The sequence below is a fragment of the Bemisia tabaci genome, chromosome 9, assembly GCF_918797505.1.
Source record: "Bemisia tabaci chromosome 9, PGI_BMITA_v3".
NCBI lineage: Eukaryota > Metazoa > Arthropoda > Insecta > Hemiptera > Aleyrodidae > Bemisia > Bemisia tabaci.
The window spans coordinates 34,047,914-34,624,629 of record NC_092801.1 but is presented as its reverse complement, the minus strand read 5'-3'; the positions used below and the strand labels follow the sequence as shown (position 1 = coordinate 34,624,629).

The following is a 576,716-nucleotide window of genomic DNA, read 5'->3' as shown; positions in this document are numbered from 1 at the left end:
AAGCAGATAGGAACTTAGAGATCGGGTCCGTAATGAAGGAGTGCGTCAGATCATGGAAGTTGAAAGTGACATCGTATTCGACGTTATGACCGAAAAGCTTGTCCGATATTGGAAGGAATCCGCCGGTGTGGCGGAATTGTGGCGGTGGATACTGGCACAAGGTATACTCAAAAGGGCATTTGCAGACGACATAACCACGGGCGGTCGCGACGTTGAGGAAGCAATCGGAGAGGAAACTCAATTGTTTGGATTATTCTCAAAAATGAATTTTGACTCAAGAAAATTCACGAGTAACATCGAAAACTTACTAAAATCCTTGCCAGTCGACCACATGGAGGCAATGATTTCGTGGGATGACTCATTTTTGCAAGTCTTTACCATCTTTGGGCTAGTTTGGATACCACAGGAGATCACTTCCGCATATCAGATGAAACCTCCCTCCAAACTTCCTACCAAGAGAGGCGTGTTGTTTAATGTTTAGTTGTTTCATTTATATCTGTTTATAATAATTGATACTAGCGGGCGCAGCAACGTTATAATAAGTGTGCTTAAATTGTGGATTTAAAAGTGACTATTCCGGAAACCCCCGGTTTTAAGGCAATAAGCATTAAAAACCGTCGAGGATCCCAATTTTTTCCGACAAAAATTTTCATGACTCCGTCAATTTTCAACGAAATGAGTTAATCGCGACTGCAATCGATAGATTATGATTAGAGCTTGCAAACAAGACCAAGAAGAGGTTTGTAGCTTGTCTACTTTTGTAGTACAGCATTAGTCTCATGACTTTTAGGACACCCCTTGTAATTATATACCATGCAAGGTAGGTAAGGCTCTAAACCTTATACTTTGTTCCTTCTATATTATAAGCCCCTAAAAACAGGCGTTCTATCCCTGTTATCCATTTATTTCTAGTCTTTAATTTACTCATTATAATCTAATCACAATATGCAGCACCTGTATATTATGTAAATACAGCTGGGGTCGGTCCTCCGGCCCACCCATTAAATCATTGTAAATAGCATAAGTTAAAACAATTAGGATTGATACATTCTGTAGTCAACTATACATTTAATAGATAAAAAAAAATAAATGAAAAAAAAATAAAGAAGTAGGGCTCGGCGGATTTTCTTTACTTCCATGTTTTACACCTTCCTATTTGCAATAACACTGGGGGAAAAAACACATTGTTTATAGAGTCCAGACTCTTGAAAATATTGAAAAGAAAAAATACTCTTGATTCAATCAGATTTAAGCTTAAATCAAAAGGAAATCCGCTCAAATTAAGAGGTTTGGTTTTGATCTAAGCAAGAATCCGATTGAATCAAGAGTATTTTTTCCTGTCGATGTTTTTAAGAGTCTGGACTCTAGATATAATGTGTTTTTTTCCGGTAAATGTTAAAAAAGAAGAAGGTGCAAGAGTGAGATGTCCATTCTCAGACAACAAAACTTCCCTGATCCCGGCGCTGAGATGGGCGTAATGCCGGCTATCAACACCCAAGGGAAAGCCGCCGGAGAGTTTTTCAACAGCGCAGTATGACTCGGATGAGACTCAACTTAACCGATGTCGAAGTTAATCCAATTGAGATTGAAACTTCTTACTCCTTCGCCACTTGAGACCCGCCGCCCGGGCAAGACCCCCGGAGCCCGAAGTTGCCCTCGCGAGCAATTAGCGGTTTCTCGGGGTTTTCGCGCGTAATGACACGGAACGGCGCGGCGCTGTGCGACTTCCCGCAACACACCGGTGCGCCATGGGCGGCCGCCGGGCGCGGCGTTGCGCGGTGACGCTGGAAAATGGACCCGGGCACAATTGACCGTGACGCTAAGAGGGTTACACGACCCCCGGCTTGTCGTTTTATGCTTTCCTGGGATCTATCGGACCCACTGGACACGGATCTACGTTTAACGAGGTGGACAAGGTGCTCAGTGGAAACGTTTTATGTTAAAAACACATTGGATTTAGAGTTCAGACTCTTGAGAACGTTGACAAGAAAAAATCCTCTTGATTCAATCAGATTTTTGCTTCAATCAAAACGAAATCCGCTTAAACTAAGATGCTTGGTTCCTGATTTCAGCTAGATTCTGATTGAATCAGTAGTACTTTTTCTTGTCGATGTTTTTAAGAGCCTGGACTCTAAATCCAATGTATTTTTTTCCCCAGAGTGATTCCTGTCATTTAAAATCATTTTAAAGCCACTGACTTCCAGGTTGGCCTAGCAGTCAGCGCGTTTGCCTGTAGACCAACAGGTCCCGGTTTCGAATCCCGGTGGTGGCAACAAATTTTCAAGGAACTGACGAGTATGGGTCTACTGAAACTGGCTCCACTCGGTTTTAATCCTGGAAAATTTGAAAGTCTAAAGCATGGATGTGTACTAACTCAAACCCAATGCTCAAGAAAAAATAAAAAGAAAAAAGAGAGAAGCCTTAGCTTTAGTTCCTTATGGCAAGGAAACAACTTAAATCGCGGGACTAAGGCCGCAAATAATAAAAAGAACACATAAAATAAAATAAAAAGCCCGGGATGTTTCGCAGGGATCACACCCGCATTTGCAACCGGCAAAAACAAATAAAATTAGAGAGAAGGACACTATGAGCCTCACAGCTGTTATTGTGAGACTTACAATACCAGCGGTAAGGCTCATAGTGTCCTTCTTTCTAATTTTCTTTGTTTTTGCCGGTTGCAAATGCGGGTGTAGACATAGCGTTCGAAAAAAATACTTAGAAAGTATGGAGCGATTTTATTGGTAAAAACGGGTGGTTGTTAAAGAGTAAAGGGGAGAATGGTGGACTGACTGTAGGTCTCTTGTTAGTTGCCGTAAGTCTATCTTTTAAAACCTTTGTCCAACGTAATAACCGCGATTCCACCAGTAGGATCGCTTCATTTTCCCTGCGTCTTCTCTGATGTCTGAAAACTGGTATAATTGCAATTTTCAACACTTAAATCGTCTAAAAACTACGTTTAAGCTACAAGGAAATTTTAAAAATTTTGTTTCAACACTAATCTACGTAAATCTTACTTCTTGTACAAATTAAGAAAATAGCCAAAAACAGTTTCGTCATACGAACTTGTAAACAGTCTTTTAAAAAGGGTTTTTTGAAACATGTTTTAAAGGGTCATAGCTACTTCGGCAGATAACGTCCGCGATCCCTTGGCATAAACCACGACCCGGCAACGCGCCGGGGGCTATACCGTCGTTCCTCGGACGTAAAGACGCAGCTTGACTTCAAAGTGAGCCTTCAAGAACACAGCTTCCAACCGAGAACAGGGCTCACGGGGAAATCGAGATAGGTTCTTACGTGAGAGGAGCGACGATATTTGAATGGGGGGAAAGAAATCCGGACCGCGGCGTTAATGGCTGAACCAACCGGAGCACTCGGGGACAAGACTAATTGCAAAAATTGTTCGGCTCCTTGAATTCGAACTCGCCGATGGATCGGGGAGCGAGCCTTTTCGTCGCGTCGCGTCGCCGTCGTCATCGTCCCGGCGACCGAGAAAGCGCATTCGTCAGAATATTCAATGCTCCCTTAATTGATTCCCCGACCCCCGACCCCCCCCCCCCCGCGAGAAACCGCGGATCCGACTGCGGGCTTTTGCAGTGATCCCCGCGTTCCGCCGGGGGTTGAATCGATCCCACCTGCAGGGCGCCCCACAATGGATCGAGTCAGGGGGAGGTCGGGCGAAGTTTGGAAACGTGAAAGCTCGTGACTACGTTCATACAAAAATTTGAGGTTTTAAAAGTGGTTCCATTGAGTTCCTCGTGAAATGGAGATGTTGCATGTGTGAGGAATTTGCGATTTGACAGTTGATTCTCATGTGAAAGTTCGCGAGAAACACGATGGTGCCACTGATTTTCCCTGAAATCAACTCCCAAGCTCAAAAAAAGCTCTCAAGTTAAGGACAAAATGGAGGGGATATCCCACGCTATCCTGAGAGTCCACCTCTACATCAAGACAAACTCTCCATGCAAAGATAGGGAGCAAATACATTGGTTGCCCTGTTTTCAGTTTTAGAGTCCCCAAATAAAGTGGCAGCCCTGTCAATGTATTTGCTCCCTATCTTTGCATGGAGAGTTTGTCTTGATGTAGAGGTGGATTCTCAGGATAGCGTGGGATATCCCCTCCATTTTGGCCTCAACTTGAGAGCTTTTTTTGAGCTTGGGAGTTGATTTCAGAGAAAACCAGTGGCACCAACGTGTTTCTCGCGAACTTTTACATACTCTTTTACATACTATTCTTCATTCAATCGGATTTTTGCTTGAATCGAGGGCCAAGCATCTTAATTTAAGCAGATTTACTCATGATGCAAGCCAAAATTCGATTTAGTCAAAAGTATTTATTCGTATCAAATTTTTAAAGAGTTCTATACACGTTATGCTTTGCTGATGACCAAGCACTTATCGCCCAAGATCAGGATGATGCTGAGTACATGACTCGAAAGTTGGTGGCTGAGTATCGGAAATGGGGCCTCGAGGTGAATGTCAGCAAAACCGAGAAGTTGACCGTTGGCGGGAATCAGCAAAGTATAGAATTAGAGGATGGGCGGCAAATTGGAAGCTGCGATATTTACAAATATTTAGGAGTTTTTCTAACCCAGGATGGAAGATTGGACCAGGCCATCAAGAACAGGAATATGCAGGGTAGGAGGGCAATCGCTATGTTAAATGGAGTCCTTTGGGACCAAAGGATCTCCAAAGAGAACAAAAGAAGGATCTACAACGCGATTGTCAAGAGCATAGTAACCTACGGGAGTGAAGTATGGCCGCGATGAAACAGCGGACCCGGGAGGTTTTAGAGGCAACAGAGATGGACTTCTGGCGTAGATCCGCTGGTATTTCTAGAAAGGATCGCGTCAGGAACGAGACGGAACGGGAGATCATGGATGCCAAGCAGACCATCGTGCATGACATTATGACAAAACAACTCATTTGGTATGGTCATGTCCAGAGAATGGCAGGAGACAGGTTGCCGAAGAAGGTCCTTGACTGGGTTCCTCCTGGGAGAAGACGCAGAGGGCGCCCAATGAAAGGTTGGAGGGAAGGGATTGAAGCGGAAATGTTAAGGTGCTCAATCCCCCAAGATTTGTGGTTTGAAAGAGAGCAGTGGAGGTTAGGGGTCGTAGAGCGCGAGGGAGTGCTGTAAAGCGACTTATATGTATGTACGTATTTTTAAAGAGCCTGAAATGAAGATCCAGGATACTTTTGTTTACCCCAAACGGCATGCTGATACCCCCACCCCTCCCCGTCGGCAGGCTTTCAAAAGCTGAATCTTATAAAACCTAAGTTTTCATCCGTAATCATCAGAAGAATTAATGTTCTGGGCCGACTGTTTCTGCCCTGATTTCCATTCCTCCTCCATGTACTTCAGGTAATCTGCTTTCTACTTGCATCCATCTCCACTAAGGAGAAGTTCTGAAATCATTTGGTATTTAATGAATCTGAGGCTATTAAACGATATAAATTGCGAGAAATCTATACCGTAATAATATGTCGTTAGCTGTTTGAAACTCGACCAGTCCGTCTAGACAAGAAACAGGAATTGGTCCTACCCTAATATTTGAGAGGCCCTTCTGCCGGAGTTTTCGACTGCGAAGAAAGCAAGAATAGAGATTCTGAGAGAATCGAGAGTGGTATACACTCGGTGGCTGGAGGAACGAGCTTTTTTTTGCGGCTGCAAAGAGGAAGCGAACTGAAAGCGAGACAAAATAGTGCGGTCATTGAGAGGGGGTAAATTGACGACGAGATTCTCTAATACTCGCCCAACTTAGTTGCCAAATTACTAACTAGTCTGGGAGGGCCCCGTGTTGTGGCGATACATTCCGTCGTCGCTACCTTTTTCGCTGGAGAGAAGCCAACCACTCGGTGCTCCCAAAGAAAAGGTGCACAGAACATATGTGTGTACCCCGCCAAGAGGTTCGAGAGAGCACTCAAATAGACGTATTTCTGCCAAACGGAACTACGTGCATCAAGACATGAGCCCCGAGACCCATAAGATTATATGCATTACAGGGCTCACGTGATGATGCACATAGTTCCGTTTGGCAGAAATACGTCCAAATAAAAGTTAGATTTTGCCGGCCAGATTGGCCTAGTGGTCAGCGCATCTGACTCTAGGTCAATAGGTTCCGGGTTCGGATCCCGGTGGTGACGTCAAATTTTCACGGAACTGACGAGTAGATCTGCAGGAACTGATTCTAGTCGGCCTTAATCCCTGAAAATGTGAAATGCCTGGAGCATGGATGTCCCTATCGCCCTGTTGTCGAAGGACATTAAATCTCTGTCTATAGTTGACTATAGTATAGACCTCTGAGAAGAGGTAGAAGCCATTAAACCTGGGGGAAAAAAATATATTTTTTCTTGATAAATGGACCACGATAGGAGTAAAAATGAAAGGCGTCGTATAGGCAGATCCAGACACTTTGAACAGGGGGAGGGGGCGTAAAGAGGGTCCGGGGGGCTACCCCTAGAATACAGTCAAAATTGTAGGGAATCTAATAGGCAATTTGAGTAAATTTCAACACGTATAATTACCAAATGTAAGCGTCCTACCTTATTTCTTTCTTTCTACACTTTTTCTTTCTCCTTATCTTGAGCGAACGGGGGGGGGGGGGGCACACGTCCCCTAAGCTCCCCCCTGGATTCGCCTATGAAGCGTCGTTCATCAATATTAAAAATCGAGGAGTGATATTCTGTGCTGAAGTCTACGTGGCGTCAAAAATCCTTGAGTGATGTGAATGCGAAATGGAATAACTACCACAAAAGCGTATGACACTCCGCAAAAAGAGAAGATTACACTCGGTAATAGTGTAAGTCACTCCGTAAGGCGAAAAGATTCTGCTCTGCATTCATATCACTCGAGGTTTTCGGCTTTAGACACCTCCACCTTCTTTTGATAGCGAAACGTTGAAGTTTCAATGACAAATAAACCGATTGTTTCTAAGCAGTTGAAACAAGTTTTCAGAAACGCTTTGAAAAAAAAAAGTATTTTCGTTTCCCGTGGCTCCCGTATAACATTGAATCTTACGGAGGAGGAAAACCTCAAACATCTTCTTGTCGAGGTTCGATACTATTTCATTCTGTTAAAGGCGGCTCAAATCATGAAAATATATTTTCTCGGTCTGCACAGAGAGAAATTTCAAAACAAAATTTTGGTCATCACCTGAAATTAAACACAAAATAACCCTCGCCCTTGGTTGAATATTTCAAAGAAACAAATGCCAGCTAGTTTTCTTGAAGAAATTTAATAAAATACGAGTGGTGAGTACCAACTTTGTAATTTAAGGAATGCATTTCCCCACTATCTCCAGTCTTTACTGCGCTAAAACCACCGCAAACTGTGCTAAAATAACCACAAAATTTGTGATGGTTTGTGTTTCACTTCCTGTATCAACCAAAAGTAACACAAGAACACACACTGGAAGAAAACAGCTTGGATCTAGAGTCAGGACTCTTGAAAACAATGGCAAGAAAAAATACTCTTGATTCAATCGAATTTTTGCTTAAATCAAGAACCCAGCCTCCTAAATTAAGCGGATTTCGTTTGGATTCAAGTAGAAATCCGATTGAATCAAAGAGTATTTTTTCTTGTCATTGTTTTCAAGAGTCTGGACTCAAGAACCAAGCGGTTTTCTTTTCCAGTGCAAATATTTTTATCAATGCAGATGAAAATAAGCCGAGCTAGCGGCAAAGAACCGAGCCGAGAGTGTCGAAAGTTCTGGCGACCACCCTGTATAAATTGAGTTAGAACCTTTTTGACATTGATACTGTACGCACGTCTTATCCGGGCTATCCCTTTGGATCCCGGAAAACAAGTTCATTCCATCCCGTCCCCGCAGCGCCCCGTTCTCATCACCCTCGGCCGTTGTTTATCCCTTCCTCTCCGTTACTTACTCCTTTCCAACTTCGCCAGCTCTTATCGGGTCTCCCTCAAGAATTCAATTACCTATATAAATCTGCGAGAAGACTCGCACATTAAGGTCCTCCGCCGAGGAAGCAAGTTCCAATTCGCGCGGTTTCAGTCTTTGGCAAGTGAATGTAATTTATTTCCGATTAATTCCTGGTTCCCACCGGGTCCTCGCCAAGAATATGAACCTCCGCCGGCGCTCTCGGCTTTCGAGGTTAACGTTGTGTTTTTCAGCCACGGTCGCGAAGCTCTGAGTAGGAGGGTGCACATTACATTATGGAAACTAAACATACACTGGAAAAAAAAAAAAAAAAACACATTTGATCTAGAGTCCAGACTCTCGAAAACATTCACAAGAAAAAGGACTCTTGATTCAAGCAGATTTAAGCTTAAATCAAAAGGATATCCGCTCAAATTAAGAGGCTTGGTTCTTGATCTAAGCTTAAATCTGATTGAATCCAGAGTATTTTTTCTTGTCGATATTTTTAAGAGTCTGGACTCTAGATCCAATGTATTTTTTTTTCCCGTGTAACATTTTGGGGCACAAAGAAACGCGAGGAAAGTTGAAAACTCTTGTGAGTTATCTGCTTTGACGAGTGGTGGCTGCTATTTTAAAGTTTGCATGCCCCTGAACAAGAAAATGTAGCCTGGCACTAACTCCGAAACGCACAAAACAGAAGATGGTTTTCGGTTACTTAGTCCACGGAGAAAAAAACCTCGTGCGTGGGACCCGAAGTTTAGGTCATATGGATCTCTGAAATTTTCGGATTGAGCATCTGAACAATTTAGATCTAGCTGTCGAGGTTCGGATCACACATCTGAAACTTCAGTTCGGATTTTTTTGGATGCGAGAACCGAAGTTTTTCAGATGTGAAAACCGAAGTACTTCAGGTGTAAGAACTGAAGTTTCAGATGCGTGATCCGATCCTCGACAGCTAGATCTAAAGTGTTCAGATGCTCAATCCTAAAACTTCAGAGATCTATATGACCTAAACTTCGGGTCCCACGCACAAAATTTTTTTCTCCGTGTCCTTCAATTATTAAAATATGGCTTGAAATCAGGCAAAGTCAGGGGTTTTTGAGATTGGATTACATTTAAAACCCGGAAACTGAAGAAAGATCTTTCTTGGCTTGAAGAAACGCAAGAAAAGTTGAAGACTGGGATTTGTTTTCGGGTTTTTTCCATTTGTAAAAAAAATTGGGGGTCCTTAACCTTCCATCCCGAAGGTTCCCCCAGGAAATTTTGGGAAGGCCAAAAAGTAGCGCCCTGTTACCTTGGAGCGTCCTCCAAGTTTCAAATATTTGCCACATTTGGGTAAAACATCGGAGAGAGCATCGGGGACTTTTTGCTCACCCCATAGAGTATGATTGTTGCAGTATTCCACGTATTGATGTGTGATGGTTTCGACCCAAGTAAAAACAATCGTTCATAACTTCATAAATTCTGTTTGAACTAAAACAGAATTCTGTGTGTTGAGTGTGACTTGTCAAACTTCATAATTCTATGTGAACTGAGACAGAATTCTGTGTGTTCAGAGTGACTTTTCAGTATGTCTTTTAAATATTTATGAGATTTTACCCGTAGAAAGTCTATTTACTTTGTAGTGTCACTTGCGTGAAACAGACCCATGTCCCTGTGTATCCCATTTTTGTGTTCCAGACGACCATGCTATCGTAAAGACAACGAGGATGAATAAAACGGTTATTGTTTCCTTTTATTTCAGAAGAAACTGCAAAAGTGGATTATGACAGACTAGGAATTACCATCATCAAAAGTAGAATTCTGAGGAAAGGAAAAAGGACTAAAGAAGTTTTAGTGCCCCAGTTGACGTATCCCAAAATAGGAGTACAAGTAGATGACCATCTCATTGCAATAATCGTATTCGATGCGAAACTCAGGAATATCACATCCGGCAGACATCTCAGTTCAATGATCCCAGAGGACGTAATGGATATTATATCGACGGTGCAAGTCGGCAATCACATAACTCGGTTTGCGACGTCGCAGACTTCCTGTCATACTTTATTTTTTAAATGGAAAACTACTCAACGGCAATTCTTTAAAACTGTCATGATTTTTCTTCTCAATGCGAAGAAAATTCTGCAAAAACTTCAAGAAATAATGTCAATTTGCTCTCCTTTAAAAAAATGACGTAGAGGCGGAGATTTTCAGACACCGCAAACGAGTTATGTGATTGCCGACTTTCACCGTCGATATGTCCCCGCCTTTACAAACTAAGGCAAGGTTTTTCGAACGAATGACTTCAGCGATGAACAAATTTGTAAATTATCTGCTTTGTCAAGGGATGATTTCTGTTCTTAAGTTTGCATGCCCCTAAACAAGAAAATGTAGCCAGGTATTAACTCCGACTGCCCACAAACTTCCGCGAACGCCCACAGAAAATTCAAAATTCGAAGAAAACGCAAGCGACTAAGGTCCGCCACGTTTGCGATTTTTGAAATTTTGTTCTGCGATTGTTGCAATATTCTACGTACGTATATTGATGTGTGGTGGTTTCAACCCAAGTAAAAACAATCGTTCATAACTTCATAAATTCTGCGTGAACTAAAACAGAATTCTGTGTGTCCAGTGTGACTTTTCAGTACGCCTTAAAAGATTCATGAGATTTTACCCGTAGAAAGTCTGTTTACTTTGTCGTGTCACTTGCGTGCAACAGACAGACCCCTGTCCCATTGTATCCAATTTTGAGTCGACCAACGTAAAGGGACGGCTCCTTCTAAGGGTTCTGCTGGACCAAAGATATAATGATCACCCCATTCGATCGCACACAAATAATCGCGATTGTTGGAATTCATCCGGGAGATTATTTTGGAGCGGGGACATACGAGAAGTTCAGCTTAAACTGTTTAGTTTATTCCGCGTACAGTTCAGTTCTCCCTCGCAAATCCACGCTAATTTTGCCTTTATTTGTTTAAGAAAATGTTTGAAGTGCAGTTCTCGTGAATCCCATTCAGAAGTGGAAAAAGTTCTTATTTTTACATATGCATTTGCCCACAAGTTCAGTTACGACCAGGCGATCAACGAATGTAATCTCAGTGATGAGGTCACATTAGTTAGCAGAAAACAGTTAAGGAGTAAGTAATTAGTTAGGAACAGTGGCAAACTGGTTTAACTCCTGCAGAGAAATGTGCGTCATCAGAATACGAAGATGAAGGACTTATCGGAGGAAGACGGTCACATTATACATATAGAAATAGATGAAATGAAGCCGGGCCGGAGAAATATCATCACGGCAGGGTTGTGGAAGGAAGCTGAATAATTGGCCTTATCGATAGAGATACGAAAGATTTTTGTCTCAAAATCTGTCCAGAAATCAAGAGAGATGAACAAACTCTCCTCAGATTAATCAAGAAACATGTCGAACCAGGTAATAAGTAGTTCCTCATTATACCCCACCCCCTCCTACTTTTCAATGAAATTGTTTTGACAAAGTGGTCTCCCCTTTCAGCTCTCAATTTTACCGTGAAGCACCGTAAAAATACTCCCTCCCCCCCTCCCCCAACCACATCATGCCCAAGTTTTATTGAACGATACATTTCTCTTTTTTGGTTCTTTTTATCTAACGTAATAGAACTAAGGATTTTCTTTATCCTATTCGATAAGTTGTACATCTACTGAAATATATATATATATATATATATATATATATATATATATATATATATAAAAATATATATATATATATGGCGAGCTAACATGCTGACAAACTGGAGGAAAGAAATTCACAACCGAACAACTGGAACCTTCCACCTCCACGCCGACATCGATGCCGATGACCCTATGAAATGACGTAGTGCTGACCGCGCTTTTCAAGAACGCGATCCTGAATTCTACACCCTCCTCCGCAAGCACGTGGAGATCATCCTGCGGGCCACCTTGCCTAAGCGCATCAGCCAGGAGACTTACGAACAATTCCTGCTTAGGCGTAGCGAGTGGATAACATCTGGTAGCAGTTCAGGGGCTAGAGTGGAGGTTAATGGGAAGACGTTGCCTGTCAACAAGAGAGGTTGGGCGGAGTCGATAGTCGCCAAAGATTATGCACGCCTCCTCTACACAGCACCCCCAATCGAGGAGACACTCCCGTCAGAAAAGCACGAGAACGGCAAACGTCGGGCGATCTACGGCGTCACAGCACTCAATTATATGATCGCCACATACGCAACCAAGGGGCTGGAGGAACGCTTACATCTGCATAAGGGATTTGAGATGGGCTTGACAGGGGCCGCTGCCTATAGCCGTGAGCAATATCGAGCACGTCTTACTGCCCAATCCGACAACCATTGCACCATGCTGGATTTTTGCGACTTTAATATCCAGCATACTCCCGAGGCGCAGGCATTAATCCATGAAATCTGTGCTGAGTTAGGCCGAGAAAGGGGAGCCCCCATTGACTGGGTGACTGCCCACAGATGGCTTGCCTCCGGAAAGTATAACATGTAGGTGAACATTCCAGGCCCTGATAACCCTGGACGAAGCGTACGCCTCAAAATCACCCCAGGGCTATTCTCCGGTGTGCGTACGACTGATTATTGTAATACCATCCTTAACAGCGCCTATCAAGGAGTGGCCATGGATATCGTCAAGCGTAATTACGACTTAAGCCCCGCCGAGCTATACGATGTCAAGCAAGGCGATGACATCTTCATATACAACCAATCCGCTTTATGGGCAGCCGTGTTATTTAAGGTCATGAATCGAATGGGTTGCGTATTTAACTTGCTCAAGCAGATGTTCGGGCAATATCGGGGCGAGTATCTCCGTGTGCTATGTAGCAATGGAGCTGCTCATGATTACACAGGCCGCGCGCTAGTGCAGTTGTTCACCAAACAACTCCAACAACCGACAAGCCTGCTAGCCCAGCAGAATTTGACTGCTTTGGACACCGCTCTAGTAACACTAGGCCGTCGCCGACTGCCTTTCATAGCTCTGTTAGTGCTCCACCATGACCTATCGAACCACTTCGCCAAGCAGCGAGCATTCTCACTGGACCCCGCTCCTGTCAAGCTGCCACCTGCGATAACTTGGCGGCCAGCTTTGGTGGGAGGATATGATTGTGCTCCACCCATGTTAACGCCCAAGCCTACGTTCCAGCACCTGCCCAGCCCGACTGTCCAACTAGAAGCAGATCGCATCTTGTCCCAGCTACCTCACCACATGACCGATGACTGGGTACGGCATGTTAGTGGCAAGTTTGCCATAATTACTCCAATCAGGACCGAGGCGCTAAGAAAAGCCTGCATGCAAGGTAACTACAATGATGTGTTACGCCAGAGTGTTAGCCTCTCCTATTATAAGAAGTTCAAGTCTGAGTGGCGCCGCATACTACAGCGAAGGCCTCACCTACTCCAACCGGTTGAGGTGCAAGGCGTTGGAGATGTGGATTGGTGGAGTCATACAGGCTATTATTCTGTGCCTGCTACCACTTCTGCGTTCAACAAGCCTAATCGCGAGCCCCTACCTCCCATTGCACTCCTGTCAGATGTTGAGAGAGCTTTGACACAGCCCTTGAGCCAAGTGCACGGGCCTAGTAACCTTCTGAAAGCCGTCATGTTGTGCGCCTCCAAGACCCCGTTTAAGAGCGTGCCTACTACCATGACCGCCCTGAGCATGACCGAGATAGAAGCAATCGAGTTTGTCATCAAGTATGTGACATCGAATGACATAAGTCCTGCTGATGCCAACCAGTTCTTAGCCCAGATGGTGAACCAGCACACTGCTCTGCCACTGCACATCCTATTAACATCAGCCCATGGATTCATAGGTGCCATCAGGTATTTTCTGCATCCCCAGCTGTCAATCGAGATTAACGCGAACATCAAGATGATGATCTCCACTTTCGTCCTGACTACTCCAGAACATAACGCTCCCGACTGGATTCACCTGTGGAATCACCGTGCGCTGGAGCTCCTAGCTGCTGTCCGGTCCAAGGTGCTACACACTCTGCCAACCATTCGCTACTGAGATCGAGTCATTGTCCCTTTACCCACCTTATTGTTAAGTGTATCTTCTCTTTGTCTGATATGATCTCCTATTATATATTAATTCATCCAAGTATTCCTATTTCTAATAAACCCTCCTAGTCTTTTCGACTCTGTTCCTTCACATTGTATTTGAACTTTTCTGTGTTCGACTTAAGATTTTGAATTTATTGTTTAGTGGGTTAGACCCAATCGCTTATGTGGCCTATAAGACCACCACCTGTGTACATTATCTATGTTTGTTAATAAACGGCACATACGGAATTGTAAAGTGATCTGGGAACTGACCCGCTATGGCTGCTTTACAACCCCGTGAAGATTGGGACATCAATTCTTATACGAGTTTGATTTGCTCTGTGGTTTTTTAGTATTTTCAGATAATGATGTATGCTTTGTGCCCGCATTTTATGTAGAACCGTGTTCGGTTTTTTAAGCGGCTTCTTTTCATCCTTTTACTTCGGCAATTATGTGGAGTGACTGAAAGATTTCTTGTATTTTTGAACTAATTGCTTTCCAGGCTCCATTATGAAGAAGGGAAAAGTGAAAAACTTTAAAACAGCTGTTTCATGCATTGTTTCCCAAAATTCCACGAATGAGTTGTCTTCAACGTCCTCTCAGTGAGTCCTTTGTCCAATGATGTAAGACTCAGATCGTTGTTGCCGTTTTCGAGAGAAAAAAAACAGCGAATGCTTTGCAGGACGCTAATTAGCCTTCTCGAGTTAATCTAATGTATCAAACTATAATGTTTACTCGTTTCCATATTGTAGTCTGTATTTTATAAATGTGTTCCAAATAAAAAACGATACTCTTACTATGAAATATTCCCTTTCTCTTCATTTCCTCGCTTCCCGCGGGAATAAAACTGGGCGAAACGACTAGCTCAATTAAGTAAGATACTGCTCGGTAACAGCAGAACCATGCGTTCTAATTAAATACGTCCATTAATTATTGTTTCAGGCGTGCATGTAATTCGGCAGCGCCGAAAAGAATTAGGCAGAGCATGCCGATAAATAAGGCGGGGCCCAATGGGCAATCACCTAAGGACAACACGACACCCCTAATTCGCCATTAACCAAGAGAGCCGAGGCTCTCGGTACCACCTCGAAAGCCGAAATCGACGTAAGTAAACGAATACGTAATTAGCCCCGATCAAAAACAACAAACCATAATGAGTAAGATATGCCGATGAAAAGAGACGTGGAAAGTCTCCTCATATTATTCCTGTTGATCGCTCGTATCAATTACGACAACGGGAGAAAATGTAAGAATGGGGGAGGGAGGAAGTAGTGAAGGCACTCGATACGGTTTCCGATAAGCACTTGTACTACTAATCATGTGTGCCAGCCAGGGACTAGTTTAAAGGAACACGCATACGTGTAGGGAATTTGTACCATGATTACAGTCGCTGATCAGCACTCTTAATAGTGTACATAGGTCGTATTAAAATGTACAGATAGCGATACGAAATCGTTAGAGGAGAATGCACAACACAAATACGTAAGCCTCCTATTATAGATGCCTCCCATGAATATGTCATAAATACTATAATGACGATAGTAGTCCCTAATATTCGATCGGTATAATGAATAAAAGGAACAACGTAGATAATCAAACAATTTAATAATTAAGGGATATGCAAGATACGTTCACTATTAAATTTTAGAATTATCATAAAAGGACGATGTATCCGTCCAAAGTGGACAAATATTCGCTCTCTTTTACAATAAGATAGAGAAATTAAGAAAGGTGTACTTAAGATAGATAACGAAGGTAGGGCTTGATGTTGTTTAACCCTTATATTTACGCGGGTAATTGAACATCAGTAAGCTACTAATAATACGGTAGCAACAATATCGACCAGCAATCGATACGAGATATTACGCACGTATGGTATGGCTAAGATGTGTTTAGTACAACGTTTAGGACATTACCGGGAAGTGAAATCCCGACCCGTCTACTAAAATATAATTTTTAAATGTTTGAATGAAAATAATAACAACAGACATTTACACCCAGCATCGAGGCATCACTGAGTCCATATTGATTGATTAACTTTGGCAGTTCGCGGTCCTTCCTGTTGATCTCGATTCATTTCACCCCTCACCGAGGGCGCGCTTTTCAATCCGGAATGATCGCAAAACCAAAATAAACGTTCGGTTGAAAGTTCATCGAGCGGGAGTATCCCTCAATTCCAGTGGCGAGGCGCGAGTAATCGATTATCGATATTTCCCCATTTGAAACTGTGCTAAAGAATCGATTATTAAGGTGTTCGCTGCAAACACCCTGTACGTCGATCTTTTTACACATACTTAAATGACAGATCAATCGATATATCGCAAATCACGCCACGCCACTGCTCAATTCGCTCACCCCTCGCGAGCTCCCAGTCATCAATACTGCGGCACTTTCACCGGTGGCGGTTCGCGCTGCGATCTCTGGTCCCAAGTTCAACGCTCAAGGCTCGCACGTCACGTCACCGCGGAGGGCGTTGAGGCGGCTCGACAAGAGTGATTAACGCGTGATTGATACGTTTATCGCGGGGGGAGCGCGAGGGGGTGCGGGAAGAGCACCCTTAAACAACTCCGCAATACGAGGGTCGTAATCTCGCACCTCTTGTCAACACTCCGGTGTCTCCGTTATCCGGTTGCCAACTTGCTTCAGCTTCGTTTGTGCGGATGCACGGTTCCCACTTCGATGAGATACAGCGATTTTGCTGGATTTGAGAACTTCATGCTCAATAAATTGAGTGAAATTGATTGAAAGATAATTTTACTCCTTGCTTTTCCGGACATAATCTGAGGTAGATTCGCGTGACAGGTAATGAAAAACACTAAATGCCTGTTACTTATCCAACTTGCTTCAGCTTCGTTTATGCGGATGCACGGTTCCCACTTTGATGAGATACAGCGATTTTGCTGGATTTGAGAACTTCATGCTCAATAAATTGAGTAAAATTGATTAAAAGTTAATTTTACTCCTTGCTTTTCCGGACATAATCTGAGGTAGATTCGCGTAACAGGTAATAATAAACACTAAATGCCTGTTACTCATTATACTAATTGCCTATTTTTAGCCTTAGGACTAGAATTATGGCAGATGAAGTCAACAAATTGTACGCTGTTGTAGTCTTCCCACCGGATGAAACTGTAAATATTCCCCCATTGACCGTCTCTTCTTTTGAAGGTTCCTACGAATCCGACATCTCTCTTCGAGGATCCGGGTTTTCTCTCTTTTTACGTCATTTGTAAATACCAACGTCAAGATTTATATCTTGAATATTTACCATCGACAATGAATTTTTTTGTTCATTTTTAATAATTATTTCTTGTATTTTTACTATCCTCAATTAATCACATTATATATTTTCAACAATTATACTTCCTTCCTCCTTCATTTTTGTTTTGAAACAATTATACACCTTTCCATCTTTATTTCTAATTTTTGAAACATCAACTCATCTCTTTTTTTTCCCTCCCCCCCCAGGTTGATCCGAAGACCGGAATTGTTAGGAAGGAAGAAGTAGCGGCTGCAATATCAAAACTCAGCCCTAATAGTTCACGCGATTCCAAATTACTTAGACTACGAACTCCTAAAGAGTTCGAAGAAGCGTTCGACGCCTTAATGACGGCAGCGGATCCTCTCCCAGGCGATTCGTCTGATGATTCCTCTTGAATTTTCTATGTTAAATTTTCCAATTTTCTAAGGACATCCTAATGACCGAAGCGGATCCTCTCCCAGACGATTAGTGTGATGATTCCTCTTGACTTATTTGTTATTTGTTTTTGAGGACTTCATTTTTTCCAAACGAATAAAAACACATTTTTCCAGGAGACATTTCAAATTGTATTTTTTGTATCAGCTATTTTGGGCTCCGGAGCCATGTTAAGGCCTTTGTTTTGCAGCCAAAAACTGTAAGTAACGGCATGAACTTGACTATTTCTGTTAAATGTGCTTCGTCAGCAGTCAAATAACCAAAAATTTCACCCCCCTCTTTGAGAAAATTCGACGAAGAGATTTGGAAGATGGAAACAAATTCAGATTGAAATTTGATGGATTTGGCGATTTAAATTTTCATACAAGCGCGTTAGGTAACCGCACACGACATTTGACGAAAAAAGTCTTGAAAATAACTCCGCAAGTGGGTCCGTATGGAATACCTCAAATCGTTTTGAGCATACTGCAGCACAAGCAACTATTCGTGCTCCACGGGTGTGCTCATGGCCTATACGAGTAATTGCAGGCGTTTTCAAATCGTTTCGAACATACTGCAGCACAAGCAACTATTTGTAAGCGGCTGTGCTCATGGCCTAAATGAGTAATTGCAGGCGTTTTCAAATCGTCTTGAGCATACTGCAGCACAATTGCTTTGCAGACTGGAACAGTTCCATTCAAAGCTTAAAAATTGACTCAGAAGATCAAACTTCTGACAAAAATATGCCACCATTTTTGTTGAAATTTTAACGATTTCCGCATAAAAACAGAAAAAAACTATTCTAAATATGTGAGGCCCCTATCCGTTGAGATCCGAATGAGGGGGTGAAAGAGATTCCTTTAAGATCAATCCCCAGAAAAAATAGAAATTGTTACATGCCTCCATTGCCAAGTTACAATTAAAAGAGACAATTTATTCAGGCACTTAAAAGTGTGTCCTAAGTATGAAAAAAACTTGATTGATTGCTCTGTGTGTGGGGTCGAATTGACGGCAGGTTACTTTAATAAACATAAAAAAGAACATTAAGAGAAAGGGGAATGGCCAGACGGCACAGACAAGGAATGTAGGTGATACAGACATTGAAAATGTAGATGATACTAACAAGGAAGATGTAGGTAAGTCCAAGAAAACTCCATCTCCTCCTCAAAATCGAGTCATGAATACTGATTCATTCTATCTTAAATCTGGTTTGATAGGTGCTTCGCAAGAGTTGAAGGATGATATTTTTCCGATTTTAAGACGAGAAGAGATAGCAGATATAGTTGGAAGCTGATCACTTAATTTTTAAAATCGGGTCAAAATTCAATTTCAAAATTTTTAAAATCGGTACCTGACAATGATTTTTATAAAAATTGAAAGATTCTGGTGTGTTAGTTTACTTCCTGTTATCAACGCAGGGACCATGGATCGCGGCAGAGGAGTGACTGCCATTAGGGGGCTCTCTTCGAGCACCATTGTGGCTTTCTCAGCGATTTACATTTTAATAAGAGCTCAAAGTATTTAACTTCAAGCTTGTTTTTCATGGGTTACTATTGTGGCGACTAGCCACCACTCCGCTAACCAGCGCAGCTCATTGGCTGGAGCTCGACACTGTCACGGCTACATAAGCCGCGAGCTTATATCACTAGCACACTCCGCGCCCGTATGACACACGGGACTCACGTTGCACAGCACCCAGCGGAGCTCATGCAGCCGGCCGGCTAGCCCTTTCCAACGGCCCTGTTTAGGGCCACCACTCGATGAGCACTTCTCATGGCTTAGTCCATACTATTGTTCAAAAATATTAGGAGAGTTTCTGACAATTAAATGTACACTCTCTACTTTTCCAAAATCAAAAATTATTTAACAAGCTCATTCAGTTTTCATAGAACCAGAAGTTGAATATCCTGTAAATGGAACTGTCTCAGTTGTCTAAGTTTACCAGACTTGTTTAGAAAATGCCTCACCGTTCATTCATCTGTTCCGGACTAAGAAAACTTACCCCTAAACTTTTTCAAAATTAATCATGTTAAATCATTCCTCTATCACTCTGTCTTTCAGGTACAAGCCTGGCTAAAAAGGAGATCCAAGAAGTTAGGGATGAACTTAAATTCATCTCAGCAACGGTCACAGAGAAAGAAGGTCAAGCAAGAAAACGAAACAAAACGACGGTTCCAACGTTAAGACGTTGGAGAGCGTTTACCGTAGCACCTCGTCAATATGTAAAAGTGGTTTTGCGCAGACGGAAGAGAGAGCTGCAAGTCGCTGTTGAACTAAACGTGGAGCGTAACCTTGGAAACATACATATATACAAGAAATTACTTGTCATCGTAGAGTAAAATATAGGGGTCATTAGTAAAGGGGTACTTTGTACCCAAAAATTGTTCTAGAACTACGACGATGCTTTGAACAACGCTTAGTCGATAGGTAAAATTATATCGACAATATGGAAATGAGAAATTAAGAGAGAAAGATGTATTTTTATGGTTGCTCATTCTCGATATGAAATGTTATTTCTTTCTCCTTTTGAATCATCTTTTTAAATTGTCATTGGTGAATATTTGGTTTTATTTCTATCCTTGAAATATTCGATGTACAATATACCTTATACCCAACTTGGACGTTGAGACCCACTTGGTGACGCTTCTGTTTTTACTGCAAGGTTCAATTTGTTCTAGATTTAAATTTAAATTTCTTCATTGATTTTCTTTTATTCATTATCTATTTTTATCTTTTCGATTCTAGCTTTGCTTTTGCCTTAATCTTGATTCAAATATTTTCAAATTTATATGCCCACTCTTGATCCCATTAGGACTTAAGCCCATCCAAATCCGCGCAAATCTTCTCTCTGGCTGACGTATCGATCACACTTTGATTATTCAGGATGGCTCAAAGGCAAGACCAGGAAATGGTAAACCAGGGTTTCATGATCAATCTCCCACCGATCAATGGCTCACTGGAAGCCGGAATTGCTGTTGGAATTGACCCAACACTTCCTGACGACATCAAGCTCCCCCTATTGACTGGGAGCACTCTGCAGAGAGCAGTTAGTCTGGCAGGAGCATGGGCACGTTCAAAATTTGCGAACATGCCACCGGTGGCACAAGAATGATGAGTGGTGCAATGGTTTGTGTTATGTTTGGGATTGCTAGGAAGATCAACGGCCAGCCCGATGGCGATTGGGTCCCGATCCCAGCACCACCTGCCGAATCTGAGACTTGGGAGGCAGTTCCCCAAAGCACATATTCCATTGAGGCGCTCCGAACTGCCCTGACTGTGGTGGTGGCAACTAAAGCTACTGCGGAAGAGTTGTACCAGTTCATCAAAAGTTGCATACATTCAGCTGCGAAGGAAGCCCTGGGTATGTGTAATGAGAGCAAGGATGTACAGAAACCCTACTGGTGGGACAAAGAGGTAGAGGAGGTAATTGAAGAAAAGCGTAGGAAGTACCATGACTATCTGGCTTCTAGGACTGCAGACACCCGCGGCGCGTATAGGAAAGCCCAGGCGAGGGTTCGTCTTTTAATCACCAGGAAGAAAAACGAGTCTTGGGAGACCAACTGCTCAAGGATTGACACATACCTGGGGGGAAGGAAGAGTGCTGAGAGCTGGAAGCTGATCAAAGGCCTAAGAAGGGACATGAAACGGGACATTATATCTCCGATAACAATCTCACAGCTTGACGAACATTTTAATAAATTATTGACGGAAGGACGACCAGAGTTTCAAACGGGGAATGCTGAAAATATAGTCGAGGATCACTCAATGGAAATTCGAGTTGAGGAGGTGGTCAAAGCAATCAGGGAATTGATGAATGGAAGAGCTCCTGGGCCAGGAAACATTCCAGCCGAGTTAATTAAATGTGGGACTGGCAAGTTGGTTAACCATCTCAGGGATTTGCTGCAGAAGTGCATTGACGGTGATGACATCCCGAAAGAATGGAAAGAGGCCTGGATAACAGCGTCGCATAAAAAAGGAAGGAAGGATGACTGTGGGAACTACAGAGGGTTAGCGGTGACAGGAACGATAAGTAAAATTTATGGAAAAGTGTTGAAAGCGAAGATCGAAGAGGAGTGGACCCCGTTCGAGGCGGAGGAGCAAGCAGGTTTTAGGGCTGGTCGGTCTACCGCTGATCATCTGTTCTGTGTTACCCAGTTAACCGAAAAGAAGAGAATTGTTGGCCAGGAGCTTCATTTAGTGTTTTTGGATATTGAAAAGGCTTATGATAGTATTCCTCTTGTGAAACTCTGGGAAGTCCTAGAAGAAACTGGTTTTAGTAAAGGACTTATTGGGGCAGTCAAGCAGTTTTATCGGGGGGCTTTTGCTAGAATTAAGTGCCAAGGAAGGCTTTCAGACGGTTTTTTTGTCACCAAGGGGCTTAAGCAGGGATGTTGTCTGTCACCGACGCTGTTTAAGATATATCTAGAGCACGTTCTGAAGGAATGGAAAAGAAAGTGTGCCGGCATGGGCGTCCCTCTAAATGACCAAGAAACACTGTTCACGCTATGCTTTGCTGACGACCAGGTAGTCATAAGTCAAGATCACGATGACGCGGAGTATATGACCCGGAAGTTGGTGGAGGAGTACCGCAAATGGGGCCTCGAGGTTAGTGTCCGTAAGACAAAAAAGATGTCAGTCGGAGGTGCTCAGCAAAGCATAGTCCTGGAGGATGGTCAACATATAGAAAGTTGCGAACAATACAAGTACCTGGGGGTGAACCTGACTTCGGATGGGAAGCTGGATCAGGCCATTCGGGACCGTAATCTTCTAGGAAGGAAAGCCATCGCCATGCTTAATGGGATCCTTTGGGACCAAAGGATTTCCAAAGACAACAAGAAGAGGATTTATAACTCGGTTGTCAAGCCTATTATCACCTATGGCAGTGAAGTGTGGCAGTTGAAGAAGCGGACCCAAGAAATGCTCAAGGCGACCGAGATGGATTTCTGGCGAAGATCGGCTGGAATCTCGAGGAGAGAACGTGTCAGGAATGAACGTGTCCGAGAGATAATGGGCGTTGAGGGGACGATTGTGCACGATATCATGACCAAGCAATTGGTATGGTATGGGCATGTGCAGAGAATGGCTGATACCAGGTTGCCGAAGAAGGTGTTGGAGTGGGTCCCCCCAGGTAGGCGACGGAGAGGGCGTCCAGCCAAACGGTGGGTAGAGGGCATCCATGAAGAGATGGAGAGATGCCACCTTCCGGAGGATCTCTACCATGACAGATTCCTGTGGAGAATAGGCGTCGCAGAGCGCCCTAGCGCGCCGTAAAAGCGGCTCATACATACATACTTTTTTTTTTACATTTTTTATTTACGAAATTATTACTTCATTTTGAAAAAATTTATAATTTTAAAACGTGACAAATACTTGTAAACCCTTTTCCAAGCGACATTAATGTCAATAAGCCGCAGTTGTGCCGACAGAAACTGCAAATATGAATAAAAGAGGGAAAAAACCAAGAAGCACGCAATATTTACTTTTGACCCATTTGTACATCGATCTTTAAGAGTCAAATACGTCACATTTTGAGCGTTTCTTTGCGCGTACACTTCGCTGCAGCACAATAAATGCAGAAAATGTAAAAGAAAAATTAAAGTGCTTTGGCAATCATTAAATTTGACACGGAACCACCAATAATTAAAGCACACATTGTATAATTATTCTCCTTTGATAAATTGATACATATTTTTTTCCCATCAATTTAAATGAGAATAATCAATGCAGAGTGTGCAAAAATTTCAAAATCATGAGTTAAAAATCGCTGACTATGCGAGGATAAATATCAAAGCCTAACAGAGCGGAGCGGCGTGCTGCCAGCGCGAAAGGCTCACTAGCGCCTACAAACCTAAGTGGATACTTCACGCATTGCACAATGCTTGAAGTATCCACTTAGGTTTGTAGGCGCCAATGCGCGTTTTGCGCTAGCCGCCCGCCCGCCGTGCGGCGGCGCCTGAAGCACTATTTCACAACAGAGGTGTTATGAACAGATGCAGAGTATACGAAATTGAACGTATTAAGAATGACAGGCATCCTTCAAAAGTACAGATCTTTCCTCGCAAAATAAATCAAGATACTTATCGTGCACAGGAAATATCTGAGAGCCTTTAGCTGAGGCAAATGTAGACGTTTATCCGGTTTACGTATAACAAGGTGGGAAAATCTTGAAAGGTAATTAAGTCCTGTTACACCAAAGAGCTGTAGAGAGTTTTAGTGAATTTTGTCTCATGGAATTGAAGTTCCCCCATTTTTACCAAAACTCTCAAATATATATTATTCTCCGTTGGACCAAACAGACAAAACAAAAAAGCAAGCAAACCCTCATTCTTCCAGGACATTTTACTTTTTCATCTAAAAACGTCGTGAGCAATTGTCGTTTGTATTTACATGTGGGCCAATTAACTTTGGGTCTCAACTGGTACGTGGACCCGTGCCGAAAAAACGCGTGGACGTAAATTACTGGAAAAATCAGGTGCGCGGACAAAAAATCGTCGACGAAATGTCCTACAACCGTCGTTCCCCATGCGAAGATATATATGAACTTCGATTTAAGGGTCAAGGTTCAAATTTGTATCACTGGCAATGATCAGAAATGAAGAGTAAAACTTCAAATACATGTTTGATCTCCATTCTCCTCTGGCTTACACAAGCATAGGGACCAATGCTGAAGCACCATAATCCGCCAGGCGGCTGCTACGTCAGAGCAACAGCGCCTAGAAACACGAAACTGGGGCGATATATATTTTATCGCGGAGAAGCAGTGATTCCGCGATTAAACCTCGCAGTGATACTGTGGAGTCGAGGTCCTCAGGGATCCGGAAGGGGTGTGTTGGTGGCGAGAGGGTGGCATTCGAATTCGGAGACATCAATTGTTGTCGCCGCGATAATGCTAGCGGGAATTCGACTCCCTTAAATCCGCTCAGGGCTTTTAGCGTTGCCAAATTAAATGAATTTTATTATGAGTATCGGGAGTTATCTTGTGAGGAAACGGGAGGAGCCCCTTCTGAAGAAGGGGCCTTTTACTGCCCTCTTCTGGTGGTAGTGTTGCCGAGTAAAATTATTATCAATTTGGGCGAGAAGCTACAGGGAAATGAAGAAAACCTTCCTGGGAAAAGAGGCTTTTTTCTCTCTGGAACTTTTCTAGGAACCTGGGACTGTAATCGACATGAGGCTAAAATGAAACCTTATGATGTGACAAGCCTCCGTTAAAAGTTTGAGCCCGAGTTGAAATCTGATTAGGATGATACGGCATTGCCAGATTTACATTCGTAAGAGTTAAAAAGTGCCTAAATCATCAAGAGACTTGATATTCTGTTCTCATATTTGCGATGAAACGAGTCAATTTTCCCTTCGAGTTGAGTTGCGATTAAAACACTCTGAATTCAATTAAAGACATTTTCGAATCAACCAATTTGAAACATACTATTTCGCTGGAAAAACGCGTCGACATTGAATCAATTTTACCATTCTCATCCCATGAGGGTAATGTAAATCATTTGACCAAGTGCTGTAAAATGTAAACTTTGCAATACTTCATCGTCAGAATCAGATTTAAGTGAACTTTAGCTAGAAATTATAAGAAGGAGTTCCCTCATTATGAGATTTTATAACAGTAACATTTCAATAAACTCCCAAAATGTAACTTGGCTGCTACTTTTCATAGGCCATAATTATCATTATTAAAATGTTTTGAACACCTGACGATGACCGGCTAGCTCAAAACAAAACGGCCGTAGTGAAAATGTGAATATATTGATCAAATAGAAAACTCCGTGAGAAGATAATCCTTACTATCCGAACACTCTCTGTGCCTTTCAAAAAGAAGTGTATTTTGGGTGGCTGTGTACCACGCAAATTCATTTACAATAGAAATAATTTCATTTGAAGTTATGTTCATGAATCCAGTAATTTTCGGATGCATTGAAATAAGCCCAGCTGATAGCACTTGGGTTTTTATTTCTTTTTTTTTTTCTCTCGATAATGGAACTCAAAATCCCACGTTAACTTTTCCACCTGCATTAAATGCTTACACTGTTTCCAGAAGAATATTATTTTTACAGGAAAGGTCTTCATCGAGTTAAAAAATTCAATTAAAATTTCCATCCCTTCAAAAGGGTCGGCAGGTGCGGAGAAAACAAATGTTCGGTGAAGGTTGATCTTTTCAGCCTCTCTAGTAAGTATAGGCCACGAAAAATCGACCGTGCTGAGGAAACACGCTACATGAAACCTTCAGACTCTCCTTTCATAATGCGAATTCTCCAAAAAAAAATTGGATTTGGAAATTTTTTTTTTTTTTTTTTTTTTTTTTTTTTTTTTTTTTATACGATCCAGTGTATACTCTTGCATTACTGGGGATTTCAAGAGAAAATATTGAATATTTTCTTATGACTGAGCTTTTATAAGAAGGGTGATTTTGGTAGAGAGGTGGAAGTTGCACTAATACAATACATGTACGATCTCCGTCACAGGACTGAAAACGATTATTACATACCGTTCAATGGACCGCGTTTAGCAAAAAGGAAACATGATATTGCCAAATGCATGTAATTGGGGCAATTTAATTTATTACATGAAAATGTTCGGGTGGATTTTTCTGAATATTTTATGGCATTTGCTTCCTTCTATGCAGAAAACTCGCCGAAGTTTGCACAAAAATACGCACGATCGTTCTCATGTAAAAAAATAAAATGGCTTAGTTGAATTTGGCAACGACTGCTGTGGCTTGATTCCTTTCTGTTTACCAAATTTAAGTAAAATTTTGTCATCTTGTAAAGAAAATTTCCCACAGGCCTCCTAATGCACAACCGTTCTCATGTAAAAAATTAAAGTGCTTGATTAAATTTGACAGCGACTGATGTAGCTTGGCTCCTTTCTGTTTACCAAATATAAGTAAAATTTTGGCACCTCGTAAAGAAAATTTCCCACAGGCCTCGTAATGGGCCGACCACCATGTTTTAAATAAGAATGTAACACTATGTAAGAGAATCCTAAAACGCATAAAAGGACCCCGCACGGTTCTTATGGAAAATGGCCCTCTGTCAAATGCGTTGAAACTTCAATATGTTGTGCAGCATGTCATCGTGAACGAAAGTTCCAATAGGCCAAACAAGATCCCATGTGCGGTTTTCGAGATATTCGCCGTTTTATGTGCGTAACCGGAGGTTTCGCGCGCTCCCGCCGGAGCCATACCATTGTGCGGCGCCGCTCGTGCCCTTCCCTCCCAGTCACTCTCCGCTGCCCCGCCGCCCGTACCTTGGCTCCTCCATCGCTCCAACTACGACGCTCACGAGGCTGCGCCCATCATTACCGGACCGCGCTCGCACGCCGTCTTCTTACGCGGCCTCTTCTTCGGCCATGTCGCCTCTTTTTCTCATCGATCCTTTCTCTAAGTCTTCAAAAACGTTTAAGAAGTCCATTTTTACTAAACATGATAATGCTAATATCACAAATAATACAAAAAGAGAGGAAAAACAAATGATAATCCATGCGAAAGTACGTAGGAGAGTTGGGATGCCTAAGAGACGTTAAATAAAACGAACTTTTTTTTATTTTCTTCCCTCTTCCTTTCTTTCTTTTTTTTCTTCATTTTTCTCATGTGGAAGCAGTGAAAGTAACTTCTGTCGGAAGATGATGTTGATGTTTTTTCTTTTTTCTTTCTTTCTTTCAATAATGACGTTAATTCCTACTTGGGCATCGTCAGCCGACTAATTACCCTCAACCTCCGCCACGTCATTATTGAAAGAAAGAAAGAAAAAAGAAAAAAACATCAACATCATCTTCCGACAGAAGTTACTTTCACTGCTTCCACATGAGAAAAATGAAGAAAAAAAAGAAAGAAAGGAAGAGGGAAGAAAATAAAAAAAAGTTCGTTTTATTTAACGTCTCTTAGGCATCCCAACTCTCCTACGTACTTTCGCATGGATTATCATTTGTTTTTCCTCTCTTTTTGTATTATTTGTGATATTAGCATTATCATGTTTAGTAAAAATGGACTTCTTAAACGTTTTTGAAGACTTAGAGAAAGGATCGATGAGAAAAAGAGGCGACATGGCCGAAGAAGAGGCCGCGTAAGAAGACGGCGTGCGAGCGCGGTCCGGTAATGATGGGCGCAGCCTCGTGAGCGTCGTAGTTGGAGCGATGGAGGAGCCAAGGTACGGGCGGCGGGGCAGCGGAGAGTGACTGGGAGGGAAGGGCACGAGCGGCGCCGCACAATGGTATGGCTCCGGCGGGAGCGCGCGAAACCTCCGGTTACGCACATAAAACGGCGAATATCTCGAAAACCGCACATGGGATCTTGTTTGGCCTATTGGAACTTTCGTTCACGATGACATGCTGCACAACATACTGAAGTTTCAACGCATTTGACAGAGGGCCATTTTCCATAAGAACCGTGCGGGGTCCTTTGGAGAATTTTCGATTTTTTAAGTTTCATTTTCTCTCTTTATGATGAGAGAAAAAAACCTACAATCTTTGAAAGAAAAAAACGTAATTTCCATATGTGTGCACTCTCTCTGTGTAGTATTCAAAAGAAAACATTAAACTTTCTCGAGGTTGAGGCTTCACGGACAGCAAATATCGGCTTCGAGTTACGTAGGATCCAATTATGTCTCTAGATTCAAAGTGTAGAATAAATATGCAACTAAACCAAGATAAGTCCATAGGCTCAAGTCACGAGAAAGTAATTTTCCATTCGAAAGTCTGTTTGTGCGAACTGAACAATAAAATATAAAATCAAACATCAATTCTAAAGAGAGTCTAGCCTCTAGCCGTGCGAAAATTGCTACAATGTTACGTAATCGGTTACATTGCGATGGAAAGCATAATAAAACTGAGTCAGATTCCTATCACCGAAACGATTAATTGTTATTCGTCTAATTCTTTTTTTCTTCTGAGATTCCTCATCAGATCATAAAATTTTCATGTCCATCCGTTCTGTCAAACGCAACTTCACCAACCCCACAAGATCGTATCCGTAAGCAATTATCATCACTATGAGAAGTTAATTACGCTTGCGTAATCAGCAATTGTTATGAGCATTTTACAATGTGTTTTATGTGGTGAGAAGCAGATGCGTACTCAGAGGATCTGATCACGTGTAGAATTAGTCTTTCTCGTGAGAGCAATATGAAAATATTTTTTCACAGGGTTTTCTGAATCCTTCTTTAAGGAAAACTCCAAAAAATTATGACTTTCAGTTGAATGACAAGGAAATCACTTGGATGGACAAATGTTCTTTCTTTAAATTGCAAAAACAAAGGCTTTGAAAGAATGGACCACTAGACAAGGCACAAATTTAAGCATTCTGATACATGTTTCTTAACCAGAATTTCACGTAGAACACATTTCGCGCATTGAAAATTATTGGAACCGACTCCTAACGGAGATATTGACATATTTATTTCACATTGGTTACGAGGAATTTGAACTGCCCGCTCACAAAGAAACTCAAAGCTCTACGTGAGTCAAATCGCGCACTACAACAGTTTCAGCAAGCTTCTCAATCGAGCAATTTTCAATTCCCACCATGTGTTTTTCAAACTATAAGTAATTTGCTATAGCTGAGCCAAAGCGTCAAGATTGAGGTTGCTAATTTTTTTTTATCGCAGAGACGTTCATGATAACGTTTAGCGCGCAATGTGAATCGCACGTTTTCGAGCATTGAGTTTTCATGAGCGGGTGGTTTCAATTAACGCACCAAGAATCATTGAATATCTTCGGAAGGAGTTAATTTCGGTAATTTTCGTTGTGCGCATCGTGTTTGACGTGAACTTTTGGTGAATAAACATGTATCGGAATGCTGAAATTCGTACCTTGTCTAGTGGTCCATTGAAATCTGAACGCAAGGAGCATTTAAAACAGTCCCGAGATTCGGGCAAATGTGACTGCCGACCACTGAGATATACTTCCCTCATAGGATTGCAAAATAAGGAGTGGATTTCGGACTTTTTTTTATATAACCAACGTAATTTTTGAGCAAACTTTCCCCCAAGAAAATGTATTCAGTGGCTGTACCTCTTGCGTGCAACAGACGTATTGGAAAGTTCAACATCAGTTTTTCAGATCAGTATCAAACACTCAGAGCCGATTTAAAGCCTGTGGCTTAACTTTATGCGAAAGACGGAGTTGTAAAAACAACTGAATTCGTCCCTACATGCGACAACATTGCGCTAGACTGACTGCACTCAACAAGTGTCTGCCGGAAAGTCCAACGATGAAGAAAACCAGCTTTCAATTTGACGAAGAATGTCAGTGTGCCACGATGGTAGACAGTGGGTCGTGGACCACGCCGTGCAAGGAAAATCGTTGTTGATTCAGTTCCCGGTTTAGTCACCCTAGGAATCCTCAAGAGGAAAGTAGTGCGGTTGAATGAGCTTGATTCTAGTCCGGACGATGACTTTTCCCGCCAGTTTTTTCTCGAAGGTTCTTTCCCGATGGTGACGGAAAGCTCGCCGTTTTACGGCGACCGGGAGACTTTAACGACGGCTAGTGCTGACGATCAGCGTGTTATCGCTCACATTTCCTATTACACTGGAAGGAAAAAACACATTGAATCTAGAGTCCAGACTCTTGAAAACATTGACAAGAAAAAATACTCTTGGTTCAATCGGATTTTAGCTTGAATCAAAACGAAATCTGCTTTAATTAAGAGGCTTGGTTCTTGATTTAAGCTAGATTCTGATTTAATCAAGAGTACTTTTTCTTGTCGATGTTTTTAAGAGTCTGGACTCTAGAGCCAATGTGTTTTTTTTTCCAGTGTAGCACTGTGACGCTTACACGCGTTTTTAAAGTGCCTCTGTAATTAAATGTTTGAAACGTGTTTGTATCATTAAAGCGGGGTATATTGAAACATATTTCTAAAGCGACTTTGAAATGTTCAAGAAGATAAGTTAGGGTCACTAATGGACGAAATCAATACGTCTTGACTCATAAAAAAAGATTTTAAAGTCATTAATAGGTATTAAATCTTAAACAGTCCTTTGTCAATCATTTTAATAATAATTGCGAGAAGTTGTACCTATGCAAATATTTTTATAATATTTAAAAACCAGACGTATCCTCAAAAGTTCGAAACGTGTTGCCTAAACAAAGCTGAGAAGCTTTCACAAGGGCTTCTTCATCCTGTAGCCAAAGAAAGAGATGACTTCGATGTACTTCGGGGGTGTTGTCCAATAATAATAGTGGAATATACTATGAAAAGAATGGCTTAGCAACATTCTCGTCAAAGTGGTTGGATGATCAGAATTCCACGTAAAGGACTCGTTTCAATTTTTCCGCGAGATATATACTATGGAAATTCCTGAAGAACCACAAACTGATTTCTTTCGACGTGAATTCGATGTGCACTGACATTTCACCTGACCTGGTCATCGCGTGTGTCAGTGACAATGGACTACTAGACAAGGTACGAATTTCAGCATTCTGATACTTGTTTCGTAACAAAAATTTCATGCAGAGCACGATGCGCACAACAAAAATTACCGAAATCAACTCCTTACGAAGATATCCAATGACTCCTGGTGCGTGAATTCAAACCACCCGCTCATGAAAACTCAATTGTCTGCGTGATTCACATCGCGCGCTAAACGTTATCATGACGGTCTCTGCGATATAACAATCTGGCAACCTCAATCTTGACGCTTTGGCTCAGCTATAGCAAATTACTAATAGTTTGAACAACACATGGTGGTAAATGAACATTGCTCGATTGAGAAGCTTACTTAAACCGTTGTATAGTGCGCGATTTGACGCACGTACAGCTTTCAGTTTCTTGTGAGCGGGCAGTTCAAATTACTCGTAACCAATGTGAAATAGAAACGTTAATATCGTAGTTAGGAGTTGGGTTCAGTAATTTTCGTTGTGCGAATCGTGTTCTACGTACAATTCTCGTCCGGTAACATGGATCAGATTGCTTCAATTCGTACCTTGTCTAGTGGTCCATTGGGATGATATTAAAGCCAGAAAAAACGCATATTTCTGAAACAGTCGCCGAAATTAGGAGTGTATGTCGGACTTTCCCAATGCGAAATGTAGTTTATTTTAAACAAACAATCAGCGCGAAGCTGCTGACAACGGCAACGGTGTTTTACGTAAGTGCAAACGGACAGTGGATACGCAAAACCTAGCACTTGTTTCTGTGTAATTACTTCTCCGGGACCGACGGCGTGATCTTGCGGGAAGTGAACTAGACTTGGATCTCCCCAAGGTCTCGAGATCAACGCCTCCTAGATCCAACTCACTTGAATTCGCTCATATCCAACGATAACGTAATTATTGCGAGCGAACCGTCAGTCGCAAAATCCTGATTCTGCGATACAGCTATATTTTACTTCGATATGAATAGCTGCCAAGAAAATAATGAACGTTGGACCATCCCCATGAGACTGCGTGGAAAACGAGCAGTGGCTTGGCGTGAATTGCGATGAATCGATTGTTATGCCATTTAAACCTATTATAAAGAATCGATTATTAAGGTGTTCGCTGCGAACACCCTGTTTATTGATCCTTTTCCATAGTTTTAAATCGCATAAAAATCGATATATCGCCGCAAGCACGCCACGCCGCTGAAAACGAGGTTAACTGGACTAACATTTCTGACTCATCCGTTGTACACGTAGGTGCTTCGGATGACAAATGGTGCATACGTTGTTTCTGATCCAAGGCAGAGATCGTAGTTCCCAATTGCGAAATGAAGTCCGGCTATAGTTTAAAAGGTACACGAAGATGGGGAGAAAAGAGCGTCTCTCGCCGTATGTAATTTGAAATATGCTTCAAGCATAGAAGAAAACTCATCTAACTTGAAACAAAAAATCACTTAAAGTGGTTTCTCACAAGTTTTGGCGGTATTTCCAGAGTATGACACGGAGTCTGCAACGCAACATTGACAACCGAAATGCGCGTCTCGGAGGTTTCATCATCGTGTTGCTGTTAGCTTACCTTTATCTGATACATAGTAATTAAAACGCAAATGCGGAAAAAATGAATACAAAATTGAAATTTCTTACGAACGAACGATGCTTCAGCAACCAACCGTTTTAGAGAACATTTCAAAGATGGTTCAAATTTATACGAGCACTTAAAAGAATCCAACCATACCACAAATAATAACAGCTTAACAAATCTACGTGTATCCTTTGACAAACGAACGAAACAAGTCTTGGAAAAGTATGAAATATCCAACCAAGCTAGAAAAAAAAATCAAACTTTTATACTTAATTTACAATTAGATGTCGATAATGCTGCAAATGTTTCGATTGAGAAATGTTGCAACTGTAAAAAACTTTCATTTCTTCTGGTGCCAGTTGTACATAATCTTTGCTATGCTATGTTATGTCTATATTTATTTACTTTTACTTCCATCAGTTATCACCTACCTGTAAATCGTCTGCTTATTACTTCTTTCTTGCTGTTTTTTCTATTTTATTTAAATTTTTATTAAACTTTGGTATGCTTCCTACTCTTCACTTTTCTTTGTATTTTGTAATTAATGGCGTTTTTACCACGGTCCGTTGGTACCTTTATCATCTCACTTTTTTTTTTACCAATTATTGATAATTTTACCAAGACAGACTGGTAAGCTTACCTCAAAACCGGTATTTTTACTGTTTTTTTCAGGTAAGAATACCACTTTTATTGGTAATCAATGCCCGGTAACTTTGCCATTTAATCTCGGTAATTCTACCACAGTCGATAAAAAATATTGGCGTTTTTACCAAGGTCCAGTAAAATTACCGAGAAAATTCAATAATTTTACCGAGATTTCTCGGTAGAATTACCAATTCCATAAATGGTAATTTTACCAAGAAAAAACTGGGATCAAATGGACGGCATTTTGCAATTTGGACCTAAAAATTCTGGCTCATCTGAAAAAAAACCTCATATGCATAGGGAAACTGATGGCACATACGTTGTTTTTAGACCGGGCCGGAATTTATAGTTCCTGATTGCAAAATGCAGACCAAATAGAACCCCGAATTCTTGGTAACTTTACCCTTGCCTTAGTAAAAACACAGAGATTTTTTTTAGTGCGCAATCGAGCTTTTCCGCAGTTTCACTGGGAGGATCCTTCCGAGATGGCTTCGGCAACGTTGCGGGCGACACGGGTTCCGGTGTAAACAACGCAAGAAAAGCTGCGTTGAGGTGCAATATCGATCCCGGCGGCAACGCAAAAAAGATTGATTCGAGATGAAATTTGTTGAGTCAAGCGATGGTAACGCGGACGGGATTTCTTCCGAAATGAGACGTTAATTTATCATCGAAACTTCCCCCTCGGGCTCCACTGACGGGTACAAATTGCGAAACGACGGGGGCGGAGGGGGAGAGGGGTAGCAAAAATGACGAATCGGAGGAAAGTTGCCAAACCTGGGAGATCCCTCTGCAAAACTCAGCAAATTGGAGAGCTACTTCGGCGAGTGTCGAATTAATTTCACTTTACGGTTGTTCTTCAACGCCATACAGAACGGTTTGGGAGTCCATCGATCGGAAAGCATTACGCAGTTTCACATTATACCGACTTCGCACCTGAAAATCCTTCCTGTAGATGGAAGCTGAAATGGCGGTAAGGTGATTCGATGGACGCTATTTTTTCGGATCCTGTGGCTAGTCCATCATTTTCCCCCTTACTCCGTAGAAGAACACCATAAGATATACTTGAGATTCACCCGAAGCCACCTAGATTTTAAGCACTGCATTATGGTTCACTATGGGCGGTTCCTGGAGAATTAGGGCCTCCAAGAAACAATTGATGCTTCCGATTCGAGGCCAAACACCGTCAATTTAAGGTTCCGGCTGGTTCAAATACCTGCCAAAAAAATCCCCCCTGAACCCCCGCCATTAAGCATCAGCTACAATTCAGTGATTACATTTCTTCCGAATGCTTATTCAGAGAAGAGTGAGATTTTCAGGCGTCTTTCCGCGTGCTATCAATGGATTTGTAAATTTTTTTTTTTTTTTTTTTTTCAATTCTCCGAGTGCATTTTCTCAAGTCTCATTGGCCCGTGTAGGTGGCTTCACTTACAAACCAAAAATGGTTTTGTACAACGATGATATTTTAGGTTTTGCTCGAATTGTTAAAATCTGGTTGCTACGAAAGTTTTAATTATATTTTTTATGCGCTAAAATAAAAAAACATAGGGTTTCATCATCACTACCATGTTTCTCGAATGGGGCATACTAAATTTAAAGTAGAGAATCTTGTATGTAATACAGTGTTTACAAAATCGTAATAAATATGCCATTCTAGGAAGACTCACCATGAAAATTACGCTTAAACAGCGATCATGTGTAAATCATAAATTGTAAACTGTAAATATTATGTGTCGGAAAAGACTAGCGTGGTGAACGCTCAACAAAATGAATGATGAAGCTGACTCGATGCTGCCGTTGGAAATGACGGTGGCGATATACTTCTTCGACGGCGAAATGTATGTTCACCGACAAAAAAACAGAATTACAATACGTTTGAAACGTCTTATTTGCGTAGAAAAGTCGATGACAGGTACACTGCTAAAATTTGTGTGTTGAAATCTTGTCTCGGAGTCTATAAACCACCAAAAAATTTACGAAGCATGAGGAAAAGCGAGATAAATTCTCCTTACGGGAAGACTACACTAATGCGGAGCGGAATTTATTCTTTTTGCGAAGTGTAATACGACGCATTTACGGGACTAATTTCACTTCATGTTCACATCAGCAGTCGAGGTTATAAAAATCACGAGGCGATCCTTAACGAACTACAAGTTTAAATTGATATTCCATTGATTATTTGTTAATATGAGGTAGAAAACTGTAATAACAGTGTTGACTTGCATTGAAATGTCGATAGCAGGTACACTGCTAAAATTTGTGTTGTGAAATCCTGTCTCAGAGTCTATAAACCACCCAAAAATTTAAGAAGCATGAAGGAAAAGCGAGATAAATTCTCCTTACGGGAGGACTTACACTAATACAGAGCGGAAATTTATTCTTTATGCGAAGTGTCATACGACGCATTTACGGGACTAATTTCACTGCATGTTCATATCAATCGAGGTCATAAAAATCACAAGGCTATCTTTGACGAAATACAAGTTTAAATTGATATTCCATCGTTCATTTTTTATTATGAGATAAAAAACTGTGATGACTGTGTAGACGGCCAGTAAAGAAAACTAAACCAATGGGTAAAAAAGCTGTCTTAGTTTCAAAAACTTATTTGGATGCCGTAGGAATTGATACACAAGTCTACGATTTGGAATAATTGGACTGCATTTTGCAATTTGGAACTATAAATTCTGGCCCGGTTTAAAAACAGCATATGTGCCATTGGTTTCCCTATGCACATAAGTGCTTTTTCAGATGAGCCAGAATCTATAGTTCCAAATTGCAAAATGCAGTCCAATTAAAGTAGTCTCAATCTGATTACCGGTTGTGGTATTCTTCTTTAGTCACCGGTGATAGTGTTACTTAACTTCCGACTAGTGGTTTGAGCGAGCGACTGAGGTGAGCTGGTGAGGACGGCCTTGACACTGACTAGGTCTTCTTTCCATTTAAATTCTGCGGACTGGTTTTGTGACTGCGAAAAATATCGGAGAAGCAGTTACTTAGTTTATTACTGTTTGGTGAAAATAATTTGAAAGTTCTCAGGCAAACGATTCCGCGAGTTAGGACCGCAGAAAACTTCTAGAACCGGATGAAGATAGGCGGATTCTGATTCATGTAACTATGATTGTATGCTATTGCGTTCTAATTTATTCTAAAGAAATTTAAGCGGAATAGAAAAATTAGTCATTGTCTATCATTCCTATACAGTATGATCTTCTAAATTGTATTTAGAACATTGAAGCATACGGTGCAAATTATGAAGTTGCGAACGTATCCGATAACTATACATTTAAATCGCATTATAACTTCACAAATTTCAACCAAAAAATCATATCCGCGTTCACACAAAAGATGTTATTTAAAACTTCCGCTTTAAAACCAACTGTGTCCGGCTAGAATACAATTTACGGACTATTTTTCGCCGTTCCGCTGATCAAGATTTTTCATTAGTGGAATAACGTTCCCGTGATTATCCTCACATCGATACAATAAAGCGGAGAAAACGGCCTTACACCACCACCAGCGAGCCGATTATTGAAATTGATAGACAAATCTATAGACAAAGAAGACATAGGGAGTATAATGCAATCCTATTGGTTGAAATGGGTGGTTCTCACAGACTAAGGAGGAAAATGATAGACAAACTGTCGGGTCTTTCGTGGATTGCCGTTAGTTAGTCTATTACCTACCTACTTTGTCCATTGCAACCACCCGCTTCTACCAATAGGATCCCTCCAAATCCTTTTTGTCTTCTTTGTCTATTGTCTATCAATTTCAATAATCAGCCCGCAGGACTCTAAAAATCATCGGTTTGACTTCGATGAGGCTAAAGTTTTAGTCTCTGAGAAGCATTATTTTCTGAGGGTCCTACTTGAGATGGTTCACATCCTCAAGAATAGAAATAGAGTTTGTAATTACCGCCCTGATGTGGCTGGACTCAGTAAAGTTTATCACCAGTTCTTCCTTTCGGGCCTAAATGGAGCTGGAACACCTGAGTAATCTCTGCTTCGATGTGCTTTGTTTCAAGTTGCACTAGTTCGTTCATTTTGGTTGCACTATCAGTCTCACAATAACAACGGTGATGCTCTTTTCAGTGTTTCTTTTTATTATTTACGGCCTTAGTCCCGTTTTAAGGTGTTTCTTTATTAGTGTTTCGGACCGATTAAGTTTTTCTTCTATGTTACCGTGAAACACCCTGCCTTGAAAAATTGGCTTAAAATATTCGTGCAAAGGGCATCCCGGGATAGGCGTGTCGAAATGCCTTTGCGAATGGATTTTTATTTCAACCATATTAAGTCATCACGGGTGTCCTAAAACTTAGGTTTCGGGAGATTTTAGCCCCCCAACCCCTTCCGCCCCCTCAGACCCCCAAAAACCGCTTTTTTGGGCTATTTTTGACCATGCTATATAACGTCATTTCCTCATAACTTTCGTAATTTTCGATAGAATTAAACCAAAATTTGTCAAAACCTACATCAATTAGCTTAGTTCCTTATCAACATAACAATGCCGTAACTTTTCTTACCTCATTTCACGAACTTTTCTTTAAAGAGATAGAGAATAGTCAAGAAATGTTCGACTCTTTTCGAACACCAATTTATTCAGTTCAGCAGGGATGACGGGCATGTTCTCGGAACTGAAAATTTCGAGCGGAACCGAGGGTTTATCCTGAGTGACAACCTTGTAGCGAGCGAATTTTCACAACGGTGCGGGATGTGCGAAATAAAAACTGCACAATGCCATCGCGAGCTAGCGCGACGCCTGCTCGCCACCCCCGCAGCTCCGGGGATTCTTTTGTCGGTGCTTTGTCGAAAGTATTCACTTTGCATAAGAATGTGGAGGAAACAGAAAGCCAAAGATCAGACAGGCACATGCATGAAGAGACAGGAAAGGGTGAATTTGCCAAAATGTGAGCGAAATTCCTGATTTATCTCCGAGAGCGTAAAACACTCTATACTGCAGTCTGCGTCGTACCCTCTTTGCTACTAATTCAAGAACATGAGAAAAACAAGGGGGAAAGCGGGAAACAAGGCTAAAATACAACAATAAAAAACCCAGAGACGCTTCATTGCGTCATTTTCTGCACACCGGAAAAAACACATTGGATCTACAGTCCAGACTCTTAAAAACATCGACAAGAAAAAGTACTCTTGATTCAATCAGAATTTAGCTTAAATCAAGAACCAAGCCTCTTAATTTAAACGGATTTCGTTTTAATTCAAGCTAAAATCCGATTGAATCAAGAGTATTTTTTCGGTCAATGTTTTCAAGAGTCTGGACTCTAGATCCAATGTGTATTTTTTTCCAGTGCGGTAAAACAAATAGGAGTCAAATTTTCGCCCACGAGAGATTTGTCTCTTCTTCTACAAGCTCCCCCTAATTTTAGAGATATTAACTTTCTTTCTCTTATTAGCTTGGAGGACAGGATCGGAATCGGAGGATTGCACTAAGAACTCAGTTTGACACCATCCATAGAGTATAACATAGCAAAAAATAAAAAAAATAAAAAAAACAAAAAAAGATTCTACCGGTAGCTGACAATGGTTTTTTGGACGAGTTTGGTCTAGTTCTTGTGTGGGTTTTAAAATATCAAGCAACATTTTTTGTTCCCTAAAAAGTTTTTTGCGAGGCGTCTGACCCAGCTAGCTGATACGCATGAATACTTAAGTCTGCCTACAGCTATTATCCATTTTTGTTTGTCTCGTTTCTTGTTGACCGATGAAAAAAATCATATCGTTGCGGTTATTTCACGATGACGAGAAAAGCAGTGTCGCAGATATGGTTATTCATCTCCTCGAATGCGTGGGATGGGCTTACTTTATAAATAGTAAAATCATCATTGAGATTAGTTTATTTGTGTCTTTACAAAAAAAATATCATGCAAAAACTTTCAGGAAGTTACAATGATTGCAACTTCTAAACGGTAAGGTGTAGAGTTGCTTACGCTTATGCGTATTGCTGCTTAACGGACAGAAAAAAGTAACCTGTCGGTTATATAACAGGTATGACATTTTCCAGCCAATAACCTCATTGTTACAGATGTCAATTCCTCGTTTTGCTTATTTTTTACTAACCCTATTCTATTTTTACCGAATTAATAAAACGATGCCCTTCCTGCTATGCAAAAGATTTTAATCATGTGATGAGTCAGTCGTAAAAGGAGCTCTCCGCAGATGAAAAAGTGGTTGGCAGAGAACACCATTCTTGTCTCTTCCGCGAAACACATAAAAAGTATATTTATGAACACACACTTCAGGGACTCTTTCACCGATGAGGAGATATAATCCAGGCCTGAGGTCCATTTCGTAAGGTCAAGAACCTTCCGCTGAAGGAGTGAGCACTCCAGGCTGATTGTACCAGAACATGCATGATCTTTCATTTACCGCGAAAAAGTTCATATGTGGACTAGTAAGTTCACGTATGAACCAGCCACCACACACGGCGTCGAGTCATGGGTTCGAAATGAAACAAATATTTCTAATTCAGGCGCTATTCATCCTTCAATGCATGCGGAAAGCCACACGTTTTTACTGCACCTAGCTAAAATAAATGCCTCCGACAACAACTTTATAATTCACACTTGGTCCCAACTTGGGACTCGGTGTTTTTACGAATGCCACAGCATGAATTTGTGATCCTTAAAATCCGACACCTAAAATTATTACACGTCAAAGAGGGTCAACAAAAACTGAATCAGTGAGGACGAAAACACACCAACTCGATTGCTTGAAAATGCTCAATTTTCGTTGAGGATGGGCAATTTTTATGAGTGTCATTGAAGTTAGCATATCTGTTCCAACTTGGACTTATAAAGTGTCCTTAAGTACTTGTTTTTCGGCACCAAAAATATTTTTCTCAGATTCACTTCTCCACCTCCTGGGCAATTTTGTGTGTGTCTTGATCACTTTAATTTTTTCGAGTAGGGGTGTTCTCGTTCTCACTGATTCAATTTTGGTCCGTTGCGATGAGGCAGCGTTGCGAAAATCCTTTGGCTACAACGGTGAATCGCCTACGAAGATTCCGAGTTACGAACTGACATTGAAAGTTACTCGGAAAAGTGATATTATTTCCGAATTATTAATTCATCAGTTCATTCCTACAGAGGCATCACAAAGCGAACTTTCAATGGAACTCAGCCAAAATAATGTCGCACGCATAAGGAAAATCAGAAGTGCCTTTATTGAATACGTGTATTAGAATTTACACGATGGAAGTATGTTCTCGACACCACTGGAGCATTAAAAGTTGATGTGCATTCATCATCCAAGCTACGTGCAGCCACTGCAAATGAGCGATTCTCGCCGATCTGAAGTGCAGTTGCACGTATTAAAAGCAATAATTCCATCCCGCACGACCCGTTTACGACGGGAAGGTATTCATTTTATGCTTCTGTAAAATCATATTGTTTTTAAATGGGTTCAGGGCAATTAATACCTTAACGGAGATTGTCCTAAACTTTAAAACTAAGTGGATGTTTTAAACCCTAAGTTCCAAGCATTGTTGCAATGTGGATTGTCCGATGAGAGATTTGATGATTACGAAAGATCTGCGAGAATTCTCACCACAAATCCTGTTACCTATCATGCCAGAAAATTAGTTGTAAGAGTGAAGATCCTGACCGTATTCAACGTGAGCAGTTTTTGAATTATTAGACTGTGCATATTTTAAATAGTTAGACTAAGTATTTTTTGAATTATTAGTATTGCATTATTTAAATTATTAGACTGGTTATTTTCCTAATTATGAGACTGTACAGATAGTAGTAGTGTTCGATTCGATTCGGCAACACTGATTAATTTCGGGACAAATTAGACCACGAGAACTTTACATAGGTGTTAGGAACAAATATTGGTATGTGTGCGCCATTGCAAAGCGAAAGAATGAGAAATCTCCTGAACACAAATTTGACCTTAATTTGAAGGGTACTTCGCCTGCCATGGAAGCGTACATCATTGTTGAGGGATTGAATAGAAGTGAAGAAGTGTACAGGGTACATTACGATACGCTGATTGCAGACGGTACACTTTTGCTGACGGCCAACCGAGAAAGGGTGCCTTATGGATGAATGGGCACCAAATTTGACTGCGTCAACCACTTACTGAATGATGTCGAAAAAAACCTTTCTTGTGTCTAGAAAGAGTGCACCAAAGAAGACAGCAAGTTTCTGACAAACAAGAAAATATAACAGATGTCACCGTATGTACCGCGTCTGATTAATGAATTCACTAAATATGTCGATAAACGCGATGATTTTCGTAACGGAATTTGGAAGCGGGTATTTTTATTCTTTTCAAAATTTAACCGAAAATTGTAGATTAGTCAATATGTAAATTTTTAACTGTCTTTGTAAAATTCAATTATTTCCGACAAGAGTAAAAGCATTAACCCTTAAATGACTAAAATGCGTCTAATTGACGCCAGATTTTCTGACGACCCAACCAGTGCACTGCACATAGGCTCTTTAGCATGAGCCTCACAAACTCAGGGAAACCAAATTATTTTGACAGCGTTCATTGAAACGGCACAATTTTTAGGTATCATAATTATTTTTGACTACTATCCCTAAATTGACTATTATGTGCCAAAATGACCTGTGGTTATTTTCACTGGAGACTTTTTAAGGATGCGTGTAAACGCATTAACATTCCGAACGAGACACTAACCATTGATGAACAGCTTTTGCCTTTCCGCGGTCGCTGTCAGTTCATCCAATATGTGTCTCAAAAACCGGGGAAGCATGCATCAAAATATTGATGTATGAAAGTGAAGCCCTTGTGGCAACACCTCCATTACATTCGTATGATTTGCCCTCATACATAAAGTAGTTTTGTTTAGGTATGATATGTGATAATGCTTAAGAAATCCTAGAGGATATTAATGCGTAAGAAATCCTAGAGGACATCCATGTAAAAATTAAAGAAAACTAGTCTGCTCAGTAAAATGTATTCGATCAATGGAAAATAATTACAATCGTTGACACAAAAATTGCGCGGTTTAAAAAATTCGAATACTCGACAAGTTCAATACAACCGATTCGTGAGATAAAAAGGTCTCAGAGTTGTCTCTTTGTCTTTGGTCGGTATCTTTTTCGGGGGCTACGATTTTTTGGCTTAACATTACTGGGGGATCTCCGGTATTTACCGGGTGAGCCAACCGAAGAGGCTGATCTTGACGGCGTCTTCCGGTATTTACCAGGTGGGCCAACCGAAGAGGCTGATCTTTGGGGCGACTTCCGGTATTTATCGGGTGAACCAACCGAAGGGGCTGATCTTTGCGGTGTTTTCCGGTATTTTTCGGGTGAACCAACCGAAGGGGCTGATTTTGACGGTGTCTTCCGGTATTTATCAGGTGAACCAACCGAAGGGGGTGATCTTGGTGGTGTCACCCGGTATTTATCGGGTGAAACTGGAGGCGGTGATTTTGGTGGTGTCACCCGGTATTCACCAGGTGAACCAACCGGAGGCGGTGATCTTGGTGGTGTCATCGGGTTACCAGCCGAGCCAGCTAAATAGGCTGAACGAGGAGGCTGGCTGGGGTTTCTTGGGGCTTTTGGTTCCCTTGGCGGGCTCTCCAGAACTCCCGGGGGGCGCGTTCCGGCCGTTGAAGCTGTTCCTCACGGGGCCCGTCACGAAGGTGGCCGTGTCGAGGCCGGTCTGCTTGCCGGGGCCCGAGTTGTTGAAGCTGTCGGTGGTCGGGCCCAGGTTGAACTTGGCGCCCCTCCCGAAAAGCTGGGTGCCGCCGCCGCCGTTGTTGAAACTCCCCTTCGTCCCACCGTTACGTCCTTTGCCGCCCGTGTTGAAAACCGCGCCCCTGAAAATGCCAGAAGATGAGAAACTCGGGAAAATTTTAAACTGTTAAGCGAAATTGCAAAAAGTCCATCGTCTTGGTGTGTATAATTTATTGTATATACTTAATTGTAATACACTAAATAAAATATTAACAAATGAATGAAAAAACGTGATCCAATACGGTTTAAGAGTCATACGCCCCCTTACCTGAAGTTCTGGTTACCGCCGCCGAAGTTGTTAAAGCTGTCCTGGGTGCCACCGTTCCCTGAGTCGAAGACCACATTGCTGAAGTCCTGATCTTCATCTCCGAAGTTGTTGGCGAAGTCTTTGAAACCGCTGGGGCTGCTTACGACTCCACTCAGGCCCAAAGTATCCCAGAGATCTCGGGTTTCGAGCGAATTTCCGTCGTCCACGTTCAAGTCGCGGGTGTTGAGATTCACCTCATCGATTTCGGCCGTTTCCTTGAAAGGTGCGGCTTGGACGAGCACAAAGCTCGTTGTCTGTAACGAATGAAGCTTTAGTTTCTCCCGAAATTATACCACGGAACTGATGAAAGATTTTTTTCATACTTGAATGGGGGATTTGCAGTTGTCTAAAATTTTGTGAATTTCATCTTTAAAATGAAACCACTGGGAAAACTGAGTACCAGGATATCCTTGGTTTCTAAATTGAACTATTATTGGAGGAGATAAGACGGTTATGGGACATTTCGTCAACGATTTTTTGTCCGCGCACCTGTTTTTTCCAGTAATTTACGTCCACGCGTTTTTTCGGCACGAGAGTTTTGGTCCACGTGCCAGTTGAGACCCAAAGTTAATTGGCCCACATGTAAATACAAACGACAATTCCTCACGACGTTTTTGGAAGAAAAAGTAAGATGTCTTGGAAGAATGAGGGTTTGCTTGTTTTTTTGTTTTGTCTGTTTGGTCCAACGGAGATTAATTTATAGTTGAGAGTTTTGGTAAAAATGGGGGAGCGTCAATTTCATCAGACAAAATTCACTAAAACTCTCTACGCCTCTTTGGTGTAACAGGACTTAATTATCTTTCAAGAAATTCCCACCTTGTTGTACTTGAACCGGATAAACCTCTATATTTGCCTCAGCTAGAGGCTCTTAGATTTTTCCTGTGTACGATAAGTATCTTGATTTATTTTGCGAGGAAAGATCTGTACTTTTAAAGGATGCCTGTCATTCTTAATACGTTCAATTTCGTATGATACTGTGCAACACCTCTGTTGTGCAATAGTTGCTTCAGGCGCCGCCGCACGGCGGGCGGGCGGCCAGCGCAAAACGCGCATTGGCGCCTACAAACCTAAGTGGATACTTCAAGCATTGTGCAATGCGTGAAGTATCCACTTAGGTTTGTAGGCGCCAGTGAGCCTCTCGCGCTGGCAGCACGGCGCCGCTCCGCTTTGTTGGGCTTTAATATATATACTCGCATAGTCAGCGATTTTTAACTCATGATTTTGAAATTTTTGCACACTCTGCATTGATTATTCTCATTTAAATTGATGGGAAACCATTTGTATTGCTCCACTCGACCTGTACCACAGTCGAAGTCTTTCGACTACTTATGTATTAATATTGAAAAATAAATATGTAATAAATGAAATAGAAATAATTTATTTATAATCAAATTCCCTGGATTCTCCCCGCCTCCAAATCTGACTTTACTTGAGATTCTAATTAGACTTCCACTTTAATTTTTTTTTGCTTTCCGTCTCATCGATCATAAGCAGTGGGCTGATGGTTGAAATAGATAGACAAAGACAAAGGAGACAAAAGGAATACGGAGGGATCTCATTAGAGGGAGCGGGTGGTTGCAATGGACATGGGAGTGAGTAGAACTAACGGCAACCCACGAGAAACCCTGTGGTTAGTCCATCGTTTACTCCCTTAATTACCAATAATTTCAACCAATGGGATCGCTCCATACTCCCTACTTCTTCATTGTCTATCAAGTTCAACAATCAGCCACAGGGATGCAAGATGAAACACAGGATGTAATTTTACAGTGAATTTCATTTTTCATTATCCGACGAAAATTTCTTGCTATTTATCGAGTGAAATGTTCCATAGGAGAATGCACCGGTTATTAGATTAAGAAAGAATCGATCAACTGAACTTTTTAAAGTTGCAATGTAATTAAACTCCACCGGTTTGCATTCCATTAAATTTCCTAAACATCATGTATCGATTATGTACTCGCTCATAATGTTAAAAGAAACCAAGAAACGGCAACCCAAGAGGAGGAAGCTTCCCACAAAATTTCAAAAATTGTCGTGTCGGACGATGCAAATCAAGTAGTGGCTGTTATTTTCCCCGGAAAGATTCAGTTTGTGTCGTACGCAGCACGGCGGAAACAATCTTTGAGATACGACATTCACATGTTCCGGAACATGTTGAACAAGTATACACGTTACATGCCTTCAAAAATGGATTTAGCTCATGTGAAGGCAAATCAATGAAACTGCACAGACTGAAGAGCCAAGGCGTAACGTTTGTCCGCTTGCGCCGGGCCTGAAACTCCAGTATGTTCGACAGCGGAGTGATTAATGAAATCAATAGGCAAAAAAGACAGAGGAAAATGAAGCGATCCTGTTGATGAAAACGGATGGTCCTTATAGACTTAAGGAGAAAATTATGGAGTATCTATAGGGTCTCTCGTTCAGGAGTTACCGTTCGTTAGTCTATTACACGGGGAAAAAAACACATTGGATACAGAGTCCAGTCTTTTAAAAAAAACCGACAAGAAAAAATACTCTTGATTCAATCAGAATCTAGCTCAAATCAAGAACCAAGCCTCTTAATTTAAGCGGATTTCGTCTTGATTCAAGCAAAAATCCGATTGAATCAAGAGTATTTCTTCTTGTCAATGTTTTCAAGAGTCTGGACACTAGATCCAATGTGTTTTTTTTTCCAGTGTACTCATCTCCTTAGTGTATTACAACCACCCGCTTCCACCAATAAGAGCTCTCCATTCTCCCGTTGTCTTCTTCGTCTATTGCTTTTTCGATCAATTTCAATAATCAGCCCGAAGGTATGCCCTGTCTGTTTTCTAAAGCGCGTATCTGTGTATTAAAAACTCTCCTCGATATGTGGCCTGCGATGAAATGTCGCGAACATTTCAATGAAATGTCATTTGATTCGTTATCAATCATGACGTTAAAATTCACATTAGCTGCGTCATTAGTAAGAACAAAAACTGATATTTGCGTCAAGAGCAACAGAAAAACTATTAGGGACAATTCACTGGGTATCACATAACTGCGTCATAAGTAAGAACAAAAACCGGTATTTGCGTCAATAGTAAGAGGAAACCCATATTGCACATAACTCACCACCGCAGCAACCCCGAAAAAGAGGAGAGAAACACGACTAACGCGAACTGCCATGTCTGCAGTCGTAATGTGCCATTGGCGACTTTTCACTCGACTATTTAAAGGCGCAAACCGTGAGAGATGACTTAATCGGAAAAAGCCATTTGATTGCTATTCTGGGTGCAGGCGGAGAGGAAAATCATTTGCGGCAGGGAATTGCGTGATTTTATCCGAGCAATATGGTAGTTTTTGCAGGTAATGGTTTGCGCACCTCGTGCAATAACTCCCTCTGATTTTTCGGCAAAAACTAAACTATTTAACCGACATCATCGCGGGGTTGCATGATGAGCCTAGGGGGCTGATGGATTAGATACGGGGGATTATGTTATGATTAAAATGTTGTTTCACCATATGACAACCTCGAATCGTTCAGATTCCATAAAACGAATATTTCAATCAGAATTCAGATGTGATCCGGGACAATTCTGCGTAATCATTGGGTTTAAAATGGAAATGATTAAATCGAAGTTTTTGACATTGATGTACTTACCTGATAGATCTACGTCAGACAGTAGTTGATGATGAGCATTAAGGGGCGAAAAAAACACGAACACTTACGGATTCAGACCAATTGATTAATATTTTTGTAATGATTTTAATTCTGAGGAGTGAACGACCCTCAGTTCTTCGATTTCGTTGGATCACTACTGGTTATCTCATTTTAGACCCATCACTGCGGCAAAAGAGGAGTAAAATAATGGAAATAACTGTTGGAATGAAGCTTTGTATTTAGACAACTTGAGCTGAAACAGAGCAAAACATTCGAGCAAAATAGGACATATGTAGATCAGACGAAGATCTTGGAGGAAGATAATCGAATGTTTAAAAGTTCATCTTGTCGTTGAAAAGTTTGTTTTTTATAGTTTTCTTTAGATTTAAGATCTATCAAAGGAAAAAGAGGCGAAAACTATTAAAAAGGCTAGAAATACAATAGACAAAAAAGATAAAAATAAAAAGACACAATCCTGTAGGTCGAAGTGGGTGGTTTTGATGGACAAAACGGATAAGTAATAACTAACGGCAACCCACAAGAGCGAGAGACCCTATACTTTGTCCATCGTTTTGCACCTAAGTTTTTGACAACCGCCCGTTTCAACCAATAGAATCAGCTCCCATTGTCCCTTGATATTCTTGGTCTATCGCTGTGTCTTTTAAATTGCAGGACGACGGTCTTAGACTGACCATCTTTCATAGCAGTGTTTCCAGCCATTTACGTATCTCTTCAATTTTTCCCCTCTTCTCCTCCCATGCATCCGCGTTTTCTTTAGAAGGGGATTCCATTTCTCTCTCTTGCCTTTCCCATCCCCTTTCTACTTGTATTTCCGTCTCTTGGCTCTCTCGATCTTCTATCTCACGCTTTCCGCGACCTTGTCTAGCCTTGTCCGCTACGATTTGCTTAAAACTCGCGTCCAGATCTGCTGCCTTTTCCATCTGCTGAGTCTCCGGTTTCGCTACTTCTTGCAGCAAACGCCATTCCGATTCGCAGTCCTGCTTATTCCATTCCTCGGTCATTTCTTGTGAGCGCGCTTGTACTTCTGTCTCCTGACTTTGAGTTTCCCAGTCTTCTGCCTCGCGTTTTATGTGCGCTCCTGTTTCCTCTGCTGCTTTGTGGAAATAACCTTCGAAAGTGTCCAGTGATTTTTCGTGCGATCTTTCTAGTTCTCCTCCCTTCAGCTCTTTTGCATCCTCCAAAATCTGGTGGAGAACACCTTGGCTCATCTGCAGCGGCGACGCAGGGCTCATAGGCAGCGCATGCGGGACCTATGACACGCGTGGTCGATCATAAACATATTTTAAGATAAAACAAGTATGAAGTGTATTAGTACCCTAGAACCTAAAGATACAGAACTCCATTTCAGTCGTTTTGAGATATAGGGGGAAAACTGCGCATCGGCATCATTGATTTCAATGTAAATGACGATTTTTGAAACTTCGTATCTCACATTTGGCGTGTGTAGGGCTATCAAATTTTTCGCAAACACGGAACAGTTAATGAAAATTTGGAAAACACCACTGACTTGTTTTGCGTGAGTTACGTACCTTTCGGCTCTAGGATGCTGACATGGTGGATCATTTAACAGGGTACGGAATAAAGCACTGCAATTGGCCGTATTTCTACCGAGCAGATTTATAAGCGGGTGGGAAAGATGGAATGAGCTCGCGACAAGGTGAGTAAGAAACATTGTGGTCAGTGGGCATGATTCCTTTTGGTGAAATGGAAAAAAAGGGGAATGTTGAATTCAGCAAACAGAACTATGTGCCGACTGAATGCGAAACTCATGAGCCATGAGCATGGCAAAAGAGCGTTGTGGACAGGGCTCCTGAGTTAAAAAGGAAGAAGGGCGACAACGACTGCTTTGTTGCCGCTGACGTAACTGACCCTTCATAATGCCCAATTGCCCATGCATTCTTTTCGACCGAGAACTGACGAGCACACCCGATCTTTCCCGCCCGCACATAGTTCTGTGTGGTAGAAATACGTCCAATTGATGTTTCCTTATTTAATTTAACCTAGAATTAGATGGTCGCATTGAATTGAATCTCTAAATGTGATCCACGCTAAAAACGAGTATGGCAAATTTTTCAAGACGTAAGATAAATTCTGTTATGAGTATTCATGATTATTGACACAATGATACTGTAAGGTAACGATCACTAGAAATTGATAGTCCATCGATAGTCATATTGACATGGTGTGGTACCATTAAAACCAGGGCCGGATTAAGGGGGTGGCCACATGGGCCGCGGCCCATGGCGGCAAATTTTGCAATTTTTTCAGATGTAGGTATAAAAAAAATCAGATTTAGAAAAAAAATATCAATGAGAAAAGAAGACAAAATCTCTCTTTCCTGAGAGTACAGTAATTTCTAATTTTGTTGTTTTCCGGTGATACAAGAGACAGCATCTGCAATCAGTCGAGTTAAGAGAGGGACTAAACGCGCAATGAGCTTGTTCAGCAATTCGTAATTCTTGCATTTTTGGAAACTAGAGAGTGCACAGAGTTCACAGGAATTTTCCCCGATTTTTTTGAGCAATATTAACCCACGAAATACGAGTCCAAAAGTCCGTATTTTGGGCTCCCATTTAAACGCGCGCCGCTTGGCCCATCTCAAAATGACGCCCATTTTCTCCGTCCGGCGGTGGCCACACTTTTGACCCGGCGTGCCGGCGGGTACCTCTGCATACCTCTGCCGTGTGTGGGTCGTATGTCGTATAAACAAACGAAGATTGATAACACAAATGATCCGAGTAACTCGATATCTCTTAATATTAAATAATTTAAATCCATTTTCGACTTCAACCAAGCACTTGGCAAAAATATTCATCGTATTTTACAACCAGGAGCCACGGCCTATCGGCTCATTTTAAGGTGCATTCTGAAAATCAGTGTTACAAGTCCAGTGTCCAAACCCAGACTTTCTTCCTTTACTTTTTTTTGACCATTCTCTTTTCATTTTCGCCTCAAATCAAATGTTTAGCAGTTTCTTTGTCTTGAGTATGTGGTCCTGAATTCATTCAAGAGTTAGAAGTTCACCATTTATTTAGTATTATAGCCTTTTGACCTCTCAAGCTTTACCGATATGATCTCATGTAGTTCGAGGTTTCTTTGGCCCAAACCAAGTGATTACACATCTGATGTGTGTCTTATGGCTCTTCAAATTCGCAGTTTAGAACTAAATCAGAAACTACAGTTACTTAATCCAGTTCTGCTCTCTTGTTCAATGTTTGTCATAAGTGTTTGTTCGTGTCTGTTCTTTATAAGTGACCACTGTAGTGCATATACACAGTTATGCTATCGGTACAGGTATTATTTCTTGTTTTCTACAGTCAGGACTTTCTCTTAAGCGCAATAATTTACCAAAGAAATTCACCTAGTTGCGTAAATAATTTGGTGTATAGATATTCTGTTAATGTCTCCTTGCAGTGATGCAAAGTTTCTGAGATCCGTCATAAGTGGATTTTGCATTTAGACGGTCACTCTTGTCTGATAAAATTACTGCTCTACTTAGCAGCTTCAAATTTATACTTTGATCTCTGATTCATCACTAAATGACACTCGTGCGGTGTCATTTATCTTTAATCAGTTCAAAGCTATTTCGACAATGAATCATCAAAGGTCCGATCGAAGAAGGAATTTTCTGGTGAGTGCTGTGGCTGAACCGACATCTCAACTCAACTTTCAAAAGCATCAACTCATATAAATTTATCAGGAAGTGGTAATGGTAAGTGGAAATCATGGTAGTGCTCGCTTCTTTCATAAGCAAATTGTGCGCTCAAAATTTCAAAATCTACTCACCTGCATGTATATTTGAAGAGGAATACGACATGATATGTAGCAGGCTACACTTCATCTATGAATAATACATAAATTTGTCTTGAGAGCATTCTTAGGAAACTTCCACAATTTTTAGTTTTGTTCCTGAGAGAAAATTTTGAGATGACTCTGCTGGTATTCCCAGTGTCTTTTCAGAAATTTTGTACTTCATAGGTATCATCATATACTTAAGTATCAACAGACATTGTACAAGACATAAAATTTATTTGAGGATTCCTGCTATATGTTGCGTTTCCTGCAGCAATAAGGCTCATCATATTTCATGGAATGAAGTAATCAAAAACTACTTACCTACCTACAGCTTGGTCAGTTTCATTTCTTTCTATAGTGAAGAAAATGTTTTTTTTCTCTCTATTTAAGAATTCAAGGTGAATCAAACCTGTCCAACAAAAATTTTAATAAAATCTCTTTGTTCAAAAACACCTAAGAATCATTTCAATGGTAAAGTTGCCGACGATTCTTGTTAAAAGTCCGAAAGTCTGCTGGTTTACTGAATTTCTCAGGTACAGACGAATGGAAGGATTTTGAAAAGACATAGAATTACATCCTCCCATAAGATAAAGTCAGGAACATGGTTAAGGTTATCTGGGGATGATATTTGTAACATTTCGTTGCATGATTTTATAATCGAAGAGAAACAGAAAGTCTGAAACTTTGTGAATCTACGTAAGTGGTTTTCTAGTTAGGCTATGATATTGATATGCTCGCTTTGTTATCAATTAATCTCCACAAAGGTAAGCATAATTACATAAACTGTTCCACAAGAGATGCGAATGTAACTTGTAATACCTAAGTGACTTTACAAATCTTACCTGTTAAACTACCAGCTGCCCGATTATTGAAACTATGTCAGCCCGACATGAAAAGACATAGCCCTATCTTATCCATGCAATATATCGGAATTTGATGTCTTGTCGGGTTGCTCTAAGCCTTCAATAATCGGCCTGCTGATGAGTTGCAAAATATTTCCACTTCCAGACGAATGATCATGTCTTGGTTCATGCTTTCAATAGTAGAGTTGTGATGTCGGTTCAGCCACAGCACTCACAAGAAAATTCCTTCTTCGATCGGACCTTTGATGATTCATTGTCGAAATAGCTTTGAACTGATTAAAGATAAATGACACCGCACGAGTGTCATTTAGTGATGAATCAGAGATCAAAGTATAAATTTGAAGCTGCTAAGTAGAGCAGTAATTTTATCAGACAAGAGTGACCGTCTAAATGCAAAATCCACTTATGACAGATCTCAGAAACTTTGCATCACCGCAAGGAGACATTAACAGAATATCTATACACCAAATTATTTACGCAACTAGGTGAATTTCTTTGGTAAATTATTGCGCTTAAGAGAAAGTCCTGACTGTAGAAAACAAGAAATAATACCTGTACCGATAGCATAACTGTGTATATGCACTACAGTGGTCACTTATAAAGAACAGACACGAACAAACACTTATGACAAACATTGAACAAGAGAGCAGAACTGGATTAAGTAACTGTAGTTTCTGATTTAGTTCTAAACTGCGAATTTGAAGAGCCATAAGACACACATCAGATGTGTAATCACTTGGTTTGGGCCAAAGAAACCTCGAACTACATGAGATCATATCGGTAAAGCTTGAGAGGTCAAAAGGCTATAATACTAAATAAATGGTGAACTTCTAACTCTTGAATGAATTCAGGACCACATACTCAAGACAAAGAAACTGCTAAACATTTGATTTGAGGCGAAAATGAAAAGAGAATGGTCAAAAAAAGTAAAGGAAGAAAGTCTGGGTTTGGACACTGGACTTGTAACACTGATTTTCAGAATGCACCTTAAAATGAGCCGATAGGCCGTGGCTCCTGGTTGTAAAATACGATGAATATTTTTGCCAAGTGCTTGGTTGAAGTCGAAAATGGATTTAAATTATTTAATATTAAGAGATATCGAGTTACTCGGATCATTTGTGTTATCAATCTTCGTTTGTTTATACGACATACGACCCACACACGGCAGAGGTATGCAGAGGTACCCGCCGGCACGCCGGGTCAAAAGTGTGGCCACCGCCGGACGGAGAAAATGGGCGCCATTTTGAGATGGGCCAAGCGGCGCGCGTTTAAATGGGAGCCCAAAATACGGACTTTTGGACTCGTATTTCGTGGGTTAATATTGCTCAAAAAAATCGGGGAAAATTCCTGTGAACTCTGTGCACTCTCTAGTTTCCAAAAATGCAAGAATTACGAATTGCTGAACAAGCTCATTTGGCCTGAAGCTCAGCGCAGAGAAGAATGATGTCGAGGACTTGAGATGAAAAGGAGAAGCCCTCGGCGCGGCGGTCGGCATGTAACACATATTAACGCCTACAAGATTGCATGAATACTTCACGCATTGCGTCAGACACAGTGTGGTCAGCAGCGGCCGGCGTGAAACGCATAGCGCCTACAAGACTGTAGGAATACTTCCCGCATTGCGCCAAATACAGCGCGGAGCGGCGGCGGAAGTTGAAATTATTAAACCACATTTATGTTTGTTCTCTCTTAATTTTTTCGTTCAATGCTTATAAATGGAAGGCCTTGTCCACAAAGAAATAGGTTTACGGGACTTAACTGTCGCACAAAGTTCCGTGAACTTTTGCTAGTAGTGTTGACAGGGCTTACGCAAAAAATGTGTCTAACACGAGTAAACGCTTTTTATGCACCCCGCTACCTCCGGCACGTTCACTTGATGGTTTTTAATGATGTTTCAAAACGAATGAGAAGGGGGCAGCAAAATACAGGCTGCCCGTGGGCTGCAAGTGGGTAAATCCGGCCCTGATTAAAACCACACGGAAAAAATATGGTGGGCGACTCAACCAGCCCTATTTTTTTCCGTGCAAACATTTCTTTTCACATATTGATGAATTCAGAAAATATTGAGTCAAACAATGAAAAACGAGGTAATTCGATCCATTTTCCATTCGAATTGCGTTATATTGGATCAGCAAAAGTAACATTTTTCTGGAGCTTGTGCTCATGACTTTCACCACTTCGAAAAAGTCGCAGACTCGGAACTATGACTTAATACAGTGAACTCTCGATAATTTGAACCTCGATAATTCGAAGGAAAGTCTGTTTCCCTTGAAAATCTCTCGCTAATTCGAAGAAAATAAATGTATTTTTCTCCCCTCGTTAATTCGAAATTTTTCAGCTGGCACGGCCCTCGCTAAGTTGAAATTGCGACGAAAATTCTCTCTGCAATTCGAAGTGTGGGAAGTAAATATGGTTCTCCCTCTATAATTCGAAATAAGACGGTACATTACCTCTACAATTCGAAGTCAACTGTTCCGTTCGCTCTTATCTTGAACGGCTGGATCTCGATGATAATGTTTTCGATGCACTGGTAACTTTGGAGAACAATGTTGAATTGTTGACAGAGCAAGGTGGAGTATTCTCAATCAATCAAAAATCACTGACTACTTCCAAAAATAAAACTCTGGTATTTTAGGTTACTCTTAAATGTAATATTTACTTCCGCAAAGAAATAAACTGATATTTTTGTTCCTTTTGGCGTAAATCTGTCTATTTACCCCTCTATATTTGAACCTCTCTAATTCAAAATTTCTCCACACGGAATCTCCTTAATTCGAACTCTCTATATTTCGAAACCTCGCTAATTCGAAGAAAAAGCCGATTCCCTTCAATTTCGAATTATCGAGAGTCCACTGTAAATGCTTCACGACGTGCATTAATAATACAAATTGCGATTCCGTGGAAAAAATTACTTATGATTTTAGTGAATATCGGGTCTAAACACAAGTTCAACTGAAAGATTAGTTCAGACCCGATCTATACCAATAATACTAGGGGGCAATGCCCCCCGCCCGTCACGCGGCCACAAACAAACGCGCGGAAATGTGACTAACTTTGATAACCACCTCTAATTCTTGATAAAAATTCTGTGAAGAAATTCAGAGCTATGAAGTGTAAACTAAGTACTAAGCCGTGCAAACTAGGTGTGAAATATACAACAAGGAGTGGCAATCATCTCAAAAAGCAATAAAGTTTTTCATAATCTTTGCCCGACCCCTCCCCCGGCCACCATGGAAAAAAATAATCTTTTTTCTGTACAGGTGACAGTTAATTTTTGGAAGAACATGAAAATTCACATCACCTCAATTTCTGAGAAAAGAATTAAGAAAATTTCAGAGGATAAGGAAAATGGAGGAAATTAAACTCACCGATGAGATCAGTAGAAAAAGCAGTATGCACTTGTAAACCGCTATGTTTCCAGTCGGCGAAGTGAGGGACTAACACTCTGAGGGGAATTGATCAACCTATTTGTACCATGGTCCGCAAGTAGAAGATTTTCTGCTGATTAGGAAAAAAGGAAACTCAATTTAAAAGCTACAATGGTGGGAGGCAATGATTCCCGATTACGAAGTCGCGCGCGTCCAATCCCACATCGTTAATCGAGGATTTCCTGAAATTCACTAGAATTATGATCTAAATGGGCCGGAGAGAGATTTCTCCCCTTGTTGACTCTCACTTGGCAAGTTTCTCGCATTTTGAGCGCTGACAGTGAGTGCTCTCTCGCATAAAAAGGCATATTCGCCGGAGACGGCAGAAAATGAAAGGGCATCACGAGAAACACATCAATGAAAAAATGTAAGCACTCAAGCTCAAGCGGAGAGAGCCGTAAGTGCAAAATTTTCGAAATCGAGTTTTCTTTAAAATTCGTCTAAACTCTTTTAGATGAAATTACTGAGACAGCTAAAACAGCAAAATTCATCCTAATTTAATGAAAAGGAGACGTAGGAGAAAATCGAAAGTGCACAAAAAATGACATGGTTTTTTCAAGACAGCCGTAGGTGCATGAGAGCCAATGAAAACAGTGCTTTCAAGAGGAATGCCGCCCTCATCTGCCGAATTCTAGCCTGAAAATGTGTTTGTTGTGCGTCCAAAACGCAACCACGAAAGCATGCAGAAGATAGCACTTACGGCTGTCTTGCCTAACAATAATCTACCAGGAAAATGAAAAATACCCTTTTTATGTAATGGAACTGAAATCAGTCGATTTTTAATCATCCATACGATTTCTAGGAGTCTTCTGGACGATTAACGGCAATTAGACAAAAAACAGAGGCTTCTTTCCATAAAATGTTCCGGTCAGAAGCTTCTGAGCCCGTTTTCTCAGAACTTCATTTTTCCACTTACGGTTCGCTTCGCTATCACGGCAGTACAGACTGTAAAAAAATTGATGCCGACCTAAAAGTAGAGGTGGAATCCATTTTAGTATAGACTAGAGTTGCAAAAACTGGTTGCTAACGACTATACAAAGTAAGGTATCTATCAATAAAGACTTGGCGGTTGTTTGTGATTACAGACCTGTCCATATTCTCCCAATCTATAAAATAGATATTCTAGTAGGAGCCCCAGAAGACGGTTCTGCTCTTGAGTAATTGTCGTAGGCAATCAGAGATCAACGGCAATTTGCAAACGTGGCACTTACATTAACTCGTCAAATTGCGATAATTTGCGTCGATATAGTAAAGATTCGAAGCACGACACCGGTTTGGAGCGCCTTCAACCCCCAAAGAAACTCTCCGCATTACCAGGCAGTTGGTTTAGTTGCCTATCCGAACAAAACCGATCTGCTTGTGAGTTCACTGACTTTACTACACGCACTCTCTAATGTGCTTGTGGGTAACATACATTCAACTCTGATTGAATTTCAACGATATTGAACTCCATACAGTGGTTCTTTACTCCAAAATTTTTCCACGTTTTTATGTAACACACATACTGCGATTTTACACGGCGATTGCCTGCGACACAGCCATGGCTCTACTTCAGTAAATTCACGACGCGATCAGGCAACGTACTCGTCCTGCTCGTAAAAAAAGGGAAATAGAACCAAAAAATATTTGCTGAAATGAATTGATGTATTTACACAACTTCCAGGAACAAAAATGTCATGCGAGCCAAAAAATTTAACACTTCATCAGCGTAAACATTCACATTCGAAGATTGAAATTGATCCCTTTGTACAAAACGGCCTTTATGTTGTTTTCAAAAGCTGACGACTGAAGGGGGGTTTTTTTTAGCGCACAGCGGGCTGATTGTTAATATTGATGGACAAAGCGATAGAATGAGAACACAAAACGATCAGTTTTCATTGCATCTTCATTGTCTATCCCTTTGTCTATCGAATTAAATAATCAGCCTGCAGGACGGCTGAAGTTACCACCAACTGAAGGAATCCCCTCTACTCCAGGAGGGTGTTCGCCTGGCCTCTCGCTGCTGGCGCCAACTCATCCTCTCCTGTTCCCGTCTTTCCCTTTCCTTTTCCCTCTCCTGGTCCCGTCTTTCCCTTTCCTTTTCCCGTCTTTCCCTTTCCTTTTCCCTCTCCCGATCCCGTCTTTCCCTTTCCTTGTCCCTCTCTTGTCGCTGTATCTCCCTTACCCTGTCCCTCTCGTCCTGCTGTCTCGCTCTTTCTTCCTGCTGTCTCTCCCTTTCCTTTGCCCACTCTTGTTGCTGTCTCGCCCTCGCTTCTGCTTCTCGCTTCAACCTCGCTTGCAGAGCGTCCATCCTCTCCTTCTGCTGTCGCTCCCTTTCCTTCCGTTCGCGTTCCCTCTCTTCTTCTTCCCGAGCCAATCGCGCGTCCAGAGCGGCCATTTGTTCCTTGTGCTGTCTCTCCCATTCCTTGTGTTTGCGCTCCCTCTCCTCCGCCTCCTTCTTCAACCTCTTCTTGGTTTCCTCCTGTTCTTTGAGGATCGCCGCCCAGTCTTTCTCGAACTGCGCGATCTCGGCCGGGGTCATCGGTGTCCCGACTTTGACGTTCGTGTACCACCGTGCGCCCTCGGGGGTTTTCTGGTACGTGGGCTTCGCGAAGGATTTGGTCTTGGTCGAGCAGATCATCTTGTTGCCGATGTAAATCTGAAAGATATCGACTTTGAGTGAGATGGAACGATGTACAGACTATAGATTAGCGTACTGATTGCTGAACATTGGCGGATCCAGCAAATTGACAACATTGTATCTGCTCCATTTAAACCTATGGAAATGTACCGATTCTTAGAGGGGTCAGATGCTCCGACAAGAATCGATCTTTTAGCATGGCTTTAAATGGAGAAAATCCGGTGTTGCCGAATTGCTGGATCCGCCTTTGTTGCTGAAATTGGTAGACACATCGATAGACAAAGAAGAAGAAAAAGGATGAGGAGGGATCCTATTGGTGGAAGCGAGTGGTAGCAATAAACAAAGTAGGTAGGTAATAGACTAACAAACGACAACCCACAAGGACCCTTTAGTTAGTCCGTCATTTTCCCCTTAGTCTATAAGAATACCCATTTCAACCAATAGGATTGCTCAGTACTTATTACGTCTTCTTGGTCTATCGCTTTGTCTATCGATTTAAGCAATTACCCGGCAAGTCTTGTCTACACGTGCCAAGCTCTCAGAACTTTGACGGAATAAATTATGGCTTACAAGGGGAGGCTACCGATTGTCCACCTCAGATCGGGTTCAAATTTGGCAGAGAGGTAGAATAGGTTAATATAAGAAACCGTATTTTTTTTTAGGTGCCAATGCCCAGCCGTTTTTGAGTTATGAATTTTTGAAGTTGCCGTTTTTTCGTGTCAGCGACGCGCTCAAGTTGAGCCTACTGTGCGCGCATGTTTTAATGCGATCCGAGTGTCCTTGCGTACAAGTGAGACAGTTGCCCAAACGGTAGCGCGCTCGCCTACGGTGCTGCAGGTCCGGGGTTCGATACTACTCCCTAGAATTACGTTTTTGCAATTGATTATTTTGTTTTTTAATCGCTTCATCACAGCAAATTGTAAGTCACCTTGTAGACGTTATAGTAGTAGTAAAATAATTTTATTTCTAAGCGGTGCTTTAGCATCTGATTCTAATTAAATTTTATGTATTTTTTATTTTTTTAATGAGTGTGTAACAAAAAAGGAAAAAACATATAATCAGCACCACAACGTCTACAAGGTGACTTACAATTTGCTGTGATGAAGCGATTAAAAAACAAAACAAGCTGAAAGACCCAACACTTGGTGTTGGAAGAGCGCGCCGTAAGAATATATCTGTTTTATCATATTCAGGCTGATCCTTCTTCGAAAAATTGTGGCTTATATATATTAATACCTCACGGATGGAATATATATTGCATACTCAACATTGACGTCAAATTCCTGTTGTACCTATGGATATAGTAGTGCTTATGAAGCAACTGGTAATTAATAATCTTTGATTCTTTTGTGAAGCTAACCAGTGGTTTAACTAACAGTGATTTCACAATAATGGGAATAGTAGTGTGGCCGGTTTCATTTATAGTTTTTAAAAAATATAAATTAATTAAAGAAAAATACAGCTGTTCTTGAAAATCTTTAGAAGTTGTGGCCCTGTAATGATTCATGCAAAAAGAATGTGAAAAATTATCATTACTAAAACTCTTAGGCCGGAATTTTAAGACGTTACTCGAAACTTCCTCGACTCGAGATTTCCTTGAGTACGCTTTTCGAGTGTCCTCGAGAATTGACGGTATTTTAAGACGCGACTCGAAATTTCCTCGACTCGAACCGCGCTTCGAGTCGCCTCCAAATTTCCTCAAGTGAATTTCGTTGAGTCAATCTCGAGATTTTTGTGAGGGAGGTACTGAGGTCCCTCAAGGGAGTTCTGAGGAAACTTGGTTGAAAGTGATTTGTTTTGTTATGAAAGTGAATTTGAATGAAGTGAATTTTTTTATGAATTTTATTGCTAAAATTTAATTTTACCCACTTTCCCTTGTTTACTATAGATATGTATGCTATTTTTCCCTTCAAAGAAAAAAGTATACTGTTTTGCCTCTAGAACTTCTCCTTCTCAGTTGCAACTACCTTACGACTTCGGTGTTTTGAAACGGTAGCTGAAGGGCGATTTTTGGGGGTCACGGACATTGAATTTCAACATTTTATATTGTCATAAGAGGGTTAATTTTTCCGAGTAAAAAAATCCTTAAATCCACCCCCGTGCGAAGAGCATCCCCTCCTTTCCCTCAAAGCTTCATCAAAGAAAGTGAACCTCAGAAAGAGCTACTGAAAAGTACAGCGCCACGGGTACTACGCATCCCAAGTAGCACAGTGCAACGAAAATATTGAAATTAAACTGCAGTTTGATTTCAATACAATTGTAATTTTTTTACCATTAAATTGCAACATTTTTACATCATTCATTAGTCGATTTATGCTGATTTTAAACAATCAACAAAATGAGTTCCATGTGTCAGAAAGATAGGCAATATGCAATGCATTGAAAAATTGCAACAAGTTTCAATGAACGGGACCCCTTCAAATAGGAGCTAGGCAACATACACAACACTCAGTAGAATTGCAATATTGTTACAATGTAATTGCTACTTATGGCAAGCTGTGCACTTGGGATTTTGGTCATGCACTTTACGAAGCTACTTTCAAATTCAAAGTCCTCATCAAATAGTGATCCTAATACAATTCCAAGGGCATTAATGGGTTTCATTTGACGTGGAGTTGATGTAATTGATGTTCAATAAAATATTTTTATGATAGTTTTAAAAGTTATTCCCGTTTTTTGTCATCTAAGACATTACATCGTTTGTTTCGGTGAAAAAACATTTGGTTCCCTAAGGTATTGTTTTTAATCAAAAATAATAACTTGCAAAGGTCTATCTTGGTTTTTAACCTAATTTACTTTAATTTAAACATGGGTTCTCCACGAAATAAAGAAATAGCTTTCATCCTGAATTTATCTTCGTCCCCCGCCCCCCTCCTACTCCTCCAAAAAAAACCTGAAGAGCCTGACACTGAATTTGCAGTTTTTCAGGGAGAAAAATGTTCGAGCAACTCATTATTCCCCCATTCTTTGCTAACACTCCTGTAGGTAACTCCCTAGAAAATCAACATAAAAATTGACAGATTGGATTAAAAATGGCCTCATTTACTTCTTCAGTAAAGTGAGGCAGAATAATGATTTTGGGGCCTCAGATTTCTAACAACTGAGCGCCGAGTCTCAGAGAAACATACAAACAATTTCCACTGGTTAGGCTTCCCGAGCAATGAATTCCTTAAAAAATAGAATTTATCAGGGCGATTTCTAGTGACGCCATGGGTGCCAGGTATTGCTAAAATAGTGAGAGCATAATTAAAAACATACAAAAGGACACGAGAAAACACATGAACATGCCCACTCTAACTTGTTGCACCTTGGCCTCTCCCTCCTTTCCCCAAAAAATCATCATAAGAACTAGAGGGGAAATTAATCGCTGAGAAAAGATCAAGTTTGTCCCATCAAAAAAAATGAAGCAATATTTGAGTGAGGAATTCCAATGTTTCTGAGAAGAGAGAATCAAATCAGTTAATTTATGAGCAGCTTCACCACTTCACTACAAATGTGGACACTTGGTGACGAAGTAGTTTTAGCTAAGCATGTAGTCAAAACAAAATGGGCATTTCAGGTCAAAGTTAATAGCCGAACCTAAAAGAAAAATACTGTGTGCTGAAGGAATGAAAGGTATAGAACATGATGTCATGAATACTCACAGAAAAACAAACTCTCTGCACTATATGGTAGAAGATTTGAAGGATGAGAGGGTACGTGGATGAGTGAATTCAGAGGCTGATGAGTTGCGTTGAAATTGACAGCTGTGGACAATCAATCCATGGTCTCCGCAAATTGTTGAATATCAAATCAGCGGAGAACCATGATCTTTGAATGAGACAGCCACTAAGTAGATACACAAACTGATGAGGTAGGTTGCTCTCTTAAATGCTGGGCAATGGCCATCTTGGAAACTCTTGAGTCTGACACTTTGATGAGAATAGCATTCGAACTGCCCATGTGCTGCAGTGTGTCGGGATAAGTGAATATTATGACTCGGTAGAGATTCCTTTGGTTCAGGATTAACGTAGGTAAGTAAATACCTGAGGGCCAGGAGACCGCACACATTTTAATTTCAAAGAATTATGAGCACTTGACATACAAACCCAAAGAAAAGCATCATGATAGCAAAGTCCTCTAGATTAGGCAATCAGTTGCGCATCGCTGTTAGAGCTTGCTCATCGCATGTTGAGACGAATGTCATTATCTGATCAGCTTTAAGTCAGCGGCAATATAACAGGTTAATACATGCTTTCAGACAGCACCATTGGTGAGCAGTGACAAGAAAATACTAGACTTTTGTCTCAACATACACTCAGTGAGCTCTAAAACGCTTATTAGGTAGAATAAGATTGATAGTCATGAGAGATACGAATCGCTTAATGTGGCCTATGCTTGTGCTTTCAGAGGCCAAGTAGAAAACTTCCATTAAATCATGTTCAGAAACTGGAAAATGAAGAAAAACCTAATCTCTAAAGTCACAAATCTGCTTAATAGGTACAGTGTTTAATGTTCAATGTTGACTCGATAGAACTTGTGTTTGTGAAAACCAGCTGACGACTTGATGAATCACAATCTTAACCAAGGGGCTTTGAAAGAAGATGCTTTTGAGTGAGGGTATGGTTTGTAATTTTTGATAAGTTACCTGAGAGAAAGGGATATTCCTTTGCTATAAATCACATGTGGACAATATAAATGAAATAATAAAACACAGGGTTTCATAATTGGTACGTATTTGAGACGCTGACGCTTAGATAAGGGCTACACTATCAACTTTTCTCCGGAGAATAAATCACGCATTTCCGAGAAATTTCACAGAGAATTCATGATGGAATACATGTATTATGAAAATAAGTACTGAGGAGAAGAGAAAGGTTCAATCACCGAGAAATTCACTTCCATTCAATCGCATGAATGTTAAGCATCTGTGGTGTGGGTTTAGCCGTGTTCTCAAAGACGATTAGGATCCATTGAACGCTTGAACTATGACGAAAAGGGCTATATCACATAAAGAAACACAAAAACCACTAAGAAATCGAATTATTAACTTTGAAACAATTAATTAAAAGGAGTACTGGTCTGGCACTGATAAACAAACAAACAAATACAATGAATAGTGTTGGGGATATTATATCGATATTTTCAGAATATCGATATTTTTCGAAATATCGGTCGAAATATCGTATCGATATTTTCCTGACGATATTTTGTCGATATCGATATTTTCTGCGAATATCGTATCGAAAATACTGATGTTGGGCGCGAGCGACAGCAAGCGAAGAAATGTGCACATCTACGTCACAGCAATGCCAATTCTTTAGTCCTGATAGGCCGATTCTTATTTCTACGTCATGTCTAAAACTTAAGATGGCTACATCGCCTCACTCATCCTCCTGTCCGTCCCGGCACCCGGCACCACACCAACTCAACGAACAAGTAATTGCGTCAGCGTGTGGTATTTTTATTCCAACGATTTTGAAATGTGAAAGTGACGTGTTGTATTTAAATGTGTTGAATTTATCGTAAATTATAATGCCACCTACCAAAAGAACCAAAGAGATCTATAAATATTTTGACGAAACACCAAACAAGACAGAAAGACGATGCCGCAAATGCCTGCAAGTGGTAAAGACTTGCGGTAATACAAGCAACTTGCATCACCACCTGAGGAGGAAACATCCTACCACGTTTAAATCACTACATCCCGAGTCAGAGCGGTCAGAACAACAGGCTGAACAAGCCCAACGACAACAAGAAGATCCAGACGATGTCGTGGAAGTCAATCCTGAGGTATGAATTGGGACTTATCGCAGATTACCTATCAGTTGTTTACGCACATCAATTTCTAACTTAAATTACCATATTATCATGCAATTTAGATCCAATGGTCCAGTCAAGGGACTTGCTGTGAACAGAGGTGACTAATAATGAATTCGAGAAGTTAAAGACGGCTCATTATGAAGTCTGAAATTTCATACAATTCATTTGACATTTAACTATAAAAGCCCCCTGCTAGAGATCCTGATGAAAAAGCTCTCTCTTGGAGTCTGAATATTGTCAGCTGCTTGAACTAGGAAATATTTTTTTTTTCCTAAAAATAATTTGTTTATGCTGTCCAGCAGGAGGCTGCCCAGTCAAGCTCCGGATGTCCTCCATCGTCCACATCTTTGCAGCAGGGTCCGGTGACATCAAAGCTGCCCAAAAAAACCCTCTCGCAGCCACTGCTGAAAGAAAGTGTGAAATATCAAAGAGCTTACCAAGGTAAGGAGGCCCAAACAGTTCGTATTACATCAATGAGCTGACAGAATTTACACGAGTGTCTCTACAACCATTTTTTCATGAGAAAATCTGCTAGCTTGATTCTTCAGCGCTGTCCAGAAATGAGGCCAGGCTTTTGCGGCGGAGCTTGGGACTGTCTGACAAACCGGTTAAAATGAGGGTGACAAGGAGCAAGAGGGCCTGACATTAGGGAACGGGAGGGTACAAAATCGAACAAAAAAGCTTGGCATCATTTATGGACGGCACCTCAAGTATTTGTTTTCTTTTTTTTCTTGTAGTGCATGGGACTATCCAGAACTTAAAAATGAACGTAGAAGCATTAATCAATGCATTAAGAGTGGTAAGGTGATAAGTACATTGCAACATTGCTTGGATGATAAAGCCTTATTCTTTTATTAAGGCAAACCAAAAGCACTTTGACTCGCTAGCTTTTATTAAAAATCAATCAGGATTGTTTGGAGTATTTTAGCTCAAGAAGTTGTAACTCCTTGTGGTTGTGATTTGCTTTAAGAATAATATATACTTCCGTTATCTTAGCAACATTGCAATACAATCATCATCTTATAGTTCTCAGAGCTTCTTTTGAAGAGTTTGGATCACTATTGTTTCAACATTTCACTTTTGTTTTGTGATGTTTCAACATTTCAAATGATCATTCATCTGCTAATAAATCAACCGATTCGCTGAATTTTTCAGTGATTCTTCTTGATAGTGCTAAGGAAAATGACTAAAATTGCCAGAGCTATTCAGGAAGAAGTAATATGTTAGTGGAAATTTTGAAAAGTGAAGATGCATTTATGCCCTTTGTGCTCTTTAATTGCTGTATATTAGGAAACAAACCAAGGAATATCCTAAGCTTAAACTTGGACCAAAGAGAATTGAATAACTTCAACAGATCTTGAATGAGATAAATCCAAATATTATTAACGAGCAAAGTTGACTTTCTTCATATCATGGCACAAGTTCATTCAATAGTAGTTTTAAAATATTATCTGTTGAATTTTGCTCTCATTGGCATAGTCACGTTGCAAGACCTGAAGAAGTGATATTGATTTTCAGCCATCAAGTAATATGTGTTTGCCTCTTTCCAGGTGGTGGAGACCGGGAGAGAGCTATATCCGATGCCTTCCTTTTTATGATTACCAAAGATCACATGCCATTCAGGACTGTAGAAAAAGAAGGATTCAGACATTTCGCTAAGGTTGCTCTCCCCCTTTGGAAAGTCCCAGATAGGAAAAAAGTGGTAAGGCAGCTAGAAAGTAAATATCTCGCTTTATCTGTAGATGTCAAGTCAAAATTAAAGACTGCTGATTCAGTTTGTCTAACAACCGATATCTGGAAAGATACCTCGAACTCAAGGAGTTACCTTGGAATCACTGCTCACTACATTGTTGATGATCATCTAGAAAGCACCATTCTTTCAGTAACATATCTTAAAGATAGGCATACCGGTGAAAACTTAAAAGCTCACATTGAAGAGACTTTAAAGCAATGGGAGATTCAGCTCATTCAGCTTACGGCCATTGTGACCGACGGTGCGGATAATATCTGCAATGCTGCTAAAGGAATAGTCAAATCTGACTATAGGCATCTATGGTGCTGTGCGCACCGACTTAATCTAGTTGTGACAGCAGCTCTAGAATGTGATGAAGTATTAATAGTGGCGATTAAAAAGATTGAGAGTCTAATCGAATTTTTCCGCAGCAGTGGGCCTGCTGCTGATGCCCTTAAGGAAGCCCAAGGCTGATGCCCTTAAGGAAGCCCAAGGAGAGAAATTTTTAAAATTAATCAAATACTCTCCAACGAGGTGGAATTCCAAATTCAAGATGATTAAGAAATTTCTCGAACTCAATGACGTCGTAACTAGAGTTGCTCTGCTATTTCCTGGCAGTCCCTCACTTCTCACTGCCTGTGAAATACAAATATTGAGAGATGCGGTAAACTGCTTAAGACCTATGGACGAAGCGACCGAAAATCTTTGCGGTGAAAAATTCGTTTTCTGCCAGTTTAGTGATTCCTCTGATTAATTGCCTAAAAAAAGACCTTACGAAATTAATACCTGTTACGGACACGGGGAAATTATTGAAAGTAACTTTGATTGATGAAATGGAGAGAGCTGATAGGTTTGGGCTCGTAGAGAACCATGTAGCTCTGATGATTGCTATGACTTTGGATCCTCGATTCAAGCGTATTCATGCTGAAAATCCCATAGCGTTTTCTAGAGCTTGTACCAAGATCAACGAGGAAATTAAGTGCTTAGAGGCGATACGCAAAAATGCCAAAAAAACTACTGATAAAGAAAAGCCTCAAAAAGAAGAGGAAGTAACCGGGATTTGGAGGCATCATATTGAATTAAAAAAAGCCCACGGACAATCTCAAGAGGGTGCAATGATTGGTGGTCTTCACCAGGAACTTAAACTGTACTTATCTGAGCCACTGAGTGACTCATCCACGAGACCGATTCAGTTTTGGAATCTCAGGAAGGAAGTATTTCCATCCCTGTCTAAAATTGCTCTAAAATATTTAACTATCACAGCAACTTCTGTTCCTAGTGAGCGATTGTTCTCAACTTGCGGAGACATCCTCACAGATGACCGCAACAGATTGGACCCGTATAAACTTCCACAGCTTTGCTTTCTCCATTCCATGACTGTAATTCAGTGGACATCGTAACTATTATGCTCAAGAGATATTTTAGATAGGTATGTAAATGCCTTCTCTCTAAGTTAATATATCAATTGCAACTTTTGAAAATCTTGGACTAGATTTTAACCAACTGTTTCCATTGATTTTCTCTGTTTTCTTCACTCATTTGATGAAAATCGAAAAATTTTCATAAGTTCATAAGCATTGCAATTGAGTTACCCATTTTTCGAATTTAGTCATCAATTCATCACTGAATTTTTCTTTTTTTTTTATTTCTTTTGTTTTATTTCTTAAATAGTTTTATTTTCTTGTGTTCATTATCAAAACATTCATTTAAGAATCTCTATTTTCTTACAATTTGACCTCTCAAATTTCATGTACATTGTTCTGTAGTGTTTAAGTCCTTGTTAGGGAAAATAAGTATAATTTTCCAAAGTGTACCTATTCTACTTTCACCGAAAAGTAGTTGGGCATCAAAAACTGTCAAAGATCAGTTGTTTGACTAGAACCAAACCAACTTTATTTAATTGATCTACAGGGTAAGCAGAGGAATTGTTTCTGTCATTTTCCTTGAATCTAGATTGCCAATTCTATTTCCCGTCTTTTTCCTTCCATATGCCATCGTAAAATTATAAATAATAAGATAGTGATGCTCATTTACCAGGTACATATGAAAATTTAGTGCAATTTTCTATTTTGTGATGCTAAATAGTTCTCAAAATGATATGCTCTATTGAAAACTCAAGTAGGTAATAAAATGTTTACTCTGTGATTCTGAATAAGAATGTGGCATGCTCCGTCAGAACGTTCCAATATTCTGTAGGACATTGAAAACACTAAGTGTTCCTCATCTTCTTCAAAACGTATTTGTTTTTTTTTTCTCTCTCTTTTTTGCTTTTTGTTTTGTTCTGTTTTCTTTTTGACTTCTTTTAAGTTCAATAGTATACTGTTGAAATTGTGCTCCTACCTCTACTGATAAGTTCAGTAATATTGTGTTTTGTTATTAACAAACTATTTTCCAATAAAAGTTTGCAACCAACTCATAAATCAAAATAGTGTATTTTTCCTTCGGAAAATACACTAAAAATTGAGGGGCTTGCAGGACAAGGCGCTCAAGTGCGGTTTTGAAAGAATTGAGATATTAACGATTTCAACAACAACTAATTATTATATATTATAGTAACTAAATATCATAGTATTGAGATTTCCAGTTGTCTGGATCTTAATACACGTTGGCTACATTTCCAACTTACTGTCTCTACAACTAATTGTAACATGTATTCTGTGAAAAATTCAATACTAAAATCAAATTTTGAAGCGTCAAAAATTGAGTTTGAACTTTCTTCCCGCCATAAGGCTCCATGTAATTTTGAAACTTAAAACATGTTTTCCTTGAAATCATAATGATTGCACTCATGCGCCTCGTCCTCCAAGCCCCTCAATTAGTCTTTAGGAAATGTAGTACAATTTTTCCTTCATGTTTTATGCTTTTTTTTTCACTGAGGAGCTCAGTAAAAAATTCTTACTTCTTGATTCCTACTAAGAAGACTGTTCACCATAGTAAGTCTAGTCCTAAGCAAATTTTGTAAAAATGTTTACTCTAGGATTTAGTGCCTAACTTTAGTTACCAGAGGAGACTATTAAATGCAAAGCCTTTATTCTCTTGTTAAATAATATATTTTGATTAACCTATTTGGTTTAGGTTGTAAGATCTCAATTATGTTTTGGTCCTCTAGTATTAAGTTCAATAAAACTATGTTGTTAACATGTGATAAACTAAGAACAATTAACTAGGTACTTCAGTAACTGAATTTAACTCAATATGTATCCAACCTGATCTCATTGGAGTCAAATTTTCATTGTTTCTTCTAAATAGTCATCATTAAGAGATTTCTGTTCGTATAATAATCTTAATAAAATTCAAATATTTTTTTCACTACTTAGCCACTTTTCTTTCATGCCCTTAAACCCAAAAAATTAGGGGATTGTTACAAAATATTAGTGAGAAAGAAGAAAGGAAGAATCGCAAATATTTTCATGAAATATCATTCATTAGCTTTCTACTTTTTAAAAAAAAAAAGTCTGATAGAAAATTTGCAACGTTGTACAATGGAGATCCTTGGCTTTTTACAGTCTCACTATTGATGTGTAAGTCATTTATAAATACATTTTATGATTCCTATATCCCTATCTTTTAAATTCTGTTTCAAAAATCGCGGGTGATTATCGAACACTCACATACGATATTTTCATACCGATATTTTAGAATATCGATATTTTGAATATCGTATCGACCCGAATATTCGATATTTTCAGAAATATCGTATCGTTTGAAATATCGGTTTTCTTGAAAATATCCCCAACACTAACAATGAATCAAGGCGGATAAAGGAAGGTGGTCGCATTTCGATTTTGGCTGCCATCTTGAAGATCTGTGACGTCAGGCGGGTACGGGTACGCCGTGGCGCGCAGCGGCACGCGCGGTCGGGTTGACTCCCCCTGCCTCGTCCGGCCCTTGTACCCGATGTACCCGATACCGCGTGACGTCAAGAGGGTACGGAATGCGACCACCTTTCTTTATCCGCCTTGACAGATGACCACTTCACTTACACACAAAAACGCACAGCACTGAATAGGTGCGCAGTCGTTCACTGCGCACAATATACCAAATTAACGACCAATCAGAAACACGCTTATAAAACGTACACGGCTTCGGGCTTGCTCGTGTAACCAAAAGTTACTTTTTCAAACACCCATTTCCTCAAAATAAACCAGTATCTACTTAAATATTACAGAGCTTTAGCAGGACACGAAATGTCATAATAGGTTCCTTTATTCTTGGGATTGATTGAACAACAGTTACCAGTACCCTATACGGTCTCCACATTTAATTATAACGATGCGAAAATTCAACTACGCTCCCGCCACGAGGAGGCTTTAGAAATAACCCAGGATGCAATGGGACTAGCATCTAGATTCACCGGCCGCCTTGAGGGGTATTCCAATGAGCCCGCTATAGCATAGCGCGCTCAATAATCAATTGCAAAAATGTAATTCACGGAAGTAGTATCGATCCCCGGACCTGCGGCACCGTAGGCGAGCGCGCTACCGCTTGGGCAACCGTCTCTCTTGAACGGATGGACACTCGGATCGCATTAAAAGATGCGCGCACAGTAGGCTCAACTTGAGCGCGTCGCTGACACGAAAAAACGGCAACTTCAAAAATTCATAACTCAAAAACGGCTGGGCATTGGCACCTAAAAAAAAATACGGTTTCTTATATTAACCTATTCTACCTCTCTGCCAAATTTGAACCCGATCTGAGGTGGACAATCGGTAGCCTCCCCTTGTTAGTTACGACTTGTTCTGTCTGCGCACAGAATAAAGGCAAAAAACCATACGCAGTTGTTTCCGTGAATTGTTTGCTCGTATTGAGAAGGCCTTAGTTGTGGCCGATAAAAATGTTTATTTCACACAGAGCAGTCTTTCAATAATGAACGGGTAGAGGGTGATGACGTTATTCTCGTCCTCACTATCAAACTTAAAACTAACCGCAGTATTATCATTTCTTTTTTTGAATCAGCAGTGTATTAAACACGCTGGCAGATTCCTCAAGAAAAAACTGCGATTTTCAATTGACTTGAAAAACTCGTCACTTCAAAATACGAATTTTCAGGGTCACTTGTAGATGCTCCCCTTAACATTGTTCAGGTAATTAAATTCGCTCGCAATTTCATTGTCACCCCTCCAAAAACCGCCTGAAATTTTTCGGGTAGGCAGTCAGCATATCATCAGAGCACGAATAGTTGCTCTATCAAAAGTACTAGACTTACCCGTGCTGAGGCGTAAGGTCTGTACGGGAGAACGAGTTAGAGGAAAAAGTCGAACATGATTTTGACACTTCAAAAGCACTATTTTGTAATTCAATGAAATCTAGATTAGGTTAAAAATATCAGTAAAAATGTATTTATTTCTAGTTTCCAAGATTAGTATTTTATTTTAAATTATTTACTGATTGAAGTTATTGACTTTTTTAGTTGTTTTTATAATGTTTAATCCACTGATTTTAATTTTACTTTTCATTTTATGTCCTACTTTTTCAAGAATTTTTCTTGTATTTATTATTAATTCTTATTTTTATAGATTTATGTTGTTTATGCTATTTATGAGGGGTTATTTAATTTCGTTGATAAAAACCGCGAACGCTTAAAAAAAAGGTTCCATTGGCTTCCTCGCAAAAGCTTCCCAGATCTTTCGAGAAAATGCACATCAAAATGCATATTATGACTCCAACTATGCAGTTTCTTAGTTCCTTATAATTATTCACAAGGAAGTGTTCAATCCCCGAAAGTAAAAGATTCCCCCTGTCGCCAGGGGGCTAGTAGAGGGTCTCTGTATGCCTTTGGTCATACCCGTTTATATTGCTGAGATTCTTAGGTATACTGCGGAGATTCTTCTTACTGAGATTCTTAGTTTGTGACTCGTTCACAAACTGACTGTTAATTTCCATTCACTTGTCTTAGAAATAGAATCATGGCAGATGAAGTCAACAAATTGTACGCTGTTGTAGTCTTCCCACCTGATGTCGGGGAAGAAGATGAAACAGTCAACATCGTCCCCCAGAGTTGGGTGCGATCTGATAGCAGAAAATGTGTCTGGCCTAGAAAGTGCAGCAAGCAGGACATTCTATAGTGTCTCCCACCACCGAAAAGCATAGTCATAATAATTGGCATGAATATGCTTACGTACAAATACGGGAAAATGTTGGTAAGTGTTTTTTGTTAATTTGAATGGTTTTCATATGAATGCCTGTATGTAGGTGCACTGCCTTTACTATCGTCATTTTCAGGTAAAGTATCATAAGTGCCATGCGACGTTTCAAAATTTCCGCCACCATTTTATTTTCTTACGGATAAATTGTTGGTAGGTTACTATGCTCTAGCATAGCATACTAGCATAGTAACCTACGGGTGTGAAGTATGGCCAAGGAAACAGCGGACCCGGGAGGTTTTAGAGGCAACAGAGATGGAGTTCTGGCGTAGATCCACTGGTATTTCCAGAAAGGATCGCGTCAGGAATGAGACGGTACGGGAGATCATGGATGCCAAGCAGACCATCATGCATGACATTATGACAAAACAACTCATTTGGTATGGTCATGTCCAGAGAATGGCAGGAGACAGGTTGCCGAAGAAGGTCCTTGATTGGGTTCCTCCTGGGAGAAGACGCAGAGGGCGCCCAATGAAAGGTTGGAGGGAGGGGATTGAAGCGGAAATGTTAAGTTGCTCAATCCCCCAAGATTTGTGGTTTGAAAGAGAGCAGTGGAGGTTAGGAGTCGTAGAGCGCGAGGGAGTGCTGTAAAGCGACTTGTATGTATGTATGTATAAATTATTGGTTGAGTCTGTTTGAAAATTTCACTGAATTTTGTCGTCAGCACAGAGAAATTAGTGAAATTTTCGGACAGCTTCGTTAAACAACTCCCCCGTAAAAAAAAAAGAAATGGCGGCGAAAATGTTGAAACGTCGCATGGCGCATAGTTTCGTGTATCTTGGCGGGAACATACCTGGTTATTTATCATGTTGAGACCATGGTTGCCAGAATCGATGACGTGAATGATGACACCACCATTCGAGTCGATCTGAATGTAGTTGTTCCCGAAAATCATATTACTGATCCCGTCATTGATGTTGCCGCCTATGACGATGTGGCCTCCGTTGATGCTGATACCGTCCGAGCCGATGTTACCGATGCTGATGCCATCCGCGCCGATGTGATCGATGCTGATGCCATCCGCGCCGATGTTACCGATGCTGATACGCCACCGTTCGTCTGGATACCGTTGATGTTGCGATTGCCACCGACGTTGATGGAATTAGCCGAACCGATGCCACTTATGCTGATGCCGCCGTTTCTCTGGATGCCGCCGTTGTTGACGTTGTTGCCAACGTTGATGGAACCGATCGAGCCGATGGCGGCTCCGCTGAAGTCCTGTCCATCATCGCCGTCGTGACCGCCGATGCTGATACTGGCGCCGTGGAAGTTCTGTTTCCCGGTTCCGAAGTTGTTGAAGCTGTTAGATGTGCCTTTTCCTGTGTTTCAACACGAGCAGATGAATCAATCAATGGAGATTTTGCATGTGTGAGGAATTTGCGATTTTTTCGCACAATTATACAATCCCACCTCCTCTCCTTGTTTGTCGGAGCATTAATATAGTAAAAAATGTTGCATTTAAAAAATGTAAAATGTAAAAAAAATGTTATATGTGTATAAAATGTTGTTGTTGGCACATAATGTTGAAAAATTATCTGCTTATTTTCCTGAATGCATTTCGGCAAGATGCCAACAGCCGAAAAAAGAGTGATGACTGTTGCTCCCTTATGATTTTCCATGAGAAGTTTGAATCCCCAAATGGAGATGTTGCATGTGTGAGGAATTTGCGATTTGACTGTTGATTCTTATGTAAAAGTTCGCGAGAAACACGATGGTGCCACTGGTTTTCTCTGAAATCAACTCCCAAGCTCAAAAAAAGCTCTCAAGTTGAGGCCAAAATGGAGGGGATATCCCACGCTATCCTGAGAGTCCACCTCTACATCAAAACAAACTCTCCATGCAAAGATAGGGAGCGAATACATTAGCAGGGTTACCGTATTTTCAGTTTTAGAGTCCCCAAATAAAGTGGCAGCCCTGTCAACGTATTTGCTCCCTATCTTTGCATGGAGAGTTTGTTTTGATGTAGAGGTGGACTCTCAGGATAGCGTGGGATATCCCCTCCATTTTGGCCTCAAGTTGAAAGCTTTTTTTGAGCTTGGGAGTTGATTTCAGAGAAAAATTTGATTTGTTCAGATTTCATTTGTTCTTTATTTGCAGCCTTTTCCCCAAATTAAGTTGTTCTTTTATTTCAGAGAAAACCAGAGGCACCATCGTGTTTCTCGCAAACTTTTACTTATAAATCAACAGTCAATGGGCTTATCATCAGGGCTTACGCAGTTGTATTCGCAACATAATTCAAAAGTGCAACACGTGCTTCAAATTAAACCCAAAAAATTCGAGCCCACAAATGGCTGCATTGCCAAAATTTGGAGTGCAGCGAGACAACGCACCGCCCCTGAAAGACCCCTAGGCCTCATCACGGAAGTCCATCCGGGCCCAGATGGCATTGTACGCGCTGCCACAGTAAAAATGTCATCTGGGTCTCTAAAACGGCCAGTGGTAAAGCTGCATCCGCTGCCCACACAGTAAAAAAAAAAAGTAACATCTCTCTTATTTCTTTCTCTTCCTTCGCTATCTTACTTTCTGCGGGTCGATTATTGAAGCTTATAGACAAAGCTATAGACAAAGATGACAAAAGGGATTTGAAGGGATCCTATTGGTGAAAGCAGGTGGTGGAAATGGACATAGGAGGTAGGTAATGGACTAACTAACGGCAACCCACTAAAGACCCGACAGTTAGTCCATCATTTTCTTCCTTAGTCTATAAGAACCAACCATGTCAACCATTAGGATCGCTCCATACTCCCTATGTCTTCTTTTTCTGTCGCTTTGTCTATCAATTTCAGTAATCGGCGCGCTGCTACCCCTATCTCTCTTCCTGCCAGTCTTTTCAACAATAATGTCTAAATTAATGTGCTACATCTCTATTCATTTGATTTTCAGATGTCTGACTCCGATTCGGACTATTTGGAGCTATTCTCTGAGCCTTTACCGGATATTTATGAAGTGACCACACCGCTCCAACCATCGCAAGCCCCTACAAGGGTGCCTACGCGACCCCAAAAGGTGGCTTCCGTCAAAACTCAAAGGCGGACCATTTTGCTCACCACCCTTCCAAAGGAAAATCGTGCGCCAAGCTACGTGACCAAATGGGTCACTAAACCTTGTTCATTTTATTGAAGATTCTAAAAGTACTATGTGAGTAGGTAGCGTGGTGATTTTTCCGCATATTTATGGAGCCGAAATTGCGGAGAAAACCGCTTTGGAAAAATCTAAAAACTGCAAGACATTTCAAACGCACCCGAATGGCGGGAAACTGACGGTGTTATGTACTGCGGTAGTCATATCGCAATCTTCTCTCATTTTCCTCTGAGGTTTGTTAAAATAAAACGTATTTCAATGTGGAATTGTTGCTTGTATATGAGATTCGAGTCTTGAATTCAAAAGATATAATTTCGACTTTAGTATTGTTCTTGTATACGAAGAGTAGATAGACATTTGACGGACGTCGTGGAAACCCGTGCCCGCTTCTGATTGGTGCCGGATGACATCATTCGGTGCGGCGCGAAACCGGGGCGTTATGAGTTTGCGTAAAAATTGAGCGATTTGAACTGCGCATTTCTCGGTCATTGAGTTACTTGTTCGTGTTTTTAATGTGCGCATCGTGTTCTACGCGTCATTTTCCTTCAGAATATCCAAATAATCTATATTTGCAAGTCAAAATTCGTTCATGGTTTAGTGACCCATTGAAGTCTTGGAGCCTAAGAAAAGACAGGCTCGACCAGCTCCGTCACCCGTTCGACACCGGCCAGCTTTAAAGAAAAAAGCGCCCAAACAAGAAATGTTCACCCGGGAGTCCATGATTTTCTCGCCACTGCATTCGCATGGAGGCTCCGCCAAGGCCGATGCCACCGCCAGCATCACCTCCACCCATGGTGGAGAAGGGCCCCAGGCTGTCCCTCGAGGTCCCCACAGGGTCTGAAGCGGCCTTTCCCGAGGATGACGAGCCACTTCCGGATGCACCATCTCATGCGTTTCACGAAGATTCACGCTCGAGTACCCACCGAAACCCAATGAAAAAGAACGAAACCTTCCAAAGGGACGGCGCAGAGGTTGCCTCCAAATTCCTTAAAGACACCCATTTGCGCTCTACGGACCTGATTTTAGTGCCCTGCAATGTCCACTATAACCATTGGGCATTATCTGTAGTAGATCTAAAGAACCATGTGATAATTGTGTTTGACAGCAGGTATTGCGACAAAGATGCGCAGTACATTTTAGAGTGTATGCTAGGTTTCATATCAACTTGTTTCCCGAATACTTTTGAAATAGACCACTGGAACTGCTATGCCGGTGTCTACCCGCAGCAGAAAAACTCCGTAGCCAGCATCATTTCCACCCATGGTGGAGAAGGGCCCCAGGCTGTCCCTCGAGGTCCCCACAGGGTCTGAAGCGGCCTTTCCCGAGGATGACGAGCCACTTCCGGATGCACCATCTCATGCGTTTCACGAAGATTCACGATCGAATACCCACCGAAACCCAATGAAAAAGAACGAAACCTTCCAAAGGGACGGCGCGGATGGTTGCCTCCAAATTCCTTAAAGACACCCATTTGCGCTCTACGGACCTGATTTTAGTGCCCTGCAATGTCCACTATAACCATTGGGCATTATCTGTAGTAGATCTAAAGAACCATGTGATAACTGTGTTTGACAGCAGGTATTGCGACAAAGATGCGCAGTACATTTTAGAGTGTATGCTAGGGTTCATATCAACTTGTTTCCCGAATTCCTTCGAAATTGACCACTGGAACTGCTATGCTGGTGTTTGCTCACAGCAGAACAACACGGTAGATTGTGGCCCTTTGATGTTGATGTGTATGGAGGCTGTATCTAGGCGGGCACAAATCGTGCTGCCAGATCGCTTCAAACTAGGCTCCTCGTTGCGCATTGAGCTCGCCAGCATCACCTCCACCCATGGTGGAGAAGGGCCCCAGGCTGTCCCTCGAGGTCCCCATAGGGTCTGAAGCGGCCTTTCCTGAGGATGACGAGCCACTTCCGGATGCACCATCTCATGCGTTTCACGAAGTTTCACGCTCGAGTACCCACCGACAAAGAACGAACCCAGTCGGGCCTGGGTAACCGATGAAGTGGCTACGGCCGGTACCGGTTTCAATAGTTAGGTTAATATTATGAATAATTATTCGTATTGACTTATTAACCCATCAATTTATTAGACTTGAGACTTCATATGGACCGAAATGTTTATGATTATATACTCTCTATTGATTTCATGATTAAGATATAATTAATATTTCATTATTTAGCTATTCACATACTTGAGTTCTCAAGTGCAACTTTTCTTTTGAATATTTGTACACGGAATGTTATATATATTTTTTATGAATAAAAAAAAAAAGAAAAAAAAAAAATATCGGGCCTGGATGAAAAAACAGCGTGAGGAAAGCAAAAAGGTCGCAAAAACGAGCTTGCGAATTCTTCGCAAGAAAAAGACTTGCGACCCAAACCGGCAAAACCGGAAATAATTCAGGTGTCTGACGTGGAGTCGGAAAAGGCGCAACCCAAACCGGCACAACCGGAAATAATTCAGGTGTCTGACGTGGAGTCGGAAAAGGCGCAACCCAAACCGGTACAACCAGAAGTCATCGACGCCTCTGACATTGAATCAGAAGAGGAGTCCTCTTCATAATGTATAGTGTATTTTAAAACTTGTACCAAAATTATAGTTCCTTTAATGTAGCGTTTTCTCGAAAACTCTGTGATCAAAATTTAATATTTAATATGAGAAACTTTTTTTTTTTCAGTGTGGTGAGCTCGAGACACGGTGATCCGAAGAGAATTCCACTGCGCCTACAGCCTAATCCTAATAATCACAGAACATGTGGATTATGGAAGTGCACCAAACTCGCAACAGTCATAGTTGTCTTTTTCGCATTTTTTCAGAAGATTTGTTTTAATTTTTTTTTTTTTACGTCTGTATTATTGTCCTGCTAAAATTGTCTAATCCATTTCTCTTTGTTAAGACCGCTACTGAAATTTTCTATTCTTCAGTATTCTGACTTTGTAACTTCTTATAACGGAGCCCTCACACGAGAATATGTCTAAACTGATGCTAGGGGCTTGGTTGGATGACACACTGATTAATGCGCATGTGTCACTTCTCCAAAGGCAAGCTCAGACCGACCAAATTACAAACAAAGTTTTAGTAGATACATTTTTTTTTCGCCTCATTGTTACGAGGAGGTGTAGATAGTAATCTCAGAAAATTAGGTAGGCGCCCTGATTTGCTTTTTGTCCCAGTTCATTGCCCGACAAGGCAACACTAGTATCGAGTAAGCGCCGATTTTCAGAGCAGGCTAATCATCTGCATGGACTCAATTTATGATGATAAGACGGCCAACATGTCACTCTCTTTAATGCGGGATTTCTGCACACGGTTGGCACCGGGTCCGCGTGGAGCACATATGCAGCGTCTGTGCCTCAACAGGAAAATCTGAGTGACTGAGGCGCCTTTGTACTCATGTATGCAGAGGCATTAGTTCGTAGGGCACCCATTCGGGAATCCGACCTATTCGGAACACACATAGTTCTCCCCCTGGCTCCACCAAGGCCGAATGGAAGGCGAGAGCCGAGCTAGTCACCGTAGAAGCCTGGCAGAGGGCATGGGAAGCGGAATCCCGAAGCAGAACCACGTTCAACTTCTGCCCCATCATCGAAGAACGGGTCCGCCTCAAGATCCCGATGACCCCTGCCAGGACGCAATTCTTCGCTGGCCACGGCGGCTTCGGCTGCCAACTTGTCAGCATCGGCAAAGCTATTGCTGGACTCTGCCCAGACTGTGGGGTCGAAGACAACCCCGGACATCGCTTGGACAACTGTCCACACTTCGCCATCGAAAGAGCAGAGGCTCAGCAAGCCGGTCTTGACCGGTCGAGACACCTAGCACTGGACCTCGGGACTGTTCCTGACGCCATCTGGGTTCGATGGTCGAAGGACGGGACCGAGGAGATCAAGGACATGGAGGCCAGGCTCGTCGCACTGGAGACCAGCTCCTCATCGTCCGAGGACTCGGATCCAGACGCGCCTGACTCACCTCCTATGCCAGCAAACAGACCAAGAAGAGCCTGTGCCAACGGCACAGCATACAGAGACATCGACTCCTCACCGTGAGGAAGGACAGCACCGTGGCGCTAGGCGTCGCAGCCGGCCTGCTGTGCAGGCGACAGAGCAGCGACCCGCCCTGCGATGGCGGATAGGCCTAGTGCAGACCCGGTCCGCGTTTTAAGTAAGGCAACTGCCGGGTGAGCAAGCCCCTTTCTTTAGGATTAAATTAAACCTGTTATACTGATACATGACCCACGAGGGCCTTAAGCAAAATAAAAACACAATCCTGCATACGCAGGCTTAAAGTTTTAGTAAACAACTCGAAAACAATTTAATCTAGTCAATCCCCCACCCCTAGCTAGTAATCAAATATGTTGACTAGACGCCGCAAAATAACGTGGCCAAAACCCCCGCGAACACTCACGGCTAGCGAATCAGACCCATGACTACCCCGGATCAGGCTATACCTGACAGAGGGAGCCCAAGAGCCCCTCTAAAAGGAACTAAGGACGGGAGCACCCTGAGGGCCTGCCCGTCCAACCCTCCAAAATTTTCCTCCGGAGGAGTTCCCATTTCGAAAACATCACCCACCCAGTAAGGTAGCACAATACCCCCCCCCCCCATCCCCTCCCATACAAGCTTCACGTAAAGCATCCACTGAATTAAGTGGAAGTGTGTCTGTACATCTTTAAAGTGTATTGGTTTATTTATGTGTGTATGTTTAAAATGGATATAAAAGGAAAATTATAAAAGAGGGGCGGTGGGAAAGGCGAGAGAGCCTTTCCCACCGCCCCTTTTTTTTTCAAAAAAAAAAAAAAAAAGGGCACCCATTCGGCCTTACGAGGATAACGTAGGCCAAAAAACTCAGAATTGCCATTAAAGATCAGCTATTGGCAAAGGTGGCGTCAAGCTCGGACTGGCGTGAAAAAAGTTAGGCCGCGGTGACGCATCTTGAGGGCCCCCACGGGCGGTGTGGGGGGGGACTCGCCCCAGGAAAGATAGGGGGTCCGGGGATCGGTAGCCCCCCGACAATTTTTTTTGATCTTTTTTATCCCGAGAATGCAATTGTATCCTCCCGGCCGCTTGTACAATTGTTAACTTTCAGAGGTTTGAATTGATACAATATTCGACCTAAAACGTAATTTTGAGAGCACGTAAGTTTGATTTTAAGTCAAAAAATTTCACTGAAATAACTCGTAACAGTGGAGGCGCCCGACTCTAGGGCCCCAGTCGTCGAAAACTAATTAACCCTTAGATTACGGTGTCTTAAAATTAATAAAAACAATTCTGGGGCCCTCTTCCTCGGGGGTCCCGAGGACGAGGGCAAAGACAGGAAATACAAAAAAAAAATTGAGGGGCCCTCTTCCTCGTGGGCCTCCAAGGACGAGCCTGGGTAGCGTTCCCCTGTCCGCCGGAACTACAGAACTTTACAGACCCGTAGCTTTCAAATATCCACCTAGGCCTTCCTTCAATTTTAGTTACATGTCTCCTCCACCAACCCCGGCACATACAGTAGAAGGGCCAGTCGTAGATTTGACTACACCGGAGCCTGAGGAGCCTCCACAAGATCAGAACTTCGAGATAATCACCCCGCACGAAGTATGGCTAATGAGAGAATACTTCCGACGAAATGAAGGCAAAAGACGTGTGAAACAATTCGGGCTACATTTCGAATCAGGTCAATTTAAACGAATGTACCCCAGCGAGGTAGAACAGCTCCTTAGCAGCGTAGGCCACTTTTGAATGCATCCATGTATTATATCGAAATTTGCACCCTTGATATCCTCGTTTTTTGATCTCTATAAAAGCTATTACTTGAAGGAAATTTTGAATTTTTTAAAAAGAAGTAATTTCATTGTCTGTGCTACTCATGCGTATAAACCAAAGGTTACAGTTTTATTTAATGGAAATTTATTATGTATTTATTATGTATGTCTCGGTCTCACAATAACAGCGTGGCGACGGCTCGTTTTTATTTTTAATTTTTTTTCCGGTTGAAAATGAAATTGTAACTATTTTGAAACGTTCCGGGTTTTGTTTATTCTTTGTTCTTCATATGTAGCCTTTTCCCCAAATTAAGTTGTTCTTTTATTATGTGTATTTTGGCTGATTAAGTTGTTTCTCATTTATTATGTATGTATGAAGTACGACCAAAAGGAAACGAAGGTGCTCTGAGGGCGTTGTCCCCGTTTACTAATTTCAAGAAACACGTTTCTTCATTCAAGTACACGATCGCTTATTTTAACATTTTGATTTAATTCAACAAAATAGGACTTTCTCGTTCCAAGACAATTCTGAATGCCTACATCGAGAAACCCGGTGTTCCCTTCCAAGGCGGACCCGCCTTCGAAGCAGAAAAAAATCCGCGAAAACGAGTTTACTTAAAAATAGTACGCCTTTTTTTTCATTGCAGGTATTAAAATGGCCAATCAAAACCAGCAACACATGAATGCACCGCTGCAACAAATTCGAGAGCAGCAGATGTTTTAGCAGCAGCAACAACAACAACAACAACAACAGTTACTGGAGCAACAGGAACAACAGCATACCCTGGAGCTGCCATTGAGACATATCAAAGATGTTGTAGCCAACCCCTCTAATCCTGATGAGTATTTACTCCTCATTTTACTTGTGTCAATGCAAGAAAGATATGTGAATCTAACCGCCAGGCGAAAACGCGATTTCGTGTCATGAATCAGAATGGACCTTTTGTTCAAAGGCTTGGGGTGCTATAGCACCCCAGGCCCCCCTGGGCGATTTTTTCTTGTTATTATCCCTATTTTCAATTCTTCATCTCAGCTATTAATCAAACCAGGCCCTCTAGGGGCCCGTGAAGTTTGAAAGAAGAAAAATTGTGACTTACTATAGTGCATGAAAACTGTGTATAATCGCGAGTCGGAAATTGATGAGAAAATCATATGGGAATGCAGGAAGTACCAACGTTTCTGTGCTACTACGTTCAATAACGAAGCCCGTTCATCTCTAGGATTTACAATTAGAAAATAAAGGCGATGACGAAAATCAATCAACCTAAAAGTTCGAAACACTAGTAATTTTTTTACAAGCTCTCAAAGATTCAGAAGGAGCCCGCCAGTTACTTCCTAGTACGAAACTCAGGCACTCGATACATTGTATCGAGTAGGGGGTAGGGGGTCGGGGGGGGGGGGGCGTACGGGGGTCGAAACGATGGAAAAGGCAGTATACTACGCCTACGCGCCAAAATGACTTTATTTTGTCATTTTTCTTGCGTGCAACAGACCCACGTCCCATTGTATCTCTTTCTTTGTGTTCCAGCTTAGTGGTCACAACGCACGAAAAGTATTGCACACTTTCCTCTGCAAGAAAACGCGAGTTCTCCAAAAAACTAATGAAAATGTCTGACAATTTTAAGGTGAGCTTGCTGTTTTGTCAAGGAATGGTTGCTTTTTTATGTTTGCATGCCCTTAAACAAGAAAACGTAGCCTGGTATTAACTCCGAACGCCCACAAAAAATTTCGAAATTTGGGGAAAACGCACGCGACTTTTTACTCATCCCATAGAGTATCACCAATTTTGTGGCTTCGTCACGCTTGCAATTTTCGAAATTTCGTTTTGCGATTGTTGCAGTATTCCACGTATTGATGTGTGATAGTTTCGATCCAGGTAAAAACAATCGTTCATAACTTCATAAATTCTATGTGAACTAAGACGGAATTCTGTGTCTTCAGTGTTACTTTTTAGTGTGCCTTTTAAATATTCATGAGATTTTACCCGCGAAAGTCTATTTGCTTTGTCGTGTCGCTTGCATGCAACAGACGCATGGCCCATTGTATCGCATTTTTGTGTCCCAGACGATCAGCGGGGCGATTATTGAAACTGATGGACAAAGCAATAGACAAAGAAGACATAGGGAGTATGGAGCGATCTTATTGGTTGACATGGTTGGTTCTTATAGACTAAGGAAGAAAATGATGGACTAACTGTCGGGTCTTTAGTGGGTTGCCGTTAGTTAGTCCATTACCAACATCCTATGTCCATTGCCACCGCCAGCTTCTACCAATAGGATCCCTCCAAATCCCTTTTGTCGTCTTTGTCTATAGCTTTGTCTGTCAGTTTCAATAATCGGCCCGCAGATTATGTTAGAAACAATGAACATGATCGAACTAGACTTGCTACGATTCAACGAACGGTTGACGTTAGCGATTCATGAGTTTGTGAGCTATCTGCTTTCTCAAGGAGTGGTTGCTGTTTTTAAGTTTGCATGCCCCTAAACGAGAAAATGCAGCCTGATGTTAACTCCAAACGCCCAAAACTGAGGATGATTTTGGACTGTTTATTTCAAATCAGTTCCTGTCTGGATTTGGAAGTGATCAAATGTGCTTTACTTTTTAACAGCCCATTCTCACCATGGCCGAGAATGAATTTTTTAACTCCGTTGAGGAGGAAATATTAATTACCGAAGTGCAACGGCATAGTCTTTTGTACGATGCGAATCACAAAAACTACAAAATGAACATCAGAAGAGAAGCTGCCTGGCGCCTTATTGCAGAGAAGACTAGCAAGCCAAGTAAGTATTTTATATTATGTTTAAAAGTACGAAACAACTATAAGCAAAATAATTGTTATTTTTCTTATCCTTATTCTTTCATAGGTGAGTCTATCAATGTTTGTGTGTTAAACATGAAATTGTAGCTTGATATTTGAATCGTGTTCACCAAATGAACGTATTTCTGTCAAACGGAACTAAGCGCAAAATTGAGTTCCTTTTGAGGATTTTAGAATCCAGGATAGCGCGTTCTGTCAAACGGACCTAAGCGCCACGGAAAAGCATTGCGAGTACAGGAGGAGCGAGCATTGCGTTCCGCAACACCCGCCAATCCAAGCACCCCTCTCCTTTCCTCCCCTATGGCGCATAGGTCCGTTTGATAGAAATACGTCCAAATGAAAGTCTCGAAATTTATTAAGTACTATAGATAAAAATAAAGTAAAGTAAAGTCCAGTAAGTAAGTAAGTAAGTGAGTAAGTAAGTAAGTATGAAGTAAGGAAATTAGTAAAGAAAGTAAAGTTTTGAGTTTGTGAGATTTTTGAAATTAAAGTTTTTATCCGCTGAAGAAGGAGTTGGTTGTTTTTCGCACCAAATCATCCGGTTTGTAGTGTTTTTACAGCTTTTAATCCCAAATTTTGCGTGTCGATCTTTGTATCATGTCGGGCTGCGCAGTTAATCATTCATATAAAAATACAGTATGCATCTTTGGCAAACCATTTCCGTACACTTAAAATGTATGTACCTTTGGTCACTTTCGCGACGTGTTCATCATAGTCGTGTTCATCGTCGTCATCGACGTGTTCATGTTCCTCTTCCCATCTATCTTCTTCCTCGGCTACCTCGCGTTTGGCGCTGTCGGAGCCGGTCGGGGTGTTCCATACGGCCGTGTTGAAAAGACTCCCGAAACTATCGAAGAGGCCTCTGGCTTGAAGAGATTGTTCATCATTGGTTCCTGCGTTATCGGGATTCAGATGGAGCAGTCCGATCTGGATTTTCTCCCTGGAGGATTCGGCGCTTACGAGCGCGGTAAACGGCGCCTAAAACACGAACCATCGAATTATGGGTCGAATGGAGATGTTGCATATGTGAGGAATTTGCGATTTGACTATTGATTCTTATATAAATGTTTGCGAGAAACACGATGGTCCCCCTGATTTTCTCTGAGATCAACTCTTAAGGTGATTTGATGGAGGCTTTATTTTGTGTCAAAGCGACATGCGATGTATCGCATTAATTAATTCCATAATTTCAGCTACTTGTCATTTTTCTCGAATTTTGAGATCGCACTTCTCACTGGAAAAAAAGGAACACATTGGATCTAGAGTCCAGACTCTTAAAAACATTGACAAGAAAAAATACTCTTGATTCAATCGGATGTTTGCTTGACTCAAAACGAAATCCGCTTAAATTAAGAGGCTTGGTCCTTGATTTAAGCTAGATTCTGATTGAATCAAGAGTCTGGAGTCTAGATCCAACGTGTTTTTTTTCCAGTGGTGTTGTCATGCGACTAAAGAATTTATGTACCTAATAAAGAAGTTCAACGTAATAAAGGCAGGGTTCTCTTAGAGAAAAAATATCGCATTCGATACTGATATCGAAACTGCACTCGAACGCGACATTTTCCCTCTAAAAAAACACGCCTTCATTACGTTGAATTTCTTTATCAAAATTTGTAAGTGAATTCTATAGTATCCTGACAACAGATATGCGATCTCAAAATACGAAAACAATGACAAGTAGCTGAAATTATGGAAAATATTGATGCGATACATCGCACGTCGCTCTGGCACAAAATACGGCGTCCATCGAATCACCTTAAGCTCAAAAAACGCTCTCAAAGTTGAGGCTGTCATGGAGGGGAAATCCCTATTATCATATTAGAATTTGTTTTTCAACGTGCAGCAAGTATATTCGTTTATGGACCCATAATGATAATTATCTCACTTAAAAGGTGAGTTCGACAATTTTGAAGTATTCATGGGGTTCAACGTGAAATTTTGAGGGGATAATATGATTCATTATGAGTGATTTGTTACAGCGTCTGATATTCCAATTCAGCTCTAATTATTTTAGAACACGCGTAAAAGACGCGCCACATCAAAAAATAGTAATGCATTGCATAGCAACATAAAACATCTTGATATTTTTCAAGAACCAAAAAGCACATCTCACAGAACCGGGAAAGATACGACACAAAACAGTATCAGCAAAAAATACACAAAAATTCAGTTTCAAGTAAAAATTGTCATGACACTTGAATCAGGAGTAACCCACAAGTAAAACAATTCCAATCAGCAAGACGGGAACTTGCGTCTCGAGAGCCGCCATATTTCGGGCTCGGTGAGAAACTGAAAATCGCACGACCAACATTCGCTTATTTGTAGACCAAAGCTGCCTCAATAATCTCCGAATTGGCTGGTGGATCAAGCTCTGCTAAATCCTAATTTCCAGCAGAAAAGGTGCTTTAATGTCATTCGATCGAACCGGTAATTTTCTAAAAGACCCTAACTCCAAAAAATCGCGAGTCCCGGTTTCTCCCAGCCGACACGGCTTCTTGAGCTCACAAGATAATGGGACTTGGGTTCTTTTTTCAAATAATCTGTTTGATTGCGTGTGCGCCTCATACCTCGTGACCGTTTTTTCGGCACGAGCGCAATATCTAACCCTGACCGATCCTGGTGACACATCCACGGAGCGACACGGATTAATGACTTTCGGAGCCATTTGCGATGCGCGCTGGTAGGTTTTTTCTGCGAATAGTCATTTCAGCGCCCATCACTCGTAGTGAAAAGACACTTTCGTGTTTTAAAGGTAGCCTTGAACGATAGATGAACATGCTACGGCTTTAAGTGACGTTGTAGCTTCGTCGTCCTTTTCTCCCTCTGTTGAAACAAAAGGTTTTCCTCCAATCCAGCGAGTTGGCAACATTGTCTTTCCTCCATTTAAACCTATGGAAATGTATCGATTCTTGGAGGAGTCAGGTGCTCTGGAAAGAATCGATTACTTGCCGTAGGTTTAAACGGAGGAAATCCAGTATTGCCAAATTGCTGGATCCGCCTCTGGTTTTTGTTGAGGGTTTCTTTTGAGGTGGGTTTCCGGCACTTGATGGTTGAAAATAGTTAAGGATACTTAGAATAATTAAGTAGTTTGAAATATTGGTGATTTATTTAAAAAAATTCTGAATATACTTGTTTTTTTAAAGAATCTCTGATATTTCGATCACATAACTTTTACAAACACCTTCCTTATTGCGCGTTTCTGCAGAGTGTACTGTCAGAGCTGCGTTATTCTGCAATTTCGTGGATGCTCTCAATGTCCTCATCGATCGCTGGTATTAGTACGGCAGGCGTTTGTACACAGGTTCGACCAAAATCAGGCTTAACCCTAGCTTTACCAGACAGGTCAAAACAGGCCTGGTGGCTCATAAAAATCTTCGTAATTTTTCTAAGAACTCTGAGAAGATGATGAATAAAAATAAAAAAATTGTGGTCTCGGGTAATTTGATTCATTGCTATATCCACCCCTCAAATTCCCAACCGTGGCAATTTTAGACCCGTGTTTAGAATACATGGGTTTCACAAGTTTTACTAGCTTTAATTTATATATTTGTGTCTCCTTACCCCCAGGAGTGCCAGGGCCAGATTCACCTACTTGCCGCCCATAGGCCGCCTATATTTTGCCGCCCCCTCCTCATCCGTTTTGAAACTCGAAAAAAACCATCAAATGAACGTGCCAGCGGGGGAGGGGTGCATAAGACGCATTTAATCGTGTTGAACACATTCTTTGGGAAAGCCCTGTCAACACTACTAGCAAAAGTTCACGAAACTTTGCGCGAAAGTTAAGTTCCGTAAACCTATCTCTGTGTGGACAAGGCATTGTTCATTTGTGAGAAATGAACTACAAAATTAAGAAAGAACAAACATAAATGTGATTTAATAATTTTAACTTCCTCCGCCGTGCCGCGCTGACCAGACTGTGTTTGGCGCAATGTGTGAAGTATTCATGTAGTCTTGTAGGCACTGTGCGTTTCACGCTGCGCCTACCGCTGTTGACCGTATTGTGTTTGACGCAATGCGTGAAGTATTCACGCAATCTCGTGGGCGCTAATATGTGTTACATGTCGACCGCCGCGCCGAGGGCTTCTCCTTTCCATCTCAAGTCCTCGTCATCATTTCTCTCTGCGCCGCGCCGCTCCAGGCCAAATTACGTGTTTGGTTTCTCTCTTGACTCAACTAGTTGAAGGTGCGCAGTCTTTTGTATCGCCGAAATACGACAAAATTAGAAATTAATATACTCTCAGGAAATGAGAGAGTTTGTCACCTTTTCTTGTTTGTAATTTTATTCTGAATCCGATTTTGTGTACCTGCTTTAAAAAAAATTGCAAAATTTGCCGCCCCCTAATTTTGCCGCCACGGGCCGCGGCCCATGTGGCCACCCCCTTAATCCGGCCCGGATGAAAAGAAAAAACGATTGCTGAGAGAAACATTTTATTGATACGACATAAACTTCCTCATGAAATTGTGGGTGTTTTAAAATCCCTTTCAACAATATTTTATAGCCACAAAATTTCAAGGATGGTCGATATAATCGTTACACTAGGCTTGCTTCGCAGTTTGCAAAACCGATAATCATCGGCAAAAGTCACCACCACCAGGAAGATCGTTGACTGGTTCCCTTTTCCAACTCCCGTTTCAAGCTAGCTTGCTTTTCTTTCTGCCATGTCTCTACTTCTGCCTCGGTCTGTCCGGTGTTTTTGGCCCAATCTTTGTTGAACTGTTTGATCTCGGCTGAGGTCATGAGCTGTCCGTTCGGGATTTTGACGTTCACGAACCATCTTGCACCATCGGGTGTTTTCTGGTACATGGCCTCGGGGGTCTTCTCTTTCAGGTCCGCGATGAGTTTCTTCCCGTGGTAGATCTGAAAGGAGTTCATCTCTATATAACTATTGGGATGAATTTCTGATTTCGGCAAACATGTATTGTGTTCTATTGCGGTTATTTAGTTATTATTTACCATTTGCAAATTTACTTTTTTATTGGCATCGAAAGGAAAAACGCGTATTTCATTTGTTTCGAAAAGTGCCTGGCTCCTAAGGTCAAGAGCGTTCATCCTACACCATTAGACAAAAATGTAAGCCAATGAGTTCAAAATTTATTTTATTTCAATACTTTTAGCCACCGGGCACTCTTTAGAAAATGAGTAATATGCGCCTCGAATTCTTTCCTTTCACCGAGAATTTGACTTTGGTCATTTTATTATTTATATATTTATTTATTTATCACATACCGGGCTGAAGCCCCAACAAAATAAAATAATACATAACATAACATAACATTATATTTAACGTTCGATAACATTTTGTTTCCCGGATTATTTGGTCTTACTATGTTGTGTGTTGAGCCCTTCCTATGATGTTGAACATGATTTTCAAACGGGAAGATGGAGATAGGGTGCATAGTTGTTCCATAATTTTGCTTTTTTGCAAGAACTGAGAACATGTTGGATCTGAATTTTGGATTGACTTCTTCCTCGGAAGTACGTTTTGTGAACTGCAGACTTCAGCCAACTATGGCTCTGATTTTCTTTCGCATTTATTAGTTAGATAATTGGGTGTATTTAGTCTCAAAATTTTCACTAAGCACTCCACTAAACTTTGCAATTAATACCTTAATTGAACCGATTATTTTCTAAATCACGTGCGCACCGATCTCTATTTTGGTGGTAAAGCGGTTGTTTTTTCTTCGATTTCTCTAGTATAATCAATCATGTTTAATTTCAAAATATCCTTCTGAAAGAACATGAATTTTTAGGGATTCGAAGGTGGTCCAAATAGCGAATAAAACAGTTTTTCTTGTTTTTTTTTTTTTTTTTTTTCGAATTTGAAATTTTGGCGCCTACGTGATTTAGAAAATAATCGGTTCAATTTTGGACACCGGAAAAATGACGATTAGATCTAGAATCCAGACTCAGAAAAAAATTCACGATAAAAAACACTCTTGATTCAATCGGACTTTCTGCTAGAGGAGGCTCGGCTCTTCAATTCAACGAAAAATCGGATTGAATTAAGAGTATCTTTTCTTGTCAAGGTTTCAAGAGTCTGGACTCTAGATCCAAGCGAATGTTTTTTCCAGTGAGGAATATAATCCCTTCCCCCGTGAGTGGTCTCTTATCATGCACTGGAAAAAAAAACACATTGGATCTGGAGTCCAGACTCTTAAAAACATCAACAAGAAAAATACTCTTGATTCAATCAGATTTAAGCTTAAATCAAGAACCAAGCCTGTTAATTTGAACGGATTTCCTTTTGATTTAAGCTTAAATCTGATTGAATCAAGAGTCCTATTTCTTGTCAATGTTTTCAAGAGTCTGGACGCTAGATCCAATGTGTTTTTTTTCCCCCCAGTGTGAGTGAACAAACCTTGGAATTGCGTATGGTGACCCCCTCGTTGGCATTGAGACTGTGCAGCACGAAATCTTTCTCGTCATATTGGAAAGAGTTGTGTCCGATATTGACGTGGGTATCGCCGGAATGGGTCACTCCGCCCATGTTCCAACCACCACCGCCGAATAGACTGCTGCCACCGAAGCCGAAGAAACTGAGGAGACCTCTAGGGTGAAGTGTGTACTCATTGCTATCCGTAGCTACGTTTTGGGGGCCAGAGAAGTGAGTTTTGAACTGGATTGCCTCTGGCGCCTCGGCGTTTACCAGCACAGTGGACGTCGACTATAATGTAAAAATAATGGAGCAGTTTTTGCATTTCTTTCAATAAAAAAGTAAGGATCGAATTGATGGTTGTGCTCTTTGAACCGTCCCATACCTCATAGAAAAGGCATGATTGTTCACAGATTTACTGTCATTCACATTGCGATTGAAAAGGTATTCGAAGAGGTATCATACAAACGACATTTTTTCACCGATGAAATTTTCAAAAAAAAAAAAAATTGTAAGTAAGTCTTCGCGGAAAATTGCAAAGAATTTTCCCTAACAATGACAATAACTACAATATAAACTACTGTAATTTATAAACTATATATTTATTAACTACAATACAAAAACTATTGTAATTATTAAAAGTTTGGAGGTAAGAACGACGAACTATACTTTAAAATTATCGCAGTAATAGATCTACACAAACAATATATTTCGTGTACTATCAAATAATTGATATTCCTGGCAAAGGTCTATTTTTAAATATTACACTTTAAATATTTTACTGAAGACTTGGAAAAAGAGTTCCTTTGACGATGCTATGTAATGGCCTCCTGAATCACAATGTGAACATTACGGGACCCTGCTAGGAAGGGGAGCTTTTGGAGGAACGAATGTGAATATGACATAAAGCCGTGAATCTCGTTCGAAGTACAATGGAAATGTGTCTAGCCCGGTGAAATACGAACAATAAATAAAGCAGAAGGTTCAAAAGTTCCTAGACCAGAAAGAATTTGAAGGCGTTTCATAGACCAGAAGGAATTTGAAGGCGTCGAAAAATTCAAGTGTCTCGGCAATATGTTGGATAGCGAAGCAAAAACAACGACAGGAATTAAAGATAGGATACACGCTGGAAACCGAGCCTATTACGCAAACCTGAAGATGCTAAAGAGAAAATTGTTGTCCAGGAGAAAAAAGATGCAAATTTACAAAACGTTAATGAGACCAGTAGTAACGTATGGTGGTGAAACCTGGACCATGACAGAAGGGGGCCAGCACATGCTGAGGCGATTTGAACGAAAAATTATTCGGAGAATTTATGGAGCGGTGAAAATCAATGAAGAATGGCAAATTAGAAGCAACCAAGAAATAGAAATGATCCTAGAAAATGAAGATATCTTAAGGTTTAACACATCGCAAAGGATAAGCTGGCTTGGTCAATTGGTCATGTACAAAGAATGGAAGAGGAAAGGATGCCGATGAAGGTGCTGAAAGCTAAATATTGCCAGCAAGAAAGAGAGGAAGACCTAGCTGGGCTTCGGTGGCTAGACGGAGTTGAGCAAGACCTGAAGAAAATGCAAATAAAGAATGAAGTGAAAAAATCGAAGATAGGGGATGTGGAGGGGAATCGTTATGGAGGTGAAAGCCCACCCAAGGCTGTAGCGCCGTTAGTAAATGTAAATGTAAAATGTAAATGTTTAAAAGTTATGTGTAGGCTTGAACATCCCCCAAAACGCCTGCAATTACCCGTGTAGGCAATGAGCGCATCCGGAAAGCACGAATAGTTGCTATGCGTTGAAATTGTCGCAATACAATGCTGTTCACTGATTCGAGCCATTAACAGCTGCCCGTGCTTGAATTCACGTGCAAACATTTTGATTCATTCGATTTGAAGATATCTTTTTAATTTTGTGATTTTGAATCCGTGAAACATTTCGTATTTTCTTAGAGAAGGATAATCTAGCTTTACGGAAGAAGATTCAAAAGTAGATCCGCAACAATTGATAAAGTCAAGATTCAGGGATACTTTTTAAAAGACCACAGAACTTCACGTCAAATTGTATTCATTTATACACTAGATATGCCTGTGTGATACTAAAAGTGGTACTCGTATACCGCAAATCAAAAGAAAACACGATTTATGATCTCTTATTGAGCATACTGACGGAGTTATTTTAAGGCGTTTTCCTGTCAAATCCAGCGTATGCATACATCACGTATTACGTAATGTGCAAACGTAGCTTCAAAATGAAAACGTCCTTCGATCCAAAAATTAAGTTGGATGCGTCGATCATCATCTAGTGGATCATTCTCCAAAGACTGAAAATCCACCTTTAGGATTAGCTTTAGGTCGCTAACTTCACTCGATAGGAAAGAGAGAGATTCTCAAAGAGAAAGAAAGAGAGAGAGAAATAAAGAAATAAACACAACGACAAAACTTATATAGAAATAGGTTTGAGTATACGCTTTTATATGTGTTTCCACAGAAAAGGAATACCCACCAGCAAAACAGCCCCGGAGAGGAAGACCAAAACAAGTGACATAGAAGACATCTCCCGGGTCGCGATGGAACACCCAGAACTCGATGAAACTGCCCGCGTAGCTGCAGACCAACCGTGCGTCAATATTAAACTTAGAGCTATTTTAATTTGTTAAGAAAAACCAAAATCACCAATCAACGAAAAAAAGTGCGTTGGAGGTTTTACATGGTATGTTGCCCGTGTCACAGCGACAAGTTTCGAACACTTCTAGTGGGTTCAACGGTATACGTAGATCCTTATATGGGCCATGACCTTTGCCAGCGAAGAATTTCCGTGACGTTGTGTACCTCCAAAGGTTTTTTAGGTCGCTCTTGGCTGCGTAATCAAGGGGTAAAATAGAATGAGGGGTCGAGAGGATAGGAAGCGAGAATACGTCATTAACGTAGCTACATTTAAACGTTGTAAAACTTCCACATGTACATCATATTTTGACCATGAAACCACAAGGGGAACCTCACAAAAAGTCAAATAATTTTCTTAAGATTGAACATAGGAATCGGCATATTTGGATGTACATTCGACGGTCGCTATCTTGTAAAAAATTGAGATGTTTCGATGAATGTTGCAACTTTGGAATGAATTAACGTTTCTTGGTCGGAGAAACGACGGATGTTACATTTGGTTTCGATTGAATGAGGAAAAAATATCTTTATGAGCATGTGAAAGCACGAGGAAAGTCTGCACTATGAATCCTCTAAAAAAACAGGCTCAAAAAATATTCCCGTTTTTTCGGAGCGGGAGCACCGATTGACGTACATAAAGGTATGAATCATCCTTTTAAAGGCTCCATACTCATTTATATTTTCTAAATTTTACTCTCGAACTTTCCGATGATCGTCATAAAATTTCCGCCGATTCAGTGTCATCTCGTAGTATTAGATGCGGGGTAAAATTGTTATTTTTCCGGGCTAGGTTCGCTTCATGTCTCAGGCTGAGACTGACTATGCAGTTAGGCCCTGGTAAAAATTGGCGATAAGAGCTGCGTTTCAAAATACCATGGGAATTCTTGTAGCCGGCTAAAGAAGGCGCCAGAAAATCATATAGCTGGCTGTAGAATGCGGAGAAAATCATACGGCCGGGCTATAGGAAGCGATAAAAAATTATGCAGCCGGGCTATAGTTCCTATCGCTGGGCTATACACTTTATCGTCTGGGTGTTGCTTTTTCGCCATCGATTATAAAAGGCTATTGTGTAGAAATTCGTGTGCTTTGGAAATCATTAAGTTCGATACGGAACCACCTTAATACTTACAAAACACACATTATATTTTCCTTAAATACATATTTTTTTCTATCAATTGAAATGAGAATAATCCATACAGGACGTGCAAACATTTCAAAATCATGAGTTGAATAACGCTGACTCCGTCAGATTAAATATTAGAGCCTAACACAAAGCGGAACGGCGACGCACTGGCGCCTTACAAACCTAACAGGGATACTTCACGCATTGCGCAACGCGTGAAGTATCCCTGTTAGGTTTGTAGGCGCCAATGCGTGTTTCGCGCTGGCTGCCCGCCTGCCACGGCGCTTGAAGCAACTATTTCACACCAGAGGTATTGCACAGTATCATACGAAACTGAAGGCGCTCTAATATATTAGTAATGGCAGGCATCCATCAAAAGTACGGAGCTTTCCTCGCAAAATAAATCAAGACACTACGGCCCAAAAAGAGAGCAGTATTCCAAAAACTCACCAAGTCCTAGCATCCGAAATTAGTAACGTTTAGCATACACTTTATCGCCAGGCTTTTGCTTAGTCGCCATCGGCTATAAAAGGCTTTAAGAAAGTGTGTAGCTGGATACAAAACGCAGTTTCCGACTTGGGTCCCGTTCTCCAAAAAAATATCCGACTTGGGTCCCGCGGTCAATTAAGGAGATCCGACTTGGGTCCCAATGCATGTTAACGAGTTCAAAAACCTCCTCGGGGAGCCATCAGACCATAATCACGTTGAGAAAAGTGACTCTGACCTGCGTAGAGAAAAATTCAGTAACGGAGTGAAGATTCGAGCCACTGACGATGCACATATCTGTGAGCCTCCACGGAAAATTATACACAATTCACAGGAAGCGGAGGATTTATACGTATTTACACCTAAGGATTTGACCTAATTCGAAAAAACGTACATTTTGCTCCATATAGAAGCTATTGAAAATCTTACAGCCGGCTGTAAGTCTATGGTATTTTGGAACACAGATTCTACTGCCAATTTTTACCGGTAGGTATCGAATTTAACATTAAAAAAAAAATAAGTAAATAAATAAGACAATGAGTGATGGAGAAACGGATACTTCTCTAAAATCGATCGGAATCTGCATGACAGACTTTAATAGAATACAATTGAAATACACCTTGAACAGCCATGAAGGGGTTTCTGAAAAAAGCTGAAGGAAGAACGTTATGTCTGCGCAATGCAAATAGTTCGGTTCTTTAGCCAATGAACTTTAATCGGACGTATTTTTGCTAAACAGAGCTGTAAACGAGTAGTATAGATAAGATGTGCTCGTTGAAGCTGTTTCAGAAACAATGTTAGAGTGGGCGTGGTTTCCTTTCGAGAGATGGAAAAGCGGGATTTTAAATTCTACCAAACGGAACTATGTATCAGCCAACTGAATGCGGCACTCATGAACCATGGACGTGTGACAAGAGCGTTAAGGACAGGGCTCATGAGTTAAAGACTCTTGACGTCGATCCGGACACCGAATCTGTCACCGCTGACGTCACTGGCGCTTTATAATTCCCGTTCATTCTTACGGCCCTCGACTAACGAGCGCACCCCTTTTACCCCACCTGTCTGGAAAAATACGTCCAATTGGCGTCAGGGTGGAATATAATCGTCGACATAATTACCATGACCAACTGAAGGCAATTCTTCGGTAAACACTGGAAAAAAAAACACATTGGATCTATAGTCCAGACTCTTGAAAACATTGACAGGAAAAAATACTCTCGATTCAATCGGATTTTTGCTTGAATCAAAACGGAAATCCGCTTAAATTAAGAGGCTTGGTTCTTGATTTAAGCTAGATTCTGATTGAATCAAGAGTACTTTTTCCTGTCGATGTTTCTAAAAGTCTGAACTCTAGATCCGATTTGTTTTTTTTTTTTTTCCCAGTGAATTTTACAATCGTCAGTTCAGATTCGCAGTAAAAGGAGGGAGAGTAAATGAAGGGGAAGCGATCAGTGATGATGCTATAAGCGCTATGGGGGAGTCACAAAATAAGAAACGCTTGCTGAAATGATGAGGTTTATTGATAAGACTTGTAACGACACACTTTCTTTGAACTGCAGCTGATAGGAAGCTCTTATCGGTTACTTAAACACGAAAAATCTTAAAGCAGAGAATTATATCCGTAGCGCGGGACCTGATTCACAGTGCACACAACTGGGAGGGAACGATAGGGGTCGAAGAATGTTACCACCACCAACTGGAAGGACTTTCTCGCGATGATGACGGGGGGACACTTCTTGCGGATTGTCCCTTTGGTGACTTCGATCCTCCGGTCTGCTTCGCCCAGTCTTTATCGAATCGGTTCTCCTCCGCTTTGTTCATCTTCCGTCCGCCCAGGAGTTTGGCGTTGGTGTACCATCGTGCACCGTCGGGTGTTATCTGATACGTCGGTGTAAGGGCCTTCTTCTTCGTGTCCGCGACTAGTTTGTTACCAAGATAGATCTGGAAACACGCTACGTTTAATTTGATTTCAAGAATCAGGTATCATGGGCGAATACAAAAGGGGGCTGATTGTTGAACTTCACAGACAAAGCTATAGACGCAGAAGACAAAGGGGATATGGAGGTATTCTATTGGTGGAAGCTGATGGTTGCTATGGACAAAGAAGGCCTAGTTAATGGACTAACTAAGACAGCCCACGAGAGAGCCTGTACAGTTCGTCCAAACTTTTCTCCCTCATTCTATAGGTACTAACTATTTCAACCAATGGGATTGCTCCATACTTTCTATGTTTTCTAAGAATATGTCAACTAGACCGCAATCTCGCGCCCGATAAAAGTAGTGTTCGGAAACCGCTATCTATTGGGAAAATAGTTATAGTTAATAGTTTAGGGGAAAATCCTTTCCCCTAAACAGAAACTTCGCGGATGTTTACGTGACCCAGGCTTAAAAGAACAATTTGTTCGCAGTAGTACCGGGAAAATCATTCCATGTCATATTTTAAAATTCAAAGAATCTTCGCTGCCCCAGTCTCCGTAGAGATGTTGCCTCATTAGTTCCTCGTACTATGTACATGCAAATTGGCAAAAGACTGAAGCTTCTTTAGGCGAAGTTTATACAAACTACGATAGCTTTTTTGCGTGTGTTAATGTCTGCTGTACGACCACTCACAGTCAAGCTACAATGGAGATGTTGCATGTGTGAGGGATTTGCGATTTGACTATTGATTCTTACGTAAAAGTTCGCGAGGAACACGATGGTGCCACTGGTTTTCTCTGAAATCATCTCCTAAGCTCAGAAAAAGCTCTCAAAGTGAGGCTAAAATGGAGGGGATACCCCACCCTATCCTGAGAGTCCACCTCCACATCAAGACAAACTCTCCGTGCAAAGATAGGGAGCAAATACATTAGCAGGGTTGTCGTGTTTTCAGTTTTAGAGTCCCCAAATAAAGTGGCAGCCCTGTCAATGTATTTGCTCCCTATCTTTGCATGGAGAGTTTGTCATGGAGTTGTAGACGTGGACTCTCAGGATAACGTGGGATATCCCCTCCATTTTGGCCTCAACTTGAGAGCTTTTTTTGAGCTTGAGAGTTGATTTCAGAGAAAACCAGTGGCACCATCGTGTTTCTCGCGAACTTTTACATAAGAATCAACAGTCAAATCGCAAATTCCTCACACATGCAACATCTCCATTGTGAAAGTAATTGCATTTTCCCCTTGCAATTGGAAGATGGGCGCTTGGCCTGCACCCCCGGAAGATGTGATTTCGATTAAAACAGGCAAGCTCCGCTTTATCGCGTTCGTCGTAGGATCTCGAGAAAACTGACCTTGTTAGCTTTCACGAGGATATCTTGATGAGCGTCGAGAGCATGGATGATGAGGCCGTTGGAATCCCACTGGAAGCTCGTGTCCCCAAAGTTGACGACAGTATCGCCAGTGTCGGTTACACGACCGATGTTCCAGCCGTCTTCGTCGGGGTCGCTGAAGAAACCTCCAAAACCGAACAAGTCGAATAGGCCTCTGCTTCGAAGTGAATGATTCTCGTTCTCCATTTCTGCGTCTTGGGGGTTGAGGAGGTTCGGATCTATTTTCACTCCCTCCCTTGGCTCCACGGCACTAGCGAGGGGGCTGTGCGCCACCTGTAATGTACACGGTATAACAGTTGGACGCTTTTCTGCTAAACGGAACTATAGACGAGTGGGACAAATGAATTAGTGAGTTCGAAAACACACCAACTCGGGTTTTTTTCGATAATCGCTTTTTTACGAATTAGTAACACTTATGGATAGAAGCATCTGCACGCTAAAGGAAATTTCGAAATTGCAATCGGAAGTGCTTGAAACAGCGACGGGACAAGGGAAAAATCGAAGCAGTTTATTGGAAATACCAATTTTTGGCCATTTCAAGGGAAACGGGTAACCATCCGATTTTTCAGTTTTCTATTTTCGGTTCAGTATACCTTGTACCAACAAGTTATATAAATATTCAAGCGTTATTCAGGTCGAAAAATATAAATTTTTCAGGACAGACTTTAAAAATTCAGCATCTGAAAGTCGGTGAGAACGAAAACACACCAACTCGGAAATTTTTGAACGCTTAATTCTCTGTCATCAAACACGGTGTATCGATTTCAACTTGGTGCTTTACAAAGTCTCTGAGTACTTGTCCTTTGGCACCAAAAAGGTTTTTCTTAAACTAACTTCTCCGCCCGCTGCGCAGTTTTAGGTGTTTCCTGAACAATTTTTCTTTTCCGAGTCGGTGTGTTTTCGAATTCACTGATTCAAATGGGGTGTGCTCGAGCGGGATGTTACATTCTGTCAGCCGGAACTATGTACCAACTAAATGCGGCACTCATGAGCCATGGACATATGAGAAGAGCCTTGTGGACAAGGCTCATGAGTTTAATACGGCGGACGGCCGACCGCGGCGGCAGCTACGTCACCGCTGACGTCATCAGCGCTTTACAATTCCCATTCATTCTTACGGACCTCGACTGACGAGCACACCCCTTCTTTCCGACCTGTCTCTGATTCCGATCGCCAGGAATACGTCCAGTTATGAAGTTCTTTTCGGCACAAAATAGCGAGATTTCTCGCTCACATTACCTAGGAAAATACACCATACGATAGGCTGAAAGCAGGACTATTCGTGTTAAAAAGAAGTATGTCCAGAGAATATACAGGCTTTACATTTTCTTTTAAATTTATTCGTAATCCGTATTTTTACTTTCTCGCTTATTCCCTTGCGGATTCTTTTAGTTTAGTTCTTCATCCTAAAAGACATGGTTTTCGTTATATAAATTGTTTTTAACATGAAATTTTGAAGAGAAAACACATATCACAATACTTTAGTTCACAACTTGTCTTGTGTTCTATCATCCGAAACTTCCTATAGTTCAGCCCAAGTAAACATCAGGGTACTGAAGAGTTCTGTCGATAAGAAAAAATGGTCGATTTCTTTAAAGGAAATGTTGATGTCAACTTTGAGAAAAAATAAAGGTTGCTCAACTTTGACCGACAGTTTACCTTCAGAAGGCTACATAAGGACGAGACATTGCATCGATGTATTGATGCGAAGGGTCGGTTAAGTATTCCCTTCCGCAAGCATACTCGCGTCTCAGTGGCGTGGCGTGCTTTGCGATGTATCGATTGTTATGCCATTTAAACCCATGGTAAAGAATCGATCATTAAGGTGTTCGCTGCGAACACCCTGTTTATCGATCCTTTTCCGTAGCGTTAAATGGCATAACAATCGATATATCGCAAAGCACGCCACGCCACTGTCGTGTCTATCAATGCGAATAACGCATCATGCCAGACCACTGACGCAGGTAACTGAACTGAACTTTTTACGTGCTTAGTGAAAGTCGTGACGGTAACTAAGTGTTTTACGTAGATATCAACGGTCGTGACGATGTTCCATGGGTTGCTGGGCAAGAAACCGGGGAAACTTTTTATGTGCAGTGCGTTAGCACGAAACGATATCGTTCTAAATATGACTGTCACAAGATTCTGAGGATCATTAGGGAGAGATTAGCTTAACTTCTACAATGAGAAAATTGATCCACCGAATGGTAGACGACAATTATAAATACATGTCCAGTGCGTTAAAGTTTCCTCGAAGATATCGAAATACTGAAGTACTTATGTTCCCGGGGAGACTCATGTTAAATAAGAGACCTTGGTATAAACCTACCCCGAAAAATGTCCGGGAAATACAGATTTAGGACCAAACTGCTAAAAAAGAGCGACTCACCAGTAATATGATCCCGAAAATTAAAACTGTAACTTGCGACGGTAAAGCCGCCATCTTTCAGCCCTGGATAACACTAAGAGGTATAGAAAAATGACCGCCTATTTGTAGGCCGATTGTGCGTTGGTAGAATCTAAATCATCTGCAAGATCACACGTGGATTGATTCAAATTTTCCAGGAAAAGTTCGGGAATAAATTAATGGAAGCAAAAGTGCTTTGACGCTGGAAGGAAATGGTTAGCATGAGTCGCACTTGGCACGTTAAAGGCTCTGACTCCTCTGAAAGATCGAACGTAAATGGATTCCAATTTTCTCGGAAATATAAAAACTAAATTAATAGAAGAAAAAGTGCATTAACTACGGCAGACTGTTGATTGCGTGTATCGCGCCTTACATGAACGTGCTAATGCCAAAAGGAACTATGTATCACGCAAACCTTTAGCACATAGTTCCTTTTAGCATAAACACGTCCACATGTTCATGCGATGAAATGACACTTTCTTCCCCGATGCGTAGCCTTGGCGATGCGATGGGTTTAAGTAGTTTTGTCTCTGTTGCAAGATTGAAAAGGTATACAAATTGCTCTTCGTGTTTGAGCATTTATCACAGAGCAATTTAATATGATCAAGCAACGGTGAGCTTGATTTTGATTGACAGGAGAGAAAAAGAACTTGATGAGTGCTTGAACAAACAAGATGAACTCGAAACAGAAAATTTAGAAAAAAAGGAGGTAGAGGGACTCAAAAAAATAAAAATTTTAAACTATTTCTGTGATTGTAGAGCAAAACGGTATGAGTAATGAGTCCGTTACGAGAAATTTCGCTCAATTTTCCCCCCAAAAAAGTGCCCTCAATCAAAACGTCCACCATCTACTAAAATCGTTGTTGTTCCATTATCTCGTCCCAACTTATTCCTTATTTCACAAATCGAATAGGGTTCGCTCTTTAACACTTTTTAGGAGTCATACTGTTCGAGTCCCGATTCCCTTTCTTTATCTCTACTTTACCCATGAAATGTAAAGGTGCTTGAGGAATGAGCTATGCAAACAAAATCCAACTGAGGTTTAGCGGGGACAGGATAAGGTAAATTTTTTTAGAGTAATGACTCACACCTTATAGACTCAACAGACATACCTATTCATCGCAAAAATTACTACCTTGCCCGATCAAATAGTAGTGCAAATAAGGCTTAAAAACAAGGAAAGATTTACAATGCGATTTTATTCTTGAATTAAGAACAAAATCGCTAACAATTTAAAAACTCAAACTTTCCTTACTTAATTATTTGTCCGGAAGACGTTTCGGAGGGTCCGCCACCCTCTTTCTTCAGCAGTGATAGTACGACTTTCCTAAGCACAAACTAGTTGCACTGAAGAGAAATTTTTTCTCACCTGAACAACTAGTTGGTACTTAAGAGAGGAATGTTTCCGTTTCTCAGCACCAAATAGTTGCTCGGAAGAGAAAACATTTCTCTCGTAAACAACCATTCGATGCAAAGGAGAGATATGCTTTCTCTCCCGAACAACTAGTTCAGTTGGTGCTTAGGAGAGAAAACATTCCACTATTCGCGTACCCAAATTCGGGGCAGCAGATTCTCTAAGGGCGGCACGAGGTCTAACAGCGGGAACGTAGTCGGGTGAGAACATGGTGTGCAGATTCCAAATAATGGCGCCGTGTCCTCCCTACCGCGCGTAGTTTTGATACAAAGGTCGAATAATCCTTCCTCGGAGTGGAAGGTTGTTCCCTGATACGATTATAGAGGGATTTAGGGTAACAAAAGTTTCTCACCTACACAACCAGCCAGTGGAGAGGAGAGGAATACTTCCTCTCCTAGACATGAACCAGTTGCTCAAGGTAGAGATGTTTTCTGTCCTGAACAACTTCATTCTCAGGAAAGGGTCTCAGGGCTCACGTCTTTTGGCACATAGTTCCGATTCGCAGAAATACGTCGAAATAAAATAAGCGCAGCTGCAGTTACACGCCCACAAATTGGTGTTGGAGCAGTTCATACATTTTTCATCAAATTCAAAGCACTTTCGGAGAATTCACATTGAAGGATGCACTTCTAATAATTTAAATCCACTGACGCCGCGAATCGAATTATCGCGGGCAATCAAATACGCGCACCCGACATAGCGCCTTCAACATCGTGCAGATACTGCAAACGCTACACCGTTACACATACGATTCGATGTACAAATTGCCTACACTGCGCCTGCTAAATTTTACATCACCGTGTTTCAAGGTGTGCACTATTCACCCGCGTTCTGCGAAGCAACATTAAGTAGTTGCTCGTGGAAAAGATGTTTTGTCTCCAGAGCAAAAAGATGGTGCTTAGGATAGAGGATACATTTCTCTCCTGCAGCCGGATTGTTGAAACTTTAACTGGCTATGTCGGCACGATAAGACAAGACATAGCCCTATCTGCGCCGTCTAATATATCGATTTTCGATTCTTGTCGTGCCGACATAAATTTCAACAATCAGGCTGCTGAGCAACTATTTAGCGCTTAGAAACGGATAAATTCCTCTCTTAAGCACAAACTAGTTGCAACTGGTTTGTTGCAGCAAGGTTTTCAGCATTTCCTCTCAGGTCTGTAACATATTGTAAGTGCAGTAACGCACAGAAAAATTATGAACTTCATCATTACAAGAAAATTCATGACACCATCAACTTTATATATTCCATAACTCCTCACTCATCCCATCTATTTATTCATCTTTTCCTCTCAGATCTGCCAGAGATTCTTATTCCAATAATGCCATGGGCTATGTTCATGTTGAGAGAAATCCCCAAAGACACCGAGGACAAAACCATTTCCTGGCTCTGCATTGTCAAAGCCAATATGACACCTGAGCACAAGGTGCGAATTAAACCATAACCTGTTCATTGTCTCGTCGATGAGAGAAAAATGAAAATCCTCAAGAATTTGTGAATATTGCCATGCTAGTGAAGGTAAACTAATAAGGCCCCTTGCCAAAGTTAGGATTTTTTTTTTTTTTTTTTTTTTTTTTACTGCATGAGGTAAGAACGCTCTACACTGAGAAAAAACTATGGCTTATAAACCTATTAGTGGTAAATATGGAACACCACTAATAGTAGTACCTCTACATATAATAATAGCACATATACCTTAGTTATGGTCTCTGTACCTTAATTAGGTACAGAGACCTTAGTATGGTTCACAGACCGAGAATCATTAGTTTATTTACGACTATTATAGGTGTTCCATATTTACCTCTAATAGGTTTATAAACCATAGTTTTTTCTCAGTGTAGTAGGTAATAAGCATTTGAATGGAAAAGATAAAAACGGCTGTTTTGTGCCGACACATGTTTGAATTACATACCCTTAGCAAAACCTTTTGAAAATCTGTTAGAGTCAAGACATAAAGAACTATGTCATTTTCAACAGGAACGTATGAGTTGGCTCTCAGGTTATTCATTGAAACTTCTTTGATTTTTTTATCAATTTACCCTGAGCAATAAAATCTTATGTTGCATATTTATTAATTAAGGCCCATCCATAAACTATTTACAGACTGTCAATGGCAGCCTTGACGTAAGGATTGAAGTAGGTCATTAAATTTCTTAATTTTTTTTTTTTTTTTTTGACAATTTTTTCATGAAAATATTTTCAGCAAAAAGCCATGTTCAAATTTAAACCATTCGTACTATGGAAACTACGTAAAAATGAATTACTGAACGAAGGAAACAATCATCTAGGCTCTGCGCACGTATTTATTTTAGATTTAATTCATTTTTATATAGATGGACCCAATATCACTACCTAAATTCCGGGCTTACACAAATAAATGTAAATGCAGCACCTGTTGAAATGTTTAATAATGTATGTAATGTTTCTTTCGACAGATGAATCCTGCTTAACTCTCAGTGCTGCTCCATCCAGCACCACTTTAAGCGTTGTTCGCGATAAGATAGGAAAGGATAAAGAAGAAGGTGGGAAAAATGTTTCCGGAGAAGTATCAACATCGGGCGGGATGTTATCCAAACGATCTAATATGCTAATGTCTTTAACTATAATAATGCTTTGAGTCTATGAATATATCTACTGCTCGTCGAACAACCAGGAACACAATTGTGTATAAACAAGGTGTGTTCGTTCAATGTACGAAATGGTAGTGTAAATGGTTCGTTAAATGTAAGTCAAGGATAATAATATCTAAAGATGTACTTAATATTTTATGATTGCAGAACAACAGAGCTTCACTACTGCCGAATGGCTTGTCTACTCCGAATGCGTTCCCCTAAAGGTGGAAGAAATTCCTGCCTTTTTAAAAAGTACGGAAGGAATTGAAGTTGGGAAAAATCTGTACGTCAAGTGTGTGGGGAAGAATTCGTACTCGGTAAAATATTTCCCAGCAGAAGAAGTCCCTGAGGGTTGGACTGTATACGACCCGCAGAATTTAGAAGCAAATGTAAGATAGATATTTTCACGTTAAATTAAGTTAAATTTTATAACACTACTTCCTCGTAACAACTACGATTAGTTGTCCCATTAACTTAGTGTATAAGCAAAGCAGAGTCACGCATAATTAGAAACTCTTGTGCCTTCTCTTTGCCTCTCTTAATTTAAAAATCCAATTTTTTTTATATACATCCATTTTCCAAATTATATGTAAAGACGTTAATAGCCTGTGACGCTGAATGTCTTTAAATAAATTAACTAATTAACTAACTATATAATCTCTTTTGGCACACGTACGTCCAATCAAAATATGATGAGTTATTCCTTCAAAACCAAGAGAAGTTTTTCTGCTGAAAAGTAAACGTTTCAATAAAATTGTTAAATAATCACGATAAAACTGTATAAAATTGTCTGTACATTTAAGCATGAAAATCAGTGAAGGGCTTGATTTCACCCAGCGAGCCTTTAAACCACTTAATATATTTCCCCTTTTACTGTATTTTAGATGGTTGCACACATGTAGTAGCGTTTGTTTGCTGGATGCACCGACAAAGCGAAACTCCGGCAAGAACATCAGCGGAATGCTACTGGAAAAATTCAACTCTTTCTAAAGTTGGCGGCTCCACGAAAGCGTTGAGAATCGAGGAGATTCATTGTGATGCTGTCGGAGGAGGAAAAAAGAATTTTTCAACCCCTCCATTGAAGTTTTAAATAAATCCAGCCCCTCAATTTTAAGAAGCCACTGTGCAGAACAATCCACATATGCCTTGTTTCAATACATGGTGAAGTATGTGCAGACTTCAGAGCCTCGCAGCCCTGACGGTTACATTGAATTTTCACAAAATTCAATGACCGATGCTGAATGTGAGGTTTTGGTGGCTGCATCAGCTGGGCAGTCGAAATCAAGCCTCTAATATGAAGTGAGACGAGGTAGAGTCACAGGCTCAAATATTCAGCAAGCTTCAAGAAGTTCTGGAGACATTAGCCTCGTAAATCTGATTCTAGGCGCGGTCCCTTTCAAGGAAAAGAAAGCCATGACAAGGGTTCGTGACGTAGAGCCAATAGTTTTGAACGCCGTTCAAAAACGATTTAGATATGAAAAATGATTAGAGGAGGAGTGATTTTAAAAACGAAACACCCAATATTTGATGCTTCTCCAGATGCTCATCTAGGAAAGTATATTGCTGAAGTAAAGTGTCTTATGTCCAAAAAACATATAAAAGATACTATGAGAAGTCAGGAGAAAAAGCAACCAATAAATTTAGGGGTCAGATGCAGTTGCAAATGTTCATGTCTGATCGTAGGGAAACATTGTTCTGCGTGGCTGACCCTTCTTTCAGTGAAATTAATAATAGTCCTCAACTTGTGAAAATTGTGAAGGAACTATTCGACCCCAATTTTTGCGACAACATGATGTCTCTCTTGATTTCATGTCTCTTTGTTTACGTCAAAAACGGACTACGTATTGACGAAACATCCTCTGATCTTCAGATAATAACTTCAGAAGAAAATCGAGTTCATCGTATTCTTACGTTTTTCGGAGTGGAATAATGTATTATGCATCTTAATCTCTAAACCTATCCGTGACCCATTTGTATTTTTTGCTTAAGTTTTAAGTTACGGAAAGTTAAATCAAAACACAAGAATAAGATGCTTATAAGAGGTTTTCATTGTGATTTCAAAGCTTATATTTTACGATGACAAAATTTTGCTAGGATTAATTACTTTAATATGAAAATGAAACTTGGAGAGGAATATTTGTGTGTGCCTATTTGGATCCATTCTCGCACTTTGACGGACATTCTATCACAGATATTTAAAGCCATCGTCCTTGCGTGGATAATATATTTTAGAAACCCTGCAACAACGATCTGAACAATGATGTATACGAGGAAGGCAAAAGTTGATCTCGTGGTCAACGCTATTATTCGCCTAACACTGGAAAGAAAAGTTTTTTCGATCCCAAGTCCGGACTCTAAAGAAATTTGACAAGAAAAAATACTCGTGACTTAATAGGATTTTGGCTTGAATCGAGGGTCAAGTCTCTTAGTAACCGGATATCCTTCTGATTCAAGCAAAAATCCGATTGAAAAAGGGATAATTTTTCTTGTCAATCGTTATAAGAGTCTAGACGCTGAATCTAAGAGACTGTATCTTCCGATGAAAGATGCCGGATGAATGTCGGGGTAAAAACTTCGCGATTTTTTGCAAGTGAAGTTACGATTGTGACAGAAAGATGATGATGTAGCCGACGTGCGTTAAAAATCAGCATAGAGCTGAAAATCTCAATACAGGAAAACATCTCATATGAACAGAGTTTTCTCTCAAAGAGATTTGCTGTTAGGTGCAACACTAGTTACGACCATTAGTAACGCACCAAACAGCACATCTGTTTGATGGAAAATTGTGCTCATGTGAGCATTTCCCCTTTTATTTGTATTGTCATTTTCAGCTTCATGAAAATTTTTAACGCACATTGGCTACATCACCAACTTCCTGTCTAAATGACCCATGCGTCTACTGCTATATCAGTTTATGAAGTTAGGATTGCTGAACCGGTTGTTCAACTCTGTGATCATGAGACAGCCGAATCTGTTAAACTTAAAAACACTGAAAAAAAATCCCGGCGTTTTTACGAAGGTCCGTTGGTACCTTTACCATCTCACTTTTTTTACCAATTATTCGTAATTTTACCAAGACAGACTGGTAAGCTTACCTGAAAACCGATATTTTTACTGTTTTTACCAGGTAAGAATACCACTTTTAATGGTAATCAATTCCCGGTAACTTTGCCACTTTATCTCCGCAGTCGATAAAAAATATTGGCGTTTTTACCAAGGTCCAGTAAAATTACCCAGAAAGTTCAATAATTTCACAAAGATTTCTCAATAAAATTACCAATTCCATAAATGGTAATTTTACCCAGAAAAAACTGGGATCAAATAGAACCCTGAATCCTTGGTAATTTTACCCTTTTCTTGGTAAATACACAGAGATTTTTTTTCAGTGAAGTGGCTTTTACACTATGCGGTTTCTGTAAAACATATTATCTTTGGCTATGATGCACGGCCGTTCGTGATGTTACCACCAACTGGAAGAATCTCTTCCCCAGGAAGATCGCCGCCTTGGAAGCCTATTAGCAGCAGCAAGTCTTGCTGTCCCGCGCGCGCTCATTGAATTGGTCCCCTCCGGGTTCTGTCCCTTTTTTCCCGCGGTGGATCCTGTATCATTCTTGTAGACTTTAGCCCAATCCGCCTCAAACTGATCGATCTCCGGCTGGCTCATCGGCTCTCCGACCTGGATGTTGGTGTGCCATCGCCCACCACCGACCGACTTCTGGTACTTGGGCTTGGGAAAGAACTTCTCCCTATCCGCGCAAACCAAATTTTCACCCTCGTAGACCTGAAAAGAAGGAGTTTTTAAATTGCACAGGAAAAAAATTCTCGGCGTTTTTACAAAGGTCCGTTGGTACCTTTACCATCTCACTTTTTTTACCAATTATTGGTAATTTTACCAAGACAGACTGGTAAGCTTACCTAAAAACCGGCATTTTTACTGTTTTTTCAGGGAAGAATACCACTTTTATTGGTAATCAATTCCCTGTAACTTTGCCATTTTATCTCGGTAATTCTACCACAGTCAATAAAAAATATTGGCGTTTTTACCAAGGTCCAGTAAAATTACCGAGAAAGCTCAATAATTTTACCGAGATTTCTCAGTAAAATTACCAATTCCATAAATGGAATTTTACCAAGAAAAAACTGGGATCAAATAGAACCCTGAATTCTTGGTAATTTTACCCTTTTCTTAGTAAATACACCGAGATTTTTTTTACAGTGTGGAGACTCGCGAGTTGCGATCCTTCTTTGCGTATGCTAAAAAATGCGCTAATTTCTCATACGACTTGTGTAGTTAGGAGTGAATTTCAGACTTAAATACGGATGTTCTCATAAGATTTGAAGGCAGTTTTCAGGAAAAGAACATCTTTTCGCCTCTGCAAAAGTTTGTTGCGGACTCTTTTGAAGTTCAATCGAAATAGTATACCATGAAGATGCTGGTTACAGAGAATTTGTATTCTAATCATTGAGTAACCAATGCTTAGGAAATAATTAAACCATACTTATGGGCAATTTAAGAAAAACAACATAGACACTGTACCTTGTTGCCACACCGTTTTCAAATTTAAAAAAAAAAAACTATTTTTGCCATCCCGTTCAAGTGAAAAAAATAAGGCAAGTGACGTTGTTGAATACATTTCACATTTTTTTTTGCATTTTGAATAAAAAAATTTACTTTATTAATATTTTAAATAATCATTTTTTAGTTTCATAAAACTCTTTGGAAATGTTTCTAAAATGACTTCGACTTTAGAAAGTTTTCAAGTTTTTATAAGTGACTTCTAACGCCTTAATAATGTTGTTAATGATCAATAATTGACTTTTAACCATCTTAAAAACGCATAAGCTTCTTCATTGTTTATCTCCGGAAACTTTTCAAAGTCGTTCTTTAGATGTTCAAGTTTTCCCCTGTTTTAAAAACGTCTTGGAAAAACTTAATCGTTTTCAAAGATACTGTAAACGTCTTCTAGGGGGCTATACCCCCTGACGCCTACGCAGTCTAATTCCCGAAGCGCTTCCCGCTTTAGGCGTTACGCGTTACTCTTACGATTTTACGCTAAAGTTTTAAAAACACATATTTTACAGCGTCATTGTACTATTGGGGGAGGCACGAACAAACCTTGTTATTCCTAAATCTGATCGGCACGTTATGTCCACTTTTAAACATGCGCAGGACGAGACCCGTCTGCGAACTGACTTGCAACGACTCGCCGAGAGAAAACCCAGCACCACCGCTTGGATTTTCAAGTTGGTGAGACCGGAGCTTCCCCCACCAGGGTTCTTGTCCAAGTTGCTGAAGCCGCTGAAGACCGAACCGAAAAGACTTGTGAGGCCGAGGCTATCGAAAAGACCTCTGGGTTGGAGCGAATGAACTCCATCATCAGCTCCCGAGACTTGTGGGGAAAGTTCGGAATGTTTGATGTCGGCGGTTTCGACAGGCGACCAAGTGCTTGCAAGTGCGATGTTAGTCACCTGTAACACATCAGCACTGGGCTCCTTAAAATGGAATAGTGTTCTGGGGCCGAATTTCGTCGGTTCTTCTGGCATGGTTACACGCTCAAATTTCCGTCGAATTCCGATCAAAAAGATGACCAAGATGGCGGTCGAGAGTTATCTAGATTGATGAGTAATGGTCCAGTGAATTGAAGTGGTCTGAATCCAGTGGTCAAATTGAGACTCTGATTGATGGAAAAAGACCTGAGGTGAGGATGCGACCAATGAGAGGCCCTATTTGATGGCTCAATGTGATCGTGTAACTGGACCTTGAAATTCATTAAAACAGCGTGTTGATTGGAATAAGCATGAAATAAGCACGGTTGCGTGGAAATCAGATGAAGGATGAGCCCCACAGCTCCATCATCTACCATCAAATTTTTGCAGGCAGCAGAAATTTGATGGTAGATGGTGCGCACCAGTCACCATTTGATCGGAAATTGATGGTTTGAGCATGTAACCATAGCATTCAACACGAAGACGCAACATTCATCGATGAGTCTGTACAGCACCGCCAAACAATATCAGAAGCTTTAAGCCGGACTTAAGTGCGGTCTAGACTCGTATAAACGGTGGAAATGACCGAACAAAATTGGGCATCAGAGCCAGTAATGCTGCGGGCTGGTTGTAGAAATTGGTGGACAAAGCTATATACAAAGATAACAAAAAGGATTATCCTATTCGTGGAAGTGGGTAGTTGCAATGGATAAAGAAGGTAGGTAATAGACTAAATAACGGCAACCCGAGAGACCCTAGACTTGGTCCATCAGTTTTCCCCTTGGTCTATGATAACTACCTGTTCCAACAAATGGGATCTCTTCATGCACCCTATGTCTTTCTGTCTATCAATCTCAACAACCAGCCTGCTGAAAACGAACTTTCTGAAACACATAAGCCTTGATAAATTTCACGTTTTACATTTTTTGGGACCTAGATTTTCTGACGAATATTAGATATTGTTCGTCATTTCATTTAGAACACCTTTATAGGGCTGGACACACGTTCAAAGTGGAGCTTCAAAGTGGTAAACGTTTAGTCAAGTATTGATTGATGACCTTCAAAGGAGAGCGGCCCGCTCTCCTTTGAAGGTCATCGATGCTCTGCGGATCTCAACGTCCATCTAACCTCTCCAAGCGCGCGGCTATTACAATAATAATTTAAGTGCGTCTGCGTAGTGAAAAATTATGGAATTTAATCAGGTCATCGCAAAAGGTCCTGCCGTTTCGACTCTGAAAATTGTCAACCTAGTTAAAAACCCAGTCTCACTTGCTCCTGCAACAACCAATCCATCACCAGGACAGGTTATCGCACAAGGTACAAATCCTGCTGCTTCCAAAGTAAATCAGGTCATCGCAAAAGGTCCTGCTGTTTCAGCTCTGAAACTTGTCAACCACTACAGCTTTTTTAACAAAATTATCACGGTCTATATCCATTTTAATAAAATCAAACTGCTTCAGCACGATCTTTGTTTACATGAAATTTTATGGTTAAGTCTTCAAAGTCGTGTAAACACCGCTACAAAGTGAACACATCAAGGGCCACGTCACCAGTCAACTCTTGGCTAAACGTTTACCACTTTGAAGCTCCACTTTGAACGTGTGTCCAGCCCTATTCGCCAAGTTCACAAGAAAAACTGACCTGAAACCGAAATTCATGAGAGCCATGATGAAACTTGACCTCAACGAGTTGCTTTGCTAGTTTTTTTAACGGTTTATAACGTGCCGCCTGGTGACCAAACATACGCACTGACCTCCGTAAGTCTAGGGCGAATCTGTGTTATACACCTAAAGATGGAGCATGGCTTCGAATTGGCCCTTGTGTACTTTGACGAAAATTCATTGATAAGTTAAGAAAATGTTTTCGAGGGCAAGCTGCAATTTTTCATTTTTTGCAGTTGCCATTTGAAAAAGGGATTTGCATTTGGTACTCCACTCTCTTTTACAAATGTGGCTACTCAAACTTTTGATGAGTCCCAGTAACATAGTTTTTTTAAACCTCTCAGCAATTCAGCACTTCCCAAATTGCAAGCCTCTTTCCGTAAAAGTTATAGAGGTGGTTTGACACTTTGGGATCACCCTGTTCTGTAATATTTTAATTAAATATGTAAAATAAAGCAGCGCATTCAACGGTCGTCAGTAAAATACATTTTCGTAGAGAGTATAAAACGTGACTGAGCCGTGTAAGACTATAGTATTTATAAAACACACTTAAAATATAAGTAAATATGAATGAACCTACCAATAAGACACACGCAAAATACGAAGGTAAAACATGCCTTGGAAGAGCCGCCATGGCTCAGAGCGGAATTCAACACTGCTGCTTTCCAAGACATTGACGAGTAATGGAGGTTGTGCTCAGGCACAAAAAGCAGGCATTAGCTGAAAAGAGATCGCTCCCATTTGCGTATGTTAAACACGCAACTCGCGTTCTCAGAATACTGACTACGTAGTGACAGCTTGTTGGCACCTCTATTTGCTTCCCGCCTTCTTTTCAAAATGAGGAAGTTTCCAAAGCTCTCCGCGCGCAGCGTGACAATCGACCATCGGATTGGGAGAGGGATGGACCGGCCATCTTGTGATGATTAGATTTTTTCTTGAGGTACAGGGAGGAGCTCCGCAACTTGTCCTTCTTCAATTTTTTCCTCGTGCTTCTATTCTTTAATCTTTTCGCTGAATCTCGCCTTGCTTCATGACTATGTTGTGAGCTTTAAGGCTGAAGGAATAAACCTGAAATCGCGCTTCAAATCGTGTATTTTCTTCGTTCTCCCACTGACTTAACACAGCTGCTGAACTTACATAGACTTTAGCAAGGAAGTTCTTCGTTTAATGATGAACTGTTCGTTGAAATGTCCATTGCCGCCCTTTCCTCATCGCAGCATCTTGACTTTACTGTATTATTTAGAGAGATTGTGTTCATCCGTTATTTTTGTAATATAAAATTAACTTAATTATCGTTGCCGCACACCATTTCGATATACGGAAAAAAAAGCATGAGGTTGTTAAATGAAATGGACATTTCCAGTTAATTGTGGTGGTACCCCAATTAATTATGGTAGCATCCCAATTGATTATGTTAGTACCCCAATAAATTAGGTAACTAACCCAAATATTGCGGTAGTACCCTAACTTGAGTTGCGGTACTACCACAATTAATTAGGAATGTCCATGTCATCGAACAAATTGGGGTAGTACCACAATTTGAGGGGATAACCCCTCACTTTTTTTTCCCGTGTAGTGCTAACAAGTAATTCTTCAAAACGCTCTATAGCTAGTGAAGCATAAAACTTCGGTCATTGAGTTCAAAATAGGTGCCAACATTAATAGCACAGTTTTGAAACTTTAAGAAAGGAAGAACCCTAAAGTCCTAAGACGTCCTTATGTAGGTTTCTAAGTTGGGCTCGTGCCCATTTTTTTGAGTTGGAGTCGAACGTTCAATGCGCCCACTGCAGAATGGACAATGTGAAGGGGCCGGCATATTTTCTACAAGAGGAAAAGTTAAACAATTTCGTTTTCACTTTCCTTACAGAATCTGAGGGATCATGTAATGCAAGTTTGAAGATGATTGCAGGTTTCTACATTGGGCTCGTACCCATTTTCATGAGTTGGAGTCGAGCGCTAGCGGCGTGCAATGGAGAATGGACATGAGAAGGGGCTGGCATATTTTCAACGAGTTTAAAACCAGAAAATTATGGGTAATTGCTTGTCGTGGCGTCCAATGCTGAATGGGACAATGTCAAGTTTTTCGCATATTTTCCACGAGTTGAAATGTAGGAAAATTGTGGGTAAACATTCCTCATAGCATCTGAAGGGTCATGACATGCAAGTTTGAAGATGAGTGCAGGTTTCTAAGTTGGGCTTGTACCCCTGTTTATGAGTTGGAGGCCTAGGTACGGGCCGCCGCCTTGTGCCGCTGAAATAAAGGTTACTGAGCATATTGCAAACTTTTAAGAAAAAGAAAATTAAGGACGAGAGCCGAAAAGGGCCTTTTCTTCCATCGGCCTGCGCAAAAAAAAGTTGGAAGGTCGCAGATGCACCAGCCAAAAAGGATCGAATGCACCGAAAAGGGACGCTGCCTTTGAAATGATTTTAAAAAAAATGTAAAAATTAAGTAAAAATCAAAGGTCAAAAATCGGACGAAGAGCGTTACGTAAACTCGAACTGCCCCTTAGTTATTCACGGTGTGTCTGATTAAAAGTCGCATTTGGGTGATATACTGCTTCCGAAAAGTTGCGGATCGTTTCGAATTCTGATTTTTCTCTCGAGAGATTCGATAAATACGCAAATGCCCATTGATTATTTCACTCATTTTGATTTCGCGGTCCTTTTCCTCGACCGTGCGTTATGCGTTATCTCTGCTCAGACGGGAAGTCTATTCCGGCATGCTAACAACCGTATCATCTGAAATCCGGGCGGAGAATCTCAAAGTTAAATGATCCCCTGACACAGTTCCGCCGCACAGTGGATCGAGTCAATTGGAGAGGTCGGACATGAAATTTTTAACTAAAACTGCAAATTTTGATGTTTATTTGGTCATATTTTGAAATTTAAGGGATGCTTCTCGAGGAAAATTTCTCGACAGAACCAATGGAACCACTTTTGAAACCTCAAAGTTTTGATTGCGCGGAGTTATCGGCTTTTAAAGTTTCCAAATTTTGTCCGACCTCTCCTATTGGCTCAATCCAATGTGCCGTTCAAGCCCATAAGCGAAAATCCTCCAAGTCGACAGCCCAAAAGCGCAAATGGGACTATCAGTCCCGCGAGTGCATCTTTCGAGGCAAGATGAGTTTAAGAAAAAGTGAAACAAATAAAGGTGTTCCGTGCGTGATAGTAGATGGTTTCTAGTATAGGTGGCAACGGATTTTGCAAGACGGGAGTATTTCATGGAGGTGCGTCTCAAAAAAGTGCAATTCAACAATTCAAACCAATAGTGACGAGATGGTAATTTCAAATAACTGCAAAATGAACTATCACTCACACGAGCGGATTCCATTTAATTGCGTTCCATTCGATATATCGAAATTCTGGTCGATTATTTCATTTGCGCTTATGGGCTATGAATATTTCCGCATTTGGGCTGTCGATTTCGAAAATTTGCGCTTATGGGCTGTCACCCCAATGTGCGCCGGGCCGCGCCGCGCCAACTGAACTGGGTATCGGGAGAAAATCGAAGCGATTCGTCGGTTATGTCACCGGTATGCAAATCCCCCGCTATTCCGCCGCCGCAGAAAGTATGAATAATGCTCCAGAAAGGTCACTGCAATTGCTCATTCATCGGCCCTCTTCTGCCGCGCTTCCGATACATCCTTCACTTTTTTCTGTAAATCCCATCGTCGATATCGATATACTGAAAAAAAGTTACGGGCTGTATAGATATACCGTCCGTTTCGGGCTCAGAGGCCGAAAATTCCGGGCACTGAAGCCGTGGCTTCGGTTGCTCCAGGTACCTCGCCCGGAACTCTTATCTTCTGAGCCTAAAACGCGGACGGTAATGTCTACTTTACATAGCTCGTAAGTACGGCATCCACGGCCAGAGTTTTTTTTTTTCTTTCTTTCTTTCTTTTTCTTTTTTTTCAGTGTGGCTAAGGAGCAATACTGCCTATCTGCAAACTGACAATTTTCCAGGAGGAAGGGAAAACTTCGCAATTTGTGTAATTTTAAGGTTACAATAGTAATTTTTTCATACATAACAGCGTCAATGCAGCGCTCCGCTACAGGATTGGAAAAAAAACTACAATAATCAACTTCCGTATTTTATACTGTAGAATAAGGCCATATCCCTAACTTACTTTTGCCGAAATTGTCAGTTGTCAAGTAGCCGTCGATAAATAGGCTCAAAATAATATTTAAAGAGAAAATTCATGAAAAACCAGAACAAAACAAACAGGTGTGAGTCACTACGGACATTAGAGTTCTATTGAAATGGAATTGCTTGAAAAATGAGTAACACCGTCATAGAGCATGTTGCCATTGAAAGCATTCTAAGACGCATCAAACGGAAATATTTCAATTTGCAAGACTACCATTTCTATAGAAAGCATCATTTCTATAGAAATGGTAGTCTCTGTATCTTACTAATGTTGCGAAAGGAATAAATAATTTTCTAATTCTGTAAGTTTTAAGCAAGTTTGATATTTCTATTGTGTGTTCATCCCTAAGTCAACATATTTTCTTGGATCAGGCATGAGGTTATTGGTTCTCAAGTTAATCGTTTAGAGGATAAATTGATTTAGTAGATTTTAAGTTTGATTCAGAGAGCCTGTGCTGACGGACAACACAATAGAGACGTAACGTAAAGAAGTATAGAAATTCAGCAAATGTGAGGAGACTACATCCCAGAAAGAGTGCAGCAGTGCCACCGATGGAAAGTAAAATCACGAGAAAATCATTGTAACTGTATTTTTCCACTGCCCAACGCATCCGGGTGCTGCAGGACAAGTCATGGGCGTAAAAAAGGATATTTTACTTTATTATTTCTGGATTGTATGTGAATATTATATATGTGTTCGTACCTGGAAAGGCATACCTTTTAATAAGAAGTGTTTGTTAACACTTCTGTTTGGAAGTTAACCACGTTTCTAAAGTAACACAGCGTAAAAGTAACACAGGTGTGTCGTCAACACCTATGTTTCACCACACAGGAAGAACCCAGATCCATAATCATCGGTAAGTTTCAATGTCGATTGGCCGGGACCATAAGGAATTCTAGGAATCGGTGGCGACGATTTCTGCATTCACTCTGGACTCCCGTCACCTCGGAGAATTTCCAATAAACAAGCTTGACTTCTGGTAGACATCCCTTGACTAATCAAAGTTCCGCGGTGACTTGACCGGGACACCGTGGGGAATTCAGGGATGCACTCATGAGCTTGCATTGTTTAATCTCGATTCCAGCCGAGAGTCACGAACGTTCAAACGTCTTTTGATGCGCCTTTTTTCTTGCGCGTGCCAACAAGTAGCAGTTGCCACTCCTAGCAAGAAAATATCAGTTTACCGCATACGAAAGCCACACTGGAAAAAAACAACATATTGAATCTAGAGTTCAGACTCTTAAAAACACCGACAAGAAAAAATACTCTTGATTCAATCAGATTTAAGCCTAAATCAAGAACCAAGCCTCTTAATTTGAGCGGATTTCCTTTTGATTTAAGCTTAAATCTGATTGAATCAAGAGTCCTTTTTCTTGTCAATGTTTTCAAGAGTCTGGACTGTAGATCCAATGTGTTTTTTTCCAGTATAATACAAAGCTCCCTTTTAAGGGCACTTAAACATAAACAGAAGAGAGCCTGCAGTCCGACCAGAATTCAAAAGCCTTTAGACAAGATTCGAGTTAAATTGCATTTCGCAGAACGAACGGACATATCGGGAGGCGGTAGAAAAAAGCTCGCTAGAAGCGCTGCGCAGAAATGCTAATCACTTGTTTCCTCGGCCGAAACTCGATCGAACGGAAACAGGAGATACGTGTATCTTTTGTTTCGCTGCTTTTCGAAACCGAATTAAAAAAAGGAAAAAGTGTACAGCGCACGGATTTCCTCGTCGACACTGTTAAAAAAAATTAGCTCAGAGCACGACCTATATAAGGAAGTCGCTCGGAAGTCACTCATCGCTCAGGGCCAATTTCCACGGAGTTGAAAATCTCCGACGTAAGTACGGAAATGCTGAGCTAAAGTAACTCAGGCATAAGGACGGGCTGCGTCGCTGGCGACTGCCCTCCCCTTACCCCTGGCATCCGTCTCATACCCCGATCCGTTCCCCCCTCTCCTCCCCTCCCTCTCCTCCCCTCCCTCTCCTCCCCTCCCTCTCCTCCCTCCCTCTCCTCCCTCCTCTCCTCCCTCCCTCTCCTCCCTCCCTCTTCTGCCTTTCCCTTCCACCTGTAACTGCAATGTATGTTCTTTTTTTTTTTGAAAAGATGTGAAGTTGTACTGCAAATCAAATCATGTTTGAGGAACTTTCGGGCCAATATCCCACAAATTCGGAGCCAAAGTGTTTTTTGAGTTGCAAACACGCTACGGAAAATCAATATTTGTCATAGCTGAACAGCTGTCTCCAGTAATTTCGAAAACGCTTTTAGACAAAGAAAAGTTTTGTAGATATTAAGTATTTTGTGAACATAAATTCAGTGTAAGCTTAAAAAACAAATATACACGATAACAGAATTCTAACTTTACTGGACGCCACGCCATACCCGTATAATCAGGCTTTGATGCCCAAAAGTATCATACGAGCTAAAAAGAATAAATGACAATTTCGTAGAATTATACTGCAAAATTTTATTCAATACACCTGAGGTTTTTCGGCATACAGTGCCATCTCCAGACGCATAACGAACCTTCACCAAGGAAACTACAGATACTTGACAAGGAAGTACAACTAAAAGCAAATAATACATTAATGGGAGCAACATGATGGTTTTAAATAGGGAATAATCTAAATAAACTACCATGCACATGCAAATCAACAAGCGATAAGGAATGAAGCGATAAAAGAGAAAGAGATACAATTTTGCAGTATAATGGTACGAAATATGTATTTTTCCTCTTAAACCTAGTTTCATAAAACTGCTGCCCTTACCGGCGTTTTCAAAATTCCTGGAGGTAGGCTATTCTACTAGGACGAATTTTTATTTTCCGTCGTGTTAGGAACTCAGCGAACACTTTGGTATGGGATCCATGGGGTATTATCCTGGAAAGCCTTCAAACAAAATTTAATTTGCTGTACACCTTCACGAGTCGCAACTAATCACTGTTCACGCAAAAGCCACTGGCTGGAGACTGACGCCGTCGCAGTCGTGAATTCCAGAATGAGATTGTAACGGCCAATGCGCGTTGATGATGCGCAGAAAATTATAGCTCTGTTTCTTCTTAAGTATCAAAAATCTGAGTGGAAAGTATCTGTCCCGAGCATATAGCTGTCTTTCCTGGAGCTATCCTGCCTGGAGCATCGAGTGACAAAATTTTGCGGTGAGTTAGATAGCTCGCTCTGGCATGGGAAGCTCCTTGTAGCATGCTACAAGGAGCTTCCCATGCCAGAGCGAGCTATCTAACTCACCGCAAAATTTTGTCACTCGATGCTCCAGGCAGGATAGCTCCACAATATTTCACTCAGGCCACTCAGGCCAGAATAATTTTTAACAGTGGACGGAGCTGCTATTTATTCAAAAGCCGGGGCGTTACGCTGCTCCTGCGGCGGAGGATCCAGCAATGAAAAAGTAGACGATCATCGTAATTGAAGAGAATATGTTCCCGACGGTGTTTCCGAGTTTTTCCGTGACATCGCCCAGGACGGAGGATTTGCCCGGGAAGTGGGAACGCGGAAGAGAAATGCGGGGATAATGTTTTGTTTATCCCTGATACAGGGTAGTCGGCTTGCAGGGATGCTGCGAGTTGAATTGTTTGCCGAGTCAATCATACACTAGAAAAAAAAACACATTGGATCTATAGTTCAGACTCTTAAAAACATCGACAAGAAAAAATACTCTGGATTCAGTCAGATTTAAGCTTGAATCAAGAACCAAGCCTCTTAATTTGAGCGGATTTCCTTTTGATTTAAGCTTAAATCCGATTGAATCAAGAGTCCTTTTTCTTGCGTGATGATCTACTGTTTCTCTTTGTCTTGCACAATTCATCTTCGGTAAATTGATGGTATCGCACCTATATAAGTACAAGGATCCTAGATCCTGGCGCTGATTACAAGACGAAGGATTTAAACCCTTCATGCAAATTATCTGCGGTCGCATTAGTTTTGATGAAAGTTTTCGTAACCTCGGCTGACAGGATCAACGTGGAATCTATTCCTACAGACTGATTCTTGCGGTCACTGAATCTTTTTATGTCAAAACGTGCACTAGAAAAAAAAACACATCGGAATTAGAGTCCAGACTCTTAAAAACATTGACAAGAAAAAATACTCTTGATTCAATCGGATTTCAGCTTAAATCAAGAACTAAGCCTCTTAATTTGAGCGAATTTTCTTGATTTAAGCAAAAATCTGATTGAATCAAGAGTATTTTTTCTTGTCAATGTTTTCAAGAGTCTGGACTGTAGATCCAATGTGTTTTTTCTTCCAGTGTAGGATAGCGATTTGCTATTAGATGAAAAGTCCTCATTCTTCACTGCAATCGTAACACTTCTAACCGACGTAATTTTATTTTGTACTCAATTGTATGTGGAAAAGTAAATAATACATTCTCAAAAGTAGCATATTTTAGTGGCACTTACAATCTCCATACTTGTATGAATTAGACCAAGAAAAATCTCGATGATTATAGGTTGAGAAGGATTAAAAGTATCGTCATTTACTCCTTTCATATTTGGGGAAATGTCTTAGGGTTGTCATGAGAAATACGATTGTAGGTGTGTTCGAACTTGATCAAATAATCATAAAAAAATCGATCGAGCTGACAACTATGTTGCTGCCGCTGTGAATGAAGGTGAGCTCATCATATGTAGTTGTCGCGGTACCCACGCTTATGCTCAGATTCGCCGGATAAGCCGCCAGCACCGAAGGAGCTCTATTTCACCAGCAGAGTTGCCATTATTTCCGATTCACTGTCCACACGGTCCTTTAAAAGTCGATCAGAATGCAAATCATTCTGTAAATAACTGGTGGGTAAATCGTAAAGTTGTGTTGCAGTGGTTGGATCTTTTATACGTGAGAATTCAGGCGGGCAGGGTCTTCACTACCGTGCTAAGGAAAAACGCCGTATTCGAACACTGGAATAAAAAAAAACACATTGGATCTAGAGTCCAGACTCTTGAAAACATTGACAAAAAAAAAAGACTCTTGATTCAATCAGATTTAAGCTTAAATCAAAAGGAAATCCGCTCAAATTAAGAGGCTGCGTTCTTGATTTAAGCTTAAATCTGATCGAATCAAGAGTATATTTTCTTGTCGATGTTTTTAAGAGTCTGGACTCTAGATCAATTTTTTTTTTTTTTTTCTCCAGTGAATAATGCAAAATTTCCTATTAGGAAATATTTAGTATTGAAGGAAGTACTGAACATTTTTACTTAAAAGTTTCAGACCCGCCAGATCAAATTAAGAACAAAATTCTCTGAGAAATCGGACGAAAAATACTCAAAAATGTGACCGAAGATACGTGATTTCTCAAAGAAAATTTGGCAACATCCGAGGGCTCATACGGCGTTCTTCCTTATCACGCGGTGGCTCAGTCCACGAGGAGAATTATTTTAGCGTGGTGATTTTTATCAACTAGGGTCGAAAAGTTGGGTTTAGGAATTTCCAGAGGAAAACGCACTCTAATGTCCAAAATCATTTGTTGCGGGGTTCATTTCATTATTGAGGGTGTAAAAATGAATAAAAATACAGTCTTCACTGGAAGAAAAAAACACATTGGATCCAGAGTCCAGACTCTTAAAAACATTGACAAGAAAAAGGACTCTTGATTCAATCAGATTTAGATTTAAATCAAAAGGAAATCCGATCAAATTAAGAGGCTTGGTTCTTGATTTAAGCTTCAATCTGATTGAATCAAGAGTATTTTTTCTTGTCGATGTTTTTAAAAGTCTGGACTCTATATCCAATGTGTTTTTTTCCAGTGTTTGAATTCAAAACAAAGCGATTCATTTCAAGTAATTACGTGATATTTTTTTCTGTAGTGCGAACAGTAACTTCAAGGGCCAAAAAATTAATATTGAAACGCAGAAAATCAGTTCTATCAGAAGTTGGTGTTGTTGGGAAGATTCCGCCGTCTTGAAGAGCGATTGATCGTAGTTTGCTCGAGGGGGATTCGAGGGAATCTCCGATTGAGGAAACGTTGGAATAAATATTTACGACGGCCGTAACTTTTCGGAAAACGCTAATATATGGTGATTCCGAGTGGATGGGCAATACCGGACGACCTCAACGTCAACGTCCAGCCGCAGATCTCAATCTAATCAAATTCGTCGAGGATAAGCTCCGCAAAAACGTGATGTCGAAGGATGAAGAAAGGATGATTATTATAAATAAATATGATAATGTGTATGGACGTCACACATTTCCGGGATTTTCTCCAAAGAGGTCAAATTACGTTAAGTCACCGCAACTCGGCGAACGTTGACGTAGTAATATAAATGCATAAGTTTTGGGCAGATCGGGATTTGCCTCAGCAAAATCTAGTCTGCCCGATTGAAGCGTTTAGTGCAGAAAGGGCATTTTTTAGTTGCGGTGGTCTAGAATCTTCACTTCTTATTTATATTGCAGAGACGAAACTTTGAGGTGAATTTTCTGAAATTTTTAGTTTTCAGCATTGAAAAATCACAAAGACAATCCGGTAAGAGTTTTGACGAATCCTATGCATGTGCTTAATTTATATACATGCAATTTTAGTACATGAAACGTTAACGGAGATCCTGAAATACCGCAACTAAGAAATGCCTTATTTGCACCCAACGTTTCAATTTTAGCCGGGCCAATCACGATTTGCCCACTTGAAACTGAGCGAACGAGGTCCGTCCGATGGGAATCGATCAGATTGGTTTGCGAATTTAGCAATATACAGCATTAGTGAGCCTTCCAAATTCGCGAGTAGGACAACATAAATTGACTAGCACTAATTTGTTACTAAATGAACGAGATCCTTTAGAACTGAGAACATTTTCTCACGAGACAATACTTTTGAGATATTACAGGAAAATCTTCGTGATGTTGACAGACTAAGCTCTAACTATGGTGCTCGAGGTAAAATGTTCATAGAAAAGCTATAAGCAACACAAAGTTGCTAAATCTCTCAGCTGTAGTGCAGAGCACAATATTGTTGTCAACCCGTTTAATGTCTGCTGGAGTTGTAGAAAGAAGCCATATTCCAATTGTGCGGTGCCAAAGACTTTATTGGGGCCTCGGATATTGTCGGATATTGAAGAAGTCGGCCACCAGAAAAAAGTAAGTTATTCCGATACTCCGTAGGTATCGGATTGAGCAGTTCGATATTTCTTTGATAAAAGGCAGCATCGGATCTGCTACAGAGTATTTTGGTTTCATGTACTCATGTACTCATGAGGGTTTCCCTGAATTTTATTTTTCATTTTCCATTATTAACTTACATTATTTTCGTTTGAAGTAAAAGTGTTTTTCGTCTCAATTAAAACATTCTTCCTTTTAAACTATTAGATTTTTTTGTGATATTTTGACCGAGCCGTAATAACTATGCAGTCCTATGTTTAACTCATATTGTTTTGTTATCCAACACAAGTCAATTCTTAGTGGATAGCAAGTTGAAAATAGTGTGTTGTTTGATCTTTATTTTTGGACGAATGTAAGTTGAGTCCCAATGCATTGAGGTCATTAGGGGAGAAGGTAAATTGAGTCCCGACTCCTAATTGGTGGTACGTAAATTGAGTCCCGGTAGCATTATCAATGTATGTGTGAGGATGGGAGAGTGTGCGTGAGAGGCAAGAAATGAAGTAAATGTTTTGTGAAGTTAAGTGATTGTAAAAAGCTTAAATTTTATCTGCAAGTATTCACGATTCATGGTTACTACAAAGGTCGACTTGTTCCATTGGTTTTTTTGTTATTGCCTGACAAAAAAACTGATACGTACGCAACAGCACTTCGGTTTGTCGTCAAGCGCTGTGAATATTTAGGTTTAAAGTTCCAACCGAAAAAGTTTTTTTGGACTTCGAAGAAGGTATACACAAAGCAGCTCGTTGAGTATGGCCGAATGTTAGACTTAAGGGATGTTGCTTTCATCTTGGGCAGAGTTGGTGGCGCCACATACAAAAGTGCGGCTTAGCGACCGTGTATTAAGACTCTCGATCTGAACTCAGTAATTATTTAAAATATTTCTTCGGCTTGCCATTTTTAAGTGAAGGAGATGTTGACGATGCCTTCGTATTTTTATTTATTTCCACTACTATTCACTGTTCACCAACGCAAATACAGTGGGACTCAATTCACCTACGGGGGATTAATTGACGGGACTCAACTTAGCCTCAAAAGATCGTTTGGGACTCAACTTACCTTTTCCCTTATTTTTTTAAGTAAGTTGTAATGTTATGTACAATGCCAAATAGAATATTATGAGTATGTGGCGGCCAATCGGCCCACTGCGGATTGGGTTAATAATTTATCTGAGGTTAGGGACGAGATGAGGGGAGGGTATATCATTATTTGGACGCTAGGAAGAGGGGATTTATAGCTAGAGAACAAGACTTAAGAGCTTGGGAGGCAGTTAATGCAATGGTGAGAAAACTGCCCAAAGGAGTTAGTTAGTAGTGGCAGGAATTTATGATAGAATCGACATACAAGAACAATAACAAATACATATAGTTAAGTACAATAATAGAACTTAAAATGAGTTGATTTGGTTTTTTTGTTTCTCTCTCTCGTAGAAGACAAACGAATGGCAAGGAAGTCGGTGTGTGTTATTTTACATGTAAATAAGTATTGCCCCTTACTTACTCGCATACTCTACTTTTATGTAATTTTAAGAACAATGCGCATCATCCTTGTTACAGGAACGAATTTACGAGGAAAAAACGGGGGGAGTGTTACTTATTGTAATTTATTGGCTCATTTGTCTGTGCTATGAAAAGATCTGAAAGTCCACCGAGACTAAAAATAAACAGTCATCTTTTCCTGTAATTATGTTGTTGATCTATTTGTTTAGTTGTGTTAGTTTTGTTGTTGTACCATCAATGAGTGGAGACACGCTTCAAGACGAGCATCTCTGTTAATAGTCGTCAATAAATCATGATAAAAATTTCATTAAAAACACAAAACCGCATTGCAGTGCATGCTGATATGAGTGAAAAGAGATTTTACGTTTAAAAAAACAACAAGAGATGGCACACATTCAATGGAAAAAACATTTGAAAAGACAAGGGAGTATAGAAATGACGAATAACTTCGATAAGAAATTTGCAAGGGGGAGGTAATTAACTAAACTACAGCCCTGCACACTATAACATTTTCACACACTTAGTTAAAACACTGTTTCTTTTAGTTTGAAAAAAACTACAATTGCTGATTCAAAAAACAAATTGATGCTCTTTAAGAAGCAGTAACTCATTATTGTTGCCGAAATCATGTATTAGTAGGTAAGTATTAGTTTGCTCCATGAGACAATGCGTCCATAAAATACGCTACGGCAAAATTTAACGATATTTTGTGGGAATATTCCGAGATATGTTGCTTAAAATGGCCTGTGTTACACTATCAAAACTAGCCATCAAAATATCAAGGTCAGGTGTGACTGGCTTATTCTATAACTTGAACCAATCACAGCCCTTGACTTGACATTTTGATGGAGAGTTTTGATAGTGTGACACATACAATAGAGTAACGAGAGGAAGAACAGAGAGGAGTCACAAATCCAAGGAGGAAACACAATCCAAGGAAAAATAAGTCGCAAAAAGGAATGTCACGGAGGAATGAATTTGACAATTTCAAGAAACTTTGTCGCGAACTTCTATAACTCAATCCTAGCCACTATATTTCGTCAACAAGTGATAACCGAGCAGAATCGAAAGATTTCCAACGTTCGGTAAGGAGATCATTCCCTCACCCGATGCCGTATTTACACAATTTATAACATCATACACACTGGGAAAAAAAACACATTGGATCTAGAGTCTTTACTCTTAAAAACATCGACAAGAAAAAATACTCTTGATTATCGGATTTTTGCTTAAATCAAGAACCAAGCCTCTTAATTTAAGCGGATTTTCTTTTGATTTAAGCAAAAATCTGATTGAATCAAGAGTATTTTTTACTGTCAATGTTTTCCATAGTCTAGACTCTAGATCCAATGTGTGTTTTTTTTCCAGTGCTTAATCCATCAAATCAAGGCTTATGAGGAAGAGGTACACTCAAAGTAGGTATAACTCATACCTAGATTTGTACAAAAAGTTGATGTATAAGGATGACCTCGCGCGCGTAGTTCCGCTTGGTAGAAATAGGCCCAAATAAAATAAGCGCAGCTGCAGTTATACACACAAAAATTGGTGTTGCAGTTGTACTTCATGCATTTTTAAGATGCACAGATGCTGCTTCCAAAGCACTTCTGGAGATAGCGCATTCAAGAATGCACTTGAATGCACTTCTAATAATTCCAATCCACACTGACGCTGCGAATCGGATTATCGCGGGCAATCAAAAGCAGGCACCCGACATAGCGCCCTCAACATCGTGTAGATACTTCAAACGCTACACCGTTACACATACGGTTCGATGTGCACATTGCCTACACTGCGCCTACTAAAGTGAACATCACCGTGTTTCAGGGTGTACACTATCCGCTCGCGTTCTACGAAGCAACATTGAGTTGTTTCTCATAGAATAGATGTTTTGTCTCCAGAGCAAAAGATTGGTGCTTAGGAGAGGACACTGGAAAAAAAAAACACATTGGATCTAGAGTCCAGACTTTTAAAAACATCGACAAGAAAAAATACTCTTGATTATCGGATTTTTGCTTAAATCAAGAACCAAGCCTCTTAATTTGAGCGGATTTCCTTTTGATTTAAGCAAAAATCTGATTGAATCAAGGGTATTTTTTATTGTCAATGTTTTCCATAGTCTAGATCCAATGTGTGTTTTTTTTTTTTTTTTTTTTTTTTTTTTTTTTTTTTTTTTTTTTTTTTCCAGTGCATTAATCCATCAAATCAAGGCTTACGAGGAAGAGGTACACTCGAAGTAGGTATAACTCATACCTAGATTTGTAAAAAAAAGTTGATGTATAAGGATGACCTCCCTGAAGATTATGCAGATGAGTTCGACTCACTCGACGTTAAAGTAAACGACGAGTATGCCACTCTCACGGCATTTTTGCTTAACTTACTCCCGGACGATACCTCCCCCTCTACTCCTTTAGCGAATGACACTACTGAAATGCATTAAAAACTAACACACAACGAAGTAAGCACCTTTGGCATACCATCACATTATTATACAATGGACCACAGAGATTGCAGTTTGCAGAATAAAGAGGTTGCCCATTTCCTTGTGGTTTTCGATTGAATTATTCGGACTATTTTTGTGCAGTATTTTAATCTTTGAAGGAACTAACACTCGATTTGGAGGCCTCAATCTCGGACATATTCGATGTTTGTCTCCTCCTACACCGAAAAAAAAGTGAAGCCGATTTAACCTTCTGGATGTGAAAAAGGTGTGCGAGAACTTAAAAAATGCTGATTTACCCGCTGCAGAAGTTACTTTAGCAATGCCAATATGTAAAACTATAACTACTGTGGTAGGTAATTCAGCATTTTCGAAGTTTCGCGCACTTTTTTTCCATCCCGAATTTTACATTAACTTTGCATTTTTTTCGGTGTTGCTCACCTTCCTCAGACGTGAAAAAATGCAACAGTGGACCATTAGACAAGGTACGAATTTCAGCATTCTGATACATGTTTCATAACAACTACAATTTCACGTAGAACACGATGCGCACAGCAAAAATTACCGCAATTAACTCCTTCCGAAGATATTTAATGATTCTTGATGCGTGAATTGAAACCACCCGCTCATGAAAACTCAATGCTCTACGTGATTCACGTCGCGCGCTAAACGTCATGACAGTCTCTGAGATATAAAAATCTGGCAACCCCAATGTTGACACTTTGGCTCAGCTGTAGCAAATTGCTTATAGTTTGAACAACACATGGCGGGAAATGAACATTGCTCGATTGAGAAGCTTGCTGAAACCGTTGTGGTGCGCGATTTGACTCGCGTAGAGCTTTGAGTTTTTTGTAAGCGGGCAGTTCAAATTCCTCGTAACCAATCATGTGAAATAACAACGTTAATATCTTACTCAGGAGTTGGTTTCAGTAATTTTCGTTGCGCAAATCGTGCTCTACGTGAAATTCTGGTTAAGGAACATGTATCAGATTGCTTAAATTCGTACTTTGTCTAGTGGTCTATTAATACGTTCGTCTAAAAAAGTGGGGATTCGTGCCTTAAAATACAACTTACGAGTACTTTGGACATTTCAAGGACCCATGCCATCAATCGACAAATGCAAGTAAGTATGCAGAAGGCGATGAATCAGAAAAGAGAAGTGCTTCGAGAATCAATTTACATCTCGTCAGGCGAAAACCGATATCATAAACTGGACGTATTTATGCTATAAAAAAGACTATGTGCATCGGGTTTGCGGATGACATGTTTCCTTCTGGCATAAAAATGTCCAACTCTCATTCGTGATTTTAATTCAAAGGAGAACTGGTCCGTTGAATTACTCTCTGTACGCGAGAAAGGAAGAGGATAACCTGTCCCGGAGTTTCTCTCCTTCCGGGATTTGCGGCGTTGATATACACTGAAGCGGCATATTATCTAAGAAAGTTCGCAATAATAAGTACACCCCCTCCCCCCCGATGGAATGCCCACGGGCGGTTCCGGAGCTTCACTAGATTAGATCTTTTAATCTTAAGATCAATGACGTATTTAATTTGTACCATCTTTAATATGTCTATGTATCTCTAAATATCTAATAAAGCATTTAAAAAAAAAAAAAAATAAAAAAAAATAAAAATAAAAAATAAAAAAAAAAAAAAAAAAAAAAAAAAAAAAAAAAAAATGTACCCCGAGCCGGGAAGGTACTTAATGTACATACTTAATGGCAAGGTCGGAACTTCATTTCTGAATTAGCAGTAATTAGGGTCTTAAATTTTAGTTTTTTTTCATCTTTTTTGTTTTTCACTGTACTTATATTGTCACCAAGTTAAATTAATTACATATCAGATTGAGCTAAGTAGGCAGTGGTGCCAATCGTCTGATCTGATTTCTTTCATTTCTGTTATAAATAGTTTATGTTTTACTACTTTTACCGCACGAGGCTAGACCTCTTGGCAAGGATTTTTGTAGTATGGCTTTAACTTAATTACTGTATTATGTATTTTCTTTGATAATAAATGAAATCTGAAATCTTAAGCACCATACGGGGCCTTTTCTCTTTAGAATTTCATGCACGGTATGATGGACGTATCGATACATTTCTAAAATCGATTCCGGAGGGGTAAGTGGTTTCAGAGAATAGTCCCGTTTTTCATCCTGCTTTAGATAAGTGTCCAGTTATATCTCAGGGTAGTATTTATATGTATTATTCATATTAAATATTTACTTGCGATATATATAGTATTAATATTATGTAATGTTTATATGTTGTTTTCAAGAATATTGTTTGAAATTATGAAGTGACCCTTTGAAAGATAACTTCTACAGGAACAATGTTTCCCCGGATACATTGTAGATAAAGATTCGAAATATCGATGTCTTAATTGAAGGATTTTGTGTTAATTGAGAGAAAAATGTGAAAATCACGTCTGCTTAAATGAGAGAAACAGCCGGTTTACAATCAAATCAAGAAGAAGCAGATGAACGCTTACTTTTGCTGGTAAATCACGCAGTGAAGCTAGGAATAAGACTTGTTGTGTTAGTTTCATCCGATGATGATACATTAGTTTGCGCAGTTTGCGGTCTAAGGTTTTTTAAAAGGTCTAAAAAAATTTTAGCCATAGGCTATGAAGTAGACGCTGTGTACAAACCTAACGCTGTCCATGAACAGGTAATAGACCCAGGGAACCTAGGAACATCCATGAAAACGCCAAATTAATTCTCATTGCTGGATCAAACAACACGTGGAACCTATCAGTCGAATCGGAGAACCAAGGGTCAATTCAGGAAATCTTTTCGAATTTATATTTCAGTAGAATCATACATACAGACAAAAAAGTAATTTATGTGGCAATCCCAAAACGTTTCAATACCCAAGACAACGAAGCCGTCAACCGAGCAAATCGTAAATTAAACGGAAATTTTTTTTTAACATTTTGCACAAGAATCAAAACATCAGAATTATCGAAAATGATTGGGTGACGCCAGAATTGATACTATAGATAAAAAAAATAAAATAATAATAGATACATGTTTTTGAGCGTTGATATTCGTGCTGGGTGCTATTGCAATGTATTGTGACTAGGTGAATATATCGTGATGCGGTGGAGAAGATTTTTTCCTCTCGGTATTTTTCAATTTTATGTTTATAACGTAAGCGCTAATATTAGGTTGTATTGACAATGTAATATGGATCTCCCTCCCCTCTTTGCAATTATCACGATGACGAAAATTCGTAAAAGCATTGAGAAACTTAGGATGCCCTGTTTGCACCGACTCAATGAAATTCAAACCGGTCCAAGACTTTATTATTCTTAGCGAAGAAAAAGATAGGGGTGGTCTCATAAACTCCGGCTAAGGATTGTCCAAATATGAGGGAATGACCAGTAAGATGAATTAAATGATCCTCACCCATGATACATGGCTGCATATTTAATTTTGATAGCTAAATTACTATGTTTACTCTCACTCTTCTTTCACTCTCTGCCGACACTCTAGTGTTGGCAGCAGTGTAAATCATGAAGTACTTGTACAAGCCTGTTCTTTGCGAGAAAAACAAATAAATTATCTCGTCTTGTGGTTTTATATCGTATTACCATTTCCGCGCATGTTGCTTATGACATTCCATCACAATAGATTTACAGGGTAAGGTTTTGCCTACCTGGAAAACTTTAAAGGGGCGCATCATTAATATTGAAATTCATTACTAAAATTTATTTAAACAAGCCGCACCCTAGTTTTTCACTCCGGTTACAATCTGAAAATCGTTTAACATATGATATATTTCAGAATTAGAGACAAAGAGGTATATTTTGGGCTGGTGTTTTACAGATTGTTCGTCGCGCCTCTTAGATAGCTCAACATTCCACAACGCTGCGGTGGACTCACGGGCCGAAACAGCTTCAGAGCCGGGAGATGGAGAGCTTTCAGACTTTATGGATGATTTATTACACTTACGTTCACAACTGAATTGAACTTAGTCTGCGGGTGATTTCGATGGTGAACAGTGTAGCGGGCAAGACACGACGCCTGTCATCTTTCTTCATCCCGAAATATCAAACGCCCAGCGAGGTGAACTATAAATTGGGACCGGTTTTCCAATGCAGAGCAAAGAGGTATTACAACAGATAATTTACGGGGTTTCAGTATGACCGGGGAATGTGAAATAGTCTTACGAATTTTTCCCTGTACTTTACATGTTTGGGGTTGAACTGAGGAACTTAAGTCATTCAGGGAGGATTTATGATTATTATAGAATTGTTATATGATCACTTCTTGCAGTTTTCTTACTTAAAATTCTAGTGGAGTGAACTTGATTTGGATTTTTTTTTTCTTTTTTCTTTTTTTTTTTTAAATCTTTATTTCATTTCTCCTTGGATCCTTGATCCGCCAGTTAGACTTAAGTTATGTAAATAGATGTTCAAGTAAAATTACCTGATACTGTAAAGTAGGAAAATTATTACATCGCTTAAAATGAATAAAAAATCCAACTTTACCTGTTTTTCTGCGACAAACAAGTCAGATCGTTGGACAAATCTAACGGGCAGATTTGTATGATTTTTGCGGCTACTGATGGAAAATGGTCCCTGAACAATAGCCGCTCCACATGGATTAGAGAACAAGGCCCTGTGAAGAGGGCCACATAATGCACGAAGCGCCCTTTCGGGGTTGGGCCGCGTGACGGCCAGGAGGCGTAGCCTCTGATTGTCTGCAGTCCGTCAATCCCGGGACACACTGCATATCGGTAGACTACACCAGAAGGGGCAGTTCATGGGACGAGCCGGATAACTAGGTGAGTTTTCAATGTATTTTTCGAAGGAAATACACTATTTTTTTTATCTGATCCCAAAGTGAATCAACAACTTGTCTTAATCCATGGATATTTTCATTTTATCATTCACAGATACCGTAGATTACACTGGACGAGGTGGTTCGTGTGACTCGCCGGATAACTAGGTGAGTTTTCACTGTATTTTTCGAAGAAAAATACACCATTTTTTTATCTGTATCCCAAAGTGAAAAAATAACTTGTCTTAATCCATGCATATTTTCATTTTTTCATTCACAGATACCATAGATTACACTGGACGAGGCAGCTCCTGTGATGAGCCAGATAACTAGGTGAGTTTTCAATGTATTTTTCGAAGGAAATACACTATTTTTTAATCTCATTCAATTCTGAATCAACATGTCTATTTGTGTCATGAGCGAGTGTCAATTAAATATCAATGGCATTGTGGTTATTCAATCCATAATATAAAAAATTGAGTAAGATTAAACGGAAAAATCCGAAACGTAAGAAGTCAACCCCCCCCCCCCCCCCGCCGCACCGCACAACTGAAGCTGCGTAACGACAACAGAGGGACGCACCCACTTACTGGAATGTTATGTGCTTTATGGACGATTCCTTTAACATGACGCGACATTAAAATATTATCAAACAAACAAGGGAAAAACTTCCGGAGCACAGTAAAGGACTCACCGGGTATGAATTTCCCATGAGTGCAAAGTGAGAGGAAACTTTATTGGCAGAAGAGAGTCCCGAGTTAGAGTGTTCCCGAGAAGTCGCTGTGAGTGGTATGCCCGGGATTTCCAGCTTTGTCGGGTCACGCACAAGCGAGAGGACCGGATCCGCAAAGGCAAAGGGCGCGCTCGAATATTACGTAACGTAGAGTTTTTCAGTTTTCGTACCGCGGCAGTCCCTTCGCGGCGCTCTCCTTAGGCAACCTTGAACATCCCTTCGATTCACGTAGTCCAGAATAAATCCTTTTGCCAAGTTGATATCCATGATATCACCCGACACAAGGTCCAACCTTAGTAGATGGTTTTCTTTTACTTTGTTCGCACTTATTTTAAGAAGCCCTAAATACTCTTGTTAAACTGTAAAAAAAGGAGCATAATTAAGATTTAATATAATATTATTATTATTTCGGACAAGGACGGATGATTTTTTTTTTCTTTTTTTTTCTTTACCAAAATTTTGGAATCTCGATCGTGACGTATGACTCAGATGTCTAGAACAGTGTCTAGAATAGAATCTGAAATTGAAAATTTGAGTTCAACTAGAGTAGACGATTTGTCTGTGTCTCATGACCTGCGTGCATCACCACTATTGACGGAAGAATGTGTGATATCTTGAGTGGCAATAAGTCACCTCAAACGTGTTATTTGCGTGGCGTTATACCTGTTCAAGTGAATGATATTGCAGAAGTTCTTAAAAGAAGGCCAGCGGGTTGATTATTGAAATTGATGGACAAAGCGATGGACAAAAAGGAAACAGAAAGTATGGAGCTATCCTGGTTGAAATGTGTGGTTATATAGACTAAGAAAGAAAATGATGGACTAACTGTCGGGTTTCTCGTGGGTTGTCTTTAGTTAGTCTATTACCTACTGCCTTTGTCCATTGCAACCACCCGCTTCCACCTATAGGATCCTTCCATACCCCTTTTGTCTTCTTTGTCTATGGCTTTGTCTATCAACTTCAATAATCGACCCGCAGACACCCACCAGTTGAGCTGTGCTCTCGGTGAGGGATGGAGCTTAAATTGAATTATTGTTAATATGTCACAGAACTAAAACAAGGGAATTGAATTGAAGTGCAGAAGAGACCTTTGAGAAATTCCAAGTTTCTTAAGAGTATGATCTCTCCCCTACATCTTAAAATTTAGACTTTAGATTGGCTAATATACATCGCGTACAATTAAGACTTCAAAGAGTGGCGCCCCGAAACAGGAGAGCAAAAGTCTTCGGAAAAACCCGGAAAAAATTGATCCAAAAGAAATTTAGGGGTCACTTAGGATATCGAGTGGACAAAGAGACGTGAACTTGTTCCTCTAGTCAAGTATTGTTGCGGTTTTTGCGGCACACTGGTAAAAAAAATCTCTTGGACCAATGCCGCGGTGCATTGACTTAAGAGTGCAGTTTCTTGTCGCCGGATTTAAGAGTCTTGAACTCTTGTTTCAAGCGGATTTTGCATTGATTCAAGCGGATTTTGCATTGATTCAAGCGGATTTTGCATTGAACAAGAGTTCAGACTCTTAAATCCAGCGACAAGAGACTGCACTCTTAAACCAAGAGGATGTTTTTACCAGTGCAGGTATGAGGATGGAGGTGGGGAGGAGGGGTATTCTCCATGTATGGAAGTGTCCCAATTAATTAATTTTTTCAATAAAAAAAAAAAACAAATGACATGCGCGTTAAATCTCCACCATAATCAAATAAAACAGAGACTTGGCATCCCTTATTTGCGGTATCTTCACTATGAACCAAAGACTGAACGTTAAACTGGATTCCTTGTCCCGAAATGATCCTAAATGCCAAGTTTTGAGAAGATTCGGCGATAAAAATATTCTTCAAATTAGGCGATTGCCCCGTTTTGACGGTTTTTCGTCCCGATTTGCGCACTCTGACCGCTATGATCGGCCTGGTAGTTAAAATATTCATTTTACATGTTATCACGTATTAATCGTGGAAAGCATAGGCTTTCAATAAATATATTGATGAATAGTGTACATATCAAATTATTGTAGATGTGTTCGGGCATTTGCAAAAACTCTTGACTAAATAAGTATGAACCTAGTTAAAATATTCATGTGTGATTTTCGATAGTGATAAGCAAGGGTACACCCCCTGACCGCTAGTCGATCCGTTAAGAATCACCAGGACACTTAGACTACTACGGATATTGTATGGATAAAAATATTGAGTAACTGTCCGGGAATTTGCAAGAACACCTTACTTAGTTTGGCAATTACTTACGAATAAAATTATATTATTAATTACATACTTATTTATAATAATAATGGCATTATTGGCAAAATGGCGTAGGAGACTTCCAATTCTGCTAAAACTGTGCAACGTGGTTCTCTAGTTGTATGTAACTTATTCAACAGTACTGCTATGAATTTTTCCCTGAATCTGTTCCGAGATTTTCCTCACTATTGTCAGGAAGTAAATCTACTGTGAATGAATGGAAACTGCCGCGAACACTATACTAAAAGTTGCGCATTCTTAGCGGCATTGCAAGGCTTGAGGTTTTCAACAGACATCTTACTCCTTTTACTTCCTCTCCTATGCAGATTTTCTGTGGATTCAGTGCGGAAGAGCGCAAGAAAAAGTAAAAAGTTCCACTTCTCTTTAACGTACAAGTAAATAGTGAATTTCCTTTCAACCTCCTTTTTCAGGATTCAGTTTCGATTGACAGCGCCTCCGGTATGGATTTAGATTTATTAGATTTTGACAAATCAGGAAGTCCAAATATTGAAGATGAAGACGCGGCAAATGTCGTTCTGCAGCATGCAGTCGCAGAAGATGCAGATGTGATATCCGAGGTAAAATTCTAGAGGCTAGCTCACGTATTTATGAATACAGGGTGGGCCTGCCTAAAGTAACTGAAAAGTGACTACATTTTTTTGGAACAAATAGAGATGAAAGGTTCCGGTTTGAACCATTGCTAATGAAGCACTAAGAGCAAGCAAATGCACAAGACTGACAAGCCTGACAAGATTCTGTATTCGCTCACACTGAAAAAAATCCCAGCAATTAATTGAAAATGTTTTAAACAGAATTAATATTGATAGCCGTGTTTTACAAAGATTCTACTGTTTTTTTTTCATGGTAAGAATGTAGTTTTGGTGGAAAGTTTCGCTAAAAATTTTCTACGTTGAATTTATAAGTATTTAAGTAGAAAGAAAGGAGAGAAAAAGAGAAAGGAGGGTAGGAATGGGATAAAACTTGAGGGCCGAAAATTAGGCCTCCCCTGAGCGACCGTCCCCTTTGGGGCCGGTCTCCGACATTTTCCACCTCTGGGCACCCCCAAACATGAAGGTCTAGAACCGCCTATGTCTGCGATATAAATATCTAACAACCTCGATCTTGATGCTTTGGCTCAGCTGTAGCAAATTGCTTATAGTTTGAACAACACATGGTCGGGAAATGAACATGACTCGATTGAGTAGCTTGCTGAAACCGTTGCAGTGCGCGAGTTGACTCACGTAAAGCTTTGAGCTTCTTGTCAGCGGGCAGTTCAAATTCCTCGTAACCAATGTGCAATAAAAACGTGAATATCTTCGTTAGGAGTTTGTTTCATTAGTTTTCGTTGCGCGAATCTATAAATTCGTACCTTGTCTAGTGGTCCATTAAGAGGATAGCTACACTGGAAAAAAAAGAATCTTAAATTTGCCGCCAAGAAGTATTTCTTCTTAAATCAAGAATTTTTCTGGTTAATATAAGCTACTATCTTATTTAACCCAAGCATTATTTTTCTTGAATCAAGAAAAAGTCAGCTTAAAGCAAGAAAAAAAAATTCTTGGCGGCAAATTCAAGAATCATTATGCTTGATCCAAGCTACTTTTTTTTTTCAGTGTAGAACATTCATGTGCGTTATCGATAGTGATAAGCGAGGATACGCCCCCTGACCGCTAGCCGGCCCGTTAAGAATCACCGTGACACTAAGACGACTACGACCTCCTCCGAGGTTGCGTCACCGGTGAAGCTCCAAGCTCAAGGCTCCACGCCAGTCCGGAGAGCGACATTGCCGGAATGCGCGGAGAATCACGGGGCGGACCGACGAAAGCGCGGCAACCGGTTTCGCGGTCCGCGAAGCTATAACTAGGCGCGTAAGCGGCGCGGACTCCTTCAAAGCTCGATCGCCGACGTCTGGGAGTCTGTCGCTGGACAAAGCTCGGAATCGCCGCCGTGGGAAAAAACGAAACCGAGAGTGAAGGGGAAAGAATCGTACGGGAATCGTGAAATTCGGCGAAGAGTCATCGCGGGGAAGTTCGCGTGTCCTTTATTTTCGAGCAACCGGTTCGGAGTCGTCAACAAAGTGTTCGCCTTGCGCTTTTTGGAAAGCTCGAAGTGTTTCGGCCGTGTTTTGAAAAAATTTCCGGTCGAGCTTTCAGACGCGCTCGACGTGGCCGTTTCCCCGGAAAATTCGCGGACGGAAAACCTTGCGGGCTCGCGGTTCGAAGTGGAGTGCTGCGAATTTCTCACTAGTGTGGTCAATGCCGTAAGGCGTGCGGTCGAAAGCGCTGCTTTTTTTCGGTTCGTCCGATTTTAACGTTCTCGTTTTGAGATTTCTTCTGTTTCTCGTTCGGGGTGAAGTGAAAGTGAATAGTTTTCAAGATGACGGAAGTTGCGAAGTATAAGGATGAGCTTTTGACAGGTACGTTTAATGAAAAATATTATTTGCTAGTCCGGATGAACTAAGAATTGACGGATTAAACCACGTCATTCAGTTCTATCCATCAAATTTCAACAGTCCCAGCTTGTATTATACTCAAGTATCTGAAATTACCGGAAGTATGTATGCTCAACGAAAATAGAAATGCACAACGCTGTGATGAGACTAGAAAAAGTAAAGTAAGTAAACTAATAAGTAGCGCATACCTAGGCGAAGCACATAACAATTTCACGAAAAGCTACCAAACCACATAAAACAACTTTTATTGGGGATATCTATTATTAAAAAAAAGACAAAACGATCATTAAATGAAAAATGTCCATACTCAACACATGACTTTACAGAGCTAGAGTAATCATTCATATAAACTGTATATTGTCGTATACTGCCTGTATAATATATTTGCTGTGCATATGAGTGAAAGAAAAATTATTATCATTGCTGTGTAAAATCACACAATCTACATTAGAGGTTACCTGATTCGTTGCTTTACCAAAGATGCAGAACAATTTCAAACCAAAGATGCAGAACTGACACAAACTATACCTCATTTTTTAAAAGGAAATAACTGCTCTGTTTATTTCTAAAATGTGTCGGAGTTTTGGGGGTAACCTGACAAAGGAGAAGAGCTTTACAGTCTTCTAATAACGACACGACACGATTCGCTGGAGAAAATTTTACAACGTTGAAAAGTGTGAGGAACAAAAAATTTTATCTCGTTCTTCAATTTTCCGTGTTCGGTAAATTGGCCGAAAAGATCATAGTAAGGAAAATAAGAAAATGGATGGGGGTAAAGGGAGCCGTAAGCGAGAGACAATATGGATTCATGTTTCCGTGTTCGGTAAATTGGCCGAAAAGATCATAGTAAGGAAAATAAGAAAATGGATGGGGGTAAAGGGAGCCGTAAGCGAGAGACAATATGGATTCATGTTTCCGTGTTCGGTAAATTGGCCGAAAAGATCATAGTAAGGAAAATAAGAAAATGGATGGGAAAAAGGGAGCCGTCCACGGACGCTTTGAATAAACTAAAGAAAATAGTAAAGACCTCAGACAAGACGTACGTGGCGGGGATTTTTGTTGATGTCAAGGGGGCATTCGATAACGCGTGGCCACCTTTAGTACTCAGCGTTTTAAAGGAATTTGAGTGCCCGGGAATATCTACAAACTCATAAGGGACTATTTAGATAGGAGAAAAATTAAGGTAGGGAAGGTAAAGGAGAGATTCATGTGGCTGGTCTCAAAGGGTTGCCCACAGGGCAGCGTTTTGGGACCAGTCGTATGGCTGATCCTGTTACATGATTGGCTTAGAAGGGAATTCGGGGATAACGTGCACATACTGGCATATGCAGATGATATAGTAATTCTCGTGGAAGAAAATGCAAGAAGAAATGGCAAAATGCCTTGTTTCTGTGCAGAGACAAGGCGGTATTCTGACTTCAGATCGTATGATTGTTTATTCTCTACTGACGATAGGTGACTTTACGGAAGACGTTATATTCGTAAAAATTTGCTCTTTCATTTCATTTCATTTTTTTTTTTTTAAATTTTACATGGATAAAATAACGCGACATGAAGTGTATGTAAGCATATTTTGAGGTAGAAATACGTGTACGTGTTTTGCCTCGCGGATGTTCTTTCCCGCGCTATGAACTTCCGTCTTAGATCCTCGCTACCTTCGTAGTGTGTATGTTTCGTACGTCTCTAAATTCACTTCCTCCCTCAATCACCTCTTGTGTCTAAAAACAATATATGGTAATTTCGTAATATTCATAACAAAAACATCAAAATTCCTTTTCCAAAATTCATCATCGCGTTACCCGTAACCGGTTACGACTGCCTCCGGTCCGGTTGCCGCGAATGGCTTTCCGGCTGATCTTTTGAGAAGACAAGACAACAAAATTCTTTCATTGGTTGAGGAGTCCGAGTAGTTCTGATTGGATGATTTTTACCAAGATAAGTCTAATTTTATCATACATTGTCTTGTTTTCTGACATATTTTATTATTTTATTGCAAGGAAACAAGCATATTCTGACTTGAAATTTTATGATTCTACATGAGCAACAGAAAATTTACACTAAGCTTCATGACAATGTGCTCATTCAATTTATATGAGAAAAAACATGACAAAACATTCGGCAAACGTTTCTTGTTAAGTGCGTACAATCCAGTTTTCAGAGTTGTTACTACCAACGGAGTAGCCATGGGAACCAGGTGTAAATTATCAAACGTTTGAATTTTGCTCAGGCAAGGAATACTATTTGAGGATTAACAGGAAATCCTAATCTGACGTAGACCACAAATGAGAGGAACAAGCGAACAAAAAATAGGGAAATGAAAAATACAATATTCAATCAGGCAAACTGATGTGAATAAACTGAGAGGTGTAGGTGTACTCGATTACACGGGACACCGAGGAAGTCTTTCCGGATTAAAACTTGTTTTTAAACTTCATTCAACACGCAATCAATACTTGTAATCTTGTATTTTGGCTCTCTCGTGATGACTGAAGTATCGACAAGGAAAATATTACAAGAAGTAAGGTGAAGAAGCGTCGGTAGAATTTACCATTGTAAAACCTAGCAGCCGAAAAATTCAGCAATAAATCAACAGTTAGAAAATATTAAGGTAATTAATCGATGCTAACAGAAATATAAAATTACTTACGTTTGGGCCACGTATAACACAAAGGTACCGAGCCACACCAGCTATTGTCATATTTAATTGGGCAAATCAATTGTTTACATGGGAATGGTTGTGCGGATTTTTGTGCGTTCAGTGAATTTCCGCTTAGTGCGAAGCTGATTCCTCAACATTTTCAACAAAAAATCCGCACAAATGTTGTCTTGTAAAAAAATGAAATGACCCAGTTTTATTTGGCAATAGCTGATGTGGTTCCTTTCTGTTGAAGGTCCAAGGCTGCGGTCCATTTGACATGCTGTCCAAGCATATCAAAATCTACTGAATTTGTTCGAACAGCGATTGGTCAACACTAGGAGGCAATTAAAATCGATGCTCAATAAGCAGATCGTATTTTCATCATTTCGCGGGTCCTCCTTATGCCTAAACAAGATTTAATACATTTTTTCTCTCCTTAACGACAAAAACGTATGTTTGTCACACAGTATACAAACCAATCTCGAATTTCCAAAAATTTTTAATGACTCGACTTTAAAAGGCTTGAGAGTTTTCCAGCGACCAAATGGGTAGTTTACCATTAAAATATCCTTCGAAAAAACGAAGACTCAAGGATACAAATTTCCACTGGACGGTTAATTTTCCCGCGTAACGATGGCTCGAAGCTACGGCTCCAGCTCCCGGAAGTTTCGGCATCTGAGCCCGAACGGATAGTAAGTCTATATAGCCTTACGGCATTCATAACTGTACTCAAACATACATTTTCATCGAGTGAGGAAAGAGTTTGTAGAGTTCGGCAACATTTGAATGATTATACAGGGTGTCTCTTTTTTTTCATTTTGGAAAGTCCTGATGAAATCCTGATTTTTCGTGAAATCGTGATTTCAAAATTTTTCCAAATCCTGATTTTTTGCGGCGAAAAATTAGGCGAATGTGACTCACAAAAATAGCTCGATAAAAAAACCGATCCGACGACCATTTTTTCTCAAATCCTGATTTTACGACCGATTTCTCCTCAAATTGATTAAAGATTAATTTGAGTATTTCTGTTCTGGTTGAGATAAATTTGATTATGGTTTTCGTTTGTTTAAATACTATTCCTTTTCTGTTGCTTTTATCATGGTAATCGTTTGGTTTATAAATATAATTTTTCCAAGTAAATTTAAATTTTTTATAAATCACATACATCTTATCATCTGTTTAATTTTGGTGTTGGTTTTATTTATTCTAAATTTGCCATTAGTTTCAATGATGTAGTTATTTTAATTAAAATTAGAACTACTGGAACTAGCTTTTCGGTAATTGATAAGATATCATTTGATAAGATATTGATGAATTATACCCTGATTGACCTCAAATCCTCCTCGGACATCTACCACCCGCACCCGCTGAAAGAAGAAAACGGTTGTTCAAAAAAGAGCCGAAAAAGCGCAGGCTCTTCTTAGGGTATGCACGTACCTGGATCCTCACTATAGAGGTCGACTACCAGAGACGGAAGTAGAAAAGGCGCGGATCAATATCTTAGGTAAAATTTCATCTTTCGATTACATGAATTTTTTTTTGGCGCCATTAAACTCTTCGCATTACCGTAGAAGCCAATTGCGTTGGGAAAATCCTGATGCTAGACACCCTGTTATACAGCGTTCTTCTTCAGCACGTTGGAAGAGGTGCTGCCGAATAAAAGCATCACATATCTGGACAGATTTTCCCTCATTGACGTCAGAATGCACGTTTACTTTCTCCGAGTGAAAGCTTTCGGAAATATAGGACAAATCAGCGCTGCTAAGCTCTGACGAGCCGCGGTCGGGACCTTGAACGGATTTCCAACTTCAGAGCTTTGCTTTCAGCGGCCGTGGCCGAGAATGTTTTATAAACAAAGCGCGACGCGAAGTGCGACTCGCGATGAAGCGCCGACAATTTTTGGAGAAGATCGAAACCGCGATTGCCCGGTTTAATCGTCCGTCAACAAAACCAGCGATTTACGCTCATGGAAATGAAAACGAGTTTCCTCGCTCGCGCCAACGCGTCTCGCGGAAAATCACCGAGGCGGCCAACGCGATGTAACCGCGATGCGTAACTGCGTTTGGCAACATCGAAGTTGAAGGTGAAGTCTTAATAGGTCTGTTGTAAACTTTTGTAAGAGCAGGAAGGGAAGTTGTTTCTTGCGGTAAATGACTAAAAATCAGGACGAGCATCGGGAAGGTGAAAGAGTCACTCTTTATTTCAAAATCTACCTGAAAGTGTGTGACAGTCGAAACTTTCACCGGTTACGCTGGTCAACGCGGGTAAATTTGCCTGCAAAATATAGATGATTGATTCCGGGTGGATTTTCAGCGCTGGTTCCGCAATCAAAATTGAAGGTGGAATGTTTAAAAGATGCGTTGTAAACTATTGTAAGAGAAGAGAAGTTTTTACTCGCGGTAAATGGCTTAAAAACAGGACGAACATCGGGAAGGTGCGAAAGTCACTCTTTACTTACAAATCTACCTGAAAAAATCATGAAATTTGAAACTTTCGCCGGTGACGCTGGTAAGCACGGGTTTTGCCTGCAAAGTACAGTTCCGGGTGGAATTTTAGCGCTGATTCCGAAATAGACCTCCGTTTTTCTGGGTCAAGTCGATGTTCCCTTAAGGTCGAGCTCCTTCAGAAAAAATCAATTCTCCGGAAAGTCTGTACACGATGATGGAAAACTAAGTTGATTTTTGGAGCAGCAAAAATTAGATGTAACACGAAGTGGTTCAGTTTCCTATTGGAGTTACATTCCTGTTCCGAGAATCGAGGTTTTTCCGGAAAAGTAGTCCTTTCCGCCCATATATCACCATGTAAAACATATACGATTGCTATGCGTCGGAAAAGAGAAAACTTTGTTTTCATAGGTAACAAGTGAAGATACCCGAGGCTTCAACATACGCTGCGTCACTATATCTTCCTGCTCACTATGTGGAATTTGAAGGGTTTTCTGAAAAGATGGAGTGTGCTATCAAATTCTGCAAAACAATGTCAAAAATCTAATTTCAGACTAACTATAACAGGTGATTTGCGTTGGTTTTCATTGCACAGTTCAACTCAAATTAAATAATTAACTGTTGAAAAGTGAAAGTAGTGAGTTTTAAACAGATATACTTTTTACAAAAGGTGTCCAAAAAGTTCCGAGACTTCTGTAACTCAAAAACCAAATTAGCTAGAGACTAGGTAAGCCCGATCGATTTGTGCCGCTGAATTAAAAAATGACCCTAGTTTTTTTCCATCGATAAAAGATTTGTTGGAAAAGCTCCATTTTATCTTAAATCCCAATTAACTGTAAATTCAATACGAAAATTACCTTAGGATTTAATATTTTGGCAAGGTGCCAGTAATTTTGTTGCTCGAGATGTAAGCAGGTAAGCTGCACAATCCTAGCAACATTGGAATGCTCTTGGTACCCTTTTACAAAATGCAATCCATTTGTTCTAAAGATTTGGACAGGATTCTCCGGGATCAACGAGTTTCAAAAGACAACAGGCGGAGAATTTAAAACGCTGTGCTGAAACGTATCAAACTCATCGATGTGAGGTTTTGCGTCCAAAGAAACGAAAGCAAGATATTCTATGAGCAACGGAGGAGGATTGTTGTTCGCTTTGTTTTTACATTTTGAGTCTTACTACCAAACCATGTTAACCGCAGACACTTGATATTCAAATGAAAAATGAGAGACGAATTACGCACACGCCTCATGAGTCGGGAGCGCAATATGAGAAACAGAATTGAAAATAAACCCGGCAGCCCGACCTCAGACGTATAAAACTTGAAGCAATTACCAACCGGGAAAGTCATACTTTCAGAAAACTTTTTTCACGAATCAACTACACCGCTGAAAAATTTTAACAAACCGTAGGCTTCAACTTTCCATGCACTGAAGTTCTGAGCATTCATAACTCCTCACCCCTCGCCGCAATTTCAAAGCTGCGACCTTTCTTCTTTTTTTATTTAAAGATTGCAACACCACTGCTTCCGACGACTGTTTACGCACCTTGAGCAGAATGTTAAGCACAATGTTGGCACTTCCGAGAGGAATACTTGATTAAATGATTATACACTCAGGGAAATCTCACTGATCACTAGAGATAATTTAGGCGTGAAGGCACTGTATTGCACTGTTCCTATCTTGTGCTCGTTGCCAACACAAAAAACTGCGGGCGTTTTGTGGAAATACGTTCCTTTCACCGGTTCGGATTTTAAGTACCGTGCTCATAATAATACCTTCAACAGCTTCTCACCTATACATTATAATGTATTTAATTACAGGAAATTCCAAGCCGACTTGGAAATTGTATACGATAGGTATTAAAGGAACATTATGTGAGAAGAGAATGGAATTGCACCTAGATAAAGTTTTTCCAAAAGCAATAAAACATTTTCCCTTCGAACTAAGTGTGGTAAGCAGGTACGATCCTACACTTAGGAACACTTACGTAACTCGCAATAATTTCCCTTCGTATTTTTTTCCACGTGGATACACATTTTTTCCCAATTTACGCGGTTAAATTTTACCAAAGATGCGAGAAAACTGTTCGTTTAAGTAGGTTTGGGATATCTCATTAGAGATCTCCTTGATCCTTTCCAAGCATCAGTGCATATCATACATGACCTCTTTGAGGAGCTAGGTGAGGAACTACTTTGGACCGTATTTATTCGGCGAATTTTTGCGACTGGATTCGGTCAGTTGTATTGCCGGTGGGATTTGGACCGATCAGAATCGAGTAGGTAATTTTCAACCAAACTCTGAAGAAAACGAGCCAAAAAAATATATTTAATTTGTCCAATTGATCAATACAACTAGACTTATTCCACGATACGATATATCATATAAATTATAGCACAGAGACACAAAAATACATTACATGTACTTTTCACACTTCACTTCATCACCAACACCTCACCGATGTTGATGTTGCTCACTGGAAAAAAAAAAACACATTGGATCTAGAGTCCAGACTCTTGAAAACATTGACAAGAAAACGGACACTTATTCAATCAGATTTAAGCTTAAATCAGATTGAATCAAGAGTATTTTTTACTGTCGATGTTTTTAAAGAGTCTGGACTCTAGACAATGTGTTTTTTCCCAGTGCTCAATTGTTTTTGTCGCACAAAACGCCGCAATTATGGAAAAATTGGCTTCTCGAGCTTCAGTTGAGAGTCTTCCTACCATCCACTTTTCGATCTACCTCCGGAGGTGGGTCGAGAAAATTCGGTTCAGACCCCGGTTGGTGCTGAGCTCAACAGACTAGTGGATTGGGCTGAAAAGAAACGTTCTTCACTAGGAGTTTGTTGCATAAAGTAAACCAAATTCACTCGCGAGAAATCGCCTATTTAGTATTTCCTTAATCCGCTCAATTTCCAAGAGTTAATACGGGGCGATTCAATGAGAGAAAAAGTTCGGTCATATATGAACCGAATGTACGGTGTACAATATCGACCGTATTGCTCGATCCACACTGGGGGGGGGGGGGGGGGGGGGGGAACACATTGTATCTAGAGTCCAGACTCTTAAAAGCATCGACAAGAAAAAAAAACTCTTGATTCAATCAGAATCTGGCTTAAATCAAGAACCAAGCCTCTTAATTTGAGCGAATTTCCTTTGATTCAAGCAAAAATCCATTGAATCGAGAGTATTTTTTCTTGTCAATGTTTTCAAGAGTCTGGACTCTAGATCCAATGTGTTTTTTTTTTTTCCAGTGTTGATAACGCACAGTGGAAAAAAAACACATTGGATCTACAGTCCAGACTCTTAAGAACATCGACAAGAAAAAATACTCTTGATTCAATCCGATTTTTGCTTAAATCAAAAACCAAGCATCTAAATTTGAGCGGATTTCCTTTGGATTATAAGCTTAAATCTGATTGAATCAAGAGTCCTTTTTCTTGTCAATGTTTTCAAGAGTCTGGACTCTAGATCCAATGTGTTTTTTTTCCCAGTGCATGCGACCGCTCTCTCGGTTCTGAGAACCGAAAAATACGGCCGAAATTAATCAGAGTACCTTCGGTTCATGAATGACCTAAGTTTTCCGTTCAAACGTTCCTTGAGGTTTCAAAGATTGCTCTTTCGAGATGTTACGTTGATGAAGTCCGTAAACCTCTGTTGATCACAGTGATGATAACACAGTAGCTCCCCCGAGGAAGGAACCTTTTATGGAGGGACTTACGCTTCTGAATGCGGCTCTAAGTGATCGAAAAATGCGGCCGAAATTTAACAGAGTACATTCGGTTCATATGACCTAAATTTTTATCTCAGTGTAGTTTTTCGTTCAAACGTTTCTCGAGGTTTCAAAGATTGCTCTTTCGAGATGTTACGTTGATGAAGTCCGTAAACCTCTGTTGATCGTAGTGATAATAATACAGTAGCTCCCCCGAGAAAGGAGCCTTTTATGGAGGGACTTACGACTCTGAATGCGGCTCTAAGTGATCCGCGGAGGCAACCCCGCGTGAAAGTCATTTCACTTCGGACGAACGAAAAAATTGCTAACATGAATGAGCGCGGGAGAAGTTGACGAGAATTTGACTGAGCTCGCTCGCGAAGTCGCGCGACGGAATCGAACCTCCCGTTTCGATATTCGGCTGCTTCACGCCACGCTCCACGGACATCGCGCGACGCGAAGTTTAGGCGCCATATCGTCACCTTCGGGCAAAGTATCACAAGCGCCATGCGACGTTTAAAAATTTCCGCCGCCATTTTTTTTTTTACAGAGAAATTGTTCAACGAAGCTGTCCGAAAATTTCACTGAATTTTCTTTGTGCTGCCGATAAAATTTAGTGAAATTTCCAAACAGATTCAACCAACAATTTCTCAGTAAAGGAATAAAATGGCGGCGGAAATTTTTAAACGTCGCATGGCGCTTGTGATACTTTGCCTGGAAGGTGACGATATGAGGACTTATCTGTAACAATAGCGGATGTCGAGTTTTTACATTGTGAGAAAATCGCGTTTGAAGTTGCCGAAGCTGTGCACTTTGCCGTCCGTAGAACCAAGAGGATTCTTGTAAAGATTTTCATGAAGAGCATCCCTTCCTGTAAAAAGCACACGTTATGCAATCTATATGTAAGTGAAAAATTAATGGAGTAACAGCGATTCGAAAAAAATAGGACATCTGCTGTTTTTACTGAAAACATTTTTTTATGCATGAAACAATGTCTTCAGGGGGGTTAAGGCTGGTGAAACGATTGAAATGAACTTAAAATAAGTCAATGCTAAGGCATTAAATACAATATAACAAAAAACTAGACCGTTGGTAAATTCTAGAACAAAAATAAGGAACAAATTGTAAAATCAGTTAAAAAATCAACAATTCTGGCGAGACTGTCCCGATAGGTATAATTTGAGTGTCAGCTATAGCCCATGGTCGGTGCGCGGGCAGTTATCGCAAGCGGATTCGAATCTCCACCATATCCTGCCGCGCCGGCGGGGGAGAATAGTGGATTCTCACATCCGCTGTTTTTCCAGTGCGTTTGCCCCAATGAGTCGCGCGATCGACTTCATGCCGCGCGCTAGCAATGAAACCGCGGCTTGACGGAGGTCGAGGCCAGGGGTAAAACTGCGATAGATCGGCGTTGGCGATGCGGACTCGCGGCCCTAAAAGTAAAGTTTGTAAATCAGAAAAGTTGCGGGAAGCCCCCGCCGCGGGCCCCGAGCGAGGGGAGCGAGGTTACCGCGGGAGTTGAACTCGGATTAAGGTATACTCAAACTTGCGCCGCACCGCGCTCCTCAAATCATTTTTTTCAATTGCCCCGCGAAAATTAGAAAATTCCGCCCGGGAAGCAGATATTTTGGAGAGCCCGAATTCGTCCGTCCTAGCGATCGGAATACGAGGTGTTGATGTAAAAAAAAAAAAAAAAACGTGTGGCATCGATCAGTTCCGAGGATTTTATAAGACTTGCACACAAAATAGCCCTAGCCTTTGGTTGACAATGGAGATGTTGCATGTGTGAGGAATTTGCGATTTGACCATTGATTCTTACGTAAAAGTTCGCGAGAGACACGATGGTGCCTCTGGTTTTCTCTGAAATCATCTCCCAAGCTCAAAGAAAGCTCTCAAGTTGAGGCCAAAATGGAGGAGATAAATCACGCTATCCTGAGAGTCCACCTCTACATCAAGACAAGCTCTCCATGCAAAGATAGGGAGCAAATACATTGACAGGGCTGCCACTTTATTTGGGGACTCCAAAACTGAAAACGGCATCACTGCTAATGTATTTGCTCCCTATCTTTAAATGAATTACAATAAAAATTTTAAAAAAACGCTGAAAACCTGAGCCCTGAATGGTGAGTGGCGGTCGGATACCGGCCGTCACCATGTAGGGCTCAGGTTTTCAGCGTTTTCATAAAAATGTTGTTGAATTTCTGACTGAAAATGACTGAAAAGCGTCTCGGTTTTTATTAAATGATTATTTCAGCCTTATTTCCCGTTTTCCCTTGTTTCCCTGCTGATACCATTGTCTCGGGCTGCTCTTAAAAATTTCTATCTATGTATGTAAAATAATGATACCAACCGTTGTTTGAATTTCTCGGGGCAACTCACTGCAGAAAACTTTTGAATTCGCAAGCTTCCAAAGCTTTTATGATAACTTCATTGGAAAAGTCGAGGCATACTTCTCAAAGGTCATGACTCTATCCCCTATGTACCTTTGGCCTTGCGGAGTGTACATGGAAAGTTAAATGACATAAAAATTTGAGAGGGCTCTTAATCCCCTCACCCGAAAAATTGCTGAAGAAACTAAAATTTTGCACCAAGTGAGCTCAATAAATTCTCGTCAGGGGCCGCCCCTAAATTACGGAACGCACAAGGGGAGGGGGAGGAGTCGAGGAAAACGTTACGCCTTTCTTTTTTTTACGTGTTAAAGGATAGAGTCCTACTTCACAATAGCATTATGAGTGGGGAAGGGGTGTTAAAGCTTTCGAAAAAGTACGTTACATAATTTAGGGACGACTCCAGAGAGCTAATTTCATATAAGCCACAAGCTCCTGCAAAATTAATTCTGGTTTCTTCCATTGTTTGCTCAGAGCGATAGAGCAGGACAACTCTCAATTGTTTTTTTCGGGACAGGTTCTGTAGGTAATGGTAGCCTATTGAAAATACTGAGCAATAAATCATCCACACGCTGGTCTATGGAATTTATTGATCTCTGGGCAATGGCCCTAAATTTTGGGGAGTATTAAATCTGCTTTTCGCATTTCAAAATGTAGGGCCTCAAACATCGCGGGGAAAAATCTTAAAATAGTTCGTATGGATCGGTTGTTTTAAAAAGGGAACAAGTCCATTTTTTGCATGAGCCTCGAGTTGAATAAAAGGACATGCTAACTAACACTCATCAAGAAATGGACCTGTTCCCTTTTGAAAGCAGCTGATTCATATGAGGATCAAGCTTTTCGCTCAACATTATTTTAAAAATCACACTTACATACACGGTAATTTAAGGCCACACTTCTTGTTTTCGTGAGATCTATTAATAGAATGCCATAGAGAAAAAAAAGGAGGTGTTTGCATTTCGGGCATCTTGGAATTTTTCATAGAGTATCTATAGCTTTGATGACGTCATTGGGTACAGCGACGTTTTTATCCTGTCGATTTTCTTGGAAATGGTGTAATTTAAGGGAAAAAGTCATTCTTTAAAAAGTGCTTGAAATTAAATAAAGAGTTGATTTAAGTAAAAAAATCGGACATTATGGTCCGTTTTTACAGCGTCAACATAACCCTCAACGAGCGTCTTGTTAACATTGATGACGTAGGTGGGTACAAATCCTCAAGATGCAAACACCTCCTTTTTTTTCTCTATGATAGAATGCGATGCCTCGCCTAACAATGCGATTATTAAAAAAACCGCAAGGAATGTACCGTCGTCAAAATCTCCGACGGACCACGGGAAACTAGATTTAATTTTCTATATTCAACATCGCGAGCGATAAATTTGCGTTTTTTGGTTACATAAGAAATAATTCGACTCAAACCCGCTCACCGAAATAATCAACATCAATGTAAGCTGGATTCATCGTTGAGAACAAAGCGTGAATTAGTTACACCGCATAAGTCAGATTTCACAAGACTTCTCTTCCTTATTTAATGAAAAGAAGTCATAAACTTGTCCAGAAAACACCAGAAGACGGCTGAATCAATTTGACCAAAACGCAGCCAAGATGATATACTGCCGTGCTAAGAAAGAACGTCGTAAGGATGTTATATTTGTCGTAATGCAATATCTAATTTTGAGGGAACGTTGTGAGTGTCTTTCATTGAAATTAATATGTAGTTTAGATGGAATGAACTATATCATTCAAAAAATTAAAAGAGTGAAATTATAAAGTGAAATGAATAAGTTTCCCTGAAAATTCGTATAAGAAAGAACGTCGTAAGGATGTTAGATTTGTCGTAATGCAATATCTAATTTTGAGGAAAGTTGCTAGTCCTTGAAATTAATATATACTTTAGATGGAGTGAACTATATCATCCAAGAAATTAAAAGAGTGAAATTAATAAGTTTTCCTGAAAATTCGTATTTTAACAAAAAGAACGAGGCAATGCCTGAATGATGAAAAGAAGTTTTTTCTTGGCACACCGCTCGCCACGGTATAAAAGCACGCGATTGGATTTTAGGACACGTGGGTATTCCCCGAGCGGAATAAGTGATTTTGATTTGGCGGAAAAGGACGATGCTAATTTTTCATTTTCGGAAAAGGACAATGCTAATTTTTCATTTTTGGAAAAGGACAATGCTAATTTTTCGTTTTTACAAATTAAATTCTGAAAATTTTCCATTGCGCTGCCGTATTTCATGCAAAATCTGAAAAGGAAAAGTGGAATAAGTTTTAATTTCGTTGGGTCCGGCGGTCCACTGGTCTCATGACGCAAGCGACTTATTAATCATCGTACTTGAGACAACTGGACACGTGCAAAAATGTTGGAATTTGCTTGCAGTTCCGCCCCCTTAAATTTTCCTCTTGAAAAAAAAAAAATTAATGATATGACGTCTGTAAACTGCTTTCTTGCGACTGGACTGAAAGGGATCATTAAAAAAGTAATAAATTACAGAACAACAGGAATAATAAAAAGGCGGGGAAAGGAGGCACTAGATGAAGACAAACATACATATATTACAGGGTGGGTCAGAGAATACGGGGTGAAGCCGGTTGTGAAAACCAGTCAAATACCAACACCTTAACAGCTGGTACAACGAAAGATCGTCGAACCTGGCTAAAAGGGTTATATGACGGGGATCAAAAAACCTCATTGACATTAAAGCGGTTTATTTTTAACTTCGAATGCTTCATTGTGTCTAACTACTCTAGTTTCTTACACGTGAGTCAGTTTTTACTTAGAGGATCCGCCAACACATGACACGGGCGGGTGACACGTGCATGATTCTATCGAAAGGTAGTGGGTGTCTGGAGAGAAAATTAAAAACCTGGACGCTACAAAAAATAAGTCGTGAGTTCGCTATTGTTTCTTCAGGATCTGGATAAATTCGTCAGAGATCAAGCAAAAAATTGAGGAAAGCGGGAGTAAATGCACTTTTTATAAATTCGTGATGTGTTACGATTAAATTGGCCAGGTTGGTTTTTCCGAGGAGGTCGGCAGTTTTTTCACACTTGTGCGATGTTTGAGACTCTTAAAAAAAGTATTTATAGTCTTGAAATATTGTACCGCTGGACATGTTTCTGATATGTTCACTTATTTATTAACATGAAAGCGTCTGTACCGGCTTTCCATAAAAAGATTTTTGTCTTTATAGCCAAGAGACATTAGCCAAGAAACTATGAAAAAATTCAGTTATTTTGAGACTCATGCATAATTTACCTTCTTATAATACAGACTACACCTTTTCAATAATTAGACGTTATGTCAGGGAATTCTGGAAAGGATGTACCTTCACTTTTCCACGATAGATACGTTTCATCCAGCTTCGATGGAATGAGCTCAAGGTTAAAATTATCTTAATCCATATTTTATTTAATCTGATTTCTGGCTTAAAAATAGACAGCATGAACACTAGATACACTGTCTTCAAAGTTAATGTAAAACGATGACTGCCACTTTGTACGTTAAAGAGCTTGAATGAATGGGAAGGAACTAACCGATAACTCTGATAAATTCATACGGAAATCAAACTCCAAAGGTGTTTATGGCGTTCCATTTATGTTGAGAGTAAAATGCACCACAGGAGGTCGAGAGATAGAGAGAGAAGAAAAATCTTCATTGAACTTAACCTACCCAATCTTACTTCTTGATTTACACAACCACATTGCCGAGAGTGCATATCTGAATAAAAAATGCGCATGACACTCATGAGCAGTTATTCTCTAAGCTCATTTCAACATTCTACTCCGTCGCGTATGCCTGAAATTACACTAGAACTCCTCACTTCTTTACTCAATGACTGCCAGTCATGTTCATTTATGAGTTTTAACAGATAAATCAAATCAAAAACGGTTTATACTCAGCAAGTAGCGCTTTCCGAAAAGTTTTAATCTCATAATGAAGGCGCCGAAGCATACATCGTCGCCATTCTGACGTAAGGGCGAATTTCATTTTCTGGGTGAGCTCTGCTTCACATATGATATCATTGCTTTCTGGGGCTCAGGCGGGCATTGAGATATATCCTTACGTCAGAGGAGCGATGACATGAACACTCAGGAGGCTAAACGGAAAATCTTGACCTTCCGCCCTTAGATAAGCTTTTTGCGCTCTCGAAATTTGATTTCTGGTCATTAGTGGGTCTATAGATCTATTGAGTCAGTTATTCACATAGTTATCTGGATGTTGACATGCTATAACTATCTCAACGCGATGCTCTTGCCATGGTTACCACAGGATTTGGAAAATTAATTCTCTGACACACTTTCGCGAATTTCCCTAACAATTGAACAGATTGTTAAAAAAACAGATGTAGTTAGAAATAGTTTTCAGGCATTTGTTATTCGAAACGTCAAATCCACTTGAGAAAGCAAAAGAAGGTAACAAGACGATTTTTCCCTGACACATTTTGGTGAAATTCTCTGAAAATTGAATAAATGCCAGATTGTTAAAAAGACATATGTAGTTGGAAAATGTTTTCAGGCATTTGATGATCGAAAAGTCGAACCCACTCAAAAAAGCAAATAAAAGGAATTTGAAGATTTTCCCTTGACATTTTTGCTATTTTTCCTGACATTTTTAGTTTTTCCTTGACTTTTGCAAATTCCCAGACATGTTTCGGTTTCCATGACATTCCCTAACTGTGGCAACCCTGAAGGCTCAATTTAAGAGTTCAAATTTTAACGGAAGGTTTACCTTCGCCGCTCCACGACCTCGAAGTCCAGAGTCCTGATCGCTCTCATGGTGCTAACAGGAGGGGAGGGGATGCTACTCAGCCTCATTAAATGATCAATACATTCGTTAATTCCTTAAGGTCACGGTTCGTTAATATTTGACGGCCCGCTAAGTATTAATGGACTGATCCTGACGGGAACCAAAAAATGAGGTAACGACCAGATCATCAATATTTAGCGGACTTCTGAATATTTCCAAAAAAGCACTGTGGCTTTTATGAATTGCCGCTAAATATTGATGGACTGATCCTGACAGGAAATCAAAACTGAACTAACGATGCCTGAATATTTTCGAAAAAGCATCGTGGTCTTTATACATTGCATAGTTCATTGATTCTATGACCATGGATTTCAACTATTGCGAAGTCATTTCCTGGACCAACTTTTGTGCGAGCTGGACAGTCCTTTCAATTGAATTTAAAGCGATATCCGGGGCTTTCCGTTCAGAATCATCGGCAAGAGTCATCCTTTGAAATTATCTCCTTGAGTACATCATAGACCGGACGTAGAAACCTCCCACGAGTATAAATTCCGCGAATACGTAAGACCGGCCCGCAATGAGCCGCCTTAGAAGCTCAAAGCTTGCAACATGGTATTTCCAAAGTCATGCACCACTTGAGTACTTGAATATGCACAGTATTTTGTCGCACCAAAATTTAAGATCCAATGTGTTTTTTTTTCCCAATGTAGGTAATTCAGCATTTTCGAAGTTTTCACACAGGAAAAAAATAACACATTGGATCTCGAGTCCAGACTCTTAAAAATATTGACAAAAAAAAATACTCTTGATTCAATCGAATTTTTACTTAAATCAAGAACCAAGCCTCTTAATTTGAGCGGATTTCTTTTTGATTTAAGGTTAAATCTGATTGAATCAAGAGTATTTTTTCTTGTCAATGTTTTCAAGAGGCTGGTAGATCCAATGTGTTTTTTCCCAGTGCAAACATCCCGAATGTTACACTAACTTCACTATTTTTTCGGTGTAGCCCACCTTCCTCAGACGTGAAAAAAATGCAACAATTTGACTAACGTGAGTTGTTGTGAGCGACCCGGGTGAAGCGGCGTGGGATTTTCAGAATACCCTGTATAAAAACGGGTTTCGGTCGAGTTATTGTCCGATCGATCACGCAAGGTCGGGTGGCCGATTAATAGATCCAGATGACTCTTAATTCGCTAAACGGCTCTACCGGCGGCTAAAGCAAAATTGCGTTAGCGCCAACAACTCTTGGGCAACTCCTCTCATTCGGACGCGACGCCGCCGGCTGGCGCTCTAAACTCGCGAATTTCATCCATTAAGACGCGTAAAAGCAAGGTTTTATTCGGCAAGTTTGGCAACGCCGTTGCGCAGGTCAAGCACGGAAGCCGAGTGCAGCGCGCATTGTTTTCGGCGTTGCGCTATCGGCTTTGTGCATGCGTGTGTACGACAAAAAAGCGCATAATTGCATCGCAAGGACTAATTGTGAGCCTGGAGATCGCGGGCGAAAAACCGCGGAATAGATTGATTGAGATTAATTAATGCGAATGTATTCAGCCTTAGTTCCGCGTCTGAGATTCTGATATAATATGGAGGTAGACTCTTAGACCGCGCGGCTAGGGAAAAACGCCGTATGCAAATTCGAACCACGCAACAAGTCCCTCGATAAAGTAAGTATTTTTTAGGAAAGAAATGAAATTTCGTCGGAACTTTCCATCAGGGAAAGTAAATCGTAAACGGTTTTTTTCGACGATTTCGGTGAAAAATATGCGAAAGCTACCCATGAAATGGACCACGTTTAACAGAAAGGAACCAAGCCACATCAGCTATTGCCAATTTTAACTGGGCAATTAATTTTTTACGAGAAAACGTTTGTGCGGATCCCTTTGAAAATGTTAAGGAATTTGCTTCGTATTGTGGAGAAAATTCATTGAAATTTGCACGAAAATTCGCACAGCTGTTTTCATGTAAAAAATTAAATTAGCCAAATTATGACAAAGTTCGAATGTTCATACGGCGTTTTTTTCTCAAAACGGCAGTATACGAATCAGGAATATGTGGACCGCGCTAAACAGAAAGAAACCAAGTCGCATCAACTTTTGCCGAGGGTAATTTAATTTTTTAAATGAAAATGGTTGGGCGAATTCCAGTGAATTATCTGCAGAGAACGATACAAATTTCTTAAAATTTTCTAAGGAATCCACACAAATGTCCTCTTGGGGCACATAACGTACGATCTTTATCGCTTGCGAAAGCTGTTCCTTTTGACTTTGTTGGAGATGATTCTTGACGGATTTCAAGTTTCAGAACAATCGCTCGCTACTTCCTTGGGTTGTAGAGAGATCCCTCGGTAGAACTTTGAGAGTTCGCACAACTGTGGCCAGTGCAACTTCTGACTCAAAATGCGCTAAAGCGACAACTTCCTTCCGCAGCATGCTTTGGCGTGTAGACACTTGTTCATCTTATCCTTCAAGATTGAGGGCCGAATTGATATTTGTTCCAGAAACAACTACAGCTACAACTATAGATCTCTTCTTTAGGTGGTCCCATTACATTCAGTTTAGGGATAGTTTACGGACCTCCTCAACGCAGCGGCAGCATCGCATAAGAGCAACTTTTTCGAAATTCGAGCAAAATGCAACTTTTCAGCGAAAAAGTGGGTTCTCAAAGGGGATACCAATGATATTTCCCTAGAAAAATTCAAAATACACAAAGCAAAAACTTTATTATGTAGACAAACTTTAAGGTACACTGGAAAAAAAAACACATTGGATCTAGAATCCAGAATCTTGAAAACATTAACAAGAAAAAGGACTCTTTATTCAATCAGATTTAAGCTTAAATCTTAAGGAAATCCGCTTAAATTAAGAGGCTTGTTTCTTGATTTACGCTTAGATCTGTTTGAGCCAAGAGTATTTTTTCTAGTCGATGTTTTTAAGAGTCTGGGCTCTAGATCCAATGTGTTTTTTTTATCCAGTGTAGGTACACACTATCAGTCTATCTAAAAATTTCCAAAACCTGCATTATATTTTCTTTGGAACGTGATTTGATTTTACTTTTGCAGTGACACATTATTAAGATTCCTTACAGTATTCTGTTCTCGTGATCAACCGGTTAAATCTTACTCATGTCTCGCGAAATGGGTGCTTCTTATGATCCTATGTTCGAGCAAGAGTACGTAAACCCTCCGAAATCACAATGAACAGAAAAGAGGACGTCACTAAGAGAATAAATTTTCTACAGCGCGCAGCAGCGTTGGAGACCAATTTAGTTGATTTCAATTTTTTTGTTGGTCCTTCTCAATTAAAACACCTTAAAAGGGTTATAATTTTTTTTTTTTTTTTTTTTTTTTAAACAATTTGCCCTGTTTTAAATGGTCAAGGGGGGTGGGTTGAAAGGGGTAAATGTAATAAAAAATTATTCCACCTGTTACGACACACACCAAAAATAAAAAAAGCCATTACCCCCTAATCAAGGATGAAAACGCAAACTTTAAGCACCTTCTAAGGGAACTTTCTGCGTAAAGAGTGAGTGCGCATTTCATAGAACCGGTCAAAAAGGTCTTCGCGAGACCTTTGACTGGCGCGGATCTGTCTACAAGTGGCGAACCAGCCTATGCCTTTGAGGCGAGACGCTAAACGCACTTGCAGATTGCATTTGACACACACGTACGCTGCGGACACTCACAAAACCTCGCTCTAATGGTGGGTGTTTATGAGTGCAAATACGACGGCTTCGTAAAAACATGCAGTTCCGCGGTGTTAATGATATGAGCTCGTTGATCATGTCGCTGCCAAGTTGACCGGTAAAACAAAATTTCACGCTGGGATTTTGAGGGTTTATCGAGACGATTTGGTCGCAGTGGGGTTACTAAGCTCGTTCTGATTTGTTCAGTATGCCACGGACACATAAATAAACAGTAGCGAAATATCGTCACCTTCCAGGCAAAGTATCACAAGCGCCATGCGACGTTTAAAAATTTCCGCCGCCATTATAGTTTTTTACAGAGAAATTGTTCAACGAAGCTGTCCGAAAATTTCACTGAATTTTCTTTGTGCTGCCGATAAAATTTAGTGAAATTTCCAAACAGATTCAACCAACAATTTCTCAGTAAAGAAATAAAATGGCGGCGGAAATTTTTAAACGTCGCATGGCGCTTGTGATACTTTGCCGGGAAGGTGACGATATGAGATCAAGATGTATGAAATATAATAATTATAACCGTCTATGATAAAAAAAAGGCTTTAATCCAGAAAAACTTAAAATTCGGAGTTTCCTATACAGAGAAAGGTATCTACATCTCAACGTTGTAAAGTTTCCTCTGTCGAATTGTTTTCTCGTGGGACAGATGTTGGTCATTTCCGGCTGAACATTTCGATGAGTTTTCCAAGGATCATGCTCAAAAATTAGGAAAGTTTTGGGAAAAAATTGCTCGGTCATATGATTACAAGAAATTAAATCGTTCGCATCGATGCGCAACATCGTCCACTTTCGATGTGTCAGGTTTTGGGGGAATTATCGAAGTCCTTTCTGAGGGAATCTCCGCATGTTTTCAGTTAAACGCACAACGTGAATCACTCAAGTCTATATAACAGAATAGACACCCTCCCCCCCCCCCCCCACCCGGTCGTCAACTAAGAATCTTTTAAAAAAGTGCGCTTGCTCAATAATTTTGAATTATTATTATTGTTTTTATTTTAAATAATAATAACCGTCGATAAAGAAGGTTTAAAGTTGCGTATTTTGAGCTGAAATTATGACTTGTATCGCCGAGAAAGCCTAAATAAGATCCTGAAGTTAAGTCAGATTTTACTATCGATGATACAAAAAGGTGGGTGGTTTTACATCACCGTGTTTCTAAACCGGAACCATTTATTCCATAGGCGAACGGTAGAGGTGAGACAAAAAACTAACATTTGCGTTTATTGTTACATAAACTAGTGGATTAACAGTTGTGACTGCTGAGTCTCGCCTATGCAAATTAAACAGGCCGGAGGCGGGTATTATTTCTCAGGACGAACAGAGTCTCTGTGAACGAATGCACATTTTTTTAGCGATTATATTATCCAAATAGAAAAAGTTATACAAGAATAAAATAACAGGAATCACATTATATTTTTTCATACATATGGACTTTTGTTTTCGAGGTGGAAGTTGGCACATTTAAACCTTCCCACATGCTTTTTTTTTATATCAGTCTCCTGCCTGTGTCATTGCCTCCACTGAAAGAATCGCAATTATTTTTAGAAAAACAGACGCGAAGAGTGAAAGTCCTACATGAATAATCGATTGCTTTTGCCCGATTTTTACATCAATTTTTTATCCTCTTTTTTCAAATACAAGTTATGTAGTTTCACTCTTGGAATACAACAGAAATCCCGCAACGTAAAAGCGAGTCATTTAATTCTTTTCCTCTCGATCATGTTCAATTTTAGGACATGTCGCCACTAACTTGGAAAACAAAATGGTCTCTATAAGAGGTAGAAGGAGGGATTCCTGGTTTTCGGGACGGTTTCCAGATTTTCCCTTGAAATGTTTTAGTCCTTAATGAATCTCGGTTATCCCAGTCCTAGAGACACCATGATTCGTGTGATTCCCATTTCGGCACAGATCGCCCTTTTAAGCACCTACAAAACGGACCAATTCGGCACAAATGATAGGAAATTATGGACTTACGCACAAAACACATAGTATTGGATCGTGAGATATCATAAAACGGTTTGACCCCTACTTTTTAGTTTGAGTAGCGACTTGCTCAAGGAAAACTTGCATTTAATCGACTAAATTATTCATAAAAATAAGGCCAAACTTGATGAAATCACTCTCTAAGATAGGCGATCATGAGTGGGCTTTTATGTTATCTTTGCGTTTAATTTTTGTTGTTTTTGTTGTTGTTGTTGTTGTTGTTGTTTTTTGTTGTTGTTGTTGTTGTTGTTGATTGTTGTTTGGCGGACGAAACACAAGGAGCCCAGATAAGAGTATTCTCGAAGGTATACTTTTGGACAAAAGGAGGTCTGCTCCGCTTTCTTTTTCCAGACATTAAGAGTGTCAAATAAGCGAATTAACACCGCATTAAAAAGACAAAGGACCACTTCATTCTTGGACCAAAGAGGCGGTACGGGTAAAAGCAAAATTTCTGCAGAAGAAAAAGCTGAAGTAATTGATCAAATAAAGAAGGTCCCCGTATACAAGAGTCATTACTGTAGGAGCCAGACAGATGCAATGTTCTTACCGTATGATATGACCCTGAAAAAAATGTATAATGCGTACAAAGTGGAAGTATAGAAGCCACTCTCTTTCTCATCGTATAGGAGAGCATTCATCACAGAATTCAACCTACGCCGCAAGCCTTTGAAAAAGGACACGTGTGAAAAATGTGACACGTACCTTTGCGCCATGAGATCAGCGAGCACCGCGATGAAGACCGAGAAATGGCGACTAAAGAACACCAGCTGCACCTCTCGCTCGCTGAGGAGGCGAGAAATCAAATGAATGCAGATCTCAAAGTAGCCAAAAGTGCTGCTTCTAACGAAATAATCAAATTTAATTCACTGTATTCAGTCACTGTAGGGCTGGACTCTACTATTTTTTTAGTGGCCCAGCCTCGAACTGTTTAGTGTCCACCAATACTCGGGGTAGGTGGGTCCATTTGATCTACCGCACTTTAGTGCCCAGCTCTACACGGAGAAAAAAAAACACGTGCGTGGACCCGAAGTTTAGGTCGTATGGATCTCTGAAGTTTTCGGATTGAGCATCTGAACACTTTAGGTCTAGCTGTCGAGGTTCGGATCACACATCTGAAACTTCAGTTCTTACATCTGAGGTACTTCAGATGTGATAACCAAAGTTTTTCGGTTGTGAGAACCGAAGTTTTTCGGATGTGAAAACCGAAGTACTTCAGATGTAAGAACTAAAAGTTTCGGATGTGTGATCCGAACCTTGACACTCGATAGCTAGACCTTAAGTGTTCAGATGCTCAATCTGAAAAATTCAGAGATCCATATGACCTAAACTTCGGGTCCCACGCACGAGATTTTATCTCGGTGTACAGTGTAGGGCGCACCGCTACAGCCGTTTTTTCCCGTGTTTGGCTTAAATGCAGTGTTCATTGCTGCACTGAGAAAAAACTATGGTTTATAAACCTATTAGAGGTAAATATGGAACACCTATAATAGTCGTAAATAAACTAATGATTCTCGGTCTGTGAACCATACTAAGGTCTCTGTACCTAATTAAGGTACAGAGACCATAACTAAGGTATATGTGCTATTATTATATGTAGAGGTACTACTATTAGTGGTGTTCCATATTTACCTCTAATAGGTTTATAAGCCATAGTTTTTTCTCAGTGTGTTACTGTTGTGAAATTTACGCCTTATAATTTTGGCCTTGATAATTCTTATGGTCAAATGTGCGGTTACTGGAATAATTTTCACTCTTTGCATCACATGCGACTGCGCCTACCGTATATCGAGGCGCAAAACTTGGCGACAAGGGTGGACGCGAATGAATTTTGCAAGTAATTGCTCGACCGCGAGCTGACCGGCCTGAATCGGAGGAAGTTGGAGCGGGTCCAGATCGACCACGCTCGATTCCATTCATGATCCGCCGGACCGTTTCCATTTCCATTTCCCTGTCCTCGTATGCCGGTCCGGGCCCCTCCCCCGCATTATGCAGCAATCTGGGAGTGACAGACCGACTCGGACTCTTCTGCCCTGAAAAACTGCCCACCTTGTCCCGCGCCGCCGAAGCGATTCGAAAACGGAACATGTCCATCTTTAGATGCACCCTGGAAAACCATGCCACTTACCTGATAACATAACGTAACTACACACTTAAATATGAGTCGCGGAGCGTATTGAGCTCTATGGAACACTGGAAAAAAAACACATTGGATCTTGAGTCCAGACTCATGAAAACGTTGACAAGAAAAAGGACTCTTGATTCAATCATATTTAAGCTTAAATCAAAAGGAAATCCGCTCAAATTAAGAGGCTTGTTTCTTGATTTAAGCTTAAATCCGATTGAATCATGAGTATTTTTTCTTGTCGATGTTTTTTTAGAGTCTGGACTCTAGATACAATGTGTTTTTTTTTCCAGTGAAGACAAGGTAAAACGCGAAATGTAGTTTGCTGGTATAAAACGTAACTAGACTTACAGAGACGAGGGTAGGAACTTATTGCGCTCTAAGGACGACGAGGTTACTCGCGAAATGTAGTTGGTTTTTTATGCCCTTACGACGACGAACAGTGATATCATGTCGACGTATTCAAATCAAAAGCAGCTACCTCAATCCGTCTTTTCCCTCACGAAGAAACGTAACTGCATATCAATGTCGCCAAACGTCCCCTCGCGAATATCATATCAACCAAGAGAACCTTGGGCAGTTCTTGCTGAAAATTTTCGTGATTTTCCCTCGGATTTCATGCAAAACTTTGAGACATTTTGGATGAAAATTGCACAAATATTACATTTTTAGGGAATGAATTAAGTTTTGAGTCAATTTGGTAACCTTGCACTGGAAAAAAAAAACACATTGGATCTAGAGTCCAGACTCTTAAAAACATCGACAAGAAAAATACTCTCAATTCCATCAGATTTAAGCTTAAATCAAGAACAAAGCCTCTTACTTTGAGCGGATTTCCTTTCGATTTAAGCTTCGATCTGATTGAATCAAGAGTCCTTTTTCTTGTCACTGTTTTCAAGAGTCTGGGCTCTAAATCCAATGTTTTTTTTTTTCCCAGTGTGGAATGGAGTTACTTTCTTTCGTCCGGGAGACGACGAATTGTGAAATAGGCTGTGCCATGCGTGGATTCTCATGAATCTCAGGCTTTGGGTCACGTAAAACAATTTATTTCTAATTTAAATACGTACACATACTGCCGTTCTACGGAAAAGAGCCGTATGATCGATCAAAGGTTGCCGAAATTCCTTCGAAAGATCACACATTTTCAGAAACATTTGTGAGTATTTTACTTCTCAATTATCAGAACATTTTATTCATAATTTAAATTATAATAAATTCGAAAATTACAATGAAGATTATACATATAAACAAGTTGTCTCTGAGAGTGAATTTGGCGACATTCGAGTGTTCATACGGCGTTTTTCCTTACCACGGCTGTGTGGCACGAGGCTATTATACAAAGGAACATGTTCACTTTTGGAGACGGTTCATTCCATAATCGTGGACAGCTGCGGTCTACGACTGGAATTGGGTCTTGCTTCGATGAAATGTATAGAGATGTTTTGACGATAAAAATTAACGATCGGTTGTGAGTGTATTCATAAGAAGAGTCTGGCAGTGGCATTTTCTGCCTGGATAAATAGATGAGGCGGATATTGCTCCGTTCACCCCCCCCCCCCCCCCCAAGCTCCGAAATAGGCCAGAAAACATCGCCGGTATGCAGCAATAGTTTTCTCTCAATAAACCTCGTTTTTTTTTATAAAATATTCTGAAAGTGCCAGGTGAGTGGATTACGTGGCGATTTACTGCATATTTTATAAGCAAAAATTCCAGATAAGCCCCCATTCGTTTTAAGACTCGAAGGAATTTCCAACGCGCTGGAATGGCGGGAAAATGATGGAAGCTATGTACGACGACAGTATCATTGCCGTTTCCTCTCATTTCCCACTGATGTTTGTTTTAAAAAAATGTACAATGTGAGGTTGTTGCTCGTTAACTGCAGATAACATGAATGGAATTCGATTATTTAACTCTGAAGATACGTATAGTATTGACTTATTTCCTATTGTTTTCCTGTGCGAGGAGTAAAAAGACATCTGACGGAAGTCTTAAAAACCCATGCTCGCCTCTAACAGGTGCTTGATGACATCACTCGGTTCGGTGCAATTATACATTTGCGGAAAATTGCGCTTTTTGAACTGCAAGTTCCTCGGTTTTATATTTGATTTTGTTTCTTCTTTTTTAATTTTTCGCGTTTTTATGGCGCGCCTCGCGTTCTACGCGTCGTTTATACCTTGAGAAAAATGGATTCGCCGGTCAAATTTCGTTCAGGGTTCACTGATCCATTTGAGACTATGAAGTGACGAAAAGGAATGTGATTTCATGAATCTGAAAAGCAAGACCACACACTTTCAGAGGCTTTTGTAGAACTTTGATCGCGGAGCGAAGCCCCTTTGAAGATTTCATTAAATCATACGCGCGAAATTCTTGATACAATTGAATCTCTGGTGCAGGCTTGCCTCCCTTCGTTGAAATGCAAATGGCATGGGCTACTGAAGTGCTCGGATATTAAGTTGAAGACACTGCTCCTCCCCAGAGAGGACATTAGCAATGCTAAGTGTTACCTGTTGAATCGCCCTGTTGCGAGTTTCCTCATCTAAGATTAATTTCCCTGGTATATCTAAAATTATAAGAGTTATACTTTTGGGAAATCAGAAAACTCTTTTAGATGGCGATCCGGTGAATGAAAGATGCAGGTCCTGCTCCTCAAAATATTGAAACTGATTCCTTTTAAGCTGGACCAATATATGTACCTAGAATAGACCGATGGTTATAGACTTCACAACATGTACGTAAAAAAAGTAATTTAGGATTCATTTATTGAAGAAATTATAATAATATTGCCAATTACATTAAAATACGGCAACGTGACCAAAAATAATAATAATAAAAAAAAAAATAATAATCAAAACGACATAGTATTTGTGGTCAACTTTTGATAGATGACAGTGGCGTATCAAAATTACATTCACTCAAACGTATTGAGGCGGAAAAAGTTTGAAGTAAGTGGCTGTTAATATGCAAGGTCTTCAGTAATTAAATAAGTTTTACATTAATCCTATTCGACGGCAAATTGCAAATTCATCGGTTAAATTCTCTTGAGTTTTCTTTTTTATCTCAGGTTTCTTTAGAGAACTCCCAATACCTGAATTTTTCAGATCCGTACGGAAGTAACAACCCTCCAGTTTAGACTGCGGTAACAGAACGAATACATTGAAAAACTTTTGATTTTGAATAATCATAACTGCGGTTGCAAAACCGAAAGTATTTTGCCAAGAGATGCACGGAAATGTGAGCTTTTTGGGATGAACGAAGATGATTAGCCTTGGACGTATGTAATTTTAGGAGAATCTCGGAGATTTTGTGTATAATCTTATTTTATCTTACTACAATAAAACTGCTAGGCCAAATTTCGTGTGAACGTCGCTATCATAGTTCCAATTGGTCGAACAATTAGCCACTCACCAAACATCATTGCCTAGACTCAACTTAGCCTTCCTGATATTTTCCTTTCTAAATTATCGTGGTTTCCGGATAAAGTGGGATAAGTCGCTGCCTATCGGGACGGATCGTGATGGATCGGGACGAAAAGTGACGGATTAGGGTGAAACGGGATAAATCTGGTTGTAATGGGCTAGAACAAGGCGTTTTGATCAAAAGCATGGTACAACGTACAACATTGCAACATACGATTATGCAATTTTGTACGAGGCAATTTTAGTGGGATTTTCTCTACACGGAGAAAAAAACTTCGTGCATGGGACCCGAAGTTGAGGTCATGTAGATCCCTGAAGTTTTTAATCACGCATCCGAAAACTTGAGGTCCAACTGCCGAAGTTGGGGTCAGACTTTTGAAGCACTTCGGTATATACCGAAGGGTTCAGTTCACACATCTGAAGTACTCCGGTATATACCGAGCACTGGAAAAAGAACACATTGGATTTTGAGTCCAAACTCTTAAAAACATCGACAAGAAAAAATACTCTTGATTCAATCAGATTTAAGCTTAAATCAAGAACCAAGCCTCTTGATTTGAGCGGATTTCCTAAATCTGATTGAATCAAGAGTCCTTTTTCTTGTCAATGTTTTCAAGAGTCTGGACTCTACATCCAATGCGTTTTTTTTTCCGGTGAGAGCTTCAGATGTCTGACCCGAACTTCGGCAGTTGGACCTCAAGTTTTCGGATGCGTGATCCGGAAACTTAGAGATCCATACGATCTCAACTTCGGGTCCCATGCACAAAGTTTTTTTCTCCGTGCAATACGGTCTGATTAAGGGATTTTTCAAAGAAACGCAAGGAAATACGAGGTTTTTGCAATTAACCGCAAAAGTTATCCTCGATCGTGCGCAATTTTGCGATCCTGCCATAATTCCAACGAGGTCCGCAAAAACGACAACAAAGGCGGGTGGTCGAGGGGTCGAATGGAAGTCGGCGAGCGGTGCTCGATCAGCGTATCAGCATCGAGATGAAACGCGGAGCGCCGAAGACTGGAGCGAGCACAAAGGAGACAAGACCGGGGGGGGGGGGGGGGGGGGTCGGTCGGAAAGTTAATTGAGCGCTTTTTTGCGTGTTGTGAAAAGCTCGGAAAACAGCGCGACGGGCTTGCTCGCATGAAATCCAGCGAACCAAGAGTTTAGCGGATCAAACACCCCCCCCCTCCCCCCCACCGGTCGACGTTGTGTCTGCCCCGGGTCCTGGTTCACCTGCGGCATGTCCTGCTCCGGAAGAAAGGTTGCCGAATTTGAGATATGTTGGATGCTCCGCAGCCCGTGACAAGATATAAAATAATAAATAATCTCAAAAGCGAGTGACAAGGCTTTTTTACATAAATGACACCAAAACGATTCGGCTGAAAACTCAGCCTTCCTTAAGCCCTCGTCCCACGATCAAATGAACTCATCGAATGCAAAATGGCGAGCTCATGAACATTCGACGGTCCGCTAACATTTGATGGCGGACTTGTGCGAAAACCTGTCGCCATCTTGCATTTGATGAGTATTTGATAGGTTCATTTGATCGTGGGACACGGGCTTTAGTTGGATAAGAAACAAAATAAAAATTGAGGTGTTAGCTGCAAAAACTGCATTTCTTAGTTACGGTGTTTCGGAATCTTCACTGCTAATTTATACTTACAAGAGGAAACTATTGGGAGAGAGGGAAATTTAGATGCAAAATTTGACTGATTTAATTGAAATCTACCTACATGCATGTATTGTCATGCCTGATTATTTGTCATGGTTAATTGTTTATATTGAGGACATTAATACTTAACGTACTGAGATATATACACTAAATTATGAAGAAAAAACTCAGCAAATTTCAAATTCCAGTCCTTCTTTTGATTTTCGTGTTTATTATGAAATATCGGAGAATACTACGCGACATCGATGTACTTGGGCTGGGATGCCTCAAATTATAGAACACCGCGGCACGTGATGGTGAGAAACTCGACGATACAACTATTCGCGCTCCTCGGATAAGCTCATTGCCTATGCATGAGATTGCAGGCGTTTTCTCGGGGATACTTTGAACGATGTATTGAACTTGTGGGTCTTGTAGATTTGAAGAGCCGCGGATACGGCAGAGGAAATCGCTCTTCTCTTTTCATCAACTTGTTGCTCACAAAATACGGAGTCACAAATTATAATGAGGTACAACCTGGGATGTTCGTAAAGTTTTTCATCGGAAATTTACCGGGTTAAATGAACTGATACGAGTATTAGGGCCCATTTTCCTTGATAATCAACGCCTCCTTTGTAATTAATTTTTTTCCAGCCAATGACGTCATATTTGAAATTAACGTGCAAACTGGCCGCATTGGTAGGAGTTTTTAATCTCTACGTGTGCTGATGCCTGAATCATCCCATTTCCAAGAATGCATCATTAGCAAGCGTCACTAAATCTCGTTTATATTGGTGGTAATAATAAGATGACGCGCTCCATAGGGCAATAAAAAATCTCACGAAAGTTGATGCGCAAAATTCAGAATCACATGGAGTGGAGTGTCAGCCACGAAGTGCGTCAAGGAAACTGGGCATATTTGTATCGGATTGTTAATCTCAGTTGGTGTGTGCGTAACAATTACAGAGAGACAATATACGAGGGTCATCCAAAAAGTAAGTTCACCCCTTTCATATTTCCGAAACTAAAAGGGATAAATCAAATCGGTAAAAAAGAACTTCTTACTTATATCCTCACCTCTCCATGGGTACCAAGATTTTTAAATTTGGACTACTGGTTGCCGAGATATTCGATTTTTACGTGAACAACTCCCGGCCAGTTCCGTCCACCAAACGACGCGCTGATATGAGATGCACCGCGCGCTGTCGCGTCGCTTTTGTCTTCTGGGACTCTCAAGGAGTACTTCTCGTCCATTATTTGGAGAAAGGGTGTACAATCAGTGCACCACGGTATTGTGGAATATTGAATTCGTTGCGATTGGCAATAAAAAACAAAGCGACCGGGTCTCTTGTCTCGTGGTCCCCTATTCCTTCGCCAGACCTCACACGGCGAAAGAGACCCAAAATGTGTTGGAAAAATTTGCGTGGGAGGTGTCACCTCTTCCTCCATACTCTCCAGACCTTGCCCCGAGTGACTATCATCTTTTTCCCCAACTCAAGAATACTAGGTGGCCAGCACTTCGAGAACGATCAGTAGGTGATGGAAGCAATCAATGGCTGGTTCAAGAGTCAACCAAAAGTGTTCATTGAGAACGGCATTAAGAAGCTTCAGAAACGCTATGAAAAATGCATCAGTAGGAACGGAAATTACGTCGAAAAATACGGTAAGATTGGTTTAAAGCTAATCTTAGAATATTTGAGTTGGTTATTCCTACGTAGATGTGTGGGGAACACAGTCAATTCAGGTAGCGTGCCGGGAATCGCAGCGCGTCGTTTGGTGGACGGAACTGGTCGGGAGTTGTTCACGTAAAAATCGAATATCTCGGCAACCAGTGGTCCAAATTCAAAAATCTTGGTACCTATGGAGAGGTGAGGATATAAGTAAGAAGTTCTTTTTTACTGATTTGATTTATCTCTTTTAGTTTCGGAGATATGAAAGGGATGAACTTACTTTTTGGATGACCCTCGTATTTCAAAAGTTAGTTTTCAAAAAGGTGCTAGATGCCCGGAGGGTTGTGGTTAGACAGGTGGCAGTGGAGATTAGGTGTCGTAGTACGCCACGGAGTGCTAAAAAGCGACCTAAATGTATGCTAGTACGCCACGGAGTGCTAAAAAGCGACCTAAATGTATGCTTTTGAAAATCAATGTTAAAATTTGTCTGATCTAATTACCAAAAAATTACGTAAGTGGACTTGGGATTCTAGAATTAATTTGCAGAAAGTTGTCAGAAGAGTGTTCACACCGACATTCACAAGTCAACTTTTATTGGATTTTTTTGGCCAACAATAGCTCATCAACAATGGCAAGGCGTGAATGATCGATTATCAATGTTTCCCGCGATAGAAGCTGTGGTAAAGAATCGATCATTAAGGTGTTTGTTGTGTACACCCTATTTATAGATCCTTTTCCATATGTTTGAATGATAGAACAATCAAAACATCGCATAGCACGCCACGCCTCCCCAACCCGATGCTTTTCCCAAATTTATTTGGGTTGGAGCGTTTCTCTAGCAGGGAATTTTCTTTTTTTTGGGGGGGGGGAGGAGGTACTTTTTTGAGCAAAAGTATTAATTTAATTCAGGAAAAAACAAGGGGGAAAAACGAGACACAGTGCTAAAATACAACACTAAAAACCTGAGACGTTTCGACTCAAAACTGAGTCATTTTAGATGCCTCAGGAAAATGACTCAGTTTGGAGTCATTGCGGTTTTAAATGTTATATTTTAGCCTCTTTCCCGTTTCCATCTTGTTTTTCGCCTATTACCGTTTCCTCGGGCTGCTTCGTACAAATTTGCATTTTTTATTTAATTCATAGATTATGTTCCTGCAGTCTAGCCACTGGGACACGCTGTATGATCTGCACCGACAAAACGACGCCTTTTCACAAAACGCCCGCAATCTCCGACGTAGGCAACGAGCATGACACAGGAGCATGTATAGTTGCACCGTTAAATTTATCGATACGAAACGCCAAAGCGTTTATTAATCAGAACCCGCAAAAAACCCCGCACGGTCAGATTTCCGATACCGGCAAACATCCGCTGTTTCGAACTCTTTAATCAGCGAAGGAGCGTCCGCAAGTTCGGCAACGTCGGAGGGATGGAAAATCGTCGTGCGACGTTTTTTCAGCGGGCGGAGTGAAATGTAGCTTTAAATTAAATGATTAATTACAGCGCGGGACGGTATTGTTCAATTTCCGCCCGACGCTGACTTCATCAGAGCGGGCCAAAAAAACGCCCCCGCACCCTTCGCGGGGCCCTTTCACCGGGGTCCGCTGTTTGCCGACGGCCCCCGGGTCAACTTTCGTACACATCTCGACCAGGATAATTACAAGCGTACACGAATATTCAGGCGCCGTTGCCAAAATAATGCATCAATAACGCATAATAAGCAGTGGCGTGGCGTGCTTTGCGATAAATCGATTGATCTGCCATTTAAACCTATGAAAAAGAATCGATAGACGGTTTCACCGATTGCAAAGGCGCCGTTGCCAAAATAATGCATCTATAACGCATAATAAGCAGTGGCGTGGCACGTGCTTTGCGATATATCGATTGATCTGCCATTTAAACCTATGAAAAAGAATCGATAGACAATTACAAGCGTACACGAATATTCAGGCGCCGTTGCCAAAATAATGCATCAATAACGCATGATAAGCAGTGGCGTGGCGTGCTTTGCGATAGATCGATTGATCTGCCATTTAAACCTATGAAAAAGAATCGATGGACAATTACAAGCGTACACGAATATTCAGGCGCCGTTGCCAAAATAATGCATCAATAAAGCATAATAAGCAGTGGCGTGGCGTGCTTTGCGATATATCGATTGATCTGCCATTTAAACCTATGAAAAAGAATCGATAGACAGTTTCACCGATTGCAGAGATCATATAAACTGAAATGGACCGGGGAATCGGGGGCACGGCAAGGAAACGTAGAGAAGGAACGGAGACAGGGATTCGGTGATAAGTTGATCAAACATTACGAAAAACGTTCAATTTGTGTAATACATATTCCCCGGTTCCATTCCCCCGATTCCCCGGTCCATTTCAGTTTATACGATCTTTGCAATCGGTGAAACTGTCTATCGATCCTTTTTCATATGTTTAAATGGCAGATCAATCGATATATCGCAAAGCACGCCACTCCACTGCTTATTATGCGTTATTCATTAATTCGAGAAAAAGACAGTGGACGGGTGGTCTGGATCACCCTGTATAATTTATATATAATTTTCATTCTCAGAAATCTGAAATGTTTGGTTTGTGAGTCATCTGTTCATTATATTTGGACGGAGTTAAACAGAATGGAACCAAGCCACATCGGGATGGAACCGAGAAAAAGAGGTTTAAAGTTTGGCTACTGCATAAGACTCAATGTAAAAAATAAACTTCAAGTTCAATTTCTGCAAAATTTGCTCCAACAAAAACTTTGAATTTTTGGCGATAGATAGTAGAGCAATGGTTGAGTTCAAAACCACTCATAACTCAATTTTTTCCAAAATGTGGGTTGGTTCCTTTCTGCTTACCTCAGTCCATTTATTAGTTGTATCTGGTGAAGTCTGTAATAATATCATAGTGTCTTTCTCCTTTACAGGAAAATGTACTCAGTCGTGAAATTTGCATCAAAAGAGCTGTTAGAGGTGCCCTCCTCGTGGCTAGAGCCGTCTCCGACTGGCAAAGGTTGTCCTACAGCCTACAGCAGTACACTGATAAAAAAAAAACCTCTTGGACCAATGCCGCGGTGCATTGACTTAAGAGTGCAGTTTCTTGTCGTCGGATTTAAGAGTCTTGAACTCTTGTTTCAAGCGGATTCTTCATTGATTCAATTCAAAATCAGCTTGAAACAAGAGTCCAGACTCTGAAATCCGGCGACAAGAAACTGCACTCTTGAACCAAGAGGTTTTTTTTACCAGTGTAGTCTGCCGTGCACTGAAAAAAAAGTAGTTAGCGTTGAGAACTAATTTGGTAAGTTCTCGCCAAGTAGAATCAAAATTAGGCTTCAGAACTAATTTATTGTACTGAAGCACCAATCAATTCGCTTCATACGCTGACTTGACTTTACTAGAGCGCGAACCAGAATTGGAAAACAGCACTAGCTGTAAAATTAGCGCTGTGGTAAGACAAATTCACCTTCGGGTCAAACTAATTCGCCCTCAACGCTAACTGCCACATTGTCCGTTACATTTATTTAGTTTCGAAAAAGTGGCGTCGGTACAACAGCCTCAATCGCGTCAGCTCGTGAAAATCAATTAAAATGTGAAATTTCGGGCTCGTTTGACAATGTAAATACTCCCGGTATGATTTATAGTGTCCTCTCTTTCTTGAAAACGTTCGAAAGCAACATAAATAGCCCTGTTAAGGTTAGAAATCGTCTGTTCGATTCGAAACGTATACAAGCATGATATTCGTTGGAGTCGTCAATCTTCTGTATTAAATTGCGATTAAAGCGTTCCGCGTTCAGTTTATATTTTACGAAAATCTGTGAACTTACTGCTTACTTCTATAGTTCGTGTTCTCCCGTAATTTCAAAAGAATATCTCAAGTGTTCGGACGAGATATGTTTATTCAGTGTGAACATTCGCTACCGTTTCATGTGTGAGTGTGTGTCTCTCTAAAGGATAATTCTGTCTACTTGCACATACCTATGGGATATTCCTTTCCTCTGTCGTTCATTTGGAACCGGTCAGTTGATTTTTACCTCTCATCTTTTAAGAAATCTTCTTTTCCTGAAAGTATTGTCCAGTTATCATTCGCTAAGCCGTTTTCTCCTCTCTCAGTTTTGAGGTTAGGTTGACCCAACCCTACCGAATGCGAATTAGAGTAGCGGAATTAGTTCCCAGCACTAATAGTGGTTAGTGTACAGAAACCAAAAATCATGTGTGTCCAAATCACACAATATGAGTTAGTGTATAGAAACCATTTTTAGTCATCTGACGCTAACTCATTTTTTTCAGTGTGCTTAATTTACATTTATTTTATTATTGAATGGACGTAAAGAAGATATTTATTGATCATTAGTAATAGAGAAGAAGAGATAGAATAATAGAGTTAATAATATTGAAGAGCTGTACTAATAAAACAGCACTTGAATATATTAAATTGATGGATGTGAAGAAGATATTTAACAATCAGTAGTAATAGAGAAGAAGAGATGGAGGAGCGCCGTATGAACCAGGCGTTGCCAAAATTCTTTTGATAAAACACAAATTTCCTGGTAAACTTATGAATATTTTCCTTCCAATTTTTCAGAGAAATTTGTTCACAATTTCACCTCAAGTCCTTGAAAACTTCGAGGAAAAATATTCATATCTTTCCTCAAAAACAAACATTTTGTAGAAGGAAATTTGGCAACTCTCGAATGTTCATACGGCGTTCTTCCTTGGCACGGCAGAATTGAGGTAGTATATAGATTGCATTTTGCAAAAAAGAACCACTAGCATTGCAATGTTGCTAAGATTGTGCAAGTTCTTTTGTCTTGGAGGAAAAACCCGATTATCCCTTAATAGTTTCTATTTTACTCGCTAAAAACTGTTAATTTAAGACAAAAATTACCATCTAAATTTCATAGTTTTTCACGATTTCCGCAATTTCATTGCAAAGGATGAAGTTGCACAATATTAGCATCATTGCAATGCTAGTAGTTCCTTTTTGCAAAATGCAATCCATAGTGTCTCTCCCCGAGGACGGTCCCACATCCACCACGATGAACTTACGCGCAATCACGCGCTGTTTCCTTCACACTGACGACTACGACGGATTCAGCTTCTTTAATGACATCCTATTGTCTCAGCTGTGAAGACCTCACCGCATAGGGACATACACTCGACGTGAGATTGGATAGCGAGGCCGCGTTAACACGCTGCGGATTGATTCCGGGCGCCGATGAATTCGTAATCGAGACGGACAGAGTCGATTGATGATGTGCCAGGACGAGAGTCCACTCCAGAGTAGCCGGCGCCGCGGTGGGTATGCACCCCGCGAGACAAAGGCTCCGCCGCTCGTGAATAATGACTGCAGCCGCGGGTATCGAGTACCTACACCCTACACGGGGAGCGCTGCCAGGTCGGCTCTGTGGACAGCGTCATCGTTACGTTCGACACTATTGGATTTGACCGAAGTAAATTCGGACCGTGCTAAACAGAAAGGAACCAAAGGCAATTCGCAAAGGGATTTGGTCGAAGTTTTCAACTTGCTGGCAACCTCCGTTACAACAGAACGAAATGGAAATGTTGCATGTGTGAGGAATTTGCGATTTGATTGTTGATTCTCATGTTCTTATGTACAAGTGCGGGAGAAACACGATGGTGCCACTGGTTTTCTCTGAAATCAACTCCCAAGCTCAAACACAGCTATCAAGTTGAAGCCAAAATGGAGGGGATATCCCACGCTATCCTAAGAGTCCACCTCTACATCCAAACAAACTCTCCATGCAAAGATAGAGAGCAAATACATTGACAGGGCTGCCACTTTATTTGGGGGCTCTAAAACTGAAAACACGGCATCAATGCTAATGTATTTGCTCCCTATCTTTGCATGGAGACTTTGTCTTGATGTAGACGTGGACTCTCATACTAGTGTAGTGGTGAGCATAAGGACAAACAGGATTTGTTCATAGTTATCACTATATCTGGTTTATAGAGTCTTTACTGTCAGAATAGAGAAATTCTCTCTTGAAACCAAGGGTTTCCTGTCCATGTTCTTGAAAACATCATAAAATCGTCAGCTGTACATGTGAAGAAATAAGGAAGTCTTCATCAGGACAGAAAAGCTGTGGACGAGATCTCGTGGCTATAAAAGATCTGTGTTGGTGAAGTGTTCAATTGTTCATCATATTGATCCCGAAAGCGATTTAGAAATTCTAGATGGAAAATTTTGTGAAAAATGGGAATTTGAAATTGCAAGGATGCGATTTCACGTACTACTTTATGAACTTTTAGGATACATTGCAATGCAATTTCTATAATTTGAAATTTAAGGATATTTATTAAGAAATTACAGAAACATCTAGAGATTGAGACGGTTTACGGAAACTTTTCGAAATGTCTATGAATTTACAGAAATTTTTTGAAAATTCTATGAATGTTTCTTTTTCATGATTTTTCACGTTTTCCTTGTTTCCACACGTTAATCCCTCTATTGGGATGCTTCAGTATAGCTATCTACGCGAAAAATTGAATAGGAATCAAGAAACGTGATGCTCTAATTAGGATCCTGTCAACTGGCGAATTGAATAACTTTACGAGTCATTTTTCATCTAATATACTCGTTAAGAAATAACGATCATCTGGTGTGGTGATTTGCCTCCAAGGTTAATTGCTGTCTATTACAGCAAATTAAAACGCACTGATAGCCAATGCGTGCGTCTCGCTTTAAATGGGATTAAAGGAGCTTTTCAACTGCTTTTGTTCTAGTTGAAATGTCTGCGGTGGATAGTGCGGAAATGAACTCAACTGGGCCAAGCATCCGTTTTAGGAACTTAACCATCATAGAGGATTCTGCAGTGGCGTGGTGTGCTTTGCGATACATCGATTAATCAGCCACTAAACCCTACGGAAAATAATCGATTTCCGAGGCGTTCGTAACGAACACATTAAATCGATTCTTTACCATACCTTAAAATGAGAAATATCGCGGTCGATAACCACGCCTCACCGCTGGGATTCTGTGTCGTTAAGATCTTCGTTTTGAGCCTGGCTTACGAAGTAAATAGATCCAGTAATCCTCATAATGCCGTGTAGGTGTAAACCATGCTTAACGATCGAGAAATGAGCGTACATAGGGAAAAGGGGTAGAAATGCCGGATTAGTATTTCACTTCAAATACTGTATTGAGAGAAACTTTCGCTCTGTTGTAGCGAAGTATGTCCCAGTCAAAAGCCATATCCAGTCGCAAAGATTTTATAAGTTAGTCGATTCTAAGCACATCATGGGGTTCGTAAGGACAAATTAAACAAGCTCCATCAAGAGGACTTTTGACTATAAAGAGAGAAACGAACGATGTTAAAAAAAAGACCAATTTTTAACTGATGTATCTATGAGGGTTTGTTTAGAATTTATTTCTAAAGTTGAAAATAAGAAAATCCTCGTCACACTCATAGAGAGCTCGTTTGCCATCTTTTTTGGTTACCTTGGTCCAAATCTAGGAAGGGGCAACCATATGCAAGCCAGTGATTTGTTGCAAACAACACTCGCACTGATTATTTCATCACCGATATGTGTTTGGTTCTATCACACCCGAGCGACTTCTCTTTAATACAATCACATTTACTAACCAATCGGACAGCTAAAGAAAAGGATCTTTCGCCAACTCAGAACGCAAAATATAAAATTCCTAAAGGCCGGTGTAAACGAAACATAATTCATAATTAACACCATTGAGAACTGCACTCTCTCCAACATGCGTGCACCAGAAAACCAATAACATCTGCTATTGGACCATCCATTGTGTAAAAACATCAGAGAGAATTCTAAAATATCCCATCTCCTAAAATATCCAAAAGAGCTGAGCTCAATTCTAAAATGGGTCTCCCGAGGAAACACCATAAGTGACCTTCATGCCTCTGTTTCCTCTGCCTTAATATTCGTGCTTGAAAAATGAATGAGTAAAATGTTTGTTGGTGACTTTCGTAGGTGTGCACAAGACTATGATTGAAAATATGTGTCGTGAAATTGTACTTGTCAACACCCCCCCCCCCCCTCACCCTTATAAATCCTACGAGGATAAAAATAAACTAAATCGGACCGCGTGTAGCAGAAAGGAACCAGACCATATAAGCTATTGCCAAATAAAGTTGACTGGATAGTTATACACATATTTTTTACACGTGACTTGCAAAAAAATCCGCACAACCGTTTTCATGTAAAAAATTGAATTGCCCGACTAATATTGGCAAAATCTGATGTGGCTTGGTTCCTTCCTGCTTAACACGGTCCAATTATTCATTCATTTATTTATTCAACTCTCTGACAGCGATTATACGAGAGCTCCGAAGTTTAGAACATGTTGGACCCAAAGGACCACTAAACAAGGTACGAATTTCAGCATTCTGATACATGTTTCTTCACCAAAATTTCACGTAAAACACGATGCGCACAACAAAAATTACCGAAATCAACTCCTTACAGAGATATTTAATGATTCCTGATGCGTGAATTCAAACCACCCGCTCCTTAAAACTCAATGCTCTACGTGATTCACATGGCGCGCTAAACATTATCATCATAGTCTCTGCGATATAAAAATCTGGCAACCTCAGTCCTGACGCTTTGGCTCAGCTATAGCAAATTGCTTATAGTTCGAACAACACATGGTGGGACATGAACATTGCTCGATTGAGAAGCTTGCTGAAACCGTTGTAGTGCGCGATTTGACTCACGTAGAGCTTTGAGTTTCTCGTGAGCGGGCAGTTCAAATTCCCTGTGAGCAATGTGAAATAAAAACGTTAATATCTTCGCTAGGAGATGATTTTAGTAATTTTTGTTGCGTGAATCGTGTTCTAAGTGAAATTTTGATTAAGAAACATGTATCAGAATCCTTAAATTCGTACCTTGTCTAGTGGTCCATTACCGTATTGACTTAGGTTAAAGTATTTTCTTTTTCTCTTTTTGGAGAAGTGGTCAAAAACAGAGCCACACCCAGGAGCGGAGATCCACCTCGCGAACCCGTCCGCAAAAAACCGGCTTCCCGCCCACCGCCCGGCGCGCGAACCGCACTCCTGTCGGGATGTCGGCCTCTTGGACAAACAGCCGCGAGCGTGTACTCTGTACTCGCCCGGACAAAGCGTGCCAAGTCGAGTCGGGAGTCGGCGCCGCCGGGAGCGGGGCGGGTTGCGTGCTCGCCTTTCGAAGGCGGAAGCGGCGACACCTCTCCGAGGCAGGAAGCCGGGCGGAAATTGAAAAGCCGGTCCCGGGGCCCGACTTGTAATTGCAGCTTGCAGCGGCGGCGTCGAGGTGGGGTAATCGTCCCATTAGCAAGCGGCGCCAGTTGTCAACCTCCCGGCGATAGCGGCTAAAGGTTACGCCGGGATCCCGGGAGTCCGCGGTTTCGACGCGCGCCGCGCTATCATTATCGGTATCGCGAGCATGCGAATGGTTTCCCGGCCGTCTCGTTACCGCCGGGAAGGATAACTCCGTCGGGAGATGTTTATGAGCTTGTCCGTGGATGTATTTCCAAAGTTGGTTCAAGTTGAACGGGAGTGATTCAGCGAGCAATCCGTGGCAGAGAGGTTGGTGGGAGTCTGGTTAGACGCATCGTCGCCTTCCGACTAAAGTATCGCAAGCACCATGCGAAGTTTAAAACTTCCGCCGCCATTTTATTTTTTTTTTACACAAAAATTGGACCGCGTTCAGCAGAAAGGAACCAAGCCACATCAGCTATTGCCAAAGTTAACTGGACAATTTAATTTCTTACGAGAGCACGTTTGTGCGGATTCTTTGGAAAATTTTAGGGCATTTGCTTCGCACTAAGGAGGAAATCCACTGAAATTTGCACGGAAATCCGCACAACCGTTTAGATGTAAAAGATTAAATTGCCCAATCAAATTAGGCAATAGCTGATGTGATTTGGTTCCTTTCTATTTAGCGCGGTCCAATTGTTCAATGAAGCTGTCCGAAAATTTCACTAAATTTTATCGGCAGCACAAAGACAATCCTGTGAAATTTTAATGATAGTACTTTCTATGGGTGCAATACAGAAATTAATCTGATCAGAAAAAAATGCTCCTTATTTTGAAACAACACCTAAAATTGATCCTCGACTTCGCCGGCTGGATTTAAGATACCCCGAATTTTCAAGATTTTCCCTGGCGGCGTTAACTGTTGCAGAAAATAAAAAACCAATAATAGGAATTTACATACTCTGATAATAGAACCGAAATCGAGATACAACTTTAACGATATCAATAATAATTAAAATAAACAGGAGCGATACCAAACACTCATAATACAGCCTCAACGAAGGCTAAATAAGCGTGTTTATGCCAAAATGAACTATGTTAAATACAAACCCTACACACATAGGTGGACCGCGTTTTGCAGAAAGTAACCAAACCACATCAGCTATGTCCAAATAACTGGGCAATTGAACGTTATACAAGAGAACGTTTGTACGGATTCCTTTGAAAATTTAGAGGAATTTGCTTCAAATTTTGGAAAATTTGCATGTAGATGTAGAACATGCACTTAATTTTTGCAAAAAAAAAATCCGGACAACGGTTTGCATGTTAAAATTTAAATTGCCCGATTACATTTGGCAATAGCTGATGTTGCTTTGTTCCTTTTTTCCTTTTGCTCAACGCGGTCCAAATGACCCTCGACTCTCTAGGCTTGATTTCAGACACCCTGAATTTTCAAGATGTGTGATTTTCAACGAAAATGAGCTGGCATGCGAAATACTCGAAATATACAGCGCCGGCAATGGCTATAAATGGACGCATTTACGCAGAAAGGAACTAAGTCGTATGCAAATCGTATGCACACAGTTCTTTTTAGCATAAGTACGTCCAAACGGACGAAGCCAACATTGCCAACTCTCAAGGATCGTGTCCGTGTAAAACCCACTTTACATGAAGGTAAAATCGAACTGCATTTCGTTCTGCCGGCTCGTATCTTGTCTACTGACCCATTAAATTAGCGAACGGCACTGTATCCTTCCGATGCACATTCTCTCGTCCGCGGCGCACAGTGGATCGAGTCATTAAGAGAAGTCGGACATGAAATATTTAGATAATTTTGCAAATTTTGATGTTTAATTAGTCACATTTCAAATTTCATGGGATGTTTCCAGCAGATAATTTCACAAGGAAACCGATGGAGCCACTTTCAGAACTTCAAAGTTTTGTATTAACCGCTTTTCTGAGCATTTAAAGTTTCCAAATTTTGTCCGACCACCCGATCGACTGCTGCAAATTTTGATGATCCATTCGTCACATTTTAAATGGAGATGTTGCATGTGTGAGGAATTTGCGATTTGACTGTTGATTCTTATGTAAAAGTTCGCGAGAAACAGAATGATGCCACTGGTTTTCTCTGAATTCAACTCCCAAGCTCAAAAAAAGCTCTTAAGTTGAGGCCAAAATGCAGGGGATATCCCACGCTATCCTGAGAGTCCACCTCTACATCGAGACAAACTCTCCATGCAAAGACAGGAAGCAAATACATTGACAGGGCTGCCTTGTTTTCAGATTTAGAGTCCCCAAATAAAGTGGCAGCCCTGTCAATGTATTTGCTCCCTATCTTTGCATGGAGAGTTTGTCTTGATGTAGAGGTGGACTCTCAGGATAGCGTGGGATATCCCCTCCATTTTGGCCTCAACTTGAGAGCTTTTTTGAGCTTGGGAGTTGATTTCAGAGAAAACCAGTGGCACCATCGTGTTTCTCGCGAACTTTTACATAGGAATCAACAGTCATATCGCAAATCCCTCACACATGCAACTTCTCCGTTATAAGGGACGCGCAACGACCAAAATTTCACGAAGAAACCAATGGAAGCACATCCATAACCTCAAAGTTGAGTATTAACCGGTTTTCTGAGCTTTTAAAGTTTCCAAATTTTATCCAAACCCCCGTAGACTCGATCCATTGTGCAGCGACGGCTCGCGCTCCTCTCCGTGTTCCAGGCGGCCGCGAACGGTGAAACACCCACCCCCAAGGGACCCCCATCCCCCCCCGGGCTAAAGGGGGAGCGGGGGGTGGATTATATCCTTGTCAGGCGCACTTGCGACCGGTTCCGGCGGAATAAATTAAGTCGCCCCGCTCGAATTTCCGTGCCATTTACCCGATCCCGATCGCGCGAGCGAGAACATACGGCGTTCCTACCCCGGCCCGGCCGGATCCTCCGGTGCAATTTGTAATTCGGTACCGCCGCCCGTTTTTTCGCAACCCCCCCCCCCTCACCCTCACCCGCCCTTCGAAGGGGGATTCATTAATCCGGATCCACGCGCCCCTTGTCTCCGGCACGTTTGGGCCCTACGTCACGCTTGTCGTGCGCCGCCTCATCGAAGCGGGGGGCGGCTGCTGGGGGGTTAAGGGCTTTGAGGGGGAAGGGTAGGGGAGAATGTTCGCACGGCTAAGACGGAATATTTAGCTGATATTGACACGATCTTGCGAACCTTTTCTGGTAGCTGACGGAAGGGTTTTACGGGGAGAAAATAGAACTGAAGTGTATGCCCGAGGCTAAAGAAATTCTGTTGGATCTTGAGTCCAGACTCTTAAAAGCCTATTATAGGCTGATAAAGCCTATTATAGTCTAAAAGAGTTATTCGAAGAAACTGTATCATTTCATTTTGCTTAAATTGTTGTAACTGTTTTGACTTACGCCAGAGCGTTTGATATTGTGGAACACTTCTGCTATGAAATAGTCGCTTGAGGCGCTGCGCCGGCGGGCAGCCGGCCAGCGCCTACAAACCTAAGTGGATACTTCAAGCATTGCGCAATGCGCGAAGTATCTACTTAGGTTTCTAGGCGCCAGTGCGGGTTCCGCGCTGGCATAACAGTAGGCCGCGCCGGCCTTTCCGCTGTGTTAGGCTCTAATATTTTAACTTGCGGGGTCAGCGTTTTTCAACTCATGATTGTGAAACGGCGTCAAGTCGGCCGACGAAACAAAGTCGGCGACTCATTCTTTAGGACGCAAGAGATAATTTTTCGTCAGGACGATAATATCCGATCTTCCGACAAAACTCGAAAGAAATCACACTGCTGAAAATGTTGCCTCCATGGACTAAGGTCAGTAACAAGGCGTGAATGATCGCTTATCGATATTTCTCCATTTTGCGCTATGCTACGGAATCGATTATTAAGGTGTTTGTTGCAAACACCCTGTTTATCGATCCTTTTCCACAGGTTTAAATGGCGGATCAATCTATACATCGCAAAGCACGCCACGCCACTGACGAAGATCCTCTTTCGCGAATCCGGTCCAAATAATTACTGTGAGTGACGAAAAGTACATTTCATCGTTCCGGATTCTGCGATTTCAGGAACACTTTCAGCGGGACGGTCGGACCCGGGACCCTCCTTGCATCCCTTCGTCTCTGAATCCCGTGGGCAGCCGGAAAGAGACAGGGTTTCGTTAGCTCGAGGGGTGAGAGCAGCGTTGTCAATTCGGGAGGAAAATGAAAGAAGTTGCATGTAAACGGTCGTGAAAAACTCGTCCGACTTGGCAACACGGTCGGCGACCGAGTTCGCGTGTAACACACTCGCGGTGTTGTGTTACAGGAGCGAGCGAACGGGACCTTTTGATCTTCGACGGAAAAGCGCCCTGGATATTTTTGGGGGAGACGCGAGTCTCCCGGCAACTGTGGTGCCATATCGGTATGAAAAACGACTTTTTTTGGTAGTAGAAGTCCGCTACCCCGTTGGTTGCATATGAGTTGCATTGCATTTGTATGTGTTTGCAAGAATTTCATTTTTCAAAGTGTAATTTGAACTTTTAATTCCTGCAAATGCTCGGTTCGAATGTCCTACGGTTCTTATCAGTAAATGTTGGTTTTCTTGTGTTACAGACGAGCTGATGTCCAAGGCGCATTTTTACGACATAAATGCCGAGGAGTCCGAAATTCAAAAATTCTACAACGGGCAGACGGTATTCATCACGGGTGGAACCGGATTCTTGGGAAAAATCATCATAGAGAAGTTATTGAGAGTAACCAAAGTTAAACAAATATATCTTCTCGTCCGACCAAAGAAGAACGTTCGACCTCAGAAACGCTTAGAGCACATGCTCGATGACCCAGTAAGATCTTCGTTTCCTTATTTACTTGTAAAGCAAAAATCAAGATTCAGAATTTGAGACATACCCTGATTAAAACATTAACCAGCATGAATGGATAATATAAACTAACACCTACTCTGCCATGCTAAGGAAGAACGCCGTATGAACATTCGAGAGTTGCCAGATTTCCTTCAATAAAATGTTTATTTTTGAGAAAAGTTATGAATAATTTTCCTTGAAATTTTCAGGAACTTTAGGTGAAATTGCAAAAACACATTATCAGAAAAAAAATTGGAAGAAGAATATTCATAATTTTAACAGGAAATTCGAGTTTTATAAATGGAAATTTGGCAACGCCTAAAGGTTCATACGGCGTTCTGCATTAGCATGGTAGTACATGTAACTTTGACGGCATTCTGCATTAGCATGGTAGTACATGTAACTTTGACGGCGTTCTGCATTAGCATGGTAGTACATGTAACTTTGATACCTTCGATCCGGAGTAGAATGAAAACATTTTTCTTGAAACATTATTTTGACTTAATCCGCCGTTTCTCGGCGACTAAATTTGGTTTGTTATCAGTTAAATCCAAGTGGAATGAACTTATAGTCAGTTTTTTTTTTTAAGTTAAAGAAACGTTGTATGGTTATTCTTTTGGTAACTTAAACTTACCAATACAAAAACGACGCTTTTAAAAATTTTTTGACTCTTGATGATTAAACGATTAACATGTACCGACATTAATTGAGAAAAAGCAACCAAATTTTGAAAATTAATTAATATTAAAGTAGTAAAATACTTTTGATGACGTTGGCTACGACGCGCGACGGTGGTACAGACAACCTTGCTTCAATGCAAATCAGTGGCGTGGCGTGCTTTGCGATGTATCGATTGTTATGCCATTTAAACCTATGGAAAAGGATCGATAAACAGGGTGTTCGCAGCGAACACCTTAATAATCGATTCTTTACCATACGTTTAAATGGCAGAACAATCGATACATCGCAATTCACGCCACGCCACTGATGCAAATACCCGCGGGAAGATCATTATGTAAGGCAAGGAAACAACTGGGGAATAAAAGGGAGGAGATTAATTTTGACATCTTCGACAATTATCTGCCAGTGATAAAGAGCATCTGAATCGATTTCCTACGGAATGAGTGGATGAATGTGTGTTGGATCAGGGCTGGGAAGCTAAGCACTTCACGTGGAGGCGGCACAAATCCTCAACTTTCTTACATAAAGGCGTAACTCAATTTTCTCATGAGCCCTGTTTTCCATAAAACTCCATGCTTTTCAGGGCTTACGCGGAAATAAAGATATGCCTTTACGTCAGTGGGACGACGAAATTATGAAGAGCCGCTCGTAATTAGATCACGTTATCGGATAAGGGTTACACAATTGTGCGTTGCAGAACTACTGTGTGCCACGAAAGTTATCGATGGTAGCTTTTCTTCCAGCTACGATTTGAGAGCTCCTTGCCACAGGTTTTTTGGAGGAAAATGGGTTATTGACAGGGTTTAAGATACAGGGTTATTCAAAAGTTACGCACCACTGGCCATAACTTTAGTTCTAATTATGATATCGATTTGCGGTTTGTGGCGTCCTTCCTCATATCGAGGGGGAAACTTTTTGAGGTACTTTTCAGTTCTTCACCCACCCAGGGGGAGGGAGGGCGGGGGGCAACTCAAAAATTTCAAATGGCAACCCCCATCATGTGATACATCATTAGAAAGAACATGAAAAAAGAAAATTTTTGGCGCAAACCGGAAGTCGATCTGACCCCCCTGTCAAAAGTTAGGGGGGTCCAAAGGTTATTTAGGGGGTCCGTACCTTCATTTTTTAGAGTAGCTTCGGCGGCTCTTGGACATGCCGTTTCTCTTTTCAAAGAGTCCTCGAATACTCCAAGTCTGATACCGAAGTCTTCATATTGCCCCCGGGCCACCACAGCCCCCCCGTAGGGGGGGATGGGCCTGTTACAATGAAACATTGCATTGAAATGCGAAAAGTCACAGAAGAGCTCCAAACTTAGCATCAAATTCGAGTGGAACTTCTTGCCAATGTTAACGCAAACGCAGCCTGCGACTTTAAAGTGAGCTTCCAAAACTCTTAGCCCCCTGCCCCCCCTCATTTTTGGTTGCAGAGCGGGTAAAAACCGGGAAATTCACTACAAATAATGCCCGAAACTAATGTCCAACTTGAGAAGGACCCTTGAAACGTTGCGATCAGTCGGAGCATTGAAATACAAGGACTGCCACCCCCTTAAAGTACGGAAACATCCAAAACACCCCCGCTGCCCCCCTCATTTTTCGTTGCGGAGCGGGTAAAAACCGGGAAAATCGCCAGAAATGATGCCCGAAACCACTGTAGAACTTGACGAGAACCCTTGAAACGTTGCGCTCAGTCGGAGAACTGCAACACAGGAACTGCCGCCCACTTTAAGGACGGAAACATCCATAAAACCCCCGCTGCCCCCCTCTTCTTTCGTTGCAGAGCTGGTAAGAACCGGGAAATGCGCCAGAAATGATGCCCCGGTTCTTACCAGCTCTGCAACGAAAAAAGAGGGGGGCAGCGGGGGTTTTATGGATGTTTCCGTCCTTAAAGTGGGCGGCAGTTCCTGTGTTGCAGTTCTCCGACTGAGCGCAACGTTTCAAGGGTTCTCGTCAAGTTCTACAGTGGTTTCGGGCATCATTTCTGGCGATTTTCCCGGTTTTTACCCGCTCCGCAACGAAAAATGAGGGGGGCAGCGGGGGTGTTTTGGATGTTTCCGTACTTTAAGGGGGTGGCAGTCCTTGTATTTCAATGCTCCGACTGATCGCAACGTTTCAAGGGTCCTTCTCAAGTTGGACATTAATTTCGGGCATTATTTGTAGTGAATTTCCCGGTTTTTACCCGCTCTGCAACCAAAAATGAGGGGGGGGCAGGGGGCTAAGAGTTTTGGAAGCTCACTTTAAAGTCGCAGGCTGCGTTTGCGTTAACATTGGCAAGAAGTTCCACTCGAATTTGATGCTAAGTTTGGAGCTCTTCTGTGACTTTTCGCATTTCAATGCAATGTTTCATTGTAACAGGCCCATCCCCCCCTACGGGGGGGCTGTGGTGGCCCGGGGGCAATATGAAGACTTCGGTATCAGACTTGGAGTATTCGAGGACTCTTTGAAAAGAGAAACGGCATGTCCAAGAGCCGCCGAAGCTACTCTAAAAAATGAAGGTACGGACCCCCTAAATAACCTTTGGACCCCCCTAACTTTTGACAGGGGGGTCAGATCGACTTCCGGTTTGCGCCAAAAATTTTCTTTTTTCATGTTCTTTCTAATGATGTATCACATGATGGGGGTTGCCATTTGAAATTTTTGAGTTGCCCCCCGCCCCCCCTCCCCCTGGGGGGGTGAAGAACTGAAAAGTACCTCAAAAAGTTTCCCCCTCGATATGAGGAAGGACGCCACAAACCGCAAATCGATATCATAATTAGAACTAAATTTATGGCCAGTGGTGCGTAACTTTTGAATAACCCTGTATATGAATTAAACACTACGTGTAAAATAGAAAAGTTAGTAAGACGTAGATACACAAGGCTAATTGCATTACAAAGGCAGAAAGTTTTTTCTTAAATTTTAATGTTTTCAGTCTTGTTCACCATGTTTTACTACTTTTCAATTGTAATCGTAATTTTTTACTACGTTTTTGTGTGCTTCGTCAGTAAACACTGCGTATTGTATTTTTCATTGAATGAAAATAATCAAATGATAGAACAGTGCTTGAAGCACTGAAGATTCCCTGATCTACATACGATCCATCTTCTCCAAGTGGCAAAATTTCATGAAAAACAAAATCTTTAAATTTCGAGTGTAATATTTGATAAAACTTATTAAGGGTGTTGAAAAATACTGGTTTTCCTTTCCATGTTTCGAGAAGTGTAAAAATTGTGACTTTCTTCTCTTTTTGTGTGTTTGAATGCAGGTTGCATACTCTGCCCCCTGTAAATTACCGAGTATTTCACAGCCTCGTGAAATATAATAAAATCACTGAAATTTCAAATCATGTAAATCTTTCCTGGGCTGTACGCCACCCTGACTCGACCCCCCTCCCCTCTACAACGTTACGTAATTTACGGACGACCCCATGAGATAAAGTGGTCAAAAGCCCAAGTTGATTTCGAGCCAACAGTGTTGAAGTTTAAACTAATTCATTAAATAGAATGCAAGATTTTGCACCTATGTATCGTTACGCATATGAGGACTTATATGTAACGATGGCGGATGTGAAAATTTACCTTTTTGAAACACGTTCAAAAAACTGTTTTAGCACCGAGAAAATGTTAAGAAAATACTTGTGATGTGATCATCGAGATCTGTAAATTACGCCAGAGGCAAACATATTAAATTTTTGTGTGACCAAATCAGTTTTTTAAGCGTGTTTCGAAATGGTAATTTTTTACATCCACCATTGTTACAGATAAGGCCTCATATGTATTATTACTCATCACAGATGTGGTCACATGAGAACCTAGTGATAAGTTCAAGCTCCCTCGCATGTCCAGTTCTGATTTTTCTTATATCAGTCCGTTCTTTCACTTGTAAGAGTGCGTCCGCACGATGTCATGGTTTAAGCTTTCTTTCATAAATAATCACTATTATTCAACGAGATGTTATTTCGTTAATCCCCCATCCCTTAACAAACACACGCTAAGATTCTTGAATTGCAGGGTCTTATAATCCGCTAGGTTTATATCGATGATATGCCTAAACTTGGTGACATTTCAGGTGTTCGAGAGGTTGAAGCAGCACTCTCTGAAGAGCCTGGACAAGATGGACGTGTTGGAGGGTGACCTGGAGGAGGCCGACCTGGGTCTCTCGGACAAGGACAAGAAGAAGATCGTCGACGAGGTGACAATCGTCTTCCACTCGGCGGCCACGGTCCGCTTCAACGAGAACCTCAAGATCGCCACCCGCATCAACGTCTGCGGCACCAAAGAGACCCTCGCACTCGGCCATCACATCAAAAACTTACAAGTAAGTTTCCGACTAGTATCGCCTCTTGTCCAAAATTGATCAAATACAGGACCGGATTAGCGCTCAGGGGAGGAGGACGATTCCGCACAATTTTTTGATCATTGCTAAAATAAATGAATATTTGACCATGTGCTTGCCTCACTGTTGTCGGATAAGTTTAGGTGATGAAACTCACCTGTTGCCTTTTTGGGTGCGAGAAGAATAAGAGATTTTCGTAAGGTTTGAGTTTGCATTTGTGGTATTATTCATCCGAGAGGTGCGGATCTCAGAGAAAGGTGATAAAAATGGTAAAGAACCAAAGAGAGATTTAAATGTCGACGATCCCAATGAAAAAGTGAACGGAAACGTCCTGCAGCCTGCACTGCCTGCAGCCGCGCTTAGAGGCCAGGAACGCTGGTGGTCCGCATACTCTCTTGATTGAAGGCGGTCCAAGTTTCCAAAAAACAAAATTGTACGTAACGCTGTGACCTCGTGACCCCCGAAATCCTGTCGAAATCCATAATTTAAACCTCAGGGGCCTTCAAAATTCTTGATTTCCAGGACCAATTATAACATTCGTAATCCGGGCTTCAAAACCACTAAGTTCCGAGTTGAAGAGTCCACGGGAATTGCCTTACTTATAAACCGAACTTACATGAAAGTCGACATTCGTAAATTCTAGTCAGTAAAACATTTGGCGACATTATCCGCACCCCAAGAATTTCGGCATCTGGAGCCGCGATTTGCGGTCCCGGCTGACGAAATTTGGCAGAGGTAGGAAATGCTCGGTGAACTGTGCCGAGCTTTCTGCAATTAGGCTTTGCTGCCGAATATCGGCAATTTCGGCTCTAGCTGCCGAAATTCTCGGAAGGCGGGCACTACCAAAAAATGTCTCACGGTGCTCTTTTTAATCAAAAGTTTCAACCACACTTGCCCGGTTGGCTCTTACGACAGGAGCCGGTCTCCCACCTGAAGCGACCCGTTTACAGGACCCAGTCCTCGCGGAAAAGCGAGCGAGTCTCGCCGGTTCGGTTTGACCCTTGGCCCCGCGGGACGGCGCGTCCCGCCTCCGGGCGGAACTTGAAAGCATTCCAAGAACGCGCGAAAACGAAATGTTGAGCTCGGAGACTCGGACTGTCTGAGAGCCCGGCTAACTACATTAACTTCCCTCGTTGGGATCCGTTCGATCGGTCGCAACTACTCCAACTACGCCGCTTCACCGCAACACCCACGCGGGGTTGCAGCCTCTCATCGCAAAGCGAGTTTCCCGAAGGAAAGTGAAAAGCGGCGTTGCTCTGCGCAACGCTTCGTTGACATGCAACGCCATCCGTGACGTCACGAAGAAAAGTTAGTTTCTTCTAGTTTTTGTGATCAATTGAAATATGACCCAGGATAAGAAAAGAAAGTGAGCGAATTTGTTTATTTCATGCGTTAATTCTCATCAAAATTTGGTTGAGTGCTTCAAAAGCGGCCGACGCTCCTGTAAATGACCTCAAACTTTGGAAAACATTGATTAATTTCCAAGCTTTTGATCCTACAATGGCAGAGGCTGTAATGACTTCGTTTGAAAGACACTTCTGGTATTGATTAATGAAAATTGTACGTTTTGCATTATTTTCCTGAAAAATAGCCGCATCAGAGAAGAAAAAAATTGCTGCAATGCTTCTGAAGCGAGTCAATTCCTTGGCTTCTCTTTCTCTCCCGTAACACCAGTCTTCCCAGAGTTAAATTTAAAAACAAATTTAAGTCAATTTGTGGGGCAAAGTGTAAGAAACTCTTAGACGTGTTGTTACAGATTCTGAAAAGCCTTTAACTTTATTCTTTTTCTTATTCCCATGTTAAATTCTTAGTCATTCGCGATGGCTGGATTCAGTTTTTTTACACATTATAATGTGACTATTCTTTGTAAAACTTACATTCAAAATGTTAATATCCACTTTTCGGCCTAACTCAACTTAATCCTCAATTATTCAACACTCTTCCAAAAAAAGTTAGAGCCATTGGAAGTTTTCAACCCTTCTTAAGTGTCATGGTGCAGAAACTAACCCGTTTAATGTGATACGCGTTTTACCACAATGGCGCGATTCAGGAAAAAGGTTCTGTGTCTGTTTACACTGGAAAAAAAAACACATTGAATCTAGAGTCCAGACTCTTAAAAAAACATCTACAAGAAAAAGTATTCTTGATTCAATCAGATTTAAGCTTAAATCAAGAACCAAGCCTCTTAATTTGAGCGGATTTCCTTTTGATTTAAGCTTAAATCTGATTGAATCAAGAGTCCTTTTCTTGGTCAATGTTTTCAAGAGTTTGGACTCTAGATCCAATGTGTTTTTTTTCCAGTGTAAGCGTGGGCCGTCCGTTTTACGTGGTCTTTTTCCACCTTGACCCATGCCTGGCATGTGTGCCACTAGCGTCTTTCTGGTACACATTGTAGTGTGACTATTCTTTGTAAAACTTACATTCAAAATGTTATTCATATATTATTCAAATGTTCAATATCCTCTTTTCGGCCTATCTCAACTTAATCCTCCATCATTCAACGCTCTTCCGAAACATTTTAGAGCCATTGGAAGTTTTCAACCCTTTTAAAGTGTCATGGTGCCGAAACCAGCCCGTCAAATGTGATACGCGTTTTACCACCATGGCACGAATCAGAAAAAAAGGTTGTGTATTCGCTCATATTTAACCCATGACGGAGCCACGAAATCAGTCTATTCCGCTTAGCGCGGCAACTGGGATCCCGAAATCCCTTTGGCGAGTCCAGGCGTGGCAACGCTCTTTCGGTGGTCATCGCTACAACCATTGAACCCGACTCTCGATCGCACCCGCTGCCACCCCCCGGCATCCAACTCGGATCCGATCTCAACTTCTGACGCCTCTCTCGAATTGCATTTATTAACCGTCATCGCACCGCGGAATTCCGTCGGCGGCGCTGAGCATCCAGGGTGTGTTAAATAGAGTCCCACGGAGGCGCCCGACTTAACTATTTCTCGGAACTATTTCGGAGAACAATTTGGCCGGAACACGGTGCCATGGAAAGTTCATTGTTAAAAGGGACCATTAGAGTGAGGTATTAAGCTCCGGTTTAAATACACGAGAACACGTGCACATGAATTTCGCACCTAAAAATAAGTTAACTCGGCCGCCGTAAATACCAACGTGGAAGAGTTGTAGAAGGAAATTGGATTCTAGGAATCATAGATAGAGACACCAAAGATTTCAGACTTGAAATTTGCCCTGAGATGTGAGAGAAAACATAATTTAGTACTTTTCTTGTGTTTGATAGAGATTGTTTTAAGTTCATCCTACAAAAATTATGGGCTCCACATTATCTTTAATGAACTGCTTAAAAAGTTGGGCAACTAGAAATTTCCTGTTGATTCTACCATCAAAGCCGTTCGTAGATCATCGTAAGGAAATTTTAAAATGTATTAGGTCCACTCACAATTAAATGAGTGATTCGTGTTTTCTGCTTGTAGGAAAATTGAAACATTTCGTTCGCTAAAAAATTAATGTTGCTCAAATTAAATTTCAGTTCTAGTTAAATGTAAAGATTGTATAAGTTGAGACAAACAGTTTTAAGTGCAGATTTTTCCGTAAGAGGCAAGTAGAGTTTAGGCGGAAAGGAATTTTTGACGAATTAAACTCCAGCCATTAGCTTTAGCCGAGCGTAAAAGAGTGTCTTCAGAGACCGAGTTGACCATTCTTAACTTTGTTCTTTGAAGCTGTAACTTTAAGATTGTAGATTGCATCGTTACCTTTACTCAATTTTTCAATATTTATGATAGTGTTGGACATTTCTGATGCATTATCTTTGTGCACGTAGTCACCGATACTTCAGTCACGGCTGAGGGTGACGCCAAAGGAGTCGAAACGCGTCCCAAGTCGTAGGTATAGTGCAAATGAGTTAAAGTTTCGTCCATTTAATTGTTTGAAAAAAAGAAAAGAAAATTCATGAACTCACTCTCATAATTTTGCCCTTGTTCCATCAGAGTGAATTGGAAACACCCTATACCAAGGCAGTAATAAACATATTACTCTCCAGAAAAACTGACTTCATTTCCACGAAACGCGTCCCAAGTTTTATGTAATGTGCGTGCAAGTGAGATACATTTTCGTTAGTTTGATGGTTTCAAAGAAGGAAAAAAATTCAATGAATTCTTCCTCACAACTTTAACACACTGCATGAAATGAATTTACCCTACAAAGGCACTATTAACAATTTTACTCCCTAAAAAAAACACTTCATTCCCACGAATTCATTTTCTGGAGGACAACACGGCTTTACCGAGGCCAAAGCCTTCCTTACGAGGAGTTCCACCGATCGAAGAGAACGGTCCCAGGTTTTCCAGTCGGACGAAGACTCGAAATTGGCGGTCGCTAAAAAAAATACACTTCCCCTCAGCTCACTACTTAACCGCTCGAGCATCACAGAGCCGAGAAAACAGGCGGTGCCGGACACGGGAGCTGTCAGCATTAGATTTCGGGTGCACTGCAGATTGCGAAACGACGGGTGGCGCGACTGCGGATTGCACAGGAGTTAGGGCGCTCGTATGATGTAAACAAACTTTGGCCGCGGAATTGAAGAATTGAAAATCTCTAAATTGAATCAGACATCTGAGGAACTAACGAACAGCTTGTGAGCTGTAAAAATTGACGACCTGTAATACAGATTGACAAGATTATAAAAACTCTCTGACTTTTAAAAAGAGGTGGCGGGGGATTCAAAACAAGTTGATGCTGTACATGCTAAAGAAGGTTTTATATATGAAGCGGAAAATTTATTAAAAATGAGAAATTTAGAAAATATTGACTCATCAAAAACTAATTAGCAATAAATGCGCGCAAAAAATGCGCAATAAAATTCCGGAAAGTTTTGCTTTGAGCGCTTGAGTCTATATACGCAGTATAGCTGGATATACTTGCCGTCAAGTGGTGGCTCTGCGTCTGCGGTAGCGCGCTCGCCCAGTGAACCGGCGGTCCCGGGTTCGACTCCCGGGCGCCTTGCCAAAATTTTACGACCGAATTTTATATTCTCACACATTTTCACATCGATTCCCATTTGATACATTAGATCTTAAAACATCAATTAATTTACAACCATCAACGATCAATAACTTCTTCAATTTGAAGTATAATTTTTTTTTTGGGAGGGGGGAGGGGTCACGCGCGCGATATTCTCGCCAATCACTGTACTTTCACATTAGCAGACGACCCGCTCCGCCCCCTCACATCGACATATTTCTCCCGAATGAGTCATGAGTCATGTCGCCCGGTCGTATGAGTCATGATTTTTCCCATCATTATCCAAAAAAAAAAAATCATTATGAAAAATTGTAGCATTTTTAATTTGAATGTTCGTAGTAATTTTTCATTATAATTTTCTGGATAATGATGGGAAAAATCATGACGCATACGGGTGATCGGGAGAAATATGTTGATGTGAGGGGGCGGAGCGGGTCGTCTGCTAATGTGAAAGTACAGTGATTGGCGAGAATATCGCGCGCGTGACCCCTCCCCCCTCCCAAAAAAAAATCTATACTTCAAATTGAAGAAGTTATTGATCGTTGATGGTTGTAAATTAATTGATGTTTTAAGATCTAATGTATCAAATGGGAATCGATGTGAAAATGTGTGAGAATATAAAATTCGGTCGTAAAAATTTGGCGCGGCGCCCGGGAATCGAACCTGAGCCCGCCGAATCACTAGACGAGCGCGCTACCGCAGAGCCACCACTAGACGGTAAGAGATTGCTGCTATACTGCGTATATAGACTCAAGGGCTCAAAGCAAAACTTTCCGGAATTTTTTTGGGGTGTTTCTGGGGGGCATTGGAAAAAACAAAAAAATACGGGTCAAATAAATTCATCCAAAGAATTCGTACGAATTTTTTCAGCCCGATCGGCGGCGGCAGCTTGGGAAGTTCCCCTTGTTAGGGTGATTAAAATACAAGAGGAGAAAGGTAAGGCCTTGTCGCTCCACGGGACGTTTTCATAGGATTTGTCCCAAGTTCGAATCGCAGGAATAAGAAAGAAAAAAGTAAAAACATTTAGAGCGAAAAGAATCACTCTCAAAAATGGGCAACCACTGTTTGACCAGTTATTCCGATTAATCAGTTCACCCCCTTTACCTGCACTTCTCTGTAATATACCGTTAAAAAAAGGCAGCGTTCGGCCCGCAGTCCGGACAAGAAAACTTCTAAAAGTCAAAGTTCTAAAATGAGCCACACGCTTCATATAGGTATTGTTCATATATTCTCGCGGAGCGCCCTAACTCCTGTGCAATCCGCAGTCGCGCCACCACCGTCGTTTTGCAATCTGCACCCGAAATCTATTGCTGACAGCTCCCGTGTCCGGCACCGAGAAAACAGGGGGCAGCCTCCTCGAGACCCCTTCATAAACCTGCGAGTTTGGCGGGAGAGAACGAAAGCAAAGCCACGCTACTGGCTAATCGGGCCGCAACTCCAAATAGAAGCAGCGGAAAAAGTTATTTTCCTTTGTTAGCTTTGGAGGAACTACGAAAATGACATCTCTCACAGCCTGTTTCAGGGGCACGTCTTGAACTTCGGCGCCGGCCGCCGGATCGCGCAGGGAACCCTAGGAAAGTCCACGCGGTTCGGGACGTTTTCCGGACGATTACACAACGTATGCGGACAGCTTGCGTGGAAGCCGTGACAGATTTCCGCACGGTCCATCGATTTCACTCTCTCGGGAGCGGCGGAACTTTGTATCCCCGCGCACAATTTGCAGGCACTGGTGCGTATGCAGGGAAACGGGGTAGGATTATGAATTATAACTCTGTTTTTAATATTCTCTGAAAAGAACGAAGCCTCGCCCCCCGGGTTGCGAAACCGGCGAGATCATTTGTTTTTTTCGAGCGAAACACACTGAAAAAAAAATCTCGGTGTATTTACCAAGGAAAGGGTAAAATTACCAAGAATCCAGGGTTCTCATTGATCCCAGTTTTTTCTTGGTAAAATTACCATTTATGGAATTGGTAATTTTACCGAGATTTCTCGGTAAAATTATCGAACTTTCTCGGTAATTTTACTGGACCTTGGTAAAAACGCCAATATTTTTTATCGACTATGGTAGATTTACCGAGATAAAATGGTAAAGTTACCGGGAATTGATTCCCAATAAAAATGGTATTCTTACCTAAAAAAAAACAGTAAAAATACCGGTTTTTAGGTAAATTTATCGGGAATCGATTACCAATAATAATTGTATTCTTACCTGAAAAAAACAGTAAAAATACCGGTTTTTAGGTGAACTTGCCGGTCTGTCTTGGTAAAATTACCAATAATTGGTAAAAAAATTGAAATGGTAAAGGTACCAAAGGACCTTGGTAAAAACGCCGAGAATTTTGTTTCAGTGCATTTGTTTCTTTCGAGTGCGTTTCGAGCGGAACGCTCGCGTCTGGAGAGCGCGACACTCAAATTATCGCACGGAGCGGCAACAGGGCGCGGCTCATAGAAAAGAGATTAGCCCAGGAATACACCACAACACAATACGGACGCGGAAATAAAAAAAAGCGGATACGGAGAAGTCTCGGGGAGAGTTTACGAAACAACGATGACGCGGAGCTTTGTTCCTTGTGGGCCTTTGGGAAACGGCTTGAGCTAAATGGGTCGTGGAAATTGAGGGATGAATAAAAAATGATCGGGATTAGGAGGAGCAAACATACCCGACATGCCGGAGTGCCTCGGGGGGTAATTTGCTTATTTTGAATTTTGTGGAGGATTGAATGGTTCCGGTTCGGGGATGCGGGTTAAAATCGGACCTGTTTTAACTGTCGGCCTCAAGTATCTTCATCGTTGAAACTGATACGAACACATTGGTTTCTTGATGACAGCGTTTAAAGCGTATTCCACTGAAAAAAAAATCTCGGTGTATTTACTAAGAAAAGGGTAAAATTACCAAGAATTCAGGGTTCTATTTGATCCCAGTTTTGTCTTGGCAAAATTATCATTTATGGAATTGGTAATTTTACCGAGAAATCTCGGTAAAATTATCGAACTTCCTCGGTAATTTGACTGGACCTTGGTAAAAACGCCAATATTTTTCATCGACTGTGGTAGAATTACCGAGATAAAATGGCAAAGTTACCGGGAATTGATTACCAATAAAAGTGGTATTCTTACTTGAAAAAACAGTAAAAATACTGGTTTTAGGTAAGCTTAACAGTCTGTCTTGGTAAAATTACCAATAATTAGTAAAAAAAAGTGAGATGGTAAAGGTACCAACGGACCTTGGTAAAAACGCCGAGAATTTTTTTCAGTACAATGGTTTCTTGATGACGGGGTTACAGTAAATCCAGCGGTATATGGTAAATGAATAGTTTCCATGTCTGTAATGATGTTGTGTTAATAAAGAAGTAATTTTTGATACGTGGAGGATTGAATGGAGTTCGGGTTAAAACTGACCTATGTTAGATGTCAGCCTTTCAGTATCTTCATCGTTTAAACTGATACGAACACAACGGTTTCTTGATGACAGCATTTACGTCGTAAATACAGCGGTATATGGTGAATGAATAGTTTACATTGTCCGTGATAATGATAATGCGTTAATCAAGAAGTGACTTTTCATTTGTAGAGGATCGAATGATTCGGGTTAACATCAAACCTACTTTAAAAGTCAGCCTAGATTATCTTCATCGTTTACATCGATACAAACGCAACGATGTCTTGATTGGAACATTTACGTTGTGACTGCAGCGGCAAATGTTGAACGAACAGTTGGATTGCATTAAGTAAAAAGGAACAAGCACGATTACAGTGTTTTCGAAATCGCGCAACTTCATCTTCCCTATAAGAAATACTCAGTATATGTACAGCTATAACATTTACACAAATTATTTTCCTTCAAAATTAACAATTCTTTGGTTGGAAGTGAAAACCTTTTGTTATTCTGACAGATTTATTTTTAGATAATAATAATTATGAAATAGCAACATTCTTACAACTCTGTGATCGCGCTGGTTTCTTTTTGCTAAATGCGATCCATTTTATGTTGTCCCTAATAATGATACTGTGTTAATATAGAGGTGTCTTCTGTTTCAGGCTTTTGTATACGTATCAACCGCATTTTCACACTGCCCACAAAAGGAGATCGGCGAACAATTCTACCAGAGCCCGGTGGACGTTGATCAACTATTAACACTTAAAGACGTCTTGAACGAGGAGCAACTGGATACTTTGACGCCACTGTAAGTGCGAAAATCGAGCCTTTGGGTGTAGGAAGGGTATTATTTGGTTGCGGTATTTCAGAGTCTGCAGTGCTAATATTTAGCTAAGGGAGGAAATTAATGAGTGGATTTTCGGAAATTTTACGTTTTCAGATCAATCTAATCATAGAGAATGTTCAGTCAAAGTTAAAAAAAAAATTACATACATTTGCTAATATTATAATCGATGAAACGTTAGCGGGTATTTTGAGACACTGCAACCAATAAAAGCGCATTCTTACACCCATCACTTCGATTAGTGGTTGTTTCTCTGAACACAAATAAACTATGAAATAAACGATATATTACACCAATGGGAGAACACGTTAACAGCAGGTGCGTAATTTTAATCCCAAATTAATGTGGGATGTCAACAAATTTCAGACTGAATTATATGAAAAAATTAAATTCAAATTAAATATAAACTCGAAAAAAGTTTGGCAAGTGTTTAAAGTTGTTCTGACAGATTCCTGTGGAGAGTAGACGTCACAGAGCGCCCTAGCGCGCCGTAAAAGCGGCTTATACATGCATACATAAAAAGTTTGGCATTATCTGAATGTGAATACGGTGTTCTTCCATAGCACGGCAGTAGATATGGGAGTCCCTTCATACTAACAGTTGAGAAAACGCGGCTCCAGGATGTCACGAACGGGAGTAAAGGTTACACAAATTGAACGAGTTTCCTAATATTTTATCAAATCGTTCCCGAGTGCCGGTCTCCGTTGTCTCTCTCATACCGTTTGTTCCTTGCCGCACCCCTTATTCCCTGCTTCATCCTACACTGAGAAAAAACTATGCTTTATAAACCTATTAGAGGTAAATATGGAACACCTATAATAGTCGTAAATAAACTAATGATTCTCGGTCTGTGAACCATACTAAGGTCTCTGTACCTAATTAAGGTACCCCGTACCATAACTAAGGTATATGTGCTGTTATTATATGTAGAGGTACTACTATTAGTGGTGTTCCATATTTACCTCTAATAGGTTTATAAGCCATAGTTTTTTCTCAGTGTAGTTTATATAATCATTGCACTTGGTGAAAATGTAATCATTATTCCCGTTTGTGACATTACGGGAGCCTAAATAGACCACTACACAAGGTACGAATTTAAGCATTCTGATACATGTTTTTTAACCAAAATTTCACGTAGAAAACGATTCACACAACGAAAATTACGGAAACCAACTCCTAACGAAGATATTAACGTTTTTATTTCACATTGGTTACGAGGAATTTGAACTGCCCGCTCACAAGAAACTCAAAACTCCACGTGAGTCAAATCGCCCACTACAACGGTTTCAGCAAACTTCTCAATCGAGCAATGTTCATTTCCCATCATGTGTTGTTCAAACTATTAAAAATTTGCTATAACTGAGCCAAAGCGTCAAGATTAAGGTTGCCAGATTTTTATATCGCAGAGACTGTCATGATGACGTTTAGCGCGCGATGTGAATCACGTAGAGCATTGTGTTTTCATGAGCGGGTGGTTTGAATTCACGCATTAAGAATCATTAAATATCTTCGTAAGGAGTTAATTTCGGTAATTTTCGCTGTGTGCATCGTGTTTTACGTAAAATTTTGGTTAGGAAACATGTATCAGAATGCTGAAATTCGTACCTTATCTAGTGGTCCATTCCCTGCTTCATCCTAGTTTATATAATCATTGCACTTGGTGAAAATGTAATCATTATTCCCGTTTGTGACATTACGGAGACCTAAATTACAGGAGCCAATCAGAAGTGGATTCGTATTGTCTTTACTTCCGGGATGAAAGGACTCTGCTAGACCTAAGTGATAACCCATTCCGTGGTCGTTGCGAAGGTGGCGCCACTCAAAATCGATGTTCCCGTAGTGGCCCATAAATCGAAACAGAGCACTACGTTTTAATGCCCCCCAAGCATCATGATCCCATCTCCGATTGTACCTTCCTCAGGAAAAACACGGTAGAGGCAAACAGAGGTTGCCGGATCAGCCTTGTTAACATACAAATTTTCTGGAAGAAATATGAAGTTTTTTTCTTGGATTATAAAAGAAATTTAACTCAGGTTGTACACTGCCGTTACCGATGGCTCAGAGGAGAAATATTTATGGTTTTTCTCTAAAGTAAATGATTTATGGGTAGAAATTCGATAAAATTGGTGCGTATATACAACATTTTTCCTGTGAACTACAGGATTGCAAAGCTTCCGGAACGGCAGGAATCCTTCTTAGAAATTGGTGAGTCTTCGACTAATTTCAGGGGCAGAGTTTCCCGCAGGAGAATCTGTTGACAATGGGTGTTGCCGACTTTCCTTATTTGAAATATTGGTTTTTTGGCAAGAGATCAGTTGCACGGATTCTTTTAAAAATGTTAAGGAATCCGCTTCATGCTACGGAAAATTTTCTGGAACTTGGTAAAGAATTGGTGCAAACTTTCTCTAGGAAAAGCAGAGCTTTACAAATGGAAGACTGCTGATATTACTTGATTCCGCCTTGAAAAGCACCGCTTATATGAAGGACAAGTCGCCCTCAAATAATGGTAGAAATTTGCTCTCGCTGAAATTTGCAAGGTCGTACTATGAACAATGTATTGTGGAATACGCTGTGTTTATCAAAGAGAACGCTAGTAAGTCACCTCTGCATGGTGACCCCCGATTCTTTCTCCTAAATGTAGAGCGCATACTCGTGACGCATATTGTGGAGTTAGGCGTGCACATCAGACTTTCCTGATAACGCTCATCGTGACTTCGGAGCCATTTTCTGAAAGATATAACTCGTCATTTTGCTTTGGCTGAAGTTTGCGAAAGGCCCATTTGGCAAAGCCGCCCCACATTCAAATCCCTCGAACGCAACGGAACTAGCCGCTCAAAAAACGCGCGGAGACGGCAGGTACGGCGGCGCCTTGCGGGAAATATGTTCTCGACGGGGTCCATAAATCCGGGTGCTTGGCGTTTTATCATTATTACCGCTTTAATCTGTTGATTGCGCCGCGGTGAGCGCTCCCCACTTTCTCCCCGGGCGCGCGGTTTAATGTTTTGATGTTCCGGTCCTGTTCCGCCACCCCGATCAAAAAACGCGTAACTCACGTTGTAAACAGTGCGCACTTCCGCGGTTTTGCTTTGGGAGGGCGGCATTGTCGGTTCCTTTCGCACTCCCGACTCGGTTTCGAGAGCCTCGAACAAATTGCGCGTCGTAAAAGGCAGCAGGGAGAGCTTTTCCCGACGAAAATGAGCGGGGACAATCTTCGGTCACCCGCGCGCGGGAGGGGGGGGGGGAGGGGGAGGCGAGAAAAACTTAAAATATTATTTCAATTGTTGTCCGGAGAGCCTTGACGGGAGAGAACAGCGCCGCGACGCCAGATCGGACCGTCGGGAAAACTGGGGAAATTCGACGGGAAAATGGGTCAGGAAAAGCCGGACGAGTTCGGGAAAGGAGAAAAATCATTAGAAGGTCAGGGGATAGTAAGCTTCAGTTCTGTTGTTAACTTTATCGGCCATACTTTATCAAATTTCGTAAAACTTTTTCTCGCCGATTTTTCTAAAAATGTTTGTTGATACTTCACTACAGCTGTTTCGAGCAACCGCTCATCGTCAGGTGGTTAAAAAATGTATTAGGTGGTGTGGTGAAGTATCAACAATTTTTTTTAGAAAAATCGGTAGGAAAAAATTTTACGAAATTTGATAGTGAGCTTGTTCAACTTTTGAAAAAATTAACCTGCAAGCTGGTTATTGAGGTTGATGGACAAAGAGGTAAAACAATGAGGATATAGCGAAAATGGAGCAATTCCATCGGCTGAAACGGATGATCCTTATAGACTGAAGGAGAAAATGATGGATATGGGGTCTCTCGTAGGCTGCCGTTAATTGGTGCATTACTTTGTATATTATCGGTTTTACTTACTAGTTATTATATTATTGGTTCATTTATTATCTGGTACTACATTATTAAATTTTTAGTCCATTGCAGCCACCCGCTTTCACCGATGGGATCGCTCCATTTTCCCTTTCTCTTCTTTCTCTATAGTTTTATCTATAAATTTCAGCAATCAGTTTGCTGAAGTGATAATTTCGAATCAAACTTTAGTCTTTTGAATAAAATTTGTCATTTCGGAGGTCGATGAAAAACTTGCGAAAGCTGTGAAAATTTCTCTCACAAACTAAGAATACTTGGGAAAGTATTTGTCTGACTTTTACTGAGAATTATACTCTCGCTATTTGGTTGATATTAATTTGAGTTTTCTAATTGCTCTATGATACCTGGCGATGTCAAGGTAATTTATTCTACATTGATCACACAAGTACACGATTTTTTATCGTCGAGTGTGAATCTACAAGACAGGGTGTCCAGTTAACCATAAAACGAAGATCTGGTTTACTTTCTTCCTGAAAAGGTGTAAATTTTGCGGCTTTCTTGACATGTAAGTAATACATGTTTCACCTATCGGAACGAATTTTCTAGTGACTAGATCGCAAGATAAGAGCCCCTTGCAAAATACCACATGAGTTCCCTATAGCAACTATTCGCGCGTCTCAGTAGAGAAATTGCCTATGCATTTAGTTGAAGGCGATTTCCTCGGAGTGAAGAGAGATCAAACAGTAAATTTTTGTCATGTCTTTCGACTGATCGGTAACACATGTTGATTATATTATCCCAACTTGCCTACGATTAAACCAGCTGGTCTACTTCAGGGGAGTCAACATTTGCAATAGCACGGAGTGCACAACATTTTTTATGATTTCGAAATTTTGAAAAGTTCGTCGTTGCTGGTTCAATCTAGATATTCCGTCCATCTATGGCGAGATTGAAAGTCCGTGAGTATCATTTCCGGTGTTTCCAAACCTCCGCTGTCATTTCACTTTCTATAGATTACATGAAATTTTCACAGAAAATTCTCCACGCGGAGGAAAATAACCAACCAATTTTCTTTGCAGTTCCACCGTCGATATCCATGGAACTCCTCACTAAAATCCGTGCGTTTAATGTACTTCGGTGACGCCCTTTCGAGGGACGCACCATTCCGGTTTATTCAGGCGTACATTGAAGGTTAAAACCGTATCATATACTGCTTGATGTCTCAGGACCGTACTTATAGTCCTTCCTTAAACGGCGCCTTTCCTTTGCGTTAGAATTATAATTAAGGATGCCTGCCTGTGGAGATCCTTGACGTAGTTTCATAAGAAAGCCAGCTTTTGCAAATCTCGTGTAAAGATAAGATACGAAACACCGGGAATGGATTTAAGCGAGGGATTACAGTAATTCGTCATGGCAAAAAGTACAAAATATGGACGAACAAATTCTTTGATTTTGGACGTGCTTAAAGGTTAGTGCAAACCCTACCGTTTTACAAAACTCGTAATATTATTCCTTCCATAATCGGTGCCTTTGTTGCACAATTGAAACTTCGTAAAAAATCAATTCCTACAGTTTCACTTCTGCTTTTTACGAGAGGATTGCAAAACAATTCTCTTTGCCACGGTCAATAAGCCATTTTTAAAGTACAAAACATGCACTAATAGAGATATTTGTGTTCTTGTGTTACTTTTGGGTACTCTATAGGAAGTGAAACACAAAACACACAAATTTCGTGTTGATTTTGGTACAGTTAAATTTAGCGCAGAAAACAATGGAGATACTGAGAAGATGCATTACTCCGATTTCGACGTTTCTGTTTACCACTGGTTTTTTATTACATTTCTTCATTAAAACTAGATGGAATTTTCTTCTGAAATTGTCGATCAAAGGATAAAGTTAATTTGTGTTTTACTTCCCGTATTACCCAACTTTAGTGTTGAAATTCCTCTTTGTGTGGTTGAAGATACATTGTGAGTTTTGAAGTTTCGTCCGCACCTGCCTTAAAATCATAAAAAATCAAATAATTTTTCCTACCATATTCTGTCCTTTATTTAATATGGCAGATCATTGTAATCCCGGACAAGAATTATTTTCGGAGTTTCACTGCTCCTTAAACCACCCATAATCACAATATAAACCGAATGGGTCCTCCTTCGGGCTGATTGTCGAAATGGATCGACAAAACCATAGGCAAAGAAGGCACACGGAACTTGGAAGACTCCTATAATTGGTGGAAGCGGGTGGCTGCAACGGACAAAGGAAGTGGGCAATAGACTAATTAAAGGCAACCCAGAAGAGACCCTTTGGTTAGTTCTTCATTTACCCCTTCGTCTATAAGAACCACTCATTCTAACCAATAGAATAGCTCCATACTCCCTACGTCCTCTTTGTCTATCAATGTCAATGATCAGCCCGCCAAGGAAAGAGCTGTTTAAGAAACGGACGTATTTATGCAAAAAGGAACTATGCTGCAGGCTGCAGCACCTAGCAGCAGTGCTTGCAGCACTGTGCTGCAACTTAGTTCCCTTTAGCATCCGCGTTAAACAGGAAGGAACCAAGCCTCATCAGCTATTGCCAAATTTAATTTTTAACATGAAAACGATTCCGCGGATTTTCGTGCAAATTTCCGTGAAAAAACCCCATAATTTGAAGAAAATTCCTTGAAAATTTCAAAGGAATCCGCACAAACGTTCTCTCGTAAAAAAATTAAACTGCACGGTTAAATTTGCCAATAGCTGATGTGGCTTGGTTCCTTTCTGTTAAATTCGGTCCATTTAGTGGTCCACCGAGAAGGAACTAAATGAGAGACTCGACAACAGAGAGGCGAACTGTGTCGCTGCGTTCTCGTCTCGTCGAGGATGCGTAATAAAGTGGGGCGATCCAGGCGGCCGTTAACGCAACTCGAGCCCTTTTACGACGCTGCCGCCCCGACTACCCTTACGGCCCGTTTCCACCCTTACGGCGTTACGCCATTACGCCGCCGATTCAAATCCCCGCGGGACTATTAGTCCCCGGGTCGCGGTTCCCGGGCCCCCGTTAACGTGCTAACAACTCGCGTGCCATCTGTTAAAAGCAGTTTATAATTCAATTTCAAACGGGCTTCTGTCGTCCATGTCCTTTTTCCGGATTCAATGCGTTTTTCCGCCTCGATTCGAGACCCGTTGGCAGTCACAGAAGACCCTTTTGTTCCCGGATCCAGATTCCGAACTAGACTGCGGTTTATGATGGTATCACTTATTCGCGTGGAGGCTACATTGCCATTTTACTTAAACTTGGGAATTGAACTGGTGGGTCGATTACCGAAATTGAAGGACGAGGAAAACAAAGGGATGCTGGAGCGATCCTGTTGGTTGAGACGGGAAGGGCAGGAGGTTGTTGTAGAATTAGGGGTAAAAAGATGGACTAACAATAAAGGGTCCCAGATTCAACTTGCGAGTTGCGGTTTATGATGGTGTTACTTATTCGCGTGTAAGCTACATTGCCAATTTACTCTAATTTCTTGGGAATGAACCACTAAACAAGATACGAAGATATTCTGATACATCCACGGCGTAAGTCCCTTATCACATATGGCCGTATTTCTATCAAACGGACCTCTGAGCACCTTAGAGTGAGGAAGGTAGAGGGGGGCTTGGATTGGCGGCGGAATCGGGCGCCCGGCTTATTCCGTCCTATTCTCGCAATGCTTTTCCATGGCGCTTAGGTCCGCTTGACAGAACGCCCTATCCGGGACTCTAAATTCCTCAAAAGGAACTCAAATTGGCGCTTATTTCCGTTTGATAGAAATACGTCCATATCTCGTTTGCGGTGTCTGAAAATCTCCGCCTCCACGTTATTTTTTTAAAGGAGAACGAATTTCCATCATTCCTTGAAGTTTTCGCAGAAACTTCTTCGCACTGAGAAGAAAAATCACGGCAGTTTTGAGGAATTGCCGTCGAGTAGTTTTCCGTTTAAAAAATAAAGTATGACAGGAAGTCTGCGACGTCGCAAACCGAGTTATGCGATTGCCGACTTACACCGTCCACTTGTTTCTTCATTAAAATTTAACGTAAAATATACGATTCGTGCAACGAAAATTACTGAAATCGACTCGTAACCCAGATACTTAATGTTTTTGACGCGTGAATTCACACCTTTCGCTTAGGAAAACCAATGGTCTAATTGTCTACGTATACGTTACCGTGGTGGTCTCTCCGATATGAAAATATGACAATCTCAGTATTGACGCTTTGGCTCAGCCAAAGCAAATTTTTTACACTTTGAACAATAAATGGTGCGAAATGAACGATGTTTGATTGAGAGGCCTGCCAAACCCTTCGTAGTGCGCGATTTGACTTACGTAACGTGTTGTGTTTCTTAATTGTGATCGGGCAATTCAAATATCCCGTAACAACTGTAAAATTCAAAAGTTAGTATCTTAGTTAGGAGTTGATTTTAGTAATTTTTGATGCGAGAATCGTGTTTTGCGTGAGATTTTGGTTCAGAAATATGTATCAGAATGCTCAAACTCGTACCTTGTCCAGCGATACATTAAACCAGTGGGTTGATTACTGAAATTGATGGAGAAAACGATGGACAGAGAAAAGAAAGGGATGATGGAGCGATCCTGTTGGTTGAGACGGAAAGATTTTATAGAATACGAAATAAAAAGATGAACTAATAATAGGGTCTCTCGTGGATTGATGTTTATCAGTCCATGACTTATCTCATTTGCACATTGAAACTCCTCGCTTTCAATGGCAGGATTGCTCCAATTTTTTTGACCCCCCACTCGATACAATAACCGAGTCCCTTAGTTCCTTGCCGAAAAGTGACTACCGCGAACTTCTGTGATCTTCCAAAGCGTGTAAAAAGTTTACTACTCCGTCGATAATTATGATTCTAATGTATTTCTCATTCTGGGGCTTTCTAGTTTATGTGCAATGAATACCAAGAGTCTACGTTACTTGGTTTTCTCTAAAAAAACCTATGAGTTCGCGCTTCGTGCCATCACGCCTTCAATGGACCACTAGACAGGGTACGAATTTTAGCATTCTGATACATGTTTCTGAACCAAAATTTCACGTAGAACACGATTCGCGCAACAAAAGTTACTGAAACCAACTCGTGGGATTGGCAACTGCGCCCTGATAACGTACGGACGTGTTTATTACCAGGCTCCCAGTTTTTAACCTAAAACTAATCGAAATACCAAACAGAATCTATTCTGTTTGGTATCAGTCTTTTCAGTTTTTGTCCCTCTTCAATCCTGACGAACTTTTCATGATCCCCTAGACCCTCAGGGACTTTAATATAGTGTTTTCCTGAGTGAAGTGCAGTGAGTGGAAGTGTTGCGCAACGTAAAAAATTGCCAATTCTACCCACTCACTCACCGATTTTCTCAAATTCGCGCACGCGCATTGGAGAGAACTCATGGCAACACTGCTTAGATAAAAATCTAAGCATCCGATGCAAATCAGGATAAAAGTCATACCATCAAAACACCGAACTCTCAACAATCGGATTCAACGTTTACAGACGTGACGACAACAACGAACTCTTATCACTCTACTCAATCTCTCGTCAAGCGTCACATCGAGAGCCCCGACGCGCTACACGCGTCGCGCACCGCCACGCGCACCCGCCGAGTGCTGCTTCACAACCAACACCGCCACCGCCGCACCGCCGCCTCCGTGCTGCTCCCCGCGACTCCTCTCGGGCAGCATCACGGTCGCCACGCGCTACGCGCCGCCGCCGCACTGCCGCCGCCGCACCGCCGCCGCCGTCACCGCCGCTCCACTGCAGAATACATCACCGCCGCAACTAAATGAGGAAATGCCTGAGACATGATGTTTACCACTGCAAATACTGTAAATGCGCAATTCACAACATAACAGATTGCAGTAACAACGATTGTTTCAGGGACAAACTCAATTTGATCAAGAACGCTCGACAAACTTCAACAATGTCAAGCCCAGAATTTACTGAAACCACTTTCAACACACCGAACCCAGAAAAAAACCAACCTCTCTCAAACACAGAGGCAACAACCGCTCATCCAACTCAAACCGCTCAAGGCTCAACCGTAGAAAGTACAGCCAACGATAACGAGTTCCTCACAGACCTTAATACTCATGGGACAAAAGAACGCACCCAAGATGAACAAACACAGGATTCAGAAAAGAAGATCAGAGAAGAAATCACACATCTCGCATTAGAAATGGCAAAGGCTTCAGATAGCTCAAAAAATCAAAATCTTTCCAGTTCTGAAAGAGAGGAGATCCTGAAAACGGTTAAGCTGCTGGAACAGAAAAAAGAAGAATTAACTAAAACACTACCATCATATGACCCAAGAATCGCCGAAAATTTTAGAACATCAACTCCAGAAGGGATGGATATAGAAATTGGCACAAGGAAAAGAACAGCCTCTGAATCAAACCTTAACCGATCCTTTAGCGAATCAGATATTTCACAACCGAACAGGAAACTAAAAAACTCATCAATGACTTCCTTCTTAATACCAAAGAAACCAGATCAGAAAACCCAAGAAAGTGATGGACAATCTGAATCACAAAGGAAATCCGAATCTGAAATAGACAAAGTAGGATTCACTTTGGTCTCCAGGGGAAGAGGAAAATTCAGAGTACCGAGAAGCAACTCAAAAACTCCTAAACCAAAATCCTCTCAAAGAAAAACAACAACAAAACCGACAATCAACACACCACCTCCAACAAACGACACCCAAAAACCACAAACAGAAAACGCAAACAAACCTAACCAGAATCACAAACCTTCAACAACGACAGAAAATACCTCCAAAGAAAACGATGAGAACCAAATAAATAAGAACACCGATACAACAGACCAGATTCAGACCCTTTGGGAGAAATATATAAAATCATACCCTACACCCGACGCAAACGCCCTACAACGCCATTTTCGTAACATCTACAAATTTCTAAAAGAACAAGATACAAACCAAACAAAGAAACAAGATAACTCTACAATTCAACTGACCAAAGAAATACAAGAAATCAAACAGGAGCAAATCGAATCAAAACAGAAGCAAGAAGAAATCACAAAGGACGTTAAAGAAATAAAGAAAATGTTAGAAACAAACAACAAATCAGTTCAAAATACGATCAAGCAGATTGACAAAACGACACAACAACTTGGTAGACAAAACAAAAAAGAAGAATTCCCAGACATAATAGCAACCTATGCAGAAAAATGCAAGAAACAACTGCAATACAAACAAATAGCAACGAAGAACTCAAACAAATTCGAATTTATCATCACATTCCAAAACAATCTGATGATAGAAGAAGAACAAGATTTTATAAATTTTCTGAGCAAAAACGTATCAACATCCAAATTTAAAGATACCGAAATCAACTTCATACGAGTCATAAGAGATGGAACAGCAGTAAAGATAGTAGGACGCTCAGCGGAGATCGAATCGTTAAAAAATGAATTCAAAAAAGCAATTGGATCATCGGAAAATTCAGCACATATGACACTTCAAACGAAAAAAACATCCGAAGTCATGAAAATAACTGCACTGAACAATAAATTTTCGGACGAACAAATAATAGACATGATAGTCACTAACTTGAACGACCCACAAATAAACAAAAACTACGCAAAAGAGAATATACAAATTTTCCGAAAAACAACCTCCAGATTCGACGTATCAAAAATGATAGTCTACATGAGGGTCAATTCACCACTGTTAGAAAAAATCAACACAAAACGATATTTCCACCCCTCATTAAACCACCACGGAACAATAACAATCACACCAATAATTTACGTTTCACAATGTTTAAAATGTTTTGCCTTTCACAGCACATCCAAATGTGAAGAAAAAGAACAATGCAAGAAATGTGGCTCCTGCGATCACAAAATCAGTGCATGCAAAGCAACAACAATAAACTGTACCAACTGTTTAAGAGCTCACAGAAATAAAGGCACATTCAACCATTCACCAACAAGCAGAGAATGCCCACTATTTATTCAGGAATACGAGAAACAAATCGCAAGATGCCAGAGAGAATCAGACCCAAAAGTAGTAGAAGAACTCTTATCATATCTTCACTATCCATCAACATACAACCCCGACAACACTCAAAAACAGACCCAAGAATCATACAATCAACAATATGAATAATCGAAATAATCGACCGAACACACCTGACCTCAGTCAAGAAAGAAACCAAACACTACAGACACCATCAACCAGCCAAACAATTAACTACAATAATACCGCAAATTACATCGATGGATTATTTGGAAACGCACTATCAAAAATCGAAAAAGCACTAAGACCTCCAAATCACAAAACTAAAATGGACAATAAAACCAGAACCTCAAACAGATTTTCACCATTACAGCAACTTCACAAGCCCACAAGAGAAGACAGCACAGAAAACTCAATTAAACAGAAACCAACAGACGAACTGAAATGCCAACATAACACAACAATATCCAAATGTACATTCTGTTACAGATTCCCGTTCTACGAAAATATTCTGAACATATATTGCCTACACCAAAAAGTTAACTTCAGATGTAACTATTGCAAAGACAAAACTCTACCAACACTTACCACCAAAATAGACGGCATAAAATACGACATTTACCCAAAAATGCCCTACGTAATCAGAAAAACAACAACAATAATAAGAGAAATAAACTCAGAAGAAACAAATAACACAGAAACCATTCCACCTAAAGCATTTGAAACAAAAAAGAAATACAATATAAAATACAACCCAACAAAGCAACTATTTGAGAAACTCGAGCAAGAAAAACCCATAGAGACAACCGTAAATAAAGAAGACTTTATAGAAAAGCAACTCATACGAACTGGATTAACAGAGCAATCAATCAAAAATGATAAAGAACAAAAGAATATCAAACAAGCTAATAACAAAAAACCAGAAAAGAATAAATCAGAACACACATTTACAGCAATAGTCGGCAACTTAAACGAAATGACAATAGCACACGACCTAATATACGACATTAGCAATACCAAAAAAGCAGGCATACAAATCCTCACAGAACCAAACAAAAACAGAGCCCAAAAAGATGGATTTTTCATTGACAAACAGAACAGAACAGCAATCAAAACAAACACAAATCTAATAGGTCAAACCAAAGACTGGGAAAAACACAAACATTTCATCAGCTTTAAATGGCACAATATCACAATAATAGGCTGTTATCTATCACCTAACGACACAACAGAAATTTTGGAAGAGCAACTGGAAGAATTAAGTCTCAAGATACATCAAACATCCGGAGAGAAAATCATAACAGGAGACCTTAATTGCAGATCTCCACTATGGGGCGACAAAGAACTAAACACCAGAGGAAGAATCTTAGAATCGTGGCTTTCAGCAATGGACCTAGTGGCATGTAATCAAACATCAACATATACACCAACCTTTATCAGTGCAAGGGGAGACTCAGTACCTGATATAGTTATATGCTCACCCGAAACAGAATCAAAATTAAAAATGCAAGTGATAGACGATATTAATATAAGCGATCACCGATGCTTCACTCTAGAATACAATCCGCAATATAAAACCACAAGAAAAACAGAACAAAAAGTCAATAAATGGATCCTTGACCCCAAAAAGTATCCAGAATTCTCAAAAGAATGTAAAGAACTCACAACTCAACACCTAGAAAAAAGCACATTATCTCCAATGACTTGTGAAAAAATCATAATAGAAGCAGCCAACAAAACATTCAGATTTCAAAACTCAGAAAATACAAAAACCACCCCATATTGGTGGAACACAGAAATCAAACAAACAAAGAGAAAATGTTTAAAAGCCCAAAGAAAACTCATACGTGAAAGAAAAAAAGAACAAATAGAAGAAGATACCTTCCAAGAATACCAAGAATTAAAAAAGAAACTGAAACATCAAATCGCAAAATCCAAACAAGAAAAATGGACCGAAATAATAAAAGAATTAGACAATGACATATGGGGGAAAGCATATAAGATCTTCAGAAACAAACTAAAAAGACCACCAACTCATGACACCAACACCCTAACCAAAAAGGAACTATTAGATACAGTTGACAAATTATTTCCAGACCATGGTTATGTACAATGGAAACGGTCAACAATACCAGAAACAGAAATACCTCTCATAACAGATGAAGAATTACACATGGCAATCAAAAGACAAAAGAGCTATAAAGCCCCAGGTCCAGACAACATAATTCCGATATTAAGCAAAATATACATAAATAGTAATTTCAAACCGTACAAAGACATGTTAAACTCCTTACTGAAAAAATGCGATTTTCCAGACACTTGGAAAACAGCCCGACTAGCATTACTACCGAAACAAACCAAAAAAATAAACTCCCCTAAAGCATACCGACCAATATGCATGCTAAATTCGATGTCTAAAATATACGAATTCATTCTTAACAAAAGACTCACACAATCATTCACCCCAAATACCGCACAATTTGGATTCAGAAACGGCAAAAATACATGCGATGCAATTCTCAGGATTAAAAAAATTTATGAACATCACACAAAAAACAGTAACACTCAAAAACGCTTATTACTTTTACTCAATCTAGACATCAAAAACGCATTCAATACAGTAAGCTGGACAGACATAATTGAGACCATGTATAAAAGAAACATCCCGCAATATCTCATAGAAATCATGAAATCCTATTTAACAAACAGATTCTTAGTCTTTCCAGACTTTATGATAAAATTAAATTCAGGTGCAGCGCAAGGTGGCTGTCTATCACCAACGATATGGATAATGATCTTTGACGAAATTTTGAATCTAAATACAACACCAGACTCATTAAAACAGGCATATGCAGACGATACGCTACTAATAATCACAGGTGTAAACGAAGAAGAAATAAAAACGAAAACAAAACAAATCACCAAGCAAATCAAAGAGAAATTGCGAAAGAAAAAACTACTCACCGAAGATAACAAGACAGAAGCAATACTACTACATGGGCCAAGAAAAGCAGAAAACATCGAAGTAACAGTTGGAGAAGCGCAAATCACCGCAGGGACATCACTGACCTCCCTTGGTTTCCAAATCACAAGGGGTGTCAGGATGGCCAAGCACATCAAAGCAGCTTGTGAGAAAGCAAGAAAAGTAGCAACCCACTTCAGACCACTATTACCAAATCTCCATGGACCAACATTTATAAGACGGAAAATTATGATTCAAGCTGTAATGTCCATAATTTTTTATGGAGTAATAATCTGGGCTCCAGATTGTAACCTGAAGAAAAACAAAGAAGAAATAAGAAAAACGCTAAGACCACTCAAACTAGCCTTATGCAGCGCCTACCGAACAACTTCAGACTTCGCACTAAATATAATTTCAGGGATACCATCGGAAACCATTCTTATTCAAGAAAGAATGAGCAAATATATGAAAGAAGACCCAATAGAAATACACAAGGACAAGATGACAAGATGGGAGATAGAATGGTCAAATTCACCAAACAAGTGGACAAAAAGAGTCATACCAGAACTACACAAATGGCTAAACAGAAGACACGGCCAACCAGATTTTTATCTTACGCAATTTCTCTCTAGTCACGGCGCTTATGCCTCTTACTTACATAGATTCAAGAAACGAAAAGACCCATATTGTCCATATTGTATAAAAGACGGAATTGAAATAAAAGACACGCCTGAACACACATTTTTCACTTGTAACAACGTAAGACAAAAGAAAGAAGAACTGGAAAAAACACTAAACATACCAACTCTAACTCCAGATAATCTAATACCAACCATGCTAGATTCTCGCAAAAAATGGACACTAATACATGCATACGTCAAGAGCACACTACAGGGAAAACAACATGCACTTAATCAAGAAAAGGATGACGATAGTTGCCAACCCTCCTCCTCACCCGAAGACAGGCCACCCCAAGGCAATTCCGGGACAGACAAAAACAACTAAAGCGAAAAGAAGACAGAGGATCTTCGAGAAACCAATTAGAACTTAAGTAACTAGACAATAAGCTTCCGTGGGACAGGGGGGAATAATCAAAAATTGTAAATAGGATCTTTAAAAACTAATAATATGTAAACTTAGGCCTTCAGGTGATACCCTGTCACGTATCATTCTACTCTGTCATTTAACAAATAAAATAATTGTTTGAAAAAAAAAAAAAAAAAAAAAAAAACTCGTGGCGAAGATATTAACGTTTTTATTTCACATCGGTTACGAGGAATTTGAACTGCCCGCTCACAAGAAACTCAAAGATCTACGTGAGTCAAATCGCGCACTACAATGGTTTCAGCAAGCTTCTCAATCGAGCAATGTTCATTTCCCACCATGTGTTGTTCAACCTATAAGCAATTTGCTAAAGCTGAGCCAAAGCGTCAAGACTGAGATTGCCAGATTTTTATATCGCTGAGACGTTTATGATAACGTTTAGCGCGCGATGTGAATCACGTAGATCATTGAGTTTTCATGAGTGGGTGGTTTGAATTACCCATCAAGAATCATTAAATATCTTTGTAAGGAGTTACTTTCGGTAATTTTCGTTGTGCGTATCGTGTTCTACGTGAAATTTTGGTTGGGAAACATATATCGGAATGCTGAAATTCGTACCTTGTCTAGTGGTCCATTTTGCAGATGCAACACGGACATCCATCAAGTACGAATAGTTGTATCTCGGCGCCTACATCGTAATTCCTGGTTCACACTATCGCACCTTCAATTTTGCAGAAGCAACAACATGAACGTACAGCAAGCATGAATAGTTGTACCTAGCTGAATATGTCTATGTGTTGTTGCTGTTCTGCGACAAAACAAAGCATTTTTAAAACAAATGTTTTAAAAATGCTTAAAACACAACAAATTCTCTGATCGATAACCGCTTTTCCCGACAAGCAACATAATTCCCGATATATTCTACTTTTTACCAAGGGTACATATCAAATGAATTCAATCACATGTTTGGAAAATACTTGCAGCACAACGAATTATCTGATCCATGACCGTTTTTCCTGCGATAAACATCAAAATTCCCGATATTCTCGAATTTTACTGAGAGTACACATCTGATTCTTAAAAAAAGTTTGAAGCACAACGAATCCCCCGATTCATAGCCGTTTTTCTGGAAACATCGAAATTCCCGACATTTTCCGGTTTTTACTAAGAGTAACATTTCGGATGAATTCAATCAAATGTTTTAAAAGGCAAGACAAATTCCCTGCTCAACATTAAAATTCTCGATACTTTCCGATTTAACTGTCCCTGATAAACATTAAAATTTCCGATATTTTCCGATTTTACGAGGGTAGAGATACCCAAAAAGTAAATTATCGGATGGTTGAATTATAAAAGCTAATAATCGAAATCAGAATGCATTTGGCAAAAGCTGAAGATCCGCTTTGAGGTCCGTGAGAGAATCCGTCTTCTCTTGGACTCGTAGATTCGCTGCCTTGCGCGCTGCACATCACGGCGGAGGAAGGGATGAAATGCGTTCGAGATACTTAATTCAGACGATTGTGAATAAGCATGAAAACGTGCGCGCTTTTCAACGCCAATTACCACGGAGAGTGGCCTACCAGGGGGATTTTCCGATTCCCCGTCGGGCGTGCGTGCAGATATTCCGGAGCTGGGGTTACGTGATGAGAAGCGATACCATGAAGTTTCGCACGCTCCGCGCTAGAGCCGAAAGCGGCACTGCCAAACCATCGCGTCGCTCCGAGGGCGTGCCGGAATGAAATTCGAGGTGGAAAAAAGCTGGGTCTTGAAATTCGAAACATCCTAAGTGCAATCGACAACTAGACAGGGTACATTAATGCTTTGAAATTTCACGTGAAATACGATTTTCGCGCACTGGAAAAAAGACACATTGGATCTAGAGTCCAGACTCTTGAAATCATCGACAAGAAAAAGTACTCTTGATTCGATCGGATTTTTGCTTAAATCAAGAACCAAGCCTCTTAATTCGAGCGGATTTCCTTTTGATTTAAGCTTAATCTGATTGAATCAAGAGTATTTTTACTTGTCAATGTTTTCAAGAGTCTGGACTCTAGATCCCATGTGTTTTTTTTTCCAGTGCGAGAAATATTGTTGATGTTAACCCCTAACCCAAGATGTGAGGTGGCGGTCATATTTTGTGTCACAACCACATGCAATATATAGTCACCTTCCGGCCAAAGTATATCACAAGCGCCATGAGACGTTTCATTCCCGCCCATTAATTCTTTCACCAAGAAATTGTTGGTTGAATCTGTCTGAAAGTTTCACTGAATTTTATCGGCAGCACAATGAAAATTCAGTGAAATTTTTGGAGAGCTTCGTTGAACAACTTCTCGGTAAAAAAATAAAATGACGGCGAACATTTAGAGACGACGCATGGCGCTTGTACTACATTGACCGGACGGTAACGATATATATAGCATCGCTAGTTCCATGTTTTGGCTACTTGTCATTTTCATCGAATTGCGAGATCGCGTTTCGGTTGACAAACAAATTTAGCGCAATAAATGTAGGTTTATTTTAAGAGGTAAAATGTCACATTCTATACCGATATCGAGACTGCATTCGAATGGGATATTTTTCCTAAAATCCTGTTGAATTTGTTTGTCGTCGGTAAGTGAATCCTTCAGTTTTGTGACAACACAAAGCTCAAAATTCGATAAACATCACAAGTGGTCAAAAACATGGAATTAGTTAATGCAATACATTGCACGTCGTTCTGACACAAAACATGGCGGCCATTGAATCATTTTCAAGTTCTTACTTCGCATTGGCTACAAAAGATTTTAATTTCCCGCTCACGTGAAAAACCAGTATCTACTAGAATCAAATTGCCCACTCCAGCAATTTTGGCTGGTTATTATTGTCCCCTAGTCATAAAATATTTGCTCAAAAATGCTCAAATTGTCTCAATTGTCGAGAATATTTGTGCTTTCGAAACACCTTATGTAATGACATTCCTTGATTAATGTTACGGAACAAATGAAGAGATGTGGGGTAGAAAACTGAAAAATGTTGTGGTACCCCAACTTACTGCGCCGTACCTAAAATTTCAAATAAAACAGAAGTACGCGCCAGTCATTTTTTTGAAGCAAGACCTCCGCATTGTAACTATAGACAAGGATATCGAAGGAAACATGCCGGCGCGTCATTATGCCAAAATTAAGCCTGTTTTAGAATCAATGGCCGATGGGGACATATCATCCATTGGAAGTCGCATTTACGTTAAAACAAATAAATGGACACGTGACACCGTGTTCCTCCCTTACCTTGTAATGTTCTCGCGGAAAAATTGACTTGTTGCATCGAAATTCATTACCATCTTTGATGGGAGTTGATTCTCTATAAATTTCGTCGTACAAACCGTGTTCTGTGTCACTCTGACGAGATACCCTAGAGAGGAATGGTATTTAAATTCAAACCTTGGCTGATGGTCATTTGGATACCGTCGAGAAACGAAAAGCTAAAAGAACAACCGACAATGCATTAATGTTACTTAATTTTTAATGGGTACAGGATTCTGAAAACTACGATAGGCGAAATTCCTCGGTATTAAATCCCTCAAGCACTCGGTTCATTCTTGGAAGAATAGTAATTCTGTGACGGGAGTGCTGCTACCTACTTGTTGGTCTACCATTTGAACAAGTAACAGAAGAAATTACGATGTTTGGCAAAGCTGTTAGCGATTTTGACCTTCCGCGAAATCCTCATTTACGAAGGGAAAAACTCCTTTTAGCGCTGGCCAAGTTTTCTGACAATTGCATTACAATACAGCATTTAGCATACTTTCATGATTGAAATAAAAGACAGGATAAACAAATTGTTTTAAAGACTAATAAAAGTTTACTCTTCCACGCATTTTAAGTTTTAATTAAAACAAGAGCTTTTCCTGCGGGAAAGCCCCGTGTTGCAAAAGAGAAAAAAGAAGGGAAGTTACCTGACTTCTTCGAAAAGAGTACAGTAAATCTTTTACTACATTTTTCAAACAAAAAAAAAATAATGTCGCTTCACCCGAAAGTGAGTTAGAGCATTCACGGGATGTGCGTGCACAAATCTGTACGCAAAAAAGCTGTATTTGTTTTGTGAAAGCAGCATGTTGCCATCGGACAGTGAAAAATTCCGGCTGGAATACCAGGTCACGGACTTCAAGGAAATGACAGCAAAATAAGAAGGCACGGAATTAAAATAAAAAGACACGGAATTCCTTCAGTGATATTTCAAAGCTTATCAAACAAAGCTAATAAAAAGGATGACGGAGTTCTTTTGCTCTTATTTTGATGCTACCAACTGCCTTAATTGGACGTATTTCTATTAAACGAAACTGTGTACGGGTGGGAAAGATGGGGTGTGCTCTACGTAGAATGCAGCATTAGAAACAATATTAAAAGGGGAGTGATTCTTTTTGTTGAAATCGAGGCGGAATTTGACATTCAATGAAATGGAAATAAGCGCCAACTGTTTTCTAACTCATGAGCCGTGCGGACACGTAACAAGAACGTTCTTAATTACGTAAAAATGTCACCTTCCACTTAAAAGTTGTAAATCGCGATGTTTCCAATAATTGTTCTTAAAATTTTAATATTTTACTTCACATATTTTGAGTTGATTTCTTGAACATCAACATGTGTGATTTTCAGAATTTAAATTATTTTGATGACAATTACTTTCAAAACCTTAGTTTTAAATCTAAATTTCACAATAATTAAATTGGAATAATTTCGTTCTTTACTTGTACATTATGAAGAGTTTCATGAGTCCAAAATTGGATTGGTGTTTAAGAATCAACATGGGTGATTTGTCGAATTCAGCCAAGTTCAGATGCTGACTTTATTAAAAAATTTAGGTTTGAACGTGAATTTCACACAAATAAGAACAAGATGGTTCCTCATTTGAGCATAACGACAAGTTCTTTCTTACGATTTATCAAAAACCAAAGTGGAGTTAGTTTTTCAGCATGAACATGCGTGATTTTTAGAATTTAACAAACTTATGATGCCAATATTTAACCGAGCTCAAATTTTTAACGTAAATTACACTCAAATTAGAATGAAACGAATCCTTGACGGCCGTTGATAAATTATGAAACGCCATGGTGAAGAGGGGGGACATCGAGTGGAGCTTCACGCCATTTTGTTTTGTGTTATTGGATAGAGATCAGGTACCTAAGTCACAAAAGCATTCGAAGGGGAGAGGTGGGGAGTCAAAAATGCCGACAAAGTGCGTTGCGTAATTTAGGCACGCTCACTAGAACAGATTTTTTTTACGTTTATCCAAGTCTATATATTTCAGGTGATATTCGACGGACCCCATTTTTTGTGTCATAGCGACGTGCTATATATCGCATCGATTCGTTCCATAATTTCAGCTACTTGTAATTTTTTCGAATTTTGAGATCGCACATCTGTTGTCATGAGACTGAAGACTTCATGTACCAAATTTGACAAAGAAATGGAGCTGTTGCATGTGTGAGGAATTTGCGAGTTGACAATTGATTCTTGTGTAAAAGTTCGCGAGAAACACGATGGTGCCACTGGTTTTCTCTGAAATCAACTCCCACGCTCAAAAAAAGCTCTCAAGTTGAGCCAAAAATGGAGAGGATACACCACGCTATCTTGAGAGTCCACCTCTACATCAAGACAAACTCTCCATGCAAATATAGGGAACAAATACATTAGCAGGGTTGCCGTGTCTTCAGTTTTGAAGTCCCCAGATAAAGTGGCAGCCCTCTCAATGTATTTGCTCCCTATCTTTGCATGGAGAGTTTGTTTTGATGTAGAGGTGGACTCTCAGGGTAGCGTGGAATATCGCCTCCATTTTGGCCTCAACTTCAGAGCTTTTTTTTAGTTTGAGAGTTGATTTCAGAGAAAACCAGTGTCACCATCGTGTTTCTCGCGAACTTTTACACAAGCAGCAATTGTCAACTCGCAAATTCCTCACACATGCAACGTATCTCCATTCAAGGTGATAAAGGCGTGGTTTTGAAAAATATCCCATACACTGGAAAAGTATTCTCGGCGTTTTTACCAAGGTCCGTTGGTACCTTTACCATCTCACTTTTTTTACCAATTATTGGTAATTTTACCAAGACAGACTGGTAAGCTTACCTAAAATCCGGGATTTTTACTGTTTTTTCAGGTAAGAATACCACTTTTATTGGTAAGCAATTCCCGGTAACTTTGCCATTTTATCTCGGTAATTCTACCATAGTCGATAAAAAATATTGGCGTTTTTACCAAGGTCCAGTAAAATTAATGAGAAACTTCAATAATTTTACCGAGATTTCTCGGTAAAATTACCAATTCCATAAATGGTAATTTTACCAAGAAAAGACTGGGATCAAATAGAACCCTGAATTCTTGGTAATTTTACCCTTTTCTTAGTAAATACACCGAGATTTTTTATTCAGTGTAACGTTCAATGCTAAAAGGGTGCGAACGAACGTGGCAACGGCTACGGATTCGCAATGCGGAGAAATTCCTCGCAGAGGGTACGGGCAGTTAGCGTCGGGGAGGCGCTACGCTGCACGCCGCACAGTAGACCGAGTCAATTTGAGAGGTCGGACATGAAATTTCGGACAAAAACTGCGAATTTTGATGTTAATTTCGTCACATTTTAACGTTCAAGGAGTCCTAAAAGAAGGAAATTGCACGAGGAAACCAATGGAACCACTTTCAGAACCTCAAAGTTTTGTATAAACGGAGTAATAAGCGTTAAAAATTTCCAAATTTTGTCCGACCTCTTCTATTGACTCGATCCACTGTGCGCCGCGGAGAGCGCGCGAACGGACCCGGCGACTTATAGAAAGCACCCCGACCCCGACACGAGATCCGATGAATAACTACGTGATTGAATAAAAACGCATACAGCACTCCACGTCCGGAGGAGGAGCCTACAGCGGGAACGGCGGGGAAGGAGGGAGGGGGGGGGGCAGCCGTCAAGACGCGAGTTTGGTTCGAAGTTTTTAAACGAGCAGGAAGCTTACGTACGTAGGTTTGAGAAGCGTTCTGTTTTATGAACTTTTCTTCTTAACATTGCAGTTGGGGCTCCCGCGCTAATTCCGTAAACGATAATACACACAAAAAGCCCGAATACTTCGTCCGAGAAGGCCACAAAATTTAGAAATTTAAGTTCCCTGAACCCCTGACACATTAGAGTAAAATGCCCTGCGAATGAAATATGCAATATGGCACAAAAAGACATATTTTGGAAAAATTTTTGGGCAAAATTTCTTTATGTAGACGTTACATCCAATAAAAAAAGCTCTGTTTTATTAACTTTTCTTCTTAACATAGCAGTTGGGGCTTCCGCGCTAATTCTGTAAACGATAATACACACGAAAAGCCCGAATACTTCGACCGAGAATGCCGCAAAATTTAGAAAATTAAGGTAATTCGATGAACGCAATATTTGGTGTCAGAACGACATGCGATATATCGCATCAATTAGTTCCATTTCTTCAGCTACTCGTCTTTTTTCTCCAATTTTGAGATCGCAATTCTGTTGTCAGGAGAAAAAAGAACTCACGTACCAATTTTAACAAAGGAATTCAACGTAATGAAGGCGTGGTTTTTTCAGAGAGAAAATATCGCATTCGAGTGCAGTTTTGATATCAGGATCGAAAGCGATGTTTTCTTTCTGAAAAAACCACGTCTTTATTACGTTGAATTTCTTTCTTGAAATTGGTAAGTGAGTGCTTTAGTCTCCTGAAAACAGAATTGCGATCTCAAAATTGGAGAAAAATGAGGAGTAGCTGAAAAAATGGAACCAATTGATGCGATATATCGCATGCCGTTCTGACAAAAAATGTGGCGTCCATCGAATCATCTCAAATTCCCTGACGTATCCCTGAACCCCTGACACATTGGAGTAAAAGGCCCTGCCAATGAAATATGCAATATGGCACAAAAAGGCGTATTTTGGAAAAGTTTTTGGGCAAAAATTCTTGTTGTAGACGTTGCGTCCAATCTAAAAAGCTAATGAAGGAAAGTGTAAGATTTTATCCCGACTTTTTAGTCACTTACTCAGACTTTTTGACATTCCCTGACATTTCTCGGTTTTTCCTGACTGCGGCAGCGCTATTAAACTAACATTACGGGCGAAAGCTCTGAAACGTTTGTATTACAGAGGCACTCGGCTATATTTCTACGTCGGCGCGTTTTAAAGTTCCCTGAAGAAGATGAGCATTGACTGGGAGAACTCGCCTCACCAAAATTTCCACTGTCAATTTTGAAAAAAGTACACTTCCGTTGAAGAAATAAATTGTGGAAAAACGATTATCGTCCTCCCTACTTTGATATTAGAAGTACTAAATAAAGGTGTACTAAGGTTATTCAGACTTGGTTCCTTATCTGCCTGTTTTATTAGTCTGTTTTTATCTTTTTGTTAAAGCTAATTTCGTTAAATAGTTTCACGAATTGTATGACAAAATGTAATATTGTATCATTTCAGACTCCTCAATGAATGGCCAAACACTTACGTTTTCACAAAGGCTGCGGCCGAAGAAGTGGTCAGGAAAGGAGCGCCTGGGTTACCATTATCTGTTGTTCGACCAGCTATTAGTAAGTAAACGAATAAATATTGACGCAAGCTCTAATCATTAAACTACAATTTAAGCACACCTTACCCATGGTGTCTTGAATTCTTAAAGCCATGCTCATTCCCTATAACAGTGGCGTGACGTGAATGATCGATTATCGATATCTCGCCATTTGAAACTATGATAAAGAATCGATTACTAGGGTGTTCGCTGCGAACACCCTGATAATCGATCTTTTTTCATAGGTTTGAGTGGCATATCTATCGATACATCGCAAAGCACGCCACGCCACGCCACTGCCCTATAATTGTACCCTAAATTAAAGATTCCGACAGTTTCAAGATTCAAAAATGTTACTCAAGAGGTTAAAAATGGCGGCTCTAATGCAATAATGTAAATCTCAAATAAGAATATGTAATTAAGATTTCCGTGCCACGATTAATTTTTACACAAGAACAATCTACGTACTATAAGTATTCTCATAAATGTTCGGGAGATGGCTTTCGTAAAAAGATGACCTGAAGAAAATTAAAAATGGAGCTACGGGGAGAAATTAGTGTTACATTGGCAGAGGCAGAATTTTCCGGTTTCCTGGAAGTGATTCTTTGATATTTCCCTGAAATTTTCAATTCCCTGATGAATTCCCCGGTAGAGACGCCATGCAGCTTACCTAGTTTCTCGCACAGATTTTCATTTCATGAGAAGAGGTCCATTTATAAAAGAGAAAGCTATATTTCCGCACAAGTTAAGATAGGAAATGAAGCAATTTTAAACATTTTGGAGGGAGAGCGAAAAAAAAAAAAAAACTCACTTGCGACGATTTTTTAAGTAACGAGCAGATGCGCTTCAAGCATAAGGCCCGTTATAGGTGCGAATCTGTGAGTCTGTGATTCGCACCGAGGATGGGCCGTAGGTCTGAAACCAGTGGCGTGGCGTGCTTTGCGATACATCGATAGATCTATCATTCAAACCTATGGAAAAGGATCGATAAACAGGGTGTTCGCAACCGACACCTTAATAATCGATTCTTTACCATAGCTTCCAATAGAGAAATATCGATAATCGATCATTCACGCCACGCCACTGTCTGAAACACGTCTGCTCGTTAGTTAAAACATCGTCGCAAGGAGGTCCATCTTGTAGTCAATCACGTTTAACAGCTGTCCTTGTGTCTCAACGGGTAGCCTAGCTACAGGTTTTCACCGATTGATCCTGATGGAATCCTGCAGCTTATAATTTCGCGCGTTTTCTGCCCTCAGTTACGACGACTTACAACGAGCCGCTGCCTGGATGGATCGACAATCTGTACGGGCCTGGTGGGATCGTTGTGGGTGCAGCGGCCGGCGTTCTCAGGACCATCCACTGTGACGAAGGGGTCCAAGCTGAAATAGTCCCCGGAGACATGGCCGGCAATTGCATACTTGCCGCTGCTTGGGACGTCGCCAAAAGGTAAGAAAATACCCGTTAAAATCAGCCTGCGGGCTGATTATTGCAATTGATAGACAAAACGATAGACAAAGAAGAAGAGGGAAAGATGGAGATAGACAGAGTTGATAATGTTGACGGTCATAGATCGTTTTCGATCGTTGCTCGATGTATCGTTTGGTTCAAAACAATAGAACATAACCTCACACAAAACTTTTTCAGGATTTCAGTCGAAAAAGCTGAAAATGGGAAAATTCCTAACTATTTCACCTTGCGATGTCATTTAGTGCTCATAAGAATCAAAAATCTAGCAGAAAACCCCCGTTTCCTCAGATTACTCGATTGACTTTAGAGGCTATGTTTACATGTTGAACCAACCGATATCGATACAATGAAATATGATAGATGCTCTGCAGCCCGTGACAAGATACACAGTAAAAAAACAATTTAAAAAGCTGCTAACAAGGCTCAATTTTCACATACACAAAACCAAAACGTTTCGGCTGAAAATTCAACCATCCTCAGTTGGATAAATCAAAATGAAAATGGTAAAAGATTTAAAATAGTACCTGATAAGTACCTTTCAAATGGGAATGTTGTTATTATGACCCAATTGGGTATGTTGTTATTGGGTATCGATACAATCTCACCTATTTGATGTATCGAAAACGATCTAATATCTGTTCAGATCCGTTCGCAGTATTTAAAATACGCTCTTCAAACTTCCCATTGTTAATAAATCATTTGGATAAGGTTGATGTGAACGAGCTCGTCGTTTGTCTTGCAGGTACTCGGCAGACCCGACTCTCCGCGACTTGGAGAGAATGCGAAGCTCTAGCGATGTCCCGGTCTACAACTTCTGCCTCAGGCCGGGCACCATCTCGTGGGGCAAGATGACGCAGCTGCTCTTCCACTTCGGGTTCCAGAACCCGCCGTACCGCGCCCTCATGTCCTGCGACCTCACGCTCAACTCCTCCAAACTGGCCCATCGCATCTACATGATCCTCTTCCACTACTTCCCGGCCTACACGATAGATCTCATCACCGGATTCTTCGGCAAGAGCAAAGGGTAAGTAGTAGGGATATGAGAGAGTATAACGACCAATGGAGATGTTGCATGTGTGAGGGATTTGCGATTTGACCATTGATTCTTATGTAAAAGTTCGCGGAAAACACGATGGTGCCACTGGTTCTGGTCTGGTTTTCTCTGAAATCATCTTCCGAGCTCAAAAAAAGCTCTCAAAGTGAGGCCAAAATGGAGGGGATATCCCACCCTACCCTGAGAGTCCACTTTCACCTCAAAACAAACTCTCCATGAAAAGATAGGGAGCAAATACATTCGCGAGGTTGTCGTGTTTTCAGTCTTGGAGTCCCCAAATAAAGTGGCAACCCTGCTAATGTATTTGCTCCCTATCTTTGCATGGAGAGTTTGCTTTGATGTAGAGGTGGACTCTCAGGGTAGGGTGGGATATCCCCTCCATTTTGGCCTCACTTTGAGAGCTTTTTTTGAGCTTGGGAGATGATTTCAGAGAAAACTAGTGGCACAATCGTGTTTCTCGCGAACTTTTACATAAGAATCAGTAGTCAAATCGCAAATCCCTCACACATGCAACATCTCCATTATTCACCTTCGACGCAGATCTCACTGGAAAAAAACACTAACTCTGGATCAAATGTGTTTTTTTTCCAGTGCAGGGCAGCGTGATGCACTGGCGTCTACAAACCTAAGAGGATACTTCACGCATTGCGCAATGCTTGAAGCATTCCTCTAGGTTTGTAGGCGCCAATGCGCTGGCCAGTCGCTCGCGCCGCCTCGCAGCGTGCCACGGCGCCTTAAGGAACTATTTCACAATAGAGGTGTTGCACAGTTTCATACGAAATTGCAGGCGCATGTTTGATGTTCTCGATTTTTGGCGTTAATTCTTTTTCCTCTGTGTTTTTGACCAAATGCCGAACGGCACAGTCAAAGTCACTAACGACAGCTCAACTTACTTGCATGGAGTGTTTTCAAGAGCCTGGACTCTAGATTCAATGTGTTTTTTTACCAATGTTGGAAGGATGACTGGGGCCCAAATTTTTTCTGTGGTTCAAACTAACCTCTGTCCTGAAACACCTCTTTTTCTTAAGGAGGCCCCCTGAAAGGACGGAGTAATGTTGCTGCATCTGACATGGAAAGCATGTGGTGATTTCAGTAAACTAAGTTCTCACGTTAGCAAATGGGTCAATTGCGCCGATCTCAGATTCGTGCTTTAATGCTTGATTTTCGTAGGTCACCTTAAAAGTACAAGATTTATCCAAACGGCAACTATCTACGTTCAATATTAACAAAGATATGGCGCTTTGAAGAATACGGTTTGTGACGTCATCCACCATGGGCGTGACACCCTTGGCTTCTTCCACCTTCCTTTCATCTGAGTTGCACAACCAGCCAGCTGGTACACCAGTGAAAATGTGTTTCTCGCCGATTGACGAAACTAAGGTGGAAGAAACCAATGGGGTTACTACCGCGATGGATGACGCTTGAGGTCATAAACCGAATAAATCCAAGTGCCATATCTCGGTCATACGGCGTTTTCTCTAAGCACGGCATTATTAACGATCGTTTTGGTTCCAGGTTAGTGAAAATGTATCAAAAAATTGAAGTTTTCACCTGGCTGCTGGGATACTTCGCCGCACGGTCCTTCAATTTCTCCTCAGACAATGTCAGATCGCTGTATCATGACAAACTGAGCCAAAGAGACAAAGAGCTCTTCAATTTCGACTTGAGCAGCATTGACTGGTCCGAGTACATGAGGATATACTACCTAGGGACAAGGAAATATCTGATGAAGGATGATCCATCGACGATCCCTGCCGCTAGAGTCAAATATAATAGGTGAGAAAACTCATTCGCTTCTGGCTGTACTAGGATACTACACGTCATTCTTCGTGCGTTTGACTCTGGAAAACTTGACTCGCTGGAATGGAGTCGTTGTAAGATTTTTGATCAAACTGTATATAATTATCATTGACGCTCACTTGGCGGTCAAATACGAATTTGCTGTCCAATATGCAATACAAAATTTGAAATACTAAGAGAAATTAAGCTGCGAGGTAGATATGGAGAGGTGTGGTATCCAATAAGCAGTATGTTTGAAGAAACAGGACATTTCTTTCTTTCTTCTTTCTTTTTCAAAATTTAGTTAGCTATGTGTCATTTTCTAGTAGATCCCTGTATTTGAGGACCTTGAGGAATATCATAAGACTAGTGTTATCTTCTCACATATCGACGGTGAAACTACCAAACCACGTATCTCGTTTGCGGTGTTTAAAAATCTACGCTCGCATTTTATTTTTTTGGAGTCGACCAAATCAATATCATTCCTTGAAATTTTCACAGAATTTTCTCCGCACAAAGAGGAAAAATCACAGAAATTTTCAAGACTAGACGTTAAGTTGTTTTTAATTTAAAAAATAAAGTATGACAAGAAGTCTGCGACGTCGCAAACCGAGATACGTGGTTTGGTAGTTTCACCGTCGATATCCTAGTTTTTTTTGGAATTTCTTAAAAGAAAGAAAAAAAAAAAAAAAAACCATACTCGATATTAGTTTTACATCAAACGGTAGAGAGACGCGAAACTTGAATCTCTGGATTCCCCTCACGATAAATTCTCCTGAAGTTTGTCAAAATGAAGGAATCCACATTATTTAGTTTCCGTACATCTTATTTACTTCTTGCAATTTCAGGTTACACATCATGAACCAAACGATCAAAGTCTGTATGTCATTGGTACCTTTCCTGATTCTCTACTTCGTCATCTATGCTGTTTTCCTTTGAAGTTGCGTTCTGGACACCCAGTCGAGATACACATCACCACAAGGAACGATTAAACTTAGAAGAATCCAAAGGAGATCCATCACAAGCAAATGACGAATCATATTCAAACATCGGCGGAGAAATAATACGAGAAAAATCATTAAGGCTAGCTCACGGACCTTTATGTGAACCCGCCAGGCAATACTTAATCACTTTCTCAAAAGGTTTCTTACTGATGTGATGGACGATTGACCGAAATTTACGACCCAATTTCGGTTTAGGGTCCTTAAAATTTTAGGCTTCGCGGTTGAATTCTTGATATCCCCGCATTAAAACGGCCAAAAATATGCACAAATTGGTGCAAAATACGATTTAATTCTTGCGACTTCCTTTCTCAAATGGAAGGGAGCTTTCCCCATGGAAATGGGACAGGCTTCAATGTTGAGAATCTATTGATTAATTCAGTACAAAACTAAAACTAGCGTTTAAGAAACGATGAAATGTAAATATAGTTGTAAATATTGTTTATTTATACCGGTAATTACCGGGCTTTTAACATTGTAGCAACGACTTAGCGTGTGTTCAATTTTAATACGTTTGTTTCGGAGTTTGTCAAACCTGAATGAATAAAATAGAGATGAGATACTCAAAAGTTAAAAGTTTCTTCTTCTATCATTCAATACTTCGACATGTGTTCCTTGAAAATATTTCTTCAAATATTCAATGATTGCCGTGTATAGATCATGGTAAAATAGCACCCTGTGTGTGCGAAGCGGTCAGGTAGGCCGGCACAATGTTAATATCAGTCGTGATTGTGAAACTAATAGACAAAGCGATAGACAAGGAAGACATAAGGGGTATGGAGCAATCCTATTGGTTGAAACGGCTGGTTCTTGTGGACTGAGTTAGAAAATGATGGACTTATTTTATGGTCTCCCATTGGTTGCTTTGGCAATAGACAAAACAGAGGTAGCATGTATTATTGAACCAATATATTTCGGTCTCCCCAACCAAGACGAAAATAGGAATTCCAAGAAATAAAAAGTCATTAAAAACCTGCATAACTAGGGATCAGAGAAAATCAGTTTTGAATTTCGAATGAAAATATGTGTAACTCTTCATTCTTCTTCTGAATAGAGAATCTTAACTCTGATCCTTGCTTTCACAACATGCCAATGATTTTGATGATTTTAGAATATCTTATGGATTTCACTTCAATTTGAACTGCATTTTGCAACAAGGAGTTACAATATCTGCCTCATTGCCAAAAACACTCATGTGCATAGGTAAACTAATGGTACATACGTTGTTTCTAAAAGGGCAAGAAATTGTAGTCCCCGATTGCAGAATGTAGTCCACGTATCAATTCAATTGAATTTCTTTGGTGGATAGATCCAATCGACTTAACGGAGTCCGAATTATCTCCTGCAGGATCCCCGTTGCTCATTGATGTTCTCATGCTAAAGATAATATAAACGAGCGACTCCTCAGTACCATAATAACAACCCTGAGAAATGAAAATTAGCTCCGAACTTTCGTTCGGGTTGAAGTTCGCGACTCGAAATTTTGATGAGGAAACTTTTAATATAAAACTGTCATTCAGACCTTGTCTTCGTTTCCGCTCCTTCTTAATTTAAAGTGACTGCATGATAACGTCGAGAATTTCACGCGAGTCAAGATACGTAAGTATTTAATCGACAGTGAAATCCCCAAACCACGTATCTCGCTATGCGACGCACATGGATCGAGTCAAAAGGAGGAGTCGGACAGGAAACTTTAAACGCTTATAACTCCGTTTACACAAGATTTTGGAGTTCTGAAAGTGGTCCCAATGGTTTTTTCTTGTAATTTTCTTCAAGAAACGCCCATTGTAGTTTAAAATTTGACGAAATGAACATAAAACTGTGGAGTTTTAGTCAGAAAATTCATGCCCGACCTCTCTAATTGCCTCGATCCACTGTGAGGCGTCTCAGATTTTCCAGTCATACGTCAGGGATCTTCCTCAAAGTCGTTCTTTGGCAACTCCTTTTCTCAGGGGATCGCGTGCGATTTACATAGTGACTGGTAAGATTCGAGAAAATCTTGATAATGAGAACAGGCTGTCTACTAAAACAGGACCAAAAATCAGTACTTTCACAGTACATTTCCAAAAAATTCAGTACTTCCCCAACAGACAAATTCTGTACTTCTTCAGTGCTTCCATTTGACGAAATTCGAACAATTTCAACAATTTGAATTTCTCGCTCAAATTCAGACAAAAATGAGCGGATATTGCATTTTTAAATCCACTTTTTTAGATGGTACATACTTTTTGATATTTCGGAATATTTTAATTATTTTTGGCCCCCTCTTAAGTATTCTAAATTTTTAAGTTTTACTTCATTCAACTTCAGGTTTTGATGGTTTTTCGACATTGATCACATCGTTCTCTGAAGTATCTTTAAATTGATGCAGCCCATTGATCTCGGTTCGAAGTACCAAGAAAAAAAATTCCGGACTACTTGCAGAATTTCCACACTTTGTCAGTGCTTCCGGACCATCCATAAAAAATCAGCTCTATTTCCGGACTTGTACACACCCGAAAGAGACATCCTCTGTGAAAATGCTAAGGAGTGATGTTCATTCATTCTCCATGGAGTAAATGGAATAGAAGGAGATTTTGAAACGCTGGAATAGATGTACGTGGTTTAGGAACTTCCCCGTTGAAATGCGTCTGAAGTCTGGGAGCTATCGCGAGCGAGAGAACGTTAAAAGCGTCAGAGGTGGAGATACGGCGGGACGAGCGGCATACTTTGATCCCTTTGCAAGATTTGCCATGCCCAACAAAAACGACGTAACTTCCATTGAAACCCTGCAGAGATGTGCGGTTATTCCAATGCGTGGCAGGGATACAAGCGGAATAGGAGTGTATGTTAGCGTTTTCTATCGAAAACTTTCTTTTAATGTATATTTCCACTTGAAGGAAGTAGCTTCTTTATTTCCTCAAATATAAAACAGCTTTAATGTTCGTTAGTCGAGTTATCTTTTAACTCTCGCGGATCCTTCTCGTATTTCCCTTTGTGATATCCGCTAGAGGCGATAGCGGTGTGTAAACTGGCTGTCAGAATGTGCTAATTTTGCTCTTCTTCTTTTGAGCATGTACGGGGGATTACGCTTTTTTCAAGAATAGACCTTCAGACACGGATTGAAATGTAACGACTTTAATAGGAACGCATTAAGTTCAATTTTAGAATATTTACATACATTTTCGATAATTAAATAACAACTTTTACTGGTTTTTTAGTAAATCGATCCTGAGGTCGAAAACCGCACGAAGTTGTACCAAGTTTGAACCGCGAGAAAGAGTAAGCGTTTTGAGGGTTCATTCCTCCGAAGGAATCAAAAGTGAAGACACAGTTGGAATCATATTTCCTTGTTTCAGTATATTTTCTAGACTGTGATTTTTTGGCAAGAGAAAATTTACGACTGGTTAATCTCAAAATTTCTCTCAGTTCTATTATATATTCCCTAAAATTAGTCTTGGCGCATCTTAAATTAATTTGTTGTGCTTATTTGTTAAATTTGAACAAATTAAGCAATAAACCACAAGTTTTCACTTTCTTAATTCGCGAGAAGCAAATCACAGAACAAGATGTTCGAGAATTAACTCATACGGAACATCGGAAATTAGTCAAACGTCAATAATACAAATTCCGTTATTTCTTTCACCCACGTTTCGTTTAACTGGTGTTATAAAAGAATTGTAAGAAAATGAGAGGAAATTTCGAGAACACGCGCGATGATTTTAAAAATTCGCATCTACAAAATGTTTTTGGACCCGAAGCGATCGGACTGCCTGCTGTTCGGCAGTCGAAGATAATAGAATCGAAATCAATTTCAATGTAAATAAAATAGCGAAAAAGAATTGCATTCCGGTTTAAATACCCACCCCTTTGACATAGGAAGAGGCGACTTCATAAATTTTGAGCGAGACTGCGCTCAAAATAAGGACAAACACTCTTTGAAGCTTCTTGGATACAGCTCGAAACTTCTAAATTAGTGCGGAATGCAACAGAAACCATCTCGTTTAAAACTAAAAGCGTGGACGAAAAACTCTCCGCGGACGTGCGGAAGGAGGAAGTGCATCTTAAAACAGAACATCTGCGATGGTTCATATTTCGTTATTTGCGCAGTGCTGCTTGACAGAGCTAGTGCCAGACAGGGCTGGCAAATCCAAATTATGATTTGGACTCAAAGACATAAAGACGGAGTGCTCGTATCTAAAAGCACGGGGAAAAAGTGAAGCCTGGTGTGGCGCTGGGTGCTTGTGTGAGTGTGTAAATGAGCGCGGGAATCCATGGCGGCAAACGGAAATTTGATTTGAACTTGTCCTCTTAATTTTTCCATATTTCTTCTTCGAAACGTATTTTAAATGCCTAAAACGAATATATTAAGAAAGTTGGGACTGCGTCCTATTATATTACACCTATTCTTGCTTGGTAATAGGCAGTAATCTCAGATAAAGTTAGTTTTTCTTCTGCTCATGGTGGTTCTGCAGGTTCAAACAGGTCGTTACAGTTCTAGATGACCGTCACTCCCAAATGAAATTAATCGGTCGACGACGGACCAAAGCTAACCTAAAGTTAAAGAAATATGAGTGGGTAAGTGAATTTGGGCAAAAATTAACCTAGAATACTTTGTTTCCGCAATTATTTTATTCAGTTCCCGCCCTACATTTGAATTCAAACTTGTCCCGATTTCGCCGCCAATCCTCTATAATAGTATAGGTGGTTGAAAAGAAGCTTCATTTTTTGCTTTTAGCCCTCCGTCTTTATGTCTTTGTTTGGACTACATATCGTCACCTTCCAGGCAAAGTATCACGAGCGCCATGCGACGTTTAAAAATTTCCGCCGCCATTTTATTTTTTTACAGAGAAATTGTTGAACGCAGCTGTCCGAAAATTTCACTGAATTTCCTTTGTGCTGCCGATAAAATTTAGTGAAATTTCCAAACAGATTCAACCAACAATTCCTCAGTAAAATAATACAATGGCGGCGGAAATTTTTAAACGTCGCATGGCGCTTGTGGTACTTTGCCTGGAAGGTGACGATATTGCGATTCGGAACTACAATTTCTTGCTCATCGGAAAAAAAACCTAAAAGCGTAGAGAAACTGATGGCACATACCTAATTCTCAAACTGAGACAGAAATGGCAGTTCCTATTGCAAAATGTAGTCGACTTAAGTCCGTCCGGAACTTCCATCGGTTCGCTATAATGCATGTGCCATTAGGGGACTCATTTGAGGACAATTGGACTACATTTGAAATCTGGAACTAATAATCCTAGCCCGGTTTATAAACAACGTATGTGCCATTCGTTTCCTTTGCACAGAAGTGTTTTTCCAGAAGAGCCAAAATTTATGGTTCCAAATTGCAAAATGTAGTCCGATCGAAATGTTATCTAGCATGATGCTCCTCTGGACTTTTCCCATAAATAAGATCATTTTTTTTGGCATTTCTCTTCAACTTATTAACTTGCGAGACATCACGGATAAAGGCCAATTGAAAAAAAAAGGTAGTAAGTTGTCGTCGGTCAACTGCACACCAAGAGTCCATCGACCTTTCTTTCAATTATGAAATTTACGGAAAATATCAATTGAACTGACTTCGTCAACGTGGAACCGCAAGCTACATTGAGTTACGATCACAGAGGATAGTTTAGCAACTTTGTTCCTCCATGAGAATCAAAGCAAAGGGTGAAGACTGACTAGGAGTGAAGAGTGAAGCGGTTTCCTTATAACGAGTATTTAAGAGAGAAATTTAGGTAGGTTTTGATTAAAGGCAACAATATGCAGGTTTTTTCGGCAAATTGCAGATCTTTTTTGCCTCTTGCAGAGGTCTTGTTCTCCGTCTTATATACTGAATGCAGTGCGAGGAAAAGGTAGAATAATTTACAACTAAACATTCCCTCACTTCCCGTTAATGTACCGACGAAAATTAGATTATCACCTGAAGTCTATTGTAAATAAATGCGCACCGATTGAGGAGGAAGAGAATAAAGTGCAAGGGTGAATAACCCCAGGAACCGTTCGTTAATTCGTAAAAGCTCTCTGATCTTGCCGTAATTACTGTGGGTAAAATTTACAGGTATTTACAGAGCTTTCACAGGTATTCACGTGACTTTGACAGGTATGCCAGAGCCAGTGTTGTAAAATGTTATGAAACATAAAATCGAGAAGTTTTAGGTAAAGTGCTTTATGAAATTTCACAAAAAATATGAGAGATTGTTTTTGTAAGACTATGCATTTGAAACTGTTTAATAATTAAAGAAATCATTCATAACGACGTTGTTTCTTGACATTAAAGGTCCATTGTAACGGCTGCGATTGAACTTCAGCAGGAGTCAGGTCTTGAATGTTTTTGTAAACTGTTAAAAATAAGATTTTTAACAAGGTAGAACAAGGTAAGTTCAACGTCACACACAATGGTTTTCGGATTTCATTTCTTTGTCTACTTTATGCTCGCAAGATAAACTGAATGTTTCATGATCCACATGAAAACGAAAGAGAAATTGAACGACATTTGGGTGACGCAAAGATGCGTTGCATAACTTCCTTTCGGGTCTTGTTTTTGAACAGAAAATGAGTAAAATCCTGACTAAAATTTTAGGGGGTGTATTCATGATAATTGAAGGGCAATTCACGGAGTCTTTCACGGCATCGTGGTTTTTGGTTTGCTAATAACAAATAAAACATGAGAGGGTATTAAGTGACTTGTGACATATTACTATAATATGTCCCATGGGTCTGTGGACAAGGGCTGAACTAGAGGATATGGATCGTATTCTGCAATTAGGAGCTACAATATCTGGCTCATCCGTGACAATTCTAATGTGCATTGGAAAATTGACGGTTCACACGATGTTCCTTAACTGAGCCAGAATTTGTACTTTCTAATTCCAAAATGTTGCCCAAATGTCACACGATTTCACCTTAAAATCTGTGGAATACGATTCACACAACCGGAAGTCCGACATTTAACTCCTAGACGAGTTATTAACAGTATTTCAAGCAAAAATCAAATGAGTTAGATTGCACAAAAGATGTCATTTGGACGTATTTATGCTAAAAGGAACTATGTGCATAGGGTTTGCGTGTAACAAATAGTTGCTTTCAGCAAGGATACGTCCAATTGTACTTCTTCCATTCAATGCGTGTTGATTGGAAACACTGATGACTATCATGGGAGTTTGTTCCGGACTTTTCGGTAAGTCACTCGTTTGCCGCGTGAAATTTTGTAGGCGTAGTGCTTTAATTCACCACTCGTCAAGAGCCATCGATACATTTAAATGCGGCTCTACCCCTAGAAAAAAAATTACATACTTAAGGGACATTTCACCAGGGTGTCTACTAAAATAGGCTGGCCAAACATCAGTGCTTTTGCGGTACTTTCTCGGTACGTTCCCAAGAAATTCAGGACCTTTTTAACGGAAAAATCCAGTACCTTTTCAGTACATCCATTTGACGTAATTCTAAGAATTTCGAAGCTTTGAATTTCTCGCTTAAAATGCGACAAAAATGACAAAAAAAATGAAAAAAATCCGGACCTTCTTGCGGGATTTCCGCACTTTTTCAGTACTTCCGAACCGCCCTTGAAAAATCAGTACTGTTTCGGGACTTGTAAACGCCCTGGGATATTTCACAGCGCCGAGAGTATTATGAAGTATTCCATTGAAATTACACTTACACTGGAAGAAAAAACATTGGATCTAGAGTCTAGAATCTTAAAAACATCGACAAGAAAAAATACTCCTGATTCAATCGGATTTTTGCTTAAATCAAGAACCAAGCCTCTTAATCTGAGCGGATTTTCTTTAGAGTTAACCAAAAATCTGATTGAATCAAGAGTATTATTTCTTGTCAATGTTTTCAAGAGTCTGAACTCTAGATCCAATGTGTTTAATTTTTCCCAGGGTGGACGCCGAGAGTATTATGAAGTAATCCATTGAAATTACACTTACACTGGGGGAAAAAAACACATTGGATCTAGAGTCCAGACTCTTGAAAACATTGACAAGAAAGAGGACTCTTGATTCAATCAGATTTAAGCTTAAATCGAAAGGAAATCCGCTCAAATTAAGAGGCTTGGTTCTTGATTTAACTTTAAATCTGATTCAATCGAGAGTATTATTTCTTGTCGATGCTTTTAAGAGTCTGGACTCTAGATTCGATGTGTTTTATTCCAGTGTATAATGCAGTAATCCATTGAAATTACACTTATAATTCGAACGTGTAATATTTCAATAAAAACACAACCGAAAAGCGGAATAGACTTGGCGAATCATCGCGAAAGGGTTGATCCAAAAACACGGAAGCGGCAACCGCGATTGCGGGGACTCGGCACGATCTTAATTATATTTCATTCAAAACTTTCGCCGGGGGAAAAATTTAAGCACGTCTATGCGGCTCGGCTCAACTTCCTCTCTCGCAATTTGAGAGCGTTTTCACCAGATAAAAACAGGGAGCTCTCAGGAAGGAGATTAATTTGCATTTCCTCGCGTCCTCGCCGGGAGACGGAGGAAAAAAATTAATAAAGCAAACCGCCCTTGTCTTGCTTTACTCACTCATAATCGAGTTGCGGAGCTTGAGCCCGGCCATCGACACGCGCCGTAATTTGCGGATCTGTTGATTCTGGGAGCCCGAGTGGAAGTGGGGGGAGGTATCGATGAGGAATTCAAGAAATTGGACGACAACCCCCAACATTGCCCCATCAGATATGAGTGACAGAGGTAGGCGCAAAAATGCCCCAAAATCGATAATTGCAAAAATACTCCGAAATCAATAATGAACCACTAGACGAAGTACAAAATCAAGGATTCTGCCTTCAACATTGCCTTATCAGATATGAGTGAGAGAGGTAAGCGCAAAAATACCCCAAAATCGATAATGTACCAGTAGACGAGGTACAAAATTAAGTATTCTGTTCTGCATGTTTCGCAACCAAAATTTCACGTAGAACTCGGATCCGTTGATTCTGGGATCCAGAGGGGCGGGAAATAGGGCGAGGTATCGATGAGGCATTGAAGAAATTAGGGGACAACCGTCTACATGTCCCTATCAGGGTGTCAAGTTTTTTTTCCATTTTGGGAAATCCTGATTTTTCCTGATTTCTGACTGCTAAATCCTGATTTCATAATTTTTCCAAATCCTGATTTTTTGCGGAGAAAACTCAAAATTTCTGCATGAGCGTATGCGAAAGCATAGAAAAATCCGATCGGACGGCCAACTTTTCTCAAATCCTGACTTTACGACCGATTTTTCCTCAAATCCTGATGGAATCGGGAAAATCGGGATAATCCTGATGCAAGAAACCCTGCCTATTAGATATGAGTGAGAAAGGTAAGCGCAAAAGTACTCTAAAATCGATAATTGCAAAAATGCTCCGAAATCAATAATGGACCACTAGACGAGGTACAAAAATAAGCATTCTGATACATATTTCGTCACCAAAATTTAACGTAGAACACAATGAAAATTACTGAAATTAATTCCTGGCCAATATATTATGTAATGTTTCTTGACGCACGCGAGAATTCAAACCTCCCTCTCATGAAAACTCAATGGTCCACGTGAGTCAAAGCGCACACTTGAAATTACCATGACACTGTCTGCGATATGAACATCTAGCAACCTCAATCTTGACGCTTTGTCTCAGCTGTAATAAGTTCAGTACAGTTCAGTTCAGTTCAGCTTGCCGTCGAGGGAACACGGTTCCCATCTTCGGTCCTTTTTATTGAGGTTAGAAGCGTGGTCTCGTGGTATTTCGCGTGATTTTGAGAGTTTCGAGAGTTTTTTAATCTTGGAATTGGTGTTGAATTGTGCCTTTTATTAGAAAAACTTTATTTTTTGAGCTCGCCCACTCGGGAGAGCTCTTTGCGATCGATTTCTTTTAGCATTGGTAGTGTCCGTGGCGACAAATGGATGGTTCTCGTTGCCGTCGGAGGAACGGCCAAAATCCCATTGATTTCAAGGTCTAAAAGTTGAATTTTCGCGGGTTACAGTTTTCCTCCGTCGAACATTTCCGTTCCCTCATTCAACTGAGGATTAATTGTTCCTCGTTTGCTACACTAGAGAGCAGCACTTTCCGGTGGCCGAGCAGACTTGACTCACACCAACACGAATTTGTTTGTGTGTGTGTTCACCTTTATGCTAAATTATTTTTTATATGTATTATTTTCCGTTCACATTTTCAAAAACTGAAGTCCTATTTTTTTGCTGTTCCGTTGCGATAAAATTATCAGCTGACTGCTATCTCTATGCTATCTTATTAGAGAATCTTCCAGTTTCCTCGGTTACAGAGTGTAATGGAAAATCCTTCTTTTCCGATGAGACAGTGACATCCTGAATTTTTCTATTTCCGATAAAATGAAGAGACGCTCTACAAACCAGGTACTGCTTTTTGAACTCATTTATTTTCTTCCTATTTTTTACGAAGTACTATACTTACTTTCCAGATAAATCTTAATAATTTTGTGAAAGACGAAGAATAAATGTGATAGAATTTTACACATGATTGTCCGCAGGAAAAGAAGGTTTATAGTTTACAGATTCAAATTTACTTGTTATGTGAAAGACTCGTGTTGAGTTTTGTTGAAAAATTAGATTGTACAAGGTAATATGTACTCATATTAATGGGCTAGTTTAAAAGCGGATTCAGCAATTTGGCAACACTGCCTTCCTTCCATTTAAACCTGTGTTGAATAATCGATTCTTGGCGGAGCACCTGGCCCCTCCTGGAATCGATACATTTACATATGTTTAAATGAGGAAAGAACAATGTTGCCAAATTTTTGGATCTGATAATGCGCTGGTCACAGAATTTTTGTTGACGTACGTTTTTTGCCGAGTTTTACATTTTATAACCAGAGCAAATATGCGTTACATTGACTAATAATGGGCCTGTTGCAAACTTTTGCTAGAGCAAAAATAAGAGTTGTTTCCTATAGATAATGCCTCAAAAATCACGATGAGCGCATCGGAAAACTCTGAAATGCACTCATAACTTCAGAATCTGCGTAAGAAATTTGCGTTTTTTTTTAGCTTCCCGCTTCAAAAACGATACTACGGCATAGGTGAACATTTTGTTAGAAGAGTCGCTCCATCGTCGGCAATATTCATTCAATTGCGGCATATTCAATGAAGCTAAACTACATTTTACTTTATTCGATTCTTACTTGGAAAATAAATTTACAATTTACTACCACAATGTACAAACTTTAACCAAACCAAAATTTAGAAGTATAGTGACTGATTTTTTATTTAAAAAACATGACATCATAATATTATCGGAAGCAAAGGTTGCAGATTCTCAACAATTCAAATTTCCAGGCTTGTATTACAATAAAATTTCAACTTTGAAAAAAAATAACAAATTTAATGTGATTTGTTTAAGTAAAAAAAATCTGAAAATTTTAAGATTCATAAACAGAGAACGAGAAAGCAGTGTTTGCCAGCTTTTTTTGGCTAAGCATGAATCAATATATATATTATCAGGATATGTATCTCCTGCTTATAAAAAAAAATATTTTAAATCTGATGTAAATACCAAACTTAAATTTTTACCTTATGCTGCAAAAATTGTAATTATAGGAGATTTCAATTATGACGTGTTGAAGCAAGAAAACACAATTTATCATGAATTATTTCATAAATACGAAATTCATTCAGCACTACCAACACACTCTGTAACAACACAATATGGATCACAGCTAGATGTTATTTTCACAAATTTATCAAATTATAATGCTCAAACTTATTACACTGAATTCAGTGACCATTCACCTGTATATATGCAAATATAAAAATAAAAAAAATAAATAAATAAATAAACTGAGTTTGTTGTTTATTTTATTTATTTTTTTATTTGCATATATACAGGTGGACGTGCATTATAATTTGATAAATTTGTGGAAACAACATCTAGCTGAATAAGGCATCAAAACTGTCAGGAACTGTGTCAGATAGTAATCAGAAACACCATGCCCCATGTACATCCACTAATAAAATTTATTGCCAATAATTGTCCTAGTTCATCTTTCCCTGTCAACTTTACAATAAATTTCGTTGTACCATTTTTCTATTGTATTTTGTCTTATCTCACTCTTATCTTCTGTTTTATTAATGATTCAGTTTATTTATTGCGGTGTGAAAAATTTGTCATGTTCATAGTTTCACGAAGGCGAGCTCTCCAACACAGTAGTGTTGGAACCAGCAGCTTGTTTACTTTACTTTATAAAAATTGTTCTTCGGAGTTAATGTATTCTTACTTTTGCAAGAATTGTGTGAATGTGGTATGAGTGAGTAACCTAGCATTAGTAGTAGGCCTAGGAGTATTTTTGGAGTTTAATATTGTTATAATTGTATAATCTATATAAAGTTGTAATGGGGGAAAGATTTGAAGATGGAAGTAGGGGATTGGGGGAGAATAGAAATGTGGGTAGTAATCAAAGGGAAGTTCGGAATATGGTGGTTAGATCAGGGAGTGTGAACAGCGATGCGGGGATAGGATTTGACACTCCTAAGGGTTGATCTACCGCAACGCTGTAAGAGTTTTGAAAGATTGGGGGAAGAATTGAAAGGAAATACAAAAGTCAAGAAGCTAACGTTAAAAATGGGCAGTGAGGTAATTAGGCAAGAGAGGGTTCTAGAAAAGGAAGGTAGGGTTGAGAAAGTATTGGGGGAAACCAGCAATAGACAAATGGGGGATCTGGATGTGGAAATTGACATGTTAGATAAGACACTGATTGAGTATAAACTTGATGATGATGATATTGTTGATGAGGATATGTTGCTGATGGGGAGTACAGAGAGAATGGAGCTATTGAATACAGTGGTGGGTAAGTGTGTGACATGTGATGGTAATATAATGGAATGTGATAAGGTAATTAGGTGTGATGGACCTGAATGTGAACAGGGGGGTTTTCAACATTTACAGTGTGCAGGTATGACTGAGCGAGAACTGAATATTTTAAATAAATTTGAAGCAAATTTACTCTGGTTTTGCAACAAATGTGCCGGTAAGATCAACACAATGATGAGTGACTTAGTGGTTGTTAATGAAGAATTTAAAGCGGAGAATGCTAAACTGAGAAGGGAATTAGAGAAGGTACAGACTGAAGCGAGAGAGTGGGAAAGGAAGTTCAAACAAGCAGGTAATTTTTTTTTTTTTTTGGTGTGTAAGAATTGTATTTTCATTTTCAGGTAGTTGAATGGACAGAATTTTTTTTTTCCGTTTTTAGCTCGTTTGAATATCAGGTACCACGTCTGATTATCGGTAGCCTGGCTGCATCCGAAATCATGTCGAATATAACGCCGCAGTTAGGCGGGTCGGGGTCATTGGGGGGGGGGGGGGGGGGGTAGCAGGGTCGGTGTGTGGAAAAGGGCGAGGAGGTGCACGGCGCAGCGGGCCCGCGGTACCGTCGGCCGCGGCGAGGTTCAGTTCACCCTTTCCGCGCTTCCCCGGCCCACGTGGCCCGCGCTCACGCCGTTACGTCGCCGAGGACGTCGAGTCTTCCGCCGGAAGTTCGGGAGCCGGAACCGGAAACGCGTCGTCGAACCGGAGAAACGCCACCGCGGTCGAACCGGTGCGCGGCGTGTGTGTGTGCATCAGTGCGTTTCCGTTGGTGTTCGATTTGGATTCGTGTATTTTTTGAGAGTGGATAATTACCCTCGCCGAGACGCTGAAAATTGTACCTGGACGATGAAAAAAAATATGTGGAGATGAGCATATAAAGGTGAGGTTCGTCACCCGGAGTCTTCCTGAATTACCAAATTGATTGGTATTCAATGATATATCTAAAGTATAAAATATAGATTATTCTACACTGAAAGAAAGAAATCCGCTCGTGGAAGTCGTACTTGCGGGCTGTATAGACACACCAACCGCGTTCGGGCTCAGAGCCCGAAAGTTCCGGGCGTAGAACCCGGTGCAGTCGAGGCTACAGCTCCAACATCCGGGACTTTCGGTCTCAGAGCCTGGAACGGAATTGTGTCTACAGAGATCGTAACGTTTTTTTCAGTGTAGCTGTAAAACTGAAAATTAGCATTAATTTTAGTTATAAAAAAAATCCGTACTAATATTCACTTCCATGAAAAAAGTTAGGGGATACCGAGAATAATAAGGCGAATACAGAGTGTCTAGTCTTTATAGTTTTGAAAAATCCTGATATTTTCCTAATTGTCCCTGATATTTTTAAAAAAATTCCAGATTTTTTCATTTCGAAAATTCCTGATATTTTCCTGATTTTTCTCGAATCCTGGCACGGTAGGCAAATAGCAGTTAGACTGTCTCCGCTGACGAGATTTGCGTAAGAAAAATTCCTGATAAAACGTCCGATTCTCCGAATTTCCTGATATTTTCCTGATCGGCCAAAATTCCTGATATTATCCGGTTTTTCCTGATGCTAGACACCCTGGAATATCACTCTTGCGCGTTTGATACACTCGTGGTCGTGGATTAATCTGAATTTAAAATAAATAAATTTACACGTCTCCCATGATTCCACAACAAGCTGGGAATCAAAATTAATCCTGAGATGAAAAAATATTAGGAAATACTCAGAACACTAATTTTAGGATTGTCGTGACGAAATCAGTGTCTTCTAAGATTATGATGAACGCGACGAAAAACAATTAGTTGACATGGATCATTACAGTCGCATCGTAATATTCAAATTCATTTTGTGGGCATGGCTCAAAAATTATAATGGCATTCGATCTGTAAAAAATTAAAAATGACGGGAAAATATGATTTTCAACGTTTCTCGCCAACGAACTGTTGTTCAACGTTAACTAGCGTACTTTTGGTAAAGTTTTAAACAGTCATTAATTATTGGATCAATTTGCGAACTTCAATAATACTAGTAATACGCTTATGACAACGACGTTGAACATGAAAAAGCATTAAGTGAAATCTTCCTTTGAAAAACATTGAGAAATATCTTGAAACTGTTTCTTCTTCTTATGTATATAAGAGTTGATTCTCTTCCAGTAGAGAATTATTGAAAAATCGGGAGAGTTGTTTTGGTAAAATTGGAGCCGAGATAGCATGCAGTCGTGTTTACAGAAAATATAGACCGATTGCTTATAAAAATTGGTCCTAGAAAATCTGAATCCACTTTTACTTACCACTTGGTAGTGCTTGCCCTTAAGTGGTTTGTGCACGTCAGTTAAGTGAGTCTTAACTCATTTTGCGTACTGGAATGTTTCTGATTTTCATGAAGCAGTAAAAAATGCATATTTCGAGCGATAACTTAAATCAACGATAACTAAAGGGCAATCTGCATGAGGGATTTGATCCTCAAAATTCAGGCTTTATAGTGGAAAATTACTCGTTTAGAAATGTCGAATAAAATGAGGCTAAAAAACAAGGAAAGCACACTTAAATTAGGAATAAAATCGCTAATATTTAAATTAACTAAAAACTTTATTTGCTTATTAATTGAATAACTTTGTCCCGATTTCCTTAATTAACATTACTTTTGTTCGATGTCCGTTGATCAGAACTGAGGCACTGTCACCAAAAGGAAGAAATTGAGAGGAAAAAAGAAGCCCAAAACACGTCTAAACAAACAATTAGTCACACTAATATGCCAAACTTCTCTGAATTGATATTTTGAGATTTAGAATTATCTGCGAGTATTCATAACTTACCATTCCCCATCATACTTCTATCAGAAGTGCGCCTAATTGCTAATTATATCCTCAACCGCATTAAGTGGAAAATTGAGGAGGCTTACTAAAAATAGCGATAACCATTAAAAGAAATTACGCAACGCCAACGAGCTCTTACGCTATTTTTCCTGGTGCTTGAAGCTCACGATCAAAGATATAACAAGAGCCGCAATTTTTGCTACGGGCGAGTTACATACCCGCTACTTTTACGAGTCGTCTCTCATTGGCTGATCCGTCTGGTGCCCACTATCTGAGGCCCCTATGGGAAAAACGTGGGGTTCATTTTTCATCAGTTATATCTCAAACGCAAGGAACAAATACGTTGGAGATTTCAGAAATTGTTTCTCCAAATTTACCTAAATAGGTTGGAGGGTAATACATAACACTTTTTTCTCAAACACACCGAACAATTTGACCTGGAATTTGGTTATTCGACTTGAAATGGACCGCGTTTAGCAGAAAGGAACCAAGTTCATCAATTATTGCCACATTTAACTGGGCAATTTATCCTTTCGCGAAAGAACGTTTCCGCAGATCCCTTTAGAATTTTAAGGATTTTTTTTTTTTTTTTTGCAATATGCAGAAAATTCACTTAAAATTGCAAAAACCCGCAGAACAGTTTTCATGTAAAAATTTGAATTAACTAATTAAAGGCGATGACCGATGTAGCTGGGTTCATTTCTGCTCGCTCAGCGCGGTCCAAATATGACTTATGGTGTCATGTATTACCATCAATCTCTTCACAAAAATCTGGAGATAGCATCTGAATCTCCGACGTATCAATTTCTAATTGTTCTTGAGATAATTTCGATGAAAAATGAACCCCGTGTTATTTTCCATGAGGGTCACAGAAATTTAGCACGAGGCTGAATGGCCAATCAAAGGCGACTCGTAGACTGTCGTGCTAAGGAAGAACGCCGTATGAACATTCGAGAGTTGCCAAATTTCCCCAGATAAATCATGTATTCTTGACGAAATTTTTGTATATTTTTCCTTAAATTTTTCAGATATTTAAGAATAAATTGCGAACAAAAAAGTCTGATAAATCAGAAGAAAAATATTTAAAATTTCCCCCATAGATTCGCATTTTATCAGAGGAAATTTGGCAACGCATGGAGGTTCATAGGGCGTTTTTCCTTACCAAGGTAGTATAAGTAGGGGATGCCACTCGTCCCGTATTTCAAATAGCGGCCCTTGTTTTCTCTTTGATCACGATATGCAGAAAATGTTGAAATCGAAAAAGGCAAAACCGAAAAGCAGGGAATTAGGCTGGAACTGCGGTCGAAATATTTTAATCAATAGCTCAAAAATGCGGGTGGGAATTGGAAATTTCGTGTTGCGTGCTCGGTTAGGATCGGTGGACGGAATGGGCGAAATAACTAAAGTGTCATCGATTCCGCTCGCCGGTGGTCATAGTTGATTTTCGAGAATACTTCAGTTTTCATGCCGAATTCTCTACTTCAAAACCGACCGCCCGAGCGCGACCCGTCATTGCTGGCCAGAGATTATTAATTAGAAGTTCTTGGTAAAAGGGCCAAACCGCATCCCAACGTTGCCAAATTAACTCAAATAATGTGTCGTATTACAACAGTAGAACCGTCGCGGCGCCTTGGCTGATTTTGGCGGATGATCAGCAAAAAGATCAGTCAAGATCATTCACTGGAAAAAAAGTCGCTTGGATCTGGAGTCCAGACTCTTAATAAAATTGACAAGAAAAAATATTCTTATCCCAATCGGATTTTTCCTTGAATCGAAGAGCAAAGCCTCTTGATTTAAGAGGATTTCCTTCTGATTCAAGCATAACTCCGATTGAATCAAAAGTACTTTTTTTTGTCAAATGTTTTTAAGAGTCTGGACTCTAGATCCATGCGACTTTTTTTTCCAGTGTTGGATGTGTTTTGATGTCGTTTAGTCCAATTTTAAAGATGATGATTCTTACGATTAGTTCGAAAAATCGCCTGCATGCCGATGCTGCAAAAAAAATCAATAAAAAAAAATAAAAAAAAAAAAAAAAATAAAAATAAAAAATCAATAAAATCAATATTTTATGCCTAAACTCGACTTGACATTTACGTTGTTCAGCAATCTGTATGAAAAGGCACTTAAAAACACATGTAGAAATGAAATATTCTTGTTTATTGTGTGGCAAGGTGTGCACACGTGATAAAACACTGGCCCTCTCCGTGATGCGGAGGAAAATATTCGCATCTAAATTCACCGACCCATCTCTCTCCGTACCATAAAAGATTTCTGCAACAACACAGTACACTTATACAGGGTTATTCAAAAGTCTCGCACCACTGGCCATAACTTTAGTTCTAATTATGATATCGACTTGCGGTTTAAGACGTTTTTTCTCATATCGAGGGGGAAACTTTTTAGGTACTTCCCTGTTTTTGATCCCCTCGGGGGAAGGGGGTGGGGAGCAACTAAAAAATTTCAAATGGCCACCCCCCTTATGGCCAGTGGTGCGTGACTTTTGAATAACCCTGTATACTATGTTTTATACTATCTAAAGCGGTAAAATCAGGACAATCTGCCGGTGATTGACCAATAACCAAACGGATCAACCGTTAGCGCGATACATTCTTGCCGATTCTCGATGAAAGAAACTGAAAAAGCAAAACTGAAAGGATTAGGGATATTTATCCCGCGTCTTCAAAGAGTCAAAAACAAGGATTAACTCTCGCTGCTTAATAAATTAAAACTTTCCAATTACCATCGGTTACGACTTTTCGAACTTTTGAATTTAATCGTCCTTCGCCGTGATCCAATGTTCGACATTATCTTTGCCCGTTCATTTCTTCGCTTTCGTTTTAATTAAGTTAATCGATGGAGTGAGATAAAACTCTGGAGGTGGCTATTGAAAAAAAATTAAGGAAGAGGTTACTTCAAAAGTGTTCTCGTCAGAGGGAAAGGCGTCCCACGGATCCTTCGTAAACCATGAGGTAAGATTCAATATTCTCAGCATGATTGTTGGGGGTTCCGTCTTGGACCCCTGACAAATAGTTGCAGATTTAATCTGTCATCGTGAATGGCTGTTTAACCTGGGTGACCATCACTCACGCTGTTCCCGTCGCCTCGGTATAACTTCCGATAGCCCCCGCCGACATGACTAGCATCGGGAGAGATTTATTAAAACTTTAGCCATTTAACACCCACATCATTATTCATCCTCAGGACTTCCCCCAACGAAATAAAAAACAATTTCGCACCTTGAAAAATCCGATTCAAGCTGCGTGGTTCGTTACCATTTTCCTATTTTTATATGAAATACGGTAAAACGCGACATTAATATTTTACCGTGGTAGCGAAGAGAGCAGTAAGTGCGAAAATGAAGTTTTGAGAAAATGGCCCTAGAAGCTTCTAAGTGGAACATTTAATTGAAAGAAGCGCCCGTTCTTTGTCAAACCGCAACCAATCATTCGATAGACTCTTAGAAATCATTTGGTGGATTAAAACTCGACCGATTTCATTTTGAAGTACATGAAAATGTAAAATTCAGTTTAATATTATGTTAGTATTTGGCAAGACAGCAGTGCGTGCTATCTTCTGCATGCTTTTGTGGTAGCGTATTCGACACACAACTAACACATTTTCAGGTTAGAAATCGGCAGATGAGGGCGGCATTCCTCTTGAAAGCACTGTTTTTATTGGCTCTCGTGCAGCTACGGCTGTCTTGAAAAAAAATATGTCATTTTTTGTGCACTTACGGCTTTTTCATACGTCTCGTTTTCATTAAATTAGGATGAATTTTACTGTTTTAGTTGTCTCGGTAATCTTAATATATAAATTGAAAAATAGAATGAAGTTGTGAATTAACCTCTGTACTAATTGCGAGGGGCGTTGGTTCATTTGAAAGGTGTTGTACTCAATGCTTCGGGAAAATTATAAATTATTTTCTGGGGTTCGTCCCCGATTTTTAAATCCCTAAAAACTCATAAATTGGATGAGGGGAAGTAGGGGTTTTTTCTTTTTTGTTTTTCGGAAAAGATTTGTTGCTACGCATCTTACTTTACTATTTGATGTCTTTTTATCAGCTGTTTTCATTCAACAATCATCATTAAATGAGGTTATCTCCAACACTCAACTGCCATCAACTTACATTTTTCTTTTCCCGCGTTATTTATTTTCCAATTTTACCCCAGATCGTGATTGGCTCCATCTTTTTCCTATTTCCAATTTTTCCTCATCAAGTCAATAACCTCCAATTTTTCTTTCTCATTATTTCCAATCAGAACGTTCCACGCTGTTGGTTATTTCCTTTTCAATGTGTATTAATATGTTTAATTGTTTCACGCTATAGTTATTTTCTTTTCAATGTGTATTAATATGTTTATTACTAATTTCCATTTTCTTTTCAGACTTTTTCTTCTGATTTATTTTTTTTAAAATTAGTAAATGAACTTCGTCAGTTATGATTTTTTTAAAAGAATAATAATTTTTAAACGTCTAATTTTAATTTTAAATTTAACAGTTGTTATGAGTGAAATTTTCAATAACCGAAGCGGTCGTCCTCCAAAACATGGTCGCGTTTTCCAGAATTCTTCGCATCTTTGTTTGGTGAAGCAAGAACTTAACTCTATCATTAGTAAAGAAAATCAAAGTTTCATTTCTTCATTTCGGAAGTATAAAATTGATGATCAGAACTTTGATGAAAATTTTGTTACCCAATTATCAGTCGGTTCAATGAATATAATGAGTCATCATTGTGATGCTCGCCATTTTCGGGGTGAAATGTCCAATGGTCATTTTAATAACTGCTGCCAAAACGGCTTAAAAAAGGACATGCGAAAGGGAAAGGTGTACATGAAAAATAAGGGGCTGCTAGGCAGCCCCATAAAAGCCCCTAGTTTCATCTAAAAGAGTTTAGACGAATTTTGAAGAAAACTCGATTTCGAGAATTTAGCACTTACGGCTCTCTTCGCTATCACGGCAGTATTGGACTATATTTTGCAATAAGGAACTTCACTATCTAGCCCATCCGTAAAACATTCATGTGCATGGGGAAGCTAATGGTGCATACGATGTTCCTAAACTGATTCAGATTTTGCTGTCATAAATAGCAAAATCCAGTCTAATTTCGAATTACATCTCCGTAAGTGCGATAATCGTGGAAGTAGTAGTAATCAGAAATTTTTTTTTTTTTTTTTTTTTCAAACATAAGTTAAAACTTTTTTATTTTTTTTTACAAGCGTTAAATAGCCCCTATTGGTTAATCCCACGCTAACTGGAAAATAATCTGGACCCGTTTATCAACTTTTCACCTGAATCTAAGGAAAACCTCATTGACAGCATTGGGCGAAGCATTGCGAGTTCGCGCATCACGTTAAAGCGCCTTCAATTTTGCGGACGCAACACGGGCATCCATCAAGCACGAATAGTTGTATCTCTGCGCCGTCGCGTCGTTAACGCGCATCCTTTCCCTTCCTCTGTTTCCATGATGTGTTGGCTCCGTTTGTTTACGTGAAGTGGTGATTTAAAGGCTGAGTGGGCGACACAGTCAAGGACAGAAAAAACGCAATCCGACCTCGTTTTTGAACTTAACTCCCTAATCCAAGCGACGTTGGCAGTATACAGCGAAGCATTGCGAGTTCACACCTAGCGCATTCGATTTTTTACATCCATCAAACACGAAAAGTTTCATCTGTTGCGGTCATGTACGCACGATGAACAAATCCCAAATATTCCAAATAACTCGAGCTCAAATTTTTTACTGTAATTGAGATTAATGAAATTGTTTGGCCCTTTTTTTCTGCAAAAAATAGTGTGCACCCACCGCTATTGAACCACCTTATTACATGCAGTTTGGGGCACCTTTTTGGTGCTTTACACTCAGGTCTCACTAAATTAAACGCAAAATTGAATATCGACGGTGAAACTACCGGACCAGGTATTTCGGTTTGCGACGTTGCAGACTTCCTGTCAGAATTCATTAACTGTTACATGAAAACCGCTACCGTCTTTAACTGAAAATTTACGAGATTTGTCTTCGCGCTGCAAGGCAAACTCTGTGAAACTATGAGGAATTATATTGATTCGTTCTCCTTGCAAGATTAATTAAAAGATAAATTGAAAGCGTAGATTGTTAAACACCACGAACAAAATAAGTGGTGTGATAGTTATGCCGTCCATAGGAGGTAAGCGGTTTTTACCTTCATTTTCCGCCCAAAATATTGTGGATCCAGCATTGTTTTACCACCTTCTTTTTTAAGGATTTTTTCAATATCTTTCATATTTTCCTTACTTTTATGAAATATTTATGATAAAATTCCAAGTTTTATTTTCCGAGAGAAATTGAACCGCGCTGGGGGCAAAAATGACATTTCTCGGATGCGGTGTCTTAGAATCTTTGCTGACGTCTCATCCCTTAAAAATTAAAGTAAACGCATAAAATTTGTTACAACTTTTACTGAATTTTCTTTATGAATTTTAAATTGCTTAAAACTAAAGATTTCAGAAAATTTACCCGATAGTTTCCTTTCTAAAATATGTATTATTATTGGAAATTCTGAAACACCTCCACCAAGAAACGCCTTTTCGGCACCGAAAGCGTCAATTCGTAGTTTCCCGGACTAAGAAATGTAACACTATCCTAAAGTTGCCAAATCGACTAAGCCAAAATCAATTTTTTACAAGAACGAAGCTGCGGAATTTTCGTCCAAACGTTGATTATTTAAGCGTGAAATCAGAGGAAAAATCAGTGAAACTATCAGTTGAAAATCAGGGTGTCTACGAAAACACGCGAGCCAAAAATCAATACTTTTACAGCACTTATTCAGTACATTTCCAAAAATTCAGTACCTCCTCAATTGAAAACTTCAGTGCTTTTACAGTACCTCCAATACGAAAAATTTCACAAATTTGAATTTCTCGCTCAAATCGAGACAAAAATTGCCAAATAATGAAAAAAATTCCAGACCTTTTGCAGAATTTCCGCACTTTTTCAGTACTTCCGAGCCCCCTAAGAAATCAGTACTATTTCCGGACTTGTAGACACCCTGAAAATGCCCAAGATTCTCCTCATAAAAATGAAATTTGGTAACAGTGAAATGTTACGTTCTTTTACGTAGAAAAGGACGAATTGTAATGCAGCATCCACCCCAAATTCATCCGGCGACGAGTGTACCTGTGCTCCCCCCCCCCCCCCCCCGATCAACGGAAATCTTCAGAGAGGGAACTTCCGGGTGAAATTTCCGAGGGAAAGTGACAGAGGGGTCGCGTTCCGGGACGGGGGTGGGGGCTTGGGGGGTGTGGGTGGGGGGTTGGAGGGCGGGTCAGGGGTGGATGCCGGGAACTAAGAAACGTAACTCTATCCTAAGGGTGCCAAACCGACTCAGCCAAAATCAATTTTTTACAAGAACGAAGCTGCGGAATTTTCGTCCAAACGTTGATTATTTAAGCGTGAAATCAGAGGAAAAATCAGTGAAACTATCAGTTGAAAATCAGGGTGTCTACGAAAACACGCGAGCCAAAAATCAATACTTCAGTGCTTTTACAGTACCTCCAATACGAAAAATTTCACAAATTTGAATTTCTCGCTCAAATCGAGACAAAAATTGCCAAATAATGAAAAAAATTCCAGACCTTTTGCAGAATTTCCGCACTTTTTCAGTACTTCCGAGCCCCCCTAAGAAATCAGTACTATTTCCGGACTTGTAGACACCCTGAAAATGCCCAAGATTCTCCTCATAAAAATGAAATTTGGTAACAGTGAAATGTTACGTTCTTTTACGTAGAAAAGGACGAATTGTAATGCAGCATCCACCCCAAATTCATCCGGCGACGAGTGTACCTGTGCTCCCCCCCCCCCCCCCCCCCGATCAACGGAAATCTTCAGAGAGGGAACTTCCGGGTGAAATTTCCGAGGGAAAGTGACAGAGGGGTCGCGTTCCGGGACGGGGGTGGGGGCTTGGGGGGTGTGGGTGGGGGGTTGGAGGGCGGGTCAGGGGTGGATGAAGGATCTTCGGGGTCGGCGGGATTGTCAGCCGGTGAGTTACGGGCGCCGAGGAGAGCGGGCTCAGGAACTGGAACATGACTCAGAGATTGCTGGGTGTCAGAGGGAGCGCCCGCCGCCACCGCCGGTCACTCCGCGGGGGTCAAGTGGGGGGTGAATGGGCGGGAGACGAGGGGGAGGGGTAGAAGAGGGATGAGATCCGCCAGCGCCAGGTGCGAGGTACGTTCTGCCTTCCTGAGGAAAAACGCCGTATGGACATCCTAGAGTCCCTTTATACTAAGAGTCAAGACAGTGCGAATCCATTTCTGATTGGTCAACCGGATTTTAGGCCTTCACAGTGTCACAAACGGGAATAAAGATTACATTTTCACCAATTGCAAAGATTATAATCTGGAATGGACCGAGGATTTTCGGGTTCGACAAGGAACAAACGGAATGAGAGAAGGAACGGAGAAAGGAATTTAAGAATGAGCCGATCAAAGATTACGAAAAACGTTCAATTTGTGTAATCTTTATTCCCGTTTGTGACTCCATGAGGGGTGTTGTCTTGACTCAGTATAAAGGGACTCTAGGACATCCTAAGGATGCCATATTTCATTCCATCAGGATGTCTACTAAAACAGGCGGGCCAAAAATCAGTACCAAAAAACGCATTTTTGGCACCGAAAGCGTCAATTCGTAGTTTTCCGGACTAAGAAACGTAACTCTATCCTAAGGGTGCCAAACCGACTCAGCCAAAATCAATTTTTGACAAGAATGAAGCTGCGCAATTTTCGACCATGAGTTGATTTAAGCGTGAAATCAGAGTAAAAATCAGTGAAACTATCAGTTGAAAATCAGAGCGTCTACTAAAACAAGCGGGCCAAAAATCAGTACTTTTACAGTACTTTTTCAGTACGTTCCCAAAAAATTCAGTACCTCCCCAATAGAAAAATTCAATATTTTTTCAGTGCCACCATTATATGAAGTTCGAAAAATTTCAAAAACTTGAAATTCTCGCTCAGATTGAGACAAAAATGACCACAAAATGAAAAAAATTCCGGACCTGTAGCGGAATTTCCGCACTTTTTCAGTACTTCCGGACCCCCCTTAAAAATCGGTACTATTTCCGGAAATTCCGGACTTGTAGACACATTGCCTATTGGGACCCCTAATTCACAGGTGATTTAGATCTGCTTACAAATAAAAAATTTTGAAAAATTTGAAGAAAAATACCCACAAATATTCATTGAAATTCATAGTTAAATGGAGGAAAGGTAACGTCTAAAGGCTCACATAGCGTTTTTCTTCTTTAACAGTAGCGTTGCCAAAGAGCTGATAATTTGAAATGATAGACAAAAATATAGACAAAGAAGACGAACTGAGAATGAAGCAATCCTATTGGTGGAAAAACTTTGTTTCTTTTTTGTTAAATTCGTGTGAATTCAACCGAATGAACATCAGTCTTTTTGAGTTAAAAAATAGTTGTTTCGTTACTGCTGAATTTAGAAGGAAAAAACAATAACAGAACAATGTTTCTGTAACTCAAAAGAACCAAATTTTTTCGACAAGAGACGACGTTTTAAGTCAAAATAACACCTCAAGAAAAAGTATTCAGAGTATGGTTTTGACTATCAGAGGCCGCGGCGCCGACTAGGTCACTTACATGGAAAAGCTTTCTCGATGGAGGAAAATCATATTTTGATTCCAAAGAAAACCTCTCTCAAGCTTGATAGTTCTGTTCTGAAACAGAATGTATTGATTCATTCCATTTTCGACGAACTTCTCTTGGGCGTCGAAAAAACGATCGTCGAAGAGGCCCATGATTATGTGCGACCATGGTAACTTTCGATGATGTTACTGAAATCGTCATCCCCCGGACAAAGAAACGTAACTCTTTTCCAAGGTTGCCTAATATTGCCGTGATAAAGAAGAACAACTGTATGAACCTTCAGGCGTTGCCAGATTTCCTTTCATAAAACGCAAATTTTCTGGTAAAGTTATGTATATTTTCCTCCCAATTTTTCAGATGATTTTGTTTCCAATTTCACCTAAAAATTCAGAAAATTTAAAGGAAAAATGCTTGAATCAGTGAGAACGGAAACACACCAACTCGGTACCTCGAAAATGCTCTCTTTTCACAAAGGACAGACAATTTTCATAAAGGTCATTGAAGATACCGTATCTGTACCAACTTGAACATTTAAAGTTTCCTTAAATACTCGCTTTTAGACACCAAAAATCTATTTCGTACGCTAACTTCTTCACCGAATGTGCAGTTTACTGTGTGTCTTGATTGTTTTCATTTTTTCGAGTTGGTGTGTTTTCGTTCTCACTGATTCACTTATAGCTTTCCTCAAAAACAAGCGTTTTATCGAAGTAAATTTGGCAACTCTCGAATGTTCATACGGCGTTCTTCCTGAGCACAGCAGAATACAGGCAAGCGATTGACTTTTCAACACCGATGTACCTGTACAAATTTTATCCATAAATTTTCTAATTATTGCATTAGATTCGAGGAAAAATCAGTGAAATTTTCAGTTGGGAATGCACAAGATTCTCTCGGTTAATATGCAATTAGCGAGGGGAAATTGGGCAACATCGGAATAGAGTTGCGATTTTTCGTGAGGGAAACGGCCAAATGTGCGTGAAGAGAAACTCTCATTAAAACCAGGAAATAACCGATAGAAAAATTAATTCCGGATTAAATTAGACTATTTATCGCGGGCGGTTTAAAAATATTCCACGCTCCTCCGCGAAAGGTGGTTCAGGCGGAAATTTTGACGATCGACCGACGCGATAAAAAAGGATATCCCTCTCGGTCGGCAGAGGCACGCCCGGCTTAAAAATGAAACAAAATAAAAATTTCTCCTCTCGTTCCAGATATTTAATTTACAGTCTTTGGGGTCGCGTTATTATGGTTGCGGACGACCCTCGACTCCCACGTGTAAAACACGCGGGGAAATTCCGCGCTGTGGAAAAACCGCCGGTGGAAAATCGGACGTTGCCGAATTTTTGCAGAAATTGATTTCAAAATGAAGCCAATTATGAAAATTTTCTTCTTTTTTTTTCAAAAATTTCAGCCGCGTAAGATTAGATTGTCAATAAAAATAATACACGAAAATATGAGAGGAAAATAGGCATACATCTTTGAGAAAATTCAGCTTGAATAAGCATAAATTTGTGAAAATTTGAAGTTCTATGAAATGTTCTTCCTTAGCAGCGTAGGATTGTGTGCCGTGTGCCCCTCCCCTCTTTGTCCGATAACGGTGACTATAATCGAATTACGCGCGGGAGATAAAAACGATCGACACTGAGTAACCTGGCGTCCGGCATGTTGCCATTTTAATTAAAATTTTCTCCAAAAATCCACTACTTGGCTGCACAAGTGAAAGTGGCTTTATTTCACACAAAATATATAGCCAATTTGATACACTAAACGAGATTTAAAACCCGATTCGACTAAATCATTCAACAGAAATACACTGTAAGGAGTAAGTTTTCAAAGTCTAAAATTAAGAAAGGAACACAGACAGGCTGTTTTGGGCCGATTACATGCCCATTTTTAACTACAACAAAAATGTTCGGTTTCGACACGTTAGGCATTAAACCAGATGCAATTCTTGCAAGATGGCCACACTTTTTTTTCTCCATTTCCATGTGTGTGTAACAATCGATTCTAGACGAGGCAGCCTGTCTCATCTAGAATCGATATATTCAAAGGAATTATATGAAGTAATAGCGGTGTTCACAACTTGCTGGAATCGTGGCTGCATTACACATTCTTGATTCAAGTAAAAATATTACTTGGTAGCAAATTAAGGAATCGTCATGCTGGAGCCGATCAATGTCTTCCCATATGTTTCTCACCTGAACATGCGACGATGAAACTGCAAAAATTCATGTCTCGGTTGGGATGTTTCAGAATCTCCGCTCCTACTTTATTTTCATAAAGGACACCAAACCAACATTATGGCTTATCATTTTCACAGAGTGTTCTTCACTTATACGAGAAATATCACCGAAGTTTTCAAGAAATATCGTTTGGTAGTTTTCCACGTAGAAAATAAAGTATGGCAGGAAGTCTGCAATGCCCTGAACGATGATACGCATTTCTATGGTTTCACCACGGAAGGCTCGTTGTACTTGTGATGGGATAAATTAATACTCTCGTGTTAGAGGATGCAAAGAAATGAATTAATATGACTTTCCAGGAATATTTACACATACTGGTTGTAAGTATAGGCATCTATAGTATATGGAGGCAAAAGATAGTGCTGTAGCCTTGATACCTTAATATGTGTTTATTTTAATTCATGCTGAAGACGCATACTAAGGTGTCAAGGCTACAGTACTATCTTTTGCTTTTCACGAATAAAATCACATTAAATATATAGAAAAAGTGTTTAAAATAAATAAAGTCCTAGCCGCATCATTTCTGAAGCATACCGCGCATTTATTGCGGCCATTTATCAACGGCCATCTATTCTTGGCTGCCGGCAGTCAGGTTTGGTTCTAGAGAGAGATGTAAGAAAACTGAACTTAAATCAATAAACAAGACTGCAAACTGCTCCAAGTCGTTCTTACAAAAGACTTAGATAGTTTCAAAGCAGTGTTTCTCGCAATTTCTGCCAGATAGGGTGGATGTTATGCAGTCCCTCAAACTTTTCTTTGAGAAAGTAAATCTGTTGTAGTTTTCATTGGGTGTGCCCCTGTATTAGAGCGCTGTGGAGTAAATTAAGCGGAAAAATAACTCGAATCAAATTCAATACGAATAGAATTGAGGGCTCCATAGGTTATTCCAATCAAATTATTCTCAGAGAAATGTGATCCACAGCGGTTGATACAAAAATCTGAAATTATATTTTAGGGTGATCAAGAAAACTAAATCATTGGGTTCAAAAATTACCTAAATTCTCTAGTTGATATATTATTACGGGCTCAAACCGAATCTCATCTCTGAATTACGCGATGGAGTTGGTCTTTCCACATTAGACAAAAAATGGTGCCTCAGCAGAAATATATGAAACGGACATTGCTCCTGCTCTAGAGAGAGCATTTGACCATCCAGGTGGAAACCTCCGAGGGAAAGCAATTTTGACGGATACGCATGGATTGTGGAACATAAACGCATCCGATTAGGGTCTTCTCTTCAAAAGCTGTCTTTGAAGATTAAGGTGATGTTTCCGAGGAAACGCAATCTTCACGGGCATTGTAGAAAGAACAGTCACTCAATCAGAGTCAGTAGTTAGCAAATTGCAAAGAGTCGATGAGATCCATTTAAAAGAACTAAAAACACACTTGCCCAACAATCAGCACTAAACAATACATATTAAGAGACAAAATTAATCCATAAAAATTTCGCAGTCTTCTGACAGTTTACAGGAAAACATGATGAACGATGAACATGAGGCCCTGTCCACACGAGCGCGGTTCAAGGAACTTATTCGACAAACTGCTCAGTTGCCTGAAACTTGTTCCTTAAAATGTGGGATGCTGTCTATACGATTTCGCCCGAACTGGAACTGTCATAAAACTAGACAATGATTGCAATATAATAGATTACTACGGCCGCGAAAGTAAAAAAAAACAAATGTCAAGGCATAAAAGACGTAAAAAACAAAAACAAACGAATTCACAACAAAAACAACATAGAAGCTCGGAGTATGGGGGAAGTTCCGGGGTTTGGAGGGATAAGTTTAAGCTCGGCTAAAACTTGTTCTGGGAACAAGTTTCCCGAACAAAGTTCCGCGAACCACGCTCGTGTGGCTGAGGACAAGGCCTAGATGTCCGGAGGTTGAGCCAATCGTTTCGCAAAAAGAGAACTGCGGGCCGATTATTGAAATTTATAGACAAAACTCTAGATGAAGAAGACCTAAGGAGTATAGGGCGATCCTATTGGTTGAAATGAGTGGTTCTTATAGACTAAGGGGGTAGGTGATGAACTAAACATCGGGTCTCTCGTGGGTTGCCGTTGGTTAGTCTATTACCTGCGTCCTTTGTCCATTGCAGCCACCTGCTTCCACCAATAGGATCCCTCCATATCCTTTTTGTCTTCCTTGTCTATTGCTTTGTCTATCAATTTCAATAATCAGCCCGCTGAAAGGCACGATGAAGTCCGGAATGGCGGGCCGAGTGTGATCGATAGTGACTTGGTGCAGCAAGTCGACGCTTTAGTACGCGGAGATCGCCTATTGACACTTGACGAAATGCTTGAAGATTTTCCTGAAATTTTACAATCTGTAGCATCAAATCCTTCGTGTAATCAAGTGAGTAAGGGCCGGGCAGGCTGGGCGGACCGGCGAGGAGCCCTCAAGGGGCCAAGGCAATTACTGGCCTTGTCGTGCTCCATAACTTGTAATATTTTATATTCTTGGAATACAAGATACCGGTCGCTCGGGTCGTGAAAACGCGACGTCAGCGGATGACGGTGGTACACAAGATGACGGCTGCAACGTTAAGACGTTGGAGAGCGTTCACCGTAGCACCTCGTCAAAATGTAAAAGTGGTGTTGCGCGGACGGAAAAGAGCGCTGCGAGACGCTGTTATGAACTAAACGTGGAGCGTAACCTGAGAATCACGGACAGTAGGTCAACGAAAAAAAGGTCTACTCAAAAAATGTCTACATTTTTTGGTCTACAGTCAAAATATCTACAATCAAGAAGTCTACTTTTAGAATGCCTAAGAAAGTAAACCTCTACATGTAACGCGTCTATCAAAGGAAAATGAATACACGATGATTCTTCTCCATATATACGACTAAAAAAGTAACATATGTAAGTTCACTCTAATACCTATTCCATTCAGAAGTGAACTTTCTGAGTATGGACTTTTTTTCAGAAGACATTATTATGTTCAGACATTTCGTAGTGGACTTTTCAGTTCTAGACATTCCAAATGTAGACCAAAACAAGCAGTTCCAACGCCCAAGCGTTGAAGGGCGCTTCTTTGACAAAGCATATTACTACCAACTTATGAACCCGAAGGCTGACGAAGATGGAATTTGAAGTGGGATTCTTTAACCGCAAAACCCTTCAAAACTACAGATCGACCGCGAAGATCTGAAACTTTCCACAAGCACTTTGTGACGAATGTACGTTGGTGGTGAATGGAAACATAAAGGATCCACTGTAAATCAGACGACGGGAAAGAGCGGCGGAACCTCTAAAGCTGGTGCGTCAACGCGATCTAGCGGACAGCGGCGTCGCGACGCCGCGAGGTAGGGCGCGCAGGTCGCGGGGGAGCGGGGCCGCGTGAAGAGGAGTTCAGCCAGGGGGAGGGGAAGCGCGGGTCGCGGGGAAGAGAGGGACCGGCCGGCCGGCGGTGACATCGGCCATGGATGAAAATATAGGCAGCGCTAATGTCTCCGCTAACTGGAGTTGGGGGTCCTTATTCATTCTCATGGTCCATGACATAACCTTAAACCTTCCGCTCAATGCCGCAAACAGCTGACGTGTCGATGCTGCGCCAATAAAATGAACCAATCACAAAGTAGCACAGTAATACGTCACTAAAATGAAGAGATCACGTGACTGTTCGTAATATTTTCAAATCGATCTGAAAGTACTGCCTCGGATATAAGTATTTAAAGCATAAGGAGGCCCTAAAATACTTTAACCAGGTAATACGTTCGTGCGAGATTGTTATGCTTAAAAGCAAAACATTTCACGAAAACTTTTACGAATACCAGATGCAGAAAAAAATCAAATTTTCCCGGGTGTACCAGAATGGCGTCATTACCCATAAGGCAAAAGGGCATGTAGTATAGTACATGTTACATCGGGGGAGTCGAACGGTTGGAAAGGGCGCATCTGGTACCCAGAAGCGCCCAAAATGTAGACTTTCTGCTTGTGGACATACATCGATATAAGAAATGACTTGTCTTCATAGAGTAGGAGAAAAAGGTAGAAATGATACATAAAAAGAATTGAGAAACTAGGTATTGCTTCCCGCCACGAAAAATGGCGCAGATTCCCATGGAGAAGTAAGGGCCTTTACCGATGGATACATCAGTAACATACCCGATGCAAAACGACGGGAAAGAGCATACGCTACTAACGTGGTGAACGCTGAATAGCGATATTTAAAAAGTCGAGGAGATTTTAAGGGATTGCTTCTTCAAGGAATTAATTCTTCTAAAACTAGACGCCTCTGCTATCCCCCACGCCCTTACGAGTGCGCAAATTCTCTTATTCCCGTTACTTTCCGGGAAAAAGTGATCGCAGATTTCGAAAGCACGCCTACAGTGGAACTAACCCACGCAGGAAGAAGCGTCCGCCTACAAATCTGAGACTTCGGTCAACTTGAATGTAATTCCAGTTCTCCTGGGGCCACCACTCCGCGATCGAGCTGAAATTCACCCCCCGCTTCCGCTCGGACGTGCCAAGCCTGCCGCGAAAACCTCCCCGGCGCACAGTGGATCGAGTCAATTAGAGAGGCCGGACACGAAATTTTTGACAAAACCTGCAAATTTTGATGTTTAGTTCGTCACAATTTAAATTTCAAGGGGTGCTTAAAGAAGAGAATTTTACGATGAAACCACTTTCAGAACCTCAAAGTGTTGTATGAACGGAGTGATAAGCGATTAAAGTTTTCAAATTTTGTCCGACCTCTCCTACTAACTTGATCCACTGTGCGGCGCTGGAGCGCGGGGATCTCGCGCTGCACACTGTGGCAACGCCGCGGCCGGTCGGCTAATTGATGGAGGAAAGGGCTGCAGAGATCTGCCAGCGAAATATTCAAAATATGCAGATTCGAATCGGATCCCGCATCGGGGCCTGGTGGATCCACTAGCGGCGTTGCCGCATTTTTCGAGGCGTGTAATGGATTATTCATGCCTTTTAGACGAGGCTCCACCGTCTATTGACAGATTTAACCCCTTGACGCGCTGGAGCTTTAAACGCTGATTAGGGGGATTTTCGAGGTTTGAATATTTAAATTCACAGCTTCGGACTGTGATAAGACATTATAAAACTCGCATTCGGAAGAAGTGTAAAAATACTGGTACTTCGAATAATAGAATTTTGGCATAATTTATAATAATATATATGTTCATATTTTAGAGACCAGGCTCCACCGTCTATTGACAGATTTAACCCCTTGACACGCCGGAGCTTTAAACGCTGATCAGGGGGATTTTCGAGGTTTGAATATTTAAATTCACAGCTCGAAAGGCATTTTGGACTGTGATGAGACATTATAAAACTCGAATTTGGAACGAGTGTAAAAATACTGGTACTTCGAGTAATAGAGTTTTGGCATATTTTATAATAATATATATGTTCATATTTTGTAGACCAGTCTCCACCGTCTCTAGACAGATTTAAGCCCTTGACGCAATGGAGCTTTAAACGCTGATTAGGGGGATTTTCGAGGTTTGAATATTTAAATTCACAGCTCGAGAGGCATTTTGGACTGTGATGAGACATTATAAAACTCGCATTCGGAACAAGTGTAAAAATACTGGTACTTCGACTAATAGAATTTTGACATATTTTATGATAATATATATGTTCTTATTTTATGCATCGTTTTTATGAGATTCTTTTTGTGTTTTTTTCACACTGGGAAAAGAACACATTGAGTTGTTGTTGTAAATTACGCGATATTGTTGCCGAAAAGGATGACATCAGGGGTAAGAAAGCTCTCGCTATTTTGACGTTAGATGTAAAAAACGCATTTAACTCGTTATCACGGTTAGACATTGTATCATCCCTGGAAAAGAAATATGCCCCTGCTTATCTAGTCAACTTGATAAAGAGCTATCTCTCTGATCGCACGATTCCCTACGGTGCTTACTCCTTTCCAGTTACGTCTGGAGTCCCGCAGGGTTCAATTGTCGGCCCTTTCCTCTTCAATATTTGCAACGACTCGATTCTGGAAAAGATCCACACGATAAGATGCGAGAAAATAGGTTACGCTGACGACCTCTCAGTCATTATTGAAGCTGAAACTTCAGTAGAATTACGCCATGACACTGAAATAGTATCCTATGAAATTAGTGAGGAAATGTCACCAAAGAAACTTAGCCTTGAGCCAGACAAAACCGAGGCCTGCTTCCTGGGAGGTGGGAAAAAATGGTGAAAGTATCTTTTCGAGTTCTTGACTGCCTTATCAGACCCTCGCCTTCAATTAAGTACCTCGGAATTTGGTTCGACAAAAAACTTAGCTTTAAGAACCATGTATTCAAAGCATGTGAGCAGGCTAAAATGGTTCATGCCTCATTGATCCCTTTATTACCCAACATTAGAGGCCCTTCTTTTAAAAAAGGAAACAATGCTACAAACAATGTAAAAATACTGGTACTTCACATAATAGAATTTTGGCGTATTCCATAATAATATATGCAACTGCTCCAAAAACTGCACAAGTTTCATCCCTACCAAACAAAGCTCGTCCATGAGATTAAGAAGAACTTGGATTGGAGGAAAAACTCTACCCCCTCAATTTTGTGATGCTACTTTATGCCTTAAACTATAAGCGCGACAAAAAGATGTAAAGTAAGGACTCAAAGTACTATAATTATTCACTGCAAACTCCTCTGAATCTAGCAATAATTGAGTGAATACCACTATTCGAACTCGCAAGATCAATTTTGCCTATACCCTGTCGCTTGAAGGCGTTTTTTTACCGGAATCAAGACGACTCATAACAAAATACTTATAAATGCCACAGGAGCAATGTCGAATGAGAGATTGAATCAAAATTGCCTTGGTAGAATACTCAAAGCAACTATTCATTTATCGAAGTGATGCGTTATGATTCAATATCAATAGATGTGACGGTCTACGGTCGGGCCGCAGGGGATGAGTACTGTTACTCATTTTTAACACTTGAGTAATTCTTAAGAATATGGCCTTTAACATTATTCGAAGGCATGCGTACACTTCTATTTCCTCCTGTGATGACAGAGTTCTGAGTAAAATAGAAAATGAGAACACATACAAATCGATAAGTTTCCACATTTTGAGGAATATTCGTTGTCATGGCTGCAAGAATTCCTCTCTGGCTGTGTATGTAATTCGAATACACTCACCGTCATCCTTCGGAATAAAGTTTCGGGTTTCAAATTTAGACCTGAGTATTGCTGTGAAAAAAACAGCTTTGTGGATCGGTTTCTCTCCTCTTTGTGAAAAAAACCCCTGAAAATGACTTCACATGCACGTGTCACACAAAGAGTGTGCTTAAACCGTCGTTTCATCACTTTGAAGGAGCGTATACACTGAAAAAAAAGTAGCTTTGATCAAGCATGATAATTCTTGAATTTGCCGCCAAGAATTTTCCCTATCTTGCTTTAAGCTGACTTTTTCTTGATTCAAGAAAAATAATGCTTGGGTTAAGAAAACAAGTAGCTTATATTAACCAGCAAAATTCTTGATGAAAGAAGAAATACTTCTTGGCGGCAAATTTAAGCGTCTTTTTTTTCCGGTGTTGACTCTCCGGACGAGTGATGCTTTGACAACGAGCTGGGTACCAGTGGCGTGGCGTGCTTTTTAATGTGTCGATTGCGTTATGCCATTTAAAAGTATGGTAAAGAATCAGTTATAAACTAATTCGTTAAAAACCCATCATGCATATCATATATCCTGTTGTCGCCTAAAAAAAGTATGACGTGTGCTGCAGATGCACTTATTTTTTTCATTGTCATACGACCACTCTTACCAACGTAAATCCTGCGCCGAAAGTGCATTGCCATATAGCCGACCTACGCAGCCCGAGGTTGCCAAAAAGACACCTTTTTTTAGGCTAATTATGCAACACTGGAGTGGGTTCCGTCATTTTTATCCAATAGAGTTCAACCTTGGGCTTGCATAAATGCATTCAGAAACATTGTTGCGCACGTACAGGATTTTTAAAAAAAGAAAATACGTTAAATTACATATACACGCGGCGCCCGTCTGGTATCCAGAGATATCCAAAAACAGCAGACACAAGATAAACAGTGTCCAAAGACTCGAGAATTTAAGGCAAATTCAGGGCTACGTTAGCGTTAGCGGGAATAGCGCCGGAGCTCTGGCCAATAACCCGCCCGCAGACCTGCTCGCCGAGGAAACAACAAGGCTGGAAGAGGAATTAAGAAGAATAAAAGCGAACGAAGCGAAAGCCGGTAACGAGAAGAGGCTAGCTATTCTGGCGGCAAAACGAGCGGCACGAGACGAAACTTTGTTGCAATGGAAGAGAAGGTGGAAGGAAGACGTAGAGAACTAGACCAGGAGATTGTGCGTCGACCTATCAACCGTGAATCGGGAGGCCATGAAAACACCAAAATACAGGAGTCAGTGCCCACTTACAATCCCCGTAATAAGTTTTTACCGCGTGTGATTTGTGCGACCTGCAAAAGGAAGATTTACCGAGATGACATTATAAAGGAGCAACCGAATTTCTCCAAATTTAATTTCATAGAAAAGGAAAGTTCTCGAAGCAATGGTTAGACTGAGAGCATTCAGCGCCATCGTACAACGACAGAACACAGGACTGGAAAATGACTGCGACAGCCTTTTGGAGTGGAAATTTTTCCAATCATTTGCATAAGTTGTCATATTATATTATTGTTAATTTTCATATTGTTGATTATTAGAGAATATTATTAAATCGGGAGGCCATGAAAACACCTTGAGATCAACGCAGTTGCTTACAGGAAAGGGAGTGTTCAACACCTATCGTAAGGCAATTGGAAAGAGTGGCACCGATAGGTGTTGGTAATGTCCAGAGCTGGAGGATACACCGGAACACACTCTGTTCCTTTGCACCAAATGGACGGAGCAGAGAGCCAAAATGTATGTGTACAGATGCAATAAAGGGTTATACAGGGTGTAACAACTAAGTGGCTACAAACTTTCGAGGTTGTTCTGTGGCTCAAAACAAACAGTGAATGGGGTCAAATTCAAAATTTCAGTCATTATAGTAAAATGACGAAGGGCGAATTAGAACAAGAATCGGCTAAGTTCAGAATTCCTTATGTATACGCACGTACAAAAGATGTTGCGGACGCATTAGCGAAAATAAGGGATGGTACATAAAAGATAGATACAACCCCCTTGGAAAATTCGCTAAATACGTAAACAAAATTGGAGGAGGCATTGTGGAAAACGAAAAACCAGCAAACATTAGCTCCAACGGACACTGAATTCATTGCTTTTGAGGTTTATGTCGTAGAAAACTACATTCAGTCCACTACTATTCCTTCAGAACTATGGGCTGAAGCTCTTATTCGTTTTGCATTTTCTACAATCAACGCAGCGGTAGTTATCATGGGCGCATCGGCAATGAATTTTAAGGCCACATCCTCCCATTTTCGAAGTCATCAACTTCCTCAATGAGCAGCAGAGCATTGACTCTCTGAAGATGGGCGCTGCTGTGAAAGGGAGGCCAGCTGCAAAAAAACAGCAAGAAAAAGACAAGGAGAAGGATCTCATCGCATCGTATGACAACATGGACTGCATTTCGCATTTTGGACCTATAAAGTCTGGCTCATCTGAAAAAGCACTTATGTGCATAGGGGAAAAAATGGCACATACGTTGTTTTTAAACCGGGCCGAAATTGATATAGTTCCTAATTGCAAAATGTAGTCCACTACCGCTCCAGTCAGTCTCATCCAGATCCTGTTGTCCGCGAAAACGCTCTATTCAAGTACTTCTGAGGCATTGGTCATCGCTTCGTTAATCTAGGAAAGAAAACTACTGAACTTGTTCCAAGAAGGGATAAATTTTCAAAATGTATGTTTGTGCCGAAATGGGCCAGTTCTCCTACAATGTGAGCCGATAACGAACAGAGTGCATGTGCCGAAAAGACCTCTTTGCACCCTCCGATTTTCATGTCATTGTGCTGAAAAGGGTTGCGTCCCACGGCACTAAACGGAAGACAGACACTTGCGCAGTCGTGCGTCGGGAGGTAAAAATTGCCTGAAACCATGTTTTTAGGACCTCCTGAAAGGGTCGAGACCATTAAATTCAAAATCCGTGAGGAAAGGCATTTTGGTGCCCTTATACCCTGGGCTACCCTCTGCACACGAGCTCGCCCACACTGGAAAAAAAACACATTGGATCTTGAGTCCAGACTCTTAAAAACATCGACAAGAAAAAATACTCTTGATTCAATCAGATTTAAGCTTAAACATCAAGAACCAAGCCTCTTAATTTGAGCGGATTTCCTTATGATTTAAGCTTAAATCTGATTGAATCAAGAGTCCTTTTTCTTGTCAATGTTTTCAAGAGTCTGGACTCTAGACTCAATGTGGTTTCTATTCCAGTGCAACCAATTTCATGTAAAAAATTAAATTGCTCGACAAAATCTGGGAATAACTGATGTGGCTTGGTTCTTTTTCGCTTAACGCGGTCCAATTACTGCTGACTTGTTAAAAACGAATGGAGTCTACATAGATACGCACTTTCTTGGCTCAGATAATTTTAAAATCACCAAATACGATTAGAGGTTTAATCTTCTGAAGCAAAAATCGAAGTTCTGCCGATCAAGAACCCAAAAGTCCCGCACACGTCTCATGTTTCCGGGAGACAAACAAGGCGACACCTTTATCCCGTTGGCGGAACGCGACGTGGGCGAAACAAAGGCGGCGGTCGTTAAAAAACGAAGAACAAAACGCGGAGCAAAAAAACAGAAAAATCCCGAAACCCGGCGTGTAGCGTACATTCGAGCAGGCTCTCCTAACCGCCGTGTTCATCGAAAACCGCGCATCGTAATTGGAGTTACCGCGGAGGTTGTGTGGTTACTGCTCGTGACGGCAGACTATTGTTTCGGAGCGAGCGGTGGCGGTGGGTTGACTTTGACGCAAATGCACCTCATTTGTTCCGCCGAGTGCGAGGCGGCGGCGTTAAGTGAAAACACCACAAAAGAAGGGCAGGGCGAAAAGTTGGAATTAAATAGCTTTTTATGCGGTGCCCCGCTTTTATCGCCTTGTTCCGCTCCGCTCTCCCGGTTCCTAACCTCTGATTCCGCGTCCGGTTCTGTCCCGTTCGATCCTGGGGGTGTTCGATGCATGTCCTCTCGCTGCCAGACTCCAGCCGCGTTGTCGAAGCGTCGCACAATGGATCCGTCGATGGGGGAGGGCGGACGAAATTTGAAGAATTTAAAGTTGAACTTCTTTTTATCGTGCTGCATTTTGTTTGATGATACGAGTGTTTTAATGGTTTTTTTTAGTAAATTTTAATATACGATGTGACTTTAAGTGTTTACCAATCAAAGTCGAAGTGACCTGATGATGTGTACGTAACATCAAAATAGCTATCGTCTAAAATCGGATAACAAGTGATCGGGAGAAAGGTAATATCATCAAACTTTGAAGACTTTAAAAGCTCAAAAATCCGTACATACAAAACTTGGAGATTTTAAAACTGGCTCCGTTGGTTTTCTCCCTCACGACTGATTACTTTGGTTCATTGACGACAGTACACTGGGAAAAAAACACATTGGATCTAGAGTCCAGACTCTTAAAAACATTGACAAGAGAAAATACTCTTGATTCAATCAGATTTAGGCTTAAATCAAGAACCAAGCTTCTTAATTTGAGCGGATTTCCTTTTGATTTAAGCTTAAATCTAATTGAATCAAGAGTCCATTTTCTTGCTAATGTTTTTAAGAGTTTGGACTCTAGATCCAATGTGTTTTTTATCCAGTGGGGTAAATGCCTCGTAACCCTCCTCCTAAACTGCAATGGACACCATCATAACCAAGATCAGTTTAACACAGGGTGTCGATACTTCACAAAAGCGCGAATTGACCAAGTGTACTCATCGGTCACAGGTCGCTACCCCGACGGTCGAAAAGGCGTGCCCAAAGGCGAAGAGAATTGCAAGGCACTCTCCGATAGCATAAACTAAAGGCTAAAGGTAAAAGCTAAAGGTGGTATGGAAAGAAATAACACTCGGAGGACGCTTTTAGATCACCTTTATGGGCAAGGTATCATACCGAACCCCCGGAGGAGGGCCAGGCCCAGGCAGAGGAGGCGGTGGCGGTGGTGCTGGCCAAGGAGGCGCAGGCCGCCAGGAGCCACGCCCTCCTCCGGGCGCACCTCCAGGCGCTCCTTTTCCTCCACCACCTCCGGGTCCTGACCCTCCTCCGGGGAATCCCCCACGTCCACCCATTACACCCCAGCCTGCTCCGGGTGGCCCGAGAAGTGGTCCCTTAGACCAGCCTGGCAGCTCAGGCACAAAGTCCGCAAAAAAGAGAACCCAGGATTTGCCTGCTTCTGATCTGACCCCTTCTGAAACATCCAGCGATGAAGAAGGCCTTGATGAGAAAGTCCGCCAGCTGCGGAGTGTAAGAAAATCTGTTCCACTTTCAGGTGCAAAGGAGAAGAAGCAGTCGAACAATGCAAAACGCAGCAAAGCAGAACGAGCAGCCAACTAGGAAATGCACAGTGAAAAATTGCTGGTGCACGGCTGATAGATACAACAATTTCAACAATGCGGAACTCCTTGGGAAGGCCTCTACGCTCAGGAATGACAACTTCATTGTGGATTCTCGATTAAGTAATCTGGAGGATAAGAGTACGCAGACCGATTCTAAGACCGATAAATAAGATCCGGGATTCAACACTCTGTCTGTCCGGCATGCATTGCATCATCACTTTCCTTTACAAAATTTGCTCATGTAAGACATTTCTTTTAAGTGTATACATTTATCTAAGTGCGCAGAAATGTGCTTTTGTTCATTTACCTTACCTCTTAGTATTAAGCATGTTTTTTAAACCATTATTATTGTTAGAAATAAGGGCCCTTAAGATAAGTAAACATTCTTGTATTTCCTTTATTGTACAGCCTTTCTGCATGTCTAGGCATTCAAACTTTGCAAACACATCACTTCCTGATGACATAAAACTCCCCCTATTGACCGGGAGCACTTTGCAAAGAGCAGTCAGTTTGGCAGGGGCATGGGCTCGTTCAAAATTCTCAAACATGCCACCGGTTGCACAAGAACTAATGATGAGCGGTGCGATGGTTTGTGTGATGTTTGGGATTTCTAGAAAGATCAACGGCCAGCCTGATGGTGATTGGGTTCCTATCCCAGCACCACCTGCTGAATCTGAGACTTGGGAAGCAGTACCACAACAAACATATTCCATTGAGGCGCTCCGGACTGCCCTGACGGTGGTGGTAGCAACAAAAGCCAACTGGTGGTTGACGAACCACCACACGGGGCAGGGGGCGCCCAGTGGCTATGTTTTAAAGGTACTGTCCCTGAAGTTCCCCGGGGCAGATATGGCGGCACTTACAACGGCAGCACACACACTAGGCCACTGGGCGTCCACGCTCCATTGCCTGAACGTGGCTAGGATCCCAGGAGTCCGACCAATAGAGCCCTTTGAATACGCCAACGCCAATCGATTTGAGCTGGCACCTGACGCCCTTTTTAAGATTCACAGGGCTGCCTGCTGGCACTCAAAAGCTAAAGGTGGTATGGAAAGAAATAACACTCGGAGGACGCTTTTAGATCACCTTTATGGGCAAGGTATCATACCGAACCCCCGGAGGAGGGCCAGGCCCAGGCAGAGGAGGCGGTGGCGGTGGTGCTGGCCAAGGAGGCGCAGGCCGCCAGGAGCCACGCCCTCCTCCGGGCGCACCTCCAGGCGCTCCTTTTCCTCCACCACCTCCGGGTCCTGACCCTCCTCCGGGGAATCCCCCACGTCCACCCATTACACCCCAGCCTGCTCCGGGTGGCCCGAGAAGTGGTCCCTTAGACCAGCCTGGCAGCTCAGGCACAAAGTCCGCAAAAAAGAGAACCCAGGATTTGCCTGCTTCTGATCTGACCCCTTCTGAAACATCCAGCGATGAAGAAGGCCTTGATGAGAAAGTCCGCCAGCTGCGGAGTGTAAGAAAATCTGTTCCACTTTCAGGTGCAAAGGAGAAGAAGCAGTCGAACAATGCAAAACGCAGCAAAGCAGAACGAGCAGCCAACTAGGAAATGCACAGTGAAAAATTGCTGGTGCACGGCTGATAGATACAACAATTTCAACAATGCGGAACTCCTTGGGAAGGCCTCTACGCTCAGGAATGACAACTTCATTGTGGATTCTCGATTAAGTAATCTGGAGGATAAGAGTACGCAGACCGATTCTAAGACCGATAAATAAGATCCGGGATTCAACACTCTGTCTGTCCGGCATGCATTGCATCATCACTTTCCTTTACAAAATTTGCTCATGTAAGACATTTCTTTTAAGTGTATACATTTATCTAAGTGCGCAGAAATGTGCTTTTGTTCATTTACCTTACCTCTTAGTATTAAGCATGTTTTTTAAACCATTATTATTGTTAGAAATAAGGGCCCTTAAGATAAGTAAACATTCTTGTATTTCCTTTATTGTACAGCCTTTCTGCATGTCTAGGCATTCAAACTTTGCAAACACATCACTTCCTGATGACATAAAACTCCCCCTATTGACCGGGAGCACTTTGCAAAGAGCAGTCAGTTTGGCAGGGGCATGGGCTCGTTCAAAATTCTCAAACATGCCACCGGTTGCACAAGAACTAATGATGAGCGGTGCGATGGTTTGTGTGATGTTTGGGATTTCTAGAAAGATCAACGGCCAGCCTGATGGTGATTGGGTTCCTATCCCAGCACCACCTGCTGAATCTGAGACTTGGGAAGCAGTACCACAACAAACATATTCCATTGAGGCGCTCCGGACTGCCCTGACGGTGGTGGTAGCAACAAAAGCCAACTGGTGGTTGACGAACCACCACACGGGGCAGGGGGCGCCCAGTGGCTATGTTTTAAAGGTACTGTCCCTGAAGTTCCCCGGGGCAGATATGGCGGCACTTACAACGGCAGCACACACACTAGGCCACTGGGCGTCCACGCTCCATTGCCTGAACGTGGCTAGGATCCCAGGAGTCCGACCAATAGAGCCCTTTGAATACGCCAACGCCAATCGATTTGAGCTGGCACCTGACGCCCTTTTTAAGATTCACAGGGCTGCCTGCTGGCACTCAAAAGCTAAAGGTGGTATGGAAAGAAATAACACTCGGAGGACGCTTTTAGATCACCTTTATGGGCAAGGTATCATACCGAACCCCCGGAGGAGGGCCAGGCCCAGGCAGAGGAGGCGGTGGCGGTGGTGCTGGCCAAGGAGGCGCAGGCCGCCAGGAGCCACGCCCTCCTCCGGGCGCACCTCCAGGCGCTCCTTTTCCTCCACCACCTCCGGGTCCTGACCCTCCTCCGGGGAATCCCCCACGTCCACCCATTACACCCCAGCCTGCTCCGGGTGGCCCGAGAAGTGGTCCCTTAGACCAGCCTGGCAGCTCAGGCACAAAGTCCGCAAAAAAGAGAACCCAGGATTTGCCTGCTTCTGATCTGACCCCTTCTGAAACATCCAGCGATGAAGAAGGCCTTGATGAGAAAGTCCGCCAGCTGCGGAGTGTAAGAAAATCTGTTCCACTTTCAGGTGCAAAGGAGAAGAAGCAGTCGAACAATGCAAAACGCAGCAAAGCAGAACGAGCAGCCAACTAGGAAATGCACAGTGAAAAATTGCTGGTGCACGGCTGATAGATACAACAATTTCAACAATGCGGAACTCCTTGGGAAGGCCTCTACGCTCAGGAATGACAACTTCATTGTGGATTCTCGATTAAGTAATCTGGAGGATAAGAGTACGCAGACCGATTCTAAGACCGATAAATAAGATCCGGGATTCAACACTCTGTCTGTCCGGCATGCATTGCATCATCACTTTCCTTTACAAAATTTGCTCATGTAAGACATTTCTTTTAAGTGTATACATTTATCTAAGTGCGCAGAAATGTGCTTTTGTTCATTTACCTTACCTCTTAGTATTAAGCATGTTTTTTAAACCATTATTATTGTTAGAAATAAGGGCCCTTAAGATAAGTAAACATTCTTGTATTTCCTTTATTGTACAGCCTTTCTGCATGTCTAGGCATTCAAACTTTGCAAACACATCACTTCCTGATGACATAAAACTCCCCCTATTGACCGGGAGCACTTTGCAAAGAGCAGTCAGTTTGGCAGGGGCATGGGCTCGTTCAAAATTCTCAAACATGCCACCGGTTGCACAAGAACTAATGATGAGCGGTGCGATGGTTTGTGTGATGTTTGGGATTTCTAGAAAGATCAACGGCCAGCCTGATGGTGATTGGGTTCCTATCCCAGCACCACCTGCTGAATCTGAGACTTGGGAAGCAGTACCACAACAAACATATTCCATTGAGGCGCTCCGGACTGCCCTGACGGTGGTGGTAGCAACAAAAGCCAACTGGTGGTTGACGAACCACCACACGGGGCAGGGGGCGCCCAGTGGCTATGTTTTAAAGGTACTGTCCCTGAAGTTCCCCGGGGCAGATATGGCGGCACTTACAACGGCAGCACACACACTAGGCCACTGGGCGTCCACGCTCCATTGCCTGAACGTGGCTAGGATCCCAGGAGTCCGACCAATAGAGCCCTTTGAATACGCCAACGCCAATCGATTTGAGCTGGCACCTGACGCCCTTTTTAAGATTCACAGGGCTGCCTGCTGGCACTCAAAAGCTAAAGGTGGTATGGAAAGAAATAACACTCGGAGGACGCTTTTAGATCACCTTTATGGGCAAGGTATCATACCGAACCCCCGGAGGAGGGCCAGGCCCAGGCAGAGGAGGCGGTGGCGGTGGTGCTGGCCAAGGAGGCGCAGGCCGCCAGGAGCCACGCCCTCCTCCGGGCGCACCTCCAGGCGCTCCTTTTCCTCCACCACCTCCGGGTCCTGACCCTCCTCCGGGGAATCCCCCACGTCCACCCATTACACCCCAGCCTGCTCCGGGTGGCCCGAGAAGTGGTCCCTTAGACCAGCCTGGCAGCTCAGGCACAAAGTCCGCAAAAAAGAGAACCCAGGATTTGCCTGCTTCTGATCTGACCCCTTCTGAAACATCCAGCGATGAAGAAGGCCTTGATGAGAAAGTCCGCCAGCTGCGGAGTGTAAGAAAATCTGTTCCACTTTCAGGTGCAAAGGAGAAGAAGCAGTCGAACAATGCAAAACGCAGCAAAGCAGAACGAGCAGCCAACTAGGAAATGCACAGTGAAAAATTGCTGGTGCACGGCTGATAGATACAACAATTTCAACAATGCGGAACTCCTTGGGAAGGCCTCTACGCTCAGGAATGACAACTTCATTGTGGATTCTCGATTAAGTAATCTGGAGGATAAGAGTACGCAGACCGATTCTAAGACCGATAAATAAGATCCGGGATTCAACACTCTGTCTGTCCGGCATGCATTGCATCATCACTTTCCTTTACAAAATTTGCTCATGTAAGACATTTCTTTTAAGTGTATACATTTATCTAAGTGCGCAGAAATGTGCTTTTGTTCATTTACCTTACCTCTTAGTATTAAGCATGTTTTTTAAACCATTATTATTGTTAGAAATAAGGGCCCTTAAGATAAGTAAACATTCTTGTATTTCCTTTATTGTACAGCCTTTCTGCATGTCTAGGCATTCAAACTTTGCAAACACATCACTTCCTGATGACATAAAACTCCCCCTATTGACCGGGAGCACTTTGCAAAGAGCAGTCAGTTTGGCAGGGGCATGGGCTCGTTCAAAATTCTCAAACATGCCACCGGTTGCACAAGAACTAATGATGAGCGGTGCGATGGTTTGTGTGATGTTTGGGATTTCTAGAAAGATCAACGGCCAGCCTGATGGTGATTGGGTTCCTATCCCAGCACCACCTGCTGAATCTGAGACTTGGGAAGCAGTACCACAACAAACATATTCCATTGAGGCGCTCCGGACTGCCCTGACGGTGGTGGTAGCAACAAAAGCCAACTGGTGGTTGACGAACCACCACACGGGGCAGGGGGCGCCCAGTGGCTATGTTTTAAAGGTACTGTCCCTGAAGTTCCCCGGGGCAGATATGGCGGCACTTACAACGGCAGCACACACACTAGGCCACTGGGCGTCCACGCTCCATTGCCTGAACGTGGCTAGGATCCCAGGAGTCCGACCAATAGAGCCCTTTGAATACGCCAACGCCAATCGATTTGAGCTGGCACCTGACGCCCTTTTTAAGATTCACAGGGCTGCCTGCTGGCACTCAAAAGCTAAAGGTGGTATGGAAAGAAATAACACTCGGAGGACGCTTTTAGATCACCTTTATGGGCAAGGTATCATACCGAACCCCCGGAGGAGGGCCAGGCCCAGGCAGAGGAGGCGGTGGCGGTGGTGCTGGCCAAGGAGGCGCAGGCCGCCAGGAGCCACGCCCTCCTCCGGGCGCACCTCCAGGCGCTCCTTTTCCTCCACCACCTCCGGGTCCTGACCCTCCTCCGGGGAATCCCCCACGTCCACCCATTACACCCCAGCCTGCTCCGGGTGGCCCGAGAAGTGGTCCCTTAGACCAGCCTGGCAGCTCAGGCACAAAGTCCGCAAAAAAGAGAACCCAGGATTTGCCTGCTTCTGATCTGACCCCTTCTGAAACATCCAGCGATGAAGAAGGCCTTGATGAGAAAGTCCGCCAGCTGCGGAGTGTAAGAAAATCTGTTCCACTTTCAGGTGCAAAGGAGAAGAAGCAGTCGAACAATGCAAAACGCAGCAAAGCAGAACGAGCAGCCAACTAGGAAATGCACAGTGAAAAATTGCTGGTGCACGGCTGATAGATACAACAATTTCAACAATGCGGAACTCCTTGGGAAGGCCTCTACGCTCAGGAATGACAACTTCATTGTGGATTCTCGATTAAGTAATCTGGAGGATAAGAGTACGCAGACCGATTCTAAGACCGATAAATAAGATCCGGGATTCAACACTCTGTCTGTCCGGCATGCATTGCATCATCACTTTCCTTTACAAAATTTGCTCATGTAAGACATTTCTTTTAAGTGTATACATTTATCTAAGTGCGCAGAAATGTGCTTTTGTTCATTTACCTTACCTCTTAGTATTAAGCATGTTTTTTAAACCATTATTATTGTTAGAAATAAGGGCCCTTAAGATAAGTAAACATTCTTGTATTTCCTTTATTGTACAGCCTTTCTGCATGTCTAGGCATTCAAACTTTGCAAACACATCACTTCCTGATGACATAAAACTCCCCCTATTGACCGGGAGCACTTTGCAAAGAGCAGTCAGTTTGGCAGGGGCATGGGCTCGTTCAAAATTCTCAAACATGCCACCGGTTGCACAAGAACTAATGATGAGCGGTGCGATGGTTTGTGTGATGTTTGGGATTTCTAGAAAGATCAACGGCCAGCCTGATGGTGATTGGGTTCCTATCCCAGCACCACCTGCTGAATCTGAGACTTGGGAAGCAGTACCACAACAAACATATTCCATTGAGGCGCTCCGGACTGCCCTGACGGTGGTGGTAGCAACAAAAGCCAACTGGTGGTTGACGAACCACCACACGGGGCAGGGGGCGCCCAGTGGCTATGTTTTAAAGGTACTGTCCCTGAAGTTCCCCGGGGCAGATATGGCGGCACTTACAACGGCAGCACACACACTAGGCCACTGGGCGTCCACGCTCCATTGCCTGAACGTGGCTAGGATCCCAGGAGTCCGACCAATAGAGCCCTTTGAATACGCCAACGCCAATCGATTTGAGCTGGCACCTGACGCCCTTTTTAAGATTCACAGGGCTGCCTGCTGGCACTCAAAAGCTAAAGGTGGTATGGAAAGAAATAACACTCGGAGGACGCTTTTAGATCACCTTTATGGGCAAGGTATCATACCGAACCCCCGGAGGAGGGCCAGGCCCAGGCAGAGGAGGCGGTGGCGGTGGTGCTGGCCAAGGAGGCGCAGGCCGCCAGGAGCCACGCCCTCCTCCGGGCGCACCTCCAGGCGCTCCTTTTCCTCCACCACCTCCGGGTCCTGACCCTCCTCCGGGGAATCCCCCACGTCCACCCATTACACCCCAGCCTGCTCCGGGTGGCCCGAGAAGTGGTCCCTTAGACCAGCCTGGCAGCTCAGGCACAAAGTCCGCAAAAAAGAGAACCCAGGATTTGCCTGCTTCTGATCTGACCCCTTCTGAAACATCCAGCGATGAAGAAGGCCTTGATGAGAAAGTCCGCCAGCTGCGGAGTGTAAGAAAATCTGTTCCACTTTCAGGTGCAAAGGAGAAGAAGCAGTCGAACAATGCAAAACGCAGCAAAGCAGAACGAGCAGCCAACTAGGAAATGCACAGTGAAAAATTGCTGGTGCACGGCTGATAGATACAACAATTTCAACAATGCGGAACTCCTTGGGAAGGCCTCTACGCTCAGGAATGACAACTTCATTGTGGATTCTCGATTAAGTAATCTGGAGGATAAGAGTACGCAGACCGATTCTAAGACCGATAAATAAGATCCGGGATTCAACACTCTGTCTGTCCGGCATGCATTGCATCATCACTTTCCTTTACAAAATTTGCTCATGTAAGACATTTCTTTTAAGTGTATACATTTATCTAAGTGCGCAGAAATGTGCTTTTGTTCATTTACCTTACCTCTTAGTATTAAGCATGTTTTTTAAACCATTATTATTGTTAGAAATAAGGGCCCTTAAGATAAGTAAACATTCTTGTATTTCCTTTATTGTACAGCCTTTCTGCATGTCTAGGCATTCAAACTTTGCAAACACATCACTTCCTGATGACATAAAACTCCCCCTATTGACCGGGAGCACTTTGCAAAGAGCAGTCAGTTTGGCAGGGGCATGGGCTCGTTCAAAATTCTCAAACATGCCACCGGTTGCACAAGAACTAATGATGAGCGGTGCGATGGTTTGTGTGATGTTTGGGATTTCTAGAAAGATCAACGGCCAGCCTGATGGTGATTGGGTTCCTATCCCAGCACCACCTGCTGAATCTGAGACTTGGGAAGCAGTACCACAACAAACATATTCCATTGAGGCGCTCCGGACTGCCCTGACGGTGGTGGTAGCAACAAAAGCCAACTGGTGGTTGACGAACCACCACACGGGGCAGGGGGCGCCCAGTGGCTATGTTTTAAAGGTACTGTCCCTGAAGTTCCCCGGGGCAGATATGGCGGCACTTACAACGGCAGCACACACACTAGGCCACTGGGCGTCCACGCTCCATTGCCTGAACGTGGCTAGGATCCCAGGAGTCCGACCAATAGAGCCCTTTGAATACGCCAACGCCAATCGATTTGAGCTGGCACCTGACGCCCTTTTTAAGATTCACAGGGCTGCCTGCTGGCACTCAAAAGCTAAAGGTGGTATGGAAAGAAATAACACTCGGAGGACGCTTTTAGATCACCTTTATGGGCAAGGTATCATACCGAACCCCCGGAGGAGGGCCAGGCCCAGGCAGAGGAGGCGGTGGCGGTGGTGCTGGCCAAGGAGGCGCAGGCCGCCAGGAGCCACGCCCTCCTCCGGGCGCACCTCCAGGCGCTCCTTTTCCTCCACCACCTCCGGGTCCTGACCCTCCTCCGGGGAATCCCCCACGTCCACCCATTACACCCCAGCCTGCTCCGGGTGGCCCGAGAAGTGGTCCCTTAGACCAGCCTGGCAGCTCAGGCACAAAGTCCGCAAAAAAGAGAACCCAGGATTTGCCTGCTTCTGATCTGACCCCTTCTGAAACATCCAGCGATGAAGAAGGCCTTGATGAGAAAGTCCGCCAGCTGCGGAGTGTAAGAAAATCTGTTCCACTTTCAGGTGCAAAGGAGAAGAAGCAGTCGAACAATGCAAAACGCAGCAAAGCAGAACGAGCAGCCAACTAGGAAATGCACAGTGAAAAATTGCTGGTGCACGGCTGATAGATACAACAATTTCAACAATGCGGAACTCCTTGGGAAGGCCTCTACGCTCAGGAATGACAACTTCATTGTGGATTCTCGATTAAGTAATCTGGAGGATAAGAGTACGCAGACCGATTCTAAGACCGATAAATAAGATCCGGGATTCAACACTCTGTCTGTCCGGCATGCATTGCATCATCACTTTCCTTTACAAAATTTGCTCATGTAAGACATTTCTTTTAAGTGTATACATTTATCTAAGTGCGCAGAAATGTGCTTTTGTTCATTTACCTTACCTCTTAGTATTAAGCATGTTTTTTAAACCATTATTATTGTTAGAAATAAGGGCCCTTAAGATAAGTAAACATTCTTGTATTTCCTTTATTGTACAGCCTTTCTGCATGTCTAGGCATTCAAACTTTGCAAACACATCACTTCCTGATGACATAAAACTCCCCCTATTGACCGGGAGCACTTTGCAAAGAGCAGTCAGTTTGGCAGGGGCATGGGCTCGTTCAAAATTCTCAAACATGCCACCGGTTGCACAAGAACTAATGATGAGCGGTGCGATGGTTTGTGTGATGTTTGGGATTTCTAGAAAGATCAACGGCCAGCCTGATGGTGATTGGGTTCCTATCCCAGCACCACCTGCTGAATCTGAGACTTGGGAAGCAGTACCACAACAAACATATTCCATTGAGGCGCTCCGGACTGCCCTGACGGTGGTGGTAGCAACAAAAGCCAACTGGTGGTTGACGAACCACCACACGGGGCAGGGGGCGCCCAGTGGCTATGTTTTAAAGGTACTGTCCCTGAAGTTCCCCGGGGCAGATATGGCGGCACTTACAACGGCAGCACACACACTAGGCCACTGGGCGTCCACGCTCCATTGCCTGAACGTGGCTAGGATCCCAGGAGTCCGACCAATAGAGCCCTTTGAATACGCCAACGCCAATCGATTTGAGCTGGCACCTGACGCCCTTTTTAAGATTCACAGGGCTGCCTGCTGGCACTCAAAAGCTAAAGGTGGTATGGAAAGAAATAACACTCGGAGGACGCTTTTAGATCACCTTTATGGGCAAGGTATCATACCGAACCCCCGGAGGAGGGCCAGGCCCAGGCAGAGGAGGCGGTGGCGGTGGTGCTGGCCAAGGAGGCGCAGGCCGCCAGGAGCCACGCCCTCCTCCGGGCGCACCTCCAGGCGCTCCTTTTCCTCCACCACCTCCGGGTCCTGACCCTCCTCCGGGGAATCCCCCACGTCCACCCATTACACCCCAGCCTGCTCCGGGTGGCCCGAGAAGTGGTCCCTTAGACCAGCCTGGCAGCTCAGGCACAAAGTCCGCAAAAAAGAGAACCCAGGATTTGCCTGCTTCTGATCTGACCCCTTCTGAAACATCCAGCGATGAAGAAGGCCTTGATGAGAAAGTCCGCCAGCTGCGGAGTGTAAGAAAATCTGTTCCACTTTCAGGTGCAAAGGAGAAGAAGCAGTCGAACAATGCAAAACGCAGCAAAGCAGAACGAGCAGCCAACTAGGAAATGCACAGTGAAAAATTGCTGGTGCACGGCTGATAGATACAACAATTTCAACAATGCGGAACTCCTTGGGAAGGCCTCTACGCTCAGGAATGACAACTTCATTGTGGATTCTCGATTAAGTAATCTGGAGGATAAGAGTACGCAGACCGATTCTAAGACCGATAAATAAGATCCGGGATTCAACACTCTGTCTGTCCGGCATGCATTGCATCATCACTTTCCTTTACAAAATTTGCTCATGTAAGACATTTCTTTTAAGTGTATACATTTATCTAAGTGCGCAGAAATGTGCTTTTGTTCATTTACCTTACCTCTTAGTATTAAGCATGTTTTTTAAACCATTATTATTGTTAGAAATAAGGGCCCTTAAGATAAGTAAACATTCTTGTATTTCCTTTATTGTACAGCCTTTCTGCATGTCTAGGCATTCAAACTTTGCAAACACATCACTTCCTGATGACATAAAACTCCCCCTATTGACCGGGAGCACTTTGCAAAGAGCAGTCAGTTTGGCAGGGGCATGGGCTCGTTCAAAATTCTCAAACATGCCACCGGTTGCACAAGAACTAATGATGAGCGGTGCGATGGTTTGTGTGATGTTTGGGATTTCTAGAAAGATCAACGGCCAGCCTGATGGTGATTGGGTTCCTATCCCAGCACCACCTGCTGAATCTGAGACTTGGGAAGCAGTACCACAACAAACATATTCCATTGAGGCGCTCCGGACTGCCCTGACGGTGGTGGTAGCAACAAAAGCCAACTGGTGGTTGACGAACCACCACACGGGGCAGGGGGCGCCCAGTGGCTATGTTTTAAAGGTACTGTCCCTGAAGTTCCCCGGGGCAGATATGGCGGCACTTACAACGGCAGCACACACACTAGGCCACTGGGCGTCCACGCTCCATTGCCTGAACGTGGCTAGGATCCCAGGAGTCCGACCAATAGAGCCCTTTGAATACGCCAACGCCAATCGATTTGAGCTGGCACCTGACGCCCTTTTTAAGATTCACAGGGCTGCCTGCTGGCACTCAAAAGCTAAAGGTGGTATGGAAAGAAATAACACTCGGAGGACGCTTTTAGATCACCTTTATGGGCAAGGTATCATACCGAACCCCCGGAGGAGGGCCAGGCCCAGGCAGAGGAGGCGGTGGCGGTGGTGCTGGCCAAGGAGGCGCAGGCCGCCAGGAGCCACGCCCTCCTCCGGGCGCACCTCCAGGCGCTCCTTTTCCTCCACCACCTCCGGGTCCTGACCCTCCTCCGGGGAATCCCCCACGTCCACCCATTACACCCCAGCCTGCTCCGGGTGGCCCGAGAAGTGGTCCCTTAGACCAGCCTGGCAGCTCAGGCACAAAGTCCGCAAAAAAGAGAACCCAGGATTTGCCTGCTTCTGATCTGACCCCTTCTGAAACATCCAGCGATGAAGAAGGCCTTGATGAGAAAGTCCGCCAGCTGCGGAGTGTAAGAAAATCTGTTCCACTTTCAGGTGCAAAGGAGAAGAAGCAGTCGAACAATGCAAAACGCAGCAAAGCAGAACGAGCAGCCAACTAGGAAATGCACAGTGAAAAATTGCTGGTGCACGGCTGATAGATACAACAATTTCAACAATGCGGAACTCCTTGGGAAGGCCTCTACGCTCAGGAATGACAACTTCATTGTGGATTCTCGATTAAGTAATCTGGAGGATAAGAGTACGCAGACCGATTCTAAGACCGATAAATAAGATCCGGGATTCAACACTCTGTCTGTCCGGCATGCATTGCATCATCACTTTCCTTTACAAAATTTGCTCATGTAAGACATTTCTTTTAAGTGTATACATTTATCTAAGTGCGCAGAAATGTGCTTTTGTTCATTTACCTTACCTCTTAGTATTAAGCATGTTTTTTAAACCATTATTATTGTTAGAAATAAGGGCCCTTAAGATAAGTAAACATTCTTGTATTTCCTTTATTGTACAGCCTTTCTGCATGTCTAGGCATTCAAACTTTGCAAACACATCACTTCCTGATGACATAAAACTCCCCCTATTGACCGGGAGCACTTTGCAAAGAGCAGTCAGTTTGGCAGGGGCATGGGCTCGTTCAAAATTCTCAAACATGCCACCGGTTGCACAAGAACTAATGATGAGCGGTGCGATGGTTTGTGTGATGTTTGGGATTTCTAGAAAGATCAACGGCCAGCCTGATGGTGATTGGGTTCCTATCCCAGCACCACCTGCTGAATCTGAGACTTGGGAAGCAGTACCACAACAAACATATTCCATTGAGGCGCTCCGGACTGCCCTGACGGTGGTGGTAGCAACAAAAGCCAACTGGTGGTTGACGAACCACCACACGGGGCAGGGGGCGCCCAGTGGCTATGTTTTAAAGGTACTGTCCCTGAAGTTCCCCGGGGCAGATATGGCGGCACTTACAACGGCAGCACACACACTAGGCCACTGGGCGTCCACGCTCCATTGCCTGAACGTGGCTAGGATCCCAGGAGTCCGACCAATAGAGCCCTTTGAATACGCCAACGCCAATCGATTTGAGCTGGCACCTGACGCCCTTTTTAAGATTCACAGGGCTGCCTGCTGGCACTCAAAAGCTAAAGGTGGTATGGAAAGAAATAACACTCGGAGGACGCTTTTAGATCACCTTTATGGGCAAGGTATCATACCGAACCCCCGGAGGAGGGCCAGGCCCAGGCAGAGGAGGCGGTGGCGGTGGTGCTGGCCAAGGAGGCGCAGGCCGCCAGGAGCCACGCCCTCCTCCGGGCGCACCTCCAGGCGCTCCTTTTCCTCCACCACCTCCGGGTCCTGACCCTCCTCCGGGGAATCCCCCACGTCCACCCATTACACCCCAGCCTGCTCCGGGTGGCCCGAGAAGTGGTCCCTTAGACCAGCCTGGCAGCTCAGGCACAAAGTCCGCAAAAAAGAGAACCCAGGATTTGCCTGCTTCTGATCTGACCCCTTCTGAAACATCCAGCGATGAAGAAGGCCTTGATGAGAAAGTCCGCCAGCTGCGGAGTGTAAGAAAATCTGTTCCACTTTCAGGTGCAAAGGAGAAGAAGCAGTCGAACAATGCAAAACGCAGCAAAGCAGAACGAGCAGCCAACTAGGAAATGCACAGTGAAAAATTGCTGGTGCACGGCTGATAGATACAACAATTTCAACAATGCGGAACTCCTTGGGAAGGCCTCTACGCTCAGGAATGACAACTTCATTGTGGATTCTCGATTAAGTAATCTGGAGGATAAGAGTACGCAGACCGATTCTAAGACCGATAAATAAGATCCGGGATTCAACACTCTGTCTGTCCGGCATGCATTGCATCATCACTTTCCTTTACAAAATTTGCTCATGTAAGACATTTCTTTTAAGTGTATACATTTATCTAAGTGCGCAGAAATGTGCTTTTGTTCATTTACCTTACCTCTTAGTATTAAGCATGTTTTTTAAACCATTATTATTGTTAGAAATAAGGGCCCTTAAGATAAGTAAACATTCTTGTATTTCCTTTATTGTACAGCCTTTCTGCATGTCTAGGCATTCAAACTTTGCAAACACATCACTTCCTGATGACATAAAACTCCCCCTATTGACCGGGAGCACTTTGCAAAGAGCAGTCAGTTTGGCAGGGGCATGGGCTCGTTCAAAATTCTCAAACATGCCACCGGTTGCACAAGAACTAATGATGAGCGGTGCGATGGTTTGTGTGATGTTTGGGATTTCTAGAAAGATCAACGGCCAGCCTGATGGTGATTGGGTTCCTATCCCAGCACCACCTGCTGAATCTGAGACTTGGGAAGCAGTACCACAACAAACATATTCCATTGAGGCGCTCCGGACTGCCCTGACGGTGGTGGTAGCAACAAAAGCCAACTGGTGGTTGACGAACCACCACACGGGGCAGGGGGCGCCCAGTGGCTATGTTTTAAAGGTACTGTCCCTGAAGTTCCCCGGGGCAGATATGGCGGCACTTACAACGGCAGCACACACACTAGGCCACTGGGCGTCCACGCTCCATTGCCTGAACGTGGCTAGGATCCCAGGAGTCCGACCAATAGAGCCCTTTGAATACGCCAACGCCAATCGATTTGAGCTGGCACCTGACGCCCTTTTTAAGATTCACAGGGCTGCCTGCTGGCACTCAAAAGCTAAAGGTGGTATGGAAAGAAATAACACTCGGAGGACGCTTTTAGATCACCTTTATGGGCAAGGTATCATACCGAACCCCCGGAGGAGGGCCAGGCCCAGGCAGAGGAGGCGGTGGCGGTGGTGCTGGCCAAGGAGGCGCAGGCCGCCAGGAGCCACGCCCTCCTCCGGGCGCACCTCCAGGCGCTCCTTTTCCTCCACCACCTCCGGGTCCTGACCCTCCTCCGGGGAATCCCCCACGTCCACCCATTACACCCCAGCCTGCTCCGGGTGGCCCGAGAAGTGGTCCCTTAGACCAGCCTGGCAGCTCAGGCACAAAGTCCGCAAAAAAGAGAACCCAGGATTTGCCTGCTTCTGATCTGACCCCTTCTGAAACATCCAGCGATGAAGAAGGCCTTGATGAGAAAGTCCGCCAGCTGCGGAGTGTAAGAAAATCTGTTCCACTTTCAGGTGCAAAGGAGAAGAAGCAGTCGAACAATGCAAAACGCAGCAAAGCAGAACGAGCAGCCAACTAGGAAATGCACAGTGAAAAATTGCTGGTGCACGGCTGATAGATACAACAATTTCAACAATGCGGAACTCCTTGGGAAGGCCTCTACGCTCAGGAATGACAACTTCATTGTGGATTCTCGATTAAGTAATCTGGAGGATAAGAGTACGCAGACCGATTCTAAGACCGATAAATAAGATCCGGGATTCAACACTCTGTCTGTCCGGCATGCATTGCATCATCACTTTCCTTTACAAAATTTGCTCATGTAAGACATTTCTTTTAAGTGTATACATTTATCTAAGTGCGCAGAAATGTGCTTTTGTTCATTTACCTTACCTCTTAGTATTAAGCATGTTTTTTAAACCATTATTATTGTTAGAAATAAGGGCCCTTAAGATAAGTAAACATTCTTGTATTTCCTTTATTGTACAGCCTTTCTGCATGTCTAGGCATTCAAACTTTGCAAACACATCACTTCCTGATGACATAAAACTCCCCCTATTGACCGGGAGCACTTTGCAAAGAGCAGTCAGTTTGGCAGGGGCATGGGCTCGTTCAAAATTCTCAAACATGCCACCGGTTGCACAAGAACTAATGATGAGCGGTGCGATGGTTTGTGTGATGTTTGGGATTTCTAGAAAGATCAACGGCCAGCCTGATGGTGATTGGGTTCCTATCCCAGCACCACCTGCTGAATCTGAGACTTGGGAAGCAGTACCACAACAAACATATTCCATTGAGGCGCTCCGGACTGCCCTGACGGTGGTGGTAGCAACAAAAGCCAACTGGTGGTTGACGAACCACCACACGGGGCAGGGGGCGCCCAGTGGCTATGTTTTAAAGGTACTGTCCCTGAAGTTCCCCGGGGCAGATATGGCGGCACTTACAACGGCAGCACACACACTAGGCCACTGGGCGTCCACGCTCCATTGCCTGAACGTGGCTAGGATCCCAGGAGTCCGACCAATAGAGCCCTTTGAATACGCCAACGCCAATCGATTTGAGCTGGCACCTGACGCCCTTTTTAAGATTCACAGGGCTGCCTGCTGGCACTCAAAAGCTAAAGGTGGTATGGAAAGAAATAACACTCGGAGGACGCTTTTAGATCACCTTTATGGGCAAGGTATCATACCGAACTGAAACTGAGAAATGAAAAACTGGAGGAATCAAAACTTTACAAAACAGCTGACGCTTTTCGCCAACACGCCCCCTCAAAATTTAACTTGGGGATTAAATTTTGACATTGAAAAATGAAATGTAAATTTGAAATGTAAATTTAATGTAAATTTGACTTTTTTTTTTTTTTTTTCGGGGGGGGGGGGGTTTAAAAACGTCAAAAAAAAAAATTCTTTTTTTTTTGTTTAAAAAAAAATTAACTTTATCTAATATCTGGGAAGAAAAGAAAATAGATTCAACATTTGTTGCAAGGATGAGGGAAACCCAGATGAAAACCTCATCAAATCTCTCACTCGGTACTGGCTGATTGGAGCCCAAATTCAGCTCTGAATTTCAAGAAGGTCGGAGTTGGTAGAGGCTTCGTGAGCAGATCTGCTGGCTGATCACCTGTGGACAAATGATGAAGGATAATAGTATTTTCTTCAACTTGCTCTCGGGAAAAGTGATATTTAATATCGATGTGTTTCGATCTTTTATGACTAGACGGGTTGTTAGCAATGCTAATACAACCGTTATTATCCTCATAGATAGGGATTGGCCGTTGTATTGCCAAATTTACGCTATGCAGTAATGACTTCAACCAGAGAGCTTCCCTAACCCCTTCAAATAGGGCCATGTATTCTGCCTCTGTAGACGAGGCAGCAACAGATTTCTGTTTCTTTGTATTCCAACTAACGGTGCACACACCAAACAGTTTGAAGAAAAACCCAGTGGTACTTTTCCTGTCCGTTGAATCTCCTGCCCAATCAGAATCAACAAATCCACTTAGAATATGCTCATGATCATTATTTCGTTTATACGTAAGTTTCAAAGCACGAGATCCTTTCAAATATCTCAGGACTCGTTTTAAACACTGCCATAGCTCCTTGTTATTTTTACTAGCGAATCGACTCAAAATATTTACTGCAGTGCTTAAATCGGGTCGAGTACTCAGCATTATATACATGAGACATCCAATAAGGCTTTGGCAAGGCGCGTCGCACCTTTCGTCTGAATTGAGAGCTTCGAAGTTTAATTTGCTCGGAAGAGGGTTGCTAATAGGATTGCAATCACTCATGTTGAATTTTTTAAGGACTGCGTCAATGTAAGCGCATTGACTCATGGTTATCTCTTCATTACCTCTTTCGAATTTAATTCCCAAGAATAATCGAATGCTGCCTAAATCTACCATGCTAAATTCACTCATTAAATAGCGTTTGAAACTCATCATTGTTTTAAGATCTTTGCAAATTATTACCACGTCATCGACGTAAAGAATAACGTAAATATTTTTGGAAATATCACCCCTATCCAAAAAGTAAATGCAACGGTCCGCAGGTGAAGTTTTGAAATCTACCTTAAGGAGCTTTATTTCAAAAGTTTCAAACCAGCATCGTGCTCCTTGTTTAAGACCGTATTATTACCTTATTTAGACCGTAGACCTTATTTAGTTTGCAAACGTGATTTTCTTTACTCTCCATCCCTTCTGGTATTCTCATGTAAATTTCCTCTTTTAGAACTCCATTTAAGAATGCAGTTTTGACGTCCATTTGGTGAATTAACAGGTCAAATTGGTTTGCAAAAGCTGTTAAGATTCTAAGACTAGCGATTCGAGCAACTGGCGCAAATGTTTGGTCGTAGTCCTCCGCAAATTTCTGACTATAGCCGCAGGCTACAAGTCTAGCTTTATACTTTACTTTTTCCCCAAATTCATTGTTTTTAATTGCAAATACCCACTTGCATGCAACAATGTTTCTTCCTATGGGCTCTGGCACAATATTCCAGGTTTTATTGATTAATAAAGAATCAATTTCTTCCTGAATAGCTTTTTTCCATTTTAATTTGTCGGGGCTTTTCTCGATCTCTTTAATGGAAGAGGGAATGTCACATTCGAGTGATTGAGCACTTAAAATGTACCGAGTTAAATCATCGGTTTCATCATAACTAACATGTGGCAATCCCTTAATTCGTTCACTCCTTCTCAGTTCATGGGGCTTTGAGTCACAGTTTGCTGTAGGTAAATTAACATTCACATCCTTATCATCCATTTTGTCCTTGTTAGAGTTTTCAGGTTTAAAAGGCTCACATGTTTTCTCACACGTGTTTGATTTTTCATTTACTCCAGCTCGTTGCTGTGAAACTGATACTTGACCATTATCGAGTTTATGGTTTGCACTATTCCTATCACCATAGGTTTCACCATATTTATCTCGATTTTCTAGAATATTATTCAAATTCAGCACAGGCCTCGAAACCAGGTAATTTGTCTCATCAACAATTACATCTCTAACTTTGACAAATTTTTCGTTTTCTACGTCCCACACTTTATATCCATTTGGTTCATAACCAACTAGAATGGCTTTCCAGGATTTTTCATCAAATTTTCGTTTCCTGGTTTTGTTGTGGACATAGACCGTAGAACCAAAAACTCTCAAAAATTCTATTTTGGGCTTTTTTCCATGCCATGCTTCATACGGAGTCATGCATGCTGATAAAGCTTTGGTAGGAGTCAAGTTTATCAGATACGTAGCTGTTAGGACAGCTTCACCCCAAAATGCAAGATCTAACTTAGCTCTATGAAGCATTGCACGTGCCCGTTCTGTGATACTTCTTACCATTCTTTCAGCCACCCCATTCAACTGAGGCGTTCGTGGAATGGTCGGATGATATGTTATTCCCTTATCTATACAAAACTGTTTCATCTCAGTGGAGAAATATTCGCCACCATTATCTGAGTAGAGAGTAACGAATTTTGAATTAAAATGAGCCTCACTTTTGGCTACAAAATCTTTGAAAGCAGGAAAAAACTCCCGATTTTGTTGAAGCAAGTAAGTTACACAGTAGTGAGTGTATTGATCAACAAATAAAACGAAGTAATTCTGATTATTCAGAATAGTTGGAGGACTAATTGGTCCAGACACATCTGAATGTACTATAAATAACGCTCTATTGACGTGACTTTTATCTTTTATCTTGTGAAAAGGTAACCTTGCTTGCTTACCTTTAATACAAGCTTCACAAAAATGTTCACTCACTGCAACATTTTTGATCCTGTCAATATCATCAAACATGTTATGTCTTTTCAACTCTAAAAAATTTTCCCTTGCCAATATGTCCTAAGCGTTCATGCCACAGTTTATAAGTAGTATTGCCCATCGCACTATAAACTTGCATGTTTGCATTCTGAGAATTAATCAAAAATGTAATCGAAAATAAATTATGAAAGGGCTTACCCTTGAAAAACACTGTAATTCCCATTTGTAATTCCCACATGATATGTTATTCCCTTATCTATACAAAACTGTTTCATCTCAGTGGAGAAATATTCGCCACCACCCTTTGTAATTTGTACGCCCTTTTGATCGAAGGTGACCGTGAATCCAGCTTCCTGGATTTTCTTCACGGACAATAAATTATGAGGAACTTCAGGGCAGAATAGAACGTCCTCGAGAAGTCCGCTGAACCCGGATTGAGTCGTAACGTTGATATTCCCTTTTTTAAGGGCAGTGATGAAGGCTCCACTCTTTGCGATGGCAATCTTCATTGGAGGATCTAGTGTCACGCTGCTGTTGAAGAATGCATCAGTTTTTGAAATATGGGCCGATGCTCCAGAATCCAGGATCCAGAATCCAGCTTCTTGATTTCCTTGAGATTCACCCGCCATGAAGGCAAAAGCAGAGATATTTGCACTTTCGGGTGAATAGTCATCTTTATCCTTAACTTTCACGCTCTTTAAGTTGGGTCTCGGTGAATTTTGGCTCGATTGATTGCGTCTGTAAATGCAATCCTTGATCACGTGATTTTTACGGCCACAATGGAAACATCCCATTGATTTCTTCTGAAAAGGTTTGAAGTTATTCTTCTTCTTAATGTTCGGATTGAACTTTTGAGAATTGAACTTTGAACCCTTTAGTGGGAACTTTCGTTTTTGGTGGTCCAAGAGGAGGACTTTGGGGCTTGTATCATCATCACCCTTCAGCTTTGTTTCATGATCAAGTAGCCTTGTCTTAACAAAAGCTAATGTCAAGTTGTTTTCTGACAAAGTCTCGATAGCTGTAACGATACCATCATAGCTGCTTGGCAACGTCACTAAAAGGTGAGCCACCTTATCAGATTCGGTCAACGTGGCGCCAGCGGCACTCAGCTCAGTCATCAAATCGTCAAAAACTGTGAAGAATTTCATTAAATCTGACTGTCCTTGGAATTTTAACGCGAGCAACTTCTTTTTAATCGATATTTGCGCGGCCAAACTCTTCCTCTCGTAAATGGCATCTAAACTTAAGAAAATGTCTCGTGCACTTTTTTCGTTGCTAACGAAGTGAATGTGAGAGTCCGCGAGATACTCGAGAATTACATTTTTCGCTTTGAGGTCCGAATCGTCCGAGATTTCACTTGCACCACTTGCAACACTGTTATCGCCCGACGCGGTCTGAGTCGTAACCGTGGTTACCGAGTCTACGGCGGATAAGACTTTTAACTCGGCCAAGACCGCTCGCACTCGCAACTTCCAAATTGAGTATTTGGTACCGTCGAACGGCTTAATATTTCTTTTAGTTTTATGGTCACCACTCATTGTTAATTGGACACTTAATGAAATCACGAATAAAAACTGCACTGCTCTGGGCCCATAACCTAAAGGCTAAAGGTAAAAGCTAAAGGTGGTATGGAAAGAAATAACACTCGGAGGACGCTTTTAGATCACATCACAGAACGGGCACGTGCAATGCTTCATGGAGCTAAGTTAGATCTTGCATTTTGGGGTGAAGCTGTCCTAACAGCTACGTATCTGATAAACTTGACTCCTACCAAAGCTTTATCAGCATGCATGACTCCGTATGAAGCATGGCATGGAAAAAAGCCCAAAATAGAATTTTTGAGAGTTTTTGGTTCTACGGTCTATGTCCACAACAAAACCAGGAAACGAAAATTTGATGAAAAATCCTGGAAAGCCATTCTAGTTGGTTATGAACCAAATGGATATAAAGTGTGGGACGTAGAAAACGAAAAATTTGTCAAAGTTAGAGATGTAATTGTTGATGAGACAAATTACCTGGTTTCGAGGCCTGTGCTGAATTTGAATAATATTCTAGAAAATCGAGATAAATATGGTGAAACCTATGGTGATAGGAATAGTGCAAACCATAAACTCGATAATGGTCAAGTATCAGTTTCACAGCAACGAGCTGGAGTAAATGAAAAATCAAACACGTGTGAGAAAACATGTGAGCCTTTTAAACCTGAAAACTCTAACAAGGACAAAATGGATGATAAGGATGTGAATGTTAATTTACCTACAGCAAACTGTGACTCAAAGCCCCATGAACTGAGAAGGAGTGAACGAATTAAGGGATTGCCACATGTTAGTTATGATGAAACCGATGATTTAACTCGGTACATTTTAAGTGCTCAATCACTCGAATGTGACATTCCCTCTTCCATTAAAGAGATCGAGAAAAGCCCCGACAAATTAAAATGGAAAAAAGCTATTCAGGAAGAAATTGATTCTTTATTAATCAATAAAACCTGGAATATTGTGCCAGAGCCCATAGGAAGAAACATTGTTGCATGCAAGTGGGTATTTGCAATTAAAAACAATGAATTTGGGGAAAAAGTAAAGTATAAAGCTAGACTTGTAGCCTGCGGCTATAGTCAGAAATTTGCGGAGGACTACGACCAAACATTTGCGCCAGTTGCTCGAATCGCTAGTCTTAGAATCTTAACAGCTTTTGCAAACCAATTTGACCTGTTAATTCACCAAATGGACGTCAAAACTGCATTCTTAAATGGAGTTCTAAAAGAGGAAATTTACATGAGAATACCAGAAGGGATGGAGAGTAAAGAAAATCACGTTTGCAAACTAAATAAGGCACTATACGGTCTTAAACAAGGAGCACGATGCTGGTTTGAAACTTTTGAAATAAAGCTCCTTAAGGTAGATTTCAAAACTTCACCTGCGGACCGTTGCATTTACTTTTTGGATAGGGGTGATATTTCCAAAAATATTTACGTTATTCTTTACGTCGATGACGTGGTAATAATTTGCAAAGATCTTAAAACAATGATGAGTTTCAAACGCTATTTAATGAGTGAATTTAGCATGGTAGATTTAGGCAGCATTCGATTATTCTTGGGAATTAAATTCGAAAGAGGTAATGAAGAGATAACCATGAGTCAATGCGCTTACATTGACGCAGTCCTTAAAAAATTCAACATGAGTGATTGCAATCCTATTAGCAACCCTCTTCCGAGCAAATTAAACTTCGAAGCTCTCAATTCAGACGAAAGGTGCGACGCGCCTTGCCAAAGCCTTATTGGATGTCTCATGTATATAATGCTGAGTACTCGACCCGATTTAAGCACTGCAGTAAATATTTTGAGTCGATTCGCTAGTAAAAATAACAAGGAGCTATGGCAGTGTTTAAAACGAGTCCTGAGATATTTGAAAGGATCTCGTGCTTTGAAACTTACGTATAAACGAAATAATGATCATGAGCATATTCTAAGTGGATTTGTTGATTCTGATTGGGCAGGAGATTCAACGGACAGGAAAAGTACCACTGGGTTTTTCTTCAAACTGTTTGGTGTGTGCACCGTTAGTTGGAATACAAAGAAACAGAAATCTGTTGCTGCCTCGTCTACAGAGGCAGAATACATGGCCCTATTTGAAGGGGTTAGGGAAGCTCTCTGGTTGAAGTCATTACTGCATAGCGTAAATTTGGCAATACAACGGCCAATCCCTATCTATGAGGATAATAACGGTTGTATTAGCATTGCTAACAACCCGTCTAGTCATAAAAGATCGAAACACATCGATATTAAATATCACTTTTCCCGAGAGCAAGTTGAAGAAAATACTATTATCCTTCATCATTTGTCCACAGGTGATCAGCCAGCAGATCTGCTCACGAAGCCTCTACCAACTCCGACCTTCTTGAAATTCAGAGCTGAATTTGGGCTCCAATCAGCCAGTACCGAGTGAGAGATTTGATGAGGTTTTCATCTGGGTTTCCCTCATCCTTGCAACAAATGTTGAATCTATTTTCTTTTCTTCCCAGATATTAGATAAAGTTAATTTTTTTTTAAACAAAAAAAAAAGAATTTTTTTTTTTGACGTTTTTAAAACCCCCCCCCCCCCCGAAAAAAAAAAAAAAAAAAAAAAAAAAAAAGTCAAATTTACATTAAATTTACATTTCAAATTTACATTTCATTTTTCAATGTCAAAATTTAATCCCCAAGTTAAATTTTGAGGGGGCGTGTTGGCGAAAAGCGTCAGCTGTTTTGTAAAGTTTTGATTCCTCCAGTTTTTCATTTCTCAGTTTCAGTTCGGTATGATACCTTGCCCATAAAGGTGATCTAAAAGCGTCCTCCGAGTGTTATTTCTTTCCATACCACCTTTAGCTTTTACCTTTAGCCTTTATAAACGGTACAGGCTTACACATTGGAGAAGACGGAGGTTCACACCCAAACCAGAAGATCGCCCTGCACAAGCAGCCGAGAGGTTGCAAACGCAGGCGACGAACGCCGTGCTCGCCAACTTCGTTTACCTAGTCCAGGACACCAGATCAGCTGGATATGTCCGCGATGAACAACACCATGACCAAGAAACAGTTTAACACAGTGTGCAGATACATAACGAAAGCACGAATTGAAAGTGTTCAGTGAATCAAGTGAATTCAGTGAATCAAGTGAATCAGTCACAGGTTCGCAAGTGAGTTTGCGATTTTCATCACTTTTTTATACCCTGGGACGTTGAGCTTCCCAAGGCACTTGCCGGCGTCATAAGTGGCATAGGTTTACATCCAGGACAAGACAGAGCCCTGAAATTCATACCCCAACCAGAAAAACACCCTTCAAAAGCGGCCGACAGGTTGCAAACGCAGGCGACGAACGCCGTGCTCGCCAACTTCGTTTACCTAGTCCAGGACACCAGATCAGCTGGATATGTCCGCGATGAACAACACCATGACCAAGAAACAGTTTAACACAGTGTGCAGATACATAACGAAAGCACGAATTGAAAGTGTTCAGTGAATCAAGTGAATTCAGTGAATCAAGTGAATCAGTCACAGGTTCGCAAGTGAGTTTGCGATTTTCATCACTTTTTTATATCCTGGGACGTTGAGCTTCCCAAGGCACTTGCCGGCGTCATAAGTGGCATAGGTTTACATCCAGGACAAGACAGAGCCCTGAAATTCATACCCCAACCAGAAAAACACCCTTCAAAAGCGGCCGACAGGTTGCAAACGCAGGCGACGAACGCCGTGCTCGCCAACTTCGTTTACCTAGTCCAGGACACCAGATCAGCTGGATATGTCCGCGATGAACAACACCATGACCAAGAAACAGTTTAACACAGTGTGCAGATACATAACGAAAGCACGAATTGAAAGTGTTCAGTGAATCAAGTGAATTCAGTGAATCAAGTGAATCAGTCACAGGTTCGCAAGTGAGTTTGCGATTTTCATCACTTTTTTATACCCTGGGACGTTGAGCTTCCCAAGGCACTTGCCGGCGTCATAAGTGGCATAGGTTTACATCCAGGACAAGACAGAGCCCTGAAATTCATACCCCAACCAGAAAAACACCCTTCAAAAGCGGCCGACAGGTTGCAAACGCAGGCGACGAACGCCGTGCTCGCCAACTTCGTTTACCTAGTCCAGGACACCAGATCAGCTGGATATGTCCGCGATGAACAACACCATGACCAAGAAACAGTTTAACACAGTGTGCAGATACATAACGAAAGCACGAATTGAAAGTGTTCAGTGAATCAAGTGAATTCAGTGAATCAAGTGAATCAGTCACAGGTTCGCAAGTGAGTTTGCGATTTTCATCACTTTTTTATATCCTGGGACGTTGAGCTTCCCAAGGCACTTGCCGGCGTCATAAGTGGCATAGGTTTACATCCAGGACAAGACAGAGCCCTGAAATTCATACCCCAACCAGAAAAACACCCTTCAAAAGCGGCCGACAGGTTGCAAACGCAGGCGACGAACGCCGTGCTCGCCAACTTCGTTTACCTAGTCCAGGACACCAGATCAGCTGGATATGTCCGCGATGAACAACACCATGACCAAGAAACAGTTTAACACAGTGTGCAGATACATAACGAAAGCACGAATTGAAAGTGTTCAGTGAATCAAGTGAATTCAGTGAATCAAGTGAATCAGTCACAGGTTCGCAAGTGAGTTTGCGATTTTCATCACTTTTTTATATCCTGGGACGTTGAGCTTCCCAAGGCACTTGCCGGCGTCATAAGTGGCATAGGTTTACATCCAGGACAAGACAGAGCCCTGAAATTCATACCCCAACCAGAAAAACACCCTTCAAAAGCGGCCGACAGGTTGCAAACGCAGGCGACGGTAAGCCGTTACGCCGTACTCGCCAACTTCGCTCAACTAGTCCAGGACGCCAGATCTGCCGGGCATATCCGCACTGGATACATTTCTTCACCCCCCATCCTCTAATTCTATACTTTGCTGATTCCCTACTAGCTGCCTTCCAAACATCAATCCTTCCAGAGTTATTAAATGGCTAAACTTACTTTAAATCCACCCTCATATATACACTGTTTTCTTTCTTGTCTGTGGAACAGGACAACCGCGAAATGGGGGCTTTCTTAACGCAAACAAGCATCCTGGCAAAATCAATGGGGCCGCCGCAACCACCCCCAAATATAGCAGCGGCAGCACTGCATGTCTCCGGTGGTAAAGTGGAGGAAGCTGCGGTTATCCTTAACTCCTTCAAACAAAAAACAATTGATCGTATAAAATTGAAAAAACTGCATTTCTATGGTAACGGTGACGCAACATGCCGCCCCCTTTGAATCCTGCAGGGATTCAAAACCTAACTGCGTTTCCGGAACTAACATTATTCCATTTTCATTACTCTCTTTTACTTTTTCCCGACGATTTCCCAGCGTATCGGTAAAATTATTCTTTCAAATTTTTCTGAAAGTGAGTAAACTCACATACAATTACGGTTTTATTATCTGCAACCAATGATATATTATCAGGTAGTATTATTTCAGATATTATTTCGTAACATATTATGGACTTATTGCATTATATAACTAAATGTAAAATTCATTCGGCATTCAGCTACGAGTTTTGAAGAATGACAAAGCGGCAATCGATGCTCAACAAGTTCACATCACATAAAGATTGCATGAAAATATATTCAAACTAGACCATTAACTATTATGTTTCCCAATTTTTGATGTGATAGAGAGATTTTTGAACCAAATCAGGTACAGTAAATAATAGACCTAATTCTTTTTTCGCTCTTTCAAAGCCTTCTTCTGCCATCACTGACTTATCAAGATAAATATGAGAGAAATCTTCGGGTTTTTGCAAAACCTCAGACCTCACCCCCAGAGACAATTCCGTATAGAATTAGAGGATGGGCGGCAAATTGGAAGCTGCGATATTTACAAATATTTAGGAGTTTTTCTAACCCAGGATGGAAGATTGGACCAGGCCATCAAGAACAGGAATATGCAGGGTAGGAGGGCAATCGCTATGTTAAATGGAGTCCTTTGGGACCAAAGGATCTCCAAAGAGAACAAAAGAAGGATCTACAACGCGATTATCAAGAGCATAGTAACCTACGGGTGTAAAGTATGGCCGATGAAACAGCGGACCCGGGAGGTTTTAGAGGCAACAGAGATGGACTTCTGGCGTAGATCCGCTGGTATTTCCAGAGAGGATCGCGTCAGGGAAGAGACGGTACGGGAGATCATGGATGCCCAGCAGACCATCGTGCATGACATTATGACAAAACAACTCATTTGGTATGGTCATGTCCAGAGAATGGCAGGAGACAGGTTGCCGAAGAAGGTCCTTGACTAGGTTCCTCCTGGGAGAAGACGCAGAGGGCGCCCAATGAAAGGTTGGAGGGAAGGGATTGAAGCGGAAATGTTAAGGTGCTCAATCCCCCAAGATTTGTGGTTTGAAAGAGAGCAGTGGAGGTTAGGGGTCGTAGAGCGCGAGGGAGTGCTGTAAAGCGACTTATACGTATGTATACATTTCTTCACAAGAGATCGATACGGCTTGGTGGCTCCTGGCAGGGGCCAGGTTATCGAGTGATCCATCCTCAGTAGCAGTAGCAGTAGCAGCAGCAGCATCTTCACACTCCAGCAGATGATATCCTATGCACCATCGTACAATGCCAGAACACCGGACTTGAAAATGACTGCGACAGCCTTTTGAAGTGGAATTCATTTCAACCATTTGCATTAGTTGTTGTCATATTATATTATTATTATTTTTCATATTGTTGAGTATCAGGGAAGACTTTGTGAATTTTTTGTTTCTTCTAAAAAAAATATGGGGATTTTGGTGCGAGCTCAACTCGCCCCCCCCCCCCCCCCAGACACACTTGATGCTTGACACACCAAAATTTACACAACAGATGAGAAAATTCAAAGAATGTAAGTACACAAGAATAATTAAGAGGATTTTTAAGCTCATTCGCGGGGGGGGGGGGGATAACTATACTAATAATGTCAAACCTTGCAACACTTTAATTTTCGCGACTCTCGAACTTCTCCTCCGTAAAACTGCAGAGAAAATTATTTACAAGGCGTCCAAGACTATGGTCATTCCAGGCACGAGCTGCTAACTAAAGCAAAGTAAAATTATAGACTTAGAGCATTCGCAAGCAAAAGTACGTTTCCTAAAATCGGTAACCGGGATACTGCGCGTTGACTCAATGCTAACGAGGATGAGGATAAAAACTGGGCGCTTACACAAGGGCAAATACATATTCTTTAAGTTTTTCAAGTTTAAGAACTCTGTCTAGCGAATGCCGTTGTCGATTCCTTCCGAGCTAAACTTGGGGCTACGGCTCTGCAGTTTGCATGGTTGTTATCATGTTAGTATCTTATTGCAAGCACCTGCATAGGTGTGCAGTGCTGCTAGTCACATGATCGACAACTTAACATTACCAATAACGTAAACGAACATCGGATTCAGTTTGCTGTCCACTGCACTACTGCATGGTGTTTAGGAAAGTTTTCCTCTGTGATTTTTTTTTGAATTGTGGTAATAAAAATTATGTTTAACTGACGTATAGGACACATGATGAAAACAGAGATTGTGTGTGTTTGTTGTGTTTCGGAGAGGGAAAAATGATCGAGTTGACTGAAAATCAAGGAACTAAAATAAAGGAGTCAGTGCCCACTCACAATCCCCGTAATAAGTTTTTACCGCGTGTGGTTTGTATGACCTGCAAAAGGAAGATTTACCGAGATGACATTATAAAGGAGCGACCAAATTTCTCCAGACTTAATTGCACAGAAAAGGAAAGTTCTCGAGGCAATGGTGCTCTGTGTGCTTGTCATTTGTGTGATATAGCAAACGCAAATTTGGCGAAAAAAGGAAATGCTATACAACTTAAACGCATTATTTTTGCGACTTCGAAAGCTGATGAGGTTACCCCTGGTCGTCGTCGTCGTCGCACAAAGAAACAAACCCCTGAAAAACGCTGTTGTGGTTGCTTCAACATGCTGCACCCAGGTATTAGACACTAATGTAATACGACTGCTCTTGTAAAAAACTTCACTTCATTTGTGGCAGGGTCATTTTTAACATTAAAAAGGAAAGAACAAATAATTTCTTCCGCAGTGAAAAATGTTATCACCGAAAAAAAACTATATTAGGTAATAATGTGAATTCTTCTTCGCAATTAAGGGGAAAACCTCTAAAAATATGTATACATCAAAGTGTAAATAATAATAAAGAGTTAGATAAATATTTATTAACGATTGATGATTTCCAGAAAGAGGCGTCAAGCTTCCCAAGGCACTAGCCGGCGTAATAAATGGCATCGGTTTAATTCTAGGACAAGACGGAGCCCTGAAATTCATACCCCAACCAGAAGAACCCCGTTCAAAAGCGGCCGACAGGTTGCAAACGCAGGCGACGTAAGCCTAACTGCAGAGAATATTATCTACAAAGCGTCCAAAACTATTGCGAGTTGCAAACTAAAGCGGAGACTTGAGCAGCATTTATAGACTGAGAGCATTCAGCGCCATCGCACATAACGACAGAACACCGAACTGGAAAATGACTGCGAAAGCCTTTTGAAGGGGAAATTATTTCCACCGTTTGTTTAAGTTGTTGCCATATTATATTATTATTATTTTTCATGTTGCTGATTATTAGAGATTAGTATTATTTTTCATATTGTTGATTGTCAGAGAAGACTTCGTGAATGTTTTGTTCCTTCTAAAAAATATGGGGATTTTGGTGCGAGCCCAGCTCCCCCCCCCCCCCACACACACTTAAAAGCTTGACACACCTAAATTTACGCAACAGATGTGAAAATTTAAAGAATGCAAGTACACGAGAATAATAAAGAGGATTGTTACGCTCATTTGCGAGGAGGAAATGACTACTAATACTTTCAAACTTTGTAAACTTCTATTTCCGCGAGTCTCGAACTACTCCTCCTTAAAACTGCAGAAAATATTATCTACTAAGCGTCCAAAACTATGGTCATTCCAGGCACGAGCTGCTAACTACAGCAAAGTAAAATTATAGACTTAGAGCATTCGCAAGCATAAGTACGTTTCCTAAAACCGGTAACCGTGATACTAAGCGTTGACTCAATGATAACGACGATGAATTGATAAAAGCTGGGCGCTTACACAAGGGCAAATACATATTTTTCAAGTTTTTCAAGGTTAAGAACTCTATCTATCGAATGCCGATGTTGATTCCTTCCGAGCTAAGCTTGGGGCTACGGCTCTGCAGTCTGCATGTCACATGGATCGACAACTTAACATAATCAATAACGTAAACAAACATTGGATTCAGTTTGCTGTCCACTGAACTACTGCATGGTGTTTAGGAAAGTTTTCCTCGGTGATTTTTTTTTTAATTGTGGTAATAAAAATTATGTCTAACCGACGTATAGGACACATGATGAAAACAGAGATTTTGTTGCGTTTCGAAAAGGGAGAAATGATTGGGTTGACTGAAAATCTACACACTAAAATGAAGGAGTCAGTGCAGCTAGGAATCCCAGTAGCTCCGCGGTTCGCGATAAGAAAGCTCTTCAAGTATTTAAAATTAAGTGTAGGTACATATGTAAAGATCTTCAAGCTAGAGATATTCATCACTTCACAGTTCTTGTATTTTCGGTCTTTGTCTCCATCAAAATTGAGCAATAATTTCTCTGTACATTCACTTTCGGATACATTATTTTTCCCCTCTAATACATATTCATTTTTCATCAATATTATGATAATAATCCATGCAGAGTGTGCAAACATTTCAAAAGCATACGTTGAAAAACGCTGACTCCGCGAGTTTAAATATTAGTGCCTAACACATGGCAGAGCGGAGTGCTGCCAGCACAAAACGCGTACTGGCTCCTACAAACCCAAGGGAATACTTCACGCATTGTGCAATGCGTGAAGTATTCCCTTAGGTTTGTAGGCGCCAATGAGCGTTTTGCGCTGGCCGGCCGCCCGCGCCGTGGCGCGGCGTGCGTCCCATGGCACCTCAAGCAAATATTTCACAGCAGATGTATCGCAAAGCATTATACGAAATTGAAAGCGCCCCAACATTTTAAGAATGACATAACTTTTTTTGTGTTTTTATTTGAGTTTCGGTTTGTGAATTGTCACCATGTGACCAACCCAAGACATCACATCCATAGGTCTGGAGTAAAACAACACACCTGATGGTGCTATCCCTGTTAACATAGTGAACTGCACCTTTTTGTCCTTTACAGGCACTTACTTGTCCTCCGGCCTGGTACCCCCGGTGTACACGTTGACACATAGTTGTCATTCTGTAAAAGGAAAAAGCCTCTCCACGACGCTGTGGCTCGGGCAAGCTTTTCACACCACATTGCGAGACTTGGTTATTTCTAACCGATTGATCAATTAATTGATTTTCTTTTCTCAGTGCTGAACCTTCCATTACACACATACTAATACTCCAACTGGATGACTTACAAGTTACTTACTTGTTAGTCCATTCAAGGCCTTTCAATGCAATGCAATGCAATGCAATGAGAAAGAAATGAAATTTGCGATTTTTTTTTGGATGTGTTGAAATACTTTAATTTTGTGTAAAAATTTGTACTTGACGTTTGAACATTTGGACTTGATCGTACTTTAATTTTGTGTAAAAATTTGCATTGACTTGAATGTCCTGATTAGTACTGATAGTTTCAAACTCTGAATTTTTCTATGGTCTTGAAAATACTTGAATTTTTTTTTATTGTAAAAATTTGTACTTGTAATTTGAAAATATGGCTTTGATAGTACTTTACTTTTTCGCAGAAATTTGTAGTTGTACTTCGTAAATTCGGTCTTGATTGTCCTACTTAGTACTGACAGTACGGACTTAGACTGATAGTGATTTAATTTTTTGTGAAAAATTGATAGAACTTTAATTTCTCGTAAACATTCATATCGACTTAATTGTACTGATTAGGTATGGATTTCTAGCGACCATATCTTGCCCCCTGTTTCTTGCCAAATTTTCGTTTATTAAAGTTCGTAAAAGTTATTAGAAAAAGAAAATTTCTATAAGTAATGGCCATCGTGGAATATTCTTAATTTGAAGTAAGCCCACTGCTATGTTGCGAGTGGTAATCGAGGGTAAGCTACCACATCTGTTTATCATTGCACCTCGATAAAAATGACAACTATCACGCTATCATGATGATATAATCTTTGAAAGGGTCATAACCATTAAGTACGAGCACTTTTATTTAGATTTCAGAGTAATCTGGCAAAAAGGAGGCTTTTTATAAATATACACCCCAAAAAAGATTCGACTTAATTTTCAATTTCTTTTTCTCTTTGAGGGTAGGCACAACATGTGAAAGTTCTGTTCCCCTGCGTAAGTGCCAATATTCAACAAATAAAGTAGGGATGAAGTTATGTCGAAGGTAAAACGCTCGTGCAAAGACGGTGAACTTGTTCCGAAGGATAAGTCTCCTTGAACCCGAGGCTGACATCTATCTGTTCTCCATTCGAATACATTTACTCGCCCCGGAGAAAAGACCGAGAAAAAAAAGGGCTCTATTCTTCCCGCCGCTAGGGACTTTTATTCATGCGAGTGCTGTACGCGAGTCATGAACACGGAAAAAAAAAAGGTTGTTAGGGGGACAGTTCACGGTTGTAGTTGGCGAAATGGTAATTGCAACCGACGTGCTGGGTGCTACTACCAGAGTGCCAGTGCAGGTGACGAACCCGCTCAGGTAAACATAACTACCGTGCGGTGGCTAATACGTTTTCCTGGGTTGTCTGCTGTCGGCTGGTTGTAATAACTACCTCGCGTGTGCTGCCCTCCTTCAAAATTTCCGTTACAATTTAGTTCATATTAAAATGGCGTCGGGTACGGCCAGCTTTCCACGCGTGAGAATGGCGTGGGCTTTGAATCCGATCGTGGAAATGGAGTGAATAATTTCAATCACAAGTGCATATAAGTATAATGATATTTGAATTTGCCGCGTGTGGTCCGAGCCGGCAACATTTGGACAGCTGGAGCTGGGTGAGTGAGAAATGTGCACCGTCTATCAATTCTGTTCTCTGTGATCATCCTCCTTTGTTATCAGCCACGCTTGTGCATGTGCAGTGTCGAATGCTTCATTTTATCTCAAATCAACTCTAATATCCCTGAATAATTAAAAAACAGTGCTGAGTTTTTGTATTTGAAACTCCGAATTGTGTGTCTCATAGCTTATCAGTTACTTAAAGTACTCAGGAACGTCCATTTAGGCACCTCTTTGTTTCATCAACCTTGTGCCTCCAGGATCAAGTTCGACACTCGTTGTAATTTGTGATTTCTATTTCTTCCAAAGCCATGGTAACGAAGTGAGAATGTTAACGTATCTATACAAAAAGGAGACTATCTTCTTCCGAATCAGTTCTACAGAGTGTGCTTTTCTCACGTAACCGAACGTCACAGATCCAGCTTGTCTCGTTCCAATGATTTTGTCTAACAATTGAAGTACATATGTTTCTCAGGTACCCACCTACAGTTTTCAGTAATCCCCTTTGTTCTTTTCAGTTAGTTTTCTTGTTTGATGAACCTGCTCTCCTGAATTTAATAGGAGTCTGATTCAGAGAGGTACATGAGCCCATCGGTATAACCTCAAAACATCTTCCTCCTTAAAAAGTAATTGATAGCTGTATGACTTTTTAAACAAATTACTCAGCTGATTGAATCTTGCAGTCTCAGTATTTGTTTGAAAATTTAGCAGTGTTGATTCATCTATTTCACCCAATAGTTGCAGCCTCACTGCTTAAGCTTACGCTCTTACCTTAAAGATTGTGCAATTATTGTCAGGTGCGCGCACAGTGAGTTGTTGCTTAAATGCATGTTACCTCTACATATGGACTTTCATCTTATAATTTTTGAAATGAAAATCAGTGGTGCATCTATTATTTAATGAAAGGCGAATGAAAAAAAAAAAAAACCAGAAAGTGGAGTGTACTCAAGAGATTCACATCCAACTCTGCAGAAACTTCATACCTTCTGATTCAATCGCAAAAATTGTCTGGTGAGTCAGTGTTTTATTTTATTCTCCGCTTCAACACTATCCATGTTCTCTGCAATTGTGACCGATCAGGATGTTCTCACATTTTATTTTATTAACGACTCTAGTGCTCTTCGCAGAGAGAATTAGTTTTAGCATACCTACATTGAATGTCTTATGCTCATCCAACTTCATATTCTAACAAGAACTAGATATTATAATAAGTTGTGCAGTTCTGTAAACCTTTCTTGATACTTAAGTTTTAAAATGGTGTATGCAGAATTTGTATTTGTATTTCATGAGAGTGATCTTTAATCAGTTCTCTTCAAGCAAGTTTTCTCACTGACTTGAATAGAGATACTGTTCCTTGCATGAACCAATCATTGCTCCTAGACCTAATGAGGTATTTTTTTTATTTTTCAATCGTGCTTAATTCTTGTTTAGAGAGATGTGTATGTGTCAAAGGCAAATAGTCAAATTAGGCATTTTATCAAATACCTAGGCAGATAGTCAAATTTTCAGATGTTGCGAGGTTTCTTATGTTTTCACAGAGACCTCTCGAATTTCCAATATTTAAAGTGTGAAAATCCATTAAAATACAGACTGTTATTGCCTTTCCTATTCAAAAATGCTCCTCACATTTCTTCAGCTGTCCAAATTGTGAAATAAGTTTATTTTATTAAATGCTGTGTATTTTGAGATAAATGTGCAATCTAGGACTAGAAATAACTCAGGTATTTATCATTGTATGAAGGAAATTTCTACAGAGAATTCCTTCCCACATGATCAGAGCATTATTTTGTCTACAGTTAGTAAAATAATCAGAATTTCAGTCTAAGTGAAAATATTTGACCATTTGCCTAGGCATTCAACCAAATGCCTGATTTGACTATTTGCCTTCAACATATGCACCTACAACGACCGATCAGCGATTCAAAATTGGGAGGAACTGAAGTTACTTGGGAATTTAAAAAAAAAAATGAATTCAAGGAAAATTAGGAAAAATTAATAACCAGCTTTTTCTCTCCCTGCACTGTTTTTCATGCCTAACACCAGATCATTTTCCAAATTAAATTTTAGGCTTCATGGCATCGATTTTGATTAAAATTTGCTGTGCTGTCTGACTAAATATTTTCAAAATTATGACACAAGAGCCCCGCTTTTGAAGGTCCGAATGTCTTTTTTAGCCTCAAATAGTGACCGAGGGAGGTCTCTTCATTTTTCATTTAAATTTCTCTCAGATATTAAAATAAACAATGTGACTTTATTATTGCAAATTAATACATGAAGTCGAGAGATTTAATGAAAGGGGGGGGGGGGGAGAGATGATTCCAAATTCCCCTCAATAGAAGACAATATCCCATGTACCCTCTGGGAGGGATGCAAAAATCCGTGTTGGTCTTAGCAGGACCAACGGGGATTTTTGCATCTCTTCCAGAGGGTACTTAGGATCTTTTCCTCTATTGAGGGAAAGAGGTTGTTCCATCCCCCATTAGATTTGGCCCCCTATCAAATATGATCCATCTTTTCAGGAGTGATACAGTAGCATGCGAGACGTTCAAATATGGCGGTCATTTTGACTTAGGCCCCCCCCAGAAAGGGGGGGCGGGGGGTCAAAGACAAAACCTTCAACTGCCTATAACTTTTGAGCGAAAAATCGGATTGAGTTGAACTTTTTTTTAAATGAAAGATCTCAAAAAGATCTATCTGCTGATACCAGAAAAATTGAAAACAAGTTAAATTTAATGCAAATTTTTAGCAATTTTTCGATTTTTTAGGAGACAAAATTTTCAATTTTGTCGTGTTTCGGCACCGCGCAATGACTCTACTAAAACAAAAACCAGTTTTTTAGATTCTACACTCAATTTCCTATAAGAGGCTAAAAACCGCATCTTGGGGAAACGTTTAGATCGCGAGCTATGGCTTGTCAAAGGTAGCCCCGCGCTGTTCGCATATCCTCCACGCGTCTGTCACCGATCCTGTTGCCCCTCCTCCCCCATCCTAAATGCAAATTAACATTCTACTACCCAGCTTTCGTATATATCTGCGTTATAGGTACGTGAAAATTTCAGCAAGTTCGTGATTTCCAGTGGAATTGATACTTTATTTCGCTCCCCCCCCCCCACCCGGCCACTGGCACTGAAGTTTGCCCCTGCCTACATGTTGTAATAGTTTTTTCTTGTGTCTAACAGGAGGTATTTGTTTTCTAGATTACACGCTAAAATGAACAGAATAGGTATAAAAAAAGTAATTTTTTAAGTGAATTGAAAGCAGTTACACAAGGATACACACAGGTTACACAAGGAGGTTGGGAGGTGGGATAAAAAATTACCTCAATTCAATTTCGTAGTCACAGGGTGCTACATCAGCAAAAACATGTAACAAGAAAATGTTTATAATTCTTTTTCGCACAATATTTGGAGCACAGTGGCCGGGTTGGGGGGGGGGGGGGAGAGATATAAAGCATCAATTCCACTGGAAATCACGAACTTGCTGGATTTTTACGTACCTATAACGCAGATATATACGAAAGCTGGGTAGTAGAATGTTAATTTGCATTTAGGATGGGGGAGGAGGGGCAACAGGATCGGTGACAGACGCGTGGAGGATATGCGAACAGCGCGGGGCTACCTTTGACAAGCCATAGCTCGCGATCTAAACGTTTCCCCAAGATGCGGTTTTTAGCCTCTTATAGGAAATTGAGTGTAGAATCTAAAAAACTGGTTTTTGTTTTAGTAGAGTCATTGCGCGGTGCCGAAACACGACAAAATTGAAAATTTTGTCTCCTAAAAAATCGAAAAATTGCTAAAAATTTGCATTAAATTTAACTTGTTTTCAATTTTTCTGGTATCAACAGATAGATCTTTTTGAGATCTTTCATTTAAAAAAAAGTTCAACTCAATCCGATTTTTCGCTCAAAAGTTATAGGCAGTTGAAGGTTTTGTCTTTGACCCCCCGCCCCCCCTTTCTGGGGGGGCCTAAGTCAAAATGACCGCCATATTTGAACGTCTCGCATGCTACTGTATCACTCCTGAAAAGATGGATCATATTTGATAGGGGGCCAAATCTAATGGGGGATGGAACAACCTCTTTGGAATCATCTCTCCCCCTCCCCTTTCATTAAATATCTCGACATTATGTATTAATGGGCACCCTAGCCCCCCCCCCCTCCCCACGAGAAAAAAACACGGCAGTCAGGAGTACCAAAAATGGGCACTCCCTACTAGCGTGCGGTAGCGAAAAACGCGCCAGCTACCCTGCTGGTTTTCTAAACTGCCGTGCGCCTGTAGACCCAAGGTAGTCGTCTCAACCACCGGAAAGTAGTTGAGACAACTACCGTGGCAGTCACGGTGGCCACCACGGTAGTTGTCTCAACTATTTTCCGGTAGTTGAAGCTACTGCCACGGTGGTTGAGATGACTACCTTGGGTCTACCGGCGCACGGCAGTTTAGACAACCAGCAGGGTAGCTGGCGCGTTTTTCGCTACCGCACGCTAGTAGGGAGTGCCCATTTCTGGTACTCCTGACTACCTTGTTTTTTTCCGTGAATGATTAATTATCCAGACCGCTCATCAAAAATTTCCGAGGGTTAACAGCGCGGAAGATCCACGGAATGTCGTCAGGGGTGGGGCATGAATAATCGATATATCCCGTCTTCAAACTACGGAAAAGAATCGGTTCTTAAGGTGTACCCTGATAATCGATATTTTTCCATAGGTTCAATAGGAAGATAAATCGATTTATCGAAAAGCACGACATGCCGCTAAGTGTCGCCCGAAACGGGGTTGAAACCGCCGCAATTTGATACACGCAGTCCGATTCGCGGGAAAGCCCTCTTCTCTGGTGAAGAGAGAGAAGGTCATTTGAAACATAACAAGTGCTTTGTCGAATGATCGAATCAAAATAAAGGCACATGGAACGAATACGGCCATGAGAAAAGAAAGAAGAAGAGAGAGAACCGCCAGATTATTTGACGAGCTCAACCAGTATCAATCATACATACCGCTTTTGGACTGCATTTTGCCATTGAGGACTCCTACAGTAAAATGGCGTGTGATGCTTGCACTGCTGCTAAGATTGTGCAATTTTGTAAAGCGTATGCGACAGATGAAATTCATTCTGTGTCGACTTACTTCCTTACAATACCGAGGAAAAAGTCGGAGCAGATTCAAGGAAAAATTCACAGCTGAACGGTCGGATAGGTTACTTAGTACTGGAGCACTACGTTGCACAATCCTAGCAGCATTCAATCTCATACGCTCTTTACCGAAAAATACCTCAATTAGGAACTGCAAAATCTGGCTCAGATTACATCAGTGTTACGTTGGCATCGTAGGTGCCAATAGTTTGCCTATGTCCTTCATTGTTTGTTAATACAGGGATAACAAAAGTCACGCACCACCGGCCATAACTTGAGTTCTAATTATGATATCAATTTACGGTTTAAGACAGTTTTCCTCATATCGAGGGAACAACTTTTTTAGGTACTTCCCAGTCTTAGATCCCTTCGGGAGGAGGGAGGCAGCTCAAAAATTTCAAATGGCCACCCCCCCCCCTCATGGCCAATGCTGCGTGACTTTTGAATAACCCTGTATAAGCCACAAATTGTTGTGCCGGATGGCGAAATGTAGTCCATTTCATAATACTTGGTGTACTATTCCGGTAAGAATAAATGAAATGGGCTGCCAGACAGATTATGCACTATACTACGAGCTATACGAAGCCCTATGTCTCTTAAATTCCACGAAAAAACGCAAGTTGACATACGTTTCACTTGTGTTACAGAAAAATGTTGATAACTCGTTCAGAAATAGTTATACGATGTTTTAATTCACTGGAGGAAAAACACATTGGATCTAGAATCCAGACTCTTAAAAACATCGACAAGAGAAAGTACTCTTGATTCAATCAGAATCTAGCTTAAATCAAGAACCAAGCCTCTTAATTTAAGCGGATTTTGTTTTGATTCAAGCAAAAATCCGATTGAATCAAGAGTATTTTTTCTTGTCAATGTTTTCAAGAGTCTGGACTCTAGGTCCAATGTGTTTTTTTTTCCCAGTGTTGTTTTCTACGTAGAAACTTGAAGGAAAACATGAAATGTATTCTCTATTTCAGACCTTCGAGGGGGGAAAGTGGCAGCACTGCGCTCAAGACAGAGCTAAGCGCACATGGTCAATACGATCATACCTGCTCATGCATATCGATCATTTTGACGAGGAGAGATTCCTTTCCTGGCGGTCGAGAGTCTGATTGGCCGGGTTATGCTAAAAGAAACTATGTGAAAATGGATTGAATCAAAAGGATCCACGTGCGTAAGGATTGCGTTCCACATAGTCCCTTTCGATTACGTTCATTTTCACATACTTCCTTTCGGCATGAATTTGCCCGAAAGGGATTAAGGGTTAATCCGCGGGAGGGAACTCCGGCTCTTCGTAAGGGGGCCTTTTCGAAAGGTCAGCGTCAAAATGCTCTGCTGTCGGGCGCCGAGGGAATTACAGACGGCAGCGACGGACTGCGATGGATTACGCACCGGAGGATAAGCTCCAGGGATGAAGTCTGCGGAAAATAACCCGGGCAAGGAAATCATTCTGAAGATTTTTGAGACCGCAGGAAATAATGACGAGTTTAACGCGCGAGGGCCCGATTTACCGCTGACCACTCGACGAGGCTGCGCTTGTGCGATAGGATTGTGCAGGTGAATGTCACTTTCATACCACTTCCTCCTAGAGAAATATATATACAGGGTTATTCAAAAGTCACACAGCACTGGCAAATAGGGGAGGGAGGGCATTTGAGGTTTATCAGTTACCCTCCGCCCCCCCCCCCTCGATACGAGGAAAAACGTCATAAACGGCAAATCGATATCATAATTAGAACTTAAGTTGTGGCCAGTGGTGCGTGACTTTTGAATAACCCTGTATAACACTGAAAAGACGAAGGGAAAACATGCCACCTTAATATTTTGGGGAAAAAAAGAAATTAAATCGATCATGAACATGTTCCAGCATTTAGTTGATTAAAAAAAATGAAGATAAGAGCGAGTATAATAGAATTAATAAATTGGTTCGAAAACGAATAAACCAATACAGAAATGAAAAGTTTGAAAATTTCCTGTCCAATCTTGGGGCCAGAGAGGTTGATGACTACTCGCTATGGAGGGCTACCAAGTTTTTGAAACGACCTCATGAACTTAGCTCCATAAAGACTCAGATGGTACATGGGCAAAAAATGCTGACGATAAAGCAGCAGTTTTGGCCTCTCACCTGGAACAAGTATTCAAACCGAATAAGTTAAATAATGAAGAGGAGACAGAGGATGAAGAGAGGAAAATTGACTATTCGGATATTCGCTTCCTCCCCGATAAAAAGATCAATAAAATTAGTCATGATGAGATATTCAACGAGATCAAATACAAAACCTAACTCCGGAAAGCGCCCGGTTTCGATTTGGTCTCGGGGATTATCGTAAAACAGCTACCCGCTGTTGTAATCAAGAAATTGGTTACAATTTACATCGCGGTCAGCAGACTGAAATATGTCCCCCTCCAATGGAAGAAAGCCGAAATCATAGTTATTCTCAAAAGTGGCAAACCGGCATCAGATCCTGCCTCTTACCGACCCATTTCCTTACTTCTTGTTCTAGGAAAATTTTTTGAAAAATTATATATAAAAAGATTGTTAAAAAAAGTAAACAAAAAAAACTTAATAATAAAAGAACAATTCGGCTTTCGTGCAAAACACAGCACAATTGAGCAATTGCATAGAATGACTTCCTTTGTTATGAAGGCCTTGGAGAGGGGACATTTCTGCAATGGGGTGTTCCTGGACTTCACCCAGGCCTTTGATAGAGTAAACCACCAGCGCCTTGTTGAGAAACTCGCGAAGGTGCTTCCTGGAAACCACACCAAGCTTTTAGCATCGTATCTAGCTGATAGACAATTTAGGGTGCGTTTCGAGGATGCATATTCCGAGTTTAAACCAATAAGGGCTGGCGTTCCTCAAGGGTCTGTTCTATCGCCCCTACTGTATAGCCTGTTCACAGCAGATATTCCAAAGCCTCAAGGAAACTCAGAGTTGGGAGTGTTCGCCGACGATACTTCAGTGTTTGCGAGCGCCCCAACTTACGAGGAAACTGTGGACACGCTGCAGGACAGCCTCGATGATATCCAGGAATGGACGGATGCTGACGGGTCCAAATTAAATCCTAGCAACTCTGAAAACGTGGTTTTCACACTTAGAAACTTTGTCCACATTCCTCTGGTTTTAAATGGACAACCTATCCACAATCAAAAGCAGCCAGATATCTCGGTCTTATCATGGATTCGAAACTTAACTTTGGTGAACACATAATGGACCACTAGACAACGTACGAATTTCAGCACTCTGATATATGTTCCGTAACCAAAATTTCACGTAGAGCACGATGCGCACAATGAAAATGATCGAAATCAACTCCTCACAACGATATTTAATGATTCATGATGCGTGAATTCAAACCACCCGCTCATGAAAACTCAATGCTCTACGTGATTCACATCGCGCGCTAAACGTTATCATGACAGTCTCTGCGCGATGTAAAAATCTGGCAACCTCAATCTTGACGCTTTGGCTCAGCTGTAGCAAATTGCCTATAGTTCGAACAACACATGGTGGGAAATGAATATTGCTCGATTAAGAAACTTGCTGAGACCGTTGTCGTGCGCGATTTGACTCACGTAGAGCTTTGAGTTTCTTGTGAGCGGGCAGTTCAAATTCCTCGTAACCAATGTGAAATGAAAAGGTTAATATCTTCGTTAGGAGTTGGTTTCAGTAATTTTCGTTGCGCGAATCGTGTTCTACGTGAAATTTTGGTTAAGAAACATGTATCGGAATGCTTAAATTCGTACCTTGTCTAGTGATCCATTAGGAAAAAGAAACAAATTGATTACTTAAGTTACTTAAACGTACTTTGAAGTTACTTAAAATGTATTGGCTCATCGGCAAAAAATCAAAACTTAGTTTAAACAATAAAATTCTACTATACAAATCCATGATAAGACCGATCTGGGCATACGCCAGTCAGCTGTGGGCCTGCGCTGCCAATTCCAACATACGGAAGATGGAAACGGTCCAGGACAAAATTTTAAGACAAATAGCAAACGCTCCATGGTACATGAGGAACGATGATATCAGATCAGAACTCGGTTTAGAAAGTCTGGACGTTTTCATCTCCCGTATGTACGGAAGGTATGAAGAGCGTCTGGAATCTCATCCCAATCCAGAGGCAATTAAGCTTCTGGACTGGGCAGGGGAGACCAGACGACTAAAGCGCAGGAAGCCACATGAGCTTTGCACACCTGACTTCCGCAAAATTTAAGTAGCACCATCAACTTCAGGGCTTTGTTCCCCTCTACCTACGTCGGCAAGGGAATATCCCAATGATAAAGACAAAAATTTTCTAGTAAAGTAGTTTATTTATGTACCAGTTCTTATAGTTAGGTTTTTTAGCACTTTTTTACCAATTTCTCAATTTTTTGTTTCTTTTTAATTTTTTTTAACTTTGTCTTATTGTATAGTAACTTTTTCATTCTATTTAACTTTTCTTTTCCCGATTCACATTTTACTCATAATTTTAATTTTACTTTTAATATCTTATTTAATTAATTTTAACTACCATATTTTCAGTTTTCACATTTTGTCTTTTTAATATTAGTGTCAATAGACCACCAAAAAGTGCCCTTCTCATACTGTATTTTGACAGGTTAAATATAAGTGTTAAAAGACTCCATGAGTCTGCTCACATCTCTGTATTGTATATTTAAATTGTATATAATACTGAATAAAAAAAAATTAAAAAAAAAAGTTGATTAAAGTCGAGTTAGAACATTATTTATCAAAAAAAGCACACTTCCCATTAGATTTAATGAATTAGACATAATTCAGTCTGATGATAATCGAAACCGCGGGAAATAATGAAGAGTTTAATGTGCGAGGGGCGAGAACTCGATTGATTTGCTGACCTCCCGGCAAAGCTGCTCTTGTGCGATAAGATTGCGCACAATATTGTTTTTATGCTTACTCGATTATCTTAACATTTCATTCGGTAACCTACGGCCGCACCGCGGCCCGGACATTTTTTTCTGATTTAAAAGGCTTCCTCAGCTTCATTTTAGAAAAAAATTTGATAAGATAAGATTCGTCCTGCTACCCGGCTGTATGCCCACAACAGGGTAGCAAAAGTGACTGTGATTTTTACTCCCTTTTATGCACAAAGATAGTTGCCCGGCATGCGAAAATCCACATTCCCCCGGCCCTACTAGCGGATAACTCTTTACGCACCGAGGTTAAAAAACAGCTATATTTAACAGCTCAACTACTCAAATATCAGTTGGCACGGGAGATTTGTGTTCTTCATAATGTTTTCCAAGGCCCCCGACAGCCCGATTTACCTTTAAAACGTTTCAGTTTTTACAACTTTAGAGCCAGGGAAGGTTATTGACGTCATTGTCCTGGACTCCCTCTCTCCCCCTCCCTAGAAAGAGAGCTCAGCTTGGATCATGGTAACCAACATATAAAAATCAGGTCTATAAAATACATGCATGAGAGAAAACTGCGTGGCAGAGAGGCAGTTATCATGCCTGAACGTGGAAAATTAGAATTTTAATTTTGTTGCTCTTTAAATTGCCGGGTTTTCTTGTTTTGCCGGTTGAAAATGCGGGTGCGAGGGTTTTCTTGTTTTGCCGGTTGAAAATGCGGGTGCGATCCCTGCCAAACGTTCCGGGTTTTTTAATTTTATTTCATGTGTTCCTTTGTATTATTTGCGGCCTTAGTCCCGTTTCAAGTTATTTCTTTGTAAGTGTTTCGGGCCGATTAAGTTGTTTTTTCTTTCCGAAAAACGCGATCCATTTTTAAGGATGTCAGTGGACCAAGGTCACTTTCCTCGCCGACTATCCCTCGCATTCATATTCACAACTAAACTCCGATTTACATGAGCATGAATCTCAGAATTGGCGTCCTCTTATCCGATCGCGCATACACCCCGGGAACAGATGAACTGCTTTCAATTATCGTCGACCATTTGGCACTGCGCCCGCCGGCGCGAGATCCTCCGGCGGAAAAAAGGGCGCTAAGTAATGGACGCCCGGGTCGGACGATTTATCAGCCGAATGCACGGCCAGTTGACATGTGTTCTTTCTTAATAGAGTTTCACTCAACCGGTTCATTAATTTCGGTGCGTTATCGCGGCGTCTAATACACACGCCCTTTGATTCGCCCTCCGGCGCGGATTAAAGAGGAAAAAAGCTGTCCCGTGTGCTTAATCGAATCGCGGGCTTCGCCGGAAAAGAGTGTCTTTCAGTGAGCGTCACTCCCCGAGTCCGAAAAATCATAATTCAGGCGCTTCTAATCCGCCCTGGTCAAGGCTTCGAAGCTCCGAGGAAAACCGCCCCTGGGCGATAAACGCATGAGTTGAAATGTAAACGTATGTACTTGCGCGGTTTTTCGACTGGCAGGCAGAACATCTGCAGGTCCGAGGATCATTTGTCAGTTTGGCCTTCGGGTTGGGGGAACAATTTTCGTCTCGGGGAATGAAAGTTGGAGGTTGAGATTTGTCCTAAGACTGGCTTCCCTCTAAGCTCATTTCATAGTGCTCTCATTCTGCGACTCTGTCTGTCTCTGTTACACGATTCCTCAGGGCACATTTTGCGATGAAAACCTTGTTAAAAACCTGCCGGTAATGCTGAGAGGAACTATATTGCACGAAAACCAGATGCATTTATTGCATTGTAGTATGAATGGCAATGTATTTAATTTTGGTTAGGGCGCAATTTACAATTAATGTTTAGTTTCATACCACTTGAGTTCAGCAAAGAAATAATATGAAGGTAAGCTTATAATTTCACTTATTTATTCCAAGCTGATCAGCAGTGTTGCCTAACCCCCTGAAAAACGATGGAATCTGCGCAATTTACCATTACCGTTTTGCAGATCGGCGCAATTTACTTTTTACGATTTTCAGTTTCGGCGCAATTTACCAATCGTCTTTTTCTGTATCGGCGCAATTTACCCCACAATCGCCGCAATTTACCGACTCCCGTATTCTAATGGGTCCGATCTTGACAGAATTAAGAATAAGGAATTCCCTGATATTTCCCTGATTTCTCCGTCACATTTTGATACAATTCCTTGGCAAATGAAGATGGACCAGTTGGTTAAAAATATGTAATTTGAGATTCTAAGCAAAATTTGTTGATCTTAACGTGAAATCTAGTATAGAGAGCTAATACAGGTAAATTTACGATCTTCCCCGAATATTTTCGTGATTTTCCCTGACTTTTTCAAATTCCCTGACATTTCTTGGTATTCCCTGACCGTGGCAACTACCAGTTGGTTAAAAGTATGTAATTTGAAATAGTTTCTACCCAAAATTTGTTGATCTTATAACGTGAAATCCAGTCTAGAGAGCTGATACAGGTAAATTTACAATTTTCCCCTGATATTTTCGTGAATTTCCCCGACTTGTTCAAATTCCCTGACATTTCTTGGCATTCCCTAACCGTGGCAACCCTGAACATACCACATCACTTGACTCGGCAACGAGGTGCGATTGAAACCGATAACGACGTGATTGCGGTGCGGCGAGTAAATCAGCGGACTAAATTTCGGGCCACCGAAACTGGGGCCGGGACACCCGATTGAAATAACCCCCCGCGCTCCCGTGTCCTCTACGCCACCGCCTCAACCCCCGCCCACAAATCGGGGGCTCTGGCTGGTCCGCAAAGGCTAAACGCCTCATTTGCCGTGTTGGCTCGACTGGACCACGGTCCGCCTTCGCGACTCGATACGCCGCGACCCCGGTTTACATTGCTAATTCGTTCCCGATGCCAAACCCGTGTCCGTTTGCTCCTGCGGTTTACATGAGAAGTCCCGCGATGCAGCTGGATGCACTTCCGCGGGTCTGTGTGTATGCACTGGAAAAAAAACATACATTGGATCTAGAGTCCAGACTCTTAAAAACATCGACAAGAAAAAGTACTCTTGATTCAATCAGAATCTAGCTTAAATCAAGAACCTTAACTTGAGCGGATTTCGTTTTGATTCAAGCAAAAATCCGATTAATCAAGAGTATTTTTTCTTGTCAGTGTTTTCAAGAGTCTGGACTCTAGATCCAATGTGTTTTTTTTCCAGTGTGGGGAATCACGGAGAAAAATACCTCATGTGTACAAGCTGATGAATAAAAAAACAAAAAAAAAAAAAAAAAAAAAAAAAAAACTGAAGTAATTATTTTGGGAATTGACTCACACGGAAAAAAATAGGGTAGTCGACACAACCAGCGGCCGGTTAAAAATGCGCCAGCTACCGTGCGGTAGATACGATAACTACCGGGTGAGTTGTGACCTCCACCGCGGTGGTTATCGTAACTACTGCACGGTAGCTAGCGCATTTTTAACTAGCCGCTGGTTGTGTCGACTACCCTCTCTTTACGTGCAGTCACTTACAAAAGGCTCAAGCGAATTCGAGGAAAATGCACCGAAATAAAAGTAAAGTTATTCTAAAATTCTTGATGCAAAAAAAGAGTGCGATAAGTTATAAAATGCCTGAGATTACAGGCGAAACGTCTCAAATTTTGCATTTGTAATTTTAGCCTTCTTTCCCCAGGCCGTGTTTTAGGTGTTAAGTGCGTTGTGTATATACGTAGACCAAAATTTCTTAAGCGGGGTGTCTGGTTTCTTTTTCATTTTGAGAAATCCTGATTTTTGACTGCTAAATCCTGATTTCATAATTTTTTCGAATCCTGATCAAATCCTGATTTTGTGCGGAGAAAAATTTACGGACGGATATCGGCTAATTAACGGAAAAAAAGCGATCTCAAATTCTGATTATACGAACGAGTTTTCCTCAAATCCTGATGAAATCGGGATTAGATCCTGATTGACCTCAAATCCTCGTCGGACATCTAACACCCGCACCTGCCGAAAGAAAAAACGGTTGTGCAACAAAGAGCCGAGAAAGCACAGGTTCTCCATAGAGTATGCACATGCCCAGATTTTTGCTAAGCGGAAAATAAGCGGTCTCAAATTTTGATTATACGATCGATTTTTCCTTAAATCCTAATTGACCTCAAATCCTAATAGAATCCTGCACTGGAAATAAAAAACACATTGGATCTAGAGTCCAGACTCTTGAAAACATTGACAAGAAAAAATACTCTTGATTCAATCAGATTTAAGCTTTAATCAAGGACCAAGCCTCTCAATTTGAGCGGATTTCCTTTTGAGTGAAGCTTAAATCTGATTGAATCAAGAGTCCTTTTTCTTGTCAATGTTTTCAAGAGTCTGGACTCTAGACCCAATGTGTTTTTTTCTAGTGTTGTGTAACAAAGAGCCGAGAAAGCACAGGCTCTCCTTAGGGTATGCACGTACCCGGATTCTTGCTCAGCGGAAAATAAGCGGTCTCAAATTCTGATTATACGACCGATTTTCCTAAAATCCTGATCCTAGACACCCTATTTAAAAAAAAAAAAAAGTATCATAGCCCTACGGCTCGAAATTTATGTAGAATTAATACTATTCACTTATCATCCTTCAAAATATACACAGCAACAAGCAATTATTTTATAACTATCACAATGATACTTCACAGGCGTCTTTAATGACGATGCGGATCCCGCTGTGGGAACGGAGCTTTCACGAAACGCGATTCGGCGCTCCCACTCCCCGACCGAACAAACCGCCCGGTAGCAAATCAATTAGGAGGCGCACTCCCGAACCGACGAAATAACTTTTCACTTAGCGCGGGAGGAGTTTTTGTTTACGGAAGCTCCGCGGTTTGCGTTCCTGTCCGGGGACGCACGGATAATGCGAGCTCGGTGCCGAAACGAGGATTTTAAACGTCAGAACGGTCAACGCGAGTTCCACTTGTTGGGCTCGTTCTGCAACTATGCTTCAGTTACCGAACAGGGATGATCGAAACCCAGGGCTCGCTTGTCGATCGCGATGAGCGATTACGTAGTCTTCCTCGTTCTTGATTCTTGTCGGATGCTTCAACTTGGTCCAGGTATCTACAGTGAGCAAGCTATGGAGTCTGTTCAACAAGAGTTAAAAAATACTAAATTACTTAATAAGATATGATTGATGCTCCGCAGCTCGTGACAAGCTGAGGTAACCTAGTGGCCATGACGAACAGCAATTATAAACAATTAAAAGAAAATAATCACATGTCACACCAATAAACATACACAGAAAAAAATAGATGGTGCTGACGACAGAACCTTCTGTTCACAGGGCTCCTGCAGTTTTATTTGTTACGCTTACAAAATTTTTCTGTTGTGAGAACAGAACTTCGGTCGTGAGAACAGAGTACTCTGTCCTCATAACGGAAGCTTCTGTGACTGTTACAAAAGAAGTGCAGGAGCCCTGTGAACAGATCTATTTTTTTCATTGAATAGTCTGGAATAGTATGATTTGTGAGCAACGCTCACAAATCAAAAGGAAAAAACTTCATGCAAGTAAGTTGAGCTGTCGTTAGTGATTTTGACTGTGCCATTCGATATAAGGTCAAAAGCAGAGAGAAAAAAGAATTTGAAGCCAAAAATTAAGAACATCAAACATGCGCCTTTAATTTCGTATGATACTGTGCGACACCTCTATTGGGATTAGTTGCTTGAGGCGCCGTGGCACGCTGCGGGGCGGCGGGCGACCGGCCAGCACATTGGCGCCTACAAACCTAGGTGGATACTTCAAGCATTGCGCAATGCGTGTAGTATCCTCTTAGGTTTGTAGGAGCCAGTGCATCTTTTTTCCAGTGCTTGGTTCTAGGCTGTGTAACCTGAGCAGTACGTTTCAAATCTAAACCCCTCTTGAAGTAACGTAGCGGCCGTTAAGAACAGTAAATAAACAATTAAAAGAAAACAATTGCATGTCAAACCAGTAAACATACTCGGAACAAATTTTGAATCTTTCACCGAGACGAATGGGATGAGGAGAAAAGTTTGGAGTTGGCGTCGAGGAGAACGACAGACATTATTCCGAGATCCGACCAACATGTTCGTCCGGGAACGCAAGTGAAACACTCAACAAATTAAACGTACAAGTTGGAGCGGAACTTGGCGAAACTTCGTAGCGGCGAGCGCGCCGAAGTTTTTGATTCGCGGTTCCACCGGCTGTCAACGTAGCGACCCGAGTATGCCCGTGAAAAATCCCCCGGTTGAGTTTCACGGGCAGTAGCCGCTCAGAAATTAGCTCTTTTCTACTGTGATGTCTCAATGTTCCGTAGATTCACGAAGTCAGAGGTCTTGTCGTTGTTCGGATTTCTTCATGACTTGATGAAATCCCTGAATTCTGGGAAATTTTCCATTAATACTTGGACTGCATTCTGCAATTTAGAACTATAAATTCTGGCTCTTCTGGAAAAACACGTATGTGTATAGGGAAACTAATGGCACATACGTTGTTTTTAAACCGGGCTACAATTTATAGTTCCAAATTGCAAAATGTAGTCCACTTGAAAGTATTTGAAATTTCAGCCAACGACCCGAGTATGCCTGTGAAAAATCGACTCATCTGTACACATGTGTTATCGACACATCTTCTTTGAGACGATTGAAAATAACTAGCAAAGCAAAATTTATTGTTTGAAACGTTCAACCCATTCGAGAAAGCAAATGAAGGTGATTTGACGAATAATCCCTTACATTTCCGTCAAATTCCTAGACTTTTTAAAAGTCCCTTACATTTCCCGGTATTCCATGACTGTAGTAACCCCGTTATCGACACCCCCTCTTTGAGACAATTTTAGAATGGTCGTCAAGCAAAATGTGTTGTTCGAAACGTCAAACCCATTCGAGAAAGCAAATGAGTAGATTTGGTGATTTACATTTCCGTCAAATTCCTAGAGTTTTTAAAAGTCCATCACATTTACCGGTATTCCCTGATTGTAGCAACCCCGTTATCGACACCCCCTCTTCACTGGAAAAAAAAACCACATTGGATCTAGAGTCCAGACTCTTAAAAAAAAAAAAAAAAAAAAAAAAAAAAAAAAAAAAGTACTCTTGATTCAATCAGAATCTGGCTTAAATCAACAACCCAGCCTCTTAATTTAAGCGGATTTCGTTTTGATATAAGCAAAAATCCGATTGAACCAATAGTATGTTTTCTTGTCAATGTTTCCAAGAGTCTGGACTCTAGATCCAATGTGTTTTTTTTCCAGTGTTTGAGACAATTTTAAAATAGTCGTTAAAAAGAATGTGTTGTTCGAAACGTCAAACCCATTCGAGAAAGCAAATGAAGGTGATTTGATGATTAATCCCTGACATTGCCATCAATTTCCCATACTTTTTAAAATTCGATTAAATTTCCCGGTATTCCCTGACTACAGCAACCCTGCTACACTAGAAAAAAAACACATTGGATCTAGATTCGAGACTCTTGAAAACATTGACAAGGAAAAATACTCTTGATTCAATCAGATTTACGCTTAAATCAAAAGGAAATCCGCTCAAATGAAAAGGCTTGGTTCTTGATTTAAGTAAAAATCCGATTGAATCAAGAGTATTTTTTCTTGTCGATGTTTTGAAGAGTCTGGAGTCTAGATCCAATATGTTTTTTTCCCCCAGTGTACCTACAACCCTCCTTTGAGACAATTTTAAAATTGCAAGGGTGGGCGGGTCCGGGGGTCGCATCTCGAGAGCGATCGCGTAATTGGCTCGACACGAAGTTGCCGGTGAGCGATGACTCTTCAAACAACGATAAAAAACGCAAATTTACACGCGGAGGCGGGCGACGTCCCCATCGGAGATGGGAAAGTTGCTCGAGTGGATCGGAGCCGCCGCGCCGCCGCCGGGCGGGAACTTGGCGATTCTTCGTCGGAGCAGACTGCCGAGCTGAGGAAAAATGCCGTATGAACCTCCAGGCGTTGCCAAATTTCCTTCGATAAAACAAGAATTTCCTGGTAAACTTATGAGTATTTTCCTTCCAATTTTTCGGATACTGGAGATGTTGCATGTGTGAGGTATATTTGCGATTTCATTACTGATCCTTACGTAAAAGTTGCGTAAAAGCGCCATTCTTGGAGCGTTGCAGAACAGGTTGTCCGGAGTCCTTCGTTGCAATCGTCGCTTGGTGATTCCGCGATTTATCGTACTTTGACGGGTTGAACTCAGAGACAAGAGACCCTCTACTGGCCTCTTCGCGACAGGTGGAAGCGAAATACGGAGATGGTGCATGTGTGAGGAATTTGTGATTTGACTATTGCTTTTTATGTGAAAGTTTGCGAGAAACACGATGGTGTTACTGGTTTTCTCGGAAATCAACTCCAAAGCTCATAAAAAGCTCTCAAGTTGAGACCAAAATGGAGGGGATATCCCACGCTATCCTGAGAGTCCACCTCTACATCAAGACAAACTCTCCATGCAAAGATAGGGAGCAAATACATTAGTTAGGTTGCCGTGTTTACAGTTTTAGAGTCCCCAAATAAAGTGGCAGCCCTGTCAATGTATTTGCTCCCTATCTTCGCATGGAGAGTTTGTCTTGATGTAGACGTGGACTCTCAGGATAGCGTGGGATATCCCCTCCATTTTGGCCTCAACTTGAGAACTTTTTATGAGCTTGGGAGTTAATTTCAGAGGAAATCAGTGGCACCATCGTGTTTCTCGCTAACTTTCACATATAAATCAGTAGTCAATTCGCAAATTCCTCACACATGCAACATCTCCAATTCCTGGTAAACTTATGAATATTTTCCTTCCAATTTTTCGGATAATTTTGTTGGCAATTTCACCTAGAGTCCCGGAAGATTTCAAGGAAAAATATTCATAACTTTCCTCATATAAAACATTTTATCAAAGGAAAATTGGCAACTTCCGAATGTTCATACGGCGTTCTTCAATAGCACGGCAGCGGGGCACACGAAAGTACAGCGACTTCCGCATCATCGCGGCACGCTTGTGATCGACTCGCGAAATGAGGGCGGAACCGAGAATTCTACGGCTTAAAATGGAACTTGAGACCTCAGACGTAGAAAAGAAATAGGGAGGTCGTCACCTGCCAGCCAAATTAACACGAGCGCGATTCGACGTTTCAAAATTTCCGCAGCCAATGTATCTTTTTACAAAGAAACTATTGGTTGAATCTGTTTAAGAATACCGCAGAATTTTATCGTCAGCACGAAGAAATTTAAGTGTGATTTTTCGGACAGCTTCGTTGAACAATTTCCCTGTAAAAAAATAAAATGGCGGCGAAAAATTGGCATGGCGCTTTGGATACTTTGGCCGAAAGGTGGAATGCATAGTTCTTCCTTATGCAGTTTCATTTCTTAAGAGGCCCTCTCTGGTTATCGTTGTGGCGGAAGTGGATTTAATGATAATTCATTCAAAGAACAGTATTTGGAAACCTTGACACGAATTCAGTAGTGAATCTATGGAAATGAATCCTTCCAAGGCATTAAAATGATTCTCAATGGCAAATAGTACAAGGTACAATATTTCATGGTACTGAAAAGACAAACTTTGAGGTACGTGCGAACCTACTTTCAAGAGAGAACACGCAATAGATTATTTTGGCTATGCTCTGTACTTCTTGTAGAGTCAAGTCCGTAGGAGGATTCATTCCTAGTATTTTACTGATGAATTCTACTCGAGAGTTTCAACAAATTGTTAATTATATAACGCTTGGCAGGAGAAAAGTAATCGGGCCTCGTTTACTATCTTTTTGGCCACATCTAGGCATGATCTCACGGACAGTTCAGAGCGAACCATTGCGAGCTAACGCCTCGCCCGATAGCGCCTTCAATTTTGGAGATACCACACGGACATCCATCAAGCACGAATAGTTGTATCTCTGCGCCGTCGTAAACGCGGGTTCTTTCCAGTTATATTAGAATGGTGCTCAGTGGAGATGTCCGATAAGAATTGTGTCATGCAAAAAATGCCCTATTACAAGATGCCCCAAAAAAATGTCCATAGTTAAAGCTTTCCGAAGAAAAATAATGTCCTAATTGACAAAAATGTCCCGCAAAAATTACGTTCCAAAATACAATGTGTCCGCGCGAACAAATGTGACTCATACACCATGCTGCTCAGAAATGCATCACATTAATGTTAAAATTGGACGTATTCATGCAAAAAGGAACTGTGTTACACAGCAACCTTTTGCAAGTAGTTCCTTTTAGCACACTGGAAAAAACACATTGGATCTAGAGTCCAGACTCTTGAAAACATTGACAAGAAAAAGGACTCTTGATTCAATCAGATTTAAGCTTACATCAAAAGGAAATCCGCTCAAATTAAGACGCTTGGTTCTTGATGTAAGCTTAAATCTGATTGAATCAAGAGTACTTTTTTTGTCGATGTTTTCAAGAGTCTGGACTCTAGATCCAATGTGTTTTTATTCCAGTGTAGCATACATACGTTCACTTAGTAGGTTTTATCATTGAGTGGATTCAAGTTGCATTCCTCGACCCCTCCCGATTGTCGTTTGATGAATGATACATTTGCATTGGCGATATTCCTGCTCCGAATAAAAAAGACAACGAATCACTCTCATGCAAAATAGATCTCTTTCAAAAGGCGCGATCAAACAGGCGTGTATTTTGACACCGCGGCGGATGGACTTTAATTGAAAACCGACGAGGGCGGGCGGCGCGACACTTAGCGGCGGACAATTTCCGCGTGACAAACAGCCCGTCTCTTTGCCTGAGAGCTCTCCTCGAAGCGGCTTGAAATTAATTTGAGAGCCACTAAATCAACCACGGGCCCGGATGCGTCGCCCTCGCAGGACCTGTGGAGTGCAGAGAGCGCTGATGCTGCGCAGATAACGTGATTCATGGCCGTGTCAAACTTCGGCCTTGCCGCCGGCGAGAAATTTCCAGATTCCTCCGTAAATCCCGAGATCGATTCTGCCATGCTGGGGAAAATCGCCGTATGAGCCTTCGGATATTACCAAATTTCGTTCAACAAAAACAAATTTACTGGGAAAAACGTGGATATTCTTCCTTGAAATTTTCAGAGGATTTTGTGGGATTCACCGGAAAAAAAAAAAAAAAAAAAAACACATTGGATCTATAGTCCAGACTCTTGAAAACATTGACAAGAAAAAATACTGTTGGTTCAATCGGATTTTTGCTTGAATCAAAACGAAATCCGCTTAAATTAAGAGGCTTGGTTTTTTATTTAAGCTAGATTCTGATTGAATCAAGAGTACTTTTTCTTGTCAATGTTTTTAAGAGTCTGGACTAGAGATCTAATGTGCTTTTTTTCTAGTGTTAAGCACATGGAAATGTCAAAAACAAATAATCATAATTTTCTTAAAAAAATTACTTAACTAATCGGTTTGTAATCAGATATTGCAAAATTTTCTTCAGTAAAAATAAATTTACTTGGAGATGTAAATATTCTTCCTTAAAATTTTCAGACGGGTTTTTAGGCTATTTAATTTGAAAGATCTGAAAATTTCAAGGAAAAATAAACGTAATTTCCTCAAAAACACATGTTTTATGGGGGCAATTTAACATTGTTTGAAGGTTCATGCGGCGTTTTCCATTAGCATGGCAAGATGCCTCTAACAACACTGTCTAAAAACCATTTAGGGCTCATACGTAGCGTCGTGCCTCAACAGATCTTGATTCGATAATAGGCTTGGGCAGTTGGGCACCTACGCTGATGATGACAAAGATGATGCAAGTAGGATTAAAATAGTAGACACGATAATATGGACAACGTCAAGATTTCGCTGAGGATCGCGGAATCTAATATTGAATACTAGCAACCAACCCGTGCTTCGCACGGTGATAAACCGTCATTAATGAAATTACACCATGTTATAACAATAACTTTTGTATTAATATATTTTACTATACCTATTATGCCCATATTTATATTTTTTAATATAATTATTCAGAAGCTACAAAATATTTTTACATATGGGGGCTGTTGTTGTACCCATCAGCAAAAACAAAAAACATGTTTGCGAGTATCAATTTTGTAAATATGGTAGTAATTTATAGACCCAGCAGTCTTGAAATTAAAAAATAAATAACTGTTGTAAGAAGATGTATTTATTAATTTCAATAAATAAAAAAGGCAAATTTTGAGATGTTGCTCTACACTAAAAACATTAAATGAAAAATCATACAAAAGAATAAACTTAAAAAATATAAAATCATGAGTGTGACAGACATTTTGAGATCTTGCGCTAGACCTAAAAAAGTAGTTAAGTTATTTATTTTAATTGAATAGCAACTTGAATTGACAATAAATTTTGAAAGAAGATATAACATGCTCTGAAATTTTGGAAATTGGAATTGGAATTTTGAATTTATCATCATTTAATAACAATTTAAATTTATAATCTGGAAAAATTAAATTATTCCGGAAAATAATTTCGGACTTTTAAATGTGAAGTACCAGTATTGTGATGCCTTGCATTTCAAAAAAGAGGAGGTGAACGGCCATTTTAACAGATGCTGTCATAATGGTCTTCTCAGACTTGCCGAGCCTGGAATCGAAGACCAACTTCGCGACCTCTTCTCCAAACCTATTTTCATGACCAACATTTTGAGGTACAACAGTTGTATGGCTTTTGCATCTCTGTCTGCTTCCAAAGCTCATATAATTTTGAACCAAATCTTCTGCTATTGAATACGAAAAATCATGGAGAATTTAAGTTTTATGTTGACCAGCTTCTCGAAAGAAAAATAAAATTTCTAAGGAAGTCTGCAACGTCGCAAAAGAAGAAACGTCGTCTCTCATTTTGCCCAAAAATATGTATGTATAAAATTGAAGGCATTATGACTGGCCTCTCTCAACTTATATTCGTATGTAACGATAAACAATGGGACGCGTTTGCACGGCGCCTTGATACAACTATATAACCTCGACGGATGTCCGTATTGCGTTCAAAAAATTGAAGGCGTTTTGACCCCCTGCTCATACTACCTGTAGTTGATTCGATCGACAAACGCGTTGGTCGGCGGTGACGGGGACTTGATGCATTTTTTTAAACTTGATGGATGTCCGTATCGCACCGACTGTAGTGCGAAACCACGTATCTCCATTGCGGTGTTTCAAAATTTCCCGTTCCTAATTCATCTCTTCCATGAGAAACAATCCAAATTTACGACTATAAATTTTGAACCAAATCTTCTGCAATCGCATACGAAAAATCATGGAGAATTTAAGTTTTATGTTGATCAGCTTCTCGAAAGAAAAATAAAATTTCAAAGGAAGTCTGCAACGTCGCAAAAGGAGAAACGTCGTCTCTCATTTTGCCCAAAAATATGTATGTATAAAATTGAAGGCATTATGACTGGCCTCTCTCAACTTATATTCGTATGTAACGATAAACAATGGGACGCGTTTGTCACGGCGCCTTGATACAACTATACAACCTCGACGGATGTCCGTATTGCGTTCAAAAAATTGAAGGCGTTTAGACCCCCTGCTCATACTACCTGTAGTTGATTCGATCGACAAACGCGTTGGTCGGCGGTGACGGGGACTTGATGCATTTTTTTAAACTTGATGGATGTCCGTATCGCACGACTGAAGTGCGAAACCACGTATATCCGTTGCGGTGTTTCAAAATTTCCGTTCTTAAATCATCTCTTCCATGAGAAACAATCCAAATTTACGACTTTAAATTTTGAACCAAATTTGCTGCTATCGAATACGAAAAATCATGGAGAATTTAAGTTTTATGATGACCAGCTTCTCGATGGAAAAATAAAATTTCAATAATTTTTCCATCACAATACTGGCACTTCACATTTAAAAGTCCGAAATTATTTTCCGGATAATCATTTTCGATAATATTATCAGTGCTCTGCCGAAATGAATTGAGGTTATTTCCCTGTTCACCCCTACGTCGTACATTATCTATCTCACTGAGATAGCCATCATGCCGCACTTTGCGTCGCGCGGATAAATTGCGAGAAACATTGCCACGCTTCGCCGGACGCCCACGTTTTCGACTCCGATCCATTCTCAATATTAAAACGAATACGCGCACTTTACTAAAAATTCGGGATTCTTCATACACGACAAATATTAACAAAATTCAAAAGACGACGCGCACTGTACGAAAAAATCGGAATTCTTCATAAACGACGAATATCCATGACGACGAACGCCTCGGGCAGCCGAGTCATCAGGTGACCGAGAACGAACAATTTACAATCCTCTAATTACATCAACTTTCAAGAATGAACGCAGAACATTCTTAACACATATGAAAATATAACGTGAAATTACAGATTTCGTGATTTCGGCAACACTGCTCCGGTTCGGAATCTCCAAAATTAGACAGAAAAAACAGCTGATCGAGACGCAATAAAAGAAGGGAAACCACGACGACCAGACGACGACGATCGATCGCGGAACACCGCTCTAACACACGAGTCACCCTTTTTTAGCGTGTTTTCAACCCTTAGAATCAAAATTTCGAAAATCGGACGACGAATTGCACCCCTTCAGCACGAACCGCACATGCGTACAAAGTTTCAAGGAAATCCGCCTTCGGGAAGTCGCTGAAACATTGGGTACAAAATTGGGGCCTCTCCTTTATAGTTTTAGAAGATTCGTGTATGTATTCAAATATTCATCGATTTATCAACAAAATATCAATATATATACAATATATATCATATTCGTGTATTCAAATATTCAACAAATTATCTAAAAAGGAGCTAATCATTTTTTTAAAAAATAGCTCTGTAAGACTAAGAGGACTGAAGTTATTGATGTCCTAAAAACTCTCCATTTTTAGGTCAAATATCCTGCTCGCTAATGCCCAGATGGGTCAAATGAAGTAAAAATTGGCAGAAGGCCTCATCTGCGTACATTACTTAGGGCGTAGACTACTAACGTGATGAACGCTTAAAAAAGGTTTGGTTTTGGTTGCAATATCAGTCTCACAATAACAACGGTGAGGCTCATAGTGTCCTTCTTTTTAATTTTTCTTTGTTTTGCCGGTTGAAAATGCGGGTTTCATCCCTGCAAAATGTCCCGCGCTTTTTATTTTATTTTGTGTGATATGTTGAATTATTTGCGGCCTTAGTCCCGATTTAAGCTGTTTTTTCGCCAGTGTTTCGGGCCGATTAAGTTGATATTTATATCAATAAGTACAATCACTAAAATTATTTCTGTACTACCCAGTAGAACTACTGTTGTATTTATAAAAATTAAATATGAATCCATTATTTAACCGTGGTTTTAACATTATTGCTCGATTGAACCATCAAGGGATTTCACGTGTATTGATTTCAATTGAAGATTCCTAAGGAATTACGAAGTTCAGAAGGACACTTATATTTTTCCGGTTATTGATGACATAAGTGAGGTAAATTTCAGCCAAATTTTAAGAATTTTCAAGCCAATAAAAATTGGAAGAGACGGATACACTTTTTTCAGCAGTTCTGATTTGCAGTGCTTTGATGATGAGTGAAAGCTAGGTAGTTTTTGATGTAAATCAAAATTTCCCAATTTTTCCCCAAAATATAGAAAGGATTTTTCATATACAAGTGTGTCTAGTCCAATTTTATTTTTTTTGTGTGTGTGTTTACAAATTTTGTCTTTTATCGTCACCTAAATACTTCTTTAGGCTTACCTACCTCTACCCACCTTCTTAGTTGTTTAAGCAGTCATTTCTGATACATAGGTACCTAGGTATAAGTTTAGTCTGAAAGACTGCAATAATATTTACCTCAGTTTCTAAAATGTGTTCCTTTTGCGAGCTTAAATTTCTATTTTATAATTTTAAGTGAAGAATGTATAGGTAAGAAAATACCTTTAGTCCTTTAGTGAGATATATTTGCCTTTAGTCAGATATATTTTAAATTTTGTATCTTCATATGAAAGAAAAGCTCGTTCCATAATTATTACATACTTTCCAAACTGTGTTCTTAAAGATAAACTGGCGCAAGTCTCAGCCATTAATAGTCGTTGAGTTTACGCCTAAGTTCGACAAGGATAGGCGTTAATACTAAACTTACCTATGCTCATTAGGTTAAAAGTAAGTAACTACTACACCTACCTTTAGGCCTCTCTTGAGTTCCTTTATTTTACGGTTCCATGTGATCTGAAAACCAGCAGTGTTATTATTTAAGGTTTAATTGGCCCAAGTCTAAGAAATTATCATGTTTCCGCTCATTAAGTTAAACGTAGGTAACTACCGCACCTATCTACGTGCTTTTCTTGAGTGCCTTCATTTTAAGTTTCAATGTGATCTTTAAATGTGATCTGCAAACTAGTAGTTTTGTTATTTAAGGCTTAATTTAAATAGGCATCTTAATTGTTTGGCCAATTCATCTTTATTGTTCAGCTAAGAGTTTTTTTCTATGTTTTTGCATGCTTTTCTTCTTAAATTGTTCGATTTTTTTGTGTAAATACGTTCATTGTTTTCTTAAAATCCACTGTTACCAACTGCTTCACCAAATTTTGGATGTAGAAACAACATCCTACAGCCGTCTCTGACTTCAAATAACAACGTGACGCCGCGTCTCAGTATTCAAATCACTCGTCACGGTGAAAATTTCAACTGCGGGACGTTCTCCGTCGCCGCTGAGAATCCCGTCTTCAGCGAGAATTCCGGATCGACGCACATTGGAACGAGTCGATTGGAGAAGTCGGACAAAATTTGAAAACTCTAAACGCTTATAACACCGTTTATACAAACTTTAAGGTTCCAAAATTGGTTCCATTAGTTTCCTCGTGCAATTTTCTTCTAGATGCACCCCTCATAATTAAGAATTTTACGATTTAGACATCAAAATTTGCAGTTTAAGTTAAAAATGTCATGTCCGACCTCAATAATTGACTCGATCCACCGTGCGACGCAAACCCGGAAGTCGTCCACGACAGACGCTCTTGCCGCGCCACTCGACGCCCTTCGACCGACGCCGACGCAACCCGCCGAAATCCAGGTGCGACCCGGCAGCCGAGGGTACCTTTCACCCAGTAATTAAGGGTCTTTAGGCTCGCTTAATTGGGAGTGCGGAACTCGGAGGCGAGGTTACGGGCCCTTCTCGGTGGCTCGAGTCGAACGCGACGCACGATGGGTCGAATCGATAGGAGAGGTCGGAAAAAATTTGGAAACATTAAACGCTCGTAACTATACATTGCTACACGGAGAAAAAAACTTCGGGCGTGGGACCCGAAGTTTAGGTCATATGGATCTCTGAAGTTTTCGGATTGAGCATCTGAACACTTTAGGTCCAGCTGCTGAGGTCTGGATCACACATCTGAAACTTCTGTTCTTACATCTGAAGTACTTCGGTTTTCACACCCAAAAAACTTCGGTTCTCACATCCGAAAAACTTCGGTTCTCACATCTGAAGTACTTCAGATTTAAGGACTGAAGTTTCAGACGTGTGATCCGAACTTCGGCAGCTAGACCTAAAGTGTTCACATGCTCAATCCGAAAACTTCAGAGATCCATATGACCTAAACTTCTCCCACGCACGAGATTTTCTTCTCCGTGTACAAAACGTATAGTTACGTAGAGGACAAATAAGTGGTCCCATTGTGTTTCTCATATAATTTACTTCAGATAGCACCCCTTGAACTGTAAAATGTTTCAAAATAACCATCTAGGTTGGCAATTTTGATCAAAAACTTCATGTCCGACCTTTCCCGTTGAGCGTTAACTTGATCCACTGTGCGACGGAGCTCGTAAGACTCCCGTTAATGGGGTAATCGCACCCCATATTGCTATGATACCGAGCTGCCGCCCAGGGGGCTGATTATTTAAATTTTCGGACAAAATAATAGACAAAAAAGACGCGGAAAAAAAGGACGAGCACTGGAAAAAACACATTGGATCTAGAGTCCAGACTCTTAAAAACATCGACAGGAAAAAATACTCTTGATTTGATCGGATTTTTGCTTAAATCGAGAACCAAGCCTCTTAATTTGAGCGGATTTCCTTTTGATTTATGCAAAAATCTGATTGAATCAAGAGTCCCTTTTCCTGTCAATGTTTTCAGGAGTCTGGACTCAAGATCCAATGTGTTTTTTTTTCCAGTGCGGAACCACCTTAATATTTACAAAGAGCACATTATATTTTCCTTCTAAGCGTTTATTTTTCCACTCAATTTGAATGAGAGTGCTGAGTGTGCAAATATTTAAAATTAATGAGTTGAAAAGCGCTGACTAGTTTAAATATTAGAGCCGAGCACAGCAGATCAGTGTGATGCACTGGCGCCTACAAACCTAAGAGGATACTTCGCGCATTGCGCAACGCTTGAAGTATCCCTCTAGGTTTGTAGGCGCCAATGCGCTGGCCAGTCGCTCGCGCCGCGTCAGAACCACTCGTTTGAACCGATAGGCCCGCTTCATACTTCCTGTCTCCTTAGTCCATGGTTGCCTATCAATTTCAATGATCAGCCCGCAGAAGACAATGACATCAGACTAGTTTTATTTCGGAAGATTTTAATTTTCTAACGAAACGCTACTTCCATGTGTGCTTCGGACAGTTATTTGTTTACAAAAAAGCTAATTTCGAAATATTCATTAAGCATACATTAGATAAATGTGATTTATAAGTAATTAACTAAGTATTTGTTTAATCATTAAAGAATTATTTTCTTAAATTTATTTTAGACCCTTAAGAAGTCGCCGTATAAATACGTTAGACTATAAAAACACGACGGGCATATTTATTTATTTATCTTTTGATATTTTACTTTATTGTAAAAATACCACGTCTGTTTATTGTTAAGATCTGTAGGACAGGTGAAGAAAGTACTTGTAGAGCTATACACCCATGTATGTTCTAGGTGAATACAAATTTTAAACCATCAATAAAAAAATAAAAAAATAAACACACTGAAAAAGAACAAAATAACCTCACGGCAGAGAAATCAGGGTTCATATTTTACGTTAGAGTAAATTCAGTCAATTCAATCTTTCACTTCCGAAAACAGTGCAGCTCAGAGAGGCTGTTTTCTCGATAGCAATTTTCTGGATAAAGACCCCTTTATCCGTCGATCGGCGCAGTTCATCAAGACAAAACACCTCTCTACAATTCCTCATAACTGATATACTCGCAGTGTAGGCACTTCGTTTTCTCATCGTTTCATACCGTCAAAGAACGCACATACGTTTCAACTTGCCAAATTAACGCTGGAAAATTCTCTTCTTTCCGCATGTAACTGTATAAAATTCCAAACTGGGACATTCCTATAATTTTCTGCCGATTCCAGGCTAAATTCTGCAAAATTTTAAACAAGTACCGTGCTGTCAAAAATTCGTGAAAAATTGACTTGGTGGCCCAGGGTGTCTACTAAAAAAGGCTGGCCAAAAATAAATACATTTACAGTACTTCATCAGTACATTCGTAAGAAATTCAGTATTTTTTCAGTACCTCCAGTTGACGAAATTCGAAAAATTTCAAAAATATTAAATTTCTCGCTCAGATTGCGACACAGGTGAAAAATAGGAAACAAATTCCGGAGCTTATTGCAGAGTTTCCGCACTTTTTTGGTACTTCCGGACCGCTCTTAAAAAGTCAGTACTATTTCCACACTTTCCGAACTTGTACCTTGACACCCTGTAGGCTCAATCTCGCAACTTCAACAATTAATTGGACATATTTCTAACAAACAGACCTATGTGGAGGTGAGAAATATGGGGTGTGCTCGTTAGTTCTCCGGCCGTAAGAGTGAATGAGAATAATAAAGCGCCAGTGACGTCAGCGGCGACAATGGAGACTCCAATCCACGGATCCGTGCCTATAACTCATGAGCCCTGTCCACAAGGCTCTCTTGCCATGCCCGCGGCTCATGAGTTCCGCATTCAGTTGGCACATAGGTCTGTTTGATAGAATGGAAAATCCCGCATTTCCGATTCTTCAAAAGGAATCACGCCCACTTTTTCATAGCTTCTTATGCAGCTTTCTAGAGCACACCCCATATTTCTCACCTGCACATAGGTCTGTTTGGTAGAAATACGTCCAATTAACTTCCTTCGTCGAGGATTTACCGCTCCATTTTCGAGAGACGTGGCAACGCGAAAGTTTATACCCGCATTACACTTGAACACGTCTCCGGAATAATTTAATTCCGCGGATGAAGTGCGTCGAATGCGGATCTCCCGAGCCCCCTTTTTCACGAATTATTCCCGGGAGAGCAATTCATTGTTGATGCTAAATGAAATACGAAAGGGGGCATTGATTCTTCATACACGTGATTTGTTCCACTTGGAAAGGGGGTCGAGGAAGGGGGGTTAAATTACCTCGCAGTTATTCGCGACGAATTAAAGCCATCGTGCGCGGCCTGGATCCTGGGAAACGCGTTGGGTTGGGCGCCAACGGGGCTTCGCTCAAGTTTTCAAGAGCGTGCACAACTGCACACCCCAAATTCTTCGAAGCGTATTCGCAACCTTCTTGCAATCGGGCGTATTTAACCAGACTCTTGCATTACATGTACTTCACGTTACCTAATTTTCCCTCTTGCTCAATAATCCTACAATGCAGCGCTACGGAAAAACGCCGTATGAGCCTTCAGGCGTTGCCTAATTTCCTTTGATAAAACACGACTTTCTCGTTAAACTTATGAATATTTTCCTTCCAATTTTATGGAAATTTTTTTTCGCAATTTTATCCGAAGTTTCTGAAAATGCCAAGGTAAAATATCCATAACTTTCAGCGAAAATAAATATTTTATCGAAGAAAATTTGGCAACTCTCGAATGTTCATACGGCGTTCTTCCTTAACCCTTTATTGCATGAGCTAATTGTTGATTTTGGAGAGGAGATAATCATTTACGGTATTTTTTCGAAAATAGAGTCAGTTGAAATCGATTTTGGTAGTTATGAGATCAGACTTATAATGCTCCCCAAAAATCGTTTCTTGCTTTCGCCTCTTAGAAGCGTGCTGCCAGCGCGTAACGCGCACAGGCCCCTACAAACCTAAGGGGATACTTCATGCATTGCGCAATGCTTGAAGTATCCACTTAGGTTTGTAGGCGTTGGCCGCCCGCGCCGTGCCGCAAGCGTACCACGGCGCCTCAAGCAATCCCTTCATTACTCTACTGTTAATCAATTATTATCAGTAAGAAGCAAATTTATGTGCTTTATTCATTCTCCATTAAGGTTCTTTAATTTATAGTTTTTGCCTTAATTGTGTCCGCCTCGACAATGAATGATTCATTCGCCTCATCTGTAGTTTATTATCTCCTATCTCCCTAGGCTAAGTTAATACGGAAAGCTGCGGCTCTACTTAGACCCCACATACTCATTACTCATAGACATTTACTCCCTTTTTGACTGTTGACTCTTTGTAAAAATTGTTCTTGTCGATGAATATTATTATTATTTAGATTCAATTTAATACTTCAGCATAGAAATAAACCTTAAAACCATTTGTTGCTTTCATGCAACGCTATGCAATAAAGGGTTAAAACGGCAGTACAGGAGAGCTGTGCAAAATGGCATCATGAGACATGATAAGAATTCACGCGTTGGGTGAAGAAACGGCAATTCTTGGTTGCAAATGTCTTAGAATCTTCGTATGACCTCTTCCGCACGAGCGCCTTTCGCGGAGCTTGCGGCAAATTTGTTACAGGAACTGACAATAACTTAGCTATGACTTGTTCCTCGAACCTTTCAGTTCGTGGAACTGATCCAACCAAACTCCGCTCGTGTGGGCAAGACCTAGAAGTTTCATCCGCACTAAAAATTAAAGAAAATTCATAGAATTCGTTAAAACTTTTACTGAATTTTCTATATGATATTTAAATGCTAAAACTTAAAAATTACAGATAATTCGCCCTATATTTTCCTCTCTAAAATATAAATTAGCAGTTAAGATTCTGAAACAACGCAACATTCTGAACAATCGCTGCCGATAAGAGGGCTGGGGGAGGGAGGGGGGATGGTGGTGGTTGTCAGGGCGGGTAAAAATTCAGCATTGAGGACTCGCGATTCTGACACATGGCTTACTTTCTTTCGGACTTCAGATCACGGCCAATGTTTGAAAGTCGCATCCTCTTGCGCAAATATCGTGCCTAGAAATCGTAAGAATATGGGTTGTCTTTAAGCGCAATATATTAAAATAATGAATACCGGCACAAGGTATGATCCACTTGCATCTCTGAATACTGCAATTTAAGTCTTTCAACTTTATTCCATCCGCATAATCCGAAAAAATGGCTTAAATCCAGGGAAACGTGGATTTTTCTCGATTTTTCCCTGATGATGTGGCAACGCCGTGCCGCGATGGGAGGTTCCGTAGTTAGATAAATGTATGTAATTACTGGTGATTCGGCCATAACATATGAAAAATGAAGGTTTTTGGACTTTTCTGAATGAGCTCGACGAGAAATAGCCCCCAAATACTGAAATAAGTACTCGGTTTTCTATGATTTTAGGCAATGAAATATGGCAACACCGGCTTTTTTGGGGGGCTTTAAATCGGAAAAAGTTCTCAGAGGAAGGTTTTGACCACCCACGACCATTTTCTGCCAAAAAAGTTTAATTCTGGTGTAAGATGAGTCGCCTTTTTTAAGCCATTTTAAATAATGATGAAAAACAAGAAAAATTCTAAAAAGTTTTTTTTAACTATGAGCGCAAAGTTTTGACATCGACAAAAATTGGCCAAAGTGACTCTCTTACATCCCTAATGAACATACTTGAAGGATTTTTTTGTCCTCCGAAGGGATCGTTACGAAACAGCGCGTCGAATGCTGAAAACCCCGCATTTTTCGCCAAAATTGGCCTTCAGACCCATGTTTAGGCCAGTGGTAGACCCCGAAATAGACCGGAAATGACAAAACCATTGCGCATTCCGTAAAATATAGACCTTCAATGACCAAAAAATCGCGGAGTTGAGGAATTTTAGGGTGGGGCCAAAAAAGGCCCTTAACGATACCCCTCCTTTAAAAATAATGCATTCACGAAAATATTACAATCAAACGATGTTACTGAAATCCTTGTCAAGCAAATGATAGGAGATAACGCACTTTCAGATATAGTTAGGCTTACTTTGGTTAAGTCATTTTCAGATCATCATTCTATTGCCCTCGTGGAATTATTTGGGTTGCTCTATCGATTTTTCGTGGATTGCTACCTCTCAAGACCCCATTGGTTGCCTCCAGTAGTAATAAACTGTTAGGTAGGGTCTCTTTCCTAGCTCCCCACTTACGATAAGTTGAAAACTAATAAAAAAAATCTAGGTGAAGTGCTTGTTGGCATTTATATACGACCCGTTCGGACTCCGGTCGTTCATGAAGACAGGAGGTATAGTCCCTGCTCCTGATATTAAGAAAGTTCTACCAGCGCTTCTTTTCACCTACTTATGATTCATGGGCTAATTTATTGTTTACTAAACGATAAACTTAAATTCTCCTAATTCCGTATGCATCTGATGGTACACTGGAAAAAAAAACACATTGGATCTAGAGTCCGGACTCTTGAAAACTCTTGTTGCTCACTAATTTCTCTCTTTGTGTTTGTCTATCGCTTTGTCTATCAATTTAAATAATCAGCCCGCGGGCTACTTGTTGAAATTGATAGACAAAGCGATAAAAAAGGAAGACTTAGAGAGCATGGAGCGATCCTAATGGTTGAAATGAATAGTTCCTCGCGACTAAGGGAGAAACTAATGGACTAACTGTAGGGTCTCTAGAACGTTACTGCAAGCATGTCTGTCCATCACCTACCTTCTTTGTCCATTTTAACCACCCGCTTCCATCAGAAGGATCCATCCCTCTGTATCCCTTTTGACTTCTTTGTTTATATAATTGTCTATCAATATTAACAATCTGCCCGCACTTATTCTAAATGTATGTACAATGTCCCTTGTTTTCCGCTCGCGTTTCTATACGTAAACAACCTCGTTACAGAACATAGTGAACCCGAGCGAGACCGAAGACGCGCTTATGTCCCCGCGCTCATGAGGCGCAGCGGGACAGCGCTGCTGTGCTAAGGAAGAACCCCGTACGAACTTTCGAGCGTTGCCAAATTTCCCTCTATAAAAATGTATTTTCGACGACATTTGTGCGCATTTTTTCTTGACATTTTCAGATATAATAGATTAAATTGCGTACGAAATCGTCCGAAAATTTTGGAAAAAAATATTCACAAGTTTCCCGGAAATTTTGCTTTTTATCGAAGGAGACCTGGCAACGTTCGAAGGCTCATACGGCGTTCTCCCTTAGCACGGCGGACTGGACATTAAGGATGAGCGGACAGTGACTCGCTGATGTCGGATCATAATTCATAGGATCGTCCGAATGTTCAATCGTGCGCGTAATACGTGTTTACAGTCGCCGCAAGCCCACCCCACGACCCCGCGGCCGCAGCGGGGGGGAGGGGGGGGCGACCACCCCCCTTTCGCCGTCATCCGGCAGTAAACAGATTTATAGCGAGCGGTCACGCTCCGGTTATGACCTACGCAAAACTGTGTAGTCGCCTGTTTTACGGTCGGGCGTATAAATAATACTTAGGTAGTTATGATATTTGATGGATGGACAAAACAAAAGGGGTCGATATAGTTTCGGTCTGGGGGGCTCGCGCTGCCCTCGGAGGGATGAGGGCGTCGTAAAACAAACCGGGAAATGGGGGGGGGGGGGATCATGGAGTCGGATGTCCAGGCACGGCGTGACGAAAACTTTTCGAATTTCCGGACTTTTCCTGGTTTCGACTTATCAGTTCCTTGGTTTCCAAGACGAAAGGTTGACGCATGATAATTTTCACAATTTTCCGATCAAGCTGTGAGAGAGGTGAGACCTCACGCCAGAATTGCCATTTTCGAGATTTCTTGAAAGTTAAAAAAAATTTGCCACTTAACTGAATATTTTAAAGGGAACTGTGAGACACTGTATCATATAAATCCATGGGAGGGAGTAAGGTTGTACCATACAGAGAAGGGAAGGCGTCTGAGTTATACTTGTGTCGTTATGATATTAGAGGAATGGACGGGAAAGGCGTTCCTTCGGGTTCCCACGGGTTTCGAAGGGCTAGCGGTCTTTAAAGCTATGCTTGTTATGATACAACAGCTACAAAAAAACATGGTCCTCTAATTCACTTGCGGTCAATGATTTTCGAAAAAGCACATCAACCCTCTAAAAAAGCTGCAAATAAAATCGAGTATCGCATTTCTTTCTCAAAATCAATACTAATAGATCATCGACTACGGATGATGGATTTTTGGAACAGTGATTTTCTATCTTTAGACATTGAAGTAAGTCCAGAGGCATTATTAGTTCACCGAAAAGATTTTGATGATTTTAAAGAATTACTGTTTTTGCTCGCTGTGCATATAGTAATTCCGCTGATGAATAATTAGTTTACATTTCAAATTTTTTCGCTATTGTTTTCTATTGTGTTAATGCACGACCTTAGAAAAGAGCATAAAGGTGATATTGTGAGAAGAAGCGGGTAAGTGTATTCGTTAGACAGATCACCGATTCAATGATATTTTCCTGCGACAATTACAAGTATCTCACTAAATACTTTCCATTAATTACTATAAAAATACTTCAAATCATTCTCTGAAAGACATGCACCACGCTAGAGACGGCCACTAAAGATGTTTCTGGATGAAGAGAGCATCGGCGTGGCGTTTCGTTAAGAATCCGCGACGAACGATTGAAAAAGTGGCTCAGCAATGGTTCTGCCCTAAATATTCGTGCCTTTATAATTAGTGTGTACTAGATCATTCCTGTAAATATTTCAAAGATAGAACTTTTCAACACGAACCCCCCCCCCCCCCCCCGGGTAATTCTACGAAAAGTTTGTGTGATTTTTTTGAGAGTTAAGACCTTCAGGACTTACTAATGGGGTATGTATGTTAATTTTGGTTGTACGAACAATCTCTATTATTCATCATCAAACTAACTTCCGTGCGTTAGTAACTTCCTCTTTTTGACTGAGGCGTGCTCAGCTGGGCTACGTTTCAGTTATGGCGCCCAACGTGGGAGTGTGAAAGAAAATTTCACGGTTTGGAGAAATCAATTTCTCTGCCGAGAGTAGTGTAAATGTAAATTAACCAGTTTCGTTGAGGAATTTCACCGGGTAGTTTTTACTGTGTTTCTGTCAATCAAGTGTCTTCTTTTCGTTCGTAGAAGCTATCTTCTCATAATCCCACAGGATATAAAGTGAAATTATTCTGAATTGAATGGAGGCGTCATTCTACCCAGTCGTAGTAGTTATTCCTCACCTGCTTTCCTTGTTCCAAAGGGCGATTCTCATCGCATGGTCATCGATTATCTACGATTTAACCAATGTGTGGATATAGAATCATTGCCACTCCCAAACATTGATAAAGCTTTTAATTGGTTCAGTAAGGCAAAAGATTTTTGTGCCTAGATCTTAACTCAGCTTATCATCAAGTTCCTTTGTCTGGACAATAGAAAGCTTTCACAGCTTTCTGTGTTCCTTTTGGCCTTTATGAATGGAACCGTGTCCCTTTCGGTTTAGCCACCGGTGCTCAAGTCCTAACTCGTTTAGGTAATTAATTATTCAATGATTTGCGCTTTAGAAATCTTGTTAATTTTCTCGATGATTTCCTCGATAAATTTTAAAATAAAGACTAATTCATAAAATTAAAGATGATCAAGACTTTGGAATGGAGCGGCTGTATTCTAGGGCTCACATTAATCGTTTTTCTGAAATCCATGTCAACAGGAGGGGTATTTGCAATGTGTACATCAGCTTAGTTTGAAATCTTCATTATGCAGTTAAATTACCTGTTTCGTAAAAACAATTGGGATAAACCCGAATTGGTTCCCGTGGGCGTGGCCGTCCCCCTTAGTCTGAATTGGTTCCCGATTGAACCGACACCCTCGATACATTAATAATACTTAAATTGCACCGACTGATTTGATTCCATAGCATGATTACCACTCTAGATATAATAGTGTTAAAAAAATCAAAACTTCTCTAGAAGTCACAGAGTCTAGCATCAGTTCCCACCGATTCAGTTTTTTAGTGCACTGCGCCCATACATTTGAGGCTACTGTTTAAGGATGCAGACTTTACTGCACCATTCCTACGGGGTCATAGACGGCTCCTCCGCCAAGAGGCATTCAACGGGTCTTCTTCAACTCATTTACTACATTTTATGGTCTGGTCATACATCCAACCACATGATATCTTACTTTATCATGTACGTAAAGACAGAAGGGCTGGATGTTTCGCCTGAATTATCGTGCGTTCAACAAGGCGACGAAGAAAGACGGTTGTCCACTACCCCTTACTAACTTGATTCGGGATAAATCTGCAGAGTGCGTAATGGCAGGTACCCCTCGACCCGGGAAGTCGTGAATATACCGCTTTTTCTGTGTGTAGTAAGGGTCACTACGAATTCGTGGTAAAGGCCTTCGGGCTATGCAACGCCCAAGCCAGCTTCCAGCGTCTGATAAACAAAGTGGTCCTATAACCCTATTATAAGCTATGAAGAAAAATCGATAAACATTAATTCTGCAAAGTTTCTAGTGTTGTATGAATGCATGAATATATGATACGTATGATACCGAGAAAACAACTGAGAAAAACTATGTCTTTAAATGGCCGTTATCGGAAGTGAATCCGGCAAATTCAAAAAACAGAAGATCAAATTAATTACCAACATAGGCGCCAACTCACACGCCGGGCGGCAGACATCGGATTGGACGCGGAAGTCACGTGTTCAATCAGATTTCCCACGCCTCGCGGCAACAGCGGGGAATTTAAAAAACCGTCATTTGGTGCTTTTCGCTAATGGAAAGTGAGTCAAGCACTGGAAAAAAAACACACTGGATCTTAAGTCCAGACTCTTGAAAAAATTGACAAGAAAAATGACTCTTGATTCAATCAGATTTAAGCTTAAATCAAAAGGAAATCCGCTCAAATTAATTGGATCCAAAGTTCAGACTCTTGAAATAATTGACAAGAAAAATGACTCTTGATTCAACCAGATTTAAGCTTAAATCAAAAGGAAATCCGCTCAAATTAAGATGCTTGGTTCTTGATTTAAGCTTAAATCTGATTGAATCAAGAGTATTTTTTCTTATCGATGTTTTTAAGAGTCTGGACTCTAGATCCAATGTGTTTTTTTCCAGTGAGTGAATGAATTTACTCTCAAAATAAAAATGAGAAAAGTTAGCAAAAGTTATTTTTGCAGGAGAAAAGAGAAGAAAAGAGTAGCTGGGCGCCCTGTAATTGTAGTACTAAGTGATGATGGACTTCTATCGAGGATGTTAAATTGGCCATTATCTGCTTAAGAATGAAAAAGATAAATAATAAATCCTCCTGTTTCATTCGAAGCTGTTTCGATTTGGACGTATTTCTACCAAAGAGACCTATGTTGAGGTGAGAAATATGGGGTGTGCTCGTTAGTTCTCTTTGCGTATGGGAAATATAAAGCGCCAGTGACGTCAGCGCCCCCTTGCGGCAGTGCCGGGCTCTCCTCGGTCGGCTTTAACTCATGAACCCTGTCCACAACGCTCTCTTCCCATGCCGCGGCTCATGAATCCCGTATTCAGTTGGCACATAGGTCTGTTTGATAGAATCTAAAATCCCGCTTTTCCGATTCTTCAAAAGGAATCACGCCCACTTTTACATTGCCTCTAATGCAGCTTCGACGAGCACACCCCATATTTCTCCCCTGCACATAGGTCTGTTTGGTAGAAGTACGTCCATTTGGTCTGCACATAGGTCATAACAACATACTCGTTTTGAAAAGTCATATTTTAGATTTTAACAAATTTTCTTTATACGATTCCAACTGAGGAAGGCTGAGTTTTCAACCGAAATGTTTTGATTTTATTCGTGAAATTTCGGCATTCTTACCCGCTTTTTGAGTGTTTCGTATTCGTGACCGGAGTGCGTTCGTTACGGCGGCTCTGCCCGAGCCGGCAGCAACGCCGAGGAAAGCGCATCGGACAGTAAAAGGGATTGGCGGCGGAAATCAAGAATTTTATCTCGTTTTATTCGTTTTCATGGGAGCCGCGGCTCGGCGCTTACGAGAGAGTTATAACTTCCAATTTGTTGGGCACTCGGTAAACGGGATGTTGGTCCGGGCGCTCCATCATCTCCGCTGGAACTTGTAGAGACATCCATTTGAGCGGCGCAACCGATGGCTTCGCCCGTTTAAGCGCGGCCCTTCCTCGACCGCGACGGACCCGGCTCCAATTGCCCGGCGGATTTGGCCATCTTCGTGACGCGGGCCCCAGGTTATACACCCGTGAATCTCTTCTCTGCCCGCATGGACCGCTCCTGACGGAGTTACAATTTAAACACCGCGGTACATTACACTGGGGGAAAAAACGTCAATCCAAAGAGTTCAGACGGGTCTGGCAACGCTGTTCGTACTGCTAAGTCGCGTTTTGCTCAGCTCCCGATTTTTCGTTTGTTTTGACGGTCTGTAAGGACTCTTTTTGGTTATGTTTTCGCTAACAGCTCACCTATAACTATCTTCTAGCCGGTTTTATACGCCTGTGCCCTCCTCGTCGCCGTTTTAGTGTCGTTTTTGAACTTTTTCTGCTATGACAGTGGCCTAAAACTCTGAATTTTCTGTGCAGTGCAGTGTAGTGTTGCATAATCCTTTTGCCAACTCTACACCGCTCCACATCAATTTTTTGCCGTTCGCGCATGCGCACTTTTACGTAAATACGGCAACAAAGTTCTAGCGGTGCTTATCAACAAATCGGCTTCACCGATCATTCTGATCCATTGATTGATAACCGGCACGGCGGCGCGGCGCGCCTGCTCCCACTCAAGGTTATCATTTTTCACCTAGTTATGAGAATGTCAACAAACTCGACCTCCACACCAGAGCAGCGTAAGAATGCAGCTGCTTCTCTCAATGCTGAAATCACCTGCACCGAGGTGGCTCTTGAATCGCTTAGTGCACTCAATTTCCTTGCACAGCACATTCCTAGTCTTGCGGAATGTTATAGAGAGGGCCTTGCGTCTTTCTGCAGACATATGGAGCCCTTTATTAAAAGTCTATCATCCACCTCGTCATCATCATGTTGCAGCTCACAGGAGAGCTCTCTCTCAAAAAACCTCGAGGAAATAATTTCGAATAAGCTGGACTCTCTAAACTCTGCGCTGAGGTTGGAACTTGCTAATTTCACCACGAGCGTCCAAAGTTCAATTACGGAAAGAAAGGCGACTGCTATTTCAATGGAGAAAACAGTTAAAAAACTTGATTCAGAATCAATTCCATCTCTTGATAAGTCGGTATGCAAAATTAAGCACCTAATTGAATCCGAAGGGCACCAGCAGTCCCGCACGCTTGATGAATTTAGAATCGACGGTTCAAATCGATTTGCTCTACTCGGTCAGAATAAAGTTATTATCTCTCATACAGACGACAGCGTCACCGTGGAAAAAAATGAGGCTCCCTCCTCCTTCAGCAATGCTCTTAAACGACAAAAAGGACGACTGCCTAATGGAAATCTATCTGCTCCCAGGCCCCCTCCTCCGCCTAAACTTGTCGCCCGGCCTTCCTTCAAAGATATCACGGAGGGAAATTTCTCCCCCCCTCCGATTCAACTGGGGGATAGTGTCCTCCATCCAGAAAAAGTCTGCCCTACAGTCCTTCTTTTCCCTAAAAATGGTTCGAACCTTGAAGAGGTTTGGTCGCAGGCCCTTAAATCATCAAAAGGAGCAGGTATACAGATAATCGGCAGAGAAATGCTCAAATCCTCCATCAAGATATCGGTTGTTAAACCTCAGCAAGCAATTTCTCTAGTTTCACTGCTAAAAAATCATGCTAGGGTTTCATGCAGGGAAGTCAAACTCCGTCGGCCAGAAATTAGCATTCTCTCAGTCAGAAATGATGTACTCGATGAAGATATCCCAGATGAAGTTTTTGCGCAAAACGACTTCATCTCCAGGTCCTCGCGTTGGAACCAGATGACTTTTCGCCAACAATTCGAAGTTGTTAAGGCATATCAGTCTAATAGAGACATAAAAAACAACAATAAGACGATTATTGTCCGCTGTTCACCGGCAGTGCGAAACTCTATAATGTTTCACGGCTCTGTCTTCATTGGCTCCCTTGCGTGTCGCTGCGTGGACAAACTTGACCCTCTGAGATGTTTTCGCTGTAATAGGTATGGACACGGCTCTAGATTTTGTGATAACGATCCCTTGTGCCCTTCTTGCTTGGGTTCTCACTCGCCGTCCAAAGACTCTGCATGCCCTCGCCTGCCATCAGAGAACTCCATCCCTAAATGTGCTGCCTGCTTCGCCAAAGAGAGGGGTGATTACATTGGTCACTCGCTTACTTCCTCCAGCTGCGTCTCAAAACTTCGTGCAATGGAACATCTGGTCAGGTCCACAGACTACGGCTGGTTTGACTCTCCTCCTATGTCCAGTGACAATCCACCTCTGGATCCACCTCCTAGTCGGCCGTTTCAGTCACCTACCCCTGCAGCTGCCCAGGAAGCCCCTCAGACGTCTCCAGTGATACAGACATTAAACTCAAATTCCCTTAAGGAATCTGAAACTTTGTCAGCCAATAAGGCTTTTTGATCGCAAGTGTAAACCCCCAAAAAAATCCCCGAACTTTTGTAACCCCTTAGCACCTCATAATGCTGGCCATTTCATCCCCACGTCATCTTCTCCCCTTCCACAAAGCTCTAATCTTAAAATTATCCTTTCTAATTGTAAAAAGCACTCCCTGGCAAATGAGGCTATCCTCCTTAGAGCCTCACAGTCTCTTTCTGGTATTATTGCCCTCACTGAGCCAAATGTATCTCAGGCATTGAATCAGGGCTTCTTTCTTGATCTTTCCTCTAGAGTGGCGGTTAAAACCACAAGTCAACTTTCAGGTCCATCCTCTGAATGGGCCAGCGAGGAGGGCTTCGTTCATTTTAGATGGAACGATACTATCTTTTATGTCTGTTACATCCCACCTCACTCTCCCACCTTCAATTTAGAGGAATTTAAAAATTACCTTCTAAGACTTGAACTTTCTATTACTCATCAGTCCTTTCCGATAGTTATTATGGGTGATCTAAATAGCAGATCCACCACTTGGGGTGATAAGCTTTCTGATACCCGTGGTGATATTTTACTTGAATGGTTCACGGCAAATTCCCTGACCACCCTCAATAATTCTGTTTCCTTCACTCCCACTTTCAGAAATCATAGTGGTGAATCTGCGGTGGATGTAGTTGCCGTTTCATCCCCTTCACTTCCTCTCTTCTCTCAATTGACGGTTCTTGATAATTTTGAGAATTATAGTGACCATCATGCTGTCGAGTTTAGGATGTGCAAGAGTTTTCCCCCTCCAATTATTCCCCCTGTCTCCACTGGATGGTGGATCCCAAAAATAGCCAGTCCCTCTTTCACAACCCTGGTGGCAAGAACCCTTACTCTCATACTGGCAGCTACTTCATTCCTTACTGCCCAAAGCTGTCAGGCGGCTCTGACGTATTCTCTCAATAATTCTTACGCGATCAAGGATCCCTCTCTGGAAAAAAGGAAATCCTCATATTGGTGGACCCCAGAGATTGCTTCTCTGCGAAAATCCTGTCTTAAACAGCGTAGACGTCTTTACAAGATGAAGGGGAAAAAATGCGCTGAAAATGATCAGGCATACCTTGATTTCACTAACTCGCGGAAATTGCTAAACGATGCCATCTTTAAATCTAAAAATTCACATTGGGATAATTTGATTGCAGATCTGGAGTTCGATTGTTGGGGCAGGGCCTACAAAGTTATGAGAAACAAATTCAAATCTCCCAAAACTCATGATAACGAGTCACTTTCTGAACTTGAACTTAGGAGGGTTGTTTCCGAGCTCTTCCCTATTCACCCCATCATCTCATGGCAAATGTCTGTAATTGAGGAAGAAATTGTACCCCTTTCCAACGACGAGGTTAGACGGGCATGCTCGCGCCTTAGACCAAAAAAAGCCCCGGGTCCTGATAGGATTCCCCCCGAAATTATTAGATCTTTTGTTCTCTCAAATATTGTCCCTTGTACGGATATGTTTAATAATTATTTGTTAACTGGTCATTTCCCCATCGAATGGAAGGAGGCCATCCTCTTTCTACTCCCTAAATCAAAAAAGGCTGGAATTAAGAAATACAGGCCTATATGTCTTTTAAATGGCCTGGGAAAAGTTTTTGAACACATTATTCTCTTTAGATTGACCTCCCTTTCGGACCCTCTCTCTGAGAGGCAATTCGGCTTTAGACATGGCCGCTCCACCTTGGATGTCATTAATAAACTCCGGGACATTTACGCAGGAAAGCACGACGTCAAGGGGAAGAAGGCCTTAGCTATTCTAACACTTGACGTCAAAAATGCTTTTAATTCCCTTTCATGGCTTGATATCATTAAATCTCTTGAGGGGAAAAACGCCCCAGCATATTTGGTTAATATAATCAAGAGCTACCTTTCGGATCGGGTAATTACCTATGGTGCCTTCTCCTTCCCGGTCTCCTCCGGTGTCCCGCAGGGCTCAATTCTAGGTCCCTTCTTGTTTAACATCTGCTATGACTCGGTAATCGAAAAGGTGCACTCCGTGAGATGCGAAAAGTTGGGTTACGCAGATGACCTCTCTGTCATTTTTGAGGCCAGCACTATCCCGGAATTGCGTGCCGTTTCTGAGGTGGTATCGGCTGAGATAAACGAGGAGCTTGGGCCTAAGAGACTTGGTCTGGAGCCTGACAAAACTGAGGCCTGCCTTCTCGGAGGCGGGAAGAGGTGGAGCAGGGCTTCCTTTCGAGTACTCGGTTGCCTCATCAGGCCCTCCCTTTCGATAAAATATCTTGGCTTCTGGATAGACAAAAACCTCAGCTTTAAAAATCATGTCATTAAAGCCTGCGAAAAAGCTAAGAAGGTTCATTGCTCCTTATTACCCCTGCTGCCGAACATCAGAGGCCCCACTTTTAAGAAGCGTAAGCTCATTTTAAACGCTGTATTTTCCTCCCTTTTTTACGGTCTGCCCGTTTGGGCTGAGGTCACTAAGATCGCTAAGTATCGTAACATAATTACTAAAACTTGTAGACCTTTTAAGAGATGTATCTGTGCAGCTTATCGCACTGTTTCCAACAACATATTAGATGTTCTTTCCGGCATTCCCCCGTCCGATCTCTATTTTGAGTCTAGATGTAGGCAGTATGATGGTGAGCCAAAATCTCTCATTAAATCTGACATTGTTGAGAAATGGGTCACAAGACTGGAAGGCCAGACGGATTCCGATGTCTGGTTCAAATCAGTCTTACCTGACCTCCGCAGTTTTATCCATCGACCCTTCGGTGACACAAATTTCTTCCTAACTCAATTCTTTAGTGGTCACGGGAATTTCCGGGACTATCTTCACAGGTTTAAACTGACCCCTGATGACCTATGCCCTATGCCTAATTGTAATAGTAGAGATTCTCCCGAGCACACCTTCTACCACTGCTCTTTCTTCCTCTCGGAACGCAGTTTGCTGAACGCTTCTCTAGGGGCTGTTTTTACTCTCGCCTCAACTCAAGATCTTCTTCTTTCATCGCAAGACAACTGGAATCACATCTCTTCTTATATCGAGAAAGTTCTAAGATTGAAATCAAACCAACAGCCGTCCCTCCACCCAGACCAACCACCCCCACCCCCACCCCCCCACGCCGATGGTATACCTATTGGTAATTCCGGCTGGACCATTTCACAACAGACTACCTGATTTTCTTTATGTCTCCAAACAGCTTAAGTTCATGCCTTTTAAAATAAGTCTAAAATACTAGTTTTAAGGTCTATCAACACAGAGGGGCACATAGCTCGTCTTTTTGTATAACTTGTAATTCAAATAATAAACTTTTTGGTCTCAAAAAAAAAAAAAAAAAAAAAAAGAGTTCAGACTCTTAAAAACATCGACAAGAAAAAATACCCTTGATACAATCAGAATCTAGCTTAAATCAAGAACCAAGCCTCTTAATTTGAGCGGATTTCCTTTTGATTGAAGCTTAAATCTGATTGTCTCAAGAGTACTTCTTCTTGTCAATGTTATCAAGAGTCTGGACTCTAGATCCAATGTGTTTTTTTTTTTTTTTCCCCAGTCCGTACGGGGTTCTCTAAACCTTAAAGAGAATGAATGGACCGCGATAAGCAGAAAGGTACCAAGTCCCATCGGCTATTGCAAATTTATATTAATTGAGCACTTTCATTCTGTGTGGAAACAGTTGTGCGGATATTCGCAGAAGTTTCAGCGAATTTTCTAAATAGAGCGAAGCAAAGTCCTTAAAATATTCAAAGGAATCCGCACAACTCAATGGGTAAAAAACATATTGGATCTAGAGTCCAGACTCTTAAAAACATCGACAAGAAAAAATACTCTTGGTTCAATCAGATTTAAACTTAAATCGAGAACCAAGCCTCTTAATTTGAGCGGATTTCCTTTGGATTTAAGCTTAAATCTGATTGAATCAAGAGTACTTTTTCTTGTCAATGTTTTCAAGAGTCTGGACTCTAGAAACAATGTGTTCCCCCCCCTCCCCCCCCCCCAGTGCGTAATGTTGTTTTTTCCGACGGACCCGGCTCCAATTGCCCGGCAGATTTGGCCATCTTCGTGACGCGGGCCCCAGGTTATATACCCGTGAATCTCTTCTCTGCCCGCATGTAACGCTCCTGACGGAGTTACAATTTAAACACCGCGGTACATGCTTCCGTAGAGTTCTCTAAACCGTAAAGAGAATGAATGGAGCGCGATAAGCAGAAAGGTACCAAGTCCCATCGGCTATTGCAAATTTATATTAATTGAGCAGTTTCATTCTGCGTGGAAACAGTTGTGCGGATATTCGCAGGAGTTTCAGCGAATTTTCTAAATAGAGCGAAGCAAAGTCCTTAAGACATTCAAAGGAATCAGCATACAACTCTTAGAAAAAAAGATTATCCGGGGGACCACATTATTTCCGTGCGTGGCTGATCTATTATGTTTATGCTTCCTGGATCTACTTTCGTGTTGTTAGGGCGTTTGCTTTCTACTACTAACTTTTTATGCTTTGCTTGTGTGTTGCAGAAATCTCATTTGAATCGCTGATCGAAGCTAATCCGAGGAGAGCGCAGTCGATATTGAGCCGGGAGTAACTTTGTATTTGCGTTACAAAGCCAATCATCAAAAAGCACGATTTCGAACGAGCGATATCTTTTCACCGCGAGTCTGTAACGATCGGTAAGCGATACTTCAAGGTTCCGTGGATTCGAAATGTAATTCGGGTTATATCCAATATGAGGTTATTTAATTAAATAAAAAATATAAAAAGTTCAAAACGATGATTATGCCTGAAAACGGCTGCATTTGTGTACGACTCACAACGAACCATGATGATCTTTCTACCCCTGACGATTTATTCAATTCTTAGAACTGTGATTATTGACCCAACGGCAGTTTATCGCTTCCAATCCGAGTCAAGGCAATATTTGGAAGCCACGGCTGGAAGCAGAGCACTGAAATTTTTTTTTTCTTGAAATAACATTTTGACTTTCAGCGTCGTCTCTTCTCGACTAAATTCGAGTTTAAAGTTAAAGAAAACGTTGTTTTGCTATCGTTTTTCATACCTAAACTTAATGAGAGCAAAACGATGATTTTAATACTAAAACGAACCAAATTTTGTCGACAAGAAACGAAGCCTCAAGTCGAAATAAAATCTCAAAATGAATTTCTTTTTCAGTGAGACTTGCATTTTCCCGCAATGCAGTATCTTCACTTAAATATTCTCTTATGACATAGGGTAATGACCTGATGCAAGAAAACATAGGATCAGGAGACAAAGAACTGAGATCTACGTTGAAGCTCATTAAAATAAAGAGACCTCCTACAAACAGCAATAGGTCCACACGAAACACACAACTCAGCGCCGAGTCCGAACAATTTAGGTAATATAGCGCCAACTACAGACAGTGAGGCCTTTCAGCCTGTAGGGCTCACGACTACTGCCTTGAGTTGGCGCTAGTTTACCTAAAGTTAGAGGTCAGCGATGAATTGTCTCTTCCGTGCACCTAACATAATTTAATTCCTCCTTGAGAGCATCTTCACACCATTGCGCATGAATATTATACACCCCGAATTTCAAGTTACAGAGCAGCTTTGCTAATAAAGTATTCAAGAAAAATAAGGAACACGTTGCAAGCATCTGAGAACTCCGAAGCTAAAAGAAAAAGAAGAAAATACCCTTTTAAATTTAGGTTGGAACTAATGGAAAAGAGCATAAAGAAAATAAGAAAGTCACGGCTAAAAAGTTCAAGTTACAGTGCTGCTTTGCTATTAAAGTATTCGATAAAAACGAGGAAAATTTTGAGGTGCTTATACAGGTTTCAGTTAAATTTGTTCACTTAAAGCTTCTGAAAACTCCAAAGCTAACAAAAAGAAAAGACCCTGAGAAATTTAAGTTGAAACTAATCAAAAAGGAGATAAACACAAACAAAAAAAATCACGGCTAAAAAGTTGGTGCAACAGATCGATTCAACGACACTATATCTCATTAGGAGATACAGTAGGGGAAACTGTCGAATCCTGCGTTACGTATGCGACATTTAAAACTAATAAAACGTCGAGTGTTAGGTTGTAGCGCTGCATTGGGCGCTCACATGTTTTACAATAATGCAGCGCAATGAGGAAACGAGTCAAATGCTCCACTTCCTCTCGACAAAGCGTCATCTCCATTAAGTAAACGAGTGTCTACTCGTAAAACTTGGAGTCCGCCAAGTCGGCGAAAGCTTGCCGAATTACTCCGTAAAATACAGGTTTTACACTGTGCCTCCTTCAAAATGCAGCCCCCAGCAAATCGTTCTTGAGGGCGTTTTGTTGATTTTTCAACGCACTTCTCGTTCTCGAGAGCATGGAGAAGCATGTAAGCCGCCGTTCTGGCGCAGTGTTTTAAAAAGGCTCAAGTTTTTCCGTTTTCCTGTATTTCCGAGAGAAGGCACGATTAGTCTTGTAATTTCAAACGTAAATTTGTGATCCACTTGCAATGCCATAGCTCCCCTATTCATTTTTATTGTTTCAGTGTGAGGGTTTTTGCGATAACGGGAATAGTAGTGCGCCCGTGTAGTTTTCAAAGTTTTCAAAGACATTCAACGATTTAATAAAGGAAGAATGCAACTCTTATTGCACATCTTCTAAAGTTGTGGTCCTGCATTAATTGATGCAAAAAATAAACGCGGAAATTTCATGCTCTTACAAAGTGGTAGCCAAGAACTATACGAAACCCTTTGAGTCGGATCATACTTAAACCAATTTGAAACTACGATTTCCTCTTAAAAATAAACCTGAAGCACCCACTTATGAGCATGCGTTATTCCTCCTCATTTCGATCATAGCGTTACCGAGTTCGATCAAAGTCGTGGTTGCATTTGCTAGGTATGAAGAGTGTCAACGCATGAAAAACGCCTTCAACGAGAAAAGATACTTCCTGGCGTGGTCTTGGAGGCAGAATAGTTGCATCCTTTAAAAAAACCCAATCAACAGAGTTGCAGCGGAGATTCGCGAGTAATACGGTCGCTTGGTTTGCTGGATGAAAAATACTGCCGTGCTAAGAAAAAGCGCCGTAAGAGCCTTCAGACGTTGCCAAGTTCCCATCTTTAAAAACTGAAATAACACGAAAATTTGTGAGGATTTTTTCCCCCGTAACTTTCAAACAGTTTCGTGCGCAATTTAATGTAAAGTTTCAAGGAAAAATGAGCATGAATGTCATCAAAAATACGTATATTTTATCGAGGGAAATTTGGCAACTCTTGAATGTTCATACGGCGTTTTTCCTTAGCACGGCAGAATGTGTCGACGCATAGAGAGAAGAAGTCAGTGCATCACAAGCTAATGCTAATTACCCTTATTTGCTTCTTGTACGTCACCAATTTTAATTTCTATTGGGCAAATTACAGTTCCCCGCAACCTATTGTATGCAAGTTACTCACTCAATACTAAGCTAACTGCCAAAAGTAGCCACCTGCCTGACATTCCCATATTTAATGCGGGAGCCTATTGTGCAGAGTGCGAATTTTTTTTATTTTTTACTTCTTCTTTCTTCGCATTTGCTGGTAAACTCTCCGCTCCCCACTCTAAATGTACGTTGGATGCATATTAACGAGAGATCCATCCATTCATGTTCACAAGAGGAGCCACCGGGGTCATTTTTCACCTTTGATGTGATTTATATCATTCTTTCGATGAGCTCTTCGATGCATTCCTAGATATTTTAATTTTAATCCTCATTTTTCGTGGGGGATTAGGAAATTCCGTATTACAAATGACAACGGAAGTTCCATGTGAGATCACTGGTAAGTTACATACAAACAAAATACAACTGTGGAATCCAAACACAGAAAGGGGAAGGAGGGCTAATCGGACTCCATTATGCAATTTGGAACTATAAAATTCTGGCTCATCTGAAAAAACACTTCCGTGCATAGGAAACTAATGGTACATACGCTGTTTTTAAGCCAGGCTAGAATTTATATTTCCAAATTACGAAATGCATTCCAATCAAAGGAAAACGAATCGCTGGAAAATGGGCAACTAGAATTCAAGCACTACATGACAGGATTCCTCTTCAGACTTTCACGAGCCTTTCCAAATTGTCTACAAATTTTTAAATGGAATACGTACAAATTACATCATTTGTATGATCTAACTTCTATTTGTTTTGTGTTTAGGAGACTTGTTAATTTCTTAATTAGGGGATAGATTTCCGAACTTACCGTAGATTGAACTGTTTTCTACGTAAATTTTCAAGAGGATGCGTGTGGCGCTTTATATTAGATCAGACCTTATTGTACACTCATTACCAAGAAGTTCACTATGGGCCTCCGGCACATCATTATAAGGTTATTTTACGAAGTATCTACCTCACTAAAGATGTAACATTTATTGACGTTTTCTGGGTTTTCTCCGTTCGCAAGGGGTTGGTTTACGTGCAACCAAGGGGGCGTTATAAAAAAAATACTCATCGTCTGATCTTTGAACGCCGAGCAGAAATGCCAGATCCGCGGAGTCTGGTTTGCCGGGGATCACAGCATGGGATTTTCATGAGATTTGGCAGGTGCCGCGTGAGTGCTTTAAGAGACACTTGGTTGCTTCTCTAGGTCTCAATAACAAGCTCCTTAATAATGCGAGGCGATCAAAGTTTAATTTCGCCCGATTTTCGAGTCCTCTGATCCGTATGCAGTGTTGCCAATTGTCGCATCCGTGAACATCTACGGGGCCTGGAGGTCAAACTTCGAATTCACCCTTTCAAACCTACAGCCGTAATGATTTTCGAATCAATTGATTTTAATAAATCAACAAGATACAATCTATTACATCCATTTATGTATCAGCAGTAGATTTACATTAAAATCATTGGGTTATAACATCTGGTAGGGGTTAGGGATATGAACACGACAACAGCTGTTCGATATCTTATATAGATATATATTTTGACATCTTTGTGGCAGTGCATAATGCATTTTCTTAGCACCGGACTGGTGGTCTAGTCTTCTTCTAGTAAAGCAACACAACAAAGAGTTGAAATTATGTTCAAGGGTATTTATCCAGTATTCGTGCTTAACATTCTTGAAAATGATCAAATTGAAAAGAGCTATGCGCGTGTTTCATTATCAGTCTGTCTTGTGCACTGGAAAAAAACCACATTGGATTTAGAATCCAGACTCGAGAAAATATTGACAGGAAAAAGGACTCTTGATTCAATCAGATTTAAGTTTAAATCAAAAGGAAATCCGCTCAATTTAAGAGGCTTGGTTCTTGATTGAAGCTTAAATCTGATTGAATCAAAAGTATTTTTTCTTGTCGATGTTTTTAAAGATAGTCTGGACTCCAGATCCAATGTGTTTTTTTTTCCAGTGTGCGTAGAGAGAGCGGTGCACGGTGCACCGCCATTTTCAATTTGCGTTCTGGAGACCACGATTTTGCAATTTTACGGTTTGAAATTACGGTTTTGTGGTTTTTTTTTTTGGGACAGCGTTTCGTAGTGAATCGTCAATTAGTTCGTTGTTCGTAGTGTTCTTTATCAAGGTAAAGACGTAGTGAATTGTAAAATGAATTTCTGAGTTTAATACTACATTCGTATTTAGCATCCCTTTACGTTCCGTTTCTCGCTTTTTCTCCCTGTTTTCCTTTCTTTTTTTTGACATCCATATTTTGCCATCACCGAAGTTTCAAAACTACTTAGCGATGGAAGTAACTCGACCGGCGCTAAAGACTCGTCCCGGGACTTTTACAACAATTAACGCGCAAGTTTCGCGATTATAGTCTGAAGGCTCAGAGTCGAGAGGGAACTCCGATGAGGCCTCGGTAGAAATGACTACTCACGGCACTGCGGAGAAACTTTGAACAATCGTTAATGAGAAAAAGTCAGACGGAAGAAAACTTGTTCTCTTTGATAAGAGCGGGGAGTTGTTTGTTCCCTCTATTTGTAGTGAGCTCCTCAGATAGAAAAAAACGAAATACTAATGGTACCTCCTTGACCGGCAGCAGATACCAGTCAACGGGGAACGAGACGTTGACTTTGTTGTACCGAGGAAAAACGACGTATGCGCGGTTAGACGTTGCCAAAATTCTACCAATACAACACTTATTTTCGAGGTAAAGTGCTATGTATTTATGCTAGATATTCAGAACTGTATTCATGCGATCAAAGTACTGATGTACAAAATATTCTCTAGCAAATTTTGACAAAGAAAAGCTGTCAACTTTCCCTGAAAATTCAAGTGCTTTAGGAAGAAATATCTCATATCTTGCAACTCGCCGTTTTCCGGACAAAAAACGTAACTCCATTCCACGACTGTAGCATTGATTAAAATAATTGAATTTTCTGCAAGGATGTTCATGTTCAATTCTTGTCCAAAATTTTAATGATTTATGTTTAAAATGAGATGAAAAATTTGTTAAATTCAGCTTGAAATTCACAAGATTCTCCTGGTGAAATTTAACTCCGGAGGGGAAGTTAGGCAGCATTGAAATTTAGTTACGAGCTGTCGCGAGGACAAATACGAACTGTCCCTAAGGTGTTCACTTAGTTTTTTTTTTTTTTTTTTTTTTTTTTTTTTTTTTTTTTTTTTTTTTTTTTTTTTTTTTTTTTTAATTTATTTCTACGGTCGAATTTTCCGAGGGAAATTGAGGGAATGAAGCATTATTCTCGAAGTTTCTAGACGTTACCGCTTATTTTATCTGTTCTTTAGTGAGTTTTCACTTGAGAGGCAAGGCAAATTGGTGATATACAAAAAACAGAAGCTGTTTTTTTGAAGAGTCCTTGATCCGTCTACGTCTTTCAGGAATGGTTTTTGAAGACGAGGTTTCGTTTTGGTGAGATTGGGAATTCACAAAAAACAGCATCCTCCTCCAAACTGCTGTTTTCGTGATGAATCTAGAATTCTACCACAGCTTTTAGGTGTAGTTTTTGTGACCGGGCACAATAAAGGCAACAGTAATATAAGGAAACATGAAGACAAAATAAACATAAGTGGATATAAATATAACATAAACATAAATACAACAAGAAGCAAACATAAATACAATTTAAACTCGAAATAGAAATCCGCTGTATGACAGTTGTATGAAACAGGCGTGGCATTCATACTCCACCTCTGCAAAGACAGCCGCTATCTTTCCCTCTTCGGTGGGAAAAATCAATTTTCATAAGCTGGCTTTTGGTGTATGGTTTTCTCCGAGTCGTCGTTTTTGATTCACTCATTTGACGTAGTGCGGTTCGGTTCAAGAGGAAAGTAGGTATAAGAAGATAAAAATCAGACCGTGCCCTGGAGAATCGACTTCAATGGGAATTAATTCGCCCCGACTTTGTATTTAGTAAGCCGGATGAAAAGCAAACTACCCACTTCTCTCCTTTTCTTCCCTTCTGCCTCCGACGCAGCGCGAGCAGGCTTGTTCTAAAAGCACAGGTGAGAGATTTTGGAACGTTAAATATTTGAAGAGCCTACGATCATAACGTAATGAATGTGCCATCGTGTGTTGCTGGTAGGTCCGACTGTATCTCATTCAACGAGAAATCATTTCTCGGGGGAAAACAAATATAATTTGCCTTCAAGGAGAGAGCTATGCAATCTCGCACTACCCACGAGGTCAACAAGCGGTATCACACTGAGAAAAAACTATGGCTTATAAACCTATTAGAGGTAAATATGGAACACCACTAATAGTAGTACCTCTACCTATAATAATAGCACATATACCTTAGTTATGGTACGGGGTACCTTAATTAGGTACAGAGACCTTAGTATGGTTCACAGACCGAGAATCATTAGTTTATTTACGACTATTATAGGTGTTCCATATTTACCTCTAATAGGTTTATAAACCATAGTTTTTTCTCAGTGCAGAGCCTTTTTCTGAGTCACGCTTTTTTCGGCTTGCCAATGAATCGTGTGTTATACTTTCGTTTTATTCCCATCTAATAAGAGATACTTGCGCAGCATCAACACTGCAGTTTTAACAGCAATGCGTGTCTCGGCTTGCACTGAAAACAAAAGTAGCTTGGATCAAGCATGATAATTCTTGAATTTGCCGCCAAGAATTTTCTTTATCTTGCTTTAAGCTGACTTTTTCTTGATTCAAGAAAAATAATGCTTGGGTTAAGCAAAAAAGTAGCTTATATTAACCAGCAAAATTCTTGATTTAGGAAGGAATACTTCTTGACGGCAAATTTAAGATTCTTTTTTTTCCAGTGTGCGGCGCACATTAGATCAAGTCAATCAGTGAGGTTGAACATGAAATGTTTAGCTAAAACTGCAAATATTGATGTTTAATTCGTCACAGTATAAATTTAGAAGGGTGTTGACAGAAAAAAATTTCACGAGGAAACCAATGGAACCATTTATAAAAACTCTGATTTTTATTATAAAGCTTATAAAGTTTCCAAATTTAGTCCGACCTCTCCCAGTGACCCGATCCACTGTGCGGCGTTGGAGACTTTCTGTCATATTTTATTTTCAACATTGAAAAGTACGAACCGTCATTTCCTGAAAAATCTCCTGATTTTTCTTCTCTGCGTTAAGAATATCCGGTAAAAATTTCCAGTCGAGATACGTCGGTTTGGTTTCCTTTTACAAAATGAAACACGAGTGGAAATTTTTAAACATCGCAACCTAGAGATGCAATGTTGCAGTTTCTCCGACGACATATTCGGCTGGAAATGACAGTTCTTTGTTAATCGTAGATCCAATCATTTCTTTCATATAAATATTTTGTGGATAAGCTCTTTATGCATGGCTTCGTCCCGTGTAACTAAGATACCAGGGAGCACATGAATTCTTGTATTGTGTCAAAGGTTGATCGTCGAGGTAAATGTAAAATTCGAAGAAACACGATTGATTTTGGACATATTCGGGAAAGAATGAGATGGAGAGAACCCTAAATGTAGGACGGGCAGGAAGAGATTCTCAAAACAAATCATTTGATCACAAAATGGTATGGCGTTGCAGTAGTTAGTTCATAAGTGCTGTCGAAATCGTTAACTGAAGCGTGAAAATTCTCAATATTGAAAAGGGCTCGGAAAACGTATAATTCCGGGTAAATTACTTGCGGACTTGTTTCGCCGACCCTGCGAAAGATTTACTCGGTTGCCACGCCTTCGGCTGACCTAAAAAATTAATCGAAGTAACAAATTTGGATGGTATAATTCTAAATGGATAAAAATCGCCACTAATTCGAAACTGGTTGATATTTCATAGGATAGCGTGATTCAATTGCCTGGATAGGGAAACATCTGGTATAGAGTCATATTTCTTAAAAATATCTAAATTGTTCGAAGTATGAAGACAGTTCTGTGATTAAGCAGCATAGAATTCTTATACACAGTTACACACATCGAACATTTTCAAGTAAAATTTGCATGACCTTATCTGATGCGAACCATAGAAGAATTCAACGAACATAGAGTGAAAAAACCGGATGGGAGAGAAAAACGAGAACAGATGAAACGTTGGAACTCTCGTGTAACTCCGAGATAAAGCGCCGTCAATTCAGAGAGTATGGAAAGTGATTTCCTACGAGTTCGAAGAGTGGTAATAAATTGACAATGACTTACTATACACTCATAAAAAATCACTTGAGTGATCTTGTCACCGGTTTTCCTTATCAGTCACGTGCAAAATAAATAACAAATAATAAACAGGAAAGAAACTCCATGCAAGTAAGTTGAGCTGTTGTTAGTGATTTTGACCGTGCCATTCGGTATTTGGTCAAAAACACATAGGAAAAAGAAAGCCAAAAATCGAGAACATCAAACATGCGCCTGCAATTTCGTATGATACTGTGCAACACTTCTATTGTGAAATAGTTGCTTGAGGCACCGTGACAAGACTGGCCAGCGCAATGGCGCCTACAAACCTAAGTGGATACTTCAATCATTGCGCAATGCGTGAAGTATCCTCTTAGGTTTGTAGGCGCCAGAGCATCACGCTGCTCTGCTGTGCTCGGCTCTAATATTTAAACTTGCGGAGTCAGCGTTTTTCATCTCATGAATTTTAAATGTTTGCACACTCAGCACTCTCATTCAAATTGAGGGGAAAACGTACAGAAGGAAAATATAATGTGCGATTTGTAAATATTAAGGTGGTTCCGTGTCAAATTTAATGATTCCCAGAGCTCGTTGATTTTTTCTTTTATACATTTAGAGCACGAATCTCGTTCAATACGGGTTCTAATTTTCTCTTCGGAATGCTGAGAACACACGATGAAAAGTATCTCAAAATTGGAATAAATCAGTGTTGGTACAAAGTTAACATTAAAGAACAGTGCCCTATCTGCAATCTATGCCGTCTGGAAAAACTAGAACATATCTTCTTTAAATGCCTAATGTACACTAGCGTTAGGAACTTCTATTTTAAAAATGTACCAAGTTCAATGTCAATCCTAAAAAAATCAGCAAAAATTGAGCACATTTCTGCACTATATATGTTTGTCATCAGCAATGAAAATTAGATCTTTTATCCTAAACGAGTAGAACGAGTAGACGAGTAGACCCTATATTTTTATACTTTTACACTTTTATACTTTTAAACCTGGCTTATGATTGATGCTTTTGTTTTTTTTCCCTTTTTAATGAACCTTATATGGATTGCATTTTGCAGAAAGGAACCAGGAGCATTGCAATGTAGCTAAGATTGTGCAACTTCTTTTGTCTTGGATGAAGAACCTGATTATCCATTAACAGTTTCTATTTTGATCGCTAAAAACTGTAAATTTAAGGCAAAATTACAAAGTAAATTTCATATTTTTTCATGGCTTCAGTAATTTTATTGCAAAGGACGAAACTGCACAATCTTTGCATCATCGCAATTCTTCTGGTTCCTTTTTGCAAAATGCAATCCATATAATTGTCAAGAACCTCTTTTTAAAAACCCTTTATTTTGGATGAATAAAATACTATTCTATTCTATTCGAATTTTCTCTTCGGAACCGACGAAACCCGAATGACGTGGCAACGCCGGATCGGGAAATTAGGGAAGGAGGCGAGACCGCTCCCTCGCGGAGGACCGGGACCGGGAGAGGACGGCGATAAAGCGGGATCCCTCGGGATCAAAGCCCACGCGAATCGTCACTAATAAGGGAACGAATTTGTCGAAGATAATGGAGACTACTTTGGAGTCGATTTCCGCTCGCTTTTGTCCTTAGCGCCGCTATTATTAATTAAGGTAAGGACTTCCGCGGCGCCGCGTCGCCCGCCCCACGCCGGAGGCACTCCGCATCCTCACGACAAACCCATTGTGCTGTCCTCACGACTCGTCACCTTCCGGCAAAGTATCGCAAGCGCCATGCGACGTTTCAAAATTTCCGCCGCCATTTTAATTTTTACAATGAAATTGTACAACAAAGCTGTTCGAAAATTTCACTGAGTTATCTATGTGCTGCCGATAAAATTCAGTGAAATTTTCAAACGGATTCAACCAACAATTTTTCTGTCCAAAAATAAAATGGTGGCGGAAATTTTGAAACGTCGTATGACGCTTGTGTGACGCTCTGACCAGAAGGTGACGAACGTGACAACTTTCGATGCCGCTTCTTGGTTCCCTTAAACAGTCAGGAGGAATTTCATAACATTGTAACATTACAAAGTTTACCTACCCGATTCTTTCTTACTCCAATAACCGTCCTTTTCTATGGAACATTTCACTTGAAAAATGGCAAGAACTTTTAATCGGGTCACAATAACCGAAATTCATTATGAAATTACATCCCGTGTTGCATTTCGCATCCTTGCGGGCTGATTGTTAAAATTGATAGAAATAGCAAGAGAGTCCAAGTTTTCAAAAGTTCCGGGAAAGAATTGAAAAAAGATGGCCAAGTTCATCAAAAAAACATAAATTTGATCAAATTTTAGGTCAAACTGCAGACGGAAGACCCCGAAATTCCGGGAAAAGTCCCGATCGTTTGAAAAGTTCCAAAATTCGAAATTAATTCCAGGAGATGGCAGCTTTTAACGAGCGATTCGACAATTGGGTTGGAATTTGTAGAAGCACGGAGATATTCTCGCGAAAATAGTCCATCCATTCAAAATTTTGAAGTTTACCTTTCCGGGAATTTCACAAGGATAACTGCTAAAATCTATCTTTTAACGCGTTACTTCGCGAAAGGCACTCCTATAAAATCAGCCGATTTGACAACTCGGACGGAACTTGCGAAAGCACTGAAATTTTCTCGCGAAAGCAGTCCATCCGTTCAAAAGTTCGAAGTTTAACTTCCCAGGAATCCACGAGTGATTTCACAAGGATGACTGCTAAAATCTATTTACGAGGGTCATCCAAAAAGTAAGTTCACCCCTTTCATATCTCCGGAACTAAAAGGGATAAATCAAATCGGTAAAAAAGGACTTCTTACTTATATCCTCAGCTCTCTATAGGTACCAAGATTTTTAAATTTGGACCACTGGTTGCCGAGATATTCGATTTTTACGTGAACAACTCCCGGCCAGTTCCGTCCACCAAACGACGCGCTGATATGAGATGCACCGCGCGCTGTCGCGTCGCTTTTGTCTTCTGGGACTCTCAAGGAGTACTTCTCGTCCATTATTTGGAGAAAGGGTGTACAATCAATGCACCACGGTATTGTGGAATATTGAATTCGTTGCGATTGGCAATAAGAAACAAGCGACCGGGTCTCTTGTCTCGTGGTCCCCTATTCCTTCACGATAATGCCAGACCTCACACGGCGAAAGAGACCCAAAATTTGTTGGACAAATTTGCGTGGGAGGTGTCACCTCATCCTCCATACTCTCCAGCCCTTGCCCCGAGTGACTATCATATTTTTCCGCAACTCAAGAAGCACCTAGGTGGCCAGCGCTTCGAGAACGATCAGCAGGTGATGGAAGCAGTCAATGGCTGGTTCAAGAGTCAACCAAAAGTGTTCTTTGAGAACGGCATTAAGAAGCTTCAGAAACGCTATGAAAAATGCATCTATAGGAACGGAAATTACGTCGAAAAATAAGGTAAGATTGTTTTAAAGCCAATCTTAGAATATTTGAGTTGGTTATTCCTACGTAGATGTGTGGGGAACACAGTCAATTCAGGTAGCGTGACGGGAATCGCAGCGCATCGTTTGGTGGACGGAACTGGCCGGGAGTTGTTCACGTAAAAATCGAATATCTCGGCAACCAGTGGTCCAAATTTAAAAATCTTGGTACCTATGGAGAGCTGAGGATATAAGTAAGAAGTTATTTTTTACCGATTTGATTTATCCCTTTTAGTTTCGGAGATATGAAAGGGGTGAACTTACTTTTTGGATGACCCTCGTATTTACGAGTTTCTTCACAAGAGGCACTCCTATAAAATCAGCCGATTTGACAACTTGGGCGAAACTTGCGAAAGCACTGAAATTTTCTCGCGAAAACAGTCCGTTCGTTCAAAATTTCGAAGTTGAACTTCCTGGGAATCCACGAAAGACTTCCTCGGCTAAATTCCATCGATTCGACAACCGGGACGAAGCATGTGATGTTCTCGGTATCTCCGCTTAAGCCCTCAGCAAATATATCGAGGGCCCGTCAGCCCACCCCTAGAGAAAATATTACCTCGCAGCGAGCTCGCAGACAGCTCGCAGCATATTTTGGACCTCGCGGTTAGGAAACTCCTCGCAGTTAGGTGATGACCTTGCCAAGACCTCGCAGTGAGGAAGTCGGTTAGGCATGGACCTCGCCGCGAGGTGCTGACAGCTCACGGCGAGGACCTCGCCTCGCCGATAGGTTAGGAGACCTCGCCGATAGGTGAGAGCACCTCGCAGATAGGTGAGAGGACCTCGCAGTTAGGTTGGCTCCTATCCACTGGGTGAGAGTCCTCACAGTAGGTATATTAGCCAGCAGGTAACCTGACCACAGAGGTAAACACAGGTTCAGAGCCTCATTAAAAATTAAGGATCAATTGCAGCATCTAATATATACTGATAAAAATGTTAAAAAAGTTTTTGAATTTGAAAGAAAAATTGTATTTAATTCAAAAGCACATTCCTTGGCTCAAAACAATGTGGGTCAGTGAACTGAAATTGTTCTGTATACCAAAAAAGTGCCTTAAAATTAAACACAATTTTTTATTTATTTTTATTTTTTTTTTTTTTTAGAAAAAAAAAACAAAAAAAACCTACCAATCAAAACTTTTTTAACCTTTTTTTTCCGTGAATCCTCTCACAAATGTTCTTATCTATTTTAGCATGCCAAAAAATAAGAATAATCTGTACCTTCTTTGCACATGGTCTTCCAAAATATTCCACACTATGAGGCATTCTTCGCTCCTTGCAAGAATAGACAAATTCCAAGAATTCAAGGATCAGGTAGTGATTTTTAGAAAAATTGCATCGTCACTGGCCTATAAAATTAAAAAAATAATCATCATTCACCAAGGTCACACTCAAAATGAATTGTAAAAATTTCTGAATTTTGATAGTTATAAGTGAATATTTCAAGTTAAACTGACCGATTCCTTTCATTAATTTTAAGCGAGAGCTTTTCCTTCAGCATATCAATCACACATAATGTGCTGTTCCTTCTCCTTCAAGCAGGAAAATACTCATTGGAGGGAGGAATTTTCTTCAAATTTACAATGTCTAATCACTCTAGAACTGTACTCTTTGCATCAACTTTATAGTGAAGGTAAGTGGGCATTTTAAAAGCCCAAATTTAGCATGTCAGCCCTTGCAGTTAAGTCAGTAAGTATACGCATTTTCCTTACTGCTTCTTGATTATGGTCTGATGTTGCAGAACTTTTCAAAGTACTATCCATGAAAATTCAGAGGACAACCAGTTGGTGACCACATACTTTTTCATTTGTTTACATTTTTTCATTTATATTCTTATTTAAATTCAGTGGATAAAATTAAAACATAAATTACAACTGGAAACCAAGAGGTATGTAAAAAAAATTAAAAATGTTAATCACCTTACAAGACTTACTCTGTCCCTTTCTTTTCATGTTGACTCCTATTCTTTTCATGCAACTTTGGCAGGGAACAGTAGGACAGGGTCGCATATTTGGCCTGATCATTGCTAGAGCTTCGGATGGTCCTAACAAATCCTTCAACTTCTGCAGTTCAGTGTCTGGAATCAACATATCAGAGTGAACAAGTGATCCTTTAGATAAATGAAAAGTTTCCTATTTTTTCCATATTTTAACACACATATCAATTGCATATTCATTCAAGTGAATGTGAGGAAAAACAGCTGAAAATTTTCATCCCCCAGACTGAAAAGACGCAGCCACTTACTTTCTACGAGCAGGTCTATGCTGAGAGAAATTTCACGAAATTGCCACATTGGTATGCAGTTAAATCTAGTTTTGCCATGAAATTTATCCTCACATGCAGAGACTATTTGCAGTAGGTAATTATTCTCACACATACAGAGACAACCATCAGCTCGACATGGCCATCATTGCCCTGATAACTCAAGAGACCGTAGATGCATACTCAATTAAAATTCATAAGTGCACACAATCCCTCCATGAGAAAGGAGATAGTAGGTACCTAGAAACAGCAGGGTGAGCTATCCTTACTTCTCCTGGAGCAAAATCCTCCCTACTTATTTTGAAATTGTCATGCCTCAAGGAGAAAAATTCTATTACTTACAGTGCACACTTGTTGTTAGTCCGAAAATGATTCCTCCTCCGTCTCTTCACACATTCCAAAAGGACACATATTAAAGTCTAATTCCAAAGTAGATTTCCACAGGTTTTCATCCAATAATCACTGATAAACTAAGTTAGAGGAAAATAAAAAATGCTGCTGCATAACTACTTACTTACAATACATGCTTCGCCGTATCACACATTTGAAATGAACCCAGATTCTATTCCAATTTCAAGGATCACAAAACCATCAATTTTATCCTTTTTATCCCTAAGAAATCCCAATAACTTGGACGAAAGAACCTCGATGTAAACAAACCGGCGCGGCACACAAACTAGGTTAGGTGAAGTGAAGTTTACATTTGGTCGGGTAAGTTGCCACATTTTGCCCAAGAAATTTGATTAAATTATTGATATCTGCACGTCTGCACCTATGCGGTTAACCTGTTCAACATAGGCAACGCTGCGCTGATTGAGAGTCAGATGTTCTTTCTCCGCTCAACGTTTTGCGTCATTGTCAAGTTAGCAGAATAATTGTGCAAGCTCTGCTGATAAGGGGGGGGGGGGGGGTGAGAGGTTCCGACCGCTGGTCTCATTTTAGCCGCTCATCCCTTCACATGAAAAATTTCATGGAAAATAAAAGCTAGAAATTTCACGTGAAATATTTCATGAAAATCCAGAAATTTATGAAAGATATTGAAAAAAGCCGGTTCCTTTCCATGTTTAGTAAAATGTAGAAATTGTAAATTTCTTCTATTTTTGTTTGTTTGAGTGCGGGTTGCATACTCCAGCCCCTGAAAAATATGAAATATTTCACAGCCTCGTGAAATTTCATGAAATGTATCCCTGAAATTTCCAATTTTTCATTTCCTTCTTCCGTTTCATGCCACCCTGGGCCGGGCCACTACTATGGAACGCCGTTTGTACGAAAACCTATTTTCAGGGGGAGAAGTGATTTTTCTTGGGGGAAGAGCAATTTTCGTCGGGGGAGAAACACTTTTTCAGGGGTGGAGAAACTTTTTTAGGGGTGGAGACACTTTTTCTATGGGTGGAGAAGGAATTTCAGGGAGGCGTGAGAATTCTGTGCTCCACTCTCCCGATGAAAATCTTTCCGTCCCTGATCGTGAATATATCGAATATCTGGAGGAGAAATGAAAAAAAATCCTTCCCTCCGCCGTGCGTTCGATATCGCGACTGCTCGGTGCGGAGAAGGATCTTGCTGCGCCGCGACTGCTTTCGATATATCGATTGAGCGCGGTGGAGAAACGTTTCTACGCGTGGATCCACTTTTTTTCGCGGCGATCCACTTTTTCGTGGGGAGGAGCCGATCGCGACTGCTCGGCGCACAATGGTCCACAGACTGGATTTAACGGATCTTTATTCGAAAATGCAATGCACCGTTTTGAAAGTTGAAGGAGCTAATCATTTTAGGGTCGCGGATTTTATTGTACATCTTAGTGAGTGAAACAAAATATTAACATCCTGACCGAGAAACTTGACTTTAATTGTGATTTCTGACCCTTTTAGGACTAAAGGTCTAAGGATAGCGAGGCTTTGTCAGAGGCAAGTAGAGGTCAAACTCGGGTTCGATGACTCTAAAGACATCAGAGCAGACCTAAAGAGGATCTCGGAAAATATCTAAAACTCCTCAGAACAGGAAAATCGTCGCAACAGTACGAAAAAAGCTGGTTCTCCGAGGAAAATCGACTTTGCCGGGAAAAACAGGTGTGATAGTGAAAATCAAAGGTCATCAAGTCAAAATACATAAGAATCGATGTATCGCACATCGAAAACATTTTTACAATATATTTTTAATAGACTTTGGGGTCGCAAAAGGTTTTACAAGAAAGGCTCGGAAGAATTAGCGTTATCGCAGTGCTGGAGAGTGATAAACAAAACCGAGGTCATATTCGGATTTAGCAGCAGCTTAAAATACATAAGAACAACTCTACCGTGGGTCCAGGAAAATGTACCAAAATGAATTGCAGGCATCACAAAAAGACGTCAAATTTCCTCATTTTCCCGGGCAAAAGTCGCTTTTTCGGAAAAGTGAAAGATGAAAGGAAAAAACGAAGGTCATTTTTGGACTCAGCGGCTCAAAATATATGAGAGTAGTATAATTTCGTACATGAGAAAAATTTTACCTACATGATGCGGGGGTCAACAGTCGCAAAAACACCAAAAATGCCCATTTTCTGCCCAAGATTGAAGGGCGATGCACAAAAACGGAGGTCATATTCGAATTCAGCGCCTAAAAATACATTCAAATCACCTGATCACGACCGGGAGACTTTTTTTTTAAAAAACAATTGTTTATATATGTTCTTTATTGTCGTAATAGGAGAAAAAATCTTGAGTCTTAAAAGCGTCAGAAATCACAATTAAAGTCAAGTTTCTCGGTCAGGATGTTAATATTTTGTTTCACTCACTAAGATGTACAATAAAATCCGCGACCCTAAAATGATTAGCTCCTTCAACTTTCAAAACGGTGCATTGCATTTTCGAATAAAGATCCGTTAAATCCAGTCTGTGGACCATTGTGCGCCGAGCAGTCGCGATCGGCTCCTCCCCACGAAAAAGTGGATCGCCGCGAAAAAAAGTGGATCCACGCGTAGAAACGTTTCTCCACCGCGCTCAATCGATATATCGAAAGCAGTCGCGGCGCAGCAAGATCCTTCTCCGCACCGAGCAGTCGCGATATCGAACGCACGGCGGAGGGAAGGATTTTTTTTCATTTCTCCTCCAGATATTCGATATATTCACGATCAGGGACGGAAAGATTTTCATCGGGAGAGTGGAGCACAGAATTCTCACGCCTCCCTGAAATTCCTTCTCCACCCATAGAAAAAGTGTCTCCACCCCTAAAAAAGTTTCTCCACCCCTGAAAAAGTGTTTCTCCCCCAACGAAAATTGCTCTTCCCCCAAGAAAAATCACTTCTCCCCCTGAAAATAGGTTTTCGTACAAACGGCGTTCCATACACTACTCCATAGAAAGGGAAAAAAACAAAACAATAATTTTCGGAGGGCACTATCTGCCAATGATCTATTACGCTGATAACTTCTAACTGATATCGATAAGGCGGTCAGTCGGTCACTCTACTTCTATAGTGACCGGTCGGTCAGTGGGTCAATGAAGTTGCCGCAGAGAAAATAGTTTCTTCACTTTTCTTTTTTTGTAGCGCTTTGTTATGAGCACCGGAAAGTTAGGTGAGTGATATTCTGAAAACCCGGGAAAAATTATTCACACCTTTCATCCTTTCATGAGGAGTTATGTGATGGAGGGATGTCCAAATACAGCAGTTACATAGAAAGCGGCACATTAGCGCCAGACGGACTTGGAGCCTGGGAGATTCGTTTAGCCCCGTTGCGGGCTGGGGCTGCTCAGGAAAAACCCTCATGACGAGCGAACGCATTCCTTCGGGTAGGTATTATGTGATGCATCGATTTTTGGATTGATGTCATAAAGACTCCAAAATTTCTCGCGTTTCTCTCATAATGTAATTGAGGAGTGATTCCAATAAATTTAAAAAAAAATTTAAAAAAAAAAAAAAAAAAACACCCTTGCACTTCGTTTTTGAATTGCATTGAAATTCTGGCACTATATTCAAATATAAACTTTCGCATCAATTTACTTGAATAAATTAGAGCAATACGGGAACCACTATTACTGGTTGATCTAACGGAAAGAACAACTGAGCTATTGGTTTCCGTGGGCAGATAGGTGTTTTTAATGATGAGCCGTTGCCGTTACCTAGTATAACTGCAAACTGCATTATAGACTCAAATCCATATTAAGCGAGTGAAATCGGCATCAGTGCATTTAATCAGCTGAGAGAGGCGCGACAGTCCCACGCAGCGGCGTTGCCTCACCGACAAATTCCTTAAGAATAATAGAAAGCAGACTACGTAATAGTAGAGTCCCTTTATACCCAGAGTTACGACAACTCACTTTTGGTTGGGCCAGGATTGGGCTGAAAGTGGCCTAAAAAAAAATCCAATTCTGATTGGTTCTCGCTCATGGAGGCCGAAACTAGTGCACCAAGATGGCGGTACCTCGTATGTGAACAAGAATAATGAAAATATTACCTAATTGTGGTTTATCAAGAGTAAATTGTTATTGCCATCGGTCCAAAATGAAAATAGATTAAGAAATTATTCACAAACCAATCTCATTTTCTTTTTAATTGATCAATTTGTTGATGTTGTTGTTTCTGTGTGACAGACATCGCAGGATTCCTGATCCTTATCCCCCAATATCGTTCGTTTGAGTGCACTAGTTTCGGCCTCCATGGCCAGCCAAGGTCGGCTGCCAGTCAGCTGATAATCGAGTTGTCGTTACTCTGGGTATAAAGGGACTCTACGTAATAGCGGGCAACCAGATATTTTTTTGATATATTTTACTCACCATCTGGCAATCAAAATTCCACTCGTGTACCATAACCAGAGACAAGAGACCCTCCACTAGTATCTTGGCCATGGTGGAAGCTTTTACTTTCGGGACTTCAGCATTCTACTGTTGACTTACCTACATGGTTGATGTTCAACAACGTGTTGGCAGTTTCGTTTCACAAACAAGCCGAAAATGGCCGACGTTTGGGAAAGTTGTTTGGCTCATGACGTCATCCGAAGCTCATCATCGACCATGTAGGTAAGTCAACAGCCGAAAATAGGGTGATGACTGTTGCTCGCTAATAATTCTCCATAAGGAATTGTTGAAACCCCGAAAGTAAAAGCTTCCACCTGTCGCTAGGAGGCCAGTGGAGGGTCTCTTGTCTCTGACCATAACATAACCTATAGACGCAGTGTGGTGGTCTGCAGTTTGTTTACAATCAACAATGAAGCTTTGCACTTCGAAAAATTGAGATGATGTTAATGATATGTGAGTGAAAACAGTGATAACAGTGAAAACATGCGAAAATCTACGTTGGAAGTTGTTATGCAGCTGCATTTTTTATTTTCCTCTAACTTAGTTTATCAGTGATTATTGGATGAAAACCTGTGGAAATCTACTTTGGAATTAGACTTTAATATGTGTCCTTTTGGAATGTGTGAAGAGACGGAGGAGGAATCATTTTCGGACTAACAACAAGTGTGCACTGTAAGTAATAGAATTTTTCTCCTTGAGGCATGACAATTTCAAAATAAGTAGGGAGGATTTTGCTCCAGGAGAAGTAAGGATAGCTCACCCTGCTGTTTCTAGGTACCTACTATCTCCTTTCTCATGGAGGGATTGTGTGCACTTATGAATTTTAATTGAGTATGCATCTACGGTCTCTTGAGTTATCAGGGCAATGATGGCCATGTCGAGCTGATGGTTGTCTCTGTATGTGTGAGAATAATTACCTACTGCAAATAGTCTCTGCATGTGAGGATAAATTTCATGGCAAAACTAGATCTAACTGCATACCAATGTGGCAATTTCGTGAAATTTCTCTCAGCATAGACCTGCTCGTAGAAAGTAAGTGGCTGCGTCTTTTCAGTCTGGGGGATGAAAATTTTCAGCTGTTTTTCCTCACATTCACTTGAATGAATATGCAATTGATATGTGTGTTAAAATATGGAAAAAATAGGAAACTTTTCATTTATCTAAAGGATCACTTGTTCACTCTGATATGTTGATTCCAGACACTGAACTGCAGAAGTTGAAGGATTTGTTAGGACCATCCGAAGCTCTAGCAATGATCAGGCCAAATATGCGACCCTGTCCTACTGTTCCCTGCCAAAGTTGCATGAAAAGAATAGGAGTCAACATGAAAAGAAAGGGACAGAGTAAGTCTTGTAAGGTGATTAACATTTTTAATTTTTTTTACATACCTCTTGGTTTCCAGTTGTAATTTATGTTTTAATTTTATCCACTGAATTTAAATAAGAATATAAATGAAAAAATGTAAACAAATGAAAAAGTATGTGGTCACCAACTGGTTGTCCTCTGAATTTTCATGGATAGTACTTTGAAAAGTTCTGCAACATCAGACCATAATCAAGAAGCAGTAAGGAAAATGCGTATACTTACTGACTTAACTGCAAGGGCTGACATGCTAAATTTGGGCTTTTAAAATGCCCACTTACCTTCACTATAAAGTTGATGCAAAGAGTACAGTTCTAGAGTGATTAGACATTGTAAATTTGAAGAAAATTCCTCCCTCCAATGAGTATTTTCCTGCTTGAAGGAGAAGGAACAGCACATTATGTGTGATTGATATGCTGAAGGAAAAGCTCTCGCTTAAAATTAATGAAAGGAATCGGTCAGTTTAACTTGAAATATTCACTTATAACTATCAAAATTCAGAAATTTTTACAATTCATTTTGAGTGTGACCTTGGTGAATGATGATTATTTTTTTAATTTTATAGGCCAGTGACGATGCAATTTTTCTAAAAATCACTACCTGATCCTTGAATTCTTGGAATTTGTCTATTCTTGCAAGGAGCGAAGAATGCCTCATAGTGTGGAATATTTTGGAAGACCATGTGCAAAGAAGGTACAGATTATTCTTATTTTTTGGCATGCTAAAATAGATAAGAACATTTGTGAGAGGATTCACGGAAAAAAAAGGTTAAAAAAGTTTTGATTGGTAGGTTTTTTTGTTTTTTTTTTCTAAAAAAAAAAAAAAAATAAAAAAAAATAAAAAATTGTGTTTAATTTTAAGGCACTTTTTTGGTATACAGAACAATTTCAGTTCACTGACCCACATTGTTTTGAGCCAAGGAATGTGCTTTTGAATTAAATACAATTTTTCTTTCAAATTCAAAAACTTTTTTAACATTTTTATCAGTATATATTAGATGCTGCAATTGATCCTTAATTTTTAATGAGGCTCTGAACCTGTGTTTACCTCTGTGGTCAGGTTACCTGCTGGCTAATATACCTACTGTGAGGACTCTCACCCAGTGGATAGGAGCCAACCTAACTGCGAGGTCCTCTCACCTATCTGCGAGGTGCTCTCACCTATCGGCGAGGTCTCCTAACCTATCGGCGAGGCGAGGTCCTCGCCGTGAGCTGTCAGCACCTCGCGGCGAGGTCCATGCCTAACCGACTTCCTCACTGCGAGGTCTTGGCAAGGTCATCACCTAACTGCGAGGAGTTTCCTAACCGCGAGGTCCAAAATATGCTGCGAGCTGTCTGCGAGCTCGCTGCGAGGTAATATTTTCTCTAGGGACACGATTCCGGTCGGGCGGGATTGGAGGAGCGGTTTCGGTTTGGCTTTCGCATGTAATTAAACAAGTCGCCGCCGTTGAGCGGTTTACGAGTCCGCAGGGCCGAATCGAGTTAAACCGATGCCGATGCGCCACTTCCGATAACATGCTTTGTGGACCGCGCGTGACTCGCCGGGAAAGCCACCCGCTCGGCCTCACATGGTAAAGTTAGCAGATGTCAAGCGACAAAAAAATTCTGATGACACGACGCACAGTGCGGCATCCTTACGGACAATATGGGCAAATTTCGGTAAAAGACACTTAACTTTACACTAGAAAAAAAAAAACACATTGAATCTAGAGTCCAGACTCTTAAAAACATCGACAAGAAAAAATACTCCTGATTCAATCAGATTTAAGATTAAATCAAGAACCAAGCCTCTGAGCTTAAATCAAGAACCAAGCCTCTTAATTTGAGCGGATTTCCTTTTGATTCAATCTTAAATCTGATTGAATCAAGAGTCCTTTTTCTTGTCAATGTTTTCAAGAGTCTGGGCTCTGGATCCAATGTGTTTTTTTTTTGTCCAGAGTAAATAATGGAGAAAGTAGCACCGACGTAGAAAAACCCTTTGGCGCTATCAAAGTAAAACACTCGAAGAATAAGAAACTGTTACATTTTAGGATATTTTGCGTATTTTTCAAGAAAAGGTCAATTGAAGTTGGCAACCCGAATCAACCCTATGATAACAATGTAAAGACAAAGTGAAACACCCAAACTTTAACTTCAAACCTCTGATAATCGCAAGATCTGTTCGGTAGAATTGAAGTTGGATATCTGACGATTAAGAAAATGTCGAACTACTCAGAGCATTTGGCGTTTCAAGCGAGAAATCTTCATTTGAAGTTGATGTCTTTTTCCCGTGTATTTCTTATGGACCAGTGATTCTCAATCCATTTTCCACCAATTTTCTACCCGAATTTGAAGTAGTTTTGAGCCAAGAATTTGAAAATGAACCATACGATGCAAATGTAAATGTTCCCATGAATGTGGATCGGCTTCCGGCCGTCCGCGACGGCAAAGGACAATGCATATCCACAACATCAGTTAGGAAGGCAGTCCTATGTTCCCTACCATGACCATTAAATGTAGCAAGGGTCCTCTCAGAACTCTTTACAAGTCGGATTAATTGTTAATTTGTAGATAATTAGAGAATATTTTCATTAACATTTTCAAAATCAAAGACAAAAATTGTCATCTAATAAATATTCGCCTGAATAAAAACACATTTCTTTTTATCTTTTTCAGTTAACCGCAAATGTTAAACAACACTTGGATTTGAGACAACCAGCGGCAAATCGTCTTAAGTCGATATGTCACGATTTGATAAGACTCAACAAACTTAACGGGAAAAATACCGAACAGTTGTAAAAATTTTTACGACGTGACCGGTATCAGATTAACATCAAACGCTTAAAAACCAGTGAACTGCGTGAATTAAACAAATGCACTCGTCAAACGACAAATAGACATACAAGAAAAATTCAACATCTGAGAGGTGATTGTTCCATCGGTTTAAATCCTGATTCGAAAAATGCGCGGGCTGATTCGCGGGTGTAAACCCATCGGAGGATCCTACGGTATCCGAGTTGAAACCGGTGATGCGACATGACGATACGCGAGTGACGCAATCGGAACCACGTGTCAGTGCGGGGAGACGGATGAAAATGTGACTGGTTCCATCAACCGTACGAGGATCATGATAGTCCGTCGCTGGATCACAACGGTTTTCTCAACTTTACTACTTCTGCTATTGCGTGTCGACTTCACCTCGAACGTGCCGATCCCGTCCACTCCGCTTCTAGGTAAGGATTAATTTTTTCGCCTCGGTTTTTTTTTTTTTTTTTTTTTTTTTTTTTTTTTTTTTTTTTTTTTCTTCTTTGTACATTTGTATTGATTACTTTCTAAGTGTGTTAGGGGATATTTTCAGAGTGTACTTCACTATGAGCCAATATTGTACCGGAAAAACTAAATTTAATGATCTAGAGATAGAGTTTAAACCCTGAAGACGGACGCCCGGAATTTTGGGCGCTTCTGGGTACCAGATGCGCCCTTTCCAGCCGTTTAGGTCTCCGGATGTAACATGCACTATAGTGCATAACCTTTTGCCTTGAGGGTAATGACGCCATTCTGGTACACGCGGTAAAATTTGGATTTTAAGACAAAATACTCTCGAGTCAATCGTATTTTAGCTTCAATCGAGAGCCAAGCCTCTTAATTTGAGGGGATTCTCTTGTATTTCAAACAAGAACCCGATTAAATCAGAGTATTTTTTTTTTAAAATTTTCTTCAGTGCACTGGAAAAAAAAAACACATTGGATCTAGAGTTCAGACTTTTAAGAACATCGACAAGAAAAAATACTCTTGCTTCAATCAGATTTAAGCTTAAATCAAGAGCCAAGCCTCTTGATTTGAGCGGATTGCCTTGTGATTTAAGCTTAAATCTGATTGAATCAAGAGTCCTTTTTCTTGTCAATGTTTTCAAAAGTCTGGACTCTAGATCCAATGTGTTTTTCCTCCAGTGTGTCTTGACTTTAGATCCAAGAGACTTCCTTTTCAAGTGGTGTTCATTTCTCTTCACAAATTGAGTAAATCCGCTCATATTACTCCATTTATTTGGTGGCAAAGCGCAAGAGTGAAATGCATACCGGATTTTACGCAGAGATTTTCAACCATATGCTTAAAAGTTGATTTAGGAATCTTGAGATAAATGAAACAGGTGTGGAGAAACACAATCTATGTTCACAGGATCTTTCCTCTGAAGCAGCATGTTTCCATCTACTGAAATCAGTTTAAAGATTTCCGAAGCGCCGCGTTTGCCGGCTTCAGAATCAAATGTATACACATAAAGTACTCGCGAGGTAATCTGAAAAAAGGATCAGATAGGAGCACGGCTCTCGAGGCGGGGCCTGATTTTTTAAGTCAACGCAAAGCAACTGAAGAGATAATGCAAGCGTCCATTTTTCAAGAGTGCTTCACCCCTTTCAACTCGACGGAGCTGCATTCACAACGAAATGCGAACACGTTACGTCAGAGGCACGTCTAGTCCCGAACGCAGTCATCCCCCGGAAACATAACTGCCGGATTGGGCGAGAATAGTAAAAACCACCCCTACGCCCTGGGACGATAATATTTTCCGTCACTTTCAGTTAAGGATAATTAAGCACCTGGGATTTTGGTTGATATTTGAATCTATTTTGAAAATATTTATTTTGAATCTTAAATGTACCATTCAAGATTGAGTGCACGTGGTGAGTAGCACCGGTTGTCTGGGCAATTTAAGATCAAATAAATAAAACAAATTTTAATTGGAAAGTCTGAGAATTTCGTCTTTTTCGATACGAGAGAAATTTATACTTGGTTGAATTTAATTCTGCACTTTCAAACTTAAATCTCTTATAGCGTGTCAAATTCCAAGAGTGCACGTGGTGAGTAGCACCTGGAGTTTTGGTCGCTATTTGAATTTATTTTGAACCTTAAATCCGCCGTAAAAGATTGAGTGCACAAGGTGAGTAGCACCGGTTGTCTGGAAAATGTATGGTCAAATAATTAATCAAAAGAAAAATTCATTCCAAAGTTCGAAAACATTTTTTTGCCCCATTTACCGTTCCTTTCAAAATATTTTAAAAGTCAATCCGACCAACTCATTAGTCTTCAACCATCCAATTCTGATCTCGCATTTGGTTTATTTTTTTTTTTTGAGAATTTTAAGTTTGTAATTGTGTTTAAGAATTAGTCTTCTTTTCTCGTCAATAAAATTGACTCTAGTTATGTTCAAATTTGCTCTCATTATTCCTTCCTGCCAATCCTGTCCTCACCTCTGGAAAATCACCTCATTATACTTTGGAGTACGCACTACAAAAGTGTTGGCGCCCGAACCCAGGCGTCCCAGTGGGTCCCAGGGGTAAGAGGACCACACTTAGTACTGGGAAAAACATTGATTAACTCAATATTTTTCCCAGCTTCGTGAGTGGGATTTTTCCCTAGGACAAATCTCGTGAACCGGCCCGTGGAGACAAGGCCGTATGTGCGACGGATCCATTCTCTCGGAACGACGTCTTGGCGGATAACGATGCGGCAGTTGGCGAATAGTCGTGAGATCGGTGAGCGCTCCTATTTGAAGCACCCATGACTTCATTCCAAAGCACCGATGACTCCATTTTAAAGCACCCATGACTCCGTGAGCCAGCCCGTTTGAGGGCTCGTTGAGGCTCTTTGAGCCTGGCTTCCGTCAGCCGCAGATTAAGGTTCGCGGAGAAGTTCGCGCCGTGTCGACGCGACGCCTGACGAAGCCCGGGCACGCAACCCGCTTGAATCCCTTCGACGCCCTCACCCAATTATCCCTGTTCCTCCGGGTGAATTAGTCGTTAGCAGCTTACAGCCTGTTATGAGTTCCTCAACCTGATCGCATGCCGCCCGCATTGCCAATTTTAACAATCCTCGATGCTTTAACAGATGGTACTTTTTTTGAGGCACCAGAAAATTCAACAAACTTCCAAAAGAGCTTAAGGAAGGATCTATGAATGTTAGGTCTTCTCATCAAGTAATAAGAAATAAAATAAAAACGTATGTGCGCGAAAAGCATCGTCGGGCAACCGAAGACTAGAAAAGAGAACAGGAACTCTTGTTATATCCCTTCCTCCTCTCTTTCTCTCACTCTCTCTTATTATTATCCCTCCTTTTTTCTCTCTTGTTTCTTTCTCTCCTTAAAAAAGCAAAATTTCATTTCATTTTTTTTCTTTTGTTTTTCTTTCTCTCCTTAAAAAAAAGCATAATTTAATTTCCTTCTTTTTGCCCCTTGTTTTTCTTTCTCTCCTTAAAAAAAGCAAAATTTAATTTAATTATTTCAGCTCCATAAAACTACTACTTACTTTAATTATTACATATTACGTTACTTTAATTATTTTTTTAAATTTAATTAAAAATGAAATAAAATGTAAACAACAAAAGCAGTCGCGTTTTGCCCGACACAAGCTTCAAGTGGGCAAAACTCATCCCTACAATTTTTTATTCTTTCTTTCATTCTTCTTTGTGAAAATTTAGGCCCTTCTATGGAACGAAAAATTATTCGTTCATTAACGGTGAAGTAATGCAATACAGTTTCCGTAAAATATCCTGGTTCAGGTGGTCAGTAAATAAGTAAGCCAATGAGAGAATAGACTTCAGTCCAAAAAGTCTTCAAGTTGTTCGTGCAAAAGCACAGAGAAGAGACAAAGAACCTTCAAACATGTTGTGTCAAAAAGTACACAATAGTATCAAACCGAAACGGAGATACGGCGCAGTGCAGCGGTGGGAAGTCCGTAATTTTAAGAAACGTATTTACGGAAGAGTCCTCATCTGAAACTTTCAAAATATGGAACTGCAGGATTATAACGCACATTCCCACCCTTTTGAACACAAAAAGGAACGAAGCCGCTTGCAACCTACTCTGTAGGACACCAAAGAGCGGTATTTCGTTGGACACCGAAAATTTGAATCTCTCGACTCAACTTGATAAAAATTGGCCCATTCGAGAAATGCCTCTTCCCATAAGTTTTTAGACACATGAGGGAAACAAGGCATGAGGTGAGTTCTAGAAAAATTTAGTTAGTCTGCAAAAGAGCAATTATCATCAGGAACACAAAATTCATGCAGAACTTGGGCGTTCAAAAACTAGATTCAAGTTACTTGCAATGCTAGCTTAAAATTCAACCCTTGAATAAGATTTCGAAAATGTTAAGATTGGATTTGCGGCCTTAAATCTTTCCCATATGGCAATTATGTCCGACAAAGAGTAGGGTGACATTACTCAAATAATGAAATCTCGAATAAATATACCAAGCCGACTGAAAGATATTCTTCAGCACTACAATGTGTGAACACATTAGACGATGAAGCGCTTGCTTCGAAAAGCTTCGGTCAAACTTTATTAATAAAATGTAAGTTTATGGAGAAAATGTTACAAGTCTGGCACTTAGCTGCACTCCACATACCAGTATATTCAGTGTTACTACCTGTTAGACATTGTGTAATACAAAGTTTGCTGAACTCGAACACATCAGAAGAGAGAAAAAACCAATTGTATTAAAATGACTAAAACTTAATTAGTTAATCAGAGAAAATTAAAGTTAAATCGTGACGATAAAATATTACGCTACAAAACCATGATAAGGCCGAACTGGGCATACGCAACTCAGTTGGGGTTTAGCGACTGGCGGGACGGAAGAATCCATCGTTGGAATTCGGCGATTGACCCCAAAACCGCACCAATTTGGTGCTCATTCACGTTGGATGGTGCGCACAACGTAAAAAAATCGGCCGCCATTATGGAAATCATTCCTGTTCTCGTAGCGTGGTAACGTGCCGGCTAATGAATCCTAATCGTTCTTCTTTTTAGGACTCTGGTTTTCTCGTTCTCACGGTGAATTCAGTGAGTAGTTCTTTATCTTTATCTGCAATACTTGTTAGTATTCAAAGTGCGTGTGTTGCTGCGAATTAATGAAATCTCCGACCATAATTACATAGGAAATGACATATCACTCGCCTTATCACGTAACAATTTGAAAAAATGCACCCTCCTGCCTTTCAAATTTGGCCACCATCTTGGATTTGGGGCATCAATTTTGACCGGAGGACTGATTTGACTTCATTAATGAAATGTACGACCAAAATTTCATAGGAAATGACATATCACAAAACAGGATATGCACAAGTGACAATACCGATATTTCGGAGGCCTTATTATGGGCGCCATTTTAAATTTTAGGCATTTTGAGGGGTGCTCCGGGGTCGGTTAGTGTTAAAATTTTAAGATACTGTTTGAGAGAGCCTACTAATGACTTTTACACAAGTTTTGATTACATTTTACATTGTTAACGGCGTTCTAACAATGATTTAACGCGAAAATTCGACAAAACATGGCGAAATCAGGGCCCCCCCCCCCCCCCCCACCCACCCATGGCCTCAGAATTTTGAGGTCACTTGCGAAATTGAACCTCCTATAGGTAAAGATGATATCCTGAAAGTTTCACGCTTTCTTCCAGAAATGCATGATTTTTATGCTTATCAGCCCTACTATCGCAAGTTAGTGGATTGTAGAAATAAAATGAACTCCGTACACGAAATGCTGCAAGAGACTTGACATCGGGTACTCAAGGAGCGGTCGCAAGGGACGGGGTCTCGAGCTCGCGTCTCGTTTTTTTCTTCGAGTGCGGGAGTTTGTAACGGGCGCGGGCGATGCCGGCTATCGGCGCGGCGCCGACAAACATGTGCAATTTGCAGTCTCCGGGCGGCGCGGCGCGGCGCGCGGCGTTCGGGGCTCCTTAAATCAAGAGCGGCGAGTCCTGGGATCGGACCCGCGCTGAAAAAAGCGGAACTCGACTACTCCACTCTCGAGTCGCAATCCGGACCCGAACGGTGATTTTCCGACCCTCGTCGCAATCACCCTTGCCGGATTCACCCCGAGAAACGGACTACATTTGGATCGCGTAACGCGGACAGGAACCAAGCCGCATCAGCTACTGCCAAATTGATCAGGATAATTTAATTTTTTACGAGAGAACGTTCGTGCGGAATTGAGATGTTGCATGTGTGAGGAATTTGCGATTTGACTGTTGATTCATAGGTAACAGTTCGAGAGAAACACGATGGTGCCTCTGGTTTTCTCTAAAATTAACTTCCCAGCTCAAAATAGCTCTCAAGTTGAGGCCAAAATAGAGGGGATATCCCCCGCTACCGGAGAGTTCGTCTTGATGTAGAGGTGGACTCTCAAGGTAGCGTGGGATACCCCCTCCATCTTGGCCTCAACTTGAGAGATTTGTATGAGCTTGGGAGTTGATTTCAGAGAAAACCAGTGGCATCGTCGTGTTTCTCGCAAACTTTTACATCAGAATCAACAGTCAAATCGCAAATTCCTCTCACATGCAACATCTACACTCAATGAAAACCTTAAGAAATTTGCTTCGCACGATGCAAAAAATGTACTGAAATTTGCACGAAAATTCGCACAGCCATTTTCATGTTAAAAACTAAACTGTGTGATTGAATTTAGCAATAGCTGATGTAGCTTGGTTCCTGCTGAACGCAGTCTATTTTGTAATTTTGGTGATTTTTCTTACGTAAAATTTCGGGAGAAACACGATGATGTCACTGGTATTCTCTTAAAACAAACTAAAAAACTCAGAAAAGTTGTCAAAGTTGAGGCTGAAATCGAAAGGATATCCCATGCTATCCTGAAAGCCCACCTCTATTTGTATCGAATCAAATCAAACTTTCCATGCAAAGATACGGAGCAAATACATTACAAGGTTGCCACTTTGTTCTGGGGAACTATAACTGAAACCACAGCTACCCACCGGATGTATTTGATCCCTAATGGGCCTGTTGCAAACTTTTGCTAGAGCAAAACTAAGAGTTGTTTCCTACAGATAATGCCTCAAAAATCACGATGAGCGCATCGGCAAAGTCTGAAATGCACTCATAACTTCACAATCTGCGTAAGAAATTTGCGGTTTTTTGAGCTTCCCGCTTCGAAAACGATACTACGGTACAGGTGAACATTTTGTTAGAGGAGTCGTTCCATTGGCGGTAATACTCATCATGACCGACGCCAGACCGCCAAAACACGTGTGATGGGACGAGATAACACTTGAACAGGATTAAACCATATAACAATCGGCGTGTTTACGTTCATATTTTCCTCGCCCGCCTTAATTGACCTTGAACTCTCCTCGAATTACGCGAGCAACTGCGCAAGCGTCGGCCATGATGAATATTGCCGACGATGGAGCGACTCCTCTAACAAAATGTTCACCTACGCCGTAGTATCGTTTTAGAAGCGGGAAGCTTAAAAAAACGCAAATTTCTTACGCAGATTGTGAAGTTATGAGCGCATTTCAGACTTTGCCGATGCGCTCATCGTGATTTTTGAGGCATTATCTGTAGGAAACAACACTTAGTTTTGCTCTAGCAAAAGTTTGCAACAGGCCCATTCTGCATCCATTGGTTCGACTTGATGTAGAGGGAGACTCTCAGGAGAGCGTGATATGCTTTTGCTGATGGTACAGCATTTTCACACTAGGGAGAGTCATGGGAAGAAGTCCTCACGAACATAGAGAAAACCAAATCGAAGTCAAAAAACCATGGTTATTCACAACCTTCTGAATACTTCAAGCGAGGACGAAACGGATAAAGAAGTCTTCACAAACATAAAGAAAACCAAATCGAAGTCAAAAAACCATGGTTATTCACAACCTTCTGAATACTTCAAGCGAGGACGAAACGGATAAAGAAGTCTTCACAAACATAAAGAAAACCAAATCGAAGTCAAAAAACAATGGTTATTCACAACCTTCTGAAAACTTCAAGCGAGGACGAAACGGATAAAGAAGTCTTCACAAACATAAAGAAAACCAAATCGAAGTCAAAAAACCATGGTTATTCACAACCTTCCAAATACTTCAAGCGAGGACCAAACGGATAACTAGAATCATTCGACCGCCCTCTCCCAAAACACGACCCTCATCCAGTAAAAGCCCAGTGCGTGCTCTCATAGCCCACCCACAATCGGGATGATAATTTATCAACTGTAATTCCGCTCACAGTGAGTCGTAACTTCCTTGGTCCCTGCCCCCCCTCCCTCCTTACCGCCCAAAACGGTCCCTTTTGAAGTCTACAGCATGTAAAATCCATTTCAGCCGCCGCCACCGCGTCCCTCCCCACACAGCGTGAAACGCAAGGTTAAGATAATGGAGCAAAACCTTTACATCAAGGTCGCGTGAGAGACTCCCCCCCCCCCCCCCCGGGCCCGGGGGCAGCCAGAACAGCGGATGCTGAGAAAATTATGGACCGCGACCCAGACAAGCAGCAATTCGTCGCTCCTGGGACGAAACGGCGTATCTCGATTTCTATGTGAGCCTTGCTTTCAGTGGCGTGGCGGGAATTGCGATGTATCGAATGTTATGCCATTCAAACCTATGGTAAAGAATCGATTATTAAGGTGTTCGCTGCGAACACCCGGGGTATCGATCCTTTTCCATAGGTTTAAATGGCATGACAATCGATATATCGCAAAGCACGCCACGCCACTGCTTGCTTTCTATTTACCGCCATGCTTTCTGCGGCTCGTGCGGGAGCGGAGACGCGCCCCTGCGTCAGAGGAGCGACGAGATTGTTGGCGGATGGTGTTGGAAAATCAGCATTTTTCCCCATTTAATCCCGCGTAACATATCGAAATTTCATCGTAAAATCTGGCAACCTTGCGACGAGTTGAACTCACTCCTCTCCGGCTTCGCCGAGCCGAGACCTTTTGAGTCTGGGCGCTTAGAGAAACAAACGTGGCAGACAGTCTCGAGGCGGATTAGTCACAGTAACGGACCGCCGAAGGAAGCGCAACGTTTTAACGACGAGAGAAACAGGATTCCGCGGCGGAACAAGGCGCATGGATTGCATTCTTAGTTAATCGGTTTATGTGGAGAACAAAAATTCGATATATTTGACGCGAAGAACGCATCTTCTGCCAAAAAAACTTTATTCTATCATCATCAGGGTGTCAGGATTCCGTGGATGAACAAGGCGCATGGATTGCATTCTTAGTTGGACGGAGTTAAACAGAAAGGAACCAAGCCACATCAGGATCGAACCGAGAAAAAGAGGTTTTACGTTTGGCTCCTGCATAAGACTCAATGTAAAAGATAAACTTTAAGTTCAATTTCTGCAAAATTTGCTCCAACAAAAACTTATAATTTTTGATGATAGATAGTAGAGCATTGGTTGAGTTCAAAATCACTCATGACTCAATTTTATCCAAAATGTGGGTTGGTTCCTTTCGGCTTAACTCGGTCCAGTTAATAGGTGTATGTAGAGAAAAAAAATTCGATACATTAGGCGCGAAGAACGTATCTTCGGCAAAAAAAACTTTTTTATCATCATCAGGGTGTCAGGATTCCGTGGCGAAACAAGGCGCATGGATTGCATTCTTAGTTGATCGGTTTATGTAGAGAACGAAAATTCGATATTTTGACGCAAAGAACGCATCTTCTGCCAAAAAACCTTATTCTATCATCATCAGGGTGTCTACTGCTTCGCCTTCGTCTGTAATCCTTGCCGTTCTTGCTTGATCGCGCATCCGAAAACGCGAGGTTAAGAGGAGCAAATTTAGCGAGCAAACTGAATCACCTACAGCGATTGGAGCGGCAAATCTATTAAGGTCATCGCGGAATCAATCTGAATCATCTACTTTTGGCAGTTCTAGCAAAATCATCCAGGAAAACTCAAGACATCTCTAAAGTCACGTTTGTATGAAATCCTCCATCCGGAGAAGCCGATTAATTTATGAATCTGGAATAAAAATAAGTGCAATAGCACAGAGTGGTATTCAAAATTGCAAGTCCATCCGACTTTCCTGCGCAAAGCAGAAGCCGGCGCACTACGTGCCTGGTGGCCCTTCAGGTCTCCTATCAGTAGCCGGCTCACTCTGAGCCAGGTAAAAATAAAACCACCTAGAATAGGATCCTTCTGATCACTAAAAATAGTCTCCCTTCGAATATTATTCTACTCACCTCAAAATTTCCAAGCCAGGGCAATTTGGCCTCGCCGTGGCTTTTTTCATTTGTCTCTCATTTATCTTCATCCAAATTCCTTTCTTATCTCTTTTTTCATTCAAACCTCTCTATCTTTTCTCATCATTTTCTCTGTCATCGCGCTTCACATTTTGGTCCCTCGGAACGTTATCACTTTTGGCTACACTCGTTTTTTTGGTATTTTTCTTTGACCCGTTCAATCCTACAGGGTCAAAATATTCGAAGTACTCCGGTCTTTACCGAGGGGTTCCGTTCAGGTTCACACATCTGAAGTACTTCAGATGGTTGATCCGAACTTCGACAGGTGGACCTCAACTTTTCGGATGCGTGATCCGAAAACTTCAGAGATCCGTATGACCTCAACTTCGGGCCCCCACGCACGAAGTATTTTTTTCCTGTGCGCACACAGGTGAGCGATTTGTGATAATCCCACCCGCAAAGCCAGCTGAGAACCTTTCATTAGTGAAGAGCTAATACTAATATTATCCAGTCGTAAAACATGACAATGTACCGAACGAAACAGCTCTATGCGATGAAGTAAATTCCACTTCCAACATATTATAACGATAAGTTAGTAGGACGTGTTGTAATTTACGATCATGCGGTACATAAACTAAAGGAATCACCCGGCGGACGCTTCACTAGCAATCGTCAATGACGATCTGTTCAGATCGTACGCCTCACCCATAAGATCAATGCTCACTCCAGTTGATCGAAGGCATCTATGATGTCTCAATGGAGATGTTGCATGTGTGAGGAATTTGCGATTTGAATGTTGATTCTTAGGTAAAGGTTCGCGAGAAACACGATGGTGACACTGGTTTTCTCTGAAATCAACTCCAAAGCTCAAAAAAAGCTCTCAAGTTGAGGCCAAAATGGAGGGGATATCCCACGCTACCCTGAGAGTCCACGTCTACATCAAGACAAACTCCCCATGCAAAAATTGGGAGCAAATACATTGACAGGGCTGCCACTTTTTTCGGGGACTCCAAAACTGAAAACACGGCATCCCTGTTAATGTATTTGCTCCCTACCTTTGCATAGAGAGTTTGTCTAGATGTAGAGGTGGACTCTCAGGATAGCGTGGGATATTCCCTCCATTTTGGCCTCAACTTGAGAGCTTTTTTTGAGCTTGGGAATTGATTTCAGAGAAAACCAGTGGCACCATCGTGTTTTTCGCGAACTTTGACGCATGAATCAATTGTCAAATCGCAAATCTCTCACACATGCAACTTCTCCATCACGAATGATTACGCTGGTTCACATTGTTCGAGCACCAACTTCTAATTTAAGGAGTTCCCTTCGGAAATAGGTTTATTTACTTGGTTAGGTTTATAGTTGTTGGACATAATAAAATCCTCCATCATAAATTAGACAGTTATAGTAGTTGGAATTCACTTCAACATTTAGAGTTCATTCTTGAGAAAATTTGAATTCTGGAAAAGACAGACGGGTTAGGTCACTAGAGGTCGACAAAAATTGGAAACGCAAAAATTATTCACCCGGGAACTGCCATCCCGAAATTCCTGGAATGGTAAGTAGGAGATCGACTCGTGAGAATAAGGTTGCTTACCTCGGCTTTTGCAGGGGCCGGTTGACTCGTCGCACGGCGCGAATTAGCAACACCCGGCTCTTGTTTAAAGTGAGACTCGTCATAATTGACGCTCTAATGATTAATTAGCACCTCTCGACCGTGTCGGCTGCGTTGCCAGCTGTTGCAAATCTGAAAAGGTTAGGCTGTGCGCGGAGCGATATTTCCGCGTAAGTCAGGAACCGTCTTGCTAGGCGCTCGACGCAGCCTTTAATACATCAATCAAATTCGGATGCTTGCTCGAGAGAGGCTACGCGTTTGGCGAGTTCGATGGACGCCAATCGTTTGAACTTGTTTGATGCTTTTCGCAGCAAGCCTGAGATCACTTAAATTCCACGTTGAATTTCGGTAACGATTGATGAAAATGCCGTGAATGTGAGTGTTCCCTTGAAATGTCACAAAATATTAAGTGAAGTACTAAAAAATATATAATTTATTTTTTAAATTATTGAAGTTTTTTGCAGGGGAGTTTGTTTAACGGAAATCTTTGCATCAATTATCTTGAGGGAAAAAAGAAAAGGAAAAAAGAGAGAGAAAGACAAAAAAAAAACAGAAATAAGTCTTCGAAATTACGTTCGACTGAAGTTCTTAGTTTCATACACATGGATTGTGAAGTTCCCATGCAGGAAACAAATTGGCCTAACACAAGATTTTGTCTACTTGCAAGCAGGGACAGGACTTCATTGATCCGCAACAATTTCAAAATTTTGTGCTTACAAATGACGATTTTAAAGAATTCCGATTAAAAATCGGAAATGAAGCTTTGTCTTCGGGAGGGTTTACAAGAATTTCACATCTCAATGGAAAAAAAAATAAAAATAAAAAATAAAGAATAAACAACAGAAGAAAAACTCTATGGTTTAACAAACCTTGAGGTAGGTGCTTCAGGTCAAATTAACTCGAGATTCGTTTAATTTTTCTCCGTATGATGCGCCGATAAGGATCACGTTCAAGCTTCCTTTATAACAAAATCGATGGACTACATTTTGCAATTTATTAGGACCTACAATTCCTGGCTCAAACGTAAAAACACGTATATGCATAGGAATTCAAGCGGTACATACGTTCTTTGTAAACTGAGCCAGAAATTGTAGCTCCTAATAGCGAAATGGTCAACATCGAGCTTGGCTTTCAGAAGTGCTTTAGAGAACATCTATGAATAAGGCCTTAAGATACAAACGGATAAAGAAATAAGGTAACAGAGTTGTGCAGGGATTTGAGAAACGAAATTCCCAAACACTTCCTTGAAATATTTTGGTAAAATTCTCTGACATTTGGAATTATGCCACATGGTTAGAAAGACTCGCACTGGAAAAAAAAACCACATTGGATCTAGAGGCCAGACTCTTGAACACATTGACAAGAAAAAATACTCGTGATTCAATCAGATTTGAGCCTAAATCAAAAGGAAATCCGCTCAAATTAAGAGGCTTGGTTCTTGATTGAAGCTTAAATCTGATTGAATCAAGAGTATTATTTTTGTCGATGTTTTTAAGAGTCTGGATTCTAGATCCAATCTGTCTTTTTTTCCAGTGTGATTTGAAACATTTATAGGCAAACTTGTTTACCGGAACACAAAGCTCATTTCAGAGAGCGATTAAAGGCGACTTAACAATTTTTCCTTGACACTTTCGTCATTGTCCCTGACATTTTCAGGTTTTCCTTGACTGTGGCAACGCTGGTCGTGGTTCACGACAGCCGCTATCTCGCATCACCGAAATTCCGTAAAAAGCGATCGGGATCGCCTATTCGGGGGGAAGTCAGCAAATTCCCCCCGAAGCCAGACCAGCGAAAACGATCTTGGCCTCATCAAAATTGCCCGCGAGGTCGAATCGTATAGGAAACTCCTAAAGCACGCGTCGGAACCGCCTTGCCAGCGTGCTTTGCGATATATCGATTGCTCCGCCGTTTAAACCTATGGAAAAGGATCGATAAACAGGGTATACGCCAATAATCGATTATTTACTATAGCTTCGAATGAGGCAAAATCGATTATCGATCATTCACGCCGGAGGCCGGAGCGTTGGAAGGCGTATTTATGCCCCAATTCGCGACGTGCGCGGAATATCCGCTGTTTCAGCCTCAAAGGCGAGTGTATTAAACCTCCCTGTCTGGCCGGGGACGTCCCTGAGCCCTTACATCTTCCTCCCAGCGTGCTTTGCGATGTATCGATCGATCGGCCATTTAAACCTAGGGAAAAGTATCGAAAACGAGGTGATCGCAGCGAACACCTTAATAATCGACTATTTACCACAGCTTCAAATGGGGGAATATCGATAGATCGCGAAGCACGCGACACGCCACTGCTTCCTCCGAGAGGGGAAATTATCCGAGGGCGGCCGAGGAAGTACTTTTCTGATGTGAAACATGTCTGTGACGAGAATTCCTTCGAGCCGGAACCTCTGCTGAACATGCTTCGATGGGACGACGAATATTTCATGCGCTCCGGTTTATCGAAAGATGCCGGCCGGCACACACAGAGCAGAGTCAATAGGAGAGGTCGGACGAAATTTGGAGGCTTTGTAAGCTTAAATTTTCAAAAATATGAAACAAAAAAGTTTATGAGAGGTTTCATTTCATGAAATTCCCTTGTAAAGACATACACAATAAAGATTGTGATTTTTGTGTATTTATTAAGGTCAAGTGAAGTACAGGGAAAAAAAAGAGGTAGGGGTTAAATTCCGACTGTTGGATGATATGGACATTCCCAATTAATTGTGGTAACACCCCGATTAATTGTGGTAGTGTTCCGATAAATTAGGCTATACTAGCCCAAATGTTGCGGTACTACCCCAACTTGAGTTGAGATGCTAACAATATTAATTGGAAATGTCCATATCATCCAACAAAGGGTAGTATAAAAAATTTAGAGGTTAACCCCTGACAATAACTTGTATTTCGACGATCTTGATCACAATAACGAGAAAAGTGATTTATAAAAACAGCGACCATGCCGCGGAGATGAAAGATGTGAATTTTCAAGCGATTTAGGGCAGAAGAAATGTCATCTCCAACGACTTCGACGCGAAAAATCCCGAGAAACCTACAAGACGAGCTATTCGTAGAGTATACAACTTCCCCTTTTCCCAAAATAAATTTTCTCTATTTGCCTTACTCGAAACAAAATTAATCATACTTATTTGTAAACTTTCGTAATAACTGCGAATTTTCGTGCGGAAATATTCATTATAAATCATTCGTATTACTACTCATACTTGAGAATTATTGACTTAAAATATTCACTATGCTAAATTCATTGTTACAGTCCAATCGATTATTAATTTGAAAACATCACGTCTTGAGGCACAAAATAGAGACACGCAGTCTTATGCGGTAAAAACCTCTTCGAATTCCTCTTCTGCTGATACACGACGCCTTGATGCAACTATTCGTGTCCGAAGGATGCCCGCGTTGCGTGCCGAATGGTTGAAGGCGTTTTGGGTTTCATCGCGCTCACTGCGGCTAAGACCGACGAGTGCGCGCCGCCGCTATTCGTATTACTGAGGGGATATCCCATGCTATCCTGAGAGTCCACCTCTACATCAAGACGAACTCTCTATGCAAAAGATAGGGAGCAAATACATTGACAGGGCTGCCACTTTATTTGGGGACTCTGAGACTGAAAACACGGCAGCCCTGGTAATGTATAAGCTCCCTATCTTTTGGATGGAGAGTTTGTCTTGATGTAGAGGTTCACTCTCAGGGTAGGGTGGGATATCCCCTCCATTTTGTCCTCAACTTGAGAGCTTTTTTTGAGCTTGGAAGTTAATTTTCGAGAAAACTAGAGGCACCATCGTGTTTCTCGCGAACTTTTACATGAGAATCAACAGTCAAATATTTTCTCACACATGCAACATCTCCATTGTATGGTCTCATACTTCCTTTGTCTTCTTTGTCCGGAAAGTCCTTCAATCTTAATAATCAGCCTGCAGTGGAGCTAAAATAGACGGCGCAGTGACAGTTAAATCGCCTTTAACAACTGCGCCTCAATTGTTGAATTTTATCGAATGCCTTCACAGATAAATCGCACTGCGCAGGTGCAGATTTATCGACTAAGATCAATCGATTATTATTCTACAATCAATTAAGATCATTTTATCAATCGATAATGATTTTACAATCAATTGGACTTCATTTTGCAACTAGGAACTATAATTTCTGGCTCAATCGAAAAAACACTTATAGGCATAGGGAAACTAATGGTACTTACGTTGATTTTAAACTGAGCTAGAATTAATAGTTCTGAATAGCACAATTTAACCTCCAATTAAGATCATTGATAGGGACGGATACTACGAGTATTCGACGATCGACCCCTCGATTTTTTAATTTTTAATGAATGCCATAATCAATAAACAGCACTGCGTGGGTGAAGAATTAACGACTAAGATCAATCAATGATGATTCTATAATCAATTAAGGTCATTAGATAATAATAGAACTCATGCGCTCGATCGATGAAGAGCATTGATAGGGTCGGATTAAACGATACATTCCATTCGATTACTACAAGAGTGTTCAACAATCGACCCTCCGATGGCCGGAAATAAATGTCGCGGAAATGAGCGGGCGTAATTAAAAACTGGCCGGGCAATCTAATAAGCCACCCTCGACGGTCAACAATGTATTGGATATGCTAAATTAAACCGCATAATGGCTTAATTTAACGCGAAAACACGCGGCGGCCCCGCGACACAAAGACTATTTAAATCATTTTTGTTTGTTTGTTTTTTTGCGTTCGTTTTTTCCAGTCGGCAATGATGGCGTGCATCGCGATAAAGCGACTGGGCCGTCAGTCGTAAATCTCGCTCGCACGAGCCGCCGGCTTAAACAAAGGTATCAGCAAGTGCAACAATTTTTTCGCATGATCCGTCAGAGAAATCATGGGAAATTTCCAACCGCGGTTTAATTATTGGCTGATGACGGGGCCCCTTTGCGGTCGAAAAATATGATTGAGCCAACACCGTTTAATGGTCACACTTCTCTTCACGGTCCCATACTATGATTAAACCCACACCGTTTCATATTATACTTTACATGATACAGTGTTAAAAAATTGGTAAATTTTTCAAATAGATATGTTAGCGTTATAGTCCCACGTAAATAGTCGCTGTCAACTAGATTTGATTGATTTGCAGTCGCAGCCCGGTGGTGAATTCAAATTTATTTTAAATTACAAAGACCATCTATCGGAATTCGTCAGTTTGCGAGCTTTAAAGACAAAAACAGCAGATGAGGTTGCGTACAACTTGCTAGACATTTTCACGATTTTTGGAGCACCGGCAGTATTACAGTTGGACAATGGCCGGGAAATTAGCAATGGAGAATTTGCAAGGGTCTGAAATTTGATGAATTTCCTGTTTAAGTGGAATCCTCTGAGTGAACTGAACACGAAGATGCCCTTGATTCATAAATTGAGCGATTATTAGAGGAGATATGACAAAATAACCGATTCTGCTAAAATACATGTGTTTAAATGGGAAATGCCGCCAGATGACGTCACAAGGCGGCGCATTTTCTCACTTTTAAATCAATTTTTCTCCAATTTCCCATGTCAGAAAAAAATTATGAAAAATATTGCGAACTCAGCTCATTAGGCACTTTCAGATGAAGCAATAAAAAAATTGCGTGCAAATTCTCCATTCAGTGATAGAGTGTCTGAGGGAAATGTGGGCTGAATTAAAAATTCTGCACAGTAAACCGAGACACAGTCAGGGTCAAGGGAGTGTAGAGAGGGCAAATCAAGACGTCGAGAATATGGTCTTTGCATGGTGTAAAGACAACGGAGCAACGAAATGGAGTCAAGGTCTGAGATTTGTCCAGTTTCAAAAAAAACAAGGCCTTCCATTCGGGTATCAAAAGGAGCCCTTTTGAGGCGATGTCTGGATGTCGCTCCGAAAGTGGGGCTCAGAGATTCCTCCCTTTTTATACTTTAACTGACACGTCCCAGTTAATCTATGAAATAACTAGTTAATCTATAAAATAACTAGTTAAAGTGTGTAATAAAAATCTAATTACATACTTTAACTGGCTGCTTCTGCGGTTAATGTATACTTTGACTAGTTAATGTATGCACGAACTGAATTACATACTTTAACGCTGACAGATATATCAAGAACCCATTGGTGATGGCGTACCGAGTAACGCCAAAACGCGTTGGTAGATACAGAGTATGATAAAAATAAAAGGGGAAAAAAACTTTTTCAGTTATCATTTACCCAGGACACCTTTGTAAAATTTACAAAAAATACCTGGTATTGTGGTATTGCTAAACCCAAAATTCGTGGCATCAATTTTTCACTCCTGTGTTTTGGACGAATTTTTTATGTAAAAAAATTGTAAAAGAACCATATAGTGATAACATGATGGAGCGACGGAAACTACCGTTAGTAAAAAGACACATTTGTATGATTGCGTGACGCCGGCACGCGTTGGGAAATCAAGGTACAGATAATAAAAAATTACTTTCTCAGTTATCATTCACGAAGGTAAAATTTACACAAGATATATGCCATTACGGGATTGTTACACCAAAAATGTGTAGAATCAATTTTTTACTCCGGTGTTATGAACAGCACATATCCGTTTTATATGCACCCACTGATGATAACGTAACGCCAAAACGCGTTGAAAAATAGAGTTACTCATTAGAAAAGTTTCTTTTTCAGTGTTAATTCACCCACGACACCTTCGTATTTACACAAAAGTCATGTCATAACGGTATCGTTAAACAAAAAATGTGTAGAATCAATTTTTGACTGCAGGGTTAGAGACAACACGAATCCAATTTGTATGTACCCACCTATGATGACGTACCGCCAAAACGCGCTGAAGAATAGAGATACTCAAAATATAAAGTTTCTTCTTCAGTTATTGGTTTCACATTGGTTTTTACACAAAACACGTGCCATTATGGTAGTGTTACACCAAAAATGTGTGGACATTTTTAAAAAGTCCAAAATTTAGTAATATCTTGCCTTGATTGCCAAAGGAACAAAAGCTCAAATATTAATTTTAAAGCTCTTCTAGTCCCAGTTTAATCGAATTCTCCTCGAGATAAATCCTCAATATTGATCTTCTTGCTCCTCTTCTAGCTACAAAAGGAAACTTTTCTCTTGTTCCAGTAATATTAGATTAACGCCAAATTGCTGAGTACAAGATATTCGGCGAGGCATTAACCAACACATATCCAATGTATATGTACCCATTGATGATGGCTTAAAGCCAAAAAGCGTCGAAAATAGAGATACTCATAATGAAAAGTTTCTTCTTCAGTTTGTATTTATCAACGGCACCTTGGTATTTATGTCATTGCGGTATTGTTACACACTGGAAAAAAAAACACATTGGATCTAGAGTCCAGACTCTTAAAAATATCGACAAGAAAAAATACTCTTGATTCAATCAGATTTAAGCTTAAATCAAGAATCAAGCCTCTTAATTTGAGCGGATTTCCTTTTGGTTTAAACTTAAGTCTGATTGAATCGAGAGTCCTTTTTCTTGTCAATGTTTTCAAGAATCTGGACTCTGGATCCAATGTGTTCTTTTTCCCAGTGAACCCTTAGAATAAGTGGATAAGTAGAATCAATATATAACTCCTGGAATAAAAACAACACGAAATTACTGAATACAAGATAACTCCTGGTATGAAAACAACACAAAATTACTGAATACATGAAGATAACTCGTGGAATGAAAACAACACAAAATTACTGAATACAAGATATTCGGACAGGCATTGTTTCAAACGCATGAAGTCAACCAGGCAACTAACCAGCAGAGTTGTCGCGTTTCCAATGGGAAACCCTTCTAACTTGAACCTCGCCTGGAATGAAGGCTAGGAATCGACTCGTCAAACACGTTTGTTAAACCCAAAAGTTAGTATAGAATCAATAAAAAACTCCTGGAATAAAAACAACACAAAATTACTGAATACAAGATATTCGGACAAGCATTGTTTCAAACGAATGAAGTCAACCAGGCAACTAATCAGCAAAGTTGTCGCATTTCCCATGGAAAACCTTTCTAACTGCAACCTCTCATGGGATGAAGGCGAGAAATCGACTCGTCAAACACGTTTGTCGGGGAAAAATGCAAATTCGTTGGGGGGAGGGGGGGGGGGGGGCGCGCCACGCATGGATAATCCGGGAGCGGCGGGTCGCCGGGGCGGAAAAAGGACTTTGAGCTGAATCAACGACCAGAAAAAAGGATAATGCACGGGTAATAACGAGGGGCGCGCATTGTTTGGAGACAGCAAACCTCATTAGCTCCCATTGTCCCCCCAATTAATGCGCGTGTAATCGGGGGACGTTGCGACGATAAAATTGGAAAATATTGCGCCGCGTGTTTAACGGCGGTTCCGGCGGGGGATGATCTCCGCCTAGCGCCGTAGAATTAAACGCTAGGAACTTGGAATCACTTGGTCTGTTGATCAAACAGCGGCTTTTGAGTTGAGGGTTTTACGAATTTTTCACTTTCGTTAATTTCTGGATTTCTGTCGCGCAGACCAATAGAGTTTGAATGCAACTTTTATTAGTTCCTGGAATTTCATTGGCGCACGCATATCGTCGTTTCTTTTACGCAAAGGCGTGAGTTCATACTTGGGATCACTTGGTCTGTTGATTAAACAGCGGCTTTTGAGTCGAGGGTTATATGAATTTTACACTTTTGTTAATTTCTGAATTTCTGTCGCACAGACCAATAGTGTTTGAATGCAACTTTTATTTGTTCCTGGAATTTCATCGGCGCGTTGCCACACACATATCTTCGTTTCTTTGACGCACAGGCGTAAGTTCAAAATCTGTGAGGCGCAATTTGATGAAATGCAAAAGATGAATTACAATAATACGTTGATTTGAAAAGTTAAAAATAAAAATTCGTGTTTCGGTTTGTTTCATCCTCCTTTAAATCATAAGTCTATACTTGGAATCATTTGGTCTGTTGATTAAACAGCGGCTTTTGAGTCGAGGGTTTTACGAATTTTTCACTTGCGTTAATTCCTGAATTTCTGTCGCAAAGACCAATAGAGTTTGAATGCAACTTTTATTTGTTCCTGTAATTTCATTGGCGCGTTCCACACATATCGACGTTTCTATGACGCAAATGCGTAAGTTTATAATCTGTGAAGCGCAATGCAAGAGATGAATTACAATAATACGCTGATTTAAAAAGTTAAAATAAAATGCGTGTTTCGGTTTGTTCGACCTTCTTGAAATCATAGTCTATACTTGGAATCATTTGGTCTGTTGATTAAACAGCGGCTTTTGAGTCGAGGGTTTTGCGAATTTTTCACTTTCGTTAATTTCTGGATTTCTGTCGCACAGACCAATAGTGTTTGAATGCAACTTTTATTTGTTGCTGGAATTTCATTGGCGCGTTGCCACGCATATCGACGTTTCTATGACGCGAAGGCGTAAGTTTATAATCTGTGGAGCGCATTTTGATGAAATGCAAGAGATGAATTACACTAATACGTTGATTTGAAAAAATGAAAAGAAAAATGGGTTATACGAATTTTTCACTTCCGTTAATTTCTGAATTTCCGTCGCACAGACCAATAGAGTTTGAATGCAACCTGTATTTGTTCCTGGAATTTCATTGGCGCGTTGCCACGCATATCGACGTTTCTATGACGCGAATGCGTAAGTTTATAATCTGTGGAGCGCATTTTGATGAAATGCAAGAGATGAATTACACTAATACGTTGATTTGAAAAAATGAAAAGCAAAATGGGTTATACGAATTTTTCACTTCCGTTAATTTCTGAATTTCCGTCGCACAGACCAATAGAGTTTGAATGCAACCTTTATTTGTTCCTGGAATTTCATTGGCGCGTTGCCACACATATCGTCGTTTCTATGACGCAAAGGCGTAAGTTTATAATCTGTGAAGCGCATTTTGATGAAATGCAAGAGATGAATTACAATATTACGTTGATTTGAAAAGTTGAAAAGAAAAATTCGTGCTTCGATTTGTTTCATCCTTCTATAAATCATGGATCTATACTTGGAATCATTTGGTCTGTTGATTAAACAGCGGCTTTTGAGTCGAGGGTTATACGAATTTTTCACTTTCGATAATTTCAGAATTTCTGTCGCAGACCAATATAATTGGTATGAAACTTTTATTTCTTTTCAGAATTTCATTGGTGCGTTGCCACACGTGTCGACGCTTATTTGACGCAAAGGCGTACGCATCGCGCCATAAAATTAAAAGCTAGGAACTTGGAATCATTTGGTCTGTTGATTAAATGGCAGCTTTTGGATCGAGGATTTTACGAATTTTTTACTTTCGTTAATGTCGAGATTCCTGTCGCACAGACCACCAGGGTTGAATGAAACTTTCATACGTTCCTGGAATTCGACAAGCGCGTTTTCAAACATACCGTCGTCTTTATGACGCTCGGACGTGAGTTCATTTAGCAAAGAGCCAAGAAAACCACAAGAAACGTTCCGTTTCCAAGCTCACGTCAAAATGACGAGACGCTCTTGTGTCAAAGAAACGGGGAAGTGCGGTTAGCAATGTTTATTAATTGTCGTAATCACATTGACTGAAGCAAAGCTCATTTGGACGTATTTCTATCAAACGGAACTAAGCGTCAATTTGAGTTCCTTCTGAGGAATTTCGAGTCCCGGATAGCGCGTTCTGTCAAGCGGACCTAAGCGCCATGGAAAAGCATTGCGAGTATAGGACGGAATAAGCTGGACGCCCGATTCCGCCGCCAATCCAAGCCCCCCTCTACCTTCCTCGCCCTATGGCGCTTAGGTCCGTTTGATAGAAATACGTCTATTTTGAAATGAAGTCATGCGTGGAAAATCTGGCAAAAATTTCAACGAATGGTCACGAAGCAGGCAATATTTGGAAGACTGCATACAGTGAGGTAAACGGTGACAAATAATCTTCAGAATAGCTGAGAGAAAAAACCTTCGGCAGTTTCTACGCCATCTATTCTCTTGCCGTAAAATTGCTGAGAGGAAAAAGCAAAATGCACGAGCTCGAAATTATCCTCGTGTCGGAGAATGACGTTTCCTCGGTTCCGAGATTTGGCTGGCGTGGACAGATCGTGGATCAGTGCGATCGCTGTGGTCTTGAACCTGCGTCCAAATGGACTGCATTTTGCAATTTGGACCTATAAATACTATCTTATCTGAAAAAACACTTATATGCATTGGGAGACTAATGGCACATACATTGTTCTTAAACCGGGCCGGAATTTATAGTTCCGAATTGCAAAATGTAGTCCAAATAGCCCTCCTCCGTTTGTTCGGCAATTTATGCTATTCGTTTCTTAACTTAAAACGAGTTACAGGGCAAATATACGTTCCCAATAAATTCATCTAGGTTCCAGTCAAGTACATTTTGATACACACTTCTCATGTAAAATTCTAGAGCACTCCTTTTCAAACGTGCGACCTACGTGCAAAACGGAAAGGCCGGGAGGTAGAAAAGAGTCTCCTTAGTCATGGAAAAGAGACGTATCTGCATTTTCGGGTAAGTCCTGAAGAGTACGGAGTGATAGGAACGAGCGGTGGAAGTAACGCCCTTCCTTGCGTCCTCGGATCGACGAATTTACGGCTCCCGGAACGAGGCAAAATAATCGCTTTTGAATCACGATTTTCCGAACATACATCATGTTGCCGTGACAAGCCGGAGAACGCGGTCTTAAGATCGACTGCTCCATGTACTGAATTCGAGTCGATGCATGTTCACTGCCGGCGGGCGGCAAATGCACCTTAATGCCCCGACGGCGATGGGGGAGAACATTGTTGCATACGATAGAGGCATGCTCCCGTGCTAAGGAAAAACCTCGTATGAACATTCGAGAGTTGCCAAATTTCCTCCGATAACATGTGCGTTTGGGAGGAAAGTTATCAATTTTATCCGTTGAAATTATAGTATGTATTATGCATGCCAGAAACGGACGACGACTCGATTCTCTCTCAGGTCGAGAATTATTCCGAATTCGTAGATTTTGACGATGCTGTACTTGCAACCGAAATAGTTGACATTAACAGTGTCGATGATGTAGCCCTGACAAAACTGAATGACACTCCAGCAGAACCTGAACAATCTAACCTCGAAGATTCTGACAACGACGAACCACCGATTCCACATGTTTCATTCGCGGATGCGAAAAAATACATTGAGTCACTGAGAAGATTTTTCATCCAATAAGAAAATAAGGACGCCCCTAAGTCAATGGTTCAAGAACTGGCTGCATGTTCCGACTTTAAAAACAAAAAATCCGTCAGCAACAAAAGACAGACACAGACAGTAATGGACTCCTTCTTGACTCGGCAGCTATAATTTACAGTCAAAGGTACGTTGTTTTTCGTTATTTAAAAAAAAAAATTGACCATTTTTCTCGCTGTTTTCGATGCTTTTGGGGAAACTTCGTTTTAGCGGGACACCCGCTTAATCGGGACAAAACCGCCCGGGACGGATGTGTCCCAATTAAGCGGGGCCGACTGTAGCAGTAATTGTTTGAAATTTAGAACAAGATACCCTGAAAAATCGGAAGAAAAATTTTCATAAATATTCCCAAAAATTCGTGATTTACCAAAGGAAATTTGGCAACGCCGAGAGGCTCGTAGGGCGTTTTTCCTTGGCACGGCAGTATGTGGGAAGAATCGAGATGCTCTAACATGAGAGCCACGGATTCATACTAATAAGATCATTAATTCGAAATGAGCGCTTTGTGGTTCTTGACGTCAGTTGAGTTTAGGGCGATTATAGTTTGAATCTTCTAGATCCAACATTGAGGTGGGCTTGAAGATTCATTAGTGGTTATGATTCGTAAATGGCTACATGATATGCACGTTCATACCTCAACGCAATCTTCTCTTTGACTTGATAATGTCTCCCGGAGTGATGTAGCATCATTTTTTCTTTGCCTTCATCTCGGAGTTTCAAATTTTCTTACAGAAAAATATGAACAGATGAACTGTGTGCTTACCTTCCGGCTTGAAACTGATTTCAAAAGAATTGCAGATTATAGGCAACAGCTTAGGTCCTGGTATCCCATTGCAAATTGCTTCGTACCTCGCACACTTAGATGAAATTTTAAAATGAATCACACAAAGTACGATAAAAAATACAGCGATTGCTATATACATCCTTATCAGAAATTGAACACAGGGAATTAAGAAGGCATTGACAATTAAAGGGTTGCCGCTAATTAGTTTAATACTTACGGCCTTTGTCCATTGCTACTACCCGCCAGCACCGATAGTATTTGTATCGCTGCTTCACCTCTTTTTCCATCAATTTCACATTGGCCTTCTGGCATGCTCCACCGCTGCGTTAGTGTTCCGTCTTTAACCATGTCTTGAGTATCTCTACGTCCCATTCAGGGTGTCTACCCATTATAAAAAACCAAAATTGGCGACTTTCAGGGGTGTTTTTTAAAAAAAAATCGGGGCTTTTCTCCCGAGGTAGTTTGGAAAAGGGAGCTGCTTAGAGCGTTAAAAGGCGTATTTTAAACGACTAATTTTACAAGTCACGTTGAACCGATGAAAACATACGAAAAACCGAGCAACTCTTCAGTTTTTCTATTCCTGGTTATGCCGCGCCGCCGAAAGTTTGAAAATGCCGGTGTTAGGGACGATTTTTGTCATTTTTTGTTAACAATTATGTATTCTGAATTTTTCTTTATTCCGCTATCTTACCGGGGTTTCTATCATAGATCTGTTGTGGTGAGGTTGAGTAGGATGGGTAATGAGCTTGGGAGTACTGTCGATTTCTTAGATGTAACATTAGGGGTTTTCAAGTCGCTGGTGAGAGACCACTTCAGGGGTGAAGCTTAGGAGGGAAATATGAATTCATTTTTTTTTGTCAATTCTTTTATCTCATCTTAAAATTTGTTCGACTTAGTTCACATTTGTTTTTGTTTCCTTTCTGCCATTCTTGTTTCGTTTTAACTGTTGTAATTTTGTTAATGGATTTTCTCCTTGTATTTTGTAAATAAGTAAAAAAATAAATAAACAAGAAAATTGGGGACTTTTGGGGATGTCAGGGACACCCTTCCAAAATCGGGGACTTTTGAGGACCGGTAGACACCCTGCCACTTCTCCCTTAATATAATACAGAACGTGCATCCCTCGCATGATTCCGAACTTGAGGCTGCGGTCATTTGTTAATGGACTTTCTCCTTGTATTTTGTAAATAAATAAACAAGAAAATTGGGGACTTTTGGGGATGTCAGGGACACTCTTTCGAAATCGGGGACTTTTGAGGACCGGTAGCCATCCTGCCATTTCTCCCTTAAAATAATACAGAACGTACATCTCTCGCATAATTCCGAACTTGAGGCTGCGGTCATATGTTAATGGACTTTCTCCTTGTATTTTGTAAATAAGTAAATAAATAAATAAACAAGAAAATTGGGGACTTTTGGGGATGTCAGGGACACCCTTCCAAAATCGGGGACTTTTGAGGACCGGTAGACACCCTGCCATTTCTCCCTTAAAATAATACAGATCGAGAGCGTACATCTCTCGCATAATTCCGAACTCGAGGCTGCGGTCATGCGTCACGGCTTAACGGATCCCGACCCCTTCCGTATCTAGTTTCGGAATCTCGTGACAAGTTCGGTATTAATGAGCCCCGAGGCGTAGTTAAACGGCACGGAAAGAGTTAATTGCACGTGCAGCCGAGTTGAGCCGGAAATCCAACAAACGCGCCTAAAACCCCTCGCACGAATCGTGCGCGGCTCGAGTACCGACTGGGCTGCCGTGCTATGGAAGAACACCGTATGGGCCTTCAGACGTTGCCTCGTTCCTGACAAAAACCGAAATTACCGGGTAAATGGAAATGTTGCATGTGTGAGAAATTCGCAATTCGACTGTTGATTCTCATGTAAAAGTTCGCGAGAAACAGGATGGTACCACTGGTTTTCTCTGAAATCAATTCCCGAGCTCAAAAAAAGCTCTCAAGTTGAGGCCAAAATGGAGGGGATATCCCACCCTGCCCTGAGAGTCCACGTCTACATCAAGACAAACTCTCCATGCAAAGATAGGGAGCAAATACATTAGCAGGGTTGCCGTGTTTTCAGTTTTAGAGTCCCCAAATAAAGTGACAGCCCTGTCAATGTATTTGCTCCCTATTTTTGCATGGAGACTTTGTCTTGATGTAGACGTGGACTCTCAGGGTAGCGTGGGATATCCCCTCCATTTTGGCCTCAACTTGAGAGCTTTTTTTGTTTTTGGGAAATACATACATACAAGTCGCTTTACAGCACTCCCTCGCGCTCTACGACTCCTAACCTCCACTGCTCTCTTTCAAACCACAAATCTTGGGGGATTGAGCACCTTAACATTTCTGCTTCAATCCCTTCTCTCCAACCTTTCATTGGGCGCCCTCTGCGTCTTCTCCCAGGAGGAACCCAGTCAAGGAAAGGTTTTTGGGAAATGATTTCAGAAAAAACTAGTGACACCATCGTGTTTCTCGCCAACTTTTACGTAAGAATCAACAGTCAAATCGCAAATTCCTCTCAAATGCAACATCTCCATTGTGAATCAAAATTTTAAAATTTTCTGACAATTTAGTGCGGGATTTAATCTAAAATGTTTGAGTATTTCAAGAAAAATGTGCATGGATGTCGTCAAAAATACATGTATCTGAAGAAATTTAGCAACTCTCGAAAGTTTTGATTTTGGTCTCAATCGATAGATATTGAGTTGACCTACACATGAGACCAAGATCAAGCCTCTAACTATCTTGGTTTTTGAGTTTTAGAACCAGCCTCGGTACTCGGTACGACAGCATAAGTACAGCTCTTCCGTCACTTCGACACCGATCCCAAGGGTGTCTCCTGCACAGACATCTAAGCGCCTAAGTGCTAAAATTCTTTGTGAGCTCAAGAACGTCCCATTGGAACTCTTCAGATCTTCAACTTTGATAAATTCATCATTTGTCATATTATTATTATTATTATTATAATTATAGAGGTCGCAGAAACCATACAATACTTAAAATAATTATATTCATCAATCAATGAATTTCAGCCTCTTAAGCATGGTTATATCCCAAGTTTTCTCTACTTTAATTTATGCATGTCATTTTCATTGGTGTTCATACGACGATGCGCACCAGAAGGACCGAAAATCTTGGCCCTTGATGCAACTTAGATCTTGAATCCCACGAACTGATGAAAAACGATTGAATGAGGTGACAACACTATCATTCTTGACAGGACGAGAGGTTTCCGTTTCAAAGACTTCTACGTATACGTGCCGAAAATATAATTTGAATACGAGACAAATATGTGAAGCAACAAATAGCTTCTTCCGCTGTCAGGTACAAACTCTGAGATCCTCTGAAGCCTCCGCTGAGTCGCGAAGATACGGAAAACGAGGGTGTCAAGTCTCTTTAAATTTCCCTCTGTTCAAGGTAACAAAAAGAATTTCTTATGAAAAGGAACGGAAGCAAGGCCATTATTGTTCAACAGAAATTAATCTGTACCTACAAGCTTGATAGTGCCTGCGAATGTTTACGCTATTTTGCACCCGTTTTCCCCGGACTATCACCGCGCTTGGCCGGTAAACGTGGCTTCAAATTTTGAGAGAATTAAAAGCGAACGTGATAAGGATGTCATCATTATAACCATACATTTTATTAGTGGAAAGCGTTAATAAAGGATTTAGAAGGGTCGCGCTGCACACAAAACAAACATTAAAAAGTGTTATAAAAATGAATAACGGAAGCAAAGCCATTACTGTCCAACAGAAATTAATTCGTACCCACGAGCTTGATAGTGCGCAGAAAATTTGTCGACAAAAAGTAAGAAATAGTGTCAGGCGTAAAACAGTGACGGACATTGGTGAACGGCCGTGGAAATTGATGAATAACGAAATTGCACTCCTAGGTTAATTTAACAAACGCAGATGTGTTGTGCATACAAAATGGTTTGTGCGAATTTATACAGGTTTATACAGCAAAATAAATTGATGATTAACACAACACACATTAACATTTACGTTAAAAATTTCTAGTTTAAGACCCGTGTTGTTCGACGGCAGCGTTTAGTGCACTTTTTTTTTTTTTTTTTTTTTTTCTTTTCTTTTTTTTTTTTTATTTGCACGAATTAAACTTGTACAAAGATCGCTTATAGACATACATAGATGTCTTTTAAAGCTTAATTAATCTATAAGTATAACTTAACTATAATATACAAACATTTTATCTTATAAACTTTCAAAGTTTTAACATAAAAATATCATACTGCCTCTGAATATTGAGGAGCTTTAACATAAAAATATCATACTACCTCTGAATATTGGTTTAGTGCACTAGAAGGGAGGAACCCTTTAAAGGTGGTCCGATCGGATGATGCCGCCTGCATAATTGATCACTTTTCAACGGCGACGATAAGCCTCTTCGCGGACGTGGCGCCGTGGACTTTCGGTCGAACTTTCGGTGTCCGATGCCAACAGTTGCCGGATTGTGCCGATAAAATAGAAATTTTCCCCATTTAAATACACATGCAATATCCAAATCATATTCCACACTCTGGCAACCTTGTATATCGTTCACGTCCGCAATAGTTTCGCTGCTGAAGTTCTCACCGGAGGCTAAGTTCGCACTTGCAAATTGCTTTGGAGGATCGGTTTACTCGTCGAATTGACAGATATAAGCGCTTTGACGGGATCCATAATACATAAAAGCCGTTTTTACAGCGCTCTTTGGCGCTCTGCGACACCCGTCCGCCAAAGTATCCTATCCTCCCAATGCCCGTCAGGGATCACGATATCAGTGTGTATCATTCTTGTCTGCAGCAGAAGGTGACTTTCGTGTCTCTGATGGTGAAAATTTGAGGAAAACCGATACCTAAATCTTGTTTAACGAGCCAAAATTTCTATGTTTCAATCGGACAATTCATGTTTTTAAACTTTAACGGAACTGTTTGTTATTTTATGAATTTTTACGACCGAATATTTTTCACTTCAGTGTTTTCTGGTCGAAGAGCGGTTGAAACCACTCCAAAAAGTCCCCATCATTCTGTTGTCTTATGTGGTATCCTATCATCCGGTATTAGGTATCGTTGCTGTATTATGGTGATTTGAGAGCATACGAATAGGGAAAAATAATCTTCCCTACAAATGGATTTTAACAACATAGATTGCAAGAGATCCACGAGCCGAAAAACTGTCGGCGCCGTTCTTATACCTCTAAGCAGGTTTACGTTTGAATTTCAAAAACGGGAGGACAAGCTTGGAATCAGTATATTACGAGAAATTTTAAAAATAGGAAAAAAATAGAATGACAGTTAGTAATTGTAGAAAAACTCCTCCTTCATCCACCGCAAAAAATCCCTCCCGGGGGTTTCCATTCCGTTCGCAACAAGAACGTAACACGTTATTACCAAAAACTATGACATCCATTCGATCAGGTTCCAATGAGATTTTCGCAATCCATTTCCATCGTTAATAACCGCGCGTACCACCTAGCTGACAGCCACTCACAGGCTTTCGATTCGCATCGCTCAGGAACGTATTCTGCCATGCTAAGGAAAAAAGCCGTATGAGCATTCGAATATTGCCAAATTTCCTCTTAGAAAATATCTATTTTTAAAAACGTTATAAATACGATTCCCTTCAATTTTTAAGCTCTTTCGATCCAATTTCGAGCGATAAGCTCCAAAAAATCCGAGGAGAAATATTCACAAATATTCCTGCAAGTTCGTCACTGTTCGAAGGAAATTTGGCAACGCCTGACGGCTCATACGGCGTTCATCCTTAGCACGGCAGTATTCCGCACCGATTCGCGGACTGAATGCGCGCCGCGTCGCAAATAAAGTCATATAAAAAAGGAAAAAAACGAAACGAGACGGGAATGATTAACTTCCCGAAAGGGAAACGCGACACCGTCCGGTGACACTTGGATGGACACGTGAAACGCCGTCGCTGGGTGTGTTTGTCTGCCGATTATATTATTGCGACGAATGCGGCATCACCTATCATGACTCTGCTGGGATAAATGCGTAATCGGGCCTCGAGATGAGCCTTGCATTTCGTGTGTTTCCGTGTTTTTCGGGGCTCGTGCGGGGAGGGTGTTGGGTGTTTGCGGGGGGCAACGGGGGTGTTACTCACCGTGGATCGGACCTGGCGGTGAAAAGTGTTTCATCCCGAATTCGCGCATCACTGAGCAATGACGGGGAAACGAAGCGCGGAGTCGTGGAATTGGGCTCGTTGCCGGATGGTGGTCGTCCAATTGGTGTTTGACAGGGTAACCCAGGATCAAAGCGGTTGTCGACCTGAACTTCGAAAACGTAAACTTTTGAAACAGCTGATATTTTCAACTATACGGTTAGTATTAATACGTCCTCACTGAAAAAAAAAAAAAAAAAAAAAAAAAAAAAAAAAAAAACACTGGATCTAGAGTCCAGACCCTTAAAAACATCGACAAGAAAAAGTACTCTTGATTCAATCAGATTTGAGCTTAAATCAAGGACCAGGCCTCTTCCTGATGTGCTCATCGTAATTTTAGAGCTATTACATACTACTACCAAATCACATTTTTGCTCTATCTGAAATGCAACAATGTCATTCGACCTGAAAGCTCCCGGATCCATACAAAAGAAAATGCTCAGTGACCATTACTCACTGGAAAAAAAACACATTGGATCTAGAGTCCAGACTCTTAAAAACATCGAAAAGGAAAAGTACTCTTGATTCAATCAGAATCTAGCTTAAATCAAGAAACAAGCCTCTTAATTTAAGCGGATTTCGTTTTGATTCAAGCAAAAATCCGATTGCATCAAGAGGATTTATTCTTGTCAATGTTTTCAAGAGTCTGGACTTTAGAACCAATGTAATTTTTCCAGTGTTCCTGGGTACATCAACTTATACTGCAAATGCATGATATTGATGAAAAAGCACATTACCCACTGGATTCACATAAAAAGAATCATTTGGACCGCGTTCATCAGAAAGGAACCAACCCACATGAAGTTAAAACCAAGAAAAAGAGGTTTCAAGTTTTATTCCTCCATAAGACTCAGTGAAGAATGTAACCGTTAACCTCTCTTTTCATAACTTAATATTTTTTTAGTTTATTTTTTGTATAACCAGAGGAACGCAAAAACACTCTTAACTCAATTTTTTTTGAAAATGAGAGGTAGGTTCCTTTCTGATGAACTCGGTCCGTTTAAATCCTGAGACAAATATAATAGGTAGAGTCGCTTCCGCACCAAACGTAACGCCTTCAATTTAGCGCGCATACGCTCCGAACTCCGGGGAGTTCGAATAGTTGCATGGCGCGGCGTGTCGACCTGGAGTTCGAAACTACACTCACATTCGATAAGAGGCGGATCTCCAGAGGTTAAAACTTGCGCCGCGCCATAAGATCAAAATGAATTATGTCGAATGTGGTTATTTTCGACCAAGAATGGGTTTCCAACGGATCCCTTGCATAAAATACTGAAAATAAACATGTTCTCAATTTGAAACAAACTTGTTCACTTACGAAAAAACACGACCCGGATGCAAAACTATACAGGCGAGGCGTCGGTAGGTAGCACGATCCGACATCGACGGTGGGTGATGAATAATTCCGGTCTGTTGGAAAACATTTCACTCTGCTGTCCTGAGCGCTCTATCTCAGGCGCGTTAAAACCTCGTTAGCCCCTCCGCGACGAGACCTTTCAAAATTCGACAGATCTACAATGAAAGGATGATCATGTACAGGCCAGCATATGTAGAGGAAATCTTCCTTGCGCAAACTTGTTTAAAGTTAATTCAGAGTAAAAACGTGAGAAACGGAATGCCGCAGGGTGCACTGAAAAAAAAAAGGGTCAGATTTTAGCCGAACTGGTCAGTTCAGCGGCGATTAGGCTAATATCCAAACAGTTTGAAGTAGGAAACAAAACCTTTGAGCTCCTAGCATAACCAAGTTTATATACTATCTAAACCTCATTTTGGATTCATCACAAACCTAAAAGTTTATGTTGTATCTAAACCACTTCTAGGTAGTATCTGAACTAGTTCGGCTATAATCCAAACTAGCCATATACCGTCACAGACTGTTTAGGTAGCTGCAGTGACGAATCACGTGCGTTTAAAAAAGTCCGTTACTTTTTCAGTCTCAGTTGAAATGCTAATGGCGTCGCGAGTCGGTCGTATCGAGTCGGTTAACGAATTAAAAGTAATAAAAATTGATTATCTCAAGTGCTGTGCTATTTCAAATTCACCGCTCATTCTCAGAATCGTCAGGGGCGCTCTCTGAAGGCAGTAGAACTTAACTCTCAGTCAGTCAGTGGTCAGTGCTGTTCATTGTTGATGTCAACAGAAACTGATACCACCATCCCGATCCCGGTGGGTGAGTCAAGGTATTATGTTACCAATTCTTTTTAATCATTGACTAAACAATCTATTAATCTTCAAGTAAATCAGTATTCCTTCGTCCAAGAGTGTAGATGTTTAGCTAATCTGTTCGTTCGAGCGGCGTGCTGCGTAACAAGAATTCGCGTTCGAAACCGGAGGACTTCAGTCTGAAAGTGATTCTTATCATCTGTTTGTTAAATCAAGAAACATTAGCATTATCCAAATCATCATTTGATCGCTCGATATCGGTGTTATTGTTTTAATACATGGGATAGTAACAGTGTGTACCTATCTATGAGTCGCTCCTAATTAGAATCAGGACCTCATGTATGTATCAAAGCTCAATATTTTGGTTTCTTTCAGCGGCACATAGATTTTAAGGTGACAATTTTTTCTCAGGTAACTCATCTGTAATATTTTTAACTTCGTATAACAACTTAGAAATCAATTTACATCTCCGCTCAGTGCCAGAACACAATTGTTTATTTTTCATTAAAGCTAACCTCAAAATATATTTTCATTCTTTATCCGCCTTGGTTTTTAGTAACAGTCACTGCGTATCCAATATATCCATGAAATGGACTGTATTTTGTAGGAAGGTACCAAGTCGCATCAAAATCAAATTCAGGCAAAGAGGTTCGAAGTTTTACCACTTCATATGATTAGTTCTGGAGGAATTCTTTCAAAGGCTGCCCTGAAATCATTTTATTTCAACTCATTTCTCCATCTTCTCTAGAATATCGATCCATCAAACCTGCTTAGTTCAACATTATAGTTTCTAGCTCTTTACTGCAATTAAATTGCGGAACTATAATTTGACAGTTAGCAGAATATCCTTCAATGTACCCACACTTCCAACCTGCAGAACTTACTTCGCAGATAACTGAACAACAATGATTAGCACGGAGGAGAAGTTCGTAAGTACTTGAGTACATATATACCTACTAGTAACTTTACATATCTAGCCCCATTTTCAGTTGCAATATTAATAATATGTTTCATTTTCATGGAACCGGTTATGACTCCAGGTTTGTCTTCCTATAAGCTGTGTTTTTCTGTGCCCATTATTCAGGAGTCAAGAGTAGAAGAATTTAAGTCTGGAGCAGAACCGATCCATTTAATCCTACATCATTAGCATGTCCAAAATTTTAATTTCCAGAGAATTATGTGGTGATGAAAAGCCAGAGCCCTGTTATCATCTGATTTAATGTATTTTAATGATTGAGTTTAGGTATCAGATTTGTGATGGGTAGTGTATATGATCGATTGATGATAAAAAAATTAATGGATGCTTGTCCTACTTTCAATTTAAATTTACAAGTACCTGTTAAATGAATTCATAACGAAAATCAATAATTTCAGTGATATTATTTTTATGCTGTCTACATACACTGGGTTCTTATTCTGTGCCAGGATTGTTATCATTTGCCAAAAAATACCTTGAAACTGAGCAAGAGATTTTTCTGGTATGACCTTTTGGAACTGCATAATAAGGGAATAATGTGTGTTCAGAATTTGACTGACTAGGCATTCTCACTTTCCCTCCCTTGTAGCTAATCTTTTTTATTTAAGACCTTCATCATTTTTTCCTATTTTAGAGAGAGTAAGGAAATGCTGATTATAACAAAATTTGAGGAACAATTACTTTCATCCCTGTTGAATAAAAACAAATAAAACGAAGCACCTACCTAAAAAAATACAATAAAGTAAAAAATAAAATACCTAAAGTAAATTAATAAAATAAAGTCAATAAATAAAGAAAGTAAATATATAAAATACCTGAAGTCTAAAGAAAATCAACTAAAAAACAAAATGAAGTAAAACAAATGACGTAAAATAATATAATGAAGTGAAAAAATAAAATAAAGTAAAATAATGCATTAAAATAAAAATCGAACAAAAGCTATGTAAATTGGTCAAGATATCCTCGTTGTCCTATCAATTGGAAGCTATATGCGGGTTTTTCGTCCCCGATATTCAAGTTCTCGGCATGGCTCAGTAGGTAGGATCCTCGTCTTCGGTTAGGTAGGTCCCACGTTCAAATCCCGATGTAGGTAAAAAAAATTCTGCACGTAAATATCGAGAAATATGCCTCTAAATGTCTCGTGGACCTTACTTTTCGCGGTTTTAGACATTATTTCCGTAAATAATCCATTTTGGGGGGCTCTTTTCAACAATCCCCTGGCTACAAACCCCAAAATTTGCTGCAGATGCTTCGATTTAGCGATCCAAACCAGGTTTAGATTTATACCGAACTAGTTTAGATATTACCTAAACTCGAGTCAGCGTACAACCCAAAATAGGGTTTGCCTACTATCCAAAATAACTAGCTGGGGCCATATCAGCTATCCGGAGTTGGTGTTGTACACCGATATTCCGGCAAAAATCCAAACCCTTTTTTTTCAGTGTGGTCAAGGGAACATTAAGCCACCATCTGGAGGACGTTATAAAAGAAAAAGAAGGATCTTCTTCAATAGTATAGCACTGCAGGAAAAAGTTCATCCATCAAACGATGATTTACCACAAAAGAACGATACAGCTACAGCGCAAGGAGCAGATGACGTGCTTAATTTAAGTACAAAGAAAAACAACTTAAATCGGGATTCCGCAAATAATAAAACGAACACATAAACTAAAATAAAAAGCCCGGGACGTTTCGTAGGGAACACACCCGCATTATCGACCTAAAATAAAAGGAGTCAACTTTTGGGAATAATTTAAAAAATTAAAATTGAACTTCATAAGATTGAAAAAATTCCAAAAAGACAGAAACTCAAGGAAGCAAGATGAAAACACCGAGTTGCTTCATTCGCCATGTAAGACCTATTGAAGTCTTAAAGATTTTTTCGAAGAACCTGTATAATTAATTTTGTTTAAATTGTTGTAATTGATGTATAAATTGTAAATTTGACTTGCGCCAGAGCTTTTTTTTATGGAAGGCTATAAGCTTCAATAAATTCTAACCTGACTGTTTATGTTATTGCGCTCCTCAATAAGGCTCTTCTGGCTACGTCGTTTATCATATCTGCCGATTCACATCATACGTTCACCATAAGTAATTAGTAGTACATATATCATTTCCCCAATTTCACTTTTCGAATGTTTAACATTCGTAAATTTCTTTCTTGTCATTTCAACTATCAACGTCACTAAAAGCTTTATCGTCCAATTGTCAAAATTTATGTCGGTAAATAATTATATTTTCTTACGGGAGTTACTGAAGGAGTTGAAGAAGAATGAATAATAAAGAAGAAAAAATAGAAAACCAAGAGCTTGCAAAAAAGAAAAACTTGAAAGACACAGCCAAGGTGCATATGTTTGATTTGTATATTAGTCGTCTTATCGATAACTGATTATTCCCTGCATCATTCATCCTCCATGAGCTTCCAATCCCAGCGCTCGCAAGCGCGGGACTCCGGATTATTGTTGCCAGACGGTACTAAAAAGTCAGCACTCCTCATTAAAATCCATGTAAAACATCCACATTTTAACGAAAAACCTGGCAACTTTGCGCCGGACGAGCATTGGGAATCCTAGGCTTGCTAAACAAACGATTCGCACAAGCACCAGCATTCGGAGATGTCGGTGCTACGAGCGGTGGATCTCGAATTAAACGCGTTCGCAGTTGGGCGCGGCGCAGCCTGCGTTTCGAGCGTCTAATTGAATCGGGGGTTGCGTGTAAAGCAACCCGCCGCCGCACACTAGATCAAGTCAATTGGAGAGATCGGACAAAATTTGGAAACTTTAAACGCTTATAACTCCGTTTGTACAAAATTTTGAGGATCTAAAAAAGGTCCTATTGATTTCCTCTTGAAATTTGCTTCTAAAGACTGTAGTGGTATACGGCTAAAACCTTGGGGTTTTACCGTTCCACTGAGAGGAAATATACTTGTTCGTGCGTTATCACGAAGTTTTCAAGGGCAAGGTGGATCAAGCGTTTCAGACGGCGAGGTCATTTGGAGACGTGTTTGTTTTGAGCCGCGTCCGAAAGTTTCGGGACGAACCGCGGTCGCGGAAAAGCGGAGCTTTCGCGCGCTGCTTAAAAGAAGCATGGAAGCTTTGCCTCGGGGTCAGTCTTGAGTCTTCGCCCGAAAGTTGGCGCGGTCAGCCCCTGTCAGGGCAGGAAGAGCGTTCCCGCGCAGATCGGGTGATTATTGTCATAGTGTTATTTGGACTTCATTTTGCAACTTGGAACTATAAATTCTGGCTCTTCTGAAAAAACACTCATGTGCATCGGGATACTAATGGCACATACATTGTTTTCAAACTGGGCTATAGAATTTATAGATACAAATTGCAAAATGTAGTCCATTTGTGAAATAGAGGTTTCCACACCGAAAGTGGCCTAGTTATTTTAGTTCCTTAGTATTAGTAACCCCCCCCCCCCGCACTTCAAAACGGCCCTTCCAGTTGAAAATATGACGGAATACGCATCAATATATGAGACCTTATCTGTGACAATAGCGGATATGATAAACTACCTTTGAGAAACACGCTTAAAAAACTGTTTTGTTCACATGAAAATTCAATGTGTTTGGCTCGAGCATAACGTAGAGATCTCGAAGATCACATCTCAAGTATTTTCTAAAATTTTCTCGATGCCAAAACAGTTTTTTGAATGTGTTTCGAAAAGGTAATTTTACACATCCGCCATTGTGACAGATAAGTCCTCTATGCGATTTTAGTTAAAAATTTCGTGTCCGACCTCTTTAAGTGACTCGATGCACTGTGCGGCGGAGGATGATGGGGCTTTTTATGCGTCGCGCAACAATTGTGTTTGCAAATCCCACGTGGGTGCACTTAAGGTGAAACAAAGAGTGCATCTCTCCCGCAACACTTCCCGCTCCGACCCGCCGAGGCATAAGAATACTGCCGTGCTGAGTAAAAACGCCGTATGAACATTCGGATGACGCCGAAAAGCTTCTCAGTAAAATATTCATTTTGGAAAATAAGTTATAAATATTTTTCCTTGCAATTTGCAGACTTTTCAGATCAGATTACGGACAAGATCCTCTGAAAAATCGGAGGAGAAACATGCATGAATTTTCCTGGAAATTCGTGGTTTGTCGAGGGAAATTTGGTACCGCCTAGTGACTCTTACAGCGTTCTTCCTTAGCACGGCAGAACACCTTTAAGCGCGTGATTTCCGAGCGTTTGCAAAGATTCGACGGAACGAATGAATCGTGGGTAATTTCTCTTGTTCGCTGGGTCTGTTGCTGCATTGGAAAAACAAAAAAACACATTGGATCTAGAGTCCAGGAGAGCTCGGACGAAATTTGGAAACTTTGAATGCTTAAAACTCCGTTTAGACGGAAATTTGGGGTTTTAAAGGTGGTTCCATTGGTTTCCTCGTTGGATTATCTTCTCGAAGCACCCCTTGAAATGGGCCTGTTGCAATCTTTTGCTAGAGAAAAAATAAGAGTTGTTCCTAGGCCTGGTCTCCACGGAACGTTTTAATGGGATTTGTCCCAAGTTCGAATCGCAGGGATGAAACTTCAGGGATTTTTCCCAGTTACCGTCTCCACGGGACGAGGCTCATACAGTCCTGCGACTAGTTTACGTGGGAAGATAAATTAGATAAATTCGAGTATTTAACCGGGATTAAAATAATAATTGCACCAAACAAACCTGAACAATGGAGTATTCAAAAAAATATCGCACACTTCGTTCTCCTTCCTCTCTCCGTGGGTCCTCGGAGTAAAACGACCATACTTGGTACTGCGAAAAATATTGATTATCTCAATATTTTTCCCAACTTCGTAAGTGGGATTTTTCCCTGGAACAAATCTTGTGAAACGGCCCGTGGAGACAAGGCCTAAGAAATGTTCCTATATATCATGTCTCAAAAATCACGATGAGAGAATCGGCAACCTCTGAAATGCACTCCTAGTGCCTTGAATCCACGGAACGTTTCTTGGGATTTTTCCCAAGTTAAAGCAGCCAAAGCATATGGAGAAATATTGTCAGCAGGGGTCTACGTGGAGCATATATGGATCGAGAGAACCCGGATAGAAGGCGGCAAATGCAGCAGTTTTTCGGATTACCGTTCCTCCCTCTGGAAGACTTAACAGATGTGTTTGACGATATCGTCGCGGGCATTGAAGACGAAGACATACTGGACCTGGCCTCCTACATAGAGCACACATACATTCGAGGTTACCGGGCACGGGGAAGGAAAGCGGCAAGACCTCCGGTTTTCCCACCAGAATTCTGGAATGTATATGAATCAGTTACCAACGGAATGCACAGAACGACGAACGTTGTTGAAGGGTGGCACAGTTTGTTGCAGAGGCTAATATAAGCGCACCACGTGAATATTTGGCGATTTATTGAGCACATCCAAGATGAACAAAATGACGTAGAACAGCTTATTACGCAGATTCGAGGTGGTCACACTCAAATAAAACATCCGATTAGTCGCCGGTATATCACTAATCAAGCCAGATTGGAAAGTATCGTGGCTAGCTATGGGCAATACAAGGAAGATGAAGCGGTTGATGTTTATCTGAGAGCCATTTCCTAAGGATTGAAGAAACCCAAAAGAATTGAAGAAGAAAACGAAGAAGGAGAGGCTTGAGGCATTACGTAAGCTGATGTTAAGCCATTTTGATTTTGCATATATGCGGACCTACAGGACATAAGGGACATTCAGCATATGGGACATTTTGCATATAGGACATTTTGAATTCTGGACATTTTAGCTTTTGAACATTTTGACGTGGACATTACGACAATTGGACATTTTGTTTATTGGACATTTCCACCTGTCACCATGATTTGAAACTTGAATGTGACGAAATACAGATAAAAATTTGCAGTACTCACTGGAAAAAAAAACAAAAAAAAACCACATTGGATCTCGAGTCCAGACTCTTCAAAACATTGACAAGAAAAAATACTCTTGAATCAATCGGATTTATGCTTGAATCAAAACGAAATCCGCTTAAATTAAGAGGCTTGGTTCTTGATTCACGCTAGATTCTGATTGAATCGAGAGTACTTTTTCTTGTCGATGTTTTTTTAAGAGTCTGGACTATTCAATAGCTCAAAGATCTACAATAAAATGCCGCGAAATACACTGGGGGAAAAAAAAAACACATTGGATCTCGAGTCCATGACTCTTGAAAACATTGACAAGAAAAAATACTCTTAATTCAATCAGATTTATGCTTGAATCAAAACGAAATCCGCTTCAATTAAGAGGCTTGAATCTTGATTTAAGCTAGATTCTGATTGAATCGAGAGTACTTTTTCTTGTCGAAGTTTTTTTTAGGAGTCTGGACTATTCAATAGCTCAAAGATCTACAGTAAACTGCCGAGAAATACACTGGGGAAAAAAAACCACATTGGATTTCGAGTCTATGACTCTTGAAAACATTGACAAGAAAAAATACTCTTGATCCAATCAGATTTATGCTTGAATCAAAACGAAATCCGCTTCAATTAAGAGGCTTGGTTCTTGGTTTAAGCTAGATTCTGATTGAATCAGGCGTATTTTTTCTTGTCGTTGTTTTTAAGAGTCTGGACTCCAGATCGAATGTGTTTCTTTTTCCAGTGTTCGTCACAAATGTCATGTCCGAGCTTCCTCATCGACTCGATCCGCTGTGCGGCGGGCGGATGCATCCGACGGGAAAGCGGCGCCGGGACCCGCGGCCCGCGAGGAAGCAAAGGGTCGGATCCTGGCGCGCGGATGGATGTGAAACGGACCGTTTAAAATAAAAATTGATTCCCGGGCGGTGAATTCATCACGGCCTGGATTCGGCCGAATCTCGCGGCCACTGAGAAAATAAGTGCTCGGCTCGAGTATGGAGATTCTTGAATAGCGCAGTACAGCACTGGAAAAAAAACTCATTGGATCTGGAGTCCAGACTCTTAAAAACATCGAAAAGAAAAAGTACTCTTGACTCAATCAGAATCTAGCTTAAATCAAGAACCAAGCCTCTTAATTTGAGCGGATTTCCTTTTGATTTAAGCTTAAATCTGATTGAATCAAGCGTCCATTTTCTTGTCAATGTTTTCAAGAGTTTGGGAGTTGGTGGTGTAGAACCACAAAAGTGAAAGCACTGGTTGTAAGCTTGATATTTAGGAAAGTCACAATTTAAATATTCCAGGCAGAGTTCTGAGAGCTTGAAAAGTCAAGAAAATCCTTGGAAATCCAGACACTCTTTCGTAAAAAGTCAGGAAATTCTGCAGCCAAATGTTGAAAATTTCCTTTTACTAAGCGCTTTTGGGAGTTTTTCAAATCTTACAAATCAGACGTATTTTGTGCTCTTCACCATGAAAAATCAGGGGAAAGGCAGAAAATTCTTAATTTTGAGAAAACTTGCCACCCTGTCAGAGTGCCCTAAGTCTCAGTATTTTATTTGAAATGTATACTTGTGAGTTTACCGTTCCTCATTTTTTATTTTGAGAAAAACAGAATCTTGTTCCGTTAGATGGAAACAAGGAAATAATTTTGTTCCGTAAATTGTGGGAATTACTTTTTTCCTAATGATACCCTGTGTTTCCTTCCAGGCGCCTGTTGGCATATCCCTAGAAGAGCCATTGGGGCCATCCACATACTCTTTATACCGTACATTTAATTCGCCCGGAAGCAATAGTCCCATAAGGAATCTACGACGCACCACATATGTGGTGCGACGAGAGTACTTTTTCTTGTCAATATTTTTGGGAGTCGATCAGGACTCTAGATCCAATGTGTTTTTTTTCCAGTGTGGGAAAAGAAACAACTAAATTGAATGAGTACACTTCAGCTCCGAAAGCTGTGGAGCTGTACGAAAATCAAGTTGTTATTATCATAAATTCTCTGAGAAAATGAATCGTTGCTCTTTCAAAATGCCGTTGTGTCCTCGAGTGTAGTACATCATGACTTAAAAACGCTTTAAATTACACTCGATACAATGCAACACGCAGGAGTTGAAATATTTGTATCAAAGCATCGAGCACGAGGGCAAGTGCAAGCTTCTTTGCGATCGCTGGGATTAGGAACCGTGTGGTGCGTCAGGACTAAAAAACGCCTTCAATTACGCTTGATACAGTGCAACACACAGGAGTTCAAATAGTTGTATCAAAGAATCGAACCCAACTCCAAGTGTAAGATTCAGAGAATCCGCTTTGATGAGGGACCGAAAACACCAGGTCGTGAAATTTCTCTCACTTGGCCGACCTACCAAGTTCAGGAAAATATTCCTACTTCATTTAATAGGATACAATTGTTTCACTTTTGATACCTAGATTTTTGAAGTTATAAATTCCCTAAAATTTCATTAAAACATTAATTTCATTTAATTTGAGCGGAAACTTCTTTAGCATGTCTCCGGATGAATCCCGCTCAAGCTAATTTTTTTCGTTGAATTCCCTATGTTACTTGTGTGGTAACAACGAAAATCTAGCCAATGTATCTAGAATGTAGGTGCTGCCAGACTTTATTCATGCTAGAACATTTTACAGGCACATTAAGAAATGTTCTAAAGCCCCACACTCAACTTAAGCAAATATACCTTTCAATAAGATATTGAGTAAAGCCATGAATTCCACCGATTAAAACAGTGACGTAGAGTCAGAGGAAGCAATTAAGCCTAATCAATAAAGCAGGAGACTGGAGAGCCACCCTTGGCGTTGAAGGAATCCGTGTGCGTTAAAGGAACTGAATTTTCAAAGCGTATAATGTTTCAAAACGGCATAATGTTTGGTTTCTCATTCTCATGAAAAAAATCTCTACTTTAAACCCATTCAGGCTGAAAAACCCAGCCTCAAAAATTTCAAATAGATTTACTAAAAACTTCGTGGCAAAACTTTCGCGGAGGCGAAAAGGGTAGATTCCCACCTTGCCAGACCATCATGAAAAACATCACCGATTGGGTTACGTCGGTAAAAAATCACATCTTCTTAGAAAATATTTTCGAAAAATGCTTGTGTTAAATTGGTTTAGAGACTCTATTGGATCTAACCCCCACCCACCATTAAACATATCCAGTGGCCCCTGAGAGAGGGTCCACGTGTGGATGAAGACACTACACCCTAGTCAAAATGTTGATTTTTTTTTTTTTGGATGTACTACAATTTTCATGTACAACATAAAAATTGACTGAACTACTGTTTGGTATAGGCCTTCCCTACCCCTGAAACAAGGCGTTTCGTTCGACATGGCATCGGGGCGGAAAAGAGAATCAGCCGAAAGACAGACGCAACGGAAACGGGGAGCGGTGTCGGGCGCAGAGGCGCGACGCAGCGGGGACTTTGTAGAACAAATTTTAATAATCCGACCGAACAATCTAGATTCGAAACCCATTTCTTGCGTCTCCGAATTTACATATTCGGCGCGAGACCTCCTTTGTGTATCTTTATTCCCAGCCAGCGGCGGTGGCGGCGAGGGGCGTTTTCCGCTTCACCTCCCGGCGAATATTTCACACTTTTTAGTCGCTCGCATTTGTCACGCCGCCTCGCCGCCAGTGTCCCCGTCATAAATAAGTGCGACTTTATGACGCTTTCGTCCCCCGTCCGCGGTTCGTCTTTTTATCTCAAATGAAGCGTATGTTACGCGCTCGCCGTCGCCGCACGGTGGATCGAGTCAATGGGAAAGGTCGGACAAAATTCAGAGACTTTAGAAGCTTTCAACTCCGTTCATACAAAACTTTGAGCTTTTAAAGGTGGTTCACTGGAAAAAAAACACATTGGATCTAGAGTCCGGACTCTTGAAAACATCGAAAAGAAACAATACTATTGATTCAATCGGATTTTTGCTTGAATCAAAACGAAATCCGCTTAAATTAAATTGTTTCTTGATTTAAGCTATAGATTCTAATTGAATCAAGAGTACTTTTTCTTGTCGATGTTTTCAAGAGTCTGGACTCTAGATCCAATGTGTTTTTTTCCAGTGCTCCATTGGTTTCCTCGTAAAATTTCCTTGCAAAAGCACCCATTGAAACCCAATATGTAACGAAATAGACATCAAAATTTGCAGCTTTAGTCAACACATTTATGTCCGATCTCTCTGATTGACTCACTTTACTGTGCGCCGGGGACCCGCCCAAGATTTATTGGCTCCGAGCAGGCCGTTTAACCGCTTTTCCGCCTTTTCTTCGCGACTCCTCAACTTTCCGCGTCCGTACTCACATGATTAAAAATCGATATTTCAGAGACACAAATTTTTTTTAGAGCGGCCCGAGACGATGGTAACCGATAACAGTAGGAAAACGATGGGACAGAGGGACGGGCAACAAGGCTAAAGCTACATTTTAAAAAAGAAATAAGACGTTTCGACTAAGACTTGCCGAATCGAAACGTCTCGGTTTCTTTTTAAATTGCGAATTTTAACCTTGTGATATTCGTCAAAATATAGTTTACGCATTCGCCATGTGACAAAACTATCTTTTAAACGCTATCGCTTTCGCAACCGCTTTGGAAACATGGTACCTCGCAAAAATTTCAGAACGGATAATGGGTATTGCAACCTGAGATTCTATCACCTTTTAGGTTTTGGTGCCTCAGATATCATTACCAAATGTGTCAATTTTGGTCCATTTCCTAGATTGATAGATGCATTATCAGATCTGTACCGCTCAGTGCACTCTCTTGAAGTTCTGGTGCCACGACCAGTTCGTTCATCGGGGTGTTACCACATTCCCTATCACTGCAACCTAGTGCCCCTGGTGCAGCTGATACTTGATTTTGTAGGCGACACTTCCGCCATTGGAGGTGAAGGTCTACTAGACTCGAGTCTGTACCCATCAGTACTCGCCAGGGCCGGTCTTGACACCCAGACAATCACAGCCGAGATTCTGCAGAGCCACTATAAAAATGACTCATATTTTAGAAACAACATAGTCAACGCTGCTATAACTAAAGTAAAAAAAGACATTTCACGTAAACATATTGACAAGATATATTTATCTTATCAGATGGACGCTCACCTTGAGCAGCAGCTGGCTAAGAATTTCCCGGAACTCGACATCCAGTAGAAAGATAGATTAAACCATCACTTACATGCATACTCTGCGAATTTTCGAGCTTGTGAAACCCAGATTTGTTAGCTAAAGTTGGGCTATAATGGCAAATCGATCGATAGGATTAAAGACATCGGAGGTAATTTTATGACCCATCTAACAAGATCTAAGCTTAATGTTCATACCTGTGCTTCGATTCTATCGCATCGCGACAACATTAGATACAGTACCCGGATGGAGGCTCTTGAAACTTTTAAGGCAAAAACACCCGCCCAACAAGCCTTTGTTCGCGGTATCAACTCCGACAAAAAACTGAGAGAATTCCTCTGCTTTAGAAAAGCCCAAGATTGCCGAGTTGCTGCTAAGGCATGTATGTTCATACACTCAACGTATGATATGACCGTGCAAGACGTCGCAGACTGCATGGACGCCGCGAACGCCGTTAGTGGAATCATAACCTATTATTTCGATCCTCAGTGCCTTAGAAAAGACGAAGGGATAATACAAAACCACCAATGTTTATGGGAGAAATACACTGAAAAAGACGTGGTCAGAATTCGTTTTCAAATTGCTCACGATCCCTCCTAGAACAGGACAGATCGTCTATCTGCTAACCTCTCTCTCTTTTTCTTTTCTGTATTTTTGATTTGTACCTGGAGCGATATGCTCATACCTTCTCTGCGATGTGTTGTTGATCTTAAGACTTAATATATTTATTGTATCATCGTTTATCTCAGACTCATCATTGTGTGTGCTCACCTACCTGCCCTGATTTAGTAGAGATTATTGTTTGAGTATTGAAATTATTTTAGTGACCTTCAGTCTCCCTCTCTTTTTCAATTGTCTCACGCTTCCCGTGCTTAGAGAGAGATTGTCTGGTCCACTACCTGAGATTCTATCACCATTTAGGTTTTAGTGCCTCAGATATCATTACCAAATCTGTCAATTTTGGTCCATTTCCTAGATTGATAGATGTATCATCAGATTTGTACCGCTCGGTGCACTCTCTTGAAGTTCTGGTGCCACGACCAGTTCGTTCATCGGGGTGTTACCACATTCCCTATCACTGCAACCTAGTGCCCCTAGTGCAGCTGATACTTGATTTTGTAGGCGACACTTTCGCCATTGGCACCCAGACAATCCCTCACGATCCCTCCTACAATTACGTACACGATTTCGCAAAGTACGTTAGATTGATGTCATCTACACATGCCGTTTCAAAGAAAGGAGAACTCTATTATTTTGAACACATAGATAATCGAGACGGTGTTGAATTTGTTAAAATAACAAAAGGCCTCAGTGGGTACGCACCTGCCGAAACTCTATCCTTCAACCACTGGTTTAACCAGTCAGATTTCACGGCGGTAAAATTCTATGAAATAAAAGATTTCTATTCACCTCTCGAAGGCGCTAGAAAAATAGGAGTTGATTGGGTACCCAGAACCGTTTTTGTCTCCACGGCAATTATTGACCAGGCCGAGATCCACTTACACACAATCACGGCGCAAAAATTTGCAATGGAGGCCGTTATGGATTATGTGAGGTCATTAAATGCAAGATTTATTGTTAACGGCGCAGAAGTCATGAGTGGACCGAGAATGACGGTGCCCGAGTTTGAGCTAGTGTGTGGCGCTCTTCACAAAAATATGTACAAAAGACTCAAAGTGAGATGAGAATTTTGAATGGCTTTTTCCAACACAAAGACATCCATAAGTATACCTGGGTCCAGCCAACGCGAGGATTAAAATCCATCATCGATTATGTGATTGTAAAGCATTCTACTAAGCTGAAATTGCAGCAAGTTAGAGTGTGCAGGGGACTGTCTTGCGGCAGTGACCATCATTTCCTCCGAGCAGATATAGCGTTTCCCGTTAAAGGAACTAAGGATGTAGAGCCAGTGCCTGAACAGCTGCAGGGGCAGGGGATGCAAGAGCGTGAGGTAAGATACAACATCGAAAGTTTGGAGCACCCTAGTGTCAAGGCTCTGTATCGGAAACGCTTGGATGAGAAGTTGGGGGATGGGCTTTCGGGTACCACTGAAGAGCAATATCATTTCACTAAAGATTGTATCCACTCTGCAGGGAAAGAAGCCCTAGGTATTTGCAAAACCAGTAATAAAAACCAGCATCCTTACTGGTGAGATGAAGAAATTGAAGACGAGATAAATCTCAAGAGGCAAAAACACCTTATATTTCTATCGTCTAAAAAGGCTGAAGATAAAGTTGCTCACAGGAAAGCTCAGTCTAAAGTTAGGAGCCTCATAACACGGAAGAAGAATGAAGCTTGGGAAAGCAACTGTTCTAGAATTAACACTTACCTAGGGGGGAGAAAAAGTGCTGAGAGCTAGAAGTTAATTAAAGGTTTACGTAGAGACATGAAGCGCGACATCGTTTCTCCGATATCACTTAAAAAACTGGAGGATCATTTTGAAGATCTTTTGACGGAAAGGCGCCCGGGGTTTCGAGACAGCAGCACGGACAACGGAAGAATGAACAACTTGGAGGTTCACACTTGTGACATAATTAAAACGGTTAAAGAGCTAATTAATGACAAGGCACCGGGTCCTGGTGGAATTCCTGTCGAGTTGGTCAAGTACGGGACTGCCAAGCTCTTTGAGTGCCTCAGGAAACTGATGCAACAATGCATCAGGGGTGACGAGGTACCAAGGGAGTGGCAGGAGTCCTGGATCAAGGCCATCTACAAAAAGAAGGGAAGGAAGGACGACTGCAACAACTACCGGGGGCTCTCCGTGACCGGGACAATAAGCAAAGTGTACGGGAAGATACTGAAAGCGAAGATCGAGGACGAATGGCAGGATCACGAAGCAGAGGAGCAGGCTGGTTTTAGAGCTGGCAGGTCTATACGATAGATCACCTCTTTGTTATTGTCCAGGTCATTGAGAAGAAAATGGCCGTAGCTCAGGAGCTGCATTTAATTTTCGTGGATCTCCAGAAAGCGTATGACAGTGTGCCGTTGGTGAAATCCCCGGCAGCCGACCAAAACCGAAACATAACCTATGTTTCCTCAGGTTCGATTGGACGTGGAAGTTCTCTGTTATTGCTCTTGCGTTAATCGGAATTGTTGTGTTGTGTTGTCGTCGTGGTCGTTCTCGTTGTGCCTTTTTAGTGTTGAGTGTGAGTGTGAAGTAAACTTCGGGAGGCCTTGGAAAAATTGAATTTTAACGGGGGGTTGATTGATGCTGTCATGCGATTTTATAAAGGGAGTTTTACCAAAAGTAAGTATCATGGGGGGTTGTCAGCGGGATTTTAAGTGACTAAGGGTTTAAAACAGGGATGTTGTTTGTCGCCAACATTATTTAAAATTTACCTCGAATGTGTGCTAAAAGAATGGAAAAGGAAATGTTCTGGTATGGGTGTCCCCTTGGGTGATTTTGAAACTCTCTTCACTCTGTGCTTTGCTGATGACCAGGTTGTGGTTGCTCAAGATCAAGATGACGCGGAGTACATGATGCGCAAGTTAGTAGAAGAATATCGGAAGTGGGGTTTGGAAGTCAGCATATCCAAATCTGAGATGACTTTTGGCAGTGATCAGCAAAGCATTGAGTTGGAGGATGGGCAGAAGATCAAAGGCTGCGAGCACTTTAAGTACTTGGGAGTGCGGTTGACCCAGGATGGAAGGACGGATCAAGCTATCAGGGAAAGGAACACCTTAGCAAGGAAGGCTATAGCGATGTTAAATGGAATCCTCTGGGATCAGCGGATTTCCAAAGATAACAAGAGGAAGATATACAACGCTGTAGTCAAAAGTATATTAACATACGGATGTGAAGTTTGCCAACGGACACAGGATATGCTAAGAGCAACGGAGATGGATTTTTGGAGACGGTCGGCAGGAATTTCTAGGAGAGATCGGGTCCGTAATGATAGAGTGCGCCAGATAATGGAAGTCGAAAATGACATCGTGTTCGACGTCATGACCAGACAGCTTGTCTGGTATGGTGGTCATGTCAATAGGATGACTGAAGAGAGTCTGCCAAAAAAGATGCTTGATTGGGTTCCTCCTGGGAGGAGACGTAGGGGACGCCCAGTGAGAGGTTGGCGACAGGGGGTGTTGAGTGAGATGAGGGAGTGTCAACTCCCTGATGACCTGTGGGAAGACCGAGCTTTGTGGCGATTGGGCGTCGAAGAGCGCTGTAAAAGCGACTCATATGTATGTATTTTAACCTTGTTTCCCGTTTTCCAGTTTCCCCCCTTGTATTTCCACTATTTGAGAGACCAGGCTTGCTTTGGTATTACTTCAAATCGCTAATGCGAGAAAAAATCAATACAATATCAATATATGTCAATTTTCAGAAACTGGGTTTGCTTTGACCGTTCATTACACTACCGATACAAGAACAAATCAATACAGTATCAACATACGTCGATTTTCAGCGACTAAGGTTGCTTTCGCGATTTTTTTCAACGACAGAAACATTGAATTTTAGGTGAGGACAAATCAATACAGTATTGAAATGTATCAGTTTTCAGAAACTAGGCTTGTTTAAGCAATTCTTTAACAACTGATGCAAGGACAAATCAACATAGTATCGATATATACCGATTTTCAGAGACTAAGCTTGCTTTGAACATTCTCCTAACAACTGATGCGCGGAGAATAAGTTAGCGAAGTGTGTTAAGAATGCTTCTGGTGATTTTTTCTCGAGTTTTAAATACGATGAATTAATACGCGCGGTTGCAGAAGCGAAGGTGAAAACGCAGAAAAATCCAGGCGATTATCGGAAACTTAAACGTTGTGATGTTATTGAGGTCAGTGGAATGAAATTTTTAAAAGAAATTTTTAAAACAATTTTAAATACGACAATTACCATTTTTAAAATAATTTTTAAGCAGTTTCAAAAGTGTAAAATAAGAAACACATTGGATCGGCACATCTTTTAGGTAAGAGATAAGTGTTTAACTGCTTCTTTCATTTTTCTTTCGATCGTATTTTATTTTATTATATTTTCGTATTTCTTTCGGTATTACTTTTAACGACTTGTCCAAAGAGTCGGAAGACAGATCGCGAAGTGTCCGGCCACTTTGCGATGTGTCTGGACAAATCCCGATCTATTTTTCAAATTATTCGGGATTTGTCTACAACATCTATACACGTCAATTTGAAAGACTAGGCTTGCTTTGGCAATACTTTAAACAACTGATGCGAGGACAAATCAATACAGTGTCGATGCGAATCGATTTTCAGAATAAGATAAAATGTGATGAAATGAATAAAATATCGACTGCAATCGATAGTGACAAAGCAGTTATGACCAAACCATTAGTCAGTTCCTTCACACTTATCGCCTATTATGGATCCAAAGTAGCAACTAGCGATTCTGATGAGGAGATGAAAAACGCTGAATTTGTTGAATTGAAACGAGGTATCACCCAATGTCCGTATGTTGCGAGGTTAATCCGAAAAAACCCCAACGACCAATTTTTTCGGACAGGGAAAACAATGTTGTAGCTGAATATACGATCAACAAAGCTATTTTCCGAATGCTGCTTCCAGGATGACCGTAACAAATTCTGAAGGGTTATCTTGGACGAGCTGTAACCAGCAAACATCATCTTCCAACGAAAGAACTCACTTTAAAACGAGCCTTGGTGTCCTCGATTCGGTTACAAATCTGTTTTAGCGCTGGCGCAGTACAGTGATGATACGAACAATTAAGTCAAGTGCAGGCACATGGCAATGTGTTCTTCGTGGTAGCTGTCAACGTGGTAAAATAGTGAGAGGAGAGGGTAAACAAATTAATTTCGGAATTTTTGCGAATGCCAATTTTTCCTCGTACTTTTAATTCCGATTCACAAAAAAAAAAAAATAAAAAAAATAAAAGTCTTATTTTCTTCGTTCGGTGCTTCGAATCGTAGCACTCGTCGGTTCGACATCCCTCACTCTCGGCGAGAGGAAACTTTTCGCCGGGACAACCGACTAAGCAGCTGATTTTTACGACTACGCGACTTTGATTACTCCGCGGGAATTTATTGCAAACCGAGCGTTGTTTTTTTCGCTTCTTTCTAACTTTATTATTGATTGATTGGACGTTGACAGAGCTGCCAGATCGTTCGAAAACTTTGTACTCTTTGCAGATGCTTCCAAGCGTTAGATGTGTTGAATAATTAAAATTTCTCATACGAAATTCCCTACCGAGGAGAGTCACAGCCTCAAGGGAAGGTCAGAGAGGGGGAGTAGCGCAGATTTCATATAAAATCAGCTGTGAAATTGTTCGAATTATACCAATAAAGGCATAGTTTGAGTTTGATGATCACCATATTATTATAATAGCTACTACATTAAATGCCAGACATCTTAACACTATTAGTACCGTTTTTTTTGTATAAAAGTAAATGAGTAACTGAATGTAAAAATAACTCATGTTACTAAAGAGCAAATAATATTAAGTGGCGGGCGTTGGTGCTGTATCTGAGGTTTGATCCGTCAAAACGAAGTGTATTCTTCAAAGTAGATTGTTACCGAGTATACAGGGTGATATAAAAGTCCTTCCTATACCCTTCTAACTTATCACGTTTTTATTTCTTCCTCCACTTTAAACTTTTTGTTAATTTTTATGCTAATTGTTTTTGTTTTCAAGAGAGAGTCAAAAGAGGAAATACAAGGGCGTGGCAACGGCGCCAGGAGTGGTTACAGCTAGAAAGGTAACGATGGGTAACTTTTCACCAAATTCAGCGAAAAATTTGAAACTTGAGGGATGTTCCTAAGTCAAAGGGCATCTTCCTACATCAGCTTTGTCTTTTCACCGTGCAGTAAAAAGATACCTTGAATAGAGTGTTCGGTATACCTGCTCTTCTGATAGCTTACAATCAACCTTTTAATTAATACACGAAATGATAGAATTCTCAAAAACATATAATTTTTAATACAGACTTCTAGCCCGAGATATCCTCCATCAAACGGAATGGCTGAGAACGCTGTGAAAAAAGCTGAATTGATTCTAAAGAAAGTTCATGAAAGTCGTGGAGACTTGGATTTAGCAATTTTAGAACATAATAATGCACCAATCAGTAGTTTGAATAAATCACCAGCGCAGCTCATGATGAGTAGAAAACTAAGAACAAAGCTGCCGACAAGTGTAGCAAACCTGAAACCGCAACTTTGTGATGTGACTGACTCTTTTCGGCTTCGGTAAAAAGATAAGTTAAATACTCATGGTAATGATCACGCCATGCCCCATGCTTTAAACACAACAAGGAAACGAATAAAGTTACAAATTAATCTAAACCATGATGAATTTTGACTCACAAACCCGATGGACCCTTGAAAAGTCAAAAGATGTGTATGTTTCACCTTTCGGCCAAAGTATCACAAGCGTCATGCGAAGATTCAAATTTCGCCGACGGTTCATTTTTTTACAGAGAAATTGTTCAATGAAGCAGTCCGGAAATTCACTGGAATTTTCAAACAGATTCAACCAACAATCTAATCGGCGGCGGAAATTTTAAAAAGAGTCACGAGGCGCTTGTGATACTTAGGCCGGAGGGTGACACGCTAGACTTCAGAACTCGCATCATCAGAAACGGAGTTGAAGTCGGCCGTAAAAAATTCCCGGGAAGGAAATAATTCCGGTCGACGATTGGATTCCGTAATTCTTGACAGTATCTGCCCTAAAACTCGCGGATCAAGTCAGCGTCTCACAAAGCCGAACGCACAAAGCTCTTCCCCGAAAACGGTCGCAAGCCGCTAATGAGGCTGCGGTGTTCCGCGGGAGAGAGCCCGCTCGCTCGGGGTAGCGCGCCACTGGAGAAACGAAAGGTTAATGATATAAACACTTTATCAAGACTGAGTAATTAACCCTCACTAACATTTTAACTTCTTTGTAGTTCAGACTCATTAAAAATTGAACTTCCGCAAACGAAACCCCCGGTTGCCGCGCGGCAGGTGAGACTCCGTGATAGGTGAGCGATCTGCCGTGCGCCAAACGCCGTATGAGCCTTCAGACGTTGCCAAATCGTCCGGCCAAAGTATCACAAGCGCCATGCGACGTTTCCGAATTTCCGCCGCTCTTTAATTTTTTTGAGAAATTGTTCAACGAAGCTGTCCAAAAATTTCACTGCATTTTCGTAGTGCTGCCGATGAACTTCAGTGATATTTTCAAACGGATTCAACCAACAATTTCTCTGTAAAACATAAAATGGCGGCGGAAATTTGAAACGTCGCAAGGCATTTTTCTGTTAAGAGAAATTGCTCAACGAAGCTGTACGAAAATTTCCCTGAATTTTATCGGCAGCACCAAGAGAATACAGTGAAATTTTCAAACGGATTCAACCAACAATTTCTCAGTAAAAATCTCAAATGGCGGCGGAATTTTGAAACGTCGCATGGCGCTTATTATACTATGGCAGGAAGGTGACGATGTGTCCTTCAATACAAAACGGATTTGCTGGTGGCAAATAGTCAAAATTCTTCGACAAAATTTTAGTACGATTATGTAATGTATAATTTCTGAAGATTCCTGGGCAAATTAAGCATTGAAAACTAATTGAGCTGAATTGATCTTCTGCGAGAAAAACCGTGTGAGGTTTAGAAATCCAAGGCAAGCATTCCATCACTATCGATAAAAAACAAAACTACAGAGACTTAAAACTGAATTAAGAAGGCTGAAAACAAAACACGAATAGCTTTTTCTCCTTTTACACCAGATACAAGGATACATTGCCGCGAGAGACCTTCGATGAAGTAATAATAAAGGAATAGCGCATAGCTCGCAACATCGATTCTCTAAGTCGTGTGATCCTCCATTGCCTACCCTCCCTCCCCGACCTTCCAACCCTCATTTTCAATCTGCTATTTAAAGTAATAATTGCCGAGTGGCTCCCCTGCTTTTCGCTCACTTAAAAATTTGTAAGTGGAAGATCAAACGGGCGCCCAGGAGGCGAAATTCCATGTCAAAGTCTCCTCGGCGCGACCCCTCTCCCCTTCCATTCGCCTGTCTCGCTTTTTTGTTGCTTTTTAATCATACGCAGCGCCAACGCCGTTGTGCTGCGAAAGAGAAGACCACTTTTTTCTCTCTCCGCGATCAACTCAAGAAACACTTTCTAGATTACTGCTGTTGAAAGAAGACTTCAAAGCCAGTCGCTCGACTTACGTTACCGAAGAATCGACGATTTCATTTCAATCTAATGCACCATCATTTAGCCGGAGCCTCCGAATTGAGGGTCGAACCGTTTCTGAACTGAGACGTAAAATGCCTCTGCCTCATTTAGTAGCCGTTCGAGTATTACGTAATGCATTTCTTTCAATTTATGACCACCTCCCTCCCTTGTAACGCACCCGTAACGCGTAATGCAGCCTTGGACCTCTCTTTTAGAATTACGTTAAGCTGGTCCCCCCCCCCCCCCCCCCGCTTTCAAAGCTATTCATTCGGGGACGGCGGGATTTTTAATTTTTGGCGCGTTCTGCAGCCCTCACCCCCTTCCACTGATTGGTTACGTAACGATCGGCCGCAAAGATCGAAGAGACCGCCGCGCCAGCCCGTGAGGCGTTTATGTCGGCTTGGAAGGATGGCGACATACTCGTGGACATCACTTCGGCGAAGAAGAGGAATTTATGCATACTAGTCAGGAGGATGCCATCTCAAAGACTTGAAAATACTTAGAAACTATGGGAAAGAATTGATTGTGGACGTTGCAATGATGGGAAGCGGTTTAAAGCGGACATATCAGGAGATCAATGATATCCATCCAACTGTACAGAATTGAATCAGTTCAATATTTACTTCTGCACAATTCGTAGGTTAAAAAGCATTAGAAAACTTATTACCTTATTTCGTGTCATTGGTTCAAGCATTAAAAGTCAGTCGAGCAACAAGATGCGGAACTATCTTTGGAACGAGTCTTCAAGTGCTACTGGCAAATCATCAAGTTAAGTGTGATTTGGAATTCAAACTATTTGTTTTAGCATTCCCTATGGAGATAGGTGGGTTGCCAATACTTCCATTTCTAATTCTTATCTACAGGGGGCATCCAGACCCCTCATCCAACACTCATTATTAGCTGAAAATCTAAGAGGGGTACAACAAATTCTGCGAGTCAGTTCTCGAAATGATAGTAGGTAGTGTATGTGATGGTAACACCATAGATTGCCTGTATTTAATAATGGATTCCCAGAGTGTGAGCTTCAGAAAACCTATTCGCTCTTCTAACATAGCGAAGAATATCTTGGAGATAACAGTGCGGAATGTGAATGAAAAGAGACGTATAGCGACCTTCTTGAACAGCTTCGACAATCGAAAAGTGCAAGAGTTAGTCAAATACTTGATGACCGTCAGGCCAGTCGCTCTGAGTGCCCTAAATGATATCTTGAGGTTGTCACATGTTGGATGCATGCTGTCTCCTTTGGAATGTTCACCGATATGCGGACGATGAAGCAAATGAGGACTTATCTGTAACAACAGCGGATGTGAAAAATTACCTTTTCGAAACACGCTTAAAAACTGTTTTGTTCACACAAAAATTTAATATGTTTGGCTAAGGCATAATGTACAGGTCTCGAAGATCACATCTCAGGCATTTTCTCAAAATGTTCTCGATGCCAAAACAGTTTTTTGAATGTGTTTCGAAAAGGTAATTTTTCACATCCGCCATTGTTACAGATAAGTCCTCAAATGCTAAATGTGCCGGATGCAAACCACCTAGTGGCTGCTCTGAAACAATCTGACATTGACCTGGTCACACACATTGACAAATTGATATGACCAATCCTGAGTCGAGGAATCTGATCCTCAAATATACGCCAGCTTCGTAGTTTCTATATTTTCACGTATTAATAGTCTTCTGCCATGATTACTTTTCTATTACTTTATACTTTCCTGAAATTGAGATCATTCCTTTGATGATCGATTAATGAATAAATTATGACGCGACAGAGGTTTGGAGCGGAGCCGATAATCGATATTTTTCGGGGGCGCTGGCAAACGCGGCGGGAGAACTGGGTGGAGCGGGGTCGAAGAGTTATTGAAAAGCGCGTTACGAGTGAAATTATGAGCCCTGGCTCTTTAGCGATCCTCCACCCCCTATTTATTTTCTTTTCCATCACCCCTCCGCGCCCGCGCCCGCCGACGAGCGACTTTACCCCGGTTATTTATCCCGGGATTAACTTTTAAAAGTTGAGCTGTGTTGGACAAATCCGAGACCGGGCGAATTTTCGGTCGCTGTTGCCGGAGCGGCCGCTTCCATTTTCGAATTTCAATGTTGGTTTTGTCATATTTAGAATTTTTAAGAGGTGCTGCCGCAAGCTGATTTTATTTCCATCGGTAGACAAAACTATATACAAAGAAGACAAATGGGCCGGGTTAAGCATAAATGAACTAAGCCACATCCGCTATTGCCAAATTTACCAGAAAAATTTAACTTTTAACGAGGGAACGTTTGTGCGGATCCCTTTAAATAGTTGTAAGGAATTTGCTTCGTACTGTGCAGACAATTTAAACAACTGTGCTCTAAAGCATTATTATTAGTTTAGTAAGTTTCCAAGAAGTAGACAAATGTTACGCTGTTTGTGCCGTTTTTCATCAGTATATACCTCAAAGATTTGGCTACTTTACGTTCAATCATTGCTAATTTTTGTGTTTATTTCAATTTATATTTTGTCTTTCTGATACCCTCCTCGTTTTCTTATTCTCGTTCAGCACTATTATTAGAGATAAAAACTAAAAAATTAGTAATCTATCTATACTGTTCCAACCCTCTGAAAGGTTGGGAGGGATGGGATGTTTTTGAATTTTTTAAAACAAAGCTCTTGAAGGTTTAGGGTTCCAGTATCTTGGGCTCCCAACCTTTCAACTGCAATATAACGCATTCTAAGGAGCCTTTTTCCACTTTTCCATATTTTATCCTTGAAAAAGACTTATAAATTGTTTGAAAAAAAAAAAAAAACGAGTCCCATCACTCCCGGCTCTCCCTCATTCGATTTCACGCCAGTTCAGTTTTTTCTCTGACGTTGATGGCTCTTTAGAATAAAATAGGTATACTTCTAGAACAACATGACTTTTACAACAAAATTGTAACGTAAGTCATTTTTATAAAATTGGTGTCATGTAAAATTTTGTATGTTTCTTATCCAGAGAAAAGAATGTGTAATTTTTGTGCCATTTTTTTCACAGTAAAAGAAATGCGCAATCTTCTTTTTCAAGGATCTTCAAAATGAAAAAGACATAACAAACCAATGTGTATTTTGGAATGTTTCCCCAATACATATATTATTCATAACGGAACATTATTCACTTCCAAGAGACCTCCGAAAAATTAATAACCAATAACATGAAGCTAAGACCCAAATAAAGCGAAAATTTGTACCTCTAACATATTTTAATCGATGTAGTATAATGAAGAAGGAAAAATATCTATGAGATTCGGCTACAAGCCAACATTCCAGACTAAAAAATCTCATAATTATGTAAAATTTCAAACCACCCATCAATTTCGAAGAAGCCGGATTATGAGATTTTGCTACAAACCAACATTCCAGACTAAAAAATCTCATATTTATATAAAATTTCGAACCGCCCATCAATTTCGAAGAAGCCGGATTATAACAAGTACAACGTGGCACTTGCTCTCCAATCTATTTATGAAAAATTGAGAGAAATATTCGCACTACATTCTGCAAACATCTCGCACCAAGGAGAAATTATACATAAATACATACATACATTGGAGAACGTGACGCAACTGAAACGTTTCTCAAAAGCACGCGAAAGACAATTCGAAGGACCCACTTCACTACTTTCATCCTTGAATCAAGACGACGGCTCTATATTGTCCAGACTCTTCGTCTTTCGAGGAAAAAACCATTTGTCTTAATAACCTCCTTTCTGCCCCTCGCATCACAACAGTAGAGACTATTAATTTTTGCCTCGGGACTAATTGAATGCAGTATTGAGAATTCTGGAAAAAGAGGGGCAGTAGGTAAAAGTTCAAGATCGACGATAATATTTGTAATATTTCTCTCTAATGATAATAATACAGAGACTAACTGAACTATAGAAGTTAATTTTCTCTTATATTACTTGGTCAAGGTTGGTGGGTAAGTACAATTTATATTGCAACGAATTAGCAAACAAAATCATTGTTTACGGAGTTCGTAAAGTTTGTAAAGTCCCAAATACCCCTTGTTACCGTCTAGTGTAGTCTCGCCTGCTTTTACAAGAGAAAAAGGAGGCAGAATTCAGCAATGAAATTTAATAAAATCAAGAGGAAAAATCTGTTCTTCTATATCATTAGATGTCGGAAAAGCAGTCGACTTGGTGTCGCATACCCAACTCGTTAAATAACCGCAAAACTTGGGTATAAGTGGTGCGCCGCTGAATTTGTTTAAAAGCTTTCTCAGAAATTGAGTCCAAGCAGTAAAAAAACTGATGAGCTTAGAGAATCACGTTGCTTATCACGTTTGGATTTTACGCAAGGATCAGTATTAGGTCCGCCATTATTTCTCATCTACACCTTTGATCTTCATAAACTTGAGATTACAGGATGTATGAGGTATTTTGTTTCGCTGATGACACAGCTTTCTTATTTCGAAGTGAAGATTGAGTCAATCTTGTATCTTGGGTAACCAAAACTTGATCCCCCATTATTAATCCTTGATTTGTCAAAACTGGACTGTCAATTAATTTTGGCGTAACAGTGCGCCTACCTATAAACCCATGGGGAAGGAAAAAAGAGCTTAAACAACTTTCAAACATAAATACTGAGTCAAAATCGTGCTTCACAAACGATGGGTCATAACAATAGTAATGATAGATAACTCTGGCTGGATAATTTGATTTCAGTCTACCTAGGTGGGCCCTAAAAACTCCACGTCCTGACTTCAAAATTGCCGGCTTGTCCGTACTCACCCCATGTAGGAGGCCATCCCTAAGTTAAGTAATACCCTAGGGATAAAGCGGTCGAGGAGAGCGTTACGCCAGTATGATTTTTCGTTTTGAAGGATAGGGACCGCATTACTAAAGCGTTAAAAGGGTAGGAGGGGTTGCCGTGTCATTCAATCATGGAGTACATAAAGTTGTGATGTAAATAAGAGAGCTGGCGCCGTTTTCTGGTCGACGGGTCCCGAGCCCAGTGTGCGCCGAGCTTCGGTCACTTTTTCGATACATGATCGATCCAAAATGGCGGTGTGGAATACGTAGTATTTCCTATCATCTTTGTCTACATCGGATGACCGTGTCCCCGTGTACCGAAGACGATCAATTATGTATCGAAAAAGTGATCTGGCGGTGTGGAATACGTAGTATTTCCTATCATCTTTGTCTACATCGGATGACCGTGTCCCCGTGTATCGAAAACGATCAATCATGTATCGAAAAAGTGACCCGGCGTCGCACAGGAGTCTCGGAATTCGGGACCTGGAAAATGCTTAAAGGTGGCGCCAGCTCTCCCACTAACATTACGGCTCTATCTATGTACTCTACGCATTTAATGGATACCGCGACAGCATATCAGGAACGTGGTGTTACTTCCCAGGTTAGCGTTCGATCTCTATCCGCAGTTTCCTCAGAGGAAAGCTCTCTCCTCTATGGTCACGCTCGAGAGAGAGATGCACCTGAGTCCGAAACCGCAGAGGTTTCTCTCGAGCGTGGTCACAAAGGAAAGGGCTTCCTCTTGAGGAAACTGCGAACAGAGGTGCTCGGGCTGAAGCGTATTTCTCTGCGGGTTCTTATAAGGCAAGCTCAGCCCCTAGCATTTGGAAGCAATTTATTTTATTTAATCGAGACGAATATTTACCATATGTTTTAGAGTCAGTTAGCTAGAGTTTCGGTCAGGACGTTAGAGAATTGTACACAGGAAAAAAAAAAACACATTGGATCTGGAGTCCAGACGCTAAAAAACATAGACAAGAAAAAATACTCTTGATTCAATCAGATTTAAGCTTAAATCAAGAACCAAGCCTCTTCCTTTGAGCGGATTTCCTTTTGATTTAAGCTTAAATCTGATTTAACCAAGAGTCCTTTTTCTTGTCAATATTTTCAAGAGTCTGAACTCAAGATCCACTGTGTTATTTTAACTGTGTAGAGGAGAGGGCTTTCCATTGAGGAAACTGCGGATAGAGATGCTCGGGCTGAAGCGCATTTATCTATGGGTTCTTATAAGGCAAGCGCAGCCTCTAGCATTTAGAAGCAATTTATTTTATTTAATCGAGACGAATATTCACCATGTGTTTTGGAGTCAATTACCTCGAGTTTCGGTCAGGAAGTTAGAGAGAAAGTGAAGAAGTATTTTATATTTGTGGAAAATTTTGCAAAATCTCATCGAGATTTTGTAATTGAATAAATCCTTGTTAAGTTTGAAGAACGCTTTCGACTTCTTCAGAGGTAAAGCCGTTCGTTTACATCCGATATTAGTCCCTGAACATGTTGTAATATAGTTAGGGCCGGTGGCCCGTGGGACTCCAGCCTACCCACTAAAACATTATAAATAGTTTGTAACTTGTAGTTATAGCAAATAGAGTTGATACTTTGTAGTTCTCTATCTATATTTTGAAAAAAGAAAAAAAAAAAAATTAGTGCCCTGCAAATTCGTCTTGGGAGCTGCGCAATCGCGCAACGCGGGGAGGACCGGGCGCAGCACGCAAAGCTCATGGGACTAATGAGCCGGTTAGCGAGTTTGAGTTTCATCAATGGGTGTTTACCCTTTGGCCCGAGCCGGCGCACCGTATGAATGAAAATCGAGTAATCCCCTTTCCGCTGCACGCTGCACTTTCAAACGGATCGGTGACGCCTGACTTTCAGCCGGCATCGGCTCGGATGCTCCCATTCATCCCGCTCGCCGTCCCCATTTCGCAGGGAAAACCCCTCGACCCACAGTGGACCGAGTCGATGGAGATGTTGCATGTGTGAGGAATTCGCGATTCGACTGTTGATTCTTCTGTAAAGGATCGCGAGAGACACGATGGTGCCACTGGTTTTCTCTGAAATCAACTCCCAAGCTCAAAAAAAAGCTCTCAAGTTGAGGCCAAAATGGAGGGGATATCCCACGCTATCCTGAGAGTCCAAATACATTGACGGGGCTGCCACTTTATTTGGGGACGCCAAGGAAGAACGCCGTATGAAGATTCGAGAGTTGCTAAATTTCTTCCGATACATGTATTTTTGACGACATTCATGCAAGTTTTTCTTGAAATTTTCAGACATTTTACATTAAATTCCGCACTAAATTGTCAGAAAATTTTGGAATGTAATCTTCACAATGCAGATGTTGCATGTGTGAGGAATTTGCGATTTGACTGTTGATTCTTACGTAAAAGTTGGCAAGAAACACGATGGTGTCACTGGTTTTTTCTGAAATCAACTCCCAAGCTCAAAAAAAGCTCTCAAGTTGAGGCCAAAATGGAGGGGATCGGGATATCCCACGCTATCCTGAGAGTCCACCTCTACATCAAGACAAACTCTCCATGCAAAGATAGGGAGCTAATACATTGGCAGGGTTGCCGTGTTTTCAGTTTTAGAGTCCCCAAATAAAGTGGCAGCCCTGTCAATGTATTTGCTCCCTATTTGCATGGAGAGTTCGTCTTGATGTAGACTTGGACTCTCAGGATAGCGCGGGATACTCCCTCCATTTTGGCCTCAACTTGAGAGCTTTTTTGGAGCTTGGGAGTTGATTTCAGAGAAAACCAATGGCACCATCGTGTTTTTCGCCAACTTTTACATAAGTATTAGAAGTCAAATCGCAAATTTCTCACATATGCAACATCTCCATTCGACAAAATTTGGAAAAGTCGCATTTGTTCGGAGGCAACACTCGCGACATGTTGAGAAAACAAGCACACTGGAAAAAACACATTGGATCTTGAGTCCAGACTCTTCAAACATCGACAAGAAAAATACTCTTGATTCAATCAGATTTAAGCTTAAATCAAGGAACCAAGCCTCTTAATTTGAGCGGATTTCCTTTTGATTCAAGCTTAAAGCTAATTGAATCAAGAGTCCTTTTTCTTGTCAATGTTTTCAAGAGTCTGGACTCTAGATCCAATGTGTTATTTTTTTTTTCATGTGTGTTTTCTAACTTAAAATTGGAATTCGATTTCTCATTGGTTCTTCAGAATCGCAAAAAGAGATGAGAAAAAAAACAGAAACGATTGGTCCTAAGAGTTGGTTCATTGGTTTTCTTGTGAAAATTTCTCCTACAAGCACTCCTCAAAATTTAAAATGTGGCGAAATTAACATCAAGATTTGCAGTTTCAGTCAAAAATCTCATGTCCGACTCTTTGTTTGACTCTGTACACAGTGCGACGAGGGCCGCGCGTGACGAAGTTCAGCCCGGCTCCGATCGAAAAAGCGCGGAAAGTCAAATAAACGAGGGATACTCTTCGGCGGTCTTTTGTAAAACTCATAACTATGTCCCCAGAAAACATAGAAAATATGCCTCTGTCGCGCTTTCCGCCATCATCATAGGGCAAGGTTGTCACAAACTTTAAAATTCTGCTAAAATCCATGTGTTTAAATGGAAAATGGCACCAAATGACGTCATGCGGCGGCGCTTTTTCTCAAAATACTGCGAACTAAACTCATTAAGCACTCTCAGATGAGGCATCCAAAATGTGTGGAAGTCTCCATTAAAGATATACCAGATGGTTAAAAAGGCATAACTGGAAATAGTTTTTGCGCAAAAGCTTCAGAATCGCGTAAAACACAGCGTCCTAGCGTTGAGTCGTTGGAAAGTCACTAACATACGAGGGGCGTTCAATAAGTAAGTATCCCCCCCTCTCTAAAATCCATAAGAATGGACCAATTTTAAAAAACTTGGGCTCAAAATCTTCCTTAGGATATTTTGAGTTCAACAAAACAAACCGCAACAAAATCGGACAATGTGCGGCCGAACGCGAGCCGCTTGAACGCGCCGAGGTGCTCGACGCTCCCGCCGAATCTGCGAGGATTTGAAGTCCGCTACAGGAGAAGAGCTTCTCTGCCAAAGCCTCAGTCGTTCATCACTGACGAAAAATCAAAGAAATTTTTGTAGAATAAGGGGCTTACCTCACTTCTCCACATAACCAGCTCGATCCAAGCAAGTCTGATACTGAGACTAAGACTAAGAGAACAGCTTTTGGATGCCTCGTGCGTGGAAGTCTTTCAGCTGACCGCGAATGAAAGAGTGGACGGCTTGTTTGACCCCTTCCACTGATTCAACATTAACTCCTCCGAGTTCAGTTTTCAGATACGATAATAAATGGCAAACCCGACCACCATTTATTATCGTATCTGAAAACTGAACTCGGAGGAGTTAATGTTGAATCAGTGGAAGGGGTCAAACAAGCCGTCCACTCTTTCATTCGCGGTCAGCTGAAAGACTTCCACGCACGAGGCATCCAAAAGCTGTTCTCTTAGTCTTAGTCTCAGTATCAGACTTGCTTGGATCGAGCTGGTTATGTGGAGAAGTGAGGTAAGCCCCTTATTCTACAAAAATTTCTTTGATTTTTCGTCAGTGATGAACGACTGAGGCTTTGGCAGAGAAGCTCTTCTCCTGTAGCGGACTTCAAATCCTCGCAGATTCGGCGGGAGCGTCGAGCACCTCGGCGCGTTCAAGCGGCTCGCGTTCGGCCGCACATTGTCCGATTTTGTTGCGGTTTGTTTTGTTGAACTCAAAATATCCTAAGGAAGATTTTGAGCCCAAGTTTTTTAAAATTGGTCCATTCTTATGGATTTTAGAGAGGGGGGGATACTTACTTATTGAACGCCCCTCGTATCGCGCGAACCATACAACGGGATTACCGTTTTCGCACAACCCAGGAGGCTTCAAAATCGCGTGAAACACAGCGTCCTAGCGTTGAGTCCTTCGAAAGTCACAAAAAATATCACGCGAACCGCACAACGGGATTGCCGTTTTCGCACAACCCAGGAAGCTTCAACATCCTGTAAAACACAACGTCCTGGCGTTGAGTCGTTGGAAAGACACAAACATATCGCGCGAACCACACAACAGGATTACCGTTTTCGCACAACCCAGGAAGCTTCAAAATCGCGTAAAAACCAGCGTCCTAGCATTGAGTCGTATGAAAGCCACAAAAAATAGCTGCGGTCAGGGGAGAATTTCATGAAAGCCGCCAACCGCGGCTCACTTTAGTCCATAACTCAAGAATAGGAAGAAGTAAGTCCAATAATGACTGAAAGATCCCGAAAGTTTCGTGACTGGTGTTTTGTGGAGTCTCTAATTTCGAATTTGATGTCAAATTGCCTACATTTTAACGCCCTAACCTAGAAATCGTGGGCAAGTTTACGGCACAATGCGGAGCGGCGTGCTGCCAGTTCTAAACGCGCACTAACGCCTACAAACCTAAGAGGATACTTCAAACATTGCGCAACGCGTGAAGTAGCACTTTGGGTTTGTAGGCGTCAGTGCGCGTTTAGAGCTGGCAGCACGCCGCGGCTCTCCCGGCACTCCGGCAGGCGGATAGCGACCGATTTTTGGTGAAGAGAACTCTATGGCGGAGAAACCCGTGAATCGTGTGAATTTTTTTTAAAATTTTGGACTTTTAAAACTACACACTGGTCGTGTGTAATAATTCGTGAACTCTCAACGCTAGATGAGACAGGAAAAATGCATTCCACCGATTGCGATGTTGATACTCACCACTCGTTTTTATCGGATATCTTCAAGAAAACTAGGGGCATAATTTTTTTTAAAAATTTCAACCGAGGGCTAGGGTTATTTTGTGTTTTACTTCCCGTGTGAACCCAACTTTTGTGTTGAAATTTCTCAGTGCACATTTCAGACTTTTCCGATGCGCTCATCGTGACTTTCGAGCAATTTAGAGTAAAACACGACTCTTGTTTCTGCTCTACCTGAGTTTGCAACAGTCCCGTTCAATTTGCATGCATTACATTTAATGTTACAGTATAATTATGACTTGATAATCTTCTTACATACTTGTAAACCTTTCGAATCGGGGCCCGTTGCGTTCATTCGTGAAGGCGAGAACGAGTCACACACTGCACGGATCGCGTCTCCGTTCTCTACCTTTTGTTTGCCCCGTCAGTCGGAGGAAAGAGACACTAACTTCCTTTGTGCGAGAGAACCCCGAATCATGCGGGTAGGTGAGCCTCGCGTGATTTCCCGCCGTGAACAAGAACCACCCAACTCCGGATAGAAACCCTTCGCAGAAAAGCGTTTTTCGTTGAGCACGGGAATGATCCGGGCCCGAACTTACGGAAACGCGGTGTAAACCGGCTCGTTATAGTTAGCGCTCAGACAACGCTTAATCGCTCTTTGCTCCCGGAGCGCAAGAAGGAAGCACTAGAGGGGATCTCCCGGTAACCACCTGTTTAAACTTTCGTGTTGCCGTGCTTTTCTCTGCTAATTATTGTACTCGAGAAATGCTTATACAGACTGCGTTGAGTGGAAAGGAACCAAGCTGGAGCAGAAACTGCCAAATTCAATTTTTAATGCAGGATTATTCAAAAGAAGAATAAATAAAAACTAAAACACAAATAACAAATGGGTATACAAGGCTAGAGGAGACATAAAACAACCAGGACGTTCCGGGCCTTGCACGTTTCGGGTTTCGCACTGATTCCTACCTCGGTCAGTTGCATGCTCATTTTCTCGTTTTAATTTTTACATTTTATAGCTTCTGTTCCAGTTGAGAATGGGCATGTAATTGGCCCAAAACGTCCTGGTTGTTTTATGTCTCCTCTAGCCTTGTTCACCCAGTTGTTTTGTGTATTTTAGTGTGTTTTTATGGTTGTCTGCATTCGGGCTCTTGTGTCTCTCGCTCTCTTATCATTATTCAAAAGTTAAGCACCACTGGCCATAAGGGGGGTCGGCGATTTGAAATTTTTGAGTTGCCCCCCCCCCCCCCCCCGAGGGGATCAAAAACTGCAAAGTACCTAAAAAATGTTTACCCTTGATATGGGGAAAAACATCTTGAACCACAAGTCAATATCATAATTAGAACCAAAGTTGTGGCCAGTGGTGCGTGACTTTCGAATAACCCTTTATGAAAACGGTTGTGATGATCAAAGTGAAAATTTCAGTGAATTTTCTGCGCAGTGCCAAGGAGACCCCTTAAAATTTTCAAGAGAATCCGCATAGATGCTATCTTGTAAAACATTGGATTGCCCCGTTAAATTTGGTAATAACTGTTATGGCTTGGTTCGTCTCTGCTAAACGCGGTTCAATTCTAGTAGAGCGTGAAGGTATGTCTGCTTAACGTGGTCCAATTTTAGTAGAGCGTGGAGGTATACGTCGTGAAAGAACTCAACTGCATAAACGCGGTCGAAATAGAGCGTTAAGGTACATGTCGTGAAAGAGTCTAAATGCAAATCCTTCGTTGACTTCTTATTTGAAATGATTTCAAGAAATAAAATTATTCTACGTATCCCCCCATCACATCGAAATTATTTGTATCGGACAACGATTTCTTCAGGAGCATGGAGAATACGGGGATCTCTTCCTGATGGAACAGATAGGCTAAGAACAATTGCAAAACAACCCTATCGTATCCATTGATGAAGGACTTCATCAGGTGTTCACATATGGTTTGTCCTCGAGATCATTGGCACCCGAGATGCAGAAGAGACAGCTACAAATTTTAAGGGAATAACTTTTGATGGGTTCTCTGGTTCTTCAGAGGTTGTATTTATTACTCGATTGGCTCTTAAATGCTTTTTTCAGGGTGTCTACTAAAACAGGCTGGTCAAAAATAAGTACTTTTACAATACTTCTCAGTCGAGAAATTCAGTACCTCCTCCAACAGAAAAATTCCGTACTTTTTCAGTGCCTCCATTAGACGAAATTAGAAAAACTTCAAGAATTAGAAGTTGCGGCAAAAATGACAAAAAATTAAAATAAAATCCGGATCTTTTTGCGGAATTTCTGTATTTTTTTCAGTACTTCCGGACCGCCCTTAAAAAATCAGTACTATTTCCGGAAATTCCGGACTTGGAGACACCCTGTTTCTTGCGCAAAAAATAAAGGGTTAACTCGGGATTCCAAAACCGACTCGCCGAAGATCCTTTTGAACTCATCGCCGAGTGTCAAACTGTTGTAGGGGGCGTCCGGAGTCCCCTTACGCTCAGGCCCGGAAGTACGGCGTAAAAACTCCGAGGCAAAAGGGCGATTAACCGAGGGTTCGGATTCAAATTCGACGGCGCGAACGGGGCGCGATCCGGGTCTCGTCCCCGTCGCAAGATGTCCCCAGCGTCCGATCCGGACGGGAAATAATTAAGCCTCAACTTCTTGTTCCCAGCTCCGTTCCAATTAATTCGCCGAGTTCGAGCGAGTTCCGGATCCGGAGCAGCCTTGCCGGATTTTCCCGGGCACCAACGGAAGAACGTAAATAAATAAACGTTGAATTCGCCAGTAATATAATAATAATAATGCCGTTATTCACGAGCATTCTGGCTTCTTATTTGAAATTCATGGCAGAATTCCATATGAGGCTTCTTCAGTGCTGAAAAAAACGCTACTAACTACTACAAAAAAACTACAAAAACACTAAAAAAATTCATCGATTAACCTCGCGAAATTGGGCATATTTCAAAAGTTCGCATAAAATGATTAAATAAAAAAGATAAAAATCGATTTTTTTCTCGTTTTTAAGAAATTTTTAGGAAATTATGTGTTTTGACTTTTCTGAATAGGTTTCGTGTAAACGCTAAAACTTCCTCTGGTGAAATAATGTTTATTTCTTCTGAACGCGCCAATAATGGACTTATCGATCTAAAAATCATAGGTCCAATTTCTTACTAACTTACTGAGTTACCTTGTCAAGAAAATTCGTGCGAAATTGCATAAATTTGATTGGCTGCGTTGCTGCTGCAAGGCGCGTGAAAATAGCGAAGCAGGCAACACATTAAAGAACCAACATAATTTTAATTCTTGAGGGTTTTTTTTTTTTTTTTTTTTTTTTTTTTTTTTTTTTTTTTTTTTTTTTTTTTTTTTTTTTTTTTAACACCTCATTTACTACATTTTGTGGTTAGAAATCAAGCCAGTTGGTATTTTGAATTTTTATAAATGTAATAACATGAGAATGTTGAAATCTAAATAAGACCCAACAAGATCATCTAAACAAGCTTTAACCTTACTCCCAATAAAATATAGTCACGAAGATAATTACTATCCTAAATTTACTTTTTTGGCATTATTTCAACAATTTAATTGCAAAAAAGTAAGTTGCACCATCCTGGCGACATTGGAATGCTCTCAGTTCATTTCTGCAAAACGCAATCCTCGTTGTAGTGATGTTTCTATGCTTGCAAAGACTTTTACCCACACATTGGAAGAGAGTAGCATTGGGGTAAAATTATCCAATTTCAGAACAGAGCCGAAAAAAAACCCCTAAAGGTGATTCGATGGACGCCATATTTTTTGTCAGAACGGCATGCGATATATCGCATCAATTGCTTCCATTCTTTCAGCTACTCGTCATTTGTCTCCAATTTTGAGATCGCAATTCTGTTGTCAGGAGACTAAAGCACTCACTCACCAATTTTAACAAAGAAATTCAACGTAATAAAGGCGCGGTTTCTTTAGAGAGAAAACATCGCATTCGATACTGATATCGAAACTGCACTGGAATGCGAAATTTTCTCTCTAAAAAAACCACGCCTTAATTACGTCGAATTTCATTGTTAAAATTGGGAAGTGAGTACTTTTGTCTCCAGACAACAGAATTGCGATCTCAAAATTGGAGAAAAATGACTAGTAGCTGAAAAAATGGAACCAATTGATGTGATACATCGCATGCCGTGCTGACACAAAATATGGCGTCTACGAATCACCTTAACATTGTTCCTCTCTTATTAGCTTGAAGTACAGTAGAGGAATGAAAGTGAAAGAGGACAAATGCATAGCAATGTCACATTCTAATCTAAATCCTTAATTTATTTGGACATCATGTAATTTCTTAATTTTTAGTGTCTTTTTTTCACTCATTGCCAGATTCTGAAGATGAGCTGGACAAACTTACTCTCAAGAAACGTCTTTGTAAACCTAGCCAGAAAGTTCTGTCACAAAATATGGCGTCCATCGAATCACCTTAAATCATCCCTGAAGTAGACGTGTTTGAACGGGAAGAAAGCTTAATATAGTTTGGCAACGTACTTCGAATGTATCGCCGAGCAGATGTTCCGAGAGCGTCCTGGGAATCCGATACCCGCAACTTATCGGACACATTCCTCTTGAGAGCAAGCCTCTCTCTGTAAAGTGGGTGAGGTTAACCGGTGGGTGTAAAGCTCCGTGCATTCTCGGAACTAGATACGTTGCGCTTACTGAAAGAGAGGATGTTCGGGATGCCTCTCTAGACCGTGGGCCCGGATATCCCGGAAGAGAGTCACTAAACATCCCAGCAATGTCAAAGGCTATCGAAAGAATGACTACGGGCCGTATCAGTCCCGAGAAAGACTCCGTGTTCTGAGATCTGCGTTAAAGGAGAGGTAAAAACTTCAATTGGACGTATTTCTATCGAACGGGACTATGTGCATTAAGACGTGAACCCTGAGATCCACAAGAATGTGTTCATAATAGGGCTCACGTCATAATGCACATAGTTCCGTTAAATAGAAATACGTCCAATTGAAGGGCTTGGAGGACAAGTCGGGCTACTGAAGTTTTGTTATTTTGAGTAGTACGTATTTGAAGTTTCTTAAAGAAGGTTTTCTAAAGATGCTTTTTTGACATTACACAAGCACAGAATTTTCTTTTCTCAATTAGATCCCCGATTAGAGATCCTAAAATCTTCCAAAGATACATTCCGACAACTCGTAGGATCTACGAAGATAATCCGAACAATTAAAAATGCTTTACACAATAATTGTAAAAAATATGAAAAATTGTTTATTCCGCTACCTATCTCTAAAAGTGGCACTTGATGATGATTCATCATTATACCTTTTGAGGGAGGAGGTTTGTTTCTTCATCGGGACATTAATAAAATGTATTCTCTCTAGTTCTTCAACGAAAGCAAACAAAGTCAAAATGATCCGTGTCGGAATTTTTGAGAAAAGTCATCAAAAGAGAAAAGAAAAAAGTTCTGATAGAGAGTTGGCGCGTATTGTGAAGTGTATTTCCAGTGTAATTAACACCGATTTCTCTTCAATTTAAATATTTTTCGGTTTCAAATTTTTATCTTGAAGTTGATAAGAACAGTGTCTTTCATATAACACTCTAGCGTTGCATCAATTCGATCCACTCCAACTCAACGTGGAGAATTTCTGCGGAGGAAATTAAAAGGGGGTCCGCGCGGTGGCGTCGCGACGGCCAAGTTTATTCGAGCGAGGCCCTCGCGGCACTGCGACGCGGCAATATTTACGGCGAAACTTCGCGGACTCGGTCGAGGCGCCGCGCGGAGCGGCCGTATCACTCGAGACTGAAATACTGCATAATTCGACGTTTATGCAAAACCCGTGCATCTGGACGCGGGAGAAAGAACGGGAGGTAAACTGCGCTCTCAGCGAATATCAATCAGCGAGGGATCCATTTGACTCGCCGCCCGGCGTTTCGGCGATTTTATGACGGGGCGGATTTCCAGCGCATAAGAGGGAATTGAGGCGTTGGGTGCAGAAACGGCATTTTTCGGTGGCGGCGTTTCAGGATCTCCACGACTAATGGAGAAGTTGCATATGTAAGGAATATGCGATTTCACTGTTGATTCTTATGTAAAAGATCGCGAGAAACACGATGGTGCATGCCGCTGGTGTTCTCTGAAATCAACTCCCAAGCTCAAAAAAAGCTCTCAAGTTGAGGCCAAAATGGAGGGGATATCCCACGCTTTCCGGAGAGTCTACTCCTACATCAAAACAAACTATCCATGCAAATATAGGGAGCAAATACATTAGCAGGGTTGCCGTTTTTTCAGTTCTGGAGTCCCCAAATAAAGTGGCAGCCCTGTCGATGTATTTGCTTCCTATTTTTGCATATAGAGTTTGTCTTGATGTAGAAGTGGACTCTCAGGATAGCGTGGGATATCCCCTCCATTTTGGCTTCAACTTGAGAGCTTTTTTTGAGTTGGGGAGTTGATTTCAGAGAAAACCAGAGGCACCATCGTGTTTCTCGCGAACTTTTACATAAGAATCGACAGTCAAATCGCAAATTCCTCACACATGCAACATCTCCATTTACACAGGATGTCAAGATGTCATGAAAGCCAGGATGTCAAGTTGAAGGAGAAGCACATTTCGTCGCCTTCCTGACATAAGGGCGTATCTCTAATTTACTCCTCCTCGAGTTTACCACACATTTACAATTGATCTGTACCGCGGAAGGTTTAGAGACCTTGGAATATAAACCTTGGATTTTCTTATTCAGTTTTACAGAGCAGCATTTCGAGAAATTAGTGGCAGACTTTTTTTTCTATTTCTTATACTATTTCATTTCAAATGTGCTCTATCTATTCTTTTCGTTTCTTTTTTCCCCCACTATTTTTTGTTCCGAGTTAATTTTTCTCAACGTTTAACGAGTTATGTTTATTAATATTTAATGTTTATTAATGCTTATGTTATTTGTGTATTGCGTCGAAATTGAGGAAAAACTGGACCGCGTCAAGAAGGAAGGAACTGAGTCACATCAGCTATAGCAAAAAAACTGGGAGGTTTCAATTATTACAAGAAAATGGCGGTACAGATTTACGTGGATATTGCAGTGAATTTTCTGCATGATGCAAAGCAAATTCCTTAGAATTTCCGATGGAATCCGCACAAACGTACTCTAATAAAAATTAAAATTCCCGAGTTATAACTTTGGCAATATACTGATGCGGCTTGGTTCCTTTCTGCTAAACGTAGTCCAACTGAAGTACGAAAGCTATGCTTGACGCCGCGATATTATGCATGATGAATGGGCTCAACTTTGAAACTTGAAAAAGTATACGATAGTCTTTCGGCTGAAAAAGAGAGATGGCCGGAAAAGACAGGGATCTGTAGTGATACCTACCAGGATCTAACTTTATGAATTTTGAGCACTGAGCAATAAAAACATGACCTATGCGAATATTGTTAATACATCATCTGCAGAAATAACTTCAATGCCTACCCTTAAAGATCGGTCATTGGTGCACTGATGCAACTCTAAATTTATTTTAAATTATCAAGACCATCCATCGAAATTCGTCAGTTTGCGACCTTTAAAGACAAAAACAGCAGATGAGGTTGCGTACAACTTGCTAGACATTTTCACGATTTTTGGAGCCTCAGCAGTATTACAGTCGGACAACGGCCGGGAAATTTGCAATTCAGTGCACTGAGAAAAAACTATGGTTTATAAACCTATTAGAGGTAAATATGGAACACCTATAATAGTCGTAAATAAACTAATGATTCTCGGTCTGTGAACCATACTAAGGTCTCTGTACCTAATTAAGGTACAGAGACCATAACTAAGGTATATGTGCTATTATTATATGTAGAGTTACTACTATTAGTGGTGTTCCATATTTACCACTAATAGGTTTATAAGCCATAGTTTTTTCTCAGTGTGATAGAGTGTCTAAGGGAAATGTGGGCTGAATTAAAAATTGTGCACGGTGAACCGAGACATAGTCAGAGTCAAGGGAGTGTAGAGAGGGCAAATCAAGACGTCGAGAATATGGTCTTTGCATGGTGTTAAGACTACGGAACAACGAAATGGAGTCAAGGTCTGACATTTGTCCCATTTCAAAAAAACAGGTCCTTCCATTCGGGTATCAAAAGAGCCCTTTTGAAGCGATGTACGGATGTCCTCCGAAAGTGGGGCTCAAAGATTCCTCCCTTTTTATACTTTAACTGACACGTCCCAGTTAATCTAGGAATTAACTAGTTATTCTACAAAATAACTAGTTAAAGTGAGTAATAAAAATCTAATTACACACTTTAACTGGCTGCTTCAGTTAATGAATACTTTAACTATTTAATGTATACTAACTGAATTACATACTTTAACGCTAACATGAGTGTTTACGAAGAAAATGCAAGACGGAACCAAGTCCTAAATCGTTCGGTTTTACTAGATGGATGCGAGTTCCGCGTTTGCCTGACACGATTTACGTGGTTCACACATTCCGCGCGTAGAGGCGAAAGGGACGAGAAGAGATGTCGTGTAATCCATGTTGATGTTGAAATGATCAAATTATATAAATCGATCAAAAGAGTGGGTGCGACGGTATAACGAACGGAGACGAGTGTCGGAGTGACGATAAATTAGCGTTGACGGGGACGAATGCATCCTGACCTCCTTCTCGAGTCCCTACGAGCACGTTCAATTATTCACCGGGCCGTCCTCTTTATTTTTTACGTTCGGGACGGAAACGCAACCGCGGCGGGGATCTTCCCCGAAAGTGATTTAATATGTATCACAACGTGAGAGTAGAGTTCTTTACGGTTCTCCGAGGAACCAACATGTCCAGGCGCCCGGGAGCTAAAAATGAGGCTACCTGGAATTTTGGGTACAGAGGCGATTTTTTTGGCTTACTTTATGTTTTTTGGGTCGCTGAATCCGAATCTAAAGTTTCAATTTGAAGTTTCATTTTGAAAAAATGGCCTAAAAAAGCCTTTTTTGCGGTTTTTTAGATATAGCAACTACGCATGAGAAAAAGTCCCAAATTTAATTAATGTTTTGAATAGCTGACATAATTTGGAAGAAAATGGTGTATACATATGCTAGATTTGCTTAAAAATTAAGGAAGAAACAGCATCGTGAACATCGCGCCCATTCACGTTTTCGCGGCGCACCCGTCAACGCGCGATCCGGCTCGCCGCGGTCAGCCAAGTTCCGAAACGTTCCAAAGTTCCGAGGTTCCTCAATTTTTGAGCAAACCTAGCATATTCATATACCATTTTCTTCCAAATTTTGTCAGCTATTCTAAACATTAACTAAATCCGAGACTTTTTCTCATGCGTAGCCGCTATATAAAAAACCGCAAAAAAGGCCTTTTTAGGCCATTTTTTCAAAATGGAAATGCGGAAAATGCTCACCAGATACGCGGTAGGAAACTTCAGATTCGGATTCAGCGACCCAAAAACATAATGTAAGCCAAAAAAATCGCTGCGTACCCAAAATTCCAGGTAGACTTACCAGGCGCCTGGACTACATATGTTTTATTCAAAAGTCACGCACCACTGGCCATGAGGGGGTTGTCCATTTGACATTTTTAGTTGCCCTCCACCCCTCTGAGGGGGTCATAAACTGGAAAGTACCCTGAAAAAGTTTTCCCCTCGATACGAGGAAAATCGTCACAAACTGCAAGTCGAAATCTTCATTGGAACTAAAGCTATGGCCAGTGGTGCGTGACTTTTGAATAACCCTGTATGTTTCAATGGACCGCGTTTAGCAGAATGGAACACGCATCAGCTATTGCCAAATTAACCGGGCAATTGGATTGGTTGGGCTTCTTGTGTTTTGGCATTGCTTCCCACGGTTTTTTATTCTTGTTGTTCGATGTATGTGCATACATGTAATCAACATACCCACCAAGCAATGAAGAATTTCAATATTGTATCGCTTAGGTTTGATCAATTCTATCAACCTTCTCAATTCTTCCGGAGATGATGGCTAGGGGTCACCCGCCGACACGTCCTACGTGCATTACTTCCCACGGTTTTGTATTCTTGTTGTTCGATATATGCGCATGCATATAATCTACATGCCCACCAAGCAATGAAGAATTTCAATATTGTATCGCTTTGGTTTGATCCATTCTATCAACCTTTTCCATTCTTCAGGAGATGGTGGATAGGGTCACTCGTCGACACGTCCTATGTGAATTACTTGTCTTTCAGCATTCCTCCCCCCCCCCCCCCGGTTTTTTTATTGTTATTGTTTGATGTACGCACATACAATCTCTAATCCTCTAAATTGTTATTGTTCGATGTACGCACACATAATCCGCAACCCTAAAAATAGCTGCTCAATGTCCTTTGTTTGCAGATAAATCGTACTGGTACGAGGAAGCGCGGCTGGCAATGAAACTGCGACTGGGAGACCACCGCGACACCCGTCGCGAGCGGGCCAAGAACGTGGTGCTCCTCGTTGCGGACGGCGCCGGGTTGCCTACCTTCACGGCGACGCGCATCTTCAAAGGCCAGCGACAGGGCAAGCAGGGCGAGAACACCGAATTGGCCTGGGACAAGTTCCCCGCCGTCGCTCTAGTCAAGGTAGGAAACACTCCACGAATAATACCCTAAAAAGTAATTCAAGTGTATGTGTATGTATGTGTGTGTGTTCAAATGTATTTCAGTGTTGTGTTAATGTATATTCCCTGCGTCGGATATTCCTAAATTTTTTTCTCCCCATATGAGGACTAATAGGTAAGAAAATCGGTCGCTGACATCCGCCAATTAACCTAAGAAGACTGGGGATGTGGTTGAAGAAAAATCGGTTGGTACTGAATGTACTGAAAACTGAATATATGGTATTTATTAAAACGTAATCCAAGTGAAAGGTGAAGACATCGGGTGAAGAAAGCTTACATAGATCCTGAATATACTTTATAATGATATGAACAACGAGCAATTAGAGTTTCCCAAACTTTCTTTGGATTATTTATATCAGCTATTTCTTGGGCCTTATCAGATCAACAATGCAATGGTCATATTACGCTGAGCATGAAAATGAAGGCATTTTTCTAGTACGTAAGTTTGAACCACCAGTGAAACATAGAACAGCAGGTTTAGACTTCGGGAAATGAGGTATCCACGTTACAGAGCCATTACTCGTCAAGGCATACATGAAATCGCGCTGCCGCAGAGGTAAACATCATCACATTTTTATCCTAGCTGATAAAGCTTAAGTAGGGGTAGATGCGTAATACGAGAGTGGTTCTGTACCTGTGAAAGTGGTTCAAGAACTGTTGGCTGCTGCAGCCACATAATGGCAATATTATGGTATTTGGGATGAGCCCAATATAGTGACACACCGACACCGAACCCAAGAATATGCGATGTACTGAAAACTAAATATATGGTATTTGAAGTAGGGCCTGGTACATGGGCGGGTAGGATAATGATAGAAAACTTAGAATGGGAAAGAGTTCGGGTGATGAAATATTTAGGGGTATGGCTATCAGAAGATCTGAAAAAGAAAGAACATATAGGAAAGGTGACTAGGGTGTATAGAGGTAAGATTAGTATGCTATGGAGGATTAAGGATTTCATAGGGAAGGAGAGTAGAAAGTTAGTGTACAATTCACTACTTGGAGCAAAATTAAATTACTGTGTTTCTCTTCTTGGAGAGGCAAGTGGTAAAGATATTGTGAGGAGATGCGAAAGTTTCCATGATCAGGATCGGCCATGATCGGAAGTGACCGGTCAAGTTCGCTGGATGACGATTGCAGCGTCGAATCAGAGCGGCCAGGGAGTGCGCACGCGCAGAGGAGAGGAAAGCGCGAGAGAGCTTCAGAGCAGAGCGCGAGTTTCAGTATCGTTTCGGCTGTCACTTGGTGCGTGGAAGTAACAACGTGCCACGCTCAAACCCAAGTCAAATCGCCTCGACCGATATTCTATGATTTTCAATCGGTAGATGCTTACGTGCTAATTGCTGTTAGCTGCGAGATCAAAGTGCAGATCTTCTGTAAAGAAAAGCATTACAATTTCTACGCGAGTCAGAACGAGTATTTTCTCTCTTTGACCCCCCCCCCCCCCCACCCTTTGGTTCCTTTTTCCTACTCCCGGATCTCGCGAAGGTGACTTGATCCGAGGGATTTTTATCCCTCGCTGTCGCCACCTTCCCCGAGGTCCCCCTTTTGCTCTCGCGTCGGAGGTTTGATCCGAGGGACATATCCCTCGCCATCGCCTCCTTCCTCGAGGGCCTTCCCCTTTTCTTTATTTCAGGATATCTCGGGACGATGACCATTACCATATTAGAGTTTTACAAAAGGGACAGAATTCTGCCATGAGATACATACTAGGGTGTGATAGGAGAAATAGAATAATTAATATTCTGGAGACCTTAGGCTGGCTATGCACGGAATTGCTGATAAAAGCCAGGGTTTTCATTTTCATATATAAGACAAGGAAAGTACTTATGGATGTAAGAGATAGGGAGATATTGGAGATATTAGATAGGAGAAAGGGAAGAAATTTAGAGTCGAAATACAATGATGCTAGGGATGTAGACAGTAAGCTATTCTTAAAGGGATTGAGAGATTGTACATTGTTTGGTTGTGAGAAATGGGAGGAAAACGCTTTTTTCCAATTCTGGAGCCCTCAAGAATACCTGTGCAAAGTTTCAGACTTCCAGCGCAATTTTTCGGCAAGATATGAACTGAAAACCATGTTATTTGCAAAAACAGCGGATGTGCGAATCCACTGTTCTCCCCGGCCGGCGCGGCAGGACACCGCGGAGATTCGAACGCACTTGCGTTAACTGCCCGCGCACCGGCCATGGGCTGCAGCTGACCTTAATGATGCGTATCGGGGCCGTCTCGCCAGAATTGTTGATTTTTTAACGGATTGTAAAATTTGTTCCTTATTTTTTTTGTGGAGGTTATGAACGATTTAATTTTTTGTTTTATTTTATTGAATGACTCAGCATTGACTTACTTTCGGTTCATTTCGATCGTTTCACCAGCCTTACGCTGCATTTTTGTGGTGCATTACCCTGCGTAAGGTGGTCAGCGTCGATACACGGGAGAGTTCATTTAAGCACCCCCTGGCGGATTTTATTCAAGCACTGAAGAAAAAAGAAGAAGAAAACAAGACGACGGTTCCGACGTTAAGACGTCTTAAATCTGGTTTGATAGGCGCTTTGCAAGAGTTGAAGGATGATATTTTTTCCGATTTTAAGACGAGGGTGAAAGGGCTAAAACTCTAGGGACCAGAACTACCCTAAAGTTTAGCCAAAAGGGGGCGTTCCACCACTTGAGGTATAGAAAATGAGGCCTCAAGTCCTCAGTGATGACTAATTGGTAGAGCTATAACACACGCTAAAATCAAGGATATTCTGATGCAATAGGATGTTCTATCAAACCTGTCCCATGGACTTAGATGATCTTTTCGTTGCTCGTCTGATCACTGGTTTTATTAGAGGTGGGGAGAAGTAGTCCAAATCAAAACGTGCATGGGTTTTAGGGTGCCACTCCCTTTAATTACACTAATTGATGACAAATGGTGAAATTACACACAGGAACCACGCTAACAACACTGATTATACACCATAACGTAATTCCACCGGAGACACCTCGGATCGGTCAAACTATTTCGGTCAAATCTACGACGTTTACGGAAAATTACAACTACAAACAACTACGCATAACGCTCACTCTAAAAACCGGAAATAAAAGAACAAATACAATTTTAAAATTAAGAGAAAAGGGGAGGGGGGGTTTTAGTCGAAAACTCTCGGGGCCAACTGGGGGGCAACGGGGCTGTACCGCGTGTTGCTTACCGCGAGCAGTGTGGTCACCGCGTTGAGAGAAGACTGATTTCATAGATCTTCCTTAGGAGCGTCTTACCCTCAGTTTCGCACGATTCGAGCGGAAAATCTAGTGAAATCAGCAATTCCAGTGCTCTAAACATGCCTACGCGATGTCCAGCAGACAGGGTCCCCGCACCGCTGCCACGCACCTTCTAGAGGGCCGCCGAAACTATTACGAGTCTTAGACCATCCCGTTGGCTCCCGCAGGGCGTGGCAACCGCGCAGCAGTCTACTGCATCGTGACATCATGCTCTTAGGATGTTCTCCAACGCGAAAAACACCCTATCTCACGTGTAGTGCGCTGATCGCATCCGCACCAGTCGTCGTTCATACGCTGAAACTGCAGTTTACGGCAACGGGGCCCGATGAGAGAAGCCCAGGACTTCACGAACTCCTGGCTATCGCAAACCAGCCTTTCAACTTGTCAAGATAGGTACTTGCCATCTATTGAAGTTAGCAGACAAATTTAAAATCCCCCAAGAGGGACTCCGAACTCACTGCACGCCTCCAAAACATGGCGCTGTCGCGAAATTTTCGTTTCATTCCCCCTCACACACAAAAAAGGGCGACCCCGCCCTTTTATGGGGGCGACACTCAAGTTTGACGATCTAGGTGGTTTGCGAGAGCCAGACAAGTGGGCACAATCCTGCTGCAGGTTAGAACTGAGGAGTCAGCACAAACTGTGTTAGTACAGCGCGGTGCGTCGTTTGTCTAGGCTCGTGATGCGTAACACGACTCAAGAAAGTTGATCCCTTTGATAATTCGAGCGGACAAATATTTTTGTTTTAAAAAGGTGAACTTGACTTCGCCGTTAGATCCGTGTGTCTAAAATGGATTTCGCGTGGTGTGAACAAGTATTTCTGATCAAAATTATTAGAGATTAATAGACTGATTTAAAACTGTTGCTTGTAACTTATTTTCTATTACCTATATCTAACTTAATTTTATATACGATTATCTTGAGTACTGGAACAAATGTATGATTAATTTGAAGAAAGATACCACTTAAAAGCTTGATTTCATAATCAACCCCAATGGTCACAATCCAACCACTCCAGTTAAATGCCGGTCTGACACACTGACAATCCGCATATGCGCAATTTAGGGGCTCGCCGGGCCCCCTGCGTAGAGAAGTGTCAAGGATGAACCTGGGCGCTGAAATGGCGGCGCTCTGGCGTATGGTGTCCACTTGAAGTGTCGCCGTGTCTTGGTAGATGCTTTGCGCAGAGTGCAGGCAAGTTTCCAAGTGAAGGCATTCGTCAGCAGCTTGGTTTCAGTCATGGCTACCGAGATACTTCATGAATGTGCATGATAAGCCCTTCAGGTGAGAAAGTGTGTGACCTCTTCAGGCCCCTTCCTTACAGGCATTTTCTCAATTGGGAGACTGCGGGAACTTCAGCTAGGTTTTGGAAAAGTTGGGCATATTGTCTACGACCATAACCCGATAGCTTGACTGTGATGACTCCAATTAGCGAGGATACCACGACGGATTTGCCTTGCTCCTTGAGTGTCCACTGCAGATCCTAAGGCGATGAAGAGTGGCTGTAGTTGAGTCCTTCATGTAAGCGTAAATCATACGTGGTCCGGTCTCTGGTTTCCTCTGAAATGTTGGCATACGTAAGTCACGTGATCACACAATGAACGGTGAGGCGCGCGTCGTTAGCACTATGGAGTGTCATGAACATAGTGTCACTTGCCGGAAAGGTTCCATCTTGAATTTTTTGCGAGCTGCATTCGTCATCTGGCTCAAATCCACGGTGTTTCCCGGCATTTCCCTGTATTAGTCAGACCATGGCCATTTGGGCTAATTTTAGGTAATAAAGTGGTTATTTACTCCCTTTTTTACGTATGGTAGAACTACCAGATACATTTCGCACTTTCCTCATTACCTACTTTTTGAAATTCGTTTATCTAATATATTTCTCTGGGAGTATCAATAGACAATAAGATCCCCTAGACTTTTACAAATAATTCACAAAAAAATAAAAAAATTGTGTTAACTTGGGGAGTTTTAAAAACATGTAATTCTTATCATATGAAGGCTGTATCAATTGATAGTAATTTACCTAATTATGAAAAGAAAAAGAAAATACTTGGGGCATAAAAACGGTTTTACATAGGCAATGGAAATGTCTAACATCAACGATTTTAGTTTTACTATATGCATTGTCAAGAATAATCTCTTGGGCTCATCGCAATAACAAACGAAAAACAGACTGAGAATATAAGAATAGATACTATGACGTGGCTGTCAAACCAGAAAAAAAAATATTTTCAACATCATTAAACTATTATTTCTTGCTATTGCGAACGCTAAGAAAAAAAAATTTCAAGGAAAAATTTAGCTGGTCATTTTTGACAGCGTTGTTAATTACTTGTTGAATTTTTTGAAGAGAATGAATTAGTGCACTTTGTTTTTAAGTCCTAATTGATATTACTATTAATACATTAATATTTATACATTGCATAATACCTTACATTACATTAATTTTTACCATTCTACCCAATACCAGTTAAAATCTAATTACTTACGATTTATTCATTTTATTCGCTATTTTTTTCTCAATTTCGCTTTACTAGCATTTTGAAGGTTCGTCTGCACACATGACCAAGAAAATTGACCTAGAGTTTTGGTCAAGACTCATTTGACTTAATCTTTTACAATGACTCTATAATTTTAATTTTTCATAGTACTTTGGAGAGATGAGATGGTTATACTACCGGCTTTTTGAGCTGGAAGCCAAAATACTACTTAAGGACTAAGGTTTTCATATAAATTAACTTAAAATGAGAATAGTTACAAAAACTAAGATAGGCACTGACATCTCTGGAAACCTGTTTAACCAAAATAATCCGTATAAGTGGCATTTCCGAATTCCTTGATTAAAAAGGCTTACACTGGATGTAAACTTGATAGTGGCAGAAGGTCACGATCAATTTTTGCATTTGCTGTTATTGACGTTGATTTTTAAGTGCTTAATTCTTAATTATTTTCCAAAGGAACTTTTTTACGTTACGTCTAGGTGCACTTTGTAATCTGTTGGTCTCCTCTAATTTACAAGTTGTGTAGCACATATGCTACCACGGAGGATTCAAGAACTTGTTAAAGCCTTGAAAAGTTACCCTGCATTGCGTTAAAAAGGACACAATTTGGTAGCGTAAATCATGCCAAGTAGAGCGGCTTTGCACGATTCACAACTTTTTTCGTCAAAATTTTCCAACGCGAAGTAAAAGAAAACAAACTGTCTGGTTTGATTTTCTTTGATGTTTCTTTATGGTAATTACGGTTGTAATTTTGGCGAAATTACGCAAGGGCTTTGCGTAATTTTTCCACGTTTACTGATCAGACGAGCTCCTGAATTTAAAAAAAAATGCTAAAATATTGGAACATGGAAAAATTCCAATGGCTAACTTTATAAGAATTTTTGAAACTATATTTGGCTTGAAAGTTGCTGTCTCCTGTTGGACTTAAAAGTGTGAGTTGGTGTGTCAAATTTCACTTTTATTTAAACTGATTTGATATGCTTAGTGCATCCATTTTTGGTTTTTTTTGCTTGCATGCATGTTAATGCATTCCACTTAAACACCAAAAAAAAAAACAAAAAAAAATGTTGCAATCATCCAAAATTCAAGCGAACATGCGCTGAGTGTCGATTTCTGTTGTATGGCTCCTTCTCCATTCTGACATCATCCACTGTTGCTGATTCTAGCGCGTTTCATTAGCGAAAACTGTGTATTCATGTTCATTCTCGACCCTATTCTGTTGCTTGGACTCGCGGGCCGAGCCTAATTACGTCCTTTTAGCTTTTCCTAATATTTTTTGACGCAATTCAATCTCTTCCAACGTATCGAATCACCAAAACGGGTTTTCGAGAATGAGCACGTGGACAACGTTCGTTCATGCAACCCGCTAAGGTAGATCGGCCCTCGTTGGTTCTTGAAGCTGTAAATGTATCATGCAAAGAGCGTGCAAAAAAAAATTCTAGTTCGGTGCCTGTGATTAGGGCAAAAATGCCAACAAGTTCAGAAATAGTAAAAAAAACAATCGGAAAGAAAAAGAAGAAAAAAAATGTAACCCAAAATTTTGTTGGTTGAAGATGCTTCATCCATGAGTAATTTGAAAGATTCTAAAAATCGTAGGACTTCTAGGGTTCCTTTCACATATTTTCGTGTTCGGTTGGCAACGTATAATTGAGTAGTCCCAATTTGCTGCGAAAGTATACCCTTTGCTCAATTAAAAAAAAATCCCAAAAAGCTTGAAATTCCAGTTTCCCGCCATCTGCTCTAGCCTCGTACTAATTTATTGATAATGCCGTGATATCGGGGAAAAAGCTTTTGATAGTTAAGTTATTACTTTAACTTGCATTTCCGAAGTGTGTAGTAATGTCTTAATTTCTGTCTTTTCACTTGTTGTAACAAAGCTATCCAAGTCTTTTTGAATGGCTGAAATTTTATTCGAGCTGAAACGCATGAAACCAACTCTTTCATCGTGATCACTACCCCTGATAGTAATGATGAGTGTACGAAAAACAAAGCGCAACAAAGGTACTTACCCCATTCGTTTAAAGAGTTAGCCATTTTTGGTAACCTTGAGGTAATAATTTTTTTACTGTTTACTCTGAAACCCTCTGCCCTGTGGTCAGATTGTGCTGTTGGAGGGCTGTTAGAACTGAAGGCATGTTCATTTGGAAATTTATTTCTTGGAAAATTTTTTTGTGTTCTTCGAACTGAAAATCTGACTAGCTTAAAGCGGCTCCTGGCTGGTACTTTCAGTGCTGGCGTAGCCTGCTTTGCTTTCAGAACCTTTTTCTCGTCTGATTTCATGTGAACTGATAACACTCTTATATGACTTTTAAAAGATGATGGATGTGTTGATAAGGATGGGGGTGACTGATTCGCACATACGGGTAAAGGCCTCAACTCTCTTAATTCTAGTAGGGAGTGAGTTCGGAGAAGTGAATTTTGGGACGAATTTTTCAAGGTTAGGTGAGAAGAAAGTCTTTCATCTGCTTTAAGATGCATAATATCAATTGATTCTGATAATACATTTGGGAAATTATGATTTGACCCAAATGCACAGCGTAAACCCTCGGGTAATTTCACGTTTCTCTCTATTGGCGCGACGATAGGTACATTCACGTTGCAACTAGGAGCTGAAAATGGCTCCTGAAATTGATCCATGTGATGTGATTTGGACGGCTCAACTTCTCCTGTGAAGACAAGGGGATCTGATTGAACTTTCGGGATGGATGGTAAATTATGTTCAATCAGAGGTGTTTGTAAGTTGAAAGTTCCTTCGACTTCCGCACAATTTTTCAGAATTTTTTTTACGTCACACATACCTACCATAATGCTGGGAGTATAAGAAGTTGGAACTGTCACATTTACCTGTTCTGTCTCCTGAATTTCATGCAAAATTTCACTGATATGGTCATATATCAGCTTAACTAGCCTATCTTTGCCATGATCATTTAAACAATAACCATTTGATTCAAAGAACGATTCAGGGAACTTCTCCTGACTAACTGCTAATTTACTCAAAGTAGGGCCTGAAATTAACTGGTTATTTACAGTAGAATTTACAGAATGGATTATCTCCTGTATATTCGGGAAATCATATCGAGGCAACACAGGTGAAATAACCACATGCATTTTACGTGTCAGGTCTTTCAACCGACCAAGAGGCAAATTTCTAACAACAGTGTCAGAATCATGAAAAAATTGCTGTTGAGCAAAATTTCTTTCAGCAGCTAGAATGACTGCGATCGCCTTTTCGCCTGGTTGCACGTTTCTCTGCTCAATGAAATTTAACGCTTCACTCATCGTAACCTCGTCGGAACAGAAAATCTCGAGATTTACCAATGGAGTGAGTAACGACTCCAACCTCTGTTTCACACTACAAATATGCTGAGATCCAGCAATGATGACTCTAGGTTTTATGTGTGGCACAGTAACCGAGTGCATTGGGAGTTCTGACGTTACCTGAATCTCCGGTGTTGCCGTTTTGGTCAGGTTTTGACGACCAACTAAATCACCAATGGGAATATTCGGCCTTATTCGTACAGGAATGTTTATGTTACTTGTAATTGAAACGAAGAAAGCCGACCTAGACAAAAATTCTACCTTAGAGAGGGAGCTTATGGTAACATCAGGAAGTTTAAAAGGCTTAAAGGAATATTGTCCGCGCACCTGATTGGGAACTTGTACTTTTGTCACAACTCGCTCCCCTGGATTTACAAGTATTTCCTCTGTCAAAGTGGCTCTTAACTTTGACCCTGATTTTGTCTCAAACGTTGGAACGACAGTATCAACAATGGCTGGAGGCAATTTTGGCTGTGTTATCTCAGTAGTTTGCGGCGTCAATGATATTTTATCAAATTTTTCTAACATGGCAAACAGAAGCTGTTCAATACCTTTATTTTGAGACTCAAAATTTATCTTAAGAAATGAGTCAAGATCCCGCTGCAAATTAAGCATCATAGCTTCTATCTTATCAAGACGGCTTGAATCGCCTCCTGCTTTTTGTTTCAGGATGATCTCAATCTGCCTAATATTTTCGCGCAGTGCGACTAAAGTGTCGTTATTCCCGCGTAATTCGACTTGGAACCTCAATTCCGGTTCCAATCCCTCGAGAAAAAAATGCACTGCATCCGGGTCAGCTAATGGAATATTGGTCAATTTTTTTAGGCGATTTTTTTCCTCGAAATATGTCATAGCATCTTCCCCTGGATTTTGACACCTTCCCTGAAACCGCGTCCACGATGTTGTACCTGGACTAGGATGGAACCGTTCCCTAAAGGAATTTTTCAAATCCTCCCAATTTTTTACATTTAATTCATCTTCATTTTGTTCCCACCATATTTGTGCTTTTCCCAACAAACTTAGGTAGAAATACTGGCGAACACGTGCATCATCCCAATTATACACCTGCTTTTGACGATTAATTTCACTTATGAGTAATTCAACTTCACTTGGATCACCTGTGCAACGAGGAATTCCAAGTTTCAAAGGGTTTAACACAGCATCCATACCTTAAATGAGATTGAGAAGAGTTCGGGTAAATAATTAAATTAAAAATTACTGCTGATCTGGCCCAGACACACACAACACGAATTCAGGCATTTCAGTAATAGGCGAGATGGCAATTTAAAACTCGCTCGGTTTACAAAAAAAATTTAACACAACCCAAACGAGAGAACGAAACAAGAAACAATAAGAAAATTACTTTGACATTATAAAAATAAAAAAATGAAACATGATACTGCATCCAATTGAAAAAGCGCAATCCTGAAAAGACAAGAAAATTCCCTGGTTTCTCGGATGTGCGAACCCACTGTTCTCCCCGGCCGGCGCGGCAGGACACCGCGGAGATTCGAACGCACTTGCGTTAACTGCCCGCGCACCGGCCATGGGCTGCAGCTGACCTTAATGATGCGTATCGGGGCCGTCTCGCCAGAATTGTTGATTTTTTAACGGATTGTAAAATTTGTTCCTTATTTTTTTTGTGGAGGTTATGAACGATTTAATTTTTTGTTTTATTTTATTGAATGACTCAGCATTGACTTACTTTCGGTTCATTTCGATCGTTTCACCAGCCTTACGCTGCATTTTTGTGGTGCATTACCCTGCGTAAGGTGGTCAGCGTCGATACACGGGAGAGTTCATTTAAGCACCCCCTGGCGGATTTTATTCAAGCACTGAAGAAAAAAGAAGAAGAAAACAAGACGACGGTTCCGACGTTAAGACGTCTTAAATCTGGTTTGATAGGCGCTTTGCAAGAGTTGAAGGATGATATTTTTTCCGATTTTAAGACGAGGGGAGATAGCAGACATAGTGGAAGCTGATCCCTTAATTTCGAAAATTGGGTCAAAAATTCGCAGTAACCATATGAATGAAACAAGACGACGGTTCCAACGTTAAGACGTTGGAGAGCGTGCACCGTAGCACCTCGTCAATATGTAAAAGTGGTTTTGCGCGGACGGAAGAGAGCGCTGCGAGATGCTGAACTAAACGTGGAGCGTAACCTGGGAAACATACATATATACAAAAAATGTCTTTGTCATCATAGACTAAAATATAGGGGTCATTAGTGAAAGGGTACTTCGTACCCAAAGATTTTTCTAGAACTACGACGACAAAAAATTTGAACGATCCTTGAAGGAGTCATTAAACAAAAGTACGTTGCAGAGTTTTAAAACGTCAAGATATTAATTTATCAAAGACTAGCCTACAGGCATTACATAAAGTGGACAAAATAGGAGAAAAAAAGGTAGAAATGGTACATAAAAGAAATTGAGAAATAAGGTATTGCATCCCGCCACGAAAAATGGCGCCGATTCCCATGGAGCAGTGCGGGCCTTAACCAATCGATACATTGGTAACATACCCCCTGCAAAACGACGGGAAAGAGCGTACACTACTAACGTGGTGCACGCTCAAAATCTGACCGTGGAAGCCGTACTTACGGGCCTGTAAAGACGCGTCCTGGGCTCAGGGGGCCGAAAGTCCCGCGGGCTTATCACCCGGAGTAATCGAAGCTACAGCTCCAGTACCCGGAACGGACGCAACGCTATGTCTATTAATCCAGCCCGTAACTTTTTCTGTCAGAAGGGCCTTTCTATGGCGTTGGTGCGCCTCGCGTTGAGAAGGATTCGCAAGAGAACTTCTCCGATCGCAGTTCTCTCCCTGCAGTAGCCTGCTTCCGTTAGGTTCATGAATAATTTCATCCCGCACTCCGCACTCCGCACTCCGCACTCCACACTCAGGTTCTCCCGCCCCTATCCATTTCGCTGGTTCTGCTCAATCGACCTCTTTAAATATTGTGCGAAACAGTTCCGCACCTGGTCCCACTAGCATTGCTAAAGCCCGTTGGTAAGAGAGGAACGCCGATATATGAGCCGACCTCAACATCGAATCTGTAGAAGATCACACTACAAAAATGTACACCTCTTATGAAAATCGCTTACACAACCCACAAGTACTTGCTTTGCTGGTAAAGGATGAAAGCGTAAGAAGGTTAAAACGCAGGAAAACCTACGAGCTTGGAATCCAAGGTTTTTCAAAATTCTTTCCATGATTAGCTTTTTGTGCCTCCTTATGCTTTACGGACATGTCAGGAGAAACTCGGTCTTTGGACGGTCAGCCCGTCGTAATTCAGATAAAAAGGACATTTTTATTTTGTAATAACTATGTTTTATTTTACACACTCCTGTTATTGTTAAGGTAGTATTTAAGTTAAAAATCAGTGATACTTAGTACATTTAGATTGCTAAGAGTTAAAATAAGCTTTTAAAAGACTTTCTAAAGTCTAAAGGCAGTCCTGGACACTATTTTTTGTATCTTTGTGCAAATAAAAAAAAAAGAAAAAAAACCTGGTCTCACTGAATCTACTGATTCGTAATAGGTCGGAAACAACTTGGTACCTACCCGAACTTGGAATTAATACATTTTTCGTCCTGAAACTTTTCATCTTTTTCCGTAGCTTTCATGATTTCAAGTAGGCCGAGTCCGATACCAGCTGGATATGTTCTGGATATAATCAGACATTCCAAATTGCTCCTGTTCCTCACAGTAAAAATCAGGAGATTATCCAATGAATACGTCTGGGTCTATTCAAGTTAAAATGAAATTCCGGAGGTGAGGAATCTTCTCTGGCTTGCACCTGCGTTGCCCTTGCGTTAGATCGCGGCCGGGCAAATTTAAAAAATTCTGACATTTCAAAAATTCTGACAATGAAGCGCGGAAACTTAAATTGATTGATGGCTCCAATTTTTTCGCAACCCCTTGGTTTAATGTCGTGTGAGCGAATTGAGTGGAGGGCGTGTCTCGTTCCACATTATGACAATAGCTCAATTTTGTACTCATGCAAACTTGGTTTATTCTTCATCTCATTTTTCAAACATCGTGTTAAGGGTAAGTTGTAAAATATTGTACTACGGAAATAATCTACAGTTGCGTAACGTAACTAAATGAATGGCTGCGGAAATGGTAGATTAAATACGGCATCGCATTCGCACTTGGCAGCGATATTCAGGCGGAAGATCCGGGCACAATAAATACAACAGTAATATAAGGAAACATGTAGACAAAATAAACATAAGTGGATATAAATATGACATAAACATAAATACAATATAAAATCGAAATAGAAATCCGCTGTATGACAGTTGTATGAAACAAGCGTGGTGGGAGTATTGCAATGCCACAGTTAAGTTGTTGTGTTTCGACCCACCTGTTTTGAGCCAAACCCGAAAAACAGTAGAACGGTAGTGCGAAATGTGCGAACTTCCGTAGATCGTCGTTAAGTGTTAAAATTTAATAAATTACATTTCAATTGTTCAATTTATTCTTGTTGTTGTTGATATAGTTGTTGTTATTATTGTTGCTGTTGTTGTTATTGTTGTTGTTATTATTGTTGCTGTTGTTGTTATTCGTGTTGTAGTTAAATTTTGGTGTATATAGTGGCAGAACTCGCTTTCAGCGGCAGAGCTCTTTGAAATATGTCCTCGAATTTCATGATGCGCTTTAGAGAAATAACATGATAACGACCGAACTCCAGCTGTAGAATCTTAAAATAATTTTTAAAGCAATACATTTGTCTGGTGTGCTTAATAGTATCTATTTTTCCATCAATCTCAACGTAACAGTTGAGTTTTAGTTCACTTAATGTTAGAATTTTAATTCTTAGGAGTTTGAGTCTTCATTAATTATAAAGAAAGTAGATTGTTAACCATTAAGGGTTTCCGTTTATTGGAACAGGCATCAATCAGTATAAAAGTAGTGCCTTCAAGTGGATTGGTACCCACACGTACCCAACAAAAAGATGCATATCCCATAATTTTAATGCATGACTGTGTAAGCGGTGCCTTGTATTTTAGAACGGATGTCATCGACACGAATGCTACCGAGAGGACACTTCCATCGAACTGATCATTAGCGGCAATTTACACTTCTGCTTCTCTCTTCACTAAGGACTAAGCCCTATTTGACTAATCATTATCGTATCAGACAAAATCTATTCCGAATCGTCACGTCGTAGTTTGTTTCGGTATATGTGTTAAATCCACTTGAATTCAAGCAGCAATAGGGTCTAATAGGAATTCAAGCAGGGACCCACTTTGATACAGCAAATTTGTTCTTGATTCGAAATAAAATCTTCTTGACGGCATACTCAAGAATATCTCTGCCTAAATTGCGTCACCTTTTCCTCCAATGAAATTCAAAAATTATGCTAAACGTTATGAAATAAATATGCTAGGGCTTAGAGAGTTTATGGACTACCGCCCTCTTTCTGTGGCGTAGTATCTTGATTTATTTTGAAAGGGAAGCTCCGTGCTCTTAGCCTGTCATTCTAGATAAGTTGAAGCGCCTTCAATTTCGTATGATACTTTGCAAAGCTTCTGTTTTGAAATAGTTGCTTGATGCGCCGTGGCATGCGGCCGGCCAACTAGCGCACTGGTGCCTACAAACGTAAAGGGATACTTCAAGCATTGCGCAATGCGTGATACAAAGTGTGGGATACAATTATACAAAGCGCAGGAAACATTTAGACCGCGTATAGTAGATAGGAACCAAGCCACAACAGTTATTGCTCAATTTAATTGGGCGATTTAATTTTATTACAAGAAGAGACGTTTGCGCAGATACTTAGATTTAAACAAATTTGCTTTGTACCGTGCAGAGAATTCACTGAAATTTGAAAAAAAAAATTGCACACATTTTTCCACGTAAAAAGTTAGTTTTCCTGATCAAATTTGGCAAAAGTCGAAGTGGATTGGTTCCTTTTTGCTTACCGACGTCAATTTTATGAATGACCGAAGATGCTGCGATGGAACTGCACCAAAAGCAGGATATACTCCGGTGCGGCTATGTTGTTCGAAGGCATTTCTAATCAATTTGACTGATCTCTCTCCTCTTTTCTCTTTTACTCAATTGTTAGAGTAGAGCAGTCACTTCGATTCGACCACCTACTTTCGAAGTTTATTAGATTTTAGGATCCAACTTCAACTAAACGCCTGTCAAAACAATTAGGGCAAGATTCACGCTCATCTCGCCGCAAAACTGTTTCATTTACGCCCTCCCCTCTCCAATATCGATCTGTTGAGTTTAAGGCTTCTGTGTGAATTCGAACAAGGATCTTGCATTGAAGGAGAACTCTGCCCACGAGGAGAATTAATTCCAACAAGCAATAGAATGTCAACTAATGCCCAACAATAGTATATTCGGCTTACGTAGTCCATGGCAACAAATGGTTAACCCAAGTGGCAAACAAGTGGTATGGCAACAGCCAACAGCAACGATAGCCAGGCTTATCCTTGCCAACTGCTGAAGCGGTTTCAGAAAAAGAACAGTAAGTTGCAATTTTTTCACCAACGTGTGTTAAAAGTCCAGAAAGCTAAAAATCTAAATACACAGTAGCAGACAGGTAGCAGAAAATCCAGGAAGCTGCGCTGCACTGATGATGGGTCCAATAAAACCCGAAACGCGTCTGCAGTTGCCTTCCTGGACGTTCGTAACTGGTGTTGCAGCAGTTGCACCAAGCAGCGTATCTCTTTGGGGGCAAATCGTGCTCATGCGAGCTTTTCCCCTCTGTTTTGAGATTTCCAGTTTTCTGGATTCTTAACATACGCATTGGAAAAAAAAAAAAAACACCTTGGATCTAGAGTCCAGACCCTTGATAACATCAACAGGAAAAAGGACTCTTGATTCAATCAGATTTAAGCTTAAATCGAAAGGGAATCCGCTCAAATTAAGAGGCTCGGTTCTTGATTTAAACTAGATTCTGATTGAATAAGAGTATTTTTTCTTGCCGATGTTTTAAAAAGTCTGGACTCTAGATCCAATGGTTTTTTTCCAGTGCAGCGTTTTCTTGGGCAACAACATTAAAACGACTTGCCTCTCAGCACGTTGCAGTCGTTGTACAGCAATGTTGCTGTAGGTGTTCCCAAATTTTGCGCTCAACAGTGAGCCCCGCCCCCACAACGCAAAACAAATTCGAAAAAAATGCGACTGTTTCGCTGGAAAATAAACCACATTGGATCTAGGGTCCAGACTCTTGAAAACATTGACAAGAAAAAGAACTCTTGATTCAATCAGATTTAAGCTTAAATTTAAAGGAAATTAAAAGGCTTAAATTTAAAGGTGTTCTTTTTTCTCCAGTGCGTTGGCTAAAAAATTACAACTTACCGTCATACAACTAGTGCATTTCCCACTATCAGTTTGCGAAAAAAAAGCAGATACCAAACCTTCTCTCTTTAGAAGAAAAGTAGTACGATGCAAGCGTGCCAAAAATAATGTCTCCCCTTTAGACTGGTGCACTACACGAGCTTCCGAAAATTTCGGGGCGTAAGGCACTATTTCCTCAGAGGTAAAAAAAGGTCCTAACTGCTATCCCGCTACGTAATTCACCCCGAAACAAGCGGAAGCATCGAGGGGTGAAGGTGGCAGTGGCGTGGCGTGCTTCGCGACCTATCGATATTTTCCCATTTGAGGCTGTGGTAAATAATCGATTTTTAAGGTGTTCGCTGCGAGCACCCTGTTTATCGATACTTTTCCATGCGTTTAAATGACCGAGCAATCGATATATCGCATAGCACGCCACGCCACTGGGAGGTGGGATGGGGGGGGGGGGGGCGAGCGCGGGAAATATTTATGAGTAACCGAAGTGGCTGCGAGGGGTGTAACTTATCCGCCAGTCAAAACGTGAGCGGATCCGCGCTAAACTTCCCGCGGAAATGACAGGCGTTGCCGGGTGCCCCGGAATCCCCGGTCGGGCCCGCCGGGGGGAGCGGGCCGGGGCCCCGAACCGGGGCAACCGGGCAACGACTTTCGGGCGCCGCGCCGTCTGCTACGACTCGACGTACGTGGAAAATTCGAACCGCCGTCAGAAGTTTCCAATTCCGTGTTGGTGTTACAACTCCCTTCCGCCAAGCGGTGCTAGAAAATCCTTCCATTCTCGATTCGATTTCTCACAGTCAAAAAATAGAATAACAACTAAATTAGACGTTTTTCTGCTGAACGGAATTTATTGCCGTAGGAGGAAGAGGAAAGAGGGCAATCCCTCTTGCCATCCTTGGTAAGCCCTCCTATATAAATAAAAATAAAAAAAAAGAAGCCCCATTAATGTGAGCATAACGAATAAGTCAGCCATTATTAACATCTCGCATAATATGAATTACTCTATCAAATGCAACCCTCACATTGGCTGCATAATGAAAAGTTAAAAACAGGCCTGTTATAACTGTCCTTTTTCTTGCTATCTTTGGTAGTTTAATGGGATTAAACAATAGAAATATTCAAAAGATAATGGGTTATAGTTCGACAGTTAATATTTGTTGATTTATTTATAGTATAAGAATTAGGTTAAATTTGTTTTTGCTGTATTTTATAAGATATACAGCTATACTTTGTTGATTGATTAATGTTTTGATTAAGTATAACATTTTTTATATTAATCAATTTAAATTGGTTCTTTGAATTTAAATACAAAAATTATGATTTTTATTTATGGTTTCACGGGTTCAGGGGGCTGAGAAGCTCCCTCCGAAAAATAGGAACGAAAAAGAAAAAGATCAATTCCCTTCAATAAACGAAAATATGAAGAAATTGAACTGCTACGCAAGCGAGAGAGAGATATATGTCATGAATTGACAAGTCTTCATTTGATTGCATCAACAAGTGTACATCGCGGTTTGAGTTGTTGATGAATATTCCTGAATTCATCCTGCGTAATGTGACCGATGGTATGTGACTTTTAGCGTTGAGGATGACAATCTAGTTGAAACACGTGTTAAGTATAAAGGCTTTACATCATTATGATTTTGTATTTATTTTTTAAAAATAGTGAACATGAAAAAAGCGAAATAACTTTATAGCGAAAGTCCAATCGACGGACCCGCTCACTCTATCGTAGGAGTAGCTAGAGTGTTACACAACTGGGGTTTCAATTAAATCGGATTATTTAATTTGTACAAACTTCCTGCTTACAGACACAATCCAAATTCAGATCATCTAGACCACCAAGATTCCCGTCCCGCATCAGTTTGTCACTCATATTCTAAGCAACTGTCGACCATTTGGTCTGTATCACACAACTGATTCAGCAGAAAATGGCCGTAGGACAGGAGCTCCATTTAGTTTTCGTCGATCTTCAGAAAGCACATGATTGCGTACCATTAGTGAAACTCAGGGAAGCCGTGGAAAAATCGACTGAGTTAAGGATTCAGAAGGAAGGCAGGCAATTCTATTATCGGCAACCTTGTCAGAATTAGACATAATTTTCATAGAAAAGACGTTGTCCATTAAAATAGACGAGACAATCAGTTTCTTAGCACCGCGTATTAACATAGCATACAAGGTAGTTCCGATTAACACCGTTTTGGAGGCAAAATCCCTTCGCCAAATAAAGAAAAAGCCTGCCTTAGTGGAGGGAATATTAAATGGTTTCTTTGGACAGATTTAGTGTAAGCTGTGTAAAGTAAGCCAATAAAGGGATATAAACATTTTGTACTTTATTTGGACTTGAAGTGAAATGACCGTATTCTCAATTCCATATATTTTAATTATTTTTCAAGATATAATTTCCTTCCTTACTATTTTTTTTTATTTTTATTTTTCGTTCTGTTCCCTGACTAATTACTTTCCGCACAAGCCTTCGCTTCACGAGAGCGGGTCAGTGTTTTGTCTTGATGCTTTCCTTATTTTGCTTTTTTAAAATAACTCATCCGAATCATTCATTAAATGTAACATGAAATTTATGGGATCTGGCAACCACGTTGGAAGTGCATCCACCCGAAGGCGAGTTATGCACCGAGTTGGGCTTGCTAACACTTAAAGCGGAGAAAGACAAGCACTGCTCGCCGATAAGAAGAGGATATGGTGTTTCCACCGGGTTCACTAATTAATTTCGTGTAGGTCTGTCGCGGGACTATCGTAAAGCCTTCAGATGCAACTTCTTTGGATACATCTGAACTTTACGGTGCATCCTCACCATCACACAGCCACCTCTCACGGTAATCCGGGCGTGTCAGTGAGCCCTGTTTGTGCTGCACAAGCCACGAATTAGACGCTCAACAGATGTATTCAATATGTGCGGATGTGTATGAGTGTGATAATTTTGTCGTTGCACTGAAAGTACTCCCGAAAAAATTATTTGTGCATATTCGAAACATTTAACTTCCACCTCCCGGGTCGAGGTACAGCTAGGGGGACAAAAAAATTTCAAAATTAATGTTTTTGAGTTTAGCCTCCTGAACCTGACTTTCATTTGGAATGCCTTCCTCGTTTCTGCGTCACGAGATATGTCGGTAAAATTATTCCGGGGAAATCTGTTATCATCGTCTTGGGAGGTAGGTAATGGACTAACTAACGGCAACCCACGAAATACCCGACAGTTAGTCCATCATTTTCTTCCTTTGTCTATGAGAACCAAAGATCGCTCCATACTCCCTATACTAGGGCCCACGAACGATGATCCCTGAGCCGCGGGTATTTCTTGCAAACACTGGCAACAGCGACACCCCGGCCCGAACCGATTCTCGAGTTCGGGGACAATGCCGAGCCGAGCCACAATCGAACCCTAATTACTTACGCGTAATTTACAATTTCACCCTCCCGCTAGAAAAAACCAAAATTTGTTGAAAGTTGTGTAACATTTTATTAGCAAGTGTTTCGTTACTCTCCTTTAAAACACGAGTGAAAAGAGGCCTCGTTTATAAAAATCGGTCAAATAGCAGCAAAGTTACAATTCGAGATACGATGTTATAAATAAAAATTGGACTTCGCTTCAAAAAGGAAAAAGAAGGAAAAAATAAAAATTGTACATAACAATTATATAAGATTTAGCTCAGAATTTTACGAGCAATCCAACCATGTAATGGACAAAGAGATTGGGGCAAAATTACAAGAAATTGATCTTTTACGAAAGGGCTTCCTATGAAGAATTTTGACCTGAAGATAGGGGTAGAATAGCAGCAGTCCGCATACAATAGCTTTTCGCGTTCACAATACCCGGTCTCGTCGATGTGCGTGCTTGACCCTGCAGCGTTGTCATTTACATGGTCCATGCGTTTATTCGCCCGATTTTCGGCCGATTCAGGGATCATCGTTCGTGGGCCCTAGTATATGTCTTCTTTGTCTATCGCTTTGTCTATCAGTTTCAATAATCGGCCCGCTGACTTCCATTTTTAAAACCTTCCTTGTTTCAACGTCGTGACGATTCCCGAGGGTCGACAAGCATCTTACCCGAGGGCGATCGGCAGTGTTGAACCGGGGGCGCGTTGGCGGGGAGACGGCTCAATAATCTCCGGGGGAAAAGTCGAGCATTCTAATTACCGTGTACGCTTCATTAATGCGACGAGGCTGTCGCAACGGCCCCCGCCCCGTAGCATCGTGAGGGGCCTTCAATTACTCGGATATTGGATGGCGTTAAAGAATCATGACCCACCTGGTTGCCGCCGCTCCCCAATCGCGTCGTGCGACGAGCGTGGAAAAGTCGATTTTCCCGGAAGTTCGGTCGCTGTGAATGACACCCACGCTGTGAACGGGGCCTTTTTCCCGTTGTTGGTATTCCACCGAGCTTAGTAGAATCGCCGTATGCTCTGTAAGGCGTTGCCAACCGGCCTCCTTGATGAATTTACCATACTGGAAGCTCAATTGCTTACCTCACCGGTCGTAAAGTCTGCACTGGAAAAAAAAGAATCTTAAATTTGCCGCCAAGAAGTATTTTTTCTTAAATCGAGAATTTTGCTGGTTAATATAAGCTACTTTTTTGCTTAACCCAAGCATTATTTTTCTTGAATCAAGAAAAATAATGCTTAAAGCAAGATAAAGAAAATTCTTGGCGGCAAATTCAAGAATTATCATGCTTGATCCAAGCTACTTTTTTTTCAATGTGTCTGTAAAGTCACTATTGAAAGTCGAACCGCCGCGCCAGATCGTCCGAGCACAGAGTGTACATCGATGAAATCTTGAGGTATACTCTTACACTGACACCAAGGAACTCCTTGTCATCCAAACGGAAGTTTCATCAAAATGGATAAAGCCCCATTGATGAATCAGCTAACAAAATTGGTTGCACCAACTAAATTGTACTCAAGCGTAATTGAAATTGAGACCTGTGTGCAGTGTTTGCATATGTAATTAAAAGTTATGTGCAGTAGAATACATAAGGAAAAAGATAATGAAAATTAGGAAGTGGCTTAGAGGAGGATCGACAACCGGCAGTATTCCTCAAAAACGCCAAACGGACCGCGTTGAACAGAAAGGAACCAAGACACATCAGCATCTGCCAAATTCAACTGGGCAATTTAAGTTTTTGCGAGAGAACGTTTATACGCGGATTCCTTCGAAAATGTTAAGGAATTTGCTTCGTACTACGGAGAAAATTTACTGAAATCATCACAAAAATCCGCAAAACAGTTTTCATGTAAAAATAAAATTTCTGCAGCCAAATTCAACTGGGCAATTTAAGTTTTTCGGAGAGAACGTTTGTACGCGGATTCCTTCGAATATTTTGAGGAATTTGCTTCGTACTATGGAGAAAATTTACTGATATCGTCAAAAAAATCCACAAACCCGTTTTCATGTAAGAAATAAAATTTCTGTCAAAACCAACTGGGCAATTTAAGTTTATGCGAGAGAACGTTTATACGCGGATTCCTTCGAATATTTTAAGGAATTTACTTCGTACTATTGAGAAAATTTACTGAAATCATCGCAAAAATCCGAAAACCGTTTTCATGTAAAAAATAAAATTGCCCTGTTTAATTTGGCAATAGCTGATGAGGCTTGGTTCCTTTCTATTTAGCACGGTCCAAATAACGCAACTCATCGCGATTATTCCAACTCCTTAAAATGGGTAGATCCGCAATTTGGAATGTTGACTTTAATACTTCGATAATTTAACAAGCTCACTCTAATTTACCACCGCTCGCACTACTCGGGTGGCTCGCGTTGTGGCAATCAATATCAGAGAAAATTTACTGAAATTATCACAAAAATTCGCAAAACCGTTTTCATGTAAAAAATAAAATTTCTGCCAAATTCAACGGGGCAATTTCAGTTTTTGCGAGAGAACGTTAATGCGCGGATTCCTTCGAATATTTTAAGGAATTTGCTTCGTACTATAGAAAAAATTTACTGAAATTATCACAAAAATAAAATTGCCTTGTTTAATTTGGCAATAGCTGACGAGGCTTGGTTCCTTTCTATTTAGCGCGGTCCGAATAATGCAACTCATGCATCGCGAATATTCCAACTCCTTAAAACGGGTAGATCGGCAATTTGGAATGTTGACTTTAATACTTCGATAATTTTACAAGCTCACTTTAATTTGCCACCGCTCGCACTACTCGGGTGGCTCGCGTGGAAGCAATCAACATCGAATTTGCGACTTCAGCTCGGGCGAAACGAAGAACGTTCGAGGCATTCGAATGGGTAATACACGCTGCCGAGTATGAAGAGTCAATTAACGCTCCTTCGTCTTTCGCCCCGGATTAGTCGGATCGATTCACACATTGAGCCCGGATTACGGAGCTCCATAACGCGTTACCGAGGCTCTCGAGTCGAAAACGGCCGTAGTTGCCGCTGTCGGCGGTTGACACGAAGAAATTAATTTCGATATTTGGGGTGTAGCCGAGTGCAAGGCCTTGTCTCCACGGGCCGTTTCAGGAGATTTGTCCCAGGGAAAAATCCCACATACGAAGTTGGGAAAAATATTGAGTTAATCAATATTTTTATTCAATTTTTTATTTTATTTTTATTCAATTAAGGACAGGATCATCCAGGGCAGGAGAGCCATCGCGATGCTGAACGGGGTACTCTGGGATCAGAGCATCTCAAAGGCAAACAAGCACCGGATATATGACGCCATCGTTGGAAGTATGGCGCTCTATGGTAGTGAAGTGTTAGTCCAGGAATTATACGTCAAATTCAGGCAGTTAAGGGAAAAAATTAATAACAAGCTGATTTTTGGCATAGTGAGTCCTTATGACCCCCTGAGTGCCCAAAAAAAAGTCCTCATCGATAGGGTGACGGCTTTGGGTTTTATGGGGGGGTAAGTGCCCCAAAATCGGTTTCATAGTCATAACTCGAGAACGGTTGCTTGTATCACTACGTATAGCACCATTTTCTGAATCCTCGTAAAATTTCGGATCAATATAAGCTCTTATTGGTTTTCCCCGGGCCCCCCGGTGCCCCCCAATATAGCAAAAATGTAATTTAGAGGAACATTTTTGACAATTTTTTTGCAGGAAAAAATTGATTAAGACTTCTCGACAGCAAATGCTGCTTTATATGTCACTTTGAACTGTTGGTACAATTCATAGTGAGTTCATTGGCTCACAATGTCCTACGTGCTGAATTCTGGACGGGGGGGGGGGGGGGGGAGAGCCACTTAGTGAGCCACTTAGAATAGCACTTTTAAAGTGCACGATGATGATGTTACTTGTGACCCACTTCGTCTCTTCCAACGAATTTCGGTGTTTTTAGGGTCACAGGATGATCTTCAAAATTATTTTCAATATGAGCTTTCTCCGTACCCAATGGCACTCTTTGATAATGGCAACATGCGGAAAACCCAGAAATCAACATTGTTCTCAATTTTTGAAGCGAAAGGTAATGACATGCCGCCGCCAGATAGTTACTTTGTCATAGATGGTGGTCATTTATTACATAAAGTTGTGTGGCCTCGCTTCGGAACTTACGGTGGTATATTAGATCTTTACGTGTCCTTTATTCGGAGAAAATTTGGGCCAAAGTGCTCCATCGTGTTTGATGGATATTCAGAATAATTCGACACAACAAAAACGAGTGAAAGATGTCGACGATATGGAAGTAAAGTCATCCCTCGAATTAATTTTCACAAGGATCAGAACCTCGCTTGCAAAAATCGTGGGCAGCAAGAAAAATCAACTTGCATTTCTGCCACCTACAGAAGACGCCGCGAAAATGCACTCTTTGCGGGTGTACCACCAGGTACAGTCGTGGCTTGGTAATACTCCGCCAGCGGACAAATGGGGTTGGCACAGAAACCCCAAACTTTCTCCAATTCGATCAACCCTTGGTCCAGCGCCTTCAAAAGTTTTGAATTCAATGTTTTGCTGTTGTGCAAAGTCGTGCGGGCGCGCGGGCGGGTGTCGAAAAATAGGACTTCAATGTCCTGAGGTCTGCATCAACTGCAATGGTAATTCCTGCGAAAACTCTAGAATTCTAGACTTAGAAGACGAGGAACATGATGTCGATGGTGATCCTCTTGAAACGGAGGACTTGCCAGAAATTAATGAAGAGGGTCAATTGGATCCAACGAGTGAGCTATCGCAGATGACGTTAACGTCCGACAGCCAACCAAGACAAACAGTCGTTGGAAGCCCATCCACTGACGAACCGGCTCCGAAGAGAAAGCGAAAATCGTCCCGACTGACAATTAACATCCTGTAAATTTACGTCCGTAAGTTGAAGTCAAAATTTATGTTCATTACCAAAATTATACTCTATTTTTATTTCCTTCATTCAAAATCGGTTCGCATTAATTTCCTCATCTTTCTCCATACTTTTGGCGGGGACCGTTCATGTGGGGGGGGGGGGGGGACTTCTTCGGCTCCAGCGGGACCCCGAAGGCGGGGGCCTCCCCCCCCCCTCCGCTTTATTTTTAATCTCAGCTAGTACTTTAAATTCTAAATTATTTTCATAGAATTTCAACTCTCCTGCATGATCGATCAGTTTTGAGAAACAAGGTTGGAACCCCTCTTCATGTGTATTTTTTCTACCAATGTTTGGGGGCTCCCCCCCCCCCCCCCCCCGTCCAGAATTCAGCACGTAGGACATTGTGAGCCAATGAACTCACTATGAATTGTACCAACAGTTCAAAGTGACATATAAAGCAGCATTTGCTGTCGAGAAGTCTTAATCAATTTTTTCCTGCAAAAAAATTGTCAAAAATGTTCCTCTAAATTACATTTTTGCTATATTGGGGGGCACCGGGGGGCCCGGGGAAAACCAATAAGAGCTTATATTGATCCGAAATTTTACGAGGATTCAGAAAATGGTGCTATACGTAGTGATACAAGCAACCGTTCTCGAGTTATGACTATAAAACCGATTTTGGGGCACTTACCCCCCCATAAAACCCAAAGCCGTCACCCTATCGATGAGGACTTTTTTTTGGGCATTCAGGGGGTCATAAGGACTCACTATGCCAAAAATCAGCTTGTTATTAATTTTTTCCCTTAACTTTCGTATAATTCCTGGACTATGTGGCCTTTGACGAAAAGAACGCAAGAAATGTTGAGGGCGACTGAAATGGATTTTTGGCGGCGATCTGCCGGCATTTCGAGACGGGACCGTGTTCGTAATGAGAGAATTCGCCAGGTGATGAAGGTTGAGAAAGATATCGTGCACGACGTCATGTCCAGGCAGTTATGCTGGTATGGACATGTGCAAAGAATGTCGGAGGAGAGGTTGCCCAAACAAGTTTTGGATTGGGTACCACCTGGGAAGAGGCGACGGGGACGTCCCGTAAAGGGTTGGCGGCAGGGCGTTGTTGCAGAGATGTTGCGGTATCAGTTGCCCGATAACCTCTGGGAAGACAAGCATATGTGGCGTTTGGGTGTCGTAGAACGCCAGAGTGCGTTGTAAAGCGACTTTATACATCAATATTTTTCCCAGTACCAAGTTTGGTCCTTCTACTCCTAGGACCCACTGAGAGAGGAAGAGGAAGTGTAAACGAATTGTGCGATATTTTGTTGAATACTCCATTGTTCATGTTTGTTTAGTTGAAATAATGTGTTTAATTGTCAATTGAGTGCAATTATTTTTCTAATCCTGGTTAATTACTGGACTTTATCTGATTTATCTTCCCGCGCAAACTAGTCGCAGGACCGCATGAGCCTCGTCCCGTGGAGACGGTAACTGGGAAAAATCCCAGAAGTTTCATTCGGGCGAATCGAACTTGGGACAAATCCCATGAAAACGTCCCGCGGAGACAAGGCCCTAGAAATAATGTAAAATTTTCTTTAAAAAACTTACATTTTATTAACGAACTTAGACCGGAGCTTTTCGAAGTAAACGCTTCATCGTCAGGGTCACTAAATCGATATCACCAAGGCCATAATTTAATTTCAAACAAAGTAACAGATTCGTTTTCATTTGTTTGAAATTAAATTATGGCCTTTGTGATATCGATTTAGTGACTCTGACGATGAAGCGTTTGCTTCGAAAATCTTCGGTCTGAGTTTGTTAATAAAATTTAAGTTTTTTAAAGGAAATTTTACGTTATTCCTAGCACTCGGCTACAGCCCAAATACCAATATATTCAGTGCTACTACCTTTTAGACATTGTATTGTAGTTCGCTGATTTTGTTTTAAATTAATTTCGTCCGAACCACTGGCACAGGCTGAGAGCCGTATGCCTACACTGGTGAAAAAAAACCTCCAGCCTCGGAATCCGTGCTTACGGGATATATTTACCGTCCACAGCAAAAACGACGTAACACCACTCAAAATGTTTTTTATCCTTGGACGGAGAACCACGCCGGACGTGGGCCTGAGAGATTGGTTCTGTGTCGCTAAAACACGTTAGAGGTCATATCGGTGATGGGGTGAAAGATTTAATATTATTTTCCGACTCTTGCGGAGGTTGGAATAGGAACATTAAGATTGTTCTACTGATGTTCTGTGTAACTAAAACACGTTGAAGGTCATATCGATGATGGGGTGAATTCAGTATTATTTTCCGACTCCTGCGGAGGTCAGAATAAGAACATTAAGATTATTCTACTGATGTTCTGTGTAACTAAAACACGTTGAAGGTCATATCGATGATTAGGTGAAAGCTTAAATATTATTTTCCGACTCGTGCGGAGGTCAGAATAAGAATATTTAGATTGTCCTGCTGATGAAATCATGTTAAGAACAGCATCCGTCATTCTGGAGTATCACATTGAAATTCCGTATTCCTGGGCATACTTACTTGCCTAACACCGATTTCTCGGATGTTGAATGTGCATTATCATGAGATATTACAGCCTTCAACAACTCGTGTTTTCCATACAGTATTTAAAACCGGATATGGTTCTGCCACCCCATATACTGAAGCAGCTAAACAGTTATGCACACTGGGCACACCTTGACAACGTGCAGTCAGTGCCGAGAAGGGAAGTTTCGCGTGTTCAGTAATACAAAAATCGAAACTGTTGGCTGCCCCGGCAGTAAACGCTTTTGCCGATGATCGATAAACCTTTCATTGTCACCAGAATGCAGGCCACAGACTTTTTCAGCTTCGAAAGTTTAGAAAAATTAATTTTGAATGGGAAGAAAGTAGAGAAAAGGGATGGAGCTGCAAAAGAAGGTACTGATAAAATTAGAGGTGCAGAAGAAGGTTTTAATAAAATGAATTGGCTGCGCGTAAGAGAGATACAGTTACTAAAATCAGAACCATGTCAACTCCACTTCAGGACTGATTTTCAAGAACAAAGTCGTAGATATTGAGAGGAAAACGAGTAAGAAATGCAAAGTGCCTGCAATAGTAGTTTCTTTTACCCATGCTCTGAGGTGAATGTGGCCGATTGGGTTGAGCATTGCTGCCCAGAAACTCGCTGATATAATTGATTTAATGCATCTCATACCAGAGGATGCAAAACCATTTTACGAAAAGTTAACGGGTGACAATGACATGATTGACGATATGGATGACTCCTGCAATCTCCCTGATTGCTAGCAGTCAAGAAACTCCAATTTACTGGATGAGAAATTCTCGTCCTCCTATGGTTTTCTTCATTGCAACGATTTTTTCAACCATATATTCCTCCATATATATTCTTTGTATTTTTCTAGTCTTCCAAATGTGATTAATGTATTTACCTTTTAGCATTTAGCTACAGGTTGGATTTTTGCATGTTAGTAAGTTTTGCTCATTTGCTTCTACATTCGCCGATGCAATTGATCCCCTCCAAAGTGAATACTGCGTCTACTATGGTGACCTCATTACGATAATCTAAAGCCTAGAGAAGAAATTGTCTGATTTTGTTGCTTCGATCATGGAGTTTTGCCGCCTCATAGCGCAGGCATCGATCATTACTGCAAAACGTATGTATGTAGTGTGTATAATTACAGTTAGAACCCTTGATGATGGCTGTGTTGAACCGAAAGGCCTCGGCTAAATGAACGAACGTAAAATTAAAATCATGTTATTCATCGAATTATTAACAGGTGGAATGCATCTCATACTTGAGGATTCAAAACCATTTGACCAAAATTTGACAGGTGATATGCATCTCATACCCGAGGATGCAAAACCGTTATACAAGGTGACAATAACATGCTTCATGATATGGATGGCTCCTGCAATACCCATGATTTCGAGCAGGAAATTGAGGAAAATGAACAAACAGGGTTATTCAAAAGTCACGCACCACTGGCCATAACTTTAGTTCTAATTATGTTATCGATTTGCGGTTTATGACGTTTTTCCCCATATCGAGGGGGAAACTATTTTAGGAACATTCCAGTTGTTGATCCCCTCGGGAGGAGGAGGGCGGAGGGCTACTAAAAAATTTGAAATGGCCATCCCCCTCATGGCCAGTGGTGCGTGACTTTTGAATAACCCTGAATATAAGTAGCTCAGTGAGCAAAGTGAGTCACTAGATACTAAATGGGCACGAGGCCAATTTTTTGGCGAACTTGAGTTGAGAGCGGATTCACATTCCTCGTCGATAGACACATCTTAGGTCAAGAAAGGTACTTGTCCGCGGCTTTTAAATACGTTAAAGACAGCTGCAAAAAATCACTAAATCCGAAAAGGGCACATGTCCCGGACATGTACCCTTTTCGAATTAAAATCATGTTATTCGGTGTATTGGCTCCCCTTTCTTTGTTTATTTTGTTTATATTATATTCCTCCAATCTGCATACAGGCAACGTATCTCCTCAGAATCTCCGAAGACTCACGGCCCATCCCCGTACAACTGAATGAATTAATTTTAGTCGCAAATTCTTCATTTTCGTCTCAAAATTTTCCTTCCCACCATATTAAAACGTCTCCACATATTATACCTAGGAACGATTCTCTCTAACCCTCTTGACCCCTCCCCGTTCAACTGGATGATGTTCCGCTCCCGCCGAAGCACCGAAGTAACCTAGACGATGGGCACGGCACGTAAAATGACATCGGTATTGATTGCGTTTTGAGCTCCGATAATCAAGAGCGTTGCGCGTAATGCAAATATTTGAGTGAACTGATGAGATCCGGGTCCCCGAATGGCTTTGCCTCACGTCAGACGAGCGGGTAAACACGCTACCCGATCCGCTTTTGTTCGCCCAGTTTCAATTAGTATCGATTACGCTGTTGCATAAAACACTAAATTGTACCGAATTCGGCGGCCGACTAAGGATATGGCTTCCGGTTGGAGCGACAGAGCGTCACACGCGGGCGGAGAAGCGCTCACACTGGGAAAAAAAACCACATTGGATCTAGAGTTCAGACTCTTGAAAATATTGATAAGAAAAATGACTCTTGATTCAATCAGATTTGTCCTTAAATCAAAAGGAAATCCGCTCAAATTAAGAGGCTTGGTTCTTGATCTACGCTTAAATCTGATTTAATCAAGAATAACTTTTCTTGCCGATGTTTTAAGAGTCTGGACTCGAGATCCAATGTGTTTTTGGCGCGTATACGTAGTATACCCGCCTTTGCGATCGTTTCGTAGTATACGTGACATACAATGGATGTAAAGTCTGGGACCACATGGACATACTTAGGTGCTATAAATGTCGTCATAAGCTAGGACACGTGGATAAAAGGTGGAGTGAAAAGGAGGACCTGTGCTCTTGGTGCGGGAAGAGCGGGCGCCGAAGAATGGAGTGTAAAACAGCGGTCCCCATATGCGCTTGTTGCGCTATAGTGAGAAGAAAAGGTCAGACCACGACGTTTTTGATCAAGGGTGCCCATCACTGATAAAAGGGATGGAGTAGATTCTAGATCCAATGTGTGTTTTTTTTTTTTTTTCCAGTGTTGACTCTAGATCCAAGTGACTTTTTTCTCAGTGCAACTGACTTTTTTTTCGGTGCAACTTCTTCAATTGTTTTGCAATGTATATTCCATTTTAAAATATTTACTTTTTACATTAAATTACAGACAATTTAAAGCCGGAAACGGTTTGTATTAAGTTAAAAATTACCAACGAATTTTGCTAAATTTGGATTTATACATTATTTCTTCCTTTAATTTTCTAAAATTTTAAAAAGCAGAATAGATTGAACAAGCAACAGCAGTAAACTAGTCGCCAATTACGTTCGATATAAGTGGAAAATAATATTGTTTGCAACATTTGCCCTTAGTAAGGCAAAACTCAGGACAAACTCCGGGCGTGCGAGAATACGGTCTTAGGTGAGCTGCCATGCTAAGGAAGAACGACGTATGAACATTCGAGAGTTGCCAAATTTCTCTCGCTAAAACATGTATTTTTGACAGCATTCATGCATATTTTTCCTTGCAATTTTTAGATATTTTAGCTTAAATCGAGGACAAAATCGTCGAAGAGTTTTGGAAAATAACAATCACAGTTTCCCCAGGAAATTCGGTTTTTATCGGAGGAAACTTGGCAACGTTTGAAGGCTCACACGGTGTTCTTGCTTAGCACGGCGATAAGGGTCTCAAGTTGGGGGTTGCAAATCGGTGCGTGCGAGGGTGTTAACACCGATTTGCTCCCACGTTCCTCCAACAGCATCCCCCTATTCATCCGTACCAAACGCCCCCCCCCCTCCCGTCCCGGGCCAGCGAGAATTGAAGTGAAGACGAGAGATCAGGGCGCGTTTTCGGAGTTCGCCTGTCTGAGGGCGATACGCACTCGTTGAACCCCGCACCCCGCGACCAATACCCTCAAGATTAGAGTCTGAATTGTGCGAAGGAGCCAGTCACCCCCAGACGAGGGCTCGCGATGGTGCCGCACACACTCGCGAAAATCAGGATGATCCATTCTCATCTTCGGAGAGAAATCTAGAATTTCCCACTGGATCTAAAGCAATAAGGAAGAAAACCCCCTGTTGGGACTTGGCAACAGCTGACGTAGCTGACCTTCCAAGCCCACACTGGAAAAAAAAGAATCTTAAATTTGCCGCCAAGAAGTGTTTCTTCTTGGATCAAGAATTTTTCTGGTTAATATAAGCTACTTCCTTGCTTAACCCAAGCATTATTTTTCTTGTATCAAGAAAAAGTCAGCATAAAGCAAGAAAAAAAAATTATTGGCGGCAAATTCAAGAATCGTCATGCTTGATCCAAGCTACTTTTTTTTCAGTGCAAGATTTATACGTAGTCATTCTAGTTTTGTTTTTTTTTTTCATTTTGGGGAATCCTGACGAAATCCTGATTTTTCCTGAATTTTGACTGCTGAATCCTGACTTCGAAATATTTCCAAATCCTGATTTTTGAGATAAAGTGATAAAGTCAAATCAAATCTGGATCTCAAGCATGAAAATCAGGATGTTCCATTCTCATCTTTGGAGAGAAATCTAGAATTTCCCACAGGTTTTCAAGCAATAAGGAAGCAATCTAGAATTTCCCGCTACGTCTCGAGCAATAAGAAAGAAAATCACGTGTTGAGACTTAGCAACAGCTGACTCAACTGATCTTCCAAGCCCAAGAATTAAATGTAGTCATTCTACAAAGGGTGTCTAGTTTTTTTCTTCATTATGGGGAATCCTGATAAAATCCTGATTTTTCCTGAATTTTTACTGTTAAATCCTGATTTTTGTCGGAGGAAACTTGAAATTTCTACACAAACGTACGCGAGAGAATAGAAAAATCCGATCGGGCAGCCGACTTTTTTCAAATCCTGATTTTACGACCGATTTTTCCTCAAATCCTGATGGAATTGGGGAAATTGAGGAAATCCTGATGCTAGACACCCTGTCTTCGACGAGGAGACTGCAAAACCGTTCGTCGAGATGGATCCTCCCGGTAAGGAAAAAAAAGAAACGAGACTTTTTTTTTTTTTTTTTGCCCTGCATATAACCTGTTATCCTGTCCACATTCCCGAAAATGATATGAAAAACTACGTATAAAATTATTTTAGTTTTATATGTTTTATAATTGAATCAATCCGTGATTTAAATATTTTTGAACATAGTTGGACAAAATGGTGACCCTGGCGTGCCTACCATCAGCTGCGCTTATGACAACGCCCTTCGGGTAGACAGGAATACTGGACAGGGCTGGGAACCCGATCGGAACCCGGAACCCTCAGAACCCGCATGTTTATGCGGAACCGGAACCGGAACCCGAACCCGAAACTTCGGACCTTCAGAACCGGAACCGGAACCGCCGGGGCACAATCCGAGAACAGGGTTCCTACACGGGTTCCGTATCGGTTCCGTGACAGCTGATGTTGCAGCAACGCCGGGTTTGAGACGGCCCCGTATCCAAGGAAATTGTAACAAATTTTTTATCGGTGAAAAATCAATTTAATTGAGCGAACTCATTTTAAGTGAAGTGGAATTTTAAAAAGTAAAATGGGAAGTATTAGAATTTTTTTTGACTACATCAAGGAAGAAAATAAATCAGTTTGTAGACGTTGCAAAGAAAAAATAGGAGGGAATCATGTAACAAACTTAAAAAAGCACTGCCACTCCTGCCACGCAGGTTAGTGTTGAAAGACTGTTTTCGGGCCTAGCGTTCATTCTATCCCCCCTCAGAGCCAGCATCGCGCCGGACTTGCTGGAAAGTATCCTGTTGCTCCGGTATGCTTAAGTAATATCATTTTCAATTGCTTGATTCAAATTATTGTTTCTAAATTAATCATTTTTGATTGCTTCATTAAAATTGCCCAGTTTTGAACTCTCTCTCATTTTGAGTAATTTACTTTAAAATTAAATTATTTTCGCGAATACTAATACCATGGAACCCGAGTGGAACCGGTTCCGGAACCGGGACCCGAATCTTCGGACCCCCGGAACCGGAACCCGAATCATTGGACCATGAGAACCGGAACCGGAACCGGTTCCAAAATCCATTCGGGTTCCCAGCCCTGATACTGGATAAACGTCCTCAGGGAAAAATTTCGGAAAATGACCTAGAACAAGAACCAGGAAGAAATTATGACAATTGCAGCGGCTATGATTGTCACCGCAGCCGAAAAAGCGGACAAACAGACGAAAAAAGAAAGAGAATACAGAGAAAATGACCTCAAATACAACAGATGGTTGCGGAGAAAATGTTTTCAACGTTTAATGTAGTTGTGCCGTAGCGTGTGCCGATCTATGACGTCATCGTTGCTGGCGCGATGTTAATCGAGCTAAATGAGCTACACCGAAAAAAAATTCTCTGCGTTTTTACCAAAGTCCGTTGGTACCTTTACCATCCCACTTTTTTTTACCAATTATTGGTAGTTTTACTAAGACAGACTGGTAAGCTTACCTAAAAAGTGGTATTTATGCTGTTTTTTCAGGTAAGAATACCACTTTTATCGGTAATCAATTCCCGGTAACTTTGCCATTTTATCTCGGTAATTCTACCACAGTCGATAAAAAATATCGGCGTGTTTAGAAAGGTCCAGTAAAATTACCGAGAAAGTTCAACAATTTTACCGAGATTTCTCGGTAAATTACCAATTCCATAAATGCTAATTTAACCGAGAAAAAACTGGGATCAAATAGAACCCTGAATTCTTGGTAATTTTATCCTTTTCTTAGTAAATACACAGAGATTTTTTTTTGGTGTACTGGTTTTACCGCGTCGTGGCAGCGAAGGACTCCCGGATCCATGACGTCATCGTTGCTGGCGCGATGCTTATCGGCAACGCGGGTACCAGAGATCGTAAATCCGAGAGAACGCCCCCGCGTGATTGATCGTAAATCGTCACTCCTGGGACCAGAGGACGTATCCGCATCTCAACGTGAGCCACGATCCCCGTACAACTCCGCGCTTTCGCGGGCTCACGCGGGACCGGCGATGCGCGCGAGCGTGATTGATCGTAAATGGCCCCGAAATTCGGAGCGGAATGTTGAAGCCGTGAAAAGACTACCCGGTGCCCTGCGCCGCGGAAAACGCTTTCCCGGACTGTCACTCCCTCCTCCGGGATTAGCGCACGTCGGCCGAACAACAACTCGTCTTATCATGCGTGCCTCATCCCTTACAGAATTGCCAACATGTGCGACAAATTCAATTTTACCTCCGAGACCATGGAATGAGTCGCACCAATCAAGACCAGCTTCGAACGGAAAGTCGGTGTTTGAAGTGTTTCGAGATATGGTCAAAAGGAACATTAAGGTTCAAGTGGAGGATCAATCCAACTTCAAACAATAGCGAGCCGAAACTTTGACCATCTAGAAGTTGTATGAATTTTTTAAACATCCGTCATTTGTAGTCGATACACTGAAGATGGAAAGGCGTATGAATCATACGGCTCAACACGTTGATATTAGTTATCGCAAGGGTAAATTTTCGAAATCCAGGTCAACACGGCTCACCATGCTACTATTCTCACTCCCTGCAGTTCGTGGAGTATACATGCAAATGTTAAAATAATACAGATAGTGTCCTTGATGTCAGAATAGGAGACAAAAGACGCAGCTCCACGGGGTCCAAGGAACTCGAGTATACGGAGAAGTGGTGAAGAAAGAGCAGTTTCGAAGAAGAAAAACCGTATGTAAAAACCTGCATCGCGACGCGCCGCCGGCGATAAATACGCGGAATTTTTAGCTTCTGCGTTTCGTTTTTGTTTTCATTGTTCGTTTTTTAAAATTACCTGATGAAGGCTTCTGCTGAAGCTGAAATGGCCATAGTATAAATGTGTAAATAGTGACAACCGAATTCGCATCGGGCGAAAAAGGAAGAAAAGAAAGAGGAGAACCGTCCCGCCATTGCGTTTCGATTCTGTGCATACGTTTCATGCGTTTGCAGATCAAGTTGACGTAGACTAAGAAATAAAAAAGTTTTCGGTTGGAATGCTCCGACCGGACGGAACCTAGAGGAGGTCCTCACCTCGAGGCGTGTAGGGAAAAATCCCGAATTTTAATAGCTCCTACGAGTCGTAAAAAGAGACCTCGACTCCGGGGAGAAGTTGTTGCCCCCGTTGCGGGGCTTAAACGGTTTTTATTTTCAGTTTCGGTCGTCTTTTATGGCCGACGATAAAACCAAGGCGCAAAAGCGACGTGCGTTTGCGAAAAGGGGTCGCGTTCCTGTTCTTGAACTCGCAAAATTTGGCTCAAGCCCCGTATTCGCGACGACCCCACTGTCAAATACGAACGGAGACGGATTAGACACACCGCAAACGCTAAATTGCTCTGCATCCAGAACTTAGCAAGGTGTCTAGAAATTTTCAAAAAAAAAAAAAAAAAAAAAAAATAGCTGGCATTTCCCTGACGAAGACGGTCAAATAACCAGGGGATAGTTCAATACTTCCTAAGAGGCGGAAAAAATTATTCCCTGAGTAAAATGATATTTTCCGAACTTTTCAACACGTTTGAACTGATTCGAGGGAAGTAAGGATTCTTTACATGTTTTAAAAAACATATGTATATACATATGTATGTTGTACAATAAATAGAGCAGAATATATGACGCCTAAACTTAGAAGATATTTTAGCCTCCTTTATAAGAAATAAGAGACATCAGCAAAAATTCTCGGAAGAGACTTCGCTAGACGAAGACTCTTCTCCAAGTCTAAGTCTTTTCTCCAACGGAACCTAGAATGGAAAAGGACGATTCTGGGAGAATGCCATCACCTTCCGTACTGAGTTCACTGGAAAAAAAAAAACACATTGGATCTAGAGTTCAGACTCATGAAAACATTGACAAGAAAAAATACTCTTGATTCAATCAGATTTAAGCTTAAATCAAAAGGAAATCAGCTCAAAGTGACAGGCTTAGTTCTTGATTTAAGCTTATATCATAGATTGATTCAAGAGTATTTTATCTTGGCGTTGTTTTTAAGAGTCTGGACTCTAGATCCAATGCGTTTTTTTCCAGTGTATATCGATTGATCCGTCATATGAACCCTAGGGAAAGGATCAATAGACATAGTGTTCGCAACGAACAGCTTAATACTCGATTCTTTGCCATATCTTCAAATGGGAAACTATCGAAAAGTGATCATTCACGCTTCGGAATGGGATCTATCCTTCACCAAAGGTGTAAATAGCAGATCAATCGATACATCGAAAAGTACGCCACGACACTATTCAGCCGCGCCAAAAAGAACTCCGGGTAAATATTCGGGAGTTGTCACTTGTCAAACCTCCGAAAAAATGTCCATTTTAGGGGGAACTTATAATATTTTTCCTTGAAATTTGCAGGCTTTTCAGACCAAATTGCAAGCGAAATAACCTCAAAAATTGAAACGAAAATATTCAAAAATCTTCTTGAAAATCAGTGATTTGTGAGAAGAAATACGGCGACGCCTGAAGGCTCATACGGCGTTTTTCCTCGGCATAGCAATGTTCCGCTCAAGTATTCCAAGTGACTCCTGCTGCCGGTAATTCCCCGTGATCGCTTTAACGAGGATCCCTGCCAGACAGCGATGCACTCCCCGCGCTCGCGGAGGGATCCCTGGGACCCGGTGCGGCACGCCCCCCCCCCCTCGAAGGGATACGAGGGGGGCGGGAGGGGGTCGCAACACGTGTTCCGCAAATCTAATCCACACGCGCGTCCGACGGGGAAGACGCTGCTGCTGCGCCGGCACGTCCCGCCGCAAATTACGCGCCGGTCGTCCCTGAAATCCCTGAATTGAATCCCGCGCTCCATGATAAATAAACGGGACGAGACCTTGAGGATGCGCTCCGGGATGGAAATATTAAAAGGGATTTGCGGGGATCTTGAGGCCTCGAGGAGTCCTTCCGTTCGCGGAGTTTTTTTACGATTTCGATGGTGGTTGAGGTGATTCGATGGATGCCATACCTTGTATCAGAACGGCATGCGATGTATCGCATTAATTGGTTCCATTTTTTCAGCTACTCGTCATTTTTCTCTAATTTTGAGATCGCAATTCTGTTGTCAGGAGACTCAAGCACACACTTAAACCAATTCTAACAAAGAAATTCAACGTAATAAAGGCATGGTTTTTTCAGTGAGAAAACATCGCATTCGAGTGCAGTTTCGATATCAGTATCGAATTCGATATTTTCCCTCCAAAAAAAGCGTGCGTTTATTCCCTTGAATTTCTTTCAACGGCATGCGATGTATCGCATTAATTGATTCCATTTCTCCAATTTTGAGATCGCAATTCTGTTGTCAGGAGACCAAAGCACACACTTATACGAGTTCTAACAAAGAAATTCAACGTAATGAAGGCATGGTTTTTAAAGAGGGAAAATATCGCATTCGATACTGATAACGAAACTGCACTTGAATGCGATGTTTTCTCACTGAAAAAACCATGCCTTTAATACGTTGAATTTCTTTGTTAGAATTGGTAAGTGAGTGATTTAGTCTCATGACAACAGAATTGCGATCTCAAAATTGGAGCAAAATGACGAGTAGCTGAAAAAATAGAACCTATTGATGCGATACATCGCATGCCATTCTGATACAGAATATGGAGTCCATGGAATCACCTTAAAAATGCGGGCTGAATATTGAAAATGATAGACGAAGCTTCGATGAAGAAGACGAGAGGGATTCGGAGGGATCCCTTTGTTGGAGGCGAGAGGTTGCGATGGACAAAGTAGGGAAGAAACAGGCTAACTAACGGCCACCCACGAGAGACCATGCAGTAGGTCCATCATTTACCCCCTTAGTCTATGGCAATCACCTGTTCCAGCCGATGAGATCGGTCTGTACTCCCTATGTATTCTTTGTCCATCAATTTCACTAGTCAGCGTGCAGTAGGACTCGGCCGCAGCCGCAGGCCTGATTCATTAATGTTTTGTAAAATAGTGTTTTACGGTGGCTGCGTGTCATTTCCGCACAGTTTTTGCTGATTAACGTTTCCGCCCACTTTTCCGATTAATACCCTAATGTAAGGCAAGTGCGGCAACACAGCGGAGAGTAAGCAACGCGATAGACCCGCGAACATAGCGATACGGGAGGAACTTGATGGACAAGCTAAAATGATAACGTTTTCAAGAATGGCCAAAATGTCCACGTCGCGAGCGTCCAAGTCGGAGAAAACATACATTAGTAAGTGGCAATTGCTTGAAAGAATGTACTTGATATGGTGCAGACAGTAATTAAGTAAGACTTGGTGCAGACTCGTAATTAATGCAAGTATTTTAGACTTTGAAGTTACTGCACATAATGGAGCGCGTAAAGTTTTCCAAAACGCATTCGAATTATAGGATGCAAATTCCACTAATGAAAAACATGGCTTTCCAGCCATTATCGCTGTCGAGGCCGAAACATTTTCCCGACCACAGTTCAAGAAAAAAAGGATGGAAATTCAATTCAAAAACACGATCAAGAGTATTTTTTCTTGTCAATGTTTTCAAGAGTCTGAACTCTAGACTCTAGATCAAATGTGTTTCTTTTCCCAGTGATGCCCGAAGGTTCATACGGCGTTTTTCCTTGGCACGGTGGAATATCTCCTCGTGTGGCGCGTTTTTTCTTGTCAATGTTTTGAAGAGTCTGAACTCTAGATCAAATGTGTTTCTTTTCTCAGTGATGCCCGAAGGTTCATACGGCGTTTTTCCTTGGCACGGTGGAATATCTCCTCGTGTGGCGCGTTTTTTCTTGTCAATGTTTTGAAGAGTCTGAACTCTAGATCAAATGTGTTTTTTTTCCAGTGACGCCCGAAGTTTCATACGGCGTTTTTCCTTAACACGGCGGAATATCTCCTCGTGTGGCGCGGAAACGAGGCGGCCGCGCAGCGGCGAGGTGAAACGTGCGTACAGTGGGACGATAATAAATATTCCAGCTCCTTGACGGAGACGCTTTCCGGGACAATAAAGGCGTCGTTTTTGTCGACAAAGGCTCCGCCCGTCTCCTCTTCACGCTTCCGTGCGTTCCTTACACCGCCTTGACGCTAATTTCCCCGCGCCGCGATGCCGGTGCGAGCTGCGCGAAAAAACCAAGTCCCGAGGAAAAAAGAAGCTCGCAAGCTAGCATACACGGGCACGTACATTTATATGAAAGAGGACAGAAGAAAGGGAGGAGGCTGAAAAACAAAATTATTGACACGGGACGTTTTGACCGGTCACTATGAAACGTCGGAAAAGAAAAAATTAAAAAACTCTATAGAAACAAAAGCTAAAAAACAATGTTTCCGGCCCCTGGTCATGGCAGCGAGAAGACAAGGTTATTCCACCTACGTACACTGTACAATCCATCTGCGGGCTGATAATGGACCAGTAGACAAGGTACGAATTGCAGCATTCTGATACATGTTTCTGAACCAAAATTTCACGTAAAACACAATGCGCACAACGAAAATTACCGAAATCAACTCTTACGAAGATAATTAATGATTCTTGATGCGTGAATTTAAACCACCCGCTCATAAAAACTAAATGCTGTGGTCTGATCGCTAAACGATATCATGACAGTCTCTGCGATATAAAAATCTGGCAACCTCAATCTTAACGCTTTGGCTCAGGTATAGCAACTTGCTAATAGTTTAAACAACACATGGGGGAAATGGACATTGCTCGTTTGAGAAGCTTGCTGAAAACGTTGTAGTGCTCGATTTGACTCGCGTAGAGCTTTGGGTTACTTGTGAGCGGGCAGTTCAAATTCTACGAAACCAATGTGTAATAAAAGCGTTTTTACCTTCGTAAGGAGTTGACTTCAGTAATTTTCGTTGCGTGTGTTTTACGTGAAATTATCGTGCTTTACGTGAAATTCTGGATAATAAACTAGTGTCAGATTGCTTAGAGTCGTACCTTGTCTAGTGGTCCGTTAGAAATGCTAGCCGAAGAGGACATCATCACCTTCCGCCCTAAGTACACAAGCGTCATACGACGTTCAAAAATTTCCGCCGCCATTTAAATTTTTTACCGGCATAGTTTTAAATATTTCAGTGACTATTTAGTATTGGTATAAAACGTGTATGTATTCTTATGTATTGTTGTAATTATGATAGATTGAAATAAAATAGTAGTAAGAAAGAAGTGTGGCTACGGCCACACAATATACATTGCGCAGTTCGGTAGCGTGTCACGGTTTAGTGACATTTCAACATGGACAATAAATTGCCCAATGATACTTCCCCTGGGGAGGGAGTTAAAGATGATGCGTATGCCCTTCTAAACCCCAACCCTAGTAGGGTACCGGGAATCGTCCCGTTTCCACAGGACGTATTTTCGTCAATTCTTGCCACGGCAGAAATGGCGAGTCCCGGTATCAGCCACCGCATCACAACCAGAGATTATATCTCTGTCGTGAACGCGGCGATTACCCATTTGGCGATTTCCCAGGTAACTGGGACGCCCAGGGTTAAACCTCCGGCGTCATTGACGGACGACGCACTTGCTCTTCAACGGAGTGTGGTGCGCCGCACCGCAGCGGCTGTGGTGCCTTCACCGGCCGTGTGGCCGGTTTCTCAGGGTGAGGCTGCTGTACCCCCTCAGAATCTGCACAAGCAGAAATCTGTCCGGGTGAAGACTTCAACCGCCAACAAGGCGGCCAGCTCTTCTAAGCAGCCTGCCAAGGCGAAATCGGTCAAGCCGAAATCCGCCGAGGGGTCGGGCTCTGCCTTGCAGAAGTCCGCCAACCCTAAAGCGGTTGCTTCAAGTGACACGCGGAGTCTTCACCGTAAGGTGATTGACAAAGCACTCAAGTCATTCCGAGCTAACAACCGGCAAGCTACGCTTGCCAGGTCGCTCGGACTGACAGAGGAGTCACTTGAGCGTCGCATCATGGCACGGAGTGGGTCTACGATCCAAAAACTCCAGCGCCTCGGCTATCCCGCCCTGGCCATAACCGGTATCTTTGATGGTACTTCGTTATGGTTTGATGCCAAGGATCTCGACAACTGGTTGTCTGATTTCCTTCGGCATAAGACTCGTAATCACGAGAAAGTGCCTGACTCTTCTGTACAGAAGGTACCCGTCACGAAATCGACCCCTGAAAGAGTCTTGGGTGTCACCTATATACAAGAAGAAGGGTAGAAAGGATAAGTGCGATAATTATAGAGGACTGCCAGTCGCATGTACCCTAAGCACGGTATACGGAAAAATTCTGAAAGCTAAAATCGAGGAAGAGTGGCAAGAACATGAAGCGGAAGAGCAAGCAGGTTTCAGAGCCGGTCGGTCAACAATTGATCACTTATTTACCATCATCCACGTGATCGAGAAAAAGAAAGGATTAGGCCAAGAATTGATGATCGGCGCGCGGCATATCCAATAATTCCATGCCGAAGAATAGTTTAATTAAAGAAAACCGAGTCCATCCTTACTCAACCAACAAACAAAAAAAATTAACTCGTGAAGAGCCAAGTGCCGTTCCTTCTAGCCTTCTAGCCGTTCCTTCAGTGAGAGTTCTAATCGTTCAAGAAAAGAGAGCCCATCAAGAAAAGCCTGCTGCAGGGATGTCATCGCAGCAATCAAATGTACTCGACGAGAATTTGCTCTCCACGAGGTTCATGGAGGTCCTTAACCATTACGTGGGTTCAATCTCCAATCCTTCTCTAAGAACGGCGCTGCTAGCAGAAATAGCTACGCTAGTAGCGAAATACTGAGATACTGACTTGAAAGAACAAAACAGAAAGAAGAAAGATGGAAGAAGTGAGCGATGGATGAAAAGCAGAAGGACCCCAAGCTCGGGTCGGAGCAACAGCCGCTCCCCGCACCGGATGCGGCAGGAATGATAGATAAATGACTTTTGTCACTTGAGAATTTTCAAATGTTTTTTTTTTTTTTTGTAACATATTTAATTTTTTGTTGAGCTTGTATAGTAGTAGACGAGAATTTGCTCTCCACGAGGTTCATGGAGGTCCTTAACCATTACGTGGGTTCAATCTCCAATCCTTCTCTAAGAACGGCGCTGCTAGCAGAAATAGCTACGCTAGTAGCGAAATACTGAGATACTGACTTGAAAGAACAAAACAGAAAGAAGAAAGATGAATGAAATGAGCGATGGATGAAAAGCAGAAGGACCTCAAGCTCGGGTCGGAGCAACAGCCGCTCCCCGCACCGGATGCGGCAGGAATGATAGATAAATGACTTTTGTCACTTGAGAATTTTCAAATGTTTTTTTTTTTTGTAACATATTTAATTTTTTGTTGAGCTTGTATAGTAGTAGACGAGAATTTGCTCTCCACGAGGTTCATGGAGGTCCTTAACCATTACGTGGGTTCAATCTCCAATCCTTCTCTAAGAACGGCGCTGCTAGCAGAAATAGCTACGCTAGTAGCGAAATACTGAGATACTGACTTGAAAGAACAAAACAGAAAGAAGAAAGATGAAAGAAATGAGCGATGGATGAAAAGCAGAAGGACCTCAAGCTTGGGTCGGAGCAACAGCCGCTCCCCGCACCGGATGCGGCAGGAATGATAGATAAATGACTTTTGTCACTTGAGAATTTTCAAATGTTTTTTTTTTTTTGTAGCATATTTAATTTTTTGTTGAGCTTGTATAGTGGTAGACGAGAATTTGCTCTCCACGAGGTTCATGGAGGTCCTTAACCATTACGTGGGTTCAATCTCCAATCCTTCTCTAAGAACGGCGCTGCTAGCAGAAATAGCTACGCTAGTAGCGAAATACTGAGATACTGACTTGAAAGAACAAAACAGAAAGAAGAAAGATGGAAGAAGTGAGCGATGGATGAAAAGCAGAAGGACCCCAAGCTCGGGTCGGAGCAACAGCCGCTCCCCGCACCGGATGCGGCAGGAATGATAGATAAATGACTTTTGTCACTTGAGAATTTTCAAATGTTTTTTTTTTTTTTTGTAACATATTTAATTTTTTGTTGAGCTTGTATAGTAGTAGACGAGAATTTGCTCTCCACGAGGTTCATGGAGGTCCTTAACCATTACGTGGGTTCAATCTCCAATCCTTCTCTAAGAACGGCGCTGCTAGCAGAAATAGCTACGCTAGTAGCGAAATACTGAGATACTGACTTGAAAGAACAAAACAGAAAGAAGAAAGATGAATGAAATGAGCGATGGATGAAAAGCAGAAGGACCTCAAGCTCGGGTCGGAGCAACAGCCGCTCCCCGCACCGGATGCGGCAGGAATGATAGATAAATGACTTTTGTCACTTGAGGATTTTCAAATGTTTTTTTTTTTTTGTAACATATTTAATTTTTTGTTGAGCTTGTATAGTAGTAGACGAGAATTTGCTCTCCACGAGGTTCATGGAGGTCCTTAACCATTACGTGGGTTCAATCTCCAATCCTTCTCTAAGAACGGCGCTGCTAGCAGAAATAGCTACGCTAGTAGCGAAATACTGAGATACTGACTTGAAAGAACAAAACAGAAAGAAGAAAGATGAATGAAATGAGCGATGGATGAAAAGCAGAAGGACCTCAAATTCGGGTCGGAGCAACCGCCGCTCCCCGCACCGGATGCGGCAGGAATGATAGATAAATGACTTTTGTCACTTGAGAATTTTCAAATGTTTTTTTTTTTTGTAACATATTTAATTTTTTGTTGAGCTTGTATAGTAGTAGACGAGAATTTGCTCTCCACGAGGTTCATGGAGGTCCTTAACCATTACGTGGGTTCAATCTCCAATCCTTCTCTAAGAACGGCGCTGCTAGCAGAAATAGCTACGCTAGTAGCGAAATACTGAGATACTGACTTGAAAGAACAAAACAGAAAGAAGAAAGATGAAAGAAATGAGCGATGGATGAAAAGCAGAAGGACCTCAAGCTTGGGTCGGAGCAACAGCCGCTCCCCGCACCGGATGCGGCAGGAATGATAGATAAATGACTTTTGTCACTTGAGAATTTTCAAATGTTTTTTTTTTTTTGTAGCATATTTAATTTTTTGTTGAGCTTGTATAGTGGTAGACGAGAATTTGCTCTCCACGAGGTTCATGGAGGTCCTTAACCATTACGTGGGTTCAATCTCCAATCCTTCTCTAAGAACGGCGCTGCTAGCAGAAATAGCTACGCTAGTAGCGAAATACTGAGATACTGACTTGAAAGAACAAAACAGAAAGAAGAAAGATGGAAGAAGTGAGCGATGGATGAAAAGCAGAAGGACCCCAAGCTCGGGTCGGAGCAACAGCCGCTCCCCGCACCGGATGCGGCAGGAATGATAGATAAATGACTTTTGTCACTTGAGAATTTTCAAATGTTTTTTTTTTTTTTTGTAACATATTTAATTTTTTGTTGAGCTTGTATAGTAGTAGACGAGAATTTGCTCTCCACGAGGTTCATGGAGGTCCTTAACCATTACGTGGGTTCAATCTCCAATCCTTCTCTAAGAACGGCGCTGCTAGCAGAAATAGCTACGCTAGTAGCGAAATACTGAGATACTGACTTGAAAGAACAAAACAGAAAGAAGAAAGATGAATGAAATGAGCGATGGATGAAAAGCAGAAGGACCTCAAGCTCGGGTCGGAGCAACAGCCGCTCCCCGCACCGGATGCGGCAGGAATGATAGATAAATGACTTTTGTCACTTGAGGATTTTCAAATGTTTTTTTTTTTTGTAACATATTTAATTTTTTGTTGAGCTTGTATAGTAGTAGACGAGAATTTGCTCTCCACGAGGTTCATGGAGGTCCTTAACCATTACGTGGGTTCAATCTCCAATCCTTCTCTAAGAACGGCGCTGCTAGCAGAAATAGCTACGCTAGTAGCGAAATACTGAGATACTGACTTGAAAGAACAAAACAGAAAGAAGAAAGATGAATGAAATGAGCGATGGATGAAAAGCAGAAGGACCTCAAATTCGGGTCGGAGCAACCGCCGCTCCCCGCACCGGATGCGGCAGGAATGATAGATAAATGACTTTTGTCACTTGAGAATTTTCAAATGTTTTTTTTTTTTGTAACATATTTAATTTTTTGTTGAGCATGTATAGTAGTAGACGAGAATTTGCTCTCCACGAGGTTCATGGAGGTCCTTAACCGTTACGTGGGTTCAATCTCCAATCCTTCTCTAAGAACGGCGCTGCTAGTAGCGAAATACTGAGATACTGACTTGAAAGAACAAAACAGAAAGAAGAAAGATGGAAGAAGTGAGCGATGGATGAAAAGCAGAAGGACCCCAAGCTCGGGTCGGAGCAACAGCCGCTCCCCGCACCGGATGCGGCAGGAATGATAGATAAATGACTTTTGTCACTTGAGAATTTTCAAATGTTTTTTTTTTTTTGTAACATATTTAATTTTTTGTTGAGCTTGTATAGTAGTAGACGAGAATTTGCTCTCCACGAGGTTCATGGAGGTCCTTAACCATTACGTGGGTTCAATCTCCAATCCTTCTCTAAGAACGGCGCTGCTAGCAGAAATAGCTACGCTAGTAGCAAAATACCGAGATACTGACTTGAAAGAACAAAACAGAAAGAAGAAAGATGGAAGAAGTGAGCGATGGATGAAAAGCAGAAGGACCTCAAGCTCGGGTCGGAGCAACAGGCGCTCCCCGCTCCGGATGCGGCAGGAATGATAGATAAATGACTTTTGTCACTTGAGAATTTTCAAATGTTTTTTTTTTTGTAACATATTTAATTTTTTGTTGAGCTTGTATAGTAGTAGACGAGAATTTGCTCTCCACGAGGTTCATGGAGGTCCTTAACCATTACGTGGGTTCAATCTCCAATCCTTCTCTAAGAATGGCGCTGCTAGCAGAAATAGCTACGCTAGTAGCGAAATACTGAGATACTGACTTGAAAGAACAAAACAGAAAGAAGAAAGATGAAAGAAGTGAGCGATGGATGAAAAGCAGAAGGACCTCAAGCTCGGGTCGGAGCAACAGCCGCTCCCCGCACCGGATGCGGCAGGAATGATAGATAAATGACTTTTGTCACTTGAGAATTTTCAAATGTTGGGCGCTTCTGGGTACCAGATGCGCCCTTTCCAACCGTTCGACTCCCCCGATGTAACATGTACTATACTACATGCCCTTTTGCCTTATGGGTAATGACGCCATTCTGGTACACCCGGGAAAATTTCATTTTTTTCTGCATCTGGTATTCGTAAAAGTTTTCGTGAAATGTTTTGCTTTTAAGCATAACAATCTCGCACGGGCGTATTACCTGGTTAAACTATTTTGGGGCTTCGTTATGCTTAAATGCCTCATATTCGAGGTTGTAGTTTCAGATTGATTCGAAAAAATCACGAACAGTCACGTGATCTCTTCATTTTAGTGACGTATTACTGTGCTATTTTGTGATTGGTTCATTTTCTCGGCGCAGCATCGTCAAGCGTCAGCTGTTTGCGGCTCTGGGTTGAAGGTTTAAGGTTATGTCAGAGAGAATAGAAAGTTAGAGGCCCGACTCGAATGCTAGGTAATTGAAACAGATGCGCTCGCAGCGCGCTCGCTGGCAACGTACGCAACTACTATTTTCTATTGTTTTCCAGAGACTAGCGGCGGGTATGTTGCTGCCGGACCACCTTCACGTAGGCAATTTGTTATACATCGTCCGTCCGCAATACTCTCGCTTGGCCGTATGAAACCGTTCCTCGCATGCGCAGTGTTAAAGAAGCGCCCTCCAACGCGTTGGCGTTGGAACTGCTTGTTTTTTTTTTGTAACATATTTAATTTTTTGTTGAGCTTGTATAGTAAACAGAAGTAGAATAAAATAAAAGAATCATTTAATAATTTTGTATTGAACATCCAAAAAAAATTTGTAATTAACACAATAATATTGTGAAATAAATTTAATAATATTGTATTAATTTTGTATTAATAAGTAATCTATTGTTGAAATATTGTAGTAAATATTTAATTTTAAATATTAAATTACTTGCAATTCCGTTACTAAAATTCTAGTTCCATTACGAAGTCCTTTTTTGGTAGTTAGGTTCCTCAAGAGCATTATTATGGCACCAACTTTTATTTTCCTGGAATGATTTGGAATTCCTGATAGTTTTAATTCGTTCAAAAATTCTACGGGATATTGAATTTTCTATTCATTTGTTGCGTTTGTTATTTTGTTGTAACTTAGATATTTTCTAGTTTCTCCTTTTAAAAATTCCAATATTTTTTTTATTTATTTTATTAACGTCTTCGTTCTTGGGAGATAGAATTACAGTAGACGTTAATTTTTCTACTTCTTTGTTAGAAAAAAGTTTGTCATTGAGGTCATAATGGGGGTAGTTGTATGGAATTTTTAAAAAAAAAATTGGATTTTTTTGGAAAAGTTCGAGGTCTACTGAGTATTGAGGTAATTTTTAAAAAAATTTCCGGTCACCAGAACTTTGAGAAAAAGCTCTTCAAAGTCAAAAGCTCCATTAATTACATTCACATACATTACAGTCTATTTAATTTGCTGATCAAAACATATTCTTGCCAATTCCGAAACGCCAAGTGCTGCTGCTGTTACTTCTGGAATTAATATCTTCGTCTGTTAATTCCTCTTCACCTTGCTGCACCTTGTCTCGCTCCTTCTGTTCGTGGTTTCAGATCTTCAATACTAGGGATGGTCATCAAGTAGCACTTTGTTATCCTTTTAATTACGAACTCTTGTGGATCTCCAGAAAGCTTACGATAGTGTGCCATTGGTGAAACTTTGGGAAGCCTTGAACAAGAGGGGTTTTAGGGGGGGACTAATCAGTGCAATAAAATAATTTTATGATGGGGCTTTTTCTAGGGTTAAATCTCATGGTGAGTTATCGTTGGGGTTTTTAATTACAAAGGGCCTTAAACAAGGGTGTTGTTTGTCGCCAACCTAATTTAAAGTGTACCTGGAAGAAGTTTTAAAAGAATGGAAAAGATGATGTTCAGGAATGGGCGTCCCGCTACGAGAAGATGGCACCCTTTATACTCTGTGCTTTGCTGATGATCAGGTGGTAATAGCTCAGGACGAAGAAGACCCGAATAAGTGGGGGATGGAAGTTAATGTGGTAAAGACGGAGAAGTTGGTTATCGGTGGTGATCAGCAAAGCATTGAACTGGAGGATGGTCGGAAAATTCAGGATTGTGAAGAGTATAAATATCTAGGAGTTTGGTTAGCTAAGGACGGAAATTGGGATCGAGCTATTAAAGTTCGGAATGTGCAAGGCAGGAAAGCTATCGCGATGCTAAATGGGGTTCTCTGGGACCAGAGTATCTCCAGGGAGATCAAAAGAAAAATTTACAACGTCATCGTGAAGAGTATCGTAACTTACGGGAGTGACGTCTGGCAACTCAAGAAAAGAACTGAAGACATGCTTAGGGCAACCGAGATGGACTATTGGAGAAGGTCTGCTGGGATATCGAGAAGAGAGCGTATCCGCAATGAAAAGGTACGCGAGATAATGGGTGTGGAGAAGGACATCGTGCACGATATCAGGTCCAAGCAGTTGGTCTGGTATGGGCATGTGCGAAGGATGGCAGATGATCGGTTGCCCAAGCAGGTCTTCGATCGGGTTCCTCCCGGAAGGCGACGGCGTGGACTTCCTGTGAAAGGTTGGCGACAAGGGGTGGAGGAGATCAGAAGGTGCCAATTGCCTGATGATCTCTGGGACGATAGGGGGCAATGGCGTTAGGGCGTCGCAGAGCGCGAGGCGGCGCTATAAAAGCGGCTTTATGTATGTATGTACGTAGTAAGAAAGAAAAAGAGAAGGAGGGGGGGAAAAAGTGTTCAAAAGATAAGGTAATTTAAGGTCTGCGATCCCCCGACGGGTGCATCCAAAGGGTCATTAGTCTTTTGTAAGTGCATCATAATGTCTTACATAAAACAATTTAATAACGCCTATTATTATTATAAATTTTTTTACCGAGAAATTGGAGGTTGAACCTGTTGGGAAATTTGAATGAATTTATCGGCAGCACAGAGAAAATTCAGCGAAATCCATAATATTCAGCCAAATTTTAATCAAGTTCCTGTGTTTTTAAATTTTTGTTACTTAAAAATTTATTATCACCGGAATGACATTAAAAAAATCATTTGATGCTTTGGACGAGGCCCCGACTCGCGCACGACGCATTTTCCTTTCTCTCCCCTTCTAAGTCGCTGTTCGGTTTTCTTCAAGTTCTTGTTCGTTTGTTTCGATCATCACGAATACACGTTCGTTTCTTTGAGCTTCGTTACTTCTGTTTTTGTGCCAATTCATTTTCTCATGCACCCAGTTGCGTCCTTTGATCACCTGTCCCGCACGCACGAGCAACCTAGCGACATACTACATACAAAGCACAAACACAAATATGCCAAGTCGAGTCTTTCGCTCACTTAGCGCGGTGCCTTCAATTTTGCGTATACACTCCACGAACTTCAGAGTTCCAATGGTTGCGTTGCGCGCCGTATTTTCAAAATACAACTCGATTTCGAAAATACACTCTTAAACCAGCTGAAAGTTGTGTTGATCTTCGTGTTTAGTATTACGTGTCGTCTTCAGTCCATCGACTTAACATGGAAAAGAATGTATTTATTGAGGGAAATTTGTGCTTGAAAAATGCCAAATTAATGTCTTGATCGATATCCTTTGCTTTCACTGACAAGCCGCAAATTTGGCACAATACTATAACAACTGTGACTCACACGCGATGAAAAAAAATTAATTAAGTATAGGCTTCATTTGAGTTATTAGTGAAGAAAAGAGTTGTTGCCGATCTACGTTCAGTGAGGTGAGCTCTACCCCAGATACATGCTACAGCAGGATGCTCCACAGATCAGAGTCAACAGAGAGATTGGAGGAATTACTTGAAAGAAAAGTAGCTGTGTTACAATTCACTTCATTAGAAGACGGAATTTCCGAGTCGACTGAAGTATTTTTCATGCTTGATTTCGCACTGTCAATTGATGACATGGATTCATTCCCAAGAGACTTGCAGTCACACAATAGTTCTGCACCGATGACTTACATTGACCTCTACATCAAGACTCTCAGTGTGGATAACTGACCATCTAATGAAGTTAGCCTTCGGGTCACATTTTCACAAGGTTGCTTGGTTTTATCTTCTTCAGAACTAGACGCACGCTGAATTTCTGAAGTAAAGTCATTAGGCACTGTGTCACAGCTTTCGATCAAGATGGTTGGAATCTTGGTGCTGTTTGTTGTGCCACGGAAAAACTCATGAAAGTATCACTTGAAAATGTTAATAATACTTCATTCTGAAACACAGGTAATTACCTGAAATTTTCATGGAAGTAAGTGCAAAAGTTTGGAAGAAAAACTTAAAACAAAGTTGGGATGACCGGCAACAAGGCATTCATGCATGAATTAAGCTTGTAATAAGTATGTGCTTCCGCCGGAGGGTGATGACTCGTAGACTGAATTCTTCAATGGTTTACACGTCCCTTCTGAAACTTTTCCTGGCACACAATCGACCTGCAAGTGAGAAATATGGTCCAAAATTACGACTCCTTGTTCGAAAACTTGGAGGACACATTGTAACACAGAATTGCTGTGTGAGCCAGGAGACGAGATTGTGCGAGACATATTTGCTACAGCAACTAGTAACCCGGTTGAGTTTTTCAGGATCTCAGCAAATTCACCATACTGCGCGGAATTAATTTACTGTCTACTTATTCTTCGAGTGTTTTATTCACCTCACTTAAACCAAGGGACCAACTATCCATTCTCCTGGGAGAAAAAAAGGAATTGAGCCGATTAATAAATTGGTACAAAGGCATTACTGGTGAAATAATCGTAGAGCAGGAGCAGGGGTGTTCACTGAAAAAAAATCTCGGTGTAATTACTCAGAAAAGGGTAAAATTACGAAGAATTCAGGGTTCTATTTGATCCCAGTTTTTTTCTTGGTAAGATTACCATTTATGGAATTGGTAATTTTACCGAGAAATCTCGGTAAAATTATTGAATTTTCTCGGTAATTTTACGAGACCTTGGTAAAAACACCAATATTTTTTATCGACTGTGGTAGAATACCGAGATAAAATGGCAAAGTTACTGGGAATTGAATACCAATAAAAGTGGTACTCTTAACAGAAAAAACAGTAAAAATACCGGTTTTTAGGTAAGCTTACCAGTCTATCTTGGTAAAATTACCAATAATTGGTAAAAAAAGTGAGATGGTAAAGGTACCAACGGACCTTCATAAAAACGCCGAGAATTTTTTTTCAGTGTTCAATGGTCATGTGCCTGAGCCTGGGAAAGTAGCGGCTCCATATTATATTTTATAACGGCAAGATAGGTAGGTATAAGCTCGCCATTTTCTCGACTTAGGTATGTTTCTCGTGTGTTGATTGAAGAGTTTTTACAACAAAAATTAAATTTTGAAGTTAGTGCAGTTCACATTGCGAATAAAACTTGTCGGTTAAGGTTTAAAATGAAGAGTTTTTACAACAAAAATTAAATTTTGAAGCTAGTGCAGTTCACATTGTGAATAAAACTTGTCGGTTAAGGTTTAAAACTAGCGGCTTAAGGTGATTAAATTGTACTGCTTTCAGTCCAAAGAAATCATGCCCGCAGATGCATGGGTAGAGGGCAAGGGCAAGGGTGCCCTTATCCACCGAAATGGTGTCAGAAGGGCGATTATCACTGATGAATCAATTGGAGCCCAAGACAAACACGCTAAGTTGAGTGTCAAGCACGCTGAGCAAAGCGCCTTCAATTGATCGGATATACTACACAAGCTCCACGGAGTTCGAATAGTTGCATGGCGCGCCGTGTCCACTTAGATCTCGAAAATGTACTCCTTCAACGAGTGGGAAGGGTGATGAGCCGTTAAAAAATGCGACCAAGATAGCGAGAATCGAGCGTGAGCTGATAAAATTTCTTCGGGCAACGCAACATGCCGCGTAGGGAAATCGAGGGTTCGCTGAAGAAACTCCTGCATACCGATCTTTACGCTTGTAAACAAAAGTAGCAAGCAGTGTACTTTTCCTTTTTTCATTTTGTGCTCCAGAGCGCATTTAAATAAAACAAGGCCCCGCACTGTCTAGCGCGGGCTTGAGACCGTGGTGTTTGTTGTGCTTTGTTGCGCAGTCACCAAATTTTGCTGTTTTTAAAACTGAGCTGAGTAGAGTGCACCTGTTTAGAGGGAGCTTTGTTACTGACGGTGAAACTGCAACAACGCATAACTCTTTTTTTCCTAGGTCCTCACCCCCATTTTATTTCAATATTAGAGAACGAACCAACACTGCTGTACTGCTTTAAACTTTTTTCTAGAAAATACTTCACACAGAGAGGAAAAGTATGGGGATTTAACAGAAAGAGATGTTGCGTGTTCCCATTCAAAAAAAAATTAGATATGATAGAAAATCTGTCGCGTTGAAAACATTCAATCGTTTCTTTAAGTGCTCAACATAATTTTAAAAAAACATTCAAATGCAGAAAAGACTGGCTAAAGGGAGATCGTTTATCCTCTTTCTTGCAGGGCTTGTCCCCGGAGAATTTGGAGCCTATCGGCCCCTGTTGAGAGGCATGGGAAATTGTCACCGATAGTGACGATAGAAATTCTTCCGAAAGTCCAAAGAAAGATCTACCGTAAAAGAGCAGGGGATTGCCTGATAAATTTTTGAGGCCTCTTTGGAAAATAAAATGAACGCATGTCATTAAAATTAGAAACAACAACATCTTAAAAGAATATTACTTAATTGCCATTTACCACTATCGAGTTCCTGTGTTTAAATACTCTACTACAAGGGAATGTGTTTCTTTGAGAAAGAGGGAAAAAGTGGATATATACCGAGGTAAAATTGATGCATTAATTGGAAATTCGCACCTTATCGCCGAAATTCGGGGCGGCGCGCAACGGATCGAGTCAAGGGGAGAGGTTGGACAAAATTTGGAAACTTAAAAAGCTCAAATGCGTTCATCAGGGTGTCTACTAACACAGGCTGACCAAAAGTCAGTACTTTTTCACTACTTTCCCATGAAATTCAGGACCTTCTGAACAGAAAATTTCAGTACTTTTTAAGTACACTGAAAAAGAAAAAACACATGGGATCTAGAGTCCAGAATCTTGAAAACATTGACAAGAAAAAGGACTCGGGGTTCAATCAGATTTAAGCTTAAATCAAAAGGAAATCCGCTCAAATTAAGAGGCTTGGTTCTTGATTTAAGCTTAAATCTGATTGAATCAAGAGTATTTTTCTTGTCGATGTTTTTAAGAGTCTGGACTCTAGATCCATTATGTTTTTTTTCGGTGTACCCCCAATTGACGAAATTCGGCAAATTTTCAATTCCCGCTCAAATTGGGATGAAAATGACCCAAAAACTGAAAAAATTACAGACATTCTTGCAAAATTCCGCACTTTTTCAGCACTTCCGGACCGCCCGTTAAAAATCAGTACTATTTTCGGACTTGCCGGAAATTAGGGACTTATTATAGACACCCTGAATTCATACAAAACTTTGAGGAATTAAGAATGGAACTAAGGTTCCATTGGTTTCCTCGTGAAAATCTTCATAGGCACCCCTTAACCCTTCATTGCATAGCGTTGCATGAAAGAAACAAATGGTTTTCAGCTTTATTTCTATGATGGAGTAATAAATTGAATCAAAGCAAGAAATAATTTTTGAGGAACATTATATGTCTGATCTCCTTGCTTAGAAAAAACCATAAAAATCGATTCCAACCGACTCTAGAGTCAAAAAAATACTGTACAATGTAGATTTTCTCTCCAAAATCAACGATTAGCTCATGGAACAAATGGTTAAAATTCAAAGTTTGACGAATGAAACATTAGAATATGCAGTTTTGGTAAAAATTTCATGTTCGTCCTCTCTGATTGACGCGGTCCACTGCGCGGCGGACCGATCGGAGTGTGGAGCAAGCGGAAAAGTTGAAATGAGCAAGAGCTTGCAAAGACAACGGAAGAGCAGGAGCAGGAGAGTAAATAGACACCGCAGTTATAAATAACTTAGCTTCAAATAAAGAAGCACGGTGCGCTAACGTATGAGAAAGTGCAAAGTCACATAAGCATCAGCGTTCTATGCAAACCGGGAGCCGAGCTTTCGAAGCGGGGATGCCGAGACGAGCTCAAATTCAGGTGAATTCCAAGTTGTTAAGAGCCACGTTTAGGTGAGTCCAGGCTTGGCACTTCGCAATTTGGCCACCACGTCGCGCTGCTCAGAATAGCCGTAATATTTGACAAAATAATGAAAACCGCAATACTTCACTGGAATAAAAAAAGAAGAAAAAAACATTTTAGTGCTTTCGCAAGTTCCGTCCGAGTTTTCAAATCGGCTGATTTTATAGGAGTGCCTCTTGTTAAGAAACTCGTAAATAGATAGATTTTAGCAGTCATCCTTTTGAAATCGCTGGTGAGTTCCCGGAAAGGTTTAAAACTTGGAAATTTTGAACGAATGGACTATTTTCGCGAGAAAATTTCAGTGCTTTTTACAATTTCCATCCGAATTGTCGAATCGGTAGGTTTTTATAGGAATCTCTCTCCCGAAGTCACTCGTTAAAGGCTGCCATCTCCTGGATTTAATTCCGAATTTTGGAACTTTTCAGATGATTGGGACTTTTCCCGGAATTTCGGGGTCTTCCGTCAGTGTGACCTAATATTGGATCAAATTTCATGATTTTTTGATCAACTTAGTGAATCATTTTTCAATTTTTTCCTGGAACCTTTGAATACTTCAAATTTGTTACACCGGAAAAATAACCACATTGGATCTGAGTCCAGACTCCTGAAAACATCGACAAGAAAAAGAACTCTTGATTCAATCAGATTTAAGCGTAAAACAAAAGGAAATCCGCTCAAATTAAGAGTCTTGGTTCTTGATTTAAGCTTAAATCTGATTGAATCAAGAGTATTTTTTCTTGTCAATGTTTTTAAGAGTCTGATCTCTAGATCCAATGTTTTTTTTTTTTTTTTTTTTTTTTTTTTTTTTTCCCAGTGTTATTCAAGATTGGGGATCTAGCGGATATAGCAAGATACTTGAGGAACACTCAATAAAAAAATCATCCCAAAATTCTCAAAAATGAAGTCGTAACTACGGCGGTAAGTAATTCCCATTGCGGCAATGGGAGAGAGAGAGACAGAACATGAGGGATTCGGTTGCGTGCTTGGCCGCCGTCGCTGAGCTGAAAGTTTCAGCCCTACTTTCTCTATGCTTGTAATTCTAATTGCCAATATTTTTGGCTCAAAAAATCAAGCAAAAAATAAGCTATATCTCGTGAACCTGCTTTTCGTAATTTAAGGAATTTTAATTCAGTAATCGTCGCAGAAAAGTGAAATTCTCAGTGGTGACTGGTGAGTGGTGGCGCTACCTTTAAACTTGAATTAACCCTAATCGAACCCGGGACTCACCTCAAGTCCGCTAAAGATACGACTACAGTTTCAAAACTCGAGTTGTAGGTACTTGATTATACACTGGAAAGTAACACATTGGATCTAGAGTCCAGACTCTAACATCGACAAGAAAAAATACTCTTGATTCAATCGAATTTGTGCTGAAATCAAGAACCAAGCTTCTTAATTGGAGCGGATTTCCTTTTGAGTTAAGCAAAAAGCTGGTTGAATCATGAGTATTTTTGCTTGTCAATGTTTTCAAGAGTCCGGAACTCTAGATCCAATGTGTTTTTTCCAGTGTAGTTCAGTCAATTTTTATGTTGTACATAAAAAAAAATCAAAATTTTGATTACGGTGTAGTGACTTCATCTATATATGTACCCTCTCTCAGGGGCTACTGGATGTATTTAATGGTGGGTGGGGGTTAAATCTAATAGAGTCTTTAAACCAATTTAACAAAAGTATTTTTCGAAATTCGATAAACCAAACATTATGCCGTTTTGAAAATTCGGTTTCTTTAACGCACACAGATTCCTTTAACGCCAAGGGTGGCTTTCCATTGTAAAGTCAACTAGTATATCCTTAAATGAAGTAAGAATATTATCCTAAACTTGGTAGGTCGGCCAAGTGAGAGAAATTTCGCGACCTGGTGTTTCTGGTACCTCGTCAAAGCGGTTTCTAAAAATCTTACACTTGGAGTTGGGTTCGATTCTTTGATACAACTATTTGAACTCCTGTGTGTTGCACTGTATCAAGCGTAGTTGAAGGCGTTTTCTAGTGCTGATGCACCACACGGTTCCTCATCCCAGCGATCGCAAAGAAGCTTGCACTTGCCCTCGAGCTCGATGCTGTGATACAAATATTTCAACTCCTGCGTGTTGAATAGTATCGAGTGTAATAGAAGGCGTTTTTAAGTATGATGTACTGCACTTGATGACGCAACGCGATTTTGTAAGAGCAACGATTCATTTCCTCCGAGAATTTATGATAATAACAACTTGAGATGTATTTTCAGGTATGAGAGGTATAGCGAGGATATTTTTGTTATCAGCCTGAGTTTTAGCCATCCAGCCAACTAGGCCACTTAATAATTAATCATAAAGCAATTGCGTTAATTGCGCATTTTCGGGTGTGGTAGAGTAGACTGAACATTTACATGCGTTAGGGTGTCTGTCATCTTCGGAGCAAGACGTGTAATGAACACAACTGCTTTATAATTTTGAAGAGTCTTAGTTGACTAGATCGAACAGCAGAAGGAGAGGACTGGCCTGGTGCATATGGAAGATAAAGGTAGTGACGAAGAAAGAAGAGAGAGAGCGAGAAGATCAGCAGCTAGCGGAACACCACCTAGATCGCTCCCAGGCTCTTACTTGCCACACGAAAGAACCGGTGGTTAGGAAGAGCTTAAAAGAAAGTACGGACAGCTCTGCCATGACGTAACCAAATTAGAGGACCTAAAGACAGAAACCAAGCAGCACGCTAAGCTTAAAAAAAAGAAGAAGAAAAAAGTTGACTTGATGGCTAACATTCAGCGTTAAATTGGTACCATTCATTAATAAATCTTGTTTGTTATTAGGTGTGAACATATTTAATTTTATCACGTGAGGAAGCAGCTGTCTTAATTTGTCGGGGAGCAAGCTGTGATGCTTTTGGTAAATGTTTTTTTCTAAACGGTAAATTTGAATGAATGAAAGAAGCGAGGGGGGTTATCTAGTTTTCTGTTTACGCATTATTCGCTGTACATTATTTATCGGCTGTTAGTTTTTTTGTCCAGTCACCTGTTTACTCATTATTCGCTGTGATTTATTGTGTTACCACTAAAACACGATTAAAATATGGGTGTTAAATTCAGTAACTTGTCGTTGTGGGAACGCGAAAAATACCAATACGAAACCATTGAACAGCTCCAGAATTTCGGGTCGATTTGCAATATGTGTTTTTGAGATGAGTGCAGAAATCACTCATATAGGGCTAAGTGATCTTGGTGACGGGTACGTTTGGAGATGCAATACATCTGGTTGTAAACTTTCGCGTTCCATCCGTAAAGGACCTTGATTTTCTCGATCTAACTAATCACTTGTTAAAATAATAAACAGTTAGATACATTATTCGTTAGACTTTAAGGAATGACTTACGGTGACTACTGGGGTATTAATGATGATGTCCCAGGTAAATTTAGATCCAATGGTTGCCTGGGACTGGTTGTTAGGGACGGAGGGAAGATAGGATTAAAAGCGCAGAATTAGCCGTTGTGGGCTATTTGAAGTAGTTACAAAAAAAAAAAAAACAAACAAACAAAAAAAAAACAAAAAATGAACTGTAAGTTATTGCTCCTAAAAATATACAACTTTCCTCGTTCGTTTAAACCTCAAGCAATGAATGGTTTTTACGTTTAAGATGTCTCCCTTATCAATTGAAATTCATCCTAAAAATTGCATTCCCCCTCAATCGTAAAAAGTAAGGCAAGAGGCAATGACATCCTTATTTGTTGTTCGAGATAAAATTCTGGTTAAATGGTCTTTTTTCTCCCCAGAAGTTTGTGAAACCCACCCTCCCGCAAAAGACAATATCATTTGGAGTCTGCTTATTAGGTAGAAGGGGTGAAGTGTGATAAAGCTCTAAGGCAATGCTTTAGATTACAAAATTCATACTGCTGTAGAAATTTGATCTCAGCAGCTACCTGACCACAACATAACTTAAAAACCCTCTTTTAGGGTTAGGTTGTTGGTTAAAAACCCTATCGTGCTCATCAATTCCAACCTGCAAAACTGAATTGAAATTTCTTTCGGACAACGAAACACGAGAAACGAGTTTCCGTTTTGGGTGTGTCACATACGGATATGTTTCAAACGAACACGTATGAAGAGTTTCGGTGGACTGGGCCAAAAGGTACATCAGTGGCAGTGCACAAAACCTTTTGCCTCGGGAAAAGGGACGAAATTAACACAAAATAGCGTGATGAGTCGGACACGGTCACTTGGGACAACTCGTCTCTTTGATTAACCGAAAACTCACGGCAACCTCACATGTTATTGCCACTGAAACCATACCCCCGGAGAGCATATCGAAAAACAAGATAGTTTTGATTTAGTTTGATTTGAATTGAAAATCAAATCACTTGCGTTCCGCCGTGAAATAGGGTGGCATTCAATTGCGTCCCGCTGTAAAATTATTCGCAACAAGTGCAAGCAAGAGAAACTGCACTCTGGCAACGTTGCGCTATGCGTTTTATGCTGACCTACCTTGAAAGCTCTAACTCAGCGATTTTTCGGGCAGATTGTTTTGACTCTGAATGAATAGTTAATATGAACCAAACTCGTACGCCGTAATCTCGTTGGGGTTTTACGCTTTTGCGATTTGTGATCAGGAGATTGGTGAATTGAGTAGTTTTCGTAGTTTCGTTGGTGATTTTTGTAGTGGTGATTCGTTCGAAGTTTGAGGATAATAGTGCTTTGTGCTACTTTGCGGTTGTGAGCGGCGTGATACTTTCCGGCGTGCATAGTGCAACAAGTGCGAACACGTGTTGCAGTGATTGCAGTGTAGAAGTAGTATAGGGAATATTAGTGGAAATTAGGAAGGGACTGACACAAATTAGGATTTGATTTTTGGTTGGGATTAGATTAGATGAACATGGAGGTTAAAGGTACGGAAAACGAGATAGGGATGGTGGTAGTTGATGACCTAGTGGAAAGGGTGGATAAACTGATTGTGAGACAAGGGAAGGAAGAGAGTGAACGGGGGAGCAGGGGGAGTATCACTTCATTAATGGATAAGATGGAAAAAGAAGCAGGGAAGGGTAGCAATGTAAAAGAAAGTCTAGAAGTGAGCATGAGCACAGTCTCAGCTGAATGTAGAAGGACTGCTTAGAACCTGTCAGAGACGAGGATGTGGGCCTTGCGTGCCAAGTGTGCGATCTCTGGTTCCATGCTAAGTGCGTAATAATTAGAATATTTGGAGTATGACTTGCTTCGGTATACATATGTAGAACCCAGTCAGTATAGCATATCTCGTGATACAAATTCGTGAGTCCCGTGTACCTCCTTAATCTCTATGGATAACGTAAATCGCGAGAGCATGCTCAGTTCGAAGCAAATAGCAAACGAGAGTCCCGTGCTCCCGTACCTCCTTAATCTCCATGGATAACTTAAATCGAGAGAGCATGCTCAGTTCGAAGGCTGGTAAACTGTTTATTGTTGAAGGTTTTAAGGTCCGTTTTCACAAGAGTTTGGAAGAAGGTGTCGAATGATGGGCATGTTTAAATACAAATTGTCAAAGTTATGTATAACAAAGAGCAAGGAGTTTGCAGTCAGTACATGCATCTCTCGTGTAACAAACGAGAGTCCCGTGCTCCCGTACCTCCTTAATCTCCATGGATAACTTAAATCGAGAGAGCATGCTCAGTTCGAAGGCTGCTAAACTGTTTATTGTTGAAGGTTTTAAGTTCCGTTTTCACAAGAGTTTGGCAGAAGGTGTCGAATGATGAGCATGTTTAAATACAAAATGGAAAAGTTATGTATAACAAAAAACAAGGAGTTTGCAGTCAGTACATGCATCTCTCGTGTATCAAACGAGAGTCCCGTGCTCCCGTACCTCCTTAATCTTCATGGATAACTTAAATCGAGAGAGCATGCTCAGTTCGAAGGCTGCTAAACTGTTTATTGTTGAAGGTTTAAGTTCCGTTTTCACAAGAGTTTGGCAGAAGGTGTCGAATGATGGGCATGTTTAAATACAAATTGTAAAAGTTATGTATAACAAAAAACAAGGTGTTTGCAGTCAGTACATGCATCTCTCGTGTAGCAAACGAGAGTCCCGTGCTCCCGTACCTCCTTAATCTCCATGGATAACTTAAATCGAGAGAGCATGCTCAGTTCGAAGGCTGGTAAAAAAATGTTTATCATTGAAGGTTTTAAGTTCCGTTTCCACAAGAGTTTGGCAGAAGGTGTCGAAAGATGGGCATGTTTAAGTACAAATTGTAAAAGTTATGTGAAAAAAAGCAACGAGATAGTGAATTGATAGTGATAGTGAACAATCGAGAATTGATCATAAACGCATTAACCTACCAAGGAAAGATTAATTAAAGAAAAATTTAATAACGAGTTTGGCAAAAGGTGTCGAAAGATGGGCATGTTTAAATACACATTGTAAAAGTTATGTGAAAAAAAAGCAACGAGGTAGTGGATTGATAGCGATAGTGAACAATCGAGAATTGATCATAAGCGTATAAACCTACCGAGGAAAGATTAATTAAAGAAAAATTTAATAACTCGGTTGGACGGAAGGCCACCAAAAACATCTCAGGCCGGCCGCGGAAATTAATCAATAGTGAGGTCGGAGAGGCAGAAATTGATGTGCTCGATTCCCGGGACTTAGTGAATATTCGAGAAAACATACATAAAGCTAGATCATCTCTTCAGCCACACTGAGCTCTTTACACTCGATTACTTATGTACATCCAAGTTTCCTTTCACGGCTAGAGTCCCTTTATACCCAGAGTTACGACATCTCACTTTTGGTTGGGCCAGGGTTGAAAAAAAAAAATCCAATTCTGACTGGTTCTCGCTCATGGAGTCACAAATGAGTGCACCAAGATGGCGGTACCTCGAATGTGAACAAAAGTAATGAAAATATAACTAAATTGTGGTTTATCAAGAGTGAATTGTTGTTTTCATCGCACCAAAATGAAAAAAGATTACGAAATTATCCACTAATCAACCTAATTTTATTTTATTGCTATTTCTTTGGTTAGATTTTGATCAGTTTTGATCAGTTTTGTTCAAGTTGTTGTTTCTGGATGACAAACATCGCAGGATTCCTTATCCTTATCCCTCAATATCGTTCGTCCCATTTTCCGCCCACTTGCTACCCACATTTTAAGTAGGTTTGAGCGATGAATTTGAAAATAAACCATCACTGGAAAAAAAAACACATTGGATCTGGAGTCCAGACTCTTGAAAACATCGACGAGAAAAAGTACTCTTATTCAATCAGAATCTAGCTTAAATCAAGAACCAAGCCTCTTAATTTAAGCGGATTTCGTTTTGATTTAAGCAAAAATCCGATTGAATCAAGAGTACTTTTTCTTGTCAATGTTTTCAAGAGTCTGGACTCTAGATCCAATGTGTCTTTTTTTTCAGTGATCTTCGTGATTCAGAAGTATCTTTAACATGACTGGCTCCAAAAAAATATTCAGATGTCGAATTGAGAATGGACCACTAGACAAGGTACGAATTTCAGCATTCTGATACATGCTTCTTAACCAAAATCTAACGTAGAACACAATGCGCACAACAAAAATTACCGAAATCAACTCCCTACAAAGATATTTAATGATTCTTGATGCGTGAATTCAAACCACCCGCTCATGAAAACTCATTGCTCTACGTGATTCACATCGTGCACTAAACGTTTATAATGACAGTCTCTGCGATATAAAAATCTGGCAGCCTTAATCTAGACGCTTTAGCTCAGCTATAGCAAATTGCTTATAGTTTGAACAACACATGGTGGGAAATGAACATTGCTCGATTGAAAAGATTGCTGAAACGTTATAGTGCGCGATTTGACTCACGTAGAGCTTTGAGTTTCTTGTGAGCGGGCAGTTCAAATCCCTTGCAACCAATGTGAAATAAAAACGTTAATATCTTCGTTAGGAGTTGGTTTCAGTCATTTTCGTTGCGCGAATCGAGTTTTGCGTGAAATTTTGATTAGGAAATATGTATCAGAATCCTTTAATTCGTACCTTGTCTAGTGGTCCATTTTCGATTTTTGTATGCACGGAGGGCCGCACCGCACTGTACGTCGGCATCCTCCATCTCGACGAAAAAGACGTGGCAAGGTCGGGAGACCCGCTGCTGGACGCGCGACTAACAAGAGGAGGGACCGCGTATTGAAACAGCGTCCCGCCCCGTCAGCGGCAGGGCTAATCCCTCGCTAATTTTCATTTCTTAATTAGCCGGGCTCTCGGGGTGCATTTGAAGTCCCGCGCTTCGCAGTTCATTTTTTCCTCCTCCACCGGCGGCGGCGGCGGCACTTGGACCCGCGACCGCTATTCAGCTCGTGCACTCGGGTTTGGTTTCCTTTTTCATTCAATTAACCCGACGACGCGCGGATTTGCATCCCGTCGACCCGGGCACGACCCCCGCCCCGCCCTCCCCACCGCCATGATTCCCCGCGGATCTCCTTGGAGCGTCGCGGGACATGTTGTCCGGAGTCCTCTGTTTCAATCGTGGCTTGGTGATTCCGCGATTTATCGTACTTGCAAGGGTTGAACACGGAGACAAGAGACCCTCTATTGACCTCTTCGCGACATGTGGAAGTGAATAGCCTAAAAAAAAAGCCTGAAAAAGGCCTAAAGAAAAAAAATTGGATCTAGAGTCCAGACTCTTAAAAACATCGACAAGAAAAAGTACTCTTGTTTCAATCAGAATCTAGCTTAATTCAAGAACCAAGGCCTCTTAATTTTAGCGGATTTCGTTTTGATTCAAGCACAAATTCGATTGAATCAATGGTATTTTTTCTTGTCGATGTTTTTAAAAGTCTGGACTCCAGATTCAATGGTTTTTTATCCAAAGAAAGGAGATGTTGCATGTGTGAGGAATTTGCGAGAAACACGATGGTGCCACTGGTTTTCTCTGAAATCAACGCCCAATCTCAAAGAAAGCTCTCAAATTGAGGCCAAAATGGAGGAGATATCCCACCCTACCCTGAGAGTCCACCTCCACATCAAAACAAACTCTCCATGCGAAGATAGGGAGCAAATACATTGGAAGGGTTGCCGTGTTTTCAGTTTTAGAGTCCCCAAATAAAGTGGCAGCCCTGTCGATGTATTTGCTCCCTATCTTTGCATAGAGAGTTAGTCTTGATGTAGACGTGGACTCTCAGGATAGCGTAGGATTTCCCCTCCAATTTTTCCCTCCGTATGAAATTCACATACATTGGCGTTTCAGGAAAGCAATGATATGAGTTCCACGTCACTGCTGTTTATAGGCCACCGAAATATGCAGGTAAAGTCAATTTCATCCGTGAATTAGATGAAGCACTTAGCAAATTACGTCAGAATGCTGACCGCGGCGTCCTGCCAGCGCGAGACGCGCACTGACACCTACAAACCTGAAGGGCTACTTCACACATTGCGCAATGCTTGAAGTATCCCTTTAGGTTTATAGGCGTCAGTGTGGCGTTACGAGCAATGCTTGAAGTATTCCTTTAGATTTGAAGGAGTCAGTGAGGCGTTACGAGCTAGCAGCGGCAGCACGCCCTTAGAAGCACGCCGCGCCTCAGCGTGCCATGGACTTGCCTACAATTAATAGGTCAGGGTGTAATAATGTATGCAATTTGACATAAAATTCGAAATAAGCGACTCAAAATAGTTATCAGTTACGAAACAAGGTCTCGGAGCTTATAGTACAGATTGTAATTAAGGATACCACTACCAAAGCATGTTTCGTAACTATGGGAAGTGTATTTATTTCGCTGTATCACTGCCAGGATGGCATGAAACGAAAGAAAGAAATGAACCCAACACACAAAAATAGAAGAAAGTCACAGTTTTTACATTTTGCAAAACATGGAAAGGAACTAGTATTTTTTGATATCATTCATAAATTTCTGATATTTCATGCATCATTTCACGTGATATTTCATAATTTTAGTTTTCACGAAACTTTGCCACCCTGATTGCTACGCATGCAACAAACCCATAAAGTGCTGAGACACTAGAGCGAGAGGTAACTTTCGATTATTTTAGGACTAACATTGCCGAAGCGCTCTCGCTATCGCAACGGCCGATTCACAGGTCTCATTGCACTTGGAATCATTCCCTTCAGAGCGCTGCGTATTTTTTCGCAGTGAAAAAAATTCTCGGCGTTTTTACCAAGGTCCGTTGGTACCTTCACGATCTCACATTTTCTACCAATTCTTAGTAATTATACCAAGACAGACTGGTAAGCTTACCTCAAAATCGGTATTTTTACTGTTTTTTCCAGGTAAGAATACCACTTTTATTGGTAATCAATTCCCGGTAACTTTGCCATTTTATCTCGGTAATTCTACCACAGTCGACAAAAAATATTGGCGTTTGTACCAAGGTCCAGTAAGATTACCGAGTAAGTTCAATACTTTTACCAAGATTTCTCGGTAAAATTACAAAATCCATAAATGGTAATTTCACCAAGAAAAATCTGGGATCAAATAGAACCCTGAATTCTTGGTGATTTTACCCTTTTTTTAGTAAATACACCGATATTTGTTTTTCAGTGTGTCACTGGAGAGAGGTAACTGTCAATTATTTTAGGGCTAACATTGCCGAAGCGCTCTCGCTATCGCAACGGACGATTTACACGTCTCATTGCACTTGGAATTATTCCCTTCGGAGCGCTGCGTATTTTTTCGAGGCCCCGTCGACACGCAGTAATGAAGTGCTTCTGAGAGGCGACGAGGAATCAGAACCCGCGTCGAGAGAGGCGAGGAACAAAGAGCCAAGTCGCAATTTGACGCCCGCCACGCCCTTTGAAAAGTTGCGTGTTAATTGAAATTAAAAGCTGAAAGACGCTGACAATTAAATGGAAATTTTCGAGCAAATGCGCGAGGTGGGAAAAAAAGCATCGTCGAATTACTAATCTGAATGCGGGCTCGCTCCCAGGCTCGCGGGGGCGAGTGCCGCCGAGAAGCGGGGAGCGAAATGAGATTTTCAAACGGGTCTGAATCGCCGTAACGGGACCCCGGAACTGTGTTGTCAGACTCGGATTTTTCGACCACAAACACACTGAAAATAAAAGTAGCTTGGATCAAGCATGATAATGGGTCACTAAACCTTGTTTATTTTATTATATATTCTAAAAGTACTATGTGAAGAGATAACGTGGTGATTTTTCCGCATTTTCATGGAGCCGAAATCGCGGAGAAACCCGCTTTTGAAAAATCTAAAAACTGCAAGACATTTAAAACGCACCCGAATGGCGGAAAACTGACGGTGTTGAGGCACTGCGGTAGTCATATCGCAATCTTCTCTCATTTTCCTCTGATGTTTGATAAAATAAAACGTGTTTCAATGTGGAATTGTTGCTCGTTCATTACAGCTCATACGAATGAGATTCAAGTCTTGAATTCAAAAGATATGATTTCGACTTTAGTATTGTTTTCATATACGAAGAGTAGATAGACATTTGACGGAAGTCGTGGAAACCCGTGCCCGCTTCTGATTGGTGCCGGATGACATCATTCGGCGCGGCGCGAAACCGGGGCGTTTTAAATTTGCGTATAAGTTGAGCGATTTGAACTGCGCATTTCTCGGTTATTGAGTTATTTGTTCGCGTTTTTAATGTGGGCATCGTGTTCTACGCGTAATTTTCCTTCAGAAAACTATATTCGCAAGTCAAAATTCGTTCATGGTTTAGTGACCCATTGCCGGAACTGTGTTGTCAGACGCGGATTTTTCAACCGCAAACACACTGAAAATAAAAGTAGCTTGGATCAAGCATGATAATTCTTGAAATTGCCGCCAAGAATTTCCTTTATCTTGCTTAAAGCTGACTTTTACTTGATCCAAGAAAAATAATGCTTGGGTTAAGCGAAAAAGTAGCGTATATTAACCGGCAAAATTCTTGATTTGAGAAGAAATACTTCTTGGCGGCAAATTTAAGATTATTTTTTTTTCCAGTGCACGAGTATAACGATATAACGATAAAACGAATAAGGGCACACAAAATTGAGCAGGATGTTTCTGTATCTTACGACCCCAATATCAACAGCTAAGAGAATACATTTAAATAAAAATAAATATTAAAATCAAAAGAAACCGGCACGTAACGGTGAATATTTTGAAATTGTTTCAGGACTCTCATTTAACAAGAGCGGGTGTGAAAAATTACCTTTTCGAAACACGTTCAATAAACTGTTTAGGCATCGAGAAAATTTTGAGAAACTACTTGAGATGTGATATTTGAGATCTGTACCTGATGCTAGAGCCAAAGATATTAAAATTTCGTGAGCAAAACAGTTTTTTAAGCGTGTTTTGAAAAGGTAATATTTTACGTCCGCCATTGTTACATTTAAGGCCTTATTTATGTATTTATTTATTAAAAAATTTATTTTATTCATTGTGATTTAAAATATTTATCATAGTATTATAATTTATTCTATTTTTATTATACTATTTATTTAGCTGTATGCTCTAAAAATATAGTTGAATAGCAAAATTCTCACACTGAATAAATTAAATTGTATCAAACATTCAGGGAGAAATACGACATTTATAAAAACTATGATGAGTGTCGAGCCGCACACTGCCGCAACGCATGCTTAAAGGCTACATGCATTTGCGGATTTGAAAGAAGGAATGGAAAACGAATTAGAAAATCAGAATCCTCTCCATCCCCATGAATCGGAAACTGAGTAGAAATGATTTTCACCTGCGGACTGGTGATTGAAATTGATAGACAAAGCGACAGGCAAAGAAGACATAGAGAGTGCGAAGAGATCCTGTAGGTGGAAACGGGTGGCTCTTAAAGACTAAGGGAGAAAATGATGGACTAATTATCGGATCCCTCGTGGGTTTCCGTTAGTTAGTCCATCACCCACGTCATTTGTCCATTGCAACCAACCGCTTCCACCAATAGGATCCCTCCAAATCCCTTTTGTTTTCTTTGTCTATGGTTTTGTCTATCAATTTCAATGATCGACCCGCAGGCTCGCTATCAGCTCTCAATAATGCAATGGCAGAGCGCTGGACTGGCGCACCCGCGGTTCGGGTTCAAGTGCGAACGCGAGGGCGTCCGGATATCTTACACTACTAATCGTCGCAAGACCTCAAGTAAGTATTTTTTCTAAATTCTAAATCAAAATTAAGTCTAATAAAAACAAGTAGAGGCAATAAAATTTGAAATATCTCAGGTTCCGAGGGATAAGCTAGTGTCGGTCCGAGAAGCAGTTTCTGGCGTTTCGTTATTTGAAGGGCAGGGCTTTGTCAAGTGTAATTGCCAAGCCAGTAAAAATCAGTGTGCGACCGAACGATGTTCTTGCTTCAAAAATCAGAGAAAATGTTCCAGCAAGTGCCAGCAACCCATCGCGTGCTCGAACAAATAACGCTACTGCCTCGTTCTTTTTAAGGTACAGACTTTCTTTTTTATCTTTGGCCGTGGTTTCTTGGATTATTGAAAGGAACATCATTTGCCTTATTGCCTAACGTGCCCTCGGCATTTACGCAAATGCCTAGGCTTTTATGTAATTGCCTCGTCATTTAGTCAAATACCTACGCAAATAGCCAATCTACGTTTTCGATTAAACCTGACCATTTGCCTAGATGCCGGATTTGACCTTTAGCCTGCGACATATGTGCAAAATACATAAAATGACGGTCTTAGTCAATATCCACTTAACAGAGTGCGCTGAATGTGCAGAAGTAAGTAGCGCCGTTAATCATTGATAGTGGGCGCACGGTTTACAAACAGGTTAACATTCCGGTAAAATATTTGAAAAGTAATGTCAAAATATTGAGGCAATATTTTGTAAATATTGTAAAAATATTTTCGTGCTAACTAGGACAGAAGGCAAAAAAAAACTATACCCGGGGAAGAAGTTAGCAGCGGAATTGTGAACAGCCTGGGCGCCATTGGAAGGGTCTAACTCAAGTTTAACCCTCATATTTATTGGAAAAGATAGATAATATCATTTTGGCAGAGCAATGCCACTCTGCTAGGGAATAAAACATGTTCCGTAATCTTCAACTAAATGATAATCCGACCAAACTGGCAACGACAGGGGTGTTGTCGTTCGCTCCCCTGACACTTTAACGTCGCGTTTCTTTCGAATTAACACTGGAGTGCTGCACTCAAATTCGGATACGTTGCTGGCTCAGCTTCAATGAAGAGGCTGGGGGTGCGTTCGCCCCCCCCCCCCCCCCTTGCCGCTTCGAGGCTTCATTAGCGATTGTACCGGGGGAAAGGACCTTCTCTGTGGAGAAGTTAACCTTTCGCCTAGACGAGGTTCTACAATCAAACTTACGAAAAATTTTTATGGATTTTTCATACCGTTTTAAACTTCACCTGATAAATCAAATTATTAATTTCCTGAGCACTGGGACAGGGTAAGCTAACTTGTTCTGGTTTTAATACTAAGTGGTATACTTATTGAACTCTAATAATTTTTAACCTAATACTTTCCAACTTCATTCTGTCAATGGAGATATTGTTATGATGAGGAATTTTATTAATTTTCTGAGGACCGGAACAGTGTAAGCTAACTTGTTCTGGTTTGAATACTTAGTGGTATACTTCTTAAACTTTAATACTTTTTAACCTGATACTTTCAAACTTTAATGTGTCAATTCTTCCGGTGTCGGAGCCTGGTGTGGTGAGGTGCCCCATGTTGAGTTAAATTAAGCCGCAGGCTCCACTCCTGGTGGTGCTTTTCCGTCAATTCCTTCTAGTTTGACTTTAGCACCACTGCTCCCGCCGATAAACCTCTAGTTTTTGCCAGACCGACGAATTTAGTGACAGAGTCACTTCATGATGCTGATGGAAGCAGAGAGGAGCTTTAGCGAGTGCACAGGCTCCTATCTATGGAGTCGTCGAAATGTGAGGCGACCTCCTCGACTTTGGAAAAATCGCAGTCTTCATATTCGTCGATATATTTGGAGAAATTGTTATGATGAGGAATTCCTTTGAGAAGTTGAGTTCCTTTAGACTTGTTTTCTGCCTAACCTCTATTGTTTGTGGGAGAATGCTTAACACGTATCTACTCCGTCACCACCATGAACCCGAGCGTGTCCGGCCCCCGAGAGGACCGGGCCCTCCGACCCACTGCTCCCGCCGGTAAACGACCACGATAATGAACGAATCTATACAAGTCTGAGGAGCTTCACTGTACATTTGTAATGGAACTCTAAAGGGGGAACTTTCATGTAAATATTCTTAGGACTTCTTTTATCTTAACATGTATTCTTAGGTCTTCGGCCATTAACTGTCCAATAATGGTTCCACCTTTGTAACAAAATTAATAAATATTTCGTTATCTTTAAAGAAAGAAAGAAGGAAAAAAAAAAAAGAAAAAAAAAAAAAAAAAAAAAAAAAAACGGCGCAGACCGCAAACCAAGATGAGTAGTCTTGCCTTCACGTCGGCGCCTTGGTGGAGTCTCGACTTCCAATTGAAAAGTAAAGTAACATTTAACACACACACTCCTGGTTGATGCATTACCATACGCATACCATTACCATAATGCATTACTCTTACAGCATACCCTTTTTCAACAGATTTAGTCAACCAAACCCAGGTCCGGTTCCGATTTAGTCAACCGGAACACCCTGGTGGAAAAGTTTCGGTTCACTAAAACACAACAGTTGTAGAAACTTACCCACCGGTTGATTCAAAGACAAGCAGACTTCAGTGTTTAGAACTAACTGCCGTAGTGTTTATTTTACCCGATTTTTGTATTTTAGGCTTGGCAAGTAGGTCGCGCGTGTTCAAAAAACAGAGTGTGTTTGCAACGACCCGCGCTTATGTACATTGAAATCGCGCAAACAATTTGTCCGCGGTAACACACCAAAAACTAGCGCTCGACATTTTCAACAGTGCAAAAATTTAGGATGAACGGATTGGCCCAGCTATGCCGGACCAAATTTCATCAAAAATCGCTGTGTGTCAAATCACCGTCGGCAACCATCGGCTGTCTTTTCCTGATTCCGGACTTTCCAGTTACCAGGCACACATAAACATATGTAATTAAATGTATTTATTTTGCTGAATCTGTTGTCTCAATTTCATTATTTGACGCCGCTCCGTTTTGTCTCATAAATAATCATTTTTGTTCCTACCTCATACCGTTCTGTGCGCACCTTTCACAGCGCAGCACGCCATCATCCATTAGAGTTCTGCTAAGCGCCCGGAGTTGGCTGGCGCGCTCGTCGTCATCAATTGCACTGATAACTGATTCTATTCCGAACAACCTAATTTTGTCCACGTGAGTAGAAGGAACACAAGTCACAATGTTTGATGAAATTACCTTTCTCCCATAACAACACAACACAACACCCTTCCTTCCTTTCCTTTCAAACATAATGCAGCCCGATAAAAAGAAGTTCAACCTGTGAAGTTCAGCTTCCTGACTATTGTCTGAATTTATTAATTTTTATAATTGCGCTTTATATAATTCAGCCAAATACGCCTTTAGCCCTTCAATGGCATATAAATGACCTTTTACCAGAAGATCCCAAAAACGTCCAAGAGAATTGGGATAAAGCAAAGAAAAATTTGCAAGCGGCCTATAACCGCCGTAAAAAGCGATTCGATCATGGTCGAGCAGATCACTCATTCAGAACTGGAGATCTGGTGTATTGGAAAACTCATCATTTGAGTAGTAAAATTAATAAGTTAATTAGTCTTCGCTTGTCTCCCCGCGTCACTGGCCGTTAGGGTGGCCGTTAAAAATGACTTTTTCGAATTTTTAATGGGAAAACCCTGCAAAAGTTTCCTTTTAGTGTGTAAAGGAAGACCAAAAAAAGAAAACTGAAAAAAAAAAATTTTTAACCGTGCCGCACGGCCGTTGAATGTGGCAAGCTTGCAAGTTCGATTTCCGCAAATCGCGCATTTGGGCGTTTCGAAGCGTCGCCGAAGGCATGATGAAATTTATCTAGACATCTGAAATCACGGTTATTGACTCAACTTTTTGCGTACTTTCACGTGGTGTTAACAGAAATTTTGTAGAATTTTTGCAAGTACGATTTTTTTGCTCTCAAAGTAGGGCGAAAAGACGATGCGCGCAAATTGAAACTCGCATATCGCGTTTTATCACGTTTTGGCGCACTGCTTACGCACGATTAAATTCATGCAGAGATCTGAAATTACGGTTATTGACTCAACTTTTTGCGTACTTTTACGTGGTGTCAACAGAAATTTTGCAGAATTTTTGCAAGTACAATTTTTTTGCTCTCAGAGTAGGGCAAAAACACGATATCTGGAAAAAAAGTATGTTAAGTCATATCTTGGCTTCATTAAGTTTTATAATCAGTCCGGGCGACTTAGAAATCGCTTTGTGAAACACGTCATGATTTTGGCCATTAACTTTGAGCTGGAAGCTCAACTCTGAAGCTTGATTCCGAAAGATACAGGTTGGAACGTGTTCGCAAATAGATGCGCTTGCGAGCAACGAACACGTTGAAACATGCTTGAAATCGGATGCAGTGTCTGCAGTCTGAGCTGCATTTATATTTTAACACATTTGCTTGTTAGTTTCCTGATGACCATCAATCGAGAGGGTCGACGACCAAAGTTCGTACTTTCGTGTGTTTGATGTAGTGAATCAGTTTGTTCTCGAAAGCAAGGACTCAGTTTTGCTTTCCTTCGAAATGCCCACCACGCGAAAAGACACCTCGGTTTATTTAATCGGGAACTATTGTCAACAAATTATAGGGAGTAAATTACCGTCAAATGGCGACGCTTTAAGGGTATTATTCTTCAATCTTCGCGAAGTGCAGTTAAATTTGCGTCAAAGTTTTAAGCTGGTAATTGAGGAAATTCTTACCTTTTGGAACAAAGCGCGAATTCCTACAAAGTTTTTCTGTGATTGTGTTAAAAAACTGGAGGCCCTTTACGACACGTGGAGAAATTTACAGAAAAGTAGCCATCGCAAAAGTAATGCTGCTAAAGAAACAGACTTTGTGAATAAACTCGACGACCTCTTTGATATCTCTCATGAAAACGCGATGGATCTCATTAAATTAGAAGAGGACAGGAAGTTTTTAGTGGCTCAAAGAAAACCCGGCCGAGAAGGATTCATGCACGGCATTGATTGGGACCTTTCCAAAAAAGAAGAACGAGCAGAGGCACGAGAAAACAAAAGGCTTCAAAGAGAAGAAAAATATCGTCAATCCCTCCTAAGTTCTTGTTCTGGTAAGAAGTTTACATAAAACATTCATAAAAACAATCTCTATTTACTTTGTCTATTTGCAGATTTTTTCTTTTTTTAATCTCACAACCTCCAATAAACGAAGTAGGCAGTACTGATTTCAATTCGCAAGGATCTCTCAACTTCACATTTTGAATTGTTATACAATACTTACCACCAATTTTCCCTCCAAAAGTATAGAAAATTGTATTTTTGACACTCTAAATGAACCATTTTTTTCTCTCTCTCTCTTAAGCCTTGTGACTTTGCCTTCTGCAAATTTCTCAATGTCTAAGGGCTTCTTGATGATTGCAGATGCAGGTGAATGTAGCACTCAATGTGAGCCTGAGTCATCAATTGAAGGTAGAGCCGAGTTAGAGGAGGAAGAAGAAGATGACCAGATTGAACCACGAGAGAAGCGCCAGAGAGGATCCAAAAAAATTTTAACTCTTAAAGTTGTAGCAGCTTTAGACAAGGCGAAACTCAGTGACCGGAATGCAACGCATATTTTAATCGCTGTTATCGAAGCTTTGGGATTAGATCCCGTAAATTTTTCAATTAATAGGACATCTTTACAAGACGCAAGGATAAAACTACGGAAAGAGAGAGCCGCGAAATTAAAGGAAAACTTTAAAAATGTAGATTTGGGAATAATTACAATCCATTGGGATGGGAAGTTAATGAAAGAGTTATTGGGTTCCGACAAGTGTGACAGAATCGCGATTATTTTAACAAGTGGTGATGTGGAACAAATATTAAGCATTCCCGAGATAAAAAGCTCAACCGGTAGGGAGCAGGCTGAAGCTATTTATGAACAGCTCATAGATTGGGATCTTGATAGCAAATTTCATTGTTTATGCTGTGATACTACCAACTCCAATTTAGGAGTATCATATGGGGCTGCTGTTATTCTTGAAAAAATGCTTGGACGAAGCATTTTATGCTTGCCTTGTAGGCATCATATGTTCGAATTAGTGCTCCGAGCAGCTTTCGACGCAAAAATGCCTGCCTCTACAAGCCCCGAAGTGCCTATTTTTAAAAGATTCAAGGAAGCTTGGCCCAAAATGGATCACAGTAATTTTTTAGTAGCGGATGACAATGTGATGCATATTTTAGAAAATGACAAAGAAGGGATCCTCGCCTTCACGCAGTCAATCCTTGATAGGAAAGAAGTTCCTCGGGATGATTACCGGGAATTTTTGATTTTATCGCAGATTTTCCTCGGTAAATTTACTGGAAACGTAAAATTTGCCCCACCTGGCCCCATCCACCATGCCAGATGGATGGCAAAGGCAATTTATTGTTTGAAAATATATCTTTTTAGGAACCAGTTCGACTTCAAAGATAATGAGAGGGAGAGTATTGAGGCCTTGTGTATTTTTATTGTAAAAGTATATATTCGAGCTTGGTTCAAGGCACCTCTGACAATTCAAGCGCCAAACCACGACTTGAAGTTTTTGATGGAGCTAGATCAGTATGCCAATATTGATCCTTTTATTTCAGAGGCATGCATAAATAAGTTCAGCAATCATTTATGGTACTTGACGCCACAAATGTGTGCCCTCTCGTTTTTTGACAGTAACGTATCTGATAAAATGAAAAAAAAAAATGATTGACAACCTAGATAAAATTGCGACTTTTGAAAGACGGATCGCGTTCAAAAGGATCGCTGAAATGGAGGGATTAGAGTTGTGTGACTTCGTAAATAGTGGTACGATAAAATTTTTTGAAAGTCTCGGTTTATCCACTGATTTTCTTAAGAGCGAACCATCAACTTGGGCGCATGACGCAAGTTATAACGAAAATTTCAACAAATTAGTAAAATTAAAGTCTGTTAATGATGTGGCCGAGCGCGGGGTCAAACTTATAGAGGAGTATAACGGAAGCCTGACCAAAAGTCATGAACAACAGCAGTACATGCTGCAAGTGGTAGCAGACTACCGGAAGAAGTACCCAAGATGTACAAAAGCAGCGCTGAGTCTACCTCTAGACTAGGTAGGTACCTAGCTTGAATCAGTGAGAACGAAAACACACCAACTCGGTAACTCGAAAATGTTATCTTTTCATTAAAGACAGTCAATTTCCATAAAAGGCATCGAAGTTACCGCATCTGTTCCAACTTAAATATTTAAACCGTCCAAAAGTACTTGCCTTAAGAAACCAAACATCTTATCTTGATTATTTTCATTTATTCGAGTTGGTGTGTTTTTGTTCTCACTGATTAATTTTAAGTTACAACTCAATAATTATAAAAATTCAAATTAAGAAAAACCTGACAATTTTTTTCCAGATATCGTGTTTTTGCCCTACTCTGAGAGCAAAAAAATTGTACTTGCAAAAATTCTGCAAAATTTCTGTTGACACCACGTAAAAGTACGCAAAAAGTTGAGTCAATAACCGTAATTTCAGATCTCTGCATGAATTTAATCGTGCGTAAGCAGTGCGCCAAAACGTGATATGCGAGTTTCAATTTGCGCGCATCGTCTTTTCGCCCTACTTTGAGAGCAAAAAAATCGTACTTGCAAAAATTCTACAAAATTTCTGTTAACACCACGTGAAAGTACGCAAAAAGTTGAGTCAATAACCGTGATTTCAGATGTCTAGATAAATTTCATCATGCCTTCGGCGACGCTTCAAAACGCCAAAATGCGCGATTTGCGGAAATCGAACTTGCAAGCTTGCCACATTCAACGGCCGTGCGGCACGGTTAAAAATTTTTTTTTTTCAGTTTTCTTTTTTTGGTCCTCCTTTACATACTAAAAGGAAACTTTTGCAGGGTTCTCCCATTAAAAATTCGAAAAAGTCATTTTTAACGGCCACCCTACTGGCCGTCGATCAAGGTTCCCTCCGTTTCCCTTCGGTTCTCTTACTTCTCGCTAGTCTTTTGCCTCATGTCGAGTATTCTTTATTTTCGTGTATTTCGGACTGTGCCTTTTCACTGTTATGTTGATCAATAAATCGTTGTTTCTATCCCGCACTCGCTCGTTTCGTCTCTTTTTGTTGCGTGTCCTCACCGACTGACCCTCTGAGGTGAGGCTTGCCCAGCGCACCTTATATCAGCCCAGTCAACCGTCTTCCCGTTTCATTTTCCTTTTTCCGTTTTCATTTTCCGAGTCACAATCCTTCAAAGATTCTTACATTAACTTGTTTTACTCTGAATTTTTCTACAGCTGGCTACCCCAGAGGGGGTCTCGAGTCTGACGCACCTGCGGAGCTGAGTCTATAAGGAGCGCTTGGGCACATTGTTTATTTTAAAAAAAAAACCATGTATTATTGAGTTATTTAAATATTATTCATTTATGTATAATCATTAGTAAAGTACATCAATCACGGATACTGAGATTCGTCCCTGTAAATATAGGATTTTCCTCCCTTACCAGGGAAGGGTGCATACATCACCACATCACCTCTTTTACCAAATGCCTTGTATAACCCCATCCCTGACACCCCCCAGAGCCCTTGTGTACATCGACGGAACATTTTCACCCATGTGCAAAAATAGTAATTTCAAAACATTGCGTCAATCATACTGCGAATATTAACAAATGTCACCTTGTTAAACCGGTGTTAATAGCAGCTCCAGATGGTTACATTTTAACTATTCTAGACCCTTACATCTCTGAGAGCAAAAACAACGATTCCAAGTGATTAGTCGATGAGATTAACATCGATGAAGAAATGAGAGTTCGGCCATGTAAAATGTCGTCGATGGACCACAGGATGATTCCTTCGGTACCGCTCTCACCAGAATATGCCGTGCCCATGGAATAGGTCTTGCCCGAACCGGTCTGTCCGTATGCTAAGATCGTATTCCTTGAATAGCTTCATTATCGAGTTTTGAGTAGCAGTGTCGTAGACTTCCTCCAGTCTCTTTGATAAGTCGAATACATGATTGTCAGTGAATTTTAGATTAGTGGCATAATTATTTGAGGTTGATCGGCTGCCGTCTTCGGACAGGAGCCCGAGGTCTACTACTTCTCGGATTGAATCAATGGGTGGATTCTTACCGCCACTTGCAATGTCGGCAATCTTTGACAGGCGAGGCGATTTTGGTGAAAAATTGGGAAAGACACAAAATTCAGAGCAGCATAACTAACTTCTCCGCCTCTCCTCAATCTCAAGTCTCAAAATTCTCCAAATTCCATCGCCGAGGAGGAAAACGAGGAACTCGGTGACTGACTACGAGTTGAGCGGCCGTCGCCTCCTGAAGTCGGAATTCACAAGCTGAAACGGCGTAACCACCGTAACCTACTTTCCGCGAAGGTGTTAGCCTTGTTTTTCGGCTAAAATGATCCCTGTTCGTCTCCCCTGAGGAGAGCTTGCGACCTTAGACGGCCCTCGCAAGGTCACGGATAGGATAATAGACGGGTTTCAGCATATACTGTTGTGTTATATTCTGTGAATTCCTCCTTCGTTCAGTTTAGTTTTGTTGATTCCTTAGTATGGTCCGTCTTTCGGGAAAAGGGTTTTTCGCCAGCTTCAAAGTTTTTTGGTCTAGCACGCAAACATGTTGAGTGTGTTCTAGTGCTATATTTTGATTTTCCGGCCGAACAGTCCCCCTCCCCCATACGGACGAGCTACCATGTTGGCGCTTCATGTCTTATGGGAGCGCCAAGAGGAAACTACAATGATTCCGATGCAGACCAGTACTTGGGCAGACTTGGCACTTTCACCAACACTATGAGTCCCAAAAATACGAGTACGCTGGCCAAGTCTCCGCATCTCGCTTCGGAGATGATCCAGAGTTATCCGGACTTCTCTGCCGACTTTGAGAATGATCTCAAATCATACAAGCTCCAAAGAGCCATGGCTGCAAGAGCAGCTTTGCAAAGACTAGGGGCAGGGGCCATGGGACAAGAAGCAGTCGATAGACTAAGGTCGGATTTTCGGGGAGGCCCGGACGCCAACTAGATGAAGACCCTAATAATGACGATGATGTAAGTAAAAATCTGAAAGCTTCTTTCAGAATTCTTGATTAAATTGAAATTAAAATTATATCAATGTCAAAGTTATCAACTTTCTTAATTTTTTTTTTTCTCCGTGTCTCTACGTCAAAATTATAATTTACGAATCTTTTGGAAACGCTCTTTCCAAAATTGTGTAAATTTTACAACCGTCACAAGTTTCCAATTTTTTGTTACTGTCAAAATTTGTATATTTTAAAATTCATACTGTGAAATGTTTGAAATTCATTGTTAAGATGTTCAACGTTCAAAATTTGTTGACTGAACTTCGTGAACTTTTTCTTTTTGAGAATTTTCTTAGTGCGAGCAATGTAAAGAGAACTAGTAGCATTCATAGCTTCCATAGCTGATCTCGGTGACGAGTACGTTTCGAGATGCAATAAATCTGGTTGTAAACTTTCGCGTTCCATCCGCAAAGAAACTTGGTTTTCACAATCTAACTTATCATTCATTAAAATAATGCGATTAACTTATATGTGAGCTCACAAATGGACGTATTTATGCGAAAGGAAAATTTTCGCACGGAAAAAAAACGGACTTCCGGTGTCCGGGCTTGGTGAGGCTCTCCGTGCCGAGTCAAATTAAGCCGCAGGCTCCACTCCTGGTGGTGCCCTTCCGTCAATTCCTTTAAGTTCCAGTTTTGCAACCATACTTCCCCCGGAACCCGTTAGCTTTGGTTTCCCGGAAGCGGCCCGCCGAGCCATAACGGAGGGATCGTCGGCGGATCGCTAGCTGGCATAGTTTACGGTCAGAACTAGGGCGGTATCTGATCGCCGTCCAAAATTTGCAGAAATTCCTAAGAGCTCATCAATGAAAGCACCCCTCCCTGAACCCGAAATATGCATCGCCTCCGATGAATCGACAGAGATTCCTTCCTTCGAAAGCACATCAATTTCGATCGAGGCCTTAAACCTACCACTTGCATCGCTCGGTGAATCACCAGTTAAGAAAAAAAGATTGACTGTCAAAAAATACGCCACGACAAAAGTGAAACAGATAAACCACGTTCTAAAATCAGGAATTTTTCGATTTGCCAATGCCACTGAAAATGAGCTGATGGAGCACTTCAAAAAAATGTTTAATGGATTTGAGACCCGGAACCAAAAACTCACGTTTTTGACAACGCTCCCGCCCACTTGGACACGGCGAAAAGTAATGGAGGAATTTAATGTATCCAGTTACATAGTCTCGCAGTCGCATCAGCTTTCGGCTAAGAAAGGACCCTTATCAACGCCAGATCAGAGGCCGGGCCGTTCTTAACCATCGGAAAGTATAGCTCTGATTAAAGCCTTTTGCAACAGCGATGAAGTGGAATTGAAGTCGTCATTAAATAGGCATTTTCTGGTAAAACTATATTGGTAAAATTCAGGTAAATCAACTTTGAGTTTTAAATCTGGATTTTCTTACATTAGTTTATTTTTAACAGCTTCAGCAGTGAGCCGAACAGCTTTCGCATGAAGCAGGTCAATGTCTGACCACATGGGTCACCAATATCAACAAAAGTCTTTTGGCAGGTTTTTGCGTTTGGCCCAGATATTCCAGACCAAATTTTCATCAAAAACCAAAGTCTGTCATCGGTGTCAAACTCGCTCCTAATGTAAACAAACGAACGGCGACATAGTCCGGACATAAACAAAGCGTACCCAGAGCGGACTTCCTCGAGATGTTCCAGACTCAATTTCTCAGCGTTAGCGTTTCTTCACCTCGACAAAAGAACTTTCGTCCGCGTCTAACATTTATCCCTTTCGTAAAATCAAATATCAGTTACCCCGTTGATCTGTTCATGGTGATTTCAAGTGAAATTGCGGCGAGATACTCCAGACTCCTAATGTAAACAAAGCGGCCTGTACCTGGTCGAGATGTTCCGGACTCATTTCTTCATTTACGTTTCTTCATCTCGATCAAAGAAGTTTCTCGCGCATTCAAAGTAACATTTTCCGGTTCCATTGTTAGAGAAGAAACAAGTCATTTTGTTGTAAGTTAGGATAATATTTGTGTTGATTAAGTGGCTTGAGCATTGGACTACCTGGCTGCGCCTTGCATAGCTGCCTCTATATCAAGATGATTGGGAGAAAAGCTTACTGGTTGATGTGCGAATCTGAATCCTAAATCCCTAGGAACGGTAGTTGTGAAAACCAGACGGATGTACAATGCTAGGTACCTTGCTCCTCACTCACTTTCTCATGGATGTTCACTGGTCTCTCCAAGGTTCTGGTTTTGCGATGCGTTGAAGCCAATGCTTTAAGTTTAGCTATAACAACCAGGCTTCGGAGATACTAATTAACAATCCTAGCAGTCACCAAATTCTCCAGCAAACCCGCATAGTTGTCTATTAACAGCTGAAGAAGCAATGGAAACCGTATTTACCTATGACAACAAGATTTTTTCCGTTGGAACTCTGATAGTAAGTATGAGGGGGAACTATCACCTTTAAGGCACGTTTCTCCATGAATTTTCTTGTTTTTTGGCATCAAACTAAGTAGAACTTAAGGAAAATGAGGCAAAACTTTACAAGTTACCATGTAAGGTTCATCTGCTGAAAAAATAGAATAAAGTCTAAAATTCCCAATGAACATCACCAAGATGGTTCTGCCACCAGCACTTCATTTTTTAAGGCACGGATCAAATACGGTTATCTATTATTCTCACGGTGCCCATCAAATTATAGGTAAGAAACCTAGTCCTGTAATAATAATGGCATGGAATGACGGGCTCTAATTGGTGACTTGATCATCCCCACTAAGTTATCGAAAGAATTTACTTCTTAAAAGATCCTTTGCGAATAAAGCCAAGTAAATATGCAGATAAAAGTCCCGTGTGATATGTGAAGTGTACTTATTCAAAGTAATTTCAAAGGGAAGGGATGAAATGTTCAAAAGGTAACGTCCAAATTTGCAAAGTTGTAGAGGCGCTAGGCACAAATTGGACAAGGTGCCGCTAAGTAATGATTAAATGAATTTTTTATTGTTATTAGTTACGGAAAAGAGGAAAAGAGAATCAGGCCGAATGCCAAAATCCAAAATTCGAAAAGTGTAGGGTGTTGTAGGAGCCGAACCTTCTTCGAGATTACGGGCGGCGAGCGGCAACCTGATTGGCTACGAAGATTGCCGAGCATGGCCGAAGGCCTACTCGCCGCTTGGTAGGTGTTGACGGCGGTTTGACAAATAGCAGTTTTTGGTGAAATGTGGTCCGGAATATCTGGGCCAATCTGTTCACTCCTTTTGGCACTCGGTAATGTTAGGTTATTTACGTGTAATCATTAGTAAAGTACATCAATCACGGATACTGAGATCCGTCCCTGAAAATATAGGATTTTCCTCTATTACCAAAGAAGGATACATTCATCGCCACATCACGTCTTTCCCAAATGCCTTGTATAACCCCATCCCTGACACCCCCTAGAGCCCTTGTGTACATCGACGGCATATTTTCACTCATGTGTAAAAATAGTAATTTCAAAACGTTGCGTCAATCATACTGCGTACATTAACAAATGCCACCTTGTTACACCGGTGTTAATAGCAGCTCCAGATGGTTACAATTTATCTATTCTAGACCCTTACATCCCTGAGAGCAAAAACAACGATTCCAAGTTATTACTCAATGAGTTTGACATCGATGAAGAAATGAGAGTTCGGCCATGAAAAGTGTCGTTGATGGACTAAATTGTAGTTAGGACGTTAATTGTAGCACCGCTCCTATCTATCCGAGACCCTTCCATCTTTGATGTCCAATCATTTCCCTATATGATCCTAGGAAAGAATGACATCTTCCAATTCCTAAGCGACCTCATGGGAGGGAATAAAGTTTGCAGTGGTTCCTCCAGGGAGTATCAGAAAGATTTTAGCGTCGTCATTTTTGAACGAAAAGCCTGTTGCTTTATTAAATAAAAGCAATTATTCAGCACTTCTTGCCGTAGATCCGAGCTACAGCATTAACTTGAGGAGTGTATGCTAAGGGAGTAAATGCTTAGGAATTCTAACCTGTCAGATACGTTGTTTGCATTGATTTGAAAAGTCCTTTATTGTTAATGATGTGTAGATTTTTAAATATGTATATGATTTACCGTTCTCGATACTGAATGATGACCTGACAAACAGGGCTATTCCCTGGTGGTTTGTAGGAGCAGAGGAGTAATTGTTAATTAATGTTCTCTTGTTAAGATCCGTAAATCCCACTCCTAAGCTTGGAATTGGGTAATTATTGATATGTAAAATCATGGATATTTTTCAGATAAAATGTCAAATCTTTTGGACAGAGGCCACCGACAGTTTTCCACGGAAGAGGCAAATGAACCTCGATTTGTAACTAAAACTAAATGGGTTGTGGAAACTCGAGAGGGTCATTTAAAGTCACCTTTTAAGTTCCTTGACCGAAAGTTTCAGATGCAACACATTCAAAACCTCGGAGGTGTTAATCGCATTACAGGTTCTATTTGAACGATTACCCAAATCTTTTGGACAGAGGCCAGCGACAGTTCTCAACAGAAGAGGCAAATGAATCTCGACTTGCTACTAAAACTGAATGGGTTGCGGAAACTCGAGATGGTCATCTAAGGTCATCTTTCAGGTTCCTTCACCAAAAGCTTCAGATGCAGCACATTCAACATCTCGGAGGTGTTTATCGCATTACAGGTTCTATTTTAACGATTACCCAAAATCTTTTGGACAGAGGCCAGCGACATGAACCTCGACTTGCTACTAAAACTGAATGGGTTGCGGAAACTCGAGATGGTCATCTAAGGTCATCTTTCAGGTTCCTTCACCGAAAGCTTCAGATGCAGCACATTCAACATCTCGGAGGTGTTAATCGCATTACAGGTTCTATTTGAACGATTACCCAAATCTTTTGGACAGAGGCCAGCGACAGTTCTCAACAGAAGAGGCAAATGAATCTCGACTTGCTACTAAAACTGAATGGGTTGCGGAAACTCGAGATGGTCATCTAAGGTCACCTTTCAGGTTCCTTCACCGAAAGCTTCAGATGCAGCACATTCAACATCTCGGAGGTGTTAATCGCATTACAGGTTCTATTTGAACGATTACCCAAATCTTTTGGACAGAGGCCAGCGACAGTTCTCAACAGAAGAGGCAAATGAATCTCGACTTGCTACTAAAACTGAATGGGTTGCGGAAACTCGAGATGGTCATCTAAGGTCACCTTTCAGGTTCCTTCACCGAAAGCTTCAGATGCAGCACATTCAACATCTCGGAGGTGTTAATCGCATTACAGGTTCTATTTGAACGATTACCCAAATCTTTTGGACAGAGGCCAGCGACAGTTCTCAACAGAAGAGGCAAATGAATCTCGACTTGCTACTAAAACTGAATGGGTTGCGGAAACTCGAGATGGTCATCTAAGGTCACCTTTCAGGTTCCTTCACCGAAAGCTTCAGATGCAGCACATTCAACATCTCGGAGGTGTTAATCGCATTACAGGTTCTATTTGAACGATTACCCAAATCTTTTGGACAGAGGCCAGCGACAGTTCTCAACAGAAGAGGCAAATGAATCTCGACTTGCTACTAAAACTGAATGGGTTGCGGAAACTCGAGATGGTCATCTAAGGTCACCTTTCAGGTTCCTTCACCGAAAGCTTCAGATGCAGCACATTCAACATCTCGGAGGTGTTAATCGCATTACAGGTTCTATTTGAACGATTACCCAAATCTTTTGGACAGAGGCCAGCGACAGTTCTCAACAGAAGAGGCAAATGAATCTCGACTTGCTACTAAAACTGAATGGGTTGCGGAAACTCGAGATGGTCATCTAAGGTCACCTTTCAGGTTCCTTCACCGAAAGCTTCAGATGCAGCACATTCAACATCTCGGAGGTGTTAATCGCATTACAGGTTCTATTTGAACGATTACCCAAATCTTTTGGACAGAGGCCAGCGACAGTTCTCAACAGAAGAGGCAAATGAATCTCGACTTGCTACTAAAACTGAATGGGTTGCGGAAACTCGAGATGGTCATCTAAGGTCACCTTTCAGGTTCCTTCACCGAAAGCTTCAGATGCAGCACATTCAACATCTCGGAGGTGTTAATCGCATTACAGGTTCTATTTGAACGATTACCCAAATCTTTTGGACAGAGGCCAGCGACAGTTCTCAACAGAAGAGGCAAATGAATCTCGACTTGCTACTAAAACTGAATGGGTTGCGGAAACTCGAGATGGTCATCTAAGGTCACCTTTCAGGTTCCTTCACCGAAAGCTTCAGATGCAGCACATTCAACATCTCGGAGGTGTTAATCGCATTACAGGTTCTATTTGAACGATTACCCAAATCTTTTGGACAGAGGCCAGCGACAGTTCTCAACAGAAGAGGCAAATGAATCTCGACTTGCTACTAAAACTGAATGGGTTGCGGAAACTCGAGATGGTCATCTAAGGTCACCTTTCAGGTTCCTTCACCGAAAGCTTCAGATGCAGCACATTCAACATCTCGGAGGTGTTAATCGCATTACAGGTTCTATTTGAACGATTACCCAAATCTTTTGGACAGAGGCCAGCGACAGTTCTCAACAGAAGAGGCAAATGAATCTCGACTTGCTACTAAAACTGAATGGGTTGCGGAAACTCGAGATGGTCATCTAAGGTCACCTTTCAGGTTCCTTCACCGAAAGCTTCAGATGCAGCACATTCAACATCTCGGAGGTGTTAATCGCATTACAGGTTCTATTTGAACGATTACCCAAATCTTTTGGACAGAGGCCAGCGACAGTTCTCAACAGAAGAGGCAAATGAATCTCGACTTGCTACTAAAACTGAATGGGTTGCGGAAACTCGAGATGGTCATCTAAGGTCACCTTTCAGGTTCCTTCACCGAAAGCTTCAGATGCAGCACATTCAACATCTCGGAGGTGTTAATCGCATTACAGGTTCTATTTGAACGATTACCCAAATCTTTTGGACAGAGGCCAGCGACAGTTCTCAACAGAAGAGGCAAATGAATCTCGACTTGCTACTAAAACTGAATGGGTTGCGGAAACTCGAGATGGTCATCTAAGGTCACCTTTCAGGTTCCTTCACCGAAAGCTTCAGATGCAGCACATTCAACATCTCGGAGGTGTTAATCGCATTACAGGTTCTATTTGAACGATTACCCAAATCTTTTGGACAGAGGCCAGCGACAGTTCTCAACAGAAGAGGCAAATGAATCTCGACTTGCTACTAAAACTGAATGGGTTGCGGAAACTCGAGATGGTCATCTAAGGTCACCTTTCAGGTTCCTTCACCGAAAGCTTCAGATGCAGCACATTCAACATCTCGGAGGTGTTAATCGCATTACAGGTTCTATTTGAACGATTACCCAAATCTTTTGGACAGAGGCCAGCGACAGTTCTCAACAGAAGAGGCAAATGAATCTCGACTTGCTACTAAAACTGAATGGGTTGCGGAAACTCGAGATGGTCATCTAAGGTCACCTTTCAGGTTCCTTCACCGAAAGCTTCAGATGCAGCACATTCAACATCTCGGAGGTGTTAATCGCATTACAGGTTCTATTTGAACGATTACCCAAATCTTTTGGACAGAGGCCAGCGACAGTTCTCAACAGAAGAGGCAAATGAATCTCGACTTGCTACTAAAACTGAATGGGTTGCGGAAACTCGAGATGGTCATCTAAGGTCACCTTTCAGGTTCCTTCACCGAAAGCTTCAGATGCAGCACATTCAACATCTCGGAGGTGTTAATCGCATTACAGGTTCTATTTGAACGATTACCCAAATCTTTTGGACAGAGGCCAGCGACAGTTCTCAACAGAAGAGGCAAATGAATCTCGACTTGCTACTAAAACTGAATGGGTTGCGGAAACTCGAGATGGTCATCTAAGGTCACCTTTCAGGTTCCTTCACCGAAAGCTTCAGATGCAGCACATTCAACATCTCGGAGGTGTTAATCGCATTACAGGTGCTATTTTAACGATTACCGCGAACCTTTTTATTTCGGGGGTTCAAGTCCAGTGGGCTTGCTGCCGAAATGTTTTAAAAAGCGCTAGAGTCAAATGTTGTGCAGACATATTTGAAGCTCGTGGAGTGAATAATTTTAGAAATGGAGAATGGGTTCTTTTGAGTACGTTAATTTGATCGATTTTCCGATTTTAGAGTAAGATACAATGAAGGACAAAATCATTCACGTCTCCTTGGCGCTACTGGAGGTGCTCTCTAGAAGAATTTAACTTCTTCGAGGCAAATTTTCTTCTCGAAATACCACACGGAGAAAGCTGAACTAATAAAGAACTTTCAAAAGTCATGTGCCACTGCGAAAATCGCATAGCACCTTAAATTCCCAGCCAGCCAGCCACACTCCCTCTCCCCCCCCCCCCCCCCCCGCGGGAACTTAAATTTCTCTTGTTGATGCCCTAGTGGCTTTGAGCATTTCCTTTTCTTGCCGTCGAGTTCTCGGTCAAACTCTTTCATTAATCTCTCGCAATTTTAGTTAAATATGTAATTATTCCAAATTTAGGAGCTCAAGTTAGGTGGTCAGTATTGCTTCGGCGATATCACTGAATTGATATCGCAGGGGCTGCGGGCAAATCATCTATCTGCTAACCCCCCCCCCCCCCTCATGTGTTTATAATCACCTAGTACTTGCAACCGATGAGGTTATGTGATATTATGGAGTGTGATTCTTAAGACTGAATAAATGCTTTATTATCACCGATACCCGGACTCTTTTTTTTTATGCTCGCTTACCTGGCGCGTAAGGTCACCATGACCTTTAAAGTTCCGTAATTCACCTTCTTAATCAACCTATAAAACTAGAATTATAGTTTTAAAGGTTGAATAAGGAGGTGAATTACTAAACTATTGGATTTGATTTGCTTCCCTAGGGGAAGCAAGTAAAATTAAAGTAAAAGCCTTGAGAATTTTATTAGAAGTCAAGCCTTTAAACTCTTTTAAAAGTCATGGATTTTGAATTTGAAATAGCATGAACTCCAAGAATATTGAAGGCAATAATATACTAGATATTATAAAAGCTCATTGAGTTGGCTAATATTTATTTCTTAATTTTTTAACAGACCAGAATAAGTAAGAGGAGGGACAGTGATGGAAGGTAGCAGGAAGTAAATTGAGATTTTATTTTTGTGCCCTTTCGCTCCTGTTTTGAGTATTCAAGCTTCCAGTTTATTCTTCAGAGAGTATCTGGTGCAGTCAGTGCGTTATAAATTAACATGGCACCGAATTTTTAATAGAACATATTCTTAATGTTTTGTATCCACATGTTTTATATGATTGTTTGGTTATTGATATGCCTGATGATGGCTCTACAAGCCGAAAAGAACTTCGTAGCGTGAATTAAAATAAAATAAACCTCTCATTTTCGTTTTCGCAAAAGTTTGAAACAATATTCCATAGAAGAGGCTGCATGATTTTCGGGTGAAATGCCAGACACAAAAAAGGAACGTTGGATTGGGGAAGTTCTACCAAACCGCAGACAAATACGGAACAGCCGGCGGTTTTGCTTATCGGTAGAAGGCACAGTCGCAAACCGTAGCTACGTAATTTCTTGACTCCCAGCCCTTTACTTCCTTGACTTCAGCCAGCGGTTTTGCTAATGGGTAGAGCGAACAGTCTCAAAACGTAGCTGAGTAATTACTTGACACCCATCCCTTTATTTTCTGACTTTATAAACTGTGCCGTGCAGCTGTGTAGGGCTACACGGATTACTGTAAACAACCGATTTTGCGCTTGGAAAATGCTTGCTAAAACGTCTCTGTATCTAATTTGAAGGTGGTTCACGTCGCGTTTGAAGTCAATATTTCTTCGATGTTCTGACAATCCTGCGCTTACAACGCTTGTTTTGCGGTTTTCCTCATTAAGAGTAACGCCGTTCATGGATTTGAAATTGTCTTGTTAAACGTACTCCGGTCCAAGTCGCTGCACTCCTTCTCCTAAGAATTCAAATCCGACTCGATTTATGTATATATTCGAGGTTTTCATCTATTTATACTTTCTTCACCAACAGCGCACCGTATTGGAAGAGGAAAAAAAAAACAGTATTATGGTTGCATTAATTTTAATCTTCACTCTTCAGCAATGTTTCGTTTATAATTATATAATTAGAAATAAATTCGAACTAGATATTTTTAACCGTTTGTTCACTCGTCTTGGATACGCAATGTATGCAAATTTTTCAGGTTTTCTAAAAGGCTTTTCAAGTTCAAAGTAAATTATATGGCGATTGATGAATCCGTTGATGTGCGACTCAGGCAGGCCATTAACTATGAATTCATCAAACTTCGGTTCATGAAAAAAATTAGTTTATTTAAAAAACGTCAGATACGCTTATATTGCTGTGGGCGCTCGTAAAATTGATGTTTTTTATGGTGTCATTACATGTATTAAATGCATTACAAATGTTCGAGGTACAAGGAAAAGGTGTCTCTTCTTTGTCTGAGGGCGTAAATCTCACATAAAGGATATTTCATGGTAAAAAGAGTCGGAAAATCAAGTTCATCATTTTACCTGAATATTGTGTTATCTCAATTCTGGACGGTTTTTAGGATCTACATGGTCCCATTTTTCGAAAGTTGTTTTTTTTGTACACAGATGCCAAAACGAGGCTTCCTGGATGTAAATTTCAACAGTTGATTGAGATTTTTTCATTAGCGCTTGTAACTGAGTACGCAAGACTCAAGACTTTCAAAATATAGAGATGATTTCTCAACACTAAAATTATCGGGAGGGGGAGCTGTTATGAAAGTCTAGAAATGTTAGTAATTCCTTTAGGTTACTTATCACGAGAATCTCATGAAGAGTCGAGTTTTACTTCATAACAGGCCAACATGGGTTTTAGTGGCGCTGTCCCAAGCTCTCTCCCCGCTGAGGCATATCTGTCACCAACAGTGTAATTTACTTCACTATTGTGTTTCAATATTTCATCGGATTCGTCCAGCAAATCGGGGTGGAGGCAAGTGCCTTAATCTAAATATTTAAAGCCTCCGAAAAATTGGAAAAACTCACCTTCTTGCATACAAGATGGTTAATATGACTAATTCACGTAATTTGATTAATATCAGTTTAAAACCCAAGTCTAACATTAGTATTTTCTGTATTAATAAACCATCTCTTGGAAATAAGGAATTAGAAGTGGAAAATCTACTTAAATCCCCTAAATTCAAAACCAAATTCAATACTGTATGCTTTACTGAATATTGGATGAAAACACCGCTCAATAGTATTGGTGAGTTTCAACTAATAAATTCATATTCTAGACAAACATCAAAAGGTGGTGGCACAGCAATCTATTCAAAAATGAATCTTTCAAATATTGAAATTGATATTCCTAATGTTAGTATCTCTGACTTTAACTTCGAATATAGTGCCATATTCTGTTCTAACCTAAGTGCATACATAATATGTATTTTTCGCTCGAACTCCCCCACATAGACTACTTCTTTAGTATGTTCGAATCAATAATGAAATGGTCTAAGCTCAAATGCACTGTCATCTGCGGTGACTTTAACATGGACCTACTTGCCAATGCGTTGAAAGGCTCTTGAAATAGAAGTGTTTTTTAAAAGTCTCTCTTCGGTGTTTATAAAGAGTCACATTAAACTTTAAAGAAGGCCGAAAGGAATTGTCTGGATGAACGTTTCAACGGATTTCAGAGATTCCTTTATTCGTCCTTATTGAAGGTAATTTCTACTGGGGAATCCGCTTCATACGGTAATGAATACGGCCCACACCACAGCACACTGGAGCGGCTTCAGTCGCAGTACAGCGAGGGGTCGCGGAGTCCGCTCATTCACGGGTTCCGGGCGTTGCGTTGCGTGTTGCGTCGCGACGGGTCGGCAGGCGCTGGGACTAGCCGCTCGAGCTCGGGTCGGTTAGTTATGTCGTCGTGCGCTCCACTAACGAAGTGCTCGAGTCGCGACTCTCCACGCGTCGAGGACCCCTGCGATCCCTTTTGAACCGGGACCCACGATGCACCGTGGTCAGGGAGCGCCAAATCGGAACAAAAAATCCCATTTCTGAATCCGTAGCAGGGTTTAACGCTCAAAAAGTAAATTAAAAGAGAGAGAAAAAAAAAAAAACGCTAGACATGGAAATCTAAGGGATACTGTTTTTTGTTCAGGGAGGTGGAACACTATGTGCGTAATATCTCCCCTCCCCTTTCCTTGCCATCCTTTAGGTTCGCATTTATACGCATGCATTGCTGTCTTGCTAACAAGGATACCACCATATTGAGTGTGCAATTCACTGAACTTAAGCTCCAGTGAATGTGGATCGATAGACCAAAAACCGGAGTGCTGACTTTATTCGATTCGATCATTTATGAACTTATTCTGAATACAATTTTGTTTCTGAGGCTTTTCCCTCAGGAAACTCGTGATTATTGTAAAACTGATTTCAAATTGTAGTTATGTAAACTTAAAAGCACTAAACTTACACTTAATATGGTATTCTAATCATGATATGACTTTTTTCTAATATTATGGTACAAAGAGTCTGCCGCCATCTTGGTTTGAAAAATTTCGTAAAAATCGAGTCAAATTTGAATTGAGCGACCCAAAAACACCAGTCCAACAAATTTCATGAGATTCTGACCAATTCCTGGTGTGTGGCCACAATTCAGCGCTCCCATACCAAAGTGCGTCGCAAGGCTCCCCGGAAATAGGGACTTCCACCCCGAAATGCTTACAGGTCGGTTTTGTGGAGCCGCATTCACAGTCCGATACGTTGACACGGAATAATTCGGAAAGAAACGGTCGCTATATCGACGGTGTAAGCCTGCAACCATGTATCTCGTTTGAAGTGACACAAAATATCCTCTTCTATTATCTTTTTTTCAACCAGAAAAAATGGATGTCGGTAGCTTTCAATTATGCGGAATTTTCTTTCGCACGGGAGAGAAAAATCACGACACTTATTAAGAATTGCCGTTAAGTGATATTGTATTTAAAAAATAAAATAAGACAGGAAGTGAGTTAAATTGCAACCTAGATGCGTGGTTGCTTATACCGTAAATATGGTTAATGCTTTGAATGGGGGAGGTTTACGCAGATGCTGAAGAGAGTATAATATCGTCACCTTCTGGCCGAACTATGACAAGCGCTAATCGACATAACAAAATTTCGACCGGAATTTTATTTAAAGACCGAAAAGTTGTTCGTCAAAAACTGTTCGAAAATTTCACCAAATTTTCTCTGTCTTGCCGATAAAATTTCGTTAAATTTTCAGGCAGATTCAACCAACGATTTTGTTGTGAAAAAATGAAATGGCGGCGGGAATTTCGGAACATCGCATGGCGCTTGTGATACTTCGGCTGGAAAGTGACTGTATTCAGACGAGAAAATTTTGCCGAACCTCGAGCAAAATTCAGTCGTGAAACTCAGGAAGTGGATTCTTATGGGGGATTATAATCATTTTGACTACAAATTACGATACATAGCCCGTCTGTGAGACCACTCATTTGCCTAGAGAACCAAATCGTACATACGTCATTTCGAAGCTGAGGCAGATATATTGCAGTTCCAAAATGCAATCAATTTGACAATACAGAAAGTATGACATACGCACGAATCCCCTTAAAGGGAGAGTCGAGACAACAGGGCTCATGTATGTCAAAAACGAGAATAAAGATTACACGAATTGAACGTTTTTCGTAATCTTTGATCAACTCATTCCCGAATTCCTGTTTCCGTTCCCTTTTTCATTCCGTTTGTTATTTGCAATGACCATAATTCCCGGTCCATTCCAGTTTATAAGCTTTGAATTTGTTGAAAGGGAATCTTTATTCCCATTTATGACACTTGGAAGGCCTAAAACAAAGTGTAGCCGATCAGATATGAATTCGTATTGTATTTACTCTCAATATGAAAGTCCTCTCCCAAATACTAGGGAAAATATAAGTCAAGTTTTATAATTTAGAAAGTTTAGGTTCGAAACTCCCGAAGTTCGCTCCAACTAGACCCCCTTCGACCGTGTTCGGAAGGTCACTGCCCCCTTACCGAGTCCGCCCGTGAAAGCCTAGTATGACAGGTGCAATCAGAATTTGATCCCTCACTGTCCAGTATCTCCTCGTAAAGAAATTCTGAGAGGCGAATGAGACGGCTGAAACCCTGAACTTGACGGATGGAAACTTCGACATCTGGCAAGGGAGCGCTCGGCGCGGCGATTCAAACGGAGCGACTGTGCTCCCTACTTAGCTTGATAAATCATTCAGTTACCGGGTGAAATGCTCCGACCTGAAATCTGAATAACGCATCTTTTTGAAAAGTCCAGGCGGCGCAGAGCTTTCCTTCTCAGCCTAGCGCGCCGTAACGGAATGTTCTTTCGCGCTTAGTAAAAACGCCGCAACCGCCACCCGGCATGGCCAAATTCCACTCGGAAAATCACGAATTTTGGGTAAAATTTGGGAATATCACCTCCAACTTTTCAGAGAGTTTTGTTTGTGATTTCATCAAGTCTGAAAATTTAAAGGACAAAAATTCATTAATCCTTTCAAAAATAAACATTTTCCGACGAGAAAATTGGCAACATGCTCGTATGGCATTTTTACTTAGCGCGGCAGTTGGAAAAACTTCCCCGCGCGCCGCGCCGCACGATGTAAAAATAATTTATGTGAGGGACAGTTTTGGACTAGAACTGCAAATTTTGATGTGAATCCATCAAAATATAAACTCGAAGGGGTGTTTCTGGAAGAGAATGGGTCTTTAAAAATCGCATTTATATTCTAAAATTACCAGGTAAATTGCGTGGTTATTCATTTCGTACTTCTGGAGCAATTCCCGGACAATCCCGATTTTCAACAGTCCGAAGACTCGAGGGAATTTCAAACGCTGAATGACGGGCAAATGATGGACGAGGGGGGGTGAAAAACAAATGCTCATCACTTTAAGTGAAGAGTAAAGACGCAGAAATACCCCGATTCCACTTGAGTCGAAATATCAATGAAGGAAACGAGAGTCCGTAGATTACTAGAAGGCTTGGCTTCACTGGAAAAAAAAACACATTGGATCTTGAGTCCAGACTCTTGAAAACATTGACAAGAAAATGGACTCTTGATTCAATCAAATTTTTGCTTAGATCAAAAGGAAATCCGCTCAAATTAAGAGGCTTGGTTCTTGATTTAAGCAAAAATCCGATTGAATAAAGAGTATTTTTTCTTGTCGATGTTTTTAAGAGTCTGGACTCTGAATCCAATGTGTTTTTTTTTCCCCCAGTGTTGTTAGGAGGACGTTTTGATAAACATCCCACTACCAAAATCATTTACATTCATGTGTGTCAGAAATACTAGTCAAAAACGTTCTAAGCCTACAAAAATTATATCATTCAGTGAAAGGATCGCATACAAAACCAACACGAAGGACCCCAATGAAGGTACGTCAGAAAATCCAAACTGGCCGACCTCCACATATCACTGAAAACAAATTCTCGGCGTTTTTACCAAGGTCCGTTGGTACCCTTTACCATCTCACTTTTAGTAACAATTATTGGTAATTTGACCAAGACAAACTGGTAAGCCTCGGTATTTCTACTGTTTTTCTCAGGTAAGAATACCACTTTTATTGGTAATCAATTCCCGGTAATTTTGCCATTTTATCTCGGTAATTCTACCACAGTCGATAAAAAAATATTGGCGTTTTTACCGGGGTCCAGTAAAATTACCGAGGAATTCAATAATTTTACCGAGATTTCTCGGTAAAATTACCAATTCCGTTACTGGTAATTTTACAAAGAAATAACTGGGGTCAAATAGAACCCTGAATTCTTGGTAATTTTACCCTTGTCTTAGTAAATACACCGAGATTTTTTTTCAGTGTAAGCCCGGATCAAAATCCGAAGTTCGGTGTATTGAAAATTTTTCAGTCTGAGCTACATGGACGAACTAAGCGTTGGCGGTGGTTTTTTGTTGCAGACGTACAACCTGGACGCGCAGATAGGAGAGTCGTCTGCATGCGCCACCGCGCTGATGTGCGGCGTCAAAGCAAACTTCGAGACGGTCGGATTAGACGCCGGGGGCAAGTTCGAGAACTGTTTCTCGACCACACCTTCCAAAGTGGATTCTTTGATCAACTGGGCGCAGCAAGAAGGTAGGTTCCGCTCGCTTCCTTCGTCCAATTTTCTCCTTACAACCGGTCCGGAATGATTTTGTCGCATAAATGATCAAAGACAAAAACCCATTCCAAAAAATAAAGATGACGAGAATTTCAGGCAGAGCCTTGCTGCTTCTACCTCGGATATCAAAACGTGATAACCAGTTGAACCCAATGTATAAAAACATTAGAGATCAGTATCTCGTAAAATATCCAAATAATATTCGCCCAAATTAAGAGTGACAAAATTGGTGAATTTTGTCGCATAAATGGAGTGCATATTGCAATTTGGAACTTTAAATTCTGGCCCGGTTTAAAAACAACGTGCGTGCCATTGGTTTCCCTATGCACATAAGTGTTTTTTCAGATAAGCCAGAATCTATAGCTCCAAATTGCAAAATGCAGTCCAAATGATGAAAGACAAAAACCCATTCCAAAAAATAAAGATGACGAGAATTTCAGGCAGAGCCTTGCTGCTTCTACCTCGGATATCAAAGCGTGATATCCAGTTGAACCCATTGCATAAAAAAATTAAAGATCATTATTTCGTAAAATATCCGAATAATATTCGCCCAAATTAAGAGTGACATATTTAGTGAGAAGTGGTCGAGAATAATTTTGTCGCATAAATGATCGAAAACAAAAACCCATTCCAAAAAATATAGATGAAAATTTCAGGCAGAGCCTTGCTGCTCTTACCTCGGATATCAAGACTTGAGACCTAGTTGAACCCCTTGTACAAAAAATTAGAGATCATTAACTCGTAAAATATCCGAATAATATTCGCCCGAATTAAGAGTGACATATTTGGCGAGAAAGAATATTTTGACAACATTAAAAGACGAAACGAAAAAGGTGCGAACCTTCGCATAAATGATCAAAGACAAAAATCCATTCCAAAACATAAAGATGACGAGGAATTCGGGAAGAGCCCTGCTGCTCTTACCTCGGATACCAAAACGTGATATCCATTGAACCCACTGCATAAAAAATTAGAGATCATTATCTCGTAAAATATCCGAATTATATTCGCCCAAATTAAGAGTAACATATTTGGTGAGAAGGACTATCTTGACAACATTAAAAGGCGAAACGAAAAAGGTGAGATACAAAAAATTCACTTTCCACCCAAGGTCGAATCATAATTTTACGAAGGTTTTTAAAACAATTGGCATTGATCTTGATTGAACTAACTCACACAATCTTAACAACAGATTTAGCAGAAATATTAATGAGGAAAAGGTTCCAATTCGCAGTTTTTACCGTTTAATTAAGGTTTAAATTGACACATATTCCCGTTCGGTCTCGTTTTCAAACTTACCTTCCGCATGTAGGCGACACCTCAGTGGCAGAGAAGAACATTGCGAGTTCACGCTTCCGCGATAGCGCCTTCAATTTAGGAGACGCAATACGGACATCCATTAAACACGAATAGTTGTATTACCGCGCCGTCATCAGCGGGCGTCTTTCCTTTCCTATGATTCTGTGCAGTGATTCCTTCCGTTTGCTTTGCTTGTTGTGGTGCTTCTGGAACAAGGCGATTGACGTCGCCCAGAATAGGAAAGATTTAATGCAGCCTCATTTTTTTTTCTTTCTTTCTCAAACCTCGTTAATTGCGAATTAGGTACCTTTAGGGGTGGGTAAAGAAGTTGGTGGAAGTACCAGCACATTTTCAGTTGTACTATGTACTTCAGTTAAGAAGAAATAATAGTAATCTTCCGTAAGAATCCATCCCAAAAAGTTTCCTGCTCAATTTAACCTCCATGATGTCAGTTCCTGAAATACAATATTAAGAATGGAATCCAACTTTAAGGGACATTTGGACTACATTTTTTGCTATTCAGAACTATAATTTCTGGCTCAGCTTAGAAAAAACGTATGTAACATTAGTTTCCTTAAGTACACAAGTGTTTTCACATTTGAGCCAGAAATTATGGTCCCGAATTGAAAAATCTGTCCATTTATTAGGCGCTCTACACAAAGCTGAACCGCGTTTAGAGAGAGGAACCAAGCTACATCAGCTATTAATTGCTGACAATTTCTTTTGATAAAACACGGATTTTCAAAGAAATCAGTGGATATTTCTCCACCAGTTTATCAGAGAATTTCATTCACAATCGTTCTATAGTCACTGAAAATATTAAGAGAAAAGATTTGCAATTCTCCTTAAGAATTAAAATTTTACCAGAGAAAATCTGGCAACTATCGAACGTTCGTGGGGCATTTTTCCTTAGCACTGTAGCTCGGGTGATAATACGACGGCAGAGTTAATAAGAGAGTTCAGACATGAAATTTTTAACCAAAACTGAAAACTTTTACATTTATTTATTTTACGGATTTTCGGAGAAATCAGTGGTTATTTCTCCACCAATTTCTCGAAGGATTTCATTCACAATCGATCTAAAGTCAATGAAAATATTAAGAGAAAATTTTTACAATTCTCCTAAAAAATTAAAATTTTACCAGAGAAAATTTGGCAACTATCGAATTTTCATAGGACATTTTTCCATAGCACGGTAGCTCCGGTGATGATACAACGGCGCACAGTGGATAGAGTAATTCTGAGAGGTTGGACATGAGATTTTTAACCCAAACTGAAAACTTTCGTATTTATTTCGTCTAATTTCAAATTTTGAGGGATGATTCTAACAGAAAATTTCACGAGTGAACCAAGGAAACCACTCATAGAACCAAAAATTTTTGCGTACAAGGAGTTATAGGCGTGTCCGACCTCTCCTATTGACTCGACACTGGTAAAAAAAACCCCTTGGACCAATGCCGATTGCATTGACTTAAGAGTGCAGTTTCTTGTCACCGGATTTAAGAGTCTTGAACTCTTGTTTCAAGCGGATTTTACATTGAAACAAGAGTCCAGACTCTTAAATCTGGCGACAAGAAACTGCACTCTTGAACCAAGAGGTTTTTTTTACCAGTGGATCCACTGTGCGGCACGGCCCACACATCCAGATGTAACGAGCTCACACGATCGTAAAACGCGTCGTAAGTGACGGCAGGCTTTCCTCGTGCGAATCTGTCGGGAGGAAAATCGAAATAAGCCCCCGAAAGAAAGAGGCCGCTCAGCGTGGGGATTATAACGTCGCTCCTCTAGCAAAAGGGCGTATCTCGATCTGGACATGAGCCCCAGAGAGCACGCCTCAATACGTGGAACAGGACTCACGGGGGAGTTAAGGTGCGCACATACGTCGGGAGGACGATGATAACTGAAACAGGTTTGCTCGAGACATGAGACTGCTCTTTAGCCCTTGAAAACACGTCAGAAAAATTTGAAATGTGTTTCCAGGCGCAGCCGAGAGTGAACTCCATTGCGTGTGTAAGTATACGGAAAAATATTCCTGGCCGCTTATGAGGGACAGCAAGCGTCTTTAAAATGCAGGAACACATAGCACGTGCTATTTTAAGGCTAAAAAGAAATTCAACACACGAGCTTGTTTTCAAAGGTTTCCTATTTATGTTTTACATAACCGATGAAAAATCCCGCGAGGGTCATATTCCGCTTTCGTCATGGTCAGGCTTTCATTGTCCTATCGGGTTTTTGCATGAAAAACTACGACTTCGCTGATACCTCATATTTTAGGGGGAAAAAGGAGAGAAAAAACTTTCTCTAGCTTTTTGTATTTAAAAACCATTTTAGAGGCTTTCTCTACCACATGTAAAAATTTGCAACTGAATTTGTAATAACTGACAGTCGAGCAATTGGGAAACTTACATGTTTAGAAACTAAATTTACGCGGCATCGCGTACAGCAAGGTTAATAGGAAAATATTAATTTTGATAGATTGAACCGATACTCGTGCGACCGTTCAATCTGCGCTGATTGTTAGTGACGAACTGCCAACTGACAAAGACGGCTGCGGAGCAGTCTGTCGCAGTCCCACTTTCACTGCTAGCGCGACGTGGTGGAGGAGCTCCGAAAATTTTTCTGTAGATCCACGTAAACGTCACAACATAAGATAGCAGACATTTTTCACAATTGAAACAATAAATGAAAACCATTGAAAACGAACACAGAACAGCTTGTCAGCTGACGTGCGGTGTTGGCGGGAAACGCTGCTGAGGAGCGACCGTTGTGATTGGTTGTGCGTAAGGCGCGCCGAAAAATGAACAGGAGATATGCATTCCTGGGCCCTGATTTATTATTTTTAGTATGTATGAGCGGATTAATTTGTATGATATTTATTTTTTCATGAAGTTCAAGAGATTGCTTGATTTTTTTTAGGTTCCACCTCGAAGTTGATTTAGCTGCTTAACCCAACTTAGTACAAGTTTCGCCACTGATCGCGGCAAATAGAGACGATGGGTTCGTGATAGTAGGCCTTTTCGCAGAAATAGAGGTTCCCAGCAAGATTGACCGTTAATTATGATACGAACAGTGATTGACCGTTAATTATGATACGAACAGTGACAAGAGCATCGGAGAAGATAAGAAAAATCATCTCAGCAGAGAAAAACTTTTTCTCATTGGATACGATTTTGAAAATTTAAATTTTTTTTATTTCAAATATTAGAAAAACTCAATAACGAATCAGTCATATTGTAGCACTGAACGTAGGCAGTACATAATTGATACCTCGCAGACACTGTAAAACCCGCATTTGTAGTTTTCTGTTTTATCATCAATTAAAATAGTGCTTTCGACGAATTGACGATGTTCCTCATTCTTGATAACTGACGCATTGGAAGTCATTTTCATTTATTGAGGTAAAGTTGAGATATTAATTTTGGCCCTTCATTTTCCTATTCAGTTAATGTTTCAAAAGTCGAAGTTCTGCTGATGATTATGAAGCCGAAGAGCTTCAATAACTAAGACGTTTATTTACATCACACCTTGGTTTAGATTCGTTTTCAAAAATCTTATAATGACGTCGACCGACGTAGTGTTCAGCTGTTATTTATATTTTGAAAGCACGCTTCTCGCATCCCCTTGTGTCATGTAGCGTGAGACTTGATACGTGTCATGTTCTCTTAATATTCTTATAAAATGCTGCACAATAGTGACTGAATAGCCCGGAATAAATTGAAAATCCGCAATAATTTTTAACGAGCAAAACTTTGGCTCCGCTGTCGAAATGAACAACGATCGATGCTGTCTCCGAGGATCTCTAAATTCCAACATCTCTCCGAGGGCACCTACTTCCAACTCCTGTCGGAAAATCCAAACAACTCAATCTCGGGCGGAGAACTCGGGGAGGACACAGAAATCACACCCAGAATTGGCTGCGCTCCATATTTGCGAAGAAATCGCAACTCTCATCCTGTCAGAAGCTGTCGACTGTATATCAGTCGCCCCAGCGTAGCCGCTTGTAGATACAAACGTCCTGATTTACAATGCACAGGTTGATAAAAGTTGACGCTTACTGCTGCGTGATACGGAAGAGCGCCGTATGAACATTCGAGAATTGTCAAATTTCCTTCGATAAAATGATTGCTTATGAGGAAAATTATGAATATTTTTCCTTGAAATTTTCAAGAACTTATGATCAAAATACAAACAATATTCTCTAAAAAATTGGAAGAAAAATATTTTAAAATTTACCAGGAAATTCTAGTTTTAACGCAGAAAATTAGGCAACGCCTCAAGGATCAAACGACGTTTTTCCTTAGCTGCCGTGCTATGGAGGAACGCCGTATAAGCATTCGGGAGTTGCCAAATTTTGCCTTCGATAAAATGATTATTCCTGCGAAAAGTTACGCACATTTAACCTTGAAAATTCCATATTATTTAAATGAAATTGTGAACAGAGCTATCTGAAAAAGTAAATGAAAAATGTTGGGAATTTTCCTAGTAAATTTATGTTAAATCAAAGGAAATTTGGCAACACTTAAATGCAAATACAGTGCTCTTCCTTAACACGACAGTGCTGGTAATGGAGCGCTTCAGCAGATACGGCACCGGTGAAACTTGCCGCTCAATATTTCATATTCAAGTTCGTTATCCCTCTCGATGAACCGAATCCGTCCAGCGGGTCGGTTACTAAATCGATAGGTCTCTACATGGGCAAAGCTATTTATCGATCAGGTTATTCAATATCGATTCAACAATTAAGGAGCGGGAGGCGGATTTAGCAACTTACATCACCGATCGCGCGAGGAACACGGACGAAATCGAAGAACTTAATAGAAGAACTTGCTCTTAACAAAGGTAAAACAAGACGACGGTTCCAATATCATCATAGAATAAAATATAAGAGTCATTAGTGAAGGGGTACTCTGTACCCAAACATTTTTCTAGAACTACGACGACAAAAAAATTGAACGATCCTTGAAAGAGTCATTAAATAAAAGTACGTTGCAGAGTTTTCAAACGTAAAGATATTAATTTCTCAAAGACAAGCCTACAGGCATTACATAAAGTGGACAAAATAGGAGAAAAAAGGTAGAAATGATACATAAAAAAAATTGAGAAAGTAGGTATTGCTTCCCGCCACGAAAAATGGCGACGATTCCCGTGGAGCAGTGCGGGCCTTTACCAATGGATACATTAGGAACCTACCCGCTGCAAAACGACGGGGAAGAGCATACATTACTGAAGTGGTGAACGCTCATTAGTCATATTTTGAGTCGAAAAAATCGATCCTGAAAGTTAAGGTGATTCGATGGACGCCATATTTTGTATCAGAACGGCATGCGATATACCGCATCAATTGGTTCCATTTTTTCAGCTACTCGTCATTTTTCTCCAATTTTGAGATCGCAATTCCGTTGTCAGGAGACTAAAGCACTCACTTACCAATTTTAACAAAGAAATTCAACGCGATAAAGGCGTGGTTTTTTTAGAGAGAGCGTGGCTGGAAGGCGTGGTTTTTTTATCGCATTTGAGTGCAGTTTCGACATCAGTATCGAATGCGATGTTTTCTCTCTGAAAAAACCACGCCTTTAGCACGTTGAATTTCTTTGTTAAAATTGGTAAGTGAGTGCTTTAGTCTCCTGTTACGCATTTTCTCACAAAAAATAGAGGTTAGGCAAGACAAGAATAAAGGAAAAGTGATGGAAACGAACCTTAGGAAGGAAGAATTTGGAAACCCAAATTAAGCTAAAAAAAGCATTTAATGAAACAAGAAGGCACACAACTTTCTTACCTTATAATAAGGAGTAATTGTAATAAATAACAAGAATAACTGGGTTTTTACCAAAAAGGAGACAGATCATACAAACATAGATCAAGTTGTAAGACAATATAGAAAAAACATGGTAACCATGGATATATATATGGAACTTCTCCTGACAACAGAATTGCGATCTCACAATTGGAGAAAAATGACGAGTAGCTGAAAAAATAGACCCAACTGATGCGATGTATCGCATGCCGTTCTGACACAAAATATGGCGTCCATCGAATCACCTTAATCTGGTTTGGCAACGCGGACGGGGTCTCTCACTCCCTCCCGCACTCCGAAATAGATGACGTTTTATTCATTGGCGCGGCGGGAAAAATTGAAAGCGCTAATCTACGACGCGACGCCCGATGACGCCATAAGTTGCGCGGAACGGCGCACGACGGCGTGGCCAGCCAACTCGCGGGGCTTCAATTAGAGACCGCGCGGAGTTGACAATAATTCCAAAGCGACGACAAACGAAGATCGCGCGAGCTCGCGGACCAATCGTCGTCCGGGTATCCAAGGGCTTGATCGAAAGCCCGCCAGTGGCGTGGCGTGAATTGCGATTTATCGATTGTTATGCCATTTAAACCTATGGTAGAGAATCGATTATTAAGGTGTTCGCTGCGAACACCCTGCTTGTCGATCCTTTTCCATGGCTTTAAATGGCATAGCAATCGATATATCGCAAAGCACGCCACGCCACTGAAGCCGGTCCGCCGGTTGGAAGTTAATTGGTGCGTCCTTTCAAATATCATCACTTGTGTCCCATATTGAACTTGAAGGGGCAGAAGATTATCACAAAATTACTCACGAGCATTCTGGCTTTCTTTGTTCTTGAAGTTCACGGCAGACGCGTTACGTTCCTCATGTGGGGCGTCTTCAGTGCTATCACATAACACTTAGCGAGCTACTGTGTACAACACAGTAAACTCGAGTTTTCAACAGTAACCTTTGAAGTTAAATTAATTAATTAATTTTAGTTCATAAGTTCACAACTTAAAGATTTAGATAAAATACCGCAATAATATTAATTTGTCAGATTAAATTTAGACCATAAAAAATCCAATCTTTGAAGAAGAAAAGACAAATAACCAAACAAAAGTACGTCAATTACACTGATAAAATGATTGAATTAATTATCTTTGTCTTTGATATAAAAAATCTATTTAAGAAGATTTATCAATCAACCAGAAGTTAAAAATTAATTGTGTATGTTAGTGTGTTTTAACACTAAAAAACACGAACAAATCCAAAAATGGTCCGCTGGTTTTTTAGTGTTAAATTCTAGCACTGAAGAAGCCCCGTGTGGGGAACGAAACGCGTCTGCAGTGAATTTTAGGAACAAAGCAAGCCAGAATGCTCGTGAGTAATTTTGTGATTCATATTACCTATACGGGCAAATTCGACGTTTATTTGCAGTAGATTATGTTGACTTGCAATTTTGAATAAAAAATGTCTTTCCTCATGTTCTTCATTAGCGAGGTATCAGACGATGGGGTTCCCCATTTGAAATTTAAAATTGATCCCAAGGGAGAGGGGTTCACGAGCCCCCTACGTATTTAACCCACTTCTGTGTAAGAGAATTTCGTCCGAACAAAATGTGATGCCTGCAACAATTCTCCAGATATTAATAAGTATCCATACTTTTCGCACACCTCGAATATCACTCGGCAAGCAATCGCCTCATTTCGGTCCTAAAGTTGAATTTTCAGATTTTTATTAGTTAGAATACCGTAAAAGTGTCCCTGAACATTGTTTCAAATATGCTGTGTTCAAAAAAAAGGTCTGCCAGAAACAGTCATCAAATCTAAAATCCCAGCTGCGCAAAGTGCAACACACGGTGCAATTCTCTATGATCTTCACCCTGTGAATCTGATTGTCCCAAAAGACTATGGAGTAGGCTATCCAATCGTAAATTTCATAACAAATAGAGCTGACGGAAACACAGGCAACCATTAACACGCAAAAGTGCAACACACGGTGCAAATCTCTACGACTTTTACCTTGTGAACGAAGGAAGATATTAGCGGGATCGCTTTGTATAATCCCTTTAACTTGAACAATAAAATGTTATAATATTTCTGTATTAATATTATTATTTCCTCGAGTGTTGTAATTATGATGATGGATACTTTTTTGTTGGTTTTTCTTCTAAGCTGCTACAGCAGGACAATTTTCTTAGTTTCATTCCGAGTTGCAACCTCGCCCACTCTATTGATTCTAGATGGATTTTTTGGACTGGGTGTTCATCGAACATTTATGGTTGCACGTTCGATGTGCGAACACTCTCCCTAAGAATTAATGTGATTAAAAATGTTTCAAAACGCGTGTGCTTCCTTTCTTGTCATATTTACCGCAAAGACGAAATGAGGGAAGGAATTAAGTGTTATCTTAGGCAGGTGTGTGCGAGTGTTAACTCTATATTTAGGCATGTACTGGTATGTATTCGTGTTATGATGGCTTTGATCCTTCCAGATATTTTGAGAAAACCAAAGTAATAGTAAGTCATTACATGTCCGAGACGGAATCTATGGCTCCTCACTTATTACATCATATGAAAGTGACCCACATACTGTAGAATACTGTAGATAAAAACTCGTTTCAACGCGTCATCTACAAATTTAGGCGCTCGGTCATGCTACCCCTAATCAAGGTTTAAATTTTAAAACCACCACCGCTTTAACTTGGGCTAAAAAGTTCAAGAAGTCACACGGGATCCGACAGCGTGAAGTAATTCGGTATATAAAATCGGCCAATGCACTTTCATTCGATAAAGTTGAAGAAATTGCGACGGAATTCTAAAATTGTGTGCGAGCGAAAACTAAGGACTTTAATCCCTCGTTAGTGATCAACTACGACCAAACCAATATTAAGCATCGTGCTGAGGTTGCTCGTACGCTTTCTTTCGAGGGCGAATAAGTTACGGAAGCGTTCATCGGCTCGCGTAACAGAGTGACGCATCGATATACCGCAGAATATGCAGTAACTGCGGGTGATGATTTGGTCTCGGTGTACCTGTGAATGCAGGAACCTGAGAACAAAGGACCCATCGTTCAAGTGAAATTATCGGCGAAAAGACTCAGAGAAGTCAGGATTGAGTCTCATGGCCATAATACCAGGTATTAGCAAATAAGCATTAGAACACGCGACACCATATGTATACTCAGCATAAACTTCCAAATTCCTAGACAAATCACCACCTTCAGTAAAAAACAAGATATCTGATCCATCTTTCGGAAAAACAGCAACAAAATACATGATTCTTAAATACCCTTGCAAAGTAAATGACTTGTTAGATGAAAAATGGTAGTGAAATATTATTTTGCATTTTTTATTTAGTGTAAATTTTTTTCTTTTTTTCTTCTTCTTTCTAGGAATACTTAATAGAATTGTTTTTATGACGCATTTGTGAAGCCGATGTGCATATACAAAAGAATGAATTATTATAATTATTATGAAAGTGAATCAACCGGTTGCTGAGTACGGGGACGAGGTAGTGTCATGCTCCTATCCAACCCCTCACACCAGGGCCAGGCCATTTTTTAATAGAAAGACCACTCAACTCGCTACCGGTATACTCTTTTGATGACGCAGATATTCCACGTTTACGGCGTTGGCATTTACTTGAAGGAATGTTTCAACAAATTTGGAGACGATGGCAAAATGAAAATATTCACTCGCTACTCCCCCGCGGAAAATGGACCAAAGACTCTCCAAATCTAAAAGTAGACACGCTAGTCCACGTTCAAGAACCAAACCAACCCCCGCTTTCTTGGAAATTAGGGTGTATCGCTAAAGTTCACCCCGGTGCAGACGGCCGCGTGAGGGTCGCAACCGTACGCACAGCCACAAAAGAATATATGCGTCCTATACATAAATTATATCCGCCGCCGCTTGAGGAATAGTTTATTTATTCATTTTTTCTTCGAGCTTCCAGTTTCCACGCGCAACGAAAGTCCCGCCAAACCGCTATTTTAATTTGTTTCATTATATTTTATATTTTCTACTCTTTTCTCAAAAAAAAAAAAAAAAAAAAAAAAAAAAAAAAAAAAAACGCTCGCACGAAGGAATTCAAACGTAAAACTAGACAGACACGCACATCCAAAATTTATTTTTACATGATTAGCTCGACGCTAAACAAACACGACGTACGCTTTCAGAAATGTCGGATTCAGGCTCTTCTTCAAGCGCCGAAACGGTCATCTCGCTCTACGCACCGTCGGCCGACCTGCTCGAGTGCCGATCCCCGCAAGAACCCGCTCCGGAGGGCTGGCAATAGATGACCGGACCAGGCAATTGCCTCCCGCGCCTAGTTAAAAAATACCATCACCAGACGTTCGCGGAGGACACAACCCCGGTACCGCAAGAAAGCACTCCTTCCGCTTCTCATTTCGCTACCCACCCCGCTACTTCTTCCGCCATCCTACCTGTTATTTCTCCCGCTAATCAACCCGCCCCCCGCGTCAACCCTCCACCTATCGCTCAGGCCAGCCACCGGCCGCATCCGCCCGTAATTCGGCTATTCGGGAAAATTTACAAAGGATATTTTCGATGGTTATCTACAAACGGTAATTAAACCATATGTGCGACAGTGAGTTTATGTTCATTCTGAACTCGTGGGGTGGGAAAATCTACGTCTCCATGCTGCACACGCCTTCACCGAAGGCAGGTAGACGGACGATTTCTATTGAAATTTTATCACCCTTGTGCACTTCTTTGTACCAGCCGTGCGACGCATACTTCTTTCTTCAGGTGAAGTTTTTATCAAAAAACTCCAGAACTCTAATGAATTATTGAAAGAGAATCGCCAAATTCACCCCCGCGAGGACGCGATTAAAATAAACTCAATAGTCCATCACCAGTTCAGCTCACCTGTTTTTCGAGACATGATTCGGTGTGCTTGGTTCAAATCGCACCTCATGTCCGATAACCCATTCTTCCGCAAGGTAAAGGAAAGGAAGTGTGTTTCCCCGATAAAGTAAGCAAGGAGAAATGTCCATGCGAAAAAATCGCATTTGTAGTCCGTGCTCGGTGCACCCTTCCTCTGTACTTTCACGGCTTCTACGACGAGTATCATCGTCCAAGCTGCTCCTCAGCATTGCAGTAGGCGGATTTTGTCATTGTTTCGCCTGCTTTCTGGCACTGATTATCTGCTAACTCATATGTCTATATCTCGTCTGTTACAGGGAAATCCACTGGGATTGTGACGAACACGCGGATAACGCACGCGACGCCGGCGGCGCTGTACGCCCACTCGGCGTCCCGCTACTGGGAGGACGACGCCAAAATCCCGCCGGCCTCCCGCAAGTCCTGCAAGGACATCGCCCGCCAACTTGTCGAGGACGAGCCTGGCAGGAACATAAACGTGAGTACGCTGGTAACAAAAATAATCACCCGCCGGGCTCATTATTGAAATGGAGATGTTGCATGTGTGAGGGATTTGCGATTCGACTATTAGAAAACTGCCCAAAGGAGTTAGTTAGTAGTAGCAGGAATTTACGATAGAATCGACATACTAAAACAATAATAGAACAATAACAAATAAATAGTTAAGTACAATAATAGAACTTAAAATGAGTTGGTTAAGTTTTTTTTCTCTCTCTCTCGTAGAAGACAAATGGATGGCAAGGAAGTCGGTGAGTGTTGTTTTACATGTAAATAAGTATTGCCCGTTACTTACTCGCGTACTCTACTTTTAAGCAATTTTAAGAACAATGCGTATCATTCTTGTTACAGGAACGCATTTACGAGAAAAAAACGGGGGGAGTAATACGTATTGTAATTTATTGACTCATTTTTCTGTGCTATGAAAAGATCTGAAAGTCCACCAAGACTAAAACAACAGTTCAGTTCAGCTTGCCGTCGAGGGAACACGGTTCCCATCTTCGGTCCTTTTTTTTTTAGGGTTAGAAGCGTGGTCTCGTGGTATTTCGCGTGATTTTGAGAGTTTTGAGAGTTTGTTAATCTTGGAATTGGTGTTGAATTGTGCTTTTTATTAGAAAAACTTTACTTTTTTACTTTACTTCATATAATTGTTCTTCGGAGTTCATGTATATTCTTACTTTTGCAAGAATTGTGTGAATGTGGTATGAGTGAGTAACCTAGCATTAGTAGTAGGCCTAGAAGTATTTTTGGAGTTTAATATTGTTACAATTGTATAATCTATATAAAGTTGTAATAGGGGAAAAATTTGAAGATGGGAGTAGGGGACTGGGGGAGAATAGAAATGTGGGTAGTAATCAAAGGGAAGTTCGGAATATGAAGGTTAGATCAGGGAGTGTGAACAGCGATGCGGGGATAGGATTTGACACTCCTAGGGTTGATCTACCGCAACGCTGCAAGAGTTTTGAAAGGTTGGGGGAAGAATTGAAAGGAAATACAAAAGTCAAGAAGCTAAAGTTAAAAATGGGCAGTGAGGTAATTAGGCAAGAGAGGGTTCTAGAAAAGGAAGGGAGGGTTGAGAAGGTATTGGGGGAAACCAGCAATAGACAAATGGGGGATCTGGATATGGAAATTGACAAGTTAGATAAGACACTGATTGGGTGTAAACTTGATGATGATGATATTTTTGATGAGGATATGTTGCTGATGGGGAGTACAGAGAGAATGGACCTAATGAATACAGTGGTGGGTAAGTGTGTGACATGTGATGGTAATATATTCATGCCGCGAAAGTTTGCCTTTATAAAAAGGGTGAAAGGAAATCGCAGCAATTACTTCTCGGAAAAGTGAGGACTTCTAGGGTGCGAGTGACCTGTAAAAAAAAAAGATCCGTGTATTCACCAGAGGAGGCCCTTTATATGATGGTGAGGCTCAAACTTTCAAAGCTGGATTATCAGATTTTGAGAAATGGAGCCGTTAGTAGGGGTTCAAACCTGTATCCCGCATACAACAAAGTGAGGTTGGCAAAGGAACATTGCATACCATTAGAGGAGAGTATGGTGATAACTCCAAAAACTGCGGAGGTTAAAGTTCAGAATCTACTCGATCACACAGTATCCAGAATTATTGAGACACAGAAGGACGTGATAAAGCAAAAAATTGGCCTCCGGCCAATTTATGCGCGGCGCTTCGCGCCGCGTACCGGCGCTACGCGCCGGCATTTGGGGGGCTTCGCCTCCCCATCCGCTTAGCGGATTGGTGCGGGGACCGCACGGGACTTTCTCGCTCGAGCCGGCGCTTCGCGCCGGCATAGACACTTTTACTGGAATATTTAGAAAAATACTGCCAATTTTACAAAATCATAAAGTTTGATTGGAATTTTGATCACAGGATAATAGTTATGAAATTTTTATTCAAACCATTGAACTTCATTGTAAATGTCTTCGCGATATGTGGTGAATTCATATATTCGGACTCGACTTGTTGATTTTATGAGGCATCTTCAATTAAATATGTAATTGATTAACTAAGTCTCCTGTCAAAGATGGCGATCCGTAAAAATCTTAGCTTTTCTACGATTCATTAGGATCCATTAGATTCATTGACATCATACTTCAGATACGATTTTATATTATAATCTCTCCTTAAGCACGGTCAAAAGCCATCAAATATCTACTTGAATGGGTAGAATGACTATTCGATGTTCAAATAGTCTTAAAACTAAACGGTTTTCGCTTAGCATCTCCCAAATTTTAAATTTGGCGGGCGAATCTACCTGCTGGAAGGTTCACGACACGCCCGCCAGGAGCGCCATCTCCTTACCGCGTATCCCCGTAACTCAAAGCGAAAACAACAGAGAGCGCCATCGACAAACGTCAACCAGAGACAAGTCAACAAACGTCACGTTATAACAATTATAACCTCCTTTATTAACAAGCATTAAATCAGTCATATTTGTGCCGAATTATTACATTATATTTGTGCTTAGTACCTCGTAAAAAGGAACCGCAAAAGATGGAATCTGCCGGGATTCCAAATTCATTAACAACAAACATATTAGTTTTTAATAAAGATCTAAGTGTCAGTTCTTGGCGTTAGCTTGATGATTCATAGTACCTTTGTAATGTGAGTATGTATCTAATTAGTTGTCTAATTGGACGTATTTCTACCAAACAGACCTATGTGGCGGTGAGAAATATGGGGTATGCTCCAGAAATCTGCATAAGAAGCAATGTAAAAGTGGGCGTGGTTCCTTTTGAAGAATTGGAAAAGCGGGATATTGCATTCTATCAAACAGACCTATGTGCCAACTGAACGCGGGAGTCATGAGCCGCGGGCATGGCAAGAGAGCCTTGTGGACAGGGCTCATGAGTTAAAGAACGTTCCCGCCTTCGTGAGGATACCCGTCGTCACCGCTGACGTCACTGGCGCTTTATTATTCTCATTAACTCTTACGCAAGAGAACTAACGAGCACACCCCATATTTCTCACTTCCACATAGGTCTGTTTGGTAGAACTACGTCCAATTTTGCTTTGTGATTACCTACGGAGTAATTTTGGAAATAGTATATGACGCATTATATAATGCATTTGAATTCCTAGGTTTCACCTGACTCAAAGCGTTTGCTGGTATTATCTAGAAGCGCTCCGACTCATTTATCAGAGAATTGAGCGTTTCCTATCGGCCCCTCTGCAATTATGAGATTAGTCCATGAATCCTTTAGGAACTTAAATTAATGACTCAGATGGTGCTTTTGAGCCAACTTTCAAAGAATTAAAGGCATTTTTTCAAAATCTACAGTCCATGAGCTCTCCGTGTGACCGAAGTGCTCTCCTCGCTATATGACGCGTAACCCTTCAATTTATAGTTTAGTCCAAAGACCTCGTAGGAACTTAAATTAATGAACCAGGTGGTGCTCTTATGCCAACTTTCGAAGAATTGAAGGCATTTTTTTTTATTTTTTTTCAAATTTACAGTCCTTGAAAATGAGCTGTTTCGCGGAGCAAAGTGCCCTACTTTTGGGCCTCGTATCTCTTGAATTTTGAGTTTAGTCCAAAGATCTTTTTGGAACTTAAATTAATGACCCAGGTGATGTGCTTGATGCCAATTGTTAAAGAATTAAAGACATTTTTCAAAATTTACAGTCTTTCAAAATGAGCTTTCCGTGTGATTTTGCTAAAAATGGACAATTGAGCGTAGCCCCCCCAAATTTTAGCGTACCTCAAAATCGTTGGACGTGCATAAGGAGACCATAGATATGGTGTCCTGTGCCAATTTTGAATGAAATCGAACAGATAGATTCTGAGATATCGCTGTAGACAGATTTGGGGGACGCCACACGGACGGACACACATTTTTTCAAGTATGGTTATTTTTACTCCTGGGACCTTAAAACGTCTAGAAATGATGAAATTTCAACTTTTTTTTTTTTTTTTTTTTGGAGGATGACAATACTTCCTCTCTACCCTATGGGAGCGAGAAAGTAAAAATGCATTTATTCGATCTGAACACTCACAAATTGGATTGTAAGTGGGGTTTTGATGGAAGTTCGAGCCAGTCTAATTATAAGCAATTATTTCTAGGAGAGGAACCATTTGATGATTCGAGTGTTTTTATTTCTTCTATGGTACCACTTCAACTTTCAGCTCAATCTTTGGATGGAAGTTCAGAGTTGATCATCTGGAGAAATCCTAGACCCTCCAGTGTCAGATTTTGTCGTCCAAACTGAGTTGTTCCAAACTTCGAACCCGTTGTAGACATCAAGTAGAGGTGACCCTACAATTTTCATTGACATTTTCGTCATTTTCCCAGACAATCTCAGGATTTCCCTGACATTTCCCGGTATTCCCTGACTGTGGCATCCCTGAACTGGAAGATCCCCGCCCCACCAACGGGGGAGGGGGGGTGGGGGTGTACCAGGATTAGCTGGAGATTTGTCACTACGGTAACGAACCGATGGGAATATTCCTGCCCCATTTCGAGAGTTTGAGATCGCTGCTGATCGAGATCGATATCGCCTCCGAGTTTGGCATCGTGCCACTGAAAAAAAATTATCTGCGTTTTTACCAAGGTCCGTTGGCACCTTTACCATATCACTTATTGTCCCCAATTATTGGTAATTTTACCAAGACAGGCTGGTAAGCTAACCTAAAAACCGGTATTTTTCCTGTTTTTTTTCAGGTGAGAATACCACTTTTATCGGTAATCAATTCCCGGTAACTTTGTCATTCTATCTCGGTAATTCTACCACAGTCGATAAAAAATATTGGCGTTTTTACCAAGGTCCAGTAAAATTACCAAGAAAGTTCAATAATTTTACCGAGATTCTCGGTAAAATTACCAGTTCCATGAATGGTAACTCTACCAAGAAAAACCTGGGATCAAATGGAACCCTGCATTCTTGGTAATTTTACCCTTTTCTCAGTAAATACACAGAGATTTTTTTTTCAGTGTGGCAACGTGGAGGTGCAAGGGATGCGACCGAGCAATTGATCGGAAACAATCGCTGAAATATACGCTTTCGGGGGCCGAGCGCGAGGCGGGAGGAATGCAGTCGACCCGCGCATACCACAACCCGCATCCTCCCTCCTTTTCCTGTCGCGTCCCTTACTTTCTTCCTTTTTAATTGAAACCCTCTTCAAACTTCCGACTTCAAAGAATGCGAAACTCTACTCGCTCCCGTGCAGTGTCGTCTAGCGTGAGACTCGATCCGTAACGAAATCCGGATCTTGAGACGCGCGGTCGATGCCGAACGGATCTCGCGGGGAGAATTTTCGGGGGTAATTTTTTGTTGAGTGAATGTACAGAAATGAGCATCTCGCGTGCTTTTTTAAATTTTTGACCACACTGGAATCCTGGTGATGCATAATATAGACTCTTGAAACCATTGACAAGAAAAAGGACTCTTGATTCAATCAGATTTAAGCTTTAATCAATAGGAAATCCGCTCTTAAGAGGCTTGGTTCTTGATTTAAGCTTTCATCTGATTGAATCGAGAGTATTTTTTCCGCCCCCATCTCTTCGTGATGCTTTGCCACGAAATTTTGCAGCTGAAAATCGATTGGAGTTTAAGATTTAGAGCTTTTACGGCCGGACAATCAGGCCGGTAGGGTAATTGTAATCGGTTAGTCAACTTAATGTCACTAAAAAATGTCACACATAAAAATGAAAAGACTGCATTACATCGGCACGAAGAAAATTTAAATCATCGCTTTGACTTCGAAGGGGCTAGGTCGTTTTCTCTCGTTAGGTCATATGTTAGATTTTTCTTATTCTTTATTTTAAATTTTTCGTTTTCGTATTCGTCACTCTGTTTATCCCTTTTGTCTACCTTTTAATCTAAATTTAGATAGGTTAGATTTTTCTTATTCTTAATTATAAATTTTTCGTTTGCGTTCTCGTTTTCGTCACTCTGTTCATCCCTTGTGTCATCATTTTAACCTAAATTTAGTTTCGCGTGCTAACTATGGCGGATGACCGCAACATGGAAATTCCGCGTCAGTCGTTTCTTATTAACTTACCCCCGATTAATGGTAGTTTGGAGGCAGGCATCGCCGTTGGCGTAGATTCCAGTTTACCCGACGACATCAAGCTACCCATTTTGGTAGACGCAAATTTGCCCAGAGCCGTGTCAATGGCGGGTGCCTGGGCCCGACAAAAATTCAGTGCGCAAAGGCCTAGCTGAGCTTGATTTACTAACATCGGGTGCCATGGCCTCCGTGCTCTTCGGGCTCTGCTGAAAGGTGAATGGGCCACCGGACGGTGACTGGATGCCGGTTAACGCCCCACCGGATCGCATTTCGTTTTGACACAAAATATGGCGTCTATCGATTCCTATCGAATTTTTTCAGGAACCGCGAGGCACCGCTCTCCAGCATCAATGCGATTCTTGAAGGACGTCATCGTACTGTCATCTCCTGAGCAGGCAACACCGCTGAATGGCAGTAATATCGACTTTTATTCGACCTTGACTCCTGATTTCGTGTTCATTGATTTAATTTCTGATTTCGCAGGTGGTGTTGGGCGGCGGACGGCGGCACTGGCTGCCCAAGGTGGCGACGGACCCTCAGTCGACCAAGGACGAGGGCCGCCGTTTGGACGGGCGGAATCTCATGGAGGACTGGCTCCGGGATCGCAAACGAAGGGGCATTCCCGCCGAGTACGTCTGGAACAAAACTCAGCTCGACAACGTCAGCCCTCTGCACACCGACCACTTACTAGGTGAGTTAATGCAAAGAAGAGAGTAGGTTACTGTATCACCTTAGCATTGATACCTCGATAACGTCAGCCCTCTGCACACCGGCCACTTACCAGGTGGGTTATTGCAAAGAAGAGAGTGCACTGAAAAAAAAAGTAGCTTGGATCAAGCATGATGATTCTAGAATTTGCCGCCAAGAAATTTTTTTTTTCTTGCTTTAGGCTGACTTTTTCTTGATACAAGAAAAATAATGCTTGGGTTAAAGTAGCTTAGATTAACCAGAAAAAATCTTGATTTAAGAAGAAATACTTCTTGGCGGCAAATTTAGGATTCTTTTTTTTCTTAGTGTGGTTTACTGGTTATTGCAAAAAAGAGAGTAGGTTTCTCTATCATCTTATCATTGATACGTTTGTACTGCGAATTAATTCTTGTGAAATTTTTCTTGTGATTAGTTCCTTTGGAATGCAGAACGTATATACGAGAATTCGTTGACAAGTAGTCTTCCATTCGTTCATCGAAAGTCTAACGGAGCAGAGTCGAATTCGAAGATACTTTCCGGGTCAAACAGACATAATTTACGCAAATAATGAGAATATGATCTTCAGCATGACGGCAACCTCATAATATATCGAGGTTTCCTTCTAACTACGATGAGAAATAATAAAGTCTTCACAAAACAAAAAAAAAAGATGTTATGAAAAAAACGGAGACGATATGTTTGCTTGAATTGTCTTCAAATATTAGTTTTCAAAATTCGAACTCCTTGAGTAGTTGTTCACATCAGCGAAAACTGCGAGTACTGGACTCGACTCCAGTACTCGCAGCTCTTTGAACGGCGTCAACCTGGGAATTTGCAGACACACCTCTTTTTTCCGTCTTGAAGATGATTGTTTCACTCTTCTTTTGAATATATCTTTGACGGACTATTGCGACAAATGCACAACACTGATGGCCAATTTAAAAAAATACGTATTATTCGAGGGTAAACCACACTTGTTTGGAGGAATATCGGCATTCCCCCCAAAAAATTGAATTTTAATAAATTCAGGGAAGTGAGAGTATTTATTTAAAAGCAATGTTCAAGTGGATTCAAATTTTGAATTTTCTTAATTCGTTTCATAAATTTACCTGATTTTATGATTGTAAAGAAACAATTGAAATTTCAGAAGGACCGGTTTTAAATAATGCGTTTCATACATAGGAGATTGAATGTGAATAGCTTTAAAACCCGATGCTTAAGTGTGTTCAATTTGTGGAAATTATAAATTTTTCACTTATTTTCCGTGCATTTAAAATCCTGGCCCCATCTGGAAAATATCAAATTCACAGGAAAATGTTTGAGGACAGTACGTGCGGTGAAATTGATTCCCATGAATTAGCACCCAGAAGTTTTCTCTTCTCCTCAAAGCGTGCCTCCAACAAAATGCCTTAAATTGGTCGGTTATACTACACACACGCACTGGAGTTAATTAAGTCGCATGCAAGCCCCTGCCTGTTACAGTCAGGTTCTCTCTCGCGTTCATGCAGTTGAGCCGGTGAGCCGGCTAGGCTTTATATTCAGAGGCGTGAGGTGATAGTGCCGCAATGAATGTAAATAATATATGGGGAAATATTGAGGAGGTTCTTCAGACTGAAAATGTGACGTTATAGGTACTTAATTAACAGCGTTCCGTTCCGCAAGGACTACCGTTTGTACTCTTACTGTCTATGTTATAGTTAATGATTTGTCAGCACTGAAGAGGCCCCAACCGGGTTTAATGCCACAATTAATTTAATTGTGTATGATGAATTTAAGAAGTAAGCCCCGTATGGAGGGCGAATTGCGTCTGCGATAAATTAAAAACAACTGCCAGAATGCTCGTAACAAAATTTTTAAGTACATTCTACAGGCAACTTAAACTGTAATTTTTACGCAAACAACTCCAAAAGGCTGCCCTCCTGGGAGGTCTTCGGATCATCCGCACTGAGAAAAAACTATGGCTTATAAACCTATTAGAGGTAAATATGGAACACCACTAATAGTAGTACCTCTACATATAATAATAGCACATATACCTTAGTTATGGTCTCTGTACCTTAATTAGGTACAGAGACCATAGTATGGTTCACAGACCGAGAATCATTAGTTTATTTACGACTATTATAGGTGTTTCATATTTACCTCTAATAGGTTTATAAACCATAGCTTTTTCTCAGTGCGTAAAGTCCTCGGTGACAGACAGTGACTACAAACTCGAAGAAGAAGAAGAAAAAATATTCTACACAATATAAAAAAAAGGACCCACCTTTGCACCAGTGGCGTGGCGTGAATTGCGATGTATCGATTGTTATGTAATTTAAACCTACGGTAAAGAATCGATTAGTAAGGTGTTCGCTGCAAACACCCTGTTTATCGATCCCATAGGTTTAAGTGGCATAACAATCGATAAATCGCGATTCACACTGAGAAAAAACTATGGTTTATAAACCTATTAGAGGTAAATATGGAACACCTATAATAGTCGTAAATAAACTAATGATTCTCGGTCTGTGAACCATACTAAGGTCTCTGTACCTAATTAAGGTACCCCGTACCATAACTAAGGTATATGTGCTATTATTATATGTAGAGGTACTACTATTAGTGGTGTTCCATATTTACCTCTAATAGGTTTATAAGCCATAGTTTTTTCTCAGTGCACGCCACGCCACTGGTTTGCACTATACGTTACCGGGAGGGAAATGATATATCAGCTCGCTGCTGTGACTTTTAACACAAAAGCATGTTAATGATCTTAGTTTCTGTGTACATTTGTTTCACCCTAAAAACAAAATCTTATAATATTAGTTTTAAGATTAGCTTTAAGTTTAAGTTAACACCTATGTAATTAATGCCCCGTAAGAGGCAGTAGTACATTTTATTTAAATAAAAAAAAAAAAAAAAAAAAATTGTTTCAGGCCTTTTCGCGTATTCTCACATGAACTTCGAGGCGGATCGTGACAAGGGCCCAGACGGCGATCCTTCTTTGACGGACATGACGCTCAAGGCAGTTTCGATTTTGTCACGAAACCCCAGGGGATTTTTCCTCTTCATTGAGAGTAAGTACAAAGAGGAGACTTCCATCCGCGTGAACTTTCTACTTTTCCTTTCGCGTCAAGTTCCAAAGATTTGGGATTATTCAAACTTGATTAACTTAAATCTTCCTGTATGTGAACCAGACGAAAGGTTGATGAGAAAAACCGATTGGGGGGTTTCAAAATCGGCTGCGATTGGCCAGGTTTCAAAATTGGAAGCAACCATTGACGTTGCGAAGAAAGTTGTGATCATTGACATGATGAGCATAGAGCTCAAAATGCATGCAGAATAAAGGAATGTCAACGACAGTTGCATTTTAAAGTATGTTATTTTTAACAAAAAACCGCATCAGGCAGAAAGGAGCCAAGCTACATCAGCTACTGTCATGTTAAATTGGGCAATTTAGTTTTGTCATGAAAACGGTTGCGCGGAATTAAGTGCTAATTTCAGTAAATTTTCTGCAAGGCACGCGGCAAATTCCTCAAATGTTTTTAAGAAATTCCCACGAACATTCTCCACTAGAAAATGGAATTGCGCCCGAATAAATTTGGCAGTAGGTGCTATGGCTTGGTTCCGTTCTGCTAAACGCGGCCCATCCTAGATGCAGCATACAATTCCGAGAGATCAATTAAATTTTCCGGGACCCGTTTGTGTCCCCAGGGACCTAGTACGAGTACGGCCAAAGTTAGTATGCATCATTTCGATATTTCAGAATTTCCACCGCCATTGTGTTTTTTTACGGAAAAATTGTTCAACGGCTGTCCGAAAATTTAATTGAATTTTCTTGGTGCTGCCGATAAAATTCATAGAGATTTTCAATCAAATTCAACAAACGATTTCCCTGTAAAAATATAAAATGGCGGCGGAAATGTTTAAACCCTGCATGGTGCTTGTGATATACTTTGGCCGAAAGGTGACGATATACTTTCATGATACAGACATGATTGGTGTAATACTTTGGCCGAAAGGTGACGATAAACTTTCATGATACCGACATGATTGGTACTTTGGCCGAAAGGTGACGATATACTTTCATGATACCGACATGATTGGTACTTTGGCCGAAAGGTGACGATATACTTTCATGATACCGACATGATTGGTACTTTGGCCGAAAGGTGACAATATACTTTCATGATACCGACATGATTGGTGTAATACTTTGGCCGGAAGGTGACGATATACTTTCACGATACCGACATGATTGGTTTCAGGCGGTCGGATAGACCACGCTCACCACTACAACAACGCGTACAGAGCCTTGGACGAGACGCTGCAACTGGAGACGGCGTTGCTGGCGGTCATGTCTCTGGTCAATCAGACGGAGACGCTGTTCGTAGTCACGTCGGACCACTCGCACGTCATGACACTTGGAGGCCTTTCCACATCCCGGGGCAACCCCATCCTCGGTGAGTAATTTTTTTCTATCCGGGAATAAATTTTCATTTGAGAATGGCTGGACAAAATACTAAAAATAAGCATAATCAGATACTTAAATAGAGACAAGAGACCCTCCATTGGCCTCTTACTGACAGGTAGAAGCTATAATTGAAAAAATATTCATGCGATAATATTTTGACTGAAAGCTTCATTTAATGTCGACAAAATTTGGCCCTTTTCAAGTTAAATCCGTGCGGATTGATGAGAATTGAGTATTTTTGAGTTACTGAGTTGGTGTGTTTCCGTTCTCACTGATTCAGTGGAGACGTTGCATTTGTGAGGAATTTGCAATTTGACTATTGGTTCTTATATTAAAGTTCGTGAGAAACACGATGGTGCCTCTAGTTTTCTCTGAAATTAACTCCCAAGCTTTAAGAAAGCTCTCAAGTTGAGGCCGAAAGGGAGGGGATATCCCACGCTATCCCGAGAGTCCACCTCTACATCAAGACAAACGCTCCATGCGAAGATAGGGAGCAAATACATTGACAGGGCTGCCACTTTATTTGGGGACTCTAAACTGAAAACACGGCAACCCTGCTAATTTATTTGCTTCCTATCTTCGCATGGAGCGTTTGTCTTGATGTAGGGGTGGACTCTCAGGGTAGCGATGGATATCCCCTCCATTTTGGCCACAACTTGAGAGCTTTTTTTGAGCTTGGGAGTTGATTTCAGAGAAAACCAGTGACACCATGGTGTTTCTCGCGAACTTTTACATAAGAATCAACGGTCAAATCGCAAATTTCTCACACATTCAACATCTCCATTACCTTTGTCTGTTGTCTGCAGGCGTGGACAGTAAGGTGTCGGACGTGGACGGTCTGCCGTACACGACGCTGCTCTACGGCAACGGGCCGGGGCACCAGTCGCCGCGGATCCTCCCGAGCAACGCCACCGTCGGCGACCCCAACATCGTCCAGAGCGCGGCCGTCCCGCGGCGCTGGGCCACCCACGGCGGCGAGGACGTCCCGCTCTTCGCCAAGGGCCCGCTCGCCGCCGCCCTCTTCTCCGGCACCCTCGACCAGAGCTACATCCCGCACGCCGTCGCCTTCGCCGCCTGCCTCGGACACCACCGCCGCCGATGCCAGGCCCCCGCCTCCCCGCCCGGCCACGCCCCCAACCAGACCGCCACCACCGTCTCCTACTCACAGCCTATACAGGTGAGTTTGCGTAGCTGAAAACCCCGGTTCCTCGAATGGCATCGGTCAGAGACAAGAGACCCTCCACTGGCTTCTTGGCGATAGGTGGAAACTTTTTTCTTTCGGAGATTCAACTCTTTTTACGGACAATTATAAGGGAGCAACAGTCATCACTCTTTTCCGGCTGAAGGCCTACCTATACGGTGGATGATGAGCTCCGGTTGACGTCATGAGCCAAACAAGTTTCCCAAACTTCAACTTGTTTTGGCTTGTTTGCAACGCAAAACTGCCAACACGATGTTAAACATCAACCATGTAGGTAAGTCAACAGTTGATTGTTGAAGTCCCAAAACTATAAGCTTCCACAATAGCGGAGATACGAGTGGAGGGTCTCCTATCTCTGGGCATCGGTAGATGGAATCCTTCTAAATTTTTGACGCTACACACTGAGAAAAAACTATGGCTTATAAACCTATTAGAGGTAAATATGGAACACCACTAATAGTAGTACCTCTACATATAATAATAGCACATATACCTTAGTTATGGTACCTGTACCTCAATTAGGTACAGAGACCTTAGTATGGTTCACAGACCGAGAATCATTAGTTTATTTACGACTATTATAGGTGTTCCATATTTACCTCTAATAGGTTTATAAACCATAGTTTTTTCTCAGTGCAGGACATTTGCACAAATGGTTCTGCTTTTGGGAAAATCGACATTCGCACAAAAAGCTAATGGACCACTAGACAAGGTACGAATTTCTGCATTGTGAAACATGTTTCGTAACTAAAATTTTACGTAGAATACGATGCGCAAAACAAAAATTACCGCAGTTAACTCCTTACGAAGATATTCAAGGATTCTTGATGCATGAATTCAAACCACCCGCTCGTGAAAACTCAATGATCTACGTGATTCACATCGCGCCCTAAACGTTATCAACCCCCTTACGTGACAGTCTCTGCGATATAAAAATCTCGCAACCTCAATCTTGACGCTTTGGCTTAGCTTTAGCAAATTGCTAATAGTTTGAACAACACATGGTGGGAAATGAACATCGCTTGATTGAGAAGCTTGCTGAAACCGCTGCAGTGCACGATTTGACTCACGTAGAGCTTTGAGTTTCTTGAGAGCGGGCAGTTCAAACTCCTCGTAACCAATGTGAAATATAACCGTAATAGCTTTGTTAGGAGTTGATTTCGGTAATTTTCGTTGCGCGGATCGTGTTCTGCGTGAAATTCTGGTCAAGATATATGTATTAGAATGCTTAAATTCGTACCTAGTTTATTGGTCCATTCAATGATAGTTCCGCATGCTTAATTAGTGCATAAGCGAATAATGCTCAATGAAACGTTAAAAATTCATGATAGATAAGTTGATACTTAAAAAAGTTCAATTTTTCTTACCGTGTTCACACAACATTTTGGTGCAATAAAAAACTATCGATGAAATGACCATGCCTTCACGTAGAATATTTTTACGATCGAATTAATGTTGTAACACTGACGTCGTGTCTCTTGTGTTTCTTCCAGGCGTGCGCACCTCCCGATCCAAGCAGTGCCTCAGAACCTGGCCACAGCAAGGCCGGAGCCGCGAAAGTGTTGGCCAGCAGCGAGCTGAGCGAAAACCACGCCTCCATCCACCAAACACTCATCAAAAACATAACCCTGTACTTATTAATACTAACCTATTTGCACAATGCCATCACGTAACGAAAGCCCAAGAACTTAGGATAAAATTGTACATGTTGTGAATTGTTTATAAGAATTACTTTAATAAAGATGTAAATGATTTTTTCAGTTAATACGCTGTTGTTTTAAATTCAACACATGAGGTATTCAAGCTGAGTTGAATGCTTTAGCTGCCTTCTAAGTGTTCAAGTTCGGATTTGCAACGTCTCGCGTAATCCTATTACTTGAGTTCACATTGTTCCTACTATGCGGTAGCACAGTTTATTCGTCTTAGATCCCTTGCTGTTCGATTAACAAGTGTGTGCGCACCCGTTGCGCAAATAACTAGGAATGGTCCCTACCTATCCATTCATACTTGATTACCTACGTGTGGCATTGTTCCCTCTTACGTGCAATCTTTTTACACGGGAAGCTATTTTATTTAGTCGTGCGATTGAAATATCCACATTTTTATCATCAGTGAACCGTTACAGTGTATTCAACCACGTGCTTTTAAGTATCACCTTACTTAATTGGGGTCTCTATAATCATCTTCTGGAAGTGCACCTATGCTCTTCGATTTTGCGTACCGATTTGTCAGATTCAAGTTCTCGTTTGGATTTGTTGGTTCTAATTTATTGTAATCATAGCCAAAGATACATGGACTATTAAGAGCTTAACAGAGTCATGATTGATGTTCTGGCCATTGTGATTGAAGCAACAGGAATGAACTAAGGATTCTAGGTCTCTCCTACGGCAAAATCGTGTAGTAGATGTTGATCAATTCAATCAAAGCAGGAACTCCTAAAGTTTAAATTAACTGACAAAGATTCTGGGTCTCTCCTATGGCAAAATTGTGTAGTAGATGTTATCAATTCAATCGAATCAGGAGCTTCTAAAGTTTAAATTAACTGACAAAGTGAAGGTGGAAACACGCACATGACTTAAAAAATTAGTGCTGTCCCATAGTCAGAATTGGGTTTTTCTTTCAGATCCTGATAACGGACTGGCAGAGAACCAACCATCCGTGTTCTCTGCGAAAGCTTTTGGTGAACTTCGATCGAGCGTAAATTAATAGAGATGAGACGAAATTTTAAGAACAGAGGAGGTCGTGGCGGCCGAACAGCCCCTCCCCCATCTCAACAGGCTGAGGAAGACTATGTCTATGGCAACCCAGTACCGGTGCCCCGCAGTCAGCCTCCATCTCGCCAGTCCTCTAGTAGAGCCCGTTTTCAGAAACAGAGGGCAGACAAGTTCCACCAGATTCGGAACAAAGAATTTGCTGAACGCACCTCAGAAGAGTTAAGGAATCGGTTGCTCCCTGGTGCCCGCGATGATACAGATGCCGCGAAACAAAGGGAAACGATTAACGCGCCCCGCGCAACGATAATTCCAACCACCACCATCCAACTAATCTTGCCCTCTCCGATTCCGACTCAAATTCCAGCTCAGAATGGTTTATTCCAAAAACCACTAATAATATCATGTCAATAAATAATGTACATAACCTATCTAATAACCAACAATCTAATGTACAAAATGATCAACCTTCAAAATTAACATTAGATATTAATGAATCTAACGATTTTTGCCCATCAAATGTATTTAGTTTCTCTGCTTTATTGTGTAATGTGAAAGGAATGCCTGCTGCCACTGACAAAATAATTGAATTAGCTAATCAAAAACAAACTGGTATCATTATGCTTACTGAACCAAATCTACAAACCTCAAAAAATAAAGGTCACTTCTTTAATAATAAATGTACAGCAGCAACAACTGTCACAAGACATTTGGTTGGCCAGACAACTAAATGGACTAGACATGACGATTTTCTTTCATTTCAATGGGACAATATTACTTTTATTAATTGCTATTTATCACCTAACGATAATGTATATGAATTTATTACCATACTTGATAAATTAGATCAACTCCTACATAATATAAAAGGCCCTGTAATTCTTGTGGGAGATTTTAATTGTAGATCCTCAGCCTGGGGTGACATCGTAGACTCAACAAGAGGAGACCGACTTTTAGAACTAATAACTTCCCATAATCTAATCATTAAAAATAACAGTAAAAAATTCATACCTACTTTTGTAGGCCACAACGGTAGTTCAGTTGTAGATTTGGTAATTTGCTCTCCAAGCCTCGCTTCACGCCTTAAAATTAACGTCCTTTCACAAGATTATCTTACAGATCATAAATGTATCATTATCAATTTCACCTCCGTCGATTGTACATCATCATACCCACGACCCACCCCTGGATGGTTCATTAAAAAAGAACTATACCCAGACTATTGTAAATTAACAAAAAGTAAAGTCAAGGAACTGATTGATATGAATGGAGAATTAACTGTGTATGACTGTGATAAAATAATGACAGAATCATGCGATACCCTATTTGTTAAAAAAGAAGATTCAACCTTTAAAAAACCACTTTACTGGTGGAACATTGAAATTTCTAAATTATGGAGAGAAACATCTAAACTACAACGCAAAATTACAAATACAAGATGTAACCTCAAAAAATATCCATATAGTAACCAATTAAAAGACAAACTTGAAAATAAACAATCAAAACTGAGAGACAGTAAAAAGACACTAAATAATATGATCAAAAAATCAAAACAAGAAAAATGGAAATCTCTCATACAAGATCTAGACCATGATCCATGGGGACGCGGATATCAAATAATGCGCAAAAAATTTAAATCCCCAACAGAACATAATCATTCAAGCTTATCTCCCTCCGAACTAAAAATGCAGGTTGAATCTCTTTTTCCTAAACATGACATACAACAATGGGAACCAACTCCTTTTAATCCAGATGAAATTCCACCAATAACTGGCGAAGAATTAAGCAATGCCCTATCTCGACTTCGCACCGGCAAAGCCCCTGGTCCTGATAATATACTACCAGCCATTGTCAAATTGTTTATCCAATCTAACTGGAAATATGTACTAAAAATGTTCAACAAAATGATCTCTTCTGGAACCTTCCCTGACATTTGGAAATCAGCTAGATTAGCATTACTCCCCAAAAAATCATCTGATTTGAACTTTCGCAAATTTAGACCGATATGTATGCTGAACTGCTTGAGTAAAATCTACGAACAAATTCTTGCTGCCAGAATTCTAGAAGGCCTTAATCTATCTCCAGATCAATTTGGCTTCACCAAAGGCAAATCAACCACCCAAGCATTGAAAAAATTGAAACGCATTTATGAATTAAATACACAGGCCCCCCTTCATCATAGAAACATACTTTGTATCATTGGCCTTGACATAAAAAATGCATTTAATTCTCTACGATGGAGTGACATCATTACTGCATTAGAAAGTAAGAATATTGCCCCATATATAATACAGTCAATGAAATCATATTTCTCTAACCGAAAAATAAAATATAACGATACATGCTTTGAAGTGACTAGCGGTGTGGGACAAGGCAGTGTTCTCTCTGCAATCCTATGGAACATTACTTTTGACTACATTGTTAGACTACGTACCATCCCCAGATCAGATAAAATTGTATATGCTGATGATCTTTTAATAATTTTGCAATGTTATAGTAAATCTTCTCTCCGTAATAACTCCTTTCGAATTACTAAACAATATATCAAAGAACTCAAAAAACTGTCACTAGAAATAGCTGTACCTAAGACAGATGCAGTAATAATTAGTGGTTCTAATGAAGATAGGAAAGATGCAACTGTCCTTGTAGGTGATACTGAAATTCCAATATCAAAATCAATGCGTCACCTAGGTTTTCAAGTTGGAAAAAATCTAACATTCAACGAACATATTGAAACAGTATGCACAAAAGCAAAAAAGGCAACTCAATTTTAAAGAAGCCTCCTAGTTAATGTTAATGGCCCTTCCTATCTCAAAAGACTACTTATTATTCATGCAATTATGTCAATTATCTTTTATGGTGTAACAATCTGGTCACATGCTATTAAGTTAAAATACAATCAAGACAGAATTAGGAAAACACTTAGACCATTAAAAATATCACTATGCTGTGCTTATCGAACTGTGTCTGATTTTGCACTAGATACATTGTCTAGAATAGAACCTCCACATCTACTAGTTAAAAAGAAAAGACGAATGATGATTTACAAGGATCGTAGAGAGGAAATTGAAGAAGAAATCATGAATGAATGGAAGAATGAATGGAATAAAAACACTGAGAAAAATTGGTCTTTTGATTTGACAGGACGAGTCCTGTTGATTGGTTTTCTCTTTGGCTCAAGGAAACTTCCTGTTGACCCAACAGGACGCCCTGTTGAGTCAACAGGCATTTTCCGTTTGTTAAATTTTCCTGTTGGCTCAACAGGAAAGCTCTTCAATGCAAAGGACGCATTGCTCTTTGTGGCAAACGAAACCTGTCGTAACAGGACAGCTGATTTGCAGTAACAGGCAGTACCATTTCACTCAAAGGAGAATGCTCCTTTACGTCAAACTGCGCTTCAAAAACTGGAAATAGGCCTCGGCTTTCTCGTAACGGTTAAGACGGTTATTCTTACTTCATGATGCTTTAAATTATTAATGATTAAATTTTTCGCTCGAATAGAAAAAGCCCGTCAATTTAAATATTCGCGCCTCTTTTTGAATAATGGTGACGTTCGGTGATAGTTTGTGATTGAATTGTTGACCAAAATATTGCGCCAAAAGTTTCTAACCTACATCCTACATGCTACACCGGCACCGGCTCAATGCCAGTTGAGTGCTTGATATTTGATTGACAAAATAGGAATGGAAGAGTTCCTAAGGGAGAACAGCCTCCTAGAATTCCTCCCGGATTTTCAAAGTAAGTTTCCTCGATCATTTCTTACCTATTCTTTTCTTTCTTGAATGCTGAGTGCTCTACTCAAGGCCATGTAATTCAACCGACTTAGCATGTCATGCAGACAAATAGATTTTCGTATCAGTTGTTAATAGCTACAAAATTTGTAAAATAACTGCCTGATTTCAAACAAAAACTGCACCCTGTAGGCTTTCTTTCCTTGTTAGAGCCTCCCATGATGAAGTAGTTGATGCTGGGAGTATTTGAGGTTAATCCAGCGTCGAATGTATAGTACGGTGGGTAGTTGCAACTTAGTGGCAAATCGTGATACAGTTTAGCGGTTTTCAGGGGTCAAAGTAGATGACATTTGAAGAGTTTTGAGTCGAAGAGGCATTTCGAATTTGGTGGCAGATCCAAGATGGCGGCCATTCAAAATGGCGCCCGGGCGCGTACTTTGAGCCGCTATAGATCGAGATCCACTGAACCGATTTAATTTTTCTTTTTTTTGTTTAAAAGATAATTTAATGGTAAATATAAAAAAATTACAAAATTTTTGATTTTGACTATATACAGGGTGTTTTTTCCACAAAAACCGGTTTTTCAGAAACCCAAAAATCGTTTACATTTAAATAACTTTTCAGGATGGGCGTACCAGCAATTTAAGATGTGTTTATTCTAAAAGTGCTTGTTTTTAGCTTTCCAACGGTATATTACACCATAGGTCTGTAATTAACAGTTTGCGTTATATCTTAATCCGCGCGGCGGCGGCGCGCGATGGACCTCCGAAATAGCAGTCTAGCGCATACGCCATATCGCTCTAGTTCCGCTTCTACTGAACCGATTTCAATTTTTTTTGTTTGGTTCGGAAGGTATATCAAAAGAAACCCTGTTTTTATTCAATTCTTTGCTTTTCTCAAAAAACGGAGAAATTTGAAGATAGCTGAGGGGGGTCTGAGCCCCCGACTTTTTTTTTTTTTCAAAATAGAAAATGTATTTTTCTGTGCTTTTTAGTCTTTTTTTCCGTTTCGCTCGGCGAGTTTCTTTGAAAAAAATATCGCAAGTATCTAATGAAACGCATCAGCTGTTAAGACAGCTGACTTCGAGGAACCGTTACTTTATCCAAACACAGACAACAAATTTGTAAACAGATGCGCATTGAAGGTTGCATTTCGAATTTCGTCAGTGTTGATTTATCCGATGCTCCTGTCCTGGTGTCGCTTTTGCTTCAAAAATGTCGGGTGTGTCTTTTAAAATCATACTTTGACATTGTGTAAGTACTTTTCTAAATGTGATGTGTATTTATTGATTTACTATGATTAATTTTGGCTGCATACCTAAATAAACTAAATCAGAAACTGCCCTGAAAGTTTTTCTGTTTCCAAATTTGTGGACCTTTCATTTAAAGTTATTTTTACTCGTTATTTGTGTCCTTTTCGAACTATGTTATGTGTTTTCATTGATTTATCATGATGTTGCTGCTTTCCGTTATCAACGTAAATCAACTATATCAGGAACTACAAAGGTAAGCAAGAAATTCTGTTACATGTATTGCTACTTTATATTAAGTTTATTATTTTTTGGTGTGAAACTTCGAAAGTTGAAATTTCATATCGTCGGTAAAATGCAAAAATGTGTCCCTCGGTTGCTATGTTTCAAAATCTCCGCTCGTATTTTGTTTTTTGAAAGGATACTAAGCCGACATCATGACTTGAAATTCCAGTAGAATATCAAATTATACGAAGGATAAAAAGAAGGAAGAGAGGCTCATATACACGGAAAAAACAAGACTAGTGTTGAGCACTACTGGCCGTTTAGTGGGGAGTAGTTGAGGGCTGGCGTCTAAGCGCTGTACAGCTCAACACCGGAAGGCAGTGCAGGTGGGCACTGAACATGAGTAGTGCTAATCAGATGCCGCGAGACGTAGTTGCGCTTAACAGGTGTAAATTCACCCAAGAGACGTCGGAGTCACGATAGCCTGGTGGTATCGCGCTGGTCTTCCACCGGCGCAACCCGAGTTCGATCCCAGGCGGAGACGTTTCATATTTTACGCTCGCTCCAAAGTCACTTTAGGGCTTGACACTACTTCTTCCTTAGTGACCCAGCCTCGAGCTGTTTAGTGCCCAGCACTCCTCTGACTTGCTGGCTCCATTTGATCTAACCCTCGTTAGTGCCCAGCACTAACATGTAGGTCCCAACCCTAAACTCGTTTTTTCCGTGTAGAGAAGGAAAATCACCGCAGTTTTCAGGAAATGTCGTTATTAGTAATTTTCGATGGAGAAAATAAACTATAACAGGAATTTTGAAACGTCGCAAATCGAGGTATGCATTTCTGCAGTTCCACCACCAATACCTATGCGATTTTTCCGAAGTCCTACAAAAATTTGGCCGTTACATACATAGATCCCTTAACTAGTAATTTTTACGTTGATTTATAAAAAAGTAAATCAAAGCATGGTACACACATTTAAAAAAAGGAGAGTAATGATTCAAATAATGTGATTAATATTCATGACTGATCAGAAATGCTTGATTCATGAATTTATTTTTCTTGGATATTAGAGGCGTAAAGTGCCTGAAAGAGGGGGTCAAATTAGTACGTTAATGGATGTTCATGAAAGTTCCCGCCTTGACTGAAAAATTTCGACTTAAAATTCTACCTATGAATGAATGAGACTGATAGGAATTTTAATCCCACTTTTATTCCTTATTTACTTTTAAATATGTTCCATTTACTTTCAAAGTTTGTGGAATCCTACTAAGTGACTATGGGGGACTGTACTCAGTACTGTCACAGGTTTAGCAAGCCTGCGGACCCCAGCTGGTAGCCCCTGCCTCAAAGGGGGGTGGAGATGGTCACCGGCTTCATGGCGTATGAACCACTCATCAGAGGGGCAGACAGGGCTCATAGCTGTGGTGAAAGCAGCCTGTCTAGGAGACGGTACTCCAAAATCAAACCCTGGTCCTCCAGGTTGGGGGTTGGGGCATCGGGCTAACTCCCCGATACCCGGAAAAAACTTAATGTTAAAAAGCCTAATAAAGATAGCCTCGGTGATAATGGAAAAAAACGGATTTTGCGACACAAACTACGGAAAAGGACAATGGTTTTTGGGACATGGAATGTACAGGGCATTTCTAATAAATTGACAGAGGTTGTATCGGAGGTAAAAAAGTATAATGTAGATGTCGCCGTGTTAACAGAAACGAAAAAGAAAGGCACAGGATCAGAAAACTTAGGATGTTATGATCTGTTCTATAGTGGTGTCAGTAAAGATCAACGCGCACAGCAAGGAGTCGCCATACTTATCCGGAAAAGTTTGCGTCCGTCAATAACTACTTGGGAAGCAGTAGACCAGCGGATCATCAGAATGCATCTTACACTGCATGGTCACAAGGTGGCCCTGTTAGGAGTATATGGTGTGAATGATGATGCTCCCGTCAATCTAAAGGATCAGTTCTTTGAGCAACTCAACGACGAGGTTCTGAGGGTTGGAAGGACAAGGGAGGTCATTATCATGGGAGATTTGAATGGTAGAACCGGACGAAGGAATGGTTCTAAAGTTGTTGGACCTTTCGGTGAAGAGGCGATGAATGACAACGGTGCACGCATCATTGATGTGTGTGAACAAAACGAGTTGAAAATACTGAACGGATTCTACCAACATCGAGATATCCATAAGTACACATGGGTTCAGCAAACTCGGGGGCTGAAGTCAATCATCGACTACGCGGTCACCAGGCAAACGAGTACCATGAAGGTTCAACAAGTAAGAGTTTGCCGGGGGTTCTCCTGTGGTAGTGATCACCATTTTCTCAAGGCGGAGATTGCATTTCCGGTTAAGTATGGGCTGCGGAGGAATACCTTGCAACATCAGAAGTGCCAGCCACAAGGAACGAAGATCGAACAAGTGCGCTACAACATCGATAGCTTACAGCATGAAAGCGTGAAAGCGCTCTACAGGAAGCGGCTGGATGAGAAACTGGGAGTAGAAACTTTCGATACTGCAGAAGAGTTGTACCAGTTCATCAAAAGTTGTATACATTCAGCTGCGAAGGAAGCCCTGGGTATGTGTAATGAGAGCAAGGATGTACAGAAACCCTACTGGTGGGACAAAGAGGTAGAGGAGGTAATTGAAGAAAAGCGTAGGAAGTACCATGACTATCTGGCTTCTAGGACTGCAGACACCCGCGGCGCGTATAGGAAAGCCCAGGCGAGGGTTCGTCTTTTAATCACCAGGAAGAAAAACGAGTCTTGGGAGACCAACTGCTCAAGGATTGACACATACCTGGGGGGAAGGAAGAGTGCCGAGAGCTGGAAGCTGATCAAAGGCCTAAGAAGGGACATGAAACGGGACATTATATCTCCGATAACAATCTCACAGCTTGACGAACATTTTAGTAAATTATTGACGGAAGGGCGACCAGAGTTTCAAACGGGGAATGCTGAAAATATAGTCGAGGATCACTCAATGGAAATTCGAGTTGAGGAGGTGGTCAAAGCAATCAGGGAATTGATGAATGGAAGAGCTCCTGGGCCGGGAAACATTCCAGCCGAGTTAATTAAATGTGGGACTGGCAAGTTGGTTAACCATCTCAGGGATTTGCTGCAGAAGTGCATTGACGGTGATGACATCCCGAAAGAATGGAAAGAGGCCTGGATAACAGCGTCGCATAAAAAAGGAAGGAAGGATGACTGTGGGAACTACAGAGGGTTAGCGGTGACAGGAACGATAAGTAAAATTTATGGAAAAGTGTTGAAAGCGAAGATCGAAGAGGAGTGGACCCCGTTCGAGGCGGAGGAGCAAGCAGGTTTTAGGGCTGGTCGGTCTACCGCTGATCATCTGTTCTGTGTTACCCAGTTAACCGAAAAGAAGAGAATTGTTGGCCAGGAGCTTCACTTAGTGTTTTTGGATATTGAAAAGGCTTATGATAGTATTCCTCTTGTGAAACTCTGGGAAGTCCTAGAAGAAACTGGTTTTAGTAAAGGACTTATTGGGGCAGTCAAGCAGTTTTATCGGGGGGCTTTTGCTAGAATCAAGTGCCAAGGAAGGCTTTCAGATGGTTTTTTTGTCACCAAGGGGCTTAAGCAGGGATGTTGTCTGTCACCGACGCTGTTTAAGATATATCTAGAGCACGTTCTGAAGGAGTGGAAAAGAAAGTGTGCCGGCATGGGCGTCCCTCTAAATGACCAAGAAACACTTTTCACGCTATGCTTTGCTGACGACCAGGTAGTCATAAGTCAAGATCACGATGACGCGGAGTATATGACCCGGAAGTTGGTGGAGGAGTACCGCAAATGGGGCCTCGAGGTTAGTGTCCGTAAGACAAAAAAGATGTCAGTCGGAGGTGCTCAGCAAAGCATAGTCCTGGAGGATGGTCAACATATAGAAAGTTGCGAACAGTACAAGTACCTGGGGGTGAAGCTGACTTCGGATGGGAAGCTGGATCAGGCCATTCGGGACCGTAATCTTCTAGGAAGGAAAGCCATCGCCATGCTAAATGGGATCCTTTGGGACCAAAGGATTTCCAAAGACAACAAGAAGAGGATTTATAACTCGGTTGTCAAGCCTATTATCACCTATGGCAGTGAAGTGTGGCAGTTGAAGAAGCGGACCCAAGAAATGCTCAAGGCGACCGAGATGGATTTCTGGCGAAGATCGGCTGGAATCTCGAGGAGAGAACGTGTCAGGAATGAACGTGTCCGAGAGATAATGGGCGTTGAGGGGACGATTGTGCACGATATCATGACCAAGCAATTGGTATGGTATGGGCATGTGCAGAGAATGGCTGATACCAGGTTGCCGAAGAAGGTGTTGGAGTGGGTCCCCCCAGGTAGGCGACGGAGAGGACGTCCAGCCAAACGGTGGGTAGAGGGCATCCACGAAGAGATGGAGAGATGCCAACTTCCGGAGGATCTCTACCATGACAGATTCCTGTGGAGAATAGGCGTCGCAGAGCGCCCTAGCGCGCCGTAAAAGCGGCTCATACATACATACATACTAGTAGGAAGTTCCTCTGTGATGAAATTGCCAAGCGTAAACCACATACTTGGGTAAGAACTCTACACTGAACTAAAAAGCCAAGCAGTTGTGAGAACCACATTATGTGGATCCAGTAATTGTGAGTTGGGGGTAGCTCAATGTCGATATTGCGTACAATAGCTATCAAACATCTATACGTAAGAGGATAAAACAATTTGGTCCATAAGACCGTCAGCCAATATTAGTCGTCATGTGAAGCTTTACCCTGGTAAATATTCCAGCCATACGCATTCCATTTACAGGCATGAGGCCATGAATTTATGGCCGCATGGGTGTACCTAACAGGAATGCGCATGGCTGCAATTTTCACCACAGATTTTCAATTCCTGCTACTTATACTACCTCATAACTTGAGGATTTGATCGCATAAGTTTTAGTGAATGTTTGAGCAACTCTTTGTATTTCACAACATGCCTCTTTGACTGCGGTCTCCAAAAAAATGAGTGCTATGTTTTAGAAAGTTATTTCATCAACTTAATTTCTGCCCAGTTTTAAGGTCAAAGAGTGTGCCCAAAGAAAGTGAAGTGACGAGTCTGAATCTCAGATCTGAATCTCATGCTTCAATCAGATTCTCTGAAAATTCACTCAAGCACTTAAATTGGAAGGAAATTTAATGATGCAAAACGTTTTGCCAATGTTCCTCATACAATAATTACAATAAGTATTTAAGAAAGTTGTACTGTCTGACTAGAAGTAGTCCTCATAAATGTACTCTTACATAGTGGTATAAAGTTGTTCTTTTTTGACTGAAAAAGTAAGTCAGAAAGTTTAAAAGTTAGATGTTTACTTTTTATGTTCTTAAATTTTTCTCTTTCTCTTGCCATTAAATATTTTGCTCGGTATCACCAAGTGTGTGAGCAAACTCCTATGTTGTTAATCACACATGAGCTGTCCTTTTCAAAATTTACATCTTGATTTTTTTCAAAACAAATATTGAAGAACATTGAAACACCTGATTATTTATTCGAAGTAAATTAATGTTTTCCAGTGTTATTCCAAAATTAATTTGTGGGTATTTTTGACCGAAAATTCAAGATTTTTAATTGAACATCCTGTCTGGAAGGCCAAAAACAAAGTAACCACTATTAAGTCCTTGTCAGTGTTTAAGTTTTTCAGCTTCATCCATCACATTTAGAACAAAAACCATCAACTGAGAGTTATTTGTATGCGAACTGTTTTTCTTATGCATTTTTGGTATTTTTCTTCTATATTTATAGGATATTATTTTTTTCCACCGTAATCTTAAGTCTTGAGGTAAAATTTTTCCCGAAGAAATAATTTATGTTACCTATCCTAATATGAGTTACAGTGCTAAACTATTTCAGTATTGTTATTTCGGAATGACTGTGCTACTTATTTAATCATATCTTTTTTTTAATACATGTATATATGTTCTACACAAATGCTAACATCCTTTTTTTCTCTTTCTTTTTTCATAATTTAAATCTTCAGTAGGTTCTTCTGAAAAAAAAAATTAACAATGAATGTATAACTAAATCAAAACTTTTATTCTGGGAATCCTAAACTTAAATTTTAGTGGGAAAGCAATACAAAACAAAATTTCAGAAACAATAAATAAAATAAATCCTCATCTAATTTGATTTGAATTTTTCCATAATTATGCAATTAACAGAGTTCGAAAAATTTAAAAAATTTGAATTTTTCGCTAAAATTTTGACAAAAATGACAAGAAATGGAAAATATTCCGGACCTTTTTGCGAAATATCCGCACTTTATCATTACTTCCGGACCGTCCTTTAAAAATCGGTACTATTTCCGAACTTTCCGGAAATTCCGATCTTGAAGACCAACTGATGAAAGCCTCCCGTTTCAACACATACACAACCATTAAACAACTACGTGATCAGTCATTAGATATGTATTGTAAAGAGTGTAAAAATTTAACAGTAGGAGTATCGAAAAGACGTAGGAGAAATCCGGCCGATTTGATGAAGCGAGTGGGAGTCTTCAGCCGATCTGGGAGAAGCGTCCCGGTTAGAGGACGTTGTTGAGGACGTTCAAATTGGGCAGACCCACGTCCACGCTAGGTACCGCCACGTTTATGTTGGGCAGATTGGGAAGGACGGCGTTGACGCTCGGAAGGGACGGAAGAGCGCTGCTGCTGCCACCGCCTCCACCTCCGCAGGGATGGGCCACCGACATACTGAGAACGCCCTGAAATCCACGCACATCGGATCGTAGAATGGACCACTAGATAAGGTACGAATTTCAGCATTCTGATACATGATTCTTAACCAAAATTTTACGTAAAACACGATGCACACAACGAAAATTACCGAAATTAACTCCTTACGAAGATATTTAATGATTCTTAATGCGTGAATTCAAACCACCCGCTCATGAAAACTCAATGCTCTACGTGATTCACATCGCGCGCTAAACGTTATCATGACAGTCTCTGCGATATAAAAATCTGGCAACCTCAATCTTGACGCTTTGGTTCAGCTACAGCAAATTTCTTATAGTTTGAACAACACATGGAGGGAAATGAACATTGCTCGATTGAGAAGCTTGCGGAAACCGTTGTAGTGGGCGATTTGACTCACGTAGAGTTTTGAGTTTCTTGTGAGCGGGCAGTTCAAATTCCTCGTAACCAATGTGAAATAAAAACGTTAATATCTTCGTTAGGAGTTGGTTTCCGTAATTTTCGTTGTGTGAATCGTTTTCTACGTGAAATTCTGGTTAAGAAACATGTATCAGATCGCTTAAATTCGTACCTTGTCTAGTGGTCCATTATACTCAGTCAATGGAGATGTTGCAAGTGTGAAAATTTTCTTTGAAATTTTTTTCTGTGAAAAAATCTTTTGTAAAAGTTCGCGAGAAACACAATCCTGAGAGTCTACCGAATGGACCACCGGAAAATGTGTAAATTCAGGCATTCTGATAAGTTTCCTTTACAAAAATGCACGTGGAACGCGTTAGGCAGAAAGGAATGATGATGAAGCATGTGTGAGGGATTTGCACTTTGACCATTGATTCTTATGTAAAAGTTCGCGAGAAACACGATGGTGCCACTGGTTTTCTCTGAAATCATCTCCCAAGCTCCAAAAAAGCTCTCAAGTTGAGGCCAAAATGGAGGGGATATCCCACGCTATCCTCAGAGTCCAGCTCTACTTAAAGACAAACTGTCCATGCAAAGATAAGGAGCAAATACATTGACAGGGCTGCCACTTTATTTGGGGACTCTAAAACTGAAAACACGGCAACCTAACTAATGTATTTGCTCCCTATCTTTGCATGGAGAGTTTGTCTTGATGTAGAGGCGGACTCTCAGGATAGCGTGGGACATTCCCTCCATTTTGGCCTCAACTTGGGAGCTTTTTTTGAGCTTAAGAGTTGATTTCAGAGAAAACCAGTAGCACTATCGTGTTTCTCGCCAACTTTTACAAAAGAATCAATAGTCAAATCGCAAATTCCTCACACATGCAACATCTCCATTTAGATCGGTTTATTAACGGGATGAAATTAAATTGATACAATTCGGGAAGATGCGTCTTAAACCACCTTTCAGACGTTCTTTGGGTTGAATTTCAATTTCTTAAATTGCCTGAAAAATTAGTCATTGAGAATGAATTGAAAAATGTATTAAATCGCCCGAAAAGTTCATACAGAGCGCACTGAGATCCATGCACATCGGATCGTAATTTGTAGTCTTTCAATTATAGGTCGGTTAATAAAAGGGATGAATTTAAATTAATACAATTCGGGAGAGTACGATTTATTATTAACAGACTGACAGAGCACCTACCACCTGTGTTCTCTGTTGAAAGCTTTCGGTGTACTTCGATTGAAATAAAGGAAAAGATGAGACGTAATTTCAAGTCAAGAGGAGGTCGTGCCGGAAGAGCAGCCCCCCCCCCCCCCCCCCGTCACAACAGACTGAGGATGAATTCGTCTACGGAAATCCGGTTCCAGTTCCTCGTAGTCAACCTACTCCTCGACAGTCTTCTAGCCAACCCCGATACCAAAACAAAAGGACCGATAAGTTTCACCAAGTTAGGAACAAAGAGTTCGCGGAGTGAACTTCTGATGAGTTAAGAAATCGATTACTTCCCGGTGCGCGTGACGACACGAGTGTCGCAAAACAGCGTGAGACTATCAATGCGCCTCGCGCTACTATCATCCCGACCACCACGCGAGCACAAGGATTCGGGACGTACTTGACTCTAAGCGCCATCTTCAT

At 41.0% G+C, this 576,716-nt stretch overlaps 13 protein-coding genes and 1 long non-coding RNA gene across 20 annotated transcripts; 6 read left to right on the top strand and 8 right to left on the bottom strand.

The window, feature by feature from the left end:
- Positions 1–42,093: 42,093 nt before the first annotated feature.
- On the bottom strand, positions 42,094–46,454 carry LOC109036113 (uncharacterized). The gene is made up of 3 exons (XM_019050066.2): positions 46,297–46,454; positions 43,162–43,454; positions 42,094–42,976 (listed from the first exon to the last, which is right to left on the bottom strand). The coding sequence occupies exons 1-3, from the start codon at positions 46,348–46,350 to the stop codon at positions 42,655–42,657; spliced, it is 669 nt and encodes a 222-aa protein (XP_018905611.2). The 5' UTR covers positions 46,351–46,454; the 3' UTR covers positions 42,094–42,654.
- A 134-nt stretch (positions 46,455–46,588) lies between these two features.
- LOC140225390 (uncharacterized) lies at positions 46,589–55,731 on the bottom strand. The gene is made up of 2 exons (XM_072304143.1): positions 54,873–55,731; positions 46,589–48,096 (listed from the first exon to the last, which is right to left on the bottom strand). The coding sequence occupies exon 2, from the start codon at positions 48,076–48,078 to the stop codon at positions 47,524–47,526; it is 555 nt and encodes a 184-aa protein (XP_072160244.1). The 5' UTR covers positions 48,079–48,096; positions 54,873–55,731; the 3' UTR covers positions 46,589–47,523.
- Positions 55,732–56,557: 826 nt separating this feature from the next.
- Positions 56,558–72,269, bottom strand: LOC140225387 (uncharacterized). Its single transcript, XM_072304118.1, has 2 exons — positions 72,023–72,269; positions 56,558–57,570 (listed from the first exon to the last, which is right to left on the bottom strand). Exons 1-2 carry the CDS (start codon positions 72,122–72,124, stop codon positions 56,875–56,877), a joined length of 798 nt encoding a protein of 265 aa, XP_072160219.1. The 5' UTR covers positions 72,125–72,269; the 3' UTR covers positions 56,558–56,874.
- On the top strand, positions 58,645–65,560 carry LOC109040320 (E3 SUMO-protein ligase ZBED1). Its single transcript, XM_019056220.2, has 3 exons — positions 58,645–63,324; positions 63,657–63,795; positions 64,905–65,560. The coding sequence occupies exons 1-3, from the start codon at positions 63,067–63,069 to the stop codon at positions 65,558–65,560; spliced, it is 1,053 nt and encodes a 350-aa protein (XP_018911765.2). The 5' UTR covers positions 58,645–63,066.
- LOC109036109 (uncharacterized) lies at positions 72,154–85,273 on the bottom strand. Its single transcript, XM_019050061.2, has 3 exons — positions 85,093–85,273; positions 83,561–83,855; positions 72,154–72,548 (listed from the first exon to the last, which is right to left on the bottom strand). Exons 1-3 carry the CDS (start codon positions 85,186–85,188, stop codon positions 72,154–72,156), a joined length of 786 nt encoding a protein of 261 aa, XP_018905606.2. The 5' UTR covers positions 85,189–85,273.
- A 1,429-nt stretch (positions 85,274–86,702) lies between these two features.
- LOC109036073 (uncharacterized) lies at positions 86,703–92,367 on the bottom strand. Its single transcript, XM_019049997.2, has 3 exons — positions 91,750–92,367; positions 89,237–89,542; positions 86,703–87,735 (listed from the first exon to the last, which is right to left on the bottom strand). Exons 1-3 carry the CDS (start codon positions 91,798–91,800, stop codon positions 87,460–87,462), a joined length of 633 nt encoding a protein of 210 aa, XP_018905542.2. The 5' UTR covers positions 91,801–92,367; the 3' UTR covers positions 86,703–87,459.
- Positions 92,368–95,021: 2,654 nt separating this feature from the next.
- Positions 95,022–99,484, bottom strand: LOC109036115 (uncharacterized). The gene is made up of 3 exons (XM_019050067.2): positions 99,213–99,484; positions 96,785–97,096; positions 95,022–95,460 (listed from the first exon to the last, which is right to left on the bottom strand). The coding sequence occupies exons 1-3, from the start codon at positions 99,264–99,266 to the stop codon at positions 95,203–95,205; spliced, it is 624 nt and encodes a 207-aa protein (XP_018905612.2). The 5' UTR covers positions 99,267–99,484; the 3' UTR covers positions 95,022–95,202.
- Positions 99,485–105,282: 5,798 nt separating this feature from the next.
- On the bottom strand, positions 105,283–111,129 carry LOC109036118 (uncharacterized). The gene is made up of 3 exons (XM_019050073.2): positions 110,986–111,129; positions 108,374–108,726; positions 105,283–107,038 (listed from the first exon to the last, which is right to left on the bottom strand). Exons 1-3 carry the CDS (start codon positions 111,037–111,039, stop codon positions 106,918–106,920), a joined length of 528 nt encoding a protein of 175 aa, XP_018905618.2. The 5' UTR covers positions 111,040–111,129; the 3' UTR covers positions 105,283–106,917.
- Positions 111,130–135,201: 24,072 nt separating this feature from the next.
- On the top strand, positions 135,202–225,810 carry LOC109036112 (fatty acyl-CoA reductase wat). Its single transcript, XM_072304359.1, has 9 exons — positions 135,202–135,738; positions 180,070–180,299; positions 185,042–185,290; positions 194,333–194,478; positions 218,787–218,896; positions 220,134–220,323; positions 221,087–221,368; positions 222,914–223,174; positions 224,026–225,810. Exons 1-9 carry the CDS (start codon positions 135,699–135,701, stop codon positions 224,114–224,116), a joined length of 1,599 nt encoding a protein of 532 aa, XP_072160460.1. The 5' UTR covers positions 135,202–135,698; the 3' UTR covers positions 224,117–225,810.
- Positions 225,811–237,488: 11,678 nt separating this feature from the next.
- Positions 237,489–561,814, top strand: LOC109030397 (alkaline phosphatase). Of its 3 annotated transcripts, XM_072304351.1 has the most exons (12): positions 237,489–237,866; positions 242,324–242,753; positions 343,160–343,312; positions 366,637–367,193; positions 441,652–441,878; positions 534,998–535,172; positions 547,480–547,658; positions 554,189–554,396; positions 557,311–557,451; positions 558,643–558,837; positions 559,655–560,025; positions 561,543–561,814. In XM_072304351.1, the coding sequence occupies exons 4-12, from the start codon at positions 367,088–367,090 to the stop codon at positions 561,720–561,722; spliced, it is 1,782 nt and encodes a 593-aa protein (XP_072160452.1). In that variant the 5' UTR covers positions 237,489–237,866; positions 242,324–242,753; positions 343,160–343,312; positions 366,637–367,087; the 3' UTR covers positions 561,723–561,814. The 3 variants fall into 3 exon arrangements, with proteins under 3 accessions (XP_072160452.1, XP_072160453.1, XP_072160454.1); XM_072304352.1 differs by lacking the exon at positions 242,324–242,753; XM_072304353.1 differs by lacking the exons at positions 242,324–242,753; positions 343,160–343,312.
- Positions 278,169–280,865, top strand: LOC140225473 (uncharacterized). The gene is made up of 2 exons (XM_072304544.1): positions 278,169–278,306; positions 279,550–280,865. Exon 2 carries the CDS (start codon positions 279,818–279,820, stop codon positions 280,730–280,732), a length of 915 nt encoding a protein of 304 aa, XP_072160645.1. The 5' UTR covers positions 278,169–278,306; positions 279,550–279,817; the 3' UTR covers positions 280,733–280,865.
- On the bottom strand, positions 355,225–366,615 carry LOC140225433 (uncharacterized). Its single transcript, XR_011900536.1, has 2 exons — positions 365,357–366,615; positions 355,225–356,137 (listed from the first exon to the last, which is right to left on the bottom strand). It is a non-coding gene; the product is annotated as an uncharacterized lncRNA (long non-coding RNA).
- Positions 362,979–365,354, top strand: LOC140225432 (uncharacterized). Of its 5 annotated transcripts, none has more exons than XR_011900534.1 (4): positions 362,984–363,652; positions 363,820–363,977; positions 364,548–364,675; positions 365,042–365,354. XR_011900534.1 is itself a non-coding variant. In XM_072304357.1 (3 exons), exons 1-3 carry the CDS (start codon positions 363,520–363,522, stop codon positions 364,553–364,555), a joined length of 294 nt encoding a protein of 97 aa, XP_072160458.1. In that variant the 5' UTR covers positions 362,979–363,519; the 3' UTR covers positions 364,556–364,785. The 5 variants fall into 5 exon arrangements, 3 of the variants coding, with proteins under 3 accessions (XP_072160458.1, XP_072160459.1, XP_072160457.1); XR_011900535.1 differs by having other exon boundaries at positions 363,820–363,963; positions 365,042–365,352; XM_072304357.1 differs by lacking the exon at positions 365,042–365,354 and having other exon boundaries at positions 362,979–363,652; positions 363,820–363,972; positions 364,548–364,785.
- LOC140225431 (uncharacterized) lies at positions 514,198–515,989 on the top strand. The gene has a single exon (XM_072304354.1). The coding sequence runs from the start codon at positions 514,455–514,457 to the stop codon at positions 515,781–515,783; it is 1,329 nt and encodes a 442-aa protein (XP_072160455.1). The 5' UTR covers positions 514,198–514,454; the 3' UTR covers positions 515,784–515,989.
- Positions 561,815–576,716: the final 14,902 nt, after the last annotated feature.

Bases quoted from the DNA above. Each gene is read 5' to 3' on its own strand.
- LOC109036113 (XM_019050066.2), bottom strand. From the start codon at position 46,350: ATGGCAGTTCGCGTTAGTCGTGTTTCTCTCCTCTTTTTCGGGGTTGCT. The intron at 43,455-46,296 runs GTGAGTTATGTG...CATTCGTTACAG, and splicing joins TTTTCGGGGTTGCTGCGGTG to ACAACGAGCTTTGTGCTCGT. The intron at 42,977-43,161 runs GTAAGGGGGCGT...TGGCATTTTCAG, and splicing joins GGCGGTAACCAGAACTTCAG to GGGCGCGGTTTTCAACACGG.
- LOC140225390 (XM_072304143.1), bottom strand. From the start codon at position 48,078: ATGAGCCCTGCGTCGCCGCTGCAGATGAGCCAAGGTGTTCTCCACCAG.
- LOC109040320 (XM_019056220.2), top strand. From the start codon at position 63,067: ATGCCACCTACCAAAAGAACCAAAGAGATCTATAAATATTTTGACGAA. The intron at 63,325-63,656 runs GTATGAATTGGG...GCTGTCCAGCAG, and splicing joins TCGTGGAAGTCAATCCTGAG to GAGGCTGCCCAGTCAAGCTC. The intron at 63,796-64,904 runs GTAAGGAGGCCC...GCCTCTTTCCAG, and splicing joins ATATCAAAGAGCTTACCAAG to GTGGTGGAGACCGGGAGAGA.
- LOC140225387 (XM_072304118.1), bottom strand. From the start codon at position 72,124: ATGATTTTCGGGAACAACTACATTCAGATCGACTCGAATGGTGGTGTC. The intron at 57,571-72,022 runs GTATGTTCCCGC...GATATCTTTCAG, and splicing joins TCAACATGATAAATAACCAG to ATTTACATCGGCAACAAGAT.
- LOC109036109 (XM_019050061.2), bottom strand. From the start codon at position 85,188: ATGTTGGTCGTGCGATTTTCAGTTTCTCACCGAGCCCGAAATATGGCG. The intron at 83,856-85,092 runs GTGGGTTACTCC...TTCGTGTTTTAG, and splicing joins TGATTGGAATTGTTTTACTT to GCGCCGTTTACCGCGCTCGT. The intron at 72,549-83,560 runs GTACATACATTT...GTTGAAACACAG, and splicing joins CGTCGCGAAAGTGACCAAAG to GAAAAGGCACATCTAACAGC.
- LOC109036073 (XM_019049997.2), bottom strand. From the start codon at position 91,800: ATGTCTTCTATGTCACTTGTTTTGGTCTTCCTCTCCGGGGCTGTTTTG. The intron at 89,543-91,749 runs GTGGGTATTCCT...TTTACATTATAG, and splicing joins TCTCCGGGGCTGTTTTGCTG to TCGACGTCCACTGTGCTGGT. The intron at 87,736-89,236 runs GTTTGTTCACTC...AACTCCTTTCAG, and splicing joins TCACCATACGCAATTCCAAG to ATCTACCACGGGAAGAAACT.
- LOC109036115 (XM_019050067.2), bottom strand. From the start codon at position 99,266: ATGGCGGCTTTACCGTCGCAAGTTACAGTTTTAATTTTCGGGATCATA. The intron at 97,097-99,212 runs GTGAGTCGCTCT...TGTACATTACAG, and splicing joins TTTTCGGGATCATATTACTG to GTGGCGCACAGCCCCCTCGC. The intron at 95,461-96,784 runs GTCAGTTTTCTC...GCGTGTTTCCAG, and splicing joins TCCTCGTGAAAGCTAACAAG to ATCTATCTTGGTAACAAACT.
- LOC109036118 (XM_019050073.2), bottom strand. From the start codon at position 111,039: ATGGCGGCTCTTCCAAGGCATGTTTTACCTTCGTATTTTGCGTGTGTC. The intron at 108,727-110,985 runs GTAGGTTCATTC...GATGTGTTACAG, and splicing joins ATTTTGCGTGTGTCTTATTG to GTGACTAACATCGCACTTGC. The intron at 107,039-108,373 runs GTTTGTTCGTGC...CCTTCTTTTCAG, and splicing joins TCAGATTTAGGAATAACAAG to GTCTACGAGGGTGAAAATTT.
- LOC109036112 (XM_072304359.1), top strand. From the start codon at position 135,699: ATGACGGAAGTTGCGAAGTATAAGGATGAGCTTTTGACAG. The intron at 220,324-221,086 runs GTAAGAAAATAC...TTTGTCTTGCAG, and splicing joins GCTTGGGACGTCGCCAAAAG to GTACTCGGCAGACCCGACTC. The intron at 221,369-222,913 runs GTAAGTAGTAGG...TTTTGGTTCCAG, and splicing joins TTCTTCGGCAAGAGCAAAGG to GTTAGTGAAAATGTATCAAA.
- LOC140225473 (XM_072304544.1), top strand. From the start codon at position 279,818: ATGCATTGCATCATCACTTTCCTTTACAAAATTTGCTCATGTAAGACA.
- LOC140225432 (XM_072304356.1), top strand. From the start codon at position 363,520: ATGTGTGAGAATAATTACCTACTGCAAATAGTCTCTGCATGTGAGGAT. The intron at 363,653-363,819 runs GTAAGTGGCTGC...TGTTGATTCCAG, and splicing joins CATAGACCTGCTCGTAGAAA to ACACTGAACTGCAGAAGTTG. The intron at 363,978-364,547 runs GTGATTAACATT...TTAATTTTATAG, and splicing joins GACAGAGTAAGTCTTGTAAG to GCCAGTGACGATGCAATTTT.
- LOC109030397 (XM_072304353.1), top strand. From the start codon at position 367,088: ATGATAGTCCGTCGCTGGATCACAACGGTTTTCTCAACTTTACTACTT. The intron at 367,194-441,651 runs GTAAGGATTAAT...CTTTGTTTGCAG, and splicing joins CCCGTCCACTCCGCTTCTAG to ATAAATCGTACTGGTACGAG. The intron at 557,452-558,642 runs GTAAGTACAAAG...GATTGGTTTCAG, and splicing joins ATTTTTCCTCTTCATTGAGA to GCGGTCGGATAGACCACGCT.
- LOC140225431 (XM_072304354.1), top strand. From the start codon at position 514,455: ATGTCTAAGGGCTTCTTGATGATTGCAGATGCAGGTGAATGTAGCACT.